Below are 573,078 nucleotides of genomic sequence, written 5' to 3'. Positions count from 1 at the left end.
ACAAAAACACCTTTGTAAGGTTTAGGGAAACATTGTGGTTTGGAATAAAATTGCTACTTTGGTAAGGTCCGAGGACCTTTGTTGGTATGGTTACAAAAATAAACACATGGTTAAGGTTGCAATAACCTTAGAGGGCTTTGTCATATAAGCATGTGTTGTTTTGAAGCATTTACTGAAATGACTGATTCTGCTGTTTTCCCTAGAAGGACAGGCTTACAACCCCCAACTTTGCTTTTTTGACTATTCTCACTGCTCTCATCAGCCTTTCCAGCTGTTGCAGGCAGCTGTGTTTTTTAACAAAAAAGCTCTGATAAACTCACTGTACACGACCTGGCCAGCATCCAACGGTGAGAGACTGTCAATGCCGATCCACCTGCAGGGTCAAAAATAAGGTATTATATACTTTAAGATAATTAATACAAACATAGCTCCTGGTTAATCAGGTTTTGGAGACCACATAAGGACCCCTTCAAAATAAGTTTGTAATTTCTGTATTACAGTTCAGGGGCTTGTAGACAGATTCATTTTAGTCCGGCTCTCTTTTGATTATCTGATATTTCACAGAGGTTAACCCTGGCTGTCCTGGATAACTGATATCATGACAAAAGGAAAAAGTGATTTTGGAATTATGATAGAATAAGAATCTAAAAATATTGAGAGTATAGGCTACAAATAAGTGTGGGGATTATTATATACATATCTTTAGTATAGAGGGTATTTTTTGTTTTGCTGTTTGACTGTTTTCTGCTGCCAGATCAGAGACGAGGGAGGAGAAGATAAGGTCTATCTGACCAAAATGTTGCATTTATGATCTTAGGAAATACTTAACTTTGTGTAGATTATTTATGTTGTAAAAGACATCAGAGGGTATGGTTATTATTTCCAGTTATCATCACAATGGGTTTCTTTAGTGTAACTATTCTGTAAGTTATTCTGAGCTGCAGTGATGCAATAAGAGCGTAAAAGCATCGACACTCAAAAATCCTGTCACTTTATTTTAAACTCTTTTTATTCCCTGATAGAATAATGATAAAGTATTTCCTTTGGACAGATTGGTCAGGCTTATGGAGTGTTTTGGTTGCCATGGTGATCTACCACAGTTAATGAGTTTATGGTCTCAACTCTTCTTCAGCCTGTTTTCACCACTGTGAATGTACTCTGGTTCTCACTCGGATCTAATCAGTACCGTCCCCATTTCCAACCTCTCGCCAAAATATGGTCACTTCTGCCTCCAAAAATCCAAGATGGCAACTCCCATAATGCCAAAGCTGAGGCTTCACAACAGTAGTACACAAACCAATGGGGGATTTAATGGTGGGTTTACACTTGGGACAGATGACATTAGTGACTAGCTAGCTGGCTGGCATTTACCAGCTTAAGACACACACATGTTCCTCAGGAGTTGGCAGAGATAAAATTAGATTTAAAAAGAGAGTGAATGTGCTAATATGTTGGTGACAGGTGAGACACACCGACGAACCAACAAAGAGTGAGGAGATAACACAGGTTTAAATACACAGGGAGTGATTGACTAATGGAGCAAACAGGGTGGGAAAACAGACAAAGGGAGGAAGTAGAAAGTGAGACGTGATGCATAAGGATATGAACTACAAAATTAAACAGGAAACAACTAAACCAAAGACGCAAACCACGACAATCAGTGTCTGTCAAAAGATATTTGTGGTTTATTAGGCCACAACTTTTTTTTATGGTTTTAATATGGTTTCTCTTCAAGATAAGATAACAAAGTTGAGAGCATTAGCTGCATCATTAAATAGATCTGAGAGGACAGCATGTTGTAAAGAATCCAATAGATGAGTCAGATTATCTACACATCTTTCTGAGATAAAAAATTGAAAGTGAGAGCACCTACTGTTGGTATTGATCCTGCATTGTACAGAAAACTGCGTGGGTGCACAGCTACAGCAAGCACTATGTAAAAGTTGAAGCAGGAAATGAGTCAGTGACAGATGTCAGCTGTTATCAATGTTGACAGCGATCTGGGAAACCATTTCACAAGTCACCTTAAAGTTCTCTTCCAAATAAGTTTGACTGCCCTTATTACTGGAAATGTATGTGAAATTATCCTAAACCACCTGTCCCAGTCTAGCTCAAAGTAAATTCAAAGCTGTTGAGGAACCATTTGGAGTACAGGCTTGGTATGAGGCTCTTTTGAAGGGTTATAAACTGATTTTTTCCACAAGCTGTCAGAAGCTCTGTAAGTGCCTCTGGCATTAATATATAGGATTTTGAACACACCGAATTATTTATTTATTTTTCTCGCCTACATTTTTTTGAGAGCAAAAATAAATAAATAAATCAATAAATAAACAGAAAAGCCTGCAGATGGCTTGTAACTGCCCCTATTAGCTGGAAAACACAATGGGGTCCACATCATATAGTTTTACATGGCCCAAGTTCAAATTGAATATCAATGTCACTGAAAATGGACACTCAACACGTTTGTCTAAGGAAATATCCAGATGCCTGTAGAAAAATTGGCATTTTTTAACCTCAAAACACGCCTGCTTGAAAGTAACAGGGGCAAAAACTCATTATAGTTCTTTATATCCTTATTTACACTAAGTTCATGCATGTAAAATAGTCAAAAACAAGTGTTCAGGTGGAATAACAGCCTATTCAAAGAGTAAAAGAAATACAACTATGTTAACTTGCATAATTTCCAAGCTGATGGCTTTAAAAATGGATATGAACTATAGATCAATGGATTTTAAATCGCATTGGCTACATGATGCATCAGTCATCTGGAGGCTGGCGTGTAAGTAGCTCAGGTGTAAGGAGAAAGAATAGAGAGGGGTACACGGTCACTCATTTGCTGTCGTAAGCTCGAGGTTGGGCATAGAAACTCATATCTGCTCAAATCCGCTGTCAATCAAAGCTGCCATCTCGGAATCTCCCCTGTGGAGGTATAATGACGTGTGACGAGTTTACTGAGAGATAAAGATATGAAAAAGCATCCGTTGGTGGGCCGCTGACTTTTCACAGGTTAAAACCAGTATGATTTGTCTGACTCTTTGAAATTCTTGCTCCATCTGACATCTTTTTAAATGTCCCCTGACTTCAAGAATTAAGGCAAAAATTACAAAAACAAGACCCAAGTTGTGAAAACTGGAATCATCCTCGCATACAATGGAAGTTTGTCTGCTTTGTTATGTATCCCAAATGTTCCTGTGTCCTTAAAATGTCAAATGTATTAATTCCACCAAAGACAAATTCCCATATTACTTATTGCTTTTTAATTAGATTACATTTGATCCTAAGCTGGTGTAAATTCTGCCACTGACACTTCAAAACATGATGTGGAAGTTCAGCTTTAAAACAGCTGAATGAGCCTCTAAGGACCTTAAGTACTGGCCTCACCAGGCTACATTCTCTATGTGCTATTTGTTTTGGAGGCCTGTCAAACACACACACATAACATTAAACATATTTTACATTTGATAACACATGCGCACACACACACATACTGTGTAAAGCAACTTTCTTATCTCCTCTAACTTTTATTATACTTATCTCGAAGGCATTTTCTCCAATGTACCCAACACATTTATTTCTTATCGCTTAGTTAAATTGATTTTCTGACCCTGTAATAAGTTTGGAATTAATCTAATTTCATGGTAATTTAAAATGTAAAATCCCAGATTGAGATAATCACCTGATATAATCAAGTGGTTTTTAAATGAGTTTCTGTCTGATACAGTAGGAGAGCGAGGAGGTGAAACACCTACAGTAATAGGCACAGCGTAACTTCTTGGAGGTGTATGGCTTTGTAGGCCACCAGACTATACAGTCTAGAAGCCACCTTGCACATGTGGTTAAACCTCAATTTGGCCCAGATTCTTCCCTTACACATCAACAGCTCTCTCTGAGCCCACACACGGCAACACCGAAGAGGGTGATGAATGATGAGACAGAGACCAGAACCGTGTGATGTGGATTTTTTGTTTCTTCAAAACCTGGCACCTGCGATTGTGTCACCAGACGTATCTGTAAATGGAGCTTGTTTGCTGTTTCCTTCCTCCACTTCCTCCCTCCTTGGCCTCCCACCCTACCTCCCACCCTCCCTCCCACCCTCCATCCTCTCCTTCCTGCCCTGAGGTAATCTTTGCCGGCATTGTGGTTGAGCTCTGCTGCGTGATGACCGCACAATCCTGGGATTTCATGATGCAATCCATGAGCAAAATCAGCAAAGAACAAAAGAGGGCTTTTTCAAAGTGCTCTAGATATCGCGGGGGGAGTTACATGCGGGTAATATATGTCACCATAGGAGAGGGCTGATAATGATTCAGTGGCTCAGGGAAAGGGAAAGGGCACCCAGATATGTGGGCTCAAACTAGGGAGTTTCAGTTTCCAGCTCCATGAAAAGAGGTGTTTGTCTTTTGGAGGAATCCAGTGGGAGCTTGTGAGTAACATATTACAGATGACCTCTGACTGGGAGAACATCTTTGGAAAGGTTTAACAGATTGTACACATGATGAAAAATGACAGGTAAACGAGGTCACGTGTAATGGCAGGGCAAATTCAAACATACATTTAGTTTGTTTAATCTTTGTGTCGGTTTTTATTTATAACAATTTGTATTTTACAAAAGAAGGAAACTGAAAATTTGTCCACAAAGCATGGGACGAAGTGGAGTAAACATCCGAATCCAGACATGACAGCATCCTTGTTATCTGCTGTCAAGTTGATCCATTTCTCCCATTTTCTTCCCCAAGAGGACAGAGGTTTCTTTTTAAAACCAACAGGAAAAGAACAATTTTTTTTCCAGAGATACAGATCACACCATTACCTTCCCTCCTATCAATTCAAGATACCTTATCTTCTGGTCTGTGGGAGTTTCAGAATCTAAAATGTCTGTAAGGTTAAAGATACAGTCTCCCAGCCTTGTAATCTTTTCACATGACCACAAAATGTGAGAATGGGAATTCATGAGCATTCATGAGCTCACACAATCTCCCGACACTGCTGTTGGGTACAGAGTTGTTTATTTTTAATTTGGGGTGTGATGAAAAAGCAAATTAAATTCTTCCGGTCAAGTTCCCTCCATTTCCTGGAGTTTGAATACTTGTGTGTTACGTGCACGAGATACCAATCGTCCTCTGATACCATTTTACTTTGACATATAGAGGATAAATGTCTGCAAACTAAGAATAAGATGAGTAATGCAGCTTGGATACAAGCTTCCTGTGCAGTCTGAGCTCACCGGATATGATAACTGACTACTTCATTTCGTGAATCTTTATCGAGAGGAGGTGGGTGAGCGAGCAGGAGGAAGTTCACAGAGGCTATATGTATTTGTTTGTTTGCGCGTCATGTGGGTGCATATGATGATGGTGACAGTGATATCATCCTGTAACATCTTGCGGTCGGAACGATACAGTCAAGGGCCACTCATCTCACACATAACGAAACACACACACACACACACACACACACACACACACACCCATTTAAAACTACAGTGTTAATATTCAGCGTCACAGCACTTGAGTCCTGAAAGGTTTCCAAGTCACACAAACACAAAAATTCACTCGAAGCCGCTCCGTGCTCCGAGCAAACAAACAGAACAATTACAAAAGGGAAAGTGATTGGGAAAGAGCTCCATAAGTGTTGCTTAAGCGCTGCCAAATGAAAACAGAATGGAGTAGGCATTTCAGGCATGTGTGGCAAAAAGCCATTGGAAACATCTGCCTCAAACACAAAAAGTCAGGTAGGAAAGTGAAACGGGGAAACCGGCACAGGGACAGAGACCAATAAGGAGAAGTGTAAAAACCAGTTTGCCAAGTGGTTTGAACAGAGTTACATCATGCTCCTGTTTTGAAACTGAATAATGAGCGCTGCCAAGTTCTGCTTTAACACAGTTTTCACTTTTGAGACTGGGGTAGTTTTCAAAGATAATTTGTTTTTGTGTCAAGATGACATAACGAGAAAGAAACAACACGGTACTCTAGGGGCATTTTAACACATTAAACACAGAAGTTATGCATTTGTATTTTACATGGCAGTATTTTAAGTTGTAAGTTTTAATGTATGTAAGTCTTGACTTTATGTATTCATACATATTTCTAAGAAGTCAGATCTCTTGTGAAAATGAGATCTTAATTTTAGCGGCGCTTAACACGACTTTAAATAAAGGTTACATATCATTTTTTTAGGTAATATATTGTATGTAATCTGTGTAATTACGGAGTTTTTTAAGTGCTGGTATTAGGCAATGCTACTGAACCGCAGATAATAAAGTAAAGCTTAAGAGTAAAATAGGGACTATTTTAGTTATAAATAGCCAATCTTCTCGCTGAAAGTCTATTTTGCTGATGTAGATCATAGATAAGGATCAGTATTAAATTGAGACTGTTTCATAACCAGTTTAAAGTTCCTTGTAGTACCTTCAAACTCTTCTATGAAGCACTGAACACACTGGATGGTAGTTATCAGCAGATCTTTATTAATGGGCTCATTAACAACCATAACTTTTCCCACTGGCACCCGTAAGAGGCTGGTGTATTAACAGATAATGAATGATAATATTGTTAAACACAGATGTAATAGTTAAAGTTGTTGCACATTAACTAAGACTTCCAACTACATTAAAGTCAGTTTTTCTAAAAAGGACCCAAAAGTCATACTTGAGTAAAAGTAAAGATATCGTTTTAAAATATTACTTTGGAAAAAGTGAAAGTCACCCGTACGAATAGTACTTAAGTAAAAGACTTAAAAGTATCTGATATTAAATTTACTTAAGTATCAAAAGTACAAATAAAAGTTACTTATACATATATTTACTGTATACTGTGTCGATCAATTTTCAGATAATCAATATTTTTCTGATTATTGGAATCAGTGGGGTGTTTTTTATCTGATTGTTGATAAAATACATTAATTTAAAGATGCACTCTTTTAGCTCTGATACAGCATGTAATCTGAAAGGTAACTTGTAACTAAAACTATTAAATTAATGTAGTGGAGTAAGAAGTACAATATTTGCTTCTAAAATGTAATGGAGTGGATGTATGAAGCAGCAGAAAATGGAAATACTCAAGTAAAGTACCTCAAAATTGTAAATGTACTTAGTAACATTCTATCACTGATTATGGTGTGTTAAAAATCATTAGTTATGTGTTTATAAAGTGCTGATTAGGGCTAATTAGGGGGCGGTTGCAGTGAAGTGTTTTCCGAGATAACTGGTGAACAGGTGGACTGTTTACACAATCTCACATTTTTGTGGTATTTCAAAACATCTGGTCCGGCTGGACCTCAAAATGTCGGTGAGCCGTGGATTCATGTGTAAACCTCAGCACTAACAGACTCAGCTTACATTCTGTGGGTGGCTTTACTCAGTAATGAGCTCAGTATGTGTTTATGACTTTGTGTCTGCCTCAGTGTGTGTACAGTAGTTTAAGTGTTTGTGCATGAATGTGTGTGTGTGTGTTTGTGTGTGTGTGTGTGTGTGTTACAACACTGTGTAATTTTTCAGAACCCAAAAGTAGCGACCGACCACTTTCCCATCCTGAAACCGCGACTCCCGTTGGGTTCCGTGCTCTGGTGAAACTCCGCTAAAAATTCTGTGACTTCTCTTTCCCTCTCGTTTGGGCTCTGTTCTCTCCGTGGCCCAGGCTGCTCTGCCGCTGCCTCCTGCACTGTCTCCGCTTACAGAGTGACATCACTGGAGTTTCCCTTCTGCAGAAGCAGCTGCCACAGCATAAATACTACAAGCTCCCTGGCAGAAGTTCACTCCGGCACAATAGCAACACAAAGAGAGAAGTATTACCACAGCACTGGAAGATACACTACAGCATCCAGCCAAGTGTCCAGTTCGTAGACATTTCTAAACAGCAAGCAGTAAAGACAAAGAGCAGATTTGAGCACAGTATGGTGGCATACACAACAGCTCCAGGTGACGTGGAGACGGGTCCTGAGAAGAGGACGGTAGTCTTGATAGAAAAGAAGTCATCTACAGGGTGGATGTGGAAGTTGTCTGTGACCCTTCTTGTTGCGGCACTTTGTTTCGGAGGCGTCCTGCTGTTTGCTTGGTACTGGAATGGGAAGCCACAAACTCTGGTAAGGATCAGAAATCTTTTAAGAAACCCTGTATTTTTCTGGCAACAGAAAGTTCTGTGTTTATATCTCTAATCTTTTTCTTCTTCTCTCTCCTTACAGATACAATCAGGCCAAACAGAAGCACTAACCAAGACGGACACTGCTGAGAAAACAGGTGATTATATGCATGGGTGCTTTGTGAGATATATTTGAGTCTTTGTGGATTATTCGAGACAAGCTCACATTTGTCTTCCTCTCCTCAGATCCCCACTCCACGCTGAGGCGCATCAGCAGCAAAGCCAAGGCAGCCATCCATTTAGAAGGTGAGTCATAGCTTACCTTGATTTGGTGCTAAGCAAACACTGGGCTCATCCATCGGCTCTCAAAGGAACCTTTCAGACTCGTTCTTCCACTTGTGTGATATTTGCTGCTTGTGTTAGTCAGAAGCTCTATAAGGAAGTTGTTGCATAAGTTATTCATTAGCTTCAGGCAATCTTTCATTCCACTTTCCAAATAATACACCTGTTAAGTATTCACTCCTGTGTTTATCACCCTGTGGAGAGAAGAATCGAGGCATTTCATGGCTGTAACAGCGCTTCTTCTCGTTCTTTTTCCAGGTAGCTATGATGAAGACGAGGGTTCGAAAGACCAGGTGGAGTGGAAGAGCGGTCAAGGCCAGGCGTTCGCTCAGGGCGGCTTCCGACTGGTGGACAACAAGATCGTCATCCCACAGACCGGCCTGTACTTCGTCTACAGCCAGGCGTCCTTCAGAGTCTCCTGCAGCGATGGCGAAGAGGAGGGAGCAGGAGGACACCACACACCTCTCAGCCACAGGATCTCGCGCTCCTCAGAGTCCATGGGCAGCGATGTGTCTCTGATGAGCGCTGTGAGGTCGGCGTGCCAGAACACTGCTCAGGACGACAGCTACAGCGACGGACGGGGCTGGTACAACACCATCTATCTGGGCGCAGTGTTTCAGCTGAACAGAGGTGACAGACTGTGGACGGAAACCAACCAGTTGTCAGAGCTGGAGACAGAAGAGGGCAAGACTTTCTTCGGTGTGTTTGCACTTTAAAATGACTCTGATACTGACAGTGAGGACACAAAGCTCTGCACAGTGCCAAATGTTTGGGCTTTACTGAAAGATTTTTAAAAAAATGTGTATTATTCATCTTCATGGTGATGTAGAAATGTTGAAATCTCAATGGAGATAACGCTTGTGGCTGAACAGGCGCTGCTGATTTTTTTAAATCCTATAAACTGTAACAGTTTGAAACATTATTTCTATTTTAGGCACTTTTTCTACATTATTTATGATGACCTGAGATTGTAGTAGGCCAGACTCTCTCTGCTGTATCAGGTGACGACACAGCTCTTCACTGGAGAGTTTAGGTTCAAGGATTATCTACAGAATTGTTATCATGTACCAGTACAGCCTGTATGTATTTATTTGTATTTATTTATATTTAAATTGTCGGGATAAGGTGTTAAAGATTATATTTATATGTGCACATAAACTTAATTAAAATGCCAAAAAAAACCAACAACATTTTGTGTCACTACAAGGGATGGACTCATTTCATAGCTGAGATACCAAATAGAAATTTACAGCTGAGTTGGCAAACCGCTCCGGCCAGCCAGGGCAGTAACTCTCTCTCTTTCACACATACACACACACTCTCTCTCTCTCTCTGCAGTGGGCTCCGTCTATTATTTGGCAAAAGTTGCTCTGAAATTCCTCCACAGCCAGCAAATACTTCCTTTGTTAGATCAGACAAGACGAGGGGAATTTCCTACTTTTTTGTGTCTTGCTGAGTGCTGTGTCAGGTGGAGGCCCACAGAAGCCTCAGCCCAGAGCGGGTTTTCCCCAGTGACTACCCTCCCACCCCCCCTACACACACACACACTCACATGCACACACACCCTCTCTCCCACACACTCTCCACCCTCCATCCTCCTCCACACCACCAACCCCTTCCCTCTATTACCACATACCTCATCTTCAGTCAGCTGAAAAGAGACATGACATTGGACGGAGTGTGTGTGTCTGTGTGTGTGTGTGTGTGTGTGTGTGTGTGTGAGACTGCAGTGTGCGGGCAATTGCGTTCAGTGTGTGTGTGTTCGGGACCGGAGCGCAGCTGGTTTTGTCACATTGTCATCATCTAAAAACACAAATTATACAAATATCGGATGCACTTGGGAGTAATTTGTCTCCTTTAGTTTCTTTTTATCTACAAACTTCCACTTATTGTCTCAGTAATGAGGTTCCCACTGGCCTTCGCAGCTGCTCATTGTGATGAAAACCACTTCCCACTTTTGCTTAATGATCTCTGCTTCTGGGTTTATTTGCTCTTTGACTCCCGCAGGCCAATCTAGAGGAAAACATCAAGTCTCACTGACAATTATCCTCGACGTGACATAGTTAATTGCTCATAAGGTCATGGTGAGTTGGAAAAGCAATAAATAACTGGTGACATCTAGTGGATGATGCAAACATGCTTGGCTGTGTTATCAACAGGATATTGTGACTCAAGATTAGGGAGCGGCTTGACAAAGTTTCTCAAAACAGAAAATTCAGAAAATTAGGCATGGTCTTCTGTTATCTTATAACAAACTAGAGTGGCGCTCAGGAGGGAGCGTACCTCCGCTGAGGCCTCACAGTCCCATTTAATTCAATCAAGCCTCACCTGATATCAAACTAGCTCTGTTTCACTCTAAATTTTAATCAACCCATGACTGCTTGAACATAATTTAAGATCACCAGATCTGTAACAGACAACCGCTTCAACAACAAAACAGTGCAGATGCAATCATAATCTCTGTTGTGTTGTGGAAGAAGCCTTTTAACCATTTTAGATCACATCCACGGTCAGGTTGAAAAGGAAAACAATAATCTATTCCTCATTGTCCTGTAAAACAAAATGTCACGTGCGCTTACGTAAGCTGGAACCAACCAGTTTTAACCAATAATATATAAATATAAATATTTAGTCATGCAGCCAGAGGCGGATATTTCATTTCACTGTTGGGGGGGGTGGGGTGGGGAATAAACAGAAACATTTCTCAGGCGCAATTCCTGAAGGGGACAGCAAAGGAGCCGCCAAAAGTACTGTTATTTTAAATGTATGAAGAGGAAACACTGATTTCTAGGCATAAACTATATTGTATAATGAAAGATAAATAACTTCAGGGTTGTACCAGTAAGTAAAAAGACGTGGCTGTTAATACACAAGATTCAACCGTTCAGCCCAGAAATGTCTTAATAGGGACAGCAGCGTTTCAACATGTGTAAGCGTGACACAACTGGATATTTTTGAGGAGACCTCGGGACACTTTCTCGCCGTGTCTGTAGCGTCAAAAACAGGCAGCAATTTCAAGCCAAAACACTGTGTTTTCCCAACTCAAACAAAGTGGTTTGTGTGCTTAAACATAACCCTCTGTGACACGAGAAAAATACAGCTTTCTTGTAACTTTTGCAAAGCAGCTACTTACTATGATCAGCCAGCACCACCACCACACCCCCACAGACCGCTGCACAAGACACATGTCCTGAGCACCCAGGTGTGTGAAGTGGAGGTTGATTGGCAGTGGACCAAACCACTTTGAGGCACATGGAGGGGGGAACCAATCTTTAAAAACTTAAAAAGGCATTGTTTTGCGTCCTTAATTAGCACAACTGTTTTCAATATATATTATTGTATGATTTAAAATGATATGTTTTCACTGATATATGTCATTGAGGGGTAAAAATCTGCTTTTCCTAGAAAAAGGAGATCCAGACCCCCCTGTCCCCCCAGTGATTTCCGCCTATGCATGATAGAGGTTCTATAAGCTGATTTGCAGGAACCAAACTTGGCAAGAGAACCACCTTGGTGCTGTATTCTGTGGTCAGATTGGCAGCCGTTGGTCTCAGATGCTGGCATATGTGGCAGTGTTTACTAAGCTCTCATATCACTTAATTAGCTGTGTGCACTAGGAGCTCCCAGTGACTCGGTCAGTTAGCTCGCATCTATCAAAGCAGTGTCGGGGAGACATGGTTTGCACATGGGGAGGCCGGCCCTGGCATTAAAATGGATAAATCCCTGCAAAAGAAAAGCTAACAGCTGTTGCTAGCTTGGAGGTTGTTGTTGTAGTTTCACGTAGCGATGGGGATTTTGAAACACTGTAGGGCTACACACAGATAGCACAGACTAGCTAGCATCTAGCTGCATGGCGAGGGGCGTAACTCAACGCCCATCAATATCCTTGAGCAATCCTTCCTTTCGTGACACATGAATATGTGGAAGCAAATAAAACTCTGCTTCAGTTTCATGGGAAGAAAGTGAGAAATAATTCCTGTATCCGCAACACAAGTTAATGGTGTCTGTCCTGGGCCGAGACCCATCCTCCATCCAAGTTTTGTGGAAATCCATATAATAGTTTTTCTGTAATCCTGCTGACAAACCAACCAACAAACAAACAGGTGAAAACACAACCTCCTTGGTGGAAGTAATACGATGTAATGTGACCCGGGCTGAAAAATCCACTAGAATTTCAGGTATTTACGTTTTCAGTCATGCTGAACACTAGTGTTTTAGGAATCAACCCTGTAATCCCCTATTGTTTATACCACCTGTATTCCCACTGATGCGAAAAGGTTTCACTGAAACACAAACTTACCCGATGAAAAAACAATTATTTTATTTACGGTACCCATATATCTGCATACACATACTCTGAAATATATTAACATTTAAGATCTTAGATATAGTGAATACAAATATCCCCAAATCCATGTATATTGTCATATATGTGCAAGATAATAGAACATTTCCTAAATTATTTTCTGCATTCATATGTTACACTATCTGATCCAGGTACTGTACAGTTAATAAATATGGCCTATTTCATTCATTTATATCCTTCTCCGTACCCTGAGCTAAAATGTATTAGAATAAACAGCAACATAAAGTGGGATAACCATAGTTTGTTCAGTTTAAAGTGCACACTGAAATATATATATATATTTAGAAATATTTGACAAAGTATTGTTTTACCTGTTGATAAAGTTGTTCAGGTATCATTGCTTATAAAATCTGGAAATAGCTCATGAATGAAATAGTACATCCAGATTAACTGCTGCTGAGTAAATACAGTATGTCACTTTAAATTACGTATATCCCTCTTTGAGTCATTTACAACTTATCCAAAGGCAAAAATGGGAAATAAAATTACAAAAAAGAGCATCCATCCAGATTGTCTGTTATGGGAAAACATAAAAAAAACATCCTTTAAAATAAAAAAGGCTTACGAGAATGACATGTAACATATTCGCATGTATAAAATCTTGAGGAAAAAACTGTGCTTTCTTTGAACGTCCACAGAAATAGCCATCCTAGAAGCCCCGCATCTCACCGCACCGCTGCTGTAGAAATATAAATTTGATTTCATTTTTCAGGAGGCAGAAAGTTAAATCTATTCTTCTGGCAAGTTTTGGATTCAAACATCCCGAACTGTTTCTACAAAATGTGAGAATCAGCTGCAGACTTTTTGTCTGCTTTCTCTGCGAAATACTTTAGATGCAGGATGAGGGATTCATTTGATGGCTACTACTGTACTATACTGCTAGATAGATACAACACAAATCTCAAAAAATACATTGTAAAACATTTCAAATGGCAAAACTATCAAAATCGTCCCCATACACCAGCAAGCTTCGATCATTTTCTCCTTTAACATGGGTCTAATATTCATACATCAGCAAAGGACCGGACTTTTAAGATGCAGTGTTGTACTTAAATACATAGTCCTGACAACAGACATCCAAACATGCCAAACTCCTTGGTCCTTCTACATTATGGCTATTTAATAATGCACATGATCACTTTTCAGTGAAGCCAGTTTTTCACTCAGTCGAGCTCAGCTGCTCCTCGGAGGAAACAACGGAAGAAACTGTACATTGCTCTGTCCCTTTTGTAAAATTTTCAGTTTTCACGACTCTCCTGAAAAGTAAACAAATAACTGAACAACAACAACTCCATGACAAAACAGATCAGATATTACAGAACAATATAAATCACTACTGTAAGTGCTAGTCAACAAACCGGAGAGACAAAAGGTGGAGACGATATAGCAAAGACACAAACACAAACATTTCCTTTTTGAGACCCTCGAGTGTCTCCACAACAGAACGAGATAACGAATGAGGGAGAGGAAATGACTAAGAGATCTAGCGACCTTAGAGAAGATCTCGAGTGCTGCTCGTCTGAGATGTGCTTGTCGCCGCGTCGTTGCTGGGTTGAACACAGTGAGATCAAAACTGTGAGGACGGGTGTTACCTGCGTGACTCTCCCCGGAGCTGCCAAGTGTAAAACACTCCTGTCTGTGTACTTGTTTGTGCTTTCACGCCGTATTTTTTTAAAACAGTGTCACAACACCGCTGTGCTCGTCGCAGATACAAGTGAAAGTCACAGTGTCTCGTTGTGTTTTGTGTCCCCCGTGTGCATTGTGCGACTGCCCCCTCCCTTTCCCCCTCCCCCCTCCGTGCCTCGCCTATTTGTACAGCAGTGGGATCTGGCTGTTGTGACAGTGGTTGCGGCTCATCTTGCTGTCGGCAGGGTAGAGGTTGGAGGAGTTGGAGAAGGAAGGCGGGAGGGAGTGATTGTCCGTGGTGGGGTAGCCGGGTGGGGGAAGCAGAGACTTGGGATCCGGCTGTGATGACGGCGGTGGGGCGTTGTGGTTCTGGTTCTGGCCTGTGGAGGGCCGGCGGCGGTTGCGTAGAGCCTGTCGCTCAGCCAACTGGTTGCGGAGCGCCGACACCCTCTCTTCTTTCTGCAGACACGACGAGAGGAGAAGTTATTGTATAGCTGTCATGTCTAAATTAAAACAATTTCAGTGCAACACTCGTGTTAACGAGTGTTAACCCCCTTTTACTTATTAGCAGTTATTAACAGCAGAAATTGACAATTAGACAGTTGTCAATTAGTCATTCAGGAGAAAATTAACTGGCAACTGTTTTGATTGTCAGCTATCTGGATGAGAAGATTTTCTGCTATTTCCTGGCAAATATCACAGTGAACGAAATATATTTGGGATTTGGACTGTTGGTCAGCGATACAAGACATTTAAAGACGTCGCTTAAAGGTTGCATATTGTAGAAAGGGAGATTTCTGAAGGTCTCGGTGCTGTATAAATACTGTGAAACTATCAAAATGGGTCAAAGCACTGAGAAATGCAGACAGCCTGTATTCAGAAACTCTTCCTTAAACGAGCCGTCAGGACGTATTGTAAGGTTGTGATGTCATACAGTCACTGCCCTCAGCCGTGCTGTGGTTGCAAAAACACCGACAGAGCTTATACTGTCCCTGCTCAGGCATGTATGAGCTGACCAATAAAATCAGACTGGGCTTATTGAGTGGGGGGGTCCTTAAAGAGACAGGCACTAAAACAGAGCTTGAATAGAGGTGCTGCAGCAATGGGCAGTATGAGAAGAATAATGTGTGTTTTGAACATTAAAGGATATTAACATTGACTAGTAGACACCCAAAATTAAAGTATGAACCTGATTATGAGCATTATATGGGACATTTAAGGCTCTGCGATACTATGATCAGCACTTTTCACAATTATTCGACATTTTGTAGACTAACTAATCATAGAAAGCGTAATTGATAATGAAAATAATTGTTCTAATAAGAAGAATATAGGACACATCAATGTTTTTTCACACACTGTATTGTAGTTGTAAGCTGATATAAGTGTTTATTGTGTATTTGTCTACAACTGTTACTCCTCCTGTGAGACTACTGTATAAATAGATAACAGGTATAAAAAGTCTTTCATCTCTTTATCAGTGAAACTCCGGGACAGAAGGAGGGTGTGAAATGTGCTGCATGTACTGCATTAATGTCTGCACCTGTCTCAATTAGAGCTGCAATCATTAGTCTTTAATCGATCAGTCAGTCAAAAGCAAATTAGTTTTTAACTATTTTGATTAGTTCAAGTTAGATCAAATAATTGTTTGTTGCAGCCCTTACTTAAATGTGGCCTACTTATCTGTTGTATGCCTCTTGTCTGTTATTTACTGTATATATTTAGCAGCCTTGATGTCCAACACACACTTTTTGCTCGGCACAAATAAAGTAATCTTGAATCTTGATAATAAATGACAACATAGTACGACAACAATAGCTGCTCTAATATAAAATGTCTTGATAGGAGAAGCTATAATAAAATACTGTTTATTCATAAACATGAAGCTACGTCTCTGTAGTGTGTACCCTTTATCAAATGTTTATATTGTGCTTAGAAATGATAATGCGTGTTGAAGTATAGTGTTACCAAACTTATATAATAATGTGTGTTCCAACTTCACAGTGTCTAAAAAGTTTTTAAAAAATCATGACCAGTAACTCTGTTTTCACACTGAAATAATCTGTTTGAGTCTGAAGTTTTCCTGCCTCTGCAACCCCTCACGCCACTCTGCTTTCACACTGCTGTTTCAATGTTTGAGTGGAAACTCGAGCACAACTGAGGCAGAACTATCCTAACAAGCTGCAAAGAAGTAAAAAGAAAAAAAAAAGCAAGCGTCCCTCTTCCTCTTCCCTCCTAGGAAGAAAACATTGCATGGCATCCCTTTCATACGCGACCAATCTGGTAATGAGTAGATGCCAGTCTGTAAACGATGGCACATCCACTGACTTCCTGCCGAGGATAACAGCTGCATGAAGTCATTCACCGATTTGGAGCAGAAGGATCTTCTTTAGCACAAATAAGCATGGGCGAAAGTGAACCCCCCTGATCAACAGCTATGAATCAATGCCCAGAACGGCTGGAGCTCCGGTCTCCTTTATGTTTAGATTAGTCAGCGGGAGAACAATAAACTCTTCTAATATTTTAAAGTGTATTAACTTTGCACGTACCTCACATAAGTTACGTAATATATCAAGCTAATCTTGCACGGAAAATACAATATTCTGATCCCTTTCTTCCATTTTCTTTCCATTGACTTTGTGATATGATGAATGATGAATAAAAGAGGGATGCGTCATGACCCTTTTCCATATCTGTCAGTGTGAAATGAGGTTAAAATATCAAAGGAAACCTGCGGGATAACATTCAATTAATAAAGGAATAATTGCAATGTTGTGTGTTATTTTTATCCTCTATTTTCTCATATTATGCGGCATTAACTGTTGCGAAGTATATACAATTGAATCGCACTCAGAAAAGCAGCAAGAACACCCTGCATGTTCACTAAATAATAAATGCATAAAATTACATTAATATGTATTACCAATATGTACATGAAGATATGTATTATACAACTTCTGCCTCCAGGATGAACTAAAATGTTAACTAATACGGAAGTGTATTATGTTTAGTAATGATACTAATGTGTCTGTGTGTGTTTAATGTAACGTATGTAATGTTGTCCACCTCCTGGATGATCTTTTGCAGCTCCCTGTTCTCCCTCTCCAGCTGCCTGGATTTCTCCTCGTCGTTGTTGTTGGTGGACGAGCCGGTCTTCAGAGTGTCCTGCTGCTCCGACTGCCACTCGCCGCGGGTGATCAGGCGCCGCATCTGGACCAGAAAGTCAATAAAGAATAAAATCAGGCCTGAGAGTGCAACGTGCTGCATGAATAATGCATCTATTGAGAACATATTTTTAATATTTGCAGCCCTGTAAGCCAAATCTCTCACACTTGTCTGGAGGCTTAAAAATGATCACTGCATGGAGTCATTTTTAAGGGGCTGATACTTTCATTTCTTTTCTTATTCCGGTGACATCTTAGTGCTCACTGCTGTGCCGTTTCTGCAGTGTGCTCCCAGAAATAGCCAGACAATCAAACAATGGTGACAATATTGTGATGTTTTCTGTCTGAGTTTCAGTTGATGAAGTTAGAGCTTCTGTAGGTGGCACTCTTTCCTGTCTGCAGCAGTGCTCGTGTGCACTACCCAGCTCTGTTTAGTCCAAACAAATTATAATAGCTGCTGCCAGACATGTAAATGTCTCCCTTTATTTGTGCCAGAGGATTTTTTTTTTCTCTAACACCAACTGTTTACAGCAGCTACACATCTAAAAGCTCATTATATTAAAGCAACTTTCTGTATAGAAACTTCAAAGATTGTTACCGTGAGGGACGGATTTGCAAACTTATCAAAGATTTGATCATTTAGGTAGTCTGCTTATAGCTGAACAATATGCCTTTCAGTTTTCATGCGCCACACAGTACAAGCTGGACTGTCTTCTTAAAGACACAGAGACATTTGACCTTTACTGCGTTACAAGTGTACTTTTCAGTGTGTGCGGTGTGTAACGAGTCAGAGCACCTTGGGTACAAATAGCACCACCAGGGTGATGTAGGCAGAAAAGACGATTGCCAGAGAGGCAAAGGCAAAGGAAGCATCCTGCTGCGAAGACAGGATCATAGTCACCGGAGCAGTGATCAGGCACAACACCTGCAGGAAGAGAGAGACCCAAAAAGAGAGAGAAAGAGAGAGGATGGGACATGGGAAGAGGAAAAGTGAGGTTTAAAATAAAGAGAAAGACGGAGGCAGAGGGTGGGGGAGTGGAGGAGGAGAGGAGGTGGAGTGTGAGAGCGAGAGCATGAGAGGGGAGGAAAATCACATCCATAAAAGCATTAGGCATCTGTTTATCATTCCGGGGAGGGCTCCCATGTGAAAACAGCATTAAAAAGTCATGACTGAAGTGGCAACAGCGCGCTGACAATCACCACATTGTCATATCATCAGGGCCTGCAGCTCCCAGCTTAGCAAAGAGGAAGGAGGTCCCTTTACAGACACCATTAACTATTAACACCATCATAAAACTGAGATGTGTATATCATAACATAAAATAATCACATTAGACTTGTCTCACATTATGGACCCATGTGATGAAATGAGCGTGCAAGCCGCATTTAATGCTCTCATAAATAACCATGAATGATGATCAATGATAAATCCTCTCCGTGACGGAGGAGGCGAGATCAATCCATTTACTAATTACATATCCACAAAGTATAAGCTGATAAATGTTTGGATGCTCATTAAGATGCTTCCTCTTTTATTCATTAGCGGCGATGCAGGCGAGGACAAGAACTTCTGGCAAGATGGCTGTTAAAGACTAAAAGAAGGGGAAAAAATGTTCCCTGCTTTCCATCCAAACAGAAAACGTGAAGTGACAGAAGCCACTTTTCACAGACATTTTACATCAATTACAAAGTTACCCCGTGTCAAGAATATAAGGAAATGCCATCGACTATTTGTCTAAAGTGGCTGAAGTGAACATAATGGCAGCTATTTTCATGTAAAGTGCATCCTAGGTGCTTCCGTTTGAGATGATTCACTTGCTATCAACAGTGGCTGACAAATGTTTATGGCTGACGGCAGCGTTTACCACTGTACTTTAGTGCCTAAATGGGTACATTTTAAACCCATTCCTGCCACAGGGCAAGGTAACAGCTCCACACAAAGTACTTTGTTTGCTATCTCCACGCACACATTTCTTCCCATATTTATGCTCAACACTAAAGTACAGAGCACTCACGCAGGTAAGCTTGAGTTGCGTGAGATTGCAGCACAATAAAAGTTTGCGATGCACCCTTTCGTATTTTATAGATTTTTATTTAACATTTATTTCACCAGGAAGTCCCAGTGAGAAGTTTTCATTTTTTAAAGAGAGCTGAGATACGACGTATCATTGCACCACAGGCACCATAAGCATCAAATTTATGATTCGTACAAAACAGCGGCTTCTGTTTGCAGTTTACTGATTTGGACAGAAATGCATCAAGGGATGTGCATTTTAGAGAATGATATCTCGGGACGCACTTGTAGAAAAGCTTGAATATTTTATATAGAAGCCTGTTTCTGTGTCGCGTAACACTGCAAACGAGCATTATACCAACATGTGCTTTTCAGTATATTATACTAGATCATCAATTTATGATGTGTGGCACATCCCAAAGAGAAATGTAAGAGGTAAAGACATAATTCATATTCTGTTGCACCCACAATGGACTTTTGTTGCATGGTTTTTTAATGATTGACGCAAAATAGTTCATCTACAAATAATATCATTATCACACAGGATGTATTTCAATGTGATCTTCTGTCACGCTTTGCCAGTTTTCAACTCAAATAAAGAAAATACACCACAGAGGTATTAAGGGAGCTTCAAGTTATGACCAAGAACTCCATTAACTTTTATAAAATGCAAAGAGTATCCCCTTGAGAATGCAGCTTTATGCCTTTGCAGCTGAAATGTCTTGACACGCTGGTCAGCTGCCTGGTTTGCTCTGAAATGAGCAGAAAAGTGGCTTCTGGAAGCCAGAAATCTCTACACCAGGCAAATTAATCACTGAGGCACTGGCACTGATTAACCCTCCAACAGATATACTACACCCATTTTGTGCTATGGAGCAATAAAAAATCGTTCTTATTGCCACTTGAATGTTACTCAGCGCGCTATACTGGTGAAAGGTCTTTGCAGAAAAAGCGAAATGGCAGAAAGCAGACAGCAGAACCCAGAAGCAGGAGTTCAGGCATGACCGTTTCTTTTTTTGGACTCACAGCAACGTTGTAAATAGCCATCCCCACGGCTCGGTGGTCATTGATCTTTTCTGTGGAGACAGACTTGGTCTCGTAAGCCAGAAATATGCCCAGCAGCAGCAGCAGACCCTTGTAGCCATAGACCACGCCTACAAGAAGAGGGAAACAGTGAGAAAAGGCAGGTAAAACGAGTGAATGAGTGTACAGCCATGACAATGAATATTATATAATATGTGTGCGTAATGCACATGGTGCAGGAACTCAAGTAATGCAGAGACTGTTTAAAGAGTTGTATGGAAACAACGGACAATACTTCGTCTCCCTAAACAAAGCCCTGTATGCTAGGGATGATTTTATCTCAAGCCTACATTACCCTCTGCCAATAGTTAGAGGACAACAAAATCATCTTCACTGCCCGAATCCATTTTGTCTCGTATCGTGAATTCTCACAACAAATAGATACACGCAATGGACTTTTAATTGGATGACAGATTAAAAAACGCATACGTAAAAATTGACTTTAGTCCAAAGAAACATAATCTCTCACAAGTTCAACAAGTGTCACACTAAATCAGCGCAGTGCAACTTTAATTTAGCTTTTAAACCTATGAAACAAACCTGTCAAATTATGGGATCATGGCAATAGCTTAACATGGCTCCTGCTTGCTGCTGGCGTAGAGAGTAACAGCTCTATATATCCACCGAGGGAGTGAGCGAGTGTGTGCAGAGGTAGGAAATCAAAAATGCAGATACAATAGATGTTTGAATATGTTGAAAGGGAAACAGAGCCGGGCTGACTGACAGAGAAAAGAGAACATAACCGTGAAAGAGAGCAGGGAAGAAAAAGAGAATCTGTGACTGAGTAAGTTCGACACTTCTTCAGACTGTCCATTGTTTCTTTATACCGCCTGATATTAAAGCACCATCTTTTCTTCTCGGAGAAAGGAAATGCTATGGGGCAATGGCCCAGTTTGTGACCCACATTATTTGAATTTCAGCACCATTATACTTTCATAAGAGCTGCCACGCTAAGAAAGACAGCAGAGAGACGGACAGGGAGGGAGAGAGAGGGTCTGCGTGGGCCGACAAAAAGAGAAGCAAAGAGGGAAAAAAGAGAAGAGAGAGAGAAAAGAGGAATCAAACGTAAGGGGGCGGCGGGGGCTGAGGGAGGAGGCTGTGATATGAGACCTGTTTAATTCAGAGTGAGTGGCAGTGACGTGTGTGCATGTGCATATGTGTCTGCATATGTCCATGTGTGTGACAGAGACATTAAAACAGCACAGCAGGGCAAAGAGTGATAAAGAGCTAGATTGAGATATGAGAGAAGAAGAAGAAGAAGAAGAAGAAGAGAGGTCTGATACCGAGCCACGTGTTCATCTTCTCCGAGCTGCAGTGCTCCAACAAGGGCTGAATCAGGACATCCAAATCTTCTTTCGGGGCCTCCTTAGTGAACTTCTACTCACATGGCAGACGGATGAAGAGGGGAGAGGAATGGGGGGATGAAGAGATAGAGGGGAAAGAGAGAAAGGAGGGGGAGATAATAAGAAACGATGAGACAGCAGCACATTGGAGAAGGAGGCAAAAATGCACAGTAAGCAAAAGCCCCAGAGACTGCATGCTTGATCCCCTCGGGTACACAGGCCTTCCTGTAAGTCAGATATAGATGGCTGAATTAAAAGAGTATCAGATATCCAATAAATATGAAATATGGCTATTTAAAAATTCCATACAAGGTTCGACTGCAGTTAAAGCCAGTGCTGTTCAGATCGGGGCTGGCGATGATGTACGGCTCTCCTTCCAACGGAGATTTAACGTCCTTAATGAGGACGGTTTAGAGTACAGCTTAATGAGTGCAGTCTACATGCAAATCAGTTGCACTGTTTTGTGTCTTATCCAGCTTTTGATAGTGTTTAAACAGCAGAACAGCATCAAGTATACTACACACTCATGCACAGGGAAACATTTTAAGTCACTTTGGACAGATGCATCGAAGAAATGAAAGTAATGCAATGATGAGGTAATATTAAAGAGACCCTGGGGAGTTTTTGACCACTGGTGGCGCTGTGCAGTGGTCTGGTTTTTGTGTAACTAATGTTTTACCAGCACAGGCATGAGGATACAAACGCATATTGAAAGGCATGACGCATGTTAGTATTAGCATTAACATCAGCGGAGGTAACGTAAATAAACAATGCAATTTTCAGATCCTTATCAATATGTCATGTCAACTAAAGACCAGGTGAGGATCATCATCTGTTTCTGCAGTTCCCATCAGCCCTATGGAGCATTTTAGCATCTTTCAGCTAAGTGTTTTGCTTTTCAAGCCCGGTTCACTCTCACCGCTCTAACACTGTCTTTTTTTTTGTTTGCAGTTGTTTTCAGCTGAAAAAGCTCAAAAAATCAACTTTACATTACCTGCTCAGCACTACACAGCAGACAGATAATGTCAGCAACTAGCTGTGAACATAGCGGCGCATTTAGCAGCTCTCAGGATGACAAAAATATCTGGTTTTTGTTCTCTCTGAAGAGTGTTTTTTCATTTTCTGGAGGCATTTCTTCATCAGAAATCAAACAACACAGATATGTGTGATCAGTGTGTTTCTCAATGCATCTCCCATAGACTTCAATAAAGCCGTTTATTAGTTAATTAGTGACGTAATGACCCTTCCTTCTTTTTTAGGTTCCTTGGTGTTGAGCAGATTATGTACTACCATGGGTCTAAGGGATCTCTTCTTTTTGGAAACAATTGCACATGAAGGCCGATGAGAGCAGCTCTGTCAGACTCTGTAGTACATAGTTGGTTATTGTATATTCAGAATTGAGCGTGCGAGTCCCTTGCTTCAGCGTTAATATTGAAAATATTGATCAATGCAGGTTTAATGAAGTTAAATATAGAGGAGGAGAGGAGTTCATTCAACTTGTTTATTTAGCTGCTTGATGAATGTTGAATTTTGTTTGCAGAAAATGCCTCTAGGCACCTTTAACAGTGATTGTGGTAGTCACACTATAACCCAAACACTCACACATAGATAAATATAATTATTCAAGTCATAAATGTCACAGCTACACTGTTACACAGCCGTTCAGCGATGACATGATATTTATTCTTGTCTGAGGCTGTGCTCTTTGAGCGTAAGATGAATCAAAATGAGAGAACATTGCTACAAACGAGGCCCGGTGTCTCATTACTGCGTTATTGACTGATGACAGTGGCTGCACGTTCTGCGCCAATGGGCGATGACACACAAATTATCTCATCTGTCTTTCGTACTCTACCTCAACCGTAATGTGCAGAGGATCCACAATCTGCCAGATCATGAGTGACAGGAAGTCGATAGCCAGCAGCACTCCAACTGTTGCGTAGAGTTTCCATGGCTCCAAGTGTTGCTGTGTGAGTTTGAGCAAAGACACACACACACACAGACACACACAATAGTCATCAGTATCCAAGGGCATCACGAGCCAGTCCACAAACAAAGACAAACAACCAGGACGAATAATACGACAGGCGTCCTTGTGATTTCTGCATGACTGGGCGCGAATTGTCTTTCTGAATGTGTGTCTCCGAGCGTGTGTGTGTGTGTGTGTGTCCGTCTCCAAGTGTATTTTAGGAGCAGTGGGAGTTTGCTTGTGTGTGTGCATGTGTGTGTGTGTCTGCAGGCGACTCACAAAGAGCTGCTATATTTGTGCTGCCACCTGAAATCATCGTTTACACACACCGAGATGACACTGGCTTTGTGTGGACGGTTTCCGAAGCGGCTGATATCAACTTTATTGTTCTTAACTTGAGCCATAATGGAAGTAATACAGCCGTAACCGAAAAACAAGCAACCAAAATGAGCTCTCCCACTGTGCTCCCCCTCGCTCTCTTTTTCAACACATTTCTTTTTTTTTTTTTATTCGACCACGCTTACTCCCAGCACCTCCGACGTAGTAGCGGCCATTCAAGCGTGGAATAACTAAAACTGAAAAATATAATAAAGAAGAAAACGCATTACACAGTCCTGAGCGCCTCTTCACTTGAGTTGCATGAAATAAATGATTTGAAAAGCGCCTCATTCTCCCCTCGATTTGTGAAAGTTTCTTTAAATACTCACGCACAGCTCTCTGGCAAAATGCCCTTCTGTGGACATGAAGAGAGTTGAAAGTCATCCTGATTCGCTGTGCTTTGGCTCAAATAATAAAGCCCCCGAAGGTTGGATTTCTGCATAGAACTTTAATACTCATCCATATTCATAAATATTCCATAAATGGCTTAATCTCTTATTCTTCTGATTAGGTCTTAGAAATTCCCACTACACACGGCAGACTGGCAGTATCTAGCTGGCTCCAGGATACACTATCTTCAAGGGTAAGCACACACACCCTCACATATAAACACACACACACGCCCATGCTCACGCACACACCCGTATGCAAATAAAGCTGATGACGGGAGTATCGGGGGCCCGGTCCAAAACCTGCGTCTGCATGTTTCTGCGCATTAATGTTGTGTAGGTGCATGTGCTATGTGTGTGCATGTGTAAAGTACAGTATCTATGTCAGTGTGTGTCCAATACCCTTAACGCCACCGCCGCAGTGAATGATGCCAAGCTGGCCTCTTAGAAGCTTATGTTACTAGGAAGCCTGCAAAGTTTTTTAACTGAACTTTTTTATCAGCCAGCGCCACACATGCTGCGTGGCCTGGCCCCCCTCTCCCATCTTTTCTCTACTCTCCCGAGACAGCTGAGAGGCTTATCCCTTCCTCGCTCCCTCCCTCCCTCCCTACTTCCCTCCCTACCACTCTCCCTTCTTTCCTACCTTCTTCTTCTCCTTCTTTTCGTCCTTCTTAGTGAAGAGGGTGTGGACCCACCAGATCTTGGTGAACATGCTGCCGTACGCCAGGCTGAAGCCGAGGCCGAGGAGCCACAGGCGGAACTGGAGTTGGAGAGGAGAGGAGAAGAGGAGAAAAAAAGACAGGGGGTTGTAAAATCTCCATCATTTTTGTGGGTTTCGTGTTCTTATTTCCAGTCAGGCACCCCTTCGGACGGCCTGGGTCCTAATGTTTGTTAGGACATAGGGTCATATTCCTAACTATCAGCATGCTGCGGCCGAAGAACCCTGAAAAGGACATTTTAAAGAAATCATTCTCAATTTGTTAATCATTCAGTCAACATTATATGAACAACGTAAACTGTTCTCTGCGTCTGTGTCGACTCTCTGGACCGGAGTTTCTGCAGGTTTGGTTTCAGGAGTGGAGAATTAATTAAAAATATAATTATCCAAAACACTGAAGGTACCCCGTGCACGACCGCCTTTCTCTCCTGGATGCAGCTGCAATACTCCAGCCCACACGGTGATACAATCAGCACTGTTTTATAAACAACTAAACCTGTTTGCAACAAAGCACAAGTGACTCTGACAAAGCAACAAGCAAAACACGTAGCCCCGTGTTGTTTTAATATAAATGTTAATAATTGTGTAGTTACAAGTTACACTTTAAGTAGATCAATCTAGCATTTAAGAATACTGATGACATCGGTTGTTGTGTTTTCCATTATATTAGTAGTAAGAAAACTTCTTTGTCTCACCGCTGCTGTACTGCTGCATTAAAAAACATTTTACACTCATACTAAATTTGTATTTGCATCTTTACTACGAGGAGCTCTGTGCTTCACCGCTTTTCCACTTGATGTTTTATTGAAATGTTTTATAAAGAAAATATTTACTGTGAATAAAAATATAGATATCATGATATTCTTTTCTTTTCCAAAGAACATGTAGAGGAGGTGGGAGTGCTTGTTTCATGATAATGTCTGCATATTCCTTTCAGACCGCGTATACCCCCCCAAAAAAACACCAATCAGTTAGGGCAGTCTGTGAGGAGCCTGCGAGATTAAAGGAAAAAAGTCTGCAAAACACCCGCAGATCCTTAAGCTTATTGCTCTGAGTGCACAACTGAAGGTGACTCATGAAAATATCAAAATTTTATCAACACCTCTCTTTTCTCATCTGGACTGTGGCAGATGGACGTTTAGAGTTGAAAGGTTTTTCTGTAAGAAAATCACCTTGAAACTTTAAAAGTGAGTCAGACAGAAATACAATTTTGAAGTTTACCCGGTGGAAATTCAACCTGTGACTTTATCAGACTACAACAAACACAGAAAAACTAAATGTATATGCTAATTTCTTCTATTAAGCCGGAAAAATAGAAATTAGTGCGCATTCTCTCACTCAGTCAGATAGATAGATAGATAGATAGATAGATAGATAGATAGATAGATAGATAGATAGATAGATAGATAATAGAAGGTCAGAGGCAGAGTGCAGTAGAGAGGCAGAACAAAGAATGAGAGAGAATAAAACTGGACAGAAGCGACAGAAATGGAAATCTCCCTCTCGCCTCCGCAACAAAAAGGCTCAACATGGGTGACAGAGGAGCACTCCCACTCCTCATTAGTGCTGGTATCCTATCGTCTGTGCTATTCTGGCATCCAGCAAATCACGTCTGTACCACTGAGCACCAAAACACATTCAAATGCTTAATGAATTATGTCTGTGTTTAAACTTTTATCTATTCCATCCACCAAGAATGTGCGATCAAACTCTGAAAATCAAAATGATCAGAATGGTTTGCAGGTGTCTGCCTGCCACAGGACATCATAGGGCTTTAGTTTAAGTCCAGCAATACTGTTAATCAAACACAACAAGTCAATGTTGCTAAGAGCAAATACAGTAGGTGTACTTTCATGAACCGTTGACATAAATATCTAAGTTTTAACCTTCACTGACCTGCAGGTGGACCGCTCATTACACATTCATACCGTGCAGCCCAACATTGTTTAACCCCACAGAACCTTATTTTTAAATTCTAGTTGAGATCCTGAGTTATCAAATATGTCGGGCTGAATTTTGGGCTAATGTGTATAAAATGATGCACAAGACTTGGATAATATTTCAATTTCATGGAACGGTGCCACCATAAAAAAAATGCTACACGCATTTCACTCAGTGTAAACCTCAAATAGCATTAATCAAAAGCTGGAACAAGATGAAACACAATATGTATAGAATGTGACAATCACAGTCACTGTGGAATAAGTTGATGTTCCCAACCTTTAAAGGAACGGAAGAAAAATGAAATGGAAAAATTCAGTTCATTATTCGCCCCCATTCTGATGGAAAGTCAGATGAAGTTTCATAGTCAACTAAACATTTCAGGAGCTTCGCAGCAGCATTCAGAACTTCAAAGCTTCAGAACATTTGGGTCAGCCGCGACTAATCGTAATTTCAGTCGGACTTTAAGGGTTATTAACTGGAGGTAACAGGTTTACTGAAGGCCCTGAACGCACAGTAGGTCATTTCTGCCTCTACGGGTCTCAATTGAAACAATGAAAGCCAAAGATGTAGTTTGATGATGCCGTGCGATGACATCACTGCGATGAAAACCTGACCTGACTCCGGCAGAACTGTTCACGGAGAAGGTAATGTATTAAAGAAGACATATTATGCTTATTTTTTAAGGTTCATAATTTTATTTTGGGTTACTGCTAGAATAGGTTTACATGCTTTAATGCTCAGAAAACTCATCAGTTATCCCTCTCTGTCTGAAGTGCTCTGTTTTAGCTCCTGTCTCTTTAAGGCCCCCCCTCCCTCCTGAATACCCAGTCTCCTCTGATTGGTCAGCTCACACACGCCTGACCCAGCACAGCTAACAACAACAGAGCAGCTGTGCTAAATCAATTCTTACGTGCACAATTAGCCACTACGTACAAATAATGCAAATGTGTGACTCTGTGACATAGTGTGATGTCACAAAGTCACAGAATAAAAGGCGGGAGTACTGATGAGGCATTTCGGGAGCAGTGTTTTGGGAGAGAGGAGCTTCTGTTGGTACGGACTTGGACCTTTTTACTCTCAAGATATTTTGCATGAACAAGAACCTATACAAAACAAACAAACGAGCGTAACAGGTCTCCTTTAAAGTTTTAGTTATGTTATGTTCACTGACTTCCTTCCTCCAAATAAACGCATCATCTGATGTTTCTCCAGATGTTTTAACGGCATGTGCCCAAATTAAATGCACTGCTATCTAAAAAAAATATATAGATTTCTCTGGGTTTGAACATTGTTGGAAACATTCAGGATAACGCACACAGCTCAACTAAATATAACACAGGTCGTTTTTAGACAGTTTAATGCAGAAATGTTACATATTAGATTTTTCCACCTAATAGTTTTTCATTGAACCAAGGTCTGAATTAGAATTTTATTTTTTAACTACTACTTTCAACGGAGAGAAAAATAAATGTATAAAACGTCAAAAAAAAAAAAAAAAAAAAAGGAATTTAATTTTTGCTATAGTTTGTATTATATCACGTAACAAGCCTTTGGCTTTTTGTTTTAGCATCAAATCAGTGAGACCAAACATTCGCAGCCCAACTCATCCTGCCCTCTGGCTCCTCTCTGCCTCCCCCTCTCCCCTGTGTGTCTCTTTCTCCTCTTACCTGGCAGACGACGGGGAACTGTGATCTGTGGACGTGATGGCCATCAATCCCCAGTGGGAACACTGCAGCCAGAGCCATCATGCAGCCCACCGCTGTCATGTTGTTCAGGTACGGTTGAGAGTTCTGGATGTAGCTGCAACGGTGACAGAATCACAGAGGGACACACAGGGAGGCAAAAAACAAACACATTTAGAAAAACACTGGTAATTACTTATTTATACTTAAAAGGTACAATTTGTGAATTTGCAGGTAAGGAGGCGTTAATTGTGTTGGTGGTCCTGCTGTTAGCTGTTAGAAATGCCATCAATTGTTGTTAATTGCTCTCCCATTGTTTTTTAATTGAAATGTTATCATCTTTATGTCCTACTTCAGACAGGCTGGCCTGTTTTTAATTACTCTGAAATGCTGAACATTGCTCTGGCTATTCCACTTTAAATGTATAGTTTTTACCATAAAACTAACAAATGAGAAAAGGGACATTTATGTGTGGCAGAAGTGACAGAAAAACAGTTGGAATTCAATTTAGTGCAAGAGGAGCTGTTGCTTTATTTTGTGAGCTTGAGCCCGGCAGCAGGGGAATTTCTTCCTAATTAATTGTGAACTGGCACAGAAACAATGTGCTGATTTCTCTGGATAATCCTCTGATCACATCCCACAACAGTTTTTTATCATTTGGGTGACAAAACTAAGAGTCTGCAGCCTTCCTAATGCCTCTGTGGGTCTAAGAAGGAAATGAGCTAAATGCTAACATGCTGTTGTTCGGCAGGTATGAGCTGTCTCCTGAGTCCAGACTGCACACCAGTTCTAAAGCAGGTTTTTACATGGTCATGCTTGTAAAATGAGCACAGTAAGGAAAGGAGTAAACTTAAATCAGTATGAAAACTAAATGCGGTTGATTTATGAGTGTGTCACTGGTGGATACTCGTCTCCCACAATGCAATGCACAAAGGAAATGGAGGAGCTGCCTATAGCTGGAAAAAGTGAAAGTAAATTATGACGGTGACACAGCGCAGGAAGATCTTGGAAAACAACAAGAAAGTATTAAATCTTAAGAAAGGCACACTTATGACAACGATATCCAAAATCTAAGATGATTTATACTCTCATATCACAATATCGACATAATCTTGATATATTGCCCAGCCCCATTTTCTATCTAATTTTTAAATGCATCATAAACGAGAGCCAAGTCTCCTCCACTGTACTCGGGTGGCAGCAGCGATTTCAAAACCTGGACGGACAAACTACCTGTATGGCCAGATTCAATTAAAGCTGAGCTGTTCTTGTCAAATGACTGAACCGGTCCTTTAACACACTGGATATGCTGTGTCATTTAACCATGGCAGCAACAATTCAATGTGGGCGTTCTTAAGCTCCTTATACACTTTTCTCTGCCTACATGTTTGACATCAGATGAAAGTTTTGCATCTTGTCACTGCTCTCAAGCGTAGCTGCGCTCATCATGTACACTGTCCTGTTCGTGCAAGTAAAGACAGGAGCTTAAAGGATAATGAAGCAAAAAGTGATTACCATAAGAAGAAAAAATAAGCACAGTGATTTCTACCCGGTCAAGACAAAGTGTTTATGTAAATGCTACATTAGAGATAATCTCAGTGTTAAAATATTCTCAAAAAACTCCAAATTTAAGACTCGTGTGTTGAACATAATCTGCTCTGTACCACCCAGCACTGCGGCTTTCCTCTGCTCTGCAGCTCGGGCTCATCCTGCAGCTGTAGGTGTGTCTTTAATTCTTTCATCCCGTTGACCTGCCCTACTGTCGCCCTGAGGCCACACTGCTTATTTACTGTACAGCCTGCATACAAACACACAATCACACAGATACACACACACACAAATGCACACTGGCCCCTAGTCCAACCTTGCATACCTCAAAAAAACCTTTAATGCTGTTATATACCATGAATATATGATGTTCATTGTGCTGCAGGAGTTATTTTCTAATGGCAAGTGCTGCTTTCTTCCATTATTATGCACCATGCTTGTGGTCGCTTTGAATTATAGTTGATTGAGGCTATTATTAGAAGAAACCCCATCATCTTTTTCTCTTGTATGCGGATATTGTTGAATATTTTGAATGAAAGAAGTTGCATGATTTAAAATCACATTTTTATTGTTGATGTTTTAGATCACTGGAAGATATTCTGTGATCCTTTTGCCAATTGTTTCAGCAGTCGTTACAGACATATAATCACCATTTAAGGTTTTCTAAGTCCAATATTCACCTTCTCTTGGCTCCATTTTTGGTCCCCACCACCTCCCGAGGGAAATATCTCGATCTTTAGCTGCTAAATGCTCTACTACGTTCACCAGTTAACCAATAACTGTGTCCGTCTTCTGTTTGCTGCTGAGCAGGTCGTGTTCAGTGGGATCTTTTTAGAGCCTTTTCGCTGAAAACAGTTGCCTGCTGCAGAGGAAAACGCTGATACGACAGCAGTGAGAGTGAAACAAAACAGTAAAGTTGTGGGTCGGACAGCTCAACAACGAGCTGAACCTGTGTGGGCTCCATAAAGATTCAGGGGTTAATTCTCTACCGCTACGACTGACCCCTCTCACACTGTCGCGTTGTTTTGACATTTTCAATTTGAAACGCTGTTATAATAAAAACATTGTTTGTAGCTGTTTTAAAGGGGTGTCAGTGTTTCTAAAGTATTGCTCCTCTAGGACTGTGATTGCGTTTGACTTTTTCTTGTTTTTAAAATGAATCGGTTATGTATTTTTGTCGCCTAACGAGGCAGTTGGTGGCAAACTTGTTTTTGTAAAAACAGCTTACTGAATAAATTTGATTTGATTTGATCTGACTCATAGTGTTTTGGCTGCTGAGAGCAGCCCTCGGTGAAACTGTGTTTGAAATATAATCAAAGCTGGAAGAGGGCCTGACTGCCACACTGGAGCCAGCCAGAGATCCCCAAAGGAACAAACCTCACCCGCTTTTCCCGAAAAACTCAGGATAAGCTCGTGGATTTTTGGGACTTTAAATCACTTTGACCCCGGTCAGACATAAAAATACTGTTAAAAGACATCAGAGATATGCTGCGCCAAGTTCACAGACATGTATTAAGCTTAGAAATCCAAGATCAAAAGGCATTTTTTAGGGAAAGTCTATTTGCATTTGGTCCAGGGCTACGCTTAAGCTGCGACAATGAACCCAGCTGCTAGATTGAGAGAAGCCACGCCCAAATCACAAACTTTGTAGTCCCTAAACTCAAGAAGCGGCGGTGCCACTCAGTGTTTACATTAACCTCAAAAGAGGGAAGGATCTCTGTTGAGCATGTGAATATTTTTTTTTCCTCCCTCTCACGTCCTTCACATAATCACATTCACACTCGTGCAACCACAGTGAAAGATCGGCTCTGCTGGAGCAGCTGGAGGTTGTTACGGGAGGTAATTTCCATTCGCCTCTCGGAGCCATTGCAATTCCTCAAACAGGTGACCTTCATGTAACAAAACCATGTCTTTAACCTTTGACGCCCCATTTAATTCATCTGTCAATTCTCATTATTTTCAGGTTTTTAAAAAATCCCTTCAACCATGACCTTCCTCTTTCGGAGGACAACTTTATTTACAAAATTATCGGAGATATCGCTCATTACTGATGCCTCTTGGAAGGACAAACAGGAAGAGTGGAAAAGCGAAAAAACTCACTAAACTAAACTCACTCTAATCAAACAACTTAAAAAAACATGACACCTGAATGTTGCAGTATATAATGAATACTGGAGCTGCAACTAACTATTTTAATTTTCAATTCAATTCAATTATTTCCAGATTAATCGATTAAAACTTTAGAAAACAGTGAAAATACTTGTGTCATCGAAGTCATTAGTCCAACCCAAAGTCCAGGAGCTAAAAATATTCAATTCAATATCATGTAGCACCAAGAAATGTGGCAAATTCTTATATTTGAGAGGTTAAAAATGGACTTAAATGATTAATCATTTCTAAAAATACTTATTTCTGATAATCAACTAATCGATTAATTGACTTATAGTTGCAGCTCTAATGAGTGCACATACAATATTTTAGGTTTATCGATCATAGCCTGGGAATTAGATAATAGAGCATGCATTCATTCTCATTCAGCGTGAGCAAACTCACCGGACGTTGCCATTGTAGATGTTGAAGGTGAGACACACGATGCCGAGCAGGATGCCGAGGCCAGCGAAGACGGACACCGCCGCGAACAGCTTCTGAGACAGGAACCTGTACTCTTCGATCACCACCGTCCGATCAGCCGGAGGTCCAGCGCCTGAACGGAGAAAATAAGAGAAAGAAATGTAAAAAAGGAAAATGCTTCTGGTGCCATCTTCTCTCAATCAAGGACACATCCCATCTGACTGTTTTGATTGAATGATAACTATTATAAATTAATGTATAACTCATATATGGATGGATACAATAGTATGTTCACCTAAACTGGACAAAACCACAGTAAGACAATAAAATAAGACAAAAAAAACAACTTTTGGTTAATCCATCTCGCAAAATGTTCTGACTTCCCTTCCCTGTCCCTAACCAAGCCCACTGGTTCCTACTGAAGCTCACAAATATATCATTTTGAATTGTAGCCTGTTAAAAAAAGGTGAAATAATTTCCAAAAACATCTGGTGACTGCAGTGTTTAGCATTTTTAGAGCGTGTAGTGCCTTTGCTGGGGACTATTTTCTGTGGTGGATTAATACACATTGTTATTTCCAGAAGTAGCACGGTGCATGTGGGATTCACTCAAAAAATAACGACAGTGTGTTTGTTTGTGGTCACGCAGTCCAATAATGTGACTCATTTATATTCATACGTAGTAATATTTGGGTTTGGCTAACTGGCCAATTGAAAGAAAATTTATCTGCAATTATTTTTAATAATCATGTAATTGGTTCAGTCATTTTTCAAGCAAAAATGCACAAAATTTGCTGGTTGAATCTCCTAAAATGTGAGGATTTGCTGCTTTTTTTCTGGCCTTTTATGATAGTAAATGAAATATCTTTGGGTTTTGGACTGTTGGCCAGACAAAACAAGACATCTGAAGGTGGCTCTTGGAAACTATGAAGAGCATTTTTCACATTTTGTGACATTTTAAAACTGAAATATTAGTCGATTAATGAAAGAAACGCTCTAATGAAGGAAATATTTGTTGGTTGGAGCTCTACTAGCTTCCCTTTTTCTGCTCCTCGAACAAGAGTGTTACAAGGCCAATCAATACTGGCTGAGAGTACCTGAATGTTTTGCAGCTAAAATTACAGTTACGCACATTCACACTGTCCTATCTGCCAGCCACTGAGCAGCTCCACTGGGGCAGTTAGGAGTTAAATGCTTTGCTCAAGGGCAACTCAGCAGTAGTCATGTGGGAGGGCCGAGTGTTGCTGTTTCACTTTCCCCACCCGGATTTATCCTGCTGGTCCGGAGCTCAAGCCAACAATCTTAAACTAACAAGCGTACTTCATTAAAGCAGTGATTCCCAACCCGGGATTATTTGTACCCCCCAGGGGGGAACTTCTACAGTTGGCAAAGAAAGATTGGAGAGAAGCTCAACTAATTTGTTTGCAAATATCCACTTAGTGAGTCAACTGTAACAACTGAACGCCACATAGCTCACAGCAAGCAGATACACTAAAGACTTGCTAAATGCTAAAAGGTGCTTTATGTAAGAATCCACCTCCAAACAGATAGGGGACATCATATCACCAGAGCAATCACTAACTGCTACAGACTATAGCTACTGTTAGCTCAGTTAGCCGTGCAGCTAGCAGTCTGGACTGGAACTTGGAGCACCGGGGGAGTGTTGGTGACGTTTACATCGCACATGAGAGTTGGACTGCTGGGAGGAGGATGTTTTCAGGCGTGGGGCTGGGAGGAGTTAGCAAGGAATGCTAGCGGGGACCAGCATAACCGGGCTCAGGAGCCTCACAGTGCACACGGCCGGAGACCAGACCAAACACCGCCTCTGAGACCAACGAGGCCAGTTTGACGACAGGCAATACAGTACTCAGCGGCTCAGAGGCTTGAGGCATGAGGGAAGTCGCCTGAGCTATCAGACCATCGCTCTTTCAGGTACAAAGTGGGATTAGGAGACAGAACGGACTAGCTTGTTAGCATGCGAACTTTAGTAGATATCTCTGAAACACAATTCATTAAATGTTATTTCTTAACTTTGTTGATATTTTTGGTTAATTTCTAACTCTTTTAAACTAATATTCTTACATAGACCATCTTTAAATAGTAAACAGAAAGCTAAAAGGATCAGAAACAGTTGCAGTAGGTAGCTAAAAGTTATTGATAAATGGTTGAAATAGATTGCTTTCAGTGAAGAATTAACAGTTGAAATAGTTAGCTAAAAGTAACAGATACATGTCCACAGTCTGCCACTCCTGGTTGGAAGTAGAGCAAATGCAAACTTGACAAAACTGAACTGAATATTTGCACTTTAACTGCATGGAAACTCTTTAAACAACCAGTTTAAAAATCAATTCAAATTAACATGTTTAATCGTGACTGGTGGTGCCGATGAAGAGTACTTAAGTTCATCTGACAGAGCTGTGGGGCTACATTAGAGAGAAATGTTGGGAACCACTGAATTAGAGTACCAATTAATGCAATTAAGTAGAACCTCCAGACTCCTCAGGACTTCTCATTGTGATTGAGTCACTGAGCCCTCTGAGACATTACTAGACGCACATCTAATCTGATGCATGTTTGACTGAGTCATAAGAGACTGCTGCATGCAATATCTGTTCATCACAGAGACTTTAGCCTGCAGCTGTCGTACAATATACATCAGCGCTTAACACAGAATTACACAAAATTACATTAGATGCTTGAAGTACCAAATAAATTCTCTCTTCATACCCGTGTTGTCTCTCTCTTGTTTTCTCTTTGACTCGTTTAAAGAAAGAAGCAACAAAAAGCCGGAGTCTGTCAAATGTTTCTTTAAAAACATCAATATCATTAAAGTTAAATTGCTGTCAAGAAATGCCTGTTTGCTAAAGCTGAGCGTCTGACAGACATTCAGCCAAGGTCAAAGAGGTTTGTGAAGCCGGGCGGACCCATTTAGATCATCACTTTATCGATACAGACATTCACATCATTCACACAACCCTGTAAAAACTGCTCTGCACTGCCCAACAGTTGGAAATCAAATAAAGTCGAGCTGCCATGATTCTTCTATGGTCGAATAGCTTCGGGAGCCCACACCTTTCCGATGCCAGACCTTTGTCTCTGATCGTTTCCGTGACATTCCCACGATCCCACATTCACACCCACTTCACACCCTGATTTAAACTTGTCTCTCGAGCTCTCTTTAATGACACAACTATTTCTGTCTGTCTTTTCGTGTGAACGCTACCAATGTCCTCCAGGTCTGAAAATGAGCACTGTCTTCATATTTAAACGACATCACGTGCATTCCCCCTGTCTCTATGACAGACAGCTTCCCATGTCACCACCAGTGTGGCAGTTTGAAACAACCATAAACACTTTTGATTCCAGACAACTCAGAACACGTCATTCGAACGACTCAGCGAGGAATCAAATGGCTGAGTCGATAGCAGTCAACGGATCCACATACGTACTGTCGTTAAAAGACGTTCCCTGATTATTGACAACACATTCTCGTCACAAGCTACCAACCCTACTTTGTCTCACCCCGTGGTGTTTCATATAGACACATTAAAGGATAAGTTCACACAAAATGGGGACTTGTTTAAAATGAAAAAGGCAACAGAAAATGGCTCCAGACAGCTCATACGACGTAATCCAAGCCTCCAGAAACCCTGATATCTCAAATTGATTTGTTATTTAGACCCTCGAGCTCGTGCACCCACTTCAGTTGGTATGTGGCTAACGCTTTTAACTTAGCAGCTACAGTGAAGATTTTGGCTTTAAAAAGGGCGTAAATATGGTCTTTTCAAATCAATTTGGGATCTCAGGGCTTCTGCAGACTTGGATTACACCGGACGAGCTGTATGGAGCCATTTTTGGTTAGTTTTTTTCAAAATGTTTTAACGTTTTAAAACCAATCTCCGTCTACTTCATTTATTTAGCAGAATTGTTTTACTGTGAAGTTCCAGAAATGTTTTTGAGAAATGAGAAATGTTTGCAAGAAATTCGATTTTTCCTTAAATACACAGACATGCTCTTAACACATATACTTTTACATTGAGTGCTCACTCATTCGCTCAAATATTCATTGCAAATTAACGTCCATAAATCTGCTCAGAAATCAGAACGAAGACACAGAACTTTGCAAAGAATCATCAGATTCTAACCACTCTGTGCTCCACTCAGATTTCACCCCGCTCCACTAAAATTGCTCGACGCTAGTTTCCAAAAAAGAAAAAAAATCTGCGTTTTATTTCAATTTTAGCTTAAACTGTCACCTGGCAACCAAAATGACTGAGCGGCAGATACCACATTTTTCCAAGTAGAAGTGATATATTTCAACGTCGGGCATGCCTCGGACTCATGGTGAGAGTGGTACCGGAGCGAAAATTGGAGCGGGATGGAGTGGGAGATGATGTGACAATCAAGCGTTTCAAAAAAAGCTGCTCTGCACTCCAACCAAAAATCCTCCCGCTCGCTCATGCTCCGCTGACATGGACTACTCTGGTGAGTAGATAATAACTAAAGTTTAAATTTTTTTGGTGAACTTGACTTTTAACGTGGTTAACATGAAACAGCAGTTTGGTTAGGTTCGGGAAAAGGTCACAGATGTATAGTTTCATACGGGATGCAAACACTGGAGTGAAGGTGCTGTACTCTGACCTCCACCCTGGGAATTGATGTTCAGCAAGTTACACAAAACTCACCAACAAGAACTCGCTATGCACTTGTAACCATGATTCTGTCTGTTCGCTTAATGCATTAAATGAAAATACTGCTTGAGATGATGCCACAGGTGTCAAGAGTGGTTTTTCATATTGACTACATACAGTAGCGGACACATATACACGGAATACAGGTTTTTTTCCATCAGCGTATGAACTCTACGACCTCCATTGAATATTGATAAAAGGCGCAGAGGGGTAAAATATACGACCATGAACTGTTACCAATGAGTCGTAACTCAGTCTCAGTCGTTATTATAGCGTTATGTGATGGAGTAAGCAAGAATACAACTTTGGTGTTAATTACTGTACGAGTTGTAGCTTCAGGGTTTTTATAAACTACCCAATTATTCATGCTTGTGCAGCTTCCAGCAGAATTCCTCAGTGAGAGTTAAGGTTCAAAGAGGGGCAGATGGACAGGGAGCCTGTTTATACCCTCAACAGCCCCTGACTGTCTGTCTAAATATGGGACTGCTTGCAGATTTGCGCGTCCATTTGCGCTCCTGAGTACACATATGCCAACTGTATATATATTGTATATGTGACGAGCACAGTATACAGTAAACATGAGGGTGAATATGAGTGCAGCGGAGCGTTAATGCATGTATACAGTATGTGTGGAGTGTGTGTTTGTGTAGGAGAGAAATGGAGAGGGACAGAGTGTGTGTGCATGTCAGAGTGGAAGCTGAGCGGGATTGTCAGCATCGCGTGGAGCTGATGTGTCAGATGTCAGAGGGAAGTGTCAGAGTTGTCGCACCCTCGAGGGTCGCAGGGTGTCGAGACGCCCATCATGCTCTGTTTAGATGCTTGTCACCCGCGTCACACAACCGATGTGTATCTGGTGTCATCTGGCTGAGGGATGACGATGTAAGAAGGATTCTGCAGCACTCACAGAGTTCAAGTGAACCTTTTTATTACCACATGGAGTGAAATATCATGATAATGTTTGTTTGAAAATATGAAATTATGACGGAAAACCAGTGGAGAGACTGTTCCGAAAATACCACTTTTGGGGCTTCAGTGAGAATTATGTCATCTTGTGACACGACGGAAGCCATAATATGTCCGTCATAAAAAAATTGCAAGATGTCTCAGCTCAGCAGCCAAACTCGTAGTAGATTTGTGATATTTCCTTTGGCATATCTTGCACTCGGCTTGTTGGAGGTTATCTTTGCAAATTTTAAAGCGATTCCAGCCGCTGGACATTTTTTTCCGACATCTTGCTGTCCCTGGTTGCTTTGCTATTGTCTCTAAAATAGATGCCTGCGTGCACACAGTGAACGTACCAATGCACGTGCAGCGTTGTCTGGTTCTGGTTCTGAATGTAACAACAGTATATATCTATAATGCAACAAATATTAAAAATATAATTATTTTGTGGTGCATCTTTGGTGTTTGCCGTCCCTATTATATATGTTGAAAAGTGGTTGTCACTGATGGCAACCAAAGGCCAGGAACTGGTTGCCAATTTCTCAAAATGGTTACCAATGGCAACCAGGCAACCATTACTGCCAAGTCCAAGTTTTTCCTAAAATCAACACTTGCACATGATAAAAGGACAAGCTACTGCAAGTTACAACAAGTTACTGCAGAGAGCAGTATTAACAGAACAATCCACTGTTGCAACGATCCCAGTCTGACAGCTTTCAATCAGATACAAAAACATTTTATAACTAACATCACTGTCTACAGCTTTTAATACGTTTAATATCTGAGGAAACCGAATTCAACTGTTCAAACCCTACATATGTACGCTTCAATTTATGGTATCCCAATTATTCATCTGACATAAAAGAAAATGTGTTATTTATGAGAAGGTTTGCCCACCTGTGCAGTTTACAGCATGCACAGCATATCTATGTGCAGTGACCTAGAGTCGTCACAAACTGTATATGACAAGTTAAAGAGCGCACGTACCGTAGAGAGAGAAAACCTCACGGACTGAGCACAGCCTCTCTCAACAGCATGCTGTGTAGCTCACTACACACATTAGTGGTTTTCTTACTTCTTATTTTGAATTTTATTCTCATCATTCTGACCTTTTTTTTTTGATTTTCTGTGTTTTATTAAAATTAATTTGTTTAAATTCTTTATTATATAAAACAATTTCACCTAAAATACTTTGAGCTATTTATAAAAAGTAAATGATAAATGGACTTGCATGGACCATTTACCATGGACTATACAAAAGCTGCTATAAAAGTTTTATGACCATGGTATGATGCAAAAAAGATTATATTAAATAATGTATATGTGTATAATAGCAGTAATTAAAGGTCTAATCTATAAGATTTCAGTCCTGGTTGATTTGGCGACACCTGTGGCTACTGCTGGTAACTGCGAGTGTAGTTTAATACTTCACTTGTTTCGGTGCAGCCAAGCAAATTATTGTTGTTTTAATAAAGAAGTCAGGCAATAATTGGCCTTTTTCTGTCATTCTGTGAGCAACTATGATCTGAGTCTGTGAACAGCAGGGTGCAGTGAAGAGAAGTTGGAGGTGTGTCGCCTGCAGATCGCTGTGGCTGCTCCTTCTTGTTCCATTACAATCTGCATTATTTTGAAAATCCATATTTCCTGTGACTACTTTAAATGCTTTGAACGTGAAGCTGCAGCAGTTTGAAATGTTCAGTTTGCATCCGCAGTAAACAAGAGGGCGATTTGTGAAATTCTAACATGATGGATGTTAAACATGCTTTGTGCTTTGTCTAATAGTGGCGTTTCACATTGTCGATTTTAATAATCGTTATGAATTCAGATATGAGTCACACTCATTTCGAACCGCCCGTGGGATGAATGATCATTTAAGAGTTTGTGCTTGATTAGAGCTCCGTTTTCACTGGTAATTTTTTTTCCGACTGTCGTGTCTCGTCTCATCTCTCGTCTGTCTGACTTGAATCACTGCACTTAATGTAATACACAGATTTGATTGGCTGAGTAGCATCACGTGAGTGCTTTACGATGCACGCGATTGGTGTGTCAGTTTCCTGGACCACTTGAGCCATAAAGGCAAGAAAAGCTGGGAAGCAAACGCTCTGTGCAAATGTAATAATGTACAACAATATATCAGGTATATGTCCCGGTCTGGGAAAGGATGGTGTCTGGGTTCGGACCAGAACAGCAGTCTGCCTATTAGTGATCTCAGGGGAGAGGAGAGGACATTGCAGGTTAACAAGGGAGACACATTTTGGTCATTTTGCTAACAATGACGTCCTTCCTCTTCTTCCTTCCTCTAACCCTCACCCCCCTCAGATCGCCTACTGACAGTAACTTAATAGAGCATTTTTTGCAGGAATGTCACCACAGAACACCAGTTTGTAATACTGCTTATACAGTATATAAATATTGCAATACTTTCATCAGTAGCCTGAAGGCACGATCACCATTGTGTGATATATCGTGACTGAACAGACATTTATTTAAATCCAAATCTTCGAGATTATTACTTTAACGCTGTGTGAGCATATGTCTGCATATGTGTGTGCATGTGTGTCAACTGTCCGTCCTTGATCAAGGAATCAGGACAGGGTGTTGCCATGGAGACCCAGCTCTATAACAGTTGCCACAGCGATTAGAGGCAGAGCTGAGCTGAAGTGGTTGTTAGGGCGACCGTGAAGAGAGTGAGAAAGTGAGGCAGGGAGGCGCCTGGTGGTTAACACACAGGAAAACAAGCGGAGGGGTTAAGCTGAGAGCCCCTGTGTGCGCTCCACCCTGTCAGCGTGGAGCAAATCAAACGCACCCCCCCGCCTTGTCAAAATAATAGAAAAAAAAACTTCCCCAAAACTGAGTCAGCTCCAGAGAGCAGGAAATTACTCATTTCCTCACAACAAGTAGATGTCAGTTGGATGCGTCTTTATTTGGTAAACAGCAAAAAACTATATCGGGCTCCAAAAGAGGAAGCAAGGCGAAAGCGAGGTAAACAAAACTCACCTCTGACAAGTTGGAGAGCGAGTCAGTTTCAGCCCGGCGGGTTTTAACTGGGCTAACACTGAAGCCAGTCACGTTGCAACAAGCCAAACTAAAGAGCTGGCAGCCGGCCCTCGTGAAAGACATGCTGCCTACATGCATACAGGTCACTCGTCCCTCGCCACTGGCGCTGACCTGGAATCACTACCTCTTCTGAGTTCTGTTAAGCTCTGGCAACAGATCATTTCCTTAAAAGCCTAAAAAAAGGCAGCTCTCTACAGGCCACCGAGGCGTGTAGGATTGATTAGTGGCACACTCTGTCCAGGCACAAGTATGTCACCTCTCCAGGGAGGGACGGGCCAGTAAACAACCACAGAATTGGTCTTGGTGTCTGCGGCAAATCAGCAGTAATAGGTTTTCACAGCAAACTAGAATATGGGCAGAAGGAGTTAAGAGAGTCGGTTCTGGTTTGTGTGACGTGAACTCGAGCTCCTTCAAATAGGAGAATGATGTAAAAATGAACTCATAGTTTGGTTGGGTGAGTTAGCCCAGGGTTTAACACTAGGTTTTTACACTGTGAAGCTTGGGGTGCAGAAGGAGAGACGTGAGGGAAATGTACTCGGGTGAAGGAGACATTTGGTAAAACAACTGGAAGTTATTGTATTTGGTGTGCTGATTTGGCCCACTTACCATCACAATCAGGAGTGGGAGCTGCAGCAGTGACGGTGACACACAGCTCATGGAGGCAATTAAGGTACTTTCAAAGACTGCTGCAATCTGCCACTAAAGTCACACTCAGTCATAACTCATGACTTATAACTGAGTCACGAGTCATTCAAAAATTAATGGAAAAGTTCTACTCTGAAGTAGTCTACAAAACATTTCTAGGAAAAAAAACACAGCTTGGTGTTTCCCACACAATGAGTGTGCCTGTGGTGCGCCTGTGGTTGTGGATGATGGCGAATGGAGGTATTTGACAAGCAGAGGATGAGCCTCAAAAATCACCCAAAGTCGCCCCAAAAAACACTCATCTTGTTTTAGTTCTTCACAACAGCAGGTGAGCCGCATGTGGAGGAAGCCTGTTGTTAATGACTCAGTCGACCCGAACTATTGAAACCAACATGGTGATGAATGACACCGCAACAACCAAGTGCGCTTACATATTTTTACAAAACAACGGTATCAGAAGAGCTACACAATTACCAGAGAACATTTCTCTCTGTCTCTCAGTGTGTGTCTGGTCTCTGCAGAGTGTGTGCAAATGTCAGTAGCCGGGAGGCGTGGAGCGAGGGGAGATTTTTACTTTTGAGGGGAGGCAAAAGTAAAAAAGGGTCTCAAAATATAGCTGGGTGGCTGTTAATCTACCTGGTTGACCCGCCCCAAGTAAAGTCTATGTGTGGGAAACACTGGTGTTGCAGCTTTCTGCCAAAACAACTCAAGTAGATGGAGTTTTGTTTTAAAACATCATTTAAAACTTTATAGAGCTCGCAAAATCCAAGTCTCTGGAAGCCCTGACATCCCAAATTGACTTGAAAAGACGTTAATTACAGCCTTGACATGTGGTCGAGCTCGTGTATTCACTTCAGACGGGGTGCACACTAACACTTTTAGCTTAGCAGCTACAGTGAAGATTTCAGTTTAAGAAAGGGCTTAAATAACGTCTTCTCCAATCAATTTGGGATCTCAGGGCTTCTGGAGACTTGGATTACGCTGAACGAGCTGTATGGAGCCATTTCATGTTATTTCTTGGTTGTTTATTAACATTTTCTAGCCTCCACCTACTTTACTTGTTGAGGAGAATGCTGCAACGCTGTTTTGCTGTGAAGCTCCAGAAATGTTTTGTGGACTACGAATCTTCACTTTTCATTGGCATGGGGGTGAGTAGATAATGACTGAATTTTCAGTTTTTGGTGAACACTTACTTTCATACACAGACATGCTCTGAACACACACATACTGCACTTTTTTAGATCGAGTGCGACTTGCGCTCACTGAGGATATCATTATCTCAAATATCCATCACCAGTAAACGTTCATAAATCTGCTTAGAAATCAGAACATAGACACAGAACTCTGCAAATAAAACATCGAATTTTAAGTTCACTTCAGTATCTCAATGATCCAGTGATAGTTGCCTGTACATACAGGTGAGAATTGCAGACAGGAAGTGCTAATGGCTAATTCGGCATACATTTAAACATGTGACTTGGCTAAAATAAACAAATCTAGACTACAAAAAAACAACAGGGCTCAAGTTGAAGCCGACATCTGACTCACCAGAGGAGGCTGTGTCTGGAAGGTACAATTGCTTTGATTTTGTCTGCGGGGGGTCCCCACAGTGAAAACTCCTGGGTTAGCAAATCAAAGCTAGCTGCTGCCTGGTTTGATTACTATGCATCTGCTGCACCAACATTTTAACACATGTTGGACGGTGAGTGTGCAGGCGGCTCATTTTGGACGAACGTCAGCTTCCAAATAACTAGCTTCATCCAAACAAGCGGTTAGAAAAAATCCAGCCTGATTATATGTAATTTAGATAGTGAGGAAGTCTAAATTAAGCCATACCGAGGAGGTCTTACGTCACAGCACAAAGATGTGACCCTGTTGACTCACAGCAAGACAGACGGGATGCAAATACAGACGCAGGAAGCTGCGTGTCATGAACTCCATCTTACCTATCCAAACATCATTGCCAAACCAGGAGAGGTTTTTCTGAGAGCTGTCGTAGTAGCCGATCTTCTTGTAACTGCCTCCTGTGTGATTGGAAAAGAAAGAAACAGGAAAAACAGATTGAGAGAGTGAAACAAAACCACATAAGTCACGAAGAAAGATAAAATTTAATTGGTTTTGCTTGTGTAATTCATTTCCTCCCCTGGTGTGTTGTGGCGGATCATGTTTTCAAACAATACAACAAATCTCGACAGAAGTGATAAATATTCATATTCATGCGACCACTATTACGCTATTTGTCTATCATTGCTGCGCTTTCATATTAATGGAACAGAAATATAAACACAATGAACAGATAAAAAGAAGTGAGGGATGAATGAAAAGGTGCATAAAGAAGGACAAACAAAGACGTACCAAGGGGAGAAGAAGGAGAAAAGGAAGGAGGGGGGGAAAAGGAGCTTATGTGGCGGTCTTGACCAGGAATACTGATGAGGACCCACAGTGATTCAGGGATGCAAGTCAGGTCGTCTCATTGTGGATGTCAAATTACCTCGACACCACAACAGGAAATATGAGACAGAGTGAGAGGGGAAAGGGCCAGGATTATAAATTTTCATCCTTTAGGACGCCAAAGAGAACAGAGGTAGAAAATAATCCTCAACCTTATCCTGCGCGGGGAAACTCATTAAGTCACTGGTGACAAATAGGATGCCATTTCCAGAAACGGCTTAAAACGATGGCTTGTGCCCAATTAGAGCAGAGCTTACAGTCAACACATTCCTGCATCCGGCCCCTTTCGCATGTGCAATTATAGGACATCGAGACCAATCGCAGTGAAGGCCTGGACGACCCCTCCCCCCCTCCCCGCCCCCAAAAGCGAGGCTTTGCACTGAAATGAGCTGAAAGCGACGATCGATACATGATGAATTTAGTCAGCAGTGATTTTTTTGATGGATGAGTGAAGTTTACTGCTCAGCACAGGTTCCGCAATACAACAACTGTGGGAGGACAGCATGGGAGTGTTTTTACCTTGCAGTTGCTCGATAAGAGTCATCGCCATCCTGGAACCCTGGGCGTCAAACACCACTTGGCCCTGAGACACAGACAGGAGGACGTTTTTTTTTTTTTTTTTTACTGCAAATGATTAACTCATTCCTTAAAGGAGTAGTGTGACCTTTTGATAAATATTTTCTTTCTTGCCCAAGGGCTAGGTGATAAGATTTAATACCACTCTTATGTCTGCACACTAAATATGAAGCTACAGCCAGCAGACAGTTAGCTTAGCTGCGTTCCAGCCAACCCATATCTCAAAGATTTACGACCTCCTACCAGAAAAAGTACAATGGAAGGACACTTAAATGTATCATTTAAAGAATATGGCCTATGGCTCCAAAATCATAGGGGGGCAGCATATCACCAGTGTAACCAACAACTGCTGGTCTTTAATAGCAATCCTTGTCAAGGCCCCAAGAAAAGCGCCAGGCTTTGAAGCTAACTTTCGTAGTGGCCAAACTGTGTAATTACAGTGTCAGGTGATGCACTGTGGTCCAAAAAGACTTTTTTCCATAAGCTTACATCGTGAAAGAAGCCGTAAAACGCTGGATAAATATCTTTGAGCGTAAAATTTGATTTAGTTTGAGGAAAAAAGGTCAAGATTATCACATTCCAGCTTAAAAAATGTGAATATTTTCTGGTTTCTTTATTCCTCTATGACAATAAACTGAATGTCTTTGGGTTGTGGTCAAAATAAGACATTTGAGGACGACATCTTGGGCTTTAGGAAATACTAATCAACATTTTTCACCATTTTTTGACATTTTATAGACCAAAGAACAAATCGATTAATCGAGAAAATAATCGGGTGTCGAGCACAAACTATAAGCTAATATGCAGTCATGTCGTGGTACATCAAATAGTATGTAGACTGTGATCTGCTCTCACTGATCAGTATTAAAAATACTGATTTGTATTGAAACACTGCAAATTTCTATCAGAAAGATTTTCACTCTTTGAGAAGAAGAGTTTCAGTGAACTGCTACATCACTGTCTGTGATATCAAACACATTTTTTCATCTGTTCCTTCCAGCCACACAGATGTACATTTCACATATCAGGCACAGCGATTTGAAATGAGAGCGTTGACATCGTTTGATCATCATGAAGAGCAAGAACTGGAATTGCAGAGTCAAAAACACAGCAGTCAAAATACCTGAACAAAACACCGCATATCATTGTATGCACTCACCGAAACACCTTCAAAGGAGCTTGTGTTCAGGGCCCTGTAGATCTCGGAGGTGATGTCGTGGTTGTTATAGTTGAAATCCTCCAGTCGTCGGCCCTTGGCCTTCAGCGGAGCCACAGTCTTATTGAGGGCAAGGGCCAGAGCCCACACTGCATCGTAAGCGAGAGGGGCCTCCTGAAACCCGCCGGTCTCCTCGGGGTTCATCCCACCCAGACGAGACATCAAGGCGGCGATAAACTCCTGTGATGTCTGATAGAAACAGGACAGAATTGATATCAAAGAGGAGTCCTTGTGAAGAAATGCAATGCTTCAAATAAAGATAATATTAAGAGGATTTTTGATATTTCTATTTTTAGATATAACATGTCTATACTGGCAAAGAAGATGAGACTGTGAAAGGGAAGCAGTGGAGAATCATCTGGAACACCTCTGGAGTAAGTCCTACAGGAACACACATCCAACATGAACAGTTTGAGGGACATATTTTTAAAAGTTAAACCGAAGTCATGAAATAACGTTTTAAACGGCTTTAAAGAAAAACGCCACTTAACATGAACAGTATTTCATGTGCCATAATAAATACAAACCTTGACAAAAATAAGAAGGAGGATGGTGAATAACAAATACGTCAAGATGGGGCACCAATTCTAAATGCAGAGTTTGGGTTAACGGCCAGACTGGTAAATGACATGACCAGTCAGGGAGGCATTAGGGTCATCTTGGGCTGACAAGCAGGCGTTTGGGCCAGCCTGAGGGCTCTTTAAGGGGCAGTAGAGCTGACCGGAGACCACCTGGACCACTCAAGTGGCCAACATATGTCCTATAAGAACATATCCTGCCAAAAATATTTTTAAACAGAAGAGCCCGTTGGCATTCAGAGTTAGGAACGGTTTTGACATTTTTAACAATATTAGAGTTAGGTAAAAGGATTGATACCACTACGCTAAATGTGGAGCTGGAGCCAACAGGCCATTAGCTTAGCTTCAGTGCTGCCAAATTGACAACTCTGGCAACGGTGGCGGATGAAAATGCAGTGACCAGCTCCTCCAAATTATGCTACATTTTTGTTTTTCTAACTGTCTAACTTTGTTTTTGCTTTATTGCTGAAAGAGGTACTGCCTATGGCAGAAATACAGTCATCAGCAGTGGAGAAGAAAGCAGGTGTTTTGAATTAAGAGCAGCAGACTTTGAGACCATCGCGGCCAGCTGCGCCTAGCGACCATCCAACCTGAGCAGCTGGATCGCCGCAGGGGGGAAGAGAGTCCGAATAAGAGCCATGCTAATACAGCATGTTTTAAGGCTGCTCGTGGCTAATGTCCAGAGGAAACTGCAGCCTCGTCTACTGCAGGCACACGCAACTCCCTGTAAAACCTACAACCCCTCATACTGTATGTACTGAACACTTTTTGTATGTATTAAACACACAAAAACTCAAATGTTAATTAGTGAGCTCTATAGGTGCTTGCAGGTCTATTTGTATTATTTGACAAAGCCAGGCTAGCTGTTTCCCCCTATTGCCAGTCTTTATGCTAAGCTAGGCTAATCGCTTGCTGGCTTAAGCTTCATATTTAGTGTACGGACATGAGAGTGGCATCAATCTTCTCATCGAACTTTTGGCAATAAAGCACAAAAGCGTCTTCCACAAAATGTTGAACTATTCCTTTAAATATGCTGCACTTATCTAAGGAAGGAGCAAAAATGTTTACAGGTTCGATACCTGAAAGCAGACTTATGTTTTATCATTTTTTCCCTTTCCTTCTGCATGTAAAATATCTCAAGCGTTATAAAGTTTGCACTCTCCCACAGAAAGATCTGCTCCTGAAACGCCTCGTCAGACTTTGTGACATCACACTACGTCACCATGTCAAACGTTTGCATAATTCGTGTCTTGTGGCTAGTTTGGCGCGTAAGAATTAATTTAGCACAGCTGCTCTGTTGTTGTTAGCGGTGTTGGGTCAGGGGTGTGCAAGCTGACCAATCAGAGCAGACTGGGTATTCAGGAGGGAGGGGCCTTAAAGAGACAGGAGCTCAAACAGAGACAGAGGGGGAGCACAGTGCTGCAGAACTGGACTGAGAGAAAATGGATGTGTGTTTTGAGCACTAAAACATGTAAACCTATTGTAGTAGTAACATTAAATAAAAATATTATATTGTTTCTAGAGTGTATTGGTTCTTATGATGAAGTTTTTTATTTTCTTGCTTTTAATTTACATCTAATACAAGTGTAATAACCCACATCTGTAGAAGTTACTCATGAAAAATGTAGGCATCTTACATAGAAAACTAAAAATCTCAGAATTGACTTTCAAGTTTGTACCGACGTGTCCCTTTTCTCACATGTATATAATCAGGCTGTTTAGAAATGTTTCTGTCGGCTGATTAAACACCAATAAACGTGTTCTCAGAAAGCGAGGATACATGTGTGATGGGGAATTATTGCTTCCTATCACCGTGGTGTCCCTGTGGATGCTCTGAGGCCAATTAGGCCTACACACTCCCAATTCAGTTATGTCAAATTCATCTCATTGAAATTCCACCTTGGCATTTGGCATTTAAATCCACCACTACCTTCTGAAAACTAGCTGACAATGTGCTATTGCAGACCCTGCAGCATTGGCACACTCGCTTAATCTGACTGTTCTATCTCGAAAAAAATATGCCAATTTCAAACTTGGAAATTGAATTTGAATAGATTGTCTATGAGCAGGAGTTCTGGCTGTAATTCTTATCACCCGTTGAGCAGCACGTCAACAGCTAAATCAGCAGGTAGTGGCAGGTGCTGTATGAATATAAACAACAGCTGCTGATGAAGTGCGAGAGAGGGAAGGAGGGGCGCGGGGAGACTGCGGAGGGGGGATGGTGGAAAAGGTGGGGATGGGGAAATGATAAGGAGAAGGGGAAGGCGAGGTGGGTAAACAAGAAGAATGAAAGGATGATCCACCGCAAGACCAGCAGAGTCAGAGAAGGTCGAACAATGGGAGAGACGGAGAGAGGAAGAGACAGTTTAAGAGGATTAGAGAAGGTGAAAGAGGGGAGAGCGACAGGCGAAAGAGAAGCTGAGAACGACAGGTAACTGAGAAGCTAAGCACGGCAGAAATTATGTAGGAAGGTGCTCAGAAAGAGGGCGACATCCGTGTTTCTACCCTCGATCAGTGATTGATGAAACTTAAAGCCTTTTCACACCTGTCTGTTTTTTCGTCTGTGGTTTTTTTAATCCGTCATTTGATAAAAACACAAACCTTGCACATCGAGTTCCTGATGCGTTTATTTTTCTGTGTTTGTGAAAATTTGCAATATGAGACAAAAAGGAGACGACTTTGTAGTCCTAATAAATAAATAAATAAATAAATAACTGGGTCCATCTACTCCTGAACACAAGACAAGAGCAAGGGGAGATTCACCAGCTGATAAAGGAGCTGCTGAATCCTGATCGCTTCCAGGCGTATTTCAAGATGTCATGACACACACAGCACATCACATACTTAATCCTAATTGTGCCGTCGGAAAGCACGTGCGAGTTTCACCTGGATCCACAGATGTTGGTCAAGATCATGGTCAGTCGTTGTCCTCAAGGTTGTCTGTTTAATCAGACTTTATCACACTGTTTCATCACACTACGGTGGCTCTGAGCAGTCAAACAAGCCAATAAATGCCTTTGATGGATGTGAAAAAATGCAGAAAATCAAACCTCTTCTGAAACAAATATAAGTTTCGGAGTTATCGCGTATTGACACAACATGAGGTCGTATTTAATTATTGATTCAGGTCACTGAAGCCATGACGTTATTGTTCTCAGTTTCTGATTGACTCAAAGAAACTCCATCGACGATCGAAAAATAATTTAAACAATCACTTCGAGTGTCTCACACACAGTGTTGAGTCAATGTGAATAAATTTACTGACTCTGATTAAATTAAATCAATGTCGATGCATACATAAACCTTTCGCATTTACATTCGATTATAACATAGAAATGAACATAATGTGTGTTTCAAGTGTTACACATAAAAGTAATGAATTTCACATTGTTTTTTCTGTCTCCTGTAATAAATCACACGTCTAGTTATTTTATTCAAACACATTGACTCAACACGACAGAGAAAACTGCATTAAATGTGACACTAAATGTGACACAAAAGTGACAGGAAAACTACTGTGTAATTAAAATCACTGTTTTAGGCAAATTATTGTTTTGAGTACGTTGGAAACGATCTATTTAAAATAAGGCAGATAAATAGCTCAAACTGCATCAGATCCGAGGAGGAAGACATGGCAGGAAGAAGGTGGGAAGAAATTAAAAAACTAGCAAAAAATAGCATTACACTGTATTTTAGGACTTTATGTGTATTTTAAAAAGACTACGATTGTTAGCATCAGCTTGCAAACATACTCACGATGTCAATGACAACATGCTTATTTTGTGGGTATTGCTAAATAGATTAAATAAAAAGCAGCATTCCCGAGAGCAAACACTCTATAGTTTATTTTTAATTAGCGAGGAGACTCCTGTGCATGAGCAGCATCACAGTTGCACTTAATCCCCATTTTTCTTTTCACCTTTTGGGTGCAAAACACAGGTGATAATTGGTGTAAACCAATCTGTTCCTTTTTCTGAGTGTCTGAGGTTTTTTTTTTTTCTCATTAAAGTGTAATCAGTTATTCAAGAAGAGAGTTAATGAGATTCACTGATATGTTTGAGGGTTGTATGTACTTCATGGTGGGTTTGCAGATGTTTGTACAACATTGTCTTTGCTTTTAATACTTCTTAGATGTAATTATTCTTATTTTGTGACGTGCTGTATTTGTGCAATTTCCCATGTTTTCCGACCTTGGGAAATACACCTGGGAACTCCATTTCCCATGTGTACTGTATGACAAAGCACAGGTGTTTCTCTGTTTGATGTCATTAAAAGCTCATTAAACACCCTGGACCTTGTTGGCTGAGGTATTTTGTAGTCTGATGTAAGACTCGCACTTTATCAATTACAGGATCACACAAGCGGTTGTTGCTGCTGATGATTAAGACAAAGATGACTTATTGTCTCTAATATAATCATAAAAATCACGTGTTCCCACCATGTTGGAGACGCCGCGGACAGTCTCTGGGTTCAGCATGACGATCTCGGTGGTGACGTGTCCCTCCACGGCCTCCGTCATGTTCTCCACTGTACAGTTGATAGCTGGGTCTTTGATCTTGAACCAGTTGTCGGCGTACCAGCCTATCAGGAACCACACATACTTCTTCCCATAGAGCTTCTCCTTGAACACCTGCAGCAGGGAGGGAGGGAGGGAGGGAGGCGGATATTGAGGGCGGATGAAGGGAGGGAGAAAATGATAAATAACCATGAGGAGAGTTATTCCCAGAGATGCGTTGAGCATGTTGTATAACTGCCAAACAAGAAAATTCATTCAGACATTCAAACAGCTCATTACAGAGCTCAATTTCTTGCTAATAGCCAGTCAGGTTCGGTCTTCTGGGATCAATCGAGTAGAAAAGGTACGAACCTCACAAAACACCTTCCTGGCTTCAGTCTCATAAAAGAGCCCCACGATGATCCTTGCATCCTGGCGCTGCATCGAAACATGAAAACAAAACAAAACATTGCTTAGTTACATCAGTAGCAGCACTATAACTTCACTTTAGCACAGCTTGATGTGGCGGCGCAGTGTGCCAAAGTTCCTGCTGCTTCGCAGGACGGCACGTACTGCTGTTCAGGAGCTGCTAATTAGCGTGGCGCATTAATTTCCTCTATCAAATCGCCTCTATGCTAATGGTATCGTGTGCAGCTGTGAGCCGGAGGAGGAAGTAGAGGGGGGAGAGCGAGACAGACCAGCAGCTGAGGTGAATTTTTAATCAAAGCACCTTGAGGTTCTTGACAGCGACAGCCGGGTCGGTGAGGAAACTCTGGCGAACGCTGATCTCGATGCCTGCCTCCTTCGTCCTCTGCTCCAGATCATCCAGAGTCTGCGAGATGAAAGGAAGGGACAGAGGGAGACAGACAGGGAGAGAGGGGGGGGAGAGGAGGAAGAGGTTAGAGAGGCAGCTCAACAGAGAGGAACAGAGAGAGGTGGCGGGTTGAGATTATAGAGAAAGACAAAAGAAAGGCAACCAAGTCCGAAGAGACAAAAAAATAGATTAAAAAAAATCTGAAGTGTATATGAGAAATGTCAAGAAAGGAATGGGCAGCATGGGGATGTGTGATAAAGGCAGCCTGAGAGAGAATAGATTTTTAGACAAAGAACGAGAGCGGAAAGAAGAAAAGACGAATGTGAGAAGAGAGAGGAAAGAATGCGAGCGCGAGATCATTAACCTCCATTACAGGAACCAACCCAAGTGTCATGGTATCGACCGCCGTGCCCGGGAGTGATGTATTGTGTGATCAATATTTCTCACAACCAATACTCGAACAAATTACTGCAAAAATCCTCCATCAATCGCCAGGATGGAATGCTGGAAGCAGCATCATATAGCCCGGGAGCACAACAGCCCTCATAAACAAACACACAGCAGCCCAGTCACCAGAATAAAATGTTTGCATTGTGCGTTTCTGCAAATGACACAGACGGTTACATTCAGACTGCTTGTATATGAGTTCACTTTCTCATCGGGAGGAGGAGATGATGTGTTTGTCATGGAGACAGCGCCCAAGCTAGAGACCAATGTTCACGCAACGTTTCAACTGGTTAATCTGATGACTATCAGGACATTTTGTAGCCGTCTTTGTGGCAAAAAAAGGGAGTTTTTAACAAGGCGTTGGGACGTTTGTAGCAACAAAACGAAACATTTTCAGCCAGACATCGGGACAATTTCCAGCCCTCTTTGTGGCAGCAGAACCAGATTTTTTTCAACATGACATTGGGACATTTCCAGCTGCGTTTGTGCCGACAAAACCAGACAGATATTGGGATTGTGTTCAGCCATTTTGTGGCAACAGAGGCAGTTTTTCAAACGTGACGTCGAGACATTTCCAGCCGTGTTTGTGGCAACAATACCAGGTATTTTCAGCCAGACATCAGGGCAGTTCCCAGCCATCTTCAGGCAACAAAAACAGATTTTTTTGACAAGACGTTGAGTAATTTCCAGCTATGTTTGTAGCAACAAAACGGGGTACTTCAAGCCAAAACAAGATCTTTTCCTAACTCTAACCAACCGGCTTTTGTGCCTAAACCTAACCTAAAGAAAGCTAAAGTGGAAACGTAAAACAAAGTTTCAAGTAGCCGTGGTTTGCAGTAACGTACACTGACAACATTTATTCCGATGATTGGGTTGGAGCACCTGACGTGTTCACCAAAAATGATGGCTGCAAAGAAAGTGAAAAGAAAAGACAGAGAGGGAGATAAAAGAAAAGAGGTGGAGACGTATCAAAGTTGTAAGATTGTAGGTGAGATGAGGAAGATTAAAGGCACTGACCGAGGTGAAGACTTCAGTCGTCTGCTGGATGGTGGCGATGCGGGTCCACTTCCACTTCTGGAAGAGCTGCACTCTGGTGGGGTTGTGAAGGGTGGCCGAGGGGTGCGTGCGGAAGAAGGTGGGGAAGCGCTGGCGGTTGGACAGAGCTGGAGAGCTGGAGCCATAGGACAGCTGTGAGACATGAGACAGAAAGTGGGAAAAATAAGACGGTTTGTAAAGCAGAAAGGTGTAAAGGATATAGAAGTTTAGCAGGATATAGAGAAACAGGGGAAAAATATACTTCTGAAGGTCCGTCGAGGCATCAGTAGTAAACAGACTTCAATCAAAATGTATTCAAATCAGGACTCTCTTGTTCTTCCCCTGTACACAGTGTTCTTTGATGATGACTGGTTCAAACAGCAGACAACAGAGAGGAAATCCAGCAAAAAGACAGAACCAGAGAAACAATCCCCGCTCCCGTTTTCTCATTTTCATCCACTCCCCCTCCCTCCCGCCCTCTTTTTAGCTTCCCTCCGGCTTATCAGGTGCGCCGATAAACTCTGTAATTCGGTAAGAAAAACAAAACGCTGCACGCAGGAGTTCCCATGCATACATCGCCATGAAATTTTAACGACACATTCTACTTTTACAAACGGAACAAACACGAAAAAAAATATCTAATTATTGTCGTTGCAAACAGTAGCCCTAGTGATCATCTGTTTCTTTCATTTGGACCCATGTAATTTCAAAATCTCAGGCACAATTCCCACAAGAGGCAGATTGCTAAGATGTGCGTCCAAATCAGCAGGGAGGACGGATGGTGGAAAATGCCAACCGAAACGGAGAGAAGACTGTTCCTCTAACAATTAGTTTCACAGTGACGACTCAAGATAAAATCCTCGACAGGCCTCTTTTAAAATGAGGAACCTGGCGTTTAGGGAGCCATTACAGATACAGACAGCCTATCCGACTCCCCAGCTTTAATCTCAGCCCCATTACCGATACAGCTCTGGGAGATTCACCACTGGGAGCTTGATGATAGATGTCAAATGTCATGTACGATGTGGACTTTCCACAATAACAAATCCCTGTGGGCGCAGGCAGGTAGGCGAAGGCATCAGGACGAAAGAAGGGGAGGTAGACATGAAGTGACAGATGATCTGGGCGCGGCAGGGAAAGATGTGGAGGAAAACGGCGGCAGCTTCGGCAGATGACACCTGCTCAATAATAAACGTGAGAGGTGTTCGTAACGTACATGAGCGCAGGCACACAGTGTGACGGGGTCAAATGACAGAAACATTTCTTGAAGGATACGGCTATATTCAACAAATCACATGAAACAACGACAACCAACAATTAATTGATCTTGCTCGCAAGTGGCCCGTGTAGAAAAAGCTTCATCGCTTATTCCTGCTCCTGTGCTCCACAGCTCTTGTAACGGCTCTGCACACAGACATCTGGACTGACAGGCAGGACTGAGAGGCAGAGCAGCTGAAACCAATCAACCGTTGACTCGGTAAGAGTTTAATGCAGGATTCGGCAACAGGTAATCCGTCAGCGAGGGCGAACTAAGCAGCCACGAGGCAGGAAAAACCAGGAACAGGCAGGTGAGAAACAGGAACGAACAAGACTGCGTGGACGATCTGGTAAAAGTTGGGACGGCGTATTAAACATGAACAAAGCAATGTGATAATTTGCTAATATACAGGATATTACTACATGCAGTCACAGTCACATTTTTGTACTGTCATAGCTTTGTAACTTGGGAAAAAGACCGGAAAAAACCCACACATGGGTGAAGTCATCTTTTCTAACACATGACAAGTTGTGAAAGGATCTATTCTGACCAAAACCATAATTTCCTGAACCTTACCAAGTATTTTTGACAACTTAAAAACTAAAATGTGACAAAAAACTGAAAAAACCAACAGGAAAACTAGAACAAACAGCATATTCACAATGGGATATGAAGTTAACATGCTGTTCCTGGAGCACCATTAATCATGATGCTGCAGGAACAACACCAATACGAGTTACAAAGCTATGACATCACAACAACGTGATTGGTCAGCTGCAAAGAGAGCAACAGTCATTATGAAGCTGTATGAACACCAGCACGGCAAAATCAGATAAACCGCTGCTACATGGGCTCAGGAACACTTCGGTAAACACAGTTTGTTTGCAAATGATGAATTCTGTTTTTAGAGTGTCAGGTTGTAAATGCAGAGGCGATAATGAAGCAATAGCGAACACGGTGTTTCAGGGGATCGGGTGACTTTGATTATCAGAAACACGCTGATTTTAACTTCAGAGGAGGTGGGGCCGATATCTGATGATGTCAATGACTGAAAAAAACAGAAGGAAAGCAGAAATATGCACATGACTAAACAGAAGAAGCTGTTGTGACAGCTCCAATGAGACGAACCGCACTGAGTGACATGATCCTTCATTGCAGCCATTGTAGTTTATCTCAAGTCAGTCCCACACAGTCTTTCTGCTGTGAATACTCTCTATAGCAACCAACGCTGTATTAATCCAATGTATGTACAAGGCACAGAAAAATGTATGGAGATAAATAGTTTTTTATTAAATGACTTTCGTACAAACTGCCAGTGTGAGCTTTAGTTTCAGGAGTTTGACACGCCAAACATTTGGAGCTTGGCTGACTCTGTCTCTGACGTATTCTTATAACTACATTGAGGCACATTATGTATCTGCAATCGAGGAGCTGACAGCAAAATTCTCCGGTGTAACGTGCATCAACTCAGCAGCAGCAACACAAAACACTCTCTCCTGTTAAGCTGTTAACTCAACACAATGTCAACAGCAGGGAAATAGGCCACACTAGTAGGATCGCTGTAAATGATCTCCAGCTACACTGTGTATTCAACTGCACTGACAATTTATGGATCAGCGGGAAATGAAATGAAAAATAGAAAATGTAACGTTCATAATGTATTGTAGTCTTCATAACACGAGATGTGGGCTGGGTCAGGATTGAGTCGGCAGTCGGTCCAGATGTGGACCAGAGTCCCTGATCTATTATATGGGCAGCAGTTTCAGACACAGTCGTCCTTTGACATGCTGGTGTTGACCATGAATGGCACATTTGTGAGCACCACAAATTAAATTCCCCCAAAATTGTAGGCAGAAGCAGAATCTCAGGGGCTTATATCTCAAAGCCTAAACAAATAAAACATATACAACCATGATACAACCGGAGGTAATCGAGAACGCATGAATACACCCGTTAAAGTCAACCACTCAACAACCAGAAAAAACGGAGCTGCTTTCATCGCAGCCTCGACACATTTAATAGTTTGTCAGGTCTGTTTTTGGCTCGTAGAACGTAATAATTTAAATGAAGTCAAAACCTGAAAATCCAACTAGGAGCTGCAAGCTCCTCCTGACACTCAAATAAACCCTCAACCCGACGCGAAAGCAGCGACGAAACTAAAACGGAGTGAAAAGCTGCTGTGGCAGAAATAGACCGATGTAGCAGCGCTCTGCAACAGACTGGCAAAGTTCCACATCGAAGCTTCCCAAAAACCACAAACAATATCTCTTGATTCTCAGTTCCTCAGTTCTCCCATAGCCTTGCAGCAGTAGATCAATGCCCATCTACAGCTTACAGTGCTTTTAGAAAAGGGAAATGGGGGATCAAATTAACACTGTGCCAAGAAGAGCCGATCGAGAGCCCCTCCTTGATCACCGTCCAGAAATGGAGCTTGCTTTTGCCTCCCCGGCACTCTGATGAGGCTGTTTGACATGCGAGGAGGATCCTGCAGGCAGCCAGCGTACAGAAATAATTGAGTGTGGCGGTTAGGAGGTTGTGCCAGTGGTGGCGTGTAGTAAAGAGAGACAGATCCCTTTGTGTGTGGGGAGAATCGACTGCTCGAGTTGAGGGAGCGAGGCGGAAATGAAGAGTGGGAGAGATAGATGGTAGAGATGGAAAAGAGGAAGGAAGGAAGGAAGGAAGGAAAGAAGAAGAAGCTGAAATAGAGCAGACCGGCTCCAGGCAGCGACAGCAGAAAGAGAAAAAAAAGGGAAGGAAGAGAGTCAAAAAGTGGAAAAGAGTTTTTAATGATGAGGAAAAAAAGGGTGACAAAGAGAAAGAGCTGGAGAAAGACCAGAAACGAGAAAAGAGGGGCAGGCGCCAACCACTAGAACTGATTGTTCTCGATGACTAATCTCTGGATGAAACTTCAATTACGGGACAAAGCTAATAAGCAGAACGCTGTGAGTGACAGAAAGGCAGATCAAGAGAAGACAGAGAATGAGATAAACAAAATAAACTAACTGGAGAAGGCATAAAAAGCCAGAAATATTTTCTAAAACTCCGACAGCAGTAGGCGACAGAAGCAGATCTCTGGCTGATTTAGAGATCTGGGATGTGATTGTGCCTGTTATAAACGCAGTAGTCTGGCAGTAAGTGAGGTGAAGCAATATGTTTTGTCTTGCACTTAGTGATCCTGTCAATGCAGTATTGTCAAACTGCCTTGTAACGTGTCATCGCTAATTTAAAAAAGTGCTGTGTGAAGTATTTTAAAATCAATAAACAAGTACGGAATTGATTTTTGGGAAGTGAGTATAATCACAAGTACAAAAGATCATCATCTAGATAGAGCGTCAGCGTGCAGCAGCAACCGCAGGTCCATTTAACACAGGGACGACATCCTCCAGCACGAGCAGAGCTCAGGATTTCAGCAGTCGGTGTCGAGGTTTTTAATCAGCTCATCCACCCTCATCCACGCTATCTAGATCTCAAGACGCAGAGTTACGGGACGAGAGGCAACATTGTCTTGTTTGGCATCTAGCTCTTGGTCCCTACGGAGGATCAGTTTGGTTATTTAAGGGGCTCCCAAATAAATGTAGTGCAATGTCTTCGTGAGAGAAAGCAACAGGTTTAATGGCCAATGTGATCCTGATTTTTAAGATAGAAGTTCTAAATTGTTCCTTTATTTACAGTATCACCACCAGGTTCTGTTGGACCCATCTCGGCCGCCATACGATCGCAGGAGCTGATCGCAGCCGTTCTAGACAATGCTCGTGTCAGGAGCTCCTCACCGCTCTGCTCCGCGAAGAATACACACCAAGTCTATTTTTGGCAAAAGCAGCCGCGTCAATCTGCACAGAGCAGATCGAGCCAGACAGGAAGTCAGACAGCGGAACGGCATCGAGCCAGTCAGTTTTCAAAATAAAACACCCTGTGCTGATTCGGGATCTACAGCATAACAAAGTTGGAAATATTATCAATAAACTCACTTGAAACGGACAAGTAACGAAACGATTTAACTACGTAGCCGACTCAACCACAGTAGAGGCACATAAATCAAGGAGTAATGATAAAATAAACACATTCTGAGCAAATCAACAACATCAGGCAAGCATGACGCTCTACTTCTGAAACGCTCCCGGCGGGATATGAAGTCGTGTGGAGGAAAGAGTGAGAGACAGAGACAGACACACCGCAGAGGAAAAATACTGCCCTTCATGACATATTCTACAGATAGACGTTAAAACTGTCGTGAAATGTTGGTATGATGTGGATATGAGTGTCCACAGATCGTCTTCAGGTGTACTTTTGCGGTGAGATTCCAAATCTTTGGATGGAGCGCCGCTGCAGCTTCGCATAAGATACGCCGGCTCTGTGGCGACTCAAACCTGTTTACATGGGCGGTGAAATGAAAAGCAAGACTTTCTACCATGAACACGCGCCGCTCACGCAGGAGGTCTCTCAGCTCTCATTTTAATCCAGTTTACAGATCCTGAACTGCTCACAGACCCATCGGGTCTGCCCCCAAAGTATCAGACGTATAAAATCTGAATGATTTGACACTTCAGGTCTATATTTTCAACAATACTCATGTAATGCAAGGTTGAAGCCCAATAAAAAGGCACTGAATAAATATTTGTATCTAAATATTTCTATATTTATAACTCTAACCGAGGTGGAGCAGAGAGTGCTTCTGTTTACCATAAACTCGCCCTCCCTTTTGCCCAGCAGCTGAGAAACCTGACACAAAAACTTGAGGAGCTGCAGTGTTTATTCACGGCGAACTGCGAACACTGTATATTTACTGCCACTAGACAACTTCACCGCTAACCTTTGCTTCTGCTCTGATAGCCAACACGGTCTGCCCCGAGCGCAGCCACCGTCTCTCTGTCTCTCTCGCTCGACTACACACTCACTACGACCCACGCTACCCAAACGCATCAATCATATGCATCCGTGTTTACGGTAAAATATACAGGAATAATCGCACATATTAAAGGAAAACAGCACACTGCACAGGAAGTTTGGCTGCTCCCTCATTGTCACTTTTAAATTCTGACAGAACCGGTGGAGACACTTCAGTGTCTCGACAACGGTGTCATCACTCGAGCGCTTCTCTGACAAGACGGCTGCAGTCTAGACACTGCGTGCGGTAGGGCGGGGTTGTGCTTAAGAAGAAATAGTTCCTAGGATTTGATGCACAAGTTGGCGAGGATGGAGAATGAAATATCAGGAGAACTGCCGATCCTACTTTTGATTTTTAATTAAAAACGTGACGCCTGCAGAAGCCCTGAAGGGGAAAAAGAGGAAAAGAAATGTTTTATGGTGATGTAAATTGTTTGCGCTCCTGTGTTTATGACTTGAGAACTGGTGAAAGAAAAGTTTTGGCCAGGATGATCTTTCTAAGTTCCTCAATTTTTTCCATCTGTGAAAACATGTAAAGAAAAAAGAAATTCATGTGTGAAACCAAACAAACAAAATTCTCCTGAATGTTTCTTCCCACTCTTTCATGTGTGAAACTGTGAATTGGGTCTTTTTTTAGGATTTAGGATTTTTTTTCACCAGGTTTCACTCATGAAGGAAAAATTCCAGAAAAAGAAGAAGAAAATGTTTTCACAGATGAGAAAAAGAAATAAAATAAGGAACTTAGAAAGATTATGAGAAACTTCACCAGTTCTAAAGTTATAAACACAAGAGAGAAAAACTGTTTCGATCAGACTTTGAAAATGGATCACCAGAACTTTCTCAGAAAGTCCTCTGGGCTTCCGTAGACACCCTTTACGTGTGAAACCAAGTGAAAGAAAATCTCCCCAAATTCACGTGTTTTCAACCATGAAAGAGTGGGAAGAAATTATCAGGAGAAATTGTTTTTTTTTCATGTTTTTCCTCCTGGTTTCACACACATGACAAAAAAAACCGTTTCACACATGAATTTTTTTTTCTTTACATGTTTTCACAGATGGAAAGAAATTGAGGAACTTAAGAAAGATTATTCTGGCCAAAACTTTTCTTTCACCAGTTCTCAAGGCATAAACACAGGAGAGAAAACACATTACATTAAACTTAGAAAATGGATCACCAGAAAAAAGAAATGTCCTCAGTTGCCAGACTTCGTAAACACCCTTATTTGATAATGAAGAAAAGATAAACGTGATGATTCTTTGGCAAGTTCTGGAGTTAAAAGGAGCATCTTTTTTATTTATAAGCAGAATCATGGATGCTTACTTGTGACTGACATCAGTATGTGTTTCATGTGAGTTATGACTGAAAAGGAGTATGAATTTTGGCGGAAACTGCAGCTCACGCCTTCATCAACACTGGGTTAAAAAATGACTGGGGGATTGTAAACATGGGTTGAAGGGGGAGTACTAAACAGTCACCCACCACGATGAGGTTCCACATACGAGCAGCTTCGGCGACCAACGTGGAGACGCCGCTGCAGCCGGGCATCAGGACGATCTTGATGGGCTCGGTGTACAGAAGGTCGTACAGCAGCTTGGTGGCTTCTCCTGGGTCACACTGCAAGGACAAAATGACAAAGCGTTAAATGCATGGACAGATGGGCGAGTGGATCAATAACGGGGAAGAGAAATGAATAGAGGTGATCGAAGAGAGAGCAAGGGCGAAGATGGAGGAAAAAACGGGAAAGATGAGGGTGAGGGAGACAGATGGAATGAGAACAGAGGGGGAGGGAAAAGGAAGGAACAAATAAGCAATGAAGTGTGGGAGATGGAGGCGAATAAACAGACAGAAGATAACAGAAGAGAGTAGATAAAGTAAAGGGAAATGACATAGAGGTGGTAGGCAGGGAGCGACAAAAAGGCCAACGCAAATGTGAAGAGAAAAGTAGGTGAAAGGAAAGGACAAGTAGGGGAAATGGAAAGAACAAAACAGACGAGGTCAAGACAAAGTAAAGGAAAATGGCACCAAAGTGGCAGCGAGCAGCAAAGACGCAGATGCAAATGTGAGGAGAAAAGACAAAAAAGTATTCGTATTGAGTTCACGTCCAAACACAGCCAGTATGTATCATCAAAAACACAACACGCTGTCCACAGATCGAGACATGAAAACAGAAAGACAGCCGGAGACCAAACAAAAGTGAGGCCGACGACCAAAACAGCAGCCATCACAAGTCATTACAACCCTTCCAATAAAGTCATTTGCAGCGTGTCTAGGCTGCGAGAGTGTGGCTGGAATGATCCATCACTGCTCTGTCAGCCAGATCACCGACAGGCCATCACCGCCGCGCTGCTCATCAGAGTCACAGATAAACTGGCCTGACACGTCTAATGATTCGGCATGGAAGAGGAGACATGGCTCGCAAACACAAACACTCGCATGCACATTTAAAAAAAAAATACACTCCAGATGAGTGTCACAAACAATCACACCGCGGCCGATGATGGCGACGACCAATATGGCTCCTAATTGTGGTGTTTGTCTCAACGTCTGAATTGTCTCTTTGAGGCAGCCCTGTGATTTTTTTGTTTCTGAGGAGGTAATCACCACTCAAGACCGAGGAATATGTGGAACAGCTGGACTTCTCATTGAGTGATGTGTTTCCTTTTAACTCAGAGTAAGTGTCATGCCATCGCAGAAGAAAGTCAGGACGTTAACATGCAGTAGTTAATGAAATAGGAACCCAATTAAAGGAACAGTGCACCCCAAAATGAAAATTCAGCAGCAACAACAAATAAAGTAGAAGTAGTAGTAGTTTTAAACGTAAAAAAAACAACCATACAGCTTGTCCTGGATGTCTCTGGAAGCCCGATGACATTATTTACATCCTCTAAATTGGAGCCATTTTATGTTTTTTTTCCCCAGCTACTTCAGTTGTTTAGGAAAATGCTGCAACTCTGTTTTGCTGTGAAGCTCCAGAAATGTTTTGTGGTCTACGAAACTTCAAGCAACTTTCCATCAGCATGAGGAGGAGTAGATAGTGACCGGATTTTCACTTTTTGGTGAGCTTATCGTTTACAGTTACTTCAAGGAACTTTCATTTTTGGTTGGTTCTGGCGGCCCCTTTGAACAAAGATGGCTATGGTGAAAAAAATAATCTTTGTTAGAGTGCCAAAAAAAAGAAAAGAAACAAATTAAAATTAAATGGCTCCATGCTCCATACTCCATAACTGTCCGGCGTAGTCCAAGTCTCTGGAAGCCCCGAGATCCCAAATTGATTTGAGCTACAGTGAAGATCTCGGCTTAAAAAAGGGTGTAGATAACATCTTTTCAAATCAGTTTGGGATCTCCGGATTTCCGAAGACTTGGATTACAGCAAACGTAATTTTTTCTGTTTACATTTTAAAGCAAGTCTCCATCTACTTCAGTTGTTCAGGAGAATCTTGCTGCACTGTTTCGCTGTGAAACTCCAGAAATGTTTAGTGGACTACAAAACTTCACATGCCTTTCCATCTGCATGGATGTGAGTAGATAATGACTGAATTTTTATTTTTGGGTGAACTTTTCCTTTAAAAACTGTTGACTCGCCTTACTGTTGACTCTCTCTATGGGTTTCTTTATCGGCCCTAGTCAACCTTTGATTTATAGACCCTTTTCACAGCAGGAAAAGCACCGGTTTAACCAATCACGTTAAGGCCTGGTCCACACGTACGCGAGTATTTTTGGAAACGGGGTTTTAGAATAAACAAATCTCCGTCCAGACGACCATTTTGGCACCATTTTAGAAATAATCTCCGTCCATTAAACACACCTGAAAACACACAAACATTAACGTACACTGAGCATGCTCAGATTGTACACTCCGGTCGGTTGCTTGGTTACAGAAAATATAGTGAACGAGGCAGTGAAACGTTACGGCTCTCTGCAGAATCTTCCTGGATAATTTATCCACAGAACATTGTAAGCAGCAGTTTTTGTCTCTTTTTTCCATCATGTCTATAACATCTCCAAAAACTGCATTTCTGAATATCTTCTCCCTGGAAGGATTTTTCCAAAAGCTCATATTTCAATGACCTTAAACACTGTTTACGTGTGTACGAAAGGCCAAAACACATAGAAAGAGCCTCCTTTTAAGAAAGACCCGTGTACGTGTGGATAGGGCCTAACCCCCCAGATTCTACCGGGCCTGTATCCGCCGTGATACGTTTGCCGGACCCGATCGCAGCTGTTCTAGACAATGCTCGTGTGTCCGCCGGCTGCACCGCAGCACATTTCAGCAGCGTCCCAGAAGTCTGTTCCGAGAATATGCGCCAAGTCCATTTTTCGACGGAAGCGGACCGCAGCTGCATTCAAAATATAACACCCACGTGCAGATTCTGAATCTTCAGCACAATAAAGGTAAAAAAATATTAACAATAACACACTTAAAGCAGACAACGAAACAAAGAAATGAAAAAATAAACACAATCTGAGCAAGTCAACAACAACATCAGGCAGGCATGACGCTCCGCTTCCGAAATGCTCCCAGTGGGATATGCAGCTGTGTCGAGGACGGAACAAAACAGCATCGCACACTCCAGGTAACAGAGACGTGCCTGATGGGATCGAGGGGTAAGTGTCCCTGTAAGCCATGTCAGTGAATGAGCACACACAACACCGCAGCCCCTCAAACCAGCTCACCTAAATAGAATGCATCCATCATTAATGTTATAAAGTCCACCTGTGCTTTTTCCTGCATGACAAGTCAAAACGTCTGCCGTGAGAAGGGTCTCCTGGGCCAGATAACAAACTGTCATCAAGGTGATCGTCGTAGGCTGCAGAGAACCAAGGTCACGGCATCAGCGACATCTCCTGCGTCCGATTCAGTGGGTGCTCGGCAGCTTGGGCACCCACTGGGAAATAATACTGTGAGGTGACCGAATCAGAAGAAAAGGGCACGGCAGACAAAAGGCACAGCAGAGTTTTAGCTGTGATCGAAACCTGCGACCATTCTTATATCAATCTTTGTTTGCACTTTGTCGCGACCCCTCCTTTCCACTGGGGGTTTCTGTGTCTATTTTGCTGCCTCTGCTTTGTTTAGTAGGATGAAGGTCAGGAGGACTTTATGAGCCACACCTGAGCCCCGTGTGCTTCTCTCTATAAAACTCACCACCACCCCCACACACAAGAGATCCCCTCTTCCATCCTGGTCTGTTTTATTTGCTGCAGACGTTTGCACACGCCCACACATGCTTACATTAGTGATTACTGACTTCCACGTTCTTTTTTATATTTTTGTGAATAAATATGCTTGTGCGCAGCCTGAAAACTCGCCTGGTCTCCCTTTTTTGTCGCCATCTAAGAGCTGGGCTGTGACAACTTTTGCATCACCTGACCTAATTAGCTCTAACAAGCGTACAAAGACTTTTAAACCCAGGGCCATTGGAAACAGTTCAACACAGCCTGTCCATTAGCTTACCATTGAAGTCATGTTGGCAGTTATTTGCACTAAAAGATAGCTTTGATTAGAGCCACATTTGGGCTACAGGGTGAAGCCTGGGCGGATTAGTGGACCTAAAAATGAATATTCAGTCATTATCTACTCGCCCCCATGCAGACTGGAAGTCGGGTGAATTTTCATAATCCACAAAACATTTCTGGAGCTTTGCAGCAAAACAGTGTCTCCTGAACAAGTGAAGTAGATGGGGACTGGTTTTAAAACGGAAATAAACAACCGGGCAAAAAAACATAAAATGGCTCCCATGCAGCTTGTCCGGCGTAATGCAAGTCTCCAGAAGCCACGAGATCCCAAACTGATTTGACAAGACGTTATTTACACCCTTTTTTAAGCAGAAATCCTCACTGTAGCTGCAAGGCTAAAAGTGTTACGCGCACCCCTTCGGCAGCGGGACCACATTACTCCGGACAAGCTGCATTTATTCGGTTGTTTTTTGACATTTCAAAACAGGTCTCCATTTACAGTTGTTGAGGAGAATGCTGCAATACTGCAAGCAACAGTCATTCAAGCCTTTATATTGTGTAAAAGTTGGGGCATTGATTGGTATTTTGATTCTTGTTTCATTCAGTATACAATGGAGATATGTGGAATTGCATCTAAAGTGCTATTCTACTTTTTATCATCAAATACTCACTCTAGATAGAAGATTTAATCCATAAAGGATACACTTGAATTCATGTAGGTGAACGGTAAGCTGCTTAAATAAATATTTGCAGATATGTGATCAAATACTTTGACCTCAGGCGCCCCGGCAGCTCACCTGGTAGAGTGCGTTCACTGTGTGAATGTACAACGGCTGAATCTTTTCTACATGGTGGCACATGCTGACCCGGCCCAGGTTCAATTCCAGCCTGGGCTATAAGATGCATGTAATCCTCTCTTAAGCTATAAGTATCCAATAAAGGCGAAAAAGCCCCCCAAAATATGGATTTTATTTTTTTTTAAATATTCTACATCCAACACCGTCAAAAAGAAGATAAAAATTGATGCAGCAGAACTTGAGATATCTTAATTTTAACTCCATGCATTCTTCTCCCTTGTCAAAAACCTGGCACCTACATTACCCACAATGCAACTCAGGCATTTTCCTAATGCATTCATGATCTCAGTTGCAAGATCAAATTTCTTCAATACAGCATGGTGTTCGTTTTGTAAATGATGTTTCCAAATTAGATTGAAAGAGACGATAAAAGCACGGTTTGCTACCACAGCGTGTCCAATCAGGACACAGCTCCACCCTCTCGTCCAAATTTGGTCACTTATGGTTAAAAAACAAAACAAGATGACAACAGCGAAAACGACAAAGTCAAGGCTTTAAAACGGTAGTGCACAAAACGATGGGTGACGTCACGGTGGCTTCTTTTACGTCGAATGTAATAAACATATACATATATAAACATATAAGTCTTGTCTTTTTTTTGTCACAGTGGTGATCAAAAAGACCATCTTTTCATAAAAAAACCACCCGAACATGTTATCTCTCTACCTTCAAAGCCGCCTGGCAGTCCAACTGTGGGACAAATCCTTGAAAACTTGGTGCCCCGATTCATCACAGGGGTCCAAAGATCAAAGATAGTTTAATTTCTTTTAATTTAACACACCACCAGAAGAGAGCAGGACGGCTTCATCACCAAAATCTGCAGCAGAGGAAGTGCTAGGCTGGCTGGCTTTTACATCTTTGTTAAAAACACTCACTGACCAACAAAACCAATCTGTACAGGAATCTCATTACATGTTGACATCAACCTGACCTGACCACTTAGTTAATTAGAGTGCGCCTGTAAAATTACTCTGAGTCTCCATGCACGGCTGCCCATCTTCAATGCACAGGGTTAACAGCATTAACACCGACTTGGAAAGCAGCTTCACGTTATTGATGTCACACAGCAATAGGCAACCTTGTGCAGTGCCGGGCCGAGAGGCTGCAGGTTTTTTCCTCCCGATCAATCACTGCACCAGCTGATTTCACAGACCGCTTCCTCCTCTCTGGTGTTCCCGGTGTAAAAACGCTTCTGCTTGTTCCTCATAAAACAAATTGCTGTGTTATCTTCGTGTGAGGGAGAGGCAGACTGACGCACAGACCTTTTTTAAATACTCTCCTTCCCGAAGGTTGTTTGTGTTCTCTGTCGCCGTGGCTGTGGGCTGGCTGCATGCTGAGAAGAAGCTTGTTAGCTTTCTGGTGTTAGTGTTTTAACCATATTCTGATGAGCGGGACTCCAGCGCCTACGCTGATTATCTTTAAGAGATTTAATCAATTTATCATTCCCATCCAGCATCACAGCGTTAAATAAGGGTTGTGTTTATACATTTTCCATATTATAGTATGTGTCTTGACATTAGATTCGGACCCTGTAGAGGTTAATTAAGTCCCTCCACTTGTTTGAGTCAATATTATTTTTCTACATATTAAAGTTGCGTGAGGCAAGAAATATTTCAGAACGTTTTATATGTTGAATTAATGTTTTTTAATTGGAACAAACCTGGCGACAGTGTAGACTGCCAAGTTTAAATATAGTTAGAGAAGCAGGCTTGGCTGCAGAGCTTCTATTAAGAAAAAATAAAAAATAAACAGTTTTATTGGGTGATAAATCACAGATAACCCAATCACTAGTGGGCCAACACGCTTAAAGCGTTTTAAAATCTATCTAAATCATCACGTACAAAATAAGCAGGTTTTTTTATGTATTGAATAATGACACAATCTGTTTTAAATCAGCTCCCTAAAAACCTCATTTTTCTCTCCAGGGAAAATGAAGGCTGGCGATCCAGTCAGCCTGGCACCACTTCTATTTGCTTTCACGTCTCCATCTAAAGGAATCTCTGTCTGTCTGTCTGTCTGTCTGTCATTCATACATCTTGAGAAGGGTTCATCTGATATTCTTCACACTTGGCAGGTTTGTTTTTGAGGAAGTGCAGTGTTGAATTTGGTGTTATTTGGACACTTCTGAACACTGCTCATGTTCTGTGTTAATACGTTTTGAATGAACAAAGAACACCGCTCTGTGCAGCAGCGGGGCCGTGGCTCAGCGCGCCGTCAGCTACTCCGGGATGCCTCTCCAGCTCAGAAAGTAACGGAAATAATCATCCTGATTTCAAATAATATGGTTGATATTATCGGGGCTGGAGATATACTTGCTGTTGAACCATAAATTCACATAGACAACCGTCTGCGTGGTGAACGTAGTTGTTCACATACTTGCCTTTGTAATACGCGTTACCACTAGATGGCACACATTAGCTTGTAGTCTCATTGTTCTCCCTGCTGCTGCTGATGTGCTTACTGACACTACACTGCTTCTAGCACTCATGTGCATATTGCATCTGGCGTACATCTAGCGTTATCTTCAGAGGACGTGCACAACCCAAGCTCCAGACAGAACAGCCAGCCCTCATGCGTACCTGAACGTGTTGTTCAAAGTAAGTATATCTTCGGCCTGAGACTGGATCTGTTTATCCCTCACATTACCAGATCGTAGGGCTGTCGCTTTTTAGTCGAAAGCCAAACATTCATTCGAACGTGGGCTGAAAAGTTCATAATCGAGCTGTAATAACCTGTTTGAAATGTAAAGTCTATAAGCCCATTAGGCTGTTTGTTGTAGTTTGCCTTCTGATCCAGCAAAGGGCGCTCTAAAACGTCACTATCAGCATGGCCTATGGTGCTACTGACCTAACAGTAAACTAAGCTGACGTTAACGTTATGTTGTTTCCAAGAAAATGGAGGACTCAAATGGAGAAAACGAACAAATCATCTTGATTTTTGGAAATAGTGACAGCCCTACAAGACAATCTGCGGCTGACATCTGTAACGGTCGAGGACCCGGACCAGAATTTTCCTCCAACTGTGAGGAATCGAGATGAAATCTACCCCAAAGCCCTGCAGCGTGATCCCCTCTTGACTCCGAGCAATACACCTGCCATGACGTAGTTGGGTTGGAGAGAATTCTTCTACTGTGGTAGACTGGTACCAAAAGAAAGCACAGTGTCAGGTGTCATTTTGTTTGATTTTCTCGAAAGCACATTTTGAACGGCATCCTTTGAACAGACTCTGCACTACTTACAGACTACATGAATGAATAAAATCACGGTTTGTTTCGTCTTGAAGCGATCTGGTTGTCTTTGCGACTGAGGCGCCAACAATAATACCACTTGGAAACGCTTGGGGTGGGATTTTGTCTGTTTCCACTTAAATGTAAGAGCAAGCAGAGGAGCAACAGCTTGAACTTGACTTGAATAAAATTCACTTGTGTTACCCTTAAGAGTTACTTAAGGTACCATATAATGAAGCGGGTCTATTCTGGAAAAACACAAGTGCAAAACAGCATCAGGCTCCATAGTCGAACCTCTCTTTCATTCAAGTGTTTCTACGAGCGTAAAGGAACGAAACCTTCGGTAACAAAATGGGAACACGGTGCAGTAAGAGGTGAATAAGCACACAGTCTCCCTCCTGAAAAAAAATGGAGAGAAAACAGGGGTGTTGGCAGGTATGCAATAAAGGCTGAGGAATCTCTGCTATTCTTGGAGGTCTGTCTTCTACAACCCTCTGGGGTCATCACCATTTCCACTTTCATTTCTACCTTCTCTCTTGGCTCGTGAGAGCGCCTGGGTTGACGGCCCCCGATGCCGTTCCCAGACACACACACACACGGAGATTAATGCAAGTGTGTGTACACAGTCATAAAAATGCGCTCGTACGGCTGCACTTACACACATTCATGACACAGTCGCACCACCTCTGTCGCTGTCCTCTGTGCTGAAATTCCCTGAGCCAATATCAGTGTCGACGTTAACGCGCCGACGTGGCCCCTCCAATCAGTCAAACTCAGCCTGCGAGAACCTTTAAAAGAAACCAAAGGCTCCCTGGGCTGGGAATAAAGGGACAAGATACTGGCTCGTCATAATACACTCTCTAATTACACTCCAGATTGAATAATATAAAAAGGGTGTAAAGAGGGGATAAGATAAGGGCCTGTGGGACAGCCTATGTATTGAATCTCAAAGCGTGCTCAGCGACATCTCCTAATTTCCTCATAATCACGTCTGGCACTACACTCGGGGCTTGTATGCCAGTGGACACGCACGAGGACCAGTGATGAAAACTGGTTCTGCCACAGCGGGGATGAGAAATTGTGTCACGGCTGCCAATTAAAATAAAGGGCGGAAGTGAGGGAAGCACCTTGTTTCACCATCTCTCTGCATCTCCACTGTCTCACTCCATCATTGTTAATAATTGATCAAAGTTTGCAGTCTCGGCTTTGATATATCCATGGCAACGGCCTGCGCGGAGAGTGTGTGCCTGTGTGTGTGTGTGTTTGTGTGTGTGCGTGCACACGTCTGTCTGTGTGTATGTGTGGATCTCAGAAGGCTGTAAATAGTCTGATGCTGTCGCCAGAATAGCCAGAGAAACAAGCCGTTCTGCTACCACGGGGTATCTGCATCCATTAAAAGGACAGGCTGGGATTAAGTGTTGAGCTTCATGAATATTGTATGATGTTGAACAAGCTGAGGACATCGCTTGATACTCCCAACCCTAATGGTCACAGACTGGCGTGTGTGTGTGCGCATGTGTGTGTTTAGGCACCTGTTTGCCAACTTTAATGCACGCCTCGTATTCAATACTGCGCGTAAGACTTAAAAAGATGCAATGAAAGTTTCTCTATCATGATAAATTCAGGTCAAGAGAGTCCACCGCATAATTACGCCTCTCGAGCCTTGATCTTAAGACGCGAGCAAACAGTGGGCCAGTTACGCCCTTGTCTTAATCTCGCAGTTAAACAAAGAGCGAGCAAAGCTGGAGATTTGTCCTCTGACCAAACAAGAATGAGGAGTGAGTCGTAATAACGGGGTGTAAATATGATGGCTAATTAATCCCTTTCTTATAATTGCTTTGCAGCCTCTCAGAGGGTAAGATCCTCATTACTATTCCAGCCAGGTGATAAATGTTTGCAATCAGAGGGTAAAAAAAAAAGAAGAAGAAAGAAGGAAAAAAGGCACTGTACCCAGAGCAGGAGCAATAAAATCCCCCCTCCTTGACTTAATTCAAGGAATTAACCAGCGCCACTCAGACAATGTTATACCAGCCTCTTTGAGCCGTTCTATTCAAAGGCTCTGCATCTTTTTCTCCAAGCCCGAGGCGCCAGCGACTCCTGAAGCACGAGGAGCGATGCTTTCCAATCCCTATGAAATCTGTTCATGCAATTGCTTTATCTTTATGTTTATGGCAGCTACATCTGCAGCTGCCTGCTTCACTACACTTGTAATCACAGGACGCACAAACAGACACACACGCTCGCACTCGCACACGTTTGATCTGTTTAGCATTTGATTGCCAAAGAACAAGGTGTATGCTTAACAGAATGCGAATAAGCATGCACTCGGCTCTGCATACATCCAGCACATGAATTTGCACACATATTTCCACAGAGCTGAAACCTTATTTGTTTCTGTGGTTTGCTTCAAGAGTAACTGTGTTGCCATGCCAACTCTCCCTCTCTCTCGCTCTCTCTCTGACACACACACACACGCATGCACACACACACACACACACACACTCTCTCTCTCTCTCTCTGCTATTCTGTTTAACAGGATTCCAATGCAGAGCCGTGTACACCAATCAGAATAAAGCTCGTAGCAAAATTTCTAACCAGTCCCGGTACAGTTAACTGTTTGGTGCCCCGGCCGCTCTCCAGGCAGGCATCTGTCCTGCAGCATGATTGATAATAACCCTCAGGAGAGGCGACAGAGGGGATATCCAGTAATTGTTTTCCTGTGTCTCCACTCATGCCATTCTTGAGAAAAATGGTTCCTTTTTTTTGTGGATGGGGGGTGAAACTTTCAGAATATCAACCAGGACATGCAGCAAGGAGGCGCAAAACAGATCCATTTCTACTGTAATAAATAATGTGCTTCTTGATTAAAGTGTGTGTCAGGAGTAGTGGGTGGTAAAATGGGGCAGCGAGGGGAAATGAAAGCAGTCGGGGGGCGGATATTGGATTTATAGCGGTTGATAATGCTGACATTTTAAAATACCACCATGATTAATGATTGATGAGCAACAAGCAGGAGGTGTGTTTGTTCATTTAGCACAAACCAGCTCTGTGCATGGCATGGCAGCCCCCCCTTTGTTAACCACAGTGAGGTTATTTATCAGCCGGGTGACCTTTGAGGAAAAGCTCTGACTTGGGGGGAAAAGAGGCAGGTGTTCCTAAAAAAATAAATAAATAAAAAGGTAAAAATATAACATACCTGAGAAATAAAATAAGTCAGGAAACAACACAGAGTGATGACAAACATGATGCTCTGCAACACTTCAACAGGCTCAGCTTCCCCTCCTGATAATTGGAGAGGCAGATCATCAGATCCCTCACTGACTTGACACCACACGTCTCTTAAGTGCGCACCTCCTCTGACTCTCCTCCACATGCACTCACCATGCTGTCGTAGTGGATGAGCTCCAGCTCATAGTCGGGCAGGATGTCGCTCCTGTTGTTCACCAGGTCCAAGGCCATCTGAGCGGAGGGCATGCACGCTTGACCGCCCGGCCAGCCGCCGCTCATGGGGAACAGCGCTCCGATGTACAGCTTCTTCTTGCCTGCGGATGGCCGTGGCCAGAGGAGGAGAAGGACGATGAGAGATGCCCGGAGGAACATCGCATGCCCGCGGGCTGCGCGACTCACCCGCGGGGGACTTCTGCAAACCAGCGGCATGGCTCAAGGTGAGTTGAACCGGAGGACGTTAATTAACACAGAGGTTATTTTTACGCGCAACTCGAATTCAAGTGAACTCAACACGTGTCCGAGGATTGTACGCGGAGCTTTGCAGGTGCTGTGTAACCCAACTATTTACGTTTAATTGCAAGAGTTTAGCGACTGGAGTAAATCATTTAGCCCGCGTATAATTTGGCATAATGCATGGTTAATTATACATGGCATGCTCGATATCTCCGGGACAAAGTCAAGCAGAGTTCAGTCAGCCTTTACTCCGCGCCTCGGGATGCTCATCAGTCAAGTTTCAAAGCGATCCAACTCATTTCCACGCGTTTTATCCACACATTTGGCTCAAAGTCACCCGTGAATATTTGACAGCGCGTCCGTTGCTCACGACTTTTACGCACAATAACAACAACACCACCAGAAAAAAAAAAAAAAAAAAGGATGCGCGACCAGGCTGGAGGAGGCTGCAGCCCAGCACGGAACGGATCGGGTCAAACGAGCTGCAGCAGCGGGGACAGCGGGCTACATCTCCCTCCTGTTAACGCAGCAGCCGTATTTCCAACAGATGAAAACGATTTGCCGCGGAAAGGCAGGCGCGCCAGAGCTCTGCGTCTGATCCACTGCAGCACCGGCTGGCTGAGTGCGAGCGAGAGAGGAGCGAGGAGAGAGAGAGAGAGGGAGAGAGAGAGAGAGGGAGGGAGAGAGAGAGGGAGAGAGAGCAAGAGAGAGGGAGAGAGAGAGGAGAGAGGGAGGGAGAGAGGGAGAGAGAGGGAGGGAGAGAGAGAAGATGAGAGAGAGAGAGGGAGAGAGAGAGAGGGAGGGAGAGAGGGAGAGAGAGAAGATGAGAGAGAGAGCGAGGAGAGAGAGGGAGAGAAAGAAAGCGAGAAGAGAGAGGGAGAGAGAGGGAGGGAGAGAGAGAGCGAGAAGAGAGAGAGGGAGGGGGAGAGAGAGAGAAAGGGAGAGAGGGAGGGAGAGAGAGAAGATGAGAGAGGAGCGAGGAGAGAGGAGATGATAGAGAGAGAAAGAAGATGAGGATAGAGAAGACAAGAGAGGAGAGAGAGAGGAAAGAGAGAGAGGGGAGGGAGATAGAGAGAGAAGATGAGGGAGAGAGAGCAGGACTAGTCTGAAATGTATGCTGAGAGAGAGAGAGAGAGAGGCAGACAGGAGAGAGAGAGAGGGAGGGAGAGAGAGGCAGACAGGAGAGAGAGAGAGGGAGGGAGAGAGAGAGGGATGAGTGGTTGGGAGGGGGCTCTGGGCAAAATCCTTCTCAAAGATTTTCTAATGAGTTACACGCTGAGCTTAACTTAAAGAGTACATCCATTCCACGAGAGTCCCACACAACCTCATTTTGTCACATTTTCTTCTTTGCTTTTTGACTTCCTCTACTCCCACTTGCTGCAGCTGCTGGCTGACACGTTGCCTCTCAGCCGCGTCCATAACCGATTTCTGATTGAATCAATACATGTGGGCGACGTGTGCGGACCTCACCAGGGTTAAAGGCCAACTTTAAAATAAAACAAATCTATTTCATACTCAGAGAGACGGATGAGTTTTCTACAAGTTAAACGGTAAATTAGTTTTTTTGCAGGCAGATGAGCTTATGGGGGGAAAATCAATATCAATCACAACATAATATAAAAATAATCAAATTGAAGTTCAGAGCAATAATGTAATGCATGAATCTGTTCAACTGTTTTTATGATTATTTTCATCATCAGGCCATTTGGGAGCAGGTGAATTTCTATGAATTTCTTCTCCAAAACTACGTAGTGCCCCTTTAAATCAATACAAGTGGGCAAATACGGACCTCACCGTGGTCAAAGGCCAACTTAAAAATCTACTTAATACTCAGAGACAGATTAGTTTTTTGCAGGCAGCTGAGCATATGGGGAAAAATCAATATCAAGCACAGCGTCAATGATGAGGAATTCTCTGATATTGATCGATGATTGATCGATTGATTTATCGATTTGGCTTCTGGGCGGTGATTAACATAAAATAATCAAACTGATGTTGAGAGCAATAATGTAATGCGTGAATCTGTTCCACTGTTACGACTGTTATGACTGACTGTTTTATGTCTTAACAAACTAAATAAACAAACTGACCTTAAGGGACGACACAGTTTTATACTGTTTTATTTTGTTTATATTTGGCGGACCCTGCCACCTTTCTAGTTTCAAACAGTGTTCTGGGGACCGGGGAGCGATCTAATTAACATTGTAAATATTAAAATTCTGAGTTTGGATTTCCTTTCCGAAACTACACAGTGCCCCTTTAAAGCAACATTATGGAAATTATTTTACCTTTAAGTAACAGCTTCAAAATCATGTTAATGGTACAGTGTCTTGCAACAGGGTGAATGGTGTCTCTGTCACTTGCTTCTGCACTATGTAACTTCAGTGAGAGGGCAGGATCACAGCGTTACATACATGTTTACTTCAACATACACGTTTTTAACACATGACATTGTTATGATGTCATGAGTTTGGTTTGTAGTCAGCACCTACATTACGTCTGACAAACTGCTACAGACCTGGGATTTGTATTTATGACAGTTGTGTTGCACTCAGAAGCTGTGGGGGGTGCCAAATCGCACAAAATGCCAAATGCTATTGTTGCTCTAATTGAGAAGTTGTTTGGTCTATGAAATGTCAGAAAATGTTTTTAAAATGTCAATCAGTGTTTCGTAAGGCACAGGAAGACGTCCACAACCCAAAGATAGTCAGTTTACTGTCATAGCGGAGGAAAGAAACCAAAAGAGAAGAGAGAGAATATCGACTTTTTGTTGTTAAAAAAATACTTAAACCAAACAATCAATTATCAAAATAGCTGTTGGTTGATTTTACAGTTTCTAACTAATCGATGAGTTGTTGCAGCTCTAGTCTACATTATATCAATCAACTCTTCACACAACAAAGTTTTTTGACTAATATAACACAATGTGAACATATATTGTCACAATAAACAATCAACAATAATATTAAACTAATAATAATTGCTCTTTTAGCTCCTGTCTCTTTAAGGCCCCTCCGCCTTAATACCCAGTCTCCTCTGATTGGTCAGCTCACATACACCTGAGCTAGCACCGCTAACAACAACAGAGCAGCTGTGCTAAATCGATTCTTACGTGCCAAACTGGCTGTTAGACATAAATTATGCAAATGTGCGACGTGGTGACGTAGCGTGATGTCACGGAATTAAAGACGGGACTAATGATGAGGCGTTTCAGAGCAGTGTTTTTTGCGGGAAAGAGGAGCTTCTGTTGGTGCGGGCTTTGACCTTTTACATGCACAAGAACCCAGGAAAAAAACAAAAAAGCATAATAGGTCTTTAAAATTCTGGCTCGCTAATGATTTTTTCATAATCGAATAATCTGCTTATCCTTTTTTCTATTCATCCAATAATCACTTAGTCTATTAAATGTCACAAACTCATTTTAAGAAATCCATCACAGTTTCCTGAAGCCCAATGTGACATCTTCAAATTGCTTGTTTTGTTGGACACTGTCATATCCAACTATTCACTTTACCTATAAAGCAAAGAAAAGCTGTTAATTATCAAAATTGAGAAGCCCAAAGAAGATTGTTTGGCTTTTTTTGTCATTTGAAAGTTAATTTAAAAAGATAACAAAGGAGCAGGGGCATGCTGATTGATTTGCAGCCTTAAATGTTGCAAAAATGCCAAGTCCAACCAATTTTATTATTATTGTGCCAAATCATAACAAAAGTTGTCTCACAAACAGACATAAACAGACCAGCGTTTCAACTGTGGAGACATATTAATTCAATTTTTCTTGTAACTTTGAACTACAGTATATCTGTGGTCGTTTGTTTCTGACGTGATTATAATGAATGGAGGGTGGCACTTGGATATTGACTATGGCAACTCCCACCCTCGGATCCATTATCCAATACATTTTAATTCCTGCTCAATCAATTATCCAATGGCAGTTGTACAGCTATATGTGTTTGCTTAATGTCTTGGGCTCTGACAAAGACACAGTAGTGTTGAAACTATTCTCTTTTTGCAAATGAATCAGTGTGTTTTAGTCCTTTTCTTCCATTTGACGTTTGCTGAAGTGCTCAGGCTGAGAAGCATCTGCTTCGGCTGCGTACTACTGGAAGATGCACGGAAAAAATCTTTTTAAGTTGCTGATTCATTAAATAAATATATCTAAGCATCAACTAATTGATTCATTAACATGTTTGTAGTTAAATTAGACCAGAATAAACTAATTGCACTACAATCCTTGAACACAGCATCTAATCAGACCACTGCAACCAACTGAATATAGATACATATTAATCAACGTGCGGCATGCCCAATGAATCAACGGGGTAGTACGGTAATAAGAGATCCGATTTTGATATGAATGCAACATGAATGCATGGTTAAAATATCAAGCTAGTGTGTAAAATGTAAGGAATAAAACAAAGCCATTACGTAGAGTTGAATATGGTCTGAGTAAATGCAGGTCATAGGGAAGAATAAATGCAGCTGGCAAAGTGCCCTGTGTAGCAGCAGCAGTGGTAGTGCAGTAAAAGTAGAGCAACATTATAAATCTGCAGTCATGCTAGCTCCTCTGTGAGGCTGCGCTGAGGCACAGGGGTGCTCTGAGGGAAAACATGCTACCTTGCTCACAATGTTAATGTTGCGCAGGTATGAAGTTGACCATATTCGCCATCTTTGTCTGGGAGGGACTGTGCTTTTCCTTGTTTCTTAACTGAAACTTTCTGGTCATATGCTGCCCCCCAGTTAGTTTGGCATATGAATTTGACAGGTGGCCAATTGTTACATATAACACCTTGAAATTGTGTTGGGTGCTCCTGGAAAATGGGGAAAAGAGTACTTCAAAAAACCAGAGGCAATCCAGGCACTCCAAACAAGACAAAGTATCAAAACCAAGGATCCTTAAAGAGAAGGAAGGGTCATTACGTCACTGAACAGAGAGACTGTGGTGACAACTGTGTTGAAGTCAATGGGAGATGCATGGAGAAACACACTAAAACCCAACATATCTACAGTCGAAATAACACACTTCAGAGAGAAGGTTAACCACTGATTTCTTCCACGACTTTGTGTAGGAAAGGCTTCTGTTCGCGGTGCGATTGCAGTCTCATGAGCAGAAATCAGTCGGACCTGCCCCGTTTGATCAAAATATTATCAACCCGTCAATCATTTGGGGAAAAAAATCAGTGGTTAACCGACTCTCTGAAGTTTGTTCTTTCATCTTCTACTTCGTTAGAAGTCATACGAGGTAGATATGTTGGGTTTTAGTGAGTTTCTCCACACATCTCCCATTGACTCCAATACAACCAGCACAACCGTCTGGTCTTTATTTTTTATAATAGTGGCTAAATCATTAAAAAAGCCACTATAATAAAGGCTTTTTAATATTTCCTTCCACATTTTGATACTCATTTGGAGTGCCTGGACTGCCTCTGGTTTTTTAACCACATTTAGCCTGGTTTTAACCTAGATACCCCGATGCTTTGTAACCTGCTAATCAATAACTCCATGCTTACTGGGCTAGCACACAGTGTGCAACTGTGCTCTGTAACCACCTCTGCTAATCCATAGACCATTTCATTTCTGCCTCCCCTCCTCGGCCAAGTCTATAAAATGCTACAGAGGCTGCCTTGAGAAATCAGCAAAAAAACGTGGCAGGCGTATCAATCATGGCTGACTTTATTTGCTTTCATTTGAAGAGTGGAAACAGTGATGTAGTTATTGTAGATCAGGGAGAGACTGGACTCCCTGCACACCTGTTTGAGCCCTCTGTTCACATCCCTGGCACACAAAGACATGCGACGGTGCGCGCACACACACACTCACAGCTATAAAATTGTGCACAATAGCCTCTCAGCCTTTATAGTTAAACTGAACGATCACACAGCTGGTTTTCATTTATGTCCTTCTCTGAAATGAACTTCTGATGTTTTCAGAGATACATCTGCGAACATCATTTGATATCGACGGATCCTTTTGAGGAACATTATAGCCGGAGGTTAACGACTTGTTTTGAAAGAAAAAAAACAGAAAGTTATTGTCGTGGAAACACAACTTTATCCCATCCTCAGTGCAGCCTATTTGGATTATTGACTATGTTTTTATTCCATTTTTGCTCGTGTTCCTGCAGTTCTTGTGTAAGCGCTCTAATTGCAATGTAATGTTATTGTTAAAGTTCCCCTTTGAAAATAAGTTATTGCACCAATTGAGAAGAAGACCATTATTTCTCCAGTCTAAATTAAAAACCCTCTGTAGTTAGGCGATGGAATATGACTATTATATAACCTCGGTTCATTACCCAAATCTCATTATCTGGATATCTCCATGTAGCAGAGAGCTATTCAGCTGCTAACAAGCCCTCACAGGCTGAGGTGAGTGTAGTGATCATCTGCTGGCATTTGCCTTCCACTTCCACCTCCTCATCCTCGCTGCCACCCCGTGACCCATCCGACGCACTATCAATTATTCAGCCGTGAACTTTATGTGCTGTTTCGCTCCGTAAGCCTGCAGCCAGCGCAGGCAAGACGCACTAGCATCGGGGTAGTACAGTGTTAACAACCCCCACGGTGGCAAATGTCACATTCGGAGAAGACATTAGCTGTGGCACAGCCTGGAAAAGATGCAATGGAGACACGAGTGCGGTAACATGTTGCTGAGCCGCTTTAATGAGGGTCTTGTTCTGTATATTTGTGTGTCTGCAGTTTGCACACTGGGCATCCTTCAGGATAATGGCCTGTTTCTCACTCGGCAGATGTGTTATTGCCAAAATAATGTGTTGAATGTTCCCTTTTTAACACAATCGGCAGATTACGCTGTCCTCCACCTGCAGAGCACATTGTATTCAGGGAGCGATCCAAATCATTGTGAAAATCGCAAATACATTGTGTGACTGTTTTGATTCTCCGGACGCTGATATTTTGTCGACGTAAGGGTTTTTTCCACAGTGCTGACTGGACGAGTCATATTCGTTGTGCAGAGATCAGACTTTGGTCAAAGAGGATTTTAAAGTCCATTCTTTGTGTCTGCTTGGAGAAGCAGATGGTGAAAAAACTCAAGCCTCATTAAGACATCACAGTATTATTGGAATCACAATTTATAGCAGCGTAAATGTTGGCCAGCGTCGCTCGAAAAATACAGTTCATCATGCAGTAAAAAAGCTGTAACTTTGATACAGTATCATCATGGCGTAATTTGTCCGGCAGCAGCACACTACACACTACCTTGTTTCCAGCTCTCCGCAGCGGCGCAGTTATTAGAGTAATACATCATGCCTGAGTATCACTGTAGAGGGGAGTTAAGAATAATACGTTCATTGTTGGCTAGGGCATAACTCTGTAGCATCATTTGGTAACCAATGTGTGTATTATTATCAATATAGCTATGAAAAAGGAATACCTTCTGCTATGTCGATTTCAGAATTTTTATTCGTCGGCTTTAAAAATCCATTGCTGCCACGAGCGAGGCTTAAATTCAGATTCCCGTCAGGTGAGCAGTGCAGATAAATCCCACTTAGGTCAATCATCTTTTTAATTCTCAGCTCAACTTTCTTGGGAAACCCCGACTCTCACAGCACCTGCTCCTGACGTGCTAACACATCGCCTGGTTGTATGTCTTGACAACATCACATGATGCTGTACAAGGTAACACACATACCATTTATAAATCAGGAACAGACTTTACCATGAGGCAAGGCGGGCAACTGCCCGGGGCCCAAACAAAAAGGGGCTCCAACAGCTTTAAATTTATCATGATGTTTGGATATGAAAAACATTGAATTTTGATACTGAAGCACCACAGCACGTACAAAATATGCAACTCAGCTGGAGACTACTCACTTACTGTGTACTTCTACTTCAGGGGGAAAACATACTATTATGTCAACCTGACAGCGAAAATGTCACGAGTTACTTAACTTACTTACAAAATATTCATAAAATAAGTTCATAAAATTACATCCCTTTACTGTAATGCAGCCTTTAAAATCAGGAAGAAACAACACTTAATGCCATATCACAATATAGCAACATCCACATTGTAACAGTATGTAGTCCTCTATCACGATAATGTTATAGTATCGATATATTGCCCAGCCCTAGTGCGCACGTACAGACTTTCAACAGCAGCTGTGTTAGCTTGTTATGTTGTTTGTATTCACTGTCTATATGTGGTTTTGTTATACTGTACTGGGAGGAAACTGAAACTAGAGATCCTGCTGCATATATGTGTGTGCGCGCACACACACACACACACACACACACAAGGTAGAGCAGACACAGACAGGAGCAGGGTATTAACCTTTCTCCCGCTGAGGAGGCAGTAAGTGGGTGGTGATGGCACATGGAGTGGAGAGAGAGGGAGCAGAGCCAGAAGGAGGTCAGTATTGTGACAGTAGATGGAAATTTCTATTTGAGGAAACAGAGTTCTCTGCTGCGTTGTTAATCATGTGTTCGTCAAGTCAGTCCGTGACATTTGGAAAAAGTTTTTTATCGGTAACTCAGGGGGATTACTTGGGTAAAAACTATATATCAAGCTCAGAGTTGCATGCTGCGTCTTTGTCTGTGTATGAGCAGTATTTGGCTCATGAAAGGCGAGAACAGGTCTGTGCCTAATTCATTAGCGTAACGCTGCAGTGTTGTGAGCCTTCCAAGGATTGTAGCGAGCGTATGATTCAATATCTGGCCAATTCCTAATGTGGTGACATAACTGTGCAAGAGGGTGAGCCATCCTGCAACAGTAACAAATGTATTCATCATCCTTGCCGGGGATCAGATAAAATGGCTGTACTGGTAGATGTTTTGACCCTTTTTTTTTTTTTCCAGGGAAGGCTGGCGAAGCACATTAGTTCATTTTCAGAAGTGACCTGCTGCAAACTCGTGCAGTTTTACCCTCGCAGCATAAGACCCACAGTCCTAATAGAGCCGCATGTAGGATGGACTGGGCTACGTGAGCAGAATATTCCACACCTGATTATATTTATGCCTGCATGGCGAGTAGGCACGGGACGATATGAAGATTTTATTGTCACAATTATCCCGGCCATTATCCCAATAATCGTTGAATTAGGTTTTAAATGGGCTCCGTGGCACGTCTGTGTTGTGCTGGAAGTCACATCCTCGCCTGTGGAGGAAAATCTGACCCTTCACAAAGAAATCCAGCAGCTTTAAAGAAACTTAAAGCAGCGTTATGAAACTATTTTACTTTAGAATAACGGCTTCAAAATCATTTTTAATGTCACACTGATTTGTAATAGGGTGAATAGTGTCTATAGCGCATCACACACAGCACCAACTATCTAAAAACTGGATCATATTTTATGCAAAGAATGTCTTGAGGCTGCTCTGCCTCAACCATCTATGATTTAAGAAGTTTCTTGAATGCATCCTGCAACTGTTGCTTAGTGTAGCTCTGCTAGCCTCGGACTCATAGCGCAGCCACAGAGTGTGCGTTTACACCGCAGCTTTGAACTGCCGGGAGGAGGACCCGGGCTCAGCAGCATCTACAGACGTCATGACAGAGGTGAAAGAGACACTGAAGAGGACGATGACGGAGGGAAAATGGAAGAGAACAACAGACAGTTTTTTCTTTTGTGTTGTCGCAGTTGCATAATGTTTAGGTTATGGTTCAGTCGGCATCATGTTGTCTCTGGTTCAGCTGCTTGGCACAGCTGTGTGAGGCACTTGTGAAAACTCTGACTGCCTGTTGAGCGTGCATGTTCACTTCAAGACCGAGTTTTGTTTCTAGTCTGCACGTTACGTTACATCGCATCTGATGAATTGTTACAGAAACCTGGGTTGTGTATTCACGACATTTGTGTTGTACGACAGTGGGGGGCGCCAAATCACAAAATACGGATTACTACATTAAGTTGCTTTAAACAAATCGTCCAGAAGCTCCGGGAATGTCTCATTTTCACATCATGTAACAAACCGCTCAAATAAAAACTCATGAAAGGGCACCACATAGCTCATATTATGTCACGAAACACTTTTTTTTTGCAGCAAAGAGAGGACACACATCTTTTTTAGTGATCATACTTTTAAGTGAAAAACAGTCTTAAATAAGGTAATCACAAATCATAAGGCCCCTCTGCATTCATAAAGGATAAATAAATGGTGGTGACCTCATATCTATGTCGTTCTCTAGTTTGGGATCACCACATCCAAACTAAAAGACTTTTATTGAAAAGATGTGGGCTGCTCTTGTGGTAATTCAAATATAAGACTGTACATTATCAAGTTTGACAGCTTTTTTAAGTCACCTCTGTGAGGATATTCACGTCTATCCAGATTCATGATTATCCTGATAATGAAATTCACCACAATCAACTTATCCTGAGTGTTTTTCCTGAGTGATCTTGTATCCTCCCACCGACCACAGCTGCTCTCCTCGTGCCTATTATCGCTCTCCTTTTACAAAAAACCCTTGTAGTCTTCGTAGATGGCAGGAGCAGAGCAAAGCGATTAGCAGCAAACCAATAAGTATACACAATTTTCATTAAAACTTTGGATTTAAAATGAACTAAAGACATAAAGGGGGTTCCTTTGCATGAGTTGAAAATGCTACCACACTAATGACGCTTATGAGCAAAATTAAACAGTCTTAATGTTCTTTTCCAGCGCTTTGATTCATAAAAGAAGGATTTGCTCAATAACTCTGGGATTTGAAAAATAATGTTCGTCGTGTTATGAACTGCAGAGGAACGGAGGGAGTCCCTGTAATATGTCTGTGTTGCAATATTAGATATGAAAACTCATTTCTTTAACTGAGTAACAACGTCAAATACAATTAAAACTATAATCCTGTTTCTCACTGAAGAAAAATATTTAATTGGACGAGTTTTTCATAGAAGGAATTTATTTTCCTTCACGATTTTGCCAGCAGGGGATTTAAACCCTCAGTTACAGACAGTGTTGTTGGTGCCTTAAGCTGCTGCTGCCCTCTTGTGGCCAAAGTACGTGTTGCATCTGAAGGAGTTTATGAGGCAGAATTTAATTAATAGACTGAATATCTCTGTGGGCACAGTGACATGGAAACAGGCAGGTTTAATGGTCCTCCTAAAGATAAAAGACTGTTATGTGATCAAGATGAGACTGATCTATGGGCGAGACGTCTCGTGTTTTATTATTCATTAACTGTGTGATGATTTCAAAGCTACACTTACATGAAAATGCCCTTGTCCTCTTGTTAGTTGGTTGGTTGGTTGGTTTGTCAGCCGGATTATTAATTTACATTATCGGTTATCGGCAGATAAAGGAATTATAGCCGATAATACAAAGCCAAATTTGTTGACTGAACAAGTGCAGCATCTACACACAGTTGATGGTGGTTTGCACCTTTAAAGTTGTTTTGTGAGCATCCAATACAGAGAAGAACAGCAAACACGCTGATGTCGCACTCATAACGTCAAACATCTCCACCTGTGTAGAGCCACGCACGTCGTCACTGGTGTGGGCAGTTTTTTTTACAAGAACAACACAACACGAGGGAAAAAACCGTCAAGTTTAACTATAAAATCTTATCACAGCTGTGGAATAACAAATAAACCATCTTTGCTGCAGGTGTGCATAAAAATGTCCGTTTCTATTATCGGTTATTTTATCAGTATCGGCCACAAGAGTCAGGTGATTATCGGTTATCGTATCTGCTGAAAAAAATCCATATCGTGCATCCCTAATTTCTACAAAACTTAGAAGGAGGACGGGTCTCTATGGAGGACTGAAACTGCCTAAATCAGATATAAATAATGAAATATGTAAATGGCTCAATAAATAAATTACTTAAAAAATAATAAATAACTAAATTAAATGGAAAAGTAAATAATTATTTTACACAAAATTAAAGCAGAAATATCTATGTCACATTTTATATATTAATTAATGGCTACATTTATTTTCAATATTATTTTTGGTGCATTTAATAGCATATTTATGTATTTATTTCTGATTTCAGTCCTCTATATGTCTCAGCCCAGAAGAGACACGGCTCACTTGTACTGGGCTGCAGATAAAGGGAGTTTTTTCTCACTTTCCTTAACATTGGGAAATAGGACATTTTTTGTCATTTTGGTCATCATTAATTTCTGACAAATTGATGCAGATCCAAATAAAGCAGATTTAAATATGTTTTATTTGGTTAGGCTTGATTGAATTACAGTAAAGGGGACTTTTGGCCTTGGCGGAAGTATGCGTTCTACTGTGTTTACTACTCTAGTTTTCCAATAAATATTATACGTAGTAAGTTCATTTGTGACAAATGTTTCCCCACATCAACTGTATGTTTTAGTGTCATATGAGCAGCAGGTGGTTTGAAGGGGGATGAGAGAGGATGCCACCCCCTTGTAAACCTGCCGTCTCCATCACCTGGTAGCAGAAAGAGCACAGGGACAGAGAGGTTGTGTCTTGAATATGTTAGTCTGGTCTGCCCGACTCATTGATCCTTTATCTGACTGAGCTTTGTGAAAGTTAGAATCTATAGTCCCGGCCATGTCCAAATGAACCAGTAGAGTCACGGTTGAATGAAACGAACCGGGTCCTTCCCCCCTGCTGAAAATTAACAAATCGCCTGCTGCATTTAAGTCCGTGTAGGCTGGCACTTGTATGTCCACATCACAGTAAATAACATCGTATAGTAAGACATGATAACAAGAATGAGAAATTCTTACCTGTGTAGTTTCTGTCATCTTTGGCCGACAAACACACAAAGAAGGAAAAAGATTAGAAAATATAAATTCAGATGGGAACAGAGCAGGTAACCAGAAGAATTATATCACATATCACTGTGCTGCAGCATTAAAAAGGACAGCTATGAATAAAAAATCCAGGTTGTTCTCAAGTAAATTATTCACCTGTGTAATGTCACATTTGGAGAGATTTGGTGCAGTGAAGCTCAAAATTCAAATTATTTCCGTCCACTAGATGGCAGCGACGAGACACTGTAGTTATGAGAAATGCACTGCCGGGTGGATGCAGAGCAACTGTGATGGATATTATGTAATCCTCTGACACTTTGCCATAAAAATAGATACAACTGTAAATCTCATATAGTCATACAGTGTAGGTATCATAGATCATCCTATAGCAACAACAACAATAGGAGATTAAGACATGATTAGAGGACATTATTCGTAATTATTTTCAAATATTAACGAGGCATTAAACCACGTGCACATCTTCTAGGTTAATTTTATTATACAATAAGTAGCCTACTTTCAGTTGGCCAGTCCAACTGTGCTGATAATTCCTTCTTTCATCCATTTTAATACCACCATTCCCATAGCAACTTTATTGGTTGCCATGACAACTCCTCTGATAACCAGTTGGCAATCTCGTTTCTTTCAGTTCTGCGTTTCATCTATGTGTGTTTTTTTCTTTCTTTCTTTTTTTCCTCTCCAGTCGTCATATATTTGCGCTAATTTGGACAAATCTCTTCAGACGGCCGACACGCCAACTGTTGTAAACCAGAACGCTCCTGGGTGTCGGTGATATCACGAATATCCTCTCACACTCTCATTATAATGTTCATTGAGTATTTATCCCGTGTACACTTTGACGTATGGGACATCCGGTTTTTCACTCGTCTCCATCATTTGTTTTTACCTGCCTGTGCCAACAGTGCAGGCTGGCCTCTGAGGATTACACTCTGATTGGTTGGATCATTTGCTGCCTAGCAGCCGTGCCTCACCATTGGGAGAGCAGGTGTTTGTAATTATCTGTCATCCTTAAAGCCTTATGTTCCCGTTTTTGTGCGGCAGGCTGCAAAGTGAGCCCTGTTTGTGTTATGAAATGGCACAGGATGTGTTCTGTTTATCAGATTACGAAGTGTATTTATGCCAAGAAAGAATCGGTTATTTGGATGAATTTACACAGGTTATAGATTAATCCACCGATTATTTTCCCGATTCATTGAAAGTAGATTCTGACTGTAAAATGTCAGTAAATAGTTTTAAAAAATGCATTTTACAGTTACTAGAGGCGATGATGAGGTGATGTCTTTACATTGCTTGTTTTATCTCATCAACATAAAGACATTCAGTTTAGTGTAGCGATATAACAACATTGACAATAATCGTGATATTTAAGAATGAAGATGTAGAAAAAATGTAGATTGTCTCTTTGTCTTAGCAGGTGGCAGTTTGCACCTTAATGCTGGTCGCCACCTGCAGTAAAACTGAAAATGTCATTAAAATTGAAGTAATTGTTGTTTTTATAAACTTTTGTACAGTCATGGTTGCACAGCCTCTCTCCATCTCCCTACACTCTTATTTTGAGTGTAATTCATTCAAAAAAGAGACAAAACACAACAGAATTAAAGATGAAATGGAGCGAACACTTCATATTATATGTAAATATAATGATAATATTGTTATCGTGAATTCTTTAGGCCACGATAATCTTGTAGTGAAAGGCTGATATTGTGACAGCCCCAGTTTAGAGTCATATTTAACAAAGGAAAACATGTAATCGTCACATTTTAGAAGCTGGAATAATTTTTGATTGAAAAAATTACAAAATAATTGAAAACAATTAGCCTAATAAATGATCAAAATAGTTGTTGATGAATGAAATAATGATGGAATAATCGTTTGAGCTCTAAGATAAACAACAAAATCGTTACCAATCACCAGTGTCAGTTTCAGAAACATCAAAATCTTTGAAAACATTTCTTTGTTACTCCTCATTAGGATGTATTTTAATCATATATATCAGAAACATTTATGCCAAGAGGTCATTGTGGTATAAATGTTTGCTTCCACTGACTGTCAGTGATGGATTGTAACTAAGTACATTTACTCAAGTTCTGTAATTAAGTACAATTTTGAGGTACGTGTGTTTTCCTTGAATATTTCCATTTTCTGCTGCGTCACACTTCCACTCCACTACATTCTCGGGGGAAATATTGTACTTTTTACTCCACTACATTATATTTGATAACTTTAGTTACTAGTTACTTTGCAGATTGCTGCTGCATCGGAGCTAATGGCATCCCACCACACAACGTTTCCTTAATTCTACGATAATTGGAAGCTTAAATGTAAAATCTCAGTTGGTCACACTGGCTCAGATACTCACAGAGGCAGGTGGGTTTAGGCGCGTCCCATTTGCCCAGTTTAGTGCAATGGCTGATGTTTCTGCCCTCCAGGATAAAGCCGGCGTGGCAGCTGTAATGGAGCACCGTCCCTTCCACTGGCGGCCCGGGCGGCTTCACCATCACACGGCCGTTCTCCAGGGAAGTCCACACCCGCGGGCACAGCAGCACTGTGAAACAGAGGAGAGGGAGGCAGAGAAGGACACAGAGACACAGTTATAAAAAGGTATAATCATGATAAACGGGGAATGGAGTTGCAGTTACACAAACATTTCTTAAAGGAAAAATGCACTTCGGATGAGGAAGTAATGTTCTTGGTTCTCAAGTTCAGTGAGTGTGAAAAAAAACATTATTGTGTAAAATAGCATCAGTGCAGTGAAACAGTAAAGTGTGGTTTTACTTTTTGATTCAGTCAGTGTCATTTCCAGCAGAGGTTGACTCATTTATCGATTGTTCTATCACAAACATATCGCTATCAGCATATATGTTGTCCAATATGTGCCGTTAAAAAAACTTTTTTTAGAGATTGTAATGCAGAAAATATTGCTTGAGGTAAGGTAAAATTACAGTCCTTGTGAAATTTAGTGCCTACATTACCCATAATGCAATTTAGTCAATAAGTGACATCACTGGAGATTTATCAGATTACATTCAGATACCTCAGGAGCCACAAAAGGCCTTATACTACTATTTTTTAAGGCTAACAATATTAAAAGAGTCTTGTTAGCTAGCCATGCTAGCAGCTCTGCGAGATTCTACTTTGGCACAGTGGTGCTTTAAGCTAAACACTAACGCACGTGACTGTGTCACGCTCACACTGACAATGCTAACGTCCTGATAGTTTGTTTACCACATTTACCTTAGTTCAGCACATTAGCATTTGCTAACTGACGGGAGCATTGTTATTTTTTCCAAGTATTTGTCACAAGTAGGATTAAGCGATCACAAACTCCTGCCACAGATGCAAAGGCAATAAATGAAATGCTTCCTGTTTGTTCAAGGTTTTTCATCTCTTTTGGTTATTGCTGCTGCTGACATTGGCTGATCAGAAAATATAGAGCTTTTATAGTGTAAAAATGAGTCGATGATGTTGGTCCAACATGTCTCCAATATGTGAACAAGCACAAGGTAAAAAACAGGATGCCGAGGAGATTAACCTACTCTCACTTAAGCAGCTTGACCTCTGTGAAATGTTTGCATATGTTAATATACAATTTACATCCAACAGATGAACCCAAATACAAAACAGACTCAATATAACACAAATAGTCTCTGCGATATAACCTTAACTGCCCCGGGAGCTCTTTTGACCCAGATGAAGACTAGTTTGTGTGTCAGTTACCAGTAAGAGCTATATCAGGCTACACATTTGCAACGTTAGCCTGATATGCTACAGCCTCCCAAAGAGTTTAGCAACTGTGTTTTTGGTTGTTCTTGACAAAATGTCCAAGCTCTTGAATATAATTTGTTTAGCTGCCGAGTTTGTTGAATCTCCCCTCCAGCATGTGAGCACATAATAAAACACCAATCTGCACATTGCAGCTTGCGCTCTTACATAAGCCAGAGAAAACAAAAAAAAAAGAGAGAACGTACTCCTGGGAAAAAGAAATTCCACTGATGTTAAATGTGAACCGAAAGAACAAAAAGCAGAGATATAACAGGGATTTGATTGGATCGCCGGCCTTATTCTCAGTATTTGCAGAGGCACTGTAGATGTGATATGAGTAGAAATTACATGCCTCTGTGTCCAATAAGTAAGTTTTGGGTTGAAAGCAGCAAGAATGCATATTAAAAGCATGGAGAGGCAATAAAACAACTTAAATACTCTAAACTCTACTAAAAATATTTAATACAGATACTTGATGAATGCTTGTGGAAACTAAAAAAAACATAATCTAGGGGCAATACCCAGCATGCATCAGCCCAAACTATTCTCCGTGGGGGTATCACAGTACGCAGACAAGAAAAGCTGATAGGACACAGCAAAATAAATCTATTCATAGATCAGAATCCAACAAAACAAAGTACCTGTGCAGTCAGAGAAGAAGTTCACTGAAGTGATTTGTGACCATTCAAACAAAATGCGTGACAAAGGTCCACTTACTAGCTTTAAACTGTATCTTACAGCCTTCATCAGGCTCAGGTGTCATCCCTGTAAAGAAGTGGTTACATACGGGAAGAGGTTTTAACCCCTGTCACTGTTACAGGATGGGCTTTGGGTCGGATGTGAGCGGCCTCCTCTGGCCTCTCAGCCATTGTTGTCACTGGTTTTGGTGTGTTTTTGAAGGGACCACTAGTTGTGGTTGAAAGCTCCTGAAGAAATCTAGTGAGTGAACCTTTGAGTTGAGATTATTTTGTCTCCTTCTCTCCTTAACATCCTCTAAATTGGAACAGCAACTGTTTAAAGCTGTTACATTTGATATTTTTATTATAGCAATGTATCAAATGACAATATGAAAACAATGTGAAAGGTGACTGGTAGTGAATTATCACCTGAATTCTCCCCTGCTCGTTGTTTATCCGTCCGACCCTCAACTTTACTGTTTTGGTTGCTCTCACAGAGCAGTTTTTGGCTACAGCAGGCAGCTATTTTAAGCAAAAAAGCCTTAAAGCTTTGAAATCCCACAGCACACTACCTGTTCAGCACCAAACAGCAGACAGACGAAGTTAATGACTAGCTGGAAAGCACTAAAGAGCCGGATACAGAAGACCAGTACAGAGATAAATCAAAGTTAATATTGGATTTATGCTGCCGGTTGGACAGCAATACGACTTCAAACAAATAAAAATGTGGCTCAGTAACTGCTGGATGTATAAATACGCAGCAGTTTGCTAACGAGTTCACGATAACGAGATGCCAGTGTTTCTCTTCACAGGCTGTTTCCACCACTAAAAGTTCATCTGATATCACCGTGTTTGTGTGACAACTGAACAATCTCGCTGTTATGATGTCATAGCTTTGCGACTCGTGTTGGTGTTGCTTAACTTAAACGTACAATATGTAACTTCTGTCGCGAGGGGGCTGTCTATCAAAACAAAACAAAAGATGTTTGTGGAGTGTGGTGGACCGGGCGGAGCAGGGGGGTGAAGAGTCGCTGCTCAGCTGTTTACAGTCTGGATCAGAGCCGGACCCTCTGGAGAATAAACACCGGGAGTCACTTCAGATTCTGATCTGGAACTGTTTACCGACGAGAGGAAAACTCAGAGGTTACTTTTAAACTTTCGGGATTAAAAACAGGATTTATCTTCACTCCTGACTGCATCAACGATCCGCAGAGGTGACCTCCATTCTCTGCTGTTTATGTTCTGTAAAGCTGACTGTTGACTGGAGCTGGAGGGGGAATGTACTTTACCTCATGAACAACAGTTCAGAGAGGAGAGGGGGAAAGAAGAGAGAGAGGCAGAGTCCACTGAATTCACCCACACAGGCTGGGTGTGTACCGCTGCTCGCTAACGTTACCTTACGGCTAATGTACAGTAAAGTAAACTGGCTGCTTGGGGCAGATAAACACCGCATGACTGAGGCAAATAAACACTAATGTTCCCGCTATCAAACTCACTTCACTGTTAGTGTAAACGCCACTAAATAACCACGACTGCTGATGCGAATCCATCTGATGTGACTCAGGTGCAAATGTTCACAGATGAGGTAATGCTTGTTGGCTGACTTCCCTGTCCCGGAGGAGTCAGCAGCGACCTAATGAAATGCACCGTCACAGAGTAAACTTGTGGAGTTTCAACACTGTCGGAAACATTTGGGATGATAATAGTTATAACTTTATTTATATAGCACCTTTAAAAACAGAGTTAAAAAGTGCTTTACATGCAAAAAAAAAAGCAAGTAATTGCGGTGGTAATGACAAATATAAATATAAACAGGGCTCAGTGTAACACAGGGAAATAAAATCTGGATTAATAAAACGAAGCTAAAATCATTTAATCCGCCGTTAAAAGCAGCTTTATGTAAGTGTGTTTTAAGAAGTGATTTAAAATGGGGCACTGATTCGGCACGCCTGTTAATGTAACTACACAACTCGACAAAATATATAACAAAGTTCTTGACAATTTAATGCAGAATTAATACATATACTATTAAAAAACAGCAAAGTCTTTAATGCTGTTATGGCTGAATGGGTTTAGTACAGGACTATATGTTTTCCTTGGGTGTTTAGTTCAACCGATATGCTTGGATAGGTTTAGGAAAAGATGCTTTTGGTTAAACTAGAACCTTTCACAACGTTAGCCACAGGTTAGAAAGGATCATTTCTCCAATGTCGGTATTTTTCAGGTCTTTCTCCACTAGTTGCAATGCCATGACATTACAAAAACATGATTGGTCAGTCACAGTGATGGTCCTTGAACAACATGCATCATATAAGAATGTGCCACAAAAACAAAAAGTCAATAATTGCACGTTTAAAGATGATGGGAAATAAAAAGCTTCGGTTTGATTTCATGTAAACTCCATTTAGGATTTTCACATTAGTCATATACGACTCCATTCCCAGATCTTAAAAGAGAGTGAGAGTGAAGGTTGCACAGTATTTCACACTTTTCCTCTGTGTGTAGTGTAAATGGGGAGGGCGGAAACGTGCTGTCAAAACAACTGAGGTTTCATCTTACTGGAACTGTGACTTTATTTTGATGTTGATTAACCAGACAGATTATTATACCCAAGAATTGCCTGGAAAGGGGACATTTGTGATAAGATGAGGATAGTGTGGAGGGCAGGATGATAAGAACGAGAGGATGAGAATTAGACCAGAAGGGACTTACGACATCTGCTGTGCAGCGCTATGTCCGTCCATGTGCCGTTGGGTAAACATTTCCTGACCTTGGGTCCAACGATCACCCGGTTTCCTCTGCAGATGTACTCTATCTCGTAATCCACAGGCAGGATCTGCACACTGCGGATCTGTAAGAGAAACACGGACAGAGAGACAGTCAGTGAAGTGAGATTGATGCTGTCTTCTACCAGTTTCTCTATCTTCTATCCACCATATGGCTGTGACAATAAAGCCCTAACAGGAAGAACATTTTATGGCAATACGGTCTGAATTGATGTACTGTCACGCTCTGAATTACACCTTCGTCTTTCATGTTGTGTGTGCGCTGTATGTGACTCGTGTGTGCACACATCCACAGCGCTGCAATCAGATTTCAAACATTTGAGGGGCGTAGTTTTTTAATCTTACACTTTGAAACTGCATCGATCCGCCTTCGAATTTGAGTTTTGCTGCAGTATAGAATTGAATACAATCCTGTAAAGAGCTCTAAAGTCGCCCTCCGCTGAGATGTTTCTTTTTGACCTTCAGTGTGCAGAATGATGTTAGTGCAGAGTCTGACATTTCATAGAGAGGTAACGCACACCAAGGGCGTTACTCAGGTGCTGATCACTGACAGCAGACTAAAAAGTGAAAAAAGTGTTGCACAGTCTGGCTCCATATGAAGATTTTCTTTAATCGACCCACTGAAACACAGGCACTGATGCTATACAGGCCAATCCATAGTAACACACATGCAAGTGATCAGATAAACAACCTCCAACACTAGGCGGGCAAAAGGCAATCAATTAAAAAAACCTTAAAGGACACAGCCGATCAAACAGTAGAAAAAAGGAAAAATGTTTTACACCTTCTGCGAGAATTCAAACTCCACAATATCTTTCAAAATGTTACACTTTTCTGATTAAATTCCAAAAGACACAAGGCAGAAGTCAAACATAAGCTGCGTATGAACATCATAAACACCTTTGACCAAATATCCAGTAAATAGAGATTTTTTTTAAAGTTTTGTGCAGAGTTTGACACCAGAAGATTGTCTGCACCATACTTGCCAACCTTAAAACCTCAAAAATAGGGAGGATTTCTAAACCAAATGTGAGATTCAAGGACTTTGTTTCCTTTAAGTTTTAGATGCACTAATGCAACTTCCTCCTGACTGACGGTGTCATAATAAAGCAGTTGATATTGTGAAACTTCAAGGTTTTCTCATTAAGCATTGTTACATCATTAGTAAATATTATCATTATCATTGGCTTAAATATCCCACATCGTATGAAGTAATTATCACCAGCTGATTTGAATTAATTTCATGTCACCACCTTTTCTCCTCGGGCTGACAATGTTTTCTATTTTCAGTTCAATTAGGAGGAAATGACACTACAGTTAGCAGATAGAGTGTTAGCTCCTTAATATTTCCAGTTCTGCATTTTCTGTTCAGAGAAATCTTAACGCCAGCTGTGTCTTAACGTGTTTCATCTGACGAGTGAAGTTCTGTAATTAAGATTCAGCACAGTAACATTATTCTCTACCTGTTCTTGTGTCAGGCCTCTGTAGCGGATCCCCCCATCCCTGGGAGGCCGGATGATGGCACAGCCTGAGAAAAAGAGACGAGGAAGAAAAATGAAGGACGACCAGAGCAGAGAGAGGGAAAGCTCTGCCTCCAGATAATGTAGATGTATTACAGCAACATGATCTATTGTCAGTTTAACCGATGGCTTCCTCGCTGCGCAAATTACAGCGCTTCATTCAGGTCACTTAGGAATCTCTGCGGAGCTTCTTCTGTCCATTAATGCATATTATAAACACACACACAGAGCAAACACGCAGACAGACCCCCGCACGTATTCAGTCACAAACACACACAAATTACCTCCAGTTGATGAATTATGTATGGGCACAACAAGGGATGGAAGAGCATAGAGAATAATCAGAAACAATAGCCGTGCCATCTCTGGATCTGAAAGAGAAAGAAGAGAGGGGGAGAAAGGTTTTAGAGAGAAAGTAGGGAAGTGTGACAGAGAAATTGAGGGTTTGGGAGAAAGACAGAAGAGGAAACAAGAGACAAAAATAAAATATTACTGAGAAAACATTCTTACAGTATTAATGCTACACGCTAGTCTTCAGATACAGTCATTTTCAGAGCACTGCAGCCTGTCCTTCTAACAGGGATGCATCAACTTTTTGGCAAAAAAAACCTTCCTTTTCAGCCTGCCTGACTGTGCACAGAGAGGATGAGCTGCAAGATGAGTCCACTTTTCTCTCCCTGCTTCTATTTGTATTTACAGTGCAGACAGCCCATGCTCAGCTGAGAGCCAGCTTGGCTTAATTTCAAAGGCCCTGTGTACAAGGTTTCAGCTGAGGTTTTGATGGCTGATATTTTTTACAAAGTGGCTGCCCATGGAAACGTTTCACACCAAGGCAACACTCAATAGGCTTTGGAGTGTTCTTCATGTGAGGGTGGAGAAGGTATCTGGGACAGCTTGTTAACGGTGGTAACAGAAGCTGAAAGGTGTTTTTTAGGTGTGTTGAAAGCTTTTTCAGGCACAATGACCAACCCCGCCTAGTCGCTTGGCAATGAAGCTCTGGGACGCGTTAAAAGACGACCGATTTAGCATTGCACTCCTGTAACCTTGTCAGAGTCACGATGGACAGTCTTATTTAAAGAAAGATTAAAATCGATGCAGCAGGGGGCGTCCCGGGAGCTCACCTGGTAGAGCATGCCTGAGTCGGAGTTCGATTCCGACTTGCTGCCCTTTGTTGCGTGTCCTCCCTTCTCTCTCTACCCTCTTTTAAGTCATATCTCTGGCTGTATTATGTATAAAAATGCACAAAAAGGCCCATCGCTGAAGCCGAACCAGATATATCGTCTTTATAATTCCACGCATTCTTCTTCGTGTCAAAAACCTAGCGCCTACATTGCCCACAATGCAACACGTCTGCACAGTTTTGTGTCAGATTTAGTGTAGATTGCAACCAACTGAACACCCCTCGCCTTACCCTCGCCTAAAAACACAAAATGTTTGGAGCCCAGAATATTTTGTCAGTACGAGGTTGATTTTTCTGAGCTTTGGCACTGCGACTGAAGGCATCAACCAATCATGTAGTGCATAACAGACAGTGTCACAACTCATTATATGAGAAAGGACATAATTTTAAAGACAGTGTGACAAAAGTGACTTCGGATGAGTCACCTGGATTGCTCCCTGCTCCGACCAACAGGGAAATGAAGCTGTTATATCCAACTGTGATCTCTTCAAATCCACCAGACTGCTTTGATAAAGACAGTCATTTTACCTCGCAGAACATGGGAGCTGCTGTTGAGTCTGTAACTCTGGTGTTTTAACATTTTGATACATCTTAATGGACCTGACTGGAGCCTCGGGACAGTCAGCTGAGATGAACTCTGTGAATGCGACCTCTCTACCTGTCAGCGAGCTAGTAAGTGGTGCAGGACAAGCTCAGAGACCCTCTTGGCCGTCTCTGAGCTCTGCAAGCTGGAGCCAGTTTTCTGCCAGTGCTAATAAACCAGGGTGCAATTTACATATCGGAGCAGACTATCACAGGCGAGTATTTTTGCTTTTTCCTCATGTAGTCATCAAGTCCCTGTTGTGGAAAGGCCTTAAAGGTATAATTAGTAGAATATAACCACAATTTGAAGGTAGCTTCAAAAACAAAGTGGACAGCATATCACCAGATTAAGAGACAACTGCTGCTCTTTGCTAGCTACCATAAGCTAAGTAGCTCGTGGCTCAGTTAGCCACGGAGCCAGCAGCCCTGGAGTTTGTATGGACCGGGACCTCGGATCACTGGGGGGAGTCACTGTGGGTGACAGGGCCCAGTTCAACTGGATTCGGCCGCCTGACGTGAGATTGGACACAGCCTCTGAGACTGACTGAGATTAGTTTGACAACAGGGGATCCAGTACGAGGTGATTGTCAGCGGGACAGACCAATTTCACGGCAGACATTTTGACTTGTCAAAGCAGAGACAGCACAGGTGAGACCAATGACATTAACGATGGCTCCATTCTATTAAGTGTCCCGGTAAGTCATGTCAGTGAGGGAGCATGCTCAGCTAAATGGAATGCAGCCATCATTACTGTTATAAATTCCACCTGTGCTTTTCCTGCTCTGTCAAGTCAAAATGTCTGCCGTGAGAAGCGACAGGGATCCGGACATCAGCAGCGGGTGAAAAAACAGAGTGTAGAGCTGGAATATTTTCACATTTTACTCTGTGAGTTGAGGATTTATTTGAATCAAACCAGAAGTGGATGTGGAAAGACAAACCAAGACTGTCTGTTGAGTTTTATTTGATCGATCTCGAGTTGGAATTAGGTGTAATTTCTTGATATTATGTGAGTTTATTTTGACAGGACAGGCCAGGGCTAGCTGGTTAGCATGCTAATCATAGGTGTAGTGCTGCCGGTGCACAGTTTCTGTGAGGAAGTGAGGAAACAAAATGTTCACAGTCTGCATATTCCAGCTGAAAATCATATATATTTTAAGCGCCTACATACATCTAAAGCGATTCTGTCATGCAAGAGAGCCAAAACACATTTAAAAAAAAGGTGTGCTGATTAATTCTTGACGTCAACTCGTGCTTCGAGTCACGTGCAAGAAAATGTTCCACCTTAAAAGATGCAGGTCGTCTTTGTTCCCCAGTTTCCAGATTGATAACGTCAACTGCTAACAATGAAAAGGCAGCAAAACACCCTTTCATTTCTTGGGACATCAAAAAAATAAACATTACTTATACTTAAGTAGAATGACAAATGTGTATGAAAGTAATCACTCAGAATGATCCCAAATGTTCTGACTGATAGCAGCTTTATAGCCTATTCTCCACATGATGAAGTCAGTCTAACACGTAATCACCTGCTCAGTTATAATTGACTAATGTATGTAAAGTAACTGTGAACGCGTGTCTTAGGTGCGCTCGGGTACTCAGACAAATACCAGGCCACCCCAAGTCCACAACATAGCAGGTATAAGACGTCTTTGACATGACTTCAACATTAGACATTAGACATCTTACAAAGTGCTCGTTTAAGCTCATTTAAACACAATGATCCTTAGTTTCAGGTGATTGTACAGAAAGATTATTAATAATTTTATGTTCAATTTCTGTCAGTAGATCTCCCTCAATCCTACACGGTGGACCTTTAATCTAGCAGCTGTCAGTGTAGCCGTAACAGACATAAGGAGCTACAGAGGTCTAATGAGCTCACTGTTTTAACCTCAAACATTTTTCTCACTTGCAATCTTCAGCTGCAACCGACGCTGACTCAAGTGACATCACTCGAGGCAGTTTCTCAGACTTTGCAAAGCCCCCAGCGGAGCCACAGAAGGGCTTCATACCAACCTGTGAACAGACTTTGATGCCTGAACTCCGAGGAGTTCCCACATAAATAATAATTCTACTTAATGTGTACAAATACTCCATCTGCCTCGCAAGAATGGTGATTGGTGAAACAAGCGGCCACTTATCCGTCACACTGACTGCCTAATGTGCAGATTTCATGAGTACAGAATGAGTGTGCTGTGCTAACCGGCAAAAAGTCAAAAGACCCTTGAGTCCCGCGAGCCACAGCGCCTGGAGTGCCGGCAGGAAGGGAAACACACACACACACACAACTGACTGTATCAATGATAAACACACTATATATAGCTGCTCATTTGCAGTTTTGAATAATAAATGTTGCTTTATGAGGCTGTCACACATGCACAAACATAAACACATCCATCCATACATACATACATACATACACTCACACCGTTAACAAGGCAGCAAGAGGGTGGAGGGTGTGTGTGGTGAAGTGGGTGGGTGGGTGTTGTGTGTCTGTGTGTGTGTGTGTGGTAGGGGGCATAACAAAAGCAAAGCACCACAGTGAGGGAGACAGATGGCAGCAAGGCTTGCTCGCTGAAGACAGAGACAAACTCCACTGGATAGTTCATTAGCATTATCCAGTGTATTTTTAGAGTTCACTGACAAGAAGCATGCAGGAGGTAGACACCACTAGAGTGTGTGTGTGTGTGTGTGTGTGTGTGTGTGTGTGTGCATGGGTGTGTGTGTTGGCAGCGTACAGTGTGTGCTTGTGTCCTGTGTGGGAAGGAGGGAGGAGGGTGGGTGGGTGAGGGGGGAGAGAAAACAGGGAGCAAGAAGGACAGCCCAGCAGGAATCATTAATATCTGCGATCACACACTGAGCCGGATAAAAGCAAAGTATGCGAGTGAGTGTAGACACACATGAGGCAGACTGAAACCAGCACAGAGCCAGCTAACTCCATCAGCTGCTGTGGCTGCAGTAGCACGGAGCAGACATGGGGGGGAGAGAGAGGGGAGGAAGGGAAGGGAAGGGAAGGGAAGGGAAGGGAAGGGGGGGGGGCGCCAACCAGCCTCAAGCTTTAAATGCAATTAAGCTTCAGCAGCACGGACACGGGCAGCGCCTTCACAGCTCCCAAAACGTTGCAAGCCTACAGTCACTACTTCCACCTCTAATGTCACTGATGCACACACTGCCTGCCTGCCTGCCTCCCTGTGCGCGCGTGTGTTTGCGCGCGCGCGTGTGTGTGTGAATAATGCCGGAAGCTGCAGTGGAAAGGGATGATCCGGTGCATTTCAGCACCAAAGACAGCGCACACAAGCATGTAGTCGTGGCTATTCTCAAGACCCCCCCCCCACACACACACACACACACACACACACACACACACACACTCAGATGCTGTTATTTTGTGCATGGCTGAGCATGAACTGTGGAGACGTGAGGGTCACAGTAAGGGTGCCACCAACCGTATGCTGCCGGTAGTTACTTGACGGCTGTTGACAAGGGAATCCGTGATGGCCTGTAGAGGAAGGCCGAGCGTATTAACGAGAGCCCTGTGTAGCCCTCGTGCGAGTGGATCTCTCCCAAAGTAGCGTCTAGAATAAAAAACGTCACCTGCTCACACTGTCGTTTAAAAAAACCAATAAAGGTGCCCTCCTGGTTTTAAAGAGCGCGTCTTTACAGGTAAATGCAGACAGGATGGTGGTGCCTTCTCTCTCTCTCTCTCTGCATGAAGGGAACTCAAAACAAATCTGGCCTGTGCACATCGAGAATGTACTGTATGGCCTTTGCATGCAAAATGAGGAGGGAATTTGAGCATCTGTCTAGATTATCTACACCGGGGATGGAGCATTTTTTCTGGATGAATGTATCCTGACATTGCGACCCACAGTTATAGTAGCATCAAGCCCCCCTGAAGCGAAAAAAAAAAAGCTGTAGCATGTGTACTTACTATTAGTTTCGATGCGCTCAGTCAAGATAACAGTGCGTCCTCCGGATGGGACCCGCCAGGGAAAGCCCGGTGTCGGATTATTTGGTAGAAATATGCATCGTTTCGGCGCTGCTGTTTGTTTTCTTTATGGCTATAATAATATGGCTCTAAATGTGCAAGCTGCTCCGTTCGTAAACAGACTGTTAGAAAAGCAAGACGGATCTTAATCGGGGTTTCTTCTCCGCGTATTGCAGTTACGCATGGCAAAGGTAAGAAATGGCAAAAAACCCATACAAAAAATATACATGCACTATATACAAACGCATCCCCATAAACGACGAAACACCGATTCACCACACTCCCCTCCTTTTTTTTCTCTCCCCCTCTACGATCTTGAGCTAATACACGACGTCATGATGGAGACGCACCGTGCGTAACAGTCCCTCTCTCACGCATTTATCTGGGTTTTTTTTTTTTTTTCATTCCCTCCTCCCTCCCCTCCTTCCCAAGATGAAACACGCTAAGGTTTGGGCCCACAAAAGCAAAAAATATCATGATGAATCTTACGAGGAGGATTTGGGTTTATGATAAGCTCGCGGATTTATCCCACCGTGTATAATTATATCACGGCAGGAGGACTAGACACGGATGGAGGTGCAGATATGGCGCTGTGGTATTAACAGTGACTACTTTGTTAAGCCTGTTCCTAAAGCCCTTTGGAGTTAAGTCAACGAAGCAGCAGTCAGTCATTTCTACAACACTGGTCATCTATTAAATCAAAGCCCGACGACTCCCTCAGATCCCCTTTTGTGTCTTTCCCACCATTCTCTGCTCCTCCTCTGCCATCTATTCTGAGATCAGCATCCTGCTTCATATTTATATATCTGCTGAATAATTGAAGGAAGGCTGGGGAAGACATAACCTTCTCCCTCTGCCTCTCACCATCCCTTTTTCCTATATCTGTAAAACAAGAGTCCACATCCTTCCTCTGCCTCTCAACATCAAATCCTACAGGATAGCGAACGAAATATGAAAATATGGGAATCACACGAGCCCAAGAAGTATGATCTGGTTTATTGATTATACGTATGATGATGCATAATTTGGAAACAGTGACATTTTGACTAATTCACAAATGCCAGTAAAAGGTCAAAGACTAAATGTTAAGACACAAGTGAAGGTGAGGTGTTTCAGGCAACGATAATGATTTAAATACATACTGTACGACAACCTGTGGGTATCCAGAACATCTGTACAACAAACCTGTCAAATATTCAAATCAGCAACACATGTTAACTGTACATGTCAGTATTTTCCAGCTTTTGTAATAATTACATACATTTACAAGTCATTTCTTGACTTCGTTGTTTTGCATCTTTGACAATCAAAGTACAATATCGTAAAAGAAAAAAATACAAGAAATCAAAAGGAAAAATAAATCAGAACTCTTCAAGTCTCGTCGGGTGCGGTGCCTGCGTGAGTCAGATTATTAAAAATGTTTATGTAATCATAAAAAGGGCACACCTTTGTTCTTTGAACGGTTCTGAACAGAACTACGGATGAGTTTACAACAGAGTACTGCTCATGCTAAATTTGTTACTTGTTCTGTGTCAAGGCACACTTCAAATTACATCATGGGCAATCTCTTTTTGTTTTAAAAGGCAAACAATAGAAGATTCGCTGCCAGAGAAATCCACTTATACAAATGTAAACGATATCCAAATAATACGAGTTTGGGAAAGGCTTCCTTTGCATCGTAAGACTACAGCGTAACGACATAAATAAAGAAAACGTGGCTGAGCTTCATCCATCTTAGCTTTAAAGGTGTCAGTGTTTGTTTCAGCTTATAGCCCAGAGTACATGTCATAAATGTCTGTTTAAATCAGTAGCCAACTAGGAGTGCATGCTGTCGGAGTGGTAAAGCGGGAGTCTTTTATCGTCTCCAGACTCCATTCATTCTGTTCATCAATTCAGGAATTTTCAAAAAACGCATTCTCTCGTGCCAAAAATAACAAAGCGCTACTTGCAGCATGTTTCTGGAAATAAATATATGAAATGTGATTTCAAAACATGCTTTCACTCTGCGCCGACGGAGAGACGTTTTTGTCATTCTTCCCTATACGTCAACTTGACGAGGGGGGATATGATTGTGGATCTCAGTGTGCAAGGAGAGACAGTGCCACCCTCTACCTTGAAGCAATCGCTGATAAGAGTCGACATGACCGGAGGGGGAAAACGATGGAGGGATTTGTTTTTCACCAGTCTCACCAAATTAGATCAACGATTAGCCTGGGAAAGTAAGAAATGATGCCTTTCTAAATACGTCTGTTGGAACAGGGCTTTTGATCTGTCTTCGCTGCTCCTTCATGCTCAAGGAACAAATTCTACCCAGAATCCCTCACAGGGAGCGTATATACAGTTTACTTGTCCCGGAGGGATGAAAGCTCTTTAGATTTCAGTAGTGTTCTAACTAGGCTGCAATGTTAACTATTGATCAGTGTCAGCTTTAGAGTAATGTCAGTCAACGTACGTGTGCTTATTTACACCGAGTATCATACACCTACAACTGCATCACTGCAGTTTCACAGCTAATTTACTGTCTTATACTTTGGTTGGTACCTATGTGTTAGGGATGTTTACCCTAATATGTACTCTTTGATAACTCATGTTTTACTTTTGCAGTGTTGACAGCTGTTACATCTATGACAGCCTCACAAACTGAAGCTTCGGTGGTGCTGCTTATAGAATTGCTGCTGGCGCTCTTTGGCGGATGTTTCCGCCAGCTTGTCTCTTCTATCGATCACTCCGCCTCTCTCTTTCTCCCCCTCATCCCCCGTTACGCTCCCAACATCGCTGAGGTTCCCGAGGTGCTCGATGGAGTCATATTTCTCCAAGTCGGAAGCGATGGTCTGCAGGCTGAAGACTGAAAGGGAATCCGACCCCGCCCGCTCCCTCTCCCTCTCCTTCTCGTTCTCCTTCTCTTTGTACTTCTCCACCAGGTCGATGGCTGCATCTACTCGATCTGACCCCGCTGCACCGGCGCTGCAGGCTCCAACTTCTGTCTTCACTCTGATGTCGGACTCGGCTCCCACGGGGGGGCTCCGCCCGCCGCAGACAGTGGGGCATCCTCCCTCTGCCTGGTCCCGTCCTCTCTGAGCGTGGATTTGTTCGCTGATTTGTTCCAGGTTTCGTAGAGCAATGGAATAGCGGGTCTTCACTTTGGCTACCTGCTGTTCCAGCTGTAGCACTTTGGCCTTGTTTTCCTGGAGTCACACAGAGGGCACAGCAACTTCCATCATTAATTTCAACATTGATTTTATGTCATAACCTACCAGTGACCTCTAGTAAATCTATAACATACTGTATTCATTACAGCATTTTTTGCCAACTCAGCAGCATATTTACAACAACTACACACACAAAACAGATTTTTTTTTTTCTTCTCGCGAGAATGAGAAACTGGGGCTGAGCACACCTCAAAGAACATGTTGTATACTGTGTGCTCCTGGTTTCAAAAACAGTTACTACCGTGTGTCTGCATTACCTCCAGTATGTGGTTGAACTGGGCCTTGAGCTCAAAGTAAGGTTTGGATTTCACGATCACTCTTTTAAGGGACTTTTGCAGCATCTGAACTCGAGCCTCAGCCTCCTGACAGGCATGCGTGACTCGCATGTGCTCCCTCTCACTGCGGAGCCGCTCCTCCTCGGCTTCGTTCACCTGCGACGGACACGCAGGAGCAGGTAGTTAACACACACACACACAAACAAAGGCAGTGTATTAATGAGTACAATGCATGTAAATCTCTTCATTGAATTGTCGACTCCACTGAAGTTGTGTAATAAACTAAACAGTGAGACAGCGCCATGTCACCTCTCACACAAACTGTTAATGTTTAAGGGAAGTTCATCTATCTTACACATCAAGTCTGTTTACAGGTCTTGGGGTGCTCCTGCATATGTGAAAAAGGCAAATGTAGCTCAATTCTACATACGGTAGGCCACAACTAGGTCAGCAGTCAAGCTGCACTGTGGGTAACGTAGGCGTGCCAGGGCGTCGGTGCTCAGATACTAGAGATAGATATTATTAGAAGATATTGGCTTATCGCAGACATATCAGTATCAGCGTATGTGTTGTTCAATATGCACTGATATGAAAAGTTTATAGTTAAACTGAAAATTATGCCACCTCTGTTACATATGTATCTTTGTCACAAGTCTTTGAGAACCACATTTTAGGGATAATTGCAAAAACTGTAGGCCGATCTAATGATATTGGTATTATTTACTCCCCGATGTTGGTATGAGCATCAGCCCGTGACATCATGTATCGATCAGGGTCTAGGAAAAACATTTCAGTATATGCAATGTTGATCGATCAATGCAAATATCACATCTTCTGTAGAAAGCACCAGTGCATGTCGGTCAGCTCGGTGGTAACACTATCCATTATCACTGTACTAAAATGATAACACAGAAACGAGTGAGGGAAAAGCATTTACGTTTCAAAGATATTAAGTCGACCTTACCTTTAGATGTTACGTTAAACTGGCTTGTTGTTTCGATGATGCATACTTCTTTAACGTTACAGAAGCAGAGAGTTCACAAGAGTTCATGAGTCAACCCATCATGACTCATTTTTTTAGCATTAGGTTTAAATATGTGTACGTGAGAACATGAATTAAACTGGAGCAGGGATTTGGCAGCAGGATTTGACAAGCAAGAGTGTGTGGAATTTAAAAAAAGACCATTGCTTGTTTCCCTTCTACATGTAAAATTGCTCAAATGATAAACAAGATCATGGACTTACACGGATTAAGCTTCTTGCTTTATTTCTATGTTACTATGCACCACGTGTTTCATCCCATTTGAGACACGAGAACCATCCTGCATCCATCCTGTCTGGTTTTATTTAACGCCATTGTTTCAGAGCATGTGTCCATTCTCCTCTTTGTTACCTTGGAGGTAGCGTGGTTGAGCATCTCCTGCCAGGTGGGATCCAGGGTGTTCTTCCCATCAGCCATCAGGCCCTGCTCTGCCACATAGACCATCTCCCTGGCGGCTGTGTGCATAGAAACGGCTCTCTCGTAGCTCAAAGCTGCCTTCTGGGTCTCCTGCTGCGCCTACAGAGAGCAGACAAAACTGCCTACAGAAGTGGAATATGACAAGGACACAACCCCCTGTTCTGTTATGTCCAACTCAATCAGACCTCAGTCAAAGTGTATTGGTAAATCAGAGTTTTTTTGATTTTACATGCTTGACGTTTAATGAAATTAAAATCCATCCGGCCAACAAATGTAGGAACAGGTAAGGTGGCTAAAGGAAAACAAATTAAATGTCTTTCAAATACCTTTGTTTAAATATGTATATTTAATTCACACAGCTAGTGCTCCTGTAGCAACAAAACAGGCATCTCGTGTCCAGATTGTGTGTAGGGCTACATCTAGTTAAGATGGATCACACGTCATATTTGGCAGTAGAATGAATCTCACATGCATATTAAATTATTTGTATGGCGAACGCACACTGACGACTAAGAACACTCCTTCAGTGCAGCCAGGAAAGCACTTGCAGTAAAAAATATTACGTACGGGGACAAATGCATTCCTGACCACCTGTCTGAACAATGAAATCCCATATTTCTAGTTCACTATTTCAGAGTATTTTGTGAGCTACTTCTGTCTTTGAGTGTTCCACTTGTGATCAGCTCTTCCCAAGATGCATTGTAGCGCTTTATGAGATGAAAGGCTGGGGTTTGGGTTTGCAGGTCCACACCAAAGCAACTAAATGAAATCCACTTTGATGTATTTTTGTATTTGGTTCATGCTGATTCACATCGGCCAATTACAGCGAAACAGGTAAAAGAAAATGTCTCTCGCTCTCTGAAGGTCTAGTTGAAAGACACTTCAGAAGACCTTGTTTACACTGAGGCTAAGACTTAGTTACCAAGGTAAGCAACAGCCTGTCTAGCCACTAGAATCACTTATGTATTGTACACTCCTGCATCTCAATATAGTGAAATGTATTAAAAAAGTATAATAACTAACTGGTTACATCACTTGTACGTATATCTTTTTTATCTGCACACCTCACAGTATACAGTATGTATATGTATTAATTTAATTATCATTTACAAGTTATTAGACCAACACAGTATACATTTATTAGGGATAATATACAACAAGTTTCTTTCAGTATCCGTGTTTTTTTGTGTCCGATCGCCGTTAGATAAATACATTTTAAAATGTGCTACTTTGGCTCTGATGCAGCAGTCTTTCTTTGCTTATAGTCACCACACTGATCTCACTCAATGTCCCGCCCATCACACTATCTGATTGGTCATAAGTCACAGTGACTAGCCTATCAACACTGAATTAGTTACAATACAGTACTTGAGTATATTGTAGTTAGTAACATTCCATTATTGGTTAATTTAAAGTTAAACACCATCATTTTTCTTTTTACTGCAAATGTGCATTGCCCGTTTACATCCTGTTCCTCATGTCCATAAACATTTCTCATAAAGTACTACTGTACAACAGTCTACCACAACTTTCAATTTAATGAATTCTACTTTACATTTTCACTTCTGCACTATTTTTAGGTCTTGTGTCTCAGATTGTCTTTTTCTTACTTACTTGCGTGATTTTCTTTTTATGCATACTGTATGAGCAATGTTGAGGTGTGCCTAAGAAGAATGTGATTGCTGTGCACATGACTGATAACAAACTTGATCCTGAGATACTGCGGTTCACTTCTAAACACGTGGGACACATGTTTTTAGACACACACGTTGCCTGAGTGTACCTCTTTCGCAAGGCGACGAGCTTCATAGTAGGGTCTTGCTTTCTCTATACAGCCACCAAGCTGAGAGCTCTGAGCATTGAGCTTCCTGGCGGACTCTGTGAGGATCTTCCGGTAGCCTGATCTGGCATCCTGGATTGTTAATGCATGAAAATGACAAGATCAGATTAGAAGGATGGCTGCGAGTGAGCAATCCATTCACTGAGTGTCAAGCTATCAGCACTCATACATTATCCATTTGAAGAGCTCCAGACTTTATGCTTAGAGATATTGAAAACTAAATTATCATATTGATTAGCACATTCTGCGTAGACTACTAAAATATTTAACAACAGATGCAGACTCTCAAGCAATTCCCAGGATGGTAGTAAAAGTTCTTTTCACATTTCTCATGAGTTTTGTTTTGTCAAAAATCAAAGCGATTTTATTCACAGTCTGTTTTGCATATTTTCCAGTTATGTGTACGGAGACTGAACTAATGTTGTGAAGTGTGTGATTACTAACATCCAACTGCAGTTCTAGTCTGTTGATTTCAGCACTGGCTTCATTGAGATGCTCCAACTCTTCCTGTGGGGGGGAGGAGAAAAATAATGCACTGCTTCAGGCCTTTATAAAGAAATAGAATAAATAAATTGTATATTCTCCTCTCACACAAACAGTCACAGACATGGTGAAATTAAGCAATATCAACTCAAGCTCGGCACAAACTGGGGCTGGAGTGACATGTACTTCAGAGGCACTGTTTGATCTGACAAACGGATTTGCACAGATTACAGTATTATGAAAATAACACAAATCACACAAAAAAAATCAAAGCATCAAAATGTTTTTTTCTTCCAACACACACCCAAAGGTTTGATGACCACTGACAGGGTCTCCTACCTGGATCCTGGGGTCCAGCTCCTCCTCGTAGGGGCTGTGTAGTTGCTCTCCCACGCATTTCTGTTTGTCGCTCTCGCCCTCCTCGCAGGTGTCCCTGCGCGCCGGTTCAAGCGTGTTTCCATTAGTTTCAGCAGCTTTGACTTCCTCATCCCCGCCGGGAATACCCTCCCTCCAATCCCCCCCATCCGACTCCCCAGACCCGGCGGGGCTCTCTCGCAAGTCGCCTGGCTCCATTCCAGGCCGGGCAGTTTCGCTAGCAGCAGCAGCAGCAGCTCTAGCTAAGCTAAGGTTGCTTCGACAACAGACGTGATGACTAATTAAGCCAAAAAAAGCCCGTTTTCCTATTAATGACCGCTCAGTGTTACTCAGCAGGGGTTAATCGCTCGGTTGCTCAGTTTGCAATCCGCCATATCAAATCACACCGACGCACGGAGCCCACTGAAGCCAGCCTCGCCTGTAGCTTAGCGCGCTAACAGGCTAACTCCGTCAGTGAGAATCTAACGGCCGCTTTACAGCAAACAGGTGAGAACAAACAGCCGTGATGAGATGCGAAGTAAAAGGACGTCCATCGCTATGTGGCCCCATCACACGGGGTTTCGGCTCCATCTCTTACCGGTTCCTCGTTACTTTAGCTAGGCTAGCTAGCTAACGGTCTCGGTCTCACATCATCGTTACAAATGAAGTAAACAGACGAGACTTGGTTAGTAAAACGGTGCGCGCTGCGTTTGGGCCGCGGCGGCTTCCGTAGACGCAGCCAACCATGGAAAGTGATCACTGTCATGTGGTGATCATGTTTGTTTGATGATAAAGGTCATCTTTATAGCTATGAAATCTCCCTCAAAGCCAAATTAATACCTGAACAATATAAGGAACCATTTCCTGTAAAAAAAAAAAATATAAGGGCTAGTTGAGTTAATTAAAGTCACTTGGGATATCAAAATGCCAATGTTGAAGTCCCTTGTTTAAAAGTTTGTGACATAAAATGTGCAAACAAACATGTAAGAGAACAACTTCAAGATTATAGCAAGATACTTCAAACTAGCGCAAAGCTTGGTTATGTCCCTTCTAAATTTACAGAAATTCACTTGAAATTCTTGCATTATATTTACCCATGCAACACCTTAACTAACAAATGTAGGTGTTAAATGCACCTTTTGTGGTCCTGCGCCAGACACAGTTACACATTTATTTTTATCACTAGCACCCTTCAACTGTTTCGGAGAGATATAGAAAGGTGTTTATGCCCATAGACATTATCACTAAATTTGAATCTAGTAATCTTAACATCTTATACATGAATCAAGATTCCCTAAAACCTTTTCAAACTCTAATGTTTTCTGGTTGAAGTTTGTACATAGATACATTACTTGTGCCAAACAAAGTGAATGCAAAACTTAGTTAATTATAAAATGCAGTGTGTTACAACTAATTTTTCATTAGTATTATAACCCATATCCATATTTTTATGGATGCATTTTTCATTAAATATCTTTGCTGTCTTCTGCATCAAGTTTACACATCTCACCAAAATTTAGCCTCTCAGATTTGGCATCTTTGGAAACTGTGGGAGCATTTAATCAATTTAAACTAGACAACCAAAGTAGATAATTTCAACTGGTAATATTGTAACCTATTAGATAATATGAACTAAAAGCGTATCATTCTTTTCCAAAAAACTAAATGAAACAAACAACTCGTTAAAATGAAATTGTGTATTATTTTTTATTTTAAAAAAAATAATACGAACACACAAATGTAGTCTGCGAGGTAACACACCTGCAATGAGCACTACATTGAAGAATCATTAACAGAATTATTAGACATTAAAGTGTAAGCAGGAAGAACTGATTTTTTTATAGGCAACAAACACTGATAATCAAATGACAGATTATACTGCAGTTATGACCAGTCACCATCACCATGAGCAACCATACCACAGATTGTTTTAATATTTGTCTCGGACATAAACAGTACATATAAGCTACCAGAAATTGCAAATAATTTAAACAAAAGCGTCAAAAAACTAGGCAACTGCATTGAATGCATTAATGAATGTCATGTGCACAATTAGCATAATATAAAAATAGATCTCTGGTGAATAACAGCAGTCTAACAAACTGTTTAGGCCTTTTTTCCTACACTGTAAGAAATGTTTTGGAATAATGAAAAAGACCTGAGTGGTATTGGCAATAACCCCTACACCAGAAAGAAGAACAATCCATTCTGCATTATCAAGGACAACAATCTAGAGTACACATCATTCAATCAAAGAGAACTATTAGAACGTCAGTCTTTGGTCTGGAACGCTTTCCCCATCTGACTTTTACGAAAAGGCTTCACATCAGCTTTCTTCTGGATTATCAGCTCCAGCTGGTATCATACTTGGTCCATCCTGGAGGAGGGGCTAAGTAGATTCTCTGTCCTCTTGAGATAAAACTGACGACCCCTCTGTACCCTGTTCTGGGTACTCCGGACTTCAAGTCATCCATGATGCCCAGGTTTTTGGCCATCACTTTGAAACTGTCCTTTCTTGAGTATTGAAGGCGGAAGGGCCCAGATCCTTTTAGCTTCCCCTGCTTAACATCTTCATATGTAACCACGGGAGCACTGTAAACTTCTTCCTCAAAAGCTTTTCTGTACGTCTCCTCGTTCAAGTAACCCAGGTCTAACTTGCTGAAAGGCACAAATTCGGTATTCAGTTTAATGTAACGCAGGTACTTGTCATAAAACTGACCCAGACTTACGCCTTGCCGGCCAAAGGTCAAAGTTCTCGAGATCTCGGGGCGTATACAGGCACGGTTGCGGCGCTGCTCTGGCTGACGCATCCAGTCGTCCCAGAATGAAGCGGGCCACTTTGGCTCCAGCTCCTCCCACACCTCCTTAACGAGCATCCAACCCAGACCGGGAAAGAAGTCTGTCCGGTAGAGCAGGTTAGCTTTTCCCGGATCCACATAGCCGTCCCTGCCATTGTCGTTCCAAGCTGACACACACCACAGACTGGGGTCGGATTTCAGAAGTGGCAGCAAGGCTCGGAAGTACTCAAAGAAGTCTGGCGCCACCTAGAGTAGGAGATAAATAATTAAAATTCAGTTTAAATGCCCCCCTGTCAACAAGTGATATCTGCTGTTTTAAAGATGAGTTAACAGCTGTGAAGTATGGAACCTATACATTGTTTATTTAATGATGTATAAAATAAAGAATATTTAAATGTATTTATGGACTTTATGTGATCACTAATCACAAATTAATGATGTGATTACCTCCAGATCATCCTCCACAATCACAACAGAGGAATGAGAAAGGGTCTTGAACACTTGGTTGAGGGCCCAGCGGTAATGCCTGGAGATTTTGTAGTAACCCTGAAACTTCTTGTGCTGCGGTTGCACAGGAATATCCGACAGGTCCGGCTGTTTCAGATGAGTAACTTTGTCTCCGTAAGAGCGAATAACCTCGGCGGTGTCTGCGTGCCCACAGTCCTGACTCACTATGATTGGGTAAAGCTCTGCTGAAGGTCGCAACTGCAGGAGTTTGTCCAAGCAGCGCCTCACCGTGACCCTGTTACAGGCGATAACCAGGATAGGAATGACGGGCTGACGGGGGGCGACAACCTTTGGCCCATCTCTGTTTGGTGACTCCCACTGTGAATGATGATTCTGGATCTGCAGCAGGATCTTTTTCTGCCTTTCGAGCTCCGCTTCGAACGTGTCTGCGATTCGAAGCACATCTCCCAGCACATCCTTGGTGGGCCTTTCAGCCACTCCTCTCTGCTCTCGGCCAGGTTCGCTCGACTGGCCGGGCAGGGGTCTGCCTCGCAGCAGAAGAACCAGTATGGCGTTCCAGGTGATAAACAGGAACGCGCCACAAAGAATGAGAGAGCCTCTCTTGCGGAGCATGGCACAGAAACTCAGAGAAAGGGAGGTGGGTTCAAGAGGACAGGGTCTGAATAGAAAGACGTGTCCTTGTTACAGACAATAGGAATGGGATATGGGAAGGGCTGGCTGTGTAGCATCACAAGCGCATGATCAGAGATCTGGAGTTGCACCTCGATGTTTGCTTCCTGTGCGGTAGCTGAAGTCAAAAAGACACAATTCAGTGTCAGCGAAGGCAAAGACAGACGAAATGTGACGAGGGGCAGGAAACATCTTGCAGCAAAGTTGTGATTCTGACCGATCCTCAACTTTGAATATCCTCTTCCATCTGAAACGAGAGAACAAAATGTACTTTAGAAAAAAAAAAAAATAAAAGATTGCAATCAAAGCGAAACTCAAAGAGGAAACGACAGTTGGGCGTCAAAACTATTTTTTTTTTTTTTTTTTTTTTACAGAATGAAAACGGATGCATGCAAATTTTTACATTTCAAAAAGGAAGTCCAGCTGGAGTGATGATTCACCTAAACTGCCTCTGATCGATCATCTCTTATCACCTGTGGCTGCCCCTCGACAGATAAGCCTCGCGGTGGGTTATTAAGACTGAAAAACACAGCCATAAATGCAGACCTCCGACCTCGCTCGTCCTGCCGAGCAGCTCGACAGACGGGTAATACTCGCACGACTGTAAATACTGTAGCTTAAGGAGGAGCGTGTTGAAATTAGCCCTTACCCTGACAGTGTGAGCACTTCTCCCTCTTGCGCCCATTTCTCCGCCGTTTCTTCGATGACAACCGGCAAAGTTAATCGACGGGAGCCGAGAGGCCTTGTGCGGCTGCTGTAAAACTCTTCTCTGGGTAGTTTCCCGGCTATAAACGCAACTTAACGCCCCTTAGTTTGTCTTCTTTCTCACGAGACTGGAAGAGAAGGAGGAGGTGGTTGGAGCAGGAGGAGGAGGAAAAAGTAACACGACGACTTCCTGGGTATCGGCCAGTCACGGGAAGTCCCGCCTTCACTGTCACCTCGAGAAATTACACAACGGTGTGACGTGTGAGCTGCTCTCAGCGGAGCCAATTAACAAACCTGTGAAGAAATGTGTGCGTTCACACACCGTGGCGTCGAAATATGATGTATTTTTTTTATTTGTTTGGGGTTTTTTTGCCATAATAATTATGCAACATTTTATTTTTACTTTTGTTTTCTTACAAGAGAGTCAATGTAGGGGAAGAAACATCACCGCTGATGAATCAGAAGAATCAGAAACAGCTTTATTGGCCAAGTATGTGAAACACATACAAGGAATTTGACTTAATATGCATAAACATAACATTCAACTAACAAACAAGAACAACAAAGAACAGTAAGTTAAAAAGTGTTCAGAGGTCCGGTCTATTATAAATATATATTTAAGTATATATATATATATTATTTACAGTGAGGATTTATGTTGTTCAATTATGTACTGGTAGTATACTGAACATGATAAGACATTATTAGACATAATGGACATAATAAGGTTATTCAAAGTGCTGTATCGCAGGCAACCTTATGTGTTTCGGTTCCTTAAAGACGTTTCACATCTCATACGAGAGGCTTCTTCAGTTCGAACTAACTGGAGGGGAGCTGCAGCCTTTTAAACTGTATATTCCTATATTTGACAATTCTCATCCCTTGAGATCCATGTAAGTAACATCTCTGCAGAAGAAGCAGAAAAAGATATTTTTAGCCATTAGCTGGGTCTCTTTACAACATTCATGCCTCGTCGTTATTATATTTTGAGTTTATCAATGAAAAAGGTAAAGTCAGGCATCATTGCAAGAAAGATGTAAAGCGATATATCTAGCCGTTTACATTTAGGGCATTTAGCAGACGCTTTCGTCCAAAGCAACTTACAGTAATTCATACATTCATACACCGATGGCGGCGGCTGCCATGCAAGGTGCCAACCAGCACATCAGGAGCAGCTTGGGGTTCAGTATCTTGCCCAAGGACACTTCGACATGCAGACCAGGGGAAGCAAACCAGCGACCTTCCGATAACAAGATGCTGGCTATTGTTGTTTTGATAAACGTCTCCTTGAATGCTGCTCCTAAATGTTGTTTCTTGTCTAACCTTTTTGCCTTAGCCTTGTGATTTTCATTTAATACCCCTTTATTGTTCTTTTTGGAGTCTGTTTTGTTTATGAGCCCTTTCCTTTCATTTACACGCATTGCAGTGGGTGATAAGTAATGTTTATGTCATCTAGACATAGACAAGCTATGTCAAACTGGAACGACCGTCTTTGAACAGAGGAGGTGGCCTACGACATTAATACTCACCCACCGACAACGCAGTACTGAGTCTCGAAATACAATAATGACGAGACAGGGATGCTGAAAAACGATTTTCAGACGTGGATTTGAATTGAGCAGAGATGTCTTTTTCTGCTTGAGCTGCAGAGATGTTACTTGCATCTATCTCCAGGGATGAGAATTGTCAAATGGAGGAACATGCCTTTGCTTCTGTCTACCCTTCCTGATGACAAACAAACAACCACATAACAGTGACTCATGAGAGGAGAGCTCAGTGGCGCTGTTTGTGCATGTTTTGAATATCTTCGGGGTGTTTCAGCAGCAGTGGTCGACTGCAACTAGGCCACATTCAGTGAAAGTGCAACTTAAAGGAAAAGGTAGACGTTTTGGGAAATATGCTTATTTACCATATTCTACAGGAAAAGTCCCCTTTTGGAAGAGCAAAATGTCTGATTGACTTCCTTTTTAACATTTAACTTAGACGACATTATTCCATAACTCATTGACACTATTAATACACATAAATGAAAGCTTACTGACTCCTTTTGTCACTGTCGTTACCTATAAGGAAGGTAACAGGCTATGAACAGAGAAGAAGTATAAAGCCTTTTGTGGCTCCAGAGGAAGCTCCATGTGATCTGACAAATTGCCTCCAGTGATGTCACTCAGTGGCTAAGTTGCATTGTGGGAAGCCAGTTAGCGCTATTGCCTCACAGCCAGAAGGTCCTGGGTTTGAGACCTGGTTGGGGCCTTTCTGTGCAGAGTCTGCATGTTCTCCCCATGAATACATGCATGTGAGGTTAATCTGTCACTCTAAATTGCCCTTAGAAGTGAATCTGTGTGTGAATGGTTGTTTGTCCCTGTATGTCAGCCCTGTGATGAACTGGTGACTTGTCCAGTGACTTGCATTTCTACGGCGCTTTTCCAGTCTGCTGACAGCTCAAAGCGTTTTACGACGCTCGTCACATTCACCCATTCACAAACACACATTCATACACTGAAGGCAGAGGCTGCCATGCAACATGCCGACCTGCTCATCAGGAGCAATTTGAGGTTCAGTATCTTGCTCAAGGATACTTCGACATGTAGTCGGAGGAGCCGGGATTCGACGACCCGCTCTACCTCCTGAGCTACAGCCGCTTGGCCAGTGTCGGCTGGGATCGGTAATCGATAAGAGGTTACAGATGATGGATGGATGTAGAACCAGAGATATTCCCCCTTTTTATTCTGTGCATTTTTCTTCCTTTGCCTACATTACCCACAATGCATCTTAGCCATTGAGTGACATCACTGGAGGCAATTTTTTAGATTACATGCAGCTTTTTCATGCAGGGTGGAGTTAAGTTGCTGCATTTCTACTGATATATTGTGACACATTTTACTTTTTTTTTTTAAATGTCAGCTGCTGTAATCTGGATATTACACTTGGCCACACTGCAATTTCAATAATATTCAGATTAAGTGTTCATCACTAACACAGAGCAGGCTTAAAGATAACATGTTCGTCCATTATTTTAACCATCCACGTGAGGCCTTGAACACTTTCAGTAACATGTAGGACTACAAACAAGACGTGTTTATTATATTTATTTATTGATACAGTATTGCTTGCTTTTCCTTGAGCACTACAGCAAAAAAACTGTTCTATAACAACCAGTTGTTTGCTGAGCTGAAGTCCAAATGTGGGCTGTGTGTTGTGAAATCAAAGGTAAAGTCAATAAATAAGGGGTCACAGAGAGTATTTTTTTGTTGCTCTTTGGTCAGTCTCAGTCAGGTCTGTCCTCTGTGACCTTTTGTCCAGAGCCGGAGTTGTCCTTGGTGGAGACGAGGACAGTGGGACTGTGGATTTGTCCATTTACCTGAAAGAGGACGAATATAACATGATTTCATATAGTAACATCAGGGCCGTAGCTACTGAGGACACTGAGGTCATGTCCTCCTTATTTTTCTGGGTCTTTGACATCTTAAGACATATGTATACATATTTGGTAACACTTTATAATATCTGTCATATCATTAAAATACACAAGTATGACCTCAGTATTTCCAAAATCCAGGCTACAGCCCTGAGTAACACCCATGATGTTTCCTCATTGTAAAGGTATTAAAGTAGGTCTCATGAGGCTCACCTGCAGGAGGTCGTTTCTGATGCTGTCTCCATCCTGCTGCCTGTCACCAGGGCTGCTACTGGACCTACACAACACCGCCAGCTTCAGAAACATAAACTCTGACACCAGAGCAGTCAAACATAAACAGGTGCTCTTCAGTGTCGACCAGCCGCTCAACACGAAAGACGGTATCTGTGCTGCGTTTCCCACCAGACACGGGGACGTCACGGACACTTTCAAAACTCCAGCTGGGAATTCACTGATTTCCTGAACAAATACTATTTTACAGATGTGTGCAGCATACGTTTCACTTCTTATCATCTGAATGATTTGGGAGCATTTATTTATTCCAGGCAGGTTAGATGTCAGTCTGCGCGCCAGCTGACGCACCAGCGCGTTTTGGACACCAGAGTGCGCGTCTCCTGGGGATTGCGAAAGTTTTGGATGACATAATTTATTAATGTCTCTGGCATCTTTTCGGGGCGAGTCATACGCCACAGCGAGTCTTCTCCCCACAACAACACGCTCCCCTTGGAGGAAAGCCTCCCACGCTGACGCCTGGTTCGACCGGGTGCGCTCAGCCGGCGGGTCGCGCACCACCCCGCCGGCCAGTCCCAGGCTGTACACCGAGGTGGCAGGCCGCTTGGTAGGCGGATTCCTGGGCCAGATTTTCCCCCGACACCGGAGAACAGCAGACAGGGCAGAGGCGGAGGGAGTGGAAGCCATGGTGGTCAATAACAATCCACAACTCTGTCTGGGGGAGCTGCTCCTGTCAGGTCTCTGATGTTCAGCCTCCACACAGGCAGTCACATAACGCACGAAGGATAATTTGCGTAAGAAGGGGTACACAGGAGGGGGGGGGTCTTCTCTGCTGTGGTCCATGCGACCATATTTGCCTCGATACGCAGGAGGGGGTCAGGGGGGTGTGTCTTTAAGGCAATAGTGGAAAAAGTCAACAGATAATTAAGTATAACCGGCTAAATGTACTCAAGTACTGAAAGTCAAAGCAGTGATGGAATGTAACCAAGTACATTTACCCAAATAATGTACTTAACTACACTTTTGAGCTACTTGTGCTTCAGTATTTCCATTTTCTGCAACTTTATACTTTATACATTTTGAAGGCAAATATTGTACTTTTACTCCATTACATTTATTAGTTACTACTGACTATGCAAATTGCTGCATTGAATCCAGTGAAACATTTTAAAATGTATTTATTTTTTCAGATATTCCGATAATCAGAATATATACATAGTATATCATATATACAGTACATTTAAATATATGCATGATTTTACTTTTACTTGTACTTTTGATTAAAAAATGATTAGCCTGAAACAGTGACTTCAGGTATTTTTTAATTAAATGTGAATTTTCCGGATCACATTTAATGCAAAGTTGTTTTTTTATCATGTTGAGTCAACGTGAATAAATTCAATATCTTAGTCTGATTAAGTCAAATCAAGGCAGATTTCTGCATAAACATCACATGTTGTTTGCATTATGATACAATTAAGGGGAAATTCTACATTAACATTACGTGTTACGAGATTGATGCATTTCAAGCTGCTTATTCTGTCTCCAGGTCATTTAGATTATTCACATTTACTCAACGTGACAGAAAAACTTCTTAACTCGAATATAATAGAATTAGATGGAAAATGTACACGTAATTAAAATATTAAAGGTGTAATTTTGGTTTAAAACATTCAAAAATTAACTATAATAATTATCAGGATGTGAAAATATAACAGGTTTGACTTCACTTTGTGTAGCAGAGATACTGTATACTGAAGTTAGCATGCTAAGCAGCTAGCCCCAGGCCTGAAAACCTCTTTCTCCCAGCGGTCCAAAGCTCCTGCGCTGGTGGAGTATACACCAACACTCTCTCAGGGTGTCCAGCTAGCTGCACAGCTAACTGAGCTAGCAAGTTGCTACAATCATGGAAGTAATAGAATACAGTTAGCCGCAGTTAGCTGTTACTCTGCTGATAGGCCGCCTGTATTTGTTTTGAGTGTGAAGTGGCCAATTCTGACATACTGCACCTTTAAAATGTTTTAGGCAAATTATTTATTGGAGTTATTTTGCAGTTGTTGCAATAAACACATTCCCTTTCCTTACCTCACTCTACAACATTCAAGTTATTTCTAACTTTCTTTAAGTGTAAAGGCAGCCACTCAACACTCAGATTTAGCATTAAGGCTAAACGACTGTAGAAAAGACAGACTTATGTCTGTCCTGTGGTTTGTTGGAGTTGGACGGCATGATATAAACAATGTTATCTCATCTCTTTGTCAACTCTGACAGCTGAACTCCCTAAAAAGGATTAAAAAAAATAGGTAACACTCATGTTGTCAAACAGGTTTGTCAGCCTAAAGAGCTGAGAGACACAGCAGAGAAGTTCAGTATCATGGCCACCCTGTTAACTGGTCTATTTACACCACTAGAGGGTATCAGGTGTCTAAAGAAGTATGCAGGTCTCTTCAGGTTATAGGCAACAAATTTGTTTTGATGAGGACACGCATCATAAAAAAGGAATAGGAAGTCCTCCCTGCGGCGTTATCAGAAGCTGCTGAAAGCGATCTGGTCATTGTTTAATTTCATAAATAATATAAAAATCCAGATTATCTATTTTAGAAATACTGAGAAATACGTTTCAATGCCCCAAAAAAAGTGCTTTATTTGATATCATAGAGAATAAAGTCAATTCTGGTGAGTGAAAAGAAAATATTTACAAGTATATAAATCATCTGTTGCTTTGTACAATGAGTTGGTCTATATACACAGTTTGTAAGAGCTAGAAACCCTGAACTGGTTATTAAAATCAGCCTGAAGCAATCCAAAGATACTCAAGTCTTTTCATCACAGAGCTTAGTTCATTTCAACATTTACAGCTTATTAGTCATAATGGACAGTGTTTCTGGCTTTTCACAGTGATCGCGGATCTGTTCAGGAAACAAAAAATAAAAAATAAGATGCAAGTTTGTCCTGTTTCCTTCATGTGCAACTCAGAGCCTGTCTGTCCTTTGTTTAAAAAAAAAATGCTGCTGTCCTTGTTTTCCTTCATTTCTTCACTTCGCTGTATGTGAATCAGCTTGAATGTGTCCCAGTGTTTAGTTCTACCTTCACTGTTACTCGCCAAAAGGAAAAAGGAGGCAAAGGGAGTTCAGTACTTTCTCCTGTCTCCTGCCCCATCAGGGTGCACTGATTAAACCTGCAGATCCTGGGGGTGTTTGTAATGTTTGGTTCCCCTGAGGAACAGGCCTGTGGTGAATGCCCACATTCGGTATGATCACAAAGGCCAGGATCCCCACCAGCATGAGAGCCACAGTGATGGTGATGATGGACCCCACCACGGTGTAGTAGCACTGATCCGAGCGGAACAACCTGCGCAGGCGACCTCTGACCCTGTTTGGAGGCCGGCCTACATCCACCACTGTGGTTGGGGCTATTCCCTCCTCCATCGCTACCAGGTTGTGGTCACCACCTGCCGTCACCTGGCCCTCCTGGCTCTTTTTAGGCAGGGTGAGGATAGAGGGTTTGGTCGGGCTGCTCGGAGGGGGGTTCTTCAGGAGCAGTTTGCCCTTACTGCGCTTGAAGCGGATGGACAGTGCCCTCTGCATGTTTGCCGGGAGTTTGCCGATGATGTCCTCATTGTTGCCCAGGCGGGGCAGGTCCCGGCCGTGGGGGAGCTCGGTCAGCTCCCGACACACGGGGCATGTCAGGGTCTTGAGCTCGGGTGAGGTCACGTTGATGCGAGCGAGGCACTCCAGGCAGAAGGTGTGCCCGCACGCCAGCAGCTTTGGGGTCCTGAAGACGTTATCGTATGTGCAGAAGCACACAGCGCACTCAGTGTCCTCCACATCGTCTGCAGGGGGCCTCCTCCGGTCGCTCTCTCCCTCTTTCCTGTCTCGTCTCCGGGCCTCCTCACTCCTCCCTCTCTGCCTCCTCTCTCCCTGGTACCGGTCCCGTTCTCTCCTCCTGCCTCTTTCCCCCCTCTCCGAGTCCGTGCTCCTCGATCTCCTCACTTTTGAAGGCTTCTGGTTCTTCCACTGGTCCTCCTTGCTGTTCTTTTCTTTCTGGTTGAGTTTGGGTTTGACGTTGGGGGCCTGCCGGGAACCGTTGCTCTGGCCCCGGCTTCCCTCGGACCTGCGTCTCTCCCTGTCGTCGCTCATGTTGGAGGGATGATGTTGGCGGTAGAGAGCCGGCTGGAATCTGATTCAGTTTCCCAACAGGAGCTGTGGAAAATTAAACTTTGGATGAGTTTTACTGGCTCCCAGCAACTAACAGAGCAGGAAACAGACTGAAGGAATTCACCTGCACAGTCATCGTCGCTGCTTCATGATGACACAATAGCAACCTAATCTCCTGCTATCTCACATCTCTGTTGTGTTAAAATGCTATCTGTGGATTTTTTTTTTCTTCTTTTCGTAAGCATGCTTGCTGTATTTGTTTAGTAGGCTTTCCCGCACAGACATCATCAGCAAACACTAGAGGAGCTTCAAAATAGTTAATGGAGATTTTTATGTTCCTGCTTTCTTGGTTCGAACCTGTTGAGAAAACACTAAACCAAGGGTGGCACAGGTGTGTGACAGCTTCTTTGTTTTGAAACGTCATAGCAGACATTCCTTCACACGCCCCCCATCTCACATAGTCAGTCATTAACCTAAAGCTTTTTAACCTGCAGGAGATGGAAGGTCAAGATTGTAGAAGCTGGTTTCCTTCACATTGCAAGAAAACGCATCTTGACATTTGCAACAGGCTGAAGTTGTGTTGAAGCGTTTGTTAATTGAGGACTGAGGTGCTTTAACAACAAGAGAAGTTGTGAGTTTGCAAGTTAAAGCAAGAGAGCAGGAAGTTTTATACGATCACTGACCTGCTGAGGTAGATGAATGTCAGAATCACGTTGTCACCAAAAAAACAGCAACTCTGGAAGTCTTTTGCTGTGTCTGTAATCCCTGTGTGTGTTCCTCCTCCTCTGTTGGTTTCTTTCCTCTTATATCTTGTTTTCTAATTGTAACACAGCACTGCCTCCTCTGAACCCTCCTCCTCGCCGCCTCCTGCCCTCCCTTTTCTCTCTTCTAGTCAGACCAGTCGGACCAGCTGCAGTGAGCCAGTGGTTTTTAACTATCTGTCTGTGGAATATGTAGATCGTCGGTTCATTCACTCAGATAGCCCTCATGAGCCCGTCATTGCAGCTGAACTGCCTTAGGATTCAAATTAAAATGTCTCATCTTTTGCTGTTTAATGTCAGATTTGGTGTCAGTGGTGTGAAGGGTCACATGATGGACAAGCACATTGATATATTATTTTTGCTCTATGTTTGATATGAATCAAGATAAACAAGAGTGACTGTTGGTAAAATTCCACTGTCGCTGCACAATAAGACGAGGGTACAGTACTGTCAACACAGCACGTATCAGCGCCTCATACCTGTCATACCTCCACTGCTCTCATGTCACCGGTGAGTTTACCACCCAAACAAGAACAGCAAACCATCTCAACCGTCTCACCGTCCCGGTTACTCCCTTTTCATCTAAACGCTCCGAGTGAAAGAGAATACACCCTGACAACTCATGACAATGCATGTTCAGGCCCGAGCTGGGTTAAATATTTCATATTAAACAGAATGCTGGTGTTTGTTTTGTCAAACAGCTCTTCCTGAAGTGAAATGATGCGTCACTCTTTATGTAACAAGCACACGCGGCTGTATGAGGGCCCCTGAAGGCACTATGGGTCAGTATTCTTGTGAAGGATGCATGTGGCGCAATATATTTTGCATTGGGTTATTATGAGTTAAAGGTTAAAGGGACAGTTTACCCAAAATCAAAAATACACATTAACCCTTCTTACATGTATTGCTATTTATTACTCTAGATCGATTTGGTGTGAGGCCATCGGCTGTAGAGATGTCTGCCTTCTCCCAGTTATAATGGAAGTAGACTTGTGGTGTTCAAAGTGCAAAAATTACATTTTTAATGTCTCTAAATATTTTACATACTCCATATTTACACTGTGCAGCCACCCTGTGCGATTCATGCTTGTATCCTGTGCAAACCTATTGTATCCAGCTGATTTTATTATTTTTTTTATTACTATGCTCTTTTGAAGCACATTGCTACACACCCTGTGTGTATTACAGCTTTAGTCATGTGCAATTATCCTCCATGGTCATATTTATAAGTGAAAGGCAAATAGTGTATATAGTCTTATTATTTATTACTTTACATTTTTTATATTATTCTATTTTTTTCTTGCTTTGTTCTGTTTTACATTTTTATCTATCTGTCAGTCACTGTTTTTCCCTCATCTCTTGACTCTTAAGCTGTTATAACAAGTATATTTCCCCACTGAGGTATCAAGTCTATCTTATCATATCATAAGTTTCCCTGTTATGGGACTAATGAAGGATCTTATCTCGTCTTTACAGCAGTCCCTACTAAGAAAAGTAACTTGAGTACAAAAAATAAAAATCCCTTTGCAATTCCATGTGCATGTTGCTGCATATATTGTCCAGAGGATGCACATCTTCCTTTAAAGGTGTAACTTGTAGAATGTAGCCAGAATTTGAAGGTAGCTCCAAAAACATGTGGAGCAGCATTTCACCAGAGTAACACACAGCTACTGCTCTTTGCTAGCAGTCCTTGCCTGTGGCTAGCTACTGTTAGCTAATTGGCCAGTGGCCCTGGTTTGTCTGGACCGGGACCTCTGATCACAGGGATAATCACTGCAGGTGACAGGGCCGCCTAATGTGAGAATGAAGATGGCCTCCAAGACCGACGGAGTAAAGCAAAGTACAGAGGTGATTTACAGCCACCCTAAGGCATGGACAGGAGAGGCGTGCAACACTGTTGTTTCATCTCACTCTGTTGATAATGTTAGTTCATTTTTTAAACAAAAAGTTTGGCCATGGGCCATGTGGATTATCTTGTGTCCGGTTGGTGATTTCTGGAAATAGACATTGCTGTTGAGTTTTTTTAAATTGTATTTTTGGCACCACAAGCTGAGTGTTAAGATAATCAAGAGAAGGTAGACATATGAGGCCGATATCTCAGAAACTAAGAGGAAAAATATGTATTTTTGCTTTTGGACTAAACTTCAAAAGGAAACTTTATCCCAGACTCCCACAGTCCCTTTGTGGTACAGCTCACCCAGCCTGACAGGAGGATGATAGGAGGCTATTCAAATATGGCGTCTAAATATAACTTGCTGAATGAATAAAGCTGAACTTCCTGGTGCAATTTAAACAATGAAAACCACCATGATCCTAAGAAGTAGTAAACACTAATCTGATTACTAATCAGTGAGCCGCAAAATAACTGGCAAAAACAAGTGATTGTAAAACTTTATTGACGTAGAAAAATCAAAACAAACAAGATAAGGAGCCTCACGTGAGAGGGAAACATCATTTGCAACTTAGTCTTTTCAGTTTGGTGGAGACTCCTTCACCTACTTGTCCATTTGCACACTTAACAGTGTGCTGCTTTCAGAGTTTGACAAAGCCTCTTTATTTAGGGAAAGTCAACAAAAAACAGTCTGAGCATGAATGAGCTGCAAAACCCACCCAGTGAGTCAGTAACGCTGCCATCAATGCAGGAAACTCACATCCAAGTGCATTAAAGTTTCCTGGTTGTTGCCCAGCTGGTTTATGATTAAACCAGTCAGTCAGTTTGTGGCCTACTTCTTGCTGGACCCATCCCTCTGCTCCACGTGTCTCTGCTCAGGCTACTAAGTGCAGCCAAAAATTTTATATGCTAAATGCTGATACCGTGTGAGCACGTAGCTACAGCAGATAACAGTTTCACATGTGAAGACAGGCTGGAACCGTGTAGCTGTTTATGTACCAAACAACTACTTTTCCAACACTATTCCTCTTTATTTTTATGCATTTTTGTACTTTCACTGAGAGGAAGGGAGTGTTAACTTTTTCCATCTGTCCCCTGGGCCTCGGTGTCCTCTTCAGCCCAGCTCCTCTTTTGTTTTGCCCTGCTTGCGGGGCATCTTCTTGCTGCTGCTGTCCTCCAGCTCTTTGCTCTTGTAGTAGTGCGGTGCCACTTCAAGCAGCCAGCCGCTCTCTATCTCAATGACCTGGGGAGGGGGGGGGAGAGAGAAAGATATGGATAACTGTGTTTATAAAGGCAAGGATGCTGTTAAATATTGAACAGGAATAATTGACACACTTCCTCATTACTGTGCCGTCTCATTCCAAGAAGCAGTTTGTTTGTTTGTTTGGAAGCTTTGATACCAGACTGTGGACTCAATAAAAAGGTGCGACTCTGTTGTGTACTTTATATTTGAGCTTTTCCTGTGTTTAATAATTGTCAGACACTGAAAATATCCGAGAGAGATTCAGATAATGCAGACTAGAGCTGGGAATCACCACTGATTTCCTGATTTGATTTCACTTCAATATCTGTTCAGTCAGGATATTTCAGTTGTATTAACAATTATGCTTGGACATGAAAAGGATTCTGGGAGAACTAATGTTGTAAATTGTAAAAAAAAATAATATTTTTTTAAATATGAATTTTTACATTAAGAACTGAATTAAATGGTTTCAGAGATTTCAAGGGGCACTTGAACGCACCATGAAGTCCTTGTCCCTCTGCTGTGTTTGAAACTGTGACAAAGGCAGGACAGCAGCAGTGCACATAAATACTTTTTTTTTTTTTAAATTAATAAGTCAGTGTGGCAAATAGTCTTTAGAGATTTACTCGCCAAAAGGAAAATCTACCAGCATTTCTTGGTGGGTGTTAATTTTAGACCCCAAGTCAGGCATCCATAGGAAAGGCCCACGTTGAAAGATCAATCTCTGGATTTTATGTCTCGTTATCAGATCATTCAAATGAAGACAGATTTGAATTTGAAGATGGATTTTCTAAACCGAGCCCTAAAGCAGACAGCATCACACTCTGAGCAGACCGACCTGTCTCATGAACTCCTTGGTGGTGAAGACCAGCTCGTGGTAGATGAGCCAGCGGGGCTGCTCCTCGAACAGAGAGCTGTTGGGGTGGACGTAGACCGTCTGCTGGTGCTTCACGGTCTTGTAGCCGCCTTTGCTCAGTCGCGCCGTGTGGTAGAAATATCCTGCCGTCACCGACTGAGAGAGGGACAAGAGATGGAGGGAGGGATGGATTATCACCATGCTGGGTAGAAATAAAGGTGACCACAGCAGTATTATACAAAAAGAGCACTGTATAGTATAGAGTTGTATGTTGTGAATGTTTCGTTCATAGTCTAATGTGCTGTGACTACAGCGTATCGTCACAGTCATGTGAAAGCCACTGCAGAAACCGTATATTGTATTGTACTTGAACGTGGCGCTGGTAGGAATCAGTGTCTCACTCTGCACATCTGTAGGTGGGTTTCGTGTGGGATTTGCTAACAGATGCCATCGAAACACAACTTTCAGACTTACTTTTCCAATCTTGTCATCACAGATGCACACAAACTGTCCACACCTGCTGTAATGTGGGCCAGGTGGTGCTGGGTGTGTTCACAAAGCTAATGCTCGAAGGGACAAGCATGACACTGAAACACAGCTGACGGATAACATCTGTCACACGCACTAGTCATGCAGTGGCTCATTTTGCTTTACACTGAATCAACATTTTCAAATGACTAATTTTTTTTCCCTCATGTTTGCATGTGTGGAGGCATCAGTGCACTCTTTAGATGAGATCAGATATTAGATTGTATTCATTAAATTTGCATTAAACATTTTGTGATTCATTTTGCCTAATTGGTGGCAGGATTCTGACTGACACAGGCAAAGACAACCTGTAATGAAAAAAGGTGTTACCAGACTAATAAAACAAACGCCCTTTGTAATCTCAAGTGCTTTAGGGGTGTGTTCACAACACACACACCCTGATATGAGAGGGTTATTCACACAGCTTCACTTCAGTGATGATTTCTCTCAGGTTACGTAATTTCAATTTGCAGAGCTATATCTTTTTTTTTTAAGCCAAGGATCTATTATTAACCTCCCTTGAGGAGAGAAGCATCTACCCACCTAAAATGTTCTTGGATAAAAACAGGGGCTATTTCTGAGGGTGACCTTTCACCTCCCTCCATGGAGACGAGCAGAAATCCAAACACTGATAAAGCCAGACTCAAACTTCTTGTCTCACTTTGTTGACATATTAGAGTCAAACATGGGACTCTTACATATCTCTTTTTATCCCTGTCAATAAATCAGAAAATACTGTCAATAGCCATAAAAAACGTGTAAAAACCTGCAGATTATACTAGGAATAAAACTGTAAAGCCTGGTGTATGTAGGTGCTACTGAAGTGGAGATTTCTGGCTGAGAGTATGAGAAAAAAAAGGTCTTTAAAGATAAATATTGTTAAATTCCATACTTTTTTACACATGTTATGTTTAAATATGCCAATGAGGCTTTCTAATTAAATATGTGCTGATTTGCAGAAATGTCCGGAACAGAAAATGTCAGTTGAATAAACACCTAAATGTGGATCTTTGGCATTTTCTTTCCATTAGTCTGAAAGAAGACATGATATAGAAGCAAAAATAGCCAAAAAACAATGGGGCTATATAAATAATCTTGTCTTGTCTTGTTGAGATGACAATGTTGAGATTCCGTGTTTTTGTCAGGTGACTTTGGTAAAGCTCTGGGGGATTTTCTTTGAACCACTGACCTTGCGAATGGGCAAGTTGTCTCCATCGCTGCTGACCACCTCCACCTCAATACGATCCATCAGACCCTCCAGCTGGTCCCTGACATCCCGGGCTCTTCTCATGGAGCGGAACTGGATGAAGTTCTCATAGCACCACTGTGTGGAGTAACCGCTCTCCACCCACTGAGGGAGAAAGACATCACGACAGCGGTAAGCACAACACCTGGGCTCTACGTATGAATATGTCAGGGCTATTGAAGGTTTACAGGCCATAGCTGTGAGACTGTGGTTCTCAACCTGTAGGTCTGGAACCCACACGGGGTCACAAGAAAAATCGGAGGGTTTGTGAGTCTATAACTTCATTAGAAAAACATATTTCTGCTGCACAAACTTGTGCTCATCTTTCAGTCTTTCCTCTAATCTTTGTTCCAGCCATGCTCATAATGGCAGTGCTGGTCTTCTTGGTCCAGCCAATAATGTACACTCATTCAAGGTCCACAGAGGATGAATCCTACTGACTTTGGTGATCCCCAGACTTTTTTTTTTTTTTGAGCATCACAAGCAGATTTACTTCAGGGGTTTTGAAAGACATGTAGATAAGTATCAGATGTATCATGTTCCCTACAGGATGGCAAATGGACTTGCATTTCTGTCAACTGTAAATTAAATGTATTTTATATGTGTATATAAGAAACCAAAGTACAGAAAATGATATTTGTTTATTAAGTCATTGTTCGCTGAATTGATTTGAATATCCATCCTGTCCTTTTTTAGTAATAATCTTGAAAATAAGTTGCAGGTTACATCTGTTTAAATGTTGCAGTTGGTGGCTGTTGAACAGGTTTAAAGTAGTCTAGAAAAACACTGATGTTAACAAGACAGTAGGGAAGTTACATAGCTGTGCATACACCAAATGTTTGCATACCTGATAAAGAAAACCTGAAAATTTGGTTATTTGAGACGAGGTGTAGGTGGAGGTGTTGACTCAACTCTAACTCTGTCCTTCTCATGTAGGTAAATGGATGTATTAAATTAAACTGCATTTGACTAAAACATTTTGCCTAATAGATTGATTTTGAACACATCTTCAGTGCTAACTGCTGCCACCCCACCATGCTTTTACCTGTGTGTAGACGTTGAGCAGCACCAGGTGGTCTCCCCCTGGCACCACAAAGTTCATTCTGGCGTTGTCGGCGTGCACCACCTTGTCTTTGGGCCGGTAGAAAATAGAGTTGTTCACCGACAGCATGGCCGCTATTGTCAACACTTCGTTGGAACACTTGTACCTGGCAGGAGGCAGAGACAGGGAAATTACATGGAAATATAAAACAATGCAGAGAGATAAACAGAGAAGCGAAAGCAACAACAGTTAACATCAACCTCAAATGAGTAGCCAATCTTTCTTGGACTGAAGACTTACTGCTCGGAGGCCAGGATCATCTTGCTCAACATCGGGTCCACCGGTAGCTCAGCCATCCTGCGACCCAGCTGAACGCCGACAAACAAGAACAGAGAGATGTTTAAACAGTGAAAGACTCCATTCATTTTTTTTCTAAAACACAGTAGAGTAGACATACCGAGGATGAAGTCTGAAAAACATCCTTAAAAAATTGATTCACAAGACTAGTGTGGACATAAAATTTTTAAGTTGGAAACACAATGAGTCATCTCTCCCACAAGGAAGTCATGATGACACTGCATCACAAGCACCAGGTATATGCGGGCGATCAGAGTGAAGACAGGCATAGATTATGCAATCAAAGCAAAAGTTACATATCTGTTATCTGTGATTAAAGTTAAGAATGAAAAACAAAAGTTGTCTGTCTGCTTTTCACCCTCTGCTGATTTAACTATGAGAAGAGGATGGAGTGGGTAAAATAATAAACCTCCTGCACTTTAAAATGGGATCTGGAGCAACTGATGGCGTAATAAAATGATTATAGACTTATTTAATAAGTAAAAAAATTGATATATTTTGAAGTTACTCTTTGCTTCCTCACTCTCTGACTTTAAGTGAACGTAGCTGGAAACATTTGGGATAATGTAAGTGAAGAATATGTTTTTAGTTTTTAGACATTTTTATGCAGAAATGTTACTTAAATCCTTTGGGTAAAATGTAAAAAAGTTATTCCTACCTACAAGGTTTGACAAATACAAGATAAATTACTTTGTACCTTGGTGAGCTCTCCCAGGTGGTTAAGTGCTCCCAGGGCATATAGCTGCTCCAGCGCTAAGACCAGAGTCTCATGAGGAGGTGGGTCCATGAAGTCAAAGTGAATCAGGTCGTTGATGCCTGAAACCAAAACGTATTATCTTACTGGACAGTCACAGCCACCAAATAGTGATCTAATGTGCTCCAACTTCATAACTTAAATGTATGAAATGACATTATTCTGACAGTCTGTAGTGCTTCCACCCCTCACCTAAACTCTTCAGCAGAAGGACTACATTTCCCAAGTTGGTCCTCTGAATCTCAGGGACAGTTGTTTCCTCCATCTCATGTTTAAAGGCCCAGGCTGTGTAAAGCCTGAAACATTTCCCAGCAGCCACTCTGCCTGCACGGCCCGCTCTCTGGTTGGCTGAAGCCTGAGCATAAAGCAAAACACACAGCATGATTCAGCAAAATATTGAGAGACCAATACAGAAACTTGAACCGCCTCACATATGTATGCCTCTGCCAACCAGTCAAGTTCCCGTTTATAACCATGTCCGTCAAGACTTTGAAGGAATTTAATAAATGGTATAACGTTTATATTTGGCTGAATGAAGTTAAAACTATCAAGACACTATAAAGAAGTGTGTCTCAATGGGGGCAGTATCGCCACCTAGGGGGCTTTTGGAGAATGTCAGGAAGAGCAGGAAGCAATACATTTGAAAGGTCGTTGAGGTGTTCTTGGGGGGAGTTTGCGAGTTTAAACTAGAAAATCACGACAAGACGAGTTCAAACTCGCATCTACTTGCAAGAATGTGGTCCGCAAATTTTCTAAAGCATACTTGTTTACAACAATACAGCGAGATAAGACGGTGTATTATGTCATAGCAACTGCTCTGAAGAGCAACAACTCTTTACTTCAGTGTTTCTCTCAGCTTTCTGCGGCACAGCTTCATGCTGCCTTCACGGGAACGAGATGTCAGAGTATCATTTATACAAAATTCACCAACATGGCCTTTACCGAGTCAACGCTTCCTCGGTATTCACCGTTGAAATTAAAAGTTTCCCAGTTATATATTGCAAACCGCTGTGTTCTCACCGTGGTCACAAATTAACAAGTGGAATAATCTGCTGTTGGACTTCCCGTGAAAGCAACTTAGCGTCTCGCATCCAGAAACACACTATAACACGATTCAATTTGAGTGTTTTTGCAGAATATTATGATGTCACAGAGAAGTTGACCTTTGACCTATTAGGATATATGTCATTATTTCATCCTAGTAGACATTTGTTTGAATTTTTTCAGAAAATCCATAAATTCTTATCGGTTCATGATTGAGTCCAAGTGAACGTTTGTGTCACGTTTGATAAATTCTCTCAAGGCGTTCCCGAGAAAGCGTGTTCACAAGAATAGGACAGACAACCCGCGAACATAATGCATATTTTGCGATGCTTAAAAATGCACACACACACGGTTTAAACATAACAGCGAATGCACCGATAAAACACCACACCTGGATAATCGCCTTTAATAAAATAGCACAACTCGTCGCCTGCACAGGAGTGCTTGATTACAGCATTTGGAAAGCATGCTCGTTCACTACAATACTGCATAAAATGTACCTTCACTTCACTCCAACACTGACGTCCCACTTGTTAAACATTAAGAAAACCGGTGAGCAGTTACCCGTGAGCAGGGCGTGACGATGAGTGACTCCATGCCGGTGCGGGCGTTGTAACTCTTCTGTTTGCAGAAGCCTGGGTCAATGACGTAAATGATGCCATCTATGGTCAGCGAGGTTTCTGCTATATTGGTAGCCACCACCACCTACGAGTGATAGGGAGAGAACACGTGGTGCCAAGAGATAAAGTTAGAAAGCACTGCTCAAACAAAGTGAATGAAGATTAAATCCAGCTGTTACACAATAGGAACAAAGATGCGATAAAACCCTCAAAACAAGGCTTTCATCAGACAAAACTGGTACAGTAAATCTGTCTGCCACAGCTTATTGTGCTGCAGCAGCCTCTATTGGTGAACAATAGCATAGAAATTTAATCTGGGCAAATATGAGATGGCTCTGATGTTGTAAACAGGCAGCAGAAAGCTTTATTTATATGGCTCAAAGAAATAAACTCTTTGTCATCATTGGCTGACCATTTTGTGTTTGCCAAGTTGAAATATTAATCCTACAGTGACCTACTACATCCAGGCCATTTTCTGTATTCTGTATTCTCCACAGACACAAGACATCGTCTCACCTTACGGGCTCCGGGTGGAGTTGGGTTGAAGATCTTCGCCTGCATGTCTGATGGCAGGTTGGCGTAGATAGGGAGGACCAGCAGCTCAGCTATCTTCGATCCAAGCCGCCTGCATCGCTCTTGGAGCATCTCGCAACACGCTTCGATCTCCTCCTGCAAGACACACAAAGAGGTTAAAGAGTCCACCAACACACAAGGACACAAAGTAAGGATTTACCCTTTTGTAGCAATATCCTTCAATACTGGTAGTGAGTAAACAAACTGTGGTCACTTTCACCCACTTTTACCAATGTTTACAATATACAGAAACAATCTGAAGTGAACCTAACAGGTCAGGAGTGAAAGGTCTTTAAGGTCTTTAAGGTGTTTAAGAGGTAAACAACTCTTGATAAAAGTGTCACATAAACAATACCTGTCCAGTGAGGAAGACCAGACAGTCTCCAGGAGCCTGGGTGACGTGGATCTGCAGCACTGACACCACACAAGCTTCCAGGTAGTCTGCCTCCGGAGCCTTGACAACACAACACACCACACAGGTACAGACATCATCAGAACAGTTTGATTTTGGGGGGCAGGATTTCTCATTTGACCCTGAGAAACTTAAATATCCTTTATAACATAATTTTCTCTTTAAAATGCTATGGGTTTGGAGGTCCATAAAAAGCTGTAAACCCATCTGTTTTAATTATTGTTAATTAGTTTCATAAAAATAAAAACTTCCATAAATGAGTGAGAAAACAAAAAGACATTTTTTTGAGAGTAATGTTTTCTTAGTAGCCTGGTAAAAAAAAAAAAAATCACACCTTTTTCATTCAAGCAGCAACCATAAACCAAAGAATTCACCAACTGTTTATTAACTGTAACGTTCACAAGATCTCAAATAACATCCTAGTTCCTACTTTTGTGTAGAAGATATCGACGGGGAACCTCCTGCCGGGGATCCTGAAGACAGGCGCGTCGTCAAAGAAGCAGGAGAAGCGCTCTGTGTCCAGAGTGGCGCTGGCCACCAGCACCTTCAGGTCCGGTCTGAACCTGGCGATGTCCTTAATCAGACCGAACAGGATGTCTGTGTGGAGCGTTCGCTCGTGGGCCTCATCTATGATGACCACACTAAAGGGAGGGAGAAACAGAGAGTGTGGGGAGAGAGTTGAGCACAACATACATAAATACCTACAGGTGTCCACTAAATGTACATGAACATATTCATTAGAAATGTGAAGCTGCAGAGAGGAACTGTGGGAAGTTTACGGGCTAGAAATGACATCAGGAAATGGGATGTCAGGCAGGAAAAAGTGAATTGAACAGGTTTAAAGATCAACTCTCCATGGTGACCAGTTTGTGACTCCCTTCTTTGCATTACCTGTAGCTGGCGAGGTCGGGCTCGGTGAGAAACTCCCTGAGCAGCATGCCGTCTGTCATGTACTTGAGCACAGTTCTCTCTGACGTGCAGTCCTCAAAACGAATACTGTATCCCACCTGGAGGAAGCAGTAATATAAAAACACTGATTCAAGAATTTTCAACCACCTCACATTGTTTTAAAGAAATAGTCAATAATAGACAACGGCAGGACACAAAAACATGATAGTCTAATTCATTGCTGTACAGATCTTTAACTGAATGAATCTTTTCTGATGAAGTGGTGTAATAATGTGATGAGCTCACCTCATTCCCAAGCTTCACACTCATTTCCTGTGCCACTCTGGCTGCGACTGACATGGCTGCCACCCTGCGAGGCTGTGTACATCCGATCTTCATGCCTCCTTGAGTGTAGCCCTGACAGAACATTTTTCAAATTAAAAAATATGCAATTTCACAACATTTGAGACCATTTTATTCCTATGTTTCTGCGTGAAAAGCTAGAGCAGATAATTAATTATCAACACCCAAAATCGTTAGTGATAAAACTTGCTAAAGATGTCAAATGGGACCAACTACAACCATTACATCTGTCATTTAGTGAGTTTTGATGCTCTCCACTTTGATTTTTCATTCCATCTGCTTCGCTTGGGCGCTGATCATAAGCCTTTTAATGTGACGCTATTATTAGATTTGGCACTCACATCTTCCAAGAGGTACTGTGGGATCTGGGTGGTCTTTCCGGAGCCCGTCTCTCCCTCAATGACGAGGATCTGGTGCTCGCTGATGGCAGCCAGCAGGTCCTCTCTGTAGGGGAAGATGGGAAGGCTGCGTCGCACCTCCTGCATGGACTTTTTGTTCAGCTCCGCCTGGGACAGAGACGGGGCCTCCTGATCCTGAACACAACAGGGTTGGAAGAAAAAGGCCACTTCAGCTCACTGGCATTGTCTAGTCCACAGTGGTATGGAATGAGTAGGTGGGAATGAGTTGTTTTTTTATTTTAAAGACACACAAACAAATCATACATGGACACACGGGCTGTTACTGTTACTAGTTATCTTTTTCGGTTTGCCCTCTCACTCTCATAATAAGAATACAAGTGGAGGATTTTCTTCAGTACTCAAAAACTCTTCATACTGAAACTCAGTCACATCAAAGTAACTCTGTGTGTTACTGACTCAAAAGTATTGTCACAAGTAAACCTCACCTTTTCCGCCCGAGTTCCCTTCATGGTTATGGCGGTGCTGACAAAGTCGATCATCTCATCCTCCTCCAGGATCAGCTCGTATCTCTCCTGCTCGCGCCTCATGCCTTGCTCTCGCTCCCTCTTGGCCCCGAAGCTGAGGGATGCCGTCTTCAGCCTCTCCTCCTCCCAGCGGCCTTGCTCTCCTCCCAGCTCCATTGGAGTTTCCTCCAGCTCCAGGTCCCTCTGGGGCACCTCCTGGTCAGTGTGGAAGGGGAAGGAGAGAAAGAGCTGAACAACTGAACCTACACACAATTTACTAGTTATTAGTATGCGACATCAGTCATTCCTACCTTGCTTCTCTTCTCTTCCGGCATGTAGTACCTGTTCTTCCTCTCCTCCTGTTCCCTAGCACCGGCCTTTTTGTAATCTTTAGCCAGGTCCCGAAGGGTGCGTTTGTATTCCAACTCCTTTCTCTCCCTCTCAGTGAGCTCGTCTGTAGCGAAAAGGTACTCATCGTCATGGATCTCTGCCTCCAGGTCCTCCAGCTTCTCTGACTCTCGCTTCTTTAGATAATCCCACCGAGAGCGCTTCCTCAACTCTGGCAACTAGAACGAGAGGGGACAACAAAGGATCAGAAAGATATGTGCTGTCTTTTTTCCCCCCAAGACAACATACAGTAATGCCCAGAAATAATGTTATTACGACGTCTACATGTGAGTAAATATTCTGTTTAAAGTTGATGTGATTTTTCAGTACAAACAAAAACCCTACTCATATACCATATTCTTCTGATCATCTTCAGCCAACTTCAGCCTCTTCTGAGCTTCCTCATAAGCCTGCAGAAAAACAAACAACAGGTGAACGTGTTTACCTGCTTAACAAAGATGCATGAGCTGTGTCGTAATTTCCTCGTCTCAAACCTTTTTGTCAGTCCTCTCGGTTATGTTACGGGTCTTGTCTTTGTCTTTCTGCTTCACTCGCTCAGCAAAAGCATCTCTCTCTTCGATGTCCTGCTGTCGCTCTCTCTCTTCCTTCTCCCACTCTTCCTCTTCCTCCTCATCTTTCTTGTCAGACTTTTGGCCTGAATTACCCCTGATGTTGGAAAAACAAAATGCATTAAACCACAGCTTCTGTACAACATTCAAACTTTTTATTATCAGTACAAAAGCCTCCTGAATGGTCCGGCGCTTTTTATACTTGGTTGATCTCCCCGTTTTCTCAACCGCTGGTACGGAAAGTTAACTTGTAAATATTTTCTGGGGTCAATCTCTGTTTAACGAGATGAGCTATGAGCTAAGTACTCAGACTAGGACTTCACATGTTAACATATCTGGTCTTTTCACAGGCAAGAATGAAATTATCTGAATTGTTTTTTTTAAGTGTTTTGGAGCTGACAAACCAAAGAAAAATTTTAGAAAGTCTTTAACTCTACAGCACACGAAATACAATTATTTGATTTAGAGCAGAAGTCTGGTATTCTCTCTTTGACAGTATCCTCAAGTATAACAATGCTAGAAAAACCCTACTTTATTACTCATGTCTCAGAAATAATGACCATATGTTTGTGTTTTAGTACGAAAGTTATACTCGGGTTTAAATACTGCCACGGTATGTTTCTAACTGGTTTTCCCACTTTATCATAGGTTTGACTTCATAAACATGGTGGGTGTGATGTTCCCTATCTTAACCACTGTTTGACCAACCACTGAGCAAAAACTGTAACAAAGAACTAAATGAAACACCGACCAAAACAGAATTTGCAATTATAATAACCTCAAAATAAATTAGAACATCATGAAGCTCTGTTATCAGCAAATGCAACGAGACAGTCTGTCCTGCTCTTCTATTAGCACTTTTCACAGAAACATGTTATTGCATCAAACAGTATGAAATAAACAATGAACAGTAACAGAAAACAAACAAGCATAACAAAGTCAGTACATGGTATCTGGATTACCTTTTAGGTGCTTCCTCTTCACTTGAAGACTCGCTCTCTTTCTTCTGTCTGATGTGCTTCCTCTTGTTTCCTTTGTCCTTGTCTTTGCTTTTCTTTTTCCCTTTCTGCTTCTCCTTCACAGTGTCCCCATCACTTTCGCTGTCCTCCAATAACGTGTATGTCCGATTCCTCTTGTCCATTTCAATGGCTTCCCGCTCCAGCGCCCGCGCCGGTTTCTCAACAACCTGCTTGCGAGGAATCTATAACACACAGTGGTGAAAGATTTTTAGAGGTTTCATTCCCACTTAAAACTTCACATAATGAAAAGGCTAGCGACTACCGCACTGTGTGAGGCATTTAAAGTTCGTGTAAATATGACATGGCAAGTCCTGACAAAGAGAGATGATAGAATTTGATGAATGTACCTTGTCAAAGAGCTCCTCCGCAAAGGCAATGACACTTGGGTCGATGTCAATCGTGCCAGTCTGCTCGAGACGATGCACTAAGTCCTGAGAACTCGATGCTTTCCGTGCAGTGCCGATCATGAATTGAGACACATATCTGTCACTCAACCCGAGGATGTCATGGAGACGGTCGTTCACCCACTGCTCTAGATTGGCCATGGTGCCTGTTGAGGGAGCAGTCACAAATCAAGAATATGGTTATACGAGATCCAGGTGTAGATGTAAGTCATACAGGAACTGATGCCAGCAACCAAACATCCAAAAGGTATTTGTCCTTTGTGCAAGCCTGTAGTCCAAAATTAACAATACAGCAAGAATCAAATGGCTGCAAAGTTTTCTAACAACATAACAGTAGCATAGCTAATTGTACAGAAACAATTAGTCAGTTGACACATAGTCAACACACCAGATTTCAGTTTGGATAAATTATTTTATAAGGTTTTTTATAAAAACTAGTTGGATCTTCAAAAGGACTTTTCCTCCTTGTGTTATATTACAGTAGCATAATCTATTTGGCCTTTTACTATGCAAGAAATGATGAGAGATTATTTCAAGATTTGATTCTGATTACTTTGAAAGGTTGTGACAACATCTTTGGTTGACTTAGGACATTACTGATCGCTACAAGAGAAGTTCACCTGGTACAGCAGCACACAAGACACCGTAGGAAACATCAATAAGAACGAATAAATCGAAATTAAAAAAGATATGACGGAAAAACATTCACAAACTATTTACTTCAGACTCTTGGATAATATATAATACACATACCAGTAATTAACCTGACCTGTATTACTGAGATCAGTTAAAGCTGGTGTTGTGCTGGACAACATTATATTGTGAGGTGTTGCTTGTCTGGGGCTAAACTCAATTGCAGAGGAGTTGTATTTCGATGGCACTGCGTTTCAGTTTGTCCTGCATTTGTTCAGCTTCATATTTTGGTTTTGCTTCATGTCTGCATCTGTATCGTTCTGTACGTTTGTCCTCTGCATTTTGTGTGACTAAGGTTATACTAAAGATTACAGATGACATTTTATAAAAGTAAGAGTTAGATATTAGATATTATGGCAGATAGTTAGATATTATAGCCTGCGAGACGTGAACAGGTGAGCCACCAAGTTCATTTCATGGACTTCCCTTGTTGGTGTCACTGTTAGTGCGTTAATACACCTTCAAATGACAGTGCACTAGTGAACTATTCTACCATTTTTGCAGTCACAGTTTTACTTTAGATTGAAAACTTGTGATGAGAAGCGCTGCTACTCTTTCTGTGAGACAAAACATGCTCATCAACTTCACTTACCGCTTATCAAAACGCTCAAACAACGTTGTTGTTATGGTAGAGGTAGCGGGCTGTGAGTTAGCTAACTCAGCTAACACCAGCTACAAATAAGTTGTTAGCTCACAAGTTTCCGGTGAGGACACTTAACGGATACGTCCATCCGTCCGCAGCCATGTAAAAATATTCATCCGCGTCTTTATTTTTTCAAGAAACAAGAAATAACTATTATAATCGATACATGTTTTGTCTTCTTAGCTTAGCTTAACGCACGCTGAGCATGAAAGCGGAAACACGTCATGTAATTTTAATAGACGAAGAAGAAGAAGAGCAGAGCTGCTTCAGACCGAGGCTGCAGCGCGACTGCCCCCATGCGGCCAACTTAAAAACAACAACAGTAATTATTTAATTATTTAAGGAAACTGCACAAAAACAGAAAGGCTATTGTAACATCTATATCATTTTAAGGGCTCTTTGCCACTCAGTTTTCAATTCTCCATTTAATCAAGCAGTGAAAAATATCAACAAGTGAAGAAATATACAATAAAAAATGTTAAAGGGGCAATATTTAGTTTTGGAGAAGAAATTCAAACTGAGAATTTTAATACTTATAATATTAATTAGGAATAATACAAACTCAGAAACAAGTGCTGGGGGGGGGGGCGGAGACACCATTTACCCTATTAAAACACACTGTACCATCAAAATGATTTTAAAGCTGTTATTTAAAGGTAAAAAAGTTACATAATGTTGCTTTAAAGGGGCACTATGTAGTTTTGAAAAGCAAATCCAAACTCTGAATTTTCATGCTGATTTTTCCGTGAAGCTCCAGAAATGTTTTGTGGACTATGAAACTTTGAATGATTTTCCATCCACATGGGGGCGAGAAGATAATGACTGAATTTTCATTTTTGGGTGAACTTATCCTTTAAATCTGAGCAAAAATCCCTGTATTTGCACACTTTTATCAGGACATGATCTAATAACAAAAGCAACAACAATAACGGTAGTAGTAATAAGCCTCATACAGATTTTATATTTATACTATAATGAACACCAACTCACAAAAAGCATCACAGACCACACACTGCCACAGGAGGAGTGTCCAGGAAGGACGCGCTCACATGCTCTCCAAGTCAAAACAGAAGGTGAAAGGATCGATAATTAACATATAATCACTCATCAACACCGCTGAAGATCTCATCAGCTCGAGGTGAAGTCTGTCTGCGGTCACTTATCTCGATCCTGTTCAGCCAGAGGTGTCACCTGTGACCGGGAGGAGATGAAGACCAGCCGAGGATCACCGGTGTCCCTGCTGCTGCTGCAGCTGCAGCTGCTGCAGCTGCTGACAGGGGTTTGTGTTGACGGATACAAGCCTGTCATCATCGTGCATGGCATCTTTGACGGACCCAGGGAGCTCAGAAATCTGTCTCTCAACATAAACAAGGTAGGACATCTCCAAACAGGTGCGAAAATGTGAAAAAGTGTCCTGAAGTCCTCCGTTCGGTGTCGTTAGAATCAGTGATGGAAGAAGTGCACACGAATTCGCACAAGTGAAAGTATAAAACGGTGTAAAAACAAGGAAGTCAAGCCACGCAAGTCCTGTCTTCAAACAGTCCTTAAAGTAAAAGTACAAAAGTATTAGCGTCAAAATGTACTTAATCAAAGTAAAAGTACTCACTGTGCAGAATGACTCATTTCAGATTTTCAAGATCAATTTAAAGGAGCACTATGTAGTTTTGGAGAAGAAATTCAAACTCAGAATTATTATTTACAATATTAATGAGGTAATACTACAAAATCAGAAATATTTCTCTTTTCCATAAGTGAGTGAACACGCTGTTCTCAGAGGAAAATAAGGTCCCAGAACACTGTTTGAAGCTAGAGAGGTGGCAGGGTCCGCCACATACAAATAAAGTAAAACAGAATGAAATTGTGGAGGCAAATGTTGTACTTCTAACTCACTACATACATTTAATAACTTTAATTACTAGTTTCTTTGTAGATTACTTGCTAAATTAATGAGTGCGTGTTTAGATTAACTTGTTTTATCGAAAGAAAAGAAAAAACACTGATTCCAATATCAGAAAAATGCTGAATATCAGACACATAGTATACTGTGCAGTATATGCATACATGTAAATATATGTACAATTTACTTTTACTTGTATTTTTGACACTGAAGTACATGTGATATCAGATACTTTTACTCAAGTACTATTTGTATGGGTGACTTTCACTTTTACCAAGCTAGCATTTTAATACAATATCTTTACTTTTACTAAGTGTAACTTTTGGGTACTTCTGGAAAGTAACTAGTAACTAAAGTTATCAAATAAATGTCTTGAACTAAAAATACAAATAAAATGGACATACTCATGTTAGGTTTAAAGTATCACAAAATTGTACAGCAGTACAAGTACAGTACTTGAGTAAGTGTACGTACTTAGTTACATTCTGCTACTGATTAAAAGTAATGTTAGTTTGGTCCATGTGTGTCTTTAACTCTTTATAAACCTGCTCTTCATATTTTACTCACCAGTGAGGCAACATATTGATAAACTTCATGAATTGTGTAAAACCTCAGACTTCCCCTTTAACTCTCGAGTACATTCAGGGTTATTCTGACGGCAGGCGGGTTTTTAAGTGAAGTGAAAATCAGGGAGCGGTCTCAAGGTAACGGTTTCCGTTCCCCCGGCACTTTCTATTCCTCAGGATCAGTTTTGTTTTGGAAGAACGTCTGAGTGAGCTGGCTGATAGCATCTTCAGTCTGCTGGTATCTGATTTAATCACTGTGCCTCTGTTAATCTGTCCCCCCCTCTGCCACTCAGTTCCTTTTTATTTTAAATCCCTCTCCCAGGTGCATCCAGGCACTGAGGTGACCACGATCGACTTGTACGACAACATGGCCAGTCTGAAGCCGCTGTGGAAGCAGGTCCAAGGCTTCAGGAAGGCCATCGACTCCATCATGAAGAAGGCTCCCGATGGCGTCCATCTTCTGTGCTTTTCACAAGGTCCTCTTACACGCTCCGTTATACACTCTTAAACATTTCATTTCATTTTTCATTTCTCCTCATTTATGAAATGGGCTGGACAAAATAATCGAAAAACACCTGTTTGTATAATGCAATACAGTTCAGCAATACCACAGACTGCTTGGAAACGATACTAAAGTTCGTTAAACTCCTTTCTGAAATAGTTTAAATAAAATAATTGACATTATAGCCTTCATGCCTTCATACTGCTCTAGTTTCAGCTACCTAATAAACTGGCGAGTGTGTATTTTTCCGAGCTATTCGTCTCTGAACCGTCATCTCATACATAAATGTGATGGACCTGGTGAGTGAGAGGAGAGGCATCAGTCAGTCTGTCAGAGGCCAAGATGACTTCTCTCTGTGAGATTAGCCTAATCTTTGACAAACGTTGACGATTTATAATTTGGCTGCAAGGACACAACAGGTCCCACAGAGCGAGAGGGGACACAGTGTCTGTCTAATGAAGGTCAATTTAACAAAATAACCACCATGAGTATGAAGGAGTGGACGGCATACAGCACGATGTCTTATCTGCCCTTGACAAGGTCTCTCCCGCTTAATATACAAACACACACACACACTTATCTATATATATATATCATTATACCACAGGCCTTCAACTTCCTCTTCCACACTTGTAGCACTGAGATAAGCACCTTTTTTTTTAAACCCAACTGGCTCCCAGTTCTACATTTCATTTTCATTTTCATGTCTTATGCATTGGATGAAGAAAACACATTCACAAACAGGATTGTCAATCTTTTAACCTCAGGTTGGACCAGAGTACAAGAAGTACAAATACTTGTTAAGTAGACTTTTCAGGTATCTGTACTTTACTTGAGCATTTAGTTTTCTGACAACTTTTTGCTTTTCCTCCCTACATTTGAACACAAATATCTGTAATTTCTACTATTATCGATTATTTTTATTATGGGTCATTGCACGCCGCCTTTCCAACATCACAAGACTGATTTCAACTTATCAGTGTGTATCACGCACGGCAGATATAGCAATACGAAACGACGTAAAAGATTCTGCGCTCGAGACGCTTTACCAACACAAAATGTCAATATTTGACGTCCTGGGAGTGAAATTCAACAGTCAGCTATCTTTCTGGTGTGTTTATGAACAGCGGGGACAAATCCTACGGAGTGTACCTTTAAGTTTTATAGTCTTTGAATTATTAATATGACGTGAGCTTCAGTTGGCTTTGCACAGAAATGGCCGGTAGAAATATCCTTCAGAGGGAAACTTGTTACTTTTATACTTGTGTACATTTCAGAGTCAGTACTTTATTACTCTTACTTGAGTAAAGAAGTTGAATCAGTACTTTTACCAGTCTTTTGTGTTGTGCGTTACATTTACCACCTCTGGGTTGGACACACAACTGTGATTATTTGTCCCTTTTCAAAATGAGCAACATTCAGCTGCAACCTTGTGATAGTGAGCCAGCATTCACAGTGTCAGGACCCCTAAACCCAAAGCAGCTCATCTGAATTCAGCCTTTAGTCATTTTATTAGTAGTATTAGTATTATAAGCTCATTAGCGCATTTGCTGGTTGTAGCTTTAATGTGAGGATTTGCTGCTTTTCTTTAGTAAATCAGAAGTCTTTGGGTTTTGGAGGTTGGTTGGACAAAAGAGGTGATTTGTAGACATCAGCCTGGGCTCTGGGAAATTAGCTGATGTTAGCATCTGGCTCAGAAGCCTCACAGCTGCAATCGTGGCTGTAGATTGTTTAACACTGGAAAGGAAAAGTAAAACGATACATACAAACCGTCTTCTGTCTAACTTGAACTTGTGTCTTCTCCTTTTTTTTTTCTAAGGTGGTCTTATTTGTCGAGCACTTCTCTACACGATGCCAGACCACAACGTCGACACCTTCATTTCGCTGTCGTCACCGCAGGCCGGACAATACGGAGGTCAGAGAGCTTCATTTTAAGTTTGAAGCACGTCTAGATAACTCTGTCCTCCAGGGAGTTTGTAATACAGTGAATTTCTCACCATCTTGTTCCACAGACACAGACTACCTGCGGTGGGTGTTTCCTGACTGCATGAAGAAGACAGTGTTCCGTATTTGCTACAACAGAATTGGACAGAAAGTGTCTATTTGCGACTACTGGAACGGTGAGAATGAGGAAGGAGGTCTGCAGTGATCTGAGAAGCTGAAACTATTAACTGTAACTGAGGAGAACCTGCACATGGAAGTGCATCCTTGCCTCGAAGAGACATACAACAAACACATATATGTATGTTTTCTCCACAGACCCTCACCAAAGGCCCCGCTACCTGAAAGGCAACGGCTTTCTGCCGCTGCTCGATGGCGACAAACCTCACAACGACATGAAAGGTAATGAAACAAAGTCCCGTCACGGCCATTATGTGCATTGTTAAAGAAAAAAAATAACCACATTTATTCCATTTCACCTCGTCAGCATGGAGGGGAAACTTCCTGCGCATCAACAAGCTCGTGCTGATTGGAGGACCAGACGATGGCGTCATCACACCATGGCAGTCCAGGTTTCAATGTCCTCAATTACACTTCATACACACACTGTTTTAATGCGCCTGTGATAAAAAAAAAATATATATATATTCTCTTGCAGTGACAACAGTAATATCACTCATAGTGCCGCCAAGAGAAGAATCTCTCTCCTCCCCTTTTTACCAACCATCTCTCTATAATATGAGCGAGAGTGACCCTCCATGATTAAGTAACAGCCAAACAGACATTTGAACACATTTATTGTTTACGAGATAAGTATATTGACATGTAAAGACAGAGAAAGACAACTACAGTGAACACGTTTAAATCTACCTAGAAGCCCCTAGAAGTCTACCTCACAACCTCCACCAATCAAAGTGTAGCACAGCAGCCTCTCTGGAGCTGGAGCTTTTGGCAGCTTGACAGTTTGAGAGAGATTCTGTTCAGAGACATTTTAATAACTAAATCAAGCTGATTTAGGGGATGAAAATTAGGATTTTGAAAAGAGCCGGGGACATGCTCCCTCTCATCACCCGTGGACGATGAAGAAGTGACAGGGCCCGTTAAATGTTTGTTGAGGGAACTGTTTCTGGCAGCAGAAGTTTCTCGATTTCATTACCTGGACTGACTGTTTCCTCTTTCCCACACAGCCACTTTGGATTCTATGACAGCAACGAAAATATTGTAGAAATGAGGAACCAGGAGGTGAGTCGTAAACCAACGTTTATATTTCCTTTCAACTCTGCTAATCCATATCACATAAATTGCATCACTTCAATGTCAAATTGAAACCCTTCTTTGATTTTACTGCAGGCCGCATTTTAAATTGATTTCTCTCTTCTCCTTTTTTGTAATAACCCGGCTTTCTCTTCCTCTCTCCCACTTAAGTTTTACAAGAATGACACGTTTGGGCTGAAGACGCTGGACGCTCGTGGGGACGTTACGATGTGCGTTCACTCCGGAGTGAAGCACGTTCAGTGGCACTCCAACTTCACAGTGTTCATGAGCTGCATGGAGAAGTGGCTCACATGAAACCAACTCGCTCACAGTGTGAGAGATGTTAACGCAAAGTGCTGTTCAGCTGATGAACTCACTGAACTGATGCAAACTAACTAATCTGATCCAGACAGACACTGTTATGTTTGGAAATACTGTAGAAATGGCTCGTGCTTGTGCAAAGGTATCCAGATGACTGATATTTTATTAAAAAATGATGAAAAACAAAGCATTTACCAATGAATTTTCGTCCCAACACCTTTAGAAAATGACTCTAATAGCTTCGGTGATCCCGTAACTCTACCCTCAAGTGCCACCATGACCTTGACATTTGTGGTTTTCAGGACAATGTTTCAATAACCAAACATTATTGGATAGATTTTCATAAAATTTGATAAAAAGATTCAAGTTTTATTGATGATTTATGATAACTTTGATGATCCTTTTCATCTAGCGGTATCAAAAGGTTAAAACTTTTGAATGACATTCCCGCCAGCCGCGGTTGTAATGTGTTTATTGTCTATTAGCTAATATTAGCATGCTATCACGCTAAACTAAGAGGCTCTTTACACCTAGCATTAACATTCATCCTGGGTGTAGAGCTTTAAATACGTCAGTGCAATCGAAAATGTCTTCAAACGTGAACACTTGTGATCAGATCTTATCTGCTGTCCGTGCAAATAAACATATGGAGACAAGTGGACACAATGTTTTATAGAAAGGTGGAATGAACTTTTGCTGAATTAACAAGAAGGCCCAGGTATTAAAGAAATTGTCCACGAGACAATGTTTCATAAAGTTTGTGAAGGTTGTTCTACTCAACAACTCACAAAATTGTGCAATTTTTTTTCTAGGGAGTCTGGGGACTTTCTCAACCAGCAACAAAGCCTATATTGATTTATTGTGTTTTTGTAGAATTTGATATGTTAAGCATCAATAAAATGTTGTCTTCTTTCACGAGTTTTGTGTAAATAGTGAAAGCATTTGAAAGAATGTGTTCAAACAGCTGCATTACGTTGGAAAGTGAGACACATTTTGGACACGGAGTAGCCGAGTGTGAGAAGACTCACACTTAAGGAAAGAAACAACTTAATGTGGTGCATTTATAGTGAATTTACCAGAAGGCATGAATGATTTCAGAATTTGCTGTTGCTGTTTTCGTAAAAAGTTTCTCCTCACCCAACATCTCCAAAATGGTGTGTTTTTTAAGGGAGTCTTGTGGTATTGCAGTCACTACTTTAACAGTGGAATCAGCTGAAACAGACATCTGCATGTCTTGGCAGGTAAGAGAGCCCAAATACATCATTTGCATTCACAGTAAACCAGTGGAAATCAGGCAGCGTGCTTCACCTGAATCCATTTTGTTGAGGCTCCTTCTTGTGGTTTGAGTCAGCAATCCTTCAGTGTGGCCTGGGACACATTTGCGTACACACTGCTGCATTTTTTAAATATTTGGAGCGCATATATCTCACAACATCAACATATTCCTTTTTGCAATAACTATGCCAAATTGTGAGCAAAAAATAACTAAAGATCAGTCAATATTAATATCTGCTCTGTGATGCATTTTGTGTTCAGACTATATATACATAACAGTTTTAAAATAGTCATCATCTGTGTTTTCACTTTCTTCTGAACCAGAAAAGGCTTTCATATACAACCAAACTATCTATGGTCTTGCATTTTTAGTGGTAAATAGTCCTCACTAGGACAAAGTGAGTCATGCATAATGGGATTACATGAACAAAAACAAATAAAATGCTGCCCCCTAGTGGAGGTTTGTACTTTGGGGTCTTGTAAAGGGTGATTTTTACTCACAAAGCAATGGAAACTGCTATGTCCTCCACTCTTTTGGTGCTCTTCTGACACAAATGCAACATGATGGAGGGTTTAACCAACAGAGAGCCGAGCAGGCTAGTTTTATGTGATATTTGTATCCTGCCTAAAGTAATTTGGTGTTAAATTACCATTTGAGTGCGTCTGAAATGGTGTGTTTCGTATAAACATCACTCTCACAGTTATTGTTTGACAGACACTTTTGCCCAAACCATGTAAGTTATTTATATTCTGATATTAATTTATTATCAGTCATTTTAATGCTTTTTTGCTCTGAAATATGAGGTTGACTATATAACTGTGAATTGTGGCTGTGGGATGTAACAGTCACATCAACATGTTAGAAACAATCTCTAGAAATCTGAAAATTTGTCCCATGTCATTGTTGAGATGTTTGTGCAGCTTGTCCTGATGATAATCTGTGTAGATAGTGTTCACTCAGCCCCTGACTGCAGAGTATACATGTTGACACTTTTGCCCTTTACACATGATTACATCAAAGCAGCATAAGGGGCGTGATCAATCAATAAAATCAATTGATTTTCCTTAATTAACTGATTCATAGGGGCTGAGTTGTGGATTCTGAGCTAATAGAGCCTCAACCTTGTTATGCACGCACAAAATACAATTTTATATAAGCTGGAGATGCTCAACGACTAACTAATTCTTCTGCATAAGATCATATGACTACTCAAGTCATTAATAGGAATAACTAACACATAATTATTAAATATTAAGTCATGTTATGAAATAAACTATCTCAAAACTAGGACTTTATTTCTCATAATTGTGAAATAATAATAATAATAATAATGAGATACTGTCTCATAAGAAAGCTAAGACAGTATTTCATAATTATGATGGACTGTCTTATCATTTTGAGGTATTAAGTCGTAAGAATTAGGTTATTTCTGATTTTATTCTGCAGGACAAAGCCAAAAGCCTCCTCTGGAGGGCGTAGAAGAGTTGAAGGGGATGCAAACATACTGTGAATTCAGTCAAATCTTAACACAGGCATGAAACTCATCATTTATATAAGTAAGCGTGGCTTAAATTTCCTAGGTATAGTATTATTTATCATGTCCATTGTGAATACACGTCCATAAATACACTTTGAAATCATATGGAAAAGATGCCTCAGAATTTGCCTGGCAATCATCATATTTTTAAGTTTTATTCAGTATCAAAGTAATCCAATGATAGTTATCCGTATATTGATGGATACAATATAAACAGGAACTGCTAATAGCTAATTCGGCATACTTTTAATGGTGCCAGTGTGCAAAAATGTGGACATATTTAGGCTTAAATAGAGAAAACCAGTACCAAAATGGTAAATCACAGACCGGTTTACATGTTAAATCTTCACACAGAGACATGATACTGATGTTGATATCATTTAATGTGACTTTATAGTGTTATTTATCAAGCTAATTGTGAATACTCGTCCATAAATTCACTTAGAAATGGTGTAGAAAAGCCGCTTCAGAACTTGCCTGAGAATTCTCTTATTTTTAAGTTTTACTCAGTATCAAAGCAATCCAATGATAGTTACATGTATATTTATGGGTACAGTGTAAACAGGAGCTACTTATTGCTAATTCGGCACACTTTTAATGCCAAAACGTAAACAAATAAGACTTAAAAAGAGAATACCAGCACCAAAATGGTAAATCACGGACTCACACGAACACTTTTTGTATTAAGAAGCTGTTATAAATATTAGTGTGCAGAGGTGTGTGATCGTGACATGCCCTCCTCCTGCTGTGGATGAACCGTGTAACAGTCCTATTAAAGCCTCTGAGCCAGCGTCAGCAGACCTCCCCTCCTCTTCCTCCTCGCGCTGCTCCAAACAGGTATGACTGATGACGTCGGCAAGGTGACACCCTCCTCTCTTCCTCTGCTCCGGTGTGCTGCAACTGCAACGACTCCAGGATCAGTTCCCGGTGGAGATTTTTTTCTTGTCTGTGAGAAACGTGTCACCGTCCACTTTACTCTCTCTCTCTCTCTCTCTGCTTCAGTCCTCTGAGACCACAATGAAGATTTCTTCCTCGCTGGACGGACTTTAACTTTTGACACGTTCCGCGCGGACTCACACGTAAGACTGCGCTTTTAACATACTTCGTATGAGAGCTGATTGTGTGTTTGTGAAGCCTCTTTGTTGAAACCGGACTGGGCTGAACTGTGGTCTTCATATTCCTGCCTGCATGTCGAAACGCCGGAGCTCCTCTTTCGCAGGCTGACGTTACTTTCGCATTGAATCGCTGCACCTCAGCCGCTTAAAATAGATCCAGACAGACGATACTTCAACTGATTTCCACTGGATGATGAAGGGTTTCTCTGTGGAAGCTGTTTTTGAGAGGGATCACTCCCTTGAATTGTTGATCCAGAGGTCACTAACGCAATGCATCACGTTTTATGGTTGTTTATTCTCGGTTTCCGTGTGCAGAAAACATATTTTCACGTTAAAATCACGTGTCGAAATGGGTTTTATTCTGCCTCATCTGGGTGAAAATGAGTCGAGGTGTCATTTGCAGGCGTCCTGTGAGGGGCGACGTGTTCGTGGGGAGACTGAGTGTTGAAGAGAAAGTTTCATTCATCGACAGTCTGACTGGGTTCACTGTCAGCGTGGCTCAAGGTCGACGTGTCCCGCCCTGTGCGAGGCTATACCGAAACCACCCAGCAGCTGTGAGCTGTAATAAACCGGCCAAAACATCCGTGCAGGAGACAGATAACACGACATCATGTGTCAAAGCACCCGGGAGACAGTTAATATGTCAAACTGGTTGGATTAGATGGATCTGTTAAACTTCCCCTGACCTGTTGTGATGTGAAGAGAGCTGGAAAATGAAGTCAGCATCAACTCAAAAACAATATTTCAAAACAAGCTGACAGCTGTTGGGTCAAGGCCAGGTTCACTTTAATGACTTTCTCTTCCGTCTTTCCTATCATGAACACTGACAATAAAGCTGGTTCCCAGGGTCAGTTTGTATGGAAGCCCATTTCTGCCAGGAAAAAAAACAAGTTGATAAAAAGAATATTCCTATTCCCAAAATTCCCCTAAAGTATTTGACTTTATGTGAATTTATGACATTGAAAGTCAAAATTATGAAATAGAAAGTCAAAATTATTAGAAAAAAAGTCAAAATAATGAGATACAAAATCCAATTTATGAGACAAGTTATAAATGTGAGATAATAAATAAAGATTATGAGATGTACGGTCAAAAGTATGATGTGTTAAATCCAATTCATGAGATAAAAGTCATGATTATGTGATTAAAAAGTTAGAATTATTAGATAAAAAGTCAAAATTATGAGATTAAAGTGGCAATTATGACATCAGAAGTCAAAATTATGACATACAAAATCAAATTTATGAGATAAGTCATAATTGTGAGATAAAAAAATAAAGATTATGAGATATAAGGTCAAAATTATGAAAGGTTAAATTCAATTTAGGAGATAAAAGTCATGATTATGTGATAAAAAGTTATAATTATAAGATTAAAAAGTCAAAATTGATCTCAAATTTTAAAAACTGATGCCATATCACAATAGAATGACATCACATTTAAGACGATATACAGTCCTATATAACGACAAAGATATATTGATACATGCCTAGCCCTATTCATGCTTATGTGACAGTTGCAGCTCTGTATATCAGCATATTGTGTTAGGATAAGGATAGAAAAGAGTCTGAGCTTGAATTGACTCCCTCCACTTTTGGGAACCGCTGCTGTAAATGCGTCCCTGTTCTTTCTTTAAATCCGCAGAGAGTTTTCAGCATCTATCGGACAACAAGGGCGATAGTAGCAGCCCTCTGTCTACGATGTCCTCCAGAGGTAAAAATGACTTGTGCCGAATATGTGGCGGAACGCTCCTGGGAAACCAAAGGCGGTGGCTGTTTGGAGGCCAGAATAAGAAGAGTTGTCAGACCCCGACAGAGTCCCTGAGAGGAGGAAGCCTGTCCCGGTCGTCCCTGAGCAGCCCCTGGGGTGAGTCTGGAGCAAAAGGAAATAAAGAAAGGTGTTTGATCACACACTGTATGTCTGAAGTAACTTGTCTTTTCTTCACAGGCAGTACATTATCTCTGGGTTCCTCAGTGTCTCTCTCCAAGTCCCAGCTATCCCTGAGCTCCCCGTCCAAAGGAATGGATCTGCTCTCTGTGTTGACTCACATACTGGGGCAGTCTGTACCCCGGGGCAGTGAACAGGGGGAGTTTGTGTGTGGCAAATGCGTGAGTGTCCTCGAGCGGGTGTTCAAGTTCGACTCGGTGATAGCCAGGGTGAGGGTCCTTTCGTCCGAGAGGCTGCAGAAGCTGACGCAGGAGAGGGACAAGATCAGACAGTGGGTGCGCCAAAACTACCGCCAGAGACACCCACAGGACTTCCAGAGCCGGGGCAGCATCAGCGAGGAGGATGGAGAGCTAGAGAAGGAGGGCTACAGGGATATGCTCAAGGAGAATATGGCGCTCTCAGAGTACGAGTGCTGGTCCGAGAAGTGGGACACGTGTCCGTATTTTATAAGAACAGGAAAAAGATGCCGAAAGGGCAAAGGATGTGAAGGCTGTGATTCGTTACGGGTGTCCGATTCGGATTATGAGTCTGTTTGTGGGGTTCCTCGCCGACTACCTTTTCAACCTTTCTCCCCGTTGTCATTGTCACGGGACAAATCCCGGAGCATGCCCCTCCACTGGCAGAGGGTGCCATCCATCAACTCCAGCCCGTCTTCACTGGCGGGGTCCTGTCTTTCCTTACAGGCATCTTCCCGCACCGAGTCCATTCAGTCACTGGACTCTCTTGATGGCAACGACCCGTTTGACTCACCAGGCGTCCAGACAGCCAGCAACTTTGTGCTGAAGGAGCTGAGAAGTATTGAAGGAAAACTGCTCAGTTCACCATCAGGGAGTAGGATCCCAATCCTGGGCAGGAAGGAAGGCAGGTACTCAGGAAAAGGTGGAGAGATGAGGTCACCCTCAGTGAACAAGGTGCTGAACTTTGTGGAGGTGGAGAACGGAGGGGATGAAATGGATGAAGAGGACGGGGACGTGCTAACAGAGCTGAGGGACGAGTTCATGCCTCTTCATCGAGAGGTGAGTATTTTCATTCTTGCCTGAGCATCCCAGGTGAAGTGAATAACACTGATCATCTTGATACGATGCAGTGTTCCTCTGGGAAATCTTGGGTCCTGGCTTTCATGTGGATGTCACTTCCTCATGCGAACAGCACTCCCGATGGCAGTGGCAAGGACAGCAGGACAGTGCCCGAGGAACATGACAAAGAACTCAAGGCCTTCTAATTCCCCAGATCCCAATCCGATTAAGCATCCTTCCTCGGGACATGCTCGACCAAGTCCGATCCATGGAGGCCCACATCAGACGCGGCTGTAACCCGTTGAGAGGTGCGGCCTCCATGGATGGACTTGGTCAGGCATGTCTCATAGATGCTAGATCAGATTGGTATTTGGAGAATTCAGAGGCCAGAGCTCTTTTTTCTTTGGCACATTGTCCTGCTGGGAGGGGCCACTGTCATCCAGGAAGGAGTGTCGTTGTCATGATGGGGTGTAGTTGGTCTGCAACAGTGTTTGAGAGGGTGTTGTGTGTAAAATAGCATTCACATGAATACCAGGGTAGAAAATTGCATTGTAAGGAAATGATTAATGTAATTCACTTCACCTGTCAGTGGATTCAATGTTGTGGCTGATCGGTGCATGTACTGTATGAATGTTAGAACTGACTACATGCTGTGTGCTAGTAGCAGTAAATATTGACACAGTGTGCTGCAATAGGTAATCCGGGAGCAATTTATGTCAGTCCCTGCAAGATTAAAACAACACACTTGTGTTTGTACTACAGCAACCTACGTTTACTGATAGGACTTTGCAATAGACCAAGCTATGGCATAGGTGTTGGCGTTTCCTGATTTTAAATGCTGAAATACAATAAATATATGTAATTTTATTAACTTGCCAGACTTTCCTTTTTTTTTCAAATGATTGCCTTTACCCAAATTCGTCATTATATTCACAATACTGTTGATTATTATTCATAAATCTCATTGTTTTAATGTTTTGTGAAAGTACCAATAGTCCTATAATATCATCACAATATTCATTTTGAGGTATTTTGTAAAAAATATAACGACTTCTAGCTTAATCCTAGCATTTATTAACCGCTTTTGAGGAGATTCCAAAATATCGAGATAGATATCGTGCATCGCGATACAGCCTAAAGATACGACCATACCGCCCACCCCTATTTACTATGAAATCATTCGTCATTTCAGAGCACAACTGGCAAGGTTCACCACGCTTTCAGGCAGCTGCGAGGCCAGCTGGACCAAGCTGTGTCCCGCATCAGGACCCTGGAAGCCGAGCTGAAATGTGGGAAGAGCAAACCAACTGAGGTCAACGGATCTGAAGACTGGGCCCCTGTAAGTATTCACTCTGTTTTCTCTCTAACCTCATTTGAGGCCTTCAGTTATATGTGAAAAGAGTAGTTGGCATATCGCTTTCTTAGCTTAGCTTAGCATACATACTGGAAACGGGGGAGGGGGGAGCATAGGTTCTTACAGGTCATTTATAATCATCAGAGGAATCACAAGACTGTTTCATAAACACTTTAAAGTTCCTCACAGTCACTTTAAATGATAGTTTCACATTAGTCAGGTGCCCACATGTACATAAACATAGGTTTTACTTGCTGTAATTGTTCCTCTTGTTCATAGTGAACATCAAGAGATGCCTTCTGGGGAGATTTCCAACGTTACAGCCTTTTTAGTACAAAATTTCCTCTGCGGTTACATTCCCTCCACCACATCGTAACACAGAAACACTGTCCAAGGAAACCCAAGGAAACAAAAAAAGGATATTCAGTACAAAAAAAACAACTTTGGATGCCACCCACTTGATTTCTCTCCCTAGGGAGTCAGACGGTGGACTTATTAAGAAGGGATCTCTTATTGTTATATATTTTGTGGAGTTGTGCACTCGCATTATCCTGATTGTCTCCAATGTTTCCAACCAAGAGAAACCTGTCACTTTCATTCAAGATAATGGTGCATTTCATTTTGTCTCTGTTGCAACAACTTCTGGAGAAACGGTACGTCAGAGTGAGGAAGGAGTCACATCAGATTTTTATCAGTAATGGTGGTTGTTTGGATTAAAAGAATGAGATATAACCTGTCATGTTCGTGGGTGAGCTTAAGAGGTGCTGAAAGCCAGGAATTTTTTTTTTTTTTAGCCAGATGCTATCTATAGCTTCATATTGAATAAAAAGATATGAGAGTGACTTCAATTCTTATCTAACTCGGCAAGAGAGCGAACAAATGTGTTGCCCAGAATGTCAACTGCTCCTTTTTAAAAAGGTTAACAAGGTCAGAGGCACAATTGATTGTTAAAATTGATCATTTGTACATTAATAGTTTATAAATATATTAAAATATGTAAAATGTCATATCAATAAAAATCAAATCGAAAAATGTATAAACTCAACAATAATCTAATAATAAAAAAAGGGGAGACTGAGTTGAGATGTTGGTGAGGTTGTGATGTAACAAACGTTAACCTGCACAGTTGTTACTTTTTACCGGCTGTCACAAGAGATAATGACCCCTGACCTTTTTTTAAGACAAGCAAAACAGGTTTATTACAAAGCGCAACATTGCACAGCAGCTCCTCAGGCACACGTCCAAACAGCCCCATAAACCGCTGTGTGAGTGTTGACCGGGCACAAATATAACATTGTGAAAGGAATGGAGGGTGGGTGCACTGTGTTTTGTGCCTGTTGAAGGGTGTGTCTGTGTTTCCTCATTTTACAGGTGCAGATAAAGACACACACGCGGCCTTTTTCTCTGGAATCTTCCCCGACCGGTGCAGTTTGCCCCGGGCTCAGCAGTCTTATGATAGAGGATATCATTAAAAGGCCTCTCAGCTGCTTCACATGACCTGATCTCTATCAGAATGTGCAGCTCTGTGCTCTCATGATGATTTGAATATTAGTAAGAATCAGTGCGAGAGTGCCAGAAGGCCTAAACCGACGCAGCAGTCAGTACATGTACGAACAAATCTTTATCAACATATTTCACCTGTGTCACTGAGTGAATCAGTTCTTCACAGTGTGTCACTTCCTTGGTAAAAGGCAGCGAAAGCCACTGAAACAATCATAGTCCAAGAACTCGGGGTAAGCAGGGTAACCATCGTGTGAAATCCTACCATGTACATTTGCTAAGCTACGGTATTAAAATCTACTGTATTCGTGTTATTAAAAAAATATGTTATACAAGTGGTGGCTTAAAGGTTACAGAAGCCAGCTTGTGATCGGAGGGTCGATGGTTAAGTTCCTTGGAGCAACAGATTAAATCTTCCTCATCACCTTCCCTAAAGTGCCCTTGAGCAAGGGCCTTAACTCAAACCACTCCAGTGAAGCTGTCAGATTGCGGTTGCATTGGGAAGCAATCTGTCAGGACATAATATTTTGTGAAGACAAAATAAAACAGTTGTTCAGCCTTCTGTTCTCATTCCTCTTAGGGTCATTCTAATCCATAATAATAATTGTACCGGGAAAATCTCTCACCATTGTGTCTGTAAGCCTGCTAGTTCCTTGAGTTTGTTAACAGTAAATTATTTCTCAAAATATGCTGTGTTAGAGCCTTAAATTTGCGGGAATCGGGCCTGGAAAGCCATTGAAAAGTCCTAGAATCTGATGGATAAAGGCTCATTTATGCTCAACGTTGCATACGCAGATGGATAAGGACGGAGCCTTCTGTCCATACTCTGCGTTCATTTTGCGGGTAGTTCAAGCGAGACACAACCACAGGACAACAAGGAACCTAAAAAAGAAAGAATGGTCATTGTGTCACCCTTGCTTTAGGGCTAGAGTGTGGTGGGGTATATTTCACTCAGCCTTACCCAAGAATCGTTAAATTAGCACCACAGTTTCATCTACTGCTCTGACTTTTAAAAGAAACCATTGTCATTTGTTTTCCTCTTTCCCCCAGCTGGTGCAGGAGGAGGGTGGCAGTTCCCTGCTGCAGAGCTTCGGTCACTCCCTCCACAGCCGGGAGCGTCTGATCCAGGTGGGTGAGGTGATGAGGGGAGACAGGACTCAGTCATGCACACAGCAGTCGGATCTTCTGGCTCAAAGCTCGCTGGAATGTTGTTTGTCTTTGAAGTCACTGTACGCCCTTAAAGTGGCAGTGCCAGAACTGCATTGGCTTTGTGTGTTCAGCACATTGTACCAGTGACACTGAAGTATGTTTTCTTAAGCTTTGAGCATGACTGTTCTTATTTTTAGCTGCTGGTCACGTTAATGATTTACAGCAGGAATTGAACTGGACTGTTGCACTCTCAAGTTACTCTGGATAAACCTGATTGTAATGTGGTTAAAGCAAATACGACTGTCCTGTCAAAAAGATGACTAAAGACTTTTATTTGAAGCGAAGCCTGTTAAAGTGGCTGTATAACATTGTGGTTTTATTCAGTTACACACCAATAACCTATCGATTTATTAACTTATTTATAAGTTTGTGAAATATTTGTTTTAGTAGACAACGGATGATATTGATGATATTGAAAATTTCACTTCACTCGACGATTAATCCGCCGCGCCAGCTTATTTATTTTTCTCTCACGTGTCTCACTCTATGAGGACACACTACCTCAAACACAGTAACACATAGTACACACAGGATAATCTAACATTTTCCGCTTGTTTGTTTTTGTGTTCAGATTGACTTGTGAAATAAGTTACTGTTATTTAAATAAATTATTTAAATTTGACCATATGGCCAAAAAATAAATATGGCTGTATATTACACATTAGATCATGTAGCCTGTCTTTTTAAAGAGAATTTTTAAAGGGAACAAATCAAGACTTTTTAGTCTGATAATGCTGGAAAAATAAAGTTTAAACTGAAAATTTAATAGAATCGAAAGACAAATTGAATTGTGGATTTAGAGAATCGTGACTCACCTAGTTCAAACATAACAAAACCCATATGACTGGTCAGCTTTACAAATGTTTGTAGATGGATTCTGTTACCTTTGTCAAGCCTTTGCTAAGCTAATCAGCTGCTGCTCATCTAACTTTTGCCAAGAAGCCAATAAGCATATTTCTCAAAATGTCAAACTATTCCTTTAACGCATGCAAGTAGTCGAGGTGTTACACAGTATGCTCGCACTAAAGATCAGCTGTTTATATGCACGCAGTACACTGAGTTTGATAGACCGTGAATGGTATGATAAAAGGAAAATCATGTTCCTAAATGTTGTTTAACTCAACAACTCTCCCTCTCTGAACTCTCAGAGTGCATCTTGTGGTTTCAAAACAGATTTCAGCAGGTTTGAACAGATTTAAGTTTCAGGGTAAGTTGATAGGTAATGAATGTGGCTGCCTGTTTGATGGATCTGTAGTTTATGACGGCGCTGTCAGATGTTGGCATGGGTTCTCATTTGCATTAATATCAGCTTGGCTTTGGCGTATCCAGTTTATGAACACTTGCCTCTGGTTATCGTGGCCCTGTGTGCTGGTTCATGCTTGAAATTGCTTCATAAACTCAAAACTCAGCACTCAGATGAGCCTTAAATCTTTAAACTCAAGTAAAGAAAAGTTAAAATGTTTTTCTCAGACAGCTGTTAGATGTGTGTGTTTCTAATTTCGCACTAAGCTGACAGATATTTCCTCTTCTCCAGGACTGTATGGGTCTGATCAGAAGACTGTGTGTGGAGGAGGCAGCAGGGACTGAGCTGAGCAACAAGCTGACTGAGAATCTGAAGGAAATTCTCTCTGAAAACAAGGTTAGAGCCAACACCATCCTGGTCATTGACATCGAGTGCTGCATGCTGGATCTGCTTGTGATGACACAAATTACCCACTCGCTGAAGCATAGCAGTTATCGGCACGAGCAGAAAGACTTTTGCTGATAGTCATCAGACTCGATCCTCCTGTCCCGGAAGGCTTTTGTGTGAGCTGTGCAGGTCTTGTGATGGCTATTTTTTCTACCCCATGCCTGCTGGAAGTTTTACCAGTGTAACATGTGCATGTCAGCAATTTCCTCTGTGAACATTAATGCTGAAACTAGACTTGGGTTAAAGGAACAGTTCACACAAAAATGAATAGTCAGTCATTCAGAAACAACTGAAGTAGATGGGGATTTGTTTGAAATGTAAAAAAACAACAACCAGAAAGTAGAATTACGTCACCACGTTTGTATGCCTGTTGAATAATGGCCAATATTATTACGTCACAGTATATTTAACCTCTGACCTTTTGGATATCAAATGTCATAACGTCATCATTTTATCCTATTAGACATTTGTATGTCAAATTTTATTGTACTTATCGTATGAATTCTTGAGATCTTGAGATCAGTTCATTCTCGAGTCCAAGTGGACATAATGTGTCGCCGGCAACGGAGGCATTAAAACATAAAATGGCTCCATACAGCTTGTCCAGTGTAATCAAAGTCTCCAGAAGCCATGAGATCCAAAATTAATTTGAAAAGACTTCATTTGCACCCATTTTAAGCCAAAATCTTTACAGTAGCTGCTGCTCGACCATGCATCAAGGGGCATCAAGGGTGTAAATAATGCCTTTTCAGAGACTTGGATAACGCCGACAAACTGTGTGGAGCCATTTTATGTTTCTTTCAGTTGATTTTTACATTGTAAAACAAGTCTTCATCTTCATCAGTTGTCTAGGAGAATGCTGCAACTCTGTTTTGCTGTGAAGCTCCAGAAATACTTTGTGGACTAAAGATCACACAAAGATCAACATGGAAAGGCCTTTTAACAGTGTGATCTTGGAGACAGTTTGGCCTGTAAAATGCAGCATCAGCTGATTTAAGAGCTGATCTGCTGCTTTTCAGAATGAAATGGAGATAAGTGGAGACCAGAGCTGAGAAAAACTAAGAACATTATGACACATTTCTGTATTACACTGAACAAACTGTTTCCCAAAAGTCAATATAAACAAAAGGCCAATCAGCTGAAAAGCATCTGTTTTGCTGTGAAATTAAAAATATAAAATAACAAAAGATAAAACTTGTGCATTAGGATTCGTGTTTGAATTAGTTCCACCTTTTTATTATCGCTATTCAAACATTCACCCAGACAGTTTTGCACAGCGGTGGATTAACGGCGACACATCGTCCAGACAGCTCTATGAACAAGTAAATTGGATGTCTCAAATGTAGACGTGACGTGTTTGTGTGATCTGTAGGTTGCCCTGGAGACTATGAGGTCTGAAATGGCCGAGAAAGAGAAGAGCATGGAGAAAGAGATCGAGGCACTGAGGAAGGCTGGAAGAGACAGAGAGAGAGACCTCGACACACTCAACACGGTGCTGCAGTGCAACAAGGATATTATTAACGTAAGAGAACACACACACACAGACTGTGGAAGCCAGGGGTGGAACTGCATGCTTTGTGGCTTAAAACATGGTTACATCATGCACTGTTCACTCTCTGAATACTTGCAAGTTTTATGTCAATAAACCTGCATGTTGCTCTTGTTCCAGGACCTGCGAGTGTCTCTGGGGGAGAAGGAGCGACTGCTGAAGGAGGTGGAGAAAGAGAGGGAGGTGTGGAGACACAGGGACAGGGCCCTCACCACGGTCCTGCAGGAGAAGGAGGCTCTGATCCACTTCCTCAAAGCGGAGCTGGAGAGATGTCAGAAGGATATGCAGGTAACACTCCCACACTGCCCAGTCACAGCAACCCACATGAGAGGAGAGGGGACAGGGGGGTAAAAATGTTGGTCGGCTTATCTGAGTCACCTTCAGTTGTTAACATCAACCACAACTATGAGCCTAACAAGCAGTGCAGCCAACATTCATGGTCTCCAGAGGAGCTTAAATGAATTCTCGAGTACTGATTATATTTTAAATCATGAAATAAATTAGTCTGTAATGTTATTGTCTCTTATTTAACAGAAAGCAAATAAACAAAGGCCATCTGATTGAAAAACTCAACACTTTTGAGAATTTCTTGCATGTAATCTTACAGAAAGGTGAATTATTAGCACACTGTTGCAGATTTCTGATGTTATTCTATGATATAATGTTAAGGGGCTAGCTGCTGTTCTGTATTTTATCTACAGACGTACAATAAATAAAGTATATGAGCTTCAGCAGGTCAGCTGCAGGAGGTTATAAAGTGACACAAGTGTACATTTAATCTTTTCCGCCTTTTTAAAAGAAAGTTGCAGAACTTTCTCTCTCTGTATTGTTGAATGAGGAACCTGTTCTGCAGCCTGTCTTCTGGCTTCAGATGAGGTTGTTCAGTAAATATTGACTTCAGTGACCACAGGGAAACTTTGACTCACAACATGTCATTTTCCTCCAGGCTCTGTCGGACCCTCTGATTGGTCAGGGGTTGGCTGGGGGTGGAGCACAGCTGGCAGCCTTGTTGGAGGACAGAGAGGGAAACAGCGCCACCTTGTGCGAAGAGGTCACCAAACTCACCACAGCTCTGCAGGAATACCAGGACATGGTGCAGGTGAGATATCGGCATGAGGAGAGGATTTGAAAGTTTTGAAAGAGAAAACTGGAAAACAAGAAGCTGCTATCAACCTGCTACCTCTTGATTTAAAATGGGGACTAAAGTCGTATTTAATTGCTGTAGAACTAAAAGTCGTCTATGTCGGCCAGTCGATTATTTGATCCACAGAAAAATAATCTGCAATTAATTTGATAATCGATTACATTTTCGGACATTTTTCAAGAAATGATCATTTTAAAAATTCCAAACATTATCTGGTTTCAGCTCTTCAAGCGATAATATTTGTCTTATGTCATATTTTCAATTAAATATTTTTTGGGTATCAATTTCTGGGACGTTGGATAAACATTGTAAACATAATTTTTATAGAGGACTTTTTGCACTTTGGTTTTTGTACATATTAAAGAACCATTCATTAGTGAGCTTTAGAGAGGCTGGTAGATGGATTTTGTTCCCTTCAGACAGAGCCAGGCCAGCTGTTTCCCCCTATTTCCAGTCATTAAGCTAATGATAATAAATGAACGATACAGGAAATCAAAGGTGGTGTGAGATAAAATGAGCAGAATGGGGCAGGTGTTACAATCACACAACCAAAAACACACAACACAGCAACAACAAATGTACGCCTTTCTAATGAATCTTTTTGCTTCTTCACCAGAGCCAGCAGCAGAGTCACAGTCAGATGGTGTCTTCTCTGACAGCTCAACTCAGAGACACTCAGCAGGAGCTGAGGGAGAAGGAGAAGCAGAAGAAGGAGGCCGATAGAGCCTGGCAGAACATCAGAGAGGACAGAGAGAGGGAGGAGAGGAAACTGAGGGCCAGCCTGGAGAAGAGAGACAAGCTCATAGAGGTAAAGTGCAGGAATCTGTTTGGTCACAACAAATGTGTAACATCCCTTTTTTAAGATAATCTGAGCTTCAGTATGAATCCTTGTGATGGTGACTGAGATCTTCTTCTATTTTTTTTTTCCTTTGTAGCAAATCCTGTTGGATGCTGAGGAGCGGGACCATCTGTTCAGAGAGCTGCAGCAGAACCTGCAGAACAAACGTGAACCTCTGACGGCCATCAAACACACACTGTGATCGAGGACAACTGCGCCGACAAGATGCAAACTAACTGCACACAGACGAACGATTACTTTTGCACTTTCTTGCCTCCTCTATTTATGGTGGTGTATAGTAAGTCTATTTATATTTAGCTCTTTACATTTTTGAGGTTTGCATTTGCAGACCTGCCTCATTCTGGCATGGGCCAAAGAAAAGTTTAATTTTCTATCACAATGACTACGAAGCCTCTCTGAAGTGAATCAGTAATTTCAGACTCAGAGAGTCGGGTACAGGCTGATTGTTTTCAGTATGGAGAGAGGTCAGGTCTAGCCTCTTAAAGCTGGATATTTAATACTTGATTTAAAAGTCATCTGATTACTGTATTTAGTTAATATTTTGAATGTAATGGGTCTAATGGCTCGGCAGTGATTGGATTTCATTTCATGCAGTGGGATTGTTGGTGATGCAAACATTTCTGAATGGTACTGAAAGCGGATCTAACATTAGTGTGAGATTTGGGTACGATGTTGCTTTAAATCTGAATTTACCTGTCTCCGTTCTACAAAACTTTGCAGTGGTGTCTTTATTTTGTTCGTCTTTTTACTTTTTCGGTACAGAACTGCCGTTGTTTTTCTGTTCACAGTGCTAGCTTTGCACTCATGTCGGGGGATTACGTAGGACCAAAATATTTTTAACTGCTCTGAATTTCTGCTTTTATATACGTCTCTCTTATTTTGGAACTATTCTCAATTACTTTCTATGTTTACAAGTCTTGTATTGTTGATCTGGGATTTATTACTGGAGACATTTTCTCACTTTTAGCTCAAGAGAATTAAACACTCTGATTCAAATTGTCTATGTCTGAAGATGCTGTTATTTCATCAAAACAATCATATATGTGTTGAAACATGACCTTCAAACTAGGCAGACTGCAGGTCTGTTGTTTTTCTTTTAAAATTAGATTAATTAAATTAAAAAAATCTTTAATGTGAGTTAACATAGAAACACAAGACTCAGTATTATATAGAGTGGTGTGGGGATGACGTATTTTTGTAGGCTAACCCGGAAGTTAGCATCGCCCTGGTTCCCTCGACAAAAATTTGGACTGGATTTTGGATTATTAACAAAAAATAAGCTCTGGCAAACATGATACTTACGTGTATCACATGACGTTAGCTGCACAAGTAAAATAATTTTAAGCTGGATTGATGAATGTCACCTTTGTCGTAAATAAAGTAAAATATCATCTCGTTTTGTGTTCAACCGCTCAGTGAACTACATCGTCTCGCTCAACATACGTCATCAGCACCAACATGGCCGCCACCTCGACAGAAAAACTACTAAAACAGATGAAAATCACAATAAATCTGTCCATGTTGACCACTACAGTTATGTAAATGGGTAGTTCATCAGTTATGTTAGCTGCTAATATACAGCAGCAGCTCTACAATGTTTAAGTTACGGGTTTTAAACGAGGCGACGTCACTAACGCGACTGTTGGCTGTGCAGTTTTTTTTAATCCCGTATTTTCAGTCTTATATTTCTTTAGTTTTAAGACAAACTGCGACTTTCTTGACTTGGAAAATTATCTTTTAAATTGACAAACATCATATGTGGAATTCATGACACAATTCAAACGGGATAAAAAAAATTAATTATCTCTCCATTCACTACCATGCAAACGTTTTTTTTACCGAGGTCCAGTGAGGGAAAACGGAAGGGGCGTGACTTCGACGCTTTCTTGCCGAAATGCCCCCTGGGAGTCGTAGTTCATATCTCCCAGAGTGTGGTTGATTCTATCTTTCATCAAAAAGCCAGATCCTCTCTGACGCCGGTGTTAAAAATGTTGTACTGATGATTAAACGAAACAGTTTAATGCCGACTCAACCTGTAGATGTGTTTCAACTCTGTGTCACGTAAATTGTAAATGTAAAAAAATAAAATGGAAGTGTAGGAACCCTGAAATAGCAATACTGTAAAAGCCAGTGTTGAATGACAGTGCCCCCTGTCTTCATGTCTACTGCAGAGCTTTGAGTTTCTTGTTACTTCAGGAACTGTTGCTATGGAGCTGATACCTCAACACCTCACAAAGTTTTGACCCTGAATGCCTCACAGTGGTAAGTAGATGGATTTATGACATCCGGAGACCTGGCAGCTGAGATTAAAGTAGTTATTTGCAGGAAAGTGCATGTGAAGGAATGCAGGTCCAGTCGGTGCCTCTCGGCTCCGTCACCATCGGACCGGAGTCTTGGCGCGATGGCACGGTCCGCTCCATCCGGCGAGCGGAGCGCCTGGTGCGGCAGACTCGGGCCGGGCGGTCCGGGACCTTGAGCCGGCCCCGGAGCTGCAGCGCCGCCGCCGGTCTCACCCCAAAGCTCACAGACAGCACAGCGGAAACAGCCGAAGATAAGATCACACAGGAGGGATGGGAAGAGAGTCGTGACTCCTGCAAAAGTAAGATGTCGAGGCCTCAAACTACAGGAGCAATGGTGAGCAAAACACAGGCTTTCATGACAGATCTGATCCACAAGCTGTGGAGAAGACATTCAAACTCAGAAATATTAGATTAACAATATTAATGACGTAATGATACAAATACAAATACATTTTTTCCCCCATAACTGAATAAACAAGCTGTTCTCAGAGGAAAATAACAATTGCATTACACAGTCGGAAGCCAGAAAGGTGGCAGGGTCCGCCACAAATAAACAAAGTAAAACAGTATGAAATTGTGTTGTCCTTTAATGTCAGTTTGAATCATGAAAACAAAGAGTTTGTTTATTTAGTTTGTTTCAGCATAACAAACAATCAAAAAGTAAATGAAGATCTTTCTGTTGTGATTACAATTTCTTCCCAAAAACTACATAATGCACCTTTAAATGAAAAGTGGGGACAATTGAATGATAACTGACTTAACAATATCTTTGGCAAAATAACAATAAAGACTAAATAAAAGTACTGTATTAAAAATGCAATATTTCACTTGGAAATGTGGTGAAGTAGAGTTTATAAAGTTGTATATCATGGAAATACTGAAGTACCTCAAAACTGTTCTTGAGCACAGCATTTTATGTATTTCATGTACCAACTTTCCACCTCTGACTCAAACATGTGATATCTTGCTATCCAACTCTCCTCTGAAGTTTCCCAGTGGTTCCCAGAGGACCTCCGTGGCCCCGTTCCCCCCTACCAGCTTGCGTGAGCAGTGTGCCGGAGCCAGCGTTGCCGTGGCTGGTGAGTACATGCGGAGGGTGCGGGAGGTGGAGGGCCAGCTGCGCAGGCAGGCCGGCAGGGTGACGCAGGAGGGCGTCAAGCTGGAGAGGGAGAGGGTTCACCTGGAGAGGATGCTGCGCAGCCTCAGGACTGATCTGACTGTCAACAGGAGGAGCTCGGAGGGGAGGACCAGGAGGCCGCCCACTGCTGAGACGGTGAGTTTACACATTTAACCAAGAAGCAAATGCACACCCAGAACTGCTTGGGTGCTCTGCCTAAGCCTTATAATATAAAAAAGACCTACATATGCAGTTTACCGCCTGCACAGCACCACAACCAAAAAAATGCAATGTAATGTTTCTCAAACATCCATAAAACTTGTGTTAAAATTCCTAAAATCACTAATCCAGACAAGGTACTGCTCACATCAAATCATTTTTTAAATCCTTTCAATAATGACTGATGAATATGATATCCAACACCAGCCTGGGTGTAAGTGATACAGCAGACTGTGGATTTATTCATTACGTTGTGTATTGTGAGCTCCATTCATCAAGGGGAGATGTGTTCACTGACAGGTCTGCTCTGCTGCAGGACAGAGACGGTGCTGATTACTTGTTGCTGTGTGAGAGAAGAGAGCTGGCCCAGTTGAAACAGGATCTGGAGGGGGCACTCAGAAACACACTGACCCAGCTACAGGTGATTCACAACGTCACTGTTCTGTCTTCACCAGCTGACTCATTTTCCTCCCCCCGTGGTCTCTTTCTCTCCACTTGTCTCTCCATGTGATTTGCTGGCATGACTGATGGAAGAAAAACAACACTGCCAAAGCTGTCACGCACCAATAACCTCAGCCCTTCTCTCTACATTACCCACAATGCAAATTGCACTGAGTGACATAACTGGAGGCAATTTATCTGATTACATGCAGCTTCCTCCCTCTGTCTTACATGTTGACATTGTACCGACAGACTAAACACCTTTCAAACAAATCAAAATGCATTTCAAAGTTTTACAAGTGACAAGCAGCATCACCAAATGTTTTAGTTCTGCCTTGTGGAGCAGCTAAAAGAGAAGAGCCAAAGGATCTGAGGGGCCTCCCTAGCTCATAAAGTGATAACAATCATAATAATGATCATAATAATAAAACAGCAGTGGAATTAATTGTTAGCTGCAGCCTCTTTAAGTCCCCCTCTGTCTCTTCCAGGCCCTGGGTCAGAGCAGCAGGCAGCTGCTGGACTGTGCCGGTGAGAGGGCTCGTGTCCTGGAGCTGCTGCCTCACAGCGGCTCTGCTGGAAGACACCGCAGCGCTGCTCAGACCTTCACCAAAACAGAACCCATCAGCCCGTTTACACCAGGTACAGTCAGGACACCAAGTGGACCCGGATCAGTCCCTACAGGCAAACATGTTGTTGAAGCAAGAAAAGCAGCACTCAAGAAGAAGTGAAAAATGAGCGTAATTTTGAAAAAACAAAATACAGTTTCATTAACAAATTATCACTTTAAACCACAAATATATTTAAATAAATCCCTATCGGATCTGTTCATAATATCTAGTTTATGAAACAATTTTTACATCTGTTTAAATTTGTCCTCTTGCAGAATGTAAACAGGTTTTAGAGACGTCCATTTTGACAGTCAACCAGTCACAGCTACTGAGGGAAAACGTCAGACGGATGCTAACCAGCGCCATCACCATGCAGAAAGCTGTTCACCGCTCCATCAATGATGGCCTGGTGAAGAAAATAGCAGAGACAGTCAGTCTGCAGGTAGATCTTTGCATGTAATACAGAAATACTCCGACATCATTTTAACAGCAGGATAATAAAACAAAGCTTCCAATTATAACTGTCTTTTGTAGCAAAACCTGACTCTGATGTCTGCAGCCACCAGGCAGGCCATGTTTCGCAAGCAGAGGGAAATTAACTGTATTCGTCACAGCCACGGCAGAGCGCAGGTCAGTGGTTATGTTGAACAGGATTATTGAATTTATCTGAGATTCAGTGACAAACACAAAGTGATGGTTTCCCACCGTGTTATTCTCTCTACAGGGTCCAGAGTACAGCGGTGACATACTGTCAAGAGAGAAACTCAACAGGCCTCTGGTGCAGGTTTATCAGAGACACCCCGGGACGCAGTTACCTGAGGCTGCTCATCTCATACAGGTGGTTACTGCTTCAAAATGTCTATTTATGTGTTCAGATACACTCACAAATGATGGAGACAGAAACTTGTCTTGCTACAACCTACAATTGTTATTACAAACTATTTATTACTGTATAAAGTTTTATTAAATCATTTATTAAGCATTTGTCAGTCCATTAAACTGACCTTAAATAAAAGTATGCTTTGTTATAAAGTGGTACCAACAGGTGAAAACTATGCTAAATAAAGCCTCGTTTGACAAACAAACCTTATGTGAGCTCACACTCACACGTCTGCAGACCACAGTCTGCGTAACCAATGTAAACCAAACCACAACAAGGTCTTGTCTCTAGATACTGCGTCAGCATGGTAACTGTAAGGGGCTGCAGATAAACAGAGACACAAACACTTACAACAACTTGGAGATACAGTTATTAATCAATTAGTTGTCAACCATTAAGTTAATCACCAGCTATTTTGAAAAAATAAAATTGGTCTGAGTAATTTTTACAGGCAAAAATATCAACATTTTCTAAATTTCACATTCTTAAATTTATAGACCCAACAGCTAATGGTATAATCAAGAAAACAAAGATCGTCAGATAAATCAACAATTAAAATAATCGCTTGCTGCAGTTCTACGGTCACTTGAAAACAGGTTATTAGAGCAAATAAACAAGGTGTGGAGAAGAAGTTCACCCTTCCACTGTATCTCTACACTCAATCCTTACAAGTTCTCTCCTCGTGTATAGTAAGAAAACAAACACAAACACAGTGCATACCAGAATCTCTTCGTATTCAAATATTTGCCGACAGATGTTCACACCATATATTTAAAAAAGCATTCAGTGGTTTAACACTGACCTTTTTTTTCTCATCTGCTGAGCGTCTCAAACAAACCAAACCAGGCTACATGTGTTTCCTGTTTGTCTTTCAGGGCAGTGCAGTGCTGAGGCGATGTCTAACGTCCTCTGAGGGTGAGCTGGCGAGGCTGCAGCGCACCTTTCTGCAGCTGCTGGATGACCTGCATGGCAAGAGAGCGGCAGCTCATGTGGACGCAGCCGTCGTCCGCATGAGGCGTCAGCAGGTGGACAAGAGAGCCATGCCTTCTTTCCTCCAGCAGGAGGCCCGCAGAGGCCAACTCCCCCTGTCCTATGCTCAGTAGAGCTGCAGCAAGCAAGTAGAGAGAGAGGATAGTGTTAAGTGTGTTGTGAGGTAGAGGGAGCAGCCATGTGCGAAATGTACAGTTTCAAGATTAGTTAGATGGGATAAAAGCTAAACTGTGTGGCCAAATGTATATCGACACCCCTGTTGACATACTCTTGGGCTTGGTTTTGGCTGGGCACTTAGCTTAGCTAGTGAAGATACTGGGTACTACAAAGTCTTGAGTTTGGAAACTGTTTTCAAGTGTTTCATTCACACAATCACCCGTCAACTTTAAATCTTACAATAATTTAAATGAAACATTTCTGTCATCATATTTATTTATTATATTAAATAATTATGATCAAAATATACAATCAAAGTGAATTATGATAACAGCTGGTAAAATAAACATATGTATACTGTCAATATACATTGATAGTTATGGGTATAGTCAAATTTTGTTAAATTTATTTTTCACACTTACATTTATAAAAATGTTGTCACTTGGAGACTCTGGAAATATTTGGTTAAGTTACCCTGAAAGTGCTGGAAAGATTCTTTTCTGGCATTTTCATGCTTTATTGCACTGATTGAGAGTGGAGGCAGATATGAAATAGGTGTTAAAGAAGGGGGAATGACATGTAAGATGCCGCCGACTGGAATCTAACTAACAACTATGTGGTTACATGGCATGCGCAGTAACCATTTGACTGCCAAGGCGCTCGATGTAGATATTATTTTAAGGGAATAGTGTGCTTCCAGCTTTGTGGCAACAGTTTGGTCTATAAAGAAATGTTTTTCCCAGTTTGTGGAAGAGCTCGAATGGCCTACATGGAGTCTTGACCTCAACCTCGTCTGGCAGCTTTGGAATGAACAAGATGGCGGACTGTGATGATCTCATTACTGCTCTTGTGGCTGAATGGGAAATCCCTGCAGCCAGGCTCCAAAATCTTGTGAAAAGCCTGAAACCAGGAGAGTGGAGGCTGCTGCAGCAGCAGATAATGTTTTCAGATGGAAAAATACTCCACCATCACTTATGGGTATAATGTGCAGATGTCCGTATACTTTTGGCCACATAGTGTTTGTTTCTGCACTGACCTGTACACTGTGCAATGACATTTTAAACACTAAAATTTAATAAAAGTTAAAAAAGTGTACAAACTAATGTGCAAGACTCTCACTTCCTGAGCTCGGGTAACTTAGACAAATGCAGTAAAGCGTTATAAAATGACTTTTAATAGACCATTAAAAGAATGAACTGATGAAACCTTAATTTCCCTGAGGCAGTAAACTCTTTCCAAAGTAAGTGATAAATGAAATGCCACGATTTATTTGCCATAACCATTTTAACTGGGTCAGGGTTAGTTATCTTTACTGCAACAAAACATCATCTTGATATAACAATGGCCGTCTATAAGATTGAAAACAGTGGATGGAGATGTGGTAGTGTCTAATATGATTATCTTATCTAACAACATGATCAGATTTCTCATTGAAAACCCTGAATCTACGTATTAAACCAAAGTATCTGAGTTTATCTTAAGGAAAAAACTGCTTTAAAGACCTGTGAATAAACACTGCTCCTGCCTCCTTTTCAGAGTTCCAGTCATGGGACTGCAGGTCACTTGACATCCATCCCACCAAACTCAACGTCTTTCATTAGGAGATAAGACATGATTTAATAGACCTGCCCTGTTTTACTTTCATACACACCACATGCCTTTCCACTCTGTATAAAAACACAAGATATAACATATTTAGATTTCACCCTAAACTGGACAAAGCCCTATTGATTCTCTTAAACCTGAATGGGGCTATTCTCTGCAGGACAGTGAGCCTCCGCGGCGCTGTAACATCAGGGCTGTCACCGAGAAGCTCACATCCTAATTGAATCATAAGTGTCGGGGTGTGGAGATTCCTGGAGTTAATTAACAGCATATCAGTGCAACTAGAAGACCTTTACCGTCAGATGTCTGCAGCTGGACTGGCCAAGAAGCTGAGAAACCCCGGATAGAGCTGATCTGAAACTGACTGACTTAAACGGGTTTCTTGTGATCGAGACAAAGGCAGCTGGTTTGTTCTAGAAAGACAACCAGAAAGAGACGAGCTGAAGAACTGAGCTGCAAGAATACTTCATCCCTGTGACACAGAAACAATCAGTAATGTCGAAGCTGGTTTGCCCTCTGCTTCTTCTTTGTTTACTACCAGCTGTGGGTAAGTGAACAAGACATAAGTGTGTGTGCCTGTGTGTTTCTTTGAGTGTATGAATGTAGAATATGTGCTGCTGCCAATAGAAAAGATGTTATTGTGAATTGCTTTTGCTGCAGTAGCTAACAGTAGGGCTGCAACTAACAATTATTTTTTTCACTGATCAATCTGCTCATTATTTTCTCGATCAAATGAACCATTTGGTCTATAAAATGTTAGACATGGTGCCAATTTGCACATCATAATTTCATTGAGCCCATGGTTAAATATTCAAATGTCCTATTTTGTCTGACTAACAGTCAAAAACAGAAACATATTCAATTTAATATAAAGAAAACAGAAAATCCTCACATTTGAGAAGCTGGAACCAGCATATTTTTGGCTTGAAAGGTTACTGAAACAATTAAATGATTATAAAAATGTATGCCAATTAGTCAACTAATTGCTTCAGCTTTAGCAAATACACTTTTTGTGTCAACAGTGAAGCTTTCTGTTATTCTTACCTCCACCAAGGAGGTCATTTTTTCTCTAGTGTTCACTTGTTGGTTTGTCAGCAAGATTACACAAAAACTACCTAATGGATTACCATGAAACTTGGATGGGGGATGGGTCTCGGCCCAGAATAGACCCCAATAACCTTTCATGTTGATCTGGATAAAGGGACGGATCCAGGAAGTTTTTCTCACTTCCTTTAACGTTGTGAGAAATCAGGCGTATTCATTCATTCATGTAACTGCACGGTATCTAGGAAGAGAACAAAAGGGGACTGTTGGACTGCAATTCAATTTAATTAATTGATTTACTTACATAACAGTTATATAACTGTAACGGCAAATTATACTCATGATATACAACCCAGATTCTGAAAAAGTTGGGACAGTGTGTACAAAATATGATGATTTGCTAAATCTGATTGGCATACACTCAGTACAAAGACAAGGTGTGTAATGTTTCACCTCATCAACTTCATTGTTTTTTGTTTTAAACATAACATTATTCTGAATTTGATGCCAGCAACACATTTCAATGAGACGGTTTTTGTCATCGTGTTTTGGATCTTATTCGTGATGTCACTCAGCTCCTCTGCAAAACTAAAACCTTACAAGATTTTTTTTCAGTTTTAACCAACATGTCTGTCCCTCAGTTCCCCTCTTCTGTTACACCTGTGTGTTCCCCGCCATCTCACCTCTGGACTGTATCAGATTCCCTCTGAAGTGTCCACCCATGCAGGTCTGTCTGTCCAGCAGAGCTGTGGGCGAGAAAGGTGAGGGCGCCTCATGTCACTGAACAAAATTTAAATTAATCAAAACTGAGAAAAAGAACTGAGAAAGATGTTTCTGTGCACCGTTTGAGATGAGTCAGTGTGGTTGATTTTTTTTTTTCTTTGCAAGTCTCTTACAAACTGATGTTTCTATTGAACTTTACTCTACTGACTTTCAGGAGACTTCCGTGTGGTGCTGTATGAGAAAAGCTGCATCCTGCCTTCCCTGTGCGGAGTCACGGGTGAAAAATACACCATGGGGCTCAACTTCACCTTCACCAATGAATGCTGCAACACGCATCTGTGCAACAGAGCTGCAACACCCGCTACCTCCTACTGGACTGCCACATTACTCACACTACTCATTTCATACTCAATTTGGTGAATGAAGCAATGTAGAGAACTACTTTGAAGCAGAGTTGCTTTTCCTGCCCTCTAATGGACTGACATTGTAGTTAACTTCCTTTTAGTAGCCTTGCACTAATCTGTGCTTTCTTTTACCTCAAGTGTGAGATGGAAAAATAATATTTTTTCTCCAATTACTGCAGACCCAGAGCTGGAGGGGAGAGTGTGGGGAGGAGTGTTTAGTTTATGTCCCCATGATTTAGTAATTTTATGCAAACTTTGATCAAATAAACTACCTCTATCCAATCATCAGTCAACTTTTTCTAAGAGGGTATGAAAAAAGTTTTGTTTTTGCTCCCATTTTTGACAAGTTGAAGCAAAAGAATCGTTTCTCTCTGATTTTTGAACACAAATTTGTTCAAATCCATGTCAGTGAGCCCTCCTTTACCACACTAATCCATCCACGTGACAGGGGTGGCATATCAAGATGCTGAGTAGACAACATGAATAATGCACAGGTGTTCTTTGTACCGATCACAATAAAAGGCGACTCTAAAATGTGGCGTTTTATTACACAATGTCACAGATGTTGCAAGTCTTGAGCAAGTAGCACGTTGGCTGCAGGGATGTCCACCATCAGCTCAAGCTGTAGAGCTGTAACCCGTGAACTGAGCGTTGCAACATCTGTGGCGTTGTGTTGTGTGATAAAACTGCACATTTGGACATCAGATGCTCACTCATCATGTTGTTTAATCAGCATCTTGGTATGACACACCTGTCAGGAGGATGGATTATTTTGGTAAAGGAGAAGTGCTCACTAACATGGATTTTTACAAATTTGTGCTCAAAATCTGAAATAATTGATTGATTTGTGTGTTTAAAAACAGTCTTGAATCTTGCCTCAGTCAAGGAGACAGAATGACAGTAAAATGTTTCTGTCAATTCATTGTTTACAGCCATTCATTACGAGTTTACTGAACTTAAAACAATATCATTTCAGACTATACTGGTGGGTAATCTATTACTGAGAGCCTCCTCATGGCCGGAGTGAATGCATAAAGGGGACCAGACTCGACCTGACCTGTATATTACAGGCAACGCTTGTGCTCACTGGCCAACAGAATTAATGACATGTACTATTGTGTCATCAAACTCATGCAATCTGTGTAAAATATGAGCATAACTCAAATGATTATTAGGTGAAAGCCCTGAGAAGAGAGTCTTATTATGTTGCATGCATTACCATGCTGTTTAAGAGTAATTTTATTTGTGTTGAGAGAATTGTATATGAAAATATACATTAGACCGCTTGTTTTTGTTTGAGCATATAAATGTATTTTTTTGTATGTTTGTTTTGTATTATGCTCATGTCAAAATTGTACTAATCTACTATAATATAGTCTATCAGCAGGTATTAATATAAGTAATCATAACAAGAAAAGCACCAGTGTCACATACATTAGTTATATCTCTGTTCGGATGATAATGCACTATACAATAAAGAGATATCAACACACTTGCTGTTTTACTCGTTGAATTAACTGAGCTAGGATTAAAAAAAAAAAAATCAACAATACACTAGTTAAAACCAGGACAACTTGTGACATTAAGCTGTTTTTCATGAAGCAACCAGAGAGCGGCGCCATTTTGTTTCTTTCTGCTCTCCTTTAAACAACAAGTGCTGATGATTTGGTCCCAACTGGGGAGGAACTAATCAATGGTAAAACAATAATAATAATAATAATAATAATAATAATAATAATAATAATAATAATGATAATGATAATGATAATAATAATACATAAATGGTTGAGCTAGGATAAAGATTACCAATACACTTGTTAAAAGCAGGGCAACTTGTGCCATCAAGTTGTTTTTCAGGAAACAAGCCATTAGCGGCGCCATTTTGTTTCTTTCTGCTTCCTTTTAAACAAAGTGCTGTTGATTCTGGCTCCTACAGAGGAGAAAATAATACGTGATAATAATAATTACACTAGGAAAAGCATCAACAATACACTTTTATAAATCAGGACAACTTGTGCCATCAAGTTGTTCTTCATGAAACAACCAGTGAGCGGCGCCATTTTGTTTCTTTCTGCCTCTTTTTAACCACCAGGTGCTTTTGATTTGGCTCCAACTGAGGATTAAATCATCAGCGATGATACTTCTTCATCTAAAATGTTAAGTTTCAGCTTTAAAACACAAATTAAACTTCCGGGCATGGTTTACCTTCTACTGTTTCTCACGTTGCCGCTGTTTTCCTCCGCTGATGGAGGAGCAACACCAACCTCCGGGGCTTCAAATCAAACCACCCAGGTGATGAGAAAAGTTCCCCGGAGAGAAACACCGACTCTGCCGCCGCCGTACCTGAACCTCCCCGCGTTTGTGGACTCGAGGATGCCGCTGCTGGAGAAGGAGCACTTCTCTCCAGCCAGAGGCACCGGGCAGGAGCCTTTACCCGAGCCCGTCAGGGAAGTCCTGCTCCCGGTTCGGGCGAACACCGGTCCGCCCGGCGTGTCGGGTGTTTCCGTAAAGACTTCGTGCGAGCTGAGGAAAATACTAGTGCAGGTGCAGAGGAGCGTTTTGGGAACCGGGGAGCCACTTTCTCGGGTCAAGCTGGGGACATGCCAAGCCAGTAAATCTACTGCAGAGTACATTTATTTTGAATATGACCTTGGCTCGTGTGGGACTGAGCGCACGGTGAGTTTAAAGCCTTCTCATGCTAACTAGCAACAAGCTAATGCTAATGCTGTGGATCCAGGGGTGGAAATCTTGGTCTAAATTTTGGCCTGAACTGAAATATCTCAACATATATTTGATGGATTGTCACCAAATTTGGTACAGACATTCATGGTTCCCAGAGGATAAATCCTACCTGTGAAAATGATAGAAACAGTCTCTTAAATGTAAGTTTTTTTTTTACACATTAAGGTGTGTTTCCAGGTCTTTGGGAGTACTACTGCATAAAAAAGTAGTACCATGGATTTTGTAGCTTCAGGGGAAGCTGCCTTTTAATCTGATAAATTGCCTCCAGTGATGACACTCAGTGCTTAAATTGCATTGTGGGTAATGTAGGCCTCAGGTTTTCAAAAAGAAGACAAATGCGTGGAATGAAAAAGGTGACATCTCTGGTTCTGCTGTATCGATTTTGATCATTTGCTCTTTTTAGTCTTATAGGACTGCTTTTCAAACAATAGCATCTACATTACCCACAATGCAACTTAGCCACTTAGTGACATCACTGGAAGCAATTTAACAGATTACATGCAGCTTCCTCTGGAGCCACAAAAGGCTTTTATACTACTTTTTTCATATATGCATTAGTATTCAAATTTCTAATTTAGCTAATTGTGTTTTGCAGATAAGTAACAACCAGGTGGTCTATACAAACACACTACAATATGACCCACTGAGACTCCAAGGACCAATCAGGCGAGCGGTGCCCTTCACCATGCAGGTCGTATGTTATTATAACAGGTAAGACCCGCGCTGAATTTGCAACGTAAAGCACTTCTTTATAACATCGAATACTGTATTAACACTTCTTTTTAAAATCTGGTTAATGTATTTAACTGTTTAGGTACCAATACTCCTACAAAATTGGCTACACACCAAAGATGCAGATGCGTAAGATCTTTAAACCAATGAAGACGGGAGCAAAATTCATTCTGACTCCACGAAATGGTAAAACCTGCAAAAACATGTTATTATCAGCCCCAACTCAGTTCTGTGTCTTCTCAAAAGTCTTAAAAAACATTAAGAGTTTAAGAATTGATGAAACAATGTTTTCAGTGTTTTTGGAAAATGCATTCATGGCCTTCTCCCTTTAATGGTCCCATCCAGTAAAAAATAACAATGGACAACTATTCATTAGGTCCTATGACCACTAACAACTAATGACAAAGTCCTTTTGAATCGAATCTTGCCGCTGCTGCTGTTCTTGCTGTCTTGACTGTTTCCTTCTGTCCGTCAGCTCAGTGGGAAAGGCTTTTCCCGTCAGATCAGTACGCGCTAGGGAAGCCCATGTACTTTGAGGCCGAGGCTCCGTCCATGTCCCAAGATGAAAGACTGTATGTCCACTTGTGTTACGCGACTCCCGAGAAGTCCCACACCTCCACGCCTCAATTTCCAGTCGTGAAAAACTTTGGGTAATAAACACCTCACTCTCGCACCAACTGGACACCTTGAGATTTATTGTCACAAGAAACAGATACGTATAAAAAAAAAAAGCATATGTTATACTCAGGTTTTGTCTCCCTCTGGTAAAGGTGTATGGTTGAAAGTAAGGACAGTCGCTCCAGATTCATCCCATACAAAACCAATGCTGTGAGATTCTCTGTGGATGCCTTCCTGTTCAAGGGAATGACAGGCCAGGTGAGCAGAGATGCTTTAAGAAGTATTGTAATTTGTAAGTGTTTTTTACGATTGTTTTTTTTTTTTGCAGCCTTTCTAATTTCTTTGCTATATATTGTTTGGTATTTGTTTTAATACCGTGCTCAAAAACTGACGGGAAATCTTGTGATCTGATCTCCTGTAGCAGCTCTACATGCACTGCAGCATGTCTGTGGGCAGTTCTACCCCAACACCTACAGCCAAGTCCTGTAACTACGATACAAAAGCAAGAAGGTTCAGGGTTTTTTTTCTTAAAGATATTGGAATGAGACCTAAAAGGTTTAAATGTGCTGTACAATTCTTTACAAAAAAAGGATCAGGTCTTCTTAACTGTTTTTCTCAGATGGGTTGAGCTGTATGGAGCAGACTCAGTGTGCAGGTGCTGCGACTCCGACTGCAGCTCAGCTGCATCCACAGGTGAGTCTTTGCTTCCCTCATTTTCCAAAATAAAACATCTCGTTAGTTGTTTTTTTTCCCTTCACCAAGGAGGTTATGTTTTCACCAATGCCCATTTATTTGTTTGCTTGTTCGTTAGCAGACTTGCACAAAAACTATTTCCCCATAACTTGGATGGTGGATGGGTCTCGGCTCAGAATAGACCCTGTTAACTTTTGTTGTGGATCCAGATAAAGGGATGGATCCAGAATATATTCTCGAATTCTTTAACGCGGCCAGATATGGCATTTTCTTCACTTTCTCATGAAAAAGTGCATGGATCTGGCATATTTAGATGGTTGGTATCTATGAATGTGTGAATTAAAGTGGTCTGTTGGACCTCTGTTAAGGTACGCACTCTGAGTGCCATTCTAGCTTGTTTTACTTTTAATTGTATTTATTAATTATTTATTGTGTTTGTTTATTGTTTAATTGCTTCTGTTTTTGTATTCTAATATCAAATATTCAACATTTTCCAGTGACCAAAATAATCAGCAGCAGGCCATGGACCATAGAGCGAAAAGTGAAACCCACACCAGCCCCAAAGAGGAAGACTGTTTCCACCACAACAAAAACAACAACTACACCAACAGCACCACAATCTACTAGAAAGGTGACTGAATGGAGGACGACTTTACAGCCTGAAGAGATGGCTGCGACTCCAATGGGTAAGGTGGAGAGTGTGGTGAAGGAGTTGGAGTGGCCGTTTGGAGGTGGAGGAGTGACCTGGGTCGAGGTAGAAGGTGAGGAGCAGCAGGTGAAGGGATCTGCTGTTGTGGAGGAGGAGGAGGAGGAGGAGGAGGTCACAGAGCCTCGCACAATATTTGAAGAAATCTTTGATTTTGACAAATAAAGCTGACGTTGACAGTGATAAGTTCTGCTATATGTAAATATGCACTACATGTAAGAGGAAAATACTTATTTTGGATTTTGGGGTGAACTGTCTCTTTTAATAATGATCCAACGGATATGATAGTGACATCAAACTCTTGTCTAATTCACTTCGCACTTCCCAAAATGTCAAACTCTTCTCTTAACAAATCAGCAAAAATACTCAAAAACCTCTTAAAGCCAAGTTTCTATATTGAATCTGTAAATGATAAAACTTACAAGAGTTGATTTTCAGTACAAGCATCATTTATTAGCTTTACATCATGAGTAAATGTTATATTGCTACATGAGTCATTCTGTACAATTTTTGTCAGGTCAGTGAATGTGATAACTGCAGTTTCGACCTATAATGTGAAAAGAACAGTTAAAAAAAAAAAAAAAAAACGTTATGCTACTCAAACAGTTAAGGCCATGATTATAGACTTTACAGGCACTATTAAACAAAATACTTACAAAATAAACTTGGTTTCATAAAATCTGAATAACCATTAATACATTGTGTTATCAGTATATTCACGAAAATGTTGAGAAGAGTATAATACCAGTCCTTTTCATACATCACAGAGTTGATTTACCCTCGTGTTTTGTTTATTTTTAAGAAGGAATGTGACAACTTCATAATGCCCTTTATAAAAAACAGACCGTAGCGTCATATCACCTTCATGTCAGACAGGGTTCAGCTCAGGTGCATCCTGGGTGGTGTGTGCCTATGTTTTCTGGCGCATTTGGGTTCCTCTCTCGTGTTATCCTGTTCAGGTGTGAAATGGATCGTCCTCAGTAGTACGAGCTCAGGTGGGAGTGAGTGGTGGGATGTCTGGTCATGGCTGAGCCGGGGTAGATTGGGCTGTTGGGTGAGTTCCAGTACGTTGACGGAGGGCTGAAAAAGTTGCCGGGGGAGACGGGCATAGGTGCAGGATGGCCACCCATGAAGTTCATTTTGGGCTGGTGGCTGTGGTACGGCTGGACGTAAGACATCTCAGTCTGGTACTTAACAATCCCCCCGTCCGCTGAGTGATTCTGGTGCGCCTGCGAGATGCCTTGGAAGTCAAATTTGTAGGCGTAGCGCTTGCCGTGCACCTTAGTCATGATGTTCTTGTCATAGTAGTAGCGCAGAGCGCGGCTCAGCTTGTCGTAGTTCATGTTGGGCTTGCTCTTGCGCTCGCCCCAGCGCTTGGCCACCTCGTCCGGGTCGGTCATCTTGAACTCGCCGTTGGTGCCCTCCCAGGTGATGATGCCGGAGTTGTTGCTGTCAGACAGCAGCTCCAGCAGGAACTGCCACAGTTGGATCTGGCCAGAACCTGGGAGGAGAAATGAAGAGGAGTAGTTGAGGAATCTGGTCTGGACATCATTGGCTGTTTACACAAATAAAGACAGGAAATGGACAGAATTACCACAAGTTGCATCTTAATTCTTTAACTTGTAATATTTGACATTTTGGAGGATCATCTGTGTGTAAATATCAAGCCATGAGCACCAGGTAGCTTTTAAGATTACAGTCCAGTCATTCCAGTACCTTGGACAGCTCCTCAATATGTATGACTTTTGTTGTGGACGAGTCTCTTTCCTCGTACTATTACGACACTCATCTAGCATCTCGGTTAGCTTAATTTTTTTTCTAGCAAATGTGACCTTTTCACTGTGTGGCTTGGAGGAAGTGACTGACACCTACCCACAGGCCTGTGAGCGCTGGGGTCAGGGAGCTTGTATGGACTTTGTTTGCCCGTTCGGTTCTTGGTTGAGCTGAGGGCTTGGCCTTCTGTGAGGAAACAGCAGGGCAAACAGTCATTTTGGTGAGAGGGTAGCCCAATTTTTGTCTCAGTGTAAGCGTGATGCAATTCTGCTGACACAACAGGTGTTGCTTAGTGTTTACTCCATTTTGGAAAGCATGTGTGCCAGCCCTTGCTTGCTTTACTCTTGTGTTGCCAAAGCAGACAGTGTAAAGGCCTCATTTGTGTCATCCTTTTTGGTTTGATCTGTAGGGGTTTAGATTCTTACCTGGGTTGGCTAGACGACTGCTAATGGGCCCTAACGTCTGATACGGGTCTGTAAAGAAGAAAGAGCACATTATTAATTTCACATTTTTTCTTCCAGATGTTTATTAATATTTTCAACCTCTGTGTTTGCAAACCTCGCCTCAATTTCATATTTAGAGCCTTCAAGATAAAAGATCTTTCCATGTTGTTTCACATCACATGCATCATAATTCTGTATCTATCATGTTGATGGAGTGAGATATTCAAATCACAGACCAAATCTCAGGGATTGAAAAAGGGTCTGTTGTTGAGCTCACTGACAGACATAACCGTCGACCGATCAGAGACAGAAAAGCCGGCGTAAAGATAGGGAATGTAAGTGGAAATATTACCTAAAACTTTCTTTGATCGTTGTGAAAAACATGAAATTACCGGTTCCTAAGACTGAAAAGGAAGTCCGTGGGACAGATTTGCATACTTGCCAACCGTGAGACCTCAAAAAAAGATTTTGAAACCAGAGCGGACGAGAGTTTCATAGACTTTGTTAAAAATAACAAAAATGTAAGTACACTGCAACAGCCTTTTTATGTTAAATACGTTTGACTCTCATGAAAGAACGCAGAATAAGTCCGAAAAATTAAAGTTTAATTGTGATTTATATCTTGATGTTTTTAAATCCCCTCAAAAGCACTTGATATATGCTCGGACTGGGCAGTGATATTTTTGACTGAATACTTTGATAATAATATTGTGACGATATTGTTGGAATGACTTTTGGTACTTTCACAAAATATTGATAAATAATCATCAGTAATGGGGATATAATGCCTTAGTGGGTGAAGGCAAGTATTAGAACAAGAAGAGCAGTCTGGTAAGTTTGTAAAATTATATCACTTTACTGTAATGCAGCTTTTATAACCAGGAAAAAAACAACATTTCCGCCAAATAACGAAATCTAAGACAAACTATAGTCTCATATCACTGTAGCAATATATCAGTGTATTGCCCAGAGCTACTAACATGCTAAACTAAGACAGTGAACATTGTATCTGCTTAGCAACAATTCATACCTTGCACAATTCTTGGAGGAGGCTCTGTAACTCTTGTGCTGTGTTGGTGCTCCATAGAGGGACCTACAAATCAAAAGGAAAATGCCTTATGTGAAATACTTTGATTCTCAGATGTGGCCTGGTTTTTACTTTACAAAGTTTTTTTTTTTTTTTTTTTTTTGCTAAACCAGTAGTCGTTCATGTGAAAAATCCATCATGCTCACTGTTTTCATATGATCCTATGTTTTTGTTGTTGTCATACCTTTTGGCACTGCAGTCATGGTGTTTGCCGGCCAGCTGTTCCTGCGGCTGATCTCATCAAAATTGTTCTCTGCACACACAAATAAAACAAGGATGAGGCTAGACATCGACAGGCACGTGGGATAAAAAAGGCTTTGAAGTGGACAGTTCAGCTTACGGTAGGAAGGAAGTCAGTAAATGGAGACCAAGACAATAAGATCTTGGGGGTTTGAAGATGACCCACAGTTTTCTTGGGCAGACGTTCTTTTGTTCAGGCCACCCCTGTCGCCACAAGATTGTGAATTGTGTCCCAGGAGCGGCACCCATACCCCCCATTTCCTGCACCGGTGCAGCTGTTTCCTGTCTGAAACTGGCTGTTGAGTTTTGGACTCATCAAAGTTTTGTGAACTGAGGCCACTGTTGTGCCAAGAGTCTTGAAACTATGCAACGTGGTTCTGAAACTCAACACATTATTTTTAAATCCCTAAATCATTCAAGTAGTTTTGTCTTTTCTAATGGGTGTGAGATGTGATCCTGAATTCTGAGCTTTGATTCACACCGATAAAGACTGACATCTGGACAATATGACTAATGGGAAATGGTGGCATGTACAGGAAACACTGAAAGGAAATGATCCTTCAGAAAAAGAAATTTTTGATCTTTTAAGGGTATAAAATCGACCTTTTCTGCATTAAAATATTGAAAAACGACTGGATCTTTGTTCTCTATTTTAAGTTGTGTCCTTACATCATCCTAAACGTTTCCAATAGCTGCAGGATTACATACTGTGCTCTTAAATCATGCTGCTTGACGTTTTTGTAGCCATAATGGAATGAAAAGCACTTTAATTGGGGAGCCATGTTTTATGTATCATATATCAAGTACAGTGTAGGAAGTCCTTAGATAATAAATAATAAATAATACAACAGGTAAAAATACTCAATAACAAGTAAAAGTATTGCATTCAAACTCATACTTAGTTTGTATTATTAAGTAGTACTTATTAATACTACTTATTAAGTAGTAAAAGTTCATCCAAAAGTGAAAATTTAGATATTCTCACCCTCATGCTGATGGAAAGTTGGGTGAAGTTTCATGTCAACAAAACATTTCTGGAGCTTCACAACAAAACAGCGTTCTACTAAACAACTGCTGAGATAAAATCGTTGGGTGTGCACCAGCTCGACCACACATGAGAGTTGTAAATAACATTTTTACAAATCAGTTTGGTATCACGGGGCCTCTGGAGCTTGTGCAGAAAATAACGAATTGTCATTTTTGGGTGAACTTATCCTTTAAACTGGCAGTAGACAAGTTTTATACTGTAACTTATCGTTATGAAGTAAATGTGGCTTTAAAATAATGACACCATCGCTGTTCCCTATGAACCTCGCTTGCTGTTTCGTCTGCCACCTGGAGAGCAGAGGATCTCACCTGCTTTCACTTGTAGTCTGGGTTGTTGTGGTGGTGTGTTGTTGGTGGGAGTTGTGGAGTATGAGAAGGTGGGGCTACCTGAAGAAAAGACCAAAAAAGTATTATCAATATTATATTCTCTTTAGAAAGTGAAAATCAGTCACGCCAGGGTAGAATTTGAGTGTCATGAATAGTATTTTAAAATAAAGGATTCACATCACAGACATAGAAAGACTGGAGAGGTGTTGTCTTGAGTCTGTTGAGGGCTTTTTAGGACGTGGTGTTGCTGTAGTGCTGGATTGCGTTATAGCTTAAGATGTTGCCGTCATTTGGATGTTGTAATTTTAGCTTGAAAACCTGCATAGAACATGGTGACTGTCTATTTTAGCTGCATTTGTAACAGTGATTTGCAGAAGCTGAACTGATGCTGCAACAGTCAGAAACGCAGCAAGTTCCAGAAATCATGACGATACATAGTACGAGGAACAAATTCGGTTGAAGATGAAACTTCAGCCTCAAATGACATCATGTTCATCGAGCCTCATCAGAAAACACAGTGCGGACCCTCTAAGCGCCCCTGTATTCCCAGGTGTATCTATTATTTTGTCCACATCCTTGATCGACCTTTTGGTGGGTTCCATTTAGCTCAGAAGTGGAAAGTCAGAGCTGGAAATGGCGTTGCACCCGAATTGACCGCATTCCAGTACAAGAAGTCTGAAAACCATTTCAAGTCAGATTAGCCACTGTTCGCAATCGTTAGCAATACCAGCTGATAACAACACATAACGAGGTATTTTGCGCACAGAAACCCCAAAGCAACATGTCCACAGGTAAACGTTGGACTGTACGGTGTGTAAGACTGAGTTAGTGAGACCCAAATAAGACAGAAGTGCGAATAAAAAGTGTATTCTACAGCTTTCACAGCTGTTGATGCAACTTCCCAGTTCAGATGGAAAACACCATTAATACCATAAAAAGTGCTTAATAAATTGTCTGTAAAACATTACATTGTTTGTTAACAGTGAAATAATTAAACTCCAAAGTTTTGATTGGCCCAAGTGACAGTCCAGAAGCCCAAAACACTTAATTTTACAATAACAAAAAGAAAAAGCAGCAAATTCCCCCCTTTTGAATAACTAAAACATCAAACGTAGCCCTTTATAACTAAAGCACTTGTTTTTGACTATTTTGTATGCACAAAGTTAGTGTAAATTAAACTATAATGGGTTTTTGCCCCTGTTACTCTCAGTCAGGAGTATTCTGAGGTTATAAAATGGTATCTTTTCACCTGGCGCCTGATATTTCCACGTGTCAGTTTTCAGTTATGTTGTTTTTAATTTGAACTTGGACCATGTAAGACATATGATGTGGACCCATTGTGTTTTCCAGCTAATAGGGGCAGTTACAGGTCATCTGCAGGCTTATTTTTGCATTTAAAAATGTAGGCGTGAAAAATATAAATAATTAAATGTGTTCAAATTCCTACAGATTAATGCCAGAGCTTCTGACAGCTTGGGGGGAAAAATCAACTTATAACTTTTCAAGAGAGCCCGAAAACCATGCCTGTCTTCCAAATGATTCAACAACAGCCTTTAATGGCTAAACTGGGATAAGCGTTTAGGATGATTTTACATAAATGTCCAGGAATAAGAACAGGTTAAAGTTCATCCACTAGTCCGTTAATTGTTGAATTGTTTCAGCGCTACATATTTCAGTAAAGCTCCTTATGTGTGATTGTATTTCTGATCCTGCTTACGTGCAGGTGAAATACTTCATGGCTACAGAACAATGAGAAGTTCTTACATTGTCAAAACCAAACAATTTTATCAGCTGGAGAGAGAGATGTGTCTGAGACACGAGGCGAGCCTTACTCTGCCGGAGGTAAGCGAGGTGTGAGAGCAGGATATCTGCGTTGTAGGCCGACGTGAGACGCATCATGTCATCCTTGGTCATCTTGCACAGGGCCTTGCCGTCCAGCGCTTGGAAGAGCATGACGTCCACCTCCTCCAGGACGTACTCCTTGATGGCCCAGTCCAGCCACTGTCGCACGTGGTCCTGAGTCCAAACCTCAGGATCTGACATCGAGAGGATGGAGGGAAGAGAGTGGCACAAAACTGATCAGAAATCCGGATACAGTGATTTATAACATGGTGTCTCGCTTTGTAGTAGGAGTGTTTAAATAGGGTAAACAACCTTGTAGCTGGATGAGAGTTGGCACATACTAGCTGGACTTTTAATTTGAAACAGATGCTGTTCTCGCTCAGATAAACAGGAAGTTGTAGAAGTAACAGGAAGGTGAGTCATACAGAAATTTGCAGAAAGTCCCTGTTAATTCAACCGAGCCTAATCCAGTATCAAATAAAACATTTAAATCTGCATTTAGATCTGGAGTTGTATTTGCATCCACATCAAATTGTATAGATATTAGTCACCTAAATGAGTTTTTTTCCATCAAGATCCAGGCATTTTGCGTAATCCTGAACAAAAAAACAGCCAACACACAAACACAGGTGAAAACATAACCTCCTTGCCCGCAGTGAATAACTCGCCCCTCTGTTTAAAAATGTGTTCTGCTTCTTGTTGCTTCATTTGGATTTGGATCAGTTTGCAGAACGATGCACGTGCAGAATCATCTGCTCTGTGCTCACCTTAAACCGAGGTTTAAGATGTGTACAAAACTAGTTTTGAAGCTAATCCTTGTCCAGTATGCAACTTGAAGCCTCCAGCTCACACACACACATAATGAAACGTCTTGTCTCCTGCGGTTAAAACATTTGCATACTCATACATTCTGGAGGGAGAGGAAGTAAATGTAATCCTGAGATTGAACATTTTTCTGACTCAAGTTGAACCGGACAAACCATTGAGGGGTCTTTATATACCAGGTTTGACTGGTTGTGATAGTTATAGTGCATTCATGCCAACCTGTAAAGTCTGCAATACTTTGGTACAAGACTTGCTGACTTTGATGTAACATACGCAGGAATATGGCAGGTGAAGCTATTGCATATCAATTTGTTGCTCACATGTAATGTGTAATATGGTAATGTATGAAACCGTTAGTTGCCGTCCACACAGAATTACCTAGATTAGTAAGAAAAGTTATTTATTATCCTCGACCCTGATAGAAGTCGGGTAAAGCAATATGTTTGTGGTGTTAGGAGAATGTACTCGTGCAGCAAGTCTGGTACAAAATCACTTCAAACACATCTTTGCTGACACATAAATCTTTTATAAATCTTTATCTTCAGATAAAAAATGCTCTTTTTAAAGAGATAAAAGACGAGAGCATGGCGGGAGGGGCATCGCACAGAAATCTGAACATGATTTGTTTGTTGAACATGAAAGTGCTGAGTAACACCGGAAACTACTCAGATAGCAGAGTACCTGTTGTGATACTTGATACTAATTATGAAATGAGTGTTGGGCTGGGTAAAACCACTCTGTGAAAACAGATGGCTGAAACGTGGGTTACCAGTTCACATACCACTTCACATGTGTGCCGTTCATATTCTCAGTTTAAAAAACATCTTTCAGCTGTCGAACGAACTGACATCGTCTTGTTTGTTTGTTGAGCTGTGGCACTAAAGAGTTAGTCTCATTTCTTATCTAGTGTTTTTCCTATTTTACGTGCTGTGTCCCCAACAGGCCGCCACCTGCTCTCACGATTTCCCTGAAGGTAACAGGATTCAGGAAGTAAACAAATAATTACGATAATGCTAAACTGAAGAAGGCCCCGAGGGTCTTCAGGGAAGATGCAAAGTGTGATGTTTGCTTGTTATCTGTGGTGGTTTTGACAAACCTGTCACTATTTATATGCACCAGGACCAGGGAATAATATTGTATTGAATATTACTTCATCAATTTTCCAAATTTCTGTTGTGAAAATTATGGATTTCAAGCAATATTAGAAAAATGAGTTGTTAAAGCTTTAGTTTTAGACATGTGAAGGGTTTTTATTTCATGTAATGTTCCTAACAGTGGATTAATTGCACTAAACATAATTACATTTGTATGATTTTGCATGTCTGCTATGTAGAGGGGGGCGTCGTAAATACAAAATATGAATAGGTAAATGGTACAATTTAAATAAAACATCGCCACTGGTCACCACCCACCAGAAAATGGAGGGAAAAAAGTGTAATTATCCTTTTTTTTACACTTTTTTTACAGTTGTGGTTAAAGACGCTCTCTGCACCTCTTTACACGTGTACTTTGGGTATAGTTTATTTGCCAAAAAAGAGAGAAAACACATGATAAAAGAAATGTAAGATTAATTTGTCTGAGCTTTTTCTTTTTGAATTCAAATTTTCGATATATAACGCGATGATATCATTATTGTGAATTCTTAAGGTAAAATCTGAGCTTTACAGACATTTAAATATTGGAAAGATATTTATTTAATATCGTAATTGGTTTAAAAATATCCCAGCCTAACCTTAAATGTGATTTTAAAAAATGTGACTTTTTGATACTGATGATCTGATTACTGTTGTCTTTGATTATTTTTTTAATAATCCAGCTACAGAAAAATATTCGTAGTAAACCTTTGTACATCCTGTTTTGTCTTTAAATGCCTGTAAATAAACAATTTGCTATTACAGTTGCATTATATTCCATTGATATACATTTCACATCCTATCACATTACATTAGATATCCTTTCAGGTATTTTAGATATGTTTTTTTATAAATGACATTTATATAGCACTGATTTGAAACAGCAAATATGTATTATTAGAAACATAATGACGTGCAGGTTCCATTTTATCAAAAATGATTATTTTCTTTACAATATGTACAATTTCTTTACAATCTCTGCTCTTTCAATACAATTTCTGTACATAACCAAAGCATGATTAATGTATTTATGGTTATGTTTAAGCAGCTCACAAGGAAAAACCCCCATTAGTGTATAAATAATCAGAATTTCTGAAAAACAGGGTTGATATTGAGTGGTTTTACATTTTTACACTGCGTATGCTTTTAAGATTAAGATTTACGATTTTAAGGGAACATACATGTTTACTTGTATGTAGAACTTTAAAAAAAAAATTATTACGTACAAGAAACAAACGTAAGCTTTTAATAACGGGTCATTTTATGTCGAAATTCATCACCGTGTCTTTCTGTGGTACTAAAATATATCACCAGTCTGATTTCAGGAAGGCGAGCTCACTTCCAGTAGCAAACAATGACTGTAAATTGCCCGTAATATTAGGCAGGAGCTTTAGTCGCCACACCCTCAGGTCCTGATTGTCCTTGGTTAACACATGCCACTGTGATGCAACATCCGTGTATTATGAAGCTGAATAACTGAGCGCTGGTGACTCATTGACGAATTTCACAGAGCTGAATTTTAAAATCGTCCGCTGCACGTCTCTGGAGTGTCTACTGAAGTGGGATCCCTCCAAACACTGACTCACTGCACACAAACACGCCGCTCTGACCTGCTTACAGTTTACGATGAGTCTCAAAGGAGGATAACAATATGGGAACCGTGCACGACGGAGAACGTAAAGTTTGTCATCAGGATAGATCGTAGATGGTTGGATGGATGATTCATTAAGAGAATGAGACAGACTCAATACGTGAGGTGGTCTAAACCTTGACTGTAACTACTGAGACAGTAATGACTGTCTTTACTCCACGCTGTATGTCAGTGATTTTCCTCTGCATGAAAAAAAGGGAAATCCACTGCGCTCACAGTTGCAACTGTTGCAATAGTTCGAAAGCAGAGCAAGTTTTTGGCCACATTTTACCTCAAACATTGATAAATCACTGACGCATCCTTACTGTTTGTTTAGAGTCTGACCGATGCTGATCTCATGGAATAAAACAATCTGATAATCCTTTATACATGTATACGTTAACTAGGGATAGACCGATTATCAGGGCCGATATTCAGCAATAACAGGTTGTTGTTTTTTTGTCCAATTGCCGATTAAATCTAAAGATAAACTTTGGCTCTGATGCGACATCCTCTCTCTGTCTGTAGTCACCTCTCTGGTCTCACTCAATGTCTCGCCCAAAACACTATCTGATTGGTTACACGTCACAAGCAATAGCCTATCAACACTGAATAATCTGAATTTGCAGAGTAACTAGGAACAAAAGTTATCAAATAAATGTAGAGGAAATGGAAATACTCCTCAAAATTGTTGCTAATAATCGTTATCTGAAAAAACAATATCGGTCGATGTAAACACACATTTTTTGCAATAATTCCTCAAATGGGATAATCGAACCCTTCTGACAAAGACGCATTTGTGATGTCGGCAGGATATTTTACACTTTATTACTAAACTGTCCAAAATGACATCAGTACACTGACATAATAAATGTCACTGTAAATTTTATAATTATAAATTACAACCTTTGCAATATATTCTGTAAAACAAAGCACAACAGATAGACCAATATTGGGCGAACAATATATCAGTCAGGCTCTTGTTATGATGTCATGTGTCTATATATTAAACTGAAGGAAAATCCCTGTTTGTCATCTAGCTTTAAACAATGATGCTTGTTATTCCTTTTCATATTATAACAAATCCCTGGAAAAGACCGAAACCATCAGTGCTTTAGTCCGTCTCTCAATACTTTCTAGCTTCCTGACCCTGACTGCGGTTACAGATCGAGCAGCCCTACAGTAAAGGGCCATAGTGGAGTGAGCTACTGTATATGAGGCTTTGGCTACACATTTTCATCCATTGAAAGAAATGTAATTTATTAAAGAGCATTTGGGGTTATGAAAATCCTTCTCAAACCAGAAAATAAACTCAATGAGATTTCAGATGTAGCCACAGGAAGCAGCATGATTAATAATGAAAATGTCCTCACCAGCTCGTCACACATCTGTTCCTGCTCTCTTTCTTGTCAATGTCACAGTTAAATTTACACACAAGACTTCACACTTTTTAGATAGCATTCAGACTAAATATCCCCTCCACACATGCTGTAAGCCACACACAAACTCTCTGTTGTGTGTCTGATGTGGTTTGTACAGAAATAAAACTGTACTTACAACATTAAAATCCTTAAAATTGCACCTGCTCTTTCTCCCTCATGAAAGACTCAAGAATATATGAGTGTGCGAATATTTTTTTCATTTCACAATTTTTATTGCTGAACACAAGATGTCTCCTCCTTCACCTTAAAGTCCATTCTCAGTGTTTGTGCACTGGAGGCTTCAAGTTTCCACTTCACACTTGTGTTAGCTGAATATTGGACCAGGATCGGCTCCTGAACTATTTGTGATGCTCGCAGGCCGGCCTCCTCAAAAACTGATCTCCAGTGAGCTCTGAGAAAATTTACACTTTGAGCAATGAATGTGAAAACACCCTTTTAGTGTCAAAGAAGAATAAAAACACATTTCTGACTGAAGAGGGACTTTCATAAAGTGATATGCTCATCCAGACACACAGAAATGTGCTATTGTTTAGCTGTGGCTCTGGAGAGTTGTAGTTTGGGGAAGAAGAGTTTAGATACACAAACACACGCGGTGCCCATATGTAATTCAGTTATTAACATTGTGCAAGAGTGTGTGCCAGCTCTTGGGTAAGTGTCTCATGATTATGACGGCCTTGTGTGAGGATGGAGGGTGATTGAGTGACTCAGCTCACCTGCAGGCACGATGACCCTCTTCTCCTCTGTGGCACTGCTGGGTGGGGTGGCCGTCTGGGGGCTGACGCGAGACTCCGGGTACGAGGCCTGGTACGGCATCGGGGCCCCGTCGTTGCTCATGTGCCTGGAGCGCTTGGTGACGCTGCAGTCCACAGGGGACTCACGGCTAGAATGGAGGAGAAACAATAAGGTCGTGGTTTTCTTCACTAGAAAAGTGTAGAGGGGTAATTCGATCAATAAAATGTCTGACAAAGCTTGTAAATGTTCATTTAGCTCTGAGAACTGCCATCATGTTGTTTGCTGTGGCTGCTAATCTCTGGCTTTGCCTATAGATTTCACAGTTTCAGCTGGGGTGCAAGTTTATTTCCTCTTGTAGTGTTCGCTGATATCTGTAGGTGACGGGAGATAAATATACACCCAAACTGTTTTGCACCAACACGAGTGAAAAGGTCCATAAAGAGAAGACGGTTGGCACCAGCTGAATGTAGGTGTAAACTTGTTGAAAGCAAGTTTTACTAAGTGGTCACTAAATGAATATGGTCTGCATGACACAAAGTAGTTTTGAGATTAGTTGTTTTTAAATATTTCCACCCACGTAGAGTTGAATTTAGGTGTTTATTGCTCCAAAAACCACTGAAAAAAAAGTACTCAGATCCTTTTACCAACACCACAATATAAAGATACATTGTTAAAAGTCCTGCATTTAAAGTCCTACTTAAAGGAAAAGTTCACCCGCAAAAGTTCAGTCATTATCTACTAACCCCCATTTGTGGAGCTTCACAGAAAAACAGTGTTGCAGCATAGATGGGGACTTGTTTTAAAACGTAAGAAAACAAACACAAAATGGCTCCATACAGCTCGTCTCCAGAGACCAAACCGATTTAAAAAGACATTATTTACACCCTTTTAAAAGCCCAAATCTTCACTGTAAGCATTAGTGCGCTCCCTGTCTGAAGTGGGTGCATGTGCTCGACTGCTTGTAAAGTCTGTAAATAACGTCTTTTCAAAATTATTTGCGATCTCGGGGCTTCTTGGATTATGGATTACGCTTGACGAGCTGTACGGAGCCATTTTGTGTTTTTTACGTTTTAAAACAAGTCCCCATCTACTTCAGTTGTTTAGGAGGATGCTGCTGTGAGGCTCCAGAAACTTCACCCAACTTTCCATCGAGTGAGTAGTTAATGACTGAATTTTAATTTTTGGGTGAACTCTTCCTTTAAGTCGTAGAACAGTAGTATCATCAAAAGTAAAAGTACTCATCGAGGGGTATACCCGTGATACAGGTATTCACGAGAACTGTGACTTGTAACAGTGTAACTGTTAATTTACTAACTAAAAAAGAGACAAAACACAGTGTAAACAAAGTTATAGATGAACTTGGACTAATATCAATTTTCTATAGATATTGCAATAATGTTATCATGAACTCATTTGTCCACAATAGTGAAAAAATTACATTATTAGATTGTTGCAGCTGTTTAAGGTGGAGCTACTTTGAGCTACTAATTTATATACTATATGTTTGTTACTGTATGTTTGTTACTTTAGTCCACTGGTTCCCAAACTAGGAGTCTGACCCCTCCTATGGGTCACCAGAAAATTAAGGAAAAGAGATAAGAAAATGTTGTTTTTGGACTTTTCTCTCGTTTTGTTTTTTGTAAGCCATCGAACAATTTGACCAGTTATAGAAGTGAAACCAGGTGAGAAGTGTGGAGGGAAAGTATCTCATTGGTGGAAGCCAAACAGACACTGATATCACAGGTAAAAAAGGTTGACAGTCACTGGTTTAATCTCTAATAATGTAGGGTATTTTATAAGTTATTTTATGTTTTCTACTGGAAAATCTTACTCTGATGAATCTCCTCTAAAGCACTTCATAAATGCGAGGACAATATAAACATCTCGATACTGATATTGTGATAATATTGTCGGGATGACTATTGGTACTTTCACAAAACAATAACACAATGAGATTTTTGATAAATAAATAGAAATGTGGCTGTAATGACTAAGAACAAGAAACATTTTCAGGGTCTGGAAAATCCCAGAATGTTGACATCAATTATAACAAATCCACAGTCAGATAATCCGGGAACCTGCGGCTCCCCTGTGGCCTCGGCCTGACCTGACTCACCTGGTTCCATTGACGTGTTCGGCTCTCTTCCCAGGATTCTGCGCCGGCGGCCCCACCCACTCCGGCTCGGTGGGCTCGGGACTCTGCTTGGAGGCCTGGCTGAACGCTCCGGGCGACGTCATCTCGGTCTTCATGTGCATGGCCGGGGCTGCGGTGTAGGCTGACTCGAATATGGGCTGATCCTCACTCACCACGGACAGTGCTTCCTGTCCAACAGAGCCACAGCGGTCAGTGTCTGGCATTAACGCACCGGGTCACAACCTGTGGAAACTGTCTTTTTTTTTTCCACATACAGGCTCAGTTTATTCCAACTAAGATGCTTCAGGGAAACATGAACAGGGGTCACACCTTGTTATGAAAGGCGTCTGTACATGAGCTTTAGGAGTAGAGAGACTTTAAAGACAGAAAGACATGCATATATCTGAAGTTGTGTAAAAGGAAAATATCATCTAAAGCTTCAACTGAATCAATTATCATAGTTTGCAGGAATAGAATAAAAGAAATGACAGGAAATCTCCTTTATCATATCTGCTTGAAATATTCACCACAACTGCAAAAACACCTATTGTGTTGTCTTGCTGACATACGGAAGCCCTGAGAGGCAAGTGAGAAAAAAAACACTTTTCAATTTAAATTTTCTCCATCTGCTCTGAATTGTTTTCTCTCATGTGTTTATGATTAAAGAATAGATGTCAAATGTTTTGCCTCTCAGATCCCAGTCTGCTCGTCATGCTCAGATAATGAAAAATAAATAATTACTCTGTATCCTACAAATTTAAAGAGCATTTTTACCTCAAAAAATAATATTCATATTATATTTTTCTTTTCATATATATATATATTTTGATAGAAACATCTCGTGAGCTAAATCAAACCTCATGGCAGGCCAGCTTTGGTCTATGGGCCCCAATTTGGGCAGCACCGTATTAAAAAATTTGCAATATTGATTTTCCGTCATTAATGGTAAATTATGCAAAGAGCTATTATCAAATATTTTGCTAATCGATTAATCGGCTTGAGCGATTTTCTTTTAAGAAAAAAAAGTAAAAAATTCTCTGATTTCAGCTTCTTAAATGTGAACATTTGACAGTAAACTCCAAATCTTGTGATTGTGGACAAAACAAGACATTTGAGGACGTCAGCTTGGGCTTTTGGAAACACTCATCGACATTTTTCACCATTTCCTGACATTTCATACACCAAACAACTAAACAATTGAGAGAGAATCTAATCGACAGATTAATCAACAATCACATCAACCCTAATTATACAAATATGAATAATAGATGTTAGTGTCTTGTTTTTATTTTCTTTTATTTGGATGTTATTGTTGAATTCGACCAGAATACTTGTGGCTTTACTAACTTGCTCTCTGATTTTGAGAGCTGGGACCATTTCATCTTCACTCAAGATTCAAAATGGCACGTGCTTTTTTTTTTCTAGCCTCCAAACTATTCCTCCCACACAGACAAAGCATGTAGACTTGTTTAAAGTTCAGTGTGACTGCCCTGTGATTGATGTGTGCGTGTAGGTTTAATCTAAACAACTAGAGAGATGAGAGGTTATCAAAGATACTCAGGAGTGAAATGGCAAGTAAACTGTTCAGAAATAGTGTCAAGGCAGTCGTGAGGCTGTCTAATCTTTAAGAACATCAGTAACTTTAACCACAGTTTTATTTTGTCGTTAGGATTGAGGTTGCAGCGGGGGAGGGGTGTCAGCTCAAGGTGGAGTCTAATCGAGATTTAAGTCCGTCTTCCTGTGTTCAGCACCTACAGCGAGGCCTCACCGCCGCCCTAAGATGGCACTTTCATCCACTGGACCTGTTGTTTCTGTCTGCTGCTCAAATTAACTGTGTTGCATGTGCGATGCGACCACGGCCGTCTGAGTGGGTGCAAGTGCGTGTTTGTTTAGAGGAGTTGAGCATTGTCTTTGGGCCTCGTACGTCAGTGCCGGGCTTTTTCAGTGGCCTACAGGAAACCTGGCCGCCATGTGCAGAGGAACCTTTTGGCACAGGCCGAGGGAGAGGAAATGGTGGAGGAGGGGGGCACAGTGTAAAAATGTGGGTCATTTTAAAGCTGGAAAACAACCCTGAAGTCCTGTGTTGGTCAGAGGAGGAGAGGGGGTCGGGTTCATTGGACAGCAAGAAGAGTATAGCCTTGATTGAAGTGCCGCCTTCGCATTGTTTTTCTTCTCTTTTTTTTTTTTTTTTTGCCTGTGTGTTTTTTTTAGCTCAATTGTTGCTTGAGCATTGTGCACCACATCTTAATGCATGGCACACAGTTTGGTATTTCCTCGAGGCTGCAGACAAACTGATATAGAAGCCAGTGTGTGGGATTTCAACAGCCTGTCGCTGCTGTGCATACGCCCTTTTTTTTAAGTAAGCAGGCAAATGATGCCAACGCATATGCTTTTACCCAGTTCATGTCATTGGTTTTCTCAAGAAAAGATTATTAATGTAAAACCATTTGAAAACAGCTTTTTAATGAACACATGTTGCAAATTATCCTTAAGGGTTTTTTTCGGATGTTTAGGGGAAATTTCAACACAATCTAGTGAAAAATAAGCAATTAGTGAGGCTTTGAATACAAAGAAGGCTCAAACTTAAAAAAAATCATAACTGAAAAAGTCTTTGGAGTACAGCTGTAGGATTTTTCAAGGTGCCATGAATTTAACAGAAGTTTTTACATCATTTAAAAAAGAAAATCCTTGACATGAACTATGTGGTTCCAGGTAAGCTGGTCCAGACTCACATTATTTGATTTTACATGAAACAAATATCACCTAGTTGCTCAAGATGTAAAGACACCGTTCATAAAAACATATAAAAAGCATGTTGTAAATTAATTTTGCATTGTACTCTTTTCACGCATTCTTCTTACTTGTAAAAACATGGCCACTGTATTACCCAGAATGCAACTAGTTTGACAGCAGTCTAGTTGGTGATTCGGACCAAAAACAGGCCCCCAGGAGGAGCGCCAGGCTTTGAATCAAAGTTGACGTAGTGGTCAGACCGTCACGTCATGTGACACACAGGGGCCCTAAAAGACTTTCTACCATTGGCTTACTTTGTAGAAGAAGTTTTTTTTATCCTTTTAGATCATAATTTGCTTAATTTGGTCTGATAACATTTGGAAAGTCTAGAAGAGCTGCACTGTAAAATCATTTCAACCCCATTTAAGTTAGCAGAGGGCTTAAATGGGACCCTTGTTCTGTATCTAGTGCTATTTTGTTCTGACATAGACGAGCAATATTCTGTCTGTATTGCATTGATACTCCTGCATATGTGAAAAAAGTATAAAGTATAAAGTGTTTTGTGGCTCCAGAGGAAGCTGCATGTAATCTTAAAAATTGCCTCCAGTGATGTCCCTCAGTGGCCGTTGCATTGTGGGTAATGTAGGTGGCAGATTTTGAAAAGCGCCCCACTGGCCTAGCATTGAACAGCTGGGACACTGTTGGACTCATTGTGTAGGTTTAATAAAAACAAATTAGCAAAATCGATACAGCAGAGCCAGAGATATCGCCATGTTAATTTACAAATCTAACGCCTACATTACCCACAATGCAAATTAGCCACTGAGTGGTATCACTGCAGGTAGTTTATCAGATTACATGCAGCTTCCTCTGGAGCCACAAAATGCTTTACACTACTTTTTCACACATGCAGTAGCACTGCCCAAGACCTTGGTGGAGTTACCCTTTAATATATAGACTATTGACTGTGTTTATGCTGTCGATACAGTTTATATTTATCATATTATGAGTGATGACTGAATATAAATGCTGCCACTTCTACTTTTTAACCAAGAAAACTGATTTTTCTTCTTTTTTAAACTTGTAGTCGTCAGACCCAGCTGACCCATCAGACTTCAGGAGCTCCCTCCTTAGCCACAAGAGGCTTTACACGACTTCCCCGTTTCCTGTTCCCCTTTTAATGTGAAATGCTGCTGATCAATATAAACATTAATGTTTTGTTGTAAATTAAGGGCTCTAAAATATGTGAAGTCACATTTTTAGATGATCAATATCTGATTTTGTATGCTAGCTGGAAGCTAAAATGGGGTTTTTTTCCGCTCCGGTTTTCTTCTTCAGCTGATCGCTTTGTTTTATTTCTGCTTTGTTTTGCTCTCTCCCCCAGTCTTCCTCTCACACACCGAGTGGCTCCAGAGGCCCTTTTTCTTCTGTGCAGAAGTGAAACAGTCGGCTGACTGGCAACCAACTGCAGATTCTCATGAAAAGACTGTGAATAGTTGAATAGTGGATAGTTGTAAATCGTGGTTAACGTTAAATGTTTTTTGGTGCTCAACTCTCAAACTGTTGATATAATCGTGACTCGCTGTCGCTCATCACATTTGGTGTTCAGCACGGTACATTCAGTGACAAGCTCATGCTTTCACAACCACAAACTCGCACTCCCGCTCTTTCTTTATCTTCCCCCCGCGCTCTCTCCCTCTCTTTCTCTCTCTCTCCTCTGCACACTGATACAAATATACCAAAATGCGGCCTGACCGCTAATGCCACAACTGACTTCCTGTTCAATGTGTTTCAGCCTGTTGCTCAGTGACACAAAACAACTTTTTTAAAAAAACAACATGACCTTCTCGGGGCTGACGCTGCCGTGTGCCTAGATGTCCCTAAACTTTACTCCGGTTGCGTTCAGCTTGATAGTAAACACTTCAACCTTTTCACTTGATGTGAGAGCGAAAAGCATGCATGGAAACTTTTGACATAGCTTTAAGTCAGCAGCTCTGCGGGGTTGCATCATGCAGTCTTGCCCAAACCAAGAACTCAGAGCGTGATTACAGGCTGTTTACAACATGGACGTTCATACTTCTCGTGTCTTTATGAAATAAAATCCAGCAAAATCCACCGTGTTGGATTTTGGTTACCTATCCTGAGATGTAGTTTAATAATTACACATATTTTTCTATCTCTTTCGAGTATGTTTTACTAGAATCTCAGAGGGGAATGTTACAACACAGCCTGAATCTGCTGACATGAGATGATGGTCATGGTATGAGACACATATGGAGGGTGTTGTCCCTGTTTTAAAGACCAGTACTTAATGCAGGTGGAGCAGCAGCCTGAGCGACTGGGTGATTGTACTAACTTTCGATCAATTCATCAGTAATTAACACTTCAATATTTTCTTTGTGTTGCCTGGCTGGAGCCTCTTTGGGAACCGCATCCGGTCACGATGGCTGCAAATAACAATTGTTTTCATTTCCATCAGTTAATCTGCTGATTAAAAAAATAACCACTGTTTCCAACAAACAGAAAAAAGGCTTAATGTTGAATCCAATAATCCAACTATAGTATAAATATATGTATAATTCACTTTAACTTGTTCTTTTGATACTTTTTTTGCTCAAGCACTATATCGTTACTCTTATTCAAGTATGACTTTTGGTTACTTCTCACTGATGTTTTGGTTTGTAAAACAGTGGAAAATCTTCTTTAGGCCAGTGTGATGTCATCAAATGTTTTGTTCTGTCTCACCAATGACCAAAAAAAAACAAACATAAGCAGCCAATTCTCTCATTTCAGAAGCTAAAACCTCAAATTTGTGTTCAAAAATCCATCATCAGAACAGTTGCAGATTAACTTCCTGGTAATAGTTTCAGCTCACTGTTTACCTAAAGCGAGTGGTTCCCAACACGTTGCAGCATCAATCTGAGGGATTGCAAAAATGATTTGCAACACAGGAGAGCAGAAAATAAATTCTGCTGCACAGCATTTTCTTTATCTTTTTAGATTTCCATGTCATTTTTGAGAATTCTGGTAAATAAATGAATTATTTCTCTTTCTCTTATTTAACCTCTGAAAAATATTCAAATAAAACAAAACATGCTCTTTGATTGAACTGGTCACAACAGGTAAACACAGCAACCTGCAGTGATGTAACTAACTACATGTACTCGAGTACTGTGGTACTTCACTTGAGTATTTCCATTTTCTTTTTTATACTTCCACTCCACTACATCATGGAGGCAAGTGTTGTACTTTTTACTCCACTGCTTTTATTCAATAACTTTAGTTACTAGTTTCTTTGTAGATGACATGCCGCATCAGACCAAAAGTCCAACATTTTAAAAATGTTTTATTTTAAAGGCAATCAGATTTTAAAAAAACCTGAATATCTTATCAGATAATCAGTCAACCCTGAGTATACCTACATACGTTACCATGAACCCTTATAAATGTATACTTTTACTTCTTTTACTTGTACTTTGAAACTTAAGTAAGTTTAATCCCAGATACTTTGGCTCAAGTGCTATTCATTTGTGTGACTTTCACTTTAACCAAATTAATATTTTAGCACATTATTTTTATTCTCACTCAACTTTTTGAGTACTTTTTTACAACCCTGCAGCCTGTGAGGTCGTAAGAGGAAAACAGCTTCGTTTAAAGGGGTCACAAGCCAAAAAGGTTGACAACCACTGTCCTAAACTGCAACCAAGGATGTGGTTAACAGCTATTTTGTTGCATGCACCAATTATATGGTTGATAAATGAAGTCAGTTTTGCACACAGCAGTGAATTTCATGACATATTTTGGTACAATAATCATCTCACCTGCAGCTGAAGTGGCCTGCAGCCTGATAAATAATCCTCCACTGTTTTGGTCGTGTTAAAGGAACAGTTCACCCCATAATGAAAATACAGTCATTATCTACTCTTCCCCCATGCTGATGGAAAGTTAGGTGAAGATTTGTGGTCCACAAACCATTTCTGGAGCTTCACAACAAAACTGTGTCGCAGCCTTCTCCTGAGCGACTGAAGTAGCGGGGGACTTGTTTTAAAACTTTCAATAAACAACAGAAAAAAACCTAAAATGGCTCCTGAAGCTCTGAGATGCCAAAATGAATTGAAAAGACGTTATTTACACCCTTTTTAAGCCAAAATCTTCTCTGTAGCTGCTAAGCTAAAAGTGTTAGCACGCACCCTGTCTGAAGTGGGTGCACGAGCTCAGCCACGCGTCGAGGGTGTAAATAATGTCTTTTTATATCAGTTTGGGATCTCGAGGCTTCTGGGGACCTGTGCCACATGAGTGGTATGGAGCCAAGAAACTTGACCTGACTTTCCACGAGCACGCAGGTGAGAAGCTACTGACCAAACTTTCATTTTGTGGGTGAACTTTTCCTTTAAGTAGGACTTTAAATGCAGTATTATTAATGGTAATGGTGTATTTGCATATTGTTGTGTTGGTAAAAGGATCTGGATACTTTATTTCAGTGTTTTTTGAAGTATGAAACTTAACATGACTTTCCATCAGCATGAGGGTGAGAAGATAATGGCTGACTTTTCATTGTTGGATGAACTGTTCCTTTAAAACATTTAATTTTGCCCTGAACTGAAGATTTTATATGATTTTTTGTATTTTACAGACCAATACTGACTGCTGCCATGTTCTTCGCCATGTGTTTCTAGACATTTAAATTATTTAACCATGTTCCCGAGCTCCTGTTTACATTTTGGTCTGTTCCCCAAAATGGCTTCCAGATACTTGAGGAACATTTTAATAATGGGTGTCCGCTCCTATCGAGGATCTCTCTGGGAGGAGGATAACTGATATGGAAATAAAGACACTGACACAAAAACAAGGTGTAGCCTACAATAACAGGCCAGAGATCACATTGTGCAAAGGCACAGCCCTGTGTGCTCGCCATGTCAGAGAAAAAGTGGGCAGAAAGCAGAAGTAAAAGTTAAGGCAAGCTGATTTTGCAAAGTCCTGAGCAGCTGCGCGTTTCTGCTGCACAAACAAACGGTGCGGTTTTCACAGCTCGGAGCCTGGCAGCGCGCAGGCCTCAGCAGGCCGCAAACACACAGGCAGGGGCCCGGTCCTCCTCCACCACCGCCCCGGGGCCTCCGAGCGGACAGCGTCGACTTGTAACAATGCAACGCCTCAGTTTGTCCACTTCGTTGCTTTCTGAGGAGGCTTTGTTGCCTTTTCGACATTTTTTTTTTTCTAGTCCACGGAGCGGAAATGTGTGCGGAAAGTCTGAGGTTTGAGACAGGAAGCCTGCTGAGTTCAGATAACGACACCTGACAAGTGCTCCCGTTTGCAGCTATAAATTATACCTAAAATAACCTCAAACACACAATCTGCAGTCACAGACTACAAGAGAAAAGTATCTGGAAAAATAACATCATGTGTGTAAAATCACGTGTGACATTTAAAACAGAGAATCAGTATTTCAAAATAAACTTTTTAATGGAGAGAATATGTCATTAAAGTTTTTGTTCTCATCTCATTTTCACGTTCTCGTGTCAGTAATGTGAATTGATTGACTTCACCGTCCTAAATGCATCAATAAAGAGGTAAATGTTTCTTTAAAAAAAAGAACAAAAAAGAAATAAGCAGGTTACAATCATTAGTTCCTCAATCTAACGAAGGCCCGCTTTTTAAAATGGCTTTTTTTTTCTAGTTTTGTAATCTGCTGAAGAAGACGTTAATTGTTGAAATATCAAGTGATTCGTTTTTAATAAATAAATAATAACAAACTAAGAATGTTGGTGTTGATATTGCGTCAAATTTAAGAGATATTTTTCAGAAGTTTGCAAGAAAACTTGATTAGACAAATAAAAAATAAAAGCCTCCAGGTTATTGTTTCATATTAGACGCACATCCGTTCAAAGATAACACGAATACGAGGCCTGTATTTGTGTCATCAGATTAAAAAAAGTTTGCCTTTTTCTGTCGTTGCGCAACAATCTGTAATTTCGTCAAAAAAGGCGTTTTTCAGCTCAGATTCCTGACATGAAGGCGTTTATTTCTGCACTTCTTAGAAGATAAGACGCTTAAAAACTGCGCTGTGGTCGTTTAAGAAGCAGATGTTGTGAAGGAATAATAGTATGAAATGTGAAATACCAGCAATCTGATGGAAATGGATCCTCCTGCTCTTTATAAACGGGCTCTCAGTGTGTCCAAGTTGATCCATGGCGCCTTCAGGGACACCTGCCTTGTGCGCACCAATAAAATCCCGCATCCCCTCATTAACTTATCCTTCGTTAAAAGAAAAAGAGCAGCTCGTCACCCCGTTAAATGTTCAGTAATTGCGCTTTTTTTTTGTCTGTCGTTATGCGGGTCCGTGGATAGTGCGGGATGAGCTCGATTAAACGCAAGCAATTAGACGAGAAAGACGAAAAAAAAAACGAAACGCGCGCGTTTGGAGACCCCCTTTCACGCGTAAAGCCGGCCACCAATTAGTGTTTTTATCTGAGTGTAAAGATGTAGTGGTTAGTTGTGTTATTATAGAGCCGACATACAACCACGAACGGGAAGGAAGAGGAAATTTTGTACAAGAAGGAAAGAGTGGGGAGCTCGCATCACCGCCTCGACTCTCTCACTCAGCAGACTCTGGTGTGGGTGGCCGCCTGTCATGTTTCCCAGCAGCAGCGGCCGCGTTAAAAGCTGTTAAACACGTACCTTTATCGTACAGTCCATTGCAGCAGCCTCGCAGTCTTTGTCATTTAGTCGTTTTTTTGTGTAAAAGTTGCAGCCAATTTAGCCTTCTAGCCTCGCTTCAATGCATGCAGGGGTGCATTGGCTCTATGTCGCAAACCATTGCAGTTACAATTTTTTGCTCACAGACCATAACCGGATGGCAAGTTTTTTTTCCCCTCTCTCTCTCTCTCTCTCTCTCTCTCTCTCTCTCTGTCGCTCTTTCTCTAAATTGGGAAGTGAAGTCACTCTGCTGCTGAAAGCTGCTTCTCATGAAACCGACACTTGCTGCTCGGAGAGGCACAAACAAAAAAGCTCTCCCTCAAGAAAGGAAGATACAAACATGAACTCATAGCTGTTTCGTTTAAAACAACAGATTTGTAGCGTTTTGCAGTGGTTTAGCTGACAAAGACAGATTGGAACAAATGTAAAATAGTTCAAAAGGAGTTTATACTGTGCACTGAGATTTTTTTTGTTTGTTTAAAGAGGCTCTGTGTAGGTTTGGAGAAGAAATTCAAACGTATCATTTTGATATTTCACAATATTAATGACCCCAAACAAGCACATGAGTAAACAAGCTGTTGTCAGAGGAAAATAAGGGCCCCAGAACACTGATTGAAGCTAGAGAGGTGGCAGGGTCCGCCACATATAAACAAAGTAAAACAGTATGAAATGGTGTTGTCCTTTAAGGTCGGTTTGTTTATTCAGTCATGAAAACAAAAGATTTATTAAGTTTGTTTAGGCGTTAAAATAATCAGTCAATGAAGATCTTTCTCTTCTGATCAGAGTTTCTTTCGCAAAACAACATAGTGCTCCTTTAAAGGTGCTATTCGTAAGAAAAGTTTATTTTTGAGTCTCATTCCCACCTCGTCAATTACTGGAGCTCTGGGATTGTAGGTCGGGCCGGACGCCAACCCATAGCGTCAGTTGTTAAGGGGTCCGCTCATGGACAACCAGGATATCCTTCACTCAGATGTTACCTTAAAGGAAAAGTTCACCCAAAATGAAAATTCAGTCATTACTTCTCACCCTAATGCTGATAAAAAGTGAAGTTTCCCAGTCCCAAAAATATTCCTTGAGCTTCACAGCAACATGCTCCTCAACAACTGATGGGGACTTTAAAATCTTTAAAAAACAACAGAAGATCCCACACTGCTAACGCTTTTAGCTTAGCAGCTACAGTGAAGATTTTGGCTTAAAAAAAGGGTGTAAATCTTTTCAATTACAAAACATCTTTTAAGTCTAGTCTAAAACAAGTGCCCATATGTACGTTAAAACAGGTTTTACTTGCTGTAATAATTCCTCCTGTTCATACTGACCATTAAAATACCATCACAATGTGCTTCCCCTGTGAGTGACGCTGCTCTTCTGCCAGCATTCAAAATTAATCTGAAGATAATATGCAGCTTCAGCCACGTGCTGGTCTTTTTTTATTACAAAATGTCCTCTTTTTGTGACTGTCCTACTGCAAAAAGGGATTTTCATTTTGCTAACACAGTAACTTTGGAAGATTTCCGCTCAGTTCAGCGAACTCAGTCTGCGTCAGATGAATACATCTGTGCACGGCAACACCCTTAAATACATGCACTTTTTTTCCCCTCCACCACTCTGACCTCTACTGATCCCCACGTTACATTTTCAACACAAAGCGACGTACTCGACAGCAGAAATGATTTACAGGAAGTAAAACCTGTTACAATGGTTTTGTGGGCACCTCACTGTGGGAAATGGCCTAATGTTACAGGCTGTCACATCCGCAGTTACAAGGTAGGTGGATCCTTTAATAAAAAGAGTGTGAGCAGGGCAGTTTTTACAGTTAATGACATTTTTCAGTGAGAATACTGTTTCATTTATTGCTTGTATCAGTCAAAGAATAGTCAAGCGTCATGAAACTTGATTTAAACTTGCAATATATATTTTTAATAACACTAATAGCTAAGACAAGCAAATGTAGACGATACGATCTGGGCAGGATCTACGCATAAGCGCTACAGGCCAGGGGAGGAAGTAACTTATTACATCTACTCGAATGACTGTAAGTAAGTCTTTTTTAGGGCACTTGTGCTTTTATGAGTATTTACTTGTAATTGAGTAATATTTCAGTAATGTTACTTTGGCCTTTAGGGCCTTACTGCCACTAGAGGGCCAAAACTGCCTGCTTGAAATAATGTTTGACATTTTAAGGTGTTTAAATCTAAAAGAATCTACAAACTGAACCTTTATTTCAATGTTTATATATTTATTCATTCATTTTAAAACACACAGTGATAGCTGTACTTTTCTTAGGAGGGAAAACAGAAATATGAATAGAGTGGTGCAGTAATGAGTCCTAAAACCTGGAAATCAGTCAGCATTTTTTGCACATTCGGTTCCCTCGCCTCAAAGACAGTGAGATTTTTTAATTGGTTGTCAGTTAAATGCCTGAAAAAAGGTCTTAGGATATTTACAAAATAATAATAACAATAAAATACATCATTAAATGTCCCACAGTTGAATTATAAAGTGCTTATGTGTCTTATTATTATGTCTCATCTACTCACTAGTCCGTCTTTACAGGCCGACTTTAGTTACAAACTGTTCTAACTCTCACTTTACAACTTTAGATTGATCAGTGTGTAGAAAACTTAATTGTAAGTTGTTAGCGGTGGTGACGTTTAAGTCATGCGACCTCAGTGTAGCCTGTTTATAGCCTAACATTAACTTTTTACTTCTAGCGATTTAATTTACGCTTTGAAAATCACAAAAGTGTTGTTCATGCATGAAGATTATCTAACTTATTTTTGGCGACAATCAAAAATCCAAGTCAAAAGTGCCGTCTATACCCCTCTATAGATAAGATATAGTATAACTTAATTAATTAGTATAATAATAATGATCTTGTGGCTTTTAAGTAATTGTATTTGTATTAGGAGGGGGGGCACATACAGTCTGCCCACAGCGCTCTGTAGATTTAATCCGGCCCTGCTGTCAGTTGCCTTCAAGACTTTGACTTTAAGTTTTAATTTCTGGCATGTTTTTTTGGTGCTTTTGCCTTTTTTGGCTCTAGGACGCTGCGTAATCACCCCAGGTGGATTCCTGATAGTTGACCGCAGACGAGGTCGTTAATCACCTCTCGTGTTGTGTAACTTTATCCCGGTTGTGTCCTTGTCTCGAGGGTGGGGCTCCCAATCACGACTCCCGTCTCCCACCGACGCGCACGATTTCACCCGGCACCACTTTTCCAGATGGGGTTATTGGCCCTCTGCGTGTGTGTGTGTGTGTGTGTGTGTGTGTGTGTGTGTGTGTGTGTGTGTGTGTGTGTCATGTGTGTGTGAGGAGAATAGCAGAGATGTTTGTTTATACAAGGCCCTCGGCTCGGCCTTATCTGCTGCAGCCACTCACGCCGTGATTTCAGACTTTCTTCAGCGGTGTGTGTGTGTGTGTGTGTGTGTGTGTGTGTGTGTGTGTGTTTTAACGGGGCCATTGTTTTGTCGAATGGTTTCTAAAGATACAGAGATATTTTTTTTTTCTTCCTCCCAGCTCATTAGAAACCGACTGCTCTGATTTCAAAAGCCCCTCAACGCACTTCATCCCCGCCCAAAGCTGCGGGTTCAGTTATTTAGTCGGACAATCACAATGACCGCAGCTTTGAAACATGTGAAGGCCATTCACAGATTAAAACAAAGACTCACTGCGTGTTGTGTCTGCTGACGGTGTGATCAATACTTACACAGTCTGGATTATTTACTGAAAGATGTAGAAATATTCATTTAACATCTTTGAGCCTTGAAATCCATAATAATTAACCTTATTAACTGTTTTTACTACCATGTGTTACTGAACGATTCAGTTATTTCGTTGTATGATATTAATTCATTAGATATAGGTTATTGTTTTAGGGCTGCGACAGAAGTTAATTATTAGCCCATTAATTCAATTTATCATTTATTCTGTAAAAGTAAGAAACTTGTGAGAAATGCTGAGACTCGTCGTCCATTGTCTCGTGTTGTCTGAGGAGCAGGACAATTGTTGCTGAAAGAAATGACTTATAAAATAAAAATAGATAAACATAATCAAAACCTTTTTTAAGTTTTATTAGTGTCACTTTTATCAGTCAAAAGTGACTATAAGTGGCATTATTGTGCTGTTTGGGGTTTTATTTAATGGTAATGAGTTGTTCTTTGAAGAGCTTTAGTGTACTGACAGTGGGTTGATTTATTTACTTTTTTAACTTCCACTTATTTAATAAATATTCCCACAGTTTATGAGTGTTTAGCGTCCTTATTAACTGAGCCTATCTGTGTTAGCAGTGAAGGAATGTAAATTAAGCATATTTACTCAAGCACTGAACTTAAGTACAATTTTGAGGTACTTGTACTTTACTTGAGTATCTTCATTTTCTGGCTCTTCATACTTCCACTCCATTACATTTTGGAGGCAAATACGGTACTTTAGTTACTAGTTACTTTTCAGATTACATGCTCATCAGCATCAAATGAGTGCATGTTTGAATTAACTTATTTTTATTGCCAGTGAAATAAAAAAACCCACTAATGCCAGTAATCAGAAAAAATGCTGAATATCTGACCTGATAACCGACCCAGCCGATAATCGATCGACCCAAAAGTATACGCATACATGTAAATATATGTATAATTTACTTTTACTTGTACTTTTGATACTAAAGTAGTTTAACATGATGTCTTTACTTTTACAAGTATAACTTTTGGGCACTTTATACAACACTGTGTTAGCTGCTATAGTTAGGCTAATCAGTGATGGAGAGAAGGCCTCTTTTACTCAAGTAGGCGGGATTTAAGTAAAATTTACTTGAGTATTTCCATTTTAAACTACATTATACTTTTACATATACATTTCACGAAGAAATATTGTATTTTTTACTCAACTAGCCTGCATGTAAATAAACAATAATAATTTCTAAAACAAGAATACTACAATGCTAAATGTAATATTATAATAATTATGATAAGATATTGCGGCAGACTATATATGACAGTTACAGGGGGCATTCTGCTGCCTATGTGTACTTTTGATAGCCTACTTTAAGTAGCCTAACTTATGTTTTGTTGCTACAAGTAGCTTACTTATTCTTGCTAATAGTAGCTTACTTTTTGTTGCTTAACTAACTTACTTTCTGTTGCTAGCAGTAGCTTATTTTTTGTTGCTAAAAGTTGCTTACTTGTTGCTAAAAGTAGCTTACTTTTTCTTGCAAGTAGTAGCTTACTTTATTTACTAGTAGTAGCAGCTTACTTTATTTACTAGTAGTAGCTTACTTTATGTTGCAAGTAGTAGCTTACTTTATTTACTAGTAGTAGCTTACTTTATTTACTAGTAGTAGCTTACTTTATTTACTAGTAGTAGCAGCTTACTTTATTTACTAGTAGTAGCAGCTTACTTTATTTACTAGTAGTAGCAGCTTACTTTATTTACTAGTAGTAGCAGCTTACTTTATTTACTAGTAGTAGCTTACTTTATGTTGCAAGTAGTAGCTTACTTTATTTACTAGTAGCAGCTTACTTTATTTACTAGTAGTAGCTTACTTTATTTACTAGTAGTAGCAGCTTACTTTATTTACTAGTAGTAGCAGCTTACTTTATTTACTAGTAGTAGCTTACTTTATTTACTAGTAGTAGCTTACTTTATGTTGCAAGTAGTAGCTTACTTTATTTACTAGTAGTAGCAGCTTACTTTATTTACTAGTAGTAGCTTACTTTATGTTGCAAGTAGTAGCAGCTTACTTTATTTACTAGTAGTAGCAGCTTACTTTATTTACTAGTAGTAGCTTACTTTATTTACTAGTAGTAGCAGCTTACTTTATTTACTAGTAGTAGCAGCTTACTTTATTTACTAGTAGTAGCAGCTTACTTTATTTACTAGTAGCAGCTTACTTTATTTACTAGTAGTAGCTTACTTTATTTACTAGTAGTAGCTTACTTTATTTACTAGTAGTAGCTTACTTTTATACATAAGAAAATATTTTGAATTCATGACTTTTACTTGAGTATTGTTAGTGTGATTTTGCTGAAATGACTTCTTGCACCGCTGCATTAGTGGGTTAAACTCTGTTATATCACCAGGTGTCGGTGAGTCTTTTATGAATGAATGTTTACTTGCCTGTTGCTATGGGAGGCAGGAGGGAAGGGGGCGTCTGACGTCACGTTGTATTAAACAAGGCTGGTCACGACGCTGGAGCGAGGACTGGCCCCGCCCACCTCCGCTGCGTTTAAAACGGCGCCGCTCCGGCCGCAGACTGACCACTCGTTGTTGTGCGGTAGATGCGGTAAACAGAGTGTGTAAAGAGTCAAAGAGAGAGGAAGAGACGACAGAGATGTACTGGGACACGATCATCAAACCGGGGGACAGAAACACAGACAGCAAAGAGTCGAAAATAAAGGTGGGTTTTCACTTTTTCATTTGAATTTTTATTTCATTGTCATTCATTCATAACATCCAGCCTATAACTTAGATTATCTCTAATTTATCCCACTGAATAAGTGTAAATGTTGTCTTCACGTAACAGATTGTGTTTGGGTCTTTTTCCAACATTTTTTTGACATTTTTTAAACTAAATGATGAACTATTCAATCAGAAAAATAATAATATTTAAAGGAAATAACTGTAAGTTGCACCCCTAAGTTGCTCTGACTATATCCGTTTTTGTTGCAAAATAATATGGAGTGCAATGGCTGTTGATCAATAATCAGAGCTGTCTTTCAACACAGATGGAGGTTTGCCAGACTGGATATTACACAGAAGACTTCAGGACACAGGAAGTGCCGGCTGGCTTTGACTTTGCATCTTATGGTGAGTTTAGAGAATCACTTGACTGACCTGATTGCTCCATCACATCATGACTTTTGAGCAGTTTAAAGTCTCACAGACAGAGTTTTGTGGGGGTTTTAAAAAAAGAAAGAAAGAAAAAAAAAATGTTTGCGTGATCTGTTTCCTCTGAACCTGAGCAGCTGAAGGACAGAGGAAATATTTGCGCAGACTGTATCATCACATCTGTCAGAGCTTTCTCAATGAGACCTTGACACCCGGGGGCTCTCGCTCAAACCCAGGATAACGGGGTGGCTGCTGTTGCATGTGTGTGAGTGTGTGTGTGTGAATAACGCTTGAATGGGCTGAGGTAGGCAAAGACAGAGAAACAGGGTGGTCAGGTTAAAGACACTCCCCTCTCTGTCTTCCCTAATCCTTTCCTCCAGACTTCCTCCTCCAACAGATTTAGAGTCCCCCCCCGTCTCCCTCCCCATCCCTCCATCACTACTCTGTCACACTCCCTCCGCCTGGCGTTTCCTCCTCCCTCTTCCTCCCCCTCCCTCCCTTGTTTCCTCCGAGCTGCCTCCATCCATTGAGCTTTAAAAAAAAAAAAAACCCTGAGGTGCATGAGCTTGAGTGCCTGGTGCTGATTCGACAGTAAACAAATGGCTTTTTTCTTGTGTCAACATCCACCGTCGAGATAAAAAAAGTTCATCCCATCTTTCCTCACTTTTATGCTGAGCTGAGCTGTAACTAACCCCCCTGCTCAAAGGACCGAACCGATGACTTCACGCATTTTTAGATGAATTTTCTACCCTTTAAAGGACAAGTTCACCCAGAAATGAATATTCAGTCGATATCTGTACACCCCCAGGTGAAGTTTTGTAGTCCACAAAACATTTCTGGAGCTTCACTTCAAAACAGAGTTGCAGCAATCTCCTGAACAACTGAAGTAGATGGGGACTTGTTTTGAAATGTAAGAAACAACCCCCCCAGGAAACACAAAATGGCTCCATACTGCTCGTCCAGCGTAATCCAAGTCTCCGGAAGCCTCCTGATTTGAAAAGACGTTTTCACACCTACTTCAGACTTAGCTTCAGTGAAGATCTGACATTTTAAAGGGTGTAAATAATGTCTTTTTGAATTAATTTGGGCTCTTGGGGCTTCTGGTGACTTGGATTATGCCAAATGAGCTGTATGGAGCCATTTTATGAGAATGCTGCAACGCTGTTTTGCTGCGAAGCTCCAGAAATGTTTTGTGGACTACAAAACTTCCCCTGACTTTCCACCTGCATTTGGATGAGTAGATAATGACTGAGAATTTTCCTTTTTTGGTGACTTTATGCTTTACAGCAGTTTATTTCAGCACAGTAAGAAAATCCACTTACAGAGACTTGAAACGACAGGCAGGTTATTTATCTTAATCTGTGATTTAGCTGTGAACGTTGGCTGGTTGGTTGGAAAAGGTCTTCGTCTGTGGTGCGTTCAGTTCACCAAAAAGCTCACGTCAGAAAATCAAACTTAAAAGACAAATGGTAATCAAATATGGATGTCTTGAAAAAGATGTCTGATTTTTCCCACATCACCTAAATGCATCAAAATGAAGAGCTTTCACCACCTCTCAGCCTTACTACTGCATGATGATAACACGTCTGTGACCAAAATATATTGAGAAAACAGGCTCAGTGCCATGTATACTTAATTTAATTACTTGTTTTTTTAGATTACAAGTCTCTGTAGTTGAATTTTCAAACAGTGCTGAAGCAAATGGAAACCGATAGCTGCCCTGTAAGGATGAAATCAATCTGAAAAAGTCTTGTTTGGGAAAATGTAAAGCATTAATGTGAAGTAAGTCAGATTAAACAATTGGTGTGGTCCTTTTGAAGCATGTGCTGTGCCTCTATCCCGCCTCCATCATCATTTACTGACTCCATCTGTCTGTATTCTGTTTAACCTCCAGACTACACTGGTGAAGACCTGTCTTTTCTGTTAGACAGTAAAGCACCCGGACAGCAGCAGTACGTCACAGAGAGCAGCTACCCAGAGCCTCCGAAAGCGTCTCACCCATATGACGCTAAAGGTAAAACCTCAAAACACACAAAAAAACACACAAATCAATTCAAATAAGCTTTATTGGCATGAATGTTTAAGTTCTTTCACTACCAAAACTAAACTAGATGTGAATGAATGATTATAAATCAAACATTTACACTCCTATTTACTCAGAAACATTTAGTGTAGAGCTTGTTTCTCTTAGTTTATGACAATAGTTTGCAGGGGACACTACTCAAACACACCCTGTCAGTAACATGTTGGTGTTTTTGACTCATTTTAACATTTTCTTGCTCTTTGTCCTCAGTGAGCACCAGCGACACAGCCCTCTTCAACCTGGACTCATACCAGGAGTTCAACTGGTGGACCTCATATCCACACGGTGAGCCTCGTACTCCACTCATACTGTGTGTAAAACACTCTTTTAAAGGCCTTTCTTTTCTTAAAGACTAACTTTGTTCTTAACAGCAGATGGGCTCACGGTGGACCAGCCACAAACTGGATACCAGGAGTCTCCACAGACGTACCAGAGCCTGGTGCCCCAGAACGGACAGTTCAGCCCGGCCATGGAGGGCAGCCACAGCCCCTTTCTAACTGCAAAAGGATCAAATACATTACAAAGTAAGACTTTTCACCTGTGGATATTAAACAAACACCCTCACAGTGGGCTAATTTTTACAGTTCAGTGTGTAATTCTTGTTTTTTGTTTCCAGGTGAGACGGATCAGAGCTACTCGTGTCACTCGGCTGAACTGTACGACTCTGACGGACAGAGGCAGTCCTCGTCCTTCTGGCCTGAATACCCCTCACCCAGCTTTACTGCCCCCCTGCCACACCCTCCGCCAGCCTCCTGCCCTCAGTCCTCAGAGCAGTACTGCCCCCGTGTGGTCAAACGTAAAAACACACACCCTCAGAGGCCAGACAGGGAGGGCCACATGACAGGAATGTCAGCGTATCCAGGTGAGAACTTGCATCTCTTCTGTGCTGATTGTTAAGATTCTCTGAGTGATTGCCAAAACAACCCTAAAAGCGAATCCCTGAACGCATCATCTTCTGGCAAAAGCTTTAAACTGCTGAAGATGTCAGCTTTAGTTATTCGTTTCTTTACAGATTGAGTTTAAAATATGATGAATGAATTAGAAATTAGTGCCACATTGACCAACCACAACATTAAAATGCTACTTAAACATTAATGCATCAGTAGTAATAATTTGTTAGTACATTATATGATATAGAGGCATTTTTTCTACATTTAGCTGTAATACTAGTGTGATTTTACTTACAATTTTGAAGGTAAATTTGAATTTAACTTGTAGCCGAGTATTTTTACGCCGCTGTATCGCTTCTTTATCTTGTGTAGAAGTTAGAGTGCGTAGAGTTAATAATTGATGATAAATAAATTAAACAATGTATTTATTAATTCATTAATTCTCTCATTCATTCAGGTTCTGGTCCAATCCAGCTGTGGCAGTTTCTACTGGAGTTACTTCTGGACTCTGCCTGCCGAACCTTCATCTGCTGGACGGGAGACGGCTGGGAGTTCAAGATGTCCGACCCCACAGAGGTGAGGAGATGGCAGTGGTGGAAAGTACATTTACTCAAGTGCTGTACTTAAGTACAGCTTTGAAGTTCATTACTCAAGTATTTCCATTTTATTACTTTAATCTAGTATTTCATTACATTTTAGTGGGGAATATTTTACTTTTTACTCCACTACATTTATTCAACAACTGTTGTTACATTAAAAAAAGACACATGATGAGTTTTTAAAGTGATTTATGAAGAATTAAACCAGTTTCCAACCTTTTTGGACCTCACAAACATTTCCCCTCTCAACTTCTCACATGGTTTATTTTTTAACTGTTCAAGGAACAAAGAAGTTCCACTTTTCAATAGAATATGAGAAAAGTCCTAAATGAAATGATGAGTAATTTATGAGTATAATGAGTAATATAAAACCAGACTGAAAGGGAGATTAAACAATTCAAACCTGTTTCACCTCTGACGTGGAGTCTGCCTGTACTTCACTGCAGCCAGATGAGAGGTTAAGCCACTGGATGTCAGCAAACACCAGATTTTCAGCAGGATTTATCTTTTTAAAGGTGCAATAAGTCATTTTGAAGAAAGAGAGTTGATTGTTGAGTCTTTCTACATAATTGGTGACACCTAGACACGCCCTGAACACAACAAAATAATAAGAATATCAGACTATACGGGCAGAGGGCGAGGTTGAGGTTGCCCCGAATGATAACGTTGCAGCCATTGCAGCCAGTTGAGGGGATTTACTGGACCGTATGAATCATTTACCAACCGAAACATGCAAATTTAAGCCTCAGGTTTACTTCCTCTTCCATTGCTAAATGGGGGGGTATAAAACACAGTTAACTTCATCTCTATGTGGTGTTTGTTGATCCAACAGGTGGCCAAGCGCTGGGGCCAGTGCAAGAACAAACCAAAGATGAACTACGAGAAGTTGAGCCGTGGCCTGCGTTACTACTACCACAAGAACATCATCCACAAGACGGCGGGCAAACGCTACGTCTACCGCTTCGTCTGTGACGTTCAGGGCATGCTGGGAAAGACGGCGCAGGAGGTCCTGACCAGTCTGAACGTTTTGCCCACTGAGTCCTGGCAGTGTCCTGGGGTACCGGCGGCAGCAGCATCGGAGCACAGCAGCGAAACATGGGCGTCACAGTAGGGAGCGGTGACCTGGACTCTGAGTGGTGCTGGATGAGAGTGACCAGCACATTTTCATGGAGTACTACAGATTTAAAAATAAAAAGTGAACACATCCTCTTCAAGCCCTGGCTGAACTAGAGCATCCTCATGGGGGGATGTGTTGTCGCACAGAGGCCAGGAGAAGCTGCATTTCAGGAAAAATGGTTTCATTATGCAGTCAGTTTTCAATAATAGACGATATAAAATACAAGCTCAGATAGCTGACTCGTAAACATGTAGCTCCTTGACCTCAGGGCTGAATAGCTGCAGCACAGGAACAAGCCAGGGGTTTTCTCAGCACTAGAAATAGATCATTTTACAACATCTGGGGCCATATTTTCATGTGATGTGTTGTTTTTTTTACAAAGAAATTGATTTGTAAATAGTGTTTATATCATTGCTATGTAGAGTTTTGTGCATTTATATTATTTTTATTTTGTAATACAAAACTCATGTCTACCTCTGTTTTTTAATCAGAATAACATAAACTGCATAATCTTTATGCATAATCATTTACAGGTGAAAGTTTTAACCTGTAGGATGATTGTTTTTTTTGTTTTTTTAAATAAACTGTGTATAAATAAAGATTTGTCTGAAGTTCTCACTCTATGCATGTTGTTTAGTACATCTGGATCCTGCCTTTGATTATTATTATTATTATAAAATGTGTCTTTTAAGGTAATTAATATGACTTTGACATGTTGTTGTATTGTTTTTATTACCTATTATTAGGTAATTAATCATAAAATCAATAAGTATGAAGCTGCTGCATGCTGCGATAGTATAGCCTGAAGTGTATTTAATACAGATTCATTATCGGAATTATTTCAGTTGTGTTAGGTGTATAAATGTGTCAGTAGTGAGTGAGCTGTTTAGCCCATAACACACAGTAATGTACAGCACCACAGACCGTAGCTTCTTCCTTATCTCATGCTGCCTTCAGTGCTGCTCGTAAATATCCACACCAGAGGTCGCACATGAAAGATGATACTCACACGGTGACACCAGTGACAGGGAACGATTACTTTCATATATTTTATCATATTTATTCGGAATTACATTTTTTGTGTAATTTCTATCATACATTTGATAGTTATGTATATTATTTTTATTATTTTAATATTGCAAATGGGAGAAAAACGTAACTTTAAACTCAAAATGCGGCACTTTCCTGATATACAAGACTAGTAGGGACAAGTAGTTTTTGTGATGCTTGGAATGTTAAATAACTGATTAAAAATCAAATATTAACAAATTGATGACCGGAGAGGCAGCAATTGTTCAAATAACCTGTGGTTTTATTATAAAATCTGACAAAAAACTTAATAAATAAATAAATAAATAATCAAGTCTCAAGTGTTTCAGGTGTATTTTTCTGTGAAGGCTAAGGACAGAAAAATAACCCTGAGAAAGAAAAAGAAAAATCCACCTTTACCTGCTGTCATTTCTTTTTTCCCGCGTTGTCGGGTGCGGCTGCAGCCCACAATTTCGATTTTTTTAAAGCGGCAGTGAATGCCTCCTTCTTGTCAGTTCATCTTCCTATATAACGAAGTGAAGGAGAAAAATAAAACCAAAACCAAACTCAGGAAAAACAACCAAACAAACTACAGAGTCGCACCTTTCAGCAGGTGACAGGCTGAGAAATGCGTCCGAACACCATACGGCGGGCTCTGGCGGACACTCTGGAGGATCTGTCAGAGCGGAACTTCGAAAAGTTCCGTCACGAAATTCTGGACCGCAGAGAAGAGCCGCGAATCAGACGGAACAGGCTGGAGGGTAAAGGCTACTTAGATGTCGTTGACGTCCTGGTTTCCACTTTTACCGAGGCCAAAGCTCTTCAGGTGGCCGTGGAGACACTGAGACAGATCGACTGCAACGAGGACGCAGAGGCTCTTGGTGAGATTACTGTACATTTCCGCGAGTACGTGAACGAGGCTACGTGTAGACCATGTTGTTCTGTTGAGAACAGTCAGATGTTATCATGTAAAGCACACAGCATGAAGGACCCAAGCTGATTAAATGAACCAACCTGCAAAAACACGCACCTTATCATTTTACTTCCATTTGTACGCTTGGCCACATTAAAATGATAGATTATAGGAATAGAGCCTGGGCCTGGTCAATACATTGTAAGGCTCGTGCTGATAACAATATTGGCATTATTCATTTTATATTTGTCCATTTAATACTTTTTTTTTTTTTTTTTTTTAAAAAGCAATAGTTTGACATTTTTAGTGCTTGTTTGCTTCCTTGCTGACAGTTAGATGAGGAGATTACACTCTCATGTGTGTCTGTGGAATAGGTGATAAGGCTACAGCCAGCAGCTGGTTAGCTTAGCTTAGCATAAAGACTGGAAAAAAGTGGGGGAAAAACAGCTAGCCTGCATCTGTGCAATGGTTAAAAAAAAAACTCCACCCACCAGCTCAACCTCATTAATTACCATGTTATATCTCAGTTGATTAATCTATGCAGGAAGTTCACTTTTACAGGGATTACATGTGGGACTATTTCTTGGTGGGGAGCAGAGATTTTCTGGACTCTCCGCTCACTCACAGGTGATCTGGAGATCACTGCACCTGGCCGAAAAATAGTCCCTGATGCTTTATTTATTTAGTTATTTATTTATTCATTTATTTATTTTTACCTTTGGTCAGGGTCTGGCTAGCTGTTTCCCCTTGTTTCCTGTCTTTATGCTAAGCTAAGCCACAAGCTGTAGCTTTACGTAGTGTACAACATTCTGTCTCCATCTGACTCTCACCAAGAACATGAATCAGCTTATGATTCAACTTTCAACTATTTTAACCGATATATATGTATTTATTATATATTTTACCAGTATACTGTGACCTCCCAATATGTTGGCCTGGCTTGTTGGACTCTCTTAATTGAAACGACATTTCAAGCATTCCTGCAGTAAACACAACAAATATGATACGAGTATAATATAGTAATAAAATATGAGTAACAGCTGCTTTTGGATCACATTTTACAGTCACAGCGTATTTGATCTGAGACAACATATCTCAGCTTTTCACTTGTAATATAACACTACACCTCAGCTACACAGCAGGCTGAGGCCCAGACTAATGAACGCAAGAGTAAACTGCATGCAGGTAATCTGTCAGTGTTATTCAGCGTGTTTCTTTCTGTGTTTTTACAGTCAAAGCGACAAATGGACTACAGTAGACACCTCGTTTCGACAGTGAGTTGACCTGCACGCACTGAATTTGACTTGTACAGCATTGTGCAAAGAGTAACTTTGCTATACAGTTTAATTTATTTTGAAAATTTTACAGCTGCAAGACAAATTGTGGGAAAAGGTACTGTGATTGATTACACACCTTCTCATTGTACTGCCTGCAGGCTGGATGTTGGCTCTTATTGTCCTTTCTGTCCTCAGTTTATATGAAAAGCTTCCCTAAAAAAAAGATCAAGCTGACATTAAAGTAAATTATTTCATAAATCAGTATTCATGTAACTTTTGTAACTGTTAATTTTGACACATTAAAGCTAAAACCTTATTGTTGATACCATTTATGGTTCATATTTTTTTCTGCAGCAGCCAAATCATATATTTATATTCAATAAATACCACTCTGTACACTCTGTAGTCTTAGTACTTTGTGGCAGGGTCTGCCATTTCTGCACCGGGTACAAATTGCCTTCACATGCACATGGGATTCACAGGGAATGATGCAGCATGTAATCCATTGTGTCTCAGTTTTGACATCTTCATTAAGTTTCACAAAGCAAAATCTTGGATTAAGAAAAATACCATATAACCGTAACTTTAAGATGTAATGTAAGACATAAGCTGTCAACTCCAACATGTTTCATTAATGAGTCAATGTCTCTTTCTCTTTCTCCTCAGTGACAGTCATCTCATCCAGGAAGTGAATGCTAGACACCGTGTTGGATGAACTGCCCAGCCAGAACAATGTCAGAGGATACAGAGGATTACCTGCAGCAACCACCCTGAGAGACTCAAGATATCAATGTTTTATAATTCGCCATCATATATTTTCTTGGGTTGCTTTTGCTCTGTGACTCAACATCTTAATCTTAATTATGTTTTTATATTAAAGGTGCTCTGTGGACCTTCTGTGTTGTGCTGGAAGACGGTTGTTAGTTCATGTTCGGGGACTCTGTTTCTAAAGGTTCAAGGTTCATTCATTTATGATTTTACAACACCGGGGTATTAAAAAAACAAAACTGAACTCGAGTCTCTTGTGTGTAGAGTGGCCAGTTGTGATCAAATCTCACTTCCACCTTCTATACAAGGAACCTAAAAAAGAAAGAAGGGTCATTATGTCACTGAATCTGTCTTTGGGGCCAAACTGTGGTCACAGCTGTATTGAAGTCTATACGAGATGTACTGAGAAACACATGAGATGAGGCACTCGACAACGAGCAAAAAGTCACACTGTCGCTGAAAATCTTACCCGAGTCCTTCGCAAAAGGAATCCACAATACAGCAGCTTTAAAAACTTAAACAAATCATCTGCAGGCTTGTATAGTCATTTTTTTTTAAGTCACATTTCAGTCTGCTCACATATGTCCAATTAAAAATGTAAACATATAATGCATGTAAATTGCTACAAATAGAGCATGGAGCTCCTTTAATATTTATCAGTCTTAGTCCTGGCAGGCATTTGAAACAATACACAGGTGCTGTATATTTCCACAAATACATTAGTCTACATAAATTGACCTTTTATGGACTTTTAACTGTTTCCCAGCTTTTCTGTTTGACCCTGTTGACGCATTTTGATAATGATTGCCCTATGATTGCTCATACTGTTCATACTGTTATCCAATAAGGCATCACTCACAGAGTAAGAGTTATAATTAAAGGGGTTTATTAATGTGGATAAATAGTGCATTAATCAAACCAAATATCAGAAAATGAATATATTAATTTGCATTTGTTTAAAATTTGTCATTAGAAAAGCTTAAAAAAGGTTTCAACAGGCTGCTGAAATGTGTGGCACATCCACATTTGCTGGTTTTAAAATCTGAAGCCCTCCCTCAGACACTCGATCCAGTCAGTAACGGGTGTAAGTGGAGAATGATTTCTTCCTTCCGGTCCCGGGCCTGGAGCTGAGGCAGAGAAAACTTGAGTGGGTCAGGCCGTCCAAGGCATCAGAGGACAAACGAACATTGCACAACCAAATTATCTACAAGTGACACTGTTAAAGTGGCACATTAAGTTCAGTTTATTTATAGATATTTATAATATACAACATATGCTGCTCTACAGTCATCAGGAGAGTGCAACCAAACTTTTTCCAAAAACAACACATACCTTGAGGCAGTGCTGGGCTGGCCTCCGATAGGATACAGTCTGACTTCTTTCAAAACCTCAGCGTAAGCAGTGGCGTATCGAGTCAAAGAATCCTACAAATAAAAAGAAATGTGTGTTATTATTAAAGCTCTTACTACACAATTTATAATTAATTAGATAAAACACATCATTTCCTCTCTTTAGGGGCAGTTTGAGTAGATAACGATACAAATAACACCACTATCAATTGGCTAAGGACAAAAAAATTTAAAATAAAATAAAATTATGATGTCACAGTGGAGTTAACCCTTGACCTTTTGGATGTAAATGTTTTCACTTTATCATTTTATCTTATTGCACATCCATGGAAAAATGTTTTGTCGTACTTATCATATGAAGTGTGACCATTCAAAACTAATCAGTTCATCACTGAGTACATGTGGATGTTTTGTGCCAAGTTTAAAGAAATTCCCTCAAGGTGTTCTTGAGATTCAAGTTTACAAGAATGAGATGTAGTGACAAGCTGACAAGCCAAAAACATAATGCCTCTCACCATGGCCATCGCAAGCTTGGAGGCATGAAAATATCACTGCATTTGAGTGAGAATCTAATCAAGAGCCGAGTGGTGCTGCGGCTGATCACATCATGTATAGGCATGTTGCAGGTTGTCATTTCTGCCAGAACGACTTGCAGGTGAAGGCACGCAGGGAGCTGCTACCTCAACTCTGCTTTGTCGAGACGACCATGTAGGTTGAACAGGTTTCATTCATAATAACTTTTGTGAACTTGTTTGGTAGGTGTGTGCCATATGATATTGTTCATGATAATACCGGTATATATAAAAAAAAAATCATATCATGATAATGGCAAAACTCCAGAGAGGCACCAGGTCGAGTACGAGGTCCCTACACTGTGCAGACAGCATCTCCTTTTCTTTCTTTTTTTTTGCAGTACCTTGTGAGCCATCAGTGGGTTCTGATGCTTTGTGTGCTTTCGCTGCTCCCGGTGGGTGGCCACCACATAAACAGCGTAGCCCACATCGTTCTCCAGCAGCCACTTGAAGGTTTGACCTTTGTACTGGCCAAACTGAATGATGAACCGGCTCAGAACGAGCCTAGCATTATAAGGCTCCCCGCCCTCAGAGCGAACGCGGGCCTTCGCATCAGCCTCCACCTCTTCTGGCTTCTTCACAGGAGGACCTCCCTGTCCAGTAGCCTGTAAGGGATACTGGTCTGCCACAAAGTTCAGAGCCTCCTGTGAGGGCTGTTTCTTCAACTCCCCGCTCGAAGTCTTAGGGAGGACAGGGTCACCATTCTAAAGGAGAAGAGCAAAAATGAAAACACCAGTGAGTATTATTTTTAATGAACCAGCTGCATGTTAAAGAGAATCTTTGAATTTCAGTGTGTGAAGTTCAACTTACGTCCACAGAGACTTTGGTTTTTGATTCTGTGGAGAAAGAAAATAGGATGGTGAAAGGTTGTTGTAAGATATTCTTAGGAGGTTTCTGAGTGCAGCATTCATTGAAACGGTACAATCTTCCACCATATACACACTCATACACCTCAAAATCCACTGCCTGGTATGGTGACTCACTGAGACTTCTTTGGTGATATAAAGACAGAGGAGACATAACTTTTCATTTTGAAGTTTAGTCTTTGGGATTAAAATATGTTTTAGGACCACCACATTGATGGAAACCATAAATAACAACATTAATTACTTACAGGGGCACTGTGTAGTTTTTAGATGCTTACCTACTACCTACTACCTGTACCTATTTATTTTCCTTTTTCCATATATATATATATATATATATATATATATATATATATATATATATATATATATATATCTTTCTGCAATGATTCTACATTATTGTGCCTATTTCAGGGTTCATACAGCTTTTTTAAGCATGACATTCAAGCGCTTTCAAGATACCAGAACCAAAAATGTCCAAATTCTGGATGACTGTATCATCACACCTAAATTGTTGCTAAAAATCTGCAAAAAAGAACGAAAGAGGAACATCGTTTGGAGCCATTTTACAGCGTTGCGAGCTGTGATGTGGCTGAGCTGTTCGCTACTATAACAACACCACAGCCTTGTTTAAACATAAAAAAAAAAAAAAAACATGAGAAAGAACTCAGCAAAGGAGGCAGGCAGGGGAAGGAAGTGCCTCATCAGCACCCAGACAGTTCACAGGCAGTCTTTTGATAGGCAGGGAATATCCAAGCATATACAGTGCAATTAATAAAAGTCAAACTGATTAAATATAGTGTAAGATGAGTTTTATTTTTGCGAAAATGTGTTTTGTTTACGTATTAGTTTTTTAGTTTAGTTTATTTTAGTATTATCAGCTAAAAGTAAAAAATAAAACTTAGAAAATTGGCCCTGTGACTGATATATTATTAGATAATTTATCATTAGATCATCAATTCTGTGGTAGCTGTAATTACTTTATATACTAATAGGTTCAGTGTTTCCTGGGTCCTCCAAAGGTTCACAAGATACATCTGAGGGGTGCTGAGATTATTCAGTAGAAAATAAGAAGTTCTGCAACACAAATTTGTGTTATTTTCCCTGAACTTTAGTCTAATCTTGGCTTTTATGTGGAATATTTCAGATCTTTTTTACCTCTATGAGCCTCAGATATCTATTTAAATTAAACTATATGAGGACTTAACAGAGAAAACTTTACCTATTTGGATAAATATACATATTGAAAACAAGCTATACAGGTTAATACCTTTAAGACTTTTTAATACTTTTTAACACCCTGACAATGAATGTATAGCCTGTTTAAGGATCGTAGTGGTGAAGTATGAGGAGCCTGGATGACTATTACGCACAGCAGGAGGCCTGTGATGGTCTCTGGATGTTTTCAGTCGTCGTGCTCCACGTGTTTACTCACCCAGCCTCTGTGCTGCTTCGTTGCAGTGAATCTGCCTCAGTAAATCCAGAGCCACATGAAGAGCTTTGGGCTCGGTGAAGGTTTCCACCAGGAGTTGTGTTATCTCCCCGGGACCTTTATCCTCCACGGCGCTGCGTAGGACCCGCGGCTCTTCCCTGCGGTCAAGCAGCTCATCACAAAACTTTTCAAAGTTACTCTTACTCAGATTCGCCAGCTCGTCCCCTATAGCCCGTTTGATTGTAATGACCATCTCTCATCGGCCTGCGGCGTCTTTATTTTGCTCTGTGTTGGTAAATACGGCGACCCAGCGGCAGGACTCGCGCTATTCAGGTAAAACTAGATGGGTTTAGGCTGCGTAGTTAAATTCCGCGCCAAAGAGTACCAGTCACGTCACCTTCGGTTTGAATTAACCCGGTGTAGTGCCGAAAAACGACTGCCCCCGACGGGAAGGCGCATCAGTTCAGAGAAAGTGGGCGTAGGTCTGTTACGGGTCAGCTGGCAGACGCAGCACCGAGAGAAATGTTTTTTTTACTGTGCAGTCCTGTAGCCCAAGTGCATTAATAGTAGAGGAAACCAGGTGCATGTACAGTGAATTTGGTCAATATCACTCCTTGCAATCCAGAGTTACAGTAACTCTGGATTGGGAGGTGTTACATTCTCTGTCTTTTCAGCATTAATAGTAGAGGAAACCAGGTGCATGTACAGTGACTTTGGTCAATATCACTCCTTGCAATAAGGACTTACAGGGTGCAGTCACTTTTCGGCAGGCCCTGCCAAAAAGTGACTGCACCCTGTAACTCTGGATTGGGAGGGGTTACATTCTCTGTCTTTTCAGCATTAATAGTAGAGGAAACCAGGTGCATGTACAGTGACTTTGGTCAATATCACTCCTTGCAATAAGGACTTACAGGGTGCAGTCACTTTTCGGCAGGCCCTGCCAAAAAGTGACTGCACCCTGTAACTCTGGATTGGGAGGGGTTACATTCTCTGTCTTTTCAGCATTAATAGTAGAGGAAACCAGGTGCATGTACAGTGAATTTGGTCAATATCACTCCTTGCAATAAGGACTTACAGGGTGCAGTCACTTTTCGGCAGGCCCTGCCGAAAAGTGACTGCACCCTGTAACTCTGGATTGGGAGGGGTTACATTCTCTGTCTTTTTAGCATTAATAGTAGAGGAAACCAGGTGCATGTACAGTGAATTTGGTCAATATCACTCCTTGCAATAAGGACTTACAGGGTGCAGTCACTTTTCGGCAGGCCCTGCCGAAAAGTGACTGCACCCTGTAACTCTGGATTGGGAGGGGTTACATTCTCTGTCTTTTCAGCATTAATAGTAGAGGAAACCAGGTGCATGTACAGTGAATTTGGTCAATATCACTCCTTGCAATAAGGACTTACAGGGTGCAGTCACTTTTCGGCAGGCCCTGCCGAAAAGTGACTGCACCCTGTAACTCTGGATTGGGAGGGGTTACATTCTCTGTCTTTTTAGCACTAATAGTAGAGGAAACCAGGTGCATGTACAGTGAATTTGGTCAATATCACTCCTTGCAATAAGGACTTACAGGGTGCAGTCACTTTTCGGCAGGCCCTGCCAAAAAGTGACTGCACCCTGTAACTCTGGATTGGGAGGGGTTACATTCTCTGTCTTTTCAGCATTAATAGTAGAGGAAACCAGGTGCATGTACAGTGAATTTGGTCAATATCACTCCTTGCAATAAGGACTTACAGGGTGCAGTCACTTTTCGGCAGGTCCTGCCGAAAAGTGACTGCACCCTGTAACTCTGGATTGGGAGGGGTTACATTCTCTGTCTTTTCAGCATTAATAGTAGAGGAAACCAGGTGCATGTACAGTGAATTTGGTCAATATCACTCCTTGCAATAAGGACTTACAGGGTGCAGTCACTTTTCGGCAGGTCCTGCCGAAAAGTGACTGCACCCTGTAACTCTGGATTGGGAGGGGTTACATTCTCTGTCTTTTCAGCATTAATAGTAGAGGAAACCAGGTGCATGTACAGTGAATTTGGTCAATATCACTCCTTGCAATAAGGACTTACAGGGTGCAGTCACTTTTCGGCAGGCCCTGCCGAAAAGTGACTGCACCCTGTAACTCTGGATTGGGAGGGGTTACATTCTCTGTCTTTTTAGCATTAATAGTAGAGGAAACCAGGTGCATGTACAGTGAATTTGGTCAATATCACTCCTTGCAATAAGGACTTACAGGGTGCAGTCACTTTTCGGCAGGCCCTGCCGAAAAGTGACTGCACCCTGTAACTCTGGATTGGGAGGGGTTACATTCTCTGTCTTTTCAGCATTAATAGTAGAGGAAACCAGGTGCATGTACAGTGAATTTGGTCAATATCACTCCTTGCAATAAGGACTTACAGGGTGCAGTCACTTTTCGGCAGGCCCTGCCGAAAAGTGACTGCACCCTGTAACTCTGGATTGGGAGGGGTTACATTCTCTGTCTTTTCAGCATTAATAGTAGAGGAAACCAGGTGCATGTACAGTGAATTTGGTCAATATCACTCCTTGCAATAAGGACTTACAGGGTGCAGTCACTTTTCGGCAGGCCCTGCCGAAAAGTGACTGCACCCTGTAACTCTGGATTGGGAGGGGTTACATTCTCTGTCTTTTTAGCGTTAATAGTAGAGGAAACCAGGTGCATGTACAGTGAATTTGGTCAATATCACTCCTTGCAATAAGGACTTACAGGGTGCAGTCACTTTTCGGCAGGCCCTGCCGAAAAGTGACTGCACCCTGTAACTCTGGATTGGGAGGGGTTACATTCTCTGTCTTTTTAGCATTAATAGTAGAGGAAACCAGGTGCATGTACAGTGAATTTGGTCAATATCACTCCTTGCAATAAGGACTTACAGGGTGCAGTCACTTTTCGGCAGGCCCTGCCGAAAAGTGACTGCACCCTGTTACTCTGGATTGGGAGGGGTTACATTCTCTGTCTTTTCAGCATTAATAGTAGAGGAAACCAGGTGCATGTACAGTGAATTTGGTCAATATCACTCCTTGCAATAAGGACTTACAGGGTGCAGTCACTTTTCGGCAGGCCCTGCCGAAAAGTGACTGCACCCTGTAACTCTGGATTGGGAGGGGTTACATTCTCTGTCTTTTTAGCATTAATAGTAGAGGAAACCAGGTGCATGTACAGTGAATTTGGTCAATATCACTCCTTGCAATAAGGACTTACAGGGTGCAGTCACTTTTCGGCAGGCCCTGCCGAAAAGTGACTGCACCCTGTAACTCTGGATTGGGAGGGGTTACATTCTCTGTCTTTTTAGCATTAATAGTAGAGGAAACCAGGTGCATGTACAGTGAATTTGGTCAATATCACTCCTTGCAATAAGGACTTACAGGGTGCAGTCACTTTTCGGCAGGCCCTGCCGAAAAGTGACTGCACCCTGTAACTCTGGATTGGGAGGGGTTACATTCTCTGTCTTTTCAGCATTAATAGTAGAGGAAACCAGGTGCATGTACAGTGAATTTGGTCAATATCACTCCTTGCAATAAGGACTTACAGGGTGCAGTCACTTTTCGGCAGGCCCTGCCGAAAAGTGACTGCACCCTGTAACTCTGGATTGGGAGGGGTTACATTCTCTGTCTTTTTAGCGTTAATAGTAGAGGAAACCAGGTGCATGTACAGTGAATTTGGTCAATATCACTCCTTGCAATAAGGACTTACAGGGTGCAGTCACTTTTCGGCAGGCCCTGCCGAAAAGTGACTGCACCCTGTAACTCTGGATTGGGAGGGGTTACATTCTCTGTCTTTTTAGCGTTAATAGTAGAGGAAACCAGGTGCATGTACAGTGAATTTGGTCAATATCACTCCTTGCAATAAGGACTTACAGGGTGCAGTCACTTTTCGGCAGGCCCTGCCGAAAAGTGACTGCACCCTGTAACTCTGGATTGGGAGGGGTTACATTCTCTGTCTTTTCAGCATTAATAGTAGAGGAAACCAGGTGCATGTACAGTGAATTTGGTCAATATCACTCCTTGCAATCCAGAGTTACAGTAACTCTGGATTGGGAGGGGTTACATTCTCTGTCTTTTCAGCATTAATAGTAGAGGAAACCAGGTGCATGTACAGTGAATTTGGTCAATATCACTCCTCCCAATCCAGAGTTATAGGGTGCAGTCACTTTTTGGCAGGATCTGCCGAAAAGTGACTGCACCCTGTAACTCATACATCCATGCGTGCACTGAGCAGTTTCACACAAAACTAGATGAATGAATGAATGAATGAATGAAGGAATGAATGAATGGAAATTTATTTCTGACACATGAAAACAAAACAAAAAGTTACATTAGTTCGACAAATAAGCATAATAAAATGAAAAGCATGTTACAAAGTATATTCCATTAACAAGCACTGACATGTCAGATAAGGAGTAGGAAGAAGTATGCACTAATTTAATCCTACCTCTTCCCCACAACTCACTAATAAATCATAATCAATTAACTGAAATTCCTGAACCTACGTACCTTCGTACGCTCCCATCTCACTATATACAATTCGATATACAATATGTACAATTAATATATAACATATATACATATATTTACATACACACCCATATATGCATATATACATATGTGCTGAACACGTGTACATATACATACCAACACACACACATCTACATACATACATACACTCACACTACATACAAATATACATACAATATTCAGTGACCTCCGTGACATGTTCATCATTTTCGGTTGTTTTGAAATGAAAACAGATATATTTCTCCACACAACGAACACAGTCTTGTTGAGACCCATGTCATCAAACTTTACCTAGTTATAATGACTTCCTCCTTTCTGTTTCCCCTCATGGATGTCTGTACTTTGTGGTTAGATCGCCTCGTCCTGTCTCTTTCCCATCTATTCTACCATTTTCTCATTATTGCTTTTCCCTTTTTGAATTGATTAATTTAATAGCACATAAAAAAGAACAAGCAGCCACTGACCTGATGCCCAGGTCTTAGGGACAGGAACCACACACAATGTTTTCCACAGGAGTGAAACTCTCTCCAGACTGAGGCTCAGGTTGAAAATGTGCAGGAGTACTCCACAGAGCTGATCTGCACAGTCCTTCAGCAGTCTGGAGTTGATGCCATCAGGGCCAGTAGCCTTCCTCGCCTTGGTCCTCCTCAGCTCCTTCCTCACTTGATCAGCTGTTATGGAGAGGCTGGGGGTGTTGGTGGGGCCATGGAGTGACTCCTGTTGAGAGCGGTCGGGGTGGGGTGTGTGGATCGTTCAGGCAGGGAGTGGAGGGGGGTGGCGTGGTGTGGGGGTGTACTGGAGTGAGAGTCGGGGGGGTGGTGTGACAGCACAGTAAGGTCTGAGCTCTGGTGAGTGGGGGCGGGAGAAGTGGCACAGTCGAATCTGTTAAAAAATAGATTCAACTGGTTTTCCCAGTCCTGGTCTCCAGATTCAGGGCCCCTCCCACTGTCCTTTGTGTGGCCAGAGATGGTTTTCAGGCCTCTGCAGACCTCTCTGGCGTTGCTCCCCTCTCTCCAGCTTCCTCCTGTAGCCATCTTTGCCTCTCCTTATCCCCTTTTTCAGCTCCTTCTGCACTCTCCTCAGCTCCTCCTTGTACCCAGATTTGAAAACCCTCTTCTTTTCATTAAGAAGGGCTTTTAGCTCTGGGGTCACCCAGGGTTTATTGTTGGGGAAACACCATACCTTCCTGGTAGGCACAACGTTTTCCACGCAGAAATTTATATAGTCCGTGATGCAGGATGTCAGGCTGTCGATGTCATCCCCGTGAGGTTCACACAACACATCCCAGTCTGTGGTGTCGAAACAGTCCCTCAGTGCAATACTGGTCTCCTCAGACCAGCTCCTTACATACTTTTTTGTGGGTGGTTGTTTGTTCACCATAGGTATGTATGCAGGGGACAGATGAACCAGGTTGTGGTTTGAACAAATAAATAAATAGCTGACCTCGTAAAGAGCATGCATCATGGAGGTTGAGGTCAGGATATGAATCCTCGCTGCAGAAAAATACATTTAAAATACTTTAATTTTCAACCACAAGAAGTTATTTGGACGTCTGTGACTAAAGGTGAAAAAATGTCTAAAACTACATTATAAAAACTTGGATGCGTTTTTGCTGAGTGGTGTTTTTAAAATCCATGCAAGTGGGACGAACAGCGTGCAGGACTTCATATCCTGATACTGTTCGGGTGAAAGATGCAACACAGCTGGCTCTAGGCATGTGTGTACTGGCCGTTTCCTGTTTGGTGACAGCACCTTCACAGCATTTGTAATTAGGGGCGGGCGATACTGCAAATTTTGGTATCGAGCCGATACCTTTGCGATCATTTCGGCGGTGCTCCTTGTGATATGTTGCTGAATCATCTAGGTGAAATTTAAAAAATAATTTACATAATTAAATGTATAACCTATCTGCATGAAGCCCAAATAGGAATACTAATGTTCCTTCAACAGATACACAAAAGGGTTATTATATTCTGCCATATTCATACTTCAGGTTTGAGGTTGGCTATATATCCTAATATAAGTGTATATTTTTGAGTTCCAGTAAAACTATTAAAATTTATTTCAACTGTCTGAATATATGATCAGAGTTTAATCACTCTGCTAAAATTACATCTCTGATCACCAATTACACTTTGAAAAACAACATTAATTAATGCTGGAAATAACTTTAACTTCTAGAAATTGCTACCTGGATATTCGAGTCTGGTAGTACTCTGGTAGTAGTACTGGTATGATACTATCGATATTTGGATCGATCCGCCCACCCGTATTGTAATATGACCTCCTCGTTTTGTTTCCACAAAGAGGGAGGTGTCGACCTTCTACAGGAAAAGGGCTGTGCTCTCATCTATAAGGCGGAAAAAAGGACTTCACGTTAACTCGGACGGCGGGCTGAGATCTCTTGGTGAAAAATGCCTCCCAAAACCATCAAAAAGGCGATAAAAAACTGTCTGGAGAATCTGACAACGGGGAACTTTAACAAGTTCCGCGATGAGCTCCTGGACCGCAGAGAAGAGCCGCGGATCGCAACCAGCAGGGTGGAGGGAAAAGACTTCATGATAGTCACAGACGTTATGGTCACAACCTTTGGCGAGGCCAAAGCTCTCGATGTGGTTCTTGAGCTGCTGGAAGAGATTAATTGCCAGAAACATGCAGACGCCCTCGGTAAGTGACTGTCTCTGCTGTACTGTACAGAGACTTCATGCATCGTGCAGCTTTTCTGCTGCAGAGGGTTGAACCACTGAAGTCTGCCTGCAGATAAATAAGCAACATTTGACCATGTAAATCCTAAAGGCATCCGAGTACATGTAGATATTAATGAAGTTGAAAATCAGAGTGAAAAAATATTTGAACGAGCCCGCTTCCTTTTTTACTTTCACTTTCGAGCAGCCGTGTGGTAAAGTGGTCGGCCTGCAGTCAGCTGACAGCCTGTATGTTTCCTAAGGTCTGTTTTCATACAGAACAGCTCACTGAGACAATGTTACCGTAAGAAGGAAACAAAAACTGTCCTTTTATGTAGTTATGTAGTTGGAATTAGTTCAAATCTCGTGCATGTGTGCGTCAAGAGCGCCCCCTGTTGTTTCCTCTCTAGTCCATTCACCCCTAAAGGGCAGCTCCAACAATTTTTACACGTTAAAGTGTGTTTACAAGTCTTGTGGAGGGATTTGGCATATATGAAAAAAGTAGTATAAAGCTCTTGTGGCTCCAGAGGAGGCTGTACGTATAATCTGCAAAATGCCTCCAGTGACGTCACTCAGTGGCTCAGTTGCATCACAGTTTCCCACAGGTTGAGACTTGAACTGTGGTATGTGGTATGAATAACTTTATGGCTGATAAGATGCTTGCCTTACTGCTGCAGGGCGAGGGGGTTAAAGTCTGCAGCTCTTGGCTCAGAAATTTGCACGTACCAGTTAAAACATGCTGTCCATGAAGATGAATAAACAATAAATGAATAAACAACTTAAGAATATTATAGATATCAAGTTCTAATGCAAATGTCCTGTCAAAATCATGTTGTATATATATTAATAATAATGATATTATCTGAGATGTTGTTTGCAAAAAACATTAGATATTATTTGCTGATATACATTATTGAATTCTACCATATTATTGTTATTAAAACAAATAGTATTACAAGTTCATATCAACTTTCACGTCTATCAGGACATGAAACACAAATATGTTATGAAATCATAAAAAAGTGTTGTTTTTTTTAACCAAGAAAAGCTTCTGTCAAGGGTCATTGTGACTGATAATAATAAGTGTAACAACTGCATAATACTGTGCAACTGTGATATTTTCTGAGACAGTAATCGTACCGTGAAAATCTCACACCGTTGCAACCCCATTTGGAAGATACTCACTTGGTTTGTCTATCTCAGACTGCTGACGCCGCACATTAACTTCTGTTAATGTTTCACTGTACATCTGAGGGGAAAAAAGGATTGGAGCGTGCAGATTGTTTGCAGCCTTTAACAGTGCAAACAGATCAGCGCTTCAACACTAATGTGTGGGGCAAACGACATACTGTGTAGTCAGCCTAGGGCAGGTGTACATGACATGAGGATAACTGGTGAAACAGGTTTTCAAATGGGATTGGAGCTGCCACAGTCAAGATCCAAGTCCCACACCCCCACTATAATCACTTGACAAACCAAAAGAACACAGAGATAGTTTAAAGATGCAGAACTAAAGAAAAAAAGTACTGTGTCCAGTAATCCATTGGAGGAAACATCACAGTTTCACTTCTTCATTTAGGCTGAAGGGCTTCACTGTGTAAAGTCCAACATGTTTCTCTGCAGAGCAGTGAGCTGATGTCTCCACCTCCAGGAGAGGGTGACGTTAGGGTTGTCACATGAGGGGCATTTACTGACGTATTTTATGTCATAGAACAAAATGTGAAAATCTATTAATCTCTTGAACCCATTCTACACTGTTTCTGTGTACAGATGAGCACGTTCTGTCAAATTGTAGCTGCATCATATTTATTCAATCACAATCTAACGCTGTCTTCCTATTTTTGCAGCTGAAGAGACGAAGGAGCTAACCTCAAAAGCTGGTTCCAGTAGATGTGAGTTGTTTTCCTGTTTGTTTTATTTTTACCACAAGACATTAAAGATACAGATTAGCTGTTGTAGAAAATGAGTTGCATTGTTGCTGAATTTCACATTCGGCTTCATCTCTCTCCAAATAGTTTATCTTTCCAGAGTAGAATAGAAGTTTTCCACCAGGAAAACTGTCTTCAGCGCAAGAAGGTGCAACAGATTTAGCGTCAAAACAACAATATCAGAGAACTACCTAAGCATGAAATGTTAAAAGTATAAAATAACATATAGAGGAGAGATTTTATGGTTTGCATATTAGTTTTTGTCATTTAAACTGACAATCCGTCTAATGGAGCTACATTGTTGCCCTAAAGCTATTAAAAACACAAGAATGAGCCACGCTGTTGCACTTAGTGACATGATTCTTCATCACTACTTTAGTTTAATTTGAGTCAATGCCACAAACACCATAATGCTGCCTTTAAGTACAGACTAGTGTGCAAAATTTGCAGCAGAAAATGGTCCGAAACAAAAGCATTATTGTGCATTTTTCTTTGGCCTTTTATAACAATAGGCCTATAAACTGATTTACATCTGCGGTAGGAACAAATGGGCACTCAGACAGGGTCTTATTGTTATTATTTGATTGAAAATATAAAATCACAAGTATTATCTATGAAAGTTGAAGTGCAGCCAGAGCTTTGGAGAGACAAAGTCTGTATCCATACTAGCCTTCTATTTTCTACCATAAATAAAGCAGTTTGTTTGCTGTGTGTATTAAAAAATAAACTCTAGTCTAAGTCCAGTCCTTTGTTAAGCAATTAAAATGTTCCTTCCTTTTGTTTCAGCTGCAGGATCCTCAGCTGGAGCAGCCGGTGTGACTCCCAAGTCAGACGGTAGGTTCACAGGTAGAATGATGTCAAGCCTAACTGCTTTTCTAAATATAGTACAGGCTCAATTGTAATGACAGAAACAGCGGCCGCTGATAAGTGCTGCATGGTATTCCTAAATTTAGATGAAGAGTTTGACATTTTGGGGAAATTTGCTTTTTTCCTTCTTTCTTATACTTAGATGAGTAGAAGAGGAGACAGTTAGCTTAGCATAAAGACTTAAGGCAACGAAACTACAGACAGGCTGATTGTCGTCCCATTCTTCCAGCGTCTCTATTTAGCATAGTTTCTAGAGATATTCTGGTTGTGTCTTTCTTCTCATCTCACTCTTAGCCTGAAAGCCAGCAAGTGTTTTTCCCCAGATGTCGTCAGAAAAACTTGATAAAATATGAGAGCTTTATAAAATGGCATTTAGAAAATATGTAAAATGTAGAGCTTATTCTTTCAGATGTAGTTAAATTCCCAAAACCCATTATTTAAACATCTTTTGTTTGTTTTTTCCTAAAACATTATAATGAACACTTGATTGGTCGCTGTTCCTCTTCTTGTGTTTTATTTAATCCCCATACTCAAATGTGACGTGACGTCAGTGAATGCAACACACATTTGATTAATATCAGTCATCTGTGCTTTGGAGCCAGGAGTAACTTGGCTTCATGTGATCTTCAAATCCAGGCAGTTATTTTTTTCCCTCTTTCCTCAGAACAGCACTTTGTGGATAAGCATAAAGCTCAGCTGATCCAGAAGGTGACAACCATTGGACCCATTTTGGATCAGCTCCTCGCCAAGGAAGTCATCCAACAGGAGAGTTATGATAAAATCAGTCTTCTGCGACCCTCTCAGGAGCAGATGAGGGAGCTCTACCGTTGTTCCCTGAATGCTGCTCCAGCCTGCAAAGACATCTTCTACGAAATCCTTAAGAAAGAGGAAAAATACCTCGTTGAGCACCTCAAGAACAATGAGTGAATATGGTGGGGGAATTGATTTTTAGACCAAATATACGATCTACCTGAACACAAAATATTTTTTAAGCATTACAATGGGTAATAAGTAATGTTAATGCTTTGTCTGTGTTGGTTTTCTTAAAAAAAACAACACTTTTGATACTTTTCCACTGCATTTTAATGTTTAATCAGAGCTGTGCCCCTTCATTTTACTGTTAAATTAGTTAAAATTTATAAGGTGTGTGGTGCCTTCAATGTCCTGATCGGCAATGCTCATTTAACTACTTGATTTTGATGAGATGAGAGTTCACGTAAGGTTTAAAACCAGAATGAGCAAAAGTTAATGATCATGTCAGAGACGACTGAAGCGTCTCACCAGACAAATAATGTTTTTATCCAAGTAACAAATGAAATGAGATGTGTAATCACTTTTATGCTGCCCAATAAGAGCAAGTTTACTTTTGGCGGGTCTTTTCAAATGTTTTCCATTTTTAAAATTTGAAATAAAATGTTCTTATTGATATGTGTGACTCTCGCATTTTGAGTAATTGTCTTTAAAAATAGTATATGTAATATCTCTAGATTTTATATCGAGTAATGTATCATTGTGTTCTCCTAATAAAGGAAACCTGTCAGCAAGTATTGTTTAGTTGGTTGGCTCAAAGTTTCTGCTATCTGCTAAAAGACTACAAAAATATATACATTTACGGCAGTACTTGTCATAAAACCAGCCCAGTGGCATTATATTTGCATATCCATCAGGGGGCGGTACCATGGATCTATTACCCATGGGCGGTACCCATCCAACAGTCTTTCAGAAGCATAACTGTCTCTAGCGGCACATACCGTCATGTGTCGGGGGAATAACAGCGGCATAACAGCGGCATACCACTCCGAGGAGCGGTGTAAGAGTCTTGGGATCGGTATATGCCACTGAGCAGGTGGCTTATGCCGCTGAGCAGCAATCGACTGACCTTTGGCCACTTTTCGATCTCGGCGCTACCGGAGAGGTGAGTTTTATTTCCAGTCCAGCTTGAAGACTTCTCGTTAACACCGGAAAACAGAGCTGCTTCACGGTTAAACTGTTTCAATAAAACGCTGAACGGGTTTCTTCAATTTAACAACAGTGGACGAACTTAAGCTTCAAACTACTGAAGCTACTTTAAGGTAATAAACCATAACATTTGTATTACTTTGACTGTCAGAGCTCTGCCTCCTCCTCACAGCAGTCTGACACTAGTGAGACAGTTTAGAGGAGCTGACACTTTGCTAACAGACGGTGACAGCTGCTTTAACAAGATGGTTGAGTTGTTGTTGTATTTAGGAAGACGACAATTAACGTGAATAGTGTGTGTGTGTGTGTCTGTGTGTGTGTGTGTGAGACAGAGAGGGTAAAACGGCCATGCTAGCTCAATTAGCCTAGCATTGATGAGAAAGTAGCAGCAGCACAGAGCTGTCCTGTCTGTTGGAGGTTTCCAGGAGACTCTGAATGTGAGAAATGTACTTTTCATTACTTCCTCTGTTAGTTTTTAGAAGTAAACTCTGGTTGATGCACTCCTTCAGGGGAAACTGGATTTTTAATCTTTTTTTTTTTTCCTGGGCTGTTAATTAATTAAATGGTTACTATTATAATAATCAGCAGAAGTGCCAAATATTTTCTCGTTTAAGCTTCTCAACTGTGTGGATTTTCTGCTTTTCTCTTTCATATCACTTGAAGTTAAATATTTATGTCATTTGGACTCATTTATATGCATATGAGATAACAGAGGTATGTTTAAGTCATTATGCTGAAGTCTGCATTTTTCTTAAACTCTTTGCAGCTGCTTGATCCTCAGCGGCAGCGACTGATGTAAATACAATGGCAGAAGGTAGGTGCACAGGTATTATATATACAGTCATCTCACTAAATGTCTGTTACTCACTGAGTTCAGGTTGTCGACAACAAGCCAAATTTAAACAGAGAATCTGACTGTAAAACTTATTTCCAAGTTCAGTCAGTCAAGTTTTTATCTCTAATAGATGATCTACAGTAGAACAGAAGACTAGAAGAGAATACAACTTTATTTTCTAAGACAGAAATCATTTGTCTGTTGTGTGTATGAAAAAGCAGTACTCATAGACACTAGTCGAAGACAGATCCATTGCAAAACCGTTTTAATTTTCCCTAATTTTGTTTCAGCTGCAGGACCCTCAACTGGAGGAGCTTGTACTGTACTGTAGCAGCCTTAAAGCAGCCTTTAAAACCAGGAAGAGACAACACTTTCGCCATATCATGATTTAACAATATCCAAAATCTACGACAATATATAGTTTCTTATCACAATAACGATATGTATCGTATATATTGCCCAGTCCTATAACACAGTGGGACTCATCGAGAATAGTTTGAAAACAAATCATTAAAGTCGACAGCAGAACCAGAGATATTGCCTTTTTTATTCCACACATCGCCTTTCCATTTTCAAAACTGGTGCCTACATTACCCAGAATGCAGCTTACTGTGTCTACTGAGTGACATCACTGGAGGTCATTTATCAGATTACGTGTAGCGTCCTGTGGAGCCACTATAGACTTTATACTACTTTTTTCACATTTGCAGTAGTACTGCCCAAGACCCGTAAACACACTTTAATGTGTAAAAATGTTTTTTACAGTTTAATCCAGCTGTAAAAACTGGTTGAAACATAAATCTTAAAATGTTACGTTGTGATTAAATGTGCTTTCATTTAGACACACAAATATTTGCACAGACCAGTTAAAACATGCTGTCCATGAAGATTAATAAACATATAAAACATATTTCTTATGCAAAAGAATATCATAAGAATATTATAGATCAAGTTGTTATGCAAATGTCCTGTCAAAATGATCAGAAAAACTTAATAAAATATGAGAGCTTTATAAAATGACATTTGGAAAATATGTAAAATGTAGAGCTTATTCTTTTGGATGTAGTTAAATTCCCAAAACCCATTATTTAAACATCTTTTGTTTGTTTTTCCTAAAACATTATAATGAACACTTGATTGGTCACTGTTCCTCTTCTTGTGTTTTATTTAATCCCCATACTCGTCACGTCAGTGAATGCAACACACATTTGATTAATATCAGTCATCTGTGCTTTGGAGCCAGGAGTAACTTGGCTTGATGTGATCTTCAAATCCAGGCAGTCATTTTTTTCCCTCTTTCCTCAGGACAGCACTTTGTGGATAAGCATAAAGTTGAGCTGATCCAGAGGGTGAGCAACATTGCACCCATTTTGGATCAGCTCCTCGCCAAGGAAGTCATCAAACAGGAGAGTTATGATACAATCAGGGCGAAGCCAACGTCTCAGGAGCAGATGAGGGAGCTCTACCGTTGTTCCCTGAATGCTGGTCGAGCCTGCAAAGACATCTTCTACAAAATCCTTGAAAAACAGGAGAGATTCCTCATTGAAGACCTCAAGAACAATGAGTGAATACTGTGGGGGAATTGATTTTTAGACCAAATACACAATCTACCTGAACACATGTTTTTTAAACATTACAATGGGTAATAAGTAATGTTAATGCTGTGTCTGTGTTGGTTTTCTTTACAAAAATTTCTTTTGATACTTGTTTTTTTCACTGCATTTTAATGTTTAATCAGAGCTGTGCCCCTTCATTTTACTGTTAAATTAGTTAAAATTTATAAGGTGTGTGATGCCTTCAATGTCCTGATCGGCAATGCTCATTTAACTACTTGATTTTGATGAGATGAGAGTTCACGTAAGGTTTAAAACCAGAATGAGCAAAAGTTAATGATCATGTCAGAGACGACTGAAGCGTCTCACCAGACAAATAATGTTTTTATCCAAGTAACAAATGAAATGAGATGTTTAATCACTTTTATGCTGCCCAATAAGAGCAAGTTTACTTTTGGCGGGTCATTTCAAATGTTTTCTATTTTTAAAATTTGAAATAAAATGTTCTTATTGATATGTGTGGCTCTCGTATTTTGAGTAATTGTCTTTAAAAATAGTATATGCAGCAAGTATAATGTCACAGAGTTTAGAAACCGAGTGTTTTAAAAACGTTTAATTTGATCTTATCACCTCCTTTAACCACAAGTTTCTATGACATCAACAAGAGCAGATTTTTTTGATTACCTGTAATGAAAAGCTGCATTTTACTTTAATATTGTTTGATATTGGACTTCAGGTTGTTTGAGGAGTGAATACAAACTCAACACAACTAAATGTGCACATTTCAGCAGTTCTTTGTCAGATTTTAAGTTCATATATTTCAGGGATGATGAATACAGTCTAGTATTATTATTATAATCAGCACTGAAAAGGGGTGGGGTTGTCATAAAGTTGCTCTGTGTATGCAACATTTTGCCATCATGAGAGTTGTATTGATAAGCAGATTTTCACGTTTGTCTTTAAATACCAGTCTGCTGTACGGCCAGGTCGCTGTGCGTCTTTCAGCAACACAGGTGTGGAAAGCAGCGAGGAGAAAAAGAGAGGGAGGGAGGGAGAGGCGCTCTGTATGTGCATAATTTTGTTTTGTTTTAAATTGTTTTGCATGTAGTCCTCATACAGGTCATTTGTGATGTAAATAATGAAATTTATTAGGCCTACATGGCTTAAAAGTGCACCTTTTTACGTGCAGCTGGCATTATTACTAATCTGGGCCTGGCGCTAGGATGCCAGAGGTTCATTTTGCAATTTGTGTAGCCTGTGGTTGATTTACTGCGCTCTTGTTGGTTGCAATTTGCAAAAACCTATTTATGTATAATTTATGTGTAGTTATTTGATGAAGATATGAAGCTCTGGATGTGTTTTCTATTGCATGTGTTATGATTTTACAGGTTTACACGGGTGTCTGGCAACTTCCTGGTTTGGGCTGGTTTTTATTGGATTGGGGGGGTTCTAAGATGTGATTAGGCTGGAAACTGTCAATCTGATCTGGCAACACTGGAACTGACTGTGTTTGACAGGTTTGACCATGTCCAGTAAAATGAGCGTTGGTTTGATGAGTAAAGGTAGAAACCTAACTCAACACTTCAGACTGGAGGAACTGGTTCATCCTCTTCTTCAGGGTGCTGAACCAGCTAAAGGTAGAAGATGTGTCTGGACTTTAAACTTACTGTGTTTTCAAACCTTCAGAGATACTGAAACAGACACCGACATACAGACGGAAGAAGAGAGAGACAGCAGGTGAGTTTTATTTCCAGTCCAGCTTGAAGACTTTGCTGTGCCCCTTCATTTTACTGTTAAATTAGTTAAAATTTATAAGGTGTGTGGTGCCTTCAATGTCCTGATCAGCAATGCCCATTTAACTACTTAATTTTGATGAGATGAGAGTTCACGTAAGGTTTAAAACCAGAATGAGCAAAAGTTATTGATCATGTCAGAGACGACTGAAGCGTCTCACCAGACAAATAATGTTTTTATCCAAGTAACAAATGAAATGAGATGTTTAATCACTTTTTATGCTGCCCAATAAGAGTAAGTTTACTTTTTGTGGGTCGTTTCAAATGTTTTATATTTTTAAAATTTGAAATAAAATGTTCTTATTGATATGTGTGGCTCTCGCATTTTGAGTAATTGTCTTTAAAAATAGTATATGCAGAAGGTATAATGTCACAGAGTTTAGAAACCGAGTGTTTTAAAAACGTTTAATTTGATCATATCACCTCTTTTAACCACAAGCTTCTCAATCAACAAGAGTAGATTTGTTTGCTGACCTGTACTGAAAAGCTGCATTTTTCTTTAAAATATTAAAGAAAAATTGATATTGGACTTCAGGTTGTTTGAGGAGTGAATACAAACTCAACACAACAAATTGTGCACATTTCAGCAGTTCTTTGTCAGATTTTAAGTTCATATATTTCAGGGATGATGAATACAGTCTATTATTATTATTATAAACAGCACTGAAAAGGGGTGGGGTTGTCATAAAGTTGCTCTGTGTATGTAACATTTTGCCATCATGAGAGTTGTATTAATGAGCAGATTTTCACGTTTGTCTTTAAATACCAGTCCATACCATACATCAACATGTCAGTTCAATTCATCAGATATACATTATTTTGTTTGAACCATTCTTCTAACTGTTTCCAAAATAGTTTTTGGAGTGGCTGCAAGCCTGTTGTTTTAATATGTAAATTGCAAAATGAACAAGTATTGCTTTCCAAAACTATTTGCTTAGAATTTTGTAAAGTTGCAGACTTAAGTCAGATATAGAAATAAATTTTTAAAAAAATCACACTTTCTGTTCTGTGTGTGCAGACTTACAAAGTTACAACCTGAATGTTTAATGTGATGAATGCGTGATGATGGTCGTGGTCACTCTGAGGCTGTGCTCTGCGGGGTCTTGCGGTTACCGTAAGTGTTACACGAATTGCGCAAACGAATTATAGGTGCGGTTCATTTGACCACGCAGTCGCGAAAGACGAGCTGACTTGACCGCAGTGCTGCTGCAGAGGGCTGTGAAAATGAGCGTGCTGGAGCTGGTCTACGGGAGGAGATGATGGCGGGTCTAAGCATGTAAGAGGGGGCTGCCTGGAGCGGACGGTGTCCTGGAGGTGACCTGCGGTGTGACAGGAGAGGAAGACGGGGTGGGTGTGTAAACAGTCAGGTACGTAAAGAGGGTGGTAACATGACTGTCAACTGAACTTCAGGACTGAAGGAAAGTAGTTTCTCCTCGGCTTCGGGGTGCTGAACAAGCCAAAGGTAGAAATGTCTCTGGATTTTAAACTGTCAAATCTTCAACGATACTGAAACGGACTGACGGAAGAGGAGAGAGACGGTGAGTTTTATTTCCGGTCCGGTATGAACACTTCACGGTCATCAGCGCTGCCTCACGATTAACGCTACTCAAAAAACGAAGTGGACGAATTTCAACTCAAAACAATAGAAGCTGCAACTTGCTTTTAAAACGGTAGTAAATCAACATACGCTTAAATCTTGTTCACTTCCTCTTTCGTAGTGTTACTTCCTCGCCGGTGTGGTTAGCTAACACAGCCACTGTTTACAAACCGTTATGGTGCGTTCTAATGCAAGGCGGAAGTCGGAATTCCCGAGTGTGTTGCTCCAGTCGGTGTGGTCAGGGAAAAAAAAGGACGCTCGCTAGCAACTATAGCAGTAAAAGACACTATGTCAGGTAAAAAAATTAAAAAGATGTAAAAAAGTAATTGTTTATTATGTGTGCCGCCATACTGCGGTAATGTCACCTGTGTGGAGGTCGTTTTTGTTCCCGAGTTCCGAATACAATGGAACGCACCAGCTAACTACACCGGTGAGCTAGTGTGTTAGCAAACTACACCGTTGATGAAGTAGAAGTACTACGTTTACATTACTAAGGCTCTGTTTGAAACTTATTCATAGACTAACGGTGACATATTGAATGATATGGGTTTTGCGGAAAGTATAGAGAAGAGAAAGAGTAAGAGAATATATAGCAAGATATGAAAAGCGATTCCTTTACTGTTGTTTCGGCTAATAGAGTGAAACCCGGAAATCGGTTGGCATTCTTGCACTTCCGGTTCCCTCGTCTCAAAGTCAATGGGTTTTTTGAATTGGTTTTCAGTTGAATGCCTGAAATAAGGTCTATGGTTACCAGACTTAAAATTTGTACACATTTTGTTCTGCAAGATAAAATACATCATTAAAAGTCCTACAATTTCATTATGATGTGCTCAAAAACAGCAGTTGCTAACAAGTGGCTAAATGAGACTAGAGAAGTTGTTGGAGACATTAAAACGTCATCACACGGAGACTCATCTACTCACTAGTCCGTCGTTACAGGCCGACTTAAGTTACAAACGATTCTAACTCTAGCTTTACAACTTTAGACAGATGAGTTTATAGAAAATATGGTATGGTATTATGGATAAAGCCCATTCCCCAGCCCATGTTTTAGTCATGTTTCATCACTGCTCGTAAAAACAAACCATTTCCTGTTATGCTGATTCATAATAAAAAGCGTTTAACAGGGTGCTTTTATTGTGAAGGAGTTATGGGGAAATTAAACAGTTTGTAACTGTATTAGCAGAGTCACTTTGTTAGCTGTGATTCTTTGACAGTACTGTGGGGATCAAGCCAAGCATGTCATTAGTTTAAGGCACACCTTTAAGCAGGTAGAGCAGTTGTGGTGAAAATGCAAATGTCATTTACACCGGGCTGCTGAGCCAAGTAAAACCGAGTAGGGCCGGGCTGGCAGCTGTATATGGGAAAACGGCAAAAATGTCCAGTACAGATAACCAAACAAACCATGTTATAGTCAGCAGACGCTTTGTATAAAACTCTGTGAAAGCTGTGATTGGGACTCATTCCCCTTGAGATGAGACCATATGCATATGTCTGGTTCTGGAAATCAGAATAAATCATTTTCGAAAGTCAAAACACTTTGGAACTGGGTTCATTCTCACTTATAAAAAACTGGAAAAACTGGAACACCATTTTGGGGGATCATCCAGGATCCCTAACTTGTTCCTATTTTTCTACATAATTTGAGCAGTCACAAAGGAAGTCTAAGACACCGTAGCTGACTGTGAAGTATGAGGAATTGTATGGATCCACTTTAAAAAATGGATGAGAAAAAAACAACTTTTGAGAATAGGCCTAATATTCTGCATTCAACAGACATGTTATTTCTCATGCAGGGAAGAGAAATCGGGATCGATCTGGGAAGTATATAAGAAGTATTGGCCGAACTGTGACTGTGAGTATGAGTGTGACTGTGCGAGTGAAACAGAAGAGAAGTCCCATAATGGACCTGCCAGTGTAATGAGTCTGGTTGAAAAAAGCTAATATGGGACTGAAACATCAATTTAAATGTGGATGTAACATTTTTCACTTCTGGGTAAAGAAAGTTTGTGAAGTAAAAGCAGATAATTTGAGAATTTTCCACAGGAACAGGAGGATCTGAGACAATGGGCAACTCGGGAGGTAAATTCAGGCGATCTGAGACAATGGGCAAATTCAGTACGACTGTCCAACATAAAGAAACGGTAAAGTATTTGCTTTTTAAATAAAATAAATAAATAAATAAATATATGTGTGTGTGTGTGTGTGTTGGTTTCCCACAGAATGAATTCTGAGACAATTACAAATCCTTGAGTCCCTAGAGTCAAAACTAAACATGGAGAAGCAGCGTTCAGTTATTATGCTCCACATATCTGGAACAAACTCCCAGAAAACTGCAGGTCCGCTCCGACTCTCACCTCTTTTAAATCAAGACTGAAGACCTTTCTGTTTGCCGCTGCTTTTCACTGAAGTAATTTTAAGGCTTTGAACTGCACTGTGACTTTTATTTTCTATTCTTGTCTCTTTTAAACCTATTCTAGTTTAGCCTACTTTCCTATTTCTTAACTTGTTTTAATGTTTTGTTTTAATGTATTTTAAATGCAATTTTTAATTTCTTTTAATGTAATTGATATGCCCCTGGAAAGCACTTTGAGTTGCCTTGTGTCTGAATTGTGCTATACAAATAAACTTGCCTTGCCTTGCCTTCTACAACATTTTTTTTTTTTTTACAAATTACAGGCAACATTTTTTGCAGATAATATAAACATTGTTGCATTTTGCTTCTTCAGTTTACTACAACAGGATTCATTACAACAGCTCTTGGAATGATGTACTAAAATCATTCTAAATTTAGCTGATGGTCAAGATTGATCGAAATGGGGGCATTTTGGTTAAATTTTACATGAGAAATTATTATCCATACTAATAAATGATTTGGACTTATATTTGTGACCAGCTGCGAGTCTTTACACATACGGTACCAGTCCAAATCATCTGGTTTACACAGCAAATATTGTGTCTAAGTCTAATTAGCAGTTATCGATATATATAAAAAAGCCCATAATGAGCCTGAAAGCACATTTTTTTACATTGGAAACAGTTGTTTGACAAATAAATTGCAACGCCTAATATCTCACTACAACTGAGCAAACTATTTCTGCTGCTGAAGACTGTCACATGTAGTAAGTAAAATGGAGGTGCACTGGTCCTCGCACACATATTATCTAAAGTTTTAAGTATGCAATCACAGTGTGTAATCGCAGGGATAAAAATAAGAAGAGTTATGTCAGTAACTCTGGCACTCTGTCCTGTACTGATATGATGTTATGTCCTTTAACTTTCCAGGTGGAAACAATGTCCACTAAGAAGAGGCTTTGTGAAATATTGAATGATTTGAGCGCTGAGGAGCTTGAAGCATTCAAGTCACTCATTAAACTGGAGAAAGGTTTCCCACTCTCCTCCATGGAGCAATTGAAAGTGACAAAGACACAGGACATCGTGGAGCTGATGGTGAATATGTACAGCCAGGAGTGTTTGGAGTTGACCAGACATGTTTTAAAGAAGATGAACAGGACTGATCTGGTGCAGAGATTTATTGACACTGAAGGTAAAGCAAAGAAGGCAGAAATATGTGAAAAACACAACACTGTCACTCACTCGCATGCAACTCATTTGTTTTATATTTTATTATGTAAAAATAGGAAAGTACATCAGCTGGAGTACTTTTTATCATATATTCTAAGTTTGTACCTATTGCAACAGATATATCCAAATCCATTTAACACTTTGGGAATTATTTAAGAAACTAAATTTTATTATCATGTCACTGTCACTTTGTAATTAAATCCTTTAAATCCTTTAAATCCTAAATGTTCATTAAGCCTGAAGTTGAATTAATTACTAACAAGTCTTTCCTCCTCCTCCCACCCCCCAGAGAAACAGTGGCCTTCACTGATGCAGAGAGTGAGTATGTCACATCACTCTCACTTCACACAGTGCAGCTTTTATCCAGTAGATGAAGATATGTGTTGAATCTACATCTAGTGGAATATACAGTACATTTTTCCTTGTTTTTTAAAACTGTGACAGGGTTAAAAAAAATCACAATATTTAAAAAAATTAATTAGTTTTAGTTACCCTTTCATTTTAGGAGAAAGATGAAACCCCTTCGTCCTAGTTTTAGTATAAACAAGCCGGAGCATTTTCTTCCCTGTACCAGAATGATAATTGGTGCAGCGAGACCTTTCCCCAGTGCTGACACAATGCTACAGAGAAAAGCCTGGCTATGGGAGATTATCAATTCTGTGATGTTTTTGTCTGATATGGTTGATTTACTCTTACCACATCAACATTTCTAAAACGCAAACATTGAGGAGATGGGAACAGAAAAATCTGTGATCATCCTTACACCTTTGCCCATGAACATTTTCTCTGAATTCACCAGGTGGAAACGATGCAGTCTGTTGCAGCGCTGCTTCTGGAAACACTGAAAGATTTGAGTGATGCAGAGTTCAAGAGGTTCAAGGGGCATCTGACTTCAGCTCTCGAACCGGGGATTTATTCAGCCTCCCGTTTGATACAGCAGGCGGCAGCAGACATCCCAATGCTGCTGGCAATAGCAGACATGCAGGACACAGTGTGTTTAATGGTGCACAACTACGGTCAAAAGTCTTTGAATACGACAAAGGAGATTCTTGAGGAGATGGAGAGGACTGATCTGGTGCGGAGGTTGTCAGACAGCAGCTCAAGACCCCAAAGTAAGACACTAAAGTCAAAAATGTGTTAAAATTAACAGGTCCTTCATGTGGATCATAAGTTTAGAAACTATGTCTTCTTTTTTGAATGAAACATTGAAAAGAATAACATGATCTGTTATGTAGAGAAAAGAAACAAAATATATGTTATGACTATTGTGAAGTATTAAAAATATCTGAGGAGAGGAAGTAAAATTAAAAAAATATATAACAAGGTTTGAGTTTAATTTCTTTGTATTTGATCTTTTTAACTTTATTTTCTTTTTCTCCTCAGAGAATCACTCCAGTGAACACCAGTCTGCTCTGATCCACAAAGTGAGTAATGTTATATCTGACCATGCAAAGTACAGTTTTTATTCAATGAGATTCAGGTTGTAAAATCATATCAACACTAATGATCATTATATTTTCTTATGAACATATACCTGGAATTTTCCAGGCTGCGACGATGGGGGCTGTTAAAGAGCTGCTTTCGGAAACACTCAATGATCTGAGTTATGAGGAGTCAAAGAACTTCAAGTGGTTTGTGCAGTTCACTTTGTTCCAGAGGAGCCTTCCAGATATCAAATGCATACAAGCGCAGATGGCAGACAGGACAGACCTACTGGTGGATTTCATGGTGAAGAAATGTGGTCTAAAGTCTGTGGACATAACCAGGGAGGTTTTAATGGACATGAACCGGAGTGATCTGGTGCAGAGGCTGTCAGAGACCAGCTCAGAACCCAAAGGTAAGATAGGAAGACAACTGTCACACTAATCTATAATAATAAATATGTGTGGTTACACAATCTTTAAAACTCTGGTGCAAAATATTAGATATAGTATAAATCAATACAACAGCACTGTATAGACCTGCCATGACAGCAACAATACCAGAGAGCGGAATCATCACCTGTCAAACACAGTCAACAAAAACTGAACCACAGAAACTTTACAGTTGGTTGTAAGCCATCTTAAGAATAAGGGAATGTGTTTCCTACTCTGTTAAATTAGTAATTCATTCTTGAAATGACTAATTTAACAAATAACATTTACTTGTGCATACAAGTACATTTCAAAGTGGAATGTTTCAGATCTTGACTTCAAAGTAAAGATGTTCTGAGTGGTTAATGAATTAATTTGGTCCTCTTTTGTATATAATGTCTTTTAAAAGGTTTCTTAATGCATTCTTATTTATTGTTTCACATGTTCTTAGTTTTGGTCCATTGAATTTGTTTATTTGAGCTCATTATTACCAGTCTTTTATTGTTAATGGCCTGGTAGGACTTTGACTAATGTTATAAGCAGAATTACACTCCACTGTGGAGAGAGACAGTCTGTGTAAGTTAATTAATCACAGTGTTTTCTCATTGATTCCCTCTGTGATCTCTGTAATCATGACTTCCTCCTGCCTTCAGTTCACACACCTGAAACTGAAACATTAAAGGCTTTTTATTCTCAGGACTCAGTATTATACTCAAGACAAGTACACATAAAGGTTACACACAGAGTATTTATTAATGCAATAACAGTTGTCATTAACTGTGTTGCAGCTGCTGCAGGTTCGTCAGCTGAAGTGTTTGGTGTGAATACCACAGAGAAAGGTAGGTGACCTATATAAATGAATTAATGTGTGAAATGAGTCCAGTAGTTATTTTAATTCATATGTCAGTGTTCGAACATTTAACACAGTTTAATAGATAATAATAAAGTGTTTATCAGGAGAAACTTGATATTGATTTTTTATGATGTTACAATTAAGTGGAGTTTCTGGACATTTTACAATAAATCTTTAATATTAGAATCATTATAGTCGCACAGTCTGATTATGTTGTTAAATTAATCATTCATGAGTCTTTTTTATGTTTCCTCTCTGCTCAGAGAAACACTCTGTGGATGAAGATTGGCCTGCACTGATCCAGAAAGTGAGTGATGTCACATCTATCTGACTTTAAACTTAAGTTAAGATAATTAAGCTGTTAGCTGATCAACATTCTGATAATCAATAAATCAATTGAGTATTTTTTTAAATCAAAAATCCAAACAACACTCTCTGGTTCCAGCATCTATGAGGATCTTCTGCTTCTCTCTGTTTTGTATTATTATAAACTGAATATCTTTGGATTCTGGGCTGTTGACCGAACAAAGCAAGACATTTGAAGACATCACCTTGGACTTAATGAAACCATGATGTGTACTTTTAACGACATATATGACATTATTTTATTATAATTTTTTATAATAATGGTTATTTGCAGTGCTACTTTAAACAATACAGATCAAAGTAAGCTCAAAATCATCCTCATCTTGAATAAACATTTTCAGAACTGAAGCTGCATTCAGTTTGTTTTGTGTTCACAAACAGGTAGGAAAATAAAAAAGTCATGAACCTGTAAACAGAAATAAAATAACTATAAAAGAAGATAAAAGTAAATGTATACACATAATAAAAGGTATATGTGATAAATTGAACAAATACTATCTATTGTGTCATCACCTTGTGCTGATGTACTCTTACCATATCCACATTTCTTAAACACAGACATTGATGAGATTAGAAAAGAAAAATCTGTAATCATCCTTGCTGAGAAACTGTATTTTAATCTCATGAACATTTTCTCTGAATTTAACAGGTGGAATCGATGGAGTCTGTTATAGAGCTGCTTTTGGAAACACTGAAAGATTTGAGTGAAGCAGAGTTTAAGAGGATCACATTGAACATCCTGAAGCTACCTCACGTCCGCAGGTATTCATACATCTCATATAGGGAGATGGCGACAACAGGCAAACAGTACGCAGTATTTTTAGTAGTGCTGACCGACGGCGAACAATCTGTGGAGACAATCAAGGATTTGTTAGAGAAGATGGAGAGGACTGATCTGGTGCAGAGGTTGTCAGACAGCAGCTCAGGATCCAAAAGTAAGACAATAAAGACAGAAAAGTAAAAATAAATGTCATAAGTGTATAAGCTATGTCTTCTTCTATTTACATTTTAAATGATAAGATCTATAATATTGAGAAAACAAGACACATCATCTGGTGTATAAAAATATTTTTTATGATTAAGGTAAAGTATGAAAAACAATTGATTATTGATATCTGCACAGAGGCAGAGAGGACTGATCTGGCACAGAGGTTGTCACAAAGGATACTAAACACCAACCCATCCCCAAGACTGAATCTTGTGTCTTGTCTCACATTGTTCATCATCAGATGTTAGACCAGTCATCAGTTATGAGTGACTTTCTACCTCTTCTCTCCTCAGAGAAACACTCTGCAGATGAACACCGCTCTGCACTGATCCACAAAGTGAGTAATGTCACATCTGACTTCATACAACACAGCTTTCCTTCGACAGCTGTTAAAAATGATCATCATATTTAACATTTTTAATAATGATACGACCCACACTAATGATTTATTAATTATATGTTTATTTATCACAGAACTAAAGCTGTAATCAGGTCAGGCTCTTTAGCAGTAATTTTATACAACAATAATAATAATAATAATATAATATCTTTACCACTGAGGATGAGATGAGGAAATGTCTGCATGTTTTTCCATCAGAAACATCTATTTATTGTATTTTAACCTGAGCATGAAGGAAATATATGACATGAAATAATGACTTTTTTTTTTTACCATCTACAGTGACATTGACAAGCTTCAAAGAGACACATTTGTGTCTCCCAGTGGATTAATTAAATGTCTCATGAATGTATTGATTATTTCAGGTAGCAACAATAGCGACTGTTCGACAGCTGCTTTTGGAAACTCTGAATGATTTGAATGACGAAGAGCTTCATGAATTCAAGGAATTCCTGCAGTCGATTGTCTCCCAGAAGAACCTCCCAGATATCTCATGGGTGTTTAGATTTGCAGGAGACAGAGCAGAAATATTGAATCAGATGGTTGAGATCTACGGCCAACAGTCTGTGGAGTTAACCAGGGAGGTTTTCATGGACATGAAGAGGACTGATCTGGTTCAGAGGTTGTCAAAGCCCAGCTCAGGACTCAAAGGTAAAACAAAGAAGACCCCTGTCACATCACAGAATCATGTGTATCTCATCAATGTCTTTAATATATATTATAATTCATAATAAACAAGTAAATCTGCCTGAGTTCAAACTCTGTGTCATCATCAATGTGGAATATAATAAATGGGTGATCAATAAATCTTTGACAAAATAATGAATTAAATCAACAACTCACACAGCCTCAACAGAGGGTGAATGATAAAAGTTAAATAAATGTATTTATATTGTGAAGATGTGTATGATGTCATTTTACATATTCTTTTCATTTGATTTCTTTCTTTAAGTAACTGAGCCTTATTAAAGTTATTTAAACTGTCCATGTGTAACTAGATTATAATCCTCTCAGTCATTTCTTATTTCTTTTCTCCTCAGAGAAATGCTCTGTGGATGAACATCGACCTGCACCGTCTGAGAGAGTGAGTCTGACTTCACACATCACAGCTTTCATTCAATAGGTGCAGGTTGAACACATCTTTATTTTGAACTTTTTAAATGATGACACAAACCAAACCAAATGTTTTAAATTCTTAGGTTCTCAGAGTGTTGAGAAATTATGTTATCCACCACTGATGTTATGATAGATCAATACTGGACAGCTCTAATAACCCTGACCACGTTTACAGTAACGTGGATATGATGTGTTAGATCAGGTGGTAGAAATCACTTTATAGGAATCAAAGGGTAAATTAATAAAGGAAATCATATTTTGCTTTGATGCTAAAGTAACCAATACCTTGTAAAGCACTGACTCTGATAAAAACGCAAATCTTTAACTATCACAGTTGAGAAATTACACATTTGCTTAATTTATCCGTTGATTTTTTTCAGGCAGCAGCAGAGGCAGCTGTTAAAAAGATTCTTTTGGAAAACCTGAAGAGTTTAAGTCACACAAAGCTCAATAAATTCAGGTGGTTGCTGCAGTTCACGCACTTCCAGAGGAGCCTCCCAGAAATCAACTGGTTGTTAACAAGAAGGGAACTTAACTCGGCAGACAGGGCAGAGCTACTAGTGCATCTGCTGGTGGAGACCTGTGGCCAGCAGTCTGTGGAGGTGACCAAGGAGGTTCTCATGGACATGAACAGGACTGATCTGGTGCAGAGGTTGTCAGAGGCCAGCTCAGGACTCAAAGGTCAGAGAAAGAAACATCACACAACCATAATTTGTCCCATAAATCCATAATAACTATAACTAGATCACACAAGTGATGTTGGAGCCTATTTAGATAATATTATTCTTTTTGATTGCTTCTGATTGATTATGGTAAAATAATAATTATTTACACTATTTATTTATTATTGTTTTTCTGTAGCCACAGTCAGGGCCCTCCTCCTTGTCAGGCGACCCTCCTCCCGTGATTTGGGAGTGAGGACAGCTGGTTCTGGAAGTGATTTTCTTTTGTCTGTGGAAGGAGTGAGGAGTGATATAGTTTTTTGACCGCTAAATTACAGTTTATTTTGTTTATCTGTTTGAAGTCAACCCGGAGATGAGATCGTTTTTGTTTCTGTAAATAAATCGTTATACTTTTGATTGAAACTATCCCTCCGTGAGTGCTTTTTATTTAGTGAGTCTTAGACCTCCTCCTCACGCACTGCTCTAATGTTTTTGACCATCACTTTTTTTGGAACACAAGAGTAGCCACAACAGATGTCTACACCATAACTATAACAGTAATAACAGTGGTGAATGATGCCACTGGGATCACTTTTAGAGCGATTTGTTGAACGATAGAAAGGATAGAAACAAAGAACAGACAATCTAAATTTACAAAGTGTTACATTCACAACTTGCGAAACTCTATTGTGACGTACAATTAGGCTGAAAATTACACATTACGAAACCTGAGACATACTGCTGAACAGTCTTTGTTCCAGCAGCTTTAAAGAATGAAATTTTGGAAATGCATAGTCTCATACCTGTGAAACATAGGCCTCACACCATTTTAAAGCTCACACACACACAACAAAAACTCCTGGAGAACGTAGATCTCTCCACCACATGCGTGTATACAAGTTGCCTGGTTCCTAATCTGCTTTTTAAAAAATTAATGTGCATGACAAAAGACTGCAGACAGGGAAGTTAACAGCTGTATAAAGCAGGGCTGTAACATCAATGCCCAGTACTTTACATTTGTGGTGTTAGTCACTATCCAGTTGTTTACTGTAATTTACAAACATTAATAATGCAGGACAAACAAAGTTATGTGACTACTTCTGTATTTTGTTTCCATATTTCTCTGTTTCAGACATCATTATTATATAATATAATATTGCTCTCATATCAGAGCAGCGCTATTCAGGAAAATACTGAAGTGCTATATCAAGAAAACATGGAGAAAGTTACCTAATGATTTTACACAGCAACATAACATTTAAAGAAAATCCTATGTGTCTTCACAAGGGCCTTCAAGAAGCCTGGAGCATGAGGGTTGTGGAAGCACTATGGTAATCTCTTACATTAATTCATTTGTTCAATTTATTTGTCCTTTCTTCATTTGTTCAGTTACGTGATGCTGCAAAACAAGTCCTTTCCACTTACTTGTAAAATGATTGTGCTCTGCAGCAGGACTCCAGTGACTGGACTAAACTTGAACCTGAAGTGAACAGTACAGACGCAGATGAGGCTCCAACTTACAGGTAAAAATAACATCATAAATACTGCGTCACAGTAAACTGGAACTAGAGAAAATATTAAGATTGGTTCTTGAAATTCATCACACAAAGAACACTAAAATCTTTCTGTGTGCTGTTACTGGTTATATCAATGCAAACATAAGGCACATTTATGTACATTTGTTCCATTGTGCCCGTAAAACAGTATTTTTGTAAACATACACAAACTCACTTGTTTTGTTTCCCACGACTTAGCCTTCAGTCTGAAGCAGGAAACTTTGAATGCAGTGTCTGTGGTTTGCGCTGGGTCTGTAAGGAGAAGGTCAGTTTCAAGTACCAGTTTTGCCCTTGGGAGGAACCTATGGAGAGGATGGAGAGCATGAAGTACAGGCTTGCAGGTCCCCTTATTGACATTACAGTCCATGCTGGGAAGCTGGATGTAGTGTACCTGCCACACTGGATCTGCATAGGTAAGTGAACATGAAGAAAATAATAAGATACATTTATAAACTTTAAAGTTCTGACAGCATGTTTAAAAAACTGATTTAATCCTTTTCTCCTCACTAATCATGTGTGCTTGTATTTTGTGCAGATGACAACCCTGAAATAAGAGACGAGTTTGCAGTCCTACACATCGATGACTGTGGAGACGTTGTGGAAAAAGTGGCTGAGGTCACATCGTCCCATGTCAAGTTATTAGAACCAGTTTTTTCTCCAAGAGCGGTCCTGATGAAATTTGGTGTTCCAGTGAAAATAAACTGTCACATGTTGATATACAAGACCAACACGGCATTCCTGACGCTCCATGTTTATCTGATCCCGTGTGATCCTGGACTACAACAGGTTATTGCACATCTTACTGTCACCAGTACCAATTCAAATAAAACACATCACATATAAATTGATAACACAGACAACAATGTTGATAACTATAACCTTGTCCTTTGTTTTTTTCTTTTACAGGAATTGAACAGGAGACAGTTATCATCTGGATACAAAGCAATCCAAAAGCCAAATCCAGAGAAGTCCCTGAAAATGGGTGATCGCTTCATCCTCACAGCAGATTCGGATGATGCAAAAATTTATCCTGAGGTTTGTTTTGAACTGCTTTTAGATCTTTGGATGAACTTTGTCTCAGGATGAGTCATCTGAACAACAATTGTTTGTTTTTTAATATCACATCAGCACATCACAAAATGATCCTATTTTACTGACATGTTTTGGTCACATACTGCAAGTCCCATACCCCTTTCAACCTGGACAAATAGAATGGCAATCAGTAGAGCGCATACCTCCGCCAAGGCCCAACAGTTCCCTCTTGTAGGTTTCTATCCCTATTTGTAAACTTATGTTGGCTGAAAAAAGACTCCCCTCTATGAAAACATTAAAAAAAAAGAGAGTTGGTGCACTTTAGCTCAAAGTTTGACTTTCCTCCATTTCCCTTATTTCTTTTTTATTTGTTTTTGCAGAACTTAAAGCTCAGATATAAAAGCAGATTCCCAAATTTCTTCGAAGTCTACATTAAAAAGCCAGACACAGACTTCACGCTCAGCCTCGCGCAGAAAAGCGAGCGTCAGTCTGTATGGACCCGTGAAATCCGAAAAGGTCAGTTTTTTAATAATACCACAAGAGTTTATCTACACAGCCACTTTGTTTTAGTTAAATATACATCATCGTTGAAGCACATGTCCATTGTTAGAAAAGGATCGTGCATCATCCACATTTTCTTTAAATCTCTTTTTTTCTTTCCAGATGAATACCAAAGCACCGGCCATATACAAGGTAAGACATTTTAAATCATGCGTATTTAGAGGAACCGCACTTTGGATTTTAGAGTCACAAGATTGCTTCACATTGAGTGTCAGAGATGCCTGGATTCCATTTTGTTTGCAGATTTCTGAGATTTTTTATACCTCTGTGCTGGTGATAACAGTGCCTGGAGGCATTACAGTGTGTTTGCAGGTTGTCTGTCCGTCCGTCTGTCTGTCGTGAACATGATATCTCACGAACGCCTGCCCTGCAGGGAGTTTCTCCAAATTTGGCACTAAAGTCCACTTGGCCTCAAGGACGAACTGACTAGATCTTGGTGGCCAAAGGCCAAAGGTCAAGTTCACTGTGACCTCACAAGGCATTAAGAAAATTAATACATTAATTATGACACAAATGTCACTGCCCAGCTCTCAGAAGTTCATTCATGTTCTCCATAGTCAGACGAGACTCTGACTGGCATCCCACCCCAAGTGTCAAACCTGCTGCATATAACAGGTTAAATGAAGTGATTATAGTTTAAATCCATGGACTTTATGGACTTTAGACCATGAAATAGGTTTAAATAGGACCCAAAGTCCAAAGGTGGTGATGTCTCACAGTCTCTCCTGTCAGAGTTCAAGGAGCAGCATGGGAACAGTACAGCGCTCAGTAGTGCTCAGTACATAAACTCCTGCTTCACGCTGACAAAATAATCAACAGAAAATATGTTTTTTATGCTAATGCCTGTTCAAAGGCAACTGTCTACTCACCTGGTTGGTGTTTGTTAAATATTTTAAAATATTAAGATATTTTTATACATCTTAGTATCTGACCTGCTGAATATCAGACGCCCCTGTGCGACCAGTGAAAACACCCTGTCGCCCTGACAGATGTTTGTGATGTTTTTTGTGATGCCTGACATTAACCTAATGAAAGTATTTTTCCTCCTCTCCGTCCTCAGTGGAGCACTTCGTGGATAAGCACCAGTGTGATCTGATCGCAAGAGTGTGCAATACAGGACCGATCTTGGATAATCTCTTCAGGAAAGGTGTAATCCAACAAGAAGACTATGACACAATCAGGACTATCCCGACCACTCAGGAGAGGATGAGGAAACTCTACAGCGGCCCCCTGAAAGCTGGAGGTCAAGCAGCCAAAGACATCTTCTGCCAAATCCTTGAGGAGAAGGAGTCATATCTTGTCGCTGATCTCAGGAGGAAGGAGTCATAAATACTGTGACTGCTTTTTGAACAACCGAGAACATTACCTCTGAGCCTGGCATCTTCACACGGTACCAGAACAATACTTTAATGGCCTGTATGTATGAAAGTGTTCATCCTGGTGCTGTATCTATCTGGTCTTTTCTGTATTTGTTCTTAAGCTTGACTGTCTTCATCCTGTGATAATGTAAAATGAATCTAAAGGTGCTCAAACATTTTATTTAGGATTGTATTGGGGTTTTGTGAGCCAAATACTACATCACATATCATGTGACAAAATGACCCGAGGTTGAATAAAACATTTTACTTCAGCGTCGCTGAACAAAGAACATCAGTGTTAGTGATAAAACTACAGATTTAATAAATTAACAAAATAAGAACTTTTTGAATGCGCCTGATTTTGTTTCCCCGCAGATTTTAGATTCTTAACGCTCGTCAATCTACGAGCACTTCTAAGAAAAACTTCAGTGACACTAACAATGCTTCAAGGTGTTAAAGGTGTTCATCTCGCCTTAAGGTGCCTTAAGATTTACTGGTCACGCTTAAAGAAACTCATTTTGTTTTCCACCTGAAATAAAACTCCAGAGTAGAAATCTCTAAGCCAAGTGAGACATTTTTAAAATTCAAATGTAAACTCAGGTTTGAACTTTGCACAGTATTTGTGTTTGATTTCTGCACTACAAACTCAAAATCTTATATTCACTTGTTTTCATTCCTTTTTTAATAATCAATTTTTTTATTTCTGATTTTGATTTTATACAATTTTGACTTTTTATATTTTTACATGTGTATTTTTAAAAAAGTTGTCCATCATTTGTTTAAATAATTAAATTGTCTTGATTACTTAATTCATGGTGTCTTGTGTTTATTTCTCACTAATCTAGCAGAAAATATGAAATAACCACACGGAGGCTCCATTGTGGGAACACGTGTCATTTTTTTTGTGCAGCGCATCACATACAGAACACTTGAGGACTTTTCCCCTTCAAAATAAGAGTCCCGGCTATACCAGTGTAAACTGTGTAAAAGCATATAAGAGGAACTCAAATATATCCAGAGCATCACGCTAGATGTCACTCAATAAAATAGCTTTCACTAGTTGGCTACTGTTGGATAATTAGCTCATGGCCCTAGAGTTTTTCTAGACTGATCCGAGGGGAGTCACAGCAGGCGACGGGGTCCAGCTCAACTGAGTTTGGCTGCCTGATGTAAGAGTGATCACAGCTGACACCAAACTGGGACTGAGCACAGCCTCCAAAAGCAACTGAGGTCACTTTGACAACAGGGGATACAGTGCGGAGGTGATTTACAGCGGCTCTGACCAGGACTATAACTTTTGGGACTACAAGACACGGCAGGCGGGGACGGGAAAGCAAGGACGTTACAACAAATCTGGACACTGCGTTAGAGGTCATTCCTATGAAAGCTGCTCAGTGGTGTTGTGAAAAAAAACTGATGTACTGTAGACGAGTTGTGCGACCTGCTTTAATATTGATTATGTTGATAAAAGATGCAACAGGCTGAACAATCAGACATTTTTAACAGAAGAGTCTGGCCAAAGAAAAACATACTGTAATCATCACCGACCAGAATAAAGACTTACCTGTTAAACTTCACTAGATTTTTGTATTACACATTTTTCTCGCTTCATAAACTAGAATTTTAACAGATTTTAAAATACAAAACATTTTGAATGATCCTCATTCAGCAAACAGTTAACGGCTGCCATTGTTGTAACCTGATTAATTCAAATTATACAGAACATTCATATGCAGCATTATTGAATTTGTATAGCACCTTTCAACAACAAGGCATTTCAAAGTGCTTTATGTAAGACATCAAAAAGTTTAAGACAAATATACAGTAAAAAAATAAGGTATTATAAAAAGACAAACATTTTAAAAATATATAATAAACAAGAATAAAAAATACATTAAGGTTAATACTACATGTAATTCAATGACTAATCAAATATTTATCTTGAATTAAAATGTGAGACAAGTAGGTATTATGACGTTTTTTCAGTCAAGTCAGATCACAAACCTCAAATAATTCAAAATATGACTGAAACACAGGAGGAGAAGAAGCAGAATAATTCATCCTGTTTGAATCCTACTTTTAATACAGCGTTGTTAGTACAGCTTCACGTGTGTCACCACATCTGCAGCCAAATGTAAAAACCATCTGTACACACGAGAAAATGTACTCACACCACTTTTCCACACAGATTTCAAAATGTATAAAAATCCACACAGGGTGAGAATGTGCACACTGGTACACATCCTAAACACCATTAGTGTCAGTGTGATGTTGCGAGTCGGCAAAAGAAAAGTGTGAATTTCAGTGATTTTTTAAATTTTTTTTTTACTGTCTTCTGTAATTGTTTGTCAGTATGCATTATGATAATTGTAATGATAATGATCTATATATAAATAAAGATTATTTTCTTTCTGAACATTTGAACTGATGTCAGAACTTAAGCCTCCAAATAATACTGTTAGTTTGATCAATCATTACTTCAAGTTCACAGTCTGTAAAGTTATGCTTCTCCTTCTTCAGCTGCTTCTTTGCTTCCCACATTTCTCCTCAAAACTAAATTCGGTAAAGGAAAAGTCGCGTGGGATCAGATGTAAAAAGACTGCGTATGCTTGTTTCCTGTTTTGTGTGTACACAGATTTCTACACCTGAATACACAGTTTAGTTTTTTACATTTGGCCCCAGATGTTCTGTCACTGACACGCTAGTTCTTTTCTGATACATTTGTTCCATTTTACATGCAACATGAAATACTGTCATGTGCATGCATTGCTTCCCTTCATCCCCATTGAAATCTATTTTCATTATTTGTCAAGACTATAAGACTTGAAGCTAGAAAATACTGGAATGAGCCACCTGATCTGTTGCTGTAACAGAAACTGAAGTATTTACAGTATTTTGACTGCTGCATTGTTTTCATGTTTAAAAAGAGTTACAATAATTTCACTATTCAAGTTTAAAAACTTTAGAAATTCAGTTTGACTGACATGAATAAAAACCTCTGAATAATGTACATGTGCTTACATATTAACACTTCCACCTTTGTGCTAGAGATCGCAGTACTGTTACTGTATCCAAGAAAACATGTGGACATTGTGTCTGAGGAGACAAACCTGAATACAGCCTCCGATCTGTTACCTGACAAATTTCATTATGTTTTGCATCATAATTCATCAGTTCAAGGTGCAGATGAGTTTCAGCCAGCATCTATTAAATGAAAGCTGATGTCTTACAGCATCTGCACCAGATCATTCCTGTGTATTTTCTGAAAAACCTTCTTGGTCAACTCCACAGACTGTTGGCTGTAGGTCTGCAGCATCAGATCCACCACGTCCAACATGTCTCCCTTCTCCAGTCGGTGACGTGGGATGCATGGGAGGCCTGTCAGGATGTCGCTGTCCTGCAGGAACCACTTGAATTCTTTGAATTCCTCTTGTTTCAAATGTCCCAGCACATTCAAAAGCCTCTCTCTGTCTGTTGTGATTGTTGCTCCCTGAAGAATTCACATAAACAAAGGGATATGATTTCACTTTAACGTTAGTGGATAATATCAAAGCTCACCTGAATGCAGCATCAGTTTTGTGAGAGCCATCCAACCTGCATCTTATTGACTGAATGAATGAATGTGTTGTGTAAAGTCAGACTGATGTGACATCACTCACTTTCTGCATCAGTTCAGCCAGGTGTTCATCCACAGAGTGTTTCTCTGAGGAGAGAAGAAAGAAAACATGTTGCATGCAGCCTTTACTTTTTGTGATAAGACAACCACTGCCAGATTTTACATCAGAACAGAACTTTTCTTCTCACTGCCTGTCTGTTTTTAAATCATTTCAGATGAGCCTCCAAAGAAGCATACTTTTTCAGCTTAACATTTACATAGTAAATCTGAAAACGGTGGGCTGCAGTTTCACATGTTGAGGCCAGGTAATACATCATTTGCAGGGTTTAGGGTGAAGGTTAAAATAAAAACAGCTTTCTGTAGTGCTTCATGGTCAGAAAACAGAAAACAACTCACTTTCACTGGAACCAGGTATGGACGATCGTAGACCTGTCTGCTTGACTATAAAAACAGGCATACATAAAGTTTGATTACCATTGAAAAAAATATTTAAGACATACAGTATATATGCTAAACAACAACATAACATTCTTTCTTGAAAACTTACAAAACACTGAAATCCAGATACTGTAGTATAGATTTATATACTGCATACATTAACGTGATTAAGTATGGGAAATCCTACATTTTCATAGTTAATCATCATGTTTTTGTACAAAATAGTACAAAGTATTTCCTTAATATTTTTGCAGTGTACCTACCTCTCACTGTAGCATCATAGCACGGCCCAGTTAATGATTCTGCAGCTGCAACACATGAAATGGCAATTAGATAATACATTTGTTCAACACCTCATGCATTAATGACAAAAACACTACAGCAGATCAACCAAACTACTAGAATACCCCACCCAATCACCAGAATAAATGTTTGCAATATACCTTTCTGCAAAACAAATTTTGAGTTAAAACTTGACATGTCTTTATGTTGCAACTTTACGTTTCTTCAGGTTCAATTTGATATTTTATGATGTGTATACACTGTGCTTATGGTCTGCTCAGGTTTTGACACAAAAACACTGGGTTTGGGAGAAGAAAAGATCATGTTTTGGTGTAAATACCTGTTTTGGTCACCACAAACACGGCTAGAGATTTCCCAAATTCCCATCAATCATATACATTTCTGTCACCACAAACACAGCTGGAAATTGTCTCAAGGTCTCCTTAAAAATATCTCCACCACCATCCCCTCCAGCCCAGAAGACAATCAGGTCGTAAAGCAGTAATGTGAAAGTGATATGACACGTATTGTTGAAATGTCAGTATGGTATGTAGCCTATGACACAAACAAATGTGAACGCATCAGTGGTTTACAGAAATGTTAACTACCAACATTTTATGCTGGGGACTGTGCTGCATATAGCACGCTTAGTTCAGACAAAGAAAAGATGACAACAACATGAAACAGCAATTCACAATCCAGGAATAGTTGTATATTAGTTATTGTATAACAGTTTTATTGTTTATTTAAAGGTCCAGTGGTTGTAGACTGCAACCAACTTACCACCATCCCTCAGCTGCTAAATCAGGAAAAACACATAGGCCTCTGTAGAGCTAGTGTTTGGTTTGACCATTGTGGGCTACTGTAGAAACATGGCAGTGCAACATGACAGACTCAGTGAAAGAGGACCTGCTCCCTCTGGAGATATAAAAGGCTCATTGTACATTAATAAAAAGATAATTATGAATATTGTTTTACATATCTGCCAATAAATCCTTCTAAATCCTCCACACTGGACCTTTCACAATGCACAATGCCTTTACTGCACCAGATAGAGCTGAAATCTATTTCCCCCTGTAGTCCCTCAGTGTTCAAGATACTGCAATAACCTTATTTGTTTTAACATTAATTAAGTTACAATTGACTCTATTCCACTTGAAAGAATTTGAACAGCTTTGACATCATATTATGACTGAAGTCTGACTGAAGTTTAGTAAATACTATTCTTATACTGCAGGATCTTACCTTCTAAATGAGCAGAGTTTTGATAGTCATCTGAAAGAACAGGCAGAATAAACATGAAATAAATTACAGATAGCTGATATACAACAAAGGAACTCTGAAGTAATGCTGTGGCGCCAGCAGGCAGGTACTTGAGATCATATATTTTAAATATAAGGGCTAACAGTTGTTGTGTACCACCAACCTGTTCGAATTTCACAGGTCCATACTGGTTCAAACCGCGGTTCACCCTTACGTATCTGTGAGAGTGTAAGGTGGAAGTCTCTGTCTGGTTTCTTAATGAACACTTCATAGAAATTTGGGTCTTGGCTGTCATATCTGAGGGTTATTCTCTGTGAAAAAATATAACAAAAGGGAGAGGAGTTATTCAAGTAAAATCATATACAACAAAAACAGAAGAGGAAGAGTTCACTGGTCAAACCAGCTTGATTGTTGGTTAGAAATACTGATTTATGCAGCTCAATCACACTTGTATCTGGCTGCTGTATGGGTACCTGAATGTTCAGCTGCTCTCCCACAGAACACAACAATAGGCCACAATTATCAATAGTTTTTGACACCCTGAATGCACAAGTCTCTGAGGCTCAGTTACACTCATCTGTCAATGAGTGAGCTCACTGTTCTGAGCCAGTTCACCTGAGCTTCTGAAGGGAACCAACATGCAACTTTCCTTAAAGGCAAAGTTCACCTGAAAATGAATATTCCATCATTATCTACTCGCCCTTATGCCAATAAAAAGTCAAGTAAAGTTTTGTAGTTGACAATACATTTCTGGAGTTTAACATCAAAACAGTGTTGCAGCATTCTCCTAAACACCTTCAGTAGATGAGGACCTGTTTTAAAATGTAAAAACAAAACAAAACCAAACACAAACACTCCATACAGCTCATCTGGTGTAACTCCACACAATTTTCCATCGCCATTGGGCAAATTTTCATTTTAGGGTGAACTTTTCCTTTAACTGTGTGAATGGTTCTCACTCATGCCATCCCTTTGTGTCTTATGGGGTGTTCACATCATCAGGGCACCACAGTTAGAAAAGCTGATCAAGTTGTCTGCCTTGTTGGAAATTGTAAGTCCTTCAAACAGCTACAATATCTCCCACCTGGCAAACTACAAAGTGTCCAAAGAGTGCAGCAGAATGGCTGAAATGCCTCCTTTGTGGCAGTTGCATCTAATAAAAATGTTCAACAGTAACACTAAAACATATTTAATATTTACCTATTTAAAATACAACACACTATTCACTGAGGCACCTTGCAGTTGCTATTATCTTACAGTGTCTGAACCACAATTCCCACATGTACGCTGATTCAATTCTGACTGACAGTGCAACTCTTACCTCTGGGAGAATTTTGGCTGTGTCCATGTCTGCTGCAAGGTTAAAACCCTGCTGCATTTTCAGGTACTTGTCTGGACGTGGCTTTTGGATTAGTTCATATCGTTGAGAGAATTTCTTCTTGTCCAGTGTCTGGGAAAAAAGCAGTTTTTACAGTTACAGTAGCGAACACTGTCATCTGTGTTTTAAGGTACATTCAGTAAAAACACAACCGATTTAATAATAAAGTATTAAAGGCACTATTTTAAAAAAACAAGATTTTGAGAATATTTTAGAAGAAAAATGTAAATATTTTGAAAGAAAATGTTATTACCACAGGAAAAACTATGTTACATTTAAAAAAAATAAAAATAAAAAGTAATTCAATATTTTTTCCCTCTCTAAATGTAATGACTTTTCCCATAAGAGTTGAACTTTGTCACAATATATTAAGACATTATTCTCGTGATTTCACTTCTTTTTTCTTGTGCATGACTGTAAGATATTCAATAACCTGTTGCAGAGCAGGATCATGTGGGATCAGGTAAACATGGAGTTTGAGGAATGGTGTGTTGGGTTTATAGTATATTAACACATCACAGCTTATTTTCACAGGAAAGCCAACTTTCATCAGAACCGCTCTTGGAGAAAAAATTGGTTCGTATAATTTGACATGGGACGATGTGACCTCTGAGACTTTTTCCACAACATCTCCACAGTCATCGATGTGTAAGACTGCAAACCTTTTTAATATTTTAGGGTTGTCATCTGCACAAAATAAAAATACACAATCAGTGAGAAGAAATTGATTAAATTAGTTTCTGTACAAGTTAACATAAATCTAAAAGTTCATACATTCTACCTTTATGTTTTCTTCATGTCCACTTACCTATGCAGATCCAGTGTGGCAGGTATACTTCAACTAATTTCCCAACAATTGCTGTGATGTTAATTAGTGGACCAGCAGGCATGTATCTGATCCTTTCCATCCTCTCCATAGGTTCCTCCCAAGAGCAAAACTGGTACTTAAAACTGACCTTCTCCTTACAGACCCAGCGCAAACCAGAGACACTGCATTCAAAGTTTCCTGCTTCAGACTGAAGGCTAAGTCACAGAAAAGAAAACAAGTTAGTTTGCGCAAAAATGCTAGATTTGAGATCTTCTTTACATTCTTTTGTTGTGTAAAAAAAATCCAAAGACCCAAGAAAAACTTTTCTGATAGTTCCAGTGCAACGCAGTATTTATGATGTTGTTTTTACCTGTAAGTTGGAGCCTCATCTGCATCTGTACTGTTCACTTCAGGTTTAAGTTTAGTCCAGTCACTGGAGTCCTGCTGCAGAACACAATGATTTTTCCAAATAAGTGGAAATCTGTCTTTGTACAGCATCACATAAGTAGAGAAAAATAAACAGGTAAACTTACCATTATGCCTGCACAACCCTCAAGCTCCTGGTTTCTTGAAGGACCTTGTGAAGACACATAAGATTTTCTTAAAATGATGTTACGTTGATATATAGACTTATAAAGTAACTTTCCATATTTTAATGGTATAACATGATATGCTACATAGCTCTGCTAGCCAGGTATCTCCAGACCAATTCAAACATCTGATTAGTCTTGAATCTTTTTGTTAATTTTCCATTTCCAAGGAGTGTTATCAACGGGCACAGACCAAATTGCCTCCGAATGCAATGGGCTGGACCTACAACCAGTCAGAGCAACTAATCTTTGTAACTACTTTGATAGTCAATTTATCGATCTGAGTAATTTTTTATGAGAGACATATTCTATGATTCCTGCTTCTTAAATGTAAAAACATTTCTTGTTTCTTAACTCCTCTGTGACAGTTAACTAAATATCTTTGAGTTGTGGACAAAACAAGATATTTGAGGATATCATCTTGGGCCTTGGGAAACACTGATTGACATTTTTCTTAATTTTCTGACATTTTATGGACCAAACAGCTAATCGATTAATCAAGAAAATAATCGATAGAATACTATTATTCCCAATAGTTTAAACATGTTTCTTGATGGCTCAGTTTCTCAAACCTCTAAACACATAACTGAAAACAGTTCACCATTTTGTCAAAAATCCACAAAATCATTGACATAACTAAACACTGAACTCAAAACCACGTCTTTATAAAATGGATTCTTTCCACCAAAATCATACACATAAGGCATTTTGTTGGGGATCTCCAAAAACCGTCAGTGAAAATCAAGGCTAAAACCATGTAGTGTGAATTTAGCTTAAAATACCACAGACCACAATCTGCATACCAGATTTCTGACATTCAAATATAGTTTTTTTCCCACAGCCTACCTTCAGATCCTGAGCTGATGTCTGACAGCCTCTGCACCAGATCTCTCCTGTTCATCTTATTGAAAACCTCCCTGATCACCTCCTCAGACTGTTGGCCGTAGCGCTCCACCATCAGCTTCACTGTCTGAACTCTGTCTGCAGTCTCCAGTCGGTGTCTTGGGATACTTGGGAGGCCTTCCTTCATTTTAGTGTACAGCAGGACATGCTTGAATTTCTCCAGATCCCCGGGACTGAAATCTTTCAGCGTTTCCAAAAGCTTCTGCTGAAGCAGTTTCACAGATATTTCCTGATGGATTTAAAATAAACAGAGGATATTTATATAACTTACTTTTTCACCCTACATTATTGAATGAAAGCTGTGATGTGTAAAGTCAAACTCACTCTCTCAGACGGTGCAGGTGGATGTTTACCCACAGAGTGTTTCTCTGAGGAGAAAAGAAATAAAAATTGACTCAGAGGGTTATAATCTAATTTAAAAAAAGAGTATAATCAACTTTAATCAGGTTCACTTACTTCAAATATAAATCATATTTACTGCAAAATGATACATAATCATAAACACCTTCACAATCTAAAACAATCCAATACAAAAGCCCTGAAACAAATACTAACCTTGTTAAACTAACAACATTCAGTTTTTGTTGAGACAGTGTGAGTTGTTGATTTGATTATTTCATTAATGATTTATTGATCCATGCCCATCCCTTACGTTTTTTTATTTTAAATTATAAAATGTATTTATGAGACCTTTATGAGACACTTTTTGTCTTCTTAGTCTTACCTTTGAGTCCTGAGCTGGGCTTTGACAACCTCTGAACCAGATCAGTCCTCTTCATGTCCATGAAAACCTCCCTGGTTAACTCCACAGACTGTTGGCCGTAGGTCTGAACCATCTGATTCACTATATCTGCTGTGTCTGCTGCAAAACTCAACGCCCATGAAATATCTGGGAGGTTCTTCTGGGAGACAATCGACTGCAGAATATTCTTGAATTTCTTGAGCTCCATGTCACTCAAATCATTCAGAGTTTCCATAAGCAGTTGTTGAACAGCTACTATTGTTGCTACCTGAAATAATCAAGACATTCATGAGACATTTATTTAATCCACTGGGGACAATTACAAATGTGTCTCTTTGAAGCTTGTCAATGTTATTATTAACGTGGGTGTTTCAGCTGGATCACACAAGTTATTGATCCATTTAGTAATCGCTGTTGATTGATCGCAGTATGTGCACTTTTTTTATTGATTAGTATGTTCACCTATCCATCCATCCATCCATTGTCTACCGCTTATCCGGGGCCGGGTCGCGGGGGCAGCTGCCTGAGCAGGGATACCCAGACTTCCCTCTCCCCGGACACTTCCTCCAGCTCCTCCGGGAGGATCCCAAGGCGTTCCCAGGTCAGCCGGGTGACATAGTCACTCCAGCGTGTCCTGGGTCTTCCTCGGGGTCTCTTCCTCCCGGTGGGGCATGCCTGGAACACCTCCCGAGGGAGGCGTCCAGGGGGCATCCGATACAGATGCCCAAGCCACCTCAGCTGACTCCTCTCGATGTGGAGGAGCAGCGGTTCTACTCCGAGCTCCTCCCGCGTGACAGAGCTCCTCACCCTATCTCTAAGGGAGCGCCCTGCCACCCTGCGGAGGAAACTCATTTCGGCCGCTTGTATCCGGGATCTTATTCTTTCGGTCATGACCCAAAGTTCATGACCATAGGTGAGGGTAGGAACGTAGACTGACCGGTAAATCGAGAGCTTCGCCTTTCGGCTCAGCTCTCTCTTCACCACGACAGACCGATACAACGACCGCATTACTGCGGCCGCCGCACCGATCCGCCTGTCAATCTCACGCTCCATCCTTCCCTCACTCGTGAACAAGACCCCGAGATACTTAAACTCCTCCACTTGAGGCAGGAACTCTCCCCCAACCTGGAGGGAACAAGCCACCTTTTTCCGGTCGAGAACCATGGCCTCAGACTTGGAGGTGCTGATTCTCATCCCAACTGCTTCACACTCGGCTGCAAACCGCCCCAGAACATGCTGGAGGTCCTGGCCCGAAGGAGCCAACAAGACAACATCATCTGCGAAAAGCAGGGATGAAATCCGGTGGCTCCCGAACCAGATCCCCTCCGGCCCATGACTGCGCCTAGAAATTCTGTCCATAAAAATAATGAACAGAACCGGTGACAAAGGGCAGCCCTGCCGGAGTCCAACATGCACTGGAAACAGGTCTGACTTACTGCCGGCAATGCGAACCAAGCTCCTGCTCCGGTCGTACAGGGATCGTACAGCCCTTAGTAGAGGGCCCTCGACCCCGTACTCCCGAAGCACCCCCCACAGAATGCCACGAGGGACACGGTCGAATGCCTTCTCCAAGTCCACAAAACACATGTGGACTGGTTGGGCAAACTCCCATGAACCCTCCAGCACCCTGCTGAGGGTATAGAGCTGGTCCAGTGTTCCACGGCCAGGACGAAAACCGCATTGTTCCTCCTGAATCCGAGGTTCGACTATCGGCCGAATTCTCCTCTCCAGTACCCTGGAATAGACTTTACCAGGGAGGCTGAGAAGTGTGATCCCCCGGTAGTTGGAACACACCCTCCGGTCCCCCTTTTTGAATAGAGGGACCACCACCCCGGTCTGCCAGTCCAGAGGCACTGTCCCCGACTGCCACGCGATGTTGCAGAGACGTGTCAGCCAAGACAGCCCCACAACATCCAAAGACTTGAGGTACTCGGGGCGGATCTCATCCACCCCCGGTGCTTTGCCACCGGGCAGCTTCCGGACTACCTCGGTGACTTCGGCTTGGGTGATGAATGGATCAACCTCCGAGTCCCCAGCCTCTGCTTCCTCTATGGAAGACGTGTCAGTGGGATTGAGGAGATCCTCGAAGTACTCCTTCCACCGCCCGACGATATCCCCAGTCGAGGTCAACAGCTCCCCGCCTCCACCGTAAACAGTGTTGGCGGGGTGCTGCTTCCCCTTCCTAAGGCGCCGGATGGTTTGCCAGAATTTCCTCGAGGCCGACCGGTAGTCCTTCTCCATGGCCTCCCCGAACTTTTCCCAGGCCCGAGTCTTTGCTTCCGCGACCGCCCGTGCTGCAGCACGCTTGGCCTGCCGGTACCCGTCAGCTGCCTCAGGAGTCCCCCGAGCCAGCCAGGCTCGATAGGACTCCTTCTTCAGCTTGACAGCATCCCTTACTGTCGGTGTCCACCACCGAGTTCGGGGATTGCCGCCACGACAGGCACCGGAGACCTTACGGCCACAGCTCCGAACAGCCGCGTCAACAATGGAGGCGGAGAACAAGGCCCATTCGGACTCAATGTCCCCAGCCTCCCTCGGGATCTGGTCAAAGCTCTCCCGGAGGTGGGAGTTGTAGACCTCCCCGACAGAGGGTTCCACCAGACGTTCCCAGCAGACCCTCACAGTACGTTTGGGTCTGCCAAGTCTGTCCAGCTTCCTCCCCTGCCAGCGAAACCAACTCACCACCAGGTGGTGATCAGTTGACAGCTCAGCCCCTCTCTTCACCCGAGTGTCCAAGACATACGGCCGGAGGTCAGATGACACGACCACAAAGTCGATCATCGACCTCCGGCCTAGGGTGTCCCGGTGCCATGTGCACTGATGAACACCCTTATGCCTGAACATGGTGTTCGTTATGGACAAACTGTGACTGGCACAGAAGTCCAACAACAGAACACCACTCGGGTTCAGATCAGGGAGGCCGTTCCTCCCAATCACTCCCCTCCAGGCAACACTGTCGCTGCCTACGTGAGCGTTGAAGTCCCCCAGCAGAACGATGGAGTCCCCAGTTGGAGCACTCTCCAGTACCCCTCCCAGGGACTCCAAGAAGGCCGGGTACTCTGCACTGCCGTTTGGCCCATAGGCCGAAACAACAGTGAGAGACCTATCCCCGACCCGGAGGCGCAGGGAAACGACCCTCTCGTTCACCGGGGAAAACTCCAACACATGGCGGCTGAGCTGGGGAGCTATGAGCAAGCCCACACCAGCTCGCCGCCTCTCACCGCGGGCAACTCCAGAGTAGAAGAGAGTCCAGCCTCTCTCAAGGAGTTGGGTTCCAGAGCCCAGACTGTGCGTGGAGGAGAGCCCGACTATCTCTAGCCGGTAGCGCTCAACCTCCCGCACCAGTTCAGGCTCTTTCCCCCTCAGCGAGGTGACATTCCATGTCCCCATGGCTAGAGTCACCGTCCGGGGATTGGGTCGCCGGGGCACCCGCCCAGGACAGCCACCCAAATCACACCGCACCGGCCCCTTCTGAACCCTCCTGCGGGTGGTGGGCCTACTGGAGGGCGGGCCCACGTCGCTCCTTCGGGCTGTGCCCGGCCGGGTCCCGTGGGCAAAGACCCGGCCACCAGGCGCTCGCCTGCGAGCCCCAACCCCGGGCCTGGCTCCAGGGTGGGGCCCCGGTGACGCCATTCCGGGCGACGTGCACTTCCTTGATGTATTCTTAATCATAAGGGGCTGGAACCGCTCTTAGTCTGACCTGTCACCTAGGACCTGTCTGCCTTGGGAGACCCTACCAGGGGCATTAAGCCCCGGACAACATAGCTCCTAGGATCATTCAGGTACTCAAACCCCTCCACCACGGTAAGGTGTCGGTTCAAGGAGGAGTGTTCACCTAATCTATTGATTTTTTATTTGTTAAGTAACACAATGTACAAAGCAAAAGAGGATTACTGTTTCTGGTTTCGCTTTAAGTCTTATAAACTGTTTGTTTTTATTTTATTTTAATTTACAGGCTGCACATCTTCTCACAAACACTGAAATAAGTCACAGTGGCTCAAAGAAAATGTTTTCATTATTTCATGTCATATATTTCCTTAATGCTTTAAAAAAGGTTTAAAGTACAATAAACATGTTTCTGATGGATAAACTTTTGATTCTAAATGAAAAACAATTAAAATTCAGGAAAAATCCTGAATTTAATCTCAGTGGTAAAGATATCACATCATTATTATATTAAATTAAGAGCTCGGCCTGAATGCAGCTTCAGTTCTGTGATGAATAAACATGTAATTAATAAATCATGAGTTTGGGTCGTATCATTATTTAAAATATAAAATATGATGATCATTTTTAACAGCTGTCGAAGGAAAGCTGTGTTGTATGAAGTCAGATGTGACATTACTCACTTTGTGGATCAGTGCAGAGCGGTGTTCATCTGCAGAGTGTTTCTCTGAGGAGAGAAGAGGTAGAAAGTCACTCATAACTGATGACTGGTCTAACAGCTTTAAATTAAAATTATCAGGCAATATTGCCTCATGAAAATGAACAAAACATAAAATTACAGTTAAACCTCCTCAACATATAAATATATATAAATTGTCATTTCTACCCACTCTCTTAGTCATAATATATTCTGTACACCAGCTGATGTGTCTTCTCTACATTAAAACTATTATCATTTATAATGTAAATAGAACACAAAGCTTATAAACTCAAAACATATTATATACCAGTTACATGATTTTAACTTTTTTTTTTAAAATTTTTTATTACTACTACTACTTTATTACTTACTTTTGGGTCCAGAGCTGCTGTCTGACAACCTCTGCACCAGATCAGTCTTCTTCATCTTCTTTAAAATCTCATTTGTCTTCTTGACACACTTTTGGCCGCAGATCTGCACCATTGAAAACACTGTGTGCTGCACGTGTGCTATTGGTAGTAGCCGCTTCAATGGGATGCTTAAGAAGTTTCTGTGGAACTCAGGTTGACGCAACAGGGCACCTATAAACTCTTTGAGCTCTGCGTCACTCAAATCTTTCAGTGTTTCCAAAAGCAGCTCTATAACAGACTCCATCGATTCCACCTGTTAAATTCAGAGAAAATGTTCATGAGATTAAAGTGTGATTTCTCAGCAAGGATGATGACAAATGTTTCTGTTCACATCTCATCAATGTCTGTGTTTAAGAAATGTGGATATGGTAAGAGTACATCAGCACAAAGTGATAACATTTGTTCAATTGATCACATATGCCTGTTTTATTTCAAACCACTTGTATACATGTATACATTTCTAGCGTAACCAAATCCATTTACTTTATCTTCTTTTACAGTTATTTTATTTCTGTTTACAGGTTCATGACATTTTATTTTACCTGTTTGAGAGTTTCCTAATGTGAACACAAGAACAAACTGACTGCAGCTTCAGTTCTGACAAACCTTCAGATGAAAATAAATAATTTGTTTTTAGTCATCATTAATAATATTCAAGATTAATTTCATTCTACTTCTATTAAATGAGAACTGTATTGTTTAAAGTAGCACTGCAAATAGCCATCCATCCATCCATCCATTTTCTTATCCGGGGCCGGGTCGCGGGGGCAGCTGCCTGAGCAGGGACACCCAGACTTCCCTCTCCCCGGACACTTCCTCCAGCTCCTCCGGGAGGATCCCAAGGCGTTCCCAGGCCAGCCGGGCAACATAGTCACTCCAGCGTGTCCTGGGTCTTCCTCGGGGTCTCCTCCTCCCGGTGGGGCATGCCTGGAACACCTCTCGAGGGAGGCGTCCAGGGGGCATCCGATACAGACCTGTAAATCGAGAGCTTCGCCTTTCGGCTCAGCTCTCTCTTCACCACGACAGATCGATACAATGACCGCATTACTGCGGCCGCCGCACCAATCCGCCTGTCAATCTCACGCTCCATCCTTCCCTCACTCGTGAACAAGACCCCAAGATACTTGAACTCCTCCACTGGAGGCAGGGACTCTCCCCCAACCCGGAGGGAGCAAAACACCTTTCTCCGGTCGAGAACCATGGCCTCAGACTTGGAGGTGCTGATTCTCATCCCAACTGCTTCACACTCGGCTGCAAACTGCCCCAGGACATGCTGGAGGTCCTGGCTCGAAGGAGCCAACAAGACAACATCATCTGCGAAAAGCAGGGATGAAATCCAGTGGCTCACAAACCAGATCCCCTCCGGCCCATGACTGCACCTAGAAATTCTGTCCATAAAAATAATGAACAGAACCGGTGACAAAGGGCAGCCCTGCTGGAGTCCAACATGCACCGGGAACAGGTCTGACTTACTGCCTGCAATGCAAACCAAGCTCCTGCTCCTGTCATACAGAGACCGTACAGCCCTTAGTAGATGGCCCCCGACCCCGTACTCCCAGAGCACCTCCCACAGAATGCCACGAGGGACACGGTCGAATGCCTTCTCCAAGTCCACAAAACACATGTGGACTGGTTGGGCAAACTCCCATGAACCCTCGAGCACCCTGCGGAGGGTATAGAGCTGGTCCAGCGTTCCACGGCCAGGACGAAAACCGCATTGTTCCTCCTGAATCCGAGGTTCGACTATCGGCCGAATTCTCCTCTCCAATACCCTGGAATAGACTTTACCAGGGAGGTTGAGGAGTGTGATCCCCCGATAGTTGGAACACACCCTCCGGTCCCCCTTTTTGAATAGAGGGACCACCACCCCGGTCTGCCAGTCCAGAGGCACTGTCCTCGACTGCCACGCGATGTTGCAGAGACGTGTCAGCCAAGACAGCCCCACAACATCCAGAGACTTGAGGTACTCAGGGCGGATCTCATCCACCCCTGGTGCTTTGCCACCGGGCAGCTTCCGAACTACCTCGGTGACTTCGGCTTGGGTGATGAATGGATCAACCTCCGAGTCCCCAGCCTCTGCTTCCCCTATGGAAGACATGTCAGTGGGATTGAGGAGATCCTCGAAGTATTCCTTCCACCGCCCGACGATATCCCCAGTCGAGGTCACCAGCTCCCCACCTGCACCGTAAACAGTGTTGGTGGAGAGCTGCTTCCCCTTCCTGAGGCGCCGGATGGTTTGCCAGAATTTCCTCGAGGCCGACCGGTAGTCCTCCTCTATGGCCTCCCCGAACTTTTCCCAGACCCGAGCCTTTGCTTCTGCGACCGCCCGCGCTGCAGCACGCTTGGCCTGCTGGTACCCGTCAGCTGCCTCAGGAGTCCTATCGAGCCTGGTTGGCTCTTCAGCTTGACAGCATCCCTTACTTTCGGTGTCCACCACCGGGTTCAGGGATTGCCACCACGACAGGCACCGGAGACCTTACGGCCACAGCTTCGAACAGCCGCGTCAACAATGGAAGCGGAGAACAAGGTCCATTCGGACTCAATGTCCCCAGCCTCCCTCGGGATCTTGTCAAAGCTCTCCCGGAGGTGGGAGTTGAAGACCTCCCCGACAGAGGGTTCCACCAGACGTTCCCAGCAGACCCTCACAGTACGTTTGGGTCTGCCAAGTCTGTCCAGCTTCCTCCCCTGCCAGCGGATCCAACTCACATCCAGGTGGTGATCAGCTCAGCCCCTCTCTTCACCCGAGTGTCCAAGACATACGGTTGGAGGCCAGATGACACGACCACAAAATCGATCATTGACCTCCGGCCTAGGGTGTCCTGGTGCCACGTGCACTGATGGACACCCTTATGCTTGAACATGGTGTTCGTTATGGACAAACTGTGACTAGCACAGAAGTCCAACAACAGAACACCACTCGGGTTCAGATCAGGGAGGCCGTTCCTCCCAATCACACCCCTCCAGGTAACACTGTCGCTGCCCACGTGAGCGTTGAAGTCCCCCAGTAGAACGATGGAGTCCCCAGTTGGAGCACTCTCCAGTACCCCTCCCAGGGACTCCAAGAAGGCCGGGTACTCTGCACTGCCGTTTGGCCCGTAGGCCGAAACAACAGTGAGAGACCTATCCCGGACCCGAAGGTGCAGGGAGACGACCCTCTCGTTCACCGGGGAAAACTCCAACACGTCGTGGCTGAGCTGGGGAGCTATGAGCAAGCCCACACCAGCTCGCTGCCTCTCACCGCGGGCAACTCCAGAGTAGGAGAGAGTCCAGCCTCTCTCAAGGAGTTGGGTTCCAGAGCCCAGGCTGTGGTGTGGAGGTGAGCCCGACTATCTCTAGCCGGTAGCGCTCAATCTCCCGCACTAGTTCAGGCTCTTTCCCCCCCAACGAGGTGACATTCCATGTCCCCATGGCTAGAGTCACTGTCCGGGGATTGGGTCGCCGGGGCACCCGCCCAGGACAGCCACCCAAATCGCACCGCACCTGCCCCTTCTGGACCCTCCTGCGGGTGGTGGGCCTACTGGAGGGCGGGCCCACGTCGCTCCTTCGTGCTGTGCCTGGCCGGGTCCCGTGGGCAAAGACCCGGCCACCAGGCGCTCGCCTGCGAGCCCCAACCCCGGGCCTGGCTCCAGGGTGGGGCCCTGGTGACGCCATTCCGGCCGACGTACACTTCCTTGTTGTTGTTTCTATCATAGGGAGCTTTGGAACCGCTCTTAGTCTGACCTGTCACCAAGGACCTGTTTGCCTTGGGAGACCCTACCAGGGGCATTAAGCCCCGGACAACATAGCTCCTAGGATCATTCAGGTGCTCAAACCCCTCCACCACGGTAAGGTGTCAGTTCAAGGAGAGGACTGCAAATAACCATTATCATAAATAAATAAAATAATTACATAAATAAATGTCGTTAAAAGTACATATCACAATTTCAAAGTGCAACAGCCCAAAACCCAAAGATATTCAGTTTACAAAGCAGAAGATCCTCACAGACGCTGGAACCAGAGAGTGTTTGGCATTTCTTTTATCTAAAAAAATTACTCAGTTGATTCATTGATTATCAAAATGTTGATCAGCTAACAGATTAATTATCTTAGCTTTAGTTTAAAGTCAGACAGATGTGACATCACTCACTTTCTGGATCAGTGCAGGCCAATCTTCATCCACAGAGTGTTTCTCTGAGCAGAGAGGAAACATAAAAAAGACTCATGAATGATTAATTTAACAACATAATCAGACAGACTGTTAGTCTGTAATGATTCTAATATTAAGGATTTATTGTAAAGTGCCCAGAAACTCTACTTAATCGTAACATCATAAAAAATCAATAACAGGTTTCTCCCGATAAACACTTTCTTATTATCTATTAAACTGTGTTAAATGTTCATACACTGACATATGAATTAAAATAACTACAGGACTCATTTCATTCATTTATATAGGTCACCTACCTTTCATTAATAAATACTCTGTGTGTAACCTTTATGTGTACTTGTCTTGAGTATAATACTGAGTCCTGAGAATAAAAAGCCTTTAATGTTTCAGTTTCAGGTGTGTGAACTGAAGGCAGGAGGAAGTAATTATTACAGAGATCACAGAGGGAATCAATGAGAAAACACTGTAATTAATTAACTTACACAGACTATCTCTCTCCACAGTGGAGTGTAGTGTAAGTCAAAGCAAAGACATACAAAAAGACAATTCAACAGATTCATGTGAAATTATGTCGACAGCATTAACCAGATTTCTATCAGGCCATTAACAGTACAAGACTGGTAATAATGAACTCAATGGACCAAAAACAAACAAGATGTGGCCCAATAAAGAAGAGTGTTTTCAATAAAAAGATGTTAAGCCCTTTGAAAACACAACATTTACAAAAAAAGGACCAAAGATTCAGATTCATTCAGATCTTTAATTTGAAGTCAAAATCCAAATCATTCAACTCTGAAGTAATCTCTGTCTAATTTCATATTTATTACTATTATTTCATTTTTTTTGCACCCATAAATTGAATTAGTTAGATTTACCACATCCAAAATTAGGTATATATTTTACAGAGTGGAAAAGTTATTTCTTTATTCTGAAGATAACGTAGAACTAACTGTGAAGTTTCTATGGTTCAGTTTTTGTTCGATTGTGTTTGACAGGTGATGAATCAACTCTCTGGTATTGTTGCTGTCATGGCAGGTCTATACGGTGCTGTTGCATTGATTTATATTATAAACTTCATCTGATATTTTGCACCAGAGATCAAAAGATTTTGTAACAGTGTGTCTTTGTCTGTTATTATGAATTAATGTGACAGTTGTCCTCCTATCTTACCTTTGGGTCCTGAGCTGGTCTCTGACAGCCTCTGCACCAGATCAGTCCGGTTCATGTCCATTAAAACCTCCCTGGTCACCTCCACAGACTTTTGACCGCATTTCTCCACCATCACATCCACCAGTGACTCTGCCATGTCTTCGTTCTGCAGTCTGATCCAGGGTGTATGTGGAAGGCTCCTCTGGAAGAACGTGAACTGCAGAAACCATGTGAAGGTCTTTTGCTCTTCATAACTCAGATCATCGAGTGTTTCCAAAAGCAGCTCTTTAACAGCCCCCATCGTCGCAGCCTGGAAAATGTACATGTTCATAGAGTAAACGTTATTTCTTTTAAGATGTGTTTTTCTACAAGATCACCTAAGCTACTGATATATTTGGTAATTATCTGTTTGTTATCTCAGAGGATGATTCCTATGTCCTGCTACTTTTTAATATATTTAACCTGCAATCTGTAACTGGTTCTTTTTGCATTTCCAGGCTGTAACTCGTTCACTGTGCTGTCAAAAACTAAAATGAGCCACCTGATCTCAACATGAGATGTTGGAGTAACTGTAGAAACAGGCGGCAACTCAATGAAGATATTTTTAAACTTCATGTTTTGCATTTTGTTTAATTCTTCAAGGAACTTCAAAACTTCATGATATTAACAGTACTGAGCTCAGTATCATCTCAGCTTCAGTTCGGTGAGAAACATCAAATGTAATTCATGTTTGGTTTAATAATCATCATTAATGTTGAGTTAATTTTAAACCTGAATCTCACTGAATAAAAACTGTACTCTGCATGGTCAGATATGATATTACTCACTTTGTTGATCAGTGCAGACTGGTGTTTATTCACAGAGAGTTTTTCTGAGGAGAAAGAAAGAATAAAAGTAATTAAAAGAATATTGTTGTTAATTATACATCGGGCATGACTGCTTTGTAAAAAAGATTTCAATACAAAACACTCAACATAAAATTAAAGTCAAAGCTCATCAAAAGTTACATCTAACTTTTCACAGATATTTTTCTCCCTCTCCTGAAATGATTTTTAATATGATTTATTTTAATTAATTTAATATTAATTAATTCATTTTCTCTACAACATAGATTATTTTATTCAAAATGTAAAGAGAAGAGGACATATATTATAAACATGTCTTGTCTTTATTGTCTTACTTTTGGGTCTTGAGCTGCTGTCTGACAACCTCTGCACCAGATCAGTCCTTTTCATCGTCTTTAAATTCTCTTTGGCCCTCTCCACAGACTGTTGGCCATAGGACTGCACCATTAAACACACTGTGCCCTGCATGTCTGCTATATCCAGCAGGCCCAATGGGATGTATTTTGCTTTCTGCTGCATCAGTTGGACGGATGAGAGCCCCTGTTGGTAAACTAGATGCAGGGTGATCTTGAACCTCTCAAGCTCTGCTTTACTCAAATCTTTCAGTGCTTCCAGAAGCAGCTCTATGACAGACTCCATCATTTCCACCTGATAAATTCAGAGAAAATGTACATGAGATAAAAGTACAGTTTCTCAGCAAGGATGATTACGTATTTTTCTTTTCTAATCTCATCAATGTCTGTGCTTTAGAAATGTGGATGTGGTAAGAGAGCATCAGCCATATAAAAAAAGTAATGATACAGTGGATAAATTGTCCAGTTGATCACCTTTACCTGTTTTTTTGTTCTTTTTACAAACTGTATTTTATTTTCATGAGAAGATTCATGACTTTATTTCACTGCCTGGGTGTAACTCTTTTGCGGTCTGTGTTATAAAACCTGTAATGAGCCTCCTGATTAAACAACAGAGCTACTTTTATAACATCAATTGTATCTTTTCTTCTAATATAAAAAAGTTTAGAAAAAGTTAGAAAAACAAAAAATGTACAATATATTCCCTTAGATGTAGATATAACACATATTCTTAACATGATTTTTTAATAACATTCAGGCTTCAGACCTCATGTGCACATTATGCAGCCTGATCAGCTTCAGTTCTGTGAGAAAACTGTTTGAGATAAAGAATTTTGTGTTTATCATCAATTGTAATGTTCAAGATGAAAAAGATTTTCAATCTTCATCCACTGGATAAAAGCTGCACTGTGTCAAGTCTGAGTGATGTGACATACTCACTCTCTGCATCAGTGAAGGCCGATGTTTCTCTGAGAAGAGAAGAAATTAAAAAACACCTATTAGTAATTGATTTAACACCAGAATTATGAACATATAAAATACAAGCTTTTTGTCCCAAAGTCACACTTAACAGTAGCATACTAGTAAGATTAGTTAATTAAATATTAAATCCAAACTTTAACATAAAAAAATATTTTAATAAATATTACCCCATTTTCCAATTGTTCCTGTATCTGTATATAATACAATATAAAACATATGAGCTGCATGTGAGTGTGTGACAGTTTTTCATATATTTCTGTCTTTTTTGCTTTACCTTTGGTTCCTGGGCTGGTGTCTATCAATCTCTGCACCAGATCAGTGCTGTTCATCGTCTCTAAAACATTTTTGGTCAACTCTAAACACTCTTGGCTGTATGTCTCCACCATCAGCTCCACGATGTCCTGTGTGTTTGTCACTTTTAGCTGACTAATTGAGAAGAGTGGGAAACCTGTCATAAATTCAATGAGTGACTTGAATTCTTCAAGCTCCTCAGAACTCAAATCATTCAATGTTTCACAAAGCCTCTTCTTAGTTGACACTTTTTCTACCTGGAAAATGAAAAGGACATAACATCATATCAGTATATGCAGTACAGGATGTAAGGTGTTTGTGTGATCTACTGCCATGATTGGAAACTTACTGACATTTGGCTTTTCTTATTTAATCATCATGATTACACACTGATATTTGTTCTGTAAAGGCAGATTTTTTAATTCCTCCACACAGTGGGTCACTAAATAGATTAAAATGAATGGAATGATCACAGTCAGCAGATTTCAACACATTTTGGACTAAAGTGTTGGACAGCACTCTCCGGCATTATTAAAACACCAAATGAAGACAATATACTTATTGTCTATTCCAGACAATAAGTAGTGATATTGTTTTTATATGATGTCACGTTGTCAGTTAAACAGATCCAAAGATTGATCCTTGCAGAGCAACACAAGTCATTCTACTTTCCTCTGATAAATACTGAAAGTGTAAACACAGAGTAGTCCTCACTTTTAAAGTAAGACTTTACTAACTTTAGTCCTTTTCCATTAAGGCAAACCCAGTTCATGAGTCTGACTTCACATTGTCTCTAACTGCAATGAGACGAACACCAAATCCATATTTAAAATTTAGTTTACCTTAAAATAATACTCAACACTCAGCATATGATTTTGAGCATTTTTAAAACCATTCATGTTAGTTTGAAAATATTCTGCCTGCTGCACAGTAGAGTAGATTTTGAACGTATTTCACAACCAAATCAAACAATGGTGACAGAAGAAATATATATATATGTTTTAAGTTTGAATTATATTTAAAATTAGGGCTGCACTGTATTGGATTTTTTTTCCCTTTCAGCAATATATTTTGTGAAATGAAAAAGTACAGGAGTTATAAAATGATAAAATATTATGGAATTAAAATAAAAAAGCTCAGTAAAACCACACAAAACAATAAAGTAAATATCAATTAGCAGTCAAATACCAGCACTGCAACAACAAAAAGACAACAACTCAATTCAGTACAGGTGTGGCTGTGAGTGTGGCGGAGTGAAAGACTCATCACAGAGTTCAGTCCCTTAAAATGGTGGTAAATTTTGGTAAATACTAGGGATGCAACAATATTCAATATTTTATCGAACCGTTCAATACACCCTATTAGGTTCAATACACAAAGGCAAACAATACAAAACAATACAGTACAATACAATACTACAATAATGTTTGCTGTTTAACTTGATTGGATACTGCATATGTTTTTTATGGAAGGCAATTAAGATACGTGTTAAATTTTTATAATAAGGTTTGGGGTTTGACTATATCTGCTTTTAATTATTTTTACATGCAATATTGCCTTTGCCAGTGTGAGTAGTTTTATATTAAGATATCGAAACCGTACTGTTAACGTGGCCCAAAAACCGTGATGCATACCGAACCGTGGGAAAACTGTACCGTTGCATCCCTAGTAAATACTGCGTCCAACAACCCTAATACAGTTCAGTTTCCATCCAGGTCAGCCTCAAAAAGAAAGACAACTCATGGTTGCTACATACATCTTGTGATGCAGTTTCTTGGACACATCCTCAGTGATAGTACCTGGGGTCACGGGGGGTTTCGGGTCTTTCAACTTCAGACCCCCTCACCCAGGCGACCCGACCGGGATTGATCAGTTCCCGGCCTGTGTCCAAGAAGCTGTCGCCCGCTGCTTGTCCCTCCTGATCCACAGCCATCGTGAGGCTCTCTCTGCAGCCTCAGACGCTGTACTGATGGCTTTTCTCTTGCGTGCTCTGGTGATGCCCAGGAGGCTGTAGGCCTTACAGAGTGACTTTCCTGCAAAGCCCCTTCCTCCAACTTCAACGGGAAAGCACCTCGCACGCCACCCCCGTCTGCGGCACTCCTCCACCAGCTCCGCGTATTTCTCTCTTTTCCTCTCACTGGCTTCCTCCATCCTCTCCTCCCAGGACTGACCTGCTTGGATGACTGAGAGCAGGACGATGTCTGGTCTAAGGCTGGTTTCCATTATGTTTTCAGGAAATCGAAGCTGTTTTCCCAGGTCCACCCTTAGCTGCCAGTCCTTCGCTGCTCCCAGGAGGCCTGTTTGGGCTTTCGGTCGGGAGGGTAATTGTTCTCCAGCTCGCATGAATGAAATTTCATGCCTTGGTGGTTGCAAGCGCTTATTCTGGTCGATGGCAGTGTTGATGGACTCGGCAACTGCCTTCAGCACTTGGTCATGGCGCCAGCGATAGCGACCATCTCCAAGTGCTTTAGGACAGCTGCTGAGGATGTGCTCCAGAGTTCCTCTTCCTTGGCACAAGGGACACGCTGGAGTATCAACCTTGCCCCAACAGAAGAGGTTCAATGGGCTGGGCAGGACATCATAGACTCATCCAGACTGGATGACGAATTTGATGCGGTAGGGTTCTGCCTTCCACAACTCAGGCCACGAGATCTTCCTATTCATGGCTTCTTCCCATCTGGTCCATGTGCCCTCTTGTCTCAATCCCACCATCTGGCTTGCACGCTGTTCCTCGACCCCAGCCCTCACTTCGCGTTGAACCAGGTCCCGCCTTTCCTTGCCCTCAAGTTTGTTGTAGTGGATTGTCGGATTGTTCCCAGACCTGCACGGCCAGTTGCCACAGATCCCACAAGCTCTTTGTGACGCAGCCGTGATTCTGCCTGGTCCACGGCCTCCCTTGCCCTCCACTTTCTGCCAGTCTTCACCTCAATGCCCGCTTGAGATACTTTCAGGTCCTTGGATTTCCTGTATTGGAGCACCTCCCTTGCTCTGGTAACTGAACTCCTTAGTAAGGCTTTTGATGGGGAGCGTCAGCTTGTTCTTGTTACCGTAGAGGGCGATGCTGCTTAGGCTTCGAGGTAAGCCCAACCAACGTCGCAGGTGACTGCTGACCCTCCTCTCGAGTCCTTCCACAGTAGAGATGGGAAATTCGTATACCAGCAATGGCCACAGTATTCTAGGCAGAATGCCATGCTGGTATAACCACGCCTTGAATTTCCCCGGAAGACCTGACTTGTTGACTGTTGTCAGCCAACTCTCCAGTTGTTCATTGGTTGCCCTGATGGAAGCGGCATCCTTTATGGAGCAGTCAAAGGTTTTTCCGAGGCTCTTCACGGGTTTCTCTGTGACTGATGGTATGTGGGTACCTCCTAGAGAGAAGTGGAACCGGTTGATCACCTTCCCTCTCTTCAGGACCAGAGACCTGGATTTTTCCGGCTTGAAGCGCATCCGAGCCCAGTTGGTTAGTCTCTCCAAGCCCTGGAGGATCCATCTGCATCCACGAACGGACACTGTTGTTACTGTCAGATCGTCCATGAATGCTCTGATGGGGGGCTGACGGATTCCAGACTTGGTTTTGGGGCCTCTGCATTCCGGCTCGGCAGACTTGACCAGCATGTTCATGGCCAGGGCGAAGAGTATCACTGAAATGGTGCATCCAGGGATGATCCCTTTCTCCAGTCGATGATGCTCTGATGTAACTGTGCCGGAAGTGAACCTCAGATTAAAGCTGTTATAATAATCCATGATGAGGACTTTGATGTTGCTCGGGACATGGTACCTCTCCAATGCCACCTCCACTAGCTTGTGGGGAATGGAGCCGTACGCATTGGCTAGGTCCAGCCATAGCACAGCCAGGTCTCCCTTCCCTTCACGGGCCTCTCTGATCAGTTGTGTTATCACTCCACTGTGTTTAAGGCACCCTGGAACCCCTAAGATCCCCCCCTTTTGCACAGAGGTGTCGATATACTGGTTCTTTAGGAGGTAGTCTGACAGCCGATGGGAAAGGATACTGAAGAATATCTTCCCCTCGACATTAAGCAGTGAGATGGTTCTAAACTGCTCGATGGTGGTTGACTTGTCATCCTTTGGAACCCACACCCCTTCCGTGGATCTCCATTGTTGGGCAACCTTCCCCCTCCTCCAGATCACCCTCAGGGTCCTCCACAGATGCTGCAAGAGCTTGGGGCACCTTTTATACACCAGGTAAGGTACACCATTGGGTCCAGGTGCTGAGCTGGATCTGGCAGCCTTGATAACAGTTTGGATTTCTTTCCAACTGGGTACTTTGGTGTTAAGGACAGTGGTTGGAGCAGGTGGATTGATCAGGCCTCTGCATTCGCCTAGGTCCTCCTCCGGGGCTGCATCGCTGTAGGTGTTGTGGAGATAGGAGTCTACCTCCTCCTTTGAGCATGTGAGGTGGCCGCTGCGCTTCTGGCCTAGCAGCTGTTTGGTAAACCCAAACGGGTTTGCTAGAAAGGCAGCACGCCTCTTGGCTCTCTCTTTAGCCCGCCTCCTGTGCCACTCTGCTCGACGGAGGGTCAGTAGCTTCTTCCTAAGGACACCCCGTAGTTCTGCCAATCCTGGCTTCTCGTCCTCGCTTGCTCACTTGAACTGCCTCTTCAAGAGTCGAAGTTCCTGACGTAGCTGTGAGATCTTTTCTGCCCTGCGGTTCTTGGAGTACTGGTTTGTGGCAGCCCGCTTCTCTTCTAAACCAAACCTTTCAGTGGCAATGCTGATGATCATGGTTGCCATTGTTTGGAGTTTCCTGTCTGCCCCTCCCTTCATGGTAGCTTCCAGGATACCGTCAACATCCTCATCGAATTGCCGCCACTCACTTCCTTTGCTGGCTGGAGGCCACTTAACCCGCTGTTGGTGTTGTGGAATGCCTGGCGCTTGGGCATCTTGAGCATGGAGGTTCTGGGCTCTGTGGGGTGACTCCTGGCCCGGCTCCTCCTGCGTCTCACCAAGGTCCTCTAGAGCGTGGGGGTTCTGGGCACTGTGGGTTGATTCCCAGCCTGGTTCCTCCTGCATCTCTCTGAGGCTGTTCCTTGAGCGCTGCTCTGGCTGCGCATTCACCAAACATCCCATCTTGGTCTGGTGGATCTTCAGACCCCGTGGGTTTTTGCAGCTCTTGCCGCATACACATACGGCATTCATTGTCGGTTGTCCGTTTGCATGGGTCATTGCCTGGTTGTCCGTCCATGTGGGGTGCTCATTCTTCCCCCCTCTCGGTCTCCCCTGGGGGTATATTTCTCTGGGACTTTTCGTAGCTGGGTTTGGGTTTTTCCTCACAGAAGATGCAGATCGGGTTGCTGGCCCTTCCTGCCCCGGTTGCTGTCTTTCCGTGCTGTCTGCTGTCTCTCCAAGCTGTCACCACCCTGTCGTCAACCAGTCTGTTCCTGGCTGTCACTGGCCTAGCCAGAATGACATGGTTGCTACATACATCTTGTGATGCAGTTTCTTGGACACATCCTCAGTGATAGTACCAAAAAGTCTGCTCCAGGTTTTACTGCTGATCCCCTCAAAAACAGCTTCACTCAGACCAGCAACTCCTTAAGAAACACCAACTGTGAAAAATATACATCCGCCAGATGATTCCTCCTCCTGACACAGAGAGAGGAAGCAAGGCTCAAGTTTTACCATGAGCTGGCTACAATGACACGTCTTTACAACATGATATGATGCCCAGGAAACCTGATGTATCTCTCCTCCACTGACCAAAAAACACTGGCGACTTAAAGCCCACATGTCAATCACAAGCAACAAACTCTTCATATCCAAGAACCCTTAAATCAGAGTAAATGATGCTCTATCATGCGGACTTCTCTTGTAGGTTAGTTTATGGGAAATAAGATCCATGTGATTTTTCCTTTAGTATCAAGCCACAAAAAAGCTGTAGCAGGATGTGTTTCAGTTCATTTGCTGACATCACGTCCTGTAATGTGACTATTGCACACACTGTGATGTCGTTGCTGAAACAATATACTGTGCAGTTTTATAAAATTTACATCATATTCACTTAAAATTTGATCTTCAGTTGTATTCACCATTTGAGCCCCTAAAACAGTGATTACATGAGAGACCCAACCTAAACTATCCACACTGCCAATATAATGATTTATATAACTAAGATTTACTCACTTCAGCATCCATTCTCATGAGGTTGCCTATAAGAAGTGGCTGATTTTCAATCAGGATATCATAGAAGAGATCTTTTCCTTGAACTCCACTGGATTTCAGTGGCCCACTGATGAGCTCCCTCATCTTCTCCTCAGCAGTGGGCAGAGTCTTGACTTTATCATAACTCTCTTGTTGGATGACATTTTGGCGGAGGAGCTCATCCAAAATGGGTTGAACATTGCTCACTCTCTTGATCAGCTCAGATTGATGTTTATCCACAAAGTGTTCATCTGAGGAAAGAAGGTAAAAATTATTCTACAATGACTGATTGGATTTGAAGACAACATGAAGCCACTTAATATACAGGTTTCATTACAAGAGGCTATCTAACCTCTACTTTCTGTATCAAAGTTTAGATGATCATCAAATATTAAGAACCGACAATTTTAAAAGATTTTGTAAACAAGATTTAGTCTAACTGTGTGTGTATTGCATTCATTAAATCATTTTACAACAATATATCATGAATTGCTATAACAATTCAATAATACCACGCAGAATTTATCAGCAACCACTTTTCCTCTCATGAATCTTTTCAGAACAAACTCAAGTTCAACCTGTTTTAAATATCCAACCACGTAGTAAATTACAAAGTAAGTTTATCGTCAGATTCTGGATTTGTAAACAATCTGATCCGTGACTGACAGACAGAGTACAAGGCATTTACAGAGGAGACCTCATACTACCTGTACACCTACCATCTGGTTTGGTATCTACACCAGCTCCTCCAGTTGAGGGTCCTGCATCTGAAACAGAATTAGGGAAAATTAAAACTGTTTTACAATGGATCTGTCTTTAAAAAGTACTATGAACTCGTACTGAACTTGACTGACTGAACTTGGAAATAAGTTTTACAGTCAGATTCTCTGTTTAAATTTGGCTTGGTGTCGACAACCTGAACTCAGTGAGTAACAGACTTTTAGTGAGATGACTGTATATATAATACCTGTGCACCTACCTTCTGCCATTGTATTTACATCAGTCGCTGCCGCTGAGGATCAAGCAGCTGCAAAGACAAAAATTAGATTTCAGGACAATGTACTGCTCTTTAACTTTCTGCATACCTCTGTTATCTCATATATTGTACATATAAATAGTAAACAAAATGTTGTCTTGCTTTAACAATCAGAGCACAAAGAAAGCAAGATACAAGTTATTAATTAAAACAGGTACATTCCACACATTGTCAGGCTCACTTACTACAAATGGTCAAAAAACAATTTAAATTTGCACAAAGGAATGTGTCAATGAGAAACAGTTTATAAAGGCACAAAAAATAGTACGTGGCACATAATGATGCACATCTTTGATCCACCATAAAGGTACAAAGCAGTTTGTTGTAGTGTAGTAAACTATCATAGATCCTCATATTTAAGAAGTTTAGACCAGAGAATATTTGGTACCTTTGCTGATTATTATAATAGTTACCAATTAATTTTCAGTTAATTGACTAATTGTTTCAGTTTTACCTTCCAGGGAAAAAAAAAAAAAATCAACAAGTTTCCCTGAAGGAGTGCACCAATCAGGAGTTTACTTCTAAATATTCTAAGTAAACGTAAAGAGGAAGTAATGAAAAGTAAATTTCTCACATTCAAAGTCTCCTGGAAACCTCCAACAGACAGGACAGCTCTGTGCTGCTGCTACTTTCTCATCAATGCTAGGCTAATTGAGCTAGCTTATTTAAACAGTTTAACCGTGAAGCAGCTCTGCTCTTCGGTGTTGACGAGAAGTCTTCAAGCTGGACTGGAAATAAAACTCACCTCTTCTTCCGTCTGTATGTCGGTGTCTGTTTCAGTATCTCTGAAGATGTGAAAACAGAGTAAGTTTACAATCCAGACACATTTTCAGCTCGTTCAGCACCCTGAAAAAGAGGATGAACCAGTTCCTCTAGTCCGAAGTATTGTTCAGATCACAGTCAGATCACTTCCCTCTTTACTCCTCAAACCAAACAAACTCTGGACAGTTTGGACAGTTTTACATTGAAGCACTGATATGTTTTATACTTTACTTTGCATGAAACATGAGGTCATTATTTTTAAACTGTATATTACATCATAACAGTATGTATTCCTCTGAAATATGAGGATGTATTTTTTCAGTTTATTACTCTTCAGTTTTGCTGAGTTAAATATTGTTTTCAGTCCTCAAACACCCTGAAGTCCAACATCTAAACAACTGCAGCTTTTCATTATTCATTCATTATTGCTTTACTGTTTCATTTTGCACTGTATCACTTAAAACAATAATTTTGCCTAAAGTGGTAATTAAAGTGTCTTTTAGCTGTTTTAAAATGAATTCTCAAACAGATGTCACTTATATAAGAAAATCAAATGAGATTGTACCATAGTATGAAACTGTCTCCACCTCCTGCTTTATGATAGACACGGTAGATCTGATGATATTCATGAGAAACACATCATTAATATACCTCCACCTTTTGGAAATCAAACACAATACACACACATTGCAAAATAACATTTCAGATGACAATGTGTGCCGACACCTCCAGATTGTTTCATATCCAAACCTTGTAGTCTTCAGCTCCAACCAACATTATTTATCAACCAGCTCCCTCTAGAGCCACAAAAGGCTTTATACAACTTTGTCTCACATATGCAGCGGTGCTCTCCACTCCCCAAGAACTGGAAACAGACTTGATCCTCTTTAAAATAAGACTCTGCTTTCAGCCTCCTTCCATCCGTCCAGATAGATTATTAATCAGCAAAAGTCTGAAGACAGAAAACATCAGCAGCAGTCAGACGAGAGGAAATGTAGATCAACAAGTGTGTTCACTCGTCTTCACCTTCATTACATTTCAGAGAGAAGCTGCAGCTCATTTCTTCGTCCAAATGTTGGCAAAGGATAAGCATGGTTGCACCATTTGATAAGATACAACTTTTATAACATTTTAAAATACTTGGACTTAAGGACAATACAATCATACAAATTCAGGTAGTTTGTTACTTTTGCAGGAAAGACTAATCTATTAATCATCCTACAGTTTCCTGACTGACAACATCCAGCTCAATATCATTGAATCAGTAAGGACATGAACCCCCCTGAACACAAATAAATGTTAAGGTCAACATGCACATTTTTAAAAACCTGGAGGGAAAGACAAGCACACGTGATTTCTACATGTGATTATTACACTTGCTTCATATTGTCAGAGGCAGGTTTACAGACTGTGACAAAAATGTGAGACATGAATTGGCAGAAGAACAATACTGTACTAACAAAGACAGAGGGAAAAGGAATCTTTCCCAGGGAGAGCAGCGCTGCAGAACGAGGGAAATATATATGTGTAGAGCACACCTGACTCAGTGGCAGCTCATGCAGCTGATGACCCTCCATTCAGCCCCTGAAGACTACAAACAGAAAAGAACGGGGACACCTAGTGCCGGGTGGAGGGGTTGTCACAATATACTATTTTTAAGAAACTCCATTCAGTCAAAATTTAAAATAACAATCACAAGATTTTATATTAAATTTCAGAATAGAAAACATTTTGAACGACCACTGAAAAGCACTCTTATTGAGCAGAATTAAAAGATGTAACACCAGATAAAAAGAATATTTTGAACAAATGAAAGTTTAAAGCAACTTTAAAATGTACAGATAACCATTCATAATCAAGCATGTTTTACAAAATTATATAAAAAACAATAGATTCTCAGTCAATTTGATAAAAACATTACATGTCTAGTTTTCTTCAGTCTTTTCTTACATCATCATCTGATAAACCTTTTTTCTGAATCTGGTTTCTAATCTTACATGAAATCTCATCTCATGTCATCAAAATGAAACAATAGGCCTCACTGATCATAGCAGGGAAGACACTGCACACCATACACATTTTTATGTAAAAGGTCCAGTGTGCAGAATTTAGGAGGATCTCTTGGCAGTAACTAAATATATTTGAGTTATGATTTCATCAGTGTATAATCACCTGAAACTAAGGATCGTGTTTTTGTTACCTGAGAATGAGCCTTTTATATCTACAGAGGGAGTGGGTCCTCTTCAACACCATGTTACAGCAGGCCTTGTCCAGAACAGACACGAAAATAAAAAATAAATAAGTAAAACACTGAGAGAAAGCGGTCATTGTAGGCTTGGAAGAGGAGACATTAGAGAAGAACACCTTTTTTCAGGCTCACCAGAGCTTTTTGTGACGTAGACAGAGCCCTGATTTTCAAAATGTCTTGTTGGATGACAAGAACAATTTATCTACATAAAAGCAACACATGATAAACGAATATATATAATATAAACATAATTATAGATGTGCAAAATCTGTTTGTTTTGATCACTGACACATTAGAACAGTGGTTATTAACCTTTTTGAGTCACGATCAAATCGAGTTTAAGAACATATACAGAAAAGAGGAGATATAAACCAGGATATTTTCATAAATACTGGCTATTAAATTGTTATGTCAATCTGTAACAATATTAGGTTCAGGTAGCAAAGAGTTAATGTTGTAGGTCACAGTATTTATGACTCCTTCATCTTGAGATCAGCAACAAGATGTGACTCCTTCTCTTTAAGGATTTGGAAGAAGATGTCTTTGGCTGCTTGACCTCCAGCTTTCAGGGGGCCGCTGTAGAGTTTCCTCATCATGTCCTGAGTGGTCGGGATAGTCCTGATTGTGTCATAATCTTCTTGTTGGATTACACCTTCTTTCTGGAGATTATCCAATATTGGTCCTATATTGGACACTCTATCGATCAGATCACACTGGTGTTTATCTACAAAGTGCTTCCCTGAGGGTGGAGGGGAGGAGAAACACTTTCATTACATTATTGTCAGGCATCAGTTTCTTTAAAAAAAGAAATAAAATTAATATCACAAATATAGGTTGATGGACAGTTAGTCACTGTTTAAATTGGACAGTAGAACATTCAACATTAATTGGTGTAGTTTGTTTTAACCTCAAATGCAAAATATAAATTTTTTTGAGAAATTTAAATATTTTATTGATTAGAAATTTTCAAGAGGGCAACTTCACAGGAAGTCTAAAGGAAATACTTGACCACAAATTCTATACAATTGCTTATCTCAAACCTTGTTACAATCAAATGTTCTGCTGGGAAACCTTTGGACTGGTATTCATGTGGATGTCTCTTTGAAAAGCAACACCCACCCAGACACGGTTGTAGACCACGTAACCCCCTGATGGCAACGACGTTCATTGTCATTAACTTCATCTGTCAGTGGATTTAATGTTGGCGCTGATCGGTGTAGGTTAGTGGCACTGTCTAACAAACCCCCCTTATGATACATTTTTGATTCTCTCTTTTTCGAAAAAAGGGAAATCCAGGTGTAAGTTGGCTCTGAAGCTGAATGGGAAGCGGTCTTGTGCCTCTGAAATACAAAGTGGAATTCTTCTCAATAGAAATAATTTCAAATGTCTTACCTTGTATATGAGCAGAACTTTGGTATTCATCTGAAAAAAAAGGGCAGATGTAAAGAAAATATGGATATATAGCTGATTCACTGCTGTTATCTAACAGTAGACATCTGCTTATCTCATGGTGCATATTCAATAACATGAAACTTGTACATTGAAAGCATTCATACATTCTTGTGATATTATATGAAGCTGACCTTTTCGAAGTGCACAGGTCCATACTGGCTGGTGCTCATTTTCTTTTGTGAGCTTGAGCGAGAACTTTCTGTCTGGATTTTCAACGTACACTTCAAAGAAATTTGGGTCTCTGCTTTCATATCTGAGCTTTAATTTCTGTGGGGGAAAATATGTATATATACAGTAAGGAATTTCTCTCTTTTTCATGCTTTAAAATGAGAAAATTGTTGTGGCAGTGAGAAGTAGTGTAGTAAGTAAAGTTGGATAGTTTTGCTTTCTTTTCATTTACAAAGGAATTTAAAACAAAAATGCAACTGTTGTCTGATTGTATTCATCTTGTAGCATCAAACTCATTTCTGAAACAAAGTTCACTCCAAAGATTTAAAAGCAGTTCAAATCAAACCTCAGGATAAATTTCTGCACCATCCAAATCTGCTGTGAGGATGAAGCGATCACGCATTTTCAGGGACTTCTCTGGATGTGGCTTTTGGATTGCTTTGTATCCAGAGGATAACTGTCTTCTGTCTATTGCCTGTAGGAAAAAAACAAGGTTACAGGAACCAACAATGTTGTCTGTGTTATCAGTTTATATGTGATGTGTTTTATTTGAATTGGTACTGGTGACAGTAAGATATGCAATAACCTGTTGTAGTCCAGGATCACGCGGGATCAGATAAACATGGAGCGTCAGGAATGCCGTGTTGGTCTTGTACATTAACACCTTACAGTTTATTTTCACTGGAACACCAAATTTCATCAGGACCGCTCTTGGAGAAAAAACTGGTTCTGATAACTTGACATGGGACGATGTGACCTCAGCCACTTTTTCCACAACGTCTCCACAGTCATCGATGTGTAGGACTGCAAACTTGTCTCTTATTTCAGGGTTGTTATCTGCACAAAACACAAGCACACATGATTAGTGAGGAGAAAAGGATTAACTCAGTTTTTTGGAACATTAAAGTTTTATGAATTTTATCTTATTATTTTCTTCATGTTCACTTACCTATGCAGATCCAGTGTGGCAGGTACACTACATCCAGCTTCCCAGCATGGACTGTAATGTCAATAAGGGGACCTGCAAGCCTGTACTTCATGCTCTCCATCCTCTCCATAGGTTCCTCCCAAGGGCAAAACTGGTACTTGAAACTGACCTTCTCCTTACAGACCCAGCGCAAACCAGAGACACTGCATTCAAAGTGTCCTGCTTCAGACTGAAGGCTAAGTCGTGGGAAACAAAACAAGTGAGTTTGTGTATGTTTACAAAAATACTGTTTTACAGGCACAATGGAACAAATGTACATAAATGTGCCTTATGTTTGCATTGATATAACCAGTAACAGCACACAGAAAGATTTTAGTTTTCTTTGTGTGATGAATTTCAAGAACCAGTCTTAATATTTTCTCTAGTTCCAGTTTACTGTGATGCAGTATTTATGATGTTATTTTTACCTGTAAGTTGGAGCCTCATCTGCGTCTGTACTGTTCACTTCAGGTTCAAGTTTAGTCCAGTCACTGGAGTCCTGCTGCAGAGCACAATCATTTTACAAGTAAGGGGAAAGGACTTGTTTTGCAGCATCATGTAAATGAGCAAATAAACTGAACAATTTAATGAATATAAGGTATTACCATTGTACTTCCACAGTCCTCATGCTCAAGGCTTCTTGAAGGACCTTGTGAAGACACATAGGATTTTCTTTAAACAACGTCATGTTCATATATAATATATATATGGTGACTTTCCATATTTTTCACTGGTAAAATATGACTTAGCTTAAAATGATACAGACCACAATCTGCATTCAACATTTCTGACATTTAAATATTAATATAATAATAATTAATTACAATTTTTTTTAAATTCCCACAGCCTACCTTCAGATCCTGAGCTGATGTCTGACAGCCTCTGCACCAGATCTCTCCTGTTCATCTTATTGAAAACCTCCCTGATCACCTCCTCAGACTGTTGGCCGTAGACCTCCACCATCAGCTCCACTGTCTGAACTCTGTCTGCGGTCTCCAGTCGGCGTCTTGGGATTTCTTGGCCTTCCTTCATTTTAGTGTACAGCAGGACATGCTTGAATTTCTCCAGATCCCCGGGACTGAAATCTTCCAGCGTTTCCAAAAGCTTCTGCTGAAGCAGTGTCACATACACTTCCTGATAGATTTAAAATAAAAAGGGGACATTTATGTAACTTAGTTTTTCACCCTACATTTATTGAATGAAAGCTGTGATGTGTAAAGTCAAACTCACTCTCTCAGACGGTGCAGGTGGATGTTTACCCACAGGGTGTTTCTCTGAGGAGAAAAGAAAAAAAATTGACTCAGAGGGTTATAATCTAATTACACAAAAAGAGTATAATCAACTTTAATCAGGTTCACTTACTTTAAAAAGAAATACAAATGTAAAATGTCACTGCAAAATGATACATAATCATGAACACTTTCACAATCTAAAACAATCCAATACAAAAGCCCTGAAACAAATACGAACCTTGTTAAACTAACAACATTCAGTTTTTGTTGAGACAGTGTGAGTTGTTGATTTGATTATTTCATTAATGATTTATTGATCCATGCCCATCCCTTATGTTTTTTTTATTATGAATTATAAAATGTATTTATTAGACCTTCATGAGACACTTTTTGTCTTCTTAGTCTTACCTTTGAGTCCTGAGCTGGGCTTTGACAACCTCTGAACCAGATCAGTCCTCTTCATGTCCATGAAAACCTCCCTGGTTAACTCCACAGACTGTTGGCCGTAGGTCTGAACCATCTGATTCACTATTCCTGCTCTGTCTGCTGCATGAGTCAACACCCATGAGATATGTGGGAGGTTCTTCTGGGAGACAGTCAACTGCAGCATATTCTTGAATATCTTGAGCTCTGTGTCACTCAAATCATTCAGAGTTTCCAAAAGCAGCTGTTTAACAGCTGCTTTTGTTGCTACCTGAAATAATAAATACATTCATGAGACATTTATTTAATCCACTGGGGACAACTACAAATGTGTCTCTTTGAAGCTTGTCAATGTTATTATAAACGTGGGTGTTTCAGTTGGATCACACAAGTTATTGATCCATTTAGTAATCACTGTTGATTGACTGCAGTATGTGCACTTTTTTTATTGATTAGTACGTTGACCTGGTCTATTGATTTATTTTTTTTAAGTAACTCAATGTACAAAGCAAAAGAGTATTACTGTTTCAGGCTTCGCTTTAAGTCTTATAAACTGTTTTTTTAATTTTATTTTAATTCACAGGCTGCACATCTTCTCACAAACACTGAAATAAGTCACAGTGGCTCAAAGAAAATGTTTTCATTATTTCATGTCCTATATTTCCTTTATGCTTTGGAAAAGGTTTAAAGTACAATAAACATGTTTCTGATGGATAAACTTTTGATTCTAAATGAAAAACAATTAAAATTCAGGAAAAATCCGGAATTCAATCTCAGTGGTAAAGATATCATATCATTATTATATTAAATTAAGAGCTCAACCTGAACGTAGCTTCAGTTCTGTGATAAATTAACATATTATTAATAAATCATGAGTTTGGGTCGTATCATTATTTAAAATATTAAATATGATGATCATTTTTAACAGCTGTCAAAGGAAAGCTGTGTTGTATGAAGTCAGATGTGACATTACTCACTTTGTGGATCAGTGCAGAGCGGTGTTCATCTGCAGAGTGTTTCTCTGAGGAGAGAAGAGGTAGAAAGTCACTCATAACTGATGACTGGTCTAACAGCTTTAAATTAAAATGATCAGGCAATATTGCCTCATGAAAATATACAAAACACAAAAAAAAGTTAATCCTCCTCAACTGTGGCATATAAATTGTCATTTCTACCCACTCTCTTAGTCATAATATATTCTGTACACCAGCTAATGTGTCTTCTCTACATTAAAACTATTATCATTAATTATATAAATGGAAGACAAAGTTTATAAACTCAGACATGTTATATACCAGTTTCATGATTTTAACATGTTTTTATCTTTATTGTCTTACTTTTGGATCCTGAGCTGCTGTCTGACAACCTCTGCACCAGATCAGTCCTCTTCACCGTCTTTAAAATATCCTTGATTGTCTCCACAGACTGATGGCTGTAGTTCAGCACTATTATAAACACTATGTCCTGCACGTGTGTTGTCTGTGTTCGCAGCATTAATGCAGAGTTTAGGAAGCGTAGGCTGCTGAAGTCAGGTTGACTCAACAGTGTATCTTTAAACTCTTCGAGCTCTGTGTCACTCAAATCTTTCAGTGTTTCCAAAAGCAGCTCTATAACAGACTCCATCGATTCCACCTGTTAAATTCAGAGAAAATGTTCATGAGATTAAAATACAGTTTCTCAGCAAGGATGATGACAAATGTTTCTGTTCACATCTCATCAATGTCTCTGTTTAAGAAATGTGGATATGGTAAGAGTTCGTCAGCACAAGGTGATAACATTTATTTCAATTGATCACATATACCTGTTTTTATTATGTGTATACAGTTCTTTCTTCCTTGTAAAATCAAATTGATTTACTTAAATCCTCTTTTACAGTTATTTTATTTCTGTTTACAGGTTCATGACTTTTTATTTTACCTGTTTGAGAGTTTCCTCATGTGAACATAAGAAAATCTGTTTAAAGTAACAGTGCAAATAACTATTACTATAATAATTATCATAAAATAATGTCATAAATGTTGTTGAATGTACAACGTACAATTTCATTAAGTCGAAGGTGATGTCTTCAAAAGTCTTGCTTTGTTCGGCCAACAGCCCAGAACCCAAAGATATTCAGTTTATAATGTCACAAAACAGAGAAAAGCAGAAGATCCTCATAAATGCTGGAACCAGAGAGTGTTTGGCATCTTTTTTATTGACATCACTCACTTTCTGGATCAGTGCAGGCCAATCTTCTTCCACAGAGTGTTTCTCTGAGGAGAGAGGAAACTTAAAAAAGACTCACGAATGATTAATTTAACAACATAATCAGACAATGTCAGATTATAATGATTCTAATATTGAGGATTTATTGTAAAATGCCCAGAAACTCTACTTAATCGTAACTTCATAAAAAATCAATAACAAGATTCCCCTGATAAACACTTTATTATTATCTATTAAACTGTGTTAAACGTCATACACTGACATATGGATTAAAATAATTACAAGACCAAACACTTCAGCTGACGAACCTGCAGCAGCTGCAACACAGTTAATGACAACTGTTATTGTATTAATAAATACTCTGTGTGTAACCTTTATGTGTACTTGTCTTGAGTATAATACTGAGTCCTGAGAATAAAAAGCCTTTAATGTTTCAGTTTCAGGTGTGTGAACTGAAGGCAGGAGGAAGTAATTATTACAGAGATCACAGAGGGAATCAATGAGAAAACACTGTGATTAATTAACTTACACAGACTATCTCTCTCCACAGTGGAGTGTAGTGTACGTCAAAGCAAAGACACACAAAAAGACAATTCAACAGATTCATGTGAAATTATGTCGACAACATTAGATAAATTCCTATCAGGCCATTAACAATACAAGACTGGTAATAATGAACTCAATGGACCAAAAACAAACAAGATGTGGCCCAATAAAGAAGAGTGTTTTCAATAAAAAGATGTTGAGCCCTTTGAAAACACAACATTTACAAAAAAAGGACCAAAGATTCAGAATCAGTCAGATCTTGACTTTAAAGTCAAAATCCAAATCATTCAACTCTGAAGTAATCTGTCTAATTTCATATTTATTATTTATTTTATTTTTTGTACCAGTAAATTGAATTAGTTAGATTTGCCACTTCAAAAATTAAGTATATATTTTACATAGTGGAAAAGTCATTCCTTTATTTTGAAGATAACGTAGAACTAACTGTGAAGTTTCTATGGTTCAGTTTTTGTTCGATTGTGTTTGACAGGTGATGAATCAACTCTCTGGTATTGTTGCTGTCATGGCAGGTCTATACGGTGCTGTTGTATTGATTTATATTATAAACTTCATCTGATATTTTGCACCAGAGATTAAAAGATTTTGTAACATTGTGTCTTTGTCTGTTATTATGAATTAATGTGACAGTTGTCCTTCTATCTTACCTTTGGGTCCTGAGCTGGTCTCTGACAGCCTCTGCACCAGATCAGTCTGGTTCATGTCCATGAAAACCTCCCTGGTCACCTCCACAGACTTTTGACCGCATGTCTCCACCATCACATTCACCAGTGACTCTGTCATGTCTTCCTTCTGCAGTCTGCTCCAGGTAATCTGTGGAAGGCTCCTCTGGAAGAACGTGAACTGCAGAAACCATGTGAAGGTCTTTTGCTCCACATAACTCAGATCATAGAGTGTTTCCAAAAGCAGCTCTTTAACAGCACCCATCGTCGCAACCTGGACGAAGTAACACAATGTACAAAGCAAAAGAGTATTATAGTTAATGGCTTTGCTTAAATTCTTATAAACTGTTTTTTTTTTTTTTTTTAATTTACAGGCTGCACATCTTCTCGCAAACACTGAAATAAGTCACAGTGGCTCAAAGAAAATGTTTTCTTTTTAAAAAAAAAACTTTGTTTTTAATTGTTTTATACATATTAACACTTACAGAATATAAAATAAGAAAGCACAGACTTGTATCCAAAAAATAAAAATAGATAAATGAATAAAACAATAAAATAAAACGTTAGGTCAATGAGTCACTTTGTTGTCGCTCTTACAGCCAAATCGAGGGAGTCAAACCCCGGAGCTGCCCCATATGGCTCAGCCTCTGTGTCCTTCATTACATCAGTTCGTGTTCCTTTATTTGATAACTAGTTCCTTTTATGTGACCACACAGTGAGAGTGCCTTTTGGTTAAAAGTCAAAGTCAGAAGTTCTGTATCCGGGTGTTGGTACCCTCGGTGTACGCTGAAGAGGGCTGTGGCATCCGAGAAGCACACATAGGGGTCACAAACATGTTTCTATAAGCACATACTGTATGTATATAACTACACAGACACCTACACTTCTACATACACTACCCACATGTAAATACCTCTTAATCTTTACATACACACATATATATAAACATTTTCATCAATTACACATGAGCCGCTGTATCAATGTATGTTGTGCATTTTTCTCCAGTTATTAGTGAATTTGTCCAAACAAAGATTCAGGGAAACGGTTAGCCTTTCCACGTGTCGGGGGCTCTTTGTTTAGCCACCTTCTCGTTATAGCTTTTTTACTAGCTGCCAACATTATTTTAATCAGATACTTATCGCTATAATTAATTGTGGGTGAGATATTCCCAAGATAAATTGTACAGAAATCATGTTTAATTTCGAAACCCATTAATGAGTTAATTTTTCCTACTATTTCCAACCAGTAAAGTCGAATAGTTGAGCAGTCCCAGAAGATGTGGAAATGATCCACCTCGGAGTTTTTCAAGGTAATATCTGTCTTTTAGGTTTTGGTAGCTAACTTTATCAGAAATGAGACAGTATGTTGTGATGATGTTAAAGTACCGGTGTTTAAATCGCCAATCCATCTGGGCAGGTTTAAAATCTTTATAACGTTTAAGGGTGTTTTTGTTCAGCAATTCAGGTTTTCTATATGTGAAGAGTATACATTTTTATCTCCAAGTAATGCTTGGAGTGGTATATTCAGCTGGTTTATATCCAAATTTTTCCACTTAGCATTGTAGTTTGGGTTGCACCAATGAATCAAATATCTCAATTGTGCGGATTTATAAGACAATCCCCCTTTTTCTTTGGGCAGTTGCAATGTATTAAATCTAATCCTTGGTTTTAGGCCTTTCCATATGAACCCGGAAACAGTCTTCTCCACTCAATAAATTGTTTTGTAGGTATTTCTATAGGTATTGATTGAAAGAGAAAAAGTAATCGTGGTAAGATGCTCATCTTAATTATGTCTATTCGATTATGGAGGTCCAATGGTAACAAGGTCCATCTGTTTAAATCTGCCTTTATTTCTTTAGTAATTGGTAGGTAACTAATCTCCAGGTATTTAATAATATTAATGTCCCAAGTGAATTCATAAGGATTTTTTGTGTGTAATTATATGAAATGATTTGAGTTTTGTGTATATTTAATTTATAACCTGAATAATAACCAAATGTTTTCCAACAGGAAAATAGTTTAGGCAAGCTCAAATTGGACTGTGAAAGAGTGATCAGTACATCATCTGCATAAAGGCAGGTCTTAAATTCTGTGTCTTTAATCCAAATTCCTCTTATTTCTTGATCTTCCCTGATTGCTTGTGAAAGTGGCTCTATGAACAAAGCGAACAGGGCCGGACTTAAGGGACAACCTTGCCTGCAACCCCTTTCAAGAGGCACAGAGTTAGTTAGACTGCCATTTATTTTATTCTGGCTATAGGGGAGTGATATAAGTTCTTTAAAAATAGAATTATTGAGCTGTTAAAGCCAAATATTTGCAGTGTTAAATATAAATATTCCCAGCCAACGGAATCAAATGGCTTTTCGGCATCGAGGCTGAGAACAATAGATTTATCTTTAGTTTTGCTCATATGTTCAAGTGTTAAGCCCGTCTTACATTATCTTATGTCTGTCTGTTCTTGAGGAACCCTGTTTGGTCGTCATCTATTATGTCAGGAAGTATATTCTCAAGTCTTTTTGCAATTATTGAGGCGTATAATCCGTAGTCTAAATTTAGTATCGATATACAGAAGGTCTGTACGAACTACACTCAGATTTATCTTAACACATCTTTGGGATTACAGAAATTGTGTCATATATCTGTCATATATTTTGTTCACATTTTGTCTAGTCACTTTTATCTGCTCTAATAATTGGGGGTCGTTTTGTTCAATATGTTTAATTTCTTGGTCCTTGAGTTCTTGTAGTAAGTCTTTTGTTTGTTTCTTCTTTTCCTTCTTTTTAATAGAAGACCACATTATGAGTTTTCCCCTGATTACTTCTTTGGCTGCATCCCGCACGTTACTTGGGGGTACTTCATCATTTTCGTTATGTTCTAAGTAATCTTTAAATTCTTTTTCAATATGTTTTTCACATGATAGGTCATTTAATAAGCTGGTGTTAAATCTCCATGTTGTATTTTTAACTTCTGTGTCCAGGTGTAGAGATAGATACACACCCGCATGGTCTGATATGTCTTCAACCCCTATTTCGCAATTTATGATTCTGTCTGTCCGAGTTGAACATGACAAAGTAGTATATTCTTGAATGTACGCTGTGGGGATGGGAGTAGAATGTAAACTGTCTTTCTGTCGGGTGCAAAGGTCCATCATACCTGCTTCAAGAAAGAGTGTCTTTACCGCAAGTGTCTCAGGATTTATTCTCTTTGTTGAAAAGAAAATGTTTTCATTATTTCATGTCCTGTATTTCCTTTATGCTTTGGAAATGGTTTAAAGTACAATAAACAGATGTTTCTGATGAATGAACTTTTGATTCTAAATGAAAAATCAATTGAAATTCAGGAAAAATCCTGAATTCAATCTCAGTGGTAAAGATATCATATCATTATTATATAGAGCTCAACCTGAACGTAGCTTCAATTCTGTGATAAATTAACATATAATTGATAAATCATGAGTTTGGGTCGTATCATTATTTAAAATGTTAAATATGATGATCATTTTTAACAGCTGTCGAAGGAAAGCTGTGTTGTATGAAGTCAGATGTGACATTACTCACTTTGTGGATCAGTGCAGAGCGGTGTTCATCTGCAGAGTGTTTCTCTGAGGAGAGAAGAGGTAGAAAGTCACTCATAACTGATGACTGGTCTAACAGCTTAAAATTAAAATGATCAGGCAATATTGCTTCATGAAAATAAACAAAACACACAATTACAGTTAAACCTCCTCAACAGTGGCATTTAAATTGTCATTTCTACCCACTCTCTTAGTCATAATATATTCTGTACATCAGCTGATGTGTCTTCTCTACATTAAAACTATTATAATTTATAATGTAAACAGAACACAAAGCTTATAAACTCAGACATGTTATATACCAGTTACATGATTTTATCATGTTTTTATCTTTATTGTCTTACTTTTGGATCCTGAGCTGCTGTCTGACAACCTCTGCACCAGATCAGTCCTCTTCATCATCTTTAAAATCTCCTTTGTCTTCGCCACAGGCTGTTGGCTGTATTTCAGCACTATTATAAACACTGTGTGCTGCACGTGTGCTATTGGTAGTAGCAGCTTCAATGGGATGCTTAAGAAGTGTCTGTGGAACTCAGGTTGACTCAACAGTGTATCTTTAAACTCTTTGAGCTCTGCGTCACTCAAATCTTTCAGTGTTTCCAAAAGCAGCTCTATAACAGACTCCATCGATTCCACCTGTTAAATTCAGAGAAAATGTTCATGAGATTAAAGTGTGATTTCTCAGCAAGGATGATGACAAATCTTTCTGTTCACATCTCATCAATGTCTGTGTTTAAGAAATGTGGATATGGTAAGAGTACATCAGCACAAGGTGATAACATTTGTTCAATTGATCACACATACCTGTTTTATTTCAAACCACTTGTATACATGTATACTTTTCTAGTGTAACCAAATCCATTTACTTTATCTTCTTATTTTATTTCTGTTTGCAAGTTCATGACATTTTATTTTACCTGTTTGAGTTTCCTAATGTGAACACAAGAACAAACTGACTGCAGCTTCAGTTCTGACAAACCTTCTGATGAAAATAAATAATTTGTTTTTAGTCATCATTAATAATATTCAAGATTAATTTCATTCTACTTCTATTCAATGAGAACTGTATTGTTTAAAGAAGCACTGCAAATAACCATTATCATAAAATGCATAATGAAATAATTACATAAATAAATGTCGTTAAAAGTACATATCAAAATTTCAAGATGATGCCTTCAAATGTCTTGCTTTGTTTGGCCAACAGAGATATTCCCAAAGATATTCAGTTATACAAAGCAGAAGATCCTTACAGACGCTGGAACCAGAGAGTGTTTGGCATTTCTTTTTTTTTTTTAAATGTTGATCAGCTAACAGATTAATTATCTTAGCTTTAGTTTAAAGTCAGACAGATGTGACATCACTCACTTTCTGGATCAGTGCAGGCCAATCTTCATCCACAGAGTGTTTCTCTGAGGAGAGAGGAAACATAAAAAAGACTCATGAATGATTAATTTAACAACATAATCAGACTGTGTGACTATAATGATTCTAATATTAAGGATTTATTGTAAAGTGCCCAGAAACTCCACTTAATAGTAACATCATAAAAAAATCTATTAAACTGTGTTAAATGTTCATATACTGACATATTAATTAAAATAACTACAGGACTCATTTCATTCATTTATATAAGTCACCTACCTTTCATTAATAAATACTCTGTGTGTAACCTTTATGTGTACTTGTCTTGAGTATAATACTGAGTCCTGAGAATAAAAAGCCTTTAATGTTTCAGTTTCAGGTGTGTGAACTGAAGGCAGGAGGAGGTCATGATTACAGAGATCACAGAGGGAATCAATGAGAAAACACTGTGATTAATTAACTTACACAGACTATCTCTCTCCACAGTGGAGTGTAGTGTACGTCAAAGCAAAGACACACAAAAAGACAAGCCAACAGATTCATGTAAAATTATGTCGACAACATTAGCCAGATTTCTATCAGGCCATCAACAATACAAGACTGGTTATAATGAACTCAATGGACCAAAAACAAACAAGATGTGGCCCAATAAAGAAGAGTGTTTTCAATAAAAAGATGTTGAGCCCTTTGAAAACACAACATTTACAAAAAAAGGACCAAAGATTCAGATTCATTCAGATCTTTACTTTAAAGTCAAAATCCAAAACATTCAACTCTGAAGTAATCTCTGTCTAATTTCATATTTATTATTATTATTTTATTTTATTGTTTTTGCACCTGTAAATTAAATTAGTTAGATTTCCCACTTTCCCAAATTAAGTATAAATTTTTCAGAGTGGAAAAGTCATTTCTTTATTTTGAAGACAACGTAGAACTAACTGTGAAGTTTCTATGGTTCAGTTTTGTCAACTGTGTCAACTGTGTCAAACCTTGTCAACTGTGTCAACTGTGTTTGACAGGTGATGATTCAACTCTCTGGTATTGTTGCTGTCATGGCAGGTCTATACGGTGCTGTTGTATTGATTTATACCATAAACATCATCTGATATTTTGCACCAGAGTTCGAAAGATTTTGTAACAGTGTGTCTTTGTCTGTTATTATGAATTAATGTGACAGTTGTCCTCCTATCTTACCTGTGAGTCCTGAGCTGGTCTCTGACAGCCTCTGCACCAGATCAGTCCTCTTCATGTCCATGAAAACCTCCCTGGTCACCTCCACAGACTTTTGACCGCATGTCTCCACCATCACATCCACCAGTGACTCTACCATGTCTCCCTTCTGCAGTCTGCCCCAGGGACTCTGTGGAAGGCTCCTCTGGAAGAACGTGAACTGCAGAAACCACTTGAAGGTCTTTTGCTCTTCATAACTCAGATCATAGAGTGTTTCCAAAAGCAGCTCTTTAACAGCCCCCATCGTCGCAGCCTAGAAAATGTACATGTTCATAGAGAAAACGTTATTTCTTTTAAGATGTGTTTTTCTACAAGATCACCTAAGCTGCTGATATATTTGGTAATTATCTGTTTGTTATTTCATAATTCATGTTTGGTTTAATAATCATCATTAATGTTGAGTTAATTTTAAACCTGAATCTCACTGAATAAAAACTGTACTCTGCATGGTCAGATATGATATTACTCACTTTTTTGAACAGTGCAGACTGGTGTTCATCCACAGAGAGTTTTTCTGAGGAGAAAGAAGGAATAAAAGGAATTAAAAATGATTATTGTTGTTAATTATACATCGGGCGTGACTGCTTTGTAAAAAAGATTTCAATACAAAACATTCAAGATAAAATTAAACTCAAAGCTCATCAAAAGTTACATCTAACTTTTCACGGACATTTTTCTCCCTCTCCTGAAATGATTTTTAATAATAATCAGTCCTAAAATATATTTATGATTTATGTTTATTTTCTCTACAACATAGATTATTTTATTCAAAATGTAAAGAGAAGAGGACATATATTATGAACATGTCTTGTCTTTATTGTCTTACCTTTGGGTCTTGAGCTGCTGTCTGACAACCTCTGCAGCAGATCAGTCCTTTTCATCATCTTTAAACTCTCTTTGGCCCTCTCCACAGAGTGTTGGCCATAGGACTGCACCATTAAACACACTGTGCCCTGCATGTCTGCTATATCCTGCAGGCCCGATGACATGTATTTTGCTTTCTGCAGCATCAATTGGATGGATAAGCGTACCTTGTGGTAAACTGGCTGCAGGGTGATCTTGAACGTCTCGAGCTCTGCTTTACTCAAATCTTTCAGTGTTTCCAAAAGCAGCTCTATGACAGACTCCATCGTTTCCACCTGATAAATTCAGAGAAAATGTTCATGAGATAAAAGTAGAGTTTCTCAGCAAGGATGATTACAGATTTTTCTTTTCTAATCTCATCAATGTCTGTGCTTTAGAAATGTGGATGTGGTAAGAGAGCATCAGCCATATAAAAAAGTAATGATACAGTGGATAAATTGTCCAGTTAATCACCTTTACCTGTTTTTTTTGTTCTGTTTACAAACTGTATTTTATTTTCATGAGAAGATTCATGACTTTATTTCACTGCCTGGGTGTAACTCTTTTACAGTCTGTGTTATAAAACCTGTATGAGCCTCCTGGTTTAACAACAGAGTTGCTTTTATTACCTCAATTGCATCTTTTCTTCTAATATAAAAAAGTTTTTTTTGTCAAAGTTAGAAAAACATAAAATTTACATTATATTTCCTTAGATGTAGATATAACACATATTCTCAACATTATTTTTTAATCACATTCAGGCTTCAGACCTCATGTGCACATTATGCAGCCTGATCAGCTTCAGTTCTGTGAGAAAACTGTTTGAGATAAAGAATTTTGTATTTATCATCAATTGTAATGTTCAAGATGAAAATGATTTTCAATCTTCATCCACTGGATAAAAGCTGCACTGTGTGAAGTCTGAGTGATGTGACATACTCACTCTCTGCGTCAGTGAAGGCCGATGTTTCTCTGAGGAGAGAAGAAATTAAAAAACATGCATTAGTAACTGATTTAACACCAGAATTATGAAGATATAAAATACAAGCTTTTTATACATATTACCCCATTTTCCAATTGTTCCTGTATCTGTACATAATACAATATAAAACACATGGAGCTGCATGTGAGTGTGTGACAGTTTGATGTTTTTCACATATTTCTGTCCTTTTTGCTTTACCTTTGGTTCCTGGGCTGGTGTCTATCAATCTCTGCACCAGATCAGTCCTGTTCATCAACTTTAAAACATATATGGTCAACCCTAAACACTGTCGGCTGTGCGTCTCCATCATCAGCTCCACGATGTCCTGTGTGTTTGTCACTTTCAGTTGACTAATTGAGAAGAGTGAGAAATCTTTCTCCAACTCAATGAGTGACTTGAATTCTTCAAGCTCCTCAGAACTCAAATCATTCAATGTTTCACAAAGCCTCTTCTTAGTGGACACGTTTTCCACCTGGAAAATGAAAAGGACATAACATCATATCAGTATATGCAGTACAGGATGTAAGGTGTTTGTGTGATCTACTACCATGACTGGAAACTTACTGACATTTGGCTTTTCTTATTTAAACATCAGGATTACACACTGATGCTTGTTCTGTAAAGGCAGATTTTTAATTCCTCCACACAGTGGGTCACTAAATAGATTAAACTGAAATGAACACTAAGCAGATGATTTTGAGCATTATTAAAACCATTCATATTAGTTTGAAAATATCCTGCCTGCCGCACAGTAGAGTAGATTTTGAGAAGTTTGACTTATATTTAAAATTAGAGCTGCAGTGTATTGGATTTTTTTTTCCTTTCAGCAATATATTTTGTGAAATAAAAAAGTACAGGAGTTATAAAATGATGAAATATTATGGAATTAAAATTAAAAAGCTCTGTAAAACAACACAAAACAATAAAGCAAATATCAATTAGCAGTCAAATACCAGCACTGCAACAACAAAAAGACAACAAGTCAATTCAGTACAGGTGTGGCTGTGAGTGTGGCGGAGTGAAAGACTCATCACAGAGTTCAGTCCCTTAAAATGGTGGTAAGCCACAAAAAGAAAGACAACTCAAAAGTCTGCTCCAGGTTTTACCGCTGATCCCTTCAAAAACAGCTTCACTCAGACCAGCAACTCCTTAAGAAACACCAACTGAAAAATATACATCCACCAGATGATTCCTCCTCCTGACACAGACAGAGGAAGCAAGGCTCAAGTTTTACCATGAGCTGGCTACAATGACACCACTTTACAACATGATCTGATGCCCAGGAAACCTGGCGTATCTCTCCTCCACTGACCAAAAAACACTGGTGACTTAAAGCCCACATGTCAATCACAAGCAACAAACTCTTCATATCCAAGAACCCTTAAATCAGAGTAGATGGTGCTCTATCAGGCAGACTTCTCTTGTAGGTTAGTTTATGGAAAATTAGATCCATGTGAGTTTTCCTTTAGTATCAAGCCACAAAAAAGCTGTAGCAGGAAGTGTTTCAGTTCATTCGCTGACATCACAAGTCCTGCAATGTGACTATTGCAGACATTGTGATGTCGATGCTGAAACAATATACTGTGCAGTTTTATAAAATTTGCATCATATTCACTTAAAATTTGATCTTCAGTTGTATTCACCATTTGAGCCCCTAAAACAGTGATTACATGAGAGACCCAACCTAAACTATCCACACTGCCAATATAATGATTTATATAACTAAGATTTACTCACTTCAGCATCCATTCTCATGAGGTCGCCTATAAGAAGTGGCTGATTTTCAATCAGGATATCATAGAAGATCACTTTTCCTTGAACACTGGATTTCAGTGGCCCACTGATGAGCTCCCTCATCTTCTCCTCAGCAGTGGGCAGAGTCTTGACTTTATCATAACTCTCTTGTTGGATGACATTTTGGCGGAGGAGCTCATCCAAAATGTGTTGAACGTTGCTCACTCTCTTGATCAGCTCAGATTGATGTTTATCCACAAAATGTTCATCTGAGGAAAGAAGGTAAAAATTATTCTACAATGACTGATTGGATTTGAAGAGAACATGAAGCCACTTAATATACAGGTTTCATTACAAGAGGCTATCTAACCTCTACTTTCTGTATCAAAGTTTGGATGATCATCAAATATTAAGAACCGACAATTTAAAAAGATTTTGTAAACATGATTTAGTCTAACTGTGTGTGTATTGCATTCATTAAATCATTTTTACTTAGTGTTGTTCAGCATGACTCATACAACAGTGATGTAGAGCAGGGGTTCCCAAGCTTACAACAATACATCATGAATTGCGATAACAATTCAATAATACCACGCAGCATTTATCAGCAACCACTTTTCCTGTCATGAATCTTTTCAGAACAAACTCAGGTTCAGCCTGTTTTAAATATCCAACCACGTAGTAAATTACGAAGTAAGTTTATCGTCAGATTCTGGATTTCTAAACAATCTGATCCGTGACTGACAGACAGACTACAAGGCATTTACAGAGGGGGGCATCATAATACCTGTACACCTACCATCTGGTTTGGTATCTACACCAGCTCCTCCAGTTGAGGGTCCTGCAGCTGAAACAAAATTAGGGAAAATTAAAACTGTTTTACAATGGATCTGTCTTTAAAAAGTACTATGAACTCTGTTTTCACACATGCAACAAACAAATGCCTTCTTTGATGTAAAATAAAGTATTCTCTTCCAGTCTTCTGTTCTACTGTAGATCATCTATTGGAGATAAAAACTTGACTGACTGAACTTGGAAATAAGTTTTACAGTCAGATTCTCTGTTTAAATTTGGCTTGTTGTCGACAACCTGAACTCAGTGAGTAACAGACATTTAGTGAGATGACTGTATATATAATACCTGTGCACCTACCTTCTGCCATTGTATTTACATCAGTCGCTGCCGCTGAGGATCAAGCAGCTGCAAGGAGTTTAAGAAAAATGTAGACTTCAGGACAATGTACTGCTTCAACTTTCTGCATACCTCTGTTATCTCATATATTGTACATATAAATAGTAAACAAAATGTTGTCTTGCTTTAACAATCAGAGCACAAAGAAAGCAAGATACAAGTTATTAATTAAAACAGGTACACTCCACACATTGTCAGGCTCACTTACTACAAATGGTCAAAAAATAACTTAAATTTACACAAAGGAATGTGTCAATGAGAAACCGTTTATAAAGGCACCAGAACAAAATAGTACATGGCACATAATGATGCACATCTTTGATCCACCATAAAGGTACAAAGCAGTTTGTTGTAGTGTAGTAAACTCATTTTTAACTATTGTAACCTGAACTAAAGACACAGTTACTTAAGTCAGATCAGTCAGATAGGACAAGTGATTAAAGAAGGGCTGCATGTGATTATTATTTTCATTGTAGATTGATCTGCTGATTATTGATTGATCAGTTGATACTTGTTCAGTCAAAAATCTGTCAGAAAACTGTGAAAAATGGCAATTTTGATTTCTTAAGGGCAAAAACATTAGTCCAAAAAGCAAAAATATTTAATTTCAAGTGATATGAAAGGGAAAAGCAGCAAATCCTGTCAGTGGAGAAGCTTAAACAAGAGAATATTTGGCACTTCTGCTGATTATTATAATAGTTACCAATTCATGTTCGGTTAATCGACTAACAGCCCAGGAAAAACAAGTTTCTCTGAAGGAGTGCATCCATCAGAGTTTACTTCTAAAAAGTAAATGTACAGAGGAAGTAATGAAAAGTACATTTCTCACATTCAGAGTCTCCTGGAAACCTCCAACAGACAGGACAGCTCTGTGCTGCTGCTACTTCCTCATCAATGCTAGGCTAATTGAGCTAGCATGGCCGTTTTACCCTCTCTGTCTCACACACACACACACTATTCATGTTAACTGTCGTCTTCCTAAATACAACAACAACTCAACCGTCGTGTTAAAGCACTTTTAAGCTGGCACTGTCTGTTAGAAACACCAACGTTAGCAAAGTGTCAGACTGCTGTGAGGCAGAGCTCTGAAAGTCAAAGTAATAAAAAAAGGCATGTTTTATTACCTTATAGTAGCTTCAGTAGTTTGAGCTGAAGTCCGTCCACTGTTGTTAAATTGAAGAAAACTGTTCAACGTTTTATTTAAACAGTTTAACCGTGAAGCAGCTCTGCTCTCCGGTGTTAACGAGAAGTCTTCAACCTGGACTGGAAATAAAACTCACCTAGTGTCTCTCTCTTCTTCAGTCTGTTCACAGTCAGGTCACCTCCCTCATTAATCATAAAACCAGATCCCAGTTTACTGCACAAACTCTGGACAGTTTATATACACAGCAAGATAAAGGTGCATGTGTACAGTAACACAGTACAGTAATAAATGTAGTCGCTGTTTTATCTTTGACTGTGTAGAAGTGGCCGATGGTAGCCACTACACAGTGGCGGACTCAGGATGTTTGAGGGCGAAAAAATAAAAAGGGCACCAGCTGTACTGGAGGGGCACCAGCCCGCAGACAGTCATGATACATTTATAACTGAAAAAGTTACAAATCCTGGTAAAGATTAAATAATGTTATTATATGATTATAACTACTGCACCTCTGTAATAAAATACAAGTAGTAAGTATATTTGACTGGAAGGAAACCCGAGAGGGAACTCTGTCACATTTTGTCCAGTGAAGGGACCCACGAGAAGGTACTTTATCTTGTTTTTCTACTGAAAGTACACCCTAGACAGCCCGTTATCACGTTTTTTCCACTGGAAGGACAATCTAAAGGGGAATTTCTCATGTTTTCTCCCCTGGAAAAGCACACTAGATGGCACAATATCAAGTTTTTTCCACTGGAAGGGCACCCAAGAGGGAACTTTTTCAATTTTTGTCCACAGGAAAAGCACCCTAAAGGGCACTTTATTATAGTTTTTTTTTTCCACTGGAAGGGCAGCCTAAAGGGGAATTTATTATGTTTTCTCCACTGGAAAGAAACCCTAGAGGGCATGTTATCACGTTTTTTCTAATTGATGGGAACCCTAGAGGGCACGTTACTGCGTTTTTTCTGATTGATGGGAACCATAGAGGGCACGTTATCGCGTTTTTTCTAATTGATGGGAACCCTAGAGGGCACGTTACCACAATTTGTAATTGATGGGAACCCAATCACACTTTCAGCTAAGGATGCATTCCCCTGCTGTAATGGACAAATCACTGGACTTACCTGTTGTGATAGAATTAATGAGCACTATGAATTGAACACTGGCGAAACAGTATCTGACAGTCACATTTCTGCTGTCAGGCGATGCTGTAACAGGGATTGCTTTAAGCCTAATATAAAACCTTAAAAATAATGATGGTTTTGTAATCTACAATTTCTTTTGACCTTTGAAAGTGTCCTTGTTGGCACAGAAAACCTTCATCTTCATCTTCATCATCTTCCGCTTTGTCCAGGGTCGGGTCGTGGTGGCAGCAGGCTCAGTAGGGAGCTCCAGACCTCCTTCTCGCCAGTGACACTTTCCAGCTCCTCCGGGAGGATCCCGAGGCGTTCCCAGGCCAGATGAGATATGTAATCTCTCCAGCGGGTTCTGGGTCTGCCCCGGGGTCTCCTCCCAGTTGGACGTGCCCAGAAAACCGCCATGGGGAGGCGCCCAGGAGGCATCCTGATCAGATGCCCGAACCACCTCAACTGGCTCCTCTCGACATGACGGAGCAGCGGCTCTACTCCGAGCTCCCTCCGGATGTCTGAGCTCCTCACCCTATCCCTAAGGCTGAGCCCAGCCACCCGACGGAGGAAACTCATTTCAGCCGCTTGTACCGCGATCTTGTTCTTTCGGTCACTACCCACAGCTCGTGGCCATAGGTGAGGGTTGGAACATAGATGGACCAGTAAATCGAGAGCTTCGCCTTGCGGCTCAGCTCCTTCTTCACCACGACGGCCCGGTACAACGTCCGCAATACTGCAGACGCCGCACCAAGCCATCTGTCCACCTCATGCTCCATTCTCCCATCACTCGTGAACAAGACCCCGAGATACTTTTACTCCTTTGCTTGGGTCAGGAGCTCACTCCCCAACCGGAGGGGGCAATCCACCGTTTTCCGGCAGAGAACCATGACCTCAGACTTAGAGGTGCTGACCCTCTCCCGACCGCTTCACACTCGGCTGCGAACCGCCCCAATGCCTGCTGGAGGTCACGGGCTGAGGAAGCCAACCGAACCACATCATCCGCAAAAGCAAAGGCGTAATTCTGAGGTTCCCATACCGGACACTCTCCTCACCATGACTGTGCCTTGAGATCCTGTCCATGAATATCACAAACAGGATCAGATCAGGATCAGATCCTGGCGGAGTCCAACACCCACTGGAAGCGTATTCGACTTTGTGTCGAGTATACGGACACAACTCTCCGGACCGGATAGCTCGTACCAATGGCCCCGGTACCCTATACTCCCTCAGTACACAGTACTCCGGGGGGACCCGGTCGTAGGCCTTCTCCAAGTCTACAAAACACATGAAGACTGGATGGGCAAACTCCCATGACCCCTCCAGCAAGCCTGCAAGGGTAAAGAGCTGATCCACTGTTCCGTGGCCAGGGCGGAATCCGCATTGTTCCTCCTGAATCAGAGGTTCGACGATCGGATGGACCCTCCTTTCTAGCACCCTGGAATAAACTTTCCCAGGGAGGCTGAGCAGCGTGATACCCCTATAATTGGAACACACCCTCCGGTCCCCCTTTTTGAAAATGGGGACCACCACTGCCACTCCAGAGGTACCGTCCCTGACCTCCACACGACACTGAAAAGACGTGTCAGCCATGACAGCCCGACAATGTCCAGAGCCTTCAGCATCTCAGGGCGAATCTCATCCACCCCTGGCGCCTTGCCACTGGGGAGCTTCTTGACTACCTCAGTGACCTCTGCCAGGGATATGGACGAGTCTTCCCCTGAGTCTTCAGGCTCTGTCTCAGTTTCAGAAGACGTGTTAGCAGGGTTCAGGAGGTCCTCAAAGTGTTCCTTCCACCGCCCGACAATATCCCCAGTCCGGTTCAGCAGGTCCCCTCCCCGATTGAAAACAGGAGGGGCTGAGGCCCGCTTCCCTTTTCTGAGTCGTCGGATGGTCTGCCAGAACTTCCTTGAGGCCGACCGAAAGTCCTTCTCCATAGCCTCACCAAACTCCTCCCACACCAGGGTTTTTGCTTCAGTGACTGCTGAAGCTTCAGGAGACCCCTGGGCCAGCCAAGCCAGTAAGGCCTCCTTCAGCTTGACGGCTTCCTTGCAGATGCAGTAGGGTTCTGCCTTCCACAACACAGGCCACGAGATCTTCCTATTCATGGCTTCTTCCCATCTGGTCCATGCGCCCTGTTGTCTCAATCCCACCGTCTGGCTTGCACGCTGTTCCTCGACCCCAGCCCTCACTTCGCGTTGAACCAGGTCCCGCCTTTCCTTGTCCTCAAGTTTGTTGTAGTGGATTGTCGGATTGTTCCCAGACCTGCACGGCCAGTTGCCACAGATCCCACAAGCTCTTTGTGACGCAGCCGTGATTCTGCCTGGTCCACGGCCTCCTTTGCCCTCCACTTTCTGCCAGTCTTCACCTCAATGCCCGCTTGAGATACTTTCAGGTCCTTGGATTTCCTGTATTGGAGCACCGGCTCGCCAGACTTGACCAGCATGTTCATGGCCAGGGCGAAGGGTATCACTGAAATGGTGCATCCAGTGATGATTCCTTTCTCCAGTCGATGATGCTCTGATGTAACTGTGCCGGAAATGAACCTCAGATTAAAGCTGTTATAATAATCCATGATGAGGACTTTGATGTTGCTCGGGACATGGTACCTCTCCAATGCCACCTCCACTGGCTTGTGGGGTATGGAGCCGTACGCATTGGCTAGGTCCAGCCATAGCACAGCCAGGTCTCCCTTCCCTTCACGGGCCTCTCTGATCAGTTGTGTTACCACTCCACTGTGTTTAAGGCACCCTGGAACCCCTAAGATCCCCCCCTTTTGCACAGAGGTGTCGATGCACTGGTTCTTTAGGAGGTAGTCTGACAGCCGATGGGAAAGGATACTGAAGAATATCTTCCCCTCGACATTAAGCAGTGAGATGGTTCTAAACTGCTCGATGGTGGTTGACTTGTCATCCTTTGGAACCCACACCCCTTCCGTGGATCTCCATTGTTGGGCAACCTTCCCCCTCCTCCAGATCACCCTCAGGGTCCTCCACAGATGCTGCAAGAGCTTGGGGCACCTTTTATACACCAGGTAAGGTACACCATTGGGTCCAGGTGCTGAGCTGGATCTGGCAGCCTTGATAACAGTTTGGATTTCTTTCCAACTGGGTACTTTGGTGTTAAGGACAGTGGTTGGAGCAGGTGGATTGATCAGGCCTCTGCATTCGCCTAGGTCCTCCTCCCGGGCTGCATCGCTGTAGGTGTTGTGGAGATAGGAGTCTACCTCCTCCTTTGAGCATGTGAGGTGGCCGCTGCGCTTCTGGCCTAGCAGCACGCCTCTTGGCTCTCTCTTTAGCCCGCCTCCTGTGCCACTCTGCTCGACGGAGGGTCAGTAGCTTCTTCCTAAGGACACCCCGTAGTTCTGCCAATCCTGGCTTCTCGTCCTCGCTTGCTCACTTGAACTGCCTCTTCAAGAGTCGAAGTTCCTGACGTAGCTGTGAGATCTTTTCTGCCCTGCGGTTCTTGGAGTACTGGTTTGTGGCAGCCCGCTTCTCTTCTAAACCAAACCTTTCAGTGGCAATGCTGATGATCATGGTTGCCATTGTTTGGAGTTTCCTGTCTGCCCCTCCCTTCATGGGAGCTTCCAGGATACCGTCAACATCCTCATCGAATTGCCGCCACTCACTTCCTTTGCTGGCTGGAGGCCACTTAACCCGCCGTTGGTGTTGTGGAATGCCTGGCGCGTGGGCATCTTGAGCGTGGGGGTTCTGGGCACTGTGGGTTGATTCCCGGCCTGGTTCCTCCTGCGTCTCTCTGAGGCTGTTCCTTGAGCGCTGCTCTGGCTGCGCATTCACCAAACATCCCATCTTGGTCTGGTGGATCTTCAGACCCCGTGGGTTTTTGCAGCTCTTGCCACATACACATATGGCATTCATTGTCGGTTGTCCGTTTGCATGGGTCATTGCCTGGTTATCGGTCCATGTGGGGTACTCATTCTTCCCCCCTCTCGGGCTCCCCTGGGGGTATATTTCTCTGGGACTTTTCGTAGCTGGGTTTGGGTTCTTCCTCACAGAAGATGCAGATCGGGTTGCTGGCCCTTCCTGCCCCGGTTGCTGTCTTTCCGTGCTGTCTGCTGTCTCTCCAAGCTGTCACCACCCTGTTCATGGTCGTCAACCAGTCTGTTCCTGGCTGTCACTGGCCTAGCCAGAATGACATGGTTGCTACATACATCTTGTGATGCAGTTTCTTGAACACATCCTCAGTGATAGTACCGAAAAGTCTGCTCCAGGTTTTATTGCTGATCCCCTCAAAAACAGCTTCACTCAGACCAGCAACTCCTTAAGAAACACCAACTGTGAAAAATATACATCCGCCAGATGATTCCTCCTCCTGACACAGACAGAGGAAGCAAGGCTCAAGTTTTACCATGAGCTGGCTACAATGACACATCTTTACAACATGATATGATGCCCAGGAAACCTGGTGTATCCCTCCTCCACTGACCAAAAAACACTGGCGACTTAACGCCCACATGTCAATCACAAGCAACAAACTCTTCATATCCAAGAACCCTTAAATCAGAGTAGATGGTGCTCTATCAGGCAGACTTCTCTTGTAGGTTAGTTTATGGGAAATAAGATCCATGTGATTTTTCCTTTAGTATCAAGCCACAAAAAAGCTGTAGCAGGAAGTGTTTCAGTTCATTTGCTGACATCACAAGTCCTGTAATGTGACTATTGCACACACTGTGATGTCATTGCTGAAACAATATACTGTGCAGTTTTATAAAATTTACATCATATTCACTTAAAATTTGACCTTCAGTTGTATTCACCATTTGAGCCCCTAAAACAGTGATTACATGAGAGACCCAACCTAAACTATCCACACTGCCAATATAATGATTTATATAACTAAGATTTACTCACTTCAGCATCCATTCTGATGAGGTCTTGTATCAGAAGTGGCTGATTTTCAATCAGGATATCATAGAAGATCACTTTTCCTTGAACACTGGATTTCAGTGGCCCACTGATGAGCTCCCTCATCTTCTCCTCAGCAGTGGGCAGAGTCTTGACTTCATCATAACTCTCTTGTTGGATGACATTTTGGCGGAGGAGCTCATCCAAAATGTGTTGAACATTGCTCACTCTCTTGATCAGATTGATGTTTATCCACAAAGTGTTCATCTGAGGAAAGAAGGTAAAAATTATTCTACAATGACTGATTGGATTTGAAAAGAACATGAAGCCACTTAATATACAGGTTTCATTACAAGAGGCTATCTAACCTCTACTTTCTGTATCAAAGTTTAGATGATCATCAAATATTAAGAACCGACAATTTAAAAAGATTTTGTAAACATGATTTAGTCTAACTGTGTGTGTACTGCATTCATTAAATCATTTTTACTTAGTGTTGTTCAGCATGACTCATACAACAGTGATGTAGAGCAGGGGTTCCCAAGCTTACAACAATACATCATGAATTGCTATAACAATTCAATAATACCACGCAGCATTTATCAGCAACCACTTTTCCTCTCATGAATCTTTTCAGAACAAACTCAAGTTCAGCCTGTTTTAAATATCCAACCACGTAGTAAATTACAAAGTAAGTTTATCGTCAGATTCTGGATTTCTAAACAATCTGATCCGTGACTGACAGACAGACTACAAGGCATTTACAGAGGGGGGCATCATACTAGCTGTACACCTACCATCTGGTTTGGTATCTACACCAGCTCCTCCAGTTGAGGGTCCTGCAGCTGAAACAAAATTAGGGAAAATTAAAACTGTTTTACAATAGATCTGTCTTTAAAAAGTACTATGAACTCTGTTTTCACACATGCAACAAACAAATGCCTTCTTTGATGTAAAATAAAGTTGTATTCTCTTCCAGTCTTCTGTTCTACTGTAGATCATCTATTGGAGATAAAAACTTGACTGACTGAACTTGGAAATAAGTTTTACAGTCAGATTCTCTGTTTAAATTTGGCTTGTTGTCGACAACCTGAACTCAGTGAGTAACAGACATTTAGTGAGATGACTGTATATATAATACCTGTGCACCTACCTTCTGCCATTGTATTTACATCAGTCGCTGCCGCTGAGGATCAAGCAGCTGCAAAGAGTTTAAGAAAAATGTAGACTTCAGGACAATGTACTGCTCTTTAACTTTCTGCATACCTCTGTTATCTCATATATTGTACATATAAATAGTAAACAAAATGTTGTCTTGCTATAACAATCAGAGCACAAAGAAAGCAAGATACAAGTTATTAATTAAAACATGTACACTCCACACATTGTCAGGCTCACTTACTACAAATGGTCAAAAAAACATTTAAGTTTGCACAAAGGAATGTGTCAATGAGAAACAGGTTATAAAGGCACCAGAACAAAATAGTACATGGCACATAATGATGCACATCTTTGATCCACCATAAAGGTACAAAGCAGTTTGTTGTAGTGTAGTAAAGTATCATTTTTAACTATTGTAACCTGAACTAAAGACACAGTTACTTAAGTCAGATCAGTCAGATAGGACACGTGATTAAAGAAGGGCTGCATGTGGTTATTATTTTCATTGTAGATTGATCTGCTGATTATTGATTGATCAACTGATACTTGTTCAGTCAGAAATATGTCAGAAAACTGTGAAAAATGGCAATATTGATTTCCTAAGGGCAAAAACATTAGTCCAAATAGCAAAAATATTTAATTTCAAGTGACATGAAAGAGAAAAGCAGCAAATCCTGTCAGTGGAGAAGCTTAAACAAGAGAATATTTAGGACTTCTGCTGATTATTATAATAGTTACCAATTCATGTTCGGTTAATCGACTAACATCCCAGGAAAAACAAGTTTCTCTGAAGGAGTGCATCAATCAGAGTTTACTTCTAAAAACTAACAGAGGAAGTAATGAAAAGTACATTTCTCACATTCAGAGTCTCCTGGAAACCTCCAACAGACAGGACAGCTCTGTGCTGCTGCTACTTCCTCATCAATGCTAGGCTAATTGAGCTAGCATGGCCGTTTTACCCTCTCTCTGTCTCTCTCACACACACACACACACACTATTCACGTTAGTTGTCGTCTTCCTAAATACAACAACAACTCAACCATCTTGTTAAAGCAGCTGTCACCGTCTGTTAGCAAAGTGTCAGCTCCTCTAAACTGTCTCACTAGTGTCAGACTGCTGTGAGGAGGAGGCAGAGCTCTGACAGTCAAAGTAATACAAATGTTATGGTTTATTACCTCATAGTAGCATCAGTAGTTTGAGCTGAAGTCCGTCCACTGTTGTTAAATTGCAGAAAACCGCTCAACGTTTTATTTAAACAGTTTAACCGTGAAGCAGCTCTGCTCTCCGGTGTTAACGAGAAGTCTTCAAGCTGGACTGAAAGTACAACTCACCTGCTCTCTCTCTCTCTCTCTCTTCTGCATAACATTCTTTGTGTTTGCCAGGTGTACAGTGAATTTGGTCAATATCACTCCCTGCAATGCAGTCACTTTTCGGCAGGGCCAAGCCAAAAAATGACTGCACAGTGACACAGTGATATTGACCAAATTCACTGTACATGCACCTGGTTTCCTCTACTATTAATGCTGAAAAGACAGAGAATGTAACCCCCCCAATCCAGAGTTACAGGGTGCAGTCACTTTTTGGCAGGGCCTGCCGAAAAGTGACTGCACCCTGTAAGTCCTTATTGCAAGGAGTGATATTGACCAAATTCACTGTCTTTGCACCTGGTTTCCTCTACTATTAATGTAGTGCAGTCATGCATGCAGTCCTCTACTATTATTAGTGCAGTCACTTTTCGGCAGGGCCTGCCAAAAAGTGACTGCACCCTGTAACTCTGGATTGGGAGGAGTGATATTGACCAAATTCACTGTACATGCACCTGGCAAACACAGAGAATGTTATGCAGAATGTAAAGGCAATCCGTTACAGTTAGCCTGCAGTTCTATATATACTGCATTATTGTATTCATAATTATGCTCTTAAAAGTACAAGTTATCCAAAAAGTTACTTAAGTAAATGTAATGAAGTAAATGTAAATCGTTATTACCCACCTCTGATCGCACTTACTAATTTCTCAGTATGTGTTATATGATTGCTTTCTAATGTGACGTGGAAACACTCCTGCATTCTTTTCTGTATTGATTTCCTAATCCTCCTTATAAAATCACTGAAACAGGGATATTGGCAAGGTAAAGCATCTACCCTCATCGATTGTTGACAACTAGCCACATTATGGAAACATCAGGTTACTTTTTTTATCTGCGCCGTTCTTTTTCCGTAGCCTCTTCACTTGGGCTACAGGACTGCACAGTAAAAAAAACATTTCTCTCGGTGCTGCGTCTGCCAGCTGAGCCGTAACAGACCTACGCCCACTTTCTCTGAACTGATGCACCTTCCCGTCGGGGGCAGTCGTTTTTCGGCACTACATCGGGTTAATTCAAACCGAAGGTGACGTGACTGGTACTCTTTGGCGCGGAATTTAACTAAGCTGCCTAAACCCATCTAGTTTTACCTGAATAGCGCGAGTCCTGCCGCTGGGTCGCCGTATTTACCAACACAGAGCAAAATAAAGACGCCGCAGGCCGATGAGAGATGGTCATTACAATCAAACGGGCTATAGGGGACGAGCTGGCGAATCTGAGTAAGAGTAACTTTGAAAAGTTTTGTGACGAGCTGCTTGATCGCAGGGAAGAGCCGCGGGTCCTACGCAGCGCCGTGGAGGATAAAGGTCCCGGGGAGATAACACAACTCCTGGTGGAAACCTTCACCGAGCCCAAAGCTCTTCATGTGGCTCTGGATTTACTGAGGCAGATTCACTGCAACGAAGCAGCACAGAGGCTGGGTGAGTAAACACGTGGAGCACGACGACTGAAAACATCCAGAGACCATCACAGGCCTCCTGCGGGAGGCTGTGCGTAATAGTCATCCAGGCTCCTCATACTTCACCACTTCGATCCTTAAACAGGCTATACATTCATTGTCAGGGTGTTAAAAAGTATTAAAAAGTCTTAAAGGTATTAACCTGTATAGCTTGTGTTCAATATGTATATTTATCCAAATAAGTCCTCATATAGTTTAATTTAAATAGATATCTGAGGCTCATAGAGGTAAAAAAAGATCTGAAATATTCCACATAAAAGCCAAGATTAGACTAAAGTTCAGGGAAAATAACACAAATTTGTGTTGCAGAACTTCTTATTTTCTACTGAATAATCTCAGCACCCCTCAGATGTATCTTGTGAACCTTTGGAGGACCCAGGAAACACTGAACCTATTAGTATATAAAGTAATTACAGCTACCACAGAATTGATGATCTAATGATAAATTATCTAATAATATATCAGTCACAGGGCCAATTTTCTAAGTTTTATTTTTGACTTTTAGCTGATAATACTAAAATAAGTATATATAAGTATGTATATAACTAAACTAAAAAACTTATACTAAAACAAAACACATTTTTGCAAAAATAAAACTCATCTTACACTATATTTAATCAGTTTGACTTTTATTAATTGCACTGTATATGCCTGGATATTCCCTGCCTATCAAAAGACTCTGCCTGTGAACTGTCTGGGTGCTGATGAGGCACTTCCTTCCCCTGCCTGCCTCCTTTGCTGAGTTCTTTCTCATGTTTTTTTTATTTTTTTATGTTTAAACAAGGCTGTGGTGTTGTTATAGTAGCGAACAGCTCAGCCACATCACAGCTCGCAACGTTTTGATGTACAGCTGTAAAATGGCTCCAAACGATGTTCCTCTTTCGTTCTTTTTTGCAGATTTTTAGTAACAATTTAGGTGTGATGATACAGTCATCCAGAATTTGGACATTTTTGGTTCTAGTATCTTGAAAGCGTTTGAATGTCATGCTTAAAAAAGCTGTATGAACCCTGAAATAGGCACAATAATGTAGAATCATTGCAGAAATATATATATATATGGAAAAAGGAAAATAAATAGGTACAGGTAGTAGGTAAGCATCCAAAAACTACACAGTGCCCCTGTAAGTAATTAATGTTGTTATTTATGGTTTCCATCAATGTGGTGGTCCTAAAACATATTTTAATCCCAAAGACTAAACTTCAAAATGAAAAGTTATGTCTCCTCCGTCTTTATATCACCAAAGAAGTCTCAGTGAGTCACTATACCAGGCAGTGGATTTTTAGGTGTATGAGTGTGTATATGTTGGAAGATTGTACCGTTTCAATGAATGCTGCACTCAGAAACCTCCTAAGAATATCTTACAACAACCTTTCACCATCCTATTTTCTTTCTCCACAGAATCAAAAACCAAAGTCTCTGTGGACGTAAGTTGAACTTCACACACTGAAATTCAAAGATTCTCTTTAACATGCGGCTGGTTAATTAAAAATAATACTCGCTGGTGTTTTCGTTTTTGCTTCTCTCCTTTAGAATGGTGACCCTGTCCTCCCTAAGACTTCGAGTGGGGACTTGAAGAAACAGCCCTCACAGGAGGCTCTGAACTTTGTGGCAGACCAGTATCCCTTACAGGCTACTGGACAGGGAGGTCCTCCTGTGAAGAAGCCAGAAGAGGTGGAGGCTGATGCGAAGGCCCGCGTTCGCTCTGAGGGCGGGGAGCCTTATAATGCTAGGCTCGTTCTGAGCCGGTTCATCATTCAGTTTGGCCAGTACAAAGGTCAAACCTTCAAGTGGCTGCTGGAGAACGATGTGGGCTACGCTGTTTATGTGGTGGCCACCCACCGGGAGCAGCGAAAGCACACAAAGTATCAGAACCCACTAATGGCTCACAAGGTACTGCAAAAAAAAAAAGAAAGAAAAGGAGATGCTGTCTGCACAGTGTAGGGACCTCGTACTCGACCTGGTGCCTCTCTGGAGTTTTGCCATTATCATGATATGATTTTTTTTTTATATATACCGGTATTATCATGAACAATATCATATGGCACACACCTACCAAACAAGTTCACAAAAGTTATTATGAATGAAACCTGTTCAACCTACAAGGTCGTCTCGACAAAGCAGAGTTGAGGTAGCCGCGCCCTGCGTGCCTTCCCCTGCAAGTCGTTCTGGCAGAAGCGACATCCTGCAACAACCTCTTACTCAAATGCAGCCCCTCATTTCTCATAAAGTGATATTTTCATGCCTCCAAGCTTGCGATGGCCATGGTGAGAGGCATTATGTTTTTGGCTTGTCAGCTTGTCGCTACGTCTCATTCTTGTAAACGTGAATCTCAAGAACACCTTGAGGGAATTTCTTTAAACTTGGCACAAAACATCCACATGTACTCAGTGATGAACTGATTAGATTTGAATGGTCACAATTCATATGATAAGTATGACGAAACATTTTTCCATCGATGTCCATTAGGATAAAATGAGTGAAAGTGAAGTGAAAAAATGTATATCCAAAAGGTCAAGGGTTAACTCCACTGTGACATCATAATTTTATTTTATTTTACATTTTTTTTGTCCTTAGCCAATTGATAGTGGTGTTATTTGTATCGTTATCTACTCAAACTGCCCCTAAAGAGAGGAAATGATGTGTTTTATCTAATTAATTATAAATTGTGTAGTAAGAGCTTTAATAATAACACACATTTCTTTTCATTTGTAGGATTCTTTGACTCGATACGCCACTGCTTACGCTGAGGTTTTGAAAGAAGTCAGACTGTATCCTATCGGAGGCCAGCCCAGCACTGCCTCAAGGTATGTGTTGTTTTTGGAAAAAGTTTGGTTGCACTCTCCTGGTGACTGTAGAGCAGCATATGTTGTATATTATAAATATCTATAAATAAACTGAACTGAATGTGCCACTTTAACAGTGTCACTTGTAGATAATTTGGTTGTGCAATGTTCGTTTGTCCTCTGATGCCTTGGACGGCCTGACTCACTCAAGTTTCCTCTGCCTCAGCTCCAGGCCCGAGACCGGAAGGAAGAAATCATTCTCCACTTACACCCGTTACTGACTGGATCGAGTGTCTGCGGGAGGGCTTCAGATTTTAAAACCAGCAAATGTGGATGTGCCACTCATTTCAGCAGCCTGTTGAAACCTTTTTTAAGCTTTTCTAATGACAAATTTTAAACAAATGCAAATTAATATATTCATTTTCTGATATTTGGTTTGATTAATGCACTATTTATCCACATTAATAAACCCCTTTAATTATAACTCTTACTCTGTGAGTGATGCCTTATTGGATAACAGTATGAACACAAAACTATTTATTGAAGGTGTAATGCAGGCCTCTTCTTTGGAAATCATTATGCAATCATAGGGCAATCATTATCAAAATGCGTCAACAGGGTCAAACAGAAAAGCTGGGAAACAGTTAAAAGTCCATAAAAGGTCAATTTATGTAGACTAATGTATTTGTGGAAATATACAGCACCTGTGTATTGTTTTAAATGCCTGCCAGGACTAAGACTGATAAATATTAAAGGAGCTCCATGCTCTATTTGTAGCAATTTACATGCATTATATGTTTACATTTTTAATTGGACATATGTGAGCAGACTGAAATGTGACTTAAAAAAATGACTATACAAGCCTGCAGATGATTTGTTTAAGTTTTTAAAGCTGCTGTATTGTGGATTCCTTTTGCGAAGGACTCGGGTCAGATTTTCAGCGACAGTGTGACTTTTTGCTCGTTGTCGAGTGCCTCATCTCATGTGTTTCTCAGTACATCTCGTATAGACTTCAATACAGCTGTGACCACAGTTTGGCCCCAAAGACAGATTCAGTGACATAATGACCCTTCTCTCTTTTTTAGGTTCCTTGTATAGAAGGTGGAAGTGAGATTTGATCACAACTGGTCACTCTACACTCTAGTTTTATTAATCTGTGATGTAGCATAAAGAGACTCGAGTTCAGTTTCGTTTTTTTAATACCCCGGTGTTGTAAAATCATAAATGAATGAACACAGAGTTCCACAGAGCACCTTTAATATAAAAACATAATTAAGATTAAGATGTTGAGCCACAGAGCGTTTTTCGGCACTACTACACCTGTAAGAATTTAAATCTACTTTCACCCCTGAGTCTGACACTAATGAGACAGTTTAGAGTAGCTGACACTTTGCTAACAGACGGTGCCAGCTAACAGCTAAAAGTGCTACAAAGTAATACAAATGTTGTGGTTTATTACCGTTTTGAAAACAACTTGTAGCTTCAGTAGTTTGAGCTGAAGTTCGTCCACTGTTGTTAAATTGACAGTTTAACCGTGAAGCAGCTCTGCTCTCTTCAAGCTGGACTGGAAATAAAACTCACCTCTTCTTCCGTCTGTACGTCGGTGTCTGTTTCAGTATCTCTGAAGATGTGAAAACACAGGAAGTGTAAAATCCAGCCACATCTTCTACCTTCAGCTCGTCCAGCAGCCTGAAGAAGATAAGGTACTTTCCGTTAGTCCTCCTCCAGTCTGAAGTGTTGTTCAGATCACAGTCAGATCACTTCCCTCTTTACTCCTCAAACCAAACAAACACACTCTGGACAGTTTTACATTTAAGCACTGATATGTTTTATACGTGACTTTGCATGAAACATAAGGTCATTATTTTTTAATTATTTTTAAACTGCATATTACATCATAATAAGCACCCACAATGTTTTCCTCTGAAATATGAGGATGTATTTTTTCAGTTTATTACTCTTCAGTTTTGCTGAGTTAAATATTGTTTTCAGTCTTCAAACACCCTGAAGTCCAACATCTAAAGAAAATGCAGCTTTTCATTATTCATTCATTATTGCTTTACTGTTTCATTTTGCACTGTATCACTTAAAACAATAATTTTGCCTAAAGTGGTAATTAAAGTGTCTTTTAGCTGTTTTAAAATGAATTCCCAAACAGATGTCACTTATATAAGAAAATCAAATGAGATTGTACCATAGTATGAAACTGTCTCCACCTCCTGCTTTATGATAGACACGGTATATCTGATGATATTCATGAGAAACACATCATTAATATACCTCCACCTTTTGGAAATCAAACACAATACACACACATTGCAAAATAACATTTCAGATGACAATTTGTGCTGACACCTCCAGATTGTTTCATATCCAAACCTTGTAGTCTTCAGCTCCAACCAACATTATTTATCAACCAGCTCCCTCTAGAGCCACAAAAGGCTTTATACAACTTTGTCTCACATATGCAGCGGTGCTCTCCAGTCCCCAAGAACTGGAAACAGACTTGATCCTCTTTAAAATAAGACTCTGCTTTCAGCCTCCTTCCATCCGTCCAGATAGATTATTAATCAGTAAAAGTCTGAAGACAGAAAACATCAGCAGCAGTCAGACGAGAGGAAATGTAGATCAACAAGTGTGTTCACTCGTCTTCACCTTCATTACATTTCAGAGAGAAGCTGCAGCTCATTTCTTCGTCCAAATGTTGGCAAAGGATAAGCATGGTTGCATCATTTGATAAGATACAACTTTTATAACATTTTAAAATACTTGGACTTAAGGACAATACAATCATACAAATTCAGGTAGTTTGTTACTTATAACGTTTGCAGGAAAGACTAATCTCTTAATCACCCTACAGTTTCCTGACTGACAACATCCAGCTCAATATCATTGAATCAGTAAGGACATGAACCCCCCTGAACACAAATAAATGTTAAGGGCACATTTTTAAAAACCTGGAGGGAAAGACAAGCACACGTGATTTCTACATGTGATTATTACACTTGCTTCATATTGTCAGAGGCAGGTTTACAGACTGTGACAAAAATGTGAGACATGAATTGGCAGAAGAAAAATACTGTACTAACAAAGACAGAGGGAAAAGGAATCTTTCCCAGGGAGAGCAGCGCTGCAGAACGAGGGAAATATATATGTGTAGAGCACACCTGACTCAGTGGCAGCTCATGCAGCTGATGACCCTCCATTCAGCCCCTGAAGACTACAAACAGAAAAGAACGGGGACACCTAGTGCCGGGTGGAGGGGTTGTCACAATATACTATTTTTAAGAAACTCCATTCAGTCAAAATTTAAAATAACAATCACAAGATTTTATATTAAATTTCAGAATAGAAAACATTTTGAACGACCACTGAAAAGCACTCTTATTGAGCAGAATTGAAAGATGTAACACCAGATAAAAAGAATATTTTGAACAAATGAAAGTTTAAAGCAACTTTAAAATGTACAGATAACCATTCATAATCAAGCATGTTTTACAAAATTGCGTAAACAAAATAGACTCTCGGTCAATTTGCTAAAAACATTACATGTCTAGTTTTCTTCAGTCTTTTCTTACATGATCGTCTGATAAACCTTTTTTCTGAATCTGGTTTCTAATCTTACATGAAATCTCATCTCATGTCATCAAAATGAAACAATTAAATAGGCCTCACTGATCATGGCAGGGAAGACACTGCACACAGTACACATTTTTATTTAAAAGGTCCAGTATGCAGAATTTAGGAGGATCTCTTGGCAGTAACTAAATATATTTGAGTTATGATTTCATCAGTGTATAATCACCTAACTAAGGATTGTGTTTTTGTTACCTGAGAATGAGCCTTTTATATCTACAGAGGGAGTGGGTCCTCTTCAACACCATGTTACAGCAGGCCTTGTCCAGAACAGACACGAAAATAAAAAATAAATAAGTAAAACACTGAGAGAAAGCGGTCATTGTAGGCTTGGAAGAGGAGACATTAGAGAAGAACACATTTTTTCAGGCTCACCAGAGCTTTTTGTGACGTAGACAGAGCCCTGATTTTCAAAATGTCTTGTTGGATGACAAGAACAATTTATCTAGAGAGAGGAGATATAAACCAGGATATTTTCAAAAATATTGGCTATTAAATTGTTATGTCAATCTGTAACAATATTAGGTTCAGGTAGCAAAGAGATAATGTTGTAGGTCACAGTATTTATGACTCCTTCATCTTGAGATCAGCAACAAGATGTGACTCCTTCTCTTTAAGGATTTGGAAGAAGATGTCTTTGGCTGCTTGACCTCCAGCTTTCAGGGGGCCGCTGTAGAGTTTCCTCATCCTCTCCTGAGTGGTCGGGATAGTCCTGATTGTGTCATAGTCTTCTTGTTGGATTACACCTTCTTTCTGGAGATTATCCAATATTGGTCCTATATTGGACACTCTTGCGATCAGATCACACTGGTGTTTATCCAGAAAGTGCTCCCCTGAGGGTGGATGGGAGGAGAAACACTTTCATTAGATTAATGTCAGGCATCAGTTTCTTTAAAAAAAGAAATAAAATTAATATCACAAATATATGTTGATGGACGGTTAGTCACTGTTTAAATTGGACAGTAGAACATTCAACATTAATTGGTGTAGTTTGGTTTAACCTCAAATGCAAAATATAATTTTTTTTGAGAAACTTAAATATTTTATTGATTAGAAATATTCAAGAGGGCAACTTCACAGGAAGTTTAAAGGAAATACTTGACCACAAATTCTATACAACTGCTTATCTCGAACCTTGTTACAATCAAATGTTCTGCTGGGAAACCTTGGGACTGGTATTCATGTGGATGTCTCTTTGACAAGCAACACCCACCCAGACACCGTTGTAGACCAAGTAACCCCCTGATGGCAACGACGATCAATGTTATTAACGTCATCTGTCAGTGGATTTAATGTTGGCGCTGATCGGTGTAGGTTAGTGGCACTGTCTAACAAACCCCCCTTACGATACATTTTTGATTCTCTCTTTTTCGAAAAAAGGGAAATCCAGGTGTAAGTTGGCTCTGAAGCTGAATGGGAAGCGGTCTTGTGCCTCTGAAATACAAAGTGGAATTCTTCTCAATATAAATAATTTCAAATGTCTTACCTTGTATATGAGCAGAACTTTGGTATTCATCTGAAAAAAAAGGGCAGATGTAAAGAAAATATGGATATGTAGCTGATTCACTGCTGTTATCTAACAGTAGACATCTGCTTATCTCATGGTGCATATTCAATAACATGAAACTTGTACATTGAAAGCATTCATAAACTCTTGTGATATTATTTGAAGCTGACCTTTTCGAAGTGCACAGGTCCATACTGGCTGGTGCTCATTTTCTTTTGTGAGCTTGAGCGAGAACTTTCTGTCTGGATTTTCAATGTACACTTCAAAGAAATTTGGCTCTCTGCTTTCATATCTGAGCTTTAATTTCTGTGGGGAAAAATATGTATATATACAGTAAGGAATTTCTCTCTTTTTCATGCTTTAAAATGAGAAAATTGTTGTGGCAGTGAGAAGTAGTGTAGTAAGTAAAGTTGGATCGTTTTGCTTTCTTTTCGTTTTTGAAAGAAATTTAAAACAAAAATGTAACTGTTGTCTGATTGTATTCATCTTGTAGCATCAAACTCATTTCTGAAACAAAGTTCACTCCAAAGATTTAAAAGCAGTTCAAACCAAACCTCAGGATAAATTTCTGCACCATCCAAATCTGCTGTGAGGATGAAGCGATCACGCATTTTCAGGGACTTCTCTGGATGTGGCTTTTGGATTGCTTTGTATCCAGAGGATAACTGTCTTCTGTCTATTGCCTGTAGGAAAAAACAAGGTTACAGGAACCAACAATGTTGTCTGTGTTATCAGTTTATATGTGATGTGTTTTATTTGAATTGGTACTGGTGACAGTAAGATGTGCAATAACCTGTTGTAGTCCAGGATCACGCGGGATCAGATAAACATGGAGCGTCAGGAATGCCGTGTTGGTCTTGTACATTAACACCTTACAGTTTATTTTCACTGGAACACCAAATTTCATCAGGACCGCTCTTGGAGAAAAAACTGGTTCTGATAACTTGACATGGGACGACGTGACCTCAGCCACTTTTTCCACAACGTCTCCACAGTCATCGATGTGTAGGACTGCAAACTTGTCTCTTATTTCAGGGTTGTCATCTGCACAAAATACAAGCACACATGATTAGTGAGGAGAAAAGGATTAAATCAGTTTTTTAAACATGCTGTCAGAACTTTAAAGTTTATAAATGTATTTTATTATTTTCTTCATGTTCACTTACCTATGCAGATCCAGTGTGGCAGGTACACTACATCCAGCTTCCCAGCATGGACTGTAATGTCAATAAGGGGACCTGCAAGCCTGTACTTCATGCTCTCCATCCTCTCCATAGGTTCCTCCCAAGGGCAAAACTGGTACTTGAAACTGACCTTCTCCTTACAGACCCAGCGCAAACCAGAGACACTGCATTCAAAGTTTCCTGCTTCAGACTGAAGGCTAAGTCGTGGGGAACAAAACAAGTGAGTTTGTGTATGTTTACAAAAATACTGTTTTACGGGCACAATGGAACAAATGTACATAAATGTGCCTTATGTTTGCATTGATATAACCAGTAACAGCACACAGAAAGATTTTAGTGTTCTTTGTGTGATGAATTTCAAGAACCAATCTTAATATTTCCTCTAGTTCCAGTTTACTGTGACGCAGTATTTATGATGTTATTTTTACCTGTAAGTTGGAGCCTCATCTGCGTCTGTACTGTTCACTTCAGGTTCAAGTTTAGTCCAGTCACTGGAGTCCTGCTGCAGAGCACAATCATTTTACAAGTAAGTGGAAAGGACTTGTTTTGCAGCATCACGTAACTGAACAAATAAACGGAACAATTTAATGAATATAATGAATTACCATTGCACTTCCACAGTCCTCATGCTCAAGGCTTCTTGAAGGACCTTGTGAAGACACATAGGATTTTCTTTGAACAACGTTATGTTGATATATAAACTTATCTGGTAACTTTTCATATTTTTTACTGGGAAAACACTATATTCTACATAGCTCTGCTAGCCAGGCATCACCCCCAATTCACAAATCTGATTAGTCGGGAATCTCTTCGCTCATTTTCCATTTCAAGGAATGTTATCAACGGGCACAGACCAAAATGCTTCTGGACGGGAAAGACCTACAACCAATCAGAGCAACCAAATGTTGAAGTCCAAATTCTCTGATTCGAGCTTCTTAAATGAGAAAATGTTTCCAGTTACTCCTCTGTGACAGTAAACTGAATGTCTTTGGGTTGTGGACAGAAAAAGACATTTGAGAATATCATCTTCGGGTATGGGAGACACTGATGGACACTTTTCACCATTTACTGACATTTTATAGACCAAACAACTAATTGATGTATTTAGAAAATAATCGACAGGATACTGTTTTGCCCAATAGTTTAAACACGTTTCTTGATAGCTCAGCTTCTCAAAACACAAAACTGAGAACACTGAACCATTTTGTCAAATTTGGCAAAATGAAACACTTTGTATTTTTATATTTTGTACTGTATCACACTTTTCAATGTAGGTGGGTTAAAAACAGACCCATGTCAAGGCTACAAAATGCCCAAAATGTGATAATACTAGTTTGTCAAGAATTTATTTTTGTATTTTAAAATTACCTATTACTTACATTTTAATACAATACTTTTTCTCATCCTCGTACTTTGTATTTTATTTTGATTTATGACAAAATACTTGATGTATTTACACCCATCTATGTTAATTAGCACAAAACTCTGATGTAGGGCTTTTAGACAGGTTAGATCTCCAAAAACCATCAGTGACTAGAAAATCAGGACTAAAAGTTTGAACTTAGCTTAAAATGATACAGACCACAATCTGCATACCAGATTTCTGACATTCAAATATAGTTTTTTTCCCACAGCCTACCTTCAGATCCTAAGCTGATGTCTGACAGCCTCTGCACCAGATCTCTCCTGTTCATCTTATTGAAAACCTCCCTGATCACCTCCTCAGACTGTTGGCCGTAGAGCTCCACCATCAGCTCCACTGTCTGAACTCTGTCTGCAGTCTCCAGTCGGTGTCTTGGGATTTCTTGGCCTTCCTTCATTTCAGTGTTCAGCAGGACATGCTTGAATTTCTCCAGATCCCCGGGACTGAAATCTTCCAGCGTTTCCAAAAGCTTCTCCTGAAGTGATGTCATGGTTACTTCCTGATGGATACAGTACAGACAATGATAATGATACAGGTGGTAATATCTGTTCTGTTGAATGTGTTTTTTTTTGTTTTTTTACAAACACAAACTTATCGTTGTGTATTTGTTTCTTTAGCAACATCAAAGAAAAAAAAAAATTTCCTCATCATTTTCCTTTTTAATTCCTATAAACTGATTACTACCACCTGATCTAACACAACATATTCTTGTTTCTCTAACAGTGGCTCAAAGAAAGTTTTTACACAACTTGACATTTGGCATTTATGTTACAACATAACTGGTGGATAAAATAATCACTTAATGCTGTGAGAGAACTATCCACTTTATAACATTTGGTGTCCTTTGTATCGTCATTTATAATGTTCAAGATGAGGATGTTTTCACCTCACATTTATTGAATGAAAGCTGTGATGTGTAAAGTCAAACTCACTCTCTCAGATGATGCAGGTGGATGTTTACCCACAGAGTGTTTCTCTGAGGAGGAAATAAATAAAAATGGACTCAGAGGGTTATAATCTAATTACACAAAAAGAGTATAATCAACTTTAATCAGGTTCACTTATCTTCACAATCTTTTCTGTTAAAGAAATTTAACACAAAAGCCCTGAAACAAATACTAACCTTGTTAAACATTACCCTTACCCATTACCTTACATTTTTTTAATCATGAATTATAAAATGTATTTATGAGACATTTATGAGACACTTTTTGTCTTCTTAGTCTTACCTTTGAGTCCTGTGCTGGGCTTTGACAACCTCTGAACCAGATCAGTCCTCTTCATGTCCATGAAAACCTCCCTGGTTAACTCCACAGACTGTTGGCCGTAGGTCTGAACCATCTGATTCACTGTTACTGCTCTGTCTGCTGCAAAACTAAACACCCATGAGATATCTGGGAGGTTCTTCTGGGAGACAATCGACTGCAGAATCTTCTTGAATATCTTGAGCTCTGTGTCACTCAAATTATTCAGGGTTTCCAAAAGCAGCTGTTGAACAGCTGCTATTGTTGCTACCTGAAATAATCAGTACATTCATGAGACATTTATTTAATCCACTGGGTACAATTACAAATGTGTCTCTTTGAAGCTTGTCAATGTTATTATAAACGTGGGTGTTTCAGCTGGATCACACAAGTTATTGATCCATTTGGTAATCACTGTTGATTAATCGCAGTATGTGCACTTTTTTTATTGATTAGTACGTTGACCTGGTCTATTTATTTATTTATTTTAAGTAACACAATGTACAAAGCAAAAGAGTATTACTGTTTCAGGCTTCGCTTTAATTCTTATAAGCTGGTTTTTATTTTAATTTACAGGCTGCACATCTTCTCACAAACACTGAAATAAGTCACAGTGGCTCAAAGAAAATGTTTTCATTATTTCATGTCATATATTTCCTTTATGCTTTGGAAATGGTTTAAAGTACAATAAACAGATGTTTCTGATGAATGAACTGAATCCTGAATTTAATCTCAGTGGTAAAGATATCATATCATTATTATATTAAATTAAGAGCTCGGCCTGAATGCAGCTTCAGTTCTGTGATATAATAAACATATAATTAATAAATCATGAGTTTGGGTCGTATCATTATTTAAAATGTTAAATATGATGATCATTTTTAACAGCTGTCGAAGGAAAGCTGTGTTGTATGAAGTCAGATGTGACATTACTCACTTTGTGGATCAGTGCAGAGCGGTGTTCATCTGCAGAGTGTTTCTCTGAGGAGAGAAGAGGTAGAAAGTCACTCATAACTGATGACTGGTCTAACAGCTTTAAATTAAAATGATCAGGCAATATTGCCTCATGAAAAAACACAATACACAAAATTACAGCTAAACGTGTTCAACAGTGGCATATAAATGGTCATTTCTACCCACTCTCTTAGTCATAATATATTCTGTACACCAGCTGATGTGTCTTCTCTACATTAAAACTATTATCATTTATAATGTAAACAGAACACAAAGCTTATAAACTCAGACATGTTATATACCAGTTTCATGATTTTATCATGTTTTTATCTTTATTGTCTTACTTTTGGATCCTGAGCTGCTGTCTGACAACCTCTGCACCAGATCAGTCCTCTTCACCGTCTTTAAAATATCCTTTGTCTTCTTCACAGACTGTTGGCTGTAGTTCAGCACTATTATAAACACTGTGTCCTGCACGTGTCTTGTCTGTGATCGCAGCATTAATGTGTTGTATGGGAAGTGTTTGATGTAGTCGATTTGAATCAACAGGGTATATTTAAATTTCCCTAGCTCTGCATCACTCAAATCTTTCAGTGTTTCCAAAAGCAGCTCTATAACAGACTCCATCGATTCCACCTGTTAAATTCAGAGAAAATGTTCATGAGATTAAAATACAGTTTCTCAGCAAGGATGATTACAAATGTTTCTGTTCACATCTCATCAATGTCTGTGTTTAAGAAATGTGGATATGGTAAGAGTACATTAGCACAAAGTGATAACATTTATTTCAACTGATCACATATACCTGTTTTTATTATGTGTATACAGTTCTTTCTTCCTTGTGATATCAAATTGATTTACTTAAATCCTCTAGTCTAAGGTGATGTCTTCAAATGTCTTGCTTTGTTCGGCCAACAGCCCAGAACCCAAAGATATTCAGTTTATAATGTCACAAAACAGAGAAAAGCAGAAGATCCTCATAGGCGCTGGAACCAGAGAGTGATTGGCATCTTTTTTATTTAAAAAAATTACTCAGTTGATGTATTAATTGTCAAAATGTTGATCAGCTAACAGATTAATTATCTTAGCTTTAGTTTAAAATCAGACAGATGTGACATGACTCACTTTCTGGATCAGTGCAGGCCAATCTTCATCCACAGAGTGTTTCTCTGAGGAGAGAGGAAACATAAAAAAGACTCATGAATGATTCATTTAACAACATAATCAGACTGTGCGACTATAATGATTCTAATATTAAGGATTTATTGTAAAATGTCCAGAAAATCTACTTAATAGTAACATCATAAAAAAATCAATATCAAGTTTTTCCTGATAAACACTTTATTATCATCTATTAAACTGTGTTAAATGTTCATACACTGACATATCAATTAAAATAACTACAGGACTCATTTCACACATTAATTCATTTATATAGGTCACCTACCTTTCTCTGTGGTATTCACACCAAACACTTCAGCTGACGAACCTGCAGCAGCTGCAACACAGTTAATGACAACTGTTATTGCATTAATAAATACTCTGTGTGTAACCTTTATGTGTACTTGTCTTGAGTATAATACTGAGTCATGAGAATAAAAAGCCTTTAATGTTTCAGTTTCAGGTGTGTGAACTGAAGGCAGGAGGAGGTCATGATTACAGAGATCACAGAGGGAATCAATGAGAAAACACTGTGATTAATTAACTTACACAGACTATCTCTCTCCACAGTGGAGTGTAGTGTACGTCAAAGCAAAGACACACAAAAAGACAATTCAACAGATTCATGTGAAATTATGTCGACAACATTAGCCAGATTTCTATCAGGCCATTAACAATACAAGACTGGTAATAATGAACTCAATGGACCAAAAACAAACAAGATGTGGCCCAATAAAGAAGAGTGTTTTCAATAAAAAGATGTTGAGCCCTTTGAAAACACAACATTTACAAAAAAAGGACCAAAGATTCAGATTCATTCAGAACTTTACATTAAAATCAAGATCCAAAACTTTCAACTCTGAAGTAATCTCTGTTAATTTCATATTTATTATTATTATTTCATTTTATTGTTTTTGCACCAGTAAATTAAATTAGTTAGATTTGCCACATCAAAAATTAAGTATATATTTTACAGAGTGGAAAAGTTATTTCTTTATTTTGAAGATAACGTAGAACTAACTGTGAAGTTTCTATGGTTCAGTTTTTGTTGCGACTGTGTTTGACATGTGATGAATCAACTCTCTGGTATTGTTGCTGTCATGGCAGGTCTATACGGTGCTGTTGCACTGATTTATATAATAAACATCATCTGATATTTTGCACCAGAGTTCAAAAGATTTTGTAACAGTGTGTCTTTGTCTGTTATTATGAATTAATGTGACAGTTGTCCTCCTATCTTACCTTTGGGTCCTGAGCTGGTCTCTGACAGCCTCTGCACCAGATCAGTCTGGTTCATGTCCATTAAAACCTCCCTGGTCACCTCCACAGACTTTTGACCGCATGTCTCCACCATCACATCCACCAGGGACTCTGTCATGTTTCCCTTCTGCAGTCTGCTCAAGGGAATCTGTGGAAGGCTCCTCTGGAAGAATGTGAACTGCAGAAACAATATGAAGGTCTTTTGCTCCTCATAACTCAGATCACTGAGTGTTTCCAAAAGCAGCTCTTGAACAGCCCCCATCGTCGCAGCCTGGAAAATGTACATGTTCATAGAGAAAACGTCATTTCTTTTAAGATGTGTTTTTCTACAAGATCACCTAAGCTGCTGATATATTTGGTATAGATCGAGATCCCTGGGACTGAAATCTTTCAACGTTTCCAAAAGCTTCTGCTTCTGCTCCTGACGGATTTAATATAAACAGGGGACATTTATGTAACTTAATTTTTCACCCTACATTTATTGAATGAAAGCTGTGATGTGTAAAGTCAAACTCACTCTCTCAGATGATGCAGGTGGATGTTTACCCACAGAGTGTTTCTCTGAGGAGGAAAGAAATAAAAAATGACTCAGAGGGTTATAATCTAATTACACAAAAAGAGTATAATCAACTTTAATCAGGTTCACTTACTTTAAAAAGAAATACAAATTTAAAATTTCACTGCAAAATGATACATAATCATAAACAATCTTTAGTTGAGACAGTGTGAGTTGTTGATTTGATTATTTCATTAATGTTTTATTGATCCATGCCCATCCCTTACGGTTTTTTATTTTAAATTATAAAATGTATTTATTAGACCTTCATGAGACACTTTTTGTCTTCTTAGTCTTACCTTTGAGTCCTGAGCTGGGCTTTGACAACCTCTGAACCAGATCAGTCATCTTCATGTCCATGAAAACCTCCCTGGTTAACTCCACAGACTGTTGGCCGTAGATCTCAACCATCTGATTCACTATATCTGCTCTGTCTGCTGCAAAAGTCAACGCCCATGAAATATCTGGGAGGTTCTTCTGGGAGACAATCGACCTCAGAATCTTCTTGAATTTCTTGAGCTCCATGTCACTCAAATCATTCAGAGTTTCCAAAAGCAGCTGTTGAACAGCTGCTATTGTTGCTACCTGAAATAATCAAGACATTCATGAGACATTTATTTAATCCACTGGGAACAACTACAAATGTGTCTCTTTGAAGCTTGTCAATGTTATTATAAACGTGGGTGTTTCAGCTGGATCACACAAGTTATTGATCCATTTGGTAAACACTGTTGATTGATCGGAGTATGTGAACTTTTTTTATTGATTAGTATGTTCACCTGGTCTATTTATTTATTTATTTTATTTAATTAACACAATGTACAAAGCAAAAGAGGATTGCTGTTTCAGGCTTCGCTTTAAGTCTTATGAGCTGGTTTTTATTTTATTTTAATTCACAGGCTGCACATCTTCTCACAAACACTGAAATAAGTCACAGTGGCTCAAAGAAAATGTTTTCATTATTTCATGTCATATATTTCCTTTATGCTTTGGAATTGGTTTAAAGTACAATAAACAGATGTTTCTGATGGATATTTTTTTTATTCTAAATGAAAAACAATTAAAATTCAGGAAAGATCCGGAGTTTAATCTCAGTGGTAAAGATACCATATCATTATTATATTAAATTAAGAGCTCGGCCTGAATGCAGCTTCAGTTCTGTGATAAATAAACATATAATTAATAAATTATTAGTGTGGGTCGTATCATTATTTAAAATGTTAAATATGATGATCATTTTTAACAGCTGTCGAAGGAAAGCTGTGTTGTATGAAGTCAGATGTGACATTACTCACTTTGTGGATCAGTGCAGAGCGGTGTTCATCTGCAGAGTGTTTCTCTGAGGAGAGAAGAGGTAGAAAGTCACTCATAACTGATGACTGGTCTAACAGCTTAAAATTAAAATGATCAGGCAATATTGCCTCATGAAAATAAACAAAACACACAAAAAAGTTAATCCTCCTCAACTGTGGCATATAAATTGTCATTTCTACCCACTCTCTTAGTCATAATATATTCTGTACATCAGCTGATGTGTCTTCTCTACATTAAAACTATTATCATTTATAATGTAAACAGAACACAAAGCTTATAAACTCAGACATGTTATATACCCGTTACATGATTTTATCATGTTTTTATCTTTATCGTCTTACTTTTGGATCCTGAGCTGCTGTCTGACAACCTCTGCACCAGATCAGTCCTCTTCATCGTCTTTAAAATCTCATTTGTCTTCTCCACACACTTTTGGCCACAGATCTGCACCATTGAAAACACCGTGTGCTGCACGTGTGCTATTGGTAGTCGCCGCTTCAATGGGGTGCTAAAGAAGTGTCTGTGAAACTCAGGTTGACGTGACAGGGCACCTTTAAACATCTTGAGCTCTGCATCACTCAAATCTTTCAGTGTTTCCAAAAGCAGCTCTATAACAGACTCCATCGATTCCACCTGTTAAATTCAGAGAAAATGTTCATGAGATTAAAATACAGTTTCTCAGCAAGGATGATTACAAATGTTTCTGTTCACATCTCATCAATGTCTGTGTTTAAGAAATGTGGATATGGTAAGAGTACATCAGCACAAGGTGATAACATTTATTTCAACTGATCACATATACCTGTTTTATTTCAAACCACTTGTATACATGTATACATTTCTAGTGTAACCAAATCAATTTACTTTATCTTCTTTTACAGTTATTTTATTTCTGTTTACAGGTTCATGACATTTTATTTTACCTGTTTGAGAGTTTCCTAATGTGAACACAAGAACAAACTGACTGCAGCTTCAGTTCTGACAAACCTTCAGATGAAAATAATTTGTTGTCATTATTAATAATATTCAAGATTAATTTCATTCTACTTCTATTCAATGAGAATTGTATTGTTTAAAGTAGCACTGCAAATAACCATTATCATAAAAATTATAATAAAATAATTACATAAATAAATGTTGTTAAAAGTACATATCACAATTTCAAGGTGACGTCTTCAAATGTCTTGCTTTGTTTGGCCAACAGAGATATTCTCAAAGATATTCAGTTTACAAAGCAGAAGATCCTCACAGACGCTGGAACCAGAGAGTGTTTGGCATTTCTTTTTTAAAAAAAAAATGTTGATCAGCTAACAGATTAATTATCTTAGCTTTAGTTTAAAGTCTGACAGGTTGTGACATCACTCACTTTCTGGATCAGTGCAGGCCAATCTTCATCCACAGAGTGTTTCTCTGAGCAGAGAGGAAACATAAAAAAGACTCATGAATGATTAATTTAACAACATAATCAGACTGTGTGACTATAATGATTCTAATATTAAGGATTTATTGTAAAGTGCTCAGAAACTCCACTTAATCGTAACATCATAAAAAATCTATTAAACTGTGTTAAATGTTCATACACTGACATATGAATTAAAATAACTACAGGACTCATTTCATACACTAATTCATTTATATAGGTCACCTACCTTTCTCTGTGGTATTCACACCAAACACTTCAGCTGACGAACCTGCAGCAGCTGCAACACAGTTAATGACAACTGTTATTGCATTAATAAATACTCTGTGTGTAACCTTTATGTGTACTTGTCTTGAGTATAATACTGAGTCCTGAGAATAAAAAGCCTTTAATGTTTCAGTTTCAGGTGTGTGAACTGAAGGCAGGAGGAGGTCATGATTACAGAGATCACAGAGGGAATCAATGAGAAAACACTGTGATTAATTAACTTACACAGACTATCTCTCTCCACAGTGGAGTGTAGTGTACGTCAAAGCAAAGACATACAAAAAGACAATTCAACAGATTCATGTGAAATTATGTCGACAACATTAGCCAGATTTCTATCAGGCCATTAACAATACAAGACTGGTAATAATGAACTAAATGGACCAAAAACAAACAAGATGTGGCCCAATAAAGAAGAGTGTTTTCAATAAAAAGATGTTGAGCCCTTTGAAAACACAACATTTACAAAAAAAGGACCAAAGATTCAGATTCATTCAGAACTTTACATTAAAGTCAAGATCCAAAACATTCAACTCTGAAGTAATCTCTGTCTAATTTCATATTTATTATTATTATTTCATTTTATTGTTTTTGCACCAGTAAATTGACTTAGTTAGATTTGCCACATCAAAAATTAAAGTATATATTTTACAGAGTGGAAAAGTCATTTCTTTATTCTGAAGATAACGTAGAACTAACTGTGAAGTTTCAATGGTTCAGTTTTTGTTGCGACTGTGTTTGACAGGTGATGATTCAACTCTCTGGTATTGTTGCTGTCATGGCAGGTCTATACGGTGCTGTTGTATTGATTTATATTATAAACTTCATCTGATATTTTGCACCAGAGTTCAAAAGATTGTGTAACAGTGTGTCTTTGTCTGTTATTATGAATTAATGTGACAGTTGTCCTCCTATCTTACCTTTGGGTCCTGAGCTGGTCTCTGACAGCCTCTGCACCAGATCAGTCTGGTTCATGTCCATTAAAACCTCCCTGGTCACCTCCACAGACTTTTGACCGCATGTCTCCAACATCACATCCACCAGTGACTCTGCCACGTCTTCGTCCTGCAGTCTGCTCCAGGGAATCTGTGGAAGGCTCCTCTGGAAGAACGTGAACTGCAGAAACCATGTGAAGCTCTTTTGCTCTTCATAACTCAGATCACTGAGTGTTTCCAAAAGCAGCTCTTCAACAGCCTCTATCGTCGCAGCCTGGAAAATGTACATGTCCATAGAGAAAACGTTATTTCTTTTAAGATTTTATTTTTATTTTATTTATTCATATGCACAATGATAAAAAAAACAAGAATTATATTTAATAATACAAAGGCAAATAATTGTGCAGGAGAGGAAAAGAAGCCCAAAGGGCTTATATGAATTCCTCCCCCTCAATATAAAATCACTAAAACAAATTAACCAATAGAAAAAAAAAAAGAAAAAAAAAGATAAAAGAGCAAAAAAGGGAAAAAGACAAAGAAAAGACACAATAAACAAACAAACAGAGAGAGAAAAATATCCATAAAATTACAAATTCATTTCAGTTATACTAGACATGAGTATTGTTTTGCCTGGATAGAAGATACCTCACCAGACTAGTCCTAAACATTTTGTAGGATGATATAAGCTTAAGAGACCTATCTAAAGAGTTCCAGAGTTGGGGGCAATTTAATACAAGATTTATGACTGGAGGTACGACAAAGAGGTAAATGAAAGTTCTTCAGGCCTCTCACTGAATAAGAGTGAATATCTGATGATAACAAAAAAAACTTATGAAAAGTGCCTGGAATGTCTTGTTTGTAATGAATGAAAGATGTGTTTTTCTATAAGATCACCTAAGCTGCTGATATATTTGGTAAGTTTCTGTTTGTTATCTCAGAGGATGATTCCTATGTCCTGCTACCTTTTAATATCTTTAACCTGCGATCTGTAACTGGTTCTTTTTGCATTTCCAGGCTGTAACTCGTTCACTGTGCTGTCAAAAACTAAAATGAGCCACCTGATCTCAATAATGAGATGTTGGAGTAACTGTAGAAACAGGCGGCAACTCAATGAAGATGTTTTTAAACTTCATGTTTTGCATTTTGTTTAATCCTTTGAGGAACTTCAAAACTTCATGATATTAACAGTACTGAGCTCAGTATCATCTCAGCTTCAGTTCTGTGAGAAACATCAAATGTAATTCATGTTTGGTTTAATATTCATCATTAATGTTGAGTTCATTTTAAACCTGAATCTCACTGAATAAAAACTGTACTCTGCATGGTCAGGTATGATATTACTCACTTTGTTGAACTTTGTTGAGAGTTTTTCTGAGGAGAAAGAAAGAATAAAAGGAATTAAAAAGAATTATTGTTGTTAATTATACATCGGGCATTGAACAAACTCAAGTTCAGCCTGTTTTAAATATCCAACCACGCAGTAAATTACAAAGCAAGTTTATCGTCAGATTCTGGATTTCCATATATTCTGATCCGTGACCGACAGACAGAGTACAAGGCATTTACAGAGGAGACCTCATACTACCTGTACACCTACCGTCTGGTTTGGTATCCACACCAGCTCCTCCAGTTAAGGGTCCTGCAGCTGAAACAAAATTAGGGAAAATTAAAACTGTTTTACAATGGATCTGTCTTTAAAAAGTGCTATGAACTCTGTTTTCACACATGCAACAAACAAATGCCTTAGGCTTGTTGTCGACAACCCGAACTCAGTGAGTAAAGGAGATTTAGTGAGATGACTGTATATATAATACCTGTGCACCTACCTTCTGCCATTGTATTTACATCAGTCGCTGCCGCTGAGGATCAAGCAGCTGCAAAGAGTTTAAGAAAAATGTAGACTTCAGGACAATGTACTGCTTTAACTTTCTGCATACCTCTGTTATCTCATATATTGTACATATAAATAGTAAACAAAATGTTGTCTTGCTTTAACAATCAGAGCAGAAAGAAAGCAAGATATAAATACATATTCAATTTCAAGTAGCCTGAGAGAGCAAAGCAGCACATCCTCATATTTAAGAAGTTTGGAGAGAGAATATTTGGTACCTTTGCTGATTATTATAATAGTTAGTTACCAATTAATTTTCAGTTAATTGACGAATTGTTTCAGTTTTACAGTTCAGATAAAAAAAAAAATCAAAAACAAGTTTCTCTGAAGGAGTGCATCAATCAGAGTTTACTTCTAAAAACTAACAGAGGAAGTAATGAAAAGTACATTTCTCACATTCAGAGTCTCCTGGAAACCTCCAACAGACAGGACAGCTCTGTGCTGCTGCTACTTCCTCATCAATGCTAGGCTAATTGAGCTAGCATGGCCGTTTTACCCTCTCTCTGTCTCACACACACACACACACACACACACACACACACACACACACACACACACATTTGTACGTCAAGGTCTGGAGGCTGAAGACAAAAACAACTCTGACTCTCCTCCTTGACCTCTCCAAGTCTCCTCTCTACCACATCCCTCCTCTCTCCTCCTCCTCCGTTTTACCCTCTCTCTCTCTCTCTCTCTCTCTCTCTCTCACACACACACACACACACACACACACACACACACACACACACACTATTCACGTTAGTTGTCGTCTTCCTAAATACAACAACAACTCAACCATCTTGTTAAAGCAGCTGTCACCGTCTGTTAGCAAAGTGTCAGCTCCTCTAAACTGTCTCACTAGTGTCAGACTGCTGTGAGGAGGAGGCAGAGCTCTGACAGTCAAAGTAATACAAATCAGCCAAATGTTGTGGTTCATTACCGAAGCAACTCTGAAATAAAACTCACCTCTTCTTCCGTCTGTACGTCGGTGTCTGTTTCAGTATCTCTGAAGGTTTAAAAAAAACACAGTAAGTGTAAAATCCAGCCACATCTTCAACCTTCAGCTCGTCCAGCAGCCTGAAGAAGATAAGGTACTTCCCGTTAGTCCTCCTCCAGTCTGAAGTGTTGTTCAGATCACAGTCAGGTCACTTCCCTCTTTACTCCTCAAACCAAACAAACACACTCTGGACAGTTTGGGCCGAGACGTTGTGTTTGTAAAGTTGCTCAGACTGAAGTCAGATACAGAAATAAAAAAAAAAATATCACACTTTCTGTTCTGTGTGTGCAGACTTACAAAGTTACAACCTGAATGTTTAATGTGATGAATGCGTGATGATGGTCGTCGTCGCTCTGAGGAGTCTTGCGGTTACCGTAAGTGTTACGTGAATTGCGCATTCGAATTATCGGTGCGGCTCATTTGACCGCGCAATCGCGAAAGACGAGCTGACTTGACCGCAGTGCTGCACTTCAGAGAAAGAGACAAATAATGACAGTATGTTTCGTGCGAAGTCACGTATAAAACATGTCAGTGCTTCATTTTAAAACTGTACGTGTGCACCTTTATCTTGCTGTGTATATAAACTGTGCAGAGTTTGTGCAGTAAAATGGGCGCTGGCTTGATGAGTAATGAGGGAGGTGACCTGACTCTTCAACAACACTTCAGACTGGAGGAACTGGTTCATCCTCTTCTTCAGGCTGCTGAACGAGTTAAAGGTAGAAGATGTGTCTGGATTTTACACTTACTGTGTTTTTTTAAACCTTCAGAGATACTGAAACAGACACCGACGTACAGACGAAAGAAGAGAGAGACACCAGGTGAGTTTTATTTCCAGTCCAGCTTGAAGAGAGCAGAGCTGCTTCACGGTTAAACTGTCAATTTAACAACAGTGGACGGACTTCAGCTCAAACTACTGAAGCTACTATAAGGTAATAAAATAAAATAATAAAATAAAATGTATTTAGGAAGACGACAACTAACGTGAATAGTGTGTGTGTGTGTGTGTGTGTGTGAGACAGAGGGAGGGTAAAACGGCCATGCTAGCTCAATTAGCCTAGCATTGATGAGAAAGTAGCAGCAGCACAGAGCTGTCCTGTCTGTTGGAGGTTTCCAGGAGACTCTGAATGTGAGAAATGTACTTTTCATTACTTCCTCTGTTAGTTTACTTTCTAGAGAATATTTAGAAGTAAACTTTTTTTTTTCTGAACTGTAAAACTGAAACAATTAGTCAATTAACTGAAAATTAATTAATTGAAATTAGTCACTTGAAATTATATATTTTTGGCCAATGGCACTTTTTTTTCAAGGTTTTCTGACATATTTCTGACTGAACAAGTATCAGTTGATCAATCAATAATCAGCAGATCAATCTACAATGAAAATAATAACCACATGCAGCCCTTCTTTAATCACTTGTCCTATCTGACTGATCTGACTTAAGTAACTGTGTCTTTAGTTCAGGTTACAATAGTTAAAAATGAGTTTACTACACTACAACAAACTGCTTTGTACCTTTATGGTGGATCAAAGATGTGCATCATTATGTGCCATGTACTATTTTGTTCTGGTGCCTTTATAAACTGTTTCTGATTGACACATTCCTTTGTGTAAATTTAAATGGTTTCTGAGATAAATATGAGATAACAGAGGTATGCAGAAAGTTAAAGAGCAGTACATTGTTCTGAAGTCTACATTTTTCTTAAACTCTTTGCAGCTGCTTGATCCTCAGCGGCAGCGACTGATGTAAATACAATGGCAGAAGGTAGGTGCACAGGTATTATATATATATAACTTCATTTTACATCAAAGAAGGCATTTGTTTGTTGCATGTGTGAAAACAGAGTTCACTTTTTAAAGACAGATCCATTGTAAAACAGTAATTTAATTTAATTTAATTTTCCCTAATTTTCTTTCAGCTGCAGGACCCTCAACTGGAGGAGCTGGTGTAGATACCAAACCAGATGGTAGGTGTACAGGTAGTATGAGGTCTCCTCTGTAAATGCCTTGTACTCTGTCTGTCGGTCACGGATCAGAATATCTAGAAATCCAGAATCTGACGATAAACTTGCTTCGTAATTTACTGCGTGGTTGGATATTTAAACCAGGCTGAACTTGAGTTTGTTCAAAAAAAGAGTTCAGGTTCATGAAAGTAACAGTGGCCGCTGATAAATGCTGCATAGTATTATTGAATTTAAATGAAGGATTTGACTTTTAAGGAGAAATGTTTTATTGCTTTCTCACCCAGAGCTGTATAAGAAGACCGACACCACTCAGCTGTCTGTCGTAACGTGTCTGTTATGTTTGTATTAGTTAAGTATGTATGTGAGTCAGTTTCCATGCTGGACAAATTTCACACATTATATTTTGTGTGTGGGCTTGTGTGTATAATAGCCTGTTTATAAATATAGATGTTATAGCAATTCATGATGTATTGTTGTAAGTTTAGGAACCCCTGCTCTACATCACTGTAGTATGAGTCAGTGCTCTTCCTGGGAGCCACATGCAGTTAAAAATAATTCAGTGAATGCAATACACACAAAATTACACTAAATCATGTTTACAAAATCTTTTTAAATTGTCGGTTCTTAATATTTGATGATCATCTAAACTTTGATACAGAAAGTAGAAGTTAGAAAGCCTCTTGTAATGAAACCTGTATATTAAGTGGCTTCATGTTCTTTTCAAATCCAATCAGTCATTGTAGAATAATTTTTACCTTCTTTCCTCAGATGAACATTTTGTGTATAAACATCAATCTGAGCTGATCAAGAGAGTGAGCAATGTTCAACACATTTTGGATGAGCTCCTCCGCCAAAATGTCATCCAACAAGAGAGTTATGATAAAGTCAAGACTCTGCCCACTGCTGAGGAGAAGATGAGGGAGCTCATCAGTGGGCCACTGAAATCCAGTGGAGTTCAAGGAAAAGATCTCTTCTATGATATCCTGATTGAAAATCAGCCACTTCTTATAGGCGACCTCATGAGAATGGATGCTGAAGTGAGTAAATCTTAGTTATATAAATCATTATATTGGCAGTGTGGATAGTTTAGGTTGGGTCTCTCATGTTATCACTGTTTTAGGGGCTCAAATGGTGAATACAACTGAAGATCAAATTTTAAGTGAATATGATGTAAATTTTATAAAACTGCACAGTATATTGTTTCAGCATCGACATCACAGTGTCTGCAATAGTCACATTGCAGGACTTGTGATGTCAGCAAATGAACTGAAACACTTCCTGCTACAGCTTTTTTGTGGCTTGATACTGAAAGAAAACTCACATGGATCTTATTTTCCATAAACTAACCTACAAGAGAAGTCTGCCTGATAGAGCATCATCTACTCTGATTTAAGGGTTCTTGGATATGAAGAGTTTGTTGCTTGTGATTGACATGTGGGCTTTAAGTCACCAGTGTTTTTTGGTCAGTGGAGGAGAGATACACCAGGTTTCCTGGGCATCAGATCATGTTGTAAAGACGTGTCATTGTAGCCAGCTCATGGTAAAACTTGAGCCTTGCTTCCCCTGTCTGTGTCAGGAGCAGGAATCATCTGGTGGATGTATATTTTTCACAGTTGGTGTTTCTTAAGGAGTTGCTGGTCTGAGTGAAGCTGATTTTGAAGGGATCAGTGGTAAAACCTGGAGCAGACTTTTGAGTTGTCTTTCTTTTTGTGGCTGACCTGGATGGAAACTGAACTGTATTGGGGTTGTTGGACGCAGTATTTACCAACATTTACCACCATTTTAAGGGACTGAACTCTGTGATGAGTCTTTCACTCCGCCACACTCACAGCCACACCTGTACTGAATTGAGTTCTTGTCTTTTTGTTGTTGCAGTGCTGGTATTTGACTGCTTATTGATATTTGCTTTATTGTTTTGTGTTGTTTTACAGAGCTTTTTAATTTTAATTCCATAATATTTCATCATTGTATAACTCCTGTACTTTTCATTTCACAAAATTTCAAATTGATGAAAGAAAAAAAAAAATCCAATACACTGCAGCTCTGTGTATATATATATATATTTCTTCTGTCACCATTGTTTGGTTTGGTTGTGAAAAAGGTTCAAAATCTACTCTACTGTGCAGCAGGCAGAATATTTTCAAACTAACATGAATGGTTTTAATAATGCTCAAAATCATCTGCTGAGTGTTGACTATTATTTTAAGGTAAACCAAATTTTAAATATGGATTTGGTGTTCGCCTCATTGCAGTTTGAGACAATGTGAAGTCAGACTCATGAACTGGGTTTGCCTTAATGGAAAAGGACTAAAGTTAGTAAAGTTTGAAGTCTTACTTTAAAAGTGAGGACTACTCTGTGTTTACAGTTTCAGTATTTATCAGAGGAAAGTAGAATGACTTGTGTTGCTCTGCAAGGATCAATCTTTGGATCTGTTTAACTGACAATGTGACATATAAAAACAATATCATTACTTATTGTCTGGAATAGACAATAAGTATATTGTCTTCATTTGGTGTTTTAATAATGCCGGAGAGCGCTGTCCAACACTTCAGTCCAAAATGTGTTGAAATCTGCTGACTGTGATGATTCCTTTCATTTTAATCTATTTAGTGACCCACTGTGTGGAGGAATTAACAATCTGCCTTTACAGAACAAATATCAGTGTGTAATCGTGATGATTAAATAAGAAAAGCCAAATGTCAGTAAGTTTCCAGTCATGGTAGTAGATCACACAAACACCTTACATCCTGGACTGCATATACTGATATGATGTTATGTCCTTTTCATTTTCCAGGTAGAAAAAGTGTCCACTAAGAAGAGGCTTTGTGAAACATTGAATTATTTGAGTTCTGAGGAGCTTGAAAAATTCAAGTCACTCATTGATTTGGAGAAAGGTTTCCCACTCTTCTCAATTAGCAAACTGAAAGTGACAAACACACGGGACATCGTGGAGCTGATGGTGGAGACGTACAGTGTCACACAGTGTTCATGGTTGACCAGACATGTTTTAGAGAAGATGAACAGGACTGATCTGGTGCAGAGATTGATAGACACCAGCCCAGGAACCAAAGGTAAAGCAAAAAGGACAGAAATATGTGAAAAACAACAAACTGTCACACACTCACATGCAGCTCATATGTTTTATATTGTATTATGTACAGATACAAGAACAATTGGAAAATGGGGTAATATGTATAAAAAGCTTGTATTTTATATGTTCATAATTCTGGTGTTAAATCAATTACTAATAAGTGTTTTTTGATTTCTTCTCTTCTCAGAGAAACATCGGCCTTCACTGATGCAGAGAGTGAGTATGTCACATCACTCAGACTTCACACAGTGCAGCTTTTATCCAGTGGATGAAGATTGAAAATCATTTTCATCTTGAACATTACAATTGATGATAAACACAAAATTCTTTATCTCAAACAGTTTCCTCACAGAACTGAAGCTGATCAGGCTGCATAATGTGCACATGAGGTCTGAAGCCTGAATGTTATTAAAAAATAATGTTAAGAATATGTGTTATATCTACATCTAAGGAAATATATTGTACATTTTTTGTTTTTCTAACTTTGACAAAAAAAACTTTTTTACTTTAGAAGAAAAGATGCAATTGAGGTAATAAAAGCAACTCTGTTGTTAAACCAGGAGGCTCATACAGGTTTTATAACACAGACTGTAAAAGAGTTACACCCAGGCAGTGAAATAAAGTCATGAATCTTCTCATGAAAATAAAATACAGTTTGTAAAAAGAACAAAAAAACAGGTAAAGGTGATCAACTGGACAATTTATCCACTGTATCATTACTTTTTTATATGGCTGATGCTCTCTTACCACATCCACATTTCTAAAGCACAGACATTGATGAGATTAGAAAAGAAAAATCTGTAATCATCCTTGCTGAGAAACTGTACTTTTATCTCATGAACATTTTCTCTGAATTTATCAGGTGGAAACGATGGAGTCTGTCATAGAGCTGCTTTCAGAAACACTGACAGATTTGAGTAAAGCAGAGCTCGAGACGTTCAAGATCACCCTGCATCTAGTTTACCACAAGGGACACTCATCTGTCCTATTGATGCAGCAGAAAGCAAAAAACATCCCATTGGGCCTGCTGGATAAAGCAGACAAGCAGGGCACAGTGTGTTTAATGGTGGAGTACTATGGCCAACAGTCTGTGGAGAGGGCCAAAGAGATTTTAAAGACAATGAAAAGGACTGATCTGGTGCAGAGGTTGTCAGACAGCAGCTCAAGACCCAAAAGTAAGACAATAAAGACAAGACATGTTTATAATATATGTCCTCTTCTCTTTGCATTTTAAATAAAATAATTTATATTGTAGAGAAAACAAACATAAATCATAAATATATTTTAGGATTAATTATTATTAAAATCATTTCAGGAGAGGGAGAAAAATATCTGTGAAAAGTTAGATGTAACTTTTGATGAGCTTTGAGTTTAATTTTATGTTGAGTGTTTTGTTTTGAAATCTTTTTTTACAAAGCAGTCATGCCCGATGTATAATTAACAACAATAATTATTTTTAATTTCTTTCATTCTTTGTTTCTCTTCAGAAAAACTCTCTGTGGATGAACACCAGTCTGCACTGTTCAAAAAAGTGAGTAATATCATATCTGACCATGCAGAGTACAGTTTTTATTCAGTGAGATTCAGGTTTAAAATGAACTCAACATTAATGATGATTATTAAACCAAACATGAATTACATTTGATGTTTCTCACAGAACTGAAGCTGAGATGACACTGAGCTCAGTACTGTTCTTATATAAAACACATCTTAAAAGAAATAACGTTTTCTCTATGAACATGTACATTTTCCAGGCTGCGACGATGGGGGCTGTTAAAGAGCTGCTTTTGGAAACACTCAGTGATCTGAGTTATGAAGAGCAAAAGACCTTCACATTGTTTCTGCAGTTCACGTTCTTCCAGAGGAGCCTTCCACAGATTCCCTGGGGCAGACTGCAGAAGGAAGACATGGCAGAGTCACTGGTGGATGTGATGGTGGAGACATGCGGTCAAAAGTCTGTGGAGGTGACCAGGGAGGTTTTAATGGACATGAACCGGACTGATCTGGTGCAGAGGCTGTCAGAGACCAGCTCAGGACCCAAAGGTAAGATAGGAGGACAACTGTCACATTAATTCATAATAACAGACAAAGACACACTGTTACACAATCTTTTGAACTCTGGTGCAAAATATCAGATGAAGTTTATAATATAAATCAATGCAACAGCACCGTATAGACCTGCCATGACAGCAACAATACCAGAGAGTTGAATCATCACCTGTCAAACACAGTCGCAACAAACACTGAACCATAGAAACTTCACAGTTAGTTCTACGTTATCTTTAAAATAAAGGAATGACTTTTCCACTCTGAAAAAATATATACTTAATTTTTGAAGTGGCAAATCTAACTAATTCAATTTGCGGGTGCGAAATAATAAAATAATAATAATAAATATGAAATTAGACAGAGATTACTTCAGAGTTGAATATTTTGGATTTTGACTTTAAAGTCAAGATCTGAATGAATCTGAATCTTTGGTCCTTTTTTTGTAAATGTTGTGTTTTCAAAGGGCTCAACATCTTTTTATTGAAAACACTCTTCTTTATTGGGCCACATCTTGTTTGTTTTTGGTCCATTGAGTTCATTATTACCAGTCTTGTATTGTTAATGGCCTGATAGGAATTTATCTAATGTTGTCGACATAATTTTACATGAATCTGTTGAATTGTCTTTTTGTATGTCTTTGCTTTGACATACACTACACTCCACTGTGGAGAGAGATAGTCTGTGTAAGTTAATTAATCACAGTGTTTTCTCATTGATTCCCTCTGTGATCTCAGTAATCATGACCTCCTCCTGCCTTCAGTCCACACACCTGAAACTGAAACATTAAAGGTTTTTTATTCTCAGGACTCAGTATTATACTCAAGACAAGTACACATAAAGGTTACACACAGAGTATTTATTAATGAAAGGTAGGTGACCTATATAAATGAATGAAATGAGTCCTGTAGTTATTTTAATTCATATGTCAGTGTATGAACATTTAACACAGTTTAATAGATAATAAGAAAGTGTTTATCGGGAGAAACTTGTTATTGATTTTTTATGATGTTACGATTAAGTAGAGTTTCTGGGCACTTTACAATAAATCCTTAATATTAGAATCATTATAGTCACACAATCTGATTATGCTGTTAAATGAATCATTCATGAGTCTTTTTTATGTTTCCTCTCTCCTCAGAGAAACACTCTGTGGATGAAGATTGGCCTGCACTGATCCAGAAAGTGAGTGATGTCACATCTGTCTGACTTTAAACTTAAGCTAAGATAATTAATCTGTTAGCTGATCAACATTTTGATTATCAATAAATCAACTGAGTAATTTCTTTAAATAAAAGAAATGCCAAACACTCTCTGGTTCCAGCGTCTGTGAGGATCTTCTGCTTTGTAAACTGAATATCTTTGGGTTTTGGACTGTTGACCGAACAAAGCAAGACATTTGAATGCGTCACCTTGAAATTGTGATATGTACTGTTAGCGACATTTATTTTATTATAATTGTTTATAATAATGGTTATTTGCAGTGCTACTTTAAACAATACAGTTCTCATTGAATAGAAGTAGAATGAAATTAATCTTGAATATTATAAATGATGACTAAAAACAAATTATTTATTTTTATCTGAAGGTTTGTCAGAACTGAAGCTGCAGTCAGTTTGTTCTTGTGTTCACCTTATTTTAACTCTCAAAGAGTTAAAATAAAATGTCATGAACCTGTTAACAGAAATAAAATAACTGTAAAAGAAGATAAAGTAAATGGATTTGGTTACACTAGAAATGTATACATGTATACAAGTGGTTTGAAATAAAACAGGTATATGTGATCAATTGAAATAAATGTTATCACTTTGTGCTGATGTACTCTTACCATATCCACATTTCTTAAACACAGACATTGATGAGATGTGAACAGAAAGATTTGTAATCATCCTTGCTGAGAAATCACACTTTAATCTAATGAAAATTTTCTCTGAATTTAACAGGTGGAATCGATGGAGTCTGTTATAGAGCTGCTTTTGGAAACACTGAAAGATTTGAGCGATGCAGAGCTCAAAGAGTTTAAAGATACACTGTTGAGTCAAACTGACTTCAGCTTCCTAAACTCTGCATTAATGCTGCTAACACAGACAACACACGTGCAGGACACAGTGTTTATAATAGTGCTGAATTACAGCCAACAGTCTGTGGAGAAGACAAAGGATATTTTAAAGATGGTGAAGAGGACTGATCTGGTGCAGAGGTTGTCAGACAGCAGCTCAGGATCCAAAAGTAAGACAATAAAGATAAAAACATGTTAAAATCATGTAACTGGTATATAACATGTCTGAGTTTATAAACTTTGTCTTCCATTTACATTATAAATGATAATAGTTTTAATGTAGAGAAGACATCAGCTGATGTACAGAATATATTATGACTAAGAGAGTGGGTAGAAATGACAATTTATATGCCACTGTTGAGGAGGTTTAACTGTAATTTTGTGTTTTGTTTATTTTCATGAGGCAATATTGCCTGATCATTTTAATTTTAAGCTGTTAGACCAGTCATCAGTTATGAGTGACTTTCTACCTCTTCTCTCCTCAGAGAAACACTCTGCAGATGAACACCGCTCTGCACTGATCCACAAAGTGAGTAATGTCACATCTGACTTCATACAACACAGCTTTCCTTCGACAGCTGTTAAAAATGATCATCATATTTAACATTTTAAATAATGATACGACCCACACTAATGATTTATTAATTACATGTTTATTCATCACAGAACTGAAGCTGCATTCAGGCCGAGCTCTTAATTTAATATAATAATGAAATGATATCTTTACCACTGAGATTAAACTCAGGATCTTTCCTGAATTTTAATTGTTTTTCATTTAGAAAAGTTCATTCATCAGAAACATCTGTTTATTGTACTTTAAACCATTTCCAAAGCATAAAGGAAATATATGACATGAAATAATGAAAACATTTTCTTTGAGCCACTGTGACTTAATTCAGTGTTTGTGAGAAGATGTGCAGCCTGTAAATTAAAATAAAATAAAAACCAGCTCATAAGACTTAAAGCGAAGCCAGAAACAGTAATCCTCTTTTGCTTTGTACATTGTGTTACTTAAAATAAATGAATAAATAGACCAGGTCAACGTACTAATCAATAAAAAAAGTTCACATACTCCGATCAATCAACAGCGATTACCAAATGGATCAATAACTTGTGTGATCCAGCTGAAACACCCACGTTAATAATAACATTGACAAGCTTCAAAGAGACACATTTCTAATTGTCCCCATTGGATTAAATAAATGTCTCATGAATGTCTTGATTATTTCAGGTAGCAACATTAGCAGCCGTTCAACAGCTGCTTTTGGAAACTCTGAATGATTTGAGTGACATGGAGCTCAAGAAATTCAAGAAGATTCTGAGGTCGATTGTCTCCCAGAAGAACCTCCCACATATCTCATGGGTGTTAAGTTTTGCAGCAGACAGAGCAGTAACAGTGAATCAGATGGTTCAGACCTACGGCCAACAGTCTGTGGAGTTAACCAGGGAGGTTTTCATGGACATGAAGAGGTTGTCAAAGCCCAGCTCAGGACTCATAGGTAAGACTAAGAAGACGAAAAGTGTCTCATGAAGGTCTAATAAATACATTTTATAATTCAAAATAAAAAAAACATAAGGGATGGACATGGATCAATAAATCATTAATGAAATAATCAAATCAACAACTCACACTGTCTCAACTAACATTGTTTATGATTATGTATCATTTTGCTGTGAAATTTTAAATTTGTATTTCTTTTTAAAGTAAGTGAACCTGATTGTTGATTATACTCTTTTTGTGTAATTAGATTATAACCCTCTGAGTCAATTTTTTATTTCTTTCCTCCTCAGAGAAACACTCTGTGGGTAAACATCCACCTGCATCATCTGAGAGAGTGAGTTTGACTTTACACATCACAGCTTTCATTCAATAAATGTAGGGTGAAAAAGTAAGTTATATAAATGTCCCCTGTTTATATTAAATCCATCAGGAAGTGTCTGTGACACTGCTTCAGGAGAAGCTTTTGGAAACGCTGGAAGATTTCAGTCTCTGGGATCTGGAAAAATTCAAGCATGTCCTGCTGAACACTGAAATGAAGGAAGGCCAAGAAATCCCAAGACACCGAATGGAGACTGCAGACAGAGTTCAGACAGTGGAGCTGATGGTGGAGCTCTACGGCCAACACTCTGAGGAGGTGATCAGGGAGGTTTTCAATAAGATGAACAGGAGAGATCTGGTACAGAGGCTGTCAGACATCAGCTCAGGATCTGAAGGTAGGCTGTGGGAAAAAAACTATATTTGAATGTCAGAAATCTGGTATGCAGATTGTGGTCTGTATCATTTTAAGCTAAGTTCAAACTTTTAGTCCTGATTTTCTAGTCACTGACGGTTTTTGGAGATCTAACTTGACAAAAAGCCCTACATCAGAGTTATGTGCTAATTAACATAGATGGGTGTTAATACATCAAGTATCTTGTCATAAATCAAAATAAAATACCAAGTACGAGGATGAGAAAATGTATTTTATTAAAAGGTAAGTAATATGTCATTTTGAAATACAAAAATAAATTCTCTACAAACTGGTATTATCACATTTTGGGCATTTTGTAGCCTTGACATGGGTCCGTTTTTAACCCACCTACATTGAAAAGTGTAAACAAGCTTCGCAATTTACTGCGTGGTTGGATATTTAAAACAGGCTGAACTTGAGTTTGTTCAAAAAAAGTGTTGAGGACAGTGGCTGCTGATAAATGCTGCATAGTATTATTGAATTTAAATGAAGAGTTTGACTTTTAAGGATGTATGTTTTTTAATTTCTTCTTTCCTCAGAGAAACATCGGCCTTCACTGATGCAGAGAGTGAGTATGTCACATCACTCAGACTTCACACAGTGCAGCTTTTATCCAGTGGATGAAGATCAAAATCATTTTCATCTTGAACATTACAATTGATGATAAACACAAAATTCTTTATCTCAAACAGTTTCCTCACAGAACTGAAGCTGATCTTAAAAGAAATAACGTTTTCTCTATGAACATGTACATTTTCCAGGCTGCGACGATGGGGGCTGTTAAAGAGCTGCTTTTGGAAACACTCAATGATCTGAGTTATGAAGAGCAAAAGACCTTCACATGGTTTCTGCAGTTCACGTTCTTCCAGAGGAGCCTTCCACAGATTACCTGGAACAGACTGCAGAAGGGAGACATGGTAGAGTCACTGGTGGATGTGATGGTGGAGACATGCGGTCAAAAGTCTGTGGAGCTGACCAGGGAGGTTTTAATGGACATGAACCGGACTGATCTGGTGCAGAGGCTGTCAGAGACCAGCTCAGGACCCAAAGGTAAGATAGGGGGACAACTGTCACATTAATTCATAATAACAGACAAAGACACACTGTTACAAAATCTTTTGATCTCTGGTGCAAAATATCAGATGAAGTTTATAATATAAATCAATACAACAGCACCGTATAGACCTGCCATGACAGCAACAATACCAGAGAGTTGAATCATCACCTGTCAAACACAGTCGCAACAAAAACTGAACCATAGAAACTTCACAGTTAGTTCTACGTTATCTTCAGAATAAAGGAATGACTTTTCCACTCTGAAAAATATATACTTAATTTTTGAAGTGGCAAATCTAACTAATTCAATGTACTGGTACAAAAAATAAAATAATAATAATAATAAATATGAAATTAGACAGAGATTACTTCAGAGTTGAATATTTTGGATTTTGACTTTAAAGTCAAGATCTGAATGAATCTGAATCTTTGGTCCTTTTTTTGTAAATGTTGTGTTTTCAAAGGGCTCAACATCTTTTTATTGAAAACACTCTTCTTTATTGGGCCACATCTTGTTTGTTTTTGGTCCATTGAGTTCATTATTACCAGTCTTGTACTGTTAATGGCCTGATAGGAATTTATCTAATGTTGTCGACATAATTTCACATGAATCTGTTGAATTGTCTTTTTGTGTGTCTTTGCTTTGACGTACACTACACTCCACTGTGGAGAGAGATAGTCTGTGTAAGTTAATTAATCACAGTGTTTTCTCATTGATTCCCTCTGTGATCTCTGTAATCATGACCTCCTCCTGCCTTCAGTTCACACACCTGAAACTGAAACATTAAAGGCTTTTTATTCTCAGGACTCAGTATTATACTCAAGACAAGTACACATAAAGGTTACACACAGAGTATTTATTAATGCAATAACAGTTGTCATTAACTGTGTTGCAGCTGCTGCAGGTTCGTCAGCTGAAGTGTTTGGTGTGAATACCACAGAGAAAGGTAGGTGACCTATATAAATGAATTAATGTGTGAAATGAGTCCTGTAGTTATTTTAATTCATATGTCAGTGTTTGAACATTTAACACAGTTTAATAGATAATAATAAAGTGTTTATCAGGAGAAACTTGATATTGATTTTTTTATGATGTTACTATAAAGTAGATTTTCTGGACATTTTACAATAAATCTTTAATATTAGAATCATTATAGTCACACAGTCTGATTATGTTGTTAAATGAATCATTCATGAGTCTTTTTTATGTTTCCTCTCTCCTCAGAGAAACACTCTGTGGATGAAGATTGGCCTGCACTGATCCAGAAAGTGAGTGATGTCACATCTGTCTGACTTTAAACTAAAGCTAAGATAATTAATCTGTTAGCTGATCAACATTTTGACAATTAATACATCAACTGAGTAATTTTTTTAAATAAAAAAGATGCCAATCACTCTCTGGTTCCAGCATCTATGAGGATCTTCTGCTTTTCTCTGTTTTGTGACATTATAAACTGAATATCTTTGGGTTCTGGGCTGTTGGCCGAACAAAGCAAGACATTTGAAGACATCACCTTAGACTAGAGGATTTAAGTAAATCAATTTGATATCACAAGGAAGAAAGAACTGTATACACATAATAAAAACAGGTATATGTGATCAGTTGAAATAAATGTTATCACTTTGTGCTGATGTACTCTTACCATATCCACATTTCTTAAACAGAGACATTGATGAGATGTGAACAGAAACATTTGTCATCATCCTTGCTGAGAAACTGTATTTTAATCTCATGAACATTTTCTCTGAATTTAACAGGTGGAATCGATGGAGTCTGTTATAGAGCTGCTTTTGGAAACACTGAAAGATTTGAGCGATGCAGAGCTCAAGAGGTTTAAATATACCCTGTTGATTCAAATCGACTACATGAAACACTTCCCATACAGCCCATTAATGCTGCGATCACAGACAACACACGTGCAGCACACAGTGTTTATAATAGTGCTGAACTACAGCCAACAGTCTGTGGAGAAGACAAAGGAGATTTTAAAGAGGGTGAAGAGGACTGATCTGGTGCAGAGGTTGTCAGACAGCAGCTCAGGATCCAAAAGTAAGACGATAAAGATAAAAACATGTTAAAATCATGTAACTGGTATATAACATGTCTGAGTTTATAAGCTTTGTGTTCTATTTACATTATAAATGATAATAGTTTTAATGTAGAGAAGACACATCAGCTGGTGTACAGAATATATTATGACTAAGAGAGTGGGTAGAAATGACAATTTATTTGCCACAGTTGAGGAGGATTAACTTTTTTTGTGTTTTGTTTATTTTCATGAGGCAATATTGCCTGATCATTTATAATTTAAAGCTGTTAGACCAGTCATCAGTTATGAGTGACTTTCTACCTCTTCTCTCCTCAGAGAAACACTCTGCAGATGAACACCGCTCTGCACTGATCCACAAAGTGAGTAATGTCACATCTGACTTCATACAACACAGCTTTCCTTCGACAGCTGTTAAAAATGATCATCATATTTAACATTTTAAATAATGATACGACCCAAACTCATGATTTATTAATTATATGTTTATTCATCACAGAACTGAAGCTGCATTCAGGCCGAGCTCTTAATTTAATATAATAATGATATGATATCTTTACCACTGAGATTAAACTCAGGATCTTTCCTGAATTTTAATTGTTTTTCATTTAGAATCAAAAGTTTATCCATCAGAAACATGTTTATTGTACTTTAAACCTTTTTTAAAGCATAAAGGAAATATATGACATGAAATAATGAAAACATTTTCTTTGAGCCACCGTGACTTATTTCAGTGTTTGTGAGAAGATGTGCAGCCTGTGAATTAAAATAAAATAAAAAAAACAGTTTATAAGACTTAAAGCGAAACCAGAAACAGTAATACTCTTTTGCTTTGTACATTGTGTTACTTAAAAAAATAAATCAATAGATCAGGTGAACATACTAATCAATCAATAAAAAAGTGCACATACTGCGATCAATCAACAGCGATTACTAAATGGATCAATAACTTGTGTGATCCAGCTGAAACACCCACGTTTATAATAACATGGACAAGCTTCAAAGAGACACATTTCTAATTGTCCCCATTGGATTAAATAAATGTCTCATGAATGTATTGATTATTTCAGGTAGCAACAATAGCAGCTGTTCAACAGCTGCTTTTGGAAACTCTGAATGATTTGAGTGAGAAGGAGCTCAAGAAATTCAAGAAGATTCTGAGGTCGATTGTCTCCCAGAAGAACCTCCCACATATCTTATGGGCGTTGACTCATGCAGCAAACAGAGCAGTAACAGTGAATCAGATGGTTCAGACCTACGGCCAACAGTCTGTGGAGTTAACCAGGGAGGTTTTCATGGACATGAAGAGGACTGATGTGGTTCAGAGGTTGTCAAAGCCCAGCTCAGGACTCATAGGTAAGACTAAGAAGACAAAAAGTGTCTCATAAAGGTCTCATAAATACATTTTATAATTCATAATAAGAAAAACATAAGGGATGGGCATGGATCAATAAATCATTAATGAAATAATCAAATCAACTCACACTGTCTCAACAAAAACTGAATGTTGTTAGTTTAACGAGGTTCGTATTTGTTTCGGGCTTTTGTATTTGATTGTTTTAGATTGTGAAAGTGTTTATGATTATGTATCATTTTGCAGTGATTTTTTTAATTTTTATTTCTAAGTGAGTGAACCTTATTAAAGTTGATTATAGTCTTTTTGTGTAATTAGATTATAACCCTCTGAGTCCATTTTTATTTCTTTCCTCCTCAGAGAAACACTCTGTGGGTAAACATCCACCTGCATCATCTGAGAGAGTGAGTTTGACTTTACACATCACAGCTTTCATTCAATAAATGTAGGGTGAAAACATCCTCATCTTGAACATTTTAAATGACGATACAAAGGACACCAAATGTTATAAAGTGGATATTTCTCTCACAGCACTAAGTGATTATTTGTTAGAGAAAACAAGAATATGTTGTGTTAGATCAGGTGGTAGTAATCAGTTTATAGGAATTAAAAAGGAAAATGATGAGGAAAATCCTTTTTCTTTTTTTTTTGCTTTGATGTTGCTAAAGAAAAAAATACACAACGATAAGTTTGTGTTTGTAAAAAACAACAACAACAACAAAAACAAACACATGTCTGTACTGTATCCATCAGGAAGTAACCATGACATCACTTCAGGAGAAGCTTTTGGAAACGCTGGAAGATTTCAGTCTCGGGGATCTTGAGAAATTCAAGCATGTCCTGCTGAACACTGAAATGAAGGAAGGCCAAGAAATCCCAAGACACCGACTGGAGACTGCAGACAGAGTTCAGACAGTGGAGCTGATGGTGGAGCTCTACGGCAAACAGTCTGAGGAGGTGATCAGGGAGGTTTTCAATAAGATGAACAGGAGAGATCTGGTGCAGAGGCTGTCAGACATCAGCTCAGGATCTGAAGGTAGGCTGTGGGAATTTTTTTTTTTAAATTAAATTAATTATTATTATATCAATATTTGAATGTCAGAAATGTCAAATGCAGATTGTGGTCTGTATCATTTTAAGCTGAGTTCAAACTTTTAGTCGGGATTTTTTAGTCACTGACGGTTTTTGGAGATCTAACCCGACAAACAGCCCTACATCAGAGTTTTGTGCTAATTAACATAGATGGGTGTAAATACATCAAGTATCTTGTCATAAATCAAAATAAAATACAAAGTACGAGGATGAGAAAATGTATTTTTTTAAATGTAAGTAATATGTCATTTTAAAATCCAAAAAGAAATTCTCTAAAAACTGGTATTATCACATTTTGGGCATTTTGTAGCCTTGACATGGGTCTGTTTTTAACCCACCTACATTGAAGTGTGATACAGTACAAAATATAAAAATACAAAGTGTTTCATTTTGCCAATCTTTTTTTCTTCAGATTTTTGACAAAATGGTTCACTGTTCTCAGTTTTGTATTTTGAGAAGCTGAGCTATCAAGAAACCTGTTTAAACTATTGGGCAAAAGAGTATCCTGTCGATTAATTTCTCAATAAATCAATTAGTTGTTTGGTCTATAAAATGTCAGTAAATGGTGAAAAATTCAGTTTACTGTTACAGAGGAGTAACTGGAAACAGAAAACATTTTCTCATTTAAGAGGCTGGAATCAGAGAATTTGGACCCTTTCCCTCTTAAAAAGTTATTCAGATCAATAAATTGATTATCAAAGTAGTTTCAATGTTTCGTTGCTCTGATTGGTTGGAGGTCTATCCCATTGCATCCAGAAGCATTTTGTCTGTGCCCGTTGATAACACCCTTTGAAATGGAAAATGAGCGAAGAGATTCCCGACTAATCGGATTTGTGAATTGGTCTGGGGATGCCTGGCTAGCAGAGCTATGTAGAATATAGTGTTATACCAGAAAAAAAATATGAGAAGTCACCATATAAGTTTATATATTAACATGACGTTGTTTAAAGAAAATCCTATGTGTCTTCACAAGGTCCTTCAAGAAGCCTTGAGCATGAGGACTGTGGAAGTGCAATGGTAATACCTTGTATTCATTAAATTGTTCAGTTTATTTGCTCATTTACGTGATGCTGCAAAACAAGTCCTTTCCACTTACTTGTAAAATGATTGTGCTCTGCAGCAGGACTCCAGTGACTGGACTAAACTTGAACCTGAAGTGAACAGTACAGACGCAGATGAGGCTCCAACTTACAGGTAAAAATAACATCATAAATACTGCGTCACAGTAAACTGGAACTAGAGGAAATATTAAGATTGCTTCTTGAAATTCATCACACAAAGAACACTAAAATCTTTCTGTGTGCTGTTACTGGTTATATCAATGTAAACATAAGGCACATTTATGTACATTTGTTCCATTGTGCCCATAAAACAATATTTTTGTAAACATACACAAACTCACTTGTTTTGTTTCCCACGACTTAGCCTTCAGTCTGAAGCAGGAAACTTTGAATGCAGTGTCTCTGGTTTGCGCTGGGTCTGTAAGGACAAGGTCAGTTTCAAGTACCAGTTTTGCTCTTGGGAGGAACCTATGGAGAGGATGGAAAGGATCAGATACATGCCTGCTGGTCCACTAATTAACATCACAGCAATTGTTGGGAAATTAGTTGAAGTATACCTGCCACACTGGATCTGCATAGGTAAGTGGACATGAAGACAACAGTAAAGATAGAATGTATGAACTTTTAGATTTATGCTAACTTGTACAGAAACTAATGCAATCCTTTTCTTCTCACTGATTGTGTATTTTTATTTTGTGCAGATGACAACCCTAAAATATTAAAAAGGTTTGCAGTCTTACACATCGATGACTGTGGAGATGTTGTGGAAAAAGTCTCAGAGGTCACATCGTCCCATGTCAAATTATCCGAACCAATTTTTTCTCCAAGAGCGGTTCTGATGAAAGTTGGCTTTCCTGTGAAAATAAGCTGTGATGTGTTAATATACTATCAACCCTACACACCATTCCTCAAACTCCATGTTTACCTGATCCCACATGATCCTGCTCTGCAACAGGTTATTGAATATCTTACAGTCATGCACAAGAAAAAATAAGTGAAATCATGAGAATAATGTCTTAATATATTGTGAGAAAGTTATAAAAATAAAAATGTTGATTTTTCTTCTTTTTTAAATTTTTTTTTTACAAAATGTAACAGTTGTGTTGTGTTTTTTTCTGAATGTACCTTAAAACACGGATGACAGTGTTTGCAACTGTAACCATAAGAGCTTTGTGCTTATATTTATTTATTTTCCAGACACTGACCAAGAGGAAATTCTCAGAAGGATACAAAAAAATCCAGAAGTCGCGCCCAGACATTTACCTGAAAATGCAGCAGGGTTTTAATCTTGCAGCAGACATGGACACAGTCAAAATTCTCCCAAAGGTAAGAGTTGCACTGTCAGTCAAAATTAAATCTGTGTACATGTTGAATTGTGGCTCATATTAGAATTAAACAGCTAAATTGAACTTGGATTGTTTTTTAGATGTTTCACACTGTGACACACTGTCATTTCTCTAAAAGATAAATACAACGAGAAATATCTATTAAAAAAAACAAAAAACAATCCAGTCCTTTAACAACACTTTCTGCTGGTATGAAAGTATTTCCAGAATCCTCAAAGGCTATCTGGGCCTGGGTCACTGTTTCCTAATCCAAACAATAAAATAAAATAAAATTAAAACATAAAATTATGGATATACTTCACAACTTCACAACATGTCATAAAGACAGAAGAAAAAGCCAAGGTACAGCGACTAGGATGTGCCGATACAGCCACGTGAGCACCAACTGGGCTTTCAACATTGATGTTTAATTGTAAACTGGATTATATTTCTTCTGACGTCTAAGACATCCTGTTAGCCCTCTTTTCAACCAGCCAAAGTGTGGATACAACATCGACATGTCACAAAACTCGAAATTGTGTCATTATTTTAATCATTATTAGTTGGTGGAAAGAGAGATGTTAAGATGTGTGAAGATATTTCTCTAAAGATGCATTGCACTGGTACTCATGCGCAAGTACTAGGCACAGTGGTGGTACAAATGAAGACATGATTTCAACACTAATTCAGAATATTATTGACTAAGATTTTTAAAACACATTCAAACGTCTTCTGGATGTAGTTTGATTTGCTGCTTAATACTGTAAACTGCTTTTCTGACAGTATTTTTAGCAGGTTTACTCACGCTTTAAAAAACCCACTTATACTGTACATACCTATTTTGGTGTAAAAGTGGCACCAATACAAATACGTCCAAATTTCTCAGTCGAATGTCAGTATTGCAAATCCCGGTGAAATATGGTCGAAATGTGAGCGTTTAATTGTCTTCAAATAGTCGGTGAAAAAATGTCACTTTCAAACCTGTTTTGAACATCTTTCCACCAGTAACCATTGCTGTTTAAATGTCTTTTCAATGGAAATCTGCTCACTGGGAGGGTAGCAAACACTTACATTACTAACTAACTAACTAACTAACTAACTAACTTTCTCTCCCTTGTATGTTTTACACAGAGAATAACTCTCAGATATGATAGCCAAGACCCAAATTTCTATGAAGTGTTCATTGAGAAGCCAGGGAGGAACTTCTACCTTAACCTCTCACACATAAGTAAGGGTGGACGACAGTATGAACTAGTATGGACCTGTGAAATTCGCAAAGGTTGGTGGCTATTAAATAATATTACCTACACTATATGAAAACGATAATGCATTCTTTCTTGTGCTTATAGTAATTTCTTGAATTGACCATTTTATGCAGAAAATAGGAGCAACAAATGAAAAAGAGCCAAGTCCCATTTTATGTCCAAACATAAAAATCTGAATGAATATGGACTTGCTGCTCAGCAGGTGTAATGGTTTTGTTCTAACAGTTTGATCTATGTGTTTACCCACCATTTAATACATGATAATGAGGGAAAAGTAAACTTCATTCCATGAATAGTCAAAAACCCATAAAGTGCTCTTAGTATGGGCTATATGGCAGTATGGGTACTGGGAAAGACCCAGTACACAACAAAATACAACTACAGTTTGTAATAATGGTATTTGTGTGGGATCTACTAAGCTTCCCTCACAAAAGGCACCACAGGCCTGTACTATGAAGCAGTATTTGTGGTTAGCAAGGTAACTTCGGGATTAACTCTGAGTTTTCAGGGCTACAATTTTGGCTAAGTCATGCTGCACACCTAACCATAAGTATACATCTAAGCAACATTAAGGTAATAGAATACACAAATACAATTCTAGTCAGACCTACACGTGCCCTAATGATGGGGCAGTGATATTATAAGCCTACACACAGTTGAAGATTTTTTGCAACTGTGTTTTAGCCTGGATTATGTGTTTAACTTCTATTTGTCTAATATTATAGTTTGATCTTCATTTATAACGTATTCTGCTCTGCTGCCATTATACTCTTCCATGTTTGTGATTGGTTAGAGGCTGCAAACACAAGCCCTTTTATGTGAATGCGCTCATGGCGAGAAAACTGATCGTGTTTGTTGGGATTAGTGAAGCCAGATAATGGAAACATATCCTGGGTATGCTGAGGACGCTTCGTAGAACAGGCCTCTGGTGGGGTTTGGTGCCCATAACTACTACTGTCCCTTTATGAATAAAATATAAATGATTGAAAGTGCCTCCCTGCTGGCAGCCACAGTATCAGAGCAAAGGCAATGAAAAACACCTAATGTTCTTCCCTTATTTTATTTAGCTAAAATGTCCTTTTTTAGCTTTTGTTCTGTCTTTATTTTGTTTTTTTCTGCATTTTATTTCAGATGACTATCAAAACTCTGCTTGTTATGAAGGTAAGATGTTGCATATGAAGTTTTTCAAATGTTTTAAACTGAAGAAACGAGTGAAGGATTTTGTACTGCAGGCTTTTAGCTCTATCTGGTGCAGTTTATGTATTGCTCATTGTTAAATAAACAAAAAAAGATGGACCTTTTTTCAAGGGGGTCCTCAACACAAATATATATATACAAATTACAATACATAAAAGAAAGCAACACAAAAGCTCCCCGGGCCTGGCCAGTTCCACACCCACTGATTCCCCTAAAAATGTCCAAATACATACAGTGAACATACACATACCCATTCAAAGCTATACAATTATTTACATGCACATTAGAAATAATTGATTACCGTTTACCACAGTGTGACGTAAAGGAGAGCAGCAGGCTAAGGGCCTTTGTTTTAGCTGATACCGATCCTCGGGACATCTTTACGTCACACCAGTTGTACTCATTTAGGAAATGGCTGCCTAAAAAGATGTTTAACAAGATCGCTACCTTGATGTGTGCTGTTGATTGTGAGCTCAGATTCTATGTGTGAAAGGAGCCACACAGATTTGTCCTGTGCTTTTGTGTAAAATCTGGCAGTTGGGGGTCTTTTCACATAAAATACGTGATAGTTTCACAAATTTCCCCGTTTGTGGGACTAATAAAGGAATTCTGAGTTTCAAGATTATATTTGCTTTGTTGGTCATGTTGTAATAAAAGTGTTTATGAATCAAGAAAGCCTGATACAAAATGTTTGTTAAATCACGTTAAATCAATTCTTCAACATGTTTTCTTTCCTCTCTCGTCAGCCAAACAATCTGTGGATGAACACCTGTCTGAACTGATGCAGAAAGTGAGTGATGTCACATCAGTCTGACTTTACACAACACATTCATTCATTCATTCTTTCATTTATTATTTCATTCATTCAATAAGATGCAGGTCTAACATCATCCACTGTTTTAAATTGTAATGCAAATTAAACACATGATTTAAACTGGATGGCTCTAACAAAACTGATGCTGCATTCAGGTGAGCTTTGATATTATCCACTAACGTTAAAGTGAAATCATATCCCTTTGTTTATGTGAATTCTTCAGGGAGCAACAATCACAACAGACAGAGAGAGGCTTTTGAATGTGCTGGGACAGTTGAAACAAGAGGAATTCAAAGAATTCAAGTGGTTCCTGCAGGACAGCGGCATCCTGACAGGCCTCCCATGCATCCCACCTCACCGACTGGAGAAGGGAGACATGTTGGACGTGGTGGATCTGATGCTGCAGACCTACAGCCAACAGTCTGTGGACTTGACCAAGAAGGTTTTTCAGAAAATAAACAGGAATGATCTGGTGCAGAAGCTGTAAGACATCAGCTTTCATTTAATAGATGCTGGCTGAAACTCATCTGCACCTTGAACTGATGAATTATGATGCAAAACATAATGTAATTTGTCAGGTAACAGACCGGAGGCTGTATTCAGGTTTGTCTCCTCAGACACAATGTCCACATGTTTTCTTGGATACAGTAACAGTACTGCGATCTCTAGCACAAAGGAGGAAGTGTTAATATGTAAGCACATGTACATTATTCAGAGGTTTTTATTCATGTCAGTCAAACTGAATTTCTAAAGTTTTTAAACTTGAATAGTGAAATTATTGTAACTCTTTTTAAGCATGAAAACAATGCAGCAGTCAAAATACTGTAAATACTTCAGTTTCTGTTATAGCAGAAGCTGTTCTAATAACGCTGTATTAAAAGTAGGATTCAAACAGGATGAATTACTCTGCTTCTTCTCCTCCTGTGTTTCAGTCATATTTTGAATTATTTGAGGTTTCTGACTTGACTGAAAAAACGTCATAATACCTACTTGTCTCACATTTTAATTCAAGATAAATATTTGATTAGTCATTAAATTACATATAGTATTAACCTTAATGTATTTTTTATTCTTGTTTATTATATATTTTTAAATGTTTGTCTTTTTATAATACCTTATTTTTTTACTGTATATTTGTCTTAAACTTTCTGATGTCTTACATAAAGCACTTTGAAATACCTTGTTGTTGAAAGGTGTTATAAAAATTCAATAATGCTGCATATGAATGTTCTGTATAATTGGAATTAATCAGGTTACAACAACGGCAGCCGTTAACTGTTTGCTGAATGAGGATCATTCAAAATGTTTTGTATTTTAAAATCTGTTAAAATTTGAGTTTGTGAAGCGAGAAAAATGTGTAATACAAAAATCTAGTGAAGTTTAACAGGTAAGTCTTTATTCTGGTCGGTGATGATTACAGTATGTTTTCCTTTGGCCAGACTCTTCTGTTAAAAATGTCTGATTGTTCAGCCTGTTGCAACTTTTATCAACATAATCAATATTAAAACAGGTCACACAACTCGTCTACAGTACATCAGTTTTTTTTCACAACGCCACTGAGCAGCTTTCATAGGAATGACCTCTAACGCTGTGTCCAGATTTGTTGTAACGTCCTTGCTTTCCCATCCCCGCCTGCCGTGTCTTGTAGTCCCAAAAGTTATAGTCCTGGTCAGAGCCGCTGTAAATCACCTCCGTACCGTATCCCCTGTTGTCAAAGTGACCTCAGTTGCTTTTGGAGGCTGTGCTCAGTCCCAGTTTGGTGTCAGCTGTGATCACTCTTACATCAGGCAGCCAAACTCAGCTGAGATGGACCCCGTCGCCTGCTGTGACTCCCCTGGGATCAGTCTAGAAAAACTCTAGGGCCATGAGCTAATTAACCAACAGTAGCCAACTAGTGAAAGCTATTTTATTGAGTGACATCTAGCGTGATGCTCTGGATATATTTGAGTTCCTCTTATATGCTTTTACACAGTTTACACTGGTATAGCCGGGACTCTTATTTTGAAGGGAAAAAGTCCTCAAGTGTTCTGTATGTGATGCGCTGCGCAAAAGAAATGACACGTGTTCCGAACAACGGAGCCTCCGTGTGGTTATTTCATATTTTCTGTCCCCTCCATAACCCTCGGCTACACTTGTTACAGCCAAGGAGAGCGAGCAAAGATCAGCAGTGTTTGGTTCACGCTGGTGATGCCTCCTATGTTTTTGGAGCTGCCTTCAAATTCTGCATTCTTCAAATGCTGTCGCTAGATTAGTGAGAAATAAACACAAGACACCATCAATTAAGTCTTATCAAGATAATTTAATTATTTACACAAATGATCGACAGACAACATTTTTTTTTAAAATACACAACATGTCAAAATATAAAAATAATTGCAAAGTCAAAATTGTATAAAATCAAAATCAGAAATAAAAAAAATAGATTATTTAGAAGGAATGAAAACAAGTGAATATAAGATTTTTAGTGCAGAAATCAAACACAATTACTGTGCAAAGTTCAAACCTGAGTTTACATTTGAATTTTAAAAATGTCTCACTTGGCTAAGAGATTTCTTCTCTGGAGTTTTATTTCAGGTGGAAAACAAAATGAGTTTCTTTAAGCGTGACCAGTAAATCTCAGCACCTTAAAGCGAGATGAACACCTTTAACACCTTAAAGCATTGTTAGTGTCACTGAAGTTTTTCTTAGAAGTGCTTGTAGATTGACGAGCGTTAAGAATCTAAAATCTGCGGGGAAACAAAATCAGGCGCATTCAAAAAGTTCTTATTGTTTTTGTTAATTTATTAAATCTGTAGTTTTATCACTAACACTGATGTTCTTTGTTCAGCGACGCTAAAGTAAAATGTTTTATTTAACCTCGGGTCATTTTGTCACATGATATGTGATGTAGTATTTTGCCCACAAAACCCCAATACAATCCTAAATAAAATGTTTGAGCACCTTTAGATTCATTTTACATTATCACAGGATGAAGACAGTCAAGCTTAAGAACAAATACAGAAAAGACCAGATAGATACAGCACCAGGATGAACACTTTCATACATACAGGCCATTAAAGTATTGTTCTGTTACCGTGTGAAGATGCCAGGCTCAGAGGTAATGTTCTCGGTTGGTCAAAAAGCAGTCACAGTATTTATGACTCCTTCCTCCTGAGATCAGCGACAAGATATGACTCCTTCTCCTCAAGGATTTGGCAGAAGATGTCTTTGGCTGCTTGACCTCCAGCTTTCAGGGGGCCGCTGTAGAGTTTCCTCATCCTCTCCTGAGTTGTCGGGATAGTCCTGATTGTGTCATAGTCTTCTTGTTGGATTACACCTTTCCTGAAGAGATTATCCAAGATCGGTCCTATATTGCACACTCTTGCGATCAGATCACACTGGTGCTTATCCACGAAGTGCTCCACTGAGGACGGAGAGGAGGAAAAATACTTTCATTAGGTTAATGTCAGGCATCACAAAAAACATCACAAACACCTGTCAGGGCGGCAGGGTGTTTTCATTGGTCGCACCGGGACGTCTGATATTCAGCAGGTCAGATACTGAGATGTATAAAAATATCTTAATATTTTAAAATATTTAACAAACACCAACCAGGTGAGTAGACAGTTGCCTTTGAATAGACATTAGCCTAAAAACATATTTTCTGTTGATTATTTTGTCAGCGTGTAGCAGGAGTTTATGTACTGAGCACTACTGAGCGCTGTACTGTTCCCATGCTGCTCCTTGAACTCTGACAGGAGAGACTGAGACATCACCACCTTAAAACATTGTTGTACATTACTTGACAGGGAAATGTTCGGGATAATCTCAATCCTGATTATGGAAACCAGGGGTCAAATGTATAAAACTGTGCATATTCGAAATCTGTACACACAAAACAGGACACATGCATACGCAGTCTTTTCATCAGATTTATAAAACTCCACATGCGTCTGTTCACATGTGACTTTTCCTCATACACCTCAGTCATCCGGAAATTGTACACAAGAGCACAAGCTGTCTGTGTAATCATAGTGAAGGTTTTTATAAACTACAGATGTAATCCTAACACAAGAAAAAGAACAGCTCTAAATAAAATGACTTTTTTGCCCCCTCACATCATCACAATAATCAGACTGAAAAGACTACGTGCACGGTACTTTTTCATGTGTACAGATGATTTTTACATTTGGCTCCTGGTTTCTAGTTTAAATGACTTTTAAGAAATCAAATTACAACCGAAAGCTGATTGTAACCCGATTGCCTATTTACATGTAAAACCACTGATGCTTGATATTGGACTTTGGGTCTTATTTGAATGTATTTCATGGTCTAAAGTCCATAAAGTCCATGGATTTAAACTATCGTCACTTCATTTTATCCTGTTATATGTAGCAGGTTTGACACTTTAAAGTGAGAAAGGTGGGGTGCCAGTCAGAGTCTCGTCTGACTGTGGAGAACATGAATGAACTTCTGAGAGCTGGGAAGTGATGTAATTCTGACGGCCGTTTGCTACCTCAACATTCTTGTAGGAAATGTTGTCATTATTAGCATAATGAGGTCACAGTGAATTTGACCTTCAGGCCAAGTGAACATTTGCGCCAAATATCACCAGCACAGAGGCATAAAAAATCTCAGAAATCTGCAAACAAAAGGAAATCCAGGCGTCTCTGACACTCAAAGTGAAGCAATATTGTGACTCTAAAATCCAAAGTGCCGCTCCTCTAAATACGCATGATTTAAAATGTCTTACCTTGTATATGGCCGGTGCTTTGGTATTCATCTGGAAAGAAAAAAAGAGATTTAAAGAAAATGTGGATGATGCACGATCCTTTTCTAACAATGGACATGTGCTTCAACAATGATGTATGTTTAACTAAAACAAAGTGGCTGTGTAGATAAACTCTTGTGGTATTATTAAAAAACTTACCTTTTCGTATTTCACGGGTCCATACAGACTGACGCTCGTTTTTCTGTGCGAGGCTGAGCGTGAAGTCTGTGTCCGGTTTTTTAATGTAGACTTCGAAGAAATTTGGGAATCTGCTTTTATATCTGAGCTTTAAGTTCTGCAAAAACAAATAAAAAAGAAATAAGGGAAATGGAGGAAAGTCAAACTTGGAGGTAAAGTGCACCAACTCTCTTTTTTTTCCTTTTTTTTTTACATGTTTTTTAATGAGGTTTCGTAAATAGTGATGATAGTGAGAACACATCTAGAGACTGAAACAGAAAAAAGGTGAATATATCACGGGGGTGAGGGAAAGTGGCAACAGGTGAAGGGCCCGCAAAGAAAGTTGTGTAGCATCCGGGTTTACTTCCTGGTTATGCCGGTCACTGAATACGTGTAGTAGAGTTTCTGCCCACTGGACACATTTGATGTTGGAATGAAAGCTGATTGTACCCTTTCTGATAATTGATGACAAAAGCCAGATGTTTTTATTTTAATTTGTTTGTTGGTTTGTTGGTTGGTTTGTCTCTCACTTTCTTTAATATTACCTTGGAGGGTGTTTTTCCACATTTTCATTTATTTCTTACAGAATAATGCATGGCTCTTTTTTCAGCCAACATAAGTTTACAAATAGGGATAGAAACCTACAAGAGGGAACTGTTGGGCCTTGGCGGAGGTATGCGCTCTACTGATTGCCATTCTATTTGTCCAGGTTGAAAGGGGTATGGGACTTGCAGTATGTGACCAAAACATGTCAGTAAAATAGGATCATTTTGTGATGTGCTCATGTGATATTAAAAAACAAACAATTGTTGTTCAGATGACTCATCCTGAGACAAAGTTCATCCAAAGATCTAAAAGCAGTTCAAAACAAACCTCAGGATAAATTTTTGCATCATCCGAATCTGCTGTGAGGATGAAGCGATCACCCATTTTCAGGGACTTCTCTGGATTTGGCTTTTGGATTGCTTTGTATCCAGATGATAACTGTCTCCTGTTCAATTCCTGTAAAAGAAAAAAACAAAGGACAAGGTTATAGTTATCAACATTGTTGTCTGTCTGTATTTATCAATTTAAACGTGAAACATTCTGTGTCTGATTATAATTGGTACTGGTGACAGTAAGATGTGCAATAACCTGTTGTAGTCCAGGATCACACGGGATCAGATAAACATGGAGCGTCAGGAATGCCGTGTTGGTCTTGTATATCAACACGTAACAGTTTATTTTCACTGGAACACCAACTTTCATCAGGACCGCTCTTGGAGAAAAAACTGGTTCTGATAACTTGACATGGGACGATGTGACCTCAGCCACTTTTTCCACAACGTCTCCACAGTCATCGATGTGTAGGACTGCAAACTTGTCTCTTATTTTAGGGTTGTCATCTGCACAAAATACAAGCACACATGATTAGTGAGGAGAAAAGGATTAAATCAGTTTTTTAGAAGATTAAAGTTTATGAATTTTTATCTTATTATTTTCTTCATGTTCACTTACCTATGCAGATCCAGTGTGGCAGGTACACTACATCCAGCTTCCCAGCATGGACTGTAATGTCAATAAGGGGACCTGCAAGCCTGTACTTCATGCTCTCCATCCTCTCCATAGGTTCCTCCCAAGGGCAAAACTGGTACTTGAAACTGACCTTCTCCTTACAGACCCAGCGCAAACCAGAGACACTGCATTCAAAGTTTCCTGCTTCAGACTGAAGGCTAAGTCGTGGGAAACAAAACAAGTGAGTTTGTGTATGTTTACAAAAATACTGTTTTACGGGCACAATGGAACAAATGTACATAAATGTGCCTTATGTTTGCATTGATATAACCAGTAACAGCACACAGAAAAAAATAAGTTTTCTTTGTGTGATGAATTTCAAGAACCAATCTTAATATTTTTCCTTCCAGTTTACTGTGACGCAGTATTTATGATGTTATTTTTACCTGTAAGTTGGAGCCTCATCTGCGTCTGTACTGTTCACTTCAGGTTCAAGTTTAGTCCAGTCACTGGAGTCCTGCTGCAGAGCACAATCATTTTACAAGTAAGTGGAAAGGACTTGTTTTGCAGCATCACGTAACTGAACAAATAAACTGAACAATTTAATGAATATAAGGTATTACCATTGCACTTCCACAGTCCTCATGCTCAAGGCTTCTTGAAGGACCTTGTGAAGACACATAGGATTTTCTTTAAACAACGTTATGTTGATATATAAACTTATATGCTAACTTTCCATATTTTTTACTGGTAAAACACTATATTCTACATAGCTCTGCTAGCCAGGCATCACCCCCAATTCACAAATCTGATTAGTCGGGAATCTCTTCGCTCATTTTCCATTTCAAGGAATGTTATAAACGGGCACAGACCAAAATGCTTCTGGACGGGAAAGACCTACAACCAATCAGAGCAACCAAATGTTGAAGTCCAAATTCTCTGATTTGAGCTTCTTATGTTTCCAGTTACTCCTCTGTGACAGTAAACTGAATGTCTTTGGGTTGTGGCCAAAAAAAGACATTTGAGAATGTCATCTTCGGGTATGGGAGACACTGATGGACACTTTTTACCGTTTACTGACATTTTATAGACCAAACAACTAATTGATTTGTTGAGAAACTAATAGATAATACCAGTTTGTAGAGAATTTATTTTTGTATTTTAAAATGACATATTACTTACATTTTCAGACCACAATCTGCATTCGACATTTCTGACATTCAAATATTAATATAATAATAATTAATAATAATTAATTTAATTTTTTTTTAAAAATTCCCACAGCCTACCTTCAGATCCTAAGCTGATGTCTGACAGCCTCTGTACCAGATCTCTCCTGTTCATCTTATTGAAAACCTCCCTGATCACCTCCTCAGACTGTTGGCCGTAGAGCTCCACCATCAGCTCCACTGTCTGAACTCTGTCTGCGGTCTCCAGTCGGCGTCTTGGGATTTCTTGGCCTTCCTTCATTTCAGTGTTCAGCAGGACATGCTTGAATTTTTTCAGATCCCCGAGACTGAAATCTTCCAGCGTTTCCAAAAGCTTCTCCTGAAGTGATGTCATGGTTACTTCCTGATCGATACAGTACAGACATGATAATGACACAGTTGGTAATATCTGTTCTGTTGAATGTGTTTGTTTTTTTTGTTGTTGTTGTTTTTTACAAACACAAACTTATCATTGTGTATTTTTTTCTTTAGCAACATCAAAGCAAAAAAAAAGAAAAAAGATTTTCCTCATCATTTTCCTTTTTAATTCCTATAAACTGATTACTACCACCTGATCTAACACAACATATTCTTGTTTCTCTAACAGTAAAAAAATAATCACTTAGTGCTGTGAGAGAACTATCCACTTTATAACATTTGGTGTCCTTTGTATCGTCATTTAAAATGTTCAAGATGAGGATGTTTTCACCCTACATTTATTGAATGAAAGCTGTGATGTGTAAAGTCAAACTCACTCTCTCAGATGATGCAGGCGGATGTTTACCCACAGAGTGTTTCTCTGAGGAGAAAAGAAATAAAAATGGACTCAGAGGGTTATAATCTAATTACACAAAAAGACTATAATCAACTTTAATAAAGTTCACTTACTTTATAAAGAAATACAAATGTAAAATCTCACTGCAAAATGATACATAATCATAAACACCTTCACAATCTAAAACAATCCAATACAAAAGCCCTGAAACAAATACGAACCTCGTTAAACTAACAACATTCAGTTTTTGTTGAGACAGTGTGAGTTGTTGATTTGATTATTTCATTAATGATTTATTGATCCATGTCCATCCCTTACGTTTTTTTTATTATGAATTATAAAATGTATTTATTAGACCTTTATGAGACACTTTTTGTCTTCTTAGTCTTACCTATGAGTCCTGAGCTGGGCTTTGACAACCTCTGAACCAGATCAGTCCTCTTCATGTCCATGAAAACCTCCCTGGTTAACTCCACAGACTGTTGGCCGTAGATCTCAACCATCCGATTCACTATATCTGCTGTGTCTGCTGCATGAGTCAACGCCCATGAGATATGTGGGAGGTTCTTCTGGAAGACAATCGACCTCAGAATCTTCTTGAATTTCTTGAGCTCCATGTCACTCAAATCATTCAGAGTTTCCATAAGCAGCTGTTGAACAGCTGCTATTGTTGCTACCTGAAATAATCAATACATTCATGAGACATTTATTTAATCCACTGGGGACAATTAAAAATGTGTCTCTTTGAAGCTTGTCAATGTTATTATAAACGTGGGTGTTTCAGCTGGATCACACAAGGTACTGATCCATTCGGTAATCGCTGTTGATTGATGGCAGTATGTGCACTTTTTTATTGATTGATTAGTATGTTCTCCTGATCTATTGATTGATTTATTTTAAGTAACACAATGTACAAAGCAAAAGAGGATTACTGTTTCTGGCTTCGCTTTAATTCTTAGAAAGTTATTATTTATTTTAATTTACAGGCTGCACATCTTCTCACGAACACTGAAATAAGTCACAGTGGCTCAAAATTTTTTTTTTCATCATTTGATGTCATATATTTCCTTATTGCTTTCAAAATTGTTTCAAGTACAATAAATAGATTCTGATGGATAAACCTTTGATTTTCAATGAAAAATCAACTGAATTCAGGGAAAAGATTCATGCAGACATTTCCTCATCTCATCCTCAGTGGCAAAGATATCATACACTGCCCAGCCAAAAAAAAGTCACACGCTCTAATATTTCATTGGACCACCTTTAGCTTTGATTATGGCACGCATTCACCATGGCATCGTTTTGAAAAGCTTATGCAATGTCACAACATTCATTTTCGTCCAGAGGTGAATACATTTCTCGGCAAGATCTTATATTGATGATGGGAGAGTCGGTCTTCTCCAGCACATCCCAAAGATTCTCAATGGGGTCTGGACTCTGTGGTGACCAATCCATGTGATAAAATGATGTGTCATGCTCCCTGAACCACTCTCTCACAATTTGAATTGTGGCATTGTCATCTTGGAATATGCCCGTGACATCAGGGAAGAAGAAATCCATTGATGGAAAAACCTGGTCATTCAGTATATTCAGGTAGTCAGCTGACCTCATTTTTTGGGCACATGATGTTGCTGAACCTAGACCTGACCAACTGAAGCAACCCCAGATCATAACACTGCCCCCACAGGCTTGTACAGTAGGCACTAGGCATGATAGGTTCATCACTTCATCTGCCTCTCTTCTGACCCTGATGCTTCCATCACACTGGAACAGGGTAAATCTGGACTCATCAGACCACATGACCTTTTCCCAATCTTTATGCTCCCGAGCAAACTGAATTTTTTTGATTTTTTCCCACCACATTTTTTCCTCGAAGATTCACCAAGGTTCACCACTATCCTTCCAGCTTTTAATAATGTGTTGGACAGTTCTTAACCCAGTTTTAGTAGTTTCAGCAATCTCCTTAGTTGTTTTCTTTCCTTGATGCATGCTAATAATTTGACCCTTCTGAAACAGAGTAACATCTTTTCCATTACCACGGGATATATCTTCTGACATGGTTGTTTAAGAAATGAGAAGCTTCTCACTGCATCAGTTAGGGTTAAATAGCTTGTTGTCAGCTGAAACATATTAATCATTGCAGTAATTATTCAATGGAGGGCTCTTACGTATTTGCTTAGTTAAATCCAGGTGGTGACTGTTTTTGTGGCCAGGCAGTGTATCATTATTATATTAAATTACTGCTAAAGAGCTTGACCTGAATGCAGCTTCACTTATGTGATAAATAAACATATAAATGAGTAAATCTCGAGTTTGGGTCGTATCATTATTTAAAATGTTAAATATGATGATCATTTTTAACAGCTGTCGAAGGAAAGCTGTGTTGTATGAAGTCAGATGTGACATTACTCACTTTGTGGATCAGTGCAGAGCGGTGTTCATCTGCAGAGTGTTTCTCTGAGGAGAGAAGAGGTAGAAAGTCACTCATAACTGATGACTGGTCTAACAGCTTTAAATTAAAATGATCAGGCAATATTGCCTCATGAAAAAACACAATACACAAAATTACAGTTAAACCTCCTCAACAGTGGCATATAAATGGTCATTTCTACCCACTCTCTTAGTCATAATATATTCTGTACATCAGCTGATGTGTCTTCTCTACATTAAAACTATTATCATTTATAATGTAAATGGAAGACAAAGCTTATAAACTCAGACATGTTATATACCAGTTTCATGATTTTAACATGTTTTTATCTTTATTGTCTTACTTTTGGATCCTGAGCTGCTGTCTGACAACCTCTGCACCAGATCAGTCCTCTTCACCCTCTTTAAAATCTCCTTTGTCTTCTCCACAGACTGTTGGCTGTAGTTCAGCACTATTATAAACACTGTGTGCTGCACGTGTGTTGTCTGTGATCGCAGCATTAATGGGCTGTATGGGAAGTGTTTCATGTAGTCGATTTGAATCAACAGGGTATATTTAAACCTCTTGAGCTCTGCATCGCTCAAATCTTTCAGTGTTTCCAAAAGCAGCTCTATAACAGACTCCATCGATTCCACCTGTTAAATTCAGAGAAAATGTTCATGAGATTAAAATCCAGTTTCTCAGCAAGGATGATGACAAATGTTTCTGTTCACATCTCATCAATGTCTCTGTTTAAGAAATGTGGATATGGTAAGAGTACATTAGCACAAGGTGATAACATTCATTTCAACTGATCACATATACCCGTTATGTGTATACAGTTCTTTCTTCCCTGTAAAATCAAATTGATTTACTTAAATCTGCTTTTACAATTATTTTATTTCTGTTTACAGGTTCATGACTTTTTATTTTACCTGAGAGTTTCCTAATGTGAACACAAGAACAAACTGAAAGCAGCTTCAGTTCTGACAAACCTTCTGATGAAAACAAATAATTTGTTTTTGCTCATCATTAATAATGTAGAGGATGGTTTTGAATCTACTTCTATTAAATGAGAACTGTATTGTTTAAAGTAACAGTGCAATTAAAGCAACACTAGGTAGTTTGGACTCATTACTACCCCCAGCTGGTTGAGAAGCGCAATTATCTGTTACCAGTGTCATAAATACTGTTGCTGTCTGAGCATCCCTGGGGGAAATGAATACACGTGAATTTGCTGACAGAGTAAAAGTCAGTAAGATGATAAATATGTATATATGTAATATATGACTTACAAATCCAGTAGCATCAAGGTTAGGTCGCCATCAGTTCTTTCAGCTCGCGCCACCGAGTGTAACCTGGTCCAATATTTATCCGGCTCTGTTCTATCACTTTCTCTTTTTCTTTTCTTCGCCTCCTCAGACAATACCTTCTTGGCTTTTTTAGCTGGCTCGGCCATGGCGTTGGTTTACGAAAAATCCAAGTAGCTGCTGGCTAAATCCACCGACGAATAAACGTGTGGCGTATGCCGCAAAGCAGGTCGCACTAGACGCCTTTACGTCACATAGGTTTCCTACCCGCTCTGGGAAGTTACACAGTGCGGTTTCAGGCTGCAGAGACGTCACCATTCATCCTATTAACCATTTTTCTATGACTTAACGAAGTTTAGAAACATTATTTTAAGGTCGAAAAACTATCTAGTGTTGCTTTAACTATAACTATAATAATTATCATAAAATAATGTCGTTAAAGTTGTTTAAAGTACACATCATAATTTCATTGAGTTGAAGATGATGTCTTCAAATGTCTTGCTTTGTTCGGCCAACAGCCCAGAACCCAAAGATATTCAGTTTATAATGTCACAAAACAGAGAAAAGCAGAAGATCCTCATAGGCGCTGGAACCAGAGTGATTGGCATTTCTTTAAAAAAAATTACTCAATTGATTTATTGATAATCAAAATGTTGATCAGCTAACAGATTAATTATCTTAGCTTTAGTTTAAAGTCAGACAGATGTGACATCACTCACTTTCTGGATCAGTGCAGGCCAATCTTCATCCACAGAGTGTTTCTCTGAGGAGAGAGGAAACATAAAAAAGACTCATGAATGATTCATTTAACAACATAATCAGACTGTGCGACTATAATGATTCTAATATTAAAGATTTATTGTAAAATGTCCAGAAAATCTACTTAATAGTAACATCATAAAAAATCAATATCAAGTTTTTCCTGATAAACACTTTATTATTATCTATTAAACTGTGTTAAATGTTCATACACTGACATATGAATTAAAATAACTACAGGACTCATTTCACACATTAATTCATTTATATAGGTCACCTACCTTTCTCTGTGGTATTCACACCAAACACTTCAGCTGACGAACCTGCAGCAGCTGCAACACAGTTAATGACAACTGTTATTGCATTAATAAATACTCTGTGTGTAACCTTTATGTGTACTTGTCTTGAGTATAATACTGAGTCCTGAGAATAAAAAACCTTTAATGTTTCAGTTTCAGGTGTGTGAACTGAAGGCAGGAGGAGGTCATGATTACAGAGATCACAGAGGGAATCAATGAGAAAACACTGTGATTAATTAACTTACACAGACTGTCTCTCTCCACAGTGGAGTGTAGTGTACGTCAAAGCAAAGACACACAAAAAGACAAGTCAACAGATTCATGTAAAATTATGTCGACAACATTAGATAAATTCCTATCAGGCCATTAACAATACAAGACTGGTAATAATGAACTCAATGGACCAAAAACAAACAAGATGTAGCCCAATAAAGAAGAGTGTTTTCAATAAAAAGATGTTGAGCCCTTTGTTGGAGCCATATTGCTTATATATGAAATGTTTCTGTTTGAATACTGGTATTTATGTGTTTTATTTTTAGGTTTAGAATTATTATATTATTGTACATATTCTCATGAAACAGTATTATGCCTTGGTTATTTTGAATGATTGCTCCCCCTATGATTTGCTTATGGTGTCATCTGTGTCTCGATGATTGATGATTAATTATCAGGTGTGTTTAAATGGGTGTCTACCGGGAAAGTAGGAAGTGTTTTCACTTGGACATGGACGGGGTGATCATACAGTTTTTTAACCACCGAATACTATCAGTTTACTATCAGTTTCGTTTTCGTTTCGTTTTGTAGATTATCCATCGGTTGATCGTTTTGGAATTGTGCATCCTAATTTATGGAATTCGTTTGGGATCGCAATAAATTGCATTGGATTAATTAATCTACGACTACTGGGTGATTGTTGGAAGGTGCGTCTGAAAAGGTTTACCCCGATCTGGTCTCGGCTGATCGCGTTGTATTGCAAGCCGATACACCCTTTGAAAACACAACATTTACAAAGAAAAGGACCAAAGATTCAGATTCGTTCAGATCTTTACTTTAAAGTCAAAATCCAAATCATTCAACTCTGAAGTAATCTCTGTCTAATTTCATATTTATTATTATTATTCTTTTTTTGTTGTACCAGTAAATTGAATTAGATAGATTTGCCACATCAAAAATTAAGTATATATTTTTCAGAGTGGAAAAGTTATTTCTTTATTTTGAAGATAACGTAGAACTAACTGAAGTTTTTATGGTTCAGTTTTTGTTGCAACTGTGTTTGACAGGTGATAATTCAACTCTCTGGTATTGTTGCTGTCATGGCAGGTCTATACGGTGCTGTTGCATTGATTTATATTATAAACTTCATATGATATTTTGCACCAGAGTTCAAAAGATTTTGTAACAATGTGACCTCCTATCTTACCTTTGAGTCCTGAGCTGGTCTCTGACAGCCTCTGCACCAGATCAGTCTGGTTCATGTCCATTAAAACCTCCCTGGTCACCTCCACAGAATTTTGACCGCATTTCTCCACCATTGCATCCACCAGTGACTCTACCATGTCTTCGTTCTGCAGTATATCCCAGGGAATCTGTGGAAGGCTCCTCTGGAAGAACGTGAACTGCAGAAACCATGTGAAGGTCTTTTGCTCCTCATGACTCAGATCACTGAGTGTTTCCAAAAGCAGCTCTTTAACAGCCCTCATCGTCGCAGCCTGGAAAATGTACATGTTCATAGAGAAAACGTTATTTCTTTTAAGATGTGTTTTTCTACAAGATCACCTAAGCTGCTGATATATTTGGTAATTATCTGTTTGTTATTTCAGAGGATGATTCCTATGTCCTGCTACCTTTTAATATCTTTAACCTGCAATCTGTAACTGGTTCTTTTTGCATTTCCAGGCTGTAACTCTTTCACTGTGCTGTCAAAAAACTAAAATGAGCCACCTGATCTCAACATGAGATGTTGGAGTAACTGTAGAAACAGGCGGCAACTCAATGAAGATATTTTTAAACTTCATGTTTTGCATTTTGTTTAATTCTTTGAAGAACTTCAAGACTTCATGATATTAACAGTACTGAGCTCAGTGTCATCTCAGCTTCAGTTCGGTGAGAAACATCAAATGTAATTCATGTTTGGTTTAATAATCATCATTAATGTTGAGTTCATTTTAAACCTGAATCTCACTGAATAAAAACTGTACTCTGCATGGTCAGATATGATATTACTCACTTTGTTGATCAGTGCAGACTGGTGTTCATCCACAGAGAGTTTTTCTGAGGAGAAAGAAAGAATAAAAGGAATTAAAAGAATATTGTTGTTAATTATACATCGGGCATGACTGCTTTGTAAAAAAGATTTCAATACAAAACACTCAACATAAAATTAAACTCAAAGCTCATCAAAGGTTACATCTAACTTTTCACAGATATTTGTCTCCCTCTCCTGAAATGATTTTAAATAATAATTAGTCCTAAAATATATTCATGATTTATGTTTATTTTCTCTACAATATAGATTATTTTATTCAAAGTGTAACGAGAAGAGGACATATATTATAAACATGTCTGGTCTTTATTGTCTTACCTTTGGATCTTGAGCTGCTGTCTGACAACCTCTGCAGCAGATCAGTCCTTTTCATTGTCTTTAAAATCTCTTTGGCCCTCTCCACAGACTGTTGGCCATAGGACTGCACTATTAAACACACTGTGCCCTGCATGTCTGCTATATCCAGCAGGCCTGATGGGATGTATTTTGCTTTCTGCTGCACCAATTTGACAGGTGAGGCTCCCTTTAGGTAAAGTGGACACAGGTTGTTCTTGAACCTCTCGAGCTCTGCTTTACTCAAATCTTTCAGTGCTTCCAGAAGCAGCTCTATGACAGACTCCATCATTTCCACCTGATAAATTCAGAGAAAATGTTCATGAGATAAAAGTACAGTTTCTCAGCAAGGATGATTACAGATTTTTTTTTCTGATCTCATCAATGTCTGTGCTTTAGAAATGTGGATGTGGTAAGAGAGCATCAGCCATATAAAAAAGTAATGATACAGTGGATAAATTGTCCAGTTGATCACATATGCCTGTTTTTTTATTATGTGGATACAGTTCTTTCTTCACTGTAATATCAAATTGATTTACTTTAATCATCTTTTGCAGTTATTTTATTTCTGTTTCAGGTTCATGACTTTTTATTTTACCCGTTTGAGACCTTCCTCATGTGGACCTAAGAAAAATTAAAAACTAAAACCTTCGAATGAAATAAATAATTTGGTTTTGCTCATCATTGATAATATTCAAGATGAGGAGGATTTTGAATCTACTTCTATTCAATGAGAACTGTATTGTTTAAAGTAACAGTGCAAATAACCATTACTATAATAATTATCATAAAATAATGTCATAAATGTCATTATATGTACAATGTACAATTTCATTAAGTCGAAGGCGACGTCTTCAAATGTCTTGTTTTGTTTGGCCAACGCCCAGAACCCAAAGATATTCAGTTTATAATGTCACAAAACAGAGAGAAGGAGAAGATCCTCATAGGCGCTGGAACCAGAGAGTGTTTGGCATTTCTTTAAAAAAATTACTCAATTGATTTATTGATTATCAAATTTGGATCAGCTAACAGATTAATTATCTTAGCTTAAGTTTAAAGTCAGACAGATGTGACATCACTCACTTTCTGGATCAGTGCAGGCCAATCTTCTTCCACAGAGTGTTTCTCTGAGGAGAGAGGAAACATAAAAAAGACTCATGAATGATTCATTTAACAACATAATCAGACTGTGTGACTATAATGATTCTAATATTAAGGATTTATTGTAAAATGTCCAGAAAATCTACTTAATAGTAACATCATAAAAAATCAATATCAAGTTTCTCCTGATAAACACTTTATTATCATCTATTAAACTGTGTTAAATGTTCAAACACTGACATATGAATTAAAATAACTACAGGACTCATTTCACACATTAATTCATTTATATAGGTCACCTACCTTTCTCTGTGGTATTCACACCAAACACTTCAGCTGACAAACCTGCAGCAGCTGCAACACAGTTAATGACAACTGTTATTGCATTAATAAATACTCTGTGTGTAACCTTTATGTGTACTTGTCTTGAGTATAATACTGAGTCCTGAGAATAAAAAGCCTTTAATGTTTCAGTTTCAGGTGTGTGAACTGAAGGCAGGAGGAGGTCATGATTACAGAGATCACAGAGGGAATCAATGAGAAAACACTGTAATTAATTAACTTACACAGACTATCTCTCTCCACAGTGGAGTGTAGTGTACGTCAAAGCAAAGACACACAAAAAGACAATTCAACAGATTCATGTAAAATTATGTCGACAGCATTAGATAAATTCCTATCAGGCCATTAACAATACAAGACTGGTAATAATGAACTAAATGGACCAAAAACAAACAAGATGTGGCCCAATAAAGAAGAGTGTTTTCAATAAAAAGATGTTGAGCCCTTTGAAAACACAACATTTACAAAAAAAGGACCAAAGATTCAGATTCGTTCAGATCTTTACTTTAAAGTAAAGATCCAAAACTTTCAACTTGGAAGTAATCTCTGTCTAATTTCATATTTATTATTATTATTTTATTATTTCGCACCCGCAAATTGAATTAGTTAGATTTGCCACTTCAAAAATTAAGTATATATTTTACATAGTGGAAAAGTTATTCCTTTATTTTAAAGATAACGTAGAACTAACTGTGAAGTTTCTATGGTTCAGTTTTTGTTGCGACTGTGTTTGACAGGTGATGAATCAACTCTCTGGTATTGTTGCTGTCATGGCAGGTCTATACGGTGCTGTTGCATTGATTTATATTATAAACTTCATCTGATATTTTGCACCAGAGATCAAAAGATTTTGTAACAGTGTGTCTTTGTCTGTTATTATGAATTAATGTGACAGTTGTCCTCCTATCTTACCTTTGGGTCCTGAGCTGGTCTCTGACAGCCTCTGCACCAGATCAGTCCGGTTCATGTCCATTAAAACCTCCCTGGTCACCTCCACAGACTTTTGACCGCATGTCTTCACCATCACATCCACCAGTGACTCTACCATGTCTCCCTTCTTCAGTATATCCCAGGGAATATGTGGAAGGCTCCTCTGGAAGAACGTGAACTGCAGAAACAATGTGAAGGTCTTTTGCTCTTCATAACTCAGATCATAGAGTGTTTCCAAAAGCAGCTCTTTAACAGCCCCCATCGTTGCAGCCTGGAAAATGTACATGTTCATAGAGAAAACGTTATTTCTTTTAAGATGTGTTTTATATAAGAACAGTACTGAGCTCAGTGTCATCTCAGCTTCAGTTCTGTGAGAAACATCAAATGTAATTCATGTTTGGTTTAATATTCATCATTAATGTTGAGTTCATTTTAAACCTGAATCTCACTGAATAAAAACTGTACTCTGCATGGTCAGGTATGATATTACTCACTTTTTTGAACAGTGCAGACTGGTGTTTATTCACAGAGAGTTTTTCTGAGGAGAAAGAAAGAATAAAAGGAATTAAAAATAATTATTGTTGTTAATTATACATCGGGCACGACTGCTTTGTAAAAAAGATTTCAATACAAAACACTCAACATAAAATTAAACTCAAAGCTCATCAAAAGTTACATCAAACTTTTCACAGATATTTTTCTCCCTCTCCTGAAATGATTTTAATAATAATTAATCCTAAAATATATTTATGATTTATGTTTGTTTTCTCTACAATATAAATTATTTTATTCAAAATGTAAAGAGAAGAGGACATGTATTATAAACATGTCTTGTCTTTATTGTCTTACTTTTGGGTCTGTAGCTGCTGTCTGACAACCTCTGCACCAGATCAGTCCTTTTCATTGTCTTTAAAATCTCTTTGGCCCTCTCCACAGACTGTTGGCCATAGTACTCCACCATTAAACACACTGTGCCCTGCTTGTGTGCTTTATCCAGCAGGCCCAATGGGATGTTTTTTGCTTTCTGCTGCATCAATAGGACAGATGAGAGCCCCTGGTGGTAAACTGGACGCAGGGTGCTCTTGAACGTCTTAAGCTCTGCTTTACTCAAATCTGTCAGTGTTTCTAAAAGCAGCTTTCTGACAGACTCCATCATTTCCACCTGATAAATTCAGAGAAAATGTTCATGAGATAAAAGTACAGTTTCTCAGCAAGGATGATTACAGATCTTTCTTTTCTAATCTCATCAATGTCTGTGCTTTAGAAATGTGGATGTGGTAAGAGAGCATCAGCCATATAAAAAAAGTAACGATACAGTGGATAAATTGTCCAGTTGATCACCTTTACCTGTTTTTTTGTTCTGTTTACAAACTGTATTTTATTTTCATGAGAAGATTCATGACTTTATTTCACTGCCTGGGTGTAACTCTTTTACAGTCTGTGTTATAAAACCTGTATGAGCCTCCTGATTTAACAACAGAGCTGCTTTTATTACCTCAATTGCATCTTTTCTTCTAATATAAAAAAGTTTTTTTTGTCAAAGTTAGAAAAACAAAAAAATGTACAATATATTTCCTTAGATGTAGATATAACACATATTCTCAACATTATTTTTTAATAACATTCAGGCTTCAGTCCTCATGTGCACATTATGCAGCCTGATCAGCTTCAGTTCTGTGAGGAAACTGTTTGAGATAAAGAATTTTGTGTTTATCATCAATTGTAATGTTCAAGATGAAAATGATTTTCAATCTTCATCCACTGGATAAAAGCTGCACTGTGTGAAGTCTGAGTGATGTGACATACTCACTCTCTGCATCAGTGAAGGCCGATGTTTCTCTGAGGAGAGAAGAAATCAAAAAACATGCATTAGTAACTGATTTAACACCAGAATTATGAACATGTAAAATACAGGCTTTTTATACATATTACCCCATTTTCCAATTGTTCCTGTATCTGTACATAATACAATATAAAACACATGAGCTGCATGTGAGTGTGTGACAGTTTGATGTTTTTCACATATGTCTGTCCTTTTTGCTTTACCTTTGGTTCCTGGGCTGGTGTCTATCAATCTCTGCACCAGATCAGTCCTGTTCATCAACTTTAAAACATATATGGTCAACCCTAAACACTGTCGGCTGTACATCTTCACCATCAGCTCCACGATGTATCGTGTGTTTGTCACTTTCAGTTGATTAATTGAGAAGAGTGGGAAATCTTTCTCCAATTCAATGAGTGACTTGAATTCTTCAAGCTCCTCAGAACTCAAATCATTCAATGTTTCACAAAGCCTCTTCTTAGTTGACACTTTTTCTACCTGGAAAATGAAAAGGACATAACATCATATCAGTATATGCAGTATAAATATCAATTAGCAGTCAAATACCAGCACTGCAACAACAAAAAGACAACAACTCAATTCAGTACAGGTGTGGCTGTGAGTGTGGCGGAGTGAAAGACTCTTCACAGAGTTCAGTCCCTTAAAATGGTGGTAAATGTTGGTAAATACTGTGTCCAACAACCCCAATACAGTTCAGTTTCCATCCAGGTCAGCCACAAAAAGAAAGACAACTCAAAAGTCTGCTCCAGGTTTTACTGCTGATCCCTTCAAAAACAGCTTCACTCAGACCAGCAACTCCTTAAGAAACACCAACTGTGAAAAATATACATCCACCAGATGATTCCTCCTCCTGACACAGACAGAGGAAGCAAGGCTCAAGTTTTACCATGAGCTGGCTACAATGACACCACTTTACAACATGATCTGATGCCCAGGAAACCTGGCGTATCTCTCCCCCACTGACCAAAAAACAACAAACTCTTCATATCCAAGAACCCTTAAATCAGAGTAAATGATGCTCTATCAGGAAGACTTCTCTTGTAGGTTAGTTTATGGGAAATAAGATCCATGTGACTTTTCCTTTAGTATCAAGCCACAAAAAAGCTGTAGCAGGAAGTGTTTCAGTTCATTTGCTGACATCACGTGTCCTGCAATGTGATTATTGCACACACTGTGATGTCAATGCTGAAACAATATACTGTGCAGTTTTATACAATTTGCATCATATTTACTTAAAATTTGATCTTCAGTTGTATTCACCATTTGAGCCCCTAAAACAGTGATTACATGAGAGATACAACCTAAACTATCCACACTGCCAATATAATGATTTATATAACTAAGATTTACTCACTTCAGCATCCATTCTCATGAGGTCGCCTATAAGAAGTGGCTGATTTTCAATCAGGATATCATAGAAGATCACTTTTCCTTGAACTCCACTGGATTTCAGTGGCCCACTGATGAGCTCCCTCATCTTCTCCTCAGCAGTGGGCAGAGTCTTGACTTCATCATAACTCTCTTGTTGGATGACATTTTGGCGGAGGAGCTCATCCAAAATGGGTTGAACATTGCTCACTCTCTTGATCAGCTCAGATTGATGTTTATCCACAAAGTGTTCATCTGAGGAAAGAAGGTAAAAATTATTCTACAATGACTGATTGGATTTGAAGACAACATGAAGCCACTTAATATACAGGTTTTATTACAACTTCTACTTTCTGTATCAAAGTTTAGATGATCATCAAATATTAAAAAACAAAACAGGATAAACATGATTTAGTCTAATTGTGTCTGTATTGCATTCATTAAATCATTTTTACTTACTGTTGTTAAACATGACTCATACAACAGTGATGTAGAGCAGGGGTTCCCAAGCTTACAACAATACATCATGAATTGCTATAACATCTATATTTATAAACAGACAATTATACACACAAGCCCACACACAAAATATAACGTGTGAAATTTGTCCAGCATGGAAACTGACTCACATACATACTTAAACAGGTCTTCTAATACAGCTCTGGGTGAGAAAGCAATAAAACATTTCTCCTTAAAAGTCAAACTCTTCATTTAAATTCAATAATACTATGCAGCATTTATCAATTAAGTTACTGTTGTTAAACATGACTCATACTACAGTGATGTAGAGCAGGGGTTCCCAAACTTACAACAATACATCATGAATTGTTATAACATCTATATTTATAAACATTTATAAACTCACATACATACTTAAACAGGTCTTCTAATACAGCTCTGGGTGAGAAAGCAATAAAGCATATCTCCTTAAAAGTAGCATTTATCAGCGGCCACTGTTACTTTCATGAACCTGAACTCTTTTTTTGAACAAACTCAATTCACAGAGGGGGGCATCATAATACCTGTACACCTACCGTCTGGTTTGGTATCTACACCAGCTCCTCCAGTTGAGGGTCCTGCAGCTGAAACAAAATTAGGGAAAATTAAAACTGTTTTACAATGGATCTGTCTTTAAAAAGTACTATGAACTCTGTTTTCACACATGCAACAAACAAATGCCTTCTTTGATGTAAAATAAAGTTGTATTCTCTTCTAGTCTGCTGTTCTACTGTACATCATCTATTGGAGATAAAAACTTGACTGACTGAACTTGGAAATAAGTTTTACAGTCAGATTCTCTGTTTAAATTTGGCTCGTTGTCGACAACCTGAACTCAGTGAGTAACAGACATTTAGTGAGATGACTGTATATATAATACCTGTGCACCTACCTTCTGCCATTGTATTTACATCAGTCGCTGCCGCTGAGGATCAAGCAGCTGCAAAGAGTTTAAGAAAAATGTAGACTTCAGAACAATGTACTGCTCTTTAACTTTCTGCATACCTCTGTTATCTCATATATTGTACATATAAATAGTAAACAAAATGTTGTCTTGCTTTAACAATCAGAGCACAAAGAAAGCAAGATACAAGTTATTAATTAAAACATGTACACTCCACACATTGTCAGGCTCACTTACTACAAATGGTCAAAAAACCATTTAAATTTACACAAAGGAATGTGTCAATCAGAAACCGTTTATAAAGGCACCAGAACAAAATAGTACATGGCACATAATGATGCACATCTTTGATCCACCATAAAGGTACAAAGCAGTTTGTTGTAGTGTAGTAAAGTATCATTTTTAACTATTGTAACCTGAACTAAAGACACAGTTACTTAAGTCAGATCAGTCAGATAGGACAAGTGATTAAAGAAGGGCTGCATGTGGTTATTATTTTCATTGTAGATTGATCTGCTGATTATTGATTGATCAGTTGATACTTGTTCAGTCAGAAATCTGTCAGAAAACTGTGAAAAATGGCAATATTGATTTCCTAAGGGCAAAAACATTTGTCCAAATAGCAAAAATATTTAATTTCAAGTGACATGAAAGAGAAAAGCAGCAAATCCTGTCAGTGGAGAAGCTTAAACAAGAGAATATTTGGCACTTCTGCTGATTATTATAATAGTTACCAATTCATGTTCGGTTAATCGACTAACAGCCCAGGAAAAACAAGTTTCTCTGAAGGATCAATCAGAGTTTAATTCTAAAAACTAACAGAGGAAGTAATGAAAAGTACATTTCTCACATTCAGAGTCTCCTGGAAACCTCCAACAGACAGGACAGCTCTGTGCTGCTGCTACTTCCTCATCAATGCTAGGCTAATTGAGCTAGCATGGCCGTTTTACCCTCTCTGTCTCACACACACACACACACACACACACACACACACACACACACACACTATTCACGTTAGTTGTCGTCTTCCTAAATACAACAACAACTCAACCATCTTGTTAAAGCAGCTGTCACCGTCTGTTAGCAAAGTGTCAGCTCCTCTAAACTGTCTCACTAGTGTCAGACTGCTGTGAGGAGGAGGCAGAGCTCTGACAGTCAAAGTAATACAAATGTTATGGTTTATTACCTTATAGTAGCTTCAGTAGTTTGAGCTGAAGTTCGTCCACTGTTGTTAAATTGAAGAAACCCGTTCAACGTTTTATTTAAACAGTTTAACTGAAGCAGCTCTGCTCTCTTCAACCTGGACTGGAAATAAAACTCACCTGGTGTCTCTCTCTCTTCTTTCGTCTGTACGTCGGTGTCTGTTTCAGTATCTCTGAAGGTTTAAAAAAACACAGTTAGTGTAAAATCCAGACACATCTTCTACCTTTAGCTCGTTCAGCAGCCTGAAGAAGAGGATGAACCAGCTCCTCCAGTCTGAAGTGTTGTTGAAGAGTCAGGTCACCTCCCTCATTACTCATCAAGCCAGCGCCCATTTTACTGCACAAACTCTGCACAGTTTATATACACAGCAAGATAAAGGTGCACACGTACAGTTTTAAAATGAAGCACTGACATGTTTTATACGTGACTTTGCATGAAACATAATGTCATTATTTTTAATTATTTTTAAACTGCATATTACATCATAATAAGCACCCACAATATGTTTTCCTCTAAAATATGAGGATTTATTTTTTCAGTTATGCTGAGTTAAATATTGTTTCCAGTCCTCAAACACACTGAGGTCCAACGTCTAAACAAAATGCAGCTTTTCATTAAAAGAACACATTTTTTCAGGCTGTACCAGCTTTCAGAGAGCCACAGTAGAGCTTTTTGTGACGTAGACAGAGCCCTGATTTTCAAAATGTCTTGTTGGATGATAAGAACAATTTGTCTACATAAAAGCAACAAATGATGAACGAATAAAAAAAAACACCATGTACGAAAAAAGAGGTGCATAGACATAATTATATATGTGCAGATATAGAAATAAATAAAAAATCACACTTTCTGTTCTGTGTGTGCAGACTTACAAAGTTACAACCTGAATGTTTAATGTAATGAATGCTTGATGATGGTGCGGTTCCAACACTGTGCAAATCTGAAACTTGGATTCCTGAGTAGGTTTTTTTTCCAGTCATAACTTATAAAATTCTGTTATGTCTTTGCCCACCCCAAACATATGGATACAACTTGAGAAGTGAGGTGACCATCGGCCAGCAGACGTTGACTGTGGTTGACAGAGCAGAAGAGAACAGTTGAGATAGATTTGCACAGTGTTGGAGGAAATACTCTGATAATTATTATTATACTCTATTAATTATTATTATTATATTATATTTAATTATATTTAATTATATTTAATTATATAATTATTCTTGTTCCTTGGCAAGGATTTTGACAAAGGATTAATCGAAAAGTACACAGTAAAAGTACTTCATAGTACAAGTAGACTAAAAATTACTTAGTTCAGCAGTATTTGAATCTTGAACTACTTATGGAAACAATGTTGTGTTTTTTTTGTTTTTTTTATCTCACGTCGTCCTTTACTTTGAAATCCGGAAGGATACCTTTGTGATGCCTTCATTTCATCACGGGGAATAATTACTGTCAAAGCATCGTATGTTGGTTCTGGTTGTGAGACTGCAGGCTGCTCCAAATTCAGTACCAGCGGCTCGTTCATGACGATTACCGTAAACGTTAGATAATTTGCGCACTGGAAAAAAGGGGCGGCTGATTTCACCAAGCACACGCGAACCACAGCTGACCGCAGTGTTTTACTTCCAGTCCAGCTGGAAGAGAGCAGAGCTGCTTCACGGTTAAACTGTTTAAATAAAACGTTGAACGGGTTTCTTCAATTTAACAACAGTGGACGAACTTCAGCTCAAACTACTGAAACTACAAGTTGTTTTCAAAACGGTAATAAACCATAACATTTGTATTACTTTGACTGTCAGAGCTCTGCCTCCTCCTCACAGCAGTCTGACACTAGTGAGACAGTTTAGAGGAGCTGACACTTTGCTAACAGACGGTGACAGCTGCTTTAACAAGATGGTTGAGTTGTTGTTGTGTTTAGGAAGACGACAACTAACGTGAGTAGTGTGTGTGTGTGTGTGTGTGTGTGTGTGTGAGACAGAGAGGGTAAAACGGCCATGCTAGCTCAATTAGCCTAGCATTGATGAGAAAGTAGCAGCAGCACAGAGCTGTCCTGTCTGTTGGAGGTTTCCAGGAGACTCTGAATGTGAGAAATGTACTTTTCATTACTTCCTCTGTTAGTTTTTAGAAGTAAACTCTGGTTGATGCACTCCTTCAGAGAAACTTGTTTTTCCTGGGCTGTTAGTCGATTAACCGATCATGAATTGGTAACTATTATAATAATCAGCAGAAGTGCTAAATATTCTCTTGTTTAAGCTTCTCCACTGACAGGATTTGCTGCTTTTCTCTTTCATATCACTTGAAATTAAATATTTTTGCTATTTAGACAAATGTTTTTGCCCTTAGGAAATCAATATTGCCATTTTTCACAGTTTTCTGACAGATTTTTGACTGAACAAGTATCAGCTGATCAATCAATAATCAGCAGATCAATCTACAATGAAAATAATAACCACATGCAGCCCTTCTTTAATCACGTGTCCTATCTGACTGATCTGACTTAAGTAACTGTGTCTTTAGTTCAGGTTACAATAGTTAAAAATGAGTTTACTACACTACAACAAACTGCTTTGTACCTTTATGGTGGATCAAAGATGTGCATCATTATGTGCCATGTACTATTTTGTTCTGGTGCCTTTATAAACTGTTTCTCATTGACACATTCCTTTGTGCAAATTTAAATGGTTTTTGAGATAAATATGAGATAACAGAGGTATGCAGAAAGTTAAAGAGCAGTACATTGTTCTGAAGTCTACATTTTTCTTAAACTCTTTGCAGCTGCTTGATCCTCAGCGGCAGCGACTGATGTAAATACAATGGCAGAAGGTAGGTGCACAGGTATTATATATATATAACTTCATTTTACATCAAAGAAGGCATTTGTTTGTTGCATGTGTGAAAACAGAGTTCATAGCACTTTTTAAAGACAGATCCATTGTAAAACAGTTTTAATTTTCCCTAATTTTGTTTCAGCTGCAGGACCCTCAACTGGAGGAGCTGGTGTAGATACCAAACCAGACGGTAGGTGTACAGGTAGTATGATGCCCCCCTCTGTAAATGCCTTGTACTCTGTCTGTCAGTCACGGATCAGATTGTCTAGAAATTCAGAATCTGATGATAAACTTGCTTCGTAATTTGCTGCGTGGTTGGATATTTAAAACAGGCTGAACTTGAGTTTGTTCAAAAAAAGTGTTGAGGACAGTGGCTGCTGATAAATGCTGCATAGTATTATTGAATTTAAATGAAGAGTTTGACTTTTAAGGTTGTATGTTTTTTAATTTCTTCTCTCCTCAGAGAAACATCGGCCTTCACTGATGCAGAGAGTGAGTATGTCACATCACTCAGACTTCACACAGTGCAGCTTTTATCCAGTGGATGAAAATTGAAAATCATTTTCATCTTGAACATTACAATTGATGATAAACACAAAATTCTTTATCTCAAACAGTTTCCTCACAGAACTGAAGCTGATCAGGCTGCATAATGTGCACATGAGGTCTGAAGCCTGAATGTTATTAAAAAATAATGTTGAGAATATTTGTTATATCTACATCTAAGGGAATATATTGTACATTTTTTGTTTTTCTAACTTTGACAAAAAAAACTTTTTTATATTAGAAGAAAAGATGCAATTGAGGTAATAAAAGCAGCTCTGTTGTTAAATCAGGAGGCTCATACAGGTTTTATAACACAGACTGTAAAAGAGTTACACCCAGGCAGTGAAATAAAGTCATGAATCTTCTCATGAAAATAAAATACAGTTTGTAAACAGAACAAAAAAACAGGCATATGTGATCAACTGGACAATTTATCCACTGTATCGTTACTTTTTTATATGGCTGATGCTCTCTTACCACATCCACATTTCTAAAGCACAGACATTGATGAGATTAGAAAAGAAAAATCTGTAATCATCCTTGCTGAGAAACTGTACTTTTATCTCATGAACATTTTCTCTGAATTTATCAGGTGGAAACGATGGAGTCTGTCATAGAGCTGCTTCTGGAAGCACTGACAGATTTGAGTGAAGCAGAGCTTAAGACGTTCAAGATCACCCTGCATCTAGTTTACCAACAGGGGCTCTCATCCGTCCAACTGATGCAGCAGAAAGCAAAATACATCCCATTGGACCTGCTGTTTATAGCAGACATGCAGGGCACAGTGCGTTTAATGGTGGAGTACTATGGCCAACAGTCTGTGGAGATGGCCAAAGAGAGTTTAAAGACGATGAAAAGGACTGATCTGCTGCAGAGGTTGTCAGACAGCAGCTCAAGACCCAAAAGTAAGACAATAAAATCCAGACATGTTTATAATATATGTCCTCTTCTCTTTGCATTTTGAATAAAATAATCTATGTTGTAGAGAAAACAAACATAAATCATAAATATATTTTAGGATTAATTATTATTAAAATCATTTCAGGAGAGGGAGACAAATATCTGTGAAAAGTTTGATGTAACCTTTGATGAGCTTTGAGTTTAATTTTATGTTGAGTGTTTTGTTTTGAAATCTTTTCTACAAAGCAGTCACGCCCGATGTATAATTAACAACAATAATTATTTTTAATTCCTTTTATTCTTTGTTTCTCTTCAGAAAAACTCTCTGTGAATAAACACCAGTCTGCACTGATCAACAAAGTGAGTAATATCATATCTGACCATGCAGAGTACAGTTTTTATTCAGTGAGATTCAGGTTTAAAATTAACTCAACATTAATGATGATTATTAAACCAAACATGAATTACGTTTGATGTTTCTCACAGAACTGAAGCTGAGATGATACTGAGCTCAGTACTGTTCTTATATAAAACACATCTTAAAAGAAATAACGTTTTCTCTATGAACATGTACATTTTCCAGGCTGCGACGATGGGGGCTGTTAAAGAGCTGCTTTTGGAAACACTCAGTGATCTGAGTTATGAAGAGCAAAAGAGCTTCACATGGTTTCTGCAGTTCACGTTCTTCCAGAGGAGCCTTCCACAGATTACCTGGAGCAGACTGCAGAAGGAAGACATGGCAGAGTCACTGGTGGATGTGATGGTGGAGAAATGCGGTCAAAAGTCTGTGGAGGTGACCAGGGAGGTTTTCATGGACATGAACCAGACTGATCTGGTGCAGAGGCTGTCAGAGACCAGCTCAGGACCCAAAGGTAAGATAGGAGGACAACTGTCACATTAATTCATAATAACAGACAAAGACACACTGTTACACAATCTTTTGATCTCTGGTGCAAAATATCAGATGATGTTTATGATATAAATCAATGCAACAGCACCGTATAGACCTGCCATGACAGCAACAATACCAGAGAGTTGAATCATCACCTGTCAAACACAGTCGCAACAAAAACTGAACCATAGAAACTTCACAGTTAGTTCTACGTTATCTTCAAAATAAAGAAATAACTTTTCCACTCTGAAAAATATATACTTAATTTTTGAAGTGGCAAATCTAACTAATTCAATTTGCGTGTGCGAAATAATAAAATAATAATAATAAATATGAAATTAGACAGAGATTACTTCAGAGTTGAATGATTTGGATCTTGACTTTAAAGTCAAGATCTGAATGAATCTGAATCTTTGGTCCTTTTTTTGTAAATGTTGTGTTTTCAAAGGGCTCAACTTCTTTTTATTGAAAACACTCTTCTTTATTGGGCCACATCTTGTTTGTTTTTGGTCCATTGAGTTCATTATTACCAGTCTTGTATTGTTAATGGCCTGATAGGAATTTATCTAATGTTGTCGACATAATTTTACATGAATCTGCTGAATTGTCTTTTTGTATGTCTTTGCTTTGACGTACACTACACTCCACTGTGGAGAGAGATAGTCTGTGTAAGTTAATTAATCACAGTGTTTTCTCATTGATTCCCTCTGTGATCTCTGTAATCATGACCTCCTCCTGCCTTCAGTTCACACACCTGAAACTGAAACATTAAAGGCTTTTTATTCTCAGGACTCAGTATTATACTCAAGACAAGTACACATAAAGGTTACACACAGAGTATTTATTAATGAAAGGTAGGTGACCTATATAAATGAATTAATGTGTGAAATGAGTCCTGTAGTTATTTTAATTCATATGTCAGTGTATGAACATTTAACACAGTTTAATAGATAATAAGAAAGTGTTTATCGGGAGAAACTTGTTATTGATTTTTTATGATGTTACGATTAAGTAGAGTTTCTGGGCACTTTACAATAAATCCTTAATATTAGAATCATTATAGTCACACAATCTGATTATGTTGTTAAATTAATCATTCATGAGTCTTTTTTATGTTTCCTCTCTCCTCAGAGAAACACTCTGTGGATGAAGATTGGCCTGCACTGATCCAGAAAGTGAGTGATGTCACATCTGTCTGACTTTAAACTAAAGCTAAGATAATTAATCTGTTAGCTGATCAACATTTTGATTATCAATAAATCAACTGAGTAATTTATTTAAATAAAAGAAATGCCAAACACTCTCTGGTTCCAGCGTCTGTGAGGATCTTCTGCTTTGTAAACTGAATATCTTTGGGTTTTGGACTGTTTACCGAACAAAGCAAGACATTTGAATGCGTCACCTTGAAATTGTGATATGTACTGTTAGCGACATTTATTTTATTATAATTTTTATGATAATGGTTATTTGCAGTGCTTCTTTAAACAATACAGTTCTCATTGAATAGAAGTAGAATGAAATTAATCTTGAATATTATTAATGATGACTAAAAACAAATTATTTATTTTCATCTGAAGGTTTGTCAGAACTGAAGCTGCAGTCAGTTTGTTCTTGTGTTCACATTAGGAAACTCTCAAACAGGTAAAATAAAATGTCATGAACTTGTAAACAGAAATAAAATAACTGTAAAAGAAGATAAAGTAAATGGATTTGGTTACACTAGAAATGTATACATGTATACAAGTGGTTTGAAATAAAACAGGTATATGTGATCAGTTGAAATAAATGTTATCACCTTGTGCTGATGTACTCTTACCATATCCACATTTCTTAAACACAGACATTGATGAGATGTGAACAGAAACATTTGTCATCATCCTTGCTGAGAAACTGTATTTTAATCTCATGAACATTTTCTCTGAATTTAACAGGTGGAATCGATGGAGTCTGTTATAGAGCTGCTTTTGGAAACACTGAAAGATTTGAGTGATGCAGAGCTCAAAGAGTTTAAAGATACACTGTTGATTCAAACCGACTACATCATAAACTTCCCATACAGCACATTAATGCTGCGATCACAGACAACACACGTGCAGCACACAGTGTTTATAATAGTGCTGAACTACAGCCAACAGTCTGTGGAGAAGACAAAGGATATTTTAAAGACGATGAAGAGGACTGATCTGGTGCAGAGGTTGTCAGACAGCAGCTCAGGATCCAAAAGTAAGACGATAAAGATAAAAACATGTTAAAATCATGTAACTGGTATATAACATGTCTGAGTTTATAAGCTTTGTGTTCTGTTTACATTATAAATGATAATAGTTTTAATGTAGAGAAGACACATCAGCTGGTGTACAGAATATATTATGACTAAGAGAGTGGGTAGAAATGACCATTTATATGCCACTGTTGAACACGTTTAGCTGTAATTTTGTGTATTGTGTTTTTTCATGAGGCAATATTGCCTGATCATTTTAATTTAAAGCTGTTAGACCAGTCATCAGTTATGAGTGACTTTCTACCTCTTCTCTCCTCAGAGAAACACTCTGCAGATGAACACCGCTCTGCACTGATCCACAAAGTGAGTAATGTCACATCTGACTTCATACAACACAGCTTTCCTTCGACAGCTGTTAAAAATGATCATCATATTTAACATTTTAAATAATGATACAACCCACACGAATGATTTATTAATTACATGTTTATTCATCACAGAACTGAAGATGCATTCAGGCCGAGCTCTTAATTTAATATAATAATGATATGATATCTTTACCACTGAGATTAAATTCAGGATCTTTCCTGAATTTTAATTGTTTTTCATTTAGAATCAAAAGTTTATCCATCAGAAACATGTTTATTGTACTTTAAACCTTTTTTAAAGCATTAAGGAAATATATGACATGAAATAATGAAAACATTTTCTTTGAGCCACTGTGACTTATTTCAGTGTTTGTGAGAAGATGTGCAGCCTGTAAAGTAAAATAAAATAAAAAAAACAGTTTATAAGACTTAAAGCTAAACCAGAAACAGCAATCCTCTTTTGCTTTGTACATTGTCTTACTTAAAAAAATAAATCAATAGATCAGGTGAACATAATAATCAATCAATGAAAAAGTGCACATACCGCGATCAATCAACAACGATTACTAAATGGATCAATAACTTGTGTGATCCAGCTGAAACACCCACGTTTATAATAACATTGACAAGCTTCAAAGAGACACATTTCTAATTGTCCCCATTGGATTAAATAAATGTCTCATGAATGTATTGATTATTTCAGGTAGCAACAATAGCAGCTGTTCAACAGCTGCTTTTGGAAACCCTGAATGATTTGAGTCACATGGAGCTCAAGAAATTCAAGAATATTCTGCAGTCGATTGTCTCCCAGAAGAACCTCCCAGATATCTCATGGGCGTTGACTCATGCAGCAGACAGAGCAGAAATAGTGAATCGGATGGTTCAGACCTACGGCCAACAGTCTGTGGAGTTAACCAGGGAGGTTTTCATGGACATGAAGAGGACTGATCTGGTTCAGAGGTTGTCAAAGCCCAGCACAGGACTCATAGGTAAGACTAAGAAGACAAAAAGTGTCTCATAAAGGTCTCATAAATACATTTTATAATTCAAAATAAAAAAAACATAAGGGATGGACATGGATCAATAAATCATTAATGAAATAATCAAATCAACAACTCACACTGTCTCAACTAACATTGTTTATGATTATGTATCATTTTGCAGTGAAATTTTAAATTTGTCTTTCTTTTTAAAGTAAGTGAACCTGATTGTTGATTATAACCTTTTTGTGTAATTAGATTATAACCCTCTGAGTCAATTTTTATTTCTTTCCTCCTCAGAGAAACACTCTGTGGTTAAACATCCACCTGCATCATCTGAGAGAGTGAGTTTGACTTTACACATCACAGCTTTCATTCAATAAATGTGAGGTGAAAAAGTAAGTTATATAAATGTCCCCTGTTTATATTAAATCCATCAGGAAGTGTCTGTGACACTGCTTCAGCAGAAGCTTTTGGAAACGCTGGAAGATTTCAGTCTCGGGGATCTGGAGAAATTCAAGCATGTCCTGCTGAACACTAAAATGAAGGAAGGCCAAGAAATCCCAAGATGCCGACTGGAGACTGCAGACAGAGTTCAGACAGTGGAGCTGATGGTGGAGCTCTACGGCCAACAGTCTGAGGAGGTGATCAGGGAGGTGTTCAATAAGATGAACAGGAGAGATCTGGTGCAGAGGCTGTCAGACATCAGCTTAGGATCTGAAGGTAGGCTGTGGGAAAAAAATTATATTTGAATGTCAGAAATCTGGTATGCAGATGTGGTCTGTGTTATTTTAAGCTAAGTTCAAACTTTTAGTCCTGATTTTCTAGTCACTGACGGTTTTTGGAGATCTAACCTGACAAAAAGCCCTACATCAGAGTTATGTGCTAATTAACATAGATGGATGTAAATACATCAAGTATCTTGTCATAAATCAAAATAAAATACCAAGTACGAGGATGAGAAAATGTATTTTATTAAAATGTAAGTAATATGTCATTTTGAAATACAAAAATAAATTCTCTACAAACTGGTATTATCACATTTTGGGCATTTTGTAGCCTTGACATGGGTCCGTTTTTAACCCACCTACATTGAAAAGTGTAAACAAGCTTCGCAATTTACTGCGTGGTTGGATATTTAAAACAGGCTGAACTTGAGTTTGTTCCAAAAAAGTGTTGAGGACAGTGGCTGCTGATAAATGCTGCATAGTATTATTGAATTTAAATGAAGAGTTTGACTTTTAAGGATGTATGTTTTTTAATTTCTTCTCTCCTCAGAGAAACATCGGCCTTCACTGATGCAGAGAGTGAGTATGTCACATCACTCAGACTTCACACAGTGCAGCTTTTATCCAGTGGATGAAGATCATAATCATTTTCATCTTGAACATTACAATTGATGATAAACACAAAATTCTTTATCTCAAACAGTTTCCTCACAGAACTGAAGCTGATCTTAAAAGAAATAACGTTTTCTCTATGAACATGTACATTTTCCAGGCTGCGACGATGGGGGCTGTTGAAGAGCTGCTTTTGGAAACACTCAATGATCTGAGTTATGAGGAGCAAAAGACCTTCAAGTGGTTTCTGCAGTTCACATTGTTCCAGAGGAGCCTTCCACAGATTCCCTGGATCAGACTGCAGAAGGGAAACATGGTAGAGTCACTGGTGAATGTAATGGTGGAGACATGCGGTCAAAAGTCTGTGGAGCTGACCAGGGAGGTTTTAATGGACATGAGCCGGACTGATCTGGTGCAGAGGCTGTCAGAGACCAGCTCAGGACCCAAAGGTAAGATAGGAGGACAACTGTCACATTAATTCATAATAACAGACAAAGACACACTGTTACACAATCTTTTGATCTCTGGTGCAAAATATCAGATGATGTTTATGATATAAATCAATGCAACAGCACCGTATAGACCTGCCATGACAGCAACAATACCAGAGAGTTGAATCATCACATGTCAAACACAGTTGCAACAAAAACAACCACAGAAACTTCACAGTTAGTTCTACGTTATCTTCAAAATAAAGAAATGACTTTTCCACTCTGAAAAATATATACTTAATTTTTGAAGTGGCAAATCTAACTAATTCAATTTACTGGTACAAAAAATAAAATAAATAATAAATATGAAATTAGACAGAGATTACTTCAGAGTTGAATGATTTGGATTTTGACTTTAAAGTCAAGATCTGACTGATTCTGAATCTTTGGTCCTTTTTTTGTAAATGTTGTGTTTTCAAAGGGCTCAACATCTTTTTATTGAAAACACTCTTCTTAATTGGGCCACATCTTGTTTGTTTTTGGTCCATTTAGTTCATTATTACCAGTCTTGTATTGTTAATGGCCTGATAGGAATTTATCTAATGTTGTCGACATAATTTCACATGAATCTGTTGAATTGTCTTTTTGTGTGTCTTTGCTTTGACGTACACTACACTCCACTGTGGAGAGAGATAGTCTGTGTAAGTTAATTAATTACAGTGTTTTCTCATTGATTCCCTCTGTGATCTCTGTAATCATGACCTCCTCCTGCCTTCAGTCCACACACCTGAAACTGAAACATTAAAGGCTTTTTATTCTCAGGACTCAGTATTATACTCAAGACAAGTACACATAAAGGTTACACACAGAGTATTTATTAATGCAATAACAGTTGTCATTAACTGTGTTGCAGCAGCTGCAGGATCATCAGCTGAAGTGTTTGGTGTGAATACCACAGAGAAAGGTAGGTGACCTATATAAATGAATTAATGTGTGAAATGAGTCCTGTAGTTATTTTAATTAATATGTCAGTGTATGAACATTTAACACAGTTTAATAGATGATAATAAAGTGTTTATCAGGAAAAACTTGATTTTCATGATGTTACTATAAAGTAGAGTTTCTGGGCATTTTACAATAAATCTTTAATATTAGAATCATGATAGTCACACAGTCTGATTATGTTGTTAAATGAATCATTCATGAGTCTTTTTTATGTTTCCTCTCTCCTCAGAGAAACACTCTGTGGAAGAAGATTGGCCTGCACTGATCCAGGAAGTGAGTGATGTCACATCTGTCTGATTTTAAACTAAAGCTAAGATAATTAATCTGTTAGCTGATCAACATTTTGACAATTAATACATCAACTGAGTAATTTTTTTAAATAAAAAAGATGCCAATCACTCTCTGGTTCCAGCATCTATGAGGATCTTCTCCTTCTCTCTGTTTTGTGACATTATAAACTGAATATCTTTGGGTTCTGGGCTGTTGGCCAAACAAAGCAAGACATTTGAAGACATCATCTTCGACTTAATGAAATTATGATGTGTACTTTAAACAACTTTTATGACATTATTTTATGATAATTATTAAAGTAATAGTTATTTGCAGATTTACTTTAAACAATACAGTTCTCATTTAATAGAAGTGGATTCTGTATACACATAATAAAAACAGGTATATGTGATCAGTTGAAATAAATGTTATCACCTTGTGCTGATGTACTCTTACCATATCCACATTTCTTAAACACAGACATTGATGTGATGTGAACATAAAGATTTGTAATCATCCTTGCTGAGAAACTGTATTTTAATCTCATGAACATTTTCTCTGAATTTAACAGGTGGAATCGATGGAGTCTGTTATAGAGCTGCTTTTGGAAACACTGAAAGATTTGAGTGACGCAGAGCTCGAGAAGTTCAAACATACCCTGTTGAGGCAATCTTACATCATACGCTTCCACGACAGCACAATAATGCTGCAAACACAGACAACAAAACAGAAGCGGCGACTATCAATAACACACGTGCAGGACACAGTATTTATAATAATGCTGAATTATAGCCAACATGTGGAGAAGACAAAGGAGATTTTAAAGACGATGAAGAGGACTGATCTGGTGCAGAGGTTGTCAGACAGCAGCTCAGGATCCAAAAGTAAGACAACAAAGATAAAAACATGATAAAATCATGTAACTGGTATATAACATGTCTGAGTTTATAAGCTTTGTGTTCTGTTTACATTATAAATTATAATAGTTTTAATGTAGAGAAGACACATCAGCTGGTGTACAGAATATATTATGACTAAGAGAGTTGGTAGAAATGACAATTTATATATATTTATATGTTGAGGAGGTTTAACTGTAATTTTGTGTTTTGTTTATTTTCATGAGGCAATATTGCCTCATCATTTATAATTTAAAGCTGTTAGACCAGTCATCAGTTATGAGTGACTTTCTACCTCTTCTCTCCTCAGAGAAACACTCTGCAGATGAACACCGCTCTGCACTGATCCACAAAGTGAGTAATGTCACATCTGACTTCATACAACACAGCTTTCCTTCGACAGCTGTTAAAAATGATCATCATATTTAACATTTTTAATAACGATACGACCCACACTAATGAGTTATCAATTATATGTTTATTATATCACAGAACTAAAGCTGCATTGAGGTCGAGCTCTTAATTTAATATAATAATGATATGATATCTTACCACTGAGATTAAATTCAGGATTTTTCCTGAATTTTAATTGTTTTTCATTTAGAAAAGTTAATTCATCAGAAACATCTGTTTATTGTACTTTAAACCATTTCCAAAGCATAAAGGAAATATATGACATGAAATAATAAAAACATTTTCTTTGAGCCACTGTGACTTATTTCAGTGTTTGTGAGAAGATGTGCAGCCTGTAAAGTAAAATAAAAACCAGCTTATAAGAATTAAATCGAAACCAGAAACAGTAATCTTCTTTTGCTTTGTACATTGTGTTAATTAAATTAAATGAATAAATAGACCAGGTCAACGTACTAATCAATAAAAAAAGTGCACATACTCCAATCAATCAACAGCGATTACCAAATGGATCAATAACTTGTGTGATCCAGCTGAAACACCCACGTTTATAATAACATTGACAAGCTTCAAAGAGACACATTTCTAATTGTCCCCAGTGGATTAAATAAGTGTCTCATGAATGTACTGATTATTTCAGGTAGCAACAATAGCAGCTGTTCAACAGCTGCTTTTGGAAACTCTGAATGATTTGAGTGACAAGGAGCTCGAGAAATTCAAGAATATTCTGCAGTTGACTGTCTCCCAGAAGAACCTCCCCCATATCTCATGGGTGTTGACTCATGCAGCAAACAGAGCAGTAACAGTGAATCAGATGGTTCAGACCTACGGCCAACAGTCTGTGGAGTTAACCAGGGAGGTTTTCATGGACATGAAGAGGACTGATCTGGTTCAGAGGTTGTCAAAGCCCAGCTCAGGACTCATAGGTAAGACTAAGAAGACAAAAAGTGTCTCATAAAGGTCTCATAAATACATTTTATAATTCATAATAAGAAAAACGTAAGGGATGGGCATGGATCAATAAATCATTAATGAAATAATCAAATCAACAACTCACACTGTCTCAACAAAAACTGAATGTTGTTAGTTTAACGAGGTTCGTATTTGTTTCAGGGCTTTTGTATTGGATTGTTTTAGATTGTGAAAGTGTTTATGATTATGTATCATTTTGCAGTGATTTTTTTAATTTTTATTTCTAAGTGAGTGAACCTTATTAAAGTTGATTATACTCTTTTTGTGTAATTAGATTATAATCCTCTGAGTCCATTTTTATTTCTTTCCTCCTCAGAGAAACACTCTGTGGGTAAACATCCACCTGCATCATCTGAGAGAGTGAGTTTGACTTTACACATCACAGCTTTCATTCAATAAATGTAGGGTGAAAACATCCTCATCTTGAACATTTTAAATGACGATACAAAGGACACCAAATGTTATAAAGTGGATATTTCTCTCACAGCACTAAGTGATTATTTTTTTACTGTTAGAGAAACAAGAATATGTTGTGTTAGATCAGGTGGTAATAATCAGTTTATATGAATTAAAAAGGAAAATGATGAGGAAAATCCTTTTTCTTTTTTTTTTGCTTTGATGTTGCTAAAGAAAAAAATACACAACGATAAGTTTGTGTTTGTAAAAAAACAAAAGAAAACACATTCAACAGAACAGATATTACCACCTGTATCATTATCATTGTCTGTACTGTATCCATCAGGAAGTAACCATGACATCACTTCAGGAGAAGCTTTTGGAAACGCTGGAAGATTTCAGTCTCGGGGATCTGGAAAAATTCAAGCATGTCCTGCTGAACACTGAAATGAAGGAAGGCCAAGAAATCCCAAGATGCCGACTGGAGACCGCAGACAGAGTTCAGACAGTGGAGCTGATGGTGGAGCTCTACGGCCAACAGTCTGAGGAGGTGATCAGGGAGGTTTTCAATAAGATGAAAAGGAGAGATCTGGTGCAGAGGCTGTCAGACATCAGCTCAGGATCTGAAGGTAGGCTGTGGGAATTAAAAAAATACACACAATTAAATATTATTAATTATTATTATAGTAATATTTGAACGTCAGAAATGTTGAATGCAGATTGTGGTCTGTATCATTTTAAGCTGAGTTCAAACTTTTAGTCGTGATTTTTTAGTCACTGACGGTTTTTGGAGATCTAACCCGACAAAAAGCCCTACAACAGAGTTTTGTGCTAATTAACATAGATGGGTGTAAATACATCAAGTATCTTGTCATAAATCAAAATAAAATACAAAGTACGAGGATGAGAAAATGTATTTTTTTTAAATGTAAGTAATATGTCATTTTAAAATCCAAAAAGAAATTCTCTAAAAACTGGTATTATCACATTTTGGGCATTTTGTAGCCTTGACATGGGTCTGTTTTTAACCCACCTACTTTGAAGTGTGATACAGTACAAAATATAAAAATACAAAGTGTTTCATTTTGCCAATCTTTTTTTCTTCAGATTTTTGACAAAATGGTTCAGTGTTCTCAGTTTTGTATTTTGAGAAGCTGAGCTATCAAGAAACCTGTTTAAACTATCGGGCAAAAGAGTATCCTGTCGATTAATTTCTCAATAAATCAATTAGTTGTTTGGTCTATAAAATGTCAGTAAATGGTGAAAAATTCAGTTTACTGTTACAGAGGAGTAACTGGAAACAGAAAACATTTTCTCATTTAAGAGGCTGGAATCAGAGAATTTGGACCCTTTCTCTCTTAAAAAGTTATTCAGATCAATAAATTGATTATCAAAGTAGTTTCAATGTTTCGTTGCTCTGATTGGTTGGAGGTCTATCCCATTGCATCCAGAAGCATTTTGTCTGTGCCCGTTGATAACACCCTTTGAAATGGAAAATTAACGAGGAGATTCCAGACTAATCGGATTTGTGAATTGGTCTGGGGATGCCTGGCTAGCAGAGCTATGTAGAATATAGTGTTTTACCAGAAAAAAAATATGGGAAGTCACCATATAAGTTAATACATTAACATGACGTTGTTTAAAGAAAATCCTATGTGTCTTCACAAGGTCCTTCAAGAAGCCTTGAGCATGAGGACTGTGGAAGTACAATGGTAATTCATTATATTCATTAAATTGTTCAGTTTATTTGCTCATTTACATGATGCTGCAAAACAAGTCCTTTCCCCTTACTTGTAAAATGATTGTGCTCTGCAGCAGGACTCCAGTGACTGGACTAAACTTGAACCTGAAGTGAACAGTACAGACGCAGATGAGGCTCCAACTTACAGGTAAAAATAACATCATAAATACTGCGTCACAGTAAACTGGAACTAGAGGAAATATTAAGATTGGTTCTTGAAATTCATCACACAAAGAAAACTTATTTTTTTCTGCGTGCTGTTACTGGTTATATCAATGCAAACATAAGGCACATTTATGTACATTTTTTCCATTGTGCCTATAAAACAATATTTTTGTAAACATACACAAACTCACTTGTTTTGTTTCCCACGACTTAGCCTTCAGTCTGAAGCAGGAAACTTTGAATGCAGTGTCTCTGGTTTGCGCTGGGTCTGTAAGGAGAAGGTCAGTTTCAAGTACCAGTTTTGCCCTTGGGAGGAACCTATGGAGAGGATGGAAAGGATCAGTTACATGCCTGCAGGTCCCTTAATGAACATCAGAGTATCTGCTGGGAAGCTGGATGTAGTGTACCTGCCACACTGGATCTGCATAGGTAAGTGAACATGTAGAAAATAATAAAATACATTTATAAACTTTAAAGTTCTGACAGCATGTGTAAAAAACTGATTTAATCCTTTTCTCCTCACTAATCATGTGTGCTTGTATTTTGTGCAGATGACAACCCTGAAATAAGAGACAAGTTTGCAGTCCTACACATCGATGACTGTGGAGACGTTGTGGAAAAAGTGGCTGAGGTCACATCGTCCCATGTCAAGTTATCAGAACCACATTTCTCTCTACGCATGGCTCTGGTGAAATTAGGCTATTCAGTGGACATAAACTGTTACATGTTGATATACAAGACCAACAAATCATTCCTGACGCTTCATGTTTATCTGATCCCGTGTGATCCTGGACTACAACAGGTTATTGCACATCTTACATGGCATCACAATTAAAATGATACATACACACAACACAGACAACAATGTTGGATACTGTTAATTTGTTTCAAATTTGTGTTGAAAAGCTTCTTTGTTTTGTTTTGTTTTGTTTTTTCTATAGGAATTGGACAACAGACATTCAAAAAAAGGGTACCAAATAATCGAAAAGCCACATCCAGAGACACCTCTGAGGGTGAATGATTTTTTCATCCTAACAGCGGGTTTGGAAAGTGAAGAAATCGATCCTGAGGTATGGTTTGAACTGCTTTCAGATATTTGGAGTGAGCTGTGGTTCAGGGGCCAGTTGCATAAACGTAGTTTAAGTCTAGTCTAGGCCTTAGACTGGTCTTAAATTCTAGGAAGTTTCATACCATAGGAGGAATACAATTATCCAACAATCTGCTCTGGTTTTCAATATTTTAAACAAAAAAACAAGACACAGTGATCAAATTTCACTTATATGTTTTAGTAGCATTCTGCAAGTCTCATGTGAAAGTCTTATGTCGGTCTTAAACAGTCAAGTGGAAGGGCTTCAAGGCTTATAAAGCACACTACACTTACCCATATACAAGCTGGGTGCCACTGTAGGCATGTTACTTTCTCCACCTGCTGTAGTGATGAAGACCAACTTTGAGAATATCTTCTGTTCCACTGGCCATCAGTCCACAGTGTATATTTTGTTAATCCTTTGAGAAGCACAAACGATAACAATATTAAAACTACAGTGTTTTTCTAAGTGTTCAAACTGTAGTTACATTTCCCCGTGGGTGATTGATGTATCGAGTAAACCTCAATGTTTACAGAGGTTTTTGAAAACTTTGGAACCTCATATCCTCAATATCCTCATAGAGTTTTGTTCAAGAATATCAATATTAATACCACAAAGTATGATTTTATTTATTTTAGAATTATTTTCCTTTAAACATAAAACCAGCTGTCATTACCACCAGTAAAAACTACGTCAAAACAAATCTGCAATCATACCCACACTTGGCTCCATGTAATCTTCCATTTGAATCGATCATTTTGCCAGTTTGTGGCAATAAACAGCAGATATGTTCAACTTTTTCGCACGTCTCTTGATGTCTTTGATTTAAGTGAAAATACCACCGCAATGTTCTTAACTTCATTTTGTAAACATGAAAGGAAGAAAATAGAAATTCTGGCTGCACATTTGCACAAAGTCTACCTTTTATTAATTTCACTTATTTTTTATTTGTTTCACAGAAATTAATGCTCAGATATGAGAGAAACCCAAATTTCTTCGAAGTGCATATTAAAAACCCAAACACAGACTTCAAGCTCATGCTCCGAAGAGAAAACGAGCGTGAACCAGTACGGACCTGTACCATTCGAAAAGGTCAGCTTCAGATAAGACCACAATAAGACATGTGAACTGCCTGTGTACCAGTTTTACTTCATTGAGTTAAATATACATCATTAATGGAGCATGTCCGCTGTTAGATAAAGGAAATAAAGTGAGCTATTTATCAATATTTTCTTTGTCAATGCATTTTTTCAGGTGATTACCAAAGCACTGCTCCTATACAAGGTAAGAAAATTAAAATGATTTGTTTCTAGAAGAATTGCACTTTAGATTTCAAAGTGTGGAAAAGCTCTACACTGTTTCTCTGACTTTCCGTTGTGCTGTCAGTCCACTCCAAGAGTAAAAATTAAGAAAGAACTGATTACTGACCTGCAGCATGTTTACTTGATTCTTTTTTGTATAGGTTTCGCCCTCTAAGGCTATCGCTCGTGGGTTAGTCCTTGCTCTGACCTTTAGTCCATGCTGACAATCTGTGTCTGTGTTTAGACTGCTAAACCTGTGCTGTCTGTACATAATATCAAACTCAAAATCCTCAAAATCTAGCTGTCAGAAATGTTAATACAGGCAGAAAAGAGCTGAAAGGGAGAGGAAAGGGCAACAATTTGCTAAGCAGTGTTTTTTTGCCCATGAAAACCTAAAAAGCCAGGTTGGCATTTTGTTAATAATATCCAGACTTTGGTTTATTTTTGCCAAACTGGAATCAGTACTTTCAATAGTCAGTTCTGCCCTCATCATGCAGGTGCATGTGCAGCGGACCAACTATCAGTGCTCCCTCATCCTACCCAACTCTCAGTAGCTGAAGGAGGAGAAGGTGAGCAGTATTGTTCGTAGTAGCTGGCTCGTTTTTCTCAGAGCAATCCATGGAGCGGATGATGGAGGATGCTACCTATATCATCCCCATGTGGGTTCAAAGAAGTCCTTCAGGGCCTCACTGGTTTCCTGAGTCCACCTCCTCACAGTCCTTGTTGAAATAGGCTGCTCTTGAACTACAGAAACATACATACTAAGGTGTTAACAACGTGTAGTTGTGGTTTGATCTACCTAGTAAAGGCACAGCAGTGGCTTTGTGCGCACTTTAAGCATTAGCATACAAATGTTGCAACGCAAGGGGGGTTTGTTAGACAGTGCCACTAACCTACACCGATCAGCGCCAACATTAAATCCACTGACAGATGAAGTTAATAACATTGATCGTCGTTGCCATCAGGGGTTACTTGGTCTACAACCGTGTCTGGGTGGGTGTTGCTTGTCAAAAAGACATCCACATGAATACCAGACCCAAGGTTTCCCAGCAGAACATTTGATTGTAACAAGGTTTGAGATAAGCAATTGTATAGAATTTGTGGTCAAGTATTTCCTTTAAACTTCCTGTGAAGTTGCCCTCTTGAATATTTCTAATCAATAAAATATTTAAGTTTCTCAAAAAAATGTATATTTTGCATTTGAGTTTAAAACAAACTACACCAATTAATGTTGACTGTTCTACTGTCCAATTTAAACAGTGACTAACCATCAACATATATTTGTGATATTAATTTTATTTCTTTTTTTAAAGAAACTGATGCCTGACATTAATCTAATGAAAGTGTTTCTCCTCCCCTCCACCCTCAGGGGAGCACTTTGTGGATAAACACCAGTGTGATCTGATCGATAGAGTGTCCAATATAGGACCAATATTGGACAATCTCCAGAAAGAAGGTGTAATCCAACAAGAAGAATACGACACAATCAGGACTATCCCGACCACTCAGGAGAGAATGAGGAAACTCTACAGCGGCCCCCTGAAAGCTGGAGGTCAAGCAGCCAAAGACATCTTCTTCCAAATCCTTAAAGAGAAGGCGTCGCATCTTGTTGCTGATCTCAAGAGGAAGGAGTCATAAATACTGTGACCTACAACATTATCTCTTTGCTACCTGAACCTAATATTGTTTCAGATTGACATAACAATTTAATAGCCAATATTTATGAAAATATCCTGGTTTATATCTCCTCTTTTCTGTATATGTTCTTAAACTCGATTTGATCGTGACTCAAAAAGGTTAATAACCACTGTTCTAATGTGTCAGTGATCAAAACAAACAGATTTTGCACATATATAATTATGTTTATATTATATATATTCGTTTATCATGTGTTGCTTTTATGTAGATAAATTGTTCTTGTCATCCAACAAGACATTTTGAAAATCAGGGCTCTGTCTACGTCACAAAAAGCTCTGGTGAGCCTGAAAAAATGTGTTCTTCTCTAATGTCTCCTCTTCCAAGCCTACAATGACCGCTTTCTCTCAGTGTTTTACTTATTTATTTTTTATTTTCGTGTCTGTTCTGGACAAGGCCTGCTGTAACATGGTGTTGAAGAGGACCCACTCCCTCTGTAGATATAAAAGGCTCATTCTCAGGTAACAAAAACACGATCCTTAGTTTCAGGTGATTATACACTGATGAAATCATAACTCAAATATATTTAGTTACTGCCAAGAGATCCTCCTAAATTCTGCATACTGGACCTTTTACATAAAAATGTGTACGGTGTGCAGTGTCTTCCCTGCCATGATCAGTGAGGCCTATTTAATTGTTTCATTTTGATGACATGAGATGAGATTTCATGTAAGATTAGAAACCAGATTCAGAAAAAAGGTTTATCAGACGATCATGTAAGAAAAGATTGAAGAAAACTAGACATGTAATGTTTTTAGCAAATTGACCGAGAGTCTATTTTGTTTATGCAATTTTGTAAAACATGCTTGATTATGAATGGTTATCTGTAAATTTTAAAGTTGCTTTAAACTTTCATTTGTTCAAAATATTCTTTTTATCTGGTGTTACATCTTTTAATTCTGCTCAGTAAGAGTGCTTTTCAGTGGTCGTTCAAAATGTTTTCTATTCTGAAATTTAATATAAAATCTTGTGATTGTTATTTTAAATGTTGACTGAATGGAGTTTCTTAAAAATAGTATATTGTGACAACCCCTCCACCCGGCACTAGGTGTCCCCGTTCTTTTCTGTTTGTAGTCTTCAGGGGCTGAATGGAGGGTCATCAGCTGCATGAGCTGCCACTGAGTCAGGTGTGCTCTACACATATATATTTCCCTCATTCTGCAGCGCTGCTCTCCCTGGGAAAGATTCCTTTTCCCTCCGTCTTTGTTAGTACAGTATTTTTCTTCTGCCAATTCATGTCTCACATTTTTGTCACAGTCTGTAAACCTGCCTCTGACAATATGAAGCAAGTGTAATAATCACATGTAGAAATCACGTGTGCTTGTCTTTCCCTCCAGGTTTTTTAAAATGTGCACGTTGACCTTAACATTTATTTGTGTTCAGAGGGGTTCATGTCCTTACTGATTCAATGATATTGAGCTGGATGTTGTCAGTCAGGAAACTGTAGGATGATTAAGAGATTAGTCTTTCCTGCAAATGTTATAAGTAACAAACTACCTGAATTTGTATGATTGTATTGTCCTTAAGTCCAAGTATTTTAAAATGTTATAAAAGTTGTATCTTATCAAATGATGCAACCTTATGCTTATCCTTTGCCAACATTTGGACGAAGAACTGAGCTGCAGCTTCTCTCTGAAATGTAATGAAGGTGAAGACGAGTGAACACACTTGTTGATCTACATTTCCTCTCGTCTGACTGCTGCTGATGTTTTCTGTCTTCAGACTTTTGCTGATTAATAATCTATCTGGATGGATGGAAGGAGGCTGAAAGCAGAGTCTTATTTAAAGAGGATCAAGTCTGTTTCCAGTTCTTGGGGACTGGAGAGCACCGCTGCATATGTGAGACAAAGTTGTATAAAGCCTTTTGTGGCTCTAGAGGGAGCTGGTTGATAAATAATGTTGGTTGGAGCTGAAGACTACAAGGTTTGGATATGAAACAATCTGGAGGTGTCAGCACAAATTGTCATCTGAAAGGTTATTTTGCAATGTGTGTGTATTGTGTTTGATTTCCAAAAGGTGGAGGTATATTAATGATGTGTTTCTCATGAATATCATCAGATCTACCGTGTCTATCATAAAGCAGGAGGTGGAGACAGTTTCATTCTATGGTACAATCTCATTTGATTTTCTTATACAAGTGACATCTGTTTGAGAATTCATTTTAAAACAGCTAAAAGACACTTTAATTACCACTTTAGGCAAAATTATTGTTTTAAGTGATACAGTGCAAAATGAAAGAGTAAAGCAATAATGAATGAATAATGAAAAGCTGCATTTTGTTTAGATGTTGGACCTCAGTGTGTTTGAGGACTGGAAACAATATTTAACTCAGCAAAACTGAAGAGTAATAAACTGAAAAAATACATCCTCATATCTCAGAGGAAAACATTGTGGGTGCTTATTATGATGTAATATGCAGTTTAAAAATAATTAAAAAATAATGACCTCATGTTTCATGCAAAGTAAAGTATAAAACATGTCAGTGCTTCAATGTAAAACTGTCCAGAGTGTGTTTGTTTGGTTTGAGGAGTAAAGAGGGAAGTGACCTGACTGTGATCTGAACAACACTTCAGACTGGAGGAGGACTAACGGAAAGTATCTTATCTTCTTCAGGCTGCTGGACGAGCTGAAGGTTGAAGATATGGGTGGATTTTACACTTAGTCTGTTTTCACATCTTCAGAGATACTGAAACAGACACCGACGTACAGACGGAAGAAGAGGTGAGTTTTATTTCAGAGCTGCTTCACGGTTAAACTCAATTTAACAACAGTGGACGAACTTCAGCTCAAACTACTGAAGCTACTTTAAGTTAATAAACCATAACATTTGTATTACTTTCACTTTCAGAGCTCTGCCTCCTCCTCACAGCAGTCTGACACTAGTGAGACAGTTTAGAGGAGCTGACACTTTGCTAACAGACGGTGACAGCTGCTTTAACAAGATGGTTGAGTTGTTGTTGTATTTAGGAAGTTAACGTGAATTGTGTGTGTGTGTGTGTGTGTGTGTGTGTGTGTGTGTGTGTGTGTGTGTGAGACAGAGGGTAAAACAGCCATGCTAGCTCAATTAGCCTAGCATTGATGAGAAAGTAGCAGCAGCACAGAGCTGTCCTGTCTGTTGGAGGTTTCCAGGAGACTCTGAATGTGAGAAATGTACTTTTCATTACTTCCTCTGTTAGTTTCTAGAAGTAAACTCTGATTGATGCACTCCTTCAGAGAAACTTGTTTTTCCTGGGCTGTTAGTCGATTAACCGATCATGAATTGGTAACTGTTATAATAATCAGCAGAAGTGCTAAATATTCTCTTGTTTAAGCTTCTCCACTGACAGGATTTGCTGCTTTTCTCTTTGATATCACTTGAAATTAAATATTTTTGTTATTTGGACAAATGTTTTTGTCCTTAGGAAATCAATATTGCCATTTTTCACAGTTTTCTGACATATTTTTGACTGAACAAGTATCAACTGATCAATCAATAATCAGCAGATCAATCTACAATGAAAATAATAACCACATGCAGCCCTTCTTTAATCACTTGTCCTATCTGACTGATCTGACTTAAGTAACTGTGTCTTTAGTTCAGGTTACAGTAGTTAAAAATGATAGTTTACTACACTACAACAAACTGCTTTGTACCTTTATGGTGGATCAAAGATGTGCATCATTATGAGCCATGTACTATTTTGTTCTGGTGCCTTTATAAACGGTTTCTCATTGACACATTCCTTTGTGCAAACTTAAATGGTTTTTGAGATAAATATGAGATAACAGAGGTATGCAGAAAGTTAAAGAGCAGTACATTGTCCTGAAGTCTACATTTTTCTTAAACTCTTTGCAGCTGCTTGATCCTCAGCGGCAGCGACTGATGAAAATACAATGGCAGAAGGTAGGTGCACAGGTATTATATATACAGTCATCTCACTAAATGTCTGTTACTCACTGAGTTCAGGTTGTCGACAACGAGCCAAATTTAAACAGAGAATCTGACTGTAAAACTTATTTCCAAGTTCAGTCAGTCAAGTTTTTATCTCCAATAGATGATGTACAGTAGAACAGAAGACTGGAAGAGAATACAACTTTATTTTACATCAAAGAAGGCATTTGTTTGTTGCATGTGTGAAAACAGAGTTCATAGTACTTTTTAAAGACAGATCCATTGTAAAACAGTTTTAATTTTCCCTAATTTTCTTTCAGCTGCAGGACCCTCAACTGGAGGAGCTGGTGTAGATACCAAACCAGATGGTAGGTGTACAGGTAGTATGATGCCCCCCTCTGTGAATTTAGTTTGTTCAAAAAAAGAGTTCAGGTTCATGAAAGTAACAGTGGCCGCTGATAAATGCTGCATAGTATTATTGAATTTAAATGAAGAGTTTGACTTTTAAGGAGAAATGTTTTATTGCTTTCTCACCCAGAGCTGTATTAGAAGACCTGTTTAAGTATGTATGTGAGTTTATAAATGTTTATGAATATAGATGTTATAACAATTCATGATGTATTGTTGTAAGCTTGGGAACACCTGCTCTACATCACTGTAGTATGAGTCATGTTTAACAACAGTAAGTACAAATGATTTAATGAATGCAGTACACACACAGTTAGACTAAATCATGTTTATAAAATCTTTTTAAATTGTCGGTTCTTAATATTTGATGATCATCTAAACTTTGATACAGAAAGTAGAGGTTCGATAGCCTCTTGTAATGAAACCTGTATATTAAGTGGCTTCATGTTGTCTTCAAATCCAATCAGTCATTGTAGAATAATTTTTACCTTCTTTCCTCAGATGAACACTTTGTGGATAAACATCAATCTGAGCTGATCAAGAGAGTGAGCAATGTTCAACCCATTTTGGATGAGCTCCTCCGCCAAAACGTCATCCAACAAGAGAGTTATGATGAAGTCAAGACTCTGCCCACTGCTGAGGAGAAGATGAGGGAGCTCATCAGTGGGCCACTGAAATCCAGTGGAGTTCAAGGAAAAGATCTCTTCTATGATATCCTGATTGAAAATCAGCCACTTCTGATACAAGACCTCATCAGAATGGATGCTGAAGTGAGTAAATCTTAGTTATATAAATCATTATATTGGCAGTGTGGATAGTTTAGGTTGGGTCTCTCATGTAATCACTGGTTTAGGGGCTCAAATGGTGAACACAACTGAAGATCAAATTTTAAGTGAAAATGATGTAAATTTTATAAAACTGCACAGTATATTGTTTCAGCATCGACATCACAATGTGTGCAATAGTCACATTGCAGGACACGTGATGTCAGCGAATGAACTGAAACACTTCCTGCTACAGCTTTTTTGTGGCTTGATACTAAAAGAAAACTCACATGGATCTCATTTTCCATAAACTAACCTACAAGAGAAGTCTGTCTGATAGAGCATCATCTACTCTGATTTAAGGGTTCTTGGATACGCAGAGTTTGTTGCTTGTGATTGACATGTGCGCTTTAAGTCACCAGTGTTTTTTGGTCAGTGGAGGAGAGATACGCCAGGTTTCCTGGGCATCAGATCATGTTGTAAAGTGGTGTCGTTGCAGCCAGCTCATGGTAAAACTTGAGCCTTGCTTCCTCTGTCTGTGTCAGGAGGAGGAATCATCTGGTGGATGTATATTTTTCACAGTTGGTGTTTCTTCAAACTTGTCAAACTTAAAATATATTTTTTCTGTCACCATTGTTTGGTTTGGTTGTGAAATAAGTTCAAAATCTACTCTACTGTGCAGCAGGCAGAATTTTTTCAAACTAATATGAATGGTTTTAATAATGCTCAAAATTATCTGCTTAGTGTTCCTTTCAGTTTAAACTATTTAGTGACCCACTGTGTGGAGGAATTAAAAATCTGCCTTTACAGAACAAACATCAGTGTGTAATCGTGATGTTTAAATAAGAAAAGCCAAATGTCAGTAAGTTTCCAGTCATGGTAGTAGATCACACAAACACCTTACATCCTGTACTGCATATACTGATATGATGTTATGTCCTTTTCATTTTCCAGGTGGAAAACGTGTCCACTAAGAAGAGGCTTTGTGAAACATTGAATGATTTGAGTTCTGAGGAGCTTGAAGAATTCAAGTCACTCATTGAGTTGGAGAAAGATTTCCCACTCTTCTCAATTAATAAACTGAAAGTGACAAACACACGGGACATCGTGGAGCTGATGGTGAAGATGTACAGCCGGCAGTGTTTAGGGTTGACCATATATGTTTTAAAGTTGATGAACAGGACTGATCTGGCGAGGAGATTGATAGACACCAGCCCAGGAACCAAAGGTAAAGCAAAAAGGACAGAAATATGTGAAAAACATCAAACTGTCACACACTCACATGCAGCTCATATGTTTTATATTGTATTATGTACAGATACAGGAACAATTGGAAAATGGGGTAATATGTATAAAAAGCTTGTATTTTATATGTTCATAATTCTGGTGTTAAATCAATTACTAATAAGTGTTTTTTAATTTCTTCTCTCCTCAGAGAAACATCGGCCTTCACTGATGCAGAGAGTGAGTATGTCACATCACTCAGACTTCACACAGTGCAGCTTTTATCCAGTGGATGAAGATTGAAAATCATTTTCATCTTGAACATTACAATTGATGATAAACACAAAATTCTTTATCTCAAACAGTTTCCTCACAGAACTGAAGCTGATCAGGCTGCATAATGTGCACATGAGGACTGAAGCCTGAATGTTATTAAACAATAATGTTAAGAATATGTGTTATATCTACATCTAAGGGAATATATTGTACATTTTTTGTTTTTCTAACTTTGACAAAAAAAACTTTTTTATATTAGAAGAAAAGATGCAATTGAGGTAATAAAAGCAACTCTGTTGTTAAACCAGGAGGCTCATACAGGTTTTATAACACAGACTGTAAAAGAGTTACACCCAGGCAGTGAAATAAAGTCATGAATCTTCTCATGAAAATAAAATACAGTTTGTAAACAGAACAAAAAAACAGGTAAAGGTGATCAACTGGACCATTTATCCACTGTATCGTTACTTATATGACTGATGCTCTCTTACCACATCCACATCTCTAAAGCACAGACATTGATGAGATTAGAAAAGAAAGATCTGTAATCATCCTTGCTGAGAAACTGTACTTTTATCTCATGAACATTTTCTCTGAATTTATCAGGTGGAAATGATGGAGTCTGTCAGAAAGCTGCTTTTAGAAACACTGACAGATTTGAGTAAAGCAGAGCTTAAGACGTTTAAGAGAACCCTGCGTCCAGTTTACCACCAGGAACCCTCATCTGTCCTATTGATGCAGCAGAAAGCAAAAAACATCCCATCGGGCCGGCTGGATAAAGCACACAAGCAGGGCACAGTGTGTTTAATGGTGGAGTACTATGGCCAACAGTCTGTGGAGAGGGCCAAAGAGATTTTAAAGACGATGAAAAGGACTGATTTGGTGCAGAGGTTGTCAGACAGCAGCTCAAGACCCAAAAGTAAGACAATAAAGACAAGACATGTTTATAATATATGTCCTCTTCTCTTTGCATTTTAAATAAAATAATTTATATTGTAGAGAAAACAAACATAAATCATAAATATATTTTAGGATTAATTATTATTAAAATCATTTCAGGAGAGGGAGAAAAATATCTGTGAAAAGTTTGATGTAACTTTTGATGAGCTTTGAGTTTAATTTTATGTTGAGTGTTTTGTTTTGAAATCTTTTCTACAAAGCAGTCACGCCCGATGTATAATTAACAACAATAATCATTTTTAATTCCTTTTATTCTTTCTTTCTCCTCAGAAAAACTCTCTGTGAATAAACACCAGTCTGCACTGATCAACAAAGTGAGTAATATCATACCTGACCATGCAGAGTACAGTTTTTATTCAGTGAGATTCAGGTTTAAAATTAACTCAACATTAATGATGATTATTAAACCAAACATGAATTACATTTGATGTTTCTCACAGAACTGAAGCTGAGATGACACTGAGCTCAGTACTGATCTTATATAAAACACATCTTAAAAGAAATAACGTTTACTCTATGAACATGTACATTTTCCAGGCTGCGACGATGGGGGCTGTTAAAGAGCTGCTTTTGGAAACACTCGATGATCTGAGTTATGAGGAGCAAAAGACCTTCACATGGTTTCTGCAGTCCACGTTCTTCCAGAGGAGCCTTCCACAGATTCCCTGGAACAGACTGCAGAACGAAGACACGGTAGAGTCACTGGTGGATGTGATGGTGGACACATGCGGTCAAAAGTCTGTGGAGGTGACCAGGGAGGTTTTAATGGACATGAACCAGACTGATCTGGTGCAGAGGCTGTCAGAGACCAGCTCAGGACCCAAAGGTAAGATAGGAGGACAACTGTCACATTAATTCATAATAACAGACAAAGACACACTGTTACAAAATCTTTTGAACTCTGGTGCAAAATATCAGATGAAGTTTATAATATAAATCAATACAACAGCACCGTATAGACCTGCCATGACAGCAACAATACCAGAGAGTTGAATCACCACCTGTCAAACACAGTCGCAACAAAAACTGAACCATAGAAACTTCACAGTTAGTTCTACGTTATCTTTAAAATAAAGAAATGACTTTTCCACTCTGTAAAATATATACTTAATTTTTGAAGTGGCAAATCTAACTATTTCAATTTGCGGGTGCGAAATAATAAAATAATAATAATAAATATGAAATTAGACAGAGATTACTTCAGAGTTGAATGATTTGGATCTTGACTTTAAAGTCAAGATCTGAATGAATCTGAATCTTTGGTCCTTTTTTTGTAAATGTTGTGTTTTCAAAGGGCTCAACATCTTTTTATTGAAAACACTCTTCTTTTTTGGGCCACATCTTGTTTGTTTTTGGTCCATTGAGTTCATTATTACCAGTCTTGTATTGTTAATGGCCTGATAGGAATTTATCTAATGTTGTCGACATAATTTCACATGAATCTGTTGAATTGTCTTTTTGTGTATCTTTGCTTTGACTTCCACTACACTCCACTGTGGAGAGAGATAGTCTGTGTAAGTTAATTAATCACAGTGTTTTCTCATTGATTCCCTCTGTGATCTCTGTAATCATGACTTCCTCCTGCCTTCAGTTCACACACCTGAAACTGAAACATTAAAGGCTTTTTATTCTCAGGACTCAGTATTATACTCAAGACAAGTACACATAAAGGTTACACACAGAGTATTTATTAATGAAAGGTAGGTGACTTATATAAATGAATGAAATGAGTCCTGTAGTTATTTTAATTCATATGTCAGTGTATGAACATTTAACACAGTTTAATAGATAATAAGAAAGTGTTTATCGGGAGAAACTTGTTATTGATTTTTTATGATGTTACAATTAAGTGGAGTTTCTGGGCACTTTACAATAAATCCTTAATATTAGAATCATTATAGTCAGACAATCTGATTATGTTGTTAAATTAATCATTCATGAGTCTTTTTTATGTTTCCTCTCTGCTCAGAGAAACACTCTGTGGAAGAAGATTGGCCTGCACTGATCCAGAAAGTGAGTGATGTCACATCTGTCTGACTTTAAACTTAAGCTAAGATAATTAATCTGTTAGCTGATCCAAATTTGATAATCAATAAATCAATTGAGTAATTTTTTTAAAGAAATGCCAATCACTCTCTGGTTCCAGCATCTATGAGGAACTTCTGCTTTGTAAACTGAATATCTTTGGGTTTTGGACTGTTTACCGAACAAAGCAAGACATTTGAATGCGTCACCTTGAAATTGTGATATGTACTGTTAGCGACATTTATTTTATTATAATTTTTATGATAATGGTTATTTGCAGTGCTACTTTAAACAATACAGTTCTCATTTAATAGAAGTAGAATGAAATTAATCTTGAATATTATTAATGATGACTAAAAACAAATTATTTATTTTCATCAGAAGGTTTGTCAGAACTGAAGCTGCAGTCAGTTTGTTCTTGTGTTCACATTAGGAAACTCAAACAGGTAAAATAAAATGTCATGAACTTGTAAACAGAAATAAAATAACTGTAAAAGAAGATAAAGTAAATCGATTTGGTGACACTAGAAATGTATACATGTATACAAGTGGTTTGAAATAAAACAGGTATGTGTGATCAATTGAACAAATTTCATCACCTTGTGCTGATGTACTCTTACCATATCCACATTTCTTAAACACAGACATTGATGAGATGTGAACAGAAAGATTTGTCATCATCCTTGCTGAGAAACTGTATTTTAATCTCATGAACATTTTCTCTGAACTTAACAGGTGGAATCGATGGAGTCTGTTATAGAGCTGCTTTTGGAAACACTGAAAGATTTGAGTGACGCAGAGCTCGAGATGTTTAAAGGTGCCCTGTCACGTCAACCTGAGTTTCACAGACGCTTCCTAAACTCTGCATTAATGCTGCAAAAACAGACAACACACGTGCAGCACACAGTGTTTTTAATGGTGCAGATCTGCGGCCAAAAGTCTGTGGAGAAGACAAAGGATATTTTAAAGACGGTGAAGAGGACTGATCTGGTGCAGAGGTTGTCAGACAGCAGCTCAGGATCCAAAAGTAAGACGATAAAGATAAAAACATGTTAAAATCATGTAACTGGTATATAACATGTCTGAGTTTATAAGCTTTGTCTTCCATTTATATAATTAATGATAATAGTTTTAATGTAGAGAAGACACATCAGCTGATGTACAGAATATATTATGACTAAGAGAGTGGGTAGAAATGACAATTTATATGCCACTGTTGAGGAGGTTTAACTGTAATTTTGTGTTTTGTTTATTTTCATGAGGCAATATTGCCTGATCATTTTAATTTAAAGCTGTTAGACCAGTCATCAGTTATGAGTGACTTTCTACCTCTTCTCTCCTCAGAGAAACACTCTGCAGATGAACACCGCTCTGCACTGATCCACAAAGTGAGTAATGTCACATCTGACTTCATACAACACAGCTTTCCTTCGACAGCTGTTAAAAATGATCATCGTATTTAACATTTTAAATAATGATACAACCCACACGAATGATTTATTAATTACATGTTTATTCATCACAGAACTGAAGCTGCATTCAGGCCGAGCTCTTTCGCAGTATTTTAATATAATAATGATATGGTATCTTTACCACTGAGATTAAATTCAGGATCTTTCCTGAATTTTAATTGTTTTTCATTTAGAATCAAAAGTTTATCCATCAGAAACATGTTTATTGTACTTTAAACCTTTTTTAAAGCATTAAGGAAATATATGACATGAAATAATGAAAACATTTTCTTTGAGCCACTGTGACTTATTTCAGTGTTTGTGAGAAGATGTGCAGCCTGTAAATTAAAATAAAATAAAAAAAACAGTTTATAAGACTTAAAGCGAAACCAGAAACAGTAATACTCTTTTGCTTTGTACATTGTGTTACTTAAAAAAATAAATCAATAGATCAGGTGAACATAATAATCAATCAATGAAAAAGTGCACATACTGCGATCAATCAACAGCGATTACTAAATGGATCAATAACTTGTGTGATCCAGCTGACACACCCACGTTAATAATAACATTGACAAGCTTCAAAGAGACACATTTGTAATTGTACCCAGTGGATTAAATAAATGTCTCATGAATGTATTGATTATTTCAGGTAGCAACAATAGCAGCTGTTCAACAGCTGCTTTTGGAAACTCTGAATGATTTGAGTGACATGGAGCTCAAGATATTCAAGAAGATTCTGCAGTCGATTGTCTCCCAGAAGAACCTCCCAGATATCTCATGGGCGTTGAGTTTTGCAGCAGACACAGCAGATATAGTGAATCGGATGGTTGAGATCTACGGCCAACAGTCTGTGGAGTTAACCAGGGAGGTTTTCATGGACATGAAGAGGACTGATCTGGTTCAGAGGTTGTCAAAGCCCAGCTCAGGACTCAAAGGTAAGACTAAGAAGACAAAAAGTGTCTCATAAAGGTCTAATAAATACATTTTATAATTTAAAATAAAAAAACGTAAGGGATGGGCATGGATCAATAAATCATTAATGAAATAATCAAATCAACAACTCACACTGTCTCAACAAAAACTGAATGTTGTTAGTTTAACAAGGTTAGTATTTGTTTCAGGGCTTTTGTGTTAAATTTCTTTAACAGAAAAGATTGTGAAGATAAGTGAACCTGATTAAAGTTGATTATACTCTTTTTTTTAAATTAGATTATAACCCTCTGAGTCCATTTTTATTTATTTCCTCCTCAGAGAAACACTCTGTGGGTAAACATCCACCTGCATCATCTGAGAGAGTGAGTTTGACTTTACACATCACAGCTTTCATTCAATAAATGTAGGGTGAAAAAGTAAGTTATATAAATATCCTCTGTTTATATTAAATCCATCAGGAAGTGTCTGTGACACTGCTTCAGCAGAAGCTTTTGGAAACGCTGGAAGATTTCAGTCTCGGGGATCTGGAAAAATTCAAGCATGTCCTGCTGAACACTAAAATGAAGGAAGGCCAAGAAATCCCAAGATGCCGACTGGAGACTGCAGACAGAGTTCAGACAGTGGAGCTGATGGCGGAGCTCTACGGCCAACAGTCAGAGGAGGTGATCAGGGAGGTTTTCAATAAGATGAACAGGAGAGATCTGGTGCAGAGGCTGTCAGACATCAGCTCAGGATGTGAAGGTAGGCTGTGGGAAAAAAACTTTATTTGAATGTCAGAAATGTTGAATGCAGATTGTGGTCTGTATCATTTTAAGCTAAGTTCAAACTTTTAGTCCTGATTTTCTAGTCACTGACGGTTTTTGGAGATCTAACCTGACAAAAAGCCCTACATCAGAGTTATGTGCTAATTAACATAGATGGGTGTTAATACATCAAGTATCTTGTCATAAATCAAAATAAAATACCAAGTACGAGGATGAGAAAATGTATTTTATTAAAATGTAAGTAATATGTCATTTTGAAATACAAAAATAAATTCTCTACAAACTGGTATTATCACATTTTGGGCATTTTGTAGCCTTGACATGGGTCCGTTTTTAACCCACCTACATTGAAAAGTGTAAACAAGCTTCGCAATTTACTGCGTGGTTGGATATTTAAAACAGGCTGAACTTGAGTTTGTTCAAAAAAAGTGTTGAGGACAGTGGCTGCTGATAAATGCTGCATAGTATTATTGAATTTAAATGAAGAGTTTGACTTTTAAGGATGTATGTTTTTTAATTTCTTCTCTCCTCAGAGAAACATCGGCCTTCACTGATGCAGAGAGTGAGTATGTCACATCACTCAGACTTCACACAGTGCAGCTTTTATCCAGTGGATGAAGATCATAATCATTTTCATCTTGAACATTACAATTGATGATAAACACAAAATTCTTTATCTCAAACAGTTTCCTCACAGAACTGAAGCTGATCTTAAAAGAAATAACATTTTCTCTATGGACATGTACATTTTCCAGGCTGCGACGATAGAGGCTGTTGAAGAGCTGCTTTCGGAAACACTCAGTGATCTGAGTTATGAAGAGCAAAAGACCTTCACATGGTTTCTGCAGTTCACATTGTTCCAGAGGAGCCTTCCACAGATTACCTGGAACAGACTGCAGAAGGGAGACATGGCAGAGTCACTGGTGGATGTGATGGTGGAGACATGCGGTCAAAAGTCTGTGGAGGTGACCAGGGAGGTTTTAATGGACATGAGCCGGACTGATCTGGTGCAGATGCTGTCAGAGACCAGCTCAGGACCCAAAGGTAAGATAGGAGGACAACTGTCACATTAATTCATAATAACAGACAAAGACACACTGTTACACAATCTTTTGATCTCTGGTGCAAAATATCAGATGAAGTTTATAATATAAATCAATGCAACAGCACCGTATAGACCTGCCATGACAGCAACAATACCAGAGAGTTGAATCATCACCTGTCAAACACAGTCGCAACAAAAACTGAACCACAGAAACTTCACAGTTAGTTCTACGTTATCTTTAAAATAAAGGAATGACTTTTCCACTCTGAAAAATATATACTTTAATTTTTGAAGTGGCAAATCTAACTAATTCAATTTACTGGTACAAAAAATAAAATAATAATAATAAATATGAAATTAGACAGAGATTACTTCAGAGTTGAATGATTTGGATTTTGACTTTAAAGTAAAGATCTGAATGAATCTGAATCTTTGGTCCTTTTTTTGTAAATGTTGTGTTTTCAAAGGGCTCAACATCATTTTATTGAAAACACTCTTCTTTATTGGGCCACATCTGGTTTGTTTTTGGTCCATTGAGTTCATTATTACCAGTCTTGTATTGTTAATGGCCCGATAGGAATTTATCTAATGTTGTCGACATAATTTCACATGAATCTGTTGACTTGTCTTTTTGTGTGTCTTTGCTTTGACGTACACTACACTCCACTGTGGAGAGAGATAGTCTGTGTAAGTTAATTAATCACAGTGTTTTCTCATTGATTCCCTCTGTGATCTCTGTAATCATGACCTCCTCCTGCCTTCAGTTCACACACCTGAAACTGAAACATTAAAGGCTTTTTATTCTCAGGACTCAGTATTATACTCAAGACAAGTACACATAAAGGTTACACACAGAGTATTTATTAATGCAATAACAGTTGTCATTAACTGTGTTGCAGCTGCTGCAGGTTCGTCAGCTGAAGTGTTTGGTGTGAATACCACAGAGAAAGTTAGGTGACCTATATAAATGAATTAATGTGTGAAATGAGTCCTGTAGTTATTTTAATTCATATGTCAGTGTATGAACATTTAACACAGTTTAATAGATGACAAGAAAGTGTTTATCAGGAAAAACTTGATTTTCATGATGTTACTATAAAGTAGAGTTTCTGGGCATTTTACAATAAATCCTTAATATTAGAATCATTATAGTCACACAGTCTGATTATGTTGTTAAATGAATCATTCATGAGTCTTTTTTATGTTTCCTCTCTCCTCAGAGAAACACTCTGTGGATGAAGATTGGCCTGCACTGATCCAGAAAGTGAGTGATGTCACATCTGTCTGACTTTAAACATAAGTTAAGATAATTAATCTGTTAGCTGATCAACATTTTGACAATCAATAAATCAGCTGAGTAATTTTTTTAAATAAAAAAGATGCCGAACACTCTCTGGTTCCAGCGTCTATGAGGATCTTCTGCTTCTCTCTGTTTTGTGACATTATAAACTGAATATCTTTGGGTTCTGGGCTGTTGGCCGAACAAAGCAAGACATTTGAAGACATCACCTTCGACTTAATGAAATTATGATGTGTACTTTAAACAACTTTAACAACATTATTTTATGATAATTATTAAAGTAATAGTTATTTGCAGATTTACTTTAAACAATACAGTTCTCATTTAATAGAAGTGGATTCTGTATACACATAATAAAAACAGGTATATGTGATCAGTTGAAATAAATGTTATCACCTTGTGCTGATGTACTCTTACCATATCCACATTTCTTAAACACAGACATTGATGAGATGTGAACAGAAAGATTTGTAATCATCCTTGCTGAGAAACTGTATTTTAATCTCATGAACATTTTCTCTGAATTTAACAGGTGGAATCGATGGAGTCTGTTATAGAGCTGCTTTTGGAAACACTGAAAGATTTGAGCGATGCAGAGCTAGGGAAATTCAAATATACCCTGTTGATTCAAACCGACTACATCATACACTTCCCATACAGCACATTAATGCTGCGATCACAGACAACACACGTGCAGCACACAGTGTTTATAATAGTGCTGAACTACAGCCAACAGTCTGTGGAGAAGACAAAGGATATTTTAAAGACGGTGAAGAGGACTGATCTGGTGCAGAGGTTGTCAGACAGCAGCTCAGGATCCAAAAGTAAGACGATAAAGATAAAAACATGATAAAATCATGAAACTGGTATGTAACATGTCTGAGTTTATAAGCTTTGTGTTTTATTTACATTATAAATGATAATAGTTTTAATGTAGAGAAGACACATCAGCTGATGTACAGAATATATTATGACTAAGAGAGTGGGTAGAAATGACCATTTATATATATTTATATGTTGAGGAGGTTTAACTGTAATTTTGTGTTTTGTTTATTTTCATGAGGCAATATTGCCTGATCATTTTAATTTTAAGCTGTTAGACCAGTCATCAGTTATGAGTGACTTTCTACCTCTTCTCTCCTCAGAGAAACACTCTGCAGATGAACACCGCTCTGCACTGATCCACAAAGTGAGTAATGTCACATCTGACTTCATACAACACAGCTTTCCTTCGACAGCTGTTAAAAATGATCATCATATTTAACATTTTAAATAATGATACAACCCACACTAATGAGTTATCAATTATATGTTTATTATATCACAGAACTAAAGCTGCATTGAGGTCGAGCTCTTAATTTAATATAATAATGATATGATATCTTTACCACTGAGATTAAATTCTGGATTTTTCCTGAATTTTAATTGTTTTTCATTTAGAAAAGTTAATTCATCAGAAACATCTGTTTATTGTACTTTAAACCATTTCCAATGCATAAAGGAAATATATGACATGAAATAATGAAAACATTTTCTTTGAGCCACTGTGACTTATTTTCAGTGTTTGTGAGAAGATGTGCAGCCTGTAAAGTAAAATAAAAACCAGCTTATAAGAATTAAATTGAAACCAGAAACAGTAATCCTTTTTTGCTATAAATCAATAGATCAGGTGAACATACTAATCAATAAAAAAAAAGTGCATATACTCCAATCAATCAACAGCGATTACCAAATGGATCAATAACTTGTGTGATCCAGCTGAAACACCCACGTTTATAATAACATTGACAAGCTTCAAAGAGACACATTTCTAATTGTCCCCATTGGATTAAATAAATGTCTCATGAATGTATTGATTATTTCAGGTAGCAACAATAGCAGCTGTTCAACAGCTGCTTTTGGAAACCCTGAATAATTTGAGTGACATGGAGCTCAAGAAATTCAAGAAGATTCTGCAGTCGATTGTCTCCCAGAAGAACCTCCCAGATATCTTATGGGTGTTTAGTTTTGCAGCAGACAGAGCAGTAACAGTGAATCAGATGGTTCAGATCTATGGCCAACAGTCTGTGGAGTTAACCAGGGAGGTTTTCATGGACATGAAGAGGACTGATCTGGTTCAGAGGTTGTCAAAGCCCAGCTCAGGACTCATAGGTAAGACTAAGAAGATGAAAAGTGTCTCATAAAGGTCTCATAAATACATTTTATAATTCAAAATAAAAAAAACATAAGGGATGGACATGGATCAATAAATCATTAATGAAATAATCAAATCAACAACTCACACTGTCTCAACTAACATTGTTTATGATTATGTATCATTTTGCAGTGAAATTTTAAATTTGTCTTTCTTTTTAAAGTAAGTGAACCTGATTGTTGATTATAACCTTTTTGTGTAATTAGATTATAACCCTCTGAGTCAATTTTTATTTCTTTCCTCCTCAGAGAAACACTCTGTGGTTAAACATCCACCTGCATCATCTGAGAGAGTGAGTTTGACTTTACACATCACAGCTTTCATTCAATAAATGTGAGGTGAAAAAGTAAGTTATATAAATGTCCCCTGTTTATATTAAATCCATCAGGAAGTGTCTGTGACACTGCTTCAGCAGAAGCTTTTGGAAACGCTGGAAGATTTCAGTCTCGGGGATCTGGAGAAATTCAAGCATGTCCTGCTGAACACTAAAATGAAGGAAGGCCAAGAAATCCCAAGATGCCGACTGGAGACTGCAGACAGAGTTCAGACAGTGGAGCTGATGGTGGAGCTCTACGGCCAACAGTCTGAGGAGGTGATCAGGGAGGTGTTCAATAAGATGAACAGGAGAGATCTGGTGCAGAGGCTGTCAGACATCAGCTTAGGATCTGAAGGTAGGCTGTGGGAAAAAAATTATATTTGAATGTCAGAAATCTGGTATGCAGATGTGGTCTGTGTTATTTTAAGCTAAGTTCAAACTTTTAGTCCTGATTTTCTAGTCACTGACGGTTTTTGGAGATCTAACCTGACAAAAAGCCCTACATCAGAGTTATGTGCTAATTAACATAGATGGATGTAAATACATCAAGTATCTTGTCATAAATCAAAATAAAATACCAAGTACGAGGATGAGAAAATGTATTTTATTAAAATGTAAGTAATATGTCATTTTGAAATACAAAAATAAATTCTCTACAAACTGGTATTATCACATTTTGGGCATTTTGTAGCCTTGACATGGGTCCGTTTTTAACCCACCTACATTGAAAAGTGTAAACAAGCTTCGCAATTTACTGCGTGGTTGGATATTTAAAACAGGCTGAACTTGAGTTTGTTCCAAAAAAGTGTTGAGGACAGTGGCTGCTGATAAATGCTGCATAGTATTATTGAATTTAAATGAAGAGTTTGACTTTTAAGGATGTATGTTTTTTAATTTCTTCTCTCCTCAGAGAAACATCGGCCTTCACTGATGCAGAGAGTGAGTATGTCACATCACTCAGACTTCACACAGTGCAGCTTTTATCCAGTGGATGAAGATCATAATCATTTTCATCTTGAACATTACAATTGATGATAAACACAAAATTCTTTATCTCAAACAGTTTCCTCACAGAACTGAAGCTGATCTTAAAAGAAATAACGTTTTCTCTATGAACATGTACATTTTCCAGGCTGCGACGATGGGGGCTGTTGAAGAGCTGCTTTTGGAAACACTCAGTGATCTGAGTTATGAGGAGCAAAAGACCTTCAAGTGGTTTCTGCAGTTCACATTGTTCCAGAGGAGCCTTCCACAGATTCCCTGGATCAGACTGCAGAAGGGAAACATGGTAGAGTCACTGGTGAATGTAATGGTGGAGACATGCGGTCAAAAGTCTGTGGAGGTGACCAGGGAGGTTTTAATGGACATGAGCCGGACTGATCTGGTGCAGAGGCTGTCAGAGACCAGCTCAGGACCCAAAGGTAAGATAGGAGGACAACTGTCACATTAATTCATAATAACAGACAAAGACACACTGTTACACAATCTTTTGAACTCTGGTGCAAAATATCAGATGAAGTTTATAATATAAATCAATGCAACAGCACCGTATAGACCTGCCATGACAGCAACAATACCAGAGAGTTGAATCATCACATGTCAAACACAGTTGCAACAAAAACTGAACCACAGAAACTTCACAGTTAGTTCTATGTTATCTTCAAAATAAAGAAATAACTTTTCCACTCTGAAAAATATATACTTAATTTTTGATGTGGCAAATCTAACTAAGTCAATTTACTGGTACAAAAAATAAAATAATAATAATAATAAATATGAAATTAGACTGAGATTACTTCAGAGTTGAATATTTTGGATTTTGACTTTAAAGTCAAGATCTGACTGATTCTGAATCTTTGGACCTTTTTTTTGTAAATGTTGTGTTTTCAAAGGGCTCAACATCTTTTTATTGAAAACACTCTTCTTTATTGGGCCACATCTTGTTTGTTTTTGGTCCATTGAGTTCATTATTACCAGTCTTGTATTGTTAATGGCCTGATAGGAATTTATCTAATGTTGTCGACATAATTTCACATGAATCTGTTGAATTGTCTTTTTGTGTGTCTTTGCTTTGACGTACACTACACTCCACTGTGGAGAGAGATAGTCTGTGTAAGTTAATTAATTACAGTGTTTTCTCATTGATTCCCTCTGTGATCTCTGTAATCATGACCTCCTCCTGCCTTCAGTTCACACACCTGAAACTGAAACATTAAAGGCTTTTTATTCTCAGGACTCAGTATTATACTCAAGACAAGTACACATAAAGGTTACACACAGAGTATTTATTAATGCAATAACAGTTGTCATTAACTGTGTTGCAGCAGCTGCAGGATCATCAGCTGAAGTGTTTGGTGTGAATACCACAGAGAAAGGTAGGTGACCTATATAAATGAATTAATGTGTGAAATGAGTCCTGTAGTTATTTTAATTAATATGTCAGTGTATGAACATTTAACACAGTTTAATAGATGATAATAAAGTGTTTATCAGGAAAAACTTGATTTTCATGATGTTACTATAAAGTAGAGTTTCTGGGCATTTTACAATAAATCTTTAATATTAGAATCATGATAGTCACACAGTCTGATTATGTTGTTAAATGAATCATTCATGAGTCTTTTTTATGTTTCCTCTCTCCTCAGAGAAACACTCTGTGGAAGAAGATTGGCCTGCACTGATCCAGGAAGTGAGTGATGTCACATCTGTCTGATTTTAAACTAAAGCTAAGATAATTAATCTGTTAGCTGATCAACATTTTGACAATTAATACATCAACTGAGTAATTTTTTTAAATAAAAAAGATGCCAATCACTCTCTGGTTCCAGCATCTATGAGGATCTTCTCCTTCTCTCTGTTTTGTGACATTATAAACTGAATATCTTTGGGTTCTGGGCTGTTGGCCAAACAAAGCAAGACATTTGAAGACATCATCTTCGACTTAATGAAATTATGATGTGTACTTTAAACAACTTTTATGACATTATTTTATGATAATTATTAAAGTAATAGTTATTTGCAGATTTACTTTAAACAATACAGTTCTCATTTAATAGAAGTGGATTCTGTATACACATAATAAAAACAGGTATATGTGATCAGTTGAAATAAATGTTATCACCTTGTGCTGATGTACTCTTACCATATCCACATTTCTTAAACACAGACATTGATGTGATGTGAACATAAAGATTTGTAATCATCCTTGCTGAGAAACTGTATTTTAATCTCATGAACATTTTCTCTGAATTTAACAGGTGGAATCGATGGAGTCTGTTATAGAGCTGCTTTTGGAAACACTGAAAGATTTGAGTGACGCAGAGCTCGAGAAGTTCAAACATACCCTGTTGAGGCAATCTTACATCATACGCTTCCACGACAGCACAATAATGCTGCAAACACAGACAACAAAACAGAAGCGGCGACTATCAATAACACACGTGCAGGACACAGTATTTATAATAATGCTGAATTATAGCCAACATGTGGAGAAGACAAAGGAGATTTTAAAGACGATGAAGAGGACTGATCTGGTGCAGAGGTTGTCAGACAGCAGCTCAGGATCCAAAAGTAAGACAACAAAGATAAAAACATGATAAAATCATGTAACTGGTATATAACATGTCTGAGTTTATAAGCTTTGTGTTCTGTTTACATTATAAATTATCACACATCAGCTGGTGTACAGAATATATTATGACTAAGAGAGTTGGTAGAAATGACAATTTATATATATTTATATGTTGAGGAGGTTTAACTGTAATTTTGTGTTTTGTTTATTTTCATGAGGCAATATTGCCTGATCATTTATAATTTAAAGCTGTTAGACCAGTCATCAGTTATGAGTGACTTTCTACCTCTTCTCTCCTCAGAGAAACACTCTGCAGATGAACACCGCTCTGCACTGATCCACAAAGTGAGTAATGTCACATCTGACTTCATACAACACAGCTTTCCTTCGACAGCTGTTAAAAATGATCATCATATTTAACATTTTTAATAACGATACGACCCACACTAATGAGTTATCAATTATATGTTTATTATATCACAGAACTAAAGCTGCATTGAGGTCGAGCTCTTAATTTAATATAATAATGATATGATATCTTACCACTGAGATTAAATTCAGGATTTTTCCTGAATTTTAATTGTTTTTCATTTAGAAAAGTTAATTCATCAGAAACATCTGTTTATTGTACTTTAAACCATTTCCAAAGCATAAAGGAAATATATGACATGAAATAATAAAAACATTTTCTTTGAGCCACTGTGACTTATTTCAGTGTTTGTGAGAAGATGTGCAGCCTGTAAAGTAAAATAAAAACCAGCTTATAAGAATTAAATCGAAACCAGAAACAGTAATCTTCTTTTGCTTTGTACATTGTGTTAATTAAATTAAATGAATAAATAGACCAGGTCAACGTACTAATCAATAAAAAAAGTGCACATACTCCAATCAATCAACAGCGATTACCAAATGGATCAATAACTTGTGTGATCCAGCTGAAACACCCACGTTTATAATAACATTGACAAGCTTCAAAGAGACACATTTCTAATTGTCCCCAGTGGATTAAATAAATGTCTCATGAATGTATTGATTATTTCAGGTAGCAACAATAGCAGCTGTTCAACAGCTGCTTTTGGAAACTCTGAATGATTTGAGTGACATGGAGCTCAAGATATTCAAGAATATTCTGCAGTTGACTGTCTCCCAGAAGAACCTCCCCCATATCTCATGGGTGTTGACTCATGCAGCAAACAGAGCAGTAACAGTGAATCAGATGGTTCAGACCTACGGCCAACAGTCTGTGGAGTTAACCAGGGAGGTTTTCATGGACATGAAGAGGACTGATCTGGTTCAGAGGTTGTCAAAGCCCAGCTCAGGACTCATAGGTAAGACTAAGAAGACAAAAAGTGTCTCATAAAGGTCTCATAAATACATTTTATAATTCATAATAAGAAAAACGTAAGGGATGGGCATGGATCAATAAATCATTAATGAAATAATCAAATCAACAACTCACACTGTCTCAACAAAAACTGAATGTTGTTAGTTTAACGAGGTTCGTATTTGTTTCAGGGCTTTTGTATTGGATTGTTTTAGATTGTGAAAGTGTTTATGATTATGTATCATTTTGCAGTGATTTTTTTAATTTTTATTTCTAAGTGAGTGAACCTTATTAAAGTTGATTATACTCTTTTTGTGTAATTAGATTATAATCCTCTGAGTCCATTTTTATTTCTTTCCTCCTCAGAGAAACACTCTGTGGGTAAACATCCACCTGCATCATCTGAGAGAGTGAGTTTGACTTTACACATCACAGCTTTCATTCAATAAATGTAGGGTGAAAACATCCTCATCTTGAACATTTTAAATGACGATACAAAGGACACCAAATGTTATAAAGTGGATATTTCTCTCACAGCACTAAGTGATTATTTTTTTACTGTTAGAGAAACAAGAATATGTTGTGTTAGATCAGGTGGTAATAATCAGTTTATATGAATTAAAAAGGAAAATGATGAGGAAAATCCTTTTTCTTTTTTTTTTGCTTTGATGTTGCTAAAGAAAAAAATACACAACGATAAGTTTGTGTTTGTAAAAAACAACAACAACAAAAAAAACAAACACATTCAACAGAACAGATATTACCACCTGTATCATTATCATTGTCTGTACTGTATCCATCAGGAAGTAACCATGACATCACTTCAGGAGAAGCTTTTGGAAACGCTGGAAGATTTCAGTCTCGGGGATCTGGAAAAATTCAAGCATGTCCTGCTGAACACTGAAATGAAGGAAGGCCAAGAAATCCCAAGATGCCGACTGGAGACCGCAGACAGAGTTCAGACAGTGGAGCTGATGGTGGAGCTCTACGGCCAACAGTCTGAGGAGGTGATCAGGGAGGTTTTCAATAAGATGAACAGGAGAGATCTGGTGCAGAGGCTGTCAGACATCAGCTCAGGATCTGAAGGTAGGCTGTGGGAATTAAAAAAATACACACAATTAAATATTATTAATTATTATTATAGTAATATTTGAACGTCAGAAATGTTGAATGCAGATTGTGGTCTGTATCATTTTAAGCTGAGTTCAAACTTTTAGTCGTGATTTTTTAGTCACTGACGGTTTTTGGAGATCTAACCCGACAAAAAGCCCTACAACAGAGTTTTGTGCTAATTAACATAGATGGGTGTAAATACATCAAGTATCTTGTCATAAATCAAAATAAAATACAAAGTACGAGGATGAGAAAATGTATTTTTTTTAAATGTAAGTAATATGTCATTTTAAAATCCAAAAAGAAATTCTCTAAAAACTGGTATTATCACATTTTGGGCATTTTGTAGCCTTGACATGGGTCTGTTTTTAACCCACCTACTTTGAAGTGTGATACAGTACAAAATATAAAAATACAAAGTGTTTCATTTTGCCAATCTTTTTTTCTTCAGATTTTTGACAAAATGGTTCAGTGTTCTCAGTTTTGTATTTTGAGAAGCTGAGCTATCAAGAAACCTGTTTAAACTATCGGGCAAAAGAGTATCCTGTCGATTAATTTCTCAATAAATCAATTAGTTGTTTGGTCTATAAAATGTCAGTAAATGGTGAAAAATTCAGTTTACTGTTACAGAGGAGTAACTGGAAACAGAAAACATTTTCTCATTTAAGAGGCTGGAATCAGAGAATTTGGACCCTTTCTCTCTTAAAAAGTTATTCAGATCAATAAATTGATTATCAAAGTAGTTTCAATGTTTCGTTGCTCTGATTGGTTGGAGGTCTATCCCATTGCATCCAGAAGCATTTTGTCTGTGCCCGTTGATAACACCCTTTGAAATGGAAAATTAACGAGGAGATTCCAGACTAATCGGATTTGTGAATTGGTCTGGGGAGGCCTGGCTAGCAGAGCTATGTAGAATATAGTGTTTTACCAGAAAAAAAATATGGGAAGTCACCATATAAGTTAATACATTAACATGACGTTGTTTAAAGAAAATCCTATGTGTCTTCACAAGGTCCTTCAAGAAGCCTTGAGCATGAGGACTGTGGAAGTGCCATGGTAATACCTTGTATTCATTAAATTGTTCAGTTTATTTGCTCATTTACGTGATGCTGCAAAACAAGTCCTTTCCACTTACTTGTAAAATGATTGTGCTCTGCAGCAGGACTCCAGTGACTGGACTAAACTTGAACCTGAAGTGAACAGTACAGACGCAGATGAGGCTCCAACTTACAGGTAAAAATAACATCATAAATACTGCGTCACAGTAAACTGGAACTAGAGGAAATATTAAGCTTGGTTCTTGAAATTCATCACACAAAGAAAACTTATTTTTTTCTGTGTGCTGTTACTGGTTATATCAATGCAAACATAAGGCACATTTATGTACATTTGTTCCATTGTGCCCGTAAAACAGTATTTTTGTAAACATACACAAACTCACTTGTTTTGTTTCCCACGACTTAGCCTTCAGTCTGAAGCAGGAAACTTTGAATGCAGTGTCTCTGGTTTGCGCTGGGTCTGTAAGGAGAAGGTTAGTTTCAAGTACCAGTTTTGCCCTTGGGAGGAACCTATGGAGAGGATGGAAAGGATCAGTTACATGCCTGCAGGTCCCTTAATGAACATCAGAGTATCTGCTGGGAAGTTGGATGTAGTGTACCTGCCACACTGGATCTGCATAGGTAAGTGAACATGTAGAAAATAATAAAATACATTTATAAACTTTAAAGTTCTGACAGCATGTGTAAAAAACTGATTTAATCCTTTTCTCCTCACTAATCGTGTGTGCTTGTATTTTGTGCAGATGACAACCCTGAAATAAGAGACAAGTTTGCAGTCCTACACATCGATGACTGTGGAGACGTTGTGGAAAAAGTGGCTGAGGTCACATCGTCCCATGTCAAGTTATCAGAACCACATTTCTCTCTACGCATGGCTCTGGTGAAATTAGGCTATTCAGTGGACATAAACTGTTACATGTTGATATACAAGACCAACAAATCATTCCTGACGCTTCATGTTTATCTGATCCCGTGTGATCCTGGACTACAACAGGTTATTGCACATCTTACATGGCATCACAATTAAAATGATACATACACACAACACAGACAACAATGTTGGCTACTGTTAATTTGTTGCAAATTTGTGTTGAAAAGCTTCTTTGTTTTGTTTTGTTTTGTTTTTTCTATAGGAATTGGACAACAGACATTCAAAAAAAGGATACCAAATAATCGAAAAGCCACATCCAGAGACACCTCTGAGGGTGAATGATTTTTTCATCCTAACAGCGGGTTTGGAAAGTGAAGAAATCGATCCTGAGGTATGGTTTGAACTGCTTTGCTGTGGTTCAGGGGCCAGTTGCATAAACCTAGTTTAAGTCTAGTCGAGGCCTTAGACTGGTCTTAAATTCTAGGAAGTTTCATACCATAGGAGGAATACAATTATCCAACAATCTGCTCTGGTTTTCAATATTTTAAACAAAAAAACATGACAAAGTGATCAAATTTCACTTATATGTTTTAGTAGCATTCTGCAAGTCTCATGTGAAAGTCTTATGTCGGTCTTAAACAGTCAAGTGGAAGGGCTTCAAGGCTTATAAAGCACACTCCACTTACCCATATACAAGCTGGGTGCCACTGTAGGCATGTTACTTTCTCCACCTGCTGTAGTGATGAAGACCAACTTTGAGAATATCTTCTGTTCCACTGGCCATCAGTCCACAGTGTATATTTTGTTAATCCTTTGAGAAGCACAAACGATAACAATATTAAAACTACAGTGTTTTTCTAAGTGTTCAAACTGTAGTTACATTTCCCCGTGGGTGATTGATGTATCGAGTAAACCTCAATGTTTACAGAGGTTTTTGAAAACTTTGGAACCTCATATCCTCAATATCCTCATAGAGTTTTGTTCAAGAATATCAATATTAATACCACAAAGTATGATTTTATTTATTTTAGAATTATTTTCCTTTAAACATAAAACCAGCTGTCATTACCACCAGTAAAAACTACGTCAAAACAAATCTGCAATCATACCCACACTTGGCTCCATGTAATCTTCCATTTGAATCGATCATTTTGCCAGTTTGTGGCAATAAACAGCAGATATGTTCAACTTTTTCGCACGTCTCTTGATGTCTTTGATTTAAGTGAAAATACCACCGCAATGTTCTTAACTTCATTTTGTAAACATGAAAGGAAGAAAATAGAAATTCTGGCTGCACATTTGCACAAAGTCTACCTTTTATTAATTTCACTTATTTTTTATTTGTTTCACAGAAATTAATGCTCAGATATGAGAGAAACCCAAATTTCTTCGAAGTGCATATTAAAAACCCAAACACAGACTTCAAGCTCATGCTCCGAAGAGAAAACGAGCGTGAACCAGTACGGACCTGTACCATTCGAAAAGGTCAGCTTCAGATAAGACCACAATAAGACATGTGAACTGCCTGTGTACCAGTTTTACTTCATTGAGTTAAATATACATCATTAATGGAGCATGTCCGCTGTTAGATAAAGGAAATAAAGTGAGCTATTTATCAATATTTTCTTTGTCAATGCATTTTTTCAGGTGATTACCAAAGCACTGCTCCTATACAAGGTAAGAAAATTAAAATGATTTGTTTCTAGAAGAATTGCACTTTAGATTTCAAAGTGTGGAAAAGCTCTACACTGTTTCTCTGACTTTCCGTTGTGCTGTCAGTCCACTCCAAGAGTAAAAATTAAGAAAGAACTGATTACTGACCTGCAGCATGTTTACTTGATTCTTTTTTGTATAGGTTTCGCCCTCTAAGGCTATCGCTCGTGGGTTAGTCCTTGCTCTGACCTTTAGTCCATGCTGACAATCTGTGTCTGTGTTTAGACTGCTAAACCTGTGCTGTCTGTACATAATATCAAACTCAAAATCCTCAAAATCTAGCTGTCAGAAATGTTAATACAGGCAGAAAAGAGCTGAAAGGGAGAGGAAAGGGCAACAATTTGCTAAGCAGTGTTTTTTTGCCCATGAAAACCTAAAAAGCCAGGTTGGCATTTTGTTAATAATATCCAGACTTTGGTTTATTTTTGCCAAACTGGAATCAGTACTTTCAATAGTCAGTTCTGCCCTCATCATGCAGGTGCATGTGCAGCGGACCAACTATCAGTGCTCCCTCATCCTACCCAACTCTCAGTAGCTGAAGGAGGAGAAGGTGAGCAGTATTGTTCGTAGTAGCTGGCTCGTTTTTCTCAGAGCAATCCATGGAGCGGATGATGGAGGATGCTACCTATATCATCCCCATGTGGGTTCAAAGAAGTCCTTCAGGGCCTCACTGGCTTCCTGAGTCCACCTCCTCACAGTCCTTGTTGAAATAGGCTGCTCTTGAACTACAGAAACATACATACTAAGGTGTTAACAACGTGTAGTTGTGGTTTGATCTACCTAGTAAAGGCACAGCAGTGGCTTTGTGCGCACTTTAAGCATTAGCATACAAATGTTGCAACGCAAGGGGGGTTTGTTAGACAGTGCCACTAACCTACACCGATCAGCGCCAACATTAAATCCACTGACAGATGAAGTTAATAACATTGATCGTCGTTGCCATCAGGGGTTACTTGGTCTACAACCGTGTCTGGGTGGGTGTTGCTTGTCAAAAAGACATCCACATGAATACCAGACCCAAGGTTTCCCAGCAGAACATTTGATTGTAACAAGGTTTGAGATAAGCAATTGTATAGAATTTGTGGTCAAGTATTTCCTTTAGACTTCCTGTGAAGTTGCCCTCTTGAATATTTCTAATCAATAAAATATTTAAGTTTCTCAAAAAAATGTATATTTTGCATTTGAGTTTAAACCAAACTACACCAATTAATGTTGAATGTTCTACTGTCCAATTTAAACAGTGACTAACCATCAACATATATTTGTGATATTAATTTTATTTCTTTTTTTAAAGAAACTGATGCCTGACATTAATCTAATGAAAGTGTTTCTCCTCCCCTCCACCCTCAGGGAAGCACTTTGTGGATAAACACCAGTGTGATCTGATTGCAAGAGTGTCCAATATAGGACCAATATTGGATAATCTCCAGAAAGAAGGTGTAATCCAACAAGAAGAATATGACACAATCAGGACTATCGCGACCACTCAGGACATGATGAGGAAACTCTACAGCGGCCCCCTGAATGCTGGAGGTCAAGCAGCCAAAGACATCTTCTTCCAAATCCTTAAAGAGAAGGCGTCGCATCTTGTTGCTGATCTCAAGAGGAAGGAGGCATAAATACTGTGACCTACAACATTATCTCTTTGCTACCTGAACCTAATATTGTTACAGATTGACATAACAATTTAATAGCCAGTATTTATGAAAATATCCTGGTTTATAGCTCCTCTTTTCTGTGTATATTCTTAAACTCGATTTGATCGTGACTCAAAAAGGTTAATAACCACTGTTCTAATGTGTCAGTGATCAAAACAAACAGATTTTGCACATATATAATTATGTTTATATTATATATATTCGTTTATCATGTGTTGCTTTTATGTAGATAAATTGTTGTCATCCAACAAGACATTTTGAAAATCAGGGCTCTGTCTACGTCACAAAAAGCTCTGGTCAGCCTGAAAAAATGTGTTCTTCTCTAATGTCTCCTCTTCCAAGCCTACAATGACCGCTTTCACTCAGTGTTTTACTTATTTATTTTTTATTTTCGTGTCTGTTCTGGACAAGGCCTGCTGTAACATGGTGTTGAAGAGGACCCACTCCCTCTGTAGATATAAAAGGCTCATTCTCAGGTAACAAAAACACGATCCTTAGTTTCAGGTGATTATACACTGATGAAATCATAACTCAAATATATTTAGTTACTGCCAAGAGATCCTCCTAAATTCTGCACACTGGACCTTTTAAATAAAAATGTGTACGGTGTGCAGTGTCTTCCCTGCCATGATCAGTGAGGCCCATTTAATTGTTTCATTTTGATGACATGAGATGAGATTTCATGTAAGATTAGAAACCAGATTCAGAAAAAAGGTTTATCAGACGATCATGTAAGAAAAGATTGAAGAAAACTAGACATGTAATATTTTTAGCAAATTGACCGAGAGTCTATTTTGTTTATGCAATTTTGTAAAACATGCTTGATTATGAATGGTTATCTGTACATTTTAAAGTTGCTTTAAACTTTCATTTGTTCAAAATATTCTTTTTATCTGGTGCTACATCTTTTAATTCTGCTCAATAAGAGTGCTTTTCAGTGGTCGTTCAAAATGTTTTCTATTCTGAAATTTAATATAAAATCTTGTGATTGTTATTTTAAATTTTGACTGAATGGAGTTTCTTAAAAATAGTATATTGTGACAACCCCTCCACCCGGCACTAGGTGTCCCCGTTCTTTTCTGTTTGTAGTCTTCAGGGGCTGAATGGAGGGTCATCAGCTGCATGAGCTGCCACTGAGTCAGGTGTGCTCTACACATATATATTTCCCTCGTTCTGCAGCGCTGCTCTCCCTGGGAAAGATTCCTTTTCCCTCCGTCTTTGTTAGTACAGTATTTTTCTTCTGCCAATTCATGTCTCACATTTTTGTCACAGTCTGTAAACCTGCCTCTGACAATATGAAGCAAGTGTAATAATCACATGTAGAAATCACGTGTGCTTGTCTTTCCCTCCAGGTTTTTAAAAATGTGCCCTTAACATTTATTTGTGTTCAGGGGGGTTCGTGTCCTTACTGATTCAATGATATTGAGCTGGATGTTGTCAGTCAGGAAACTGTAGGATGATTAATAGATTAGTCTTTCCTGCAAATGTTATAAGTAACAAACTACCTGAATTTGTATGATTGTATTGTCCTTAAGTCCAAGTATTTTAAAATGTTATAAAAGTTGTATCTTATCAAATGATGCAACCATGCTTATCCTTTGCCAACATTTGGACGAAGAACTGAGCTGCAGCTTCTCTCTGAAATGTAATGAAGGTGAAGACGAGTGAACACACTTGTTGATCTACATTTCCTCTCGTCTGACTACTACTTTTTAATCAGGCATTTAATTGAGCTCATTTAACTCTTTCTAATTACCGACATTTTTTATTATTTATTTATTTATTTATTTATTTTTTATTATTATTATTCTATTTTATATTAATTCTTAGTTAAGCCAATCCTGTTTTATTACTTACTTGTTTTATCTCAATGTTTTATTTCAATGTTTTAGTCGTTATTTATGGTCTATTTTATACATTATATTGTTCTATTTCCCTCAGTTTTAGCTTCTATACCTTTTATCTTATTTTACTGTTTTAGCCCCTCGATTCTCCAGTGTTTCCTCCTGGGGGCCTACCACACCGGGAGTTGCTTCTGGTCCACCGTTGGGGGTGCTGTCCCGAGGACGGCCCTGGCCGGAGTGGCGGGAGAGCTTTACGCCTTGGTGTGGAGCCTCCTGTCTACCTGGGCTGGGGCGGTCCTTTTGGTGGCGCCCCTGCAGTCATGGACCTTGATTCCTCTCGGTGTGCACGGCCCCCAAAGGTAGCTGTTCCTCACCTCTGATCTTTGTGCCGAGCCATGTCTCCTTAGCAATAACTAGTGTATGTCTGTGGGTGTGTGTATGTTTGTGTGTGTGGGGGTGTATGTATGTCAGTATGTCTATGTATGTACGTGAGTGTGTATGTAACTGTGTATCTGTGTGTATGTTTATGGGTGTGGGAGGCTTGGGGTTTTTTATGATGTTGTCTTGCTCTGTTTGTTTGTTTTTACCCTCTGTGAGGCACTTTGTGCTGCAAAACTGCATGAAAAGTGCCATATAAATAAAGATTGATTTGATTTGATTTGATACTGCTGACGTTTTCTGTCTTCAGACTTTTGCTGATTAATAATCTATCTGGACGGATGGAAGGAGGCTGAAAGCAGAGTCTTATTTTAAAGAGGATCAAGTCTGTTTCCAGTTCTTGGGGAGTGGAGAGCACCGCTGCATATGTGAGACAAAGTTGTATAAAGCCTTTTGTGGCTCTAGAGGGAGCTGGTTGATAAATAATGTTGGTTGGAGCTGAAGACTACAAGGTTTGGATATGAAACGATCTGGAGGTGTCGGCACACATTGTCATCTGAAAGGTTATTTTGCAATGTGTGTGTATTGTGTTTGATTTCCAAAAGGTGGAGGTATATTAATGATGTGTTTCTCATGAATATCATCAGATCTACCGTGTCTATCATAAAGCAGGAGGTGGAGACAGTTTCATTCTATGGTACAATCTCATTTGATTTTCTTATATAAGTGACATCTGTTTGAGAATTCATTTTAAAACAGCTAAAAGACACTTTAATTACCACTTTAGGCAAAATTATTGTTTTAAGTGATACAGTGCAAAATGAAAGAGTAAAGCAATAATGAATGAATAATGAAAAGCTGCAGTTGTTTAGATGTTGGACTTTTCAGCAAAACTGAAGAGTAATAAACTGAAAAAATACATCCTCATATCTCAGAGGAAAACATTGTGGGTGCTTATTATGATGTAATATGCAGTTTAAAAATAATTAAAAAATAATGACCTCATGTTTCATGCAAAGTAAAGTATAAAACATGTCAGTGCTTCAATGTAAAACTCTCCAGAGTGTGTTTGTTTGGTTTGAGGAGTAAAGAGGGAAGTGACCTGACTGTGATCTGAACAACACTTCAGACTGGAGGAGGACTAACGGAAAGTACCTTATCTTCTTCAGGCTGCTGGACGAGCTGAAGGTTGAAGATATGGGTGGATTTTACACTTAGTCTGTTTTCACATCTTCAGAGATACTGAAACAGACACCGACGTACAGACGGAAGAAGAGGTGAGTTTTATTTCAGAGCTGCTTCACGGTTAAACTCAATTTAACAACAGTGGACGAACTTCAGCTCAAACTCCTGAAGCTACTTTAAGTTAATAAACCACAACATTTGTATTACTTTCACTGTCAGAGCTCTGCCTCCTCCTCACAGCAGTCTGACACTAGTGAGACAGTTTAGAGGAGCTGACACTTTGCTAACAGACGGTGACAGCTGCTTTAACAAGATGGTTGAGTTGTTGTTGTGTTTAGGAAGACGACAACTAACGTGAATAGTGTGTGTGTGTGTGTGTGTGTGTGTGTGTGTGTGTGTGTGTGTGTGTGAGACAGAGAGGGTAAAACGGCCATGCTAGCTCAATTAGCCTAGCATTGATGAGGAAGTAGCAGCAGCACAGAGCTGTCCTGTCTGTTGGAGGTTTCCAGGAGACTCTGAATGTGAGAAATGTACTTTTCATTACTTCCTCTGTTAGTTTCTAGAAGTAAACTCTGATTGATGCACTCCTTCAGAGAAACTTGTTTTTCCTGGGCTGTTAGTCGATTAACCGATCATGAATTGGTAACTGTTATAATAATCAGCAGAAGTGCCAAATATTCTCCTGTCTAAGCTTCTCCACTGACAGGATTTGCTGCTTTTCTCTTTGATATCACTTGAAATTAAATATTTTTGCTATTTGGACAAATGTTTTTGTCCTTAGGAAATCAAAATTGCCATTTTTCACAGTTTTCTGACATATTTTTGACTGAACAAGTATCAACTGATCAATCAATAATCAGCAGATCAATCTACAATGAAAATAATAACCACATGCAGCCCTTCTTTAATCACTTGTCCTATCTGACTGATCTGACTTAAGTAACTGTGTCTTTAGTTCAGGTTACAATAGTTAAAAATGAGTTTACTACACTACAACAAACTGCTTTGTACCTTTATGGTGGATCAAAGATGTGCATCATTATGTGCCACGTACTATTTTGTTCTGGTGCCTTTATAAACGGTTTCTCATTGACACATTCCTTTGTGTAAATTTAAATGGTTTTTGAGATAAATATGAGATAACAGAGGTATGCAGAAAGTTAAAGAGCAGTACATTGTCCTGAAGTCTACATTTTTCTTAAACTCTTTGCAGCTGCTTGATCCTCAGCGGCAGCGACTGATGTAAATACAATGGCAGAAGGTAGGTGCACAGGTATTATATATACAGTCATCTCACTAAATGTCTGTTACTCACTGAGTTCAGGTTGTCGACAACGAGCCAAATTTAAACAGAGAATCTGACTGTAAAACTTATTTCCAAGTTCAGTCAGTCAAGTTTTTATCTCCAATAGATGATCTACAGTAGAACAGAAGACTGGAAGAGAATACAACTTTATTTTACATCAAAGAAGGCATTTGTTTGTTGCATGTGTGAAAACAGAGTTCATAGTACTTTTTAAAGACAGATCCATTGTAAAACAGTTTTAATTTTCCCTAATTTTGTTTCAGCTGCAGGACCCTCAACTGGAGGAGCTGGTGTAGATACCAAACCAGACGGTAGGTGTACAGGTATTATGATGCCCCCCTCTGTGAATTGAGTTTGTTCAACATAAGAGTTCAGGTTCATGAAAGTAACAGTGGCCGCTGATAAATGCTACTTTTAAGGAGATATGCTTTATTGCTTTCTCACCCAGAGCTGTATTAGAAGACCTGTTTAAGTATGTATGTGAGTTTATAAATGTTTATGAATATAGATGTTATAGCAATTCATGATGTATTGTTGTAAGCTTGGGAACCCCTGCTCTACATCACTGTAGTATGAGTCATGTTTAACAACAGTAAGTAAAATGATTTAATGAATGCAATACACACACAGTTAGACTAAATCATGTTTATAAAATCTTTTTAAATTGTCGGTTCTTAATATTTGATGATCATCTAAACTTTGATACAGAAAGTAGAGGTTAGATAGCCTCTTGTAATGAAACCTGTACATTAAGTGGCTTCATGTTGTCTTCAAATCCAATCAGTCATTGTAGAATAATTTTTACCTTCTTTCCTCAGATGAACACTTTGTGGATAAACATCAATCTGAGCTGATCAAGAGAGTGAGCAATGTTCAACCCATTTTGGATGAGCTCCTCCGCCAAAACGTCATCCAACAAGAGAGTTATGATAAAGTCAAGACTCTGCCCACTGCTGAGGAGAAGATGAGGGAGCTCATCAGTGGGCCACTGAAATCCAGTGGAGTTCAAGGAAAAGATGTCTTCTATGATATCCTGATTGAAAATCAGCCACTTCTTATAGGCGACCTCATCAGAATGGATGCTGAAGTGAGTAAATCTTAGTTATATAAATCATTATATTGGCAGTGTGGATAGTTTAGGTTGTGTCTCTCATGTAATCACTGATTTAGGGGCTCAAATGGTGAACACAACTGAAGATCAAATTTTAAGTGAAAATGATGCAAATTTTATAAAACTGCACAGTATATTGTTTCAGCATCGACATCACAATGTGTGCAATAGTCACATTGCAGGACCTGTGATGTCAGCAAATGAACTGAAACACTTCCTGCTACAGCTTTTTTGTGGCTTGATACTAAAGGAAAACTCACATGGATCTTATTTCCCATAAACTAACCTACAAGAAAAGTCTGCATGATAGAGCATCATTTACTCTGATTTAAGGGTTCTTGGATATGAAGAGTTTGTTTCTTGTGATTGACATGTGGGCTTTAAGTCGCCAGTGTTTTTTGGTCAGTGGAGGAGAGATACGCCAGGTTTCCTGGGCATCAGATCATGTTGTAAAGTGGTGTCATTGTAGCCAGCTCATGGTAAAACTTGAGCCTTGCTTCCCCTGTCTGCCTGGAGCAGACTTTTGAGTTGTCTTTCTTTTTGTGGCTGACCTGGATGGAAACTGAACTGTATTGGGGTTGTTGGACGCAGTATTTACCAACATTTACCACCATTTTAAGGGACTGAACTCTGTGATGAGTCTTTCACTCCGCCACACTCACAGCCACACCTGTACTGAATTGACTTGTTGTCTTTTTGTTGTTGCAGTGCTGGTATTTGACTGCTAATTGATATTTGCTTTATTGTTTTGTGTTGTTTTACAGAGCTTTTTAATTTTAATTCCATAATATTTTATCATTTTATAACTCCTGTACTTTTTTATTTCACAAAATATATTGCTGAAAGAAAAAAAAAATCCAATACACTGCAGCTCTAATTTTAAATATAAGTCAAACTTAAAACATATTTATATTTTTTCTGTCACCATTGTTTGGTTTGGTTGTGAAACAAGTTCAAAATCTACTCTACTGTGCAGCAGGCAGAATATTTTCAAACTAATATGAATGGTTTTAATAATACTCAAAATCATCTGCTGAGTGTTCATTTCATTTTAATCTATTTAGTGACCCACTGTGTGGAGGAATTAAAAATCTGCCTTTACAGAACAAACATCAGTGTGTAATCGTGATGTTTAAATAAGAAAAGCCAAATGTCAGTAAGTTTCCAGTCATGGTAGTAGATCACACAAACACCTTACATCCTGTACTGCATATACTGATATGATGTTATGTCCTTTTCATTTTCCAGGTGGAAAACGTGTCCACTAAGAAGAGGCTTTGTGAAACATTGAATGATTTGAGTTCTGAGGAACTTGAAGAATTCAAGTCACTCATTGAGTTGGAGAAAGATTTCCCACTCTTCTCAATTAATAAACTGAAAGTGACAAACACACGGGACATCGTGGAGCTGATGGTGAAGATGTACAGTCGACAGTGTTTAGGGTTGACCACATATGTTTTAAAGTTGATGAACAGGACTGATCTGGTGCAGAGATTGATAGACACCAGCCCAGGAACCAAAGGTAAAGCAAAAAGGACAGAAATATGTGAAAAACATCAAACTGTCACACACTCACATGCAGCTCATATGTTTTATATTGTATTATGTACAGATACAGGAACAATTGGAAAATGGGGTAATATGTATAAAAAGCTTGTATTTTATATGTTCATAATTCTGGTGTTAAATCAATTACTAATAAGTGTTTTTTAATTTCTTCTCTCCTCAGAGAAACATCGGCCTTCACTGATGCAGAGAGTGAGTATGTCACATCACTCAGACTTCACACAGTGCAGCTTTTATCCAGTGGATGAAGATTGAAAATCATTTTCATCTTGAACATTACAATTGATGATGAACACAAAATTCTTTATCTCAAACAGTTTTCTCACAGAACTGAAGCTGATCAGGCTGCATAATGTGCACATGAGGACTGAAGCCTGAATGTGATTAAAAAATAATGTTGAGAATATGTGTTATATCTACATCTAAGGGAATATAATGTACATTTTTTGTTTTTCTAACTTTGACAAAAAAAACTTTTTTACATTAGAAGAAAAGATGCAATTGAGGTAATAAAAGCAGCTCTGTTGTTAAACCAGGAGGCTCATTACAGGTTTTATAACACAGACTGTAAAAGAGTTACACCCAGGCAGTGAAATAAAGTCATGAATCTTCTCATGAAAATAAAATACAGTTTGTCAACAGAACAAAAAAACAGGTAAAGGTGATCAACTGGACAATTTATCCACTGTATCGTTACTTTTTTTATATGACTGATGCTCTCTTACCACATCCACATTTCTAAAGCACAGACATTGATGAGATTAGAAAAGAAAAATCTGTAATCATCCTTGCTGAGAAACTGTACTTTTATCTCATGAACATTTTCTCTGAATTTATCAGGTGGAAATGATGGAGTCTGTCAGAAAGCTGCTTTTAGAAACACTGACAGATTTGAGTAAAGCAGAGCTTAAGACGTTTAAGAGAACCCTGCGTCCAGTTTACCACCAGGAACCCTCATCTGTCCTATTGATGCAGCAGAAAGCAAAAAACATCCCATCGGGCCTGCTGGATAAAGCACACAAGCAGGGCACAGTGTGTTTAATGGTGGAGTACTATGGCCAACAGTCTGTGGAGAGGGCCAAAGAGAGTTTAAAGATGATGAACAGGACTGATCTGGTGCAGAGGTTGTCAGACAGCAGCTCAAGACCCAAAAGTAAGACAATAAAGACAAGACATGTTTATAATACATGTCCTCTTCTCTTTACATTTTGAATAAAATAATTTATATTGTAGAGAAAACAAACATAAATCATAAATATATTTTAGGATTAATTATTATTAAAATCATTTCAGGAGAGGGAGAAAAATATCTGTGAAAAGTTTGATGTAACTTTTGATGAGCTTTGAGTTTAATTTTATGTTGAGTGTTTTGTTTTAAAAACCTTTTTTACAAAGCAGTCATGCCCGATGTATAATTAACAACAATAATTATTTTTAATTCCTTTTATTCTTTGTTTCTCTTCAGAAAAACTCTCTGTGAATAAACACCAGTCTGCACTGATCAACAAAGTGAGTAATATCATACCTGACCATGCAGAGTACAGTTTTTATTCAGTGAGATTCAGGTTTAAAATTAACTCAACATTAATGATGATTATTAAACCAAACATGAATTACATTTGATGTTTCTCACAGAACTGAAGCTGAGATGACACTGAACTCAGTACTGATCTTATATAAAACACATCTTAAAAGAAATAACGTTTACTCTATGAACATGTACATTTTCCAGGCTGCGACGATGAGGGCTGTTAAAGAGCTGCTTTTGGAAACACTCGATGATCTTAGTTATGAAGAGCAAAAGAGCTTCACATGGTCTCTGCAGTCCACGTTCTTCCAGAGGAGCCTTCCACAGATTCCCTGGATCAGACTGCAGAAGGGAGACATGGTAGAGTCACTGGTGGATGTGATGGTGGAGAAATGCGGTCAAAAGTCTGTGGAGCTGACCAGGGAGGTTTTAATGGACATGAACCGGACTGATCTGGTGCAGAGGCTGTCAGAGACCAGCTCAGGACCCAAAGGTAAGATAGGAGGACAACTGTCACATTAATTCATAATAACAGACAAAGACACACTGTTACAAAATCTTTTGATCTCTGGTGCAAAATATTAGATGAAGTTTATAATATAAATCAATACAACAGCACCGTATAGACCTGCCATGACAGCAACAATACCAGAGAGTTGAATCATCACCTGTCAAACACAATCGAACAAAAACTGAACCATAGAAACTTCACAGTTAGTTCTACGTTATCTTCAGAATAAAGAAATAACTTTTCCACTCTGAAAAATATATACTTAATTTTTGAAGTGGCAAATCTAACTAATTCAATTTGCGGGTGCGAAATAATAAAATAATAATAATAAATATGAAATTAGACAGAGATTACTTCAGAGTTGATTGTTTTGGATCTTGACTTTAAAGTAAAGATCTGAATGAATCTGAATCTTTGGTCCTTTTTTTGTAAATGTTGTGTTTTCAAAGGGCTCAACATCTTTTTATTGAAAACACTCTTCTTTATTGGGCCACATCTTGTTTGTTTTTGGTCCATTGAGTTCATTATTACCAGTCTTGTATTGTTAATGGCCTGATAGGAATTTATCTAATGTTGTCGACATAATTTCACATGAATCTGTTGACTTGTCTTTTTGTGTGTCTTTGCTTTGACGTACACTACACTCCACTGTGGAGAGAGATAGTCTGTGTAAGTTAATTAATCACAGTGTTTTCTCATTGATTCCCTCTGTGATCTCTGTAATCATGACCTCCTCCTGCCTTCAGTTCACACACCTGAAACTGAAACATTAAAGGCTTTTTATTCTCAGGACTCAGTATTATACTCAAGACAAGTACACATAAAGGTTACACACAGAGTATTTATTAATGCAGTAACAGTTGTCATTAACTGTGTTGCAGCTGCTGCAGGTTCGTCAGCTGAAGTGTTTGGTGTGAATACCACAGAGAAAGTTAGGTGACCTATATAAATGAATTAATGTGTGAAATGAGTCCTGTAGTTATTTTAATTCATATGTCAGTGTTTGAACATTTAACACAGTTTAATAGAAAATAATAAAGTGTTTATCAGGAGAAACTTGTTGATTTTTTATGATGTTACGATTGAGTGGAGTTTCTGGGCACTTTACAGTAAATCCTTAATATTAGAATCATTATAATCTGACATTGTCTGATTATGTTGTTAAATGAATCATTCATGAGTCTTTTTTATGTTTCCTCTCTCCTCAGAGAAACACTCTGTGGAAGAAGATTGGCCTGCACTGATCCAGAAAGTGAGTGATGTCACATCTGTCTGACTTTAAACTTAAGCTAAGATAATTAATCTGTTAGCTGGTCAATATTTTGATAATAAATAAATCAATTGAGTATTTTTTTTTTTTTTTAAATAAAAAAGATGCCTAACACTCTCTGGTTCCAGCATCTATGAGGATCTTCTGCTTCTCTCTGTTTTGTGACATTATAAACTGAATATCTTTGGGTTCTGGGCTGTTGGCCGAACAAAGCAAGACATTTGAAGACATCACCTTGGACTTAATGAAACCATGATGTGTACTTTAAACAACTTTAACGACATTATTTTATGATAATTATTATAGTAATAGTTTTTTGCACTGTTACTTTAAACAGATGTTCTTATGTTCACATGTGGAAACTCTCAAACAGGTAAAATAAAAAGTCATGAACCTGTAAACAGAAATAAAATAACTGTAAAAGAGGATTTAAGTAAATCAATTTGATTTTACAGGGAAGAAAGAACTGTATACACATAATAAAAACAGGTATATGTGAGCAGTTGAAATAAATGTTATCACCTTGTGCTGATGTACTCTTACCATATCCACATTTCTTAAACAGAGACATTGATGAGATGTGAACAGAAAGATTTGTCATCATCCTTGCTGAGAAACTGTATTTTAATCTCATGAACATTTTCTCTGAATTTAACAGGTGGAATCGATGGAGTCTGTTATAGAGCTGCTTTTGGAAACACTGAAAGATTTGAGTGACACAGAGCTCGAAGAGTTTAAAGATAGACTGTTGTGTCAAACTGACTTCAGCTTCCTAAACTCTGCATTAATGCTGCGATCACAGACAACACACGTGCAGGACACAGTGTTTATAATAGTGCTGAACTACAGCCAACAGTCTGTGGAGACAATCAAGGATATTTTAAAGATGGTGAAGAGGACTGATCTGGTGCAGAGGTTGTCAGACAGCAGCTCAGGATCCAAAAGTAAGACAATAAAGATAAAAACATGTTAAAATCATGAAACTGGTATATAACATGTCTGAGTTTATAAGCTTTGTCTTCCATTTATATAATTAATGATAATAGTTTTAATGTAGAGAAGACACATCAGCTGGTGTACAGAATATATTATGACTAAGAGAGTGGGTAGAAATGACCATTTATATGCCACTGTTGAGGAGGTTTAACTGTAATTTTGTGTTTTGTATATTTTCATGAGGCAATATTGCCTGATCATTTTAATTTTAAGCTGTTAGACCAGTCATCAGTTATGAGTGACTTTCTACCTCTTCTCTCCTCAGAGAAACACTCTGCAGATGAACACCGCTCTGCACTGATCCACAAAGTGAGTAATGTCACATCTGACTTCATACAACACAGCTTTCCTTCGACAGCTGTTAAAAATGATCATCATATTTAACATTTTTAATAATGATACAACCCACACTAATGATTTATTAATTATATGTTTATTCATCACAGAACTGAAGCTGCATTCAGGCCGAGCTCTTAATTTAATATAATAATGATATGATATCTTTACCACTGAGATTAAACTCAGGATCTTTCCTGAATTGCAATTGATTTTTCTGTTAGAATCAAAAGTTTATCCATCAGAAACATCTGTTTATTGTACTTTAAACTATTTCCAAAGCATAAAGGAAATACAGGACATGAAATAATGAAAACATTTTCTTTAAGCCACTGTGACTTATTTCAGTGTTTGTGAGAAGATGTGCAGCCTGTAAATTAAAATAAAATAAAAACCAGCTTATAAGTATTAAAGCGAAGCCAGAAACAGTAATCCTCTTTTGCTTTGTACATTGTGTTCCTTAAAATAAATAAATAAATAGACCAGGTCAACGTACTAATCAATAAAAAAAGTTCACATACTGCGATCAATCAACAGTGATTACCAAATGGATCAATAACTTGTGTGATCCAGCTGAAACACCCACGTTTATAATAACATTGACAAGCTTCAAAGAGACACATTTGTAATTGTACCCAGTGGATTAAATAAATGTCTCATGAATGTATTGATTATTTCAGGTAGCAACAATAGCAGCTGTTCAACAGCTGCTTTTGGAAACTCTGAATTATTTGAGTGACATGGAGCTCAAGAAATTCAAGAAGATTCTGCAGTCGATTGTCTCCCAGAAGAACCTCCCAGATATCTCATGGGCATTGACTCATGCAGCAGACAGAGCAGATATAGTGAATCGGATGGTTGAGATCTACGGCCAACAGTCTGTGGAGTTAACCAGGGAGGTTTTCATGGACATGAAGAGGACTGATCTGGTTCAGAGGTTGTCAAAGCCCAGCTCAGGACTCAAAGGTAAGACTAAGAAGACAAAAAGTATCTCATGAAGGTCTAATTAATACATTTTATAATTTAAAATAAAAAAACGTAAGGGATGGGCATGGATCAATAAATCATTAATGAAATAATCAAATCAACAACTCACACTGTCTCAACAAAAACTGAATGTTGTTAGTTTAACGAGGTTCGTATTTGTTTCAGGGCTTTTGTATGGGATTGTTTTAGATTGTGATGGTGTTTATGATTATGTATCATTTTGCAGTAAATATGATTTATATTTGAAGTAAGTGAACCTGATTAAAGTTGATTATACTCTTTTTGTGTAATTAGATTATAACCCTCTGAGTCCATTTTTATTTATTTCCTCCTCAGAGAAACACTCTGTGGGTAAACATCCACCTGCATCATCTGAGAGAGTGAGTTTGACTTTACACATCACAGCTTTCATTCAATAAATGTGAGGTGAAAAAGTAAGTTACATAAATGTCCCCTGTTTATTTTAAATCCATCAGGAAGTATCTGTGACACTGCTTCAGCAGAAGCTTTTGGAAACGCTGGAAGATTTCAGTCCCGGGGATCTGGAGAAATTCAAGCATGTCCTGCTGTACACTAAAATGAAGGAAGGCCTCCCAAGAATCCCAACACACCGACTGGAGACTGCAGACAGAGTTCAAACAGTGAAGCTGATGGTGGAGCTCTACGGCCAACAGTCAGAGGAGGTGATCAGGGAGGTTTTCAATAAGATGAACAGGAGAGATCTGGTGCAGAGGCTGTCAGACATCAGCTCAGGATCTGAAGGTAGGCTGTGGGAAAAAAACTTTATTTGAATGTCAGAAATCTGGTATGCAGATTGTGGTCTGTGGTATTTTAAGCTAAATTCACACTACATGGTTTTAGCCTTGATTTTCACTGACGGTTTTTGGAGATCCCCAACAAAATGCCTTATGTGTATGATTTTGGTGGAAAGAATCCGTTTTATAAAGACGTGGTTTTGAGTTCAGTGTTTAGTTATGTCAAAGATTTTGTGGATTTTTGACAAAATGGTGAACTGTTTTCAGTTATGTGTTTAGAGATTTGAGAAACTGAGCCGTCAAGAAACATGTTTAAACTATTGGGAATAATAGTATTCTATCGATTATTTTATTGATTAATCGATTAGCTGTTTGGTCCATAAAATGTCTGAAAATGAAGAAAAATGTCAATCAGTGTTTCCCAAAGCCCAAGATGATATCCTCAAATATCTTGTTTTGTCCACAACTCAAAGATATTTAGTTAACTGTCACAGAGGAGTTAAGAATCAAGAAATGTTTTTACATTTAAGAAGCAGGAATCAGAGAATATGTCTCTCATAAAAAATTACTCAGATCGATAAATTGACTATCAAAGTAGTTTCAAAGATTAGTTGCTCTGACTGGTTGTAGGTCCAGCCCATTGCATTTGGGTCTGTGCCCGTTGATAACACTCCTTGGAAATGGAAAATTAACAAAAAGATTCAAGACTAATCAGATGTTTGAATTGGTTTGGAGATGCCTGGCTAGCAGAGCTATGTAGCATATCATGTTATACCATTAAAATATGGAAAGTTACTTTATAAGTCTATATATCAACGTAACATCATTTTAAGAAAATCTTATGTGTCTTCACAAGGTCCTTCAAGAAACCAGGAGCTTGAGGGTTGTGGAAGCATAATTGTAAGATTACCTGTTTATTTTTCTCTACTTATGTGATGCTGTACAAAGACAGATTTCCACTTATTTGGAAAAATGATTGTGCTCTGCAGCAGGACTCCAGTGACTGGACTAAACTTGAACCTGAAGTTAACAGAACAGATGCAGATGAGGCTCCAACTTACAGGTAAAAACAACATCATAAATACTGCGTTGCACTGGAACTATCAGAAAAGTTTTTCTTGGGTCTTTGAATTTTTTTTTACACAAGAAATGAACATAAAGAAAATCTAAAATCTAGCATTAATTCCATTGTGCCTCTCACACAGCATTTTTGTGCATATACTGAAACTAACTTGTTTTCTTTTCTGTGACTTAGCCTTCAGTCTGAAGCAGGAAACTTTGAATGCAGTGTCTCTGGTTTGCGCTGGGTCTGTAAGGACAAGGTCAGTTTTAAGTACCAGTTTTGCTCTTGGGAGGAACCTATGGAGAGGATGGAAAGGATCCGATACATGCCTGCTGGTCCACTCATTAACATCACAGCAATTGTTGGGAAATTAGTTGAAGTATACCTGCCGCACTGGATCTGCATAGGTAAGTGGACATGAAGAAAACGTAAAGATAGAATGTATGAACTTTTAGATTTATGTTAACTTGTACAGAAACTAATGCAATCCTTTTCTTTTCACTAATTGTGTGTACTTTTATTTTGTGCAGATGACAACCCTAAAATATTAAAAAGGTTTGCAGTCTTACACATCGATGACTGTGGAGATGTTGTGGAAAAAGTCTCAGAGGTCACATCGTCCCATGTCAAGTTATCCGAACCAATTTTTTCTCCAAGAGCGGTTCTGATGAAAGTTGGCTTTCCTGTGAAAATAAGCTGTGATGTGTTAATATACTATCAACCCAACACACCATTCCTCAAACTCCATGTTTACCTGATCCCACATGATCCTGCTCTGCAACAGGTTATTAAATATCTTACAGTCATGCACAAGAAAAAAGAAGTGAAATCACGAGAATAATGTCTTAATATATTGTGAGAAAGTTATAAAAATAAAAATGTTGATTTTTCTTCTTTTTTAAAAAATTTTTTTACAAAATGTAACAGTTGTGTTGTGTTTTTTTCTGAATGTACCTTAAAACACGGATGACAGTGTTTGCAACTGTAACCATAAGAGCTTTGTGCTTATATTTATTTATTTTCCAGACACTGACCAAGAGGAAATTCTCAGAAGGATACAAAAAAATCCAGAAGTCGCGCCCAGACATTTACCTGAAAATGCAGCAGGGTTTTAATCTTGCAGCAGACATGGACACAGCCAAAATTCTCCCAAAGGTAAGAGTTGCACTGTCAGTCAGAATTAAATCTGTGTACATGTTGAATTGTGGCTCATATTAGAATTAAACAGCTAAATTGAACTTGGATTGTTTTTTAGATGTTTCACACTGTGACACACTGTCATTTCTCTAAAAGATAAATACAACGAGAAATATCTATTAAAAAAAACAAAAAACAATCCAGTCCTTTAACAACACTTTCTGCTGGTATGAAAGTATTTCCAGAATCCTCAAAGGCTATATGGGCCTGGGTCACTGTTTCCTAATCCAAACGATAAAATAAAATAAAATTAAAACATAAAATTATGGATATACTTCACAACTTCACAACATGTCATAAAGACAGAAGAAAAAGCCAAGGTACAGCGACTAGGATGTGCCAATACAGCCACGTGAGCACCAACTGGGCTTTCAACATTGATGTTTAATTGTAAACTGGATTATATTTCTTCTGACGTCTAAGACATCCTGTTAGCCCTCTTTTCAACCAGCCAAAGTGTGGATACAACATCAACATGTCACAAAACTCGAAATTGTGTCATTATTTTAATCATTATTAGTTGGTGGAAAGAGAGATGTTAAGATGTGTGAAGATATTTCTCTAAAGATGCATTGCACTGGTACTCATGCGCAAGTACTAGGCACAGTGGTGGTACAAATGAAGACATGATTTCAACACTAATTCAGAATATTATTGACTAAGATTTTTAAAACACATTCAAACGTCTTCTGGATGTAGTTTGATTTGCTGTAAATACTGTAAACTGCTTTTCTGACAGTATTTTAGCAGGTTTACTCACGCTTTAAAAAACCCACTTATACTGTACATACCTATTTTGGTGTAAAAGTGGCACCAATACAAATACGTCCAAATTTCTCAGTCGAATATCAGTATTGCAAATCCCGGTGAAATATGGTCGAAATGTGAGCGTTTAATTGTCTTCAAATAGTCGGTGAAAAAATGTCACTTTCAAACCTGTTTTGAACATCTTTCCACCAGTAACCATTGCTGTTTAAACGTCTTTTCAATGGAAATCTGCTCACTGGGAGGGTCGCAAACACTTACATTACTAACTAACTAACTAACTAACTTTCTCTCCCTTGTATGTTTTACACAGAGAATAACTCTCAGATATGATAGCCAAGACCCAAATTTCTATGAAGTGTTCATTGAGAAGCCAGGGAGGAACTTCTACCTTAACCTCTCACACATAAGTAAGGGTGGACGACAGTATGAACTAGTATGGACCTGTGAAATTCGCAAAGGTTGGTGGCTATTAAATAATATTACCTACACTATATGAAAACGATAATGCATTCTTTCTTGTGCTTATAGTATTTTCTTGAATTGACCATTTTATGCAGAAAATAGGAGCAACAAATGAAAAAGAGCCAAGTCCCATTTTATGTCCAAACATAAAAATCTGAATGAATATGGACTTGCTGCTCAGCAGGTGTAATGGTTTTGTTCTAACAGTTTGATCTATGTGTTTACCCACCATTTAATACATGATAATGAGGGAAAAGTAAACTTCATTCCATGAATAGTCAAAAACCCATAAAGTGCTCTTAGTATGGGCTATATGGCAGTATGGGTACTGGGAAAGACCCAGTACACAACAAAATACAACTACAGTTTGTAATAATGGTATTTGTGTGGGATCTACTAAGTTTCCCCCACAAAAAGGCACCACAGGCCTGTACTATGAAGCAGTATTTGTGGTTAGCAAGGTAACTTCGGGATTAACTCTGAGTTTTCAGGGCTACAATTTTGGCTAAGTCATGCTGCACACCTAACCATAAGTATACATCTAAGCAACATTAAGGTAATAGAATACACAAATACAATTCTAGTCAGACCTACACGTGCCCTAATGATGGGGCAGTGATATTATAAGCCTACACACAGTTGAAGATTTTTTGCAACTGTGTTTTAGCCTGGATTATGTGTTTAACTTCTATTTGTCTAATATTATAGTTTGATCTTCATTTATAACGTATTCTGCTCTGCTGCCATTATACTCTTCCATGTTTGTGATTGGTTAGAGGCTGCAAACACAAGCCCTTTTATGTGAATGCGCTCATGGCGAGAACACTGATCGTGTTTGTTGGGATTAGTGAAGCCAGATAATGGAAACATATCCTGGGTATGCTGAGGACGCTTCGTAGAACAGGCCTCTGGTGGGGTTTGGTGCCCATAACTACTACTGTCCCTTATGAATAAAATATAAATGATTGAAAGTGCCTCCCTGCTGGCAGCCACAGTATCACAGTGTCAGAGCAAAGGCAATGAAAAACACCTAATGTTCTTCCCTTATTTTATTTAGCTAAAATGTCCTTTTTTAGCTTTTGTTCTGTCTTTATTTTGTTTTTTTCTGCATTTTATTTCAGATGACTATCAAAACTCTGCTTGTTATGAAGGTAAGATGTTGCATATGAAGTTTTTCAAATGTTTTAAACTGAAGAAACGAGTGAAGGATTTTGTACTGCAGGCTTTTAGCTCTATCTGGTGCAGTTTATGTATTGCTCATTGTTAAATAAACAAAAAGATAGCTATTGTCTAGATGGCAGACATTTATTTGAAGGATACACCTCTTGAGATGGACCTTTTTTCAAGTGGGTCCTCAACACAAATATATATATACAAATTACAATACATAAAAGAAAGCAACACAAAAGCTCCCTGGGCCTGGCCAGTTCCACACCCACTGATTCCCCTAAAAATGTCCAAATACATACAGTGAACATACACATACCCATTCAAAGCTATACAATTATTTACATGCACATTAGAAATAATTGATTACTGTATACCACAGTGTGACGTAAAGGAGAGCAGCAGGCTAAGGGCCTTTGTTTTAGCTGATACCGATCCTCGGGACATCTTTACGTCACACCAGTTGTACTCATTTAGGAAACGGCTGCCTAAAAAGATGTTTAACAAGATCGCTACCTTGATGTGTGCTGTTGATTGTGAGCTCAGATTCTATGTGTGAAAGGAGCCACACAGATTTGTCCTGTGCTTTTGTGTAAAATCTGGCAGTTGGGGGTCTTTTCACATAAAATACGTGATAGTTTCACAAATTTCCCCGTTTGTGGGACTAATGAAGGAATTCTGAGTTTCAAGATTATATTTGCTTTGTTGGTAATGTTGTAATAAAAGTGTTTATGAATCAAGAAAGCCTGATACAAAATGTTTGTTAAATCACATTAAATCAATTCTTCAACATGTTTTCTTTCCTCTCTCGTCAGCCAAACAATCTGTGGATGAACACCTGTCTGAACTGATGCAGAAAGTGAGTGATGTCACATCAGTCTGACTTTACACAACACATTCATTCATTCATTCTTTCATTTATTATTTCATTCATTCAATAAGATGCAGGTCTAACATCATCCACTGTTTTAAACTGTAATGCAAATTAAACACATGATTTAAACTGGATGGCTCTCACAAAACTGATGCTGCATTCAGGTGAGCTTTGATATTATCCACTAACGTTAAAGTGAAATCATATCCCTTTGTTTATGTGAATTCTTCAGGGAGCAACAATCACAACAGACAGAGAAAGGCTTTTGAATGTGCTGGGACAGTTGAAACAAGAGGAATTCAAAGAATTCAAGTGGTTCCTGCAGGACAGCGACATCCTGACAGGCCTCCCATGCATCCCACGTCACCGACTGGAGAAGGGAGACATGTTGGACGTGGTGGATCTGATGCTGCAGACCTACAGCCAACAGTCTGTGGAGTTGACCAAGAAGGTTTTTCAGAAAATACACAGGAATGATCTGGTGCAGATGCTGTAAGACGTCAGCTTTCATTTAATAGATGCTGGCTGAAACTCATCTGCACCTTGAACTGATGAATTATGATGCAAAACACAATGTAATTTGTCAGGTAACAGACCGGAGGCTGTATTCAGGTTTGTCTCCTCAGACACAATGTCCACATGTTTTCTTGGATACAGTAACAGTACTGCGATCTCTAGCACAAAGGAGGAAGTGTTAATATGTAAGCACATGTACATTATTCAGAGGTTTTTATTCATGTCAGTCAAACTGAATTTCTAAAGTTTTTAAACTTGAATAGTGAAATTATTGCAACTCTTTTTAAGCATGAAAACAATGCAGCAGTCAAAATACTGTAAATACTTCAGTTTCTGTTACAGCAACAGATCAGGTGGCTCATTCCAGTATTTTCTAGCTTCAAGTCTTATAGTCTTGACAAATAATGAAAATAGATTTCAACGGGGATGATGGGAAGCAATGCATGCACATAACAGTATTTCATGTTGCATGTAAAATGGAACAAATGTATCATGAAAAAACTAGCGTGTCAGTGACAGAACATCTGGGGCCAAATGTAAAAACTAAACTGTGTATTCAGGTGTAGAAATCTGTGTACACACAAAACAGGAAACAAGCATACGCAGTCTTTTTACATCTGATCCCACGCGACTTTTCCTTTACCGAATTTAGTTTTGAGGAGAAATGTGGGAAGCAAAGAAGCAGCTGAAGAAGGAGAAGCATAACTTTACAGACTGTGAACTTGAAGTAATGATTGATCAAACTAACAGTATTATTTGGAGGCTTAAGTTCTGACATCAGTTCAAATGTTCAGAAAGAAAATAATCTTTATTTATATAAAGATCATTATCATTACAATTATCATATTGCATACTGACAAACATTTACAGAAGACAGTAAGTAAAAAAAAAAGGTTAACAACTCGTCATCACTGTGTAATCATAGTGAAGGTTTTTTAAACTATAGATGAAATCCAAACACAATTTAGTGGGAAAAAAACAGCTCTAAATAAAAAAATTCACTGAAATTCACACTTTTCTTTTGCCGACTCGCAACATCACACTGACACTAATGGTGTTTAGGATGTGTACCAGTGTGCACATTCTCACCCTGTGTGGATTTTTATACATTTTGAAATCTGTGTGGAAAAGTGGCGTGAGTACATTTTCTCGTTTTTACATTTGGCTGCAGATGTGGTGACACACGTGAAGACGTTCTAACAACGCTGTATTAAAAGTAGGATTCAAACAGGATGAATTACTCTGCTTCTTCTCCTCCTGTGTTTCAGTCATATTTTGAATTATTTGAGGTTTGTGATCCGACTTGACTAAAAAAAACGTCATAATACCTACTTGTCTCACATTTTAATTCAAGATAAATATTTGATTAGTCATTAAATTACATTTAGTATTAACCTTAATGTATTTTTTATTCTTGTTTATTATATATTTTTAAAATGTTTGTCTTTTTATAATACCTTATTTTTTACTGTATATTTGTCTTAAACTTTTTGATGTCTTGCATAAAGCACTTTGAAATGCCTTGTTGTTGAAAGGTGCTATACAAATTCAATAATGCTGCATATGAATGTTCTGTATAATTTGAATTAATCAGGTTACAACAACGGCAGCCGTTAACTGTTTGCTGAATGAGGATCATTCAAAATGTTTTGTATTTTAAAATCTGTTAAAATTTGAGTTTATGAAGCGAGAAAAATGTGTAATACAAAAATCTAGTGAAGTTTAACAGGTAAGTCTTTATTCTGGTCGGTGATGATTACAGTATGTTTTCCTTTGGCCAGACTCTTCTGTTAAAAATGTCTGATTGTTCAGCCTGTTGCAGCTTTTAGCAACTTAATCAATATTAAAACAGGTCACACAACTCGTCTACAGTACATCAGTTTTTTTTCACAACGCCACTGAGCAGCTTTCATAGGAATGACCTCTAATGCTGTGTCCAGATTTGTTGTAACGTCCTTGCTTTCCCGTCCCCGCCTGCCGTGTCTTGTAGTCCCAAAAGTTATAGTCCTGGTCAGAGCCGCTGTAAATCACCTCCGTACCGTATCCCCTGTTGTCAAAGTGACCTCAGTTGCTTTTGGAGGCTGTGCTCAGTCCCAGTTTGGTGTCAGCTGTGATCACTCTTACATCAGGCAGCCAAACTCAGCTGAGATGGACCCTGTCGCCTGCTGTGACTCCCCTGGGATCAGTCTAGAAAAACTCTAGGGCCATGAGCTAATTATCCAACAGTAGCCAACTAGTGAAAGCTATTTTATTGAGTGACATCTAGCGTGATGCTCTGGATATATTTGAGTTCCTCTTATATGCTTTTACACAGTTTACACTGGTATAGCCGGGACTCTTATTTTGAAGGGAAAAAGTCCTCAAGTGTTCTGTATGTGATGCGCTGCACAAAAAAAATGACACACGTGTTCCCACAATGGAGCCTCCGTGTGGTTATTTCATATTTTCTGCTAGATTAGTGAGAAATAAACACAAGACACCATGAATTAAGTAATCAAGACAATTTAATTATTTAAACAAATGATGGACAACTTTTTTAAAAATACACATGTAAAAATATAAAAAGTCAAAATTGTATAAAATCAAAATCAGAAATAAAAAAATTTATTAATAAAAAAGGAATGAAAACAAGTGAATATAAGATTTTGAGTTTGTAGTGCAGAAATCAAACAAATACTGTGCAAAGTTCAAACCTGAGTTTACATTTGAATTTTAAAAATGTCTCACTTGGCTTAGAGATTTCTTCTCTGGAGTTTTATTTCAGGTGGAAAACAAAATGAGTTTCTTTCAGCGTGACCAGTAAATCTTAGCACCTTAAGGCGAGATGAAAACCTTTAACACCTTAAAGCATTGTTAGTGTCACTGAAGTTTCTCTTAGAAGTGCTCGTAGATTGACGAGCGTTAAGAATCTAAAATCTGCGGGGAAACAAAATCAGGCGCATTCAAAAAGTTCTTATTATTTTTGTTAATTTATTAAATCTGTAGTTTTATCACTAACACTGATGTTCTTTGTTCAGCGACGCTAAAGTAAAATGTTTTATTTAACCTTGGGTCATTTTGTCACATGATATGTGATGTAGTATTTTGCCCATAAAACCCCAATAAAATCCTAAATAAAATGTTTGAGCACCTTTAGATTCATTTTACATTATCACAGGATGAAGACAGTCAAGCTTAAGAACAAATACAGAAAAGACCAGATAGATACAGCACCAGGATGAACACTTTCATACATACAGGCTATTAAAGTATTGTTCTGGTACCGTGTGAAGATGCCAGGCTCAGAGGTAATGTTCTCGGTTGGTCAAAAAGCAGTCACAGTATTTATGACTCCTTCCTCCTGAGATCAGCGACAAGATATGACTCCTTCTCCTCAAGGATTTGGCAGAAGATGTCTTTGGCTGCTTGACCTCCAGCTTTCAGGGGGCCGCTGTAGAGTTTCCTCATCCTCTCCTGAGTGGTCGGGATAGTCCTGATTGTGTCATAGTCTTCTTGTTGGATTACACCTTTCCTGAAGAGATTATCCAAGATCGGTCCTGTATTGCACACTCTTGCGATCAGATCACACTGGTGCTTATCCACGAAGTGCTCCACTGAGGACGGAGAGGAGGAAAAATACTTTCATTAGGTTAGTGTCAGGCATCACAAAAAACATCACAAACACCTGTCAGGGCGACAGGATGTTTTCATTGGTCGCACCGGGGCATCTGATATTCAGCAGGTCAGATACTAAGATGTATAAAAATTTCTTAATATTTTAAAATATTTAACAAACACCAACCAGGTGAGTAGACAGTTGCCTTTGAATAGACATTAGCCTAAAAACATATTTTCTGTTGATTATTTTGTCAGCGTGAAGCAGGAGTTTATGTACTGAGCACTACTGAGCGCTGTACTGTTCCCATGCTGCTCCTTGAACTCTGACAGGAGAGACTGAGACATCACCACCTTAAAACATTGTTGTACATTACTTGACAGGGAAATGTTCGGGATAATCTCAATCCTGATTATGGAAACCAGGGGTCAAATGTATAAAACTGTGCATATTCGAAATCTGTACACACAAAACAGGACACATGCATACGCAGTCTTTTCATCAGATTTATAAAACTCCACATGCGTCTGTTCACATGTGTCTTTTCCTCGTACACCTCAGTCATCCGGAAATTGTACACAAGAGCACAAGCTGTCTGTGTAATCATAGTGAAGGTTTTTATAAACTACAGATGTAATCCTAACACAAGAAAAAGAACAGCTCTAAATAAAATGACTTTTTTGCCCCCTCACATCATCACAATAATCAGACTGAAAAGACTACGTGCACGGTACTTTTTCATGTGTACAGATGATTTTTACATTTGGCTCCTGGTTTCTAGTTTAAATGACTTTTAAGAAATCAAATTACAACCGAAAGCTGATTGTAACCCGATTGCCTATTTACATGTAAAACCACTGATGCTTGATATTGGACTTTGGGTCTTATTTGAATGTATTTCATGGTCTAAAGTCCATAAAGTCCATGGATTTAAACTATCGTCACTTCATTTTATCCTGTTATATGTAGCAGGTTTGACACTTTAAAGTGAGAAAGGTGGGGTGCCAGTCAGAGTCTCGTCTGACTGTGGAGAACATGAATGAACTTCTGAGAGCTGGGAAGTGATGTAATTCTGACGGCCGTTTGCTACCTCAACATTCTTGTAGGAAATGTTGTCATTATTAGCATAATGAGGTCACAGTGAATTTGACCTTCAGGCCAAGTGAACATTTGCGCCAAATATCACCAGCACAGAGGCATAAAAAATCTCAGAAATCTGCAAACAAAAGGAAATCCAGGCGTCTCTGACACTCAAAGTGAAGCAATCTTGTGACTCTAAAATCCAAAGTGCGGTTCCTCTAAATACGCATGACTTAAAATGTCTTACCTTGTATATGGCCGGTGCTTTGGTATTCATCTGGAAAGAAAAAAAGAGATTTAAAGAAAATGTGGATGATGCACGATCCTTTTCTAACAATGGACATGTGCTTCAACAATGATGTATGTTTAACTAAAACAAAGTGGCTGTGTAGATAAACTCTTGTGGTATTATTAAAAAACTGACCTTTTCGGATTTCACGGGTCCATACAGACTGAGGCTCGTTTTTCTGTGCGAGGCTGAGCGTGAAGTCTGTGTCCGGTTTTTTAATGTAGACTTCGAAGAAATTTGGGAATCTGCTTTTATATCTGAGCTTTAAGTTCTGCAAAAACAAATAAAAAAGAAATAAGGGAAATGGAGGAAAGTCAAACTTTGAGCTAAAGTGCACCAGCTCTCTTTTTTTTTTTTTTTTTCTTACATGTTTTTTAATGAGGTTTCGTAAATAGTGATGATAGTGAGAACACATCTAGAGACTGAAACAGAAAAAAGGTGAATATATCATGGGGGTGAGGGAAAGTGGCAACAGGTGAAGGGCCCGCAAAGAAAGTTGTGTAGCACCCGGGTTTACTTCCTGGTTATGCCGCTCACTGACTACGTGTAGTAGAGTTTCTGCCCACTGGACACATTTGATGTTGGAATGAAAGCTGATCGTACCCTTTCTGATAATTGATGACAAAAGCCAGATGTTTTTATTTTAATTTGTTTGTTGGTTTGTTGGTTGGTTTGTCTCTCACTTTCTTTAATATTACCTTGGAGGGTGTTTTTCCACATTTTCATTTATTTCTTACAGAATAATGCATGGCTCTTTTTTCAGCCAACATAAGTTTACAAATAGTGATAGAAACCTGCAAGAGGGCCTTGGCGGAGGTATGCGCTCTACTGATTGCCATTCTATTTGTCCAGGTTGAAAGGGGTATGGGACTTGCAGTATGTGACCAAAACATGTCAGTAAAATAGGATCATTTTGTGATGTGCTCATGTGATATTAAAAAACAAACAATTGTTGTTCAGATGACTCATCCTGAGACAAAGTTCATCCAAAGATCTAAAAGCAGTTCAAAACAAACCTCAGGATAAATTTTTGCATCATCCAAATCTGCTGTGAGGATGAAGCGATCACCCATTTTCAGGGACTTCTCTGGATTTGGCTTTTGGATTGCTTTGTATCCTGATGATAACTGTCTCCTGTTCAATTCCTGTAAAAGAAAAAAACAAAGGACAAGGTTATAGTTATCAACATTGTTGTCTGTGTTATCAATTTATATGTGATGTGTTTTATTTGAATTGGTACTGGTGACAGTAAGATGTGCAATAACCTGTTGTAGTCCAGGATCACACGGGATCAGATAAACATGGAGCGTCAGGAATGCCGTGTTGGTCTTGTATATCAACACGTAACAGTTTATTTTCACTGGAACACCAACTTTCATCAGGACCGCTCTTGGAGAAAAAACTGGTTCTGATAACTTGACATGGGACGATGTGACCTCAGCCACTTTTTCCACAACGTCTCCACAGTCATCGATGTGTAGGACTGCAAACTTGTCTCTTATTTTAGGGTTGTCATCTGCACAAAATACAAGCACACATGATTAGTGAGGAGAAAAGGATTAAATCAGTTTTTTAGAAGATTAAAGTTTATGAATTTTTATCTTATTATTTTCTTCATGTTCACTTACCTATGCAGATCCAGTGTGGCAGGTACACTACATCCAGCTTCCCAGCATGGACTGTAATGTCAATAAGGGGACCTGCAAGCCTGTACTTCATGCTCTCCATCCTCTCCATAGGTTCCTCCCAAGGGCAAAACTGGTACTTGAAACTGACCTTCTCCTTACAGACCCAGCGCAAACCAGAGACACTGCATTCAAAGTTTCCTGCTTCAGACTGAAGGCTAAGTCGTGGGGAACAAAACAAGTGAGTTTGTGTATGTTTACAAAAATACTGTTTTACGGGCACAATGGAACAAATGTACATAAATGTGCCTTATGTTTGCATTGATATAACCAGTAACAGCACACAGAAAAAAATAAGTTTTCTTTGTGTGATGAATTTCAAGAACCAATCTTAATATTTCCTCTAGTTCCAGTTTACTGTGACGCAGTATTTATGATGTTATTTTTACCTGTAAGTTGGAGCCTCATCTGCGTCTGTACTGTTCACTTCAGGTTCAAGTTTAGTCCAGTCACTGGAGTCCTGCTGCAGAGCACAATCATTTTACAAGTAAGTGGAAAGGACTTGTTTTGCAGCATCACGTAACTGAACAAATAAACTGAACAATTTAATGAATATAAGGTATTACCATTGCACTTCCACAGTCCTCATGCTCAAGGCTTCTTGAAGGACCTTGTGAAGACACATAGGATTTTCTTTGAACAACGTTATGTTGATATATAAACTTATATGCTAACTTTCCATATTTTTTACTGGTAAAACACTATATTCTACATAGCTCTGCTAGCCAGGCATCACCCCCAATTCACAAATCTGATTAGTCGGAAATCTCTTCGCTCATTTTCCATTTCAAGGAATGTTATAAACGGGCACAGACCAAAATGCTTCCGGACGGGAAAGACCTACAACCAATCAGAGCAACCAAATGTTGAAGTCCAAATTCTCTGATTTGAGCTTCTTATGTTTCCAGTTACTGCTCTGTGACAGTAAACTGAATGTCTTTGGGTTGTGGACAAAAAAAGACATTTGAGAATGTCATCTTCAGGTATGGGAGACACTGATCGACACTTTTTACCGTTTACTGACATTTTATAGACCAAACAACTAATTGATTTGTTGAGAAACTAATAGATAATACCAGTTTGTAGAGAATTTATTTTTGTATTTTAAAATGACATATTACTTACATTTTCAGACCACAATCTGCATTCGACATTTCTGACATTCAAATATTAATATAATAATAATTAATAATAATTAATTAAATTTAAAGAAAAAATTCCCACAGCCTACCTTCAGATCCTAAGCTGATGTCTGACAGCCTCTGCACCAGATCTCTCCTGTTCATCTTATTGAAAACCTCCCTGATCACCTCCTCAGACTGTTGGCCGTAGAGCTCCACCATCAGCTCCACTGTCTGAACTCTGTCTGCAGTCGCCAGTCGGCGTCTTGGGATTTCTTGGCCTTCCTTCATTTCAGTGTTCAGCAGGACATGCTTGAATTTCACCAGATCACCTGGACTGAAATCTTCCAGCGTTTGCAAAAGCTTCTCCTGAAGTGATATCATGGTTACTTCCTGATGGATACAGTACAGACATGATAATGACACAGTTGGTAATATCTGTTCTGTTGAATGTGTTTGTTTTCTTTTTGTTGTTATTTTTTACAAACACAAACTTATCATTGTGTATTTTTTTCTTTAGCAACATCAAAGCAAAAAAAAAAGAAAAAGGATTTTCCTCATCATTTTCCTTTTTAATTCCTATAAACTGATTACTACCACCTGATCTAACACAACATATTCTTGTTTCTCTAACAGTAAAAAAATAATCACTTAGTGCTGTGAGAGAAATATCCACTTTATAACATTTGGTGTCCTTTGTATCGTCATTTATAATGTTAAATAATGTTCAGGATGTTTTCACCCTACATTTATTGAATGAAAGCTGTGATGTGTAAAGTCAAACTCACTCTCTCAGATGATGCAGGTGGATGTTTACCCACAGAGTGTTTCTCTGAGGAGGAAAGAAATAAAAAATGGACTCAGAGGGTTATAATCTAATTACACAAAAAGAGTATAATCAACTTTAATAAGGTTCACTCACTTAGAAATAAAAATTTTAAAAAATCACTGCAAAATGATACATAATCATAAACACTTTCACAATCTAAAGCAATCCCATACAAAAGCCCTGAAACAAATACGAACCTCATTAAACTAACATTCAGTTTTTGTTGAGACAGTGTGTTGTTGATTTGATTATTTCATTAATGATTTATTGATCCATGCCCATCCCTTATGTTTTTCTTATTATGAATTATAAAATGTATTTATTAGACCTTTATGAGACACTTTTTGTCTTCTTAGTCTTACCTTTGAGTCCTGTGCTGGGCTTTGACAACCTCTGAACCAGATCAGTCCTCTTCATGTCCATGAAAACCTCCCTGGTTAACTCCACAGACTGTTGGCCGTAGATCTGAACCATCTGATTCACTATATCTGCTGTGTCTGCTGCAAAACTTAACACCCATGAGATATCTAGGAGGTTCTTCTGGGAGACAATCGACTGCAGAATCTTCTTGAATTTCTTGAGCTCCTTGTCACTCAAATCATTCAGAGTTTCAAAAAGCAGCTGTCGAACAGCTGCTATTGTTGCTACCTGAAATAATCAATACATTCATGAGACATTTATTTAATCCACTGGGGACAATTACAAATGTGTCTCTTTGAAGCTTGTCAATGTTATTATAAACGTGGGTGTTTCAGCTGGATCACACAAGGTACTGATCCATTCGGTAATCACTGTTGATTGATCGCGGTATGTGCACTTTTTTATTGATTGATTAGTATGTTCTCCTGATCTATTGATTGATTTATTTTAAGTAACACAATGTACAAAGCAAAAGAGGATTACTGTTTCTGGCTTCGCTTTAATTCTTAGAAACTTATTATTTATTTTAATTTACAGGCTGCACATCTTCTCACGAACACTGAAATAAGTCACAGTGGCTCAAAATTTTTTTTTTCATCATTTGATGTCATATATTTCCTTATTGCTTTCAAAATTGTTTCAAGTACAATAAATAGATTCTGATGGATAAACCTTTGATTTTCAATGAAAAATCAACTGAATGCAGGGAAAAGGTTCATGCAGACATTTCCTCATCTCATCCTCAGTGGCAAAGATATCATACACTGCCCAGCCAAAAAAAAGTCACACACTCTAATATTTCATTGGACCACCTTTAGCTTTGATTATGGCACATATTCAAAGTTAAATAACTTGTTGTCAGCTGAAACATATTAATCATTGCAGTAATTATCCAATGGAGGGCTCTTACGTATTTGCTTAGTTAAATCCAGGTGGTGACTGTTTTTGTGGCCAGGCAGTGTATCATTATTATATTAAATTACTGCTAAAGAGCTTGACCTGAATGCAGCTTCACTTATGTGATAAATAAACATATAAATGAGTAAATCTTGAGTTTGGGTTGTATCATTATTTAAAATGTTAAATATGATGATCATTTTTAACAGCTGTCGAAGGAAAGCTGTGTTGTATGAAGTCAGATGTGACATTACTCACTTTGTGGATCAGTGCAGAGCGGTGTTCATCTGCAGAGTGTTTCTCTGAGGAGAGAAGAGGTAGAAAGTCACTCATAACTGATGACTGAGCTAACAGCTTAAAATTAAAATGATCAGGCAATATTGCCTCATGAAAAAACACAATACACAAAATTACAGTTAAACCTCCTCAACAGTGGCATATAAATTGTCATTTCTACCCACTCTCTTAGTCATAATATATTCTGTACATCAGCTGATGTGTCTTCTTTACATTAAAACTATTATCATTTATAATGTAAATAGAAGATAGAGCTTATAAACTCAGACATGTTATATACCAGTTACATGATTTTAACATGTTTTTATCTTTATCGTCTTACTTTTGGATCCTGAGCTGCTGTCTGACAACCTCTGCACCAGATCAGTCCTCTTCATCGTCTTTAAAATATCCTTTGTCCTCTCCACATGTTGGCTATAATTCAGCATTATTATAAATACTGTGTCCTGCACGTGTGTTGTCTGTGTTTGCAGCATTATTGTGCTGTCGTGGAAGTATATGATGTAAGATTGCCTCAACAGGGTATGTTTGAACTTCTCGAGCTCTTCATCGCTCAAATCTTTCAGTGTTTCCAAAAGCAGCTCTATAACAGACTCCATCGATTCCACCTGTTAAATTCAGAGAAAATGTTCATGAGATTAAAATCCAGTTTCTCAGCAAGGATGATGACAAATGTTTCTGTTCACATCTCATCAATGTCTGTGTTTAAGAAATGTGGATATGGTAAGAGTACATCAGCACAAGGTGATAACATTCATTTCAACTGATCACATATACCTGTTTTTATTATGTGTATACAGTTCTTTCTTCCCTGTAAAATCAAATTGATTTACTTAAATCTGCTTTTACAATTATTTTATTTCTGTTTACAGGTTCATGACTTTTTATTTTACCTGAGAGTTTCCTCATGTGAACACAAGAACAAACTGAAAGCAGCTTCAGTTCTGACAAACCTTCTGATGAAAATAAATAATTTGTTTTTGCTCATCATTAATAATATAGAGGATGGTTTTGAATCTACTTCTATTAAATGAGAACTGTATTGTTTAAAGTAACAGTGCAATTAAAGCAACACTAGGTAGTTTGGACTCATTACTACCCCCAGCTGGTTGAGAAGCGCAATTATCTGTTACCAGTGTCGTAAATACTGTCGCTGTCTGAGCATCCCTGGGGGAAATGAATACACGTGAATTTGTTGACAGAGTAAAAGTCGGTAAGATGATAAATATGTATATATGTAATATATGACTTACAAATCCAGTAGCATCAAGGGTAGGTCGCCATCAGTTCTTTCAGCTCGCGCCACCGAGTGTAACCTGGTCCAATATTTATCCGTGTCCGGCTCTGTTCTATCACTTTCTCTTTTTCTTTTCTTCGCCTCCTCAGACAATACCTTCTTGGCTTTTTTAGCTGGCTCGGCCATGGCGTTGGTTTACTAAAAATCCAAGTAGCTGCTGGCTAAATCGACCGACAAATAAACGTGTGGCGTATGCCGCAAAGCAGGTCGCACTAGACGCCTTTACGTCAGATAGGTTTCCTACCCGCTCTGGGAAGTTACACAGTGCGGTTTCAGGCTGCAGAGACGTCACCATTCATCCTATTAACCATTTTTCTATGACTTAACGGAGTTTAGAAACATTATTTTAAGGTCGAAAAACTATCTAGTGTTGCTTTAACTATAACTATAATAATTATCATAAAATAATGTCGTTAAAGTTGTTTAAAGTACACATCATAATTTCATTAAGTCGAAGATGATGTCTTCAAATGTCTTGCTTTGTTCGGCCAACAGCCCAGAACCCAAAGATATTCAGTTTATAATGTCACAAAACAGAAAAGCAGAAGATCCTCATAGGCGCTGGAACCAGAGTGATTGGCATTTCTTTAAAAAAAATTACTCAATTGATTTATTGATAATCAAAATGTTGATCAGCTAACAGATTAATTATCTTAGCTTTAGTTTAAAGTCAGACAGATGTGACATCACTCACTTTCTGGATCAGTGCAGGCCAATCTTCTTCCACAGAGTGTTTCTCTGAGGAGAGAGGAAACATAAAAAAGACTCATGAATGATTCATTTAACAACATAATCAGACTGTGTGACTATAATGATTCTAATATTAAAGATTTATTGTAAAATGTCCAGAAAATCTACGTAATAGTAACATCATAAAAAAATCAATATCAAGTTTCTCCCGATAAACACTTTATTATTATCTATTAAACTGTGTTAAATGTTCATACACTGACATATGAATTAAAATAACTACAGGACTCATTTCACACATTAATTCATTTATATAGGTCACCTACCTTTCTCTGTGGTATTCACACCAAACACTTCAGCTGACGAACCTGCAGCAGCTGCAACACAGTTAGTGACAACTGTTACTGCATTAATAAATACTCTGTGTGTAACCTTTATGTGTACTTGTCTTGAGTATAATACTGAGTCCTGAGAATAAAAAGCCTTTAATGTTTCAGTTTCAGGTGTGTGGACTGAAGGCAGGAGGAGGTCATGATTACAGAGATCACAGAGGGAATCAATGAGAAAACACTGTGATTAATTAACTTACACAGACTATCTCTCTCCACAGTGGAGTGTAGTGTACGTCAAAGCAAAGACATACAAAAAGACAATTCAACAGATTCATGTGAAATTATGTCGACAACATTAGATAAATTCCTATCAGGCCACCTTAAGCCACCCTCCCTTTGTCTCCTGTGCCGGATGATTCATTTGCTTTGCAGCGTCAAGCCTGTGCACCGTGTGTCTCCAGCTGATCGCCTCGCCTCGTCTCGTGTTATTCCTTCAGTGTCCTTTTGTGAGTTTTGTGAGTTTTGTGCCTCGACACCATTTTCAGTTGTACTTTTGTTCTTGAGTCTTTTCCCATTTCTATGGAGATTTTTAGTTGCTACTTTTTCCTAGAGAGCTTTTGCGTTGTTACTTTATTTTGAGTATTTTCCTGAGGAACTGTCCTCCCTCCTTTTGTTAAATAAACTCTTTTTGTTGAACTCTGCAACTGGGTCCTGACTTCCCTGACTAGCCATAACAGAATCATCCGGCCAAGCATGGACCCAGCAGAGATGGACAACTACAAACGTGCACTCTCGTCGCAAGCCACCAAAATAAACCAGAACGAGTCCTCTCTGGGGCGGGTGATGGAACACCTGCAGCAGCTCGGTGCCAGCGTCTCACAACTGGGCGGTCAGTTGGCCGCCCTGCAGGACCAGCTCGTCTCCTCTCCCGGAGCCGCCGCTCACCCCCCAGCCGACGATCCTCCTCCCAGCCCTGCCCCGCAAGCACGCGAGCCGTACATCCCCATACCAGTCAGGTATTCAGGAGATTTAGGTACTTGTTCGCAATTTCTACACCAGTGTCAGCTAGTATTTAGCCAACAACCCCACACCTATGCTACGCCTCAAGCTAAGATAGCCTTCGTAATGAGTTTGCACACTGGACAGGCGGCAGCCTGGTCCTTAGCGATATCTTCACAACAACACGAGTTGGTTAATGATTTTCACCGATTCACTGACGAAATGAGACGAGTATTTGACCACCCGGTAAAGGGCAGACAGGCCACAAGCCAGTTACTCGATCTCAAACAGGGTAGCTCTTCGGTGTCAGAGTACGCCGTGAGTTTTGGCATTGTAGCGGCAGAGAGTGGGTGGAATGATTCGGCTCTTCAAGCCATATTTTTTAAGGGGTTGGCAGGGGAGTTAAAGGATGAGTTGGCGGTTCGGGAGGAATGTAACTCGTTCAACTCCCTCGTTGATTTAGCTATCCGCCTCGATAATAGGATAAGGGAAAGAGCTAGGGAACGGCAGAGGACGAGGAGCAGGCGGCTCATCTCTGGCACTCAACCCAGCTCCCCAGACTCCACTCCGGGATCGCCCGACACCACCCACTACGCTCGAGAGCTACGACCGGCACCTGTTGATGAGCCTATGCAATTGGGTCGGGCCCGCCTCACCCCAGCCGAGAGACAACGCAGGATGCACGACAAGCTGTGCCTCTACTGTGGACAAGGTGGCCACTTCGTTTCCTGCTGCCCAGAGTTGCCAAAAGACCGGGCTCACCAGTAATAGACAGGACTCTGGTGAGCCACATTTCTTCCTCTCACAAGTCAAGAATTCAGGTTTCAGGTATGATTCACGGACCTGAACACTCGGTTCCAGTCCAGGTGCTGGTAGACTCCGGTGCCGATGACAACTTCATTGACAGAAATTTTGTGAAGAGTAACAACATTCCTATTTATGAACTGTCCTCTCCCAAGAAGGTACACGCCGTAGACGGCAAGCTCATAGAACTGGTGACTCATAAAACTGAACCATTGAAATTAGTACTCTCCAGTAACCATCATGAACATGTCATTCTGGGAATCCCTTGGTTAAAACTTCACAATCCCCACGTCGATTGGTCCACCGCCACCATTCGCAACTGGAGTCTCCACTGCCACGCCCACTGCCTCCGCTCCGCTCTGCCCGCCAGGCCTGCAGATCCAGCTCCAGCAGTCGAGGTAATCGAGTTAACTAATGTACCCCCTGACTACCATGACCTCAGCCACGTTTTTAGCAAAACTTCTGCCACCTCACTGCCCCCACATAGACCCTACGACTGTGCTATTGACTTGTTGCCAGGGGCCCCTCTTCCCACTAAGAGGCTGTTCAATTTGTCCAAACCCAAGCGAGAGGCCATGGAAAAATACATCAGAGTCCGTGGCAGCCGGCCTCATTCGCCCCTCCTCCTCTCCGGTGGGGGCGGGTTTTTTCTTCGTGGAGAAAAAAGATAAAACCCTGCGGCCTTGCATTGACTACACCGGGTTGAATGACATAACTGTAAAAAACAAGTACCCACTCCCCCTGATTGACTCCGCCTTCAGCCCCTTACATTCGGCCCGCGTCTTCTCCAAACTAGACCTTAGGAACGCCTACCACCTCATCAGGATTAAGGAGGGGGATGAGTGGAAGACAGCATTCAACACCCACTTAGGTCACTTCGAGTACCTGGTTATGCCTTTTGGACTCACTAATGCCCCCGCTGTTTTCCAAGGCCTGGTGAACGATGTGTTAAGAGATCTGCTTAACAAAACTGTGTTTGTCTACCTTGACGATATTTTGATTTTCTCTAGCTCCATGGAAGAACACGTGACTCATGTTAGAGATGTGTTAAAAAGGCTAATGGAAAACAAGTTGTATGTTAAAGCTGAAAAATGTGAATTTCATGTGTCTACTGTGAGTTTCCTGGGTTATGTGGTTGAGAAGGGGCGGCTGCGGGCGGATCCCTCCAAGGTGGAAGCAGTAAAAGAATGGCCCACTCCCACCACCCGCAAGCAGCTGCAGCGCTTCCTGGGGTTTGCCAACTTTTATCGTAGGTTCATAAAGAACTACAGCCGCCTGGCGGCCCCTCTTACTCACCTCACTTCTTCAAAACTCAGTTTTACCTGGTCTCCTGTAGAACAATCTGCCTTTGTGAAATTAAAAGACATGTTTGTTAACGCCCCTGTTCTTGTGCACCCAGATCCTGAGCGGCAGTTCGTGGTCGAGGTCGACGCCTCGGATTCCGGGGTCGGGGCCGTCCTCTCCCAGCGCCAACTCACAGACAATAAGCTCCACCCCTGCGCCTTCTTCTCACGTCGACTCACCCCCGCTGAAAGCAATTACGATGTGGGGAACCGAGAGCTCTTGGCGGTGGTCCTGGCTTTGCAAGAGTGGAGACACTGGCTGGAGGGGGCAGCTCAGCCATTCATCGTTTGGACAGATCACAAGAACCTCGCCTACCTCCGCACAGCTCGCCGCCTGAACACCCGCCAGGCCCGCTGGGCCCTGTTCCTGGGCCGTTTCCAGTTCACCCTCACCTACCGCCCCGGGTCTCGGAACATCAAGCCGGACGCACTCTCCCGTCAGTTCACCCTGGAGGGAGGGGAGCCCATTAAGGAGACCATCCTGGATCCCGAGTGTGTGCTGGGGGCGGTTCGCTGGCAGGTTGAACAGGAGGTTCAGGAAGCTCTGCAGGGCCAGACGGTTCCAGACGGTTGCCCGCCGGGTCGGTTGTTCGTGCCACCGTCTGCCAGGTCATCAGTGCTCACCTGGGGGCATACGTCGAGGATAGCCTGCCACCCAGGGGTCCACCGCACGCTGGCTCTCATCCAGCAGCGTTTCTGGTGGCCGTCCATGGCTTCTGACATTCGGGTCTTCATCGCTGCATGCACAGAGTGCGCCCGCAACAAGTCTTCCCACCGACCCCCGGCAGGGCTCCTACAACCTCTGCCCATTCCTCCACGTCCCTGGTCACACATAGCAGTGGATTTTGTTACCGGACTGCCCCCCTCCGAAGGTAACGACACCATACTCACGGTGGTTGACCGTTTCTCCAAGGCGGTTCATTTTGTCCCCCTCCCTAAACTCCCCACCGCCTTGGAGACTGCTAATCTATTAGTGACACATGTCTTCAGGTTGCACAGGATTCCACAGGACATTGTGTCGGACCGCGGACCTCAGTTCACCTCGCGGGTATGGAAGGCTTTCTGCCGGGCCCTGGGAACCACCTCCAGCCTCACCTCCGGCTATCATCCCCAGTCTAACGGGCAAACTGAACGGGCCAACCAGAGCCTGGAGTCCTCTCTACGCTGCGTCGCCTCCCGCCTCCCATCATCCTGGGCTACACACCTGCCCTGGGTGGAATATGCCCACAACTCCCTCATCAGCTCAGCCACCGGTTTCTCACCATTTATGATCAACACCGGTTACCAGCCCCCCTTATTCCCTAACCAAGAGTCCGACGCAGCAGTCCCCTCTGTCCATGCTCAGTTCCGCCGGGTCAGACGCGTGTGGCGGGAGACCCGTGCAGCATTAGGGAGAACGGCTGAGCGCAACCGACGTCTGGCGGACCGACTTCGGGTTCCCTCACCCGACTACCAGGTGGGTCAGCAAGTGTGGCTCTCCTCCCGAGACCTCCCCCTCCAGACCGACTCCCGAAAACTCTCCCCCAGGTACATTGGGCCTTATCCTGTGGAGAAGATAATAAACCCCAGCGCTGTCCGCCTCCGCCTCCCAGCCTCCTTAAACGTCCACCCTGTGTTCCACGTCTCCCTCCTCAAGCCAGTCACTGAGAGCCCTCTCCAGCCTCCTGCACCTCCACCGCCTCCCCCACTTCTCGTCGACGGCCACCCAGCCTACACGGTCAACCAGATTCTAAACGTGCGCAGACGGGGTAGGGGCTACCAGTATCTGGTCGACTGGGAGGGATACGGCCCCGAGGAGCGCTCCTGGGTCAGCCGCTCCCTCATCCTCGACCCGCAACTGCTGCGGGATTTTTACATCAGGTTTCCAGGTAAACCAGGTAGGACGCCAGGTGGCGCCCCTTGAGGGGAGGGTACTGTTGTGGCTTGATTTTTGGTGTTATGTTTTGGTTTGCTTTAACATCTCTCTCTCTCTGTCATACAGAGTGTGCACCAAGGGGCGGGGCAATCTCCTGGAGCACAGAGCACCTGGCACACCTGCAGCTCATTCTGCCCTAATTGGTTGGCTTCTTAAGCCACCCTCCCTTTGTCTCCTGTGCCGGATGATTCATTTGCTTTGCAGCGTCAAGCCTGTGCACTGTGTGTCTCCAGCTGATCGCCTCGCCTCGTGTTATTCCTTCAGTGTCCTTTTGTATCGTGAGTTTTGTGCCTCGACACCATTTTCAGTTGTACTTTTGTTCTTGAGTCTTTTCCCATTTCTATGGAGATTTTTAGTTGCTACTTTTTCCTAGAGAGCTTTTGCGTTGTTACTTTATTTTGAGTATTTTCCTGAGGAACTGTCCTCCCTCCTTTTGTTAAATAAACTCTTTTTGTTGAACTCTGCAACTGGGTCCTGACTTCCCTGACTAGCCATAACAACAAGACTGGTAATAATGAACTCAATGGACCAAAAACAAACAAGATGTGGCCCAATAAAGAAGAGTGTTTTCAATAAAAAGATGTTGAGCCCTTTGTTGGAGCCATATTGCTTATATATGAAATGTTTCTGTTTGAATACTGGTATTTATGTGTTTTATTTTTAGGTTTATAATTATTATATTATTCTACATATTCTCATGAAACAGTATTATGCCTTGGTTATTTTGAATGATTGCTCCCCCTATGATTTGCTTATGGTGTCATCTGTGTCTCGATGATTGATGATTAACTATCAGGTGTGTTTAAATGGGTGTCTACCGGGAAAGTAGGAAGTGTTTTCACTTGGACATGGACGGGCTGATCATACAGTTTTTTAACCACCGAATACTATCAGTTTACTATCAGTTTCGTTTTCGTTTCGTTTTGTAGATTATCCATCGGTTGATCGTTTTGGAATTGTGCATCCTAATTTATGGAATTCGTTTGGGATCGCAATAAATTGCATTGGATTAATTAATCTACGACTACTGGGTGATTGTTGGAAGGTGCGTCTGAAAAGGTTTACCCCGATCTGGTCTCGGCTGATCGCGTTGTATTGCAAGCCGATACACCCTTTGAAAACACAACATTTACAAAGAAAAGGACCAAAGATTCAGATTCGTTCAGATCTTTACTTTAAAGTCAAAATCCAAATCATTCAACTCTGAAGTAATCTGTCTACTTTCATATTTATTATTATTATTCTTTTTTTGTTGTACCAGTAAACTGACTTAGTTAGATTTGCCACTTCAAAAATTAAGTATATATTTTTCAGAGTGGAAAAGTTATTTCTTTTGAAGATAACGTAGAACTAACTGAAGTTTTTATGGTTCAGTTTTTGTTGCAACTGTGTTTGATAGGTGATAATTCAACTCTCTGGTATTGTTGCTGTCATGGCAGGTCTATACGGTGCTGTTGCATTGATTTATATTATAAACCTCATATGATATTTTGCACCAGAGTTCAAAAGATTTTGTAACAATGTGACCTCCTATCTTACCTTTGGGTCCTGAGCTGGTCTCTGACAGCCTCTGCACCAGATCAGTCTGGTTCATGTCCATTAAAACCTCCCTGGTCACCTCCACAGAATTTTGACCGCATTTCTTCACCATTGCATCCACCAGTGACTCTGCCATGTCTTCGTTCTGCAGTATATCCCAGGGAATCTGTGGAAGGCTCCTCTGGAAGAACGTGAACTGCAGAAACCATGTGAAGGTCTTTTGCTCCTCATAACTCAGATCATCAAGTGTTTCCAAAAGCAGCTCTTTAACAGCCCCCATCGTCGCAGCCTGGAAAATGTACATGTTCATAGAGTAAACGTTATTTCTTTTAAGATGTGTTTTTCTACAAGATCACCTAAGCTACTGATATATTTGGTAATTATCTGTTTGTTATTTCAGAGGATGATTCCTATGTCCTGCTACCTTTTAATATCTTTAACCTGCAATCTGTAACTGGTTCTTTTTGCATTTCCAGGCTGTAACTCGTTCACTGTGCTGTCAAAAACTGAAATGAGCCACCTGATCTCAACATGAGATGTTGGAGTAACTGTAGAAACAGGTGGCAACTCAATGAAGATATTTTTAAATTTCATGTTTTGCATTTTGTTTAATTATTTGAGGAACTTCAAGACTTCATGATATTAACAGTACTGAGCTCAGTATCATCTCAGCTTCAGTTCTGTGAGAAACATCAAATGTAATTCATGTTTGGTTTAATAATCATCATTAATGTTGAGTTTATTTTAAACCCGAATCTCACTGAATAAAAACTGTACTCTGCATGGTCAGGTATGATATTACTCACTTTGTTGATCAGTGCAGACTGGTGTTCATCCACAGAGAGTTTTTCTGAGGAGAAAGAAAGAATAAAAGGAATTAAAAGAATATTGTTGTTAATTATACATCGGGCATGACTGCTTTGTAAAAAAGATTTCAATACAAAGCACCCAACATAAAATTAAACTCAAAGCTCATCAAAGGTTACATCTAACTTGTCACAGATATTTTTCTCCCTCTCCTGAAATGATTTTAAATAATAATTAGTCCTAAAATATATTCATGATTTATGTTTATTTTCTCTACAATATAGATTATTTTATTCAAAGTGTAAAGAGAAGAGGACATGTATTATAAACATGTCTTGTCTTATTGTTTTACCTTTGGATCCTGAGCTGCTGTCTGACAACCTCTGCACCAGATCAGTCCTTTTCATTGTCTTTAAAATCTCTTTGGCCCTCTCCACAGACTGTTGGCCATAGGACTGCACCATTAAACACACTGTGCCCTGCATGTCTGCTATATCCAGCAGGCCTGATGGGATGTATTTTGCTTTCTGCTGCACCAATTTGACAGGTGAGGCTCCCTGTAGGTAAACTGGACACAGGTTGCTCTTGAACCTCTTGAGCTCTGCTTTACTCAAATCTTTCAGTGCTTCCAGAAGCAGCTCTATGACAGACTCCATCATTTCCACCTGATAAATTCAGAGAAAATGTTCATGAGATAAAAGTACAGTTTCTCAGCAAGGATGATTACAGATCTTTCTTTTCTAATCTCATCAATGTCTGTGCTTTAGAAATGTGGATGTGGTAAGAGAGCATCAGCCATATAAAAAAGTAATAATACAGTGGATAAACTGTCCAGTTGATCACATATGCCTGTTTTTTTATTATGTGGATACAGTTCTTTCTTCACTGTAATATCAAATTGATTTACTTTAATCATCTTTTGCAGTTATTTTATTTCTGTTTCAGGTTCATGACTTTTTATTTTACCCGTTTGAGACCTTCCTCATGTGGACCTAAGAAAAATTAAAAACTAAAACCTTCGAATGAAATAAATAATTTGGTTTTGCTCATCATTGATAATATTCAAGATGAGGAGGATTTTGAATCTACTTCTATTAAATGAGAACTGTATTGTTTAAAGTAACAGTGCAAATAACCATACTATAATAATTATCATAAAATAATGTCATAAATGTCGTTATATGTACAATGTACAATTTCATTAAGTCGAAGGCGACGTCTTCAAATGTCTTGTTTTGTTTGGCCAATGCCCAGAACCCAAAGATATTCAGTTTATAATGTCACAAAACAGAGAGAAGGAGAAAATCCTCATAGGCGCTGGAACCAGAGAGTGTTTGGCATTTCTTTAAAAAAATTACTCAATTGATTTATTGATTATCAAATTTGGATCAGCTAACAGATTAATTATCTTAACTTAAGTTTAAAGTCAGACAGATGTGACATCACTCACTTTCTGGATCAGTGCAGGCCAATCTTCATCCACAGAGTGTTTCTCTGAGGAGAGAGGAAACATAAAAAAGACTCATGAATGATTCATTTAACAACATAATCAGACTGTGCGACTATAATGATTCTAATATTAAGGATTTATTGTAAAATGTCCAGAAAATCTACGTAATAGTAACATCATAAAAAAATCAATATCAAGTTTCTCCTGATAAACACTTTATTATTATCTATTAAACTGTGTTAAATGTTCATACACTGACATATGAATTAAAATAACTACAGGACTCATTTCACACATTAATTCATTTATATAGGTCACCTACCTTTCTCTGTGGTATTCACACCAAACACTTCAGCTGACGAACCTGCAGCAGCTGCAACACAGTTAATGACAACTGTTATTGCATTAATAAATACTCTGTGTGTAACCTTTATGTTTACTTGTCTTGAGTATAATACTGAGTCCTGAGAATAAAAAGCCTTTAATGTTTCAGTTTCAGGTGTGTGGACTGAAGGCGGGAGGAGGTCATGATTACAGAGATCACTGCAGTGGCGGCTGGCCAATAGAGGGCGCTAGGGCGCCGCCCCACCACTCACCACTCCCCACATTACCTTGAATAAGACATACATTTTTTTAATAAAAATTAAATAATAAAATAAAAATATTTCAAAATACATGAAGCTTATATTTTTTTTGATGAGAAAGATAAATATATAGTTAATATGATGAGTAAAGTTGTTTCGTTCATCTGCGCTGTCTGATCGGTGACGTGTTTCCGCCCCGGGGCGCAAAAATCTTTGCTCATAGACTCTCGTTAAAAGTTGTACATGCGCAGTAGCTCCTCTTCAATGCAAGAGATAGGACCATGTTGGGGCGCACCTCACCTGCGCCCAGAGCTGAATGCAGCTGGATTTACATACCAACGCCCTCCCGCCATGGGGCCGACGTCACAGCCGTCCGTCATAAAGTGCGGCTGATTGACAGGTCGAGCCGCGGGAGTTGGAGACGATCGGACAGAGAGCAAAATGGAGAAAGAGAGACTAGATAATTCAGTGAAGTCACTTCAGACAACACCTTTTGAGAGGAGAACATATCAGGAGAAGGACGATGTGAAAGAGCGCGGACCTGATCAGCCGAACATCAAAATCAATCAGCAGTCCAAGGATAGAGGGAGACAATACACCCGGTCTTTTTCCAGGACCTGGTTTAGCAACAAGGCTTGGCTAGCTGCATGTGGCGAGGCTAATAATAATAATAATACATTTTATTTGTACAGCGCTTTTAAAAACTCTCAAAGACACTTTACAAGAATAGAATACATACAAGAATACATAAAATCAAGTGCATGGTGCATAAAATCAAGTGCATGGTGCGATAAAGGAGAAATATGTAGAAAAAAGAACAATGTATGAAGGATATGGATCTGTGTAGGTTTTTAGGGAGAACAGGTTGAGGACAACAGACAGCTACGGGTGCAAATGAAAAGCGGATTTGAAGAGGTGGGTTTTGAGTAATGACTTGAAGGTGGATGAGTCTGGGCAGTCACGGATGTGTTTGGGGAGGGAATTCCAGAGGGAGGGGGCAGCAATGGAGAAGGCTCTGTCCCCCCAGGTACGGTGCTTGTTCCTGAGGGGGGGTGAGAGAAGGTTAGCGTCTGAGGATCTGAGGTTTCGAGAAGGAGTGTGGTGGTGGAGCATGTCCGTGAGGTAGGGAGGGGCCTGGTTGTGGAGGGCTTTATGGGTGAGTAGGAGGAGCTTGAAGTTGATTCGGTGTGGGACAGGGAGCCAGTGAAGGTTTTGGAGTACGGGGGTGATATGTTCACGGGAGCGGGTGTGGGTGAGGAGGCGGGCAGCAGAGTTTTGGATGTATTGAAGTTTATTGAGGACTTTGGAAGATGAACCATAGAGGATGCTGTTGCAGTAATCCAGTCTTGAAGTGATAAATGTGTGGATGAGAGTCTCAGCTGCAGAGAAGGAGAGTAGTGGGCGGAGGCGGGCAATGTTTTTTAGATGGAAGAAAGCAGTTTGGGTCAGGCGGCTGATGTGCTGTTCGAATGAAAGAGTACTGTCCAGGATAATGCCAAGGTTACGGATGGAGGGAGAGGGAGACAGGGTGATGTTGTCAAAGCTGAGGGAGAAGTTCTGGGTCGATGTGGTGAGATGTTTTGGGCCGATGAGTATGATTTCAGATTTGTCACAGTTTAGTTTGAGAAAGTTTTTTTGCAGCCATGATTGTAGTTCTGACAGGCAGTTTGTGAGGGTAGAGTGGGTGGCAGGGGTGATGGATTTTGTGGAGATGTGGAGTTGGATGTCGTCGGCATAGCAGTGAAAACGGAGACCATGCCGACGGATGATGGAGCCAAGGGGGAGTAGATAGATGATGAAGAGGAGAGGACCAAGCACTGAGCCCTGGGGGACGCCTTGAAGCAGGGGGGCAGTGGAGGAGGAGCAGTTGTTGACATGGATGAACTGTTGTCTGTCTGAGAGGTAGGATTTGAGCCAGGAAAGAGCGGAGCCGGTGATGTTGAGAAATGTTTGTAGGCGGGACAGGAGGATGGAGTGGTTGATGGTGTCGAAGGCTGCAGTGAGGTCAAGGAGGATGAGTATACTGAGGTGGCCGGAGTCTGCAGAGAGGAGGAGGTCGTTGGTGATTTTAAGGAGAGCGGTTTCGGTGCTGTGTTTGGGGCGGAATCCAGATTGGAAAGGTTCATACAGTTCATGAGAGTGGAGGTGGGTTTGGATTTGTGAGGCGACAACACGTTCCAGAATCTTTGACAGGAAAGGGAGGTTTGAGATAGGACGGAAGTTTGAGATGATGTCAGGATCCAGGCCGGGTTTTTTGAGGATGGGGGTGACAGCGGCCAGTTTGAGGGATTCGGGGACAGAGCCAGAGGAGAGGGAGGAGTTAATAATGATGGCGATTAATGGGGAGATTGTAGGGAGGCAGGATTTAACGATGGAGGATGGGATAGGGTCCAGAACAGAAGTAGAGTTTTTTATCTTGGTGATAATGGAGAGGAGTTCCAGGGGAGAGACATGGGTGAACTGTGACAGAGGTTGAGTAGTGGTGGTGGTGATGGGGGGGTGAGAGGTGGAGAGGCTGTAATGGGGGGGAAAGTGCTTAGTTGATTGTAGATAGTGTCGATCTTAGACTGAAAGGATGCCAGGAAGGAGTAGCATTTGTTGACTGTGAAGGAGGTGAGGGTGTTGTTGCAGGGTTTGAGGAGTTTGTTGATGGTGGAGAAGAGAGTCTTGGGTTTGTTGGAGCCAGAGTGAATAAGCTGAGAGTAGTAGGTGGACCGTGCAGCAGTGAGGGCGTTTTTGTAGTCTGAGAGGTGGTCTGTGTAAATGTTGAGATGGACTGTGAGACCGGTTTTCTTGTAGAGTCTTTCAAGCTGGCGCTTACGGATTTTCATTTGACGGAGTTGGGGAGTGTACCAGGGAGCTGAGTGGGTGAAAGAGACTGATTTGGTTTTTAAGGGGGCCAGGTTATTGAGGCAGAGGGACAGTGAGTCGTTGTAATGGTTGACCAGGTCAGTGGGGTTAAAAGTTAAAGGGGGGGTGGACAGAGTGTTGGCCAGCAAGTCAGAAAAAGCTGAGGGGGAGATGGATTTAATGTTCCTGAAGGTAATGTTGCGTTTGAGTTTTGGGGGACGCAGGGGGGTGATGAAATCCATGATGATGGCCAGGTGATCAGAGATCTGTAGGTTGAGGCTGGAGAGTTTATGAAGGGTGAGACCGGCAGAGCAGACTAGGTCCAGGATGTGGCCGCGACAGTGGGTGGGGAAGTTGACGTGCTGGGTGAATTGAAGGCAATGAAGCAGTTCCAGGAGGTCTATTGCACTTTTGGAGTTAGGGTCATCGATATGGATATTGAAATCACCCAGCAGCAGAATTGAGGGGGATATGGCGGATAGCTGGGTGAGGAATTCGGCGAGGTCTGAGAGGAAGGAGTGGTTTGGTTTGGGGGAATGCTTTATTCCTGATTTGTCTCCAACGATGCACTCTCTCAAAACTGACAGCATGCAGTCAAGGAGTTCATTCTGTACAGTCTTAGATGTCCCCTTAAACACAGTGGCAGTCTGCAGGTGCTCATGTAGAACTGTATCCAGTGATGCTACAAAATCCACCAATCCTCTAAAAACACCAGGATTTTCTGAGCCTTCACTTTCATCATGGCCACGCAGGGCAAGTTCAAATGCACCACAGAACTTGACACAGTCTATCTAAAATAATAGACTGTGTCAAGTTCTGTGGTGCATTTGAACTTGCCCTGCGTGGCCATGATGAAAGTGAAGGCTCAGAAAATCCTGGTGTTTTTAGAGGATTGGTGGATTTTGTAGCATCACTGGATACAGTTCTACATGAGCACCAGCAGACTGCCACTGTGTTTAAGGGGACATCTAAGACTGTACAGAATGAACTCCTTGACTGCATGCTGTCAGTTTTGAGAGAGTGCATCGTTGGAGAAATCAGGAGTGCAGACTTTGTCTCCATCCAGGCTGATGAAACAATGGACATTTCCACTCAGTGTCAGCTGGTGCTTGTGACCCGCTACATTGGCAAGGCCCATGATGTCCAAGAGAGGTTTTTTGAGTTCATACCTCTCCAAAGGGCCACAGCTGATTCCATCGCCACAGCACTTCTGGATAGATTGAGCTCCATTCTCCCTGATGACCAGAAGAGCAAGCTCATTTCCCAAGCATACGATGGTGCAAGTGTCATGAGAGGAGCCACAGGTGGTGTGCAGAAGAAGGTCCAAGACGTCTATGTGAATGCACACTACGTCCACTGCTATGCTCACCAACTTAACCTTATCATGCAGCAGGTGACTTCCCATATCCCAAAAGTGAGTAATTTCTTCTCAGACCTGGCTGGATTCTCTGGCTTTTTTTCAATATCTCCTAAGAGAACCAGCGTGCTCGATAGAGTGGTGGCCCACAGACTCCCAAGAGCAAGCACAGTGAGGTGGAACTTTCATAGCCGAGCTGTGAACACTGTTTTTGAGCACAAAGAAGACCTGCTCCAGTGTTTTGAAACCATCAGGGACTCAGGAGAGTTTGATCCTACCACTGTGAGAGAAGCTGGAGGGTTTGTGAGGCTGCTGGAAGATGATCATTTCAGCTTCTTCCTGAAACTGTTTCATCTCATCATGCCTCATGTGGACATTCTCTACAGCCAGCTCCAGAAGCGGACCATCGACTCAGTCTTTGTTCAGGGAATCATGCAGCAGTTCACAGACAACATACAAAAGATCAGGTAAATTAATGTGTATCTTGTGCTGTTTAATATTACTGATATTGTGTTAATCTCTATTATGCTTTTATATTTCTTGTTATTTTACCTGGCAACTAAAGATGAACTTTTCTCTTCTGGTTCTGTTCAGAGATTCCCTCCCTACTCTCTGTGGAGAACACAGTGGCAGTGTATCTCAGCTGGCCAAGAAACGCCGCATACTGGGCCCAGGTGATCTTCAGAGGGTAGCTACAGAGGTGAGATAGAAGCTAAATGTGTGGTGTAGGTCTTTTACAGTGTTTTTAATCATAGTAGTGCTATAATGTGATGAAGTGGGGAACACACCTTAGAATAGGCCCTATATAATAGTCTACTTTTTTAGAGGTGCAATGTTAATTTGCATTGTTGCTATTAAATGAACACATATATTCATAAAATAAATTGTTTTTATATATTAAATCATATATTAGAAAGCTGACTTATAGCCATCTCCATATTGTATTAAATGGATGCATTCATTTTTTTAGGTTTGTGACACCATCTTGGGCCATGCTGAACACAGATTTGCCTTCACAGAGCATCTGATCAGTGCTACACTGCTGCAGGCAGACAGATTCCAGCAGTACCACAGCCAGTTCCCTGAAGCAGCACTGAACACCACCATGGAGGCTTACCCACTGCTGAACAAGAACAAGCTGAAAACTGAACTGGCTCTCATCTACAGTAATGATGAGTTCAAGAGCTGCAGTGGTGCTGTGGCTCTTTACCATCTCTTCATGGGGAACAATCTTCAGGACACCTTCTCAGAGACTGTGGCTCTGCTGAAGATCATCATCACAACTCCTATGACCACAGCTGAATCTGAGAGGTGCTTCTCAACACTGAAGAGAATCAAGACCTTCCTCAGGAACACAATGTCACAGGATCGTCTCAATGCATTGGCCATGCTCTCTATGGAGAAGAAACTTGTCAAAACCATCCCTGACTTTAACCACAGAGTCATTGAGAAATTTGCCTCTCTCAAGGATAGAAGGGCATAATTTATGTACAAAAAGTAGAACACTAGAGTTGTATTTATGTGTGTATATATATATATATATATATATATATATACACATACATATATCTGTCTATATATATATATATCTGTCTATATATATATATATATATATATATATATATATATATATATATATAGATAGATGATAGATAGATAGATAGATAGATAGAGATATATATAGATAGATAGATGGATAGATAGAGAGATTCTTTTCATTTCACACACGTTTGAAAATAAATTCAATTCAATACCTTAGTACATGTTTGCTTGCTTTTTGGTACTGTATATGTCTATTTTGGAGTTATAGCCCCCCCTCCAAAAATTTCAACTTTGAAGTAATCTCTGTCTAATTTCATATTTATTATTATTATTTTATTATTTCGCACCCGCAAATTGAATTAGTTAGATTTGCCACTTCAAAAATTAAGTACTCCTCCTTGAACCGACACCTTACCGTGGTGGAGAGGTTTGAGTACCTGAATGATCCTAGGAGCTATGTTGTCCGGGGCTTAATGCCCCTGGTAGGGTCTCCCAAGGCAGACAAGTCCTAGGTGACAGGTCAGACTAAGAGCGGTTCCAAAGCCCCCTATGACTGAAATTACATCAAGGAAGTGTACGTCGCCCGGAATGGCGTCACCGGGGCCCCACCCTGGAGCCAGACCCGGGGTTGGGGCTCGCAGGCAAACGCTTGGTGGCCGGGTCTTTGCCCACGGGACCCGGCCGGGCACAGCCCGAAGGAGCGACGTGGGCCCGCCCTCCAGTAGGCCCACCACCCGCAGGAGGGTTCAGAAGGGGCCGGTGCGGTGCGATTTGGGTGGCTGTCCTGGGTGGTTCCTGGGCGACCCAATCCCCGGACGGTGACTCTAGCCATGGGGACATGGAATGTCACCTCGCTGAGGGGGAAAGAGCCTGAACTGGTGCGGGAGGTTGAGCGCTACCGGCTAGAGATAGTCGGGCTCGCCTCCACGCACGGTCTGGGCTCTGGAACCCAACTCCTTGAGAGAGGCTGGACTCTCTTCTACTCTGGAGTTGCCCGCGGTGAGAGGCGGCGAGCTGGTGTGGGCTTGCTCATAGCTCCCCAGCTCAGCCGCCATGTGTTGGAGTTTTCCCCGGTGAACGAGAGGGTCGTTTCCCTGCGCCTCCAGGTCGGGGATAGGTCTCTCACTGTTGTTTCGGCCTATGGGCCAAACGGCAGTGCAGAGTACCCGGCCTTCTTGGAGTCCCTGGGAGGGGTACTGGAGAGTGCTCCAACTGGGGACTCCATCGTTCTACTGGGGGACTTCAACGCTCACGTAGGCAGCGACAGTGTTGCCTGTAGGGGTGTGATTGGGAGGAACGGCCTCCCTGATCTGAACCCGAGCGGTGTTCTGTTGTTGGACTTCTGTGCCAGTCACAGTTTGTCCATAACGAACACCATGTTCAAGCATAAGGGTGTTCATCAGTGCACATGGCACCAGGACACCCTAGGCCGGAGGTCGATGATCGACTTTGTGGTCGTGTCATCTGACCTCCGGCCCTATGTCTTGGACACTCGGGTAAAGAGAGGGGCTGAGCTGTCAACTGATCACCACCTGGTGGTGAGTTGGTTTCGCTGGCAGGGGAGGAAGCTGGACAGACTTGGCAGACCCAAATGTACTGTGAGGGTCTGCTGGGAACGTCTGGTGGAACCCTCTGTCGGGGAGGTCTACAACTCCCACCTCCGGGAGAGCTTTGACCAGATCCCGAGGGAGGCTGGGGACATCGAGTCCGAATGGGCCTTGTTCTCCGCCTCCATTGTTGACGCGGCTGTTCGGAGCTGTGGCCGTAAGGTCTCCGGTGCCTGTCGTGGCGGCAATCCCCGAACTCGGTGGTGGACACCGACAGTAAGGGATGCTGTCAAGCTGAAGAAGGAGTCCTATCGAGCCTGGCTGGCTCGGGGGACTCCTGAGGCAGCTGACGGGTATCGGCAGGCCAAGCGTGCTGCAGCACGGGCGGTCGCGGAAGCAAAGACTCGGGTCTGGGAAAAGTTCGGGGAGGCCATGGAGAAGGACTACCGGTCGGCCTCGAGGAAATTCTGGCAAACCATCTGGCGCCTTAGGAAGGGGAAGCAGCACCCCGCCAACACTGTTTACGGTGGAGGCGGGGAGCTGTTGACCTCGACTGGGGATATCGTCGGGCGGTGGAAGGAGTACTTCGAGGATCTCCTCAATCCCACTGACACGTCTTCCTAGAGGAAGCAGAGGCTGGGGACTCGGAGGTTGATCCATTCATCACCCAAGCTGAAGTCACCGAGGTAGTCCGGAAGCTGCCCGGTGGCAAAGCACCGGGGGTGGATGAGATCCGCCCTGAGTACCTCAAGTCTTTGGATGTTGTGGGGCTGTCACGTCTCTGCAACATCGCGTGGCAGTCGGGGACAGTGCCTCTGGACTGGCAGACCGGGGTGGTGGTCCCTCTATTCAAAAAGGGGGACCGGAGGTTGTGTTCCAACTACCGGGGGATCACACTCCTCAGCCTCCCTGGTAAAGTCTATTCCAGGGTACTGGAGAGGAGAATTCGGCCGATAGTCGAACCTCGGATTCAGGAGGAACAATGCGGTTTTCGTCCTGGCCGTGGAACACTGGACCAGCTCTATACCCTCAGCAGGGTGCTGGAGGGTTCATGGGAGTTTGCCCAACCAGTCCACATGTGTTTTGTGGACTTGGAGAAGGCATTCGACCGTGTCCCTCGTGGCATTCTGTGGGGGGTGCTTCGGGAGTATGGGGTCGAGGGCCCTCTACTAAGGGCTGTACGGTCCCTGTACGACCGGAGCAGGAGCTTGGTTCGCATTGCCGGCAGTAAGTCAGACCTGTTTCCAGTACATGTTGGGCTCCGGCAGGGCTGCCCTTTGTCACCGGTTCTGTTCATTATTTTTATGGACAGAATTTCTAGGCGCAGTCATGGGCCGGAGGGGATCTGGTTCGGGAGCCACCGGATTTCATCCCTGCTTTTCGCAGATGATGTTGTCTTGTTGGCTCCTTCGAGCCGGGACCTCCAGCATGTTCTGGGGCGGTTTGCAGCCGAGTGTGAAGCAGCTGGGATGAGAATCAGCACCTCCAAGTCTGAGGTCATGGTTCTCGACCGGAAAAAGGTGGCTTGTTCCCTCCAGGTTGGGGGAGAGTTCCTTCCTCAAGTGGAGGAGTTTAAGTATCTCGGGGTCTTGTTCACGAGTGAGGGAAGGATGGAGCGTGAGATTGACAGGCGGATCGGTGCGGCGGCCGCAGTAATGCGGTCGTTGTATCGGTCTGTCGTGGTGAAGAGAGAGCTGAGCCGAAAGGCGAAGCTCTCGATTTACCGGTCAGTCTACGTTCCTACCCTCACCTATGGTCATGAACTTTGGGTCATGACCGAAACAATAAGATCCCGGATACAAGCGGCCGAAATGAGTTTCCTCCGCAGGGTGGCAGGGCGCTCCCTTAGAGATAGGGTGAGGAGCTCTGTCACACGGGAGGAGCTCGGAGTAGAACCGCTGCTCCTCCACATCGAAAGGAGTCAGCTGAGGTGGCTCGGGCATCTGTATCGGATGCCCCCTGGACGCCTCCCTCGGGAGGTGTTCCAGGCATGCCCCACCGGGAGGAGGAGACCCCGAGGAAGACCCAGGACACGCTGGAGTGACTATGTCGCCCGGCTGGCCTGGGAACGCCTTGGGATCCTCCCGGAGGAGCTGGAGGAAGTGTCCGGGGAGAGGGAAGTCTGGGTGTCCCTGCTCAGGCAGCTGCCCCCGCGACCCGGCCCCGGATAAGCGGCAGATAATGGATGGATGGATGGAAAATTAAGTATATATTTTACAGAGTGGAAAAGTCATTCCTTTATTCTGAAGATAACGTAGAACTAACTGTGAAGTTTCTATGGTTCAGTTTTTGTTGTGACTGTGTTTGACAGGTGATGATTCAACTCTCTGGTATTGTTGCTGTCATGGCAGGTCTATACGGTGCTGTTGTATTGATTTATATCATAAACATCATCTGATATTTTGCACCAGAGATCAAAAGATTGTGTAACAGTGTGTCTTTGTCTGTTATTATGAATTAATGTGACAGTTGTCCTCCTATCTTACCTTTGGGTCCTGAGCTGGTCTCTGACAGCCTCTGCACCAGATCAGTCTGGTTCATGTCCATTAAAACCTCCCTGGTCAGCTCCACAGACTTTTGACCGCATTTCTCCACCATCACATCCACCAGGGACTCTACCATGTCTTCCTTCTGCAGTCTGATCCAGGGACTCTGTGGAAGGCTCCTCTGGAAGAACGTGAACTGCAGAAACCATGTGAAGGTCTTTTGCTCCTCATAACTCAGATCATAGAGTGTTTCCAAAAGCAGCTCTTTAACAGCCCCCATCGTTGCAGCCTGGAAAATATACATGTTCATAGAGAAAACGTTATTTCTTTTAAGATGTGTTTTATATAAGATCAGTACTGAGTTCAGTGTCATCTCAGCTTCAGTTCTGTGAGAAACATCAAATGTAATTCATGTTTGGTTTAATAATCATCATTAATGTTGAGTTAATTTTAAACCTGAATCTCACTGAATAAAAACTGTACTCTGCATGGTCAGATATGATATTACTCACTTTTTTGAACAGTGCAGACTGGTGTTTATTCACAGAGAGTTTTTCTGAAGAGAAACAAAGAATAAAAGGAATTAAAAATAATTATTGTTGTTAATTATACATCGGGCATGACTGCTTTGTAGAAAAGATTTCAAAACAAAACACTCAACATAAAATTAAACTCAAAGCTCATCAAAAGTTACATCAAACTTTTCAGATATTTTTCTCCCTCTCCTGAAATGATTTTAATAATAATTAATCCTAAAATATATTTATGATTTATGTTTGTTTTCTCTACAACACACATTATTTTATTCAAAATGTAAAGAGAAGAGGACATGTATTATAAACATGTCTGGTCTTTATTGTCTTACTTTTGGGTCTTGAGCTGCTGTCTGACAACCTCTGCACCAGATCAGTCCTTTTCATTGTCTTTAAAATCTCTTTGGCCCTCTCCACAGACTGTTGGCCATAGGACTGCACCATTAAACACACTGTGCCCTGCTTGTCTGCTTTATCCAGCAGGCCTGATGGGATGTATTTTGCTTTCTGCTGCATCAATAGGACAGATGAGTGTCCCTGGTGGTAAACTGGACGCAGGGTTCTCTTGAACGTCTTAAGCTCTGCTTCACTCAAATCTGTCAGTGTTTCTAAAAGCAGCTTTCTGACAGACTCCATCATTTCCACCTGATAAATTCAGAGAAAATGTTCATGAGATAAAAGTACAGTTTCTCAGCAAGGATGATTACAGATTTTTCTTTTCTAATCTCATCAGTGTCTGTGCTTTAGAAATGTGGATGTGGTAAGAGAGCATCAGCCATATAAAAAAAGTAACGATACAGTGGATAAATTGTCCAGTTGATCACCTTTACCTGTTTTTTTGTTCTGTTTACAAACTGTATTTTATTTTCATGAGAAGATTCATGACTTTATTTCACTGCCTGGGTGTAACTCTTTTACAGTCTGTGTTATAAAACCTGTATGAGTCTCCTGATTTAACAACAGAGCTGCTTTTATTACCTCAATTGCATCTTTTCTTCTAATATAAAAAAGTTTTTTTTGTCAAAGTTAGAAAAACAAAAAAATTACATTATATTTCCTTAGATGTAGATATAACACATATTCTTAACATTATTGTTTAATAACATTCAGGCTTCAGACCTCATGTGCACATTATGCAGCCTGATCAGCTTCAGTTCTGTGAGAAAACTGTTTGAGATAAAGAATTTTGTGTTTATCATCAATTGTAATGTTCAAGATGAAAATTATTTTTAGTCTTCATCCACTGGATAAAAGCTGCACTGTGTGAAGTCTGAGTGATGTGACATACTCACTCTCTGCATCAGTAAAGGCCGATGTTTCTCTTAGGAGAGAAGAAATCAAAAAACACTTATTAGTAATTGATTTAACACCAGAATTATGAACATATAAAATACAAGCTTTTTATACATATTACCCCATTTTCCAATTGTTCTTGTATCTATACATAATACAATATAAAACATATGAGCTGCATGTGAGTGTGTGACAGTTTGATGTTTTTCACATATTTCTGTCCTTTTTGCTTTACCTTTGGTTCCTGGGCTGGTGTCTATCAATCTCTGCACCAGATCAGTCCTGTTCATCTTCTCTAAAACATGTCTGGTCAACCATGAACACTGTGTGACACTGTACGTCTCCACCATCAGCTCCACGATGTCCTGTGTGTTTGTCACTTTCAGTTGATTAATTGAGAAAAGTGGGAAACGTTTCTCCAACTCAATGAGTGACTTGAATTCTTCAAGCTCCTCAGAACTCAAATCATTCAATGTTTCACAAAGCCTCTTCTTAGTGGACACGTTTTCCACCTGGAAAATGAAAAGGACATAACATCATATCAGTATATGCAGTACAGGATGTAAGGTGTTTGTGTGATCTACTACCATGACTGGAAACTTACTGACATTTGGCTTTTCTTATTTAAACATCACAATTACACACTGATGTTTGTTCTGTAAAGGCAGATTTTTAATTCCTCCACACAGTGGGTCACTAAATAGATTAAACTGAAATGAACACTCAGCAGATGATTTTGAGCATTATTAAAACCATTCATATTAGTTTGAAAATAATCTGCCTGCTGCACAGTAGAGTAGACTCTGAACTTATTTCACAACCAAACTAAACAAAGGGGACAGAAGAAATATATATATATATGTTTTAAATTTGACTTATATTTAAAATTAGAGCTGCACTGTATTGGATTTTTTTTCTTTCAGCAATATATTTTGTGAAATAAAAAAGTACAGGAGTTATAAAATGATAAAATATTATGAAATTAAAATTAAATAAAACAACACAAAACAATAAAGCAAATATCAATTAGCAGTCAAATACCAGCACTGCAACAACAAAAAGACAACAAGTCAATTCAGTACAGGTGTGGCTGTGAGTGTGGCGGAGTGAAAGACTCATCACAGAGTTCAGTCCCTTAAAATGGTGGTAAATGTTGGTAAATGCTGCGTCCAACAACCCCAATACAGTTCAGTTTCCATCCAGTTCAGCCACAAAAAGAAAGACAACTCAAAAGTCTGCTCCAGGCAGACAGGGGAAGCAAGGCTCAAGTTTTACCATGAGCTGGCTGCAATGACACCACTTTACAACATGATCTGATGCCCAGGAAACCTGGCGTATCTCTCCTCCACTGACCAAAAAACACTGGCGACTTAAAGCCCACATGTCAATCACAAGCAACAAACTCTTCATATCCAAGAACCCTTAAATCAGAGTAGATGGTGCTCTATCAGGCAGACTTCTCTTGTAGATTAGTTTATGGAAAATAAGATCCATGTGACTTTTCCTTTAGTATCAAGCCACAAAAAAGCTGTAGCAGGAAGTGTTTCAGTTCATTCGCTGACATCACATGTCCTGCAATGTGACTATTGCACACATTGTGATGTCGATGCTGAAACAATATACTGTGCAGTTTTATAAAATTTGCATCATATTCACTTAAAATTTGATCTTCAGTTGTGTTCACCATTTCACCCCCTAAAACAGTGATTACATGAGAGACCCAACCTAAACTATCCACACTGCCAATATAATGATTTATATAACTAAGATTTACTCACTTCAGCATCCATTCTGATGAGGTCTTGTATAAGAAGTGGCTGATTTTCAATCAGGATATCATAGAAGAGATCTTTTCCTTGAACTCCACTGGATTTCAGGGGCCCACTGATGAGCTCCCTCATCTTCTCCTCAGCAGTGGGCAGAGTCTTGACTTTATCATAACTCTCTTGTTGGATGACATTTTGGAGGAGGAGCTCATCCAAAATGGGTTGAACATTGCTCACTCTCTTGATCAGCTCAGATTGATGTTTATCCACAAAGTGTTCATCTGAGGAAAGAAGGTAAAAATTATTCTACAATGACTGATTGGATTTGAAGACAACATGAAGCCACTTAATATACAGGTTTTATTACAAGAGACTATCTAACTTCTACTTTCTGTATCAAAGTTTAGATGATCATCAAATATTAAAAAACAAAACATGATAAACAGGGGTTCCCAAGCTTACAACAATACATCATGAATTGCTATAACATCTATATTTATAAACAGGCTATTATACACACAAGTCTGCACACACACAAACACACACAAAATGTAATGTCTGAAATTTGTCCAGCATGGAAACTGACTCACATACATACTTAAACAGGTCTTCTAATACAGCTCTGGGTGAGAAAGCAATAAAGCATATCTCCTTAAAAGTAGCATTTATCAGCGGCCACTGTTACTTTCATGAACCTGAACTCTTATGTTGAACAAACTCAATTTACAGAGGAGACCTCATACTAGCTGTACACCTACCGTCTGGTTTGGTATCTACACCAGCTCCTCCAGTTGAGGGTCCTGCAGCTGAAACAAAATTAGGGAAAATTAAAACTGTTTTACAATGGATCTGTCTTTAAAAAGTACTATGAACTCTGTTTTCACACATGCAACAAACAAATGCCTTCTTTGATGTAAAATAAAGTTGTATTCTCTTCCAGTCTTCTGTTCTACTGTACATCATCTATTGGAGATAAAAACTTGACTGACTGAACTTGGAAATAAGTTTTACAGTCAGATTCTCTGTTTAAATTTGGCTTGTTGTCGACAACCTGAACTCAGTGAGTAACAGACATTTAGTGAGATGACTGTATATATAATACCTGTGCACCTACCTTCTGCCATTGTATTTACATCAGTCGCTGCCGCTGAGGATCAAGCAGCTGCAAAGAGTTTAAGAAAAATGTAGACTTCAGAACAATGTACTGCTCTTTAACTTTCTGCATACCTCTGTTATCTCATATTTATCTCAAAAACCATTTAAATTTGCACAAAGGAATGTGTCAATGAGAAACCGTTTATAAAGGCACCAGAACAAAATAGTACATGGCTCATAATGATGCACATCTTTGATCCACCATAAAGGTACAAAGCAGTTTGTTGTAGTGTAGTAAACTCATTTTTAACTATTGTAACCTGAACTAAAGACACAGTTACTTAAGTCAGATCAGTCAGATAGGACACGTGATTAAAGAAGGGCTGCATGTGGTTATTATTTTCATTGTAGATTGTTCTGCTGATTATTGATTGATCAGTTGATACTTGTTCAGTCAAAAATCTGTCAGAAAACTGTGAAAAATGGCAATTTTGATTTCCTAAGGGCAAAAACATTTGTCCAAATAGCAAAAATATTTAATTTCAAGTGATATGAAAGAGAAAAGCAGCAAATCCTGTCAGTGGAGAAGCTTAAACAGGAGAATATTTGGCACTTCTGCTGATTATTATAATAGTTACTTCTAAAAACTAACAGAGGAAGTAATGAAAAGTACATTTCTCACATTCAGAGTCTCCTGGAAACCTCCAGCAGACAGGACAGCTCTGTGCTGCTGCTACTTTCTCATCAATGCTAGGCTAATTGAGCTAGCATGGCCGTTTTACCCTCTCTGTCTCTCTCTCTCTCTCTCTCTCTCTCTCTGTCTCACACACACACACACACACACACACACACACACACACACACACACAGACACTATTCACGTTAGTTGTCGTCTTCCTAAACACAACAACAACTCAACCATCTTGTTAAAGCAGCTGTCACCGTCTGTTAGCAAAGTGTCAGCTCCTCTAAACTGTCTCACTAGTGTCAGACTGCTGTGAGGAGGAGGCAGAGCTCTGACAGTCAAAGTAATACAAATGTTGTGGTTTATTACCTTAAAGTAGCTTCAGTAGTTTGAGCTGAAGTCCGTCCACTGCTGTTAAATTGAAGAAAACCGCTCAACGTTTTATTTAAACAGTTAAACACTGCGGTCAAGCCCACAACTAGAAACACTGACAGTACTCCACCTCAGAGACTCACTCGTATAGTATCAGGAAGTTCTGATGTGGACTTTCAAAATTAAAGCCCTCTAAAATGTCAAGTATTTATAATATTTCTCTCTTAATTCAGATTGATATTGGGTGGAAACTACCTGTTTGCACAGACTAATTTCAGTTCAGACTGATAGTACTCCACCTCAGAGTTACACTCAGGTAATATCAGGAAGTTCTGATGTGGACTTTCAAAATTAAAGCCCACTAATATCTTGATTAGATCGTCAATTTGCAAAGAATTTTTATACATAGACCAAGGGGGATCATACTCCATAAGTACTGTTTTTATGAGATGAGATGTATAAAATGTCATTTTGAGACCTTAAATGTGACCTCTTACTACCTGAGTGTAACTCTGAGGTGGAGTACTATCAGTCTGAAATGAAATTAGTCTGTGGAAACAGGTCATTTCCTCCCAATATCAATCTGTATTAAGAGAGAAATATTATAAATATTTGACATTTTAGATGGCTTTAATTTTGAAATTCCACATCAGAACTTCCTGATATTATATGAGTGAGTCTCTGAGGTGGAGTACTATCAGTCTGAAATGAAATTAGTCTGTGGAAACAGGGAGTTTCCTTTTAATGTCAATCTGAATTTGGGGAAAATATTTCAAATATTTCAAATTTCAGAGGGCTTTAATTTTGAAAGTCCACATCAGAACTTCCTGATATTACATGAGTGAGTCTCTGAGGTGGGGTACTATCAGTCTGAAGTAAAATTAGTCTGTGGAAACAGGTAGTTTCTTTTTAATGTCAAGCTGAATTCACATGGAAATATTGAAAATATTTGACCATTAAATTGGCTTTTATTTTGAAATTCCTCATCAGAAGCTCCTGATATTGTGTTTATTTTTACGTTGGACTAATTATTCACACTGATTAATTGCCATGGCCTCCATCTGCTAAGGCTTCAATGTCAATCAATCAAATAATCGTTCAATCAATTCAACAATTAATGAGCAGAATGACTGAATGAATGAATGTGAAATTGCGTTCATAGGTCTGTGCTTTTATTTTGAATTCTGTTCTTGGACTGCATTACCGTAATATGTAGTATAAACAGGCACCACAGAATTACTGGGGGCTAGTTTGACCGGGGTTTTCGGAGTGGAGGCGGGCTTTACTGCGGTAGTTTAAACGTGAAGCAGCTCTGCTCTCCGGTGTTAACGAGAAGTCTTCAACCTGGACTGGAAATAAAACTCACCTAGTGTCTCTCTCTTCTTCAGTCTGTTCACAGTCAGGTCACCTCCCTCATTAATCATAAAACCAGATCCCAGTTTACTGCACAAACTCTGGACAGTTTATATACACAGCAAGATAAAGGTGCATGTGTACAGTAACACAGTACAGTAATAAATGTAGTCGCTGTTTTATCTTTGACTGTGTAGAAGTGGCTGATGGTAGCCACTACACAGTGGCGGACTCAGGATGTTTGAGGGCGAAAAAATAAAAAGGGCACCAGCTGTACTGGAGGGGCACCAGCCCGCAGACAGTCATGATACATTTATACTGAAACAGCAGTTACAAACCCTGGTAAAGATTAAATAATGTTATTATATGATTATAACTACTGCACCTCTGTAATAAAATATGAGTAGCCTAGTAAGTATATTTGATTGGAAGGAAACCCGAGAAGGTACTTTATCTTGTTTTTCTACTGAAAGTACACCCTAGACAGCCCGTTATCACGTTTTTTCCACTGGAAGGACAATTGAAAGGGGAATTTCTAATGTTTTCTCCCCTGGAAAAGCACACTAGATGGCACAATATCAAGTTTTTTCCACTGGAAGGGAATTTGTCTAATTGATGGGAACCATAGAGGGCACGTCATCGCGTTTTTTCTAATTGAAGGGAACCATAGAGGGCAAGTTATCGCGTTTTTTCTAATTGTTGGGAACCCTAGAGGGCACATTATCGCGTTTTTTCTAATTGATGGGAACCCTAGAGGGCACGTTATCGCGTTTTTTTCTAATTGATGGGAACCATAGAGGGCACGTTCCCACGTTTTTTTTCAGCTGTGTTTTTTGGACCATGAGAACAGTGCCCTCCTGGAGTGGTAAGGCACTCATGTTCCACCAACACAGGCAATTTCAATGTGGTGAGCTTCCTTTCATGTTGATCTCAGGGACAACAATCACACTTTCAGCTAAGGATGCATGTTTTTGTAATCCTCAATTTCTTTTGACCTTTAAAAGTGTCCTTGTTGGAACAGAAAACCATCAGTGATCAATACGTCCAGGTAATATGCCTTATGAGAACAATTGCATATTCATTAGCCTATGATTTAGACTATTGACATAGCTGATTATATGATTATATAGGCCCTTTATAATCATATAATCAGTTGTGTCAGTAAGCACACATTTCTTCCAAAGGTTGTTGTAGTTGTTGCTCGATACAACATAGATGGATGACAGAGGGCAGAAACACAACTGTGGAGAAATAAGGAAGAAAAAAAAGAAGAAGAAATAATATTTTTCTCTATGATGTAAAGTAATTTAAAAAAATGTAATTTTGGGGGGAAATTCCATATTCATAAGAAAATTGACAGTATCCAAGCCAATCTATTTATTTAATGTATTATCATTATTATTATTATTGTTATTTTTATTGTTACTTTGTCTTTGTTTATTTTTGTTTTGCATTGTCCGTGTATCTGTCTACAATAAGAGGGGGAAACAAAATAGTGTCCTTTACTACGTACTCCTGTCCAGTAGGTGGCGCTATGCACCTTGAGAGTCATCGGTCGCAATCCGCCATTAAAACAAAAGAAGAAGAAGAATCAGTAGCAGGCGAAGAAGAAGAAGAAGAAGAAGAAGAAGAAGACGTAACAACAACAAACCAAACGCTGATAGGTGACCTGACTTTTTCTTTAGGCTTTAAACTTGCTTGTCATCTAATGTTAACTTGTGTCTTTATGGGGTAGTCTTCAGTTTTCACTGGCTTTAAATGTGTTGTTCCGGAAATGTGATTATTCTGATAACGTAGCGCAGCATTAGCTAGTTAGCAGTAAATCAGCCTTCAAACTTGACCCCATTTTTATGTCCTACAGCAGGTGTTGATGTGGATTTGTGGCTCCCGATGACCAACAGGGGTGAAGTTGTGAGGAAAATATACCTAAAGCAGGTATGTACGGTGATTTGTGACAGTTGGTCTTATGTAGTTTAGCTTCAGCTCTGTTATTGACCTTTCATGACACTGCTGCTTAACTGTACTGATAAAGTTTATGAGGGTCTAAGGATTGAAGCTGTAACATGCTGTGCAGATTGTAAAGGCACATTGTGGACTGTGATATTGACTTGACACATTAAGCAGCTCATTTCCAGTGATATAAAACTAAAAATGAGTTTGCTCATTCTGTCAACTAACTACTGTAACTGTTTATATGCTCAAAATGAGCTCTTTCTGCAGCTTTGTCTCTCAATCCCACTGTTTTTGTTAGAGTCTTGAAGACCCCTTTGCTCTCTTCAACAGCTCAAAATAAATACTTAACATTAGAGCCTGACCGATATATCAGTCAGCAGATATTATTGGCCAATATTGACCTATCACGGATATATTTTGCCTGATACGTGGCATTATGAAAACCTCTTTCTTTGTAGTGATTATAATGCAGGAAACAATGTTTGGGGTAATTTATGATTGTTGCTCTACTCTACTTAATTTTACTTGCCACTCTCAGTCTAGCAAGACTAAGACTTGCTGATGCAACGCAGATGCTTCAGGCTATGCAAGATTGATTTCACGCATTGTCGCGATCAGAAATGTGTCAGTTGAAAATCATAAGCACAAGATGCAGTCTGAGAAGAAACAAAAAAGATTAACTTGAGCGATTGTTTATGTGATATCTTTGGTTTTTGATTCCACAGTACTGTGCCAGAAATGAGTTGCACTTTCCAACTCCTGGTTTCCCGCACCGACTTCTGCCATGGCCGTTTTCTGCTGGTCTTGTCTCGACAGTCCCTGTTGCTCAGAACGCTCAGCTCCGGTCCCCAGCTCAGTCGCAGCCTGCAAGAGAGCTACAGGCTTCTCCAACTTCCTGACGAGGGACACAGCAGTCCCGTGCAGGTGAAAGAGGCTTACTTGCGCCTAGCCAAGCTCTACCACCCGGACTCTGGGGCTCCGACTTCAGATGCAGTGCTGTTTGCTCGGGTTGAGGAGGCCTACCGGGCTGTGCTGGCACATCAGAGCAAGACCAAGCAACCTGATGGAGGGAAGGAAGTGGATGATGAGGAGTCCAGAGGTACAGCACTTGCACACAGACAGTACCTCAGTTATGAAGGTGTGGGTTCAGGTACGCCCAGCCAGCGTGAGCGTCAGTACCGGCAGGTTCGAGTTGACCGGGCGTCTGAGCAGGTTTTGAACTACCGGCAGAGGGAGCACGAGAGGGCAGCTGCTGCAGAGGGGGCGCTGGTGGAACGGGACATGCGTCAGCGCAGCCGAAAGATCAAAATCACCCAGGCTGTGGAGCGGCTTGTGGAGGACCTGATCCAGGAGTCCATGGCCCGGGGAGACTTCAGGAACCTGAGTGGAGCTGGAAAGCCTCTTAATAAGTTTGAGCACAATCCATATGCTGATCCTATGACCCACAACCTCAACCGCATCCTCATAGACAATGGTTACCAGCCACCGTGGGTCGTCACACACCGCGACATCCGAGAGACCACAGCTCATATCCGAAAGCGGTTATTGGAGGGGAGGGCCAGACTCAGTGACCCCATGAGCCCGAAAGAGAGCAGCCAATGGGAGCAGCTGTGTGCATCTGTAGAGGAGGAGCTGGTGAAACTCAACAAGATGGTGGACAATTACAACCTGGTTGTGCCGATGCTCAAAATGCAAATGGTTCACTTCAGTTTGTCACGAGAGATTGAGCGTGCTGTGAAAGGAGCCCACCAACGCAGACTGGAGCAGCAGAGAGAGAGAGAGAAGGAAAGAGAGAGGCGGAAGGAAGACAAAAAAAGAGCCAACGCACTAACTAAGACAAAAAATACCAAACAAGGCCTGATGTCTTGGATGAAGAGTTTGCGCTGGTTGAAACTCTAAAACTCTGAATCTAAGTGAACGGAGATGTATTTTAGATCAATATTTATTATTTTTCACTTGAACCAATCATTGCAGTTAATAGAGCGATATTTCAAACAGACTCGTTCACCCACTTATATACAGTTAGAGACAATGATGACACTTAAAGGGTAACTCCACCAATTTTACACATTAAAGTGTGAGGAGTACTGCTGCATATGTGACAAAAGTAGTAAAAAGCTATTTGTGGCTCCAGAGGAAGCTGCATGCAATCTGTTAAATTACCTCCAGTGATGTCACTCAGTTGCTAAATTGCATTGTGGGTAACGTAGGCGGCAGGTTATGAAAAGCAGTCCACTGGTCTAGCATTGTACTACCTATAACATAGGTGTTGGACTCATTATGGACAGTTGCAGCTTCCTCTAGAGCCACAAAAACCTTTATACTACTTTTTTCCTTTCAAGACCTGTAAACACACTTGAATGTGTAAAATTGGTGAAGTTACCCTTTAAATTATTTCATGGTTATTGTCCAAAATTTGAAGGATTATCCTCGGCTGTTAGTGGAAGAACAGTATTGAGCAATCCTGGCTGTTTGACTGTAAGTGTTGGGAACTGCATGTGCTGATAACAAAGATAACAACATGAAGCATATCTATAAAACAAGTTGTTTCTGTGAAATTACTGATCTGACACACTGTAACTTTTGGCTGCTATGTGACATTAAAAGTTAATAAAAAGTGTTACAGAGGTTAACATTTTCAGTCTGGGAAATGTCTCATTCTAGTCTGGCAGCTGCTCCAGTGTTGCAGGGTTGCAGATGACGATGGGCTCCTTGCTTCTGGCTCCGTTACCTCCCTCATCCCTGTGCAGAGCCTGAGCGACGACCCTGGACGGAGTCACCACCGTGGTCCAGTCATGGGCAATGTACTGGTGGTATGGATCGTGAGAGCTTTCCAGCTTCTTGGAGCGAATGTAGCTGAGCATGATGCCGAATGTGAAGAAGCTGAACATGCCAACCACCAGAAAGATGTACATCATGCCCTGAGACTGAGCATTGGCCCTGGCTCCGGCCACGTGGGGCACAGCCTGCTGGGTGGTGTAGTTCTGAGGTATCGGTGGAGACAGTATACTTGTGCTGTTGAGGCAGTGCTGCAGGAAGGAGAGCAGGAGCGACTGCAGCTCAGTGGTGTTGATGTGTGACATGGTTGCCCTCTGCTGGACACAAAGCAAACTGCAACTGAGGAGGCAGAGGAGAAAAAGAATCATCTCACATAATGAGACAAATTTAAGATTTATATATTCCTTCTTACCTGCTTACAACTACCCAAGAGGAAACAGATGAACAAGCAGAAGCAGTAAATTCAAATTTGGAGATAAGATATAAAAGATTAAACTTGTTTTCTTTTAATAGAATATATTAAAACAATAAAAAAAGATTGAGGAGCTAAGTAAGAAGCATGATAAGTCAGAATGTGAGAAAATAAATCTGTTTAATCCACAAGAAGGATGTAAGGAGAAATTTTAGGATACTCATTTTTTGCCAGAGTTTATAAATGTGTATTAAGCTCTTTAATGTGTCTTCAAACGCTCCAAAAACACTTTGCCTCAAACATTGGCTTTTAAGGACAAGTTCACCCCAAAATGAAAATTCAGTCAGTATCTTCTCACTCACTCCCATGCTGATTGAAAGTTGGGTGAAGTTTTGTAGTCCACAAAACATTTCTGGAGCATTACAGCAAAACAGTGTTGCAGCATTCTCCTCAACAACCGAAGTAGATGTGTTTTATGCACACATATTTTTTTGAATGTATGTTAAAAGTACACATTGGAAATTCTTCTGTGACTCCTACCCAACAAACTTGAACTTGAAGGCTGCGCACACTCATTTTTCTTATGGCTGACCTTTCAGAGTTAGATCTGGTGTAATGAGTGTGAAGGTGAAGTTATTTAGAAACTGCTCATCCTGCTCATGATATCTACCATTATTCAAGCTTTGTGCAGTAGAAAGATGAGCCTACCTTTCAAGGATGTGGAATCAGTTCTCGCTGTCATTGGCATCAACAGACATCGATCATTTCAAGACTGGTGTCTCCAGCAGGACTAGACTTCACCTAGAATAAAGAACGGCGTACACACACCCCCTTCTCTTGGTCGTAATGTGCCCTCCTTCATGCTCATGCTTTCACGCGGAAGAGATATCCAGCATGTTCAACATGTCAACACGTTTAATGAAAGGAGGAGGTCACAGGGCAAGGTCAAAAGCTCCGTATAGTGAGGCATGACTTAAACTGCAGTCCTACTACTGGTGAAATCGGCTGAGATGAAGACTTTACAGCAGGTGAGTTTAGTGTTAGGATAGTGTCTTTATATAAGACCTCAATATGTCTTGAAAATCATAAGAAAAATATGTTGAATATGTTGTTGAATAGAACATCTTTTTGTTCCCAATTCTGCACAAGGGGACAAAAATTAAGAATTACCTGTAGATACTGTTTCGATCTTCTTTTGTGACTCAATACTGGTGTTTATACTCAGTTTCTGAGGAGTGTATGTGGTCGGTTTTGTGGTCTAGTGTTCACATTTTGCAGTAGGAGTAGGCGCATGCAGGAGAACAAAGCTGCTTTCAGACCGGAGGTAGTTTAGACAGTCTGCAGCGCCGCTCAGACTAGATTGAGTTACAGCACAATCACCTCTAAATGTCCTATAACTCACCGGTGTGTGTGTGTGTGTGTGTGTGTATGTGTATGTGTTGCCTGAAACCTACAATAAAGTGGTATTTAAGAAAGATTTATGCAGACTTGTGTTCTCATATTCTGTAGAAGAATTGGCAGGGCAAAGTTTGTTCAAGAGATCGACGGTGTTTTCTCCAAAATAAGTATATTTTTAAAAACTAATTCCACAGTATTTGCACATGTAACATCCAGAAAACACATGATTACTGTCAAAGATAACACTGATGGAGTCATGAGTTTATGTGTTTAAGTGTGAACAGAGAAAATGCAGTGGACAACAGATGATATACAAAAGCTTTTACTTTATTTTCCTTGACAAACTTGTACAAATGTGAACTGGAACAAACAGATAAGTTTAGATTTAGAACAGACATGCTGCTTCTGCTAAACATTCACTAAAGCTGGATCGGGAGTGATTTCAACATGATTCACATTAAAATTTTACGTTAAGATCTCAAATTATTAAGACTTCTCAGATACCTTGAGGGACATATTAAATGAAATTTAAAGGAGCAGTTCACCCAAAAATGAAAATTAGGTCATTGTCTACTCACCCCCATTCAGGTGGAAAGTCAGGTGTAGTTTTGTCGTCCATAAAACATTTCTGGAGCTTCACAGCAAAACAGCGTTGCAGCATTTTCCAAAGAAAAACATGCATGGCTCCATGCAGCTTGTCTGGCGTAACCCAAGTGTCCAGAAATCCGAGATCAAAAATTTACTTTAAAAGACACCATTCACACCTGTTTTGAAGTCGAAAATCTTCACAATTTAGTTTTTTTCCCAGCTGTTTTTTATGTTTTAAAACAAGTCCCCATCTACTTCAGTTGTTTAGGAGAATGCTGCAATGCTGTTTTGCTGTGACGCTCCAGAAATGTTTTGTGGACTACAAAAACCTTACACGTCCTTCCATTGGCATGAGGGTGAGCAGATAATGACTGAACCTTCATTTTTGGATGAACTGTTCCTTTGAATTAAATTGAAGAACTCCCATTTGGTTTGCTAACTTGGTCAAAATAAGTCTAAATGGTTACCTGTAATTTTCAAATTGTGGCAAAATAAAAACAAGATTTTTTTGTTGTTGTTTGGACTTTATGCAAACGTACTTTCAAACTTAGATAAAAAATATTTCCAATCTTACATTTTATAGACTAAAAATAAATATATGAAATAACTAATAGATTTTTCAACAGCAAAAACTAATCATTCACTGGATTCCCTACACTGAGAGCCCTATTTACAGATCTACAAACTTTCAAGCATGTAGTAGTCCCACAGGAGACCTTAGACAGCACATTTCACAGAAAGGAAATCTTTAAAAGAAATCTGCCCTGCCTGCTGCCTTCTGCACCATCAGCTTTTGAATCAACCAACAGTAATTGTGTCTTCAGCAGAATCAGGAGTCAAGCTTGACTCTCGCTGAGACAATCTTCTTACCTGGTGGATACAGAATGGAAGTTCAGAGAGTGAGACATGCTTTCAGATGTGTCGTATTATCACATTTTCCTACAAAAGATGTTGTAAATCTGTGGTTTGAAAGATAAATCTAACTCACCGGTAATGTTACTCTAGCTGCACCCCGTCACAGTTGTCTTTTGATTCTAACAGCCTGGAAATACAGAGAAGGTGAATTATTTAGATGTGAGACACAGCAGGAAGAGAGTCGTAATGCAGCTTCAAAACTTTGCTTGCTTTATTTAAACCTCACTGTTGTTTGTGAAGGAAATTTCACAAATAGCATGGCATTATCAAAGAAAAGTGACCCCAGGCGGTAGGTCAAAGGCTTGGAGATTAATCCTAAATTAAACATTAATAAATTAATAAAAGACAAATGACTCACTCTGCCTGAGCCTTGAGGGCTTTACGGGCCTCCCGAGCTTCGTGCTCCGCTGAAATCTTCTTGTAACAGTAGACCAGAATCACAATGAGCCACAGCTGCAGGACCACGATCAGCACGTACATCATTATCTCTGCGATCACCGCTGTCAGCTCCCGATTGGCTGGGAAAGAGGAACGGACAATGTGGCATTATAGAGGAAGCGTGTCCACCAGGGTTAAGACTGTGTTCTCTGTGCAGATGCTCAACAGACTTCTGAAGGTGAAGCTGCACTAAAGGTCAGAAAAGGTGGTTGGGACAAAGCCTGAACGGGCAGAGCCACAGTTGACTTCTGATAAAAATACGAGTTAAAGTAAAAATGTTTTTTCTTTCATTCATGACATGCATTCACAGCTGATCAACCACGGCTGAATTAAGATGCGAATGTCCTTGAACTGCAGTTAGACTGTGGCCACAAGAAAACTTCAACTTGACCCATACTTGCCAACCCTCACGATATTCCCAGGAGTCCCCCAATTTTCATTACACTCTTTGGATTTCTCCCGGGGTCACAATTCATAAATGTACTGATACTACTGACAGGTTGAAATCAGTCTTGTGATGCTGGGAAGGTGGCGTGTGATGACGCAAAATAAACATAATGGATATAGTGGAAATAGTTTCCCCTCAAATGCATTAAAACTAACGTAACAAGCCTGTTTTAAAAATGTAAGGAGTAGGAAGTACAGATATTTGTGTTAAAATGGAGGGAGGGACATTAAAAAGTCATCAGAAAAATAGATAGCCTACTCAAGTAAAGTACAGATACCTGAAAATCTACTTAAGTACAGCAACAAAGTATTTGTACTTTGTTACTTTCCACCTCTAGATTTGTATTTACGACAGTCGTGTTGCCCTCAGAGGGAAAAAAAATTGCTACCTAATGTGGCTTTAATGCATGTCTTGCTGATTTTACTTGTGTATTTTATTGAAGTAGGATTTTAAATGAAGTACTTTTACTTGTAACAGAGTACTTTTACATAGTTGTATAAGTACTGAGGGATCTGAGTGCTTCGTACCAGCCTTTTCTCAGGTGCACCCCACCTTACCTACAGCCACCACGCTGAGCTCCACCTCCTTCTCCACAGAGACGTGCTCATCGTACTGCGACAGGAAGAGGGTGCGGTGGATCTCGCAGAGGTACGTCCCCGTGTCATTGAAGGTGACGTTATGAATGTAAATGGCTCCTGTCTGAATGTCGCTGTTTAGCGTCCCATGCCACTCCAGGCGGTTGCTGAAATCTTCATGGAGGATGTTGGCACTGGGATAGTCATAGTGGAAAATCTGAGAGCAAGGAGGACAAAAAGGAAACAAATAGGATGATTTTAATATTCTTTTAATCCAGGAAAGGGTAGAGCATGTATATCTATCTGTAAGTGTCCTGCTCTAAAAATACCATTCAGTACTAGCAGTGGTGGAATGTAACTAAGTACATTTACCCAAGTTCTGTACTTAAAGGGTAATTTGACACATTAGTGTGTTAAACAGGTTTTGGGGAGAACCACTACATATATGTAAAAAGTAGTTTAAAGGAGGATAAATTGCCTCTAGTCACTCAGTGGATAAAGTGAGTTAAATGTTTTTTGTTCTTTATACATATGAATATTAATATGAATCAGAAACACTAAAGTTAGTAAATAAAACAAAGTAAATATGTTTTTCTTATATTTAATGACGGACTGCAGACTCCAAAATAAAGTCCCTTTCAATCACAAACCCTGACCAGATTTAAATGGGCACTGTGTAGTTTTGAAGAAAAAAATTCAAACTCAGAATTTTAATATTTACAATATTAATGAGTTAATAATACAAAATCAGAAATATTTATTTTTTGGATTTCTGTTTGTCGCTAGAAAGGTGGCAGGGTCCACCTAATATAAACAAGTTTGTTAAATCAGTTTATTCAGTCATGAAAATGCAGAGACACTCACATGTCTGAACTCCTCCTCTCCCGGCGGTTTGAAGTGCCAGTCCACGGTGGCTCGGGCTGACACCTCCTCTCTTCTTTTGCAGGAGATGCAGCCCAGCAGGAATCCTTCTCCTGCCACGGCTTCAGTCAGGGAGTCCACCTCCGAACAGCCACTGTGACACTGGGACACTGCGAGAGGAAAACAGAGAGGGGAAGGAAGAGAAGAAGAGGAGAGGAGAGGAGAGGAGAGCTTTCAGTATTGTGCATTTGTTAAACATGTATGCTGCATATGTGTTTTTTAACATAATGAAGGTTTAAGAATGATTTCTGTTTAAAGATCTTAGGAGGCAGGTTTATTTGTGTTGCACCTTTCAGCAACAAAGCAATTAAAAATGCTTTACATGGGACATACAATGGCATTAAGACTTTGGGATGATTCATCAGCCACAATAACTAGTTTTGGATATAATTCATGTGTCACAGTAATAACAGATTTCTTTTTCTCTGATGAGGTTCTGATGAAGTTAAAGGGCTGGTCCTCAATTTTGAGGTTTTCTGCTACTTTACACTTCTACTCCACTACGTTTTGGAGGCAGATATTGTACTTTTTACTCCATTACTTTAATGTGATAACTTAAGTTACTAGTTGCTTTGCAGATTGCATCAGAGCGAGAGTGACATACTTTTAATTTAATTGATTTTATCAGCAATCGAATGGAGACCGAGACAAGACTGAGCTAAAATGAAGTCGATTCCAAGGTGAGACCGAGACCTTCAAAAACAGACCGATCTCCAGTACTGCAACACCACAGACTTAGAGTTTATTTAATGTAACACTTAAAAATTTATATCCAAGAACATGTGAATTACGCCCAGCTATGACACTCTTATTAAGTGCTTTGTGAAAGGCAGGTACAGTGGACGTATCAAGAATGTTTATGATTTACTTTAAAATAAAAGTTTATATATTCACATATCTATTACGACATTTTCACATTTAAGAGTTTTTACAATTAAAAATGAATGTACACTGATCAGATGTAACCACTCATCTGTTTAAAAATGTGTTTAGTAATTTGTTTATAGTTAATTCATGAGGTCCCTGACAGTGATTCAAATAGCCCTATTTTTTTATTCTGAGAACTGTATTTCATGAGAAATCACTGAGGACTCGGAGAAGAAAGAAGAAAAACTTTCTTTAAAACATGCAACTTCACCACCAACATCAAAATCAAAGGTACAGAAATGAAAGATTTTGGACTTACCGAAAAAACTGAGGACAACTAAAAGAGACAAGTGGCTTATCATTTCTGCTGGAGCAACTTACGGCCAGATGTTGAAGAAATTACTGAGCTTTCCTTGACGTAAACCTGCGGAGATATATCTGCAGCGATTAAGCTGACATTACTGACATAACGCCTGTTGATTCCTGATTAATCCCATGTCCTTCATCACAAACATGCCGCCCTTAAATCCAGACTGTCAGTCCATTAGTTCAACAAACCTCCATTTCACATGAGCCAAAAAAGACTAAAAGCCTCAGAACACAGAATGTGTACGACAAAAACTTGACTCAAAGTTTCTGCTTAGTACTTTTAAATCTCCCCTGCAGTCCCGTCTGACTTTAAGGCAGCTAAATTTAGAGTGTGTGAATCCAGGAGAGTTGGACGTTGTAAGCGTTGAAAGCCGGCAGGAAACCTGAGATGATGAGACCTGATCCATAACCACACAGCATGACTGTCTGAAGCAAGACTGCAGCCATGTTTCCTCTGATTTACGAAGTTGGCTCAATGGAAGACTTTCTTTGTTTTATTCGTGTTGCATTACTGTAAAAGTTTTCTGATCTGTTATGAGTGTATATCTTAAAATCATACTGTTGTATATAGTGGCTTTTATATTCGTTCTTTAATAAAAAGAGAGCAGCAGGTCTGGCATGCAAAAACAAGAGCTGACATGTTTTGTTAAGCAAATCCTTTCAGACAAACACACGCTTACAGCGGAGCTTAAAGGGATAGCTATACATATGTTTGTTTTAATGCAATACGACTCTTCGTCTGTAAATAAACGCTCTGCTCTCCTGCCCCTCTCCACAGGTCAGAGGTCAGCTACAGAACCCCGCTTAATTATACAAATGTAAGTTACATTTTATGGTCTGTTTCCTTGTCGGCTTCTTGGTTTTTCCTTTCATCCACCCCAATTATAATCTATTATCCCTGTACATTATGTGCTAAACTGACGATTGACATTCCTTATTATTCCTTCTGTATCGCTCCTGTTTTATGAACCATACACGGTATTTGCATGAATTTGTTGTTCTGTTATTTTCCTCTCGATATGAAGGTGTGTTGCTGCAAACTATGCTCATAAATGATAAATCAGTAAATCATTTACCCTCTCATTTCACACACTTCCCTCTTGTTCAGATAATAAATCTAGAAAAGGCCACATTTTCCTCTCTTCTTATCGGTTTTGGTCTGTCATCGAGGGTCTGAGAGCCAATCAATGCCAGTCGGGTCCGTCAGAAAAACAAGGCAACTAAAGTCAAGGCTGACAAAACAGATGGTGACTGAAGGCCTCAACTTGCGCGCTGACCAGAGCGACAAAGAACATCCACGTGGTCGCTACAGCCAGCGTGTTGACGTGATGAATGCAATGAGTTGTTTCTTTTTCCTTTTAAAGGGGAATGCCTTGTCACATGTCAAGTGGAATTAAACATGTCCCACGTTGAGGTCGTACAAACAAGAGAAGATATACAGTGTACAGGGGAAGATAGATAGGATATAAGCTGTGCTGTGCTGCATGTGTGTGTGTGTGTGCGTTTGAGGTCAGGGTTGTTGTCATGTGATGTAACCAGATGACACATTGAAGCATTGAGCTCTTGATAAGGGTCCTTGCCTCTTTTAACCTTGTGACAGCCCGTGAATGATAATGACAATAAAAAAATCAGCAAGAGCAATCTTGAACATTACACACATGTGACGAGGAGAGGGTGAGAGAAAGACCTTGGGGTGACACACACACACGGGGGGGACACTTCAAGGAAATGTTGACATATGATAAACCCTGTGTGAGTGTGTGTGTGTGTGTGTGTGCGCTCTCTGTACACACGCATTTACACAGTAAGTGACACACCTCCTTTCTAGCTCTGCTGGTGATGTTTTTTTATTTTTAGCGCAGGTCGAGTTTCCAGTCCCCCGATTCAGCAGCCAGAGGCGCACAGCAACACAACTCCCTGTTTCCTGGAGCAGTTTCTCGCCGGGCTGCATATGTAACACAGACCTCGGCTCTCTGTTTTGAAGAGGAGCCACCGAAGTGTTGATTGCAGGAGGCGGTCACAGGGGGTGAGAAGGCAGAGGATGCCTGGTAAACCTATGGAGAATTTAAAAATTGCCAAGTCATTGTGATGCTGTGCCATTGAACTGAAAGGATAGAAAAGCAATTGCTGGCTGAAGATTGAAACTGAAAGACAGGTAAGGGCAAACTCATTACAGTTAAACGTGCGGATTTCCAGGATAGGCCTATATGTTGTTGAATAATTTATATTCCTTTAACAAAAAGTTAAATGATAACTCTGACTTTGTTTCCATCAGGGCTGTAAATGTATCCGTTTACAGCTTCTGAAGTTTAGTTGTTTCAGTGTGATGACATCTGCCCTCATGTGTATTTTAAAAAAAGTCTGGTGTATTGAGCGCTCAACAACATTATGGAAATAAGATTGAAACATGCAAATGAGATGAAAGTTGAAGTAGTACTTCCTACAGTACTACACTAAAACAGTTGGGTTCTTTTCAGATATCGTTGATGTAACTGGATGTTGTTCAGACAATAAGTGTTTGTTTGTTTGTTTATTTTTTTTTTATAAAAAACAAACAAACATTTGAATTCTAGTCAGAATCTCAAATTCCAAATATCAAACTAAATTTTGCCGACTTTTGCATAAAATATATACTAGACATTTTGCTTATTTAATTTTGAGGTGACATTGCAGCCATTAAAATTATGGCCATCCTCAGTTTTAGTATATTTCTTAATATAAGCATCACATAGAATAAAAGATGTGTATTGAACAAGCGGATACTTAATTAAAAGGGACATTCAGGGCTCAGGAGGTTAAATCCACCAGAGCTTTAGGAAACTTTGATGGATAGTTTTCACATTAAATATATTTTCTATTAATCCTAAAAAATACAATACATTTTTAAATGATTAAAAAATGAATCATGAATAAAAATAATCGTATAATAGTACATTTTGAACCGACACTGCCCGGCCAAAAAAAAAAAAAAAAAAAAAAAAGAGTCCACACTCTAATATTTCGTTGGTCCGCCTTCAGCTTTTTATTACAGCATGCATTCTCCATGGCAACTTTTGATAAGCTTATGCAATGTCACAACATTTATTTCTGTCCAGAGTTGCATTAATTTTTCGCTAAGATCTTGTATTGATGATGGGAGAGTCGGGCTGCTGCGTCAAGTCTTCTCCAGCACACCCCAGAGATTCTCAATGGGGTCTGGACTCTGTGGTGGCCAATCCATGTGATAAAATAATGTCTCATGCTCCCTGAACCACTCTCTCACAATTTGAGCCCGATGAATTGTGGCATTGTCATCTTGGAATATGCCCGTGCCATCAGAGAAGAAAAAATCCATTGATGGAAAAACCTGGACATTCAGTATATTCAGGTAGTCAGCTGACCACATTTTTTTTGGGCACATTACATTGCTGAACCTAGACCTGACCAACTGAAGCAACCACGGGTCCCATCACTCTGGAAAAGGGTAAATCCAGACTCATCAGACCACATTACCTTTTTCCATTGCTCCAGAGTCCAATCTTTATGCTCCCTAGCAAATTGAAGCCTTTTTCCAATTAGCCTCAGCAATGTCCTTAGTTGTTTTCTTTGCTTGATGCAGGCTAATAATTTAACCCTTCTGAAACATCTTTTCCACGACCACAGGATATGTCTTCAGACATGTCTGTTTAAGAAACGAGAAGCTACTCGCTGCATCAGTTAGGGTTAAATAACTTGTTGCCAGCTGAAACACATTAATCACTGCAGTAATTATCCAAAGAAAGGCTCTTACCCATTTGCTTAGTTAAATCCAGGTGGTGACTTTTTTTTTTTTTTTGGCCAGGCAGTGTATGTTAATATCTGTACATTCATGCATCATTTTAACACAAAGTATCTTGTCAATGTGTGTTTTTTTTTGTTGGTTTTCATCTTCAGACAAGGTGACCAGTCATTGGCCCTGTATGTGTCCTGCAGGAGAAGATATCCAGTCCTGTAATAGTTCATGAGAACATCTGAAGTGATGCTGCTGCAGGAGGCAAAGGGTGAGATGAATGTGCACCTTTGCCATACACACATACTGTCTTTTTGTTGCTGCTAAGTTCCATGATGATTGCCTTCATTATTTTTAAATTAATCTATGCTTAATAAAGACTCACACACACCCCACATGCAGTTTTACAGCAGTTTAGTGAGGTTACTGATAAGCATTTGTTTACAAATGACTGCACTCAACCTTGTTATCCACAAGGGGTCGCTATGCTTCTGTCCATTCATTTTGGTCATACAACACCTCCCTTCAAATTAACTCTGAAATGATGCCAAATCTGTGGTTTTACCTGTATTTGTTGGCCATGGTGCACTGAGGAAACCTGCTATGGTGGTTTGTGCAACAAAAATCACCCTCGATCACTGCCTCGTTTGTTTTCTCCGCAATAAAAACATCTTAATTGTGACAAAAGGCACAGCTAATACAGGCAAGGTGGAAGATGTGTCTTAAGTTAATGAGGAGATTTAAGTTTGATGAAGGTTAAAACGGGTTTTCGATGGTTTTTGCTCGCCTCGTGTGAACAGCACTCGTCTTCTTCTCTCGCCACATCCTCTGAACAGTTATTTTTCCGGACTGTACCACAAAGTTTGTAGTGGGGGTGTTCGTCTGCTTTTGCTGGTGGCTGTGTATGTTAAGTTGTGCACTACTATACGTAAATTTAAAATGTCTCGTATGTATTTCATAGAAATATTGGTGTGTTTATGCCTTGTTCAAAATACGTAAAGGGGATAACACTTTTCTTGGTGAGACTTCTCGTAATCTCCCCCCCCTCCACTGCGTGCTAAGTTAATCGCCCGACTGGCTGACTTCGTTCCTTTTCACTTTTCGACAATAAACTGAGTGTTACTTTACAACCAAGTTAGTCCGCTACTAATGCTAAGCTAACTTTGGTCGTTAGCTCTCACTTTAGTTTAGTAACGGTGTTGTATACCGGGGTGCTTTTTTTTAAAAGCGAAAATGGAAGGCGTCGGCGTACTAGTACTACTTTCTCTGCCGAAAATTAAAGCCTGCTAGCCAGATAGTCATCTTTTTGTGAGCTGTCGGCCTTCAGAGGTCGGTGGTGGTGGTGGTGGTGGGGGCAACGTTAGCTAAACTTGGTTAGCTGGCTAAAGGCTAACTGTTAGCTGAAGCCGGCAGATGCGTCTTTACGCTACTAAGCATGTTGATGTGTTCCTGTGAAAAAGTGGATTTTAACATTACTCCCCGCACCGTCGCTCGGCTTGTTTTCGAGGCCGAGCAGGATAACAGAAACGGAGGAAACTCATCCAATGGGAGGTAGGAGCTCCAGCTGAAGCCTCCCCAGGCTGCAGCTTTTGTCTGTGCAATGTTATTAAACGTCAGCCGACTTGTTTTCTGAAGAAGTTACCCTTTTGTCCTTGGGTGTTTGACCACACACAATATCATGTCAACAGGTATCAGTGGTTGTGCTGTGTTTCTCAAGTCAAAATGAACAGAGCATCAACAAAGTGGAGGGATAAACTATATATATATTAACGTACAGGCTGTTCCTGAACACTTGCATCACGCTGCTAACACATTAGTGTTGTGCATCTGAGAGGTCTGTGGTCTGTCCAGATATAGATGGATATATACATGCTGGTTGGTGTGTAATGCTGTATGATGATGGTATGAGATGGCGTGGGTTTTATGGCAAAAAGATCAAGCTTGTGTGGACCAAAGAGTGAAGGCTGCACGGGGGATTATGGTGGATTACTCTGGACAAACAAGTCTGTGCCAAGATTGTTCTTGTTCAAACAGATCACAGCAAATACTGTCAGACGTGCTCAGGCCCTTGCCTTGGAAGTGCCTGCTTTGAAGGCAAACAATGGAGTGACACACATACACAACCCTTCCCAGTTGGAGGACACATCTGCTGTATGTTTTCATGTAGTTATGACCTTGGTAGCCTATAGTGGCAATTAGACCTTGTAAATGTCTGTATGAAGTATGTATGTATGTATGTATGTCAAAGCATGTTGTTTATGTCTGCTACAGTGTCTGGTAGGGGCTGGAGAGAGTGTGTGTTTGTTATTTCTGGGTAGTTTAAGGATCAGCTGTGGTTTTTGTAAGTAAAGGTTTTGAAATGCTGGCATTTTTGATTTTCTTGCAACAAACACAAGGCTAAAGTTTCTCTTGGTGTCTGTTAATGTCCACTGATTTCTGGCAGTCAGTCCCATGTTCACCCAGTTTTGGCGATTTCTGAGTCACTTGAAGGGAGAAAATCCTAAATAATGTTGCTGAAACAGTAAACAAGTCTCCAAACCTTGACAAAAGAATGCATGTAACATACACTACCCCACCATAAATAAATCCAATTGATCTGTCTTCTAACGGGAACAGTTCATTGCAAAGCATCATCATATGATACCTCATATTCCCAGAACTGGCAGAGCAGAGCGTATCAAAGACCAGACAGAAATAGTCCGAGTCTTGCAATCATTTGTTTTCGTGGGAAGGTTTATAGATTTATATTCCAGGAAAAAACATTGTAGAGAAGTGGTAGTCAGATGTAGGCCAGACTTTTGAACGCAAAGTTTCTCCTCTTTTCACTCCTCAGGTAGCTACTTCCAGACACAGATCTGTCTTTGTGTGAGACTTCATCTCTTGCAAAGATGAGCCCGATAATACAAAGGCAGCCTTGAAGTCTGCCAATGGTGGCACAGAGGAAGAGTACTGAAGAAAGCGACTGACACTGGACAGGAGGAAGGGGTGAAGCACATAAGCTAAACACAGACAAGGGGTGATAGAGCATTATATTCACTCTTTGCCTGCATATATACAGGCTGGACCAGTGGAAATGGATGGCTGACAAAGTAAGAAGGCCTGTGAAATTATCTGACAGGCCTCCTCCGAGCTTCATCACTCACTGCTGCATTGTTCTTGACTGTAAAGGAAGACCTGCACCACTGTTACCTTGTGAACTGTTCTGTGGTCAACACTTTTTTTTTCTTGCCTAACGTGATGACACTACCTTAAGTTCATAGGAAATAATGGAAAACACTGAGTTATCTTGAATTCTGGGTAGTGTTGCTTAATAAATTGATCGTTATTTAGCAACACTAAGTTGAATTGCACAAAGGGAGTGCTTGATGTTTTCACCCATCCTGTTTCTAAACCACACCAAACACGAGCATGACAGGAACATCTCAGTCAGTCATGGGTCAACTCTAGAGATGCAACAGGTCGTCGTTGGTTTCCTTGACTTGACTGGAAGAGTAAATTAAGCCCTGGAAAGCTCCAAAGATGACTATGTCCTCTCCTGTGGGACCAGAAGCTATCACTCTGGCTCAGCCCATCCCCGTCCCAACGCTGACTGTTCTGCCGCCATCCTCAGATACAGAGTCCTGGTCCCGCTCACCCAGCCCCAGACCGTCACGCTCAGGCCGCCACAGTCGATTCCATCGCAGCAGGACCCGAACCAAAAAACGAAACGAGGAAGAGCAAGGCTGCACTCCTAAGCGACAATGGGGTAAAAAAACACAAATTGTAATAGAAGAGACTGTGGTGAAGGGCAGACAACGGAGCCCCTCGCCCTCCCCCTCTGTGGCCAGTCAGGTGGAGGGGGACGAGCAAGGTCAGGACAGCCCTTCACAGGACCTCCTCCTGCCACCGTCTCGCTCCTGGTCTCGTAGTCCCTCTCCCAGCAGGCGCTCCCGTTGGTCCCTCAGGAGCCTGCTCAGCAGAGACTCTGACTGGGACAGCTGCAGGTTAGTGTGATGGATTCATCCCAAATCACCAGCCAGTGAGTTAAAAAAAATACGATTTAAATATTTACTCTTTGTTTATTTACTCCCTCATGAGCATGGGCCCAAACTTAAGTGTTTATCTTCATTCAGTCAGTTGACACTCTGCAAATGGGCTCACTTATCTTACAGCAAAAGCGCCACATAAGGTTCAGTGGCTTAGAACAGAGCGTCTACACCGTCAGCACTATCTTTGACTGTCTCATGTGTATTCTGCTCTTACAGCGCTGTTAAACCTCAGCCAATTTGCATTCAAGCCTGCTGAGGCCAGATTTGCCTGCAATGACTGACTGGAAAGAGTAGCCTCTCATTTGTGCATGCTTGTGGATAATAAAAAGGCCTTACATCTGAAAGATTTACGCTCAGTCGACTTTTCTCGAGTGGCACACCAGGTCAACTATTTCGGAAGAGGGTGGAGTTAATTAGCTAATGGCTAAAACTAGTGAGGACAGATCATGCTGTTAAAATCCTGATTAAGTTGAGTGGATTCATCCTACACTGTGACGTCAAATAAAAAAAGCAGGCCAACACTCAGATTGTAGAATATCCAGCAAGAAAGGGCCTTGCTAACCTGGATTTAAAACTAAGAAAACAGACATTCTACATCTGACCTGACAGTGATAGGTACTTTCAAGAACAGTGTAAGCTCTAAACAAGTTAAACAGCAAGGTTATGTAAACTGTAAACAAATAAAATGAGACCGCTGTTGTGGCAGCAAGGAAAAACAGAGCTCGGTCAGTCACAAGGAGCTGGAGGCGGGGTTCATGCGCCATTTATCCTTCCTCTGAAGCATGACATCACTTTCAGCCAATGGGAGAGTGCTGTTAGTCTGATGATGTCATGTGAGTCCAATCAGAGGATGTGCTGGGCAGCACTGCAGTGGGCTACAGAGGGCACGCAGAGGGTGATTCTCTCCTGTGCTCCATATGAACAGCTGCGTCCTTGTCTCCTTCATTTACACATCATTTTATTGACCCAGTTGTGTTGTTTTGCTGGATGTCAGTGAAACTCATCCAGGTCTGAGTTATGACCCGTACAATAATGGTTTGACAAAGGCCTTTTACAGTGAAAGACATGTATTTCTAAAGCTTCAAAAGCAAGTAAAAGATTTAGGTTTAAACAATGTGAGGTGAATCCTACAACTTTTTTTTTTGAATAATGCTGCAGCAAACAAATTTGAAGGGTTATATATACAATTCAGATAAACTAGGGATATGCACTATATCGATATTATGTTTTGATGGTTATATGAGACTGTATATCGTCTTAGATTTTTGGAAATCATTAAATCAAGATATGGCATTAGTGTTGTCTTCTCCTAGTACTTGTCTTTCTCCACTTAGTCATTATCTCCACATTACTGATGATTATCAAACATCTCACTGTGTTAATATTTTGGGAAAGTACTGATAGTCAATCCTACAATACTGTGGCAATATCAATATCAAGGTATTTTATTTTGTCACCCAGTTCAAGCATTTATGAAATGCTGTTACGGAGATTTCAAAATATTGAGATACATATCCTGTATTGTGATACCACCTAAAAATAATAAACATTATTTTGAGGCCATAAAAGAAATAAATAACTATTCTTACAAATGTTGATGAAGGTTCTCAGTCATCCAGGTCATGGTAAATCTAGGTTCTTTATCGTAGGCAACTGGACTTGTTTTAGTCTTTCTTACAAAACAAATGCGTTCTTCACCACACTAAAGAAATTCCTAGTTGACTTGTCAAAGTGTTTGTTCAGCATGCCAAACTCCACAAACACAATTGATTTGCCAAACAGTTTGGACAAGGCTGTAACATCTGCTTCAAATCTCATGTTATGGTGTTGGTCTTAAAGGTGTCAAAGTCTGAATGGAGTGGATATGCTGCAGTTTATCCTGTTAATACCCCAAAAGTTGACCTGCACATTTCATTGCAATAATATCAAAATCACAGAAGAAGCAATATTTTATTAAAGGTTAAATGTGTGACAAACGGCATCATAATGAAGTACTGTGGTGCTGCAAAGATGCTCTGACTGACAATCCTGTTCTCAAGATGTAAGAAAACAGCTTTGTTTGGTGCAGACCCCCAAAATGTCACAGCATCATGATTTTATCTGTCAAAATAATCGCAGTATGATTTCTTTTTTTTCCCATGTCATGCAGCCTGACCTTTAAGGCCTGCTAAGAAGTCTTCTTAGATATATAGCAAATTACTCCCTCACTCAGTCTTCATCCAGAATGAGTGTCCAGTGGACATGACTCAAAGGAGATGGATCAGTGATAGTATTCAGGGAGATTGCCAAAGATCAGAGATGCTATGCTTGTGTGGCTGTAGCTCCTAAACAAATGTCTAAAATAATTTTCCTGCAAATGTAGTAGTCTTGTTTACCTTTCCGCTTCCACCTAGGGCAGTTGAGGGATTTTAATGATGACATCTCATATTATTAGACCAAAATATCTCTCTTGACCTTGGAAAGAGGTGACAAATCTGCCAGTGCTAGCAGGACAAGGCCCCTGGCGAAAATAATGTAATAGCAGTTGCTGGAGCTGGGAGTATGCAGGGGATAAGTGATCTGCCGAGTTTATATGTCGATTGTTTTCTTTATAGAACGCAGGTCAATAAAGGCATAAATAAATAACGACGTCTGATGGATCCTTTACGATTTAAAGCTTCTCCTTTTCTGACTGCACTACTTGTTCCCAGCCTTTGAATGTTGTAGTTGAAAGAGTTTATTGGGGACAAATTTATACTTTTCATTGGCCTTTTAAATGTCTCAGTCACCAGATAAGTGAATGTAAAGTTGCCTTCAGTTTCTCTGCACAACTAGGTCAAATGCATTTTCTACAGTACAGCTGAAATGGCAAGTTCACATCTACAGAGTGAACTTGTTCCAAAAAAAAAAAAACATGTTAAATTGTCATAATATCAAATGATCACATGATAAGCTTTATAAATATGCAGAATCCTAATCTGAAGTTCTGATCTCTTATCATGTCTTTTGATCTTAAATGTTTCCTGTTTTAGTTGTGACAGAGTAGGACAGTTTTAGGCCTAGTATGAAGAGGGTAGGAGGACATATGTTGATAGGATTGTAGAAGTCTTGATTGAAATGGTCTGGGCCATTCTGACTTGTTATTGAAGACACAGCACCTTTTCATATGCAGGGTAATCAATGCAACTGTGTAATCAATCAGCACAAAGGTCAAATATTCAGCAGATGTCTTCATTTGTTCACTCTTGTATAATACATATAATTGTATACATTCACGTTCTGTACAAATGTACGCACACATTGTCAGAAACACCCGACTTAACCCAGAAAGTTTAGTTTGTCTTTAAAATATGTAAGTTAAATTGATATAATTATAATCTTTAGTACACACTGACCAGCTGACTGATTGTGATTGATTGTAACTGTGACCTCTCTCTTTGTGTAACACCATATTAGTGAAGCTTTGTGACTTTTCTGGGTTCGCATAATCTGCATTCGGTTTGTCTGTTCACATGTACTCAATCTAATTATAATTATTGATCCACTTTTGACAGTTGTTCAGTTCCTTTGACTGTTCCTGGTCTGGTATCCAGCACAGTTGTATCTACTTTGGATCCATTTTTAAAAATCAGCTTTTATAGCAATACTTACTGGTTTGTGTACCCTAGACTCTTTGGATTTCACACCATGTGTATGCCAGAAGCTCCTAATTAGCCCAAAGACATCGATTTGCACTGTCAAAGAAGTTAACTTGCGCTCCTCTGCTCTCTCTTGCTTTGTTGATATAGGAGATATTCTGTTGGCAGGAAGTAGCACATTAACATCTTGTCTTAAAGACCCACATCCTGTACATTTTCTCAGCTGTTCTTCTACGCTGTCTCTTTTCTCGCCCCTTTCTCAAAGTCCACCGCAGCCCATGAAACTCAGACATTGCTGTGGGCCATTGGTGAACCTCAGGAAAGCAGATTAAACAGAGGGAGACAGAATGGTGGAGATGTGGGCCTGGCTCAGCCCAGCGTGGATTATGATGTGGACTCTAATCCAGAGGGATGGACAGCGAGATTGAGGGTTAAGGGATTGCATGGGCTCTGGGCTTTGGCCAGGTGGATTCACTACAGGCAGCCATGGTCTCTATTTACAATGCTACTCATGTTTTTAGCCTGTTTTGTGTAGTAGGCGATGTGATGCTATACTTAAAGGAGTATTTTAGTGCTGCACAGATGGCCCTTGCGTCAAACTGGGCTATGCAGTGGTTCAGTTGCTTCAGTTGTTGGTTTGGTTGCTCAAGAGGTAGAAAACCACTGATGGGTGACATGCTGCGAGTTGAGCAGTGTTCGGTCCGTTTTGAAACCGGAAATGGTACATCAACCAGTTACTAAAAAGTATGTAGTGTGGTGATACAAAGATGGTTAAAGATCAGCAAAGTTTCAGATGAAAGCTGTTTAAACGCCTCCATCTGATATTGTGAAAGTATTTATCCCCAAAAATGGCGAACCTAACTTGAACTATTGATAATTATTAAGCTTAATTAATTTGCCAGTTACTTTCTTGATGGACTGTTGGCCTAAAATTTGTCAGTGACGGTTTCCTAGATGCAAAAGTGGTGTCTTTTAAATGGTTTGTTTTGTCTGACCAGCAATCCAAAATCCAAAGATGTTAAATTTACTATAATAGAGGACAAAGAAAGAAAACAAATAATCAAATTTGAGAAGTCCGAAGCATTATATTTTTGCCACTTTTGCTCAAAAATGACACACACCATGAATTGATGGAAATAGCTTGATTAATCCACAAATCTTTACTCGTGAGGTTGATCAATCCATCATTTAAAACACGTAGTACTTGTTTTGTTGGAAATGCTTCAGATGAGGGTTAATGATCAACTGTTTAATCACTGTCAAGAATTTAACCAATTGGAAATGTATTAACAGACTATCAGAGTTGGGCACAAATACCTCAAAAAGTATCTGGTTACAAATTACAAACACTTTATTATTAAATATATCAAAATAAAATGCAAAATACTGGTATGCGATACAAACTGATATGAATACATTTTAACCATTTAGTAGCATTGTTAGGCCAGTTATTTAATAGTGACAGACGAGAGCTATGCAACCATACAGCTAGCGGACGTATTAGCCGACTCTGCCTGTGCATCTGATAATGTTAGATAATTTTAAGTGTTTTAAAGGTGCAATATGTAAGAATTTTAGTTTACAAAATTAAAAATTAAGCTTAAATTAATAACAGAATGTGAGCAACAGGAGTTTTGATGTTATGTCATTGTTTTGCAGAGAATCTCTACTGAAGTTAGCATGCTAGCCAGCTAGCCTCGGTCCATTCATTCTCGTAAGGGCTCCTAGTCTGGACCACTAGCTGCATGGCTAACTGAGCTAACTAGCTAATGGCAGCCACAGTTATTTGTTTTAAGTATGAATTTAAAAGTCGGCCAATTGTTACATATCGCACCTTTTAACTCCAAATGTAGCCTACTCTAATTTTTACATAAAACATAGATCATGTCAGTGGTTTAAACGGGTTTCTAATGGAAACACGCCCAGCATATTTCATTTGTTATTAATGTCTCCACTGAATAAATAAATGTGCATCTCTACTTCAGATCCAGAATGAATGGGAATAATGAAGAAGCTAATTTTACTAACAGAAGAAGCACAGAGAGCCTGCAGAAGTCAGTATTTCACATGTGGAAGAAGGCGTTCATCACAAAGGCGACGCTTAGTAAATGTTGAAGGTACTGGACCCTCTGAATTCAGATAAAACCCCTCAGTTTGGACTCTTCCTGATCCGTATCGTTGCCCCCCACTTCAGCACCACCTCGCTGTAAAGAAAGCAAGGCCTCACTCAGCACATGGAGCCGACTCCTCCCTCCTCCCTCCTCCACCTCCCTCCTCCCTCCTCCCTACTCGCAAAGGGGATTACGGATGGACGCAGAGACTGCAGCCCGTTACCGGGTCCTGCAAGCGGCATAGGGAGCAGCGGTCCGTCCGGTACCTGGGTGTGAGGTGCAGGGGCGTCGGCCACGATGGGAAATTAACATCCTCCTACCGCGGGGACGGTGGACGGCGGACGATGGACGCATTTCTTCCCCCCGAGCTAAGCGACGAAAACGAGGCAGAATAGCGGACATACACCCCTGTAGCGTCTGGCTCGCTTCAGCTGCACAGACACACACACACACACCGGTGCCATATTGATACAACCGTGAACAGCAACGTGTGTGTGTGTGTTGTTTTTGTGGATATCGGTTGGATCGTAAACGCCTCATGACATGTTCGAGTAAGTGAAATTTAAAGAGTCTCTTCTCGTGTGATGAATAGCTCGTGCTGTGCAGTAATCTGTCCGTGCTGCTCGTGTACCGCTCGTGGAGGTTTGGTGTGGTCAAATGAGTCACAGCTTGCAAATCCCACCGATCATATGGGTGGGACAGGCGTAGTTTATGTCAAAAGCACAGGTGTGCAGTCTCCACGGTCTCGTATTAGCAGTGTAAACAGAAAGCTAACGGTGTGTTTATGTTCGTCCTGTCGGTGCTCAGTCGGTCACACTGTCTCATCTTGTTTCACTGATCATAACAGCCTGCATCATCCCCCCCCCCACACACACACACAGTCCAGTCCTTCTTATCTATAACGACTTGTGTAATTCCTCATGGCGACTGATGTTTCTTATGTGTTTGTCCAGTCACAGTAATGTTCCCGAGTGGATTGTTTTGGTTAGCCTGTGTATGCTAGCTGCCTATTAGCTGCTCTGTGTACGCTTCAGTGACTGGACTCGGAGAGGACAGTATTAAGGTTAATTACACCGGAGAGATAGCTGAAGGTTTGTGTTGTGCCTGGTTTGTACACTGGGGCTGACACAGATACTCATCACTCAGTGTCCTCCTGACCGCACACAAGCCCATTTACCATGACATTCCTGTTGTGCAGGTACATTTTAGATAATCATAACAGCATTTCTCCTCCTCAAAATTGTGTTCTCAGCAGTCAGAATATGAATTTATGATATCCTCAATAACATTCTTACTAGTAGAAATGGTCCATCACGATATCAGACTTTATAAACTGTAAAGATGCACTATGTAGTTTTGGAAAAGAAATTCAGAAAACTCAAAAATATTTACATTATTTATAAGGTAACAATACAAGAATTATTTATTTCTTTCATAACTGAATAAACGAGCTGTTCTCAGAGGAAAATAAGGTGAATTGGATCAGTCTTTTCTGATTGATTTGATTACATGAGGCGTTTTTCTTCTGATTGGGATATTATACTGATTATTAGTGGAATATTAGGATCCATGTAAACACAGCTACTGACAACTGCAGCCAAGTCTGGAACCCAAGCTGTACTCATGACAAGTCTTTCCTTTTATCAACCAAATAACTGTAAAAGTCTACTTCTCCAGAGAGACCAGGCCAAGAGAGCAGCATGATAACATTCTTATAAAAAAGTATAGACAATATAAAGTGAAAATGCATAAAAATATGAGTCTCCAAAACATCTAAAATAAAGAAAAAACAATAGATTTAGTAGAGAAAACAATGCATTCAACAGCAAAAATTAGCTTAAAGCTTATTAGCTTTAAAGTCCTTCTGTATATCATTCCAGGAGAACTGGCAGTCTAAAAACAGTTTGTTTCCATTTTATTCAAGTCCGTCCTGACATTACTCAGGCCAGTTTAAGTTTACTCAAACTGGGATGGCGAGAGAAAAGTGAGTGCTAGATGTAAGGAATAAAGAGGTAAAACAGCTGCAAAATTCACCACTTGCAGCATCTGATGATAGAAAACGTTGCAAAGCAATGGTTAACGTGGGGATAGTTTGAGGAAAGAGGTGGTTTGGTGTATGGAGAGCACAGCTCAAATGGAGAAAGTGAAGTGTTGAGTTCTTGGTTTCATTAATGAAATTACTGTAGCCCAGAAGGAGCCACTGCAGAGTGGGTGAGCAGAACATTCATCAAGTTGGAGGCAAACTTAAGTGGAGCTGATTCATGATTTCTGCTCAGGATAATGGCATGGACGACGGTAGATAGCAAAGTGTGTATGTTTTAAAGACGGAGGCACATTAGTTGATGGATGGTAAAGGTCGCGGTTGTTTTACTTGCTGAGGAATGAGGTGCAACCATGGAAGCTGTGTTGTGGTGTAAATATAGTCATTTTCACGGGTCACTGACCTGAACATTAGATGTTTTGGCAGCAGTAGGACAGCTATGATGAAGACAGCAGAGGCTGAGCCATGTCAGAAACATTAAACTGTGCTTTAAGTGTATTAGAGCCCAACAGATATACTGGTTAGCTGGTATTATCAGCTGATATTGGCACATCACAGATTTGTTGGTATCGGCTTAAATCTACTAGTTACTAGCTGTTTTTCAGATTCAGATTATTTATTGTTGACAGGCTATTATTTGTGACGTGTAACCAATCAGACATTGAGTGTGGCTGCAGAAAAACACTCAGTGCCACATTAGTGCATTAAATTGATTTATTTTATCTTCAATCGGACACATTTTAGACAATCTAGTTTAATGTTAATTTGTAAAATATCCTCCCTCCATTATAAATCGTTTGATAACCACATTTGAGGAACCATCACGAAAAATGTGCGTATATCTGCTGATTTATCGATATCAGGATTTTTTTACTCCCTAATATTGGTATCTGCATCGGCCCCAAAAATCAGTATCAGTCGGGCTCTAAAGTGTATAGTATATAGAATGTAATGTATTGTAAATGGCAATTATAAGTGAAGGGTTGTCTTGAAATTGCCTATTTACAGCAGTCAGTTATCATAGTTGTTGATTTCTGTCAGTCCTGTCAGCTAATCGTTTAAGCCCTGACCTCACTGTTCTTCACACTCATGACAACTGTGAAGCCTTTACTGTATGTCTGTGTCTAATGTGGCTCTTAAGTCTTCAAGTAAGTGCATGTCTGTCTTTGCTCAATCCCAACATAAGAAGACCTACTTTAAAACATCTGTAATTTAAGCACAAACTCTATGTAGTTCTGACTTGGTAGCGTATTATTCTAAAAACATCTGAAGGTCAGGTGTTTTATAGTCACTTGTCTTGATTGGACAGTCTTAAGACCTCTTCAATTTCAAATACCTTACTGTCTGGTTGCTGTACAAGTCAAAATCAGTTCAGCTGATAACACTCACGGCCTTACATGGCCTTTCTTTGGTCTTCAATAGGCAGTCTGAGCTGGCATGCTATTATCAAAAAGGAAATGCCCGCAGCTGTTTTTATCATAGCATGACATTAAAGGCATTACAGAGCAAAGTCTTGTGATAAAATATGTACGAGTTTCCTCTGCTCTCCCTTGAGCTAAATCCCCTTCTGTGTCTTTTTTTGTCTCCAGTACGGCCAGTAACTCTCCACGCAGCACCCCCGGCAGCTCTCCCTCCCTGCGGCGCAGGGTCCTTGGGGGTGGCAGGGCAAGTGAGAGCGAGGGAGGAGGAGGAGGAGGAGAGAAAGGTGGTGGTGGTGGTGGAGGAGGAGGTGCAGATAGTCCCCTGCCCTCCATACCCTCTGCCTCCTCCCTCACATCTGCCTACCCGCTTGCTTCTCGCCACTTCAGCCGCAATGCCAAGGTAATACAGAATATCCACTGATCAAGGTGATATGTTGGAGATTGGTGTAAAGCTTAAATCCTAAAAGCAGTGCAGCTGAGAGGTCTGTAGATGTGCTTATACGAAGAGGTGAGGCTAGAGGCATAAACTTATCACCAGTGCTCCAGCTCAATATGCAATGTAAGTTTTATGTGTTAGTAAAGACTCCTTTATGAAGTCCCAGTAAGCAATGACATGTCTTAAGCAAACATGTTGAAACTATTCCAGGTTTATTCTACAATCTTGTGGTGTGTTCTAGGCCTGGGCAGTATATAGATATAAACTATATTTCGCCTTGGATATTGTTATGTCATGATATGGCATAAGTGTTGTCTTTTCCTGGTTTTTAAGGCTGCGTTACAGCGAAGGGATGTCATTTTTCGATCTTTCCAGACTTGTTTTAATACTAACCTTTACACACTTAGTTTAATGTCCACATTAGTGATGATTATTTACCGAAAATCTTATCAGCGGCCGACTGATAAGGCTTTTTCAGGGATGATACTGATTAGTAGAAATCAAGGAGACCTAAAATCGATATTTGGGAAATTTAACAAGATATAGCCTAAAAATATTACGATATTATTTTAAGGCCATATCACATTACTATTATAACAACATATATGATAACCCAAGTTAGACAGCTAACGTTACCATTCAACCACATCTTGGCTAACATTACCATTTGTTAATGTTACATGATACAAAGGGAAAGGCATAAATACATTATAAACATAAACATACATCTTGGACACATTTATTTAAGCCTGGAAGTGAAACGTGCTGAATGTAATCAAACGGTAATATTAGCTAGGAAGTGGCTGATTTGTTAACGTTAACTGATGTGTTATCAAATATGTATGAATTACCTTGAAATCTGGAAAATCCCTCCAGATTTTCACCGTCCATTATCTTTAGAGTTGCTGATCGATCAGGAGGCAGTGAAATGATAACAATGTGTCAACCTACAACCTGGAACACAACAGCGTAACGTTATCCCAGCATTAGAGATTCTCACCCTATGCGTGACATCAGAGAAAAATGGCTGCTGTGTAACTAAGGTCTATTCTGGCTGAATTTTCAATCCATCTTACCTTTCAACAGCATTTTCATTTGGACTTTTGAAAGAAAATAATTACAGATAAACAGCTTTACTAACAAAACTGTTTCTGGGTGGGGGGAAATGTTTCCAACGCTTACACCAGTAAATTGTCACCTACACCAGATAGTATCTTGAGTGAATATAAATGTTTGTTTTCTATTTTTGTCACCTTCCATCTTAGCAATGTGAGCCGTTACAATGTTGACTGTTTCTGTCAACAGACTGTACTTTGTTTGCATGTTTGCCCTGAGTAAATTTACTCAGACAGTGTTTGTAGTATTGTGCGCCTGAGGTTTTTGTTTTAGCTTTCACATCTTATTTTCGTCTGATTGTTGTGAAAAGAACAGCTTGTTATACTGTTGACTGTTCATTACAGCTGGTCTGTGTACGGTTTTAAAATGGAGAAGTGATGATGGTTTTGTCATCTCCGAAAACTGCAAGACCTCAAGGTTACATAAAACGGGCTTAGTCTGAGTACTGGCAGAATCACATGCATACACATATAGAAGTGGAATACTTTACCAAAACCATGTATGTTGATAGATTTTCTGTACCTGTATAAAACCAGTTTGCATTGTGACCTTTTTATTGTTAGAAAAATTGGAGTACTGTTCACCTCTAAATATGCTGTTCTTTTCCTCACAGAAAATGCAGAGCTGGTACAATGTAAGTACACATTAACAGCCCCTCATTAGGTATCCCTAGGGTACTTGACTTGCGGATGTATGCCTTTGAGTTCCATGTGGGTGGAAGTAGTTGACATAGTAAAATGCTAATCATTGGTGTTGGAAGAACTGTAGTGTTTACTTACTTTACTACTTCAAATTATCCCAGTCTAGCCCAAGGTTATCAACTGTTGTACAGGTCTGTTTGTGAGGCAGAGTACCATGTTCTCCTTTTTCTTTCCTGTCCTCGCCCTCAGGTCCTCAGTCCTACATACAAACAGCGGAACGAGGATTTCCGTAAACTCTTTAAGAAACTCCCTGACACAGAGCGACTTATAGTGGGTGAGTTATGCATCAAAGATGGCATATGACAAACTCTTCGTGAGGTTAGCTACGCCTGTGTCGCCACACACTCGAGAAGAATACTTATGTGAATTATTGAAATGATTGCTGTTTACAAGCAGGTGTCTCTCCGTCAAATAACCTGTTTTCTGTTCCTGTTTCTCTCCTCAGACTACTCGTGCGCTCTCCAGAAGGACATACTGCTTCAGGGCCGCCTTTATCTCTCAGAGAATTGGCTCTGTTTCTACAGTAACATCTTCCGCTGGGAAACCACTGTAAGTCATGCACACACTGTGTACACATTTGCACACGCACAGTCAAACATGTCTGTTGTAACCTGGTTAATGTTGCACCTGCAGTCAGATAAGAAGTCCTTTTACTGCACTTGTTTGCTGATCAATATAGATAAGCTCAGGGCCTAGGTGAGATAAGTGTATGGCACTCAGATATACACACTGAAGCATACGCATTGTGAATCTCTGTCCTCTATTCAGATCACTATCCTGCTGAAAGACGTGACCTCTATGACCAAGGAGAAGACTGCAAAGCTCATCCCGAATGCCATCCAGATCAGCACTGACAATGAGAAGGTCAGACCCAAGTTAAAGGAAAAGTTCAGCAAAAAATAAAAATCCAGTCATTATCTACTCGTCACCATGCCGATGGAAAGTCAGGCGAAGTTTCATAGTCCTCAAAACACTTCTGGAGCTTAACAGCAAAGCAGCGTTGCAGCATTCTCCTAAACAACTGAAGTAGCTGGGGACTTAAATTAAAATTAAAAAAATGTATTTGATGTGATGTACAACGAAACTATCGGCATGGGGATGAGACGGTAATGACTGAATTTTCATTTTCAAGCAAACTGTTCCTTTGAGACATTTAGTATTAGTCTCTTATTCCAAAAACATATTTCTGTAGTGAATGAACACATTCTCTATCCTTTATTTATGTTATGTTATGTTTATGTTAACTGCTCCTACAAAAGCAAAAAGTGTTAGCTGTTGATACTGTTTTACTGTACTTGAAATGATCCTTTTTAGCCAGTGAAGTGGTGTGAAATGAGCTGACTCAACTTTATCTCAGCTGACTATGACAAAGCAAACATCCCAACAGAGGCAAACCATCCGTCAAATCTTCTGTCACATTTTCTTCTTTCTCCTATCTTCCTTCCTTCCTTTGTGTCCCACTGATTTTCACCCTCTCAGCACTTCTTCACATCATTCGGAGCAAGGGATCGCAGCTTCATGATGATTTTCCGTTTGTGGCAGAACGCACTGTTGGACAAGGTAAAACCTCCTCGCCGACCCTCCTGGCGTGACACAGCTAGTAGTTAACGTCTTAGAATAGAACACAACGTCAAGTAGCAGGAGATGGCCACAAACACAGGCTTCGGAGAACAATTTAAATCACTGTTATTTGCTGAGTTTGAATACAGACTTTTATTTGGGCAGAATCACAGCAGCTTAGTATTGACGCAGATGGCAGCAGACGGCGAGATGAAACATGTGCAGTGGAAACTTTACGGACTCGATATCAGTGTCTGATATAGTTGACTTACTGTTTCACCTGCAAAAGGCTGTCAAACAAAAAAACAGGTCGCTGCCAAGAACAATTATCTAATGCTATATTGTGATTATAATCAGAGCTGTTATCTTCAGACTTTTTATTTGCTGATATGATGGATTCAATATGTAAATCATTGTGGAGGACCGCAGAATTGAGCAAAGCCTATCGTGAAGCACAATTTCAAAGTCTGACAACAAGACAAGACCAAAAATATGTTGACTGACTATTTTAAGGTCAAAGATAAATCTTGTGTGATGTGTGGCCCTTATGAATTTATCCACTGTGTAACGCAGGTACTCTGTAAATAGATGTGAGGGCAAATACACCAAAAAGTGAAAAACAATGTGCACTTTCGAGCACGGGCTGCAGATAATGAAGTGGCTGTGTCCTGACCCCTTGGATGTCCCCATTTTCACTCCGTCATAACATATTGACTGCTTAAGTGCGACCTCATTATGTGTTGTTCATTGCGTTTACAGAGTAATTGGCATTTAAGAGGCATTGAGAATCAATCAGAACTGTCACACTGTATTGCATAATAAACAGAGGGGTCTCAGACGAGTGAATACACCTCTCTGTATCATGTAGTCAGGGTCGGCTACATCGTACCAATTGTGTCTACACATACTCCTAAACTATGTAGAGCTGTAATAAATTATGGCATCTAAGACATGAATGTTCATGTTAGGCATTTTAATTTGCTGATAATTAACTATTAAACAAGGGTTTTGTGTTGTTGTTTTTTTTTTTTGCAGTCTCTGTCCCCCAAAGAGCTCTGGCACATCGTACACCAGTGTTACGGAACTGAACTGGGTCTCACTAGTGAAGACGACGACTATGTCTCCCCCACCGCCGAACACATGAACGGCCTACTGTGAGTGCTCATGTGTAAAAACATGCCGATATACATGTATAAATGTCTTGTATTGTTGATTTATGGGTGCAGGCATTTTAACACACTTTACAGAGAAAAAGAGTGTGAAGTTGTGTATGTTAGAAACGTTTTTTGATTAAAGTTGGTCGGTTAGAGCAGAAGTGTTAGTTACTTAACTGACTAACGTACTAGTCCTATAAAGGTGAAAGAGACAAAGAGGCCAAAACTGCAATTGTGTTGTGGTTATGTGTTGAAACAGAAAAAGCAGAAGAAAAAAAATCCTCATCAGATTCTCAGGTCGCACGATTGTGCAAAGATTAACTGACATATATGTAACTTCAGGAGTTAGTTTGGTCTTTCTTCAACCAAAACAACAAAAGATTAATCACTAACTAATTCTAAAACGTTTAAAACTTCTGTCTTTTTAGATGCAAACATTTAAAACATTAGCTGGTTTCAGCATCCTTAATGTAATAATTTACATTGGTGGTTTTCTTTATTTATAATATTAAATGAAGAGCTTTGGGTTTTGGACTGTCGGTTGGACAAAAGAAGCTATTTGAAGACACCAGTTTGGGCTCTGGGAAAATGCAATTTTTCACAACTTTTAAAAAATACTTTGAATCGATTAATTGTGAAAATGATACACAGATTAATCAAATGAAATAATGAAAGTGATCGTTAGTTGCAGACCTAATCCTCAGTTATTCTGAGAGGCACTTGTTTTTTTGCAGACCCTGTGTAAGTCATTTATTGAAGTTTAATGAAGGAGTGTTTTTATTGTCAGCTAGCATAACAACTGCAATAAATGCCTGGTTGGTTAAAGAATTCCTACCCGTCCCTGAGTTCTCTAACAGACACTCGGCTCTTTCTCTGTGTCTTTCTCTTGCAGTGTGACTTTCTCTACATGTGTCTCTGTCTCACTCTCACTTCCTCTCCCTCTCTCACAGGCCAGGAGACGAGTCAGTGTCAGTCACAGATCTACTAGACCTGAGCTCAGTGTCGGTTCCCTCCACGGGCAGCTCTCCCCCTCCCCTGGTTCCCTGCAGTCAAGCCAGCCCTCCCTCAGCTACCAACCTTGCGGGCTCCTCTCCCCCGTCCTCCGCCTCCTGTCTGCCCATAGAGGTGCCTTCCTCATCTGGCCGCAGACTCAGCTCCGACCCCCTCGAACCCAGCCCGCCCAGCTCACACGGCTCGCTGCCATCGACCACTCCCACCAACGCCTCTGCCTCAGCCCCGGCCTCTGCTGCTGCTTCCTTTGTGAGTGTTATTCTTGACATCCACACATACTTAGCTGTAAGACGTTGCAATAACTAGTCTATAGTGGAGTGTTATGCTTAGTCTAATCACATTAGAGGTCATGTTTATGCAAGAAAGTTGAGCAACAGTAATGAAAGGCCATCGCAGCTATGGACTGCTTGTACAAAATGCTTCAACTCAGTAGCAACTCCAACTTTTATAATCAGTTTCCACAAAAGGAGAAGAAGAGACAGCTCTTTCTGTTTCAGGACATCAGCCTGATATTTGCAGGCAGCTGGTTAGCTAGTGTTAACTACATGGCAGGGATGGATAAAATACATTCCACACATGAATTCACCTCTCGTAACCAGAGATAAAAGCTTGTCAACAAACTTAAACTTATACCTCAGATCAGTGTGCAGAGTCCTTTTCAGTCTGTCTCTCTCATTGCTGTGAATGCTAGATTGATGACTTGCCAGCTAGGCCCCTGGAGACATTCAGGATACATTTTTTTTGCTGGTTTTGCCTTTATTGGATAGTAGACAGGAAATGGGGAGAGAGAGAGAGAGGAATGGTACGACATGCAACAAATGTCATCAGCTGGAATTGGACTGGAGGCAGTTGTGACCATGCAGCCATGTGGCGCTCTGTAACAAAAAGATTTTAATGATTTGACATGCAAAAAGAGACCTAATCCTCGAAAGAATGATTGTTTAATCTAGTCATTATTTCACTGATAGATCTGGTGGATTCAGTGTTTGTGTATTGTTAGCGTGTTAGCAAGTATATAATGATGTCAGTCCAGCTGTGATTCATGTTGTATTTGATAAGCAAATCTGATTTGTACACTAACGTATCCAGTACATGGCGGCATTAGTAGCGCTTAAGAGCTTCATTTTAACACTCAAATTGATGAACGGCTTTAATCTGTCTGCTGAGCATTTCACCCTCATGACCCTTATTGAAGATTTCAGACTTATTAAAGCCTTTACACAGATCTGGCCTGTCTATTCCTGTGATTGTGTTTTTATTAACTGGATTCAAATTACTGTACTGTACAAAACAGATTGACAAAAAGAAGCTACCTTGCTGTATTTTTTTTTTTTTTTTAATCTACAGCAAGGCATCTTCTTCTTTTATAGCATCTTTCAGTGCAGTGAATTTGATCAACATTTACAAGCACAAAGAAAATCAATTAAAACAGAAGGAGACGAAGTGAAATCTAAGAAATGGAGGTGGAATGCTGTGTAGTTGTTCTGATTGCTTCTGTGTCCGTCTGCCGGCTTGATCTTGATACAGACAGATCAAGCCTGAGCCAAGCTAAAGTGAATGAATGAAGTGCTGTGTTGACTGTGTGTCGATCTCAGATTAATTGCACGGTTACAGTGGTATGTCTGCTCAAGCTGCGTCAACATGAGGTCAGCTCAGCTGAGGCCTCTTTCCTCTCAAGTCATATGACAGTGGGGTGATATGCCTACAAACCTCTTGCTAACTGTTCTGTGGTGTGCGCTTTTTCCCCCTCACTGCATCAGAATATGGAAGAGGGTGGAGACAGCCTCTCCGAGTCAGCCAATCACATGCTGCCCCCACCAACCACCAGTCTGGGAAACCTCTCCTCATTGGATATCACCAATGATGAGGAGCTGCCCACAGACCCCAGCAACTCCTCTGACACACAAGAAGAGAGTGAGTGTTGTTTGGGTGAACAGACCACCACACGAACACAGTACAGATGAGAAAGTATAAATTATATTTAGATTTTATTAGATCAGAATATACACTACTCAAAATTAATTAGGGATATTTTAGTGTTTCACTTAACCCTAACCCCCTAACCCTATCTGAATTTTTATTTTGTAAATATTTTTGGTCCCCAAAAAAATTGCAACACATTTCATTGGACTTACCACACATGCATATATTATGTTACCATATTCCAATATTCCTCACTAATTTTGAGCAGTGTAATATAATAATACATATATTTCAATGGTTGCTTTTTTTAAATAAGAATAGTGAATATTAAAGGTGTACTTTGTGAATCAAGTAAACCAAAAATCAGTTATTGATTTGCAGTCAAGGTACCATCACGTCACCAAGGCTTTTAAAAGTCTACCTTTAGGACTGAGAGTTCAGTGTCGGATTCTGTATTAATTTCGTCTTAAAACCTATTGAGATAAACTCTAGAGTGAATCTTTTTATGCTCTAATACTATTTTTAAACTCTATTATCTGTTTGTGGTGCCTTCTGTGAGCTAACTTTGTCTTCATGAAGGTGCTAAAATATATGAGTAAGTTCTATTATCTTCCCCTCTTGCTGATCTCTCTGAAGTTTCTCTCTGCTTCATTTCTTACACCTTTTTCTTTCTACGTCAACAATAATTGCAGGGAGGTTTTTCAAACATTAACATGTAGTGATTTACGGGGTGAAACTGTTCTGAACTAAACCAGTTAATTCCTTCATAAGCTTATGCATGTAGTTTAAGCACAATCGCATGATCAACCTTCAAGTGCATCCAAGCTAAGATTATGACATGAATGCCTGGAGGTTTAATATTAGTGCAAAGAGCATATACGTTTTTAATGTGCAAACCAGAAACTGCTCAGCAGGCCTTCACCCTTTCAGAAATAAACCAAGACATATAGCAGCAGTCTGTGTTTCCCCTGAATTCATTTGGCAGTAAAATCAATATCACAGCTCAAGTAAATGTGATTATTTAAATGCCAAATCTACTGCGGAAACGAACCTGTGTAAGTTTCTTAATAATTTCATACACTGACAAAAGTTAAGCATTACATGCCGATGCATTATTATAAGTGGAACCTGCACAGGATTTATGACTCTTGATAGGGATAAATGTTTAATCACAGCTACAAATATTGAGTCAAATAAAATGACCAAAACCAGAAATAAGATCTTTCCTGTTTTCCATCTGATCTTCAGGCGAAGTGGAGTCGTTCTGCGCTAACCTGAGTGGGCGGCTGCACATCAACACTGTTGTCCGCATGAGTGTAGACAAGCTGCACGACCTGCTCTTCTCTGCTGACACACACTTCATCCAGCACCTCTTCTCCCAGCGACACTTTACTGGTAGGTAAAACACACACATTTGTAAAGGCTGGTACAGAGTGGGGATGTGAAAATAAAGATTTTCTCTGAGGTTACACAACTTCAGTTATTCTAATTTTAATGATGACACATTAAGGTACATCATGGTTTTGTTGGGTCATTGAACCCATTGGAGTTCCTTCTCATGCTGTAAATCTAAATGTAGCGTTGATGTAATGTTCTTCCATTGCCCAGAATGCTTTTCAGCAACCACCACAGAACTTGCATTAACTTGTTGCAAAACATTAAGGGCAACAAAGCAAGTTTTTCCAGTTGAGACAGTGACAGTTACGGCCCAGTGTTGTTGTTGCTCTGCTGCTTACTGGACTATTGAGGCTGTCAGTGGAAAAATCACTTTCCCTTTGAATTCTTTGTCACTCGAGCCTGAGCCTGAGCCTACTGTTTGATGTTTATACTGTGTTATTTTGCTGTCATTAAGCTCCATTAAAGGGGCACTGCATAAGAAAAACACAACTACAAACATATACTACCTATAATAATGATAGGAGCAGGAAAAGGCCGATACTTGACTAAGTGGGCGGTTTTACCAGTGCATACTAATGGTTCTCAAATGATCAGTGATGGCCGTTGCACTTAGGGCTCGCCAAAAATGACCATGCTTGCTAGCAAAGTAGAGACAACATGCTTTTGACAGAGCAGCACTTATGGTAAATGGACCTGCATTTCTTTGGCACTTTTCCAGTCTACTGACAGCTCAAAGTGCTTTACTACACATGTCACATTCACCTGTTCACACACACATTCATATACTGGTGGCAGATGGCTCAAGGATACTTTGACATTTAGCCAGGCGAGCCGGGAAGTCGAACCTGCGACCTTCCGATTACTGGACGTCCCACCCACTCTTATCTCCTGAGCCACAGCCATCCCAGCCGTTATATTCAGTCTAATGCAGGGGTCTCAAAATCATATTAACTTGGGGCCACTGCTGGTGTTGTCACCTCGTACTTCAGTGTTCAAGTACTACAAGAAAGTGCAATATTTCAGAAAATTTAGTTTTTTATTTACATTAACATAACAATACAAAAACAGCAGTTTGTTTACATTTTTATATGATTAGTTTTTTTTTAACAGTGCAAATCTTTTCCCCTACTCTTAGTTGCTCTTCTAACAACGTAGATATACGTAAATAAACTTAATTTATTTAAACCTTGCACTAGGCTTGCTGCGGTAGCCTATGTTCCTGGTGTTACATTCCAGACGGACTTACACTGATTACATTACTTGCCCACCGCCCGTATATAGTCATAGTCATTTTACTTTTTACTTCTTACGACAGACGCTACAATTACAAATAGCTGTATGCATTAATAACGGCATGCTAAGACCAACAGCTCACTCTACAAATAAAACGGTTTTATATAATGTCACATAACATCACAGTGACATTGCATTGAGTTCTTGAATGGAGCCCCTGGCGTGACTGGTTGGGGCTGCGCAGCCATTGGACGCTTTCAGAGCCCAGTTTAACTAATAACGACAGTTTGTAAAACTTCCTATCAGCACGACCTCTAATTTTTTGTGATGTTTTTCCCTTTGGAGGTAGTTTTCTTACTCTTAGGAAGCAGCTGTGCTACTCTTCAGCTAATGTAGTGACGTACCCCCCAACCCCCCCAAGACATGCTGTAGCCCACTGTATTGTGCCATTAATGAGGGTGCCACACTAGCTGTTCACGCTGTGTTAACCACCCTCCATCATTCCTTCTTCCTTTCGTTGCCACTCAGTTTTTTCATGCCCTGATTTTTGTCGCTCTGCAGCTATTTTTATATTTTATAGAATGAATGATACTTTAGACATAAATGCAGTGAGATTGCTTTGTTTTTTGTTTAGTTTTTTCATTTTTCTGCAGTAGTTTAAATGGGGACGGAGGTGAAACCGTGGAGTTTCATTTGGCCAGTGACTACCCCAGTTGGAGGCCCGGCCCGCTTGGGAACATTGTGTAGCTCTAATTGGGGCATTTCTTTCTTTCTTTCTTTTTTTATGAAGGAGCGTGGATTGACCCTCTCCTTTTCTCTCTCTCTCTCTCTCCCTTCCACCAGGCTGAATCTTGTGGTCTCGTTCCTTCTCATTGACAAATTCTTCTCCTGTCCTTTTTGCTTTCTCATTTTCACAAAATCTCTGGAGACTTTTTGTCTCCAGAGATTTTTGTCTCCAGAGTCTCCAGAGACTTTTTGTCTCCAGAGACTTGCCTCTTGACTTGCTCATGTTCTCCGTCTCTTTTCTCTCCCTCTCTCAGACCTGTCGGTGGGTGAATGGCAGCAGGACAGCAGCAGTGGGAATACCAGCCGTGTGCTTAGCTACACCATCGCCCTCAACAACCCCCTCGGCCCCAAGACCGCCCCTGTGGTGGAGACGCAGGTCAGTCCTTGACAAACTGTATTTTTTTTTGTTTCATTATTTAGGCCTTTTGCACACAGTCTTTGCTAAAAGGGAACAGAAACACTGTGCTTATTTAGTTTTAACTGGAGTGGAACTTTCTGTAGTCACGTGTAGTTGTGTCTTTTTGGGTATCTTTTCATGTTTGCTTTGTAATGGTTCCAGTTTTGGGCATCAGTTAAAGTTCCGGTGCGGGTGTCAGTGCTAAAAGTGATAATCTGTTGTTGTAAAATAATCTTACACATCATAAAAACAAATGTAGAATTCAGAAATAACATATCTTAAACTTGGAAATAAGTTTTCATCTGCTCAGCAAATCACAGCGAGTCGCTTTCTACTACAAAACTGATTTTGTATGGCGCAAAAACTGACCTCTTACAACCTCCATGTTTATTTATTGTGCGTTTTTGACAGCTCAACAGTGTGAATTGGTATTTGATGTAATATTGATTACCTTTTTACCCAAAACACTAAATGATGTGCACTGAAAACACAACAGAAAACATCAGAAACATACAGAGATTAAAGACTGAGTAATGCTACAAAAGAAATTGTATGTGTGACATTTTGTATGACCATGTCGTAAAAATGTGGATCCCGGGGGCACATGTTCAGACAGTCTCTCCTGGACAACGTTCATATGGCCATAGGCCAATCACGGGGCAGAAAGGTGTGGCTAGAGGGGTTTTTACAATCTTTTCAACCATCCAACATGTAGTCCTGATGTAGCATACTGGCACCGTTGCAGCAGTTAATTATCGTCCAAAGAAGCCATGACTAAGTCACCTCCACTTTTCTTCCTGCTTCCAGACGTTGCACAAGAGCAGTGCCCGGGGCGAGTGCTTTGTGGTGGACTCGGAGGTCATCACCTCAGGCATCCCCTACCAGGACTACTTCTACACTGTCCACAGATACTGCCTCACCTCCATCAACAAGCACAAGAGCCGGCTCAGGTAGGCTTAGTATTGTCTTATTGGGGTTTTCTTTAACTTGGAGCTCACCCATGGGGCTTTTACACTGGCATTTTTGGCTGCGCCAAGTCAGACCGTCTCCGGAGTGAGAGCACGGTGATGTCTCGACACCAAGGTGAACCTCATGTTGACGCAGGAGACTAAAGAAAAAGATGTTTTTTAAATTCTCTGTCTCACCAGTTTTGTAGCTTCTAACTGAATCTCTATGGTTTGACGTTAAGTTTCTCTCCTGCGTCCCTCTTTATTCTACGGTTTACATCATTTTTACTAATGGTAAAACCCAACATTTCCCTTAACCCAGAATAAGTGGAGCTTTGTTAGCACCAATTCTTCAGTAATACAGCTGCTCTTTTGACCGCTAGTCACAGCTATGGATCGTCTCACTGCTTTTAAACCTCATCACCTGAAGGCAAGTGCATGATTAGTAAAAGACATGCCTTCAAATGGATAGCTGTGTTGTAATGGAGATGCAAGTCCCTGCCACATCAGCTGATGTGCCGTGTCAAACAGAGTAGAGCCAAGCCAGCACATGTGCATGGAAATACCACACCACTGACTGTGAAAACCACAGTCAAAACAAAGAGCTGAATATGGCAATCATATTCAGGATGAGGGCTGATGACAGTCTTGCTCGTGCCCAGGACAAGATGATCTCAAAAGCCCCCCCCCCCCCCCCCCCCACAGCAGATTATTTTTAGGGCTTGACAGCTCTTTTGTGCCCTCCCGTGACCCAGGGCCCAAGACAACTGGCCTGGTTTTGCCACCGTTGTTGGCGGCCTTGCAAATGTGGGTTACTAACTAGGTTTCATGAAGAGAAATGTTGATCCTTTTAATCAAAGTTACGAAGTTATCATTTGATAATTTGTTACAGTTTATTACAGTCCTATGTACATTTAGATGAAAGACCAAGAGATGTGACTTTAACTGAGGATTTTTACTATATTTGATATTAGGATGAACATTTGCACCAAAAGGATAAGTGGGAAATATACTCTAAGTGGTGGACTTCTGAAATGCAAACACTGAGTACTGAAGGGAGCAAACACTGACCCATCTTATATACTTGAGCAGCTGCTTGGCACAAATGTTGGGTTTCCCACTCACCAGTCTCCTGCAAGTGAAGCGTGATGCAGAATTAAATAGAATTCCAAAAAATGGAGAGAGAGCACCGCCATGTTTCATCACTTCTTTACATTTGTTCCATAGGATCCTTGTGTACACATGTGCTGTCAGTTTGCAGAAAAATAGATGATGCAAACTGTAGCTGGGTGATTACGTTTCACAGCCTAGGGACCAGAAACTCTCGCTGGTATATGAAATGATCCCAACAGAGCTTCTCTCCCTTGTTTCAGTTGGTGTCCATTCTGCTTTCCTAAAACTGAAAAAAGTCGCTCCTGACCCTTTTAAGCTGCTGTGTGATACTGCTTTTTTTTGTCCAGGGTCCTTTTTGCTTAACCTTTCTTCTCACTTTTGCAGACGTCAGTGGTCAAACATGTTATATTTGACTTGATGACACAGCATATTTATAGTAAGAGTACATTGGGGTTTAAACATCACTGGCAAACACAAGTCTTGTTGTTAGCCTCTCAGGATCAAAGACCAAGAAACCTTCATTACCATTGACCCCTTTTCTGTCAAGGTAGTTCAGGTGCTGATTCGGAGCCAGTGCCTACTCTGGAACAAATTGTTTGTGCTTTGACAGCCAAAGAACTGGATCCCGGCCAGGAAAATTGGTTCTAGAGCAGCACCAACACTTTGCTGATCTAGAACAAAGGGGCTGGGGGCAGTGATATCCTGACCAAGGACTAACTAAAACCACTTACGGACAGGGTTAGGGTTAGACAAAGATGAACCTCTCTCCCTCCTATTGTTAGTCATGTACAACCTCTGTTTTTCTCACAAAAAGCATCTTTGAGTAGATGATTATTAGTTAGATTACAGATATACAAAAAAAAAACCCCACCAGAAGTGGTATATTCTGGGAAAGCTATAAAAAGTGCCAGCAGAGGTCCATCATTTCATGCTGTACAGTGTACTGCTGATTGCTTTCTTTGGAACATGGAAACATGACATCTGAGCCAGTTTTTCTTTAGTGCTCTTGTTAGAACTTGGCATTGTTTGACAGACTGTTTGACTGAAATTTGTAGGAATCGCAGGAACGTGGGTCACCCACCCTCACAAGCTCCTGCTTGTTTTCAGGCACTGGTTAGATTAGTGGGAAATGTGTGATATCAATACCTGAGAACAGCACTAATGTTGTAAAATAAAGCAGGTGGAGCGGTGCTTCCTAAGAAATATGAAAGGTGGTTTTCTTTGGGGAAAAAAAAAAGAACAGTTTGTTTGCTTTTCCTTTGCCCAGAGTTTCCTCAGACATCTGCTACAGGAAGCAGCCTTGGAGTCTGGTGAAAGCGTTGATTGAAAAGAACACCTGGAGCGGCATTGAGGAGTACTACAGACACATGGGTGAGTCACATGCTCCTCCCCTCACAGTGTGGCCAAGCTGACTATTCAGGCTCATTTCCCTTTTGTAAATAACTGAACAATAGTGAAAGGGGAAAAAGTGAACTAGTGATATACCGTTTTTAAGGTATACCATGGTATGAAAATGTACTATTATCATACCATGTACGTTTGCTTATCTAAGGTATTGAATCCTGCCATATTAGTGTTATTTGAATGGAAAATGTGAAAATTTCATACAGTTGCAGCCCTGATGTGTTTTAGCCTGAATATGTTTGCAAACATCATGTATCCCTATTAAAATGCTTGTGAAGGTCACACACACTTTCTATATTCATCATAAATGGATGATGTGTTAATACTCATGCGAGCTGTTGTTATGGATTTTGATTTGACTAGAAATGCCAGATAATATGGCCTTTATGAAAAGATGGAGGGTTTGAGATTGTTTATATGACACTATCTGGGTTTCGGTATCAAAACCACATTTATAGACAGTATATACCAATTTTTGTTAACTTGCTTTGTATTTACATTTCACCACCACTCAACAATGTGTTTTAATTACTGCTATCTTGCTTGGATGCTTGAGTTTCATTGTGCGGAATGATAATGTGCAGATTTCTGTGCTCATGTTAAATCTGAGTTTAAGACGTGTACCCACTAGCAGGATTTTGAAATCACAACTAGATTGGAAGCCAATCATGATCCCTTAAGCAGTTCACTTGAGTGTGATGTGGAAACGTGAAGCCTCGAGTGCACAAACACTGAACTTTTCAGTGAAGCAGTAGACATCTTGTGTTCAGCAGTTAAACTTTCAACTGAGTTTGTTGTTTTAACACAGTCACACAAGAGCTTGGCCCACATAAAACCTGCACATACTGAAAGACGCCCTTCACACATGTATTGAAGCATACATAAAATTGTGTGTCTGACATGGTTTTTACAGAAAAGTATAATTACCACGTATTAAAAGTTCCAAAATATATGAATATTTAAATGTTTTTTTGACATTTAACTGCTGGACACAAGATGTCTCCAACTTCTCTGTGAAGTCTCAGTGTATGGGTACTGGTGGCTTCAAGTTTCCACATCACACTTGTGTTTGAAAAGTCTGGGAGCCAACCCTGGTCCAATATTCAGCAATGAGCTCAGGGAAAATGTGCACTTTCAGCAGAGGAATATGGAAACAGGCTTCCAGTGTCAAACCCTAACACCATTCTGTACAGTGAAGCTCAAACATTACACCGTAGGAACAAGAAGAAAAACACATTTTTCAGTGGAGGGCGACTTAAAAATTGGCACCAGAGTTTTATACTTGACGAGTTTTAATGCTGAAAAAGTATGGACACACTTTTATTGGTGCTTCTTTCCTCAACATGTTCTCTGATCGGCTATTCAGCCATGTAAAGGACACGTTGCTACAGATCTATTTGTCTCTCCACCTCACCTTCCAGGGTTATGCATATTTCAATCCCTCCATTTTTTTTTTTTAACTCTTCCCCGATGCAGAGAGCGAAGTGTGCAAGCTGGAGACCCTACTGCAGTCTGAGGTTTCCGTGGTAACCACAGGTGAAGCAGTGGGCGCCGATGCTGCCAAGACCCCACCGGCCCTGCGCCGCCGCAAACGCACCTGCTCTCGACGGCAGGGCGAGAAGGAGAGAGAGAGGGAGGGAGGAGGCATGGGCCCCGGAGACCGAGGGGACAGAGGAGTCGGAGAGGACAGGGACCGGAGAGAAGCTAGTGAGTCTGACAGGGTACAGATGTTGAAATGCTGCGGGTTTGGATTGCAGTCCTTCCTACCAATACTGAAGGTCACGGACAAAAGCAAAAGACTGAATCCATCTTCTGTGCAGTACCACCCTCTAGTGGTTCTGTCTGAAGTTGCATCAGTGAAATGAAACATCTGTGTTGGATTGTTAAACATAGAGGATGTCAAGAAACATAGTGAGGAATAATGTGGGACTTAGAAAGAAAGGATCTAATTTATTTAGGACCTGGAAATTACCTGAGGTGTTGGTATAATATTTTTAAGACCTGTTCAGAACAAAGATTCACAACCAATGAGTTGAAACTCGCAAGAACCTACAACGTGCCATTCTTTCATCGTACTGAAAGCCTGCCAGTTTACACCAATGTGATTAGACGAGGCATTTTATTAGAGCCGGATGGAATTTGTAGAGTCCTACATATGAATGAGTATAGTGGTAGTGAGTTACTTGCTGCAGTTGCATGTCTGGTATTGATGAAACAGCAGAAACAAAATGGGGTGAGCACAGTCAGTGTAGAGTTGAGTGAGTGAGTGAGCATGAGTGGCAGAGAGCAGGGCTGCAATCAGAGAGTGACTCACGATACGTTGCCCAAGATAACAATACAGCGATTCCACGATAATTTGCAAGTCAATCATCTAATAATACACCATGATATGTGTCTACAAAATAGAAGACAAGAATACAAGAAGAAAATCTTAGCAGTGAAGCTGTCAGTTTAGCAGTAATTTTTGTTTTTTAAGGATTGTGTTATACAGACACGGCAGTTCCTCAAACTAACTGACGAGGTGATCCTGTCTTTCCTCCGTCTAAAACTCAATTTTGACCAGCTGGTGGTTTCTAAATGACTTGACCAGCTGACGTCACTACAAAGCACTGATTCAGGTTAAAACAGATGACGTGCCTTACGTTGTAAAACCAGCTGCTAACGACTTGACAAGCTGAGTCACAGGTGACCTCATCAGCCGGCTTGAGTCGAGCTCAGACGGCCCAGTTGGCAGCGCTGCCACTGTTCTAAAATGGTTTCATCCTGTCATGAATCTTTGGTCTGAACTCTGAACTCTTGTCTAGTCATCCCTGTTAGAAATAAACACTGAAAACACAGCAGGAATCCTGATCACTTTTCTCTTTTTATTAGGCGCTCAGTATATAAAGCTGGGGGAGCGTTCACGTGGTGGAGGACACAACAGCATATCCACCATCCTCCTCATCGTCAGCTTCATGTAAGTTCAAGTGTGTGTACTGTATGTTTGTGGCATTGAGTTCTTGAATAACAGCAGACTTTCTGAATCCTTGCTCTGAGCTTCTCCTCTGGCTATTTTTAACTCACAGCATGTTTTATATTTTACTGCACACTGATCACATGAGACTTGTGTCTTATTCACTAGTCATCTCACACACAATGAGTTACTCAGAAGGTCTTTAAATACAGATTATGTTATGTAAAAGAGGGATCTTCTGAGCGTACAGATACAGGGTAGAGATCAGTACAGTCCACACATAAAAGGCATGTGTTGCCCTTGCATGTGCTCCTCCTTCTTAGTAGTACAGAACATCCATTCCCATATTGTGTAATAAAGAGGAATTTTAGGAGTTTCTACCTGATCAAATCCTTGGTTTGATTGTATATTTTTAATTATACTGGCTTTCTGCTGTTGGTGCTATCCACGTCTGAATGCAACCTCATTCAAACACGTTGGATATCAATCTTCTGCATACTAACAGCCTCACTATGCCTTTCTCGCTATTTCTTTCCTTCTCCCCTTTCTTTCTGCAATACTTCTTGTGAATAGGATCTGTATCAGGTTCGTATGAGAGGCTCTGATTTTATATCACACTGGCTGCATAAATAAGAACTTTGTAAATGATACAGGAAAAATCCACCCTTCGATACTCCTGAGGTGCACTCAGTTTGAACATGAAACAAATTTTTGTCAGTAATTCTTCATGCAAATTTGTTGCAAACATCAAAAGGACTCGACAGATGATGATGTTTGCTTCATATTCAGTGTTGAAGCTCCTTTAAGTCCCTTTCAGACTTGTCTGATACAAGAAAGAAAGACTGCAGATTGTTGTCCTTTTAGTTCTGGTTTTCTTCACGTCAACAATGAGAAACAAATTCTGCCGGCTGACAGAAAGTTATGCAGCACTTTACTGTGTCTTATGTTTTTATTGATCTCTCAATCCCTCCTCTTCAGGTGGTTTCATTGCTTAGGAACATATGAAGTATGACGGTAATAGATGTTTGCGACACTGACAGTTGTCTTTGGGTGGATTTTTCCTAAAACAAACTTGCATTGTGTTGTGAGTAAGTGCTGAGTTGTGTAGCCAACACTAAAGTGTCTGCTCATTCTGTGCCATCAGTTTTGGCATTTTGCTGTTGACTATTTCTACTAATACTCTCCTCTCTCTCTGTCCCGGTCAGTCTGGTGGTGCTGGTGGCTCTCAACATGCTGCTGTTCTACAAGCTGTACGCTCTGGAAAGAGCGGCCCATACACTGGAGACATGGCACTCCTATTCTGTTGCTGACAGGTAAACACTCTGCACTGTTTTCCATACAAATATCTGCTCTCTATTATGGTGTTAATTGGCGTTTGGTCTCAGGTTATTCTTCTGGGAGCTGAGGTCTGAAATATCCCTCAGAGTTTTAAGTTATTGCATAGCAACAAATCTTCCTGTCCTTTTTGGTAGAGTAAATACATAGGAAGCTAAGATAATCAATATTTTATTTATATCAACACCACTTGTGTGTGGAAGGTGTCATTTCTAATGATCAACCTTTCAGCTCATTATTTCCGTTCACTCTCACTGTTCTCATGGACGAAACTCATGGTTTTCTCATGGACTCTCATCAGTGTCCGTTTTGGCTGAGGCAGGCAGCAATAAAACGTACTGTTTGCTACCTGCTCAGCACCAAACAGAACTAGAGTTTGGGTTGAGGTGTGCTGGATTTGTAAGAATCTTAACATTTATAATACCAATGAGGTAATAATACAAACTTAGAAATATATAACTTAATAAACAAGCTCTTCTCAGACAAAAAATAAGGTCCCCAGAACACTGTTTGAAGCTAGAAAGGTGGCAGGGTCCGCCACATATAAACAAAGTAAAACAGTATGAAATTGTGTTGTCCTTTTAAGGTCAGTTTGTTTTTATTTAGTCATGAAAACAAGGAGTTTTTTCATTAAGTTTGTTTAGGTCTAAAAAATTCAGTCAATGAAGATCTTTCTCTTCTGAATAAAATTCCTTCCTCAAAACTACACAGTGCACCTTTAAGGGTAATTGTAATTGTGTTATACTGAATACCATGAGATTTTTAAACAGTGAAAATCTCATAGTTGCAACCCTCCAAGTGATATGTGAGTGTACAGCTTAGTTCTTGATGCCCCCTAGTGGCCACAAATGAGTTATTGCAGGTTTCAAACATTTTAATGACTCTGCACCTGCCTCATTCTCTCCCCATACCTCCTCGCTCCTTTTTCCTTTGTCACCCCTTTTAACGCCTCCTCTTTTCCTCCTCGTCTCAGTCCTTTGCCCCAGACAGCTGGAGAGTGGGCTCAGGTCTTGCAGCTTCAGCGGCAGTTTCACCAGGCTCAGCTCAGCAAGTGGCAGCAGATCCTGCAGTCCTCTGTCACGCTTCTCGACCAGGTATGTGTGTGTGCGTTTCTTTTGCTGTTAATCTGTGAAGTCGCAAGCAAACTCCCCACAGTGTCTCATTTGCAAAAAAAATACATGCATTTGCGAGACCGTCATCAGGCAAATAGATTGTGATCATGAGAAGCCATCTTAAATAGGGGGTGGCATCGAATTTAATTCCCTACATGAGATGAAAAACAGCGGGGACAAAGAAAGCAACAATAGAGAAATATTTATATTAAAATACAGCATTTTAGTGTAAACTGTATTTATCCCTGTACTGCTCATAGTATTTAGCTTCTCTTGCTTGTTGTATGATATATGATATGTTCTGTCGTATAGGAGATTAATGTTTGTAATTTATGTTTTTATGTTTAATGTGATTGGTAGCAGACTCGCAGCCACTTGGTATTTATGGCTTCTCATTATCACAAACTATCAGTGGTGGAGAGAGTACTGAAAACCTGTACTCAAGTACAAGTACAGTGACATTACTGAAATTAGTTACAAGTAAAGCTACTGGTATTCAAATAATACTTCAGTAAAAATACGAAGGGTTCTTCCCAAACACTACTCAGAGTATTACTTACTTTTCAACCGTTGATGTTTAATGCATTATCGATAGCAGGCATTCAATCAAAGAGGTTTCTGTTTCTTCAAATCTTCAGTCTAGATTTCTCCAAACTACTGCTCTGTTCTGCTCAGTGGTCGTGGTCACCTCTCCAAACCTGCACCTGCTGCTCAGTTTTGTGTTTTTCGTCCCTATGTCAGGGTTTTTGTGTTCAGAAAGCCTTATTGGCTACAAAAATGCAGATGAAAGATTACATGGTGTAATGCATACTTAAGTACGAGTAACATTACAGACTTGAAAAAATACTAAAAAATAATACATTGAGACCAGCTACTTACCTGGAGAAAGTGTGGGAGAAAAAAGCTCTTCATCAAGACAAACTGTAGATTTGTAAAGATTTCTTCTCATTGTAGAATTCATTTTAAAATTGTTATTTCATATGTGTATTTTTTCTTTTTTTTCTTTATTTCCCTGCAAGAAATTGGTGATACAGTGTTTTTAATATAATTTATTTGACACATTTTTGATATTTTTGCTGATATTTGTAAAACTGGAAGATGACAAATGTTCTGACAATGATGTTGTCTTGCAATCTCATGTGGGACGGGGACAGAAAGGTACAAGTGCCCAAAAAATGATTAATTACAGTATTTTAAAGTATTTTGATTGGATGTAATTAGTTACTTGCACCCCTGCAAACTATTTGCCTGATGAGAATCTCGTCACAAATACATATATTTTTGCAAGTAAGACAGTGTGCCGAAGTTTGCTTGCAACTTGCGGTCTACTTGTCCCACTCCTTCACACCTGGTTCATGAACAAGATGTGCACAGTATTTTCTGTTCCCTCTGTGAAGCAAAATGCTTATAGCTCAATTCTGCAGTCAGCATGAAATCTCATCTAAACTGCTTGTGCTCATGATGTGCTGGATCATCACAACATTATGTAATCCATTAAATCTGACCTCTCTTTCTCTCACCCCCGCCTCCCGTCACCTTCCCAATGTTTATCTCCCAGATGAAGCAGTCTTTAGAAAAGCTCCACCGGGGCATCGTGGTCCCAGAGGTGCAGCAGGATCCCCCAGACGATACGCTCACAGAGTCCCTGACTGAAGCCTGAGTGCTGCCTCTTCTGGTCAACACTGCCCCCCTGACTGCCTCCCATCTCTGAACAAACCCTGGTGGAGAAGAAGGGGCTGCTCAACTTGGATCAGGACACAACCAGGAGTGGGACATCCAGAGGGGGGGGAGGGACTACATTACCCACAACTCTCCTCACCTGACTGACTTGAAATGGCGATGCTCGCCTTCAGCCTCAACCAGTGACAACTATAGCGAACTCATTCAGACTGGATGCTATCAGGACCACAGCAATAATTTATCTGTATGTACTGTATGGGAACAGGCCACTGGTGGGCCGATTCAGACCATCCATTCCTCACGAAACATTTCAAAAATGGCCAACTGCATTTCAGAATAATTGTATTTCAGACCTGCTTCATTTTCAGACTATCACAGACTCTTCCTCTTCTGACATGCAGCATTTCATAGGTGCAACAGGAAGGAATAAGTGATTTCTGGTGAGTCCTGGGAATCCTGGGCCTGCTGATTTAAAAAAAAAAAAATAAACAAAAAAAACAAAAACAAACGTGGGGGACGCCCCCTGCTGTGTGGATGTGACGAACAAACACCCGGGAGGAGAAGGGAGTGTGCCGACAGGAGCAGGACGCCTCTCTCGCTCGTTCCCTCAGGGATTTTTTGTTCTCATGTCCGAGTTGAGCCCCTTCGAAGGCTCTCAGTCCTCTGCGAAAGGGGACGAGGAACATTTCAACACCAGACACTTTAGTTTTCACCCTTATTGTTCAGATGTGAGTTCTACATCTGAAGATAAACCCCAAACACCCTCCCACTCCTCCCAGTCTCTTCTGGGTTTTATCGTTTTTCAAAATCAGTGTGTTGGGTCGTTTGTCAGGACTTTAAGCTGCGTCTGACTGCTTCTCGGACTGTTACAGTATTTATTATTACCAGTGACTTTTTGATCTGAAGTCCTGTCCTGCTCTTAAGAAGTCATTTGGTGGGTATTTTGTGCTCTGACTTGCTGTTGCGGACCAAGAGGAGCTACACGAGAAGGATTACTGTCACAGCAATAATGACAATAGTGATTCTAGTACTTTTTGAATGTTTCAAACAAAGTAGTATATAATAATAATAATGATGATGATGACCTGTGTGTGAATGTGTGTAGAGGCAGTGAAAAAACCCAAGCAAAGAAGATGTTTGACTTGACAGATGTGTGCGTGCGTGTTCAGGAGGAGTCCTCAACGTTTTCAGATGTTACATTTTCATATTAGCGTTTCTTGAGTTTGTTTTTTGGAGATTTCTTTATCACGTTTGGTTGCTTACTCTTTGTATCGCAGAGCCAGACCTCAATAGTTCAGGATTTACGGTAGTCTTGATCAGGTAGAAGCCAAAATAACAGAACATTGTTGTCCAACTGGGCCGGGCATTTCAAAACAAAAGGACCAACCAGGATTTTGTAGGCCCAGGTGAAGAAAAAGGGAATCTGTTTTGCAGTATTGATCTTTTTTTGTGTGTGTTTGTATGTAAGATAAATTTGACTCACTTGTTTTTCTTTTTATTCAGTTCTTTTTTTCATTTTCTATCGACTTTATTTGTTGTTTGTTTTCAGCCAGTCCTCTCCGTCCGCCTGACTCTGGCCTCTGATTATGTGAACACAACTCACCCATCTGTACCGTTTTCATTCCTCTCTTCACTCAACCCCACTCTTCCTCTCTTTCCTCTACGTGCTCTCCCTCCTCACCCGCTCTCTCTCTCTCTGTGTTTCACTGAAAACGTCGGCTACAGAAGCATGTGGGCCATGCTGTGCGTGGCCAGCCGCGGATAACAAAAGGGTGTAATATTTATTAAGGGGGAGGGAGGGAGGGAGGGAGGGTCTGGGGTAGACTGAGGTAGAGAGAGAGATGGTTCAGGAGCGGGGATGAGAATGTACTGTAAAGATGTGATTGTACACCACGACACGGAGAGAAATGAAAAGTTCTAAAACATGCATCAACTCCTTGGTCGTCTTTGAGTCCGTGTATGTTTTTTTACCTTAAAAAGATTTGGGTCAGATTACAGAAGAACTGTTGTTTGTCTGTTATTTGGTTTAAAAAAACGTAATTAGATGGTCAAAAATAATGTTCATTACAATATCTCAAAGCCAAGTTGACATATTTCAATAGTTTTTTTGTTCAAGCAGCAGTCTTAATTATTAACAATGATAACTTTATTTATTTATTTTTATTTATTAAAGTTATAAGGTTCTACACAGTAAAAGCATCTAACAACTAAGTGGGTCAAAAGGCAAGTATTAAACAAGTAGAACAGTCTGCTAAGTTCAGAAAATGACATGACTTCACTGTATTGCAGCCTTTAAAACCAGGAGAAGACAACACTTTTGACATCACAAAATTCAGAAATACTGAATTTAACATGATATATATAGTCTCATATCAAGATGACGATATAATATCCCATATATTGCTCAGCCCTGGCTGCAACTAACGGTTGTTTTCATTATTCATCATTCATTTTAGATAGAAATTGTCAAAAGATGTTCAGATGTCTTTTTTTGTGTGAAAGCCATTCAGTTAACTATCACACATACAAAGACAAATGAGAAAATGACCAAAACCATTTTAAAAATAGTCTTAAAATAAATCATATTGTTTGACACAGTTCACACCGTGATAAAAGACCGGCTTCTGTGACTTAAAGGAACAGTTCACCCAAAAAGGAAACTTCAAGGATAACTTCATTATCTACTCACCCTCATGCAGTTGGAAACATTTCTGAAGCTTCACAGTGAAACAACTTTGCCGCATTTGGATGCTTTAAAACATAAAACAAAACAAAAAAAACCCCAAAACCTTTATACAAGCCAAAAATCTTCACTGTAGTTGCTAAGCTAAAAGCATTAGCATGCTCCCCAGATGAAGTGGGTGCACAAGCTTGACCGCACGCTGAAGGTGTTAAAACGACTCAGATTACGCCGGACGAGCTGTTTGGAGCCATTTTGTTGTTGTTTCTTTACATTTTAAAACGGAGAAAGGTGCAGCACTGCTTTGCTTTGAAGCTCCAGATATGTTCTGAATTTTCATTTTTGGGTGAACTGGCCCTTTAATAGTTCTTACCCTAAGAGAAATTCACTGTTCACGAAAAAAACATCGCTGCAGCTGGTGTTCAGCAACGATCGGACTCTTGGATTGAAGCACCGAGCCTGGTGGGTGATATCAAGGCTCATTTTCTTTCCATCAAGTGTACAGAATGAAAAACAACTATAACGCTGGATAATTAAAGGAGACAATGTGTTTTTTTTTCTTCTCAGAGGCATTTAAAGGTTAATTCCACCAATTTTACACATTAAAGTGTGTTTACAGGTCTCGGGGAGTGCTACTGCTTAAGTGGGGAAAAAAGTAGTATAAAACCTTTTGTGGCTTCAGAGGAAGCTGCAATTGCCTCCAGTGATGTCACTCTGGTTAAGTTGCATTGTGGGTAATGTAGGCAGCAAGTTTAGAAAAGGAAGAATGGATGGAATAAAAAGGCGACATCTCTGGTTCTGTTGTATCGGTTTTGATCATTTGTTTTTAAAATGTCCACAGTGAGTCCAGTGGACGGCTACTTTCTTGCTGTTATGTTATAGCAAAAAACTTTTAAAGCTATGATAATATACTATTTATCTTCTTCTATCTTTAAAGTGAAACGTTTCATGTTATCTGATAATATAAGAATGATAATAGCCTTTATTCATGTAGCACTTTTATAACAGTTACAAAGCGCTTTACAGAACAGAATTAAATACAAAGCTGATCAAACAAATTAAAAACAAGAAAAAGGGACATTTTTTGTCGACATGATCCTGTTTAAATCGATCTTAAATAAAAACCATGACAGCCAGAGCATTTATTCTTTTTGCAACAGGAACAGATTTTGTCTTCTGCCATATCACGCTGTCGCACATGATGGCGTCGTTGCTCTACGTGACATACTTTGCAAAACAGAGTGGTGGGACGGGAGCAGAGAGGCAGGGTGATAGCTGTTGGAGAGAGATTGCGAGACATTGTAGTTTTAAGCAGAGTGTATTTTATAGTTTTGATGTTGTCATTGTGTGCAGATGAAGATACTCCAAGAAATAACATCACAACAGGAAGCAACAAATACATTTAACTCAGGTGAATACTGTATTTCTATTATCGATGAAACTATCAAAACATCTTTCTACTCAAAAACTAAAATATGTACACAGTTCAAAACAATTGTGGAGCGTTAAGAAATATTTTGTTCATGTTTCTACATTTAGAAATCTTTGGGATCATATGTTTTGTGTATTTATTCAGCAAAAAAAATGATGAAAATGTCAGATTTTTATATATTTTTTTAATTTACGACACAATTTTAATACTTGTATCACTCATTATTGTTTATTGACTTACATAACCTTTAAGCTCAGGCTGTACAGATCTCAGGGATATGAAGCTTTTGAAGATACTCCCAAAAAAATGACATCACAGTAAGCAAAAATACTAGTGCAGGCACTGGCGGATCATTGTTATTGCAGAGTTCAAAGTTAAATAACCTGCAGCCTGAAAACATCTGGTTAGAATTTATATATCACATATTTACATGATTACTGATCCATTCCTGGCTTTCAACCACATTCACCGTTTCTGTAACGATCAAAGGCATCCAAGGGAGACACGACTGGTTTTCCTCGCGAGAATTTTACTTCCTTCTGTGTATCACTTTTTTCTTTTATCTTTTTGGCAAGCAACATTTCCGCACACAAAGCAGACCAACAGTGTGGGGAGCAGTGTGGTTTTCATTTCGCTCGTTGCTTCATCTGTGCAGGAAAAAGGCGTCAAGATGATATAAACTGATGCATGCCCAAAAAGTTAACCCCCTCATTAGGCAGTGTATAACATTGCTGTCATTGGAGAAATCTTTAACTTTTTTTCTTGCCTATTTTCTGAAAAAAATTATATTGCAGCCTTTTGCTTTTTACATCACTAAGCTTGCAGTTATTCTTCAGTATCACATCAGTTTGTTTTTGCTCCCTTCTCACTATCTCAAAATGTATCAAACTCTTTCTTTAGGTACAAAACAGCTTAACAGTAAACATGCAGAGTGGCAGTGTTCGGCTGCCATCCAGTGTTCACCAACAGTCAATAACCGGCCGTCTGGAAAGAGAAGCACCACTGCTACACTCCACAAAGATTTGTGACGAGGCTTCTTTCCTTTTTCCTTTTGGTTTCCACTGGCTTCACACCGGGAGGCACACTGGACAGGTTTTGTGGTACGTTTGCCCACGGCAGTTCGATAATAGCATTTTGACAAGCCCTTAAGTTTCTACAAAGACACCGAGACATCTGTGCGAGATTACACATCAGTATAAAAATTTCAGCTAGAGGCGACGCTTTGGAAAAATTGGCGAAGCAGCACTTTTTTTTTTATGGTGTGATATAAATTTGTCCTGTGCCCTAATGTGTGCATCAGCTTCCTCATGTGTCACAGGAAGTCAAACTTCACTACGGGAGCCCTAAATGGTCATGATTCAAACATATTATTTCTTCTGTTTTCCCGTAATAACGACTAAGATGTTATTTGTTTTCTCGAAAAACAAGCTTTGCTATCCAATATAAATGCATCCAATATCACAAGAAAACAAAAGATTGTTCCTTCTGATTCCTCGAAGATTAAAGGGATAGTTCGGGTCTTTTGATGTGGGGCGAGCAAATGTATTTTTTAAGTCCCACCTAAAAAATATATCTGTTCTGCGCTGTGTTTTGGACATTTTTGGCGCGTTACGTTGGCGTCAAACAACCTTTTCCTGTGGGACTACATTCCTTCAACCGCATAACGACCGGCAACATAAAGGACCAAAAGTGTTAAAAACATAGAGTACACTTAAACAGATATATACTTTTTAGGTTGGACTTAAAAAATCCATCTTGCTGCTGGTTTGGTTTACAGCAGTACAGTGCTCTTGCTTCCCTGCCGGTGCTACACGCTGCTCCTCCACACAGGGGGAGAGCTGACGATCATCTCCTGCAGGTAATATGCTGACTAGGGATAAGTTCCTCCTACAACCCCACATCAAAAGACCCGAACTATCCCTTTAATGTCTTATAGATCAGCAGCGCCGCGACAGCATGCATACATGGCGTCTCAACAAGTATAGCAGCTGATTTAAGCTGAAAACGTCAGATCAAGTATCCATTATTAATGGCAACAATTCATAAAAAGTTTGTATGGTTTGCTTTGAAACTCCTCAAACCCCACCCCACAGAAGAGTGTGTATGTGATGGTCTACTCTTATGAATCTTTTGAGGTAATTTTCTCATGAAAAATTATCTCGTTATCTTGGGAAAGCAAATAAAATGTAACTTTTTATCGCGTGAAAACAGAGAAAATAATACGTTTGGCCCACCGACAGAAATCTGTGAAGAGATTTTCTCAACGCTAAAACTCGAAGTGCTGCTGCGGGTTGAAAGGGGGTGGTGGTCTGCGAAAAAGGCCCGTCATCGTGCTTTAATTAAAGGGGAACTCCACTGAAATATAGCTTTAAATTGTTGTCGTCTTCCCCAGTCCAGTGTTGAAACATTAAAAAGGAAAAGATGTTGAGTTGTGGTGTTTAACCATGCAGATACAATTAAGATATAACGACTTTCACCTGATGTGTGACATTCATGACTCACTGCTTCTCACAGCTGCTCCAAAAGTGACAGTAGTTCATCTCACGCTCTCACATCCGCTTTCATTCAAATCTGCTCTCTGATTCTGTGTATTAAAAATATATGAGGGAGAAAAATAAAAGGTTTGGATGTTGTCAGTCAGGGTTGGACCAGTTAATTTATCAGGCTAATAAATATGTCGAAGTGTCCTTAAAGTTTATATTAACCTGTTGTGTGGCTACCACTGATATGATTTCTTTGTACATTGATTGTGTCACATTTGGGTCTAAATGCAGATTTTAATGAAATATTTGTCGGTCATAATGAATATCGGGACAGAATATCAGCTGTTGTTTTCTGTAAAAATTGCAGCCAAAGTTAGTATTAGTTAGTTAGTAAGTATTTAAAAGTAAAATAAATCTTTTCCAAATACCAATACCTACGCCAAGGAGCATCTTTTCACACGTGTCCCTTTGTTGGTTGGTTTGTGATCAGGATTACACAAAAACTATTCAACTGATTTCCACCAAACGTGCATGGTGGATAAGTCTCGGTCCAGAATAGACCCAATTAAATTTTGGTGCAAATCCGAATCAAGGGACGGATCCAGGATTTTTTTTCTTGGGCATTATTCAACATTTTTATTAGTTTCTCTGAGAATGATGTATGGACCCTGATCTAAAAATTGATCCTTGATCCCAAAATCAAGCACATTTAGACAGATGGTATCTACAAGTGAGTACAAAAGGGGATTATTAGGCCTTGGTGGAGGTATGCGCTCTATTGATTGCACCTCTAGTCATTGTGGTGTTTTGATTTACCATTGAAAACATTATTACACTGGCACTGGTTCAGTTCTAAAACCTTTTATCGGTCAAACCCTGATGCCAACACACGGTGTGAAATGAAATATGACACAACGGATTAAAAAACATGGCTGACAGAACGTCAGAAGCATGATGTCGGCTGTTGTTGATAAGCTCGTTAGCATGCAGTTAGTGGATATACAGCCTATAATATACTGTACATGTGTTCAAAGATTATTATTATGAAGATCTCTCTCTCCTTTCTGTGGTTCCTTGTATCCCATCATGTGGAGAGGATGGTGGGAGGTGACTGACGGTGAGAGGAGAGCATGTGAAGATCCTCAAGGAAGCCGCCTTGAGTTCTTCCTCGACCTGAAGTAAACAACATAAAACTGTCAGGGAAATGAACGATGTAAAGGACACGAGTGCCTGCTCTGTAAAATAAAGAAGACAGAACAAAGGAAAGCACGAGAATAAAGTGAATTCAGACATGATGTATAGTGAGAATCCAGACCTACCGGTGCTATTCTGCCACTTGTTCACCTGCACAATTATCTTTACTTTCCGATGCTATAGCTAAATACTCCGCCCTGAAGGAAAGAGAGTGGTAGAAAGAAGAAAAGGGAAACACAGGCAGTCAAGGTCAGTGAATCAGAATCAGGACCAGATATCAGTTCAGCGAGGAAAAAGGAAAACATGTTTGTTATTTTGAAAAGAGCACATTGAAACAGATTGCGAAAGCGGTTGGTGGGAAATCAGGACATTTGGATGGCCCAGCAGGTTCTGGAGATGAAGGACTGGCACTGGAGAGAGGCTGGCCGGGTGTGTGTTTGTGTGTCTTCAGTGTTACTCACGCGCTCTCTCTCAGAGCTTCCTCCCCGGCTGCCGCGATCTTCCTGTAGCAGTAAATCATCTCAACCACCAGCCAGAGCTGCAGCCCGATGATGGAGACGTACATCATCACCTCAGACAAGATGGATGCCAGTCCCCTGGTGACTAGAGAGACAGAGAGGGAGATAAAGTGAGATATATTTTATCTGTGTGCTTACGGAAAGGGGAGTGGATTTAATTTGTACCGTGAAAAGGATTAGGTCGTAATTCATGACCTCCTATCCTGAATTACAGATAATTCATCATTTCCTGAATCCTGCCGCAGGTGCAGTTAACCTGCCTAGCATCCAGAAGTTAAAGGTTACTGCTCATCTCAGTCTTACAGTAATAAAAACATCCACCTGCATCAAGTAATGAAAATTCAGAGGGCCGAGCACTGAACCGTGGGGGACACCGCCTTGCAAATTTAAACATTTGTCAGTTAAAGCACTTTTTTTTTTACCACTGTTGGGCAGCAAAACAAGCTGTAATCCTATTACAAACTCTTAAGTTAACATGACAAGCTTGTGGCCACCTGGTGAATGTCAGTCCAATATTCATTATCATTTAGCCGTTTCTGGTCTCGATAGACTCTGGAAGGAAACATGTGGCTCTTTACCAGTTAAATGCTGATTTATGTCCATCAGTTAGTACTTTTTCTGTCTGCTCCTTTTCACTTTTTAAGAGCTTTCTCCTTTTTTCCCCTTGTTTTTGCTACAAAGAACCTCCTGCTATGAAACAAAATACTAAAGTTGTGGGCCAGAAAACCAAAACAAAGAGCTAAAAGATGTTGAAATGCTCTGTAGCGCTGAGGAGAACTTTAATTAACTCACATTACTGTTTAAGTTGGTTGTGTATGTTTTATTGGCATCTGGTTGTGGGGTGAAGATCGCAACCGACTGAACATCCCTCGTCTCACCCCCCGTTAAAAACACATAAAACGCTTAAGGCCCTCTCTAGAGCCGGTGTTTGGTTTGTTGGTTCTGGCGGTGCAACATTTTTTTTTGCAGAGAACACAAGATACTACAAACACAACGTTTATATATTATCACGTTATAGAGTTGATATGCTAAACTATGGTGAAAAACAGCTGCCTCTCTCTCACATCCAACAGATGCAGATTCTTTTGGAGTTTCTCTCCGACATTCACTCTCTTGTTATCTCTGTTTTGGTCTCCACCAACCCCTGACGGAGACATGCGGCTCTTTAGCTGCTAAATGCTTCGCTATGTTCACCAGTTAGTCACTAACTTTGTCCGTCTGCTGTTTGGTGCTGAGCAGGTAGTGTGAGCTGTGAGACTGAATAAAAAACAGTCAACAAACAAAGAGCTGAAAGATTTTAAAATGCTGCGTAGAGTTAAGGGCAACTGCAAAGTTCGTAGGTAACCTTGTGAACAAACTTTTTATTTACTGCAGCTGTTTGTTTGACATGTTTTATAAATAGTTAAAAGACAAAATAAGTGTATAAATAGTAATATCCTGTTCCCCTCACCAGCACCACTCCAACATTGCTAGAAATGACAAACACAACCAGAATACTCTGAGGGTTTCCGTCTCAGATATTTATTGACCTCACCTGCAACAACACTGCAGCTCTGTAACCACACTCAGGCAGATTTCAGCTCTGCTAGCACGGCTGTTTTTCCCTTTTGTTTGGTCTGGGTCATGACGCAAGACATGCAGAAGACAGTGTTTGACTAACACTGACACATGACATAATCAGTCACTGTGTGTATATACAGTAAGAACAGAGCTGTCCTCACTTCTAATAGAGAAACTCAACCGTGTATTGTTAAATGTAGTCAATCTGTGACGTTGAATGCTTTAAGGGTTTTTATTGTGATTTTGTTGTATCATCTTCTTTTGCTTAAAAATAACTGGTAATAAAGTATACCTCACCTTAAAAAACACATGATGTCCTCTGGCTGTATTACATTGTCGTCGTAAAGTCTTAAGGTATTTCTCCAGCAGTGAGTGTGTTTTTTTTTTTGCTTTCAAGTTTTGAGGGACGTGTAATCTAGCTGAAAAAGTTTCTGTTCTACCAAACTGCTTAAACGGCCTTTGTTCAAACTTCTTCATCATGTCCTTTTTCGTCCTGCTCTGGCTACACTGTCCTGCACGATTTCCGTTGATGCTGCTCCTTTTCTTCTGCAACCCTAATCTTTTAGAAAAACGTGCACAAATACTGAAGAAATGAACGCAGAGTACAGCCAGAGGCCTCCGTCTGTGTCCGTATAAATATTTAATGTTGAGCATAAATGAGCCTTTAGGTGTAATTCAGAAGTCTGATAAATATGTCCTTACGCTGTGGCACCACGTTCATGACGACAGTCTTGTTGGCGCTGGTTTCATACGGGTATTCTTCGGAATACACGAGAATGCGGTTGAATATGCATTTGTAGGTTCCCGAGTCGTTGAAGGTTACATTGGTGATGTAGATGGAGCCGTCCTGTAGGTCCCTGGTTTTCTTGCTGCCATTCCAGTGCAGACGGTCATAGAAACGTGGGTCAATCACCTCTTCTTTTAGATATTCATAGCTGTACAACTGGAAGAGAATCACAGAATGGGATTTATTTGTATTTTTCTGGCAACTTTTTACCTCACCTTTCTCCCTACTTTCTACTCCTTATTTTGTCAAAACAGGCTCGTTACTTTAGGTTTAATGCATTTGAGGGGATTTATTGATTATTTTTTATTATTTATTTATTATTATTTTATCAGGACATATCATGCAAGGCAGATGTACGTTAATGTCGTTGTTTGGGTTTTTGGTATAGTTCATCCTCATGTGTCATGTTGTGTTACTTCCTGGCCTGTCTTGTTTCCCCTCCCTTGTGATTGTCCTGAATGGTTTCACCTGTCCCTGATTAACCTCCTGTGTATTTAGTCTACAGGTTTTTCCTCCTCTGTTTGTCTGTTTTGCCGCCATTTTCCCTGCTCACCTGTGTTTGATTAGTCATCACTCCCTGTGTCCCTTTAAACCTGTGTCTTCCCCGCTCCCTTTGTCAGTTCGTCTGTTCTGTTTCCTCATGTCGGCCCCGTGTTTCCTCGTGTTCCCCGTACTTCTTTGGTTTGTACATCTTCAGTTATCGATTTTGCCCCTGCCTGCTCCTTCTGTTTTTTGGCCACCTTTATCATTGACTGCCTTTTGCACATGCATTTTGGATTTGTGATTTTTTGTCTGTGTGTCTTGCATCGGGTCATCCCTTTTTGATATCTGTGACAGTAAAAGACGTAACAAGACGGAAACAGACTGAGAGGGAGACTCGAATGGGGAGAAAAGGCGTGTTCGTGACTATTACCTGCAGAGACCCTGCAGCCCTCTGCCTGGATTTCTTTTATTTTCTCAGTTTGTTGCTGCTCGGGGCGCTTCACCAACCCAAAATGTCTGTATCTGACGTCCTTGGAATGAGACTCAAAAGTCAACTATATCTTTGTGGAACGTTTATGAATAGCTCGGACAAATCCTACTGATTCTACCTTTTAAGTTTAATAGTCTTTAAATTATATTAATTTGATGTGAGGTACAGTTAGCTTTGCACAAAAGTGGCCGGTAGAAATACAATTCAGAGCCTGTACTTCTACTTGTCTAAAGTATGTGTGCACTTCTGCCACCTCTGCGTTCAGGCTGATGATTGTATTCAAACTATTTTACAGTATGCTTTGAAAACTCAATAGATACTTGCCGCTGCTTTTCCTGTATCGACCGAGCTGCAGTTACCGCCTGACCTCTGCACTTCCTGGTGAATTAGTGGATACAGATTCTAAATGGGCTAATGGGATCTCTCCCGCTATAAGTATGCGCTGTAATGGCCTCTTTGCTCGGCCTGGTGAGTTCTCCTCTGGTCAGCATACTCGCTGTGTGCAAGCCTCTGCTCTCTCTCTCATGATAAATGCATTGCAGCCGTTTCCCAGAAGAGGACACAAACGACCTCGTTGTGATGGATGTGTTTGGGGCTTTGTGCTGATTTTATCTATTGCTCTATCTGGACACATGATAACTAATTACATCAGGGAGAGAACTGTGATGGAAATGAGTTTAATGGTGAAGCCTTAACTTATTTTATCTTTGACCAAAACGACTTTTAGTTATAAAAGCAGTACTAGTGGTGGTTATTTTTTAATGATGTGTTCACCACCAGCGAAGCAAATTTCCGCCTCGTCTTACTTGTGTGAGTTTGACCACAGGCTCATTAGTGTTTACTCTCCCCGAACAGCCAGATTACTGTACATTAGCTGAAGGCTATTCCGAGCAACAGAAACCGCCAAGGGTGTGTGTGTGCCTGTTTGAATTCGAATCAACTCTCACTAAACTCAGCACTCACCAGAGACTCCAGGTCTCTCTGTAATATTACGTTCTCCAGCTCCAGTCAACATTACAGATCATAAACAACCGACAATGAAGATCACCTCCATGGATTGCTGCTGCAGTCAGGTTGATAAACAGGATCCAATTTTTAATCCCAAAATTTCCATTGCAGATGGACTTCATCCCGTTAAACGCTTTTATATATGTAATATTTCATATTACATTAGCGGATGTCTGTGTTTTTACTCAGCTGGCTCCTACAAATCTTCTCTGTGTTGATTCTGTTTTGATACCTTTGTGTTTTTGTCTGTAACTATGTATTTTTGTTTTGGCTGCTTAAGCTGGGCTATATAAATAAAATTGATTTGATTCGATGGCAGCTTCATAAAATAGAGTAAACGTTTATTGGACAAATAATTAATTAATACGCCCCTGAGTGCAGGATGAGTCATCGACATTTTTAATGATTTTCCAGGAAGTTACAAGCTCTAAAATACCACTAGAAGTACGACAGAACTTCTTTTTTGCCACTAGTGGGCCTGATACTGGTGTCTAGGTGAGATATGGAGCAAGAAGTGAAAAAAACATTTAAACAGCGATTTTGACTTCATGGGGACTTCAAATACTGACGCTTTGGGTTGGTCCGACCACCAACACAACAACCATCTTACATATTGCACTTTTAACTGTACATGTCCCAAAACTAACTATTGTCGAACTATTCCTTTAAATCATGACCAGGTAATATGTTTCCAAAGCTTGCCTTGTCTTACATCTTATCACTACTCACACGGGAGAACTCGGTCTCATCTGACGCCTTGAAATACCAGTCGACCGAGGCCCTGGCGGGCACTTCGGCCCTCATCTTACAGGAGATGCAGCCCAGTTTGAAGCCTTTGCTGACGACAGCTTCCGTGTCTGACTCCACCTCCACGCAGGCTCCACGGCACAGCGGCGCTACAGAGTGAAAAGGATGAGGAGCACACAGTTAAACACCTCCTGTATCATTTTGCGCTCTTTAGCGTCTACATTTTTCAGGTCACAGGTTTCAGAGGTAAGAGCCGTGGGTGGCCTTCATCCTTTTTTCATGTACCCGTGACTCAAGGGGAAGGTTGTTAAAAGGGCAGGTATTTTTCCAGTATCGCTGTACTTGCAGGCAAACTTTCTAATCAGTACTTTACAAAAACAATGTTAGTTACTGCAGGTTTTATATTTTTGCGTGCTTGCTCCCAATAATTATTGCATGCGTGTTTTTTTTTCTTTGGTAATGGGCAAATGCTTTTTATCTTGCATTTTTTTTTATTTCCACTCATCATTTCAGCTCATATATTGCAAATTTGATTAATTTTGTTTTTAATTTGGTAGTGATATACACTGTAGCTGTTTTGAAACTGAGGGGAAATAAAGAGGTTGCAGTGAGCGATACTAGTTTCTTGCATTCTGTCAATTGGTGACTGAGCTAAATTCATATATAGAAGCGTGAATCTATATATGCCATCATCATCAGGACACATACTTCTCATCGGCCGGGAGTTACACACCTGTAACTCCACATGTTTCTCTCTCACACTGCACCTTGCAGTTTCCACTGAGGCCTCAGCTTGACTGTCAACCAATGATCTTGTGCTATTCTCAACTTTGATGTTTCGAATCGCAAGAAAGGGGGGAGGGAGATGAAGGGAGAGGACAGGAAACACAACGCTGATCAGATGAACTCAAGATGAACTAAAATCATTAAAAGTTTGGTCGAGGCTGCCCGTCGTCCATGGCCTCGTGTACACAAATATACAAAAACAAAGTCTATTCTTCACTCCCTGGGATGCAAATACTGCAGCACCAAAGAATTACACATATAAATGCCAACACACTGCAGAGAAACATGGAGGTGAGGAATGAGGGAGGAGGAAAGAAAGAGAAAGTTAGCACAGGCTTCAGTATCAACAGCCATTTCTGCAAAAGCATGGGGAGAAGGGGAAGCAGGAGGGAGGAGGCGGCTGATGCACTGCAGAGAGAGAAGAGGGGGAGAAAAAAGGGAAGGAGGACAAGAGAAAGTTAAGAGCACAGTGTCAGACTTCACAGGCACGAAAATAGAAACTCAAATGTAAACGGACCAACTGCTATCGTATTTAAAGCAAATACAGAACCCAAACCCAGCTGGACCCGAGAACCCGAGCCTGAACTTCTCTGGAGCTGAGTTTTAAACACTTGATTTATGCCGATCTCAAGTCTCAAATATGCCGAGAGCTTGTACCAAAAGTCAAATACAAGCAAGTAATCAGCTGCATTTTGTTCAGATGGATATAAAAATGCAGCATGGATTATTAGTGAAGGATCTCATTTCATCAGGGGCCGGCTGAAAACATCGTCGTCATACAGCTTGGGCTTTATTTTCATAGTTTTGGACATCGTTCTTATCAATTATAACACACTTCAGGATTTTCTTCAGAGAGCTGACGAGTGGCTTCGTCTAATCAGGTGCAGCCAGTAAGTATCTGCGTGGCTGTCGGAGGGTGTAGCCTGTGTTGGCCAAGCGTGCAAAGCTGGCAAGCATCCCAGAATGCCCCTGTGGACACGTACCATTGCTAGTTCGTTTGACTTCCTTCTGTGGTGATTGACTCTCTCTCGGAGCCAGCCTCGAGTGGCCATTTGAGGAATTGCAGTTTGCAGCCCTTCGGCGTTGGCTTCATTTTTCAGGCCCAGAGGTTGCTGCTTGTTTGCAACCTGTCTACATGTCCGGGTGCTTGTGTTGTTGTCTTTCCATGTCTCTACATTTACGGTACTTCGGTGCACACAATGTTATAATCACAAGATCAAAACTATGAAACTACAACCAACGTTGTAACAAAACAGATTTTCCCTCAATAAAGGAGCATTTACACAGACCTGAGATCCATCACGAGAACTCAAGTGAGGAAAACTTGATTGTCTGAACCTACAAAACAGGGTTCGGATAAGGCCAAGATCTTGGGTTTTCGTGTTCTCTGGGGTTTGCGGAGAACCTCTAGATTATTACAAACAGGCCTGAGGCGAACAGCATCTGCAGATACTCAGAGAACAGGTGCACCTATCCACAGAGAGCAATGCAGTGAGTGGAAAATACAAATGGAGAATATTTAATATTTTTCAGTTTCATCTCTGCTCTAATTAGCTCTCTTGTCTGTTAAAAACGTGACTTAATTGTTTGCGTTAATTACAGGCTGCCGTAAGCTGCACCAGCTGTCAGTGCTGCAGCTAATCCCTGGTTGCCAATAGAGGTCGATGAAAGTCATTCATCATCTAATGCCCCTGTAAAATCTCACGGGAAATCAACTGGTAGACATTTTTGCAGAGAGACGACACTGAATGTTTGGCTAAACATTGATATGCAGTGATATTTTGACTCAAGTCTGTCATATCAGAAAAGACAGAGAGAGACAGAAAGAGACAGAAGGCAAAGAGACATCCCATGCAGAACAACACAGAGGGGTTGGAGATGGGTTAGGGTTAGCATATTGACGGCTCAGAGAAAAATGAGGTGAGACCTGGAACACAGACAGAGGAGACACGTTACAACAACAACAAAGCACACGTTCACGAACAACAGGAAATAAATGAGGGGGATGTGTGAAGACAGAGGGGAGCCCTTCAGTTGCAGGACAGAAGGAACAAAAATAAAAAAAGAAGAGGGAGACAGATGAGTATCTAGCAGGAACAGCAGCACACAGAGGCAGTGTGAGGCAGTAATCCTGAGGGAGGCCGGTGACGCAGACGGAGGCGAGATTGTGCAAGGTGAGCAGGGATGCTGCTGACTGTCCAAAGCTGAGACAGCAGGTTAAGACGACGCAGCGAGAGAGCAAGAGGGAGACAAACACAAGCAGACAACAAAAGAAAGTGCACATCCAAAGTGCAGACTAAACACAAGTCCACCAGTCTGCCTCAGCGGCGACTCTCACTGACAGCAGCAGGACACAAACACACAGAGCATCAAAAATGCAAATCCATTGCATAATCTGTGGACTGAGGCTCGGGATTATGCAACGGATATTCCAGAAACTGCAGATTAGGAGGTTTTTTTTCCCATGACAGGGGGCTGGCTGGTTAATCCCTCATATCAGTTTCTGTATACCCCTGAGGCACACAATGCAGAAAAAACCCTGACTTATAGCTTTAGCTGCACAAAAGGCCATCCACCTACTGAGCACAGCTAGCCTAGCGTGTCGCTGGGAGCTAATGGAGCCAAAAGAGAGAGAGGTAGAGAAGAAAATTGGATAAGCAGCCGCAAAAAGAGACGAGGGAGGACAACATCTTTTTTTCCATGGATGGGTTACCACCGACGTAAACACACACACATACTGTTGGCATACATAACCTGGGGAAATGCCACGCATCCATGACATTTCCCTCGACACCAAACGAGCAAGAGACTTTCCACTGGAACAAGTAGATCATTGAAGCGTGCTGCTCTGTGAGCATCTCTTTGATTTCACTCCACAGAGCTGTCATACTGTCACGGCAGGTAAAGCCATGCCACAACTGGTGCGTCAGTATACAACAAGCCCGAGGACTCCCGACCTGCTTTTCTGTCCTCACATCTTTTCTGTCATTGTCTACGCACATGACTAAGGATGTACATTCTGGTGATGTTTTGTAATCAAGTAAAACATTTCATTTCACAGCAAAACAGCGTCGCAGCACTCTGCTAAACAACTGATGCAGATGGAGACAGAAAAATGGCTCAATACAGCTCATCTGGCATATTACAAGTCTCCAGACGCCCTGATATCCTCAATTGATTTGAGATATTTAGGTTTTTCTAAGCAGGCTAAAAGCACTGGCGCCCCAGGAAAAGCACCAGGCTGTGTAATTACATCATCACGTTACATACTTACAAAATATTTGGATCCATTCAGTCTGTGAGCTAGCTAATATGAGTCACTAACACGACTGTTGGCGCTGTAGTTTTTCTAATTCTCAAGTGACTTTCTCAAGTTTAAAATGTATCTTTTAAGTTGACAATCATCATTGTGTACTTCATGGCACAACTCAAACAGAATCAAAAAATATATGTCTCTCCCCATTCACTACCACACATCTGACATGAGGTCCAAATGTCAGCTTCATCAGTGAAGCTTCGAACCTGTTTGGTTCAAAACATTATGCAACTTCAGCGAACTTGATTTTTAACTTCATCAGCAAGTAGTACTAAATATCTCTCTACACACAGAAAATGATCTGCACGTCCTCATTCATAATGTCCATTTGTCCTTGTCTGTCCTTGAGTGGCTCTGACACACACACACACACACACACACACACACACACAGACACACACGGACACAGACGCAGTTTCCAGAAGCACTCCCTGCTTGAAGTGTGCGAGTGGCGTGAATCAGGACATCAGTGGTGCTGATAAAGCATCGCAGGAATGATCGCACTCACGAGCTTCATGTCTCTCTTCTCATTGGCCTGTCTGTCTCCAGGACATCAGCTCCCTCTGCCCTGCCTTTTCTCTTTCTGTCTTTAGAGACCGTAAGAGCTGATTTCTTCAGTGTATCTCCTGGTTCTCAGCAGTATTATTCTGAACATCCACTACTGACTGACTTACTTACTGACTGTAAATCATTTATCAGGAGGATTTTGTTTTACATTTGTCTGGAAACTTGCTCATAAAATGCTTTCAGGGCTGTAACGATTAATCGATTAACTGAAAAGCTGATTAGCTGTCAACTTTGAAGTTAAAAAAAAATCAAAACTGTCTGATTCCAGCTCCTTAAATGTGAATATTTTCCGGTTTTCGTTCCTCCTCTGTGACAGTAAACTGATTATCTTTGGGTTGTGGACAAAACAACATCAACACTGATCAATATTTACCACCATTATCTGACAGAACATTTGATCAGCTATTAACAATAATTACTGATAAACCAAAGCGCTCTACAAATACTAACTTCATCTCTTCCTGCAAATCCTCTCTCGCTCCCACAGGGCACCCTGGTAGACAGACCTCTGTCACACAGCTGGATGAACAGGGGCTCAGGTGTGTGTGACACAATTAAGGAGGCCACACTGAATTCAGGGCACGGCGGCACAGTATCTCACTCCGGATTTGTGAATTGGGTCTCGCAATAAAAAAGAAATCCTCAAACAGAATCAAAATTAAACTCTCTTCAGAACGAGATTCATGCAGCTGTGAGGCTTCAGGCTGCCGATCAGATGGAGCGCGTCAATCAACAGCTCCTTGTTTACGCTGCCTGCAGTCTGTACGAGGTATTAAATATAGATCCATACATCCTGTATACTGCATGCAGCAGCCATTGCAGGATTTGTAGAACAGGCTTGTTCCATTGAAGACAATGATTACATGGTACTTTATCAAGGGTTTGTAAGTGCACTGTTCATATCACCCAAAAAAGAAAATTCAGTCATTATCTTCTCATCCTCAAGGTGATGGAAAGCAGAAACACTTCTGGTGCTTCACAACAAGTAGGTGGAGACTTTTTTAAAACAGAAAAAACAACCAAATGGACAAAAAATGGCTTCATACAGCTCGTCTTGAATTGTCTTGAGTTTGAATAGATGTATATATAGATAAACTTGCCTTTAAGTCAGTTGGAAAAACTACAAACAACTCAGAGTAAGAACGCTTTTCTGGAAAATTCGTGAAGCTAAAGTCAATCCATAAACCAGCCCTAATAGTGTTTGAAAAAGTTGCTGCTGCACTCAAGTTGTTATAATTAGTTTATGTTCTACCCCTGCTACTTAAAACGATGAGCTTCTCTGTAATGCGATTTCCAATTTGTGATGCAGCGGTCGGAGTGGAGAGATGAATCCAAATGGCTCGCGGGCTGAGACAATGGTGTGGTGGTGCTAAGGACATCCTGTTGACAGCGATCTCCTTCGACCTGAAGTTCTTGCTCGAGCCATTTGCAGACTAAATGGCTCCAGGAGACTCTCTGCTGCATGCATTAGCTCAGGTTGCCTTTAGATGCATTAGATTTTTATGAGCCTCTGGTCTGGAATCTCCAGGATATAATGTTAGCACTTAACGTTCCTGCAAACCACGGTAGAGTCCAGGGTTGACATTTGTGCCAAACGTGACATATCACGTTCACATTATGCTTATTAGCCACCTTTCAAGTCAGGATGTGGAGGAGATGGTGGGGTTATTACGCTGACAAAAGGCTCAAGACACACTACCGGATATTTTTAAGGACACTTGCGTTTGGTTTTAACTTATCTGTGGTTCTGCAAAAATGTCCAGCGGTTTATCTCTTACAAATGCTGAAACTGCTCGAACCCCAGTCACAGGGCTCATGTAAATATGTAGGTTTACTCATGATAATCTGCACATTTTACTGTTAAAACTCATAGTTTTATTTGGAAAGAGTGAAGCTTAAGAGTTTTATTTATAGATTTTTTGGCACTTTGAGTATCACAAGAAATGTTCATTGTGTTAGGATGAGCTGCAGCTGATATCTAAGTCTCTTTTATTGTAGCGAGATGTCCCTTTATTTCTCCTGTTTCTTCTTTTTCTGATATGTATTTTGCAGCCGTCACCAAACTCAGCTTTCTTTCTTTCATTCAGAAACTTCTTGAATTCCACCTCACATGTAAATGCACATTTCAACAACAAAAAGCAGCACAAGCTGCTATTTTTATCAGCCTCAATCTGTTCCTTTCCTCGTTTTTTAGGAAATCCCATCCAATTTCCTGTCTCGTCTCGTCATCCCCATCCTCGCTGCATCCGGCTCCAGATGTGCTCACTGGGCTCAGTCCTTAACTAACCCGCCAGCTCCTTAACCAACCGTCTACTTCTGTCAATCAAGGTTGTGTAACCTTCTTACTCTGCTTCTCCGCTCACTGTCTGGTCCCCGACTCAACTTTCTGCCGCTCTGCCTTCTTGTTTCAACCTTAAGTCCTGGATATTTTTGAGATTATGAGGCTGTGTTGAATAAGAGACAAGGAGCATTTGTCTGACTCTTGTAATCTCTCTTTTGATGCATAGCTTCAACCCTTTTGACTTTTTTGTTGTAACTTGTACAAAAAAACAGGATTTTAATGAAAAAATGAGGTGTCAGCCATTCACTCACATCTACATCTTGTTTAAATTGCCTCCAGTCATTATTAAATAAATAAAGAGAGGTGGCTGTGATTGTAAATTCCCTATAGTGGCAGGCTATAGCGAGGGATGATTTCCTTGCAGAGTTGCTCCTCCTCCTGAGGTGTCAGGAGACTGACAGTAACTTAACGGTGATGGATTATGTAGCTCAGGCTATTTTCATCTCAGGGTTTTTCGTGCTATAAAAGAATAAACAGCTGTAAATCCCTGCTGGTGAAGGTGGGAAATTGAGTTATCTCAACCAGCAGGACTGGGAAGGGTGAGGGCTCAAAATTTCTCTTTTTAAAGACTTTGCTGATGCAGATACAGCACAGACCTGACTTGAGCGTTACACATGAGAACAACTCATCCCTCACGCAGAGATCACAGCATTAACTTGCTGAGCGTCCGTTCACCTGGGACCTCATTTATTTAAGTGCATAAGAAACCTTGTTTAAGCATACTCTAAGAATCACATTTGTAAATTAAATCTCAACTTAAATTGACAGCCTTGGCCTGCCTTGTGCTTTCCCCTCATATGACAGCAGCACAAATAAGAGGTTAGTCCAGAAAGAGCCATGGACCAAAAGAGAAAAATCTGACTCTTTGAAGGACGAGATGACAGCGGTGGTAGAGGGGATCTGAAGCCAGGCAACACGTGTTATTCATCTGACTAAACCCTGGGTTCAAACAAAGACAAACACGCAGCTTTGGCTACTTAAATTAATGACTGTATGTCTGCTAATTCCTCACATCTTTCACTGGCAGGTCCAATCATGTTGTTCTGAATTGTTGTTCAGGTAAATCACTGGACGCAGACATAGAAAGTAAGATTTATATACCTACTCATACCTGGTTTTCAGTTTAAGATCGTAAGGCCCTTTTATAAACGAGGCGATGGATCTAGAGCTGAAAGGATAATTGATAGATCAAGCGACAGAAAATTAAAGAGGCTCTGTGTAGTTTTGAAGAAGAAATTCAAACTCAGAATTTTAATATTTACATTGTTAATGAGTTAATACAAACTCAGATATATCTATTTTTTCCATAACTGAATAAAAAAGTTGTTCTCAGAGGAAAATAAGGTCCCAGAAGACTGTCTGAGGCTAGAAAGGTGGCAGGGTCCGCCACATATAAACAAAGTACAACAGTATGAAATTGTGTTGTGTCAGTGAAAATCTCTTTCTAACTGCATAGTGCACCTTTAAACTATTGTTATAATCAATTAAATCTTTAAGCAATTTTTCAAGCAAAGAGACAAAATTCCCCACGTTCTGGCTTTTCTGATGTGAAGTGATACATCGCTGTGATCTGAACATCTTTGTGTTGTGGACTGTTTGGACTTCGAGTCGAGACAGGTATTTTCACTATTTTCTGCAAAATCAATAACCAATTATAAGACACATTAATCAATAATGAGTAGAAACATTAGTTGCAGCCATAATCTGCAAACACACACATCAGAGGAACACAGTGCAACACATGCAGACCTTTGAATACACAACGACTGCTGTATCTGCATGTGTGTGTGCGTGCGTGTGTGCGTGCGTGCGTGTGTGTGTGTGTGTGTGTGTGTGTGTGAGCCCTCCATTTTAACACTACCACATGGCCTCATCTCGTTACTCTGAAAAAAAAAGAAAACACCTCAACAGCTGGGCTTTTAGCAAGCAATCCAACACAATGATGGAACCATAAACACTCACACACACGCACACACATCTGCATCTGAACACACACACACACACACTTCCATCCATAAACATGAACACACACACACCCGTTGCCTACAAACAGAGCAGACAGCAGCAGCGAGGTCAGCGTCAGACGACAGGAAAACACCTCAACAACGGTCCCAAACAGCACAGTGAGTCAGTGAACAGAGTGTGTGTGTTGTGTGTGTGTGTGTGTGTGTGTGTGTGGGAGGGGGGGTTTGAGGGTCGGATGGGTGGCTCACATGCATGCCAAGGTGTTGCCATTGTGGCGGCGTCGCCATGGCAACGTGACCACTGCCCACTCACCTTGAAGCGCCAGGAGGACCAGAGGTAGCAGCAGCAGCTCCTGTACTGCAGACATCCTGACAGGAGAGAGAGGACCGGTGGCGGCTCTCAGCGGCGTCAAAACACCACACACACACTCTCTCTCTCTCTCTCTCTTTCACACACACACACACACACCTCAGAATAGGAGACACAAGAGAGATCTACAGCAGCTATTCCAACTTGGGCGATGAGCACTTAGATGCCAGAGATGTCCTGGCTGTGATTAAGAGACTCAGGGGGTGAGAAGAGGAGGCTCTTCTGGGTGTGGTGTCTTCTTCTTCTCCTCCCTTTTTCCCCCCTTCTTCTTTCAGCTGAGGCTGCAAGGAGGGGTGGGTGGGTCTTCTTGCTGATCTGGTCTTCTGAAGCACCTGAACAATCTGACAGCAGCAGCGGTGGTGTGGAGGGCGTGTGCCCTGCTGCCTTGCCTGCTCTACCCTCACTCTGTGCTGCTGCAGAGTCAGTGTGCCACCGTGTAGAGTTACCAGAGGGAGGAATCACACCGGGTTTCAGGTTTCGGCCTGTTGTCCCTCCAAAAGAGGCCTTTGTTCAACTATTTATACTCTGTGGCACGCCCTTAAGAGTGAGACTCCAGTATTGTGACTCCACAGGCTGGTCGATAAATGGCACTCTCAGTGATTAGCAATAAAAGCTACTGGGAAACTGAAATCTTTAGGGGGATGATGCTGAGAGTTTTGTGTTGAAAATGGAAGAGAGAGAGACAGAGTGCAATGGAGCCGGAGTGGCTGTGCAGAAAAAAAGTCTGTTAAAATGTCAAAATGTTGCATGCATGAACGCCTTCGATAGGAAACATTAAGCAGCACTCCCTGACTTCTTCTCCCCTCATGTGTGAGTGCTGATGTGACCTGGGCATAAATAAAAACAGGAGCGTCAGTGCTTGACAGAGCCACAGTGTGAGCAGAGTGACAAACGGAAGCAGTTTTAAAGTCTCCTCTCGCTCTCTTTGGCTTCGGAAGAATTATTATCAACTTTATTTTTTTAAAATTATTATTATTATCTTATTGCCTCACATCAGTGTTATTGCTTTGCAGTTTCACAATTACACGATTAAGCTCCAGGCTCCAGGCTCACTCAAGCGGAGTCATCCCTCTGTTTGTGCCCAACAGGTGAGCCATATGGTTTGTTTAGCTGCTCGCAGGCTTCAGGTGGACGGGTCACCAGCACATGACACCAGTGTGAGAGGCATGCAGGGGGCGGAGGGAGGGGGAGGTTATTTACACCGCGTCCGTGCGTCTTTGGAGGCTAAAAAACGTGCGTAATTGGGTTGTGCATTCCAGCGGTGTGGCTGTGACGACTTGATCGCACACGAACCTACAACTTATCCCGAATCTGTGGATTTAGATTCATAAAACGCATGAAATCCTGTCTGTCCTCGTTTAAAAATCCCATCCAGCGTCTATTTTTTTTCTTTTTTTTACCTGTCACCTCTTAATTAAACCCCCCCTTTTTTTCCAAAACAACAAATCCTGCAGTTTGTCTTCACCGATATCCTTGAAACGTCTCGTCCTCCTATTGATGGGTCAGAGGTGGACGGCGGCTTCCATCCCGCGTCAAGCAGTCAGATGCTCGGAGTCCCTCTGCGACCATCGGAGAGATTTTAGTAATCGGAGCACAACACAGAAAAAAAAGGAGGATAAGTAATGTCCTTCTTCTTCTTAATGCCTCTATGAAGACGCGCACGGTGGGAAATGTCTTTTGGAGACACGCATATCCCTCCTGGAGCTGCTGACCGACGCGTCAAAATTAAGAAAAAAGCGGAGACAAAACACACACAAATCAGTAACCTCCAGAAAATTACATGGTGTGTCAGTGGAAGGATGCCGCGCTAATCAGTCTTTGGGATGGGTGACGGCTGGGGGGTGGGAGGTGCATGCAGGAGGAGGGAGGAGAAGGGGGGAGGAGGAGGAGGAGGGGAGGGTGTGATGCATTGCAGCAGAGGGATGGAGAAGCAGGACGAGGAGGAGGAGGAGGAGGAAGTGTAGAGCCGTTGTCATGGCAACGGTGATTTTACGTGATGTTTTCATCCCTTCCAGAAACCCCCACGTGTTGGCAAACAGGTCACTGATATCACAGAGGAACTGCACGGTGTGTTACACCAGAAAGGGCTATTTTATTTAAAAACATTTAGATTTCCTTTTTTTTTTTTGTTAAATCAAAACATAAAATTTTCCTTAACCTAAACTAAACCAGATCATAAGAACAGCGTTGTCGCAACATAAAATGTGAAATTGAACCTTAAGAAACGTAAAGTCGCAACATAACCGTGATTTGCAGAACATCCATTCTGTCGATTCGGGTGTTACAATATATTCCTTCTGCTCTGACTAACATCAGCTTCACATCACACATCTGGTGCACGGAAAGTTTCCTTTTGATTCACCTCAATCGTGACCTGCTCTCGCCTTTGTCATATTTGAAACTGCCCTATTTCAAACCCACGTTTTCTCACCACCACAGCTTTCTGATGAAGACTAACCCACATATACACAGGCACAGGCACACACACACACACACACACACACACCCTCACACACCCTGACCAAGGTGCACTGATTCACTCTTTGACTGCTCAGAAGGGAATCAGTCCACTGAGTGTGTGTTTGTGTCTCTCTCTCTCTCTCTGTGTGTGTGTGTGTGTGTGTGTGTGCTGATCTCTCATTTTGGCCATTTCATTATGCCAGTAGTCGGGATTACTGTGCTGATTGCATCCATGTCCTCGCCCTGACAAATGCACCGTTCCTCTGCGTGTGTGTGTGTGTGTGTCCTTCCTGTGTCCTTAATTCCACTAACATCCCCTTTCATCTTTTTAAATATGTGGATTAACTTCAGTCACAGTAACAACACAAGTGAGGATGAATATCGCTCACCCAGTAAGAGGCACAGAGGATCAACTCTCTTCATTGTCCACAAATATGAACTCATATCTTCAGTGATGCTTGTACAAAAAAACCAAACAGTTTGATGATTTGATGATTAATTAAGAGATGATTTGACTTTTGTGAATTTCAGACACAGATTCGCTCATGTGATTTGATCATGTGTAAACCAGGTTTATTCTTAAAGTCAGGCCAATGCCTTGTGGTTGTATTTTTTATTTATCATATTAACTTCAGTCACAGTACTAAGGGAGTTTTACTAAGGGAGAATTGGTTTGTGCAACTGCAATCAGTCGCCATTAGAGGGCGATGAAGTGAGAGAAACATCTTTTTTTCATTTAAATACAGGCGGACAGAAAGAATTGAAAAGAACTGATGTCGAAAAACTGAAGAAAAAGAAGCGACAGTAAACATTTCTGATGAAAGAAGAATCTGCGGATGTGGTTTGACTTTCATTATCTGACAGATGTGTAAAGCAAACCATTACTGAGAAATAAAAACACGACTGAAGCCAACAACCGACTATATTTAACCTAAGAGCAGACAGAAAAAAATAAACCTGTGTAATAACAGTCTATGTATGTGTCATATAAGCGCCACAGCCACATAGTGTTCAGTTTTAGTTTCATTTAATTGCCTTTGTTTTGTTTTTGTTCTTTTTGAAAAAGAAGGAAAGAAAAGTCAGACAGAAAAACAGTCAACAAAAGTAATTAAATATAAACAGCATTATGTTGAATATATAATCTCATGCACTTCACACTGTTTTTTTTATAAGTTATGCAGTTTGAACAACATCAGCAAAATAGATACACAATTTGGCTCATTCAATACAAAATCTTTTTGACATCGAAACCTTTTTAAGTCTCATTTTGTTCGTAGACAAAGACTCAGAGAATCAGTCAGTAATTTTAATAAGTAGTGCCGTTGAGATGTACTGTACATCTGCAGGTAAATGGGTAAAAGGTTAATATCAAAAATATGCAGGATATTAAACTTCATACGGTTTACACTGTGAATGAGTGGAGAAATTGTTGTAAAAAGTGTCAAAGGGCCGGACGTTTACATTCCCTCTGTCTGACCTGTAAAGATCAGACTTTTAATGTGTTAAAACGCTGCGCTCTTTTATTTTTATTTCTTTCTCAGCTTTGTTGAATAGTTTTCACGATAGAAAAAGAGACATTACACGTGTTTTTGTGCTGAGCTGCGAGTTGATAGTGTTTGGATTGCCTAGTTTGGTAGAAAACAAATGAAATACGTTGTCAGTGAACATTTTACTGCTATTAACATTTTCACAACCTACCAGGTACATTTCCTCATTATGTTAATAGAAACTTAACGTACTTCGGTCGGCATTACCTCAGAATGTGTTTGCTGTTGCAAATAGCTGAATATAAATTGGATTTGTAGGAGACAACCAGGGATCTTTAATGGAGGTTTGTGAGTTGAGCCATGAAACAAGGGACTGGTGCAGACTGGTTTTTGGGATTCTGAGGGCTGATTGGGTTTTCCAAAATGTGGGGAAAAGAAAGACACACACACTGAAATGGCAGCCTTGTTGAACCATTAAGATGTACGGTAATGGGACTTAGGACAGAGCAGAGCAGGAACAGTTCGCTTAGAGTTTGTTGCTCTTTTAACTTGAGGCTGATTGTCCCTGGTTATGAATGACTTTGGTCTTGAAGATGAGAGACTCTTTGTTTGCTGACAGCCTGGATCTCCATTGTTAAGCCTCTCTGTTTGAGCCAGATGTGAACAAACTCAGTGTATGCGCATCAGCAGGGCAGTTAGGAGGACCAGCAGGACGATGATGGGCACCAGGAGGAGGGCTAAATACAGGTGCCACGGCTCTTGATACACCGCCATGTCTGGCTCTGACAAACAGAAAAACACAGATGTAAAGTATAATTCTGCTCACAGGATGATGCAGTGTTCATTCTCCTTTATAAGCAAGTTGAAATTAAAGGAAAATTCAGCCAAATTACAAAGAAAAGAAAAGTAATGAAAAAAGGCAATGAAAACTCAACCCAGTAACAACATTAAAGCAACCACAAGGTCTATAAATGTCTTTTTGTAATTAATGTGAATTGATCTTTTCAAGAAAAAAATATTTAGACTCACCAACGGAAGCTGAGACATTTTTTACAGCATCTTCACGTTCTTCAACCACTTCAAAGAAAACACTAAGATTAAACAAGTCTTCACTTTAATGTTGACATATTGCTTTTTAAAACTGCCTGCCGCTTTTAAAATGATATTGAATTTTAGGCCACTTATTACCCTGTTACATAACATTCAGTCTGATGTTTACCCATTATTAATAACAAGCTAGTACCGTGTTATTACGTGGTATAACTTAATTATGACCTCTTTATTATCAAACTATCACCCCACTTTTACAGTTTTATTACTGAGCTGTAATGTTATCTGAAGTAAATATGAAGCATCATCAGTCTAAATGAGTAAATAAAGCAGGTATCCTCCAAAAGTTACAGCGATTCTGGTAAGATCTACACAATAGTGTAATGTGCATGCATGAAAACTAGATCAGATCAGGAAGCAGATTATTACCAGGTGGAGGGTAGTGGAAGATGCTTGTTGTTATCAGGTCTTCGTTTAGGTGCAGCTGACACTCATATGTTCCGTCGCTCCTCAGAAAAACAGTCTCAGAGAGCGTGACGAAGGGCAGAGACGAGTTATAATCCACTGAAGCTGAGTCGCCAGTTTGGAGTTTGTATCCATCGTGAAAGATGGTCAAAACAAATCCGGGATCATGGGTCACGTTTACTTCACACCAGAGCAGAGAGTCATTGTGGCTGGTGAGGTTAAAGGTCATGGTGTCTGAAAAGAGACGGACAGATACCGGGCATGTTACAGCTCACACTTAAACACAAATGCTTGTACTGCAGGTTTTTCTATTTTCATGAAGTTTTCTTCATATTGAGGACCCATATATATATAATATATAATATATGATATAGATATAGAGTATAGAACTATTTTTCCTCAACCTCTTTAGACCCACCTATTGTTTTTATATTATAACACAAGAACGGTAAGGTATAATTGCATATGTGAGGCTTCATTTGAAAGGGAATATCTTCTGGTTTCTGAAAATATGCTTGTTTGGCAACTACATCAGCTCAAACATGGCTCAAAGACGTTGTTTTTGCATCATCTAAAACAAGTAATATCTGTATAACAACAAACAGGACACGATCAGCCGGTCGTTTTGGAGACACACAATTGACCCATTTTGGTGTTTAGGTATGAGGATGTGTTGTTTATGTCAGTGCTATGAAAATCCCCACAGATACCTTTGACATCTTGTCAACTACACCAGTATAAAATGTCAGACATCCAGGCCTAAGAGATTAACTTAAGGCATAAAATTAGAGAAACTGTTCACATGTTCTGCGATAAACATGTAGAGCAGCTCTGAAAATAGGCTTTCGTTTGAATTATTTTGCATGGGCTCCTCTCAGAAACCTGGTTAAGCGTGAACATGGAAAAGAGAGATAAAAGTTTTTCTGCAGAATTTGACCTCTTTTCTTTCCAGACAAAGGAAACCAAAGACAGGTTGCTGCAGGAAGCTGACAAAAACCTATAAATAAGACAGAGTCATTCTGTGCTCAACCCTACAATCAAGAGCTAACTTTAAACCTGACTAGAACCAAAAGGTATCGTCTACTCTGTCCAGTTGAGATATTTCAGTTTGGACCAAAGTGGTGGACTGATAGTGGTGGACTTGAGGCAAATGGCCATTTAAGTTTACTTAAACTGAGTGTGTAAACAGCCAATAATCAGCTGTGAAACACACAAAAATGCCCTTATAATTCATAACAAATGTGACAGTGACAATTCTACACAAACGTCATGTGTAGGCACTAGAGAAGGACGAGGACTTCAGTTTCTTTAACAACAAACCAAAGCTCCATGTAACATTGTAATAATCATGTAAGATTTTAGATAATTTCCAAAATAAATGAGTCAGACTTTTGTTTATGTCTGTTCTTTCTCACGTCACTGACATTTATAACTTAATCAACAATGCTCAGAAGTTGATCTTTTTCAATGCATGTCAATATTTCTTGAGAAGTTCTGTGATGACTGTAGTCACAGTAAATGTGTTGCATAGGTCGGGTGCAGATAGCTGCGCAGCTCTGGAGAGAAGATGTCTGAAGCAGAGGCGCATGACACATATTCGAGCCTCGTTATAGGCCCTAATAGTCCTCGTCCATCCCAGAAAGAGGTCCTGAGTTAGCGCCGAGAATCTTGGAACAGTTCTGACTTTAACATGGCTTGAGTTAAAGTCAGAACTGTTCCAATACATTGAAAATGAACATCTAAAATATTGTATTTACCATGAACCACCAGTAAACTTGTATTTCCTAATATCCTAAAACGTCCCGCCTTGGTGGTGATGGAGACTTTGCACTGGTACCTCCCACTGTCAGCCCACTGGACATTCCTGAAGAGTATGGACTTGTTTGGAGAGTACAGATCTTCGTCCAGAAGGTCAACACGTTCCTTATATTTCTCAGAGGGGGGCCACAGTTTTTCATCCTCAGCATCCTGTGGTAAGACCGCCCAATACAGAACTGGTCGAATGACCATTTTCACATTTTTGGAAAGA

General features: G+C 39.9%; 32 protein-coding genes, 12 long non-coding RNA genes and 3 pseudogenes across 58 annotated transcripts; 27 read left to right on the top strand and 20 right to left on the bottom strand.

Moving 5' to 3' along the window:
• The first annotated feature begins 7,757 nt into the window (after positions 1-7,757).
• Positions 7,758-9,605, top strand: tnfb (tumor necrosis factor b (TNF superfamily, member 2)). Its single transcript, XM_073485403.1, has 4 exons — positions 7,758-8,079; positions 8,179-8,233; positions 8,322-8,381; positions 8,676-9,605. Exons 1-4 carry the CDS (start codon positions 7,891-7,893, stop codon positions 9,131-9,133), a joined length of 762 nt encoding a protein of 253 aa, XP_073341504.1. The 5' UTR covers positions 7,758-7,890; the 3' UTR covers positions 9,134-9,605.
• Positions 9,606-14,589: 4,984 nt separating this feature from the next.
• Positions 14,590-95,329, bottom strand: gabbr1a (gamma-aminobutyric acid (GABA) B receptor, 1a). Of its 2 annotated transcripts, XM_073485739.1 has the most exons (23): positions 95,251-95,329; positions 94,910-94,974; positions 93,373-93,511; positions 88,581-88,766; positions 86,174-86,191; positions 73,219-73,379; positions 61,780-61,914; positions 54,141-54,311; positions 52,593-52,694; positions 52,235-52,300; positions 51,806-51,997; positions 46,733-46,978; positions 45,517-45,580; positions 44,493-44,570; positions 33,195-33,345; positions 29,079-29,211; positions 25,393-25,509; positions 23,869-23,979; positions 21,954-22,047; positions 20,614-20,741; positions 18,370-18,498; positions 17,476-17,619; positions 14,590-14,868 (listed from the first exon to the last, which is right to left on the bottom strand). In XM_073485739.1, exons 1-23 carry the CDS (start codon positions 95,327-95,329, stop codon positions 14,590-14,592), a joined length of 2,988 nt encoding a protein of 995 aa, XP_073341840.1. The 2 variants fall into 2 exon arrangements, with proteins under 2 accessions (XP_073341840.1, XP_073341842.1); XM_073485741.1 differs by lacking the exons at positions 86,174-86,191; positions 88,581-88,766; positions 93,373-93,511; positions 94,910-94,974; positions 95,251-95,329 and adding an exon at positions 80,145-80,164.
• Positions 95,330-101,692: 6,363 nt separating this feature from the next.
• sh3bp5la (SH3-binding domain protein 5-like, a) lies at positions 101,693-108,992 on the bottom strand. Its single transcript, XM_073485806.1, has 6 exons — positions 108,319-108,992; positions 107,941-108,003; positions 107,440-107,568; positions 105,591-105,755; positions 104,180-104,353; positions 101,693-103,898 (listed from the first exon to the last, which is right to left on the bottom strand). Exons 1-6 carry the CDS (start codon positions 108,550-108,552, stop codon positions 103,347-103,349), a joined length of 1,317 nt encoding a protein of 438 aa, XP_073341907.1. The 5' UTR covers positions 108,553-108,992; the 3' UTR covers positions 101,693-103,346.
• Positions 108,993-110,021: 1,029 nt separating this feature from the next.
• On the bottom strand, positions 110,022-113,114 carry mgat1a (alpha-1,3-mannosyl-glycoprotein 2-beta-N-acetylglucosaminyltransferase a). Its single transcript, XM_073485529.1, has 3 exons — positions 112,918-113,114; positions 111,579-112,515; positions 110,022-111,377 (listed from the first exon to the last, which is right to left on the bottom strand). The coding sequence occupies exons 2-3, from the start codon at positions 112,209-112,211 to the stop codon at positions 110,679-110,681; spliced, it is 1,332 nt and encodes a 443-aa protein (XP_073341630.1). The 5' UTR covers positions 112,212-112,515; positions 112,918-113,114; the 3' UTR covers positions 110,022-110,678.
• Positions 113,115-116,046: 2,932 nt separating this feature from the next.
• On the bottom strand, positions 116,047-117,437 carry LOC141012129 (uncharacterized). Its single transcript, XR_012180369.1, has 2 exons — positions 116,605-117,437; positions 116,047-116,334 (listed from the first exon to the last, which is right to left on the bottom strand). It is a non-coding gene; the product is annotated as an uncharacterized lncRNA (long non-coding RNA).
• Positions 117,438-119,323: 1,886 nt separating this feature from the next.
• Positions 119,324-121,518, bottom strand: rnf183 (ring finger protein 183). Its single transcript, XM_073485912.1, has 2 exons — positions 121,463-121,518; positions 119,324-120,824 (listed from the first exon to the last, which is right to left on the bottom strand). Exon 2 carries the CDS (start codon positions 120,759-120,761, stop codon positions 119,781-119,783), a length of 981 nt encoding a protein of 326 aa, XP_073342013.1. The 5' UTR covers positions 120,762-120,824; positions 121,463-121,518; the 3' UTR covers positions 119,324-119,780.
• A 2,401-nt stretch (positions 121,519-123,919) lies between these two features.
• dhx16 (DEAH (Asp-Glu-Ala-His) box polypeptide 16) lies at positions 123,920-138,147 on the bottom strand. The gene is made up of 21 exons (XM_073485528.1): positions 137,884-138,147; positions 136,542-136,744; positions 136,138-136,376; positions 135,101-135,272; positions 134,960-135,016; positions 134,531-134,785; positions 134,202-134,435; positions 133,699-133,890; positions 133,301-133,411; positions 132,998-133,113; positions 132,537-132,747; positions 132,050-132,148; positions 131,638-131,790; positions 131,066-131,206; positions 129,650-129,812; positions 129,401-129,519; positions 128,647-128,714; positions 128,350-128,512; positions 127,248-127,409; positions 125,513-125,686; positions 123,920-124,674 (listed from the first exon to the last, which is right to left on the bottom strand). The coding sequence occupies exons 2-21, from the start codon at positions 136,737-136,739 to the stop codon at positions 124,546-124,548; spliced, it is 3,156 nt and encodes a 1,051-aa protein (XP_073341629.1). The 5' UTR covers positions 136,740-136,744; positions 137,884-138,147; the 3' UTR covers positions 123,920-124,545.
• A 798-nt stretch (positions 138,148-138,945) lies between these two features.
• On the top strand, positions 138,946-144,602 carry LOC141012171 (lysosomal thioesterase PPT2-like). Its single transcript, XM_073485578.1, has 8 exons — positions 138,946-139,306; positions 140,720-140,873; positions 142,719-142,814; positions 142,912-143,019; positions 143,159-143,242; positions 143,328-143,412; positions 144,028-144,082; positions 144,266-144,602. The coding sequence occupies exons 1-8, from the start codon at positions 139,142-139,144 to the stop codon at positions 144,407-144,409; spliced, it is 891 nt and encodes a 296-aa protein (XP_073341679.1). The 5' UTR covers positions 138,946-139,141; the 3' UTR covers positions 144,410-144,602.
• A 3,494-nt stretch (positions 144,603-148,096) lies between these two features.
• LOC141012134 (uncharacterized) lies at positions 148,097-161,607 on the top strand. The gene is made up of 11 exons (XM_073485535.1): positions 148,097-148,307; positions 149,988-150,209; positions 150,291-151,306; positions 152,499-152,645; positions 155,211-155,288; positions 156,904-157,008; positions 158,432-158,581; positions 158,729-158,896; positions 159,555-159,707; positions 160,369-160,560; positions 160,688-161,607. The coding sequence occupies exons 2-11, from the start codon at positions 150,044-150,046 to the stop codon at positions 160,790-160,792; spliced, it is 2,280 nt and encodes a 759-aa protein (XP_073341636.1). The 5' UTR covers positions 148,097-148,307; positions 149,988-150,043; the 3' UTR covers positions 160,793-161,607.
• Positions 161,608-163,486: 1,879 nt separating this feature from the next.
• On the top strand, positions 163,487-167,282 carry tektl1 (tektin like 1). The gene is made up of 7 exons (XM_073485047.1): positions 163,487-164,184; positions 164,564-164,668; positions 165,177-165,327; positions 165,572-165,738; positions 165,831-165,926; positions 166,021-166,134; positions 167,052-167,282. Exons 1-7 carry the CDS (start codon positions 163,726-163,728, stop codon positions 167,277-167,279), a joined length of 1,320 nt encoding a protein of 439 aa, XP_073341148.1. The 5' UTR covers positions 163,487-163,725; the 3' UTR covers positions 167,280-167,282.
• A 5,738-nt stretch (positions 167,283-173,020) lies between these two features.
• On the top strand, positions 173,021-176,756 carry zp3d.2 (zona pellucida glycoprotein 3d tandem duplicate 2). The gene is made up of 8 exons (XM_073485037.1): positions 173,021-173,774; positions 174,436-174,551; positions 174,655-174,758; positions 175,048-175,222; positions 175,343-175,448; positions 175,612-175,700; positions 175,810-175,883; positions 176,381-176,756. The coding sequence occupies exons 1-8, from the start codon at positions 173,253-173,255 to the stop codon at positions 176,752-176,754; spliced, it is 1,560 nt and encodes a 519-aa protein (XP_073341138.1). The 5' UTR covers positions 173,021-173,252; the 3' UTR covers positions 176,755-176,756.
• Positions 176,757-177,016: 260 nt separating this feature from the next.
• fli1rs (Fli-1 proto-oncogene, ETS transcription factor-related sequence) lies at positions 177,017-200,815 on the bottom strand. Of its 7 annotated transcripts, none has more exons than XM_073485038.1 (10): positions 200,653-200,813; positions 191,227-191,432; positions 189,092-189,258; positions 183,339-183,542; positions 181,489-181,566; positions 180,077-180,145; positions 179,836-179,898; positions 178,788-178,835; positions 178,462-178,548; positions 177,017-178,144 (listed from the first exon to the last, which is right to left on the bottom strand). In XM_073485038.1, the coding sequence occupies exons 1-10, from the start codon at positions 200,668-200,670 to the stop codon at positions 177,567-177,569; spliced, it is 1,518 nt and encodes a 505-aa protein (XP_073341139.1). In that variant the 5' UTR covers positions 200,671-200,813; the 3' UTR covers positions 177,017-177,566. The 7 variants fall into 7 exon arrangements, with proteins under 7 accessions (XP_073341139.1, XP_073341140.1, XP_073341144.1 ...); XM_073485039.1 differs by having other exon boundaries at positions 177,017-178,090; XM_073485043.1 differs by lacking the exon at positions 200,653-200,813 and adding an exon at positions 200,095-200,450 and having other exon boundaries at positions 177,017-178,090.
• Positions 200,816-206,925: 6,110 nt separating this feature from the next.
• Positions 206,926-212,801, top strand: etsrp (ETS1-related protein). Of its 3 annotated transcripts, none has more exons than XM_073485469.1 (8): positions 206,926-207,061; positions 207,390-207,471; positions 209,387-209,506; positions 209,786-209,860; positions 209,950-210,099; positions 210,192-210,437; positions 210,923-211,041; positions 211,897-212,801. In XM_073485469.1, exons 1-8 carry the CDS (start codon positions 206,996-206,998, stop codon positions 212,173-212,175), a joined length of 1,137 nt encoding a protein of 378 aa, XP_073341570.1. In that variant the 5' UTR covers positions 206,926-206,995; the 3' UTR covers positions 212,176-212,801. The 3 variants fall into 3 exon arrangements, with proteins under 3 accessions (XP_073341570.1, XP_073341571.1, XP_073341569.1); XM_073485470.1 differs by having other exon boundaries at positions 209,420-209,506; positions 209,947-210,099; positions 211,897-212,744; XM_073485468.1 differs by having other exon boundaries at positions 209,947-210,099; positions 211,897-212,744.
• A 959-nt stretch (positions 212,802-213,760) lies between these two features.
• LOC141011773 (apoptosis-associated speck-like protein containing a CARD) lies at positions 213,761-216,297 on the top strand. Its single transcript, XM_073485046.1, has 3 exons — positions 213,761-214,091; positions 215,356-215,397; positions 216,067-216,297. Exons 1-2 carry the CDS (start codon positions 213,839-213,841, stop codon positions 215,379-215,381), a joined length of 279 nt encoding a protein of 92 aa, XP_073341147.1. The 5' UTR covers positions 213,761-213,838; the 3' UTR covers positions 215,382-215,397; positions 216,067-216,297.
• A 734-nt stretch (positions 216,298-217,031) lies between these two features.
• Positions 217,032-220,774, bottom strand: LOC141011770 (uncharacterized). Its single transcript, XM_073485045.1, has 5 exons — positions 220,391-220,774; positions 218,900-218,925; positions 218,434-218,793; positions 217,501-217,592; positions 217,032-217,295 (listed from the first exon to the last, which is right to left on the bottom strand). Exons 1-5 carry the CDS (start codon positions 220,638-220,640, stop codon positions 217,241-217,243), a joined length of 783 nt encoding a protein of 260 aa, XP_073341146.1. The 5' UTR covers positions 220,641-220,774; the 3' UTR covers positions 217,032-217,240.
• Positions 220,775-227,242: 6,468 nt separating this feature from the next.
• On the top strand, positions 227,243-234,685 carry LOC141011772 (apoptosis-associated speck-like protein containing a CARD; annotated as a pseudogene).
• LOC141011775 (uncharacterized) lies at positions 232,308-234,479 on the top strand. The gene is made up of 3 exons (XR_012180360.1): positions 232,308-232,458; positions 233,112-233,159; positions 233,471-234,479. It is a non-coding gene; the product is annotated as an uncharacterized lncRNA (long non-coding RNA).
• A 3,107-nt stretch (positions 234,686-237,792) lies between the features above and the next one.
• LOC141011767 (uncharacterized) lies at positions 237,793-253,258 on the top strand. Of its 3 annotated transcripts, none has more exons than XM_073485033.1 (23): positions 237,793-238,064; positions 239,920-239,978; positions 240,170-240,267; positions 241,409-241,670; positions 241,998-242,026; positions 242,508-242,820; positions 243,092-243,132; positions 243,257-243,545; positions 244,350-244,400; positions 244,678-244,721; positions 245,430-245,715; positions 246,062-246,105; positions 246,534-246,819; positions 247,209-247,252; positions 247,665-247,965; positions 249,234-249,277; positions 249,396-249,469; positions 249,701-249,915; positions 250,038-250,288; positions 250,409-250,537; positions 250,915-251,050; positions 251,198-251,227; positions 252,156-253,258. In XM_073485033.1, the coding sequence occupies exons 3-23, from the start codon at positions 240,190-240,192 to the stop codon at positions 252,422-252,424; spliced, it is 3,216 nt and encodes a 1,071-aa protein (XP_073341134.1). In that variant the 5' UTR covers positions 237,793-238,064; positions 239,920-239,978; positions 240,170-240,189; the 3' UTR covers positions 252,425-253,258. The 3 variants fall into 3 exon arrangements, with proteins under 3 accessions (XP_073341134.1, XP_073341135.1, XP_073341136.1); XM_073485034.1 differs by lacking the exon at positions 237,793-238,064 and adding an exon at positions 238,071-238,196; XM_073485035.1 differs by lacking the exon at positions 237,793-238,064 and adding an exon at positions 238,205-238,418.
• A 2,177-nt stretch (positions 253,259-255,435) lies between these two features.
• Positions 255,436-266,867, bottom strand: LOC141011514 (NACHT, LRR and PYD domains-containing protein 1a allele 5-like). Its single transcript, XM_073484676.1, has 14 exons — positions 266,823-266,867; positions 262,456-262,741; positions 262,056-262,099; positions 261,675-261,960; positions 260,772-260,815; positions 260,609-260,682; positions 260,239-260,453; positions 259,864-260,117; positions 259,374-259,502; positions 258,216-258,363; positions 258,035-258,064; positions 256,771-256,815; positions 256,113-256,156; positions 255,436-255,943 (listed from the first exon to the last, which is right to left on the bottom strand). The coding sequence occupies exons 2-14, from the start codon at positions 262,706-262,708 to the stop codon at positions 255,680-255,682; spliced, it is 1,830 nt and encodes a 609-aa protein (XP_073340777.1). The 5' UTR covers positions 262,709-262,741; positions 266,823-266,867; the 3' UTR covers positions 255,436-255,679.
• Positions 266,868-273,987: 7,120 nt separating this feature from the next.
• On the bottom strand, positions 273,988-275,197 carry LOC141011777 (uncharacterized). The gene is made up of 3 exons (XR_012180362.1): positions 274,999-275,197; positions 274,683-274,711; positions 273,988-274,038 (listed from the first exon to the last, which is right to left on the bottom strand). It is a non-coding gene; the product is annotated as an uncharacterized lncRNA (long non-coding RNA).
• A 1,687-nt stretch (positions 275,198-276,884) lies between these two features.
• LOC141011671 (uncharacterized) lies at positions 276,885-280,184 on the bottom strand (annotated as a pseudogene).
• A 4,585-nt stretch (positions 280,185-284,769) lies between these two features.
• LOC141011513 (uncharacterized) lies at positions 284,770-300,188 on the bottom strand. The gene is made up of 21 exons (XM_073484675.1): positions 299,885-300,188; positions 299,529-299,572; positions 299,023-299,311; positions 297,832-297,875; positions 296,811-297,102; positions 296,450-296,493; positions 292,879-293,167; positions 291,671-291,714; positions 290,800-291,094; positions 290,440-290,483; positions 289,448-289,733; positions 289,038-289,081; positions 288,659-288,941; positions 288,413-288,456; positions 288,236-288,309; positions 287,790-288,004; positions 287,427-287,677; positions 287,187-287,315; positions 286,804-286,939; positions 286,613-286,642; positions 284,770-285,959 (listed from the first exon to the last, which is right to left on the bottom strand). Exons 1-21 carry the CDS (start codon positions 300,186-300,188, stop codon positions 285,691-285,693), a joined length of 3,450 nt encoding a protein of 1,149 aa, XP_073340776.1. The 3' UTR covers positions 284,770-285,690.
• A 593-nt stretch (positions 300,189-300,781) lies between these two features.
• On the bottom strand, positions 300,782-305,012 carry LOC141011512 (uncharacterized). The gene is made up of 6 exons (XM_073484673.1): positions 304,933-305,012; positions 303,770-303,817; positions 303,417-303,464; positions 302,621-302,886; positions 301,082-301,355; positions 300,782-300,873 (listed from the first exon to the last, which is right to left on the bottom strand). Exons 2-6 carry the CDS (start codon positions 303,777-303,779, stop codon positions 300,782-300,784), a joined length of 690 nt encoding a protein of 229 aa, XP_073340774.1. The 5' UTR covers positions 303,780-303,817; positions 304,933-305,012.
• Positions 305,013-308,261: 3,249 nt separating this feature from the next.
• On the bottom strand, positions 308,262-309,978 carry LOC141011511 (uncharacterized; annotated as a pseudogene).
• Positions 309,979-311,048: 1,070 nt separating this feature from the next.
• LOC141012594 (uncharacterized) lies at positions 311,049-313,061 on the bottom strand. Its single transcript, XR_012180395.1, has 4 exons — positions 312,959-313,061; positions 312,092-312,139; positions 311,736-311,783; positions 311,049-311,205 (listed from the first exon to the last, which is right to left on the bottom strand). It is a non-coding gene; the product is annotated as an uncharacterized lncRNA (long non-coding RNA).
• Positions 313,062-314,487: 1,426 nt separating this feature from the next.
• Positions 314,488-317,984, top strand: LOC141011510 (uncharacterized). The gene is made up of 5 exons (XM_073484672.1): positions 314,488-314,881; positions 316,319-316,344; positions 316,451-316,810; positions 317,633-317,724; positions 317,930-317,984. The coding sequence occupies exons 1-5, from the start codon at positions 314,632-314,634 to the stop codon at positions 317,982-317,984; spliced, it is 783 nt and encodes a 260-aa protein (XP_073340773.1). The 5' UTR covers positions 314,488-314,631.
• A 3,145-nt stretch (positions 317,985-321,129) lies between these two features.
• Positions 321,130-336,971, bottom strand: LOC141011764 (uncharacterized). The gene is made up of 27 exons (XM_073485031.1): positions 336,852-336,971; positions 336,391-336,438; positions 336,162-336,209; positions 335,910-335,935; positions 334,550-334,838; positions 333,592-333,642; positions 333,309-333,352; positions 332,284-332,575; positions 331,924-331,967; positions 330,928-331,213; positions 330,590-330,633; positions 330,055-330,343; positions 329,099-329,149; positions 328,777-328,820; positions 327,996-328,287; positions 327,635-327,678; positions 326,683-326,968; positions 326,386-326,429; positions 325,670-325,952; positions 324,636-324,679; positions 324,459-324,532; positions 324,013-324,227; positions 323,640-323,890; positions 323,401-323,529; positions 323,017-323,152; positions 322,826-322,855; positions 321,130-322,172 (listed from the first exon to the last, which is right to left on the bottom strand). The coding sequence occupies exons 2-27, from the start codon at positions 336,398-336,400 to the stop codon at positions 321,904-321,906; spliced, it is 3,615 nt and encodes a 1,204-aa protein (XP_073341132.1). The 5' UTR covers positions 336,401-336,438; positions 336,852-336,971; the 3' UTR covers positions 321,130-321,903.
• A 1,353-nt stretch (positions 336,972-338,324) lies between these two features.
• On the top strand, positions 338,325-339,413 carry LOC141011776 (uncharacterized). Its single transcript, XR_012180361.1, has 3 exons — positions 338,325-338,378; positions 339,164-339,211; positions 339,366-339,413. It is a non-coding gene; the product is annotated as an uncharacterized lncRNA (long non-coding RNA).
• Positions 339,414-343,373: 3,960 nt separating this feature from the next.
• On the top strand, positions 343,374-346,609 carry LOC141011508 (uncharacterized). The gene is made up of 6 exons (XM_073484671.1): positions 343,374-343,677; positions 343,990-344,033; positions 344,257-344,545; positions 345,690-345,733; positions 346,492-346,546; positions 346,602-346,609. Exons 1-6 carry the CDS (start codon positions 343,374-343,376, stop codon positions 346,607-346,609), a joined length of 744 nt encoding a protein of 247 aa, XP_073340772.1.
• A 2,064-nt stretch (positions 346,610-348,673) lies between these two features.
• On the top strand, positions 348,674-405,239 carry LOC141011507 (uncharacterized). The gene is made up of 30 exons (XM_073484670.1): positions 348,674-348,821; positions 349,378-349,406; positions 349,600-349,888; positions 350,791-350,841; positions 351,120-351,163; positions 387,981-388,293; positions 388,605-388,648; positions 388,872-389,160; positions 390,312-390,355; positions 391,112-391,403; positions 391,721-391,764; positions 392,473-392,758; positions 393,050-393,093; positions 393,190-393,472; positions 394,028-394,056; positions 394,250-394,538; positions 395,755-395,798; positions 396,367-396,679; positions 397,002-397,045; positions 397,743-398,028; positions 398,391-398,434; positions 398,817-399,099; positions 400,139-400,182; positions 400,286-400,359; positions 400,591-400,805; positions 400,928-401,178; positions 401,318-401,446; positions 402,424-402,556; positions 402,719-402,748; positions 404,135-405,239. Exons 1-30 carry the CDS (start codon positions 348,674-348,676, stop codon positions 404,401-404,403), a joined length of 4,677 nt encoding a protein of 1,558 aa, XP_073340771.1. The 3' UTR covers positions 404,404-405,239.
• LOC141011778 (uncharacterized) lies at positions 356,312-357,935 on the top strand. The gene is made up of 3 exons (XR_012180363.1): positions 356,312-356,404; positions 356,647-356,775; positions 357,906-357,935. It is a non-coding gene; the product is annotated as an uncharacterized lncRNA (long non-coding RNA).
• Positions 362,392-378,463, bottom strand: LOC141011974 (uncharacterized). The gene is made up of 21 exons (XM_073485337.1): positions 378,184-378,463; positions 377,233-377,283; positions 376,912-376,955; positions 375,814-376,126; positions 375,460-375,503; positions 374,653-374,941; positions 373,215-373,265; positions 372,894-372,937; positions 371,229-371,520; positions 370,868-370,911; positions 368,846-369,131; positions 368,435-368,478; positions 367,761-368,043; positions 367,095-367,138; positions 366,918-366,991; positions 366,475-366,689; positions 366,112-366,362; positions 365,851-365,979; positions 364,960-365,095; positions 364,783-364,812; positions 362,392-363,453 (listed from the first exon to the last, which is right to left on the bottom strand). The coding sequence occupies exons 1-21, from the start codon at positions 378,461-378,463 to the stop codon at positions 363,185-363,187; spliced, it is 3,213 nt and encodes a 1,070-aa protein (XP_073341438.1). The 3' UTR covers positions 362,392-363,184.
• Positions 405,240-408,333: 3,094 nt separating the features above from the next.
• LOC141011506 (NACHT, LRR and PYD domains-containing protein 1 homolog) lies at positions 408,334-410,849 on the top strand. Its single transcript, XM_073484669.1, has 5 exons — positions 408,334-408,343; positions 408,652-408,699; positions 409,241-409,509; positions 410,458-410,630; positions 410,822-410,849. The coding sequence occupies exons 1-5, from the start codon at positions 408,334-408,336 to the stop codon at positions 410,847-410,849; spliced, it is 528 nt and encodes a 175-aa protein (XP_073340770.1).
• A 907-nt stretch (positions 410,850-411,756) lies between these two features.
• LOC141011602 (uncharacterized) lies at positions 411,757-412,567 on the top strand. The gene is made up of 3 exons (XR_012180341.1): positions 411,757-411,922; positions 412,234-412,277; positions 412,501-412,567. It is a non-coding gene; the product is annotated as an uncharacterized lncRNA (long non-coding RNA).
• Positions 412,568-412,699: 132 nt separating this feature from the next.
• On the top strand, positions 412,700-414,789 carry LOC141011677 (uncharacterized). Its single transcript, XR_012180348.1, has 3 exons — positions 412,700-412,789; positions 413,933-413,976; positions 414,724-414,789. It is a non-coding gene; the product is annotated as an uncharacterized lncRNA (long non-coding RNA).
• Positions 414,790-414,941: 152 nt separating this feature from the next.
• LOC141011630 (uncharacterized) lies at positions 414,942-416,215 on the top strand. Its single transcript, XR_012180343.1, has 3 exons — positions 414,942-415,015; positions 415,333-415,376; positions 416,092-416,215. It is a non-coding gene; the product is annotated as an uncharacterized lncRNA (long non-coding RNA).
• Positions 416,216-416,290: 75 nt separating this feature from the next.
• LOC141011633 (uncharacterized) lies at positions 416,291-416,988 on the top strand. The gene is made up of 3 exons (XR_012180344.1): positions 416,291-416,377; positions 416,694-416,737; positions 416,834-416,988. It is a non-coding gene; the product is annotated as an uncharacterized lncRNA (long non-coding RNA).
• Positions 416,989-417,004: 16 nt separating this feature from the next.
• LOC141011505 (uncharacterized) lies at positions 417,005-430,087 on the top strand. The gene is made up of 21 exons (XM_073484668.1): positions 417,005-417,116; positions 417,673-417,701; positions 417,895-418,183; positions 419,405-419,448; positions 420,017-420,308; positions 420,630-420,673; positions 421,350-421,635; positions 421,927-421,970; positions 422,067-422,349; positions 422,905-422,933; positions 423,127-423,415; positions 424,640-424,683; positions 425,252-425,564; positions 425,867-425,910; positions 426,608-426,893; positions 427,256-427,299; positions 427,693-427,975; positions 429,015-429,058; positions 429,162-429,235; positions 429,467-429,681; positions 429,804-430,087. The coding sequence occupies exons 1-21, from the start codon at positions 417,005-417,007 to the stop codon at positions 430,085-430,087; spliced, it is 3,372 nt and encodes a 1,123-aa protein (XP_073340769.1).
• Positions 430,088-436,954: 6,867 nt separating this feature from the next.
• Positions 436,955-439,117, top strand: LOC141011504 (apoptosis-associated speck-like protein containing a CARD). Its single transcript, XM_073484667.1, has 4 exons — positions 436,955-437,230; positions 437,923-437,970; positions 438,279-438,326; positions 438,834-439,117. Exons 2-4 carry the CDS (start codon positions 437,961-437,963, stop codon positions 439,115-439,117), a joined length of 342 nt encoding a protein of 113 aa, XP_073340768.1. The 5' UTR covers positions 436,955-437,230; positions 437,923-437,960.
• Positions 439,118-440,568: 1,451 nt separating this feature from the next.
• On the top strand, positions 440,569-441,594 carry LOC141012153 (uncharacterized). Its single transcript, XR_012180370.1, has 3 exons — positions 440,569-440,648; positions 440,856-440,884; positions 441,533-441,594. It is a non-coding gene; the product is annotated as an uncharacterized lncRNA (long non-coding RNA).
• A 3,271-nt stretch (positions 441,595-444,865) lies between these two features.
• LOC141011673 (uncharacterized) lies at positions 444,866-446,126 on the top strand. The gene is made up of 3 exons (XR_012180347.1): positions 444,866-444,945; positions 445,263-445,306; positions 446,014-446,126. It is a non-coding gene; the product is annotated as an uncharacterized lncRNA (long non-coding RNA).
• Positions 446,127-446,187: 61 nt separating this feature from the next.
• Positions 446,188-448,011, top strand: LOC141011503 (pyrin-like). Its single transcript, XM_073484666.1, has 4 exons — positions 446,188-446,299; positions 446,657-446,700; positions 446,797-447,082; positions 447,932-448,011. Exons 1-4 carry the CDS (start codon positions 446,188-446,190, stop codon positions 448,009-448,011), a joined length of 522 nt encoding a protein of 173 aa, XP_073340767.1.
• A 7,759-nt stretch (positions 448,012-455,770) lies between these two features.
• On the bottom strand, positions 455,771-485,936 carry LOC141011765 (uncharacterized). Its single transcript, XM_073485032.1, has 23 exons — positions 485,743-485,936; positions 485,390-485,433; positions 484,878-485,166; positions 474,834-474,884; positions 474,512-474,555; positions 473,414-473,726; positions 473,061-473,104; positions 472,255-472,543; positions 465,649-465,699; positions 465,327-465,370; positions 463,658-463,943; positions 463,297-463,340; positions 462,084-462,369; positions 461,681-461,724; positions 461,003-461,285; positions 460,338-460,381; positions 460,161-460,234; positions 459,715-459,929; positions 459,352-459,602; positions 459,103-459,231; positions 458,222-458,357; positions 458,045-458,074; positions 455,771-456,715 (listed from the first exon to the last, which is right to left on the bottom strand). Exons 1-23 carry the CDS (start codon positions 485,924-485,926, stop codon positions 456,447-456,449), a joined length of 3,444 nt encoding a protein of 1,147 aa, XP_073341133.1. The 5' UTR covers positions 485,927-485,936; the 3' UTR covers positions 455,771-456,446.
• Positions 485,937-493,580: 7,644 nt separating this feature from the next.
• On the top strand, positions 493,581-496,568 carry dnajc28 (DnaJ (Hsp40) homolog, subfamily C, member 28). 2 transcript variants are annotated; one of them, XM_073485271.1, is made up of 3 exons: positions 493,581-493,638; positions 493,839-493,909; positions 494,653-496,568. In XM_073485271.1, exon 3 carries the CDS (start codon positions 494,666-494,668, stop codon positions 495,824-495,826), a length of 1,161 nt encoding a protein of 386 aa, XP_073341372.1. In that variant the 5' UTR covers positions 493,581-493,638; positions 493,839-493,909; positions 494,653-494,665; the 3' UTR covers positions 495,827-496,568. The 2 variants fall into 2 exon arrangements, with proteins under 2 accessions (XP_073341372.1, XP_073341371.1); XM_073485270.1 differs by having other exon boundaries at positions 493,587-493,638; positions 493,836-493,909.
• A 3,521-nt stretch (positions 496,569-500,089) lies between these two features.
• Positions 500,090-503,782, bottom strand: LOC141011502 (sodium channel regulatory subunit beta-1). The gene is made up of 5 exons (XM_073484664.1): positions 503,734-503,782; positions 502,344-502,510; positions 501,462-501,696; positions 500,377-500,536; positions 500,090-500,145 (listed from the first exon to the last, which is right to left on the bottom strand). Exons 1-5 carry the CDS (start codon positions 503,780-503,782, stop codon positions 500,100-500,102), a joined length of 657 nt encoding a protein of 218 aa, XP_073340765.1. The 3' UTR covers positions 500,090-500,099.
• A 1,955-nt stretch (positions 503,783-505,737) lies between these two features.
• On the top strand, positions 505,738-544,359 carry gramd1a (GRAM domain containing 1A). Of its 3 annotated transcripts, XM_073485633.1 has the most exons (21): positions 505,738-505,791; positions 507,549-507,655; positions 510,218-511,367; positions 520,771-521,002; positions 522,768-522,788; positions 523,045-523,129; positions 523,301-523,404; positions 523,624-523,719; positions 524,335-524,415; positions 525,451-525,569; positions 526,520-526,829; positions 528,341-528,494; positions 529,752-529,898; positions 532,175-532,296; positions 533,125-533,267; positions 535,645-535,748; positions 537,258-537,488; positions 538,653-538,737; positions 539,940-540,047; positions 541,043-541,163; positions 542,740-544,359. In XM_073485633.1, exons 3-21 carry the CDS (start codon positions 510,904-510,906, stop codon positions 542,839-542,841), a joined length of 2,829 nt encoding a protein of 942 aa, XP_073341734.1. In that variant the 5' UTR covers positions 505,738-505,791; positions 507,549-507,655; positions 510,218-510,903; the 3' UTR covers positions 542,842-544,359. The 3 variants fall into 3 exon arrangements, with proteins under 3 accessions (XP_073341734.1, XP_073341735.1, XP_073341736.1); XM_073485634.1 differs by lacking the exons at positions 505,738-505,791; positions 507,549-507,655; positions 510,218-511,367 and adding an exon at positions 508,503-508,935; XM_073485635.1 differs by lacking the exons at positions 505,738-505,791; positions 507,549-507,655; positions 510,218-511,367 and adding an exon at positions 517,359-517,691.
• A 6,421-nt stretch (positions 544,360-550,780) lies between these two features.
• On the bottom strand, positions 550,781-565,585 carry scn1ba (sodium channel, voltage-gated, type I, beta a). Its single transcript, XM_073485831.1, has 5 exons — positions 565,531-565,585; positions 556,226-556,392; positions 553,431-553,671; positions 551,112-551,253; positions 550,781-550,847 (listed from the first exon to the last, which is right to left on the bottom strand). The coding sequence occupies exons 1-5, from the start codon at positions 565,583-565,585 to the stop codon at positions 550,781-550,783; spliced, it is 672 nt and encodes a 223-aa protein (XP_073341932.1).
• Positions 565,586-573,078: the final 7,493 nt, after the last annotated feature.

This window comes from Pagrus major, chromosome 17, assembly GCF_040436345.1.
Source record: "Pagrus major chromosome 17, Pma_NU_1.0".
Taxonomy (NCBI): domain Eukaryota; kingdom Metazoa; phylum Chordata; class Actinopteri; order Spariformes; family Sparidae; genus Pagrus; species Pagrus major.
Note: the sequence above shows the minus strand (reverse complement) of the source record. Positions and strands in the feature narration are given on the sequence as shown.

Coding starts and splice junctions, on each gene's coding strand:
- tnfb (XM_073485403.1), top strand. CDS start 7,891: ATGGTGGCATACACAACAGCTCCAGGTGACGTGGAGACGGGTCCTGAG. Junction 8,080..8,178: donor ATGGGAAGCCACAAACTCTG/GTAAGGATCAGA, acceptor CTCTCCTTACAG/ATACAATCAGGCCAAACAGA. Junction 8,234..8,321: donor GGACACTGCTGAGAAAACAG/GTGATTATATGC, acceptor TCCTCTCCTCAG/ATCCCCACTCCACGCTGAGG.
- gabbr1a (XM_073485739.1), bottom strand. CDS start 95,329: ATGGCACGGCTATTGTTTCTGATTATTCTCTATGCTCTTCCATCCCTT. Junction 44,571..45,516: donor TCTTATCGAGCAACTGCAAG/GTAAAAACACTC, acceptor CCAATCACACAG/GAGGCAGTTACAAGAAGATC. Junction 25,510..29,078: donor AGTTCCCCGTCGTCTGCCAG/GTAAGAGGAGAA, acceptor CTCCAACTCCAG/TTCCGCCTGTGGCTCCTCGG.
- sh3bp5la (XM_073485806.1), bottom strand. CDS start 108,552: ATGGAGCCAGGCGACTTGCGAGAGAGCCCCGCCGGGTCTGGGGAGTCG. Junction 107,569..107,940: donor GACTAGAACTGCAGTTGGAT/GTTAGTAATCAC, acceptor TTAACAATCCAG/GATGCCAGATCAGGCTACCG. Junction 103,899..104,179: donor AGTTCAACCACATACTGGAG/GTAATGCAGACA, acceptor GTGTGACTCCAG/GAAAACAAGGCCAAAGTGCT.
- mgat1a (XM_073485529.1), bottom strand. CDS start 112,211: ATGCTCCGCAAGAGAGGCTCTCTCATTCTTTGTGGCGCGTTCCTGTTT. Junction 111,378..111,578: donor TTGTGGAGGATGATCTGGAG/GTAATCACATCA, acceptor CTCCTACTCTAG/GTGGCGCCAGACTTCTTTGA.
- rnf183 (XM_073485912.1), bottom strand. CDS start 120,761: ATGAGCGACGACAGGGAGAGACGCAGGTCCGAGGGAAGCCGGGGCCAG.
- dhx16 (XM_073485528.1), bottom strand. CDS start 136,739: ATGGCCAATCTAGAGCAGTGGGTGAACGACCGTCTCCATGACATCCTC. Junction 133,114..133,300: donor GTGTGAAGCTTGGGAATGAG/GTGAGCTCATCA, acceptor TGCTTCCTCCAG/GTGGGATACAGTATTCGTTT. Junction 131,207..131,637: donor CTCCACCCGGAGCCCGTAAG/GTGAGACGATGT, acceptor TATCACTCGTAG/GTGGTGGTGGCTACCAATAT.
- LOC141012171 (XM_073485578.1), top strand. CDS start 139,142: ATGAAGACCAGCCGAGGATCACCGGTGTCCCTGCTGCTGCTGCAGCTG. Junction 143,020..143,158: donor TATTTGCGACTACTGGAACG/GTGAGAATGAGG, acceptor TTTTCTCCACAG/ACCCTCACCAAAGGCCCCGC. Junction 143,243..143,327: donor ACCTCACAACGACATGAAAG/GTAATGAAACAA, acceptor TCACCTCGTCAG/CATGGAGGGGAAACTTCCTG.
- LOC141012134 (XM_073485535.1), top strand. CDS start 150,044: ATGTCCTCCAGAGGTAAAAATGACTTGTGCCGAATATGTGGCGGAACG. Junction 155,289..156,903: donor GCCGGGAGCGTCTGATCCAG/GTGGGTGAGGTG, acceptor CCTCTTCTCCAG/GACTGTATGGGTCTGATCAG. Junction 157,009..158,431: donor AAATTCTCTCTGAAAACAAG/GTTAGAGCCAAC, acceptor TGTGATCTGTAG/GTTGCCCTGGAGACTATGAG.
- tektl1 (XM_073485047.1), top strand. CDS start 163,726: ATGCAATATTTCACTTGGAAATGTGGTGAAGTAGAGTTTATAAAGTTG. Junction 164,669..165,176: donor ACACACTGACCCAGCTACAG/GTGATTCACAAC, acceptor TGTCTCTTCCAG/GCCCTGGGTCAGAGCAGCAG. Junction 165,328..165,571: donor CATCAGCCCGTTTACACCAG/GTACAGTCAGGA, acceptor GTCCTCTTGCAG/AATGTAAACAGGTTTTAGAG.
- zp3d.2 (XM_073485037.1), top strand. CDS start 173,253: ATGTTAAGTTTCAGCTTTAAAACACAAATTAAACTTCCGGGCATGGTT. Junction 175,449..175,611: donor TCAAGGGAATGACAGGCCAG/GTGAGCAGAGAT, acceptor GATCTCCTGTAG/CAGCTCTACATGCACTGCAG. Junction 175,884..176,380: donor CAGCTCAGCTGCATCCACAG/GTGAGTCTTTGC, acceptor AACATTTTCCAG/TGACCAAAATAATCAGCAGC.
- fli1rs (XM_073485038.1), bottom strand. Junction 180,146..181,488: donor CAGACTACAAGTGAAAGCAG/GTGAGATCCTCT, acceptor TTGTGTGTGCAG/AGAACAATTTTGATGAGATC. Junction 178,836..179,835: donor TCCTCCAAGAATTGTGCAAG/GTATGAATTGTT, acceptor TCTTCTTTACAG/ACCCGTATCAGACGTTAGGG.
- etsrp (XM_073485468.1), top strand. CDS start 206,996: ATGTACTGGGACACGATCATCAAACCGGGGGACAGAAACACAGACAGC. Junction 209,507..209,785: donor TCACCCATATGACGCTAAAG/GTAAAACCTCAA, acceptor CTTTGTCCTCAG/TGAGCACCAGCGACACAGCC. Junction 209,861..209,946: donor GTGGACCTCATATCCACACG/GTGAGCCTCGTA, acceptor TGTTCTTAACAG/CAGATGGGCTCACGGTGGAC.
- LOC141011773 (XM_073485046.1), top strand. CDS start 213,839: ATGCGTCCGAACACCATACGGCGGGCTCTGGCGGACACTCTGGAGGAT. Junction 214,092..215,355: donor CGAGGACGCAGAGGCTCTTG/GTGAGATTACTG, acceptor GTGTTTTTACAG/TCAAAGCGACAAATGGACTA.
- LOC141011770 (XM_073485045.1), bottom strand. CDS start 220,640: ATGGTCATTACAATCAAACGGGCTATAGGGGACGAGCTGGCGAATCTG. Junction 218,926..220,390: donor CGAAGCAGCACAGAGGCTGG/GTGAGTAAACAC, acceptor CTTTCTCCACAG/AATCAAAAACCAAAGTCTCT. Junction 217,593..218,433: donor ACCCACTGATGGCTCACAAG/GTACTGCAAAAA, acceptor TTTTATTTGTAG/GATTCTTTGACTCGATACGC.
- LOC141011767 (XM_073485033.1), top strand. CDS start 240,190: ATGGGCAACTCGGGAGGTAAATTCAGGCGATCTGAGACAATGGGCAAA. Junction 244,722..245,429: donor GGCCTGCACTGATCCAGAAA/GTGAGTGATGTC, acceptor TGAATTTAACAG/GTGGAATCGATGGAGTCTGT. Junction 245,716..246,061: donor CAGCAGCTCAGGATCCAAAA/GTAAGACAATAA, acceptor TTCTCTCCTCAG/AGAAACACTCTGCAGATGAA.
- LOC141011514 (XM_073484676.1), bottom strand. CDS start 262,708: ATGGAAACTCTGAATGATTTGAGTGACATGGAGCTCAAGAAATTCAAG. Junction 262,100..262,455: donor GCCCAGCTCAGGACTCAAAG/GTAAGACTAAGA, acceptor TTTTCTCCTCAG/AGAAACACTCTGTGGGTAAA. Junction 260,816..261,674: donor CATCAGCTCAGGATCTGAAG/GTAGGCTGTGGG, acceptor TGTCTTCACAAG/GTCCTTCAAGAAACCAGGAG.
- LOC141011513 (XM_073484675.1), bottom strand. CDS start 300,188: ATGGAGTCTGTCATAGAGCTGCTTTTGGAAACACTGAAAGATTTGAGT. Junction 289,082..289,447: donor GCCCAGCTCAGGACTCAAAG/GTAAGACTAAGA, acceptor TTTTCTCCTCAG/AGAAACACCCTGTGGGTAAA. Junction 288,005..288,235: donor GATGAGGCTCCAACTTACAG/GTAAAAATAACA, acceptor CCCACGACTTAG/CCTTCAGTCTGAAGCAGGAC.
- LOC141011512 (XM_073484673.1), bottom strand. Junction 302,887..303,416: donor TGTAGATACCAAACCAGATG/GTAGGTGTACAG, acceptor TTCTTTCCTCAG/ATGAACATTTTGTGGATAAA. Junction 301,356..302,620: donor TCATGAGAATGGATGCTGAA/GTGAGTAAATCT, acceptor TTCATTTTCCAG/GTGGAAAACGTGTCCACTAA.
- LOC141011510 (XM_073484672.1), top strand. CDS start 314,632: ATGGTCATTACAATCAAACGGGCTATAGGGGACGAGCTGGCGAATCTG. Junction 316,345..316,450: donor AAACCAAAGTCTCTGTGGAC/GTAAGTTGAACT, acceptor TCTCTCCTTTAG/AATGGTGACCCTGTCCTCCC. Junction 316,811..317,632: donor ACCCACTAATGGCTCACAAG/GTACTGCAAAAA, acceptor TTTCATTTGTAG/GATTCTTTGACTCGATACGC.
- LOC141011764 (XM_073485031.1), bottom strand. Junction 330,634..330,927: donor GCCCAGCTCAGGACTCAAAG/GTAAGACTAAGA, acceptor TTTCCTCCTCAG/AGAAACACTCTGTGGGTAAA. Junction 322,173..322,825: donor AAGTTCTGCTCATATACAAG/GTAAGACATTTG, acceptor ATCCACCCTCAG/GGGAGCACTTTCTGGATAAA.
- LOC141011508 (XM_073484671.1), top strand. CDS start 343,374: ATGGAGTCTGTCATAGAGCTGCTTTCAGAAACACTGACAGATTTGAGT. Junction 343,678..343,989: donor CAGCAGCTCAAGACCCAAAA/GTAAGACAATAA, acceptor GTTTCTCTTCAG/AAAAACTCTCTGTGGATGAA. Junction 344,034..344,256: donor AGTCTGCACTGTTCAAAAAA/GTGAGTAATATC, acceptor TACATTTTCCAG/GCTGCGACGATGGGGGCTGT.
- LOC141011507 (XM_073484670.1), top strand. CDS start 348,674: ATGGAGACTGCAGACAGAGTTCAGACAGTGGAGCTGATGGTGGAGCTC. Junction 390,356..391,111: donor GGCCTGCACTGATCCAGAAA/GTGAGTGATGTC, acceptor TGAATTTAACAG/GTGGAATCGATGGAGTCTGT. Junction 391,765..392,472: donor GCTCTGCACTGATCCACAAA/GTGAGTAATGTC, acceptor TGATTATTTCAG/GTAGCAACAATAGCAGCTGT.
- LOC141011974 (XM_073485337.1), bottom strand. CDS start 378,463: ATGGGGGCTGTTAAAGAGCTGCTTTTGGAAACACTCTATGATCTGAGT. Junction 369,132..370,867: donor GCTCTGCACTGATCCACAAA/GTGAGTAATGTC, acceptor TGATTATTTCAG/GTAGCAACAATAGCAGCTGT. Junction 367,139..367,760: donor CATCAGCTTAGGATCTGAAG/GTAGGCTGTGGG, acceptor TGTCTTCACAAG/GTCCTTCAAGAAGCCTTGAG.
- LOC141011506 (XM_073484669.1), top strand. Junction 408,700..409,240: donor TGTAGATACCAAACCAGATG/GTAGGTGTACAG, acceptor TTCTTTCCTCAG/ATGAACACTTTGTGGATAAA. Junction 410,631..410,821: donor GTGGAGCTGATGGTGAAGAT/GTACAGCCGGCA, acceptor TATTATGTACAG/ATACAGGAACAATTGGAAAA.
- LOC141011505 (XM_073484668.1), top strand. CDS start 417,005: ATGGCGGAGCTCTACGGCCAACAGTCAGAGGAGGTGATCAGGGAGGTT. Junction 420,309..420,629: donor CAGCAGCTCAGGATCCAAAA/GTAAGACGATAA, acceptor TTCTCTCCTCAG/AGAAACACTCTGCAGATGAA. Junction 425,565..425,866: donor CAGCAGCTCAGGATCCAAAA/GTAAGACAACAA, acceptor TTCTCTCCTCAG/AGAAACACTCTGCAGATGAA.
- LOC141011504 (XM_073484667.1), top strand. Junction 438,327..438,833: donor TGTAGATACCAAACCAGACG/GTAGGTGTACAG, acceptor TTCTTTCCTCAG/ATGAACACTTTGTGGATAAA.
- LOC141011503 (XM_073484666.1), top strand. CDS start 446,188: ATGGTTGAGATCTACGGCCAACAGTCTGTGGAGTTAACCAGGGAGGTT. Junction 446,300..446,656: donor GCCCAGCTCAGGACTCAAAG/GTAAGACTAAGA, acceptor TTTCCTCCTCAG/AGAAACACTCTGTGGGTAAA. Junction 447,083..447,931: donor CATCAGCTCAGGATCTGAAG/GTAGGCTGTGGG, acceptor TGTCTTCACAAG/GTCCTTCAAGAAACCAGGAG.
- LOC141011765 (XM_073485032.1), bottom strand. CDS start 485,926: ATGCAGCAGAAAGCAAAATACATCCCATCAGGCCTGCTGGATAAAGCA. Junction 462,370..463,296: donor GCTCTGCACTGATCCACAAA/GTGAGTAATGTC, acceptor TGATTATTTCAG/GTAGCAACAATAGCAGCTGT. Junction 460,235..460,337: donor AGGACTGTGGAAGTGCAATG/GTAATACCTTAT, acceptor TGTGCTCTGCAG/CAGGACTCCAGTGACTGGAC.
- dnajc28 (XM_073485271.1), top strand. CDS start 494,666: ATGAGTTGCACTTTCCAACTCCTGGTTTCCCGCACCGACTTCTGCCAT.
- LOC141011502 (XM_073484664.1), bottom strand. CDS start 503,782: ATGTTTGTGATGAAGGACATGGGATTAATCAGGAATCAACAGGCGTTA. Junction 500,537..501,461: donor GCTCAGCGTGGTGGCTGTAG/GTAAGGTGGGGT, acceptor CCTCTTTCCCAG/CCAATCGGGAGCTGACAGCG. Junction 500,146..500,376: donor GCCCTCAAGGCTCAGGCAGA/GTGAGTCATTTG, acceptor CTGTATTTCCAG/GCTGTTAGAATCAAAAGACA.
- gramd1a (XM_073485633.1), top strand. CDS start 510,904: ATGACTATGTCCTCTCCTGTGGGACCAGAAGCTATCACTCTGGCTCAG. Junction 523,405..523,623: donor TCTTCCGCTGGGAAACCACT/GTAAGTCATGCA, acceptor TCCTCTATTCAG/ATCACTATCCTGCTGAAAGA. Junction 537,489..538,652: donor CAGGGACCGGAGAGAAGCTA/GTGAGTCTGACA, acceptor TCTTTTTATTAG/GCGCTCAGTATATAAAGCTG.
- scn1ba (XM_073485831.1), bottom strand. CDS start 565,585: ATGTCTGCAGTACAGGAGCTGCTGCTGCTACCTCTGGTCCTCCTGGCG. Junction 553,672..556,225: donor ATGAGACCGAGTTCTCCCGT/GTGAGTAGTGAT, acceptor ATTCTCTTCCAG/TTGTACAGCTATGAATATCT. Junction 551,254..553,430: donor CATGAACGTGGTGCCACAGC/GTAAGGACATAT, acceptor CTGTCTCTCTAG/TCACCAGGGGACTGGCATCC.